At 36.5% G+C, this 528897-nt stretch overlaps 10 protein-coding genes and 3 long non-coding RNA genes across 23 annotated transcripts; 3 read left to right on the top strand and 10 right to left on the bottom strand.

Moving 5' to 3' along the window:
• Window positions 1-10553: 10553 nt before the first annotated feature.
• LOC133516234 (medium-chain specific acyl-CoA dehydrogenase, mitochondrial) lies at window positions 10554-52696 on the bottom strand. Of its 4 annotated transcripts, none has more exons than XM_061849080.1 (10): window positions 52528-52696; window positions 51341-51437; window positions 37764-37931; window positions 31555-31655; window positions 20057-20137; window positions 19460-19590; window positions 18151-18259; window positions 16852-16992; window positions 13438-13627; window positions 10554-11003 (listed from the first exon to the last, which is right to left on the bottom strand). In XM_061849080.1, the coding sequence occupies exons 1-10, from the start codon at window positions 52543-52545 to the stop codon at window positions 10771-10773; spliced, it is 1269 nt and encodes a 422-aa protein (XP_061705064.1). In that variant the 5' UTR covers window positions 52546-52696; the 3' UTR covers window positions 10554-10770. The 4 variants fall into 4 exon arrangements, with proteins under 4 accessions (XP_061705064.1, XP_061705038.1, XP_061705048.1 ...); XM_061849054.1 differs by lacking the exon at window positions 31555-31655 and adding an exon at window positions 29781-29884 and having other exon boundaries at window positions 52528-52695; XM_061849064.1 differs by lacking the exon at window positions 31555-31655 and adding an exon at window positions 25863-25966 and having other exon boundaries at window positions 52528-52695.
• A 1063-nt stretch (window positions 52697-53759) lies between these two features.
• On the top strand, window positions 53760-79307 carry LOC133516171 (USP6 N-terminal-like protein). 2 transcript variants are annotated; one of them, XM_061848964.1, is made up of 6 exons: window positions 53760-54523; window positions 58449-59277; window positions 59355-59590; window positions 60407-60468; window positions 67952-68135; window positions 73972-79307. In XM_061848964.1, the coding sequence occupies exons 1-6, from the start codon at window positions 54381-54383 to the stop codon at window positions 74348-74350; spliced, it is 1833 nt and encodes a 610-aa protein (XP_061704948.1). In that variant the 5' UTR covers window positions 53760-54380; the 3' UTR covers window positions 74351-79307. The 2 variants fall into 2 exon arrangements, with proteins under 2 accessions (XP_061704948.1, XP_061704940.1); XM_061848956.1 differs by having other exon boundaries at window positions 53774-54523; window positions 67952-68144.
• Window positions 79308-81076: 1769 nt separating this feature from the next.
• LOC133516215 (proton-coupled amino acid transporter-like protein pathetic) lies at window positions 81077-127654 on the bottom strand. Of its 3 annotated transcripts, none has more exons than XM_061849043.1 (9): window positions 127587-127654; window positions 93247-93303; window positions 93073-93161; window positions 92907-92984; window positions 89792-89942; window positions 87697-87818; window positions 87351-87435; window positions 86552-87018; window positions 81077-85146 (listed from the first exon to the last, which is right to left on the bottom strand). In XM_061849043.1, the coding sequence occupies exons 2-9, from the start codon at window positions 93253-93255 to the stop codon at window positions 84738-84740; spliced, it is 1410 nt and encodes a 469-aa protein (XP_061705027.1). In that variant the 5' UTR covers window positions 93256-93303; window positions 127587-127654; the 3' UTR covers window positions 81077-84737. The 3 variants fall into 3 exon arrangements, with proteins under 3 accessions (XP_061705027.1, XP_061705011.1, XP_061705017.1); XM_061849027.1 differs by lacking the exon at window positions 127587-127654 and adding an exon at window positions 119833-120138; XM_061849033.1 differs by lacking the exon at window positions 127587-127654 and adding an exon at window positions 98545-98690.
• A 16176-nt stretch (window positions 127655-143830) lies between these two features.
• LOC133516309 (uncharacterized) lies at window positions 143831-148139 on the bottom strand. The gene is made up of 4 exons (XM_061849173.1): window positions 147863-148139; window positions 146884-147042; window positions 145336-145563; window positions 143831-144112 (listed from the first exon to the last, which is right to left on the bottom strand). Exons 1-4 carry the CDS (start codon window positions 147968-147970, stop codon window positions 143954-143956), a joined length of 654 nt encoding a protein of 217 aa, XP_061705157.1. The 5' UTR covers window positions 147971-148139; the 3' UTR covers window positions 143831-143953.
• Window positions 148140-159435: 11296 nt separating this feature from the next.
• LOC133516088 (uncharacterized) lies at window positions 159436-188421 on the bottom strand. 3 transcript variants are annotated; one of them, XM_061848804.1, is made up of 3 exons: window positions 186259-188421; window positions 183693-183824; window positions 159436-162584 (listed from the first exon to the last, which is right to left on the bottom strand). In XM_061848804.1, exons 1-3 carry the CDS (start codon window positions 186968-186970, stop codon window positions 159979-159981), a joined length of 3450 nt encoding a protein of 1149 aa, XP_061704788.1. In that variant the 5' UTR covers window positions 186971-188421; the 3' UTR covers window positions 159436-159978. The 3 variants fall into 3 exon arrangements, with proteins under 3 accessions (XP_061704788.1, XP_061704807.1, XP_061704798.1); XM_061848823.1 differs by lacking the exon at window positions 159436-162584 and adding an exon at window positions 172461-172989; XM_061848814.1 differs by lacking the exon at window positions 159436-162584 and adding an exon at window positions 172997-173688.
• Window positions 188422-192939: 4518 nt separating this feature from the next.
• LOC133516100 (uncharacterized) lies at window positions 192940-204989 on the bottom strand. Its single transcript, XM_061848833.1, has 6 exons — window positions 204762-204989; window positions 202310-202450; window positions 200549-200697; window positions 195363-195469; window positions 193308-193471; window positions 192940-193106 (listed from the first exon to the last, which is right to left on the bottom strand). Exons 1-6 carry the CDS (start codon window positions 204833-204835, stop codon window positions 193010-193012), a joined length of 732 nt encoding a protein of 243 aa, XP_061704817.1. The 5' UTR covers window positions 204836-204989; the 3' UTR covers window positions 192940-193009.
• A 3311-nt stretch (window positions 204990-208300) lies between these two features.
• On the bottom strand, window positions 208301-210469 carry LOC133516074 (uncharacterized). Its single transcript, XR_009799172.1, has 3 exons — window positions 210367-210469; window positions 208659-208769; window positions 208301-208396 (listed from the first exon to the last, which is right to left on the bottom strand). It is a non-coding gene; the product is annotated as an uncharacterized LOC133516074 (long non-coding RNA).
• Window positions 210470-210829: 360 nt separating this feature from the next.
• Window positions 210830-215160, bottom strand: LOC133516080 (uncharacterized). Its single transcript, XR_009799173.1, has 3 exons — window positions 215006-215160; window positions 214742-214807; window positions 210830-211003 (listed from the first exon to the last, which is right to left on the bottom strand). It is a non-coding gene; the product is annotated as an uncharacterized LOC133516080 (long non-coding RNA).
• Window positions 215161-224950: 9790 nt separating this feature from the next.
• On the top strand, window positions 224951-258245 carry LOC133516065 (uncharacterized). Its single transcript, XM_061848780.1, has 11 exons — window positions 224951-225122; window positions 225255-225383; window positions 225830-226028; window positions 233017-233129; window positions 242125-242317; window positions 242636-242707; window positions 244198-244319; window positions 249112-249255; window positions 251378-251485; window positions 257514-257606; window positions 257689-258245. The coding sequence occupies exons 1-11, from the start codon at window positions 225054-225056 to the stop codon at window positions 257887-257889; spliced, it is 1443 nt and encodes a 480-aa protein (XP_061704764.1). The 5' UTR covers window positions 224951-225053; the 3' UTR covers window positions 257890-258245.
• A 19614-nt stretch (window positions 258246-277859) lies between these two features.
• On the top strand, window positions 277860-525439 carry LOC133516324 (frequenin-2). 3 transcript variants are annotated; one of them, XM_061849225.1, is made up of 9 exons: window positions 277860-278735; window positions 365019-365127; window positions 367003-367165; window positions 508751-508775; window positions 510118-510166; window positions 510542-510631; window positions 512797-512875; window positions 513868-513956; window positions 514156-525439. In XM_061849225.1, exons 3-9 carry the CDS (start codon window positions 367102-367104, stop codon window positions 514321-514323), a joined length of 564 nt encoding a protein of 187 aa, XP_061705209.1. In that variant the 5' UTR covers window positions 277860-278735; window positions 365019-365127; window positions 367003-367101; the 3' UTR covers window positions 514324-525439. The 3 variants fall into 3 exon arrangements, with proteins under 3 accessions (XP_061705209.1, XP_061705200.1, XP_061705191.1); XM_061849216.1 differs by lacking the exon at window positions 365019-365127 and having other exon boundaries at window positions 277861-278735; XM_061849207.1 differs by lacking the exons at window positions 277860-278735; window positions 365019-365127; window positions 367003-367165 and having other exon boundaries at window positions 507485-508775.
• On the bottom strand, window positions 404706-408416 carry LOC133516253 (uncharacterized). The gene is made up of 2 exons (XM_061849091.1): window positions 407938-408416; window positions 404706-406561 (listed from the first exon to the last, which is right to left on the bottom strand). The coding sequence occupies exons 1-2, from the start codon at window positions 407950-407952 to the stop codon at window positions 405638-405640; spliced, it is 939 nt and encodes a 312-aa protein (XP_061705075.1). The 5' UTR covers window positions 407953-408416; the 3' UTR covers window positions 404706-405637.
• LOC133516043 (uncharacterized) lies at window positions 458225-461894 on the bottom strand. Its single transcript, XM_061848758.1, has 2 exons — window positions 461373-461894; window positions 458225-459880 (listed from the first exon to the last, which is right to left on the bottom strand). Exons 1-2 carry the CDS (start codon window positions 461409-461411, stop codon window positions 459230-459232), a joined length of 690 nt encoding a protein of 229 aa, XP_061704742.1. The 5' UTR covers window positions 461412-461894; the 3' UTR covers window positions 458225-459229.
• On the bottom strand, window positions 464979-473577 carry LOC133516048 (uncharacterized). The gene is made up of 2 exons (XR_009799161.1): window positions 472218-473577; window positions 464979-466017 (listed from the first exon to the last, which is right to left on the bottom strand). It is a non-coding gene; the product is annotated as an uncharacterized LOC133516048 (long non-coding RNA).
• Window positions 525440-528897: the final 3458 nt, after the last annotated feature.

The raw sequence follows: 528897 nt of genomic DNA, 5'->3' as shown, positions 1-528897 counted from the left end.
CACTGCTGCATGGCTGAGCACTGGTGCCTTTACCCTACATTATGTACCCCAATATCAACATTTTACTCGACTGAAACTTCACCAGAAAGTAGGGTTATTAGTCCATTGAATAAAAAGTTCTAGAGTGCGTGAGTTAGTAACGTAAGATGTTTCTTCGGAAACATGTCAAGAGTCCCTAGGTAATAAACATACTAAAACCCCGGGACACTAGGAGGAGCCCCGGAGTGGGGGGAGGGGGGGAAAGGGTCAATTTTTTCATTTTTCGCTTAAATCTCAAAAACGGTACATGTTAGAGAAAAACTTTCAAGGAAAAGTTGAAAGGCCATAAAATTATCTACAAGTTGTACCTAAATCATTTTTTTCTATTCCCAGCCGTTTCTGAGTTACACGCAGTAAAAAATGATTTTGGCTCAAACAATTTCCCCATACTACATACCCATGTTTATCACATCAATCGATCAAAAAATATTTCTTTCTTCCAAAAAACTCAAATGTGCAACTTGTGACCGGTACTGATAGATTGCTCTTAATTAGGTCTATAATTGGTAAAATAAGCACATTCCTCCATGGAAGCCTTTAGGAGGAATCGATTGTCAAAATATTATATTAGGGTAGTTTGAGTTACTGAACTTGATCTTTTATTTTTTTCTTCCAAAAACTCAAAAGTGCAACTTGTGACCGGTATAGATAGATTGCTCATAATTAGATCTATCATTGATAAAAATACCAGATTCCACCACGGAGGCGTTTACGGGGAATTTAATTTTATTAGGGTAGTTACGATACTTGAACTTTTTATTTTTTTTCTTCCAAAAAGCTCAAAAGTGCAACTTGTGACCGGTACTGATAGATTGCTCTTAATTAGGTCTATCATTGGTAAAAAAAACACATTCCTCCATGGAAGCCTTTAGGAGGAATCGATTGTCAAATAGTACATTACGATACAAGTGCGAAAAATAGGAAATTCGAAACGAGTGGCGATAAATTAAAACACGACCGAAGGGAGTGTTTTAAATCGACACGAGTTGCGAATTACCTATTCGCACATGTATCGTACAACGTTTTACAGTACATATGGCCCTTTAAATGTTCGACACAGTAACGTAATATGCTACTTCTCGCACTAGTGCTATAAAGTAGCCCCATATGTACTGTAAATATTATATTAGGGTAGTTACGCAACTTGACCTTTTTATTTTTTTTCTTCCAAAAAGCTCAAAAGTGCAACTTGTGACCGGTACCGATAGATTGCTCATAATTAGGTCTATCATTGATAAAAAAACCAGATTCCACCATGGAGGCGTTTAGGAGGAATTGAATTTTATTAGGGTAGTTACGATACTTGAACTTTTTTTTTTTCCTCTAGTGCCTCTCATATGACATCAATGTCCCAACATTATCCGTTGTTCGGATTTTTTCGATGAAGGTTCACACGTAGCATGGGAAGGGGTCCGCCCTCGTTAAGCTTATGCTAAAACCCCATGCTCATCCGTGTGAACTAGAGAAACGGGGGCGAGGAATTTTTCACCTTTCATGGGATGTAGCTCGAAAACGGCTGGGAATAGAAAAAAATGATTTAGGTACAACATGTAGATAATTTTATGGCCTTTCAACTTTTCCTTGAAAGTTTTTCTCTAACATGTACCGTTTTTGAGATTTAAGCGAAAAATGAAAAAATTGACCAGTTCCCCCCCTCCCCCCACTCCGGGGCTCCTCCTAGTGTCCCGGGGTTTTAGTATGTTTATTACCTAGGGACTCTTGACATGTTTCCGAAGAAACATCTTACGTTACTAACTCACGCACTCTAGACCCCCCTTGGAGGGACTCATTCAATGGACTATATGGGTTTAAGTACTGATGATTCAGAACACCCTGTAGCTTAGGATACTGGCCGGATTTTAAAAAATGACATATCTGTAAAGTTCGAATATACGTTATTCATGTAGGCCTAGCAACAAGCACTTATGAATAGTAAGACAGTATTACATATTATTATCTTAAGCTAATTATGAGAGCAATTTATTGATGTAAATATTCTTCCACATATAATACTTATGAATAAATAATAATGTATGGGTAAGCTCTATATGTTTTGTCGTTATTTATGTATATATTATAAGAAATATAAGTATGATGGATATATATATATATATATCCATTTCATCATCATTATTCAAATATAATTAATAATTTCGAATCACAATTAATCCCACGTTGTTTTATCATTCATGTAGTCTTGTGTGGTATAATAAGCTTTAGAATTAAGTTTACGCTTCACATGATTCTTAAATTTATTAATTGATAATTCAGTATGTTTGGAATTCATGTATGGTTTGGAAGTTTATTATAAAATCTTACACAATTACCCATGAATGATTTTTTAATTGTATGGAGCTGAGTGAAGGGCACTGCGAGCTTATGTTTATTTCTAGTATTCATATGAATGTCACAATTTTTCTTTAAATCAGCAATACTTTTATGTACATACAGTGCACTGTCATTATGTCAATTTCCTTAAATTTATCTCTAAGTGAGTCTCTATGGTTCATTTTATATATTGCTCGAATAGCCCTTTTCTGCAGAACAAAAATGGTATTTATCTTTAAAGCACCACCCCACAGTAAAATACGACATGACATGATGCTATGGAAGTAACTAAAATATACTAATCGAACTGTTTTCACAACAGTTAATTGACGGATTTTGCTTACTGCAAAACTCAGTCTATTCGAAAGATAGATTACGGGGGTTGGAGCTTGTTAGGTCGGTTAGGAGTGGGGGATTGAAAAAAGTCGATACACTTACTTTTTAAAATAAAAATCTTTATTTTACTCTGAAAATCGTGTTACGTTGCCTAGGAAGTTAAAGAAACTACCTGGTTATTTATTATATCTGAAGAATGAAGCGATGAAATATAATATCGTATTTTACTTCCAGCACCTAAATTGTTGAGCGGATTTCAATAAACAGACATCAGTATATCCATAATTGGTACACGAGTGCTATCCAATACAAATTTACTAAAATTAACGGAGGAAAAACGTTTACGGCTAAATATTGTGATTGCAAATACAGATTTCAGGTCTAAAGCTCTAATTTTAAGGAACGTTAACATGGATCCTAAAGATTGTATGTGTCAAATTTGATTACTGACACTATTGTTTGAACCCCACTTAAGACCCTCAAATCAGTTTTTGCAATCATAATATTTAGCCCCAAACATTTTTCCTCCGTTAATTTAGTAAATGTGTTTTGCATAGCTCTCGTGTACCAATTATGGATCTATTGGTGTCTGTTTTATTTAAATCACTTCAATAGCTTAGGCGCTAGAGAAAGCGCTGGTGGCTTAGCGGTAAGAGCGTGCGACTTGCAATCCGAAGGTCGTGGGTTCAAACCCCGGCTCGTACCAATGAGTTTTTCGGAACTTATGTACGAAATGTTATTTGATATTTACCAGTCGCTTTTCGGTGAAGGAAAACATCGTGAGGAAACCGGACTAATCCCAACAAGGCCTAGTACCCTCTGGGTTGGAAGGTCAGATGGCAGTCGCTTTCGTAAAAACTAGTGCCTACGCCAAATCTTGGGATTAGTTGTCAAAGCGGACCCCAGGCTCCCTTGAGCCGTGGCAATATGCCGGGATAACGCTAGGAAGAAAGAAGCTTAGGCGCTAGACTAGAAGATAAAATATGATTTAATATTCGGCGTCCTCTCAAGGCGGCTGCACTAGGGTGTTCTGAATCATCAGTACGTAAACCCATAACCCTACTTTCTGGTGAAGTCGCAGTCGAGTAAATTGTTGATATTGGAGTAGATCATGTACAAATGTATAGACAAAAGTTGAATTGATATTCCTCCGAGTTTCCTATTAAGAAAATGTCCCCTGGAAGTGTATAAGCGCTAAACCTAGATTCAACTAGTATTTTCTATAACAAGATGTATTTTTTCTCAGAGCGATATCTTGGATTTTTTTTATGTAGAATATAATAAGCTTTAATGTTGTCTTACACCATATTTTCATAAAGAACGTAGATTTCGAGTAAAATGCGAATTTCATTTAGCAAATGAGGGTAATCGTACAAAACTAAGTGTAGATGGAGCTGCAATCGGTAAAAATATTTGACCAATTTAATGCTCTTAGAGAAAAATCCCTCAAAATTTGCTTGTTGAATTTTTTGTAATATAGTATGTACTTAGAGTCAGGCACAGACCGATCTAATTCGGCAGCGATTTGAGATACTGTGCAAGTGTTATTTTAAACGTTATAATTTAATAGATGTTTGACGTTTAAAATAACACTTGCACAATCTGTGCTATCAAAATCACTGCCGAATTAACTTGGTCTGACACTAGGTATCATGATTTGCTAATCAAATTAATAATAATAATAAGGCGTAAGAATGTGACGACCACATAACTCACTGGTTTAATAGTGCAACCAGTCAAGGCAGGGCAGCTTGTTGTTGGGAAGTAGCGACCGCACGTACCCGAGTGCTCCTGGGGGAGCTCTGTCACCCGAAAGGTGGGTGGTTGTGACAGGATCCTCTGCCTTAGCCGGCCCTCCAGAGTGGAGTCGCAAGAGCTGTGTTCTCAAGGGTAGAGCGGTAAATGTAAACTACGTCAGTGGGGGGGGGGGGGGGGGAAACTGCAGCTTTTAGGGTTTTTCGGCTCACCACTGCCACGAGCAATTATTAGGGTTGCAAAACTTGACGTTCCTTTGCGTGCAAAACCAAGATAAAATAATGACTTGCATTTTGACAACCCTAAATAGGCCAAGGGATATAGTGCCATACATAAGAAAGGGACAACATGATTCATCCCAGAATCATTGTCAAACTTCGGTTTTGTACGAAGTTTCCTTTCTGTACGATAGTACTATTATTTATTCTGTGACTAGGTTCTTTAGGTAAAAACAATGTACTGGTCGTACCTTGGACTAATAATACTACGGCCGTAGTTTTGATAATACACAACTGGGATTCCATCATCCACCAATTTCCTAGTACTTACGCTTAACACACACACATTGACAGTTATCTCTATGCCCTCAATCTTTGGAAGAAAACAATTAAATATGCAGGCATGCGTGGTGTTGTAATACTACATTACGATACAAGTGCGAAAAATAGGAATTTCGAAACGAGTGGCGATAAATTAAAACAGGTCCGAAGGGAGTGTTTTAAACCGACACGAGTTGCGAATTACCTATTTACAGTACATATGGCCCTTTAAATGTTCGACACAGTAACGTAATATGCTAATGTTCGCACTAGTGCGGTAAAGTTGCACCTTATGTACTGTAAAAATTGTTCCGATCGGAAGAAAAAAAAGAGACGGAATAATTTTTCACGTTCTAGTACCTACGTATATAAAATCACGACATTTACAAGAGTGTGATCAGTAAGTTCAATTGGGTAATTTCCCAAAAGTTAGGGTAACTGATGCCCTTCTTATTAAATCATTATGTATATAACGGACTATTTATGTAAATGGTTAAATTATTGATTGTGCATATCAAACTAGGTTGCTATAGTAATTTCCCGAAAATAAGAAGATTAAGGACTCTTTAATAATAATATGTTTCCTAAATTGGCTATGTTTGCATTTATTGTGTCTGCGTTTGCATTTTATACTTACAAGCTTTATCTTAATTGCGAATTGATGCATGTATGTACATACCTACTTAATGAGCAAAAGAATGCTAATACGTAGATTCGCTACAACTGTTCGAAGACAACATCAGTCACACAAATATTTTGTTATTGTGTAAGTAACTGTAGATCCATAACCAGAGGGCCTACCGCGAACCACGTTCGACGTGTTGCCTCCCTGTCACACTTACGTACGAATTTACAAGTGCGACAGAGAGGCAACACGTCGAACGTGGTTCGCGGTAGGCCCTCAGGCATTAAAACTATTATATAAATAAGTACTATGTATTCCAGCGGTTTTCATTTCTATAAATAAATCCTTTAGAAGTTACGACATTACCCCTTTCTCTATTGGAATTGTTCCCAATTCTACAGATTTCTTTTACAGATTCCCATGTCTACAGATTCCCATGTGCACAGATTCCTAATTCAACAGATTTCCATGTCTACAGATTTCCATGTCTACAGATTCCTAATTCTACAGATTCCTAATCCTACAGACTTCCATGTCTACAGATTCCTAATTCTACAGATTTCCATGTCTACAGATTCCTAATTCTACAGATTTCCATGTCTACAGATTCTCAACTGTAACGTTTTTAAACTCGACTAATTTCCAATTCAATAGATTTTCGATACCGTAAACGTTTATAGGCTACGATAACCGCTTACCGACAGATGGCTCGTGTGCTTGTTTGCCATTATGAATAAAAATTATAATCAATATTTATTTACATATTTTAATGTTGTTCTTTACACATATACCTACGAACGTTATAATTTTCGAGCAATAATATTAAATCATTTAACATACATTCCCTGTGCTCTGTTCTCTATTGCATCAAGTATACTGGGCGGCACGATTTATATTTAATTATTTATCTTGAGTGTCGCGTCAATGCAATATCATTCGGATATCATACGGACATCATATAGTTGCATGATTCTGAATCCATAGAGTTGGAAATCTGTAGTATTGGGAAGCTGTAGTATTGGGAATCTGTAGTATTGGGAATATGTAGTATTGGGAAGATGTAGTATTGGGAAGTTGTAGTATTGGGAAGATGTAGTATTGGGAACCTGTAGTATTGGGAAGATGTAGTATGGGGAATCTGTAGTATTGGGAAACTGTAGTATTGGAAATCTGTAGACGTGGGTATAATTCTGGCTACGTGCGAAGTGCATGGTGGGGGTAAATAAAGCGTCTTTAACAGTTCGTACAAGTAATATGGCTCGAAATGAATCTTTAATTTACGATTACCCCGATTACTCCTGAAATATTCATTTAAATGTATCTGTATGAAATGCTTAATATAACAACCGCATTTTATTTCATAATTATTAATACTGTATCCGTGTAAATACCTTGGCAAATGCCACATATTACGTGTTCTTTTTCTAGAAGTTAAGAATGGGTATAGTAAGTTACCCATAAAAGATGGGCATTTAACATCGCAGACTTTTTTGTAGACCTATGAATGAGACAGCCCCACTATACATTGTGATGACAACACAATGTATAGTGGGGCTGTCTCATTTCAGCTCAAACGGATTAGGCAGCGTTTTCGATTAAACCTCCTAGCCAGCGAGTTTTTTTTCCGACAACATCGTTATATTTCAACCAATTTAAACAAAACCTTAACAAGTTATATACCTAAGCCTTCCTAAGGAATCACTCTATTGATAGATGAAAGTCGTATGAAAATCCGTTCAGTAGTCCTTACCTTAGTTTCGGAATAGTTTTATAAGATGTTGTGGATTGACGTTTTCCCCTAGACTTGCTGACGCTAGGTTGCGTGACAGTTGTGCACATAGCGAATTGGCGGGACAAGCAAAAGAAGCTAGCCTATTTCCACCCAAGAAGAAGGTTGTATGTGCTGATTTGTTTTATGTATGTTTACTGTACGGATAGCTTTGGTATCTCATATTATTCGATCATTGTTTATCACATTTTACGATCTGCGACATTATTTTTTGTTATATATCAGATATGTTTCAAGTTAAATGTATATATTTAAAAATAAACTTGATGATTTAATTCCGGTGGTAAATATTATTATTAGTACATATGGTGCTACTTTGCTACTATCACGCACTAGTGCAGGAATAAGCATTTTGCGTGCCTATTTCGAAAATTTAATGTACTGCAAAACTCTGAATAATACACGTGCGAATAATTAATTAATTTATTCATCACCGCTCGTTACGAATTTCCTTCTTTTCGCACTTGTATCTTAAATAAATACCTATTAAATAATGTTTGCACAAAGTAATTATGCAACATTACGCATTTTCAAGACCTATAAAATGAGGTACATATTTATTGTCGATCGTAAAACAATCATTTTTTTATTTAAAAATAATTATTTCACCATCGGGGAGAATTTGTGTTGCATGGTATCTAACTCGCCTGCATGCAGTCATGCACCCTTTCAAACCGTCCGCCATTGCAGTGTCATAGTTTGTCATAAACACATCATACGACAAATTATCTCTGTCAAATATGTCAAAATCTTAATTTGATCTTATAAGTCCGTGCTTGATCTTAACTCTACGGACTGTACTGTAACATGGCAAACCTACATGCTGCAGCCAGTGCGCGCGGTGCAGCAAGGGTTGCACCCGCTCGGCAGAAGCGGCGTTAGGCGTGGGCGACGTGGGCCACCGCCTACGGCCTCGCGGTACGAGAGGCCTCACACCTCAAGTAAGTATACGTCGGACACAACGTAAAAGTGTTCGTTATTTCTTGCGCCAACAGAGGGCCTCGCTAAATGTACCTTGCCCACATAAAATGTTGGTCTTGCCCCGCTACTGCGCTCGGTGTACCCATTACATCTCATTAAAGTGTCAAAACGGCCTCTTCGTGTTGGCTTCGGCTCCACGAACGCCTCCCAAATGTCTGGAACATCATTATTGTTCTGTGATGGATAGACATACAACAATAAAAAAACAAGCAGAGTAGAAATTTTATTATATACTAGCTACAGACTTATTGGGTTTGTTGGAACTTGGAACCAGTGTGTTTTCAACGTCATTGACTTGCTTTTTGCTGAGCAATTGGCCTGTTTGTCCCGTAGTCTAGTAAAAAGAAGACCTTCAGCAAACAGTATGTAAATATCTGGATTACCACTTTTACCGAGTAAATGTTTTTACGAGTGCTTATACCCTTCTTATACCTATATTACTTTTATTTAACACAGCGGAAAACTTTGTTAACTATTTGTATTCCACACTTTTTTTAACCATCTGTATTTATAGACTTATAACGGTTTAGACGTGTGCGCCGCGCCGGCGCGCCACCGCCGCCGAACTGTTTTACCACGCCGCCGCCGCCGATAAATGACCGGCGTGAATACGATTTCACGCTGAAAACACGCCGCCGCCGATCAAATTTTAATCGGCGCACATGTCTATAACGGTCAGTACGTTTAGTCAAAGAGTAAAGTAAGTATAATAGGTACATTTACTTCGTTCCAACCCTTCAGCCAAATTGGTCTAAGATACGCTATGAGGAATATCTACGAGTACCTACCCTCATGTTACTTATTTTTGATAACTCCCCTACAGCACGCATAACCGCGTTGTCGTTGTCAAATTTAGTTCCGCGAATGTACTTTAATTTTGGAAATAAGTGGAAATCATTCGGAGATAATTCTGGTGAGTAGGGCGGATGGTCAAAGATCTGAAAACCAGCCTGGCGGATAGCAGTCAGAGCCACCTGTGACCGATGAGCCGGTGCATTGGTGGAAAAGCTCGCCAGCACGCAATTTTCCTCGGCATTTTTCTTTTATTGCCTGCCCCACTTTCGGGATTAATTCCGTGTAGTAAGCATCGGTAATGGTTCTTCCTTTTGGCAGATAATCAATGAAAAGGATTCCATCCGCATCCCAGAAAACTGAGGCCATGACTTTTCCTGCCGTCGGAAAAACTCGAAATTATTTTATTGGTGGAGAAGATGGACGTTTCCAGGACAAGCTTCGTTTTTCCGTTTCAGGATCGAAATGGTGAACCATGTTTCGTCCATAGTAACGAAACGGCGATGAAAAGTGTCCGGGTCATGCTTGATAATTTCAAGATTTCGCTCTGCAACCTCCACTCTTAAGTCTTTGTTTGCCCATTGCCCACAAGTACGTTATCACGGCACGTAATTAACTTTTTTTCCATAATTGAACGTTTTAGTCAGCTTCTTTCACAAAAGACTCATTTACAATATAATGGCGGGAACAATTGAAAAAAAAAATATAACTGTTAAACATGACATCATAGTGCCAGCTCAGAAATAAAAACAAACCTCAACTGAAGAGGTTTTACAAACTCGTAGTTCTAGGGACTTTTTGATTCCCCCTCTCTGTGAGCTGTTGTCCTCGTGATAAGATTCACAAGCGTAAAAATAAAAAATACTGTACAGCGTACTCACAATAGTCTTATGTAAGTGCCATTAGACTCTAATGGCGCTTAATTCTTTATACCAATTTCTACCATTTTGAACATTTTCCAAAAAACTAAACTACAGAAAAATTATATCTAACTACTGAATCTGTTCACAAAATTTCACGAGAATCGGTTGAGAATTGCGACCAGTAGAGGAGAACATCCGGATATACGCAAGCAGTTTGCCTGGGTCAAAACGGAGACCTTCGCTAACGCTTCGGTCAATGAAACTAAACTTGACTTTTATATTTAAATATAAATGACCAGCTTCTACCCACTACAACTGTTGTTTTAGTACGAAACTAGACAGATTGGGTAGTAGATTGGCCGATCGAACTGCGGCTTTCCCTAAAGTATCTGTGATGTAATATAAAACAAGAGCTTAGGACTTGTTATTGCACGTAATGCATTTTGTGTTTACATTTGTCGGCAAAATCACAAAGGACGACCTTGGAAAAAAGACAAACAACGATCCGTCGGTAAATAGCAATGTATATAAAAAAAATACTTTTACAAGAAACCGTTAAACAATTATATTCCGCGCTCATTTTATATACAGTCCATTGAAATAGATACATGATAAACTTACACAGTATATTACACCACATTTAAAACCATCGTAGCTAACTAAAGGGAAAATAGAACATAACTAGTAATAAGATTAAGGTTGTTTATCTCTCCAATGCAATGTTCAGGCCTGTTCCTTAGCCGAGGTCAGGACCTCTCTGGAAATGATGAGCCTTTGGATCTGGGAGGTTCCCTCGTATATTTGGTAGATCTTGGCGTCACGCATGAGCTTCTCGACGGGGTACTCGGTGTTGAAGCCGTTGCCGCCAAAGATCTGGACGGCGTCGGTGGCGTTTTTGTTGGCGACTTCGGATGCGTGGCATTTGGCGACTGACGCGATCACTGTGTTCCTAAAACCTGGTGGACAATAGTACATTACGACACAAGTGCGAAAAATAGGAAATTCGAAACGAGTGGCGATTAATTAAAACACGACCGAAGGGAGTGTTTTAAATCGACACGAATTGCGAATTACCTATTCGCACATGTATAGTACAACGTTTTACAGTACATATGGCCCTTTAAATGTTCGACACAGTAACGTAATATGCCAATTTTCGCACTAGTGCGGTAAAGTAGCACTATATGTACTGTAAAATTCATTATTATTCTATTATATTTTCACCTAACCCTGTGGTTCCGAAAGTGTTAATGGTGTACTCTTATATTTAGGAGAGCGTGCGTGAAATGTTGGTGGAAGTGTCAATGTCAAATATATCAACGTCGGGGGGTTACGTATTCAGCGATCAAATCTTACAAAAAAAAATCCTAAAACGTTCTTGGGGGAATGTAAAACTATGTTTTGCAAGTAAAAAAATTGTACTCCCTGGGTAGTTTGCGAAAAACTGTAAACTTTCGGACTTTTTTGTTGTATTAAAACAAACTATGGGTAGTTTGTCATATCTTGCTTTATAATGTTGAAAGTACATTAGAAAGAAAAGAAAGACAAAAATGTTTATTCAGGACGCTTACGATATTGCTTAAATCTATTATAACACATTTATTAGTAAAAACTATAAACGTCACTGAAAAGATGGAGAAGAGCTAAACGCTTTCGTTGACATTTAATTTTCTTTAAGTTGCACCAATTATATTGAATTGATTTTTCGCATGAGTAACTAATACTATTTGCAGTTTATGTGATTTTTTTCCATAGGTCCATTTTAATTTTTTTTTTTTTAGGGAATTAAATATAAAAAAAGTCCAGTTATACTCCTACTCATTCTTTGTAGCTATGATTTGTTTTGATTGCTCTACCTTTATATAGTTCTGGAGAAAAACGACTTTGAAAAATGTGTCCATAAAATAACGTTTTTGATATTATCTCGGTGACGGTTTACGATAGGGGGCTGAAAGTTAAGGTGTTTCTATAAGATAGATAACAAATGACATAATAAATATCCGATATTCGTCACAGGGGCCACTTCTCCTTCCTTAGCCTGCTAGACCCTTTAATGTAATTTTATATACACACATATCATAAACCCTCTATGATGCCTTCAAAATCCGTAAATAATGGCCAACATTACGATAAACTGTTTTGTTACAACAAATTTCTTATATGTGATAATGTAGTTATAGCTATGGAGTTTGGATTTAAAAGGAGTGAAATCTCTTATGGTAGAACTGTTGCAAAAGTGTCCAGCTGTCAGCTATAAATAATAGTTTCAAATCTCTCCAGAGTAGCGCTAAATAGCTAAGAACCTAGGCGTTATTGACGGAGTGAAGTGCGCTGTCTATGATTTGATTTTTTTGTCAAGTATTCTAGGTATTGTAGCGCCACCTATTTAAGGTTTTTATGACACTTTTTGGTACATGGAGATTTAATTCCTTACCTCCACCTTCCATAGTTTTAACTATAAAATGAATATGTGTAAAAATAGTCCCCAATATAAATGTATTTTAATAACAAATAAAATTCCCAATAATATTAAGCTAGAAACTCGAAACACAGTGTTTAAAAATAAATTAGAAAAATTAGTAATTGATAATGTTATTATTCGGTTAAGGGTTTTCTTAATGACGATAGTTTATAACATGTTTTTTTGTAATATTATTAATTGTCATTTTTAAATGAGAAGACTTGTTTTGTTTAGTTTTAAGTTAATGTTGTGTGCCCCTACAGGGTGTCATGGTCTGACTTGTATTTTATTGTATAACATCTTGATTTATTATGTACATGACTTTACAACAAATAAATGATGATGATGTTTTGTTGTTTTTAAGGTAACTAGAGCAAAAATTTCGTGTAAAATTATCGATAAAAATATTTCGGTGACGCCACCACATATCCGCGAGTTCCGCCAAGAGAGCAACGATTTGGCAACGATGCCCTAACGGAGGCTGTAATTTGGGTTAGTGAATATTTCATGGAAAGTTTATAATATGTGTGTAGATAAAATAGTGTATGTAACTGTACATAATTAGGCATTAAAGCACTCGTGTATTTTAATATCTTTTATTATGTAGCAGTCACATAAACTACTATATTACCAAGCAAGTTATGACAATAAACCCATAGTCACAACTTTTTTTGCTTGTAGAAAATAGTATCACGTTTCTTCAAGAACTCCAAATACCTAACATACGAAAACGCAGTTTTCCAACACGCTTGGCATTTTTAATGTAAACTTTTTCCGTTGTACTAGTACAGCCACAGACTTTAATTGCTGAGCTAATAAGGGTGTTATTTACATTGGACATTTTCATACCACCATATGAACTAGAACCCTAAATGGATCAACAATTAAAGTCTGTGACCGTACAATGAATAAATGTTTGGTTCACATACCATGGTCGACAAGCCACGCAGCCCGCTGCCATGCCAGGCGGGAGGTCTCCACGCCCATGGCCATGTCGGCGAGCATGAACGCCACGGCCTGGTGCTTGGCGATGGGCACGCCGAACGTCTTGCGCTCCAGCGCGTACTTCGTGGCCTCGTGCAACGCGCGGTTGGCCAGCCCTGTAGCACCTGAAGCTACCTGCAATTTCATGATCAATTGTTTACTTTTTGTTGATATTTTTATATCATATTATTAGATAAAGTTGGCTAAGATGATCGGACAGCCAATCAACATAACAGTTACATACTTTTTCAAAACGTCAGCATGGATTCTCAGTCAGTATGAAGTTGCTAATGACTTCATTTAATTCAGTAATCGATTAAACCAAAGTGTATTGTTATTCAACTAAAATTTGCTGAAAGTGCACGAAAGCGGATTACTGATTCGAATTGCGCATTTCCGAAGGCAATTAACGTAAAATTATTCGTTTTCATTAGTGACCGGTCCCCAGTAGTTATGCAGATTAATTATGAATAATTTCTACAAGTTGACGTGGCAAAATCCAAACAATACGGCGTATAAATGCAATGTTCTGCCGCCAGAGTGTAGCACTAGAACCTATCATAAACCATAGAATAACTTATACATCTGTGCCTTAAACTGTTTTAACCGACTTCAATTTCATAGAAGGAGGAGGTTCTGCATTCGGTCGTGGCATTTTTTTTTAATGTACGTTCACCGATTACTCCGACACCCGTGGTCCGATTTGAGTAATTCTTTTTTTGTTTGAAAGGAGTTATCTCCACGTTGGCTCCATTTTAATTTGGTTCTGATCTGATGATGGGATCCATGAGGAATTGAGGGAACACCTCATATTTTAAAGGCAGGTGTATGGTGATTTGGGTGCTTTCTTAAGCAAATCGAGCATTTTCTCTCAAAAACCACCAATTTGATGAAGTGGATCTGATGATGATGATCTTTTGATGATAATGGTGATGATTTTTTAAATGTAGTATGTTCACCCATTACTCCAACACCCGTGATCCGATTTGACTAATTCTTATTTTGTTTGAAAGGAGTTACCTCGAAGGCGGTCCCATAATATTTTTAGTTCTGACCTGATGATGGGATCCATGAGGAATTGAGGGAACTCCTCAATTTTTAAAGGATCATGTATGGTGATTTGACTGTAATCTGGGGGCGGTGAGTCGATGAGTCGGGGACTGAGGGGTTGGGAGTTGAGGAATCGAGTGGTTGGGGGTAGGAAATAGAGGAATTGGGGGTTAGGATTGGGAGTTAAATGGTCTGGGGTTGAGGGGTCGGGGAACGGCGGTTGATGGTTTGGTGGGTCAGGGGTTGATGTTCTGTGAGGTTGAGTGATCGGAGGGTTGAGGGACTGGGTCAGAGGCGGGGCGGAGGCTAGATTAAGAGTAGTGGCAGGAATGATTACTCAGACGAACTCGAGGAAAATCTTGATTATTTATTAAGGTTAATGAAATTAGTGTTAAACGTGATTGGTTTTTTTCATTCATGCGTCTCGCGTCACTCATAAAATGGAAAAATAAAAACTTTTTACAAAAAAAGTAAACCGACTTCAAAAAGGATAAAATAAAATATTATCCTTTTTTATGTATATGCGTCACCAATTGATGTGCTTGAAGTCGGTGCCAAGCCAAATAGTAACAATACCGGTCAAAAATAATCAGCTTTATGTCTATAAATCACATTACAACTGCAGTAATAGATATTATATACGTGGAATAAATTGTATCTGTCTCTTTGTTACCTTTTCACGGCTAAACATCTGAATCGATTTCGGTGAAATTTGGCATGAAGGTAAAAAGTTTAAGCCCTGAAGACAGTCCTTGAATTGTTTTATATTTTGAAATGAAGTTCTCTAGATAAGGGACTGGAAATAACTCAGTCTCAATTCCAGTTGCGTGCTATGGACAGTTCGAAAATTAGTAAAAATAGCTCTTTAAAAATTAAGACTGCAAATAAACACATTGGATTTATACTAATATAAACTTTCACGGTAGGCACTCAGATTCAAATCAATCAATCAAATATCAAAAATATTTTATTGTATGGTTATGGGTTCTACAAAGGTCTTAGGTAAATGAGTCATGTTCTCCATATCCTGCATTAAGTACAAAGGCGTACAATATTAGGTTACTTATCTTAGATCAAAATCTAATTGTGATGGATTGTGGTAGTGGCGCCCCCTATGCACACTACGTGTGTTCCCTATTGTTAAGACGCCTTTGTAATTTTTAGAACTGTCAATGTGTGTCAAAAGCCGTCACGGGCATTACAGTGATGCACATAGCCAATAGCGGATTTTCACTACACAAAATAGCCATTAAGGGCTGTGCTAATAGTACAATGTGATACAATTGTGCTAAGTTGGTCATTACGTACGAGGCGATATTGTAAGATATTGAGGCGCAATAAGAAAGCCGATGTGTGTAATGACCATAGCACACGCGTTTCATACGATGCTTTTCAACACACTAGCGAGGAAAAAATAAACTTTCATATTAATCAAATTTTAATTGTTAAATCGGTTAGTATGCAGTGTTGCATCTTTCATACTGCCTGCCGCCCCACGCCCGCCTGCAGGGCCCGGCCGGCTCGCCGCGGGCCCCAGCGTCCACGCTGTAAAATCGACTCGACCAATTTAAGAAGGATCCGTATGGAAACGGATCCTTCTTAAGCAATCTTAAGCAACATATTATTAGCAATCACTAATCAGTTACCTTCTTAACTTAGTCGGATAATATAATGTAAAAGCACGAGTGTTATAATATACTGAAAAAGAACGCGTGTTTAATATCGAGGATTATGAGCCAAAAATCGGTGGAATAAAAACGCCGTTTTGAGCAAGTGTGTTGAAAACAATGTTATTGTTATACTATAAGTTGTTGCTTCACAAGTATTCAATAAATTGTCTACCCCATTCCCCAATGCTCAGTAGGTAGATTTTCTAAGCTTTCAAAGTGTAAACAAGCTGCTTGTGTCTGTAATACTTAGTATAGCTTACTTCCTTCTGTAAATGTCTCAGACCTAGAATGAAAATTTTGCGATATTATCAAAATTGATATACAAGTTATACGCCAACTACAAGTTATATATAGAGGTAGTACGTGTATGAGGTAACGTAGTAAGATTCAAGTTTACTCCACAACGTGTGTACACCTGTCAACTCATTAGTCACCTTTAGGCTGATATTTTTGGGCATCTACAACGGACATAGCAATGGCATATTCTGTGGAATTTAATTCTCATTGCAATGCAATATGCAAAAAAGAAACTGAATCTATTCCGTGACATTAAAGGTTCCAGTGTTTAAGTTCAGTGTAGTGCACTAAATGGTAGTTCGTTTCTCTGCTCTAGTACTTGTAGTATGTGTGTAGTATTACCGGCGGGCGGGTCTTGTCAAAAGCACCCATGGCGATCTTGAAGCCGGCGCCCTCGCCGATGAGAACGTTCTCCTTGGGGATACGCACGTCCTCAAACGTGATGCCGCGCGTGTCCGATGCACGCTGGCCCATGTTTTGTTCCTGAATTTAACATATATATCAGCACAATTAGAAAGAAACAAGAAAAGGAAATACATTCGTTCGCATCACAGTCTATACAAATTAATTTTACAATACTAGAAAAAAAAAAACATAATTGAGTCAAACAGGATCTTCAATTAGCATGCTGTATTTCGGGCTAGTTTTCAGTGGGGCCAAAAAATACTGCCTTCTCAAACCGCACACTAACGTATTCTCTAGAGGAACATTTTATAATGCAATACTCAACAACATTGATATAGCTTAAAAGTTTTAGAGTAACACTTCCAAACTAAAACTAATATAGAATTACAGATTTTTGCAGACTTTGTCGGAAGTGAGATACAGAGTATTACAGAGTTTAAGATCTGCGGACTAAGCACGGTCGTATTTTTATTGCTTGTCACCACACCTGTCATGTTCTAACAAGTAAGTAAGTACGAAAGTGACAGGAATAGGTACAGATAATAAAAATGCAACCATGCTGCCATCGCTGGAAATGATATATACAAAATCTATTTATTTTGTACAAGTGATCCTTTTAATAACACTAATAAAATAAAAGAAACCTTCAGGCATAGGTACTGCCGCTTAGGCTGGGGGTCATTAAAATGAAAAGCAGCACCACACGTATTGAGGAAATTCACGTTATATACACCGTGTTTTTATTGAATTCCATTACCTTCGGGGTATCGGTAAGTAAGTTAAAGGAAACTAAGTGGCTAATTTAATTTAAAAAAAATTACTTACGTTTATTAGCAAATGTATGAACACGTACTAAGCACTAATCAATATGTAAACAGGCCCTAAGGCAAGTGTACACGCTCGTAAGGGCCTTATCAAATAAAAAATAATTATTGATTATCTCCGAAATGGAGTTAATTAGGATACCGGTGTCTTTGAAAAGTTACTTTACTTAAGCTCAGGGATACACCCTAGAAATTAACGAAAAAAAAACACGGTGTATAGTTCATCTTGCTCCGGTATCTGCCCGGGCCTGCGGCTGTAGTGTAGGTTAATACTGGTGGTAGTTTTTGATATTCATAAGTACATTGATTTTTTTCTAAATTTAAACAGTGCTATTTTTTTATTCATATCAAAAAATGAAGGATGCAAATTACAAATTAAATCAAAACATTATAGGTATTATGTTAATCGTACTTTGCGTCCAGGCGTAACTCCGGGCCAGTCCCGTTCGACAATGAAGCCGGTGAACGCCTTGCCGGCCGGGCACTTCGGGTCCGGATTAGTTCTTGCCAGCACGAAGTACCTTTAAATATATAAATACTGTATTAGGGCATCTTATCTTACTGTTATTCTTAGATAGATCAAAGATATTTAGTCGTGACGATCGCAAAACATGTACGAACATGTACAGACAACAACAGCAAGAAAAGAAGAAATCATTAAGTGTGTATCACAAAATGGACCCAACTCAGCATTATGCTGAGTAAATACTCAGTAATTACTTACCCCTACCCATCTCTAGGTACAAGCCCATTCACAAGAGCTGGCACGAATGAGTGAATGAAAATACCTGTGTGTATGACATTAATCAATAAAATGACGTCTCTGTCTGTACACCAATACACGTGTCACTCACACAATGAATGTTTCGTTCATTCCATTCGTGCCAGCTATCGTAAAACGACGTGCAAGTGTGGCTAGGCTTCACATTGGTGCTGTTTACACATTGATTGCGAGATACATTTGCTACTTGCGTTTAGTGGCAAATGTATGAACTCGCAATAGACACTAATCACTGTGCCCCAATGTGAAGGCCAGCCACGCTTACCTGTATGCCACACATACCCGTATTGACCTTTTCCTTTGACCAAATTTATTTTTTCTAGTAACTACGTTTACTAACGATTTCTGAGCTAAGACGCGGACAGACGGATTGACAGGTAGACAGGGCGAAACTATAGGGTTTCCTAGTTGGCTAGGAATCATGGCATTCAATACCTTTGCAACCGGTTTACCTTCGCTCTTTAGCTGTTTTATATGGAAGCTTTATTTATTAATTGTAAATTACAATTACATTATTGTACTATTAATACATTACGATATGAAAATCACTAAAGTGATTGGTAGATAAATTGGGTGAAAATATTTTCATCTTTGATATTTTATCTAGAACCTAACCGAACTAGGTTTGGAGAGTATATATCACAAATGTTACAGATTCCTTTACAAACGGCCTCCTAGCTTAGTTGGCAGTGCTGCAGTGCCTACGATCCTACGATCACGGAATCTATGAATTATCTATATTTATTTATTATATGTATCGTCGTCTAGTACCCACAACACAAGCCTTATTGAGCTTACTATAGGACAAAATCTATTTGTGTAAGATTGCCTCATAATATTTATAAAGTAAGTAGTAAAATTGCTTTATAAAGAACCACTTTCCCCTTCTCTCTAATCCTCTCTGGAACGAGTCTAGTTTTTCCGAATATATGGATCTTACCAGTTGGCGACACCACCATTGGTGATCCACATTTTCTGCCCATTGAGGATCCATTCGTCGCCCTTCTTCTCGGCCCTGGTCTTGATGCCGGCCACGTCGGAACCTGCGCCGGGTTCGGTCACACCGTAAGCCTATAATAAGTAATTCAATTTCTTTTTAACACATTCACGGCCAGCCACCGGCTAGGCGGATTGTTTGCTCGTAGACGTTATCGAGTACGCTCGTAGCGCGTAAGCTAAGCAGTGAATGTGTTATTATAAGATAATCTGGAGCAGCCCTATTAGGAAAGTACCCGACATACTGAAGCCATAAATAATGTTTCTTTGTAGTACTTATATTATATTAAAGTTGTGTTCTTGATGGTGAGTAGTGAGTCAAAGCTCCCTAGGATACACCGATGTGTTGACGGCGACCTGCATTTTTCGAAGAGTTGGTAACGCGCATGTAACATCTCTGGTGTTCGTCCGTAGCCTACAGTGTCCGCTTGCCATTAGAACGCCCGTGTGGCGTTGAGGGTATACAGTACGCTGCGTACTTTATTATCTTTACATGTACTATTTAATCTGATAGTCTTGTTAAGGTTTAGGAAAAACTTACAGCAACAAGCGGTTCGTCGATTAGCCTGCCCAGGTACTTCTTTTGTTGCTCCTTATTACCAGCGATGATCACGGGTGTTTGCTGAAATATAAGAAATTACGGAGTTAGTTCACGGACTGGATATTAAAATAAAACATACTAATGTTCTATCAAACCAATATCGCAAAGCACATAAAAGCACATAAAAGCCAGCAAAAGGTATGATGTTAGTAAACTATGAAGAAAAGCGATTATACGAGTCTCCATGGAGTGACAATGTGTGAGGTATAAATAATGTATAAATGGATCAGCTGCTCGTCACTACAGTTATTATTTAATATGTATGTGAATTTTATACGGCATGACTTCAAATTACACCCGAACAACTACTTCGTCTTTGATGGTACAATCAAAACTAGTACCTACGAGTGGCAGTATACTTTTACTTCATTAAGTTAAAACAATAACAAACTAACATTAAATGCCTAAAAGAGCCTGCTCTACAAACTACTTAGCTCGTCTGTGTCAGGGCAACATGCAGACCGGACAAGTTTTCCATTCACAGAAAATCTTCGGACGCCCATCATGCTGAACTCCAACAGCTTCCATGCACGGGTTACAATCTCTTCCTCTTAAGATAAGTAGAATGGCATATTAATATAACTTCTCCTTTTTTGCTTTTTTATTACAGTATATTCAAGAATAATATTGGATTTAGATCAATTAAATATCTTTTTTCTATCATTCTACATATATTAGGACTCCAAAGACAGAAACCCTAAACCAACTTTGTAAAGGAAACCGATTAGTATTTTTAATAGGATCAGTGCAAGTAATCCATCAAAAAACTGCAATCGCTTCACTCACTCCAAGCCCACTGGCTTCCATAGCAGTCATGATACCGGTGCAGCCATAGGCCAGTTCCTCCGCTACCATACAACCTTCGAAAACTCCCATGTTCATACCACCTAAGGAAATGAGAAGGGTGAAGTGATATAAGCGACGAGGTATATAAATTAATACATATAGATAAATACTTAGATACCACATAGAAAATATCCATAGCACAGGAACAAATGTCTGTGATAAACACACATAAACAAATGCCCTTACCAGGATTCGAACCCGGAACCGCATGCTTGTCCATGGCTAGGAGGACGCACTTTCACTGCCAAGAACTCCACTAGGGAGTTCTCGAAAACTTTGTTCACATGCCACGCGACTCCCGAGGGGATTCGGGAGGGGTTCGTACTATACAATTATAGATGACTAAAGCCCATGCCATCCGACTCCTCTAGCGAGTTCTTACGAAACTTACGATTTTTCAGGGTTGTCACTATACCTCGTTTTTTACGATTACAAAAATGCGATTTTTAGGAAAACAATTTAAAAGCTGGCATAAATATTTGCCTCATTTTCTTCACCATAACGTTAACAATGGAATATTAAATCTTATTCTATGCTCACTATGCAACTAAAAATGCATGGCGTTGGCAATTTTGTCCTTTGTGACAGCCCTGGACTCCCTAGAGGAGTCGTCGGCATACGGCATAGAAACAAATGAACTCCCCAGCGGAGTTCTTGGCGTGCAGCGTTGTTTATTCGCCGAGTGCGCGTTTGGACTCCACGGGGGAGTCTTATATAGATGTTTGTATTTACGCCGGCATTCAGCGGTGGACTTGAGTTTTGGCCTGGCAATGAAAGTGTTAAATGCTTGTCCCTTCAAAAATAGTTACGTCATTACGGTACCGATTAAAAGCAGAACCGATGAAAGCAGACCCTGCTCCCGGTACCGGTTTTCTATATAAATTTAGTGCCAGTACCGGAAAACCCCAAACAAACAAATTCCCGTCATACAAATTCGGTACCGGAATTATGTATTTTCTGTCAATACTCGTATATATGCAGTACCTACTAATGAAGATGGAAACAAAACGAATTTGGAGAACTCTCCAATGTGATATGTTTTATGGGGATTTAAGTAAATATTATAATATAACGTTATATTTTCCGTCGATAACTTCAGATCATTAGAGACTGTGCGGAAAGAGAAGAGTCATAGAATGTATCGGTTCACATACATTCCACAACTCTTTTCCGAACACATTCTACTAGGTACTTGTTGAAATTCCATTTTACTTTAAGCTTAATAGATTACCTAGTATGAATAATTTGCTGAAGTTCGTCATCTAACTGTCTAGTTGCTTTTAAAATCATTTTTTTATCGTATTGTTTAAATATAACATGGAATAGTTTTTAAACTACATAATTGATGTCCTTGAAATAAAAGAGGTGGAATGTGGAATATTGTACGTATTTGTGTACAGTAAATTTGAGTTCCAAAAATAAGGATAATATTAAATACATAAAGTACCTAAGATAAAAATCTTTCAACTTGTGTACAATGCTTACGGGAAGACCAAATAGATCAATACCACAGTAATTAATAAAAATAGTAACCGACTTTGACAGCTGCAGGTCCTGCTGTCCCTCAATAATGCAAAGAACGTTCTCTTTCGGTTTTCTAGGGTTCAATGCGATTATTACTTGGATGATGATAATCATAAGTATCATAATACCTATTTCTCCTCCGACCTACGAATAGCTGTACTACCCCAATAAGTTCCTCGGGCAGACCGCAGCTTAACAACTTAACGATACATCGTATACTCGTAACACAGTCAACACTGACTACGTAGAATTCCACAATCCAAATTGAATGACGGATCGACAAAGAAATGTACTTATCTCACATTTTATAGGTTCTATTTAACCATCATTGTGTGAAAATGCGATGACCACGGGAACTAGGATGCACGAGCATTTAGAGAGAGGTACCATGCGAAACTGCTGAGGAACACCACCGAACCGACTAAACAAACGGAATCGTTCTTTGGCAAACAAACTTTCGTCGAAAACTCCAGTCTCCACGCCTCCTGAAATATATTTATATTTTTCGATTTTAACAAGACCGTCTACAAACCTCTTAAGGCGCCGTAAGTTCAGGTTCTTCTATCACACTCACTGAGCGTGTCCGGAATCGCAGATATGGTATTGTTTTAGATTATTATTTTTTGGTTAGTTTTAAGACGAAGTGGAGAGCCGCGCGAAATCGTGTTTTTGTCATACAAACGTCCTCATTTTCCTCTCTGGATACATTATTGAAAATATTTTGACATAACTAAGTAGATGTACATACATATATCAACCACAGCTATGCCCCTTCGTTTAACTCTTTTCGAATTTCGAGTAAAATATTCGTGAGAGTAAATGAAAGCTTAATAGGTACCTAAAACCCTTGAAACATATTTCTACGAATTGAAGGTAGTTATGAAATAAAATCAATTTATTAATATAAACCCGTATTTTTAGCAATTCCCTCTTTCTTTGTTAAATAAGCTAATTTATGTGTCCATGAACCCTGAGGTCCAGGGTTCAAATCCCGGTCAGTTCTCTTTCCTGTGCTGTACCCATAGTAGTAAACTTTTCTTAATTTCGGGCTTGTTTGATCTGTGTAAGTGTCCCCAGTCCCCAAATATTTATTACATCATCCACTGAATTAGTAGTAGATATGGACCCTGTATGGTGGTCGTTACGAAGATAAAAAGAAACGTAATCTGATTGTGATTTTGCTGAATCTACTACCATGGAATTTGTGACGAGTGACGACCTCGAGAAGTGCGAAGCATGAGCATAGAGTTTGTCAAAAAAGACTTACTCCCAAGTTAGTACCAAAGAGGGCCGTCTTACTTAACCCTTCTTTGCATGGTGATGGAATTTTTTATCATAACCTTGTCCTATTAATTAAAGGTAGTTTTGCGGGTGATTGACATTTATTTTAAGACTGTCATGCTTCAAGAAGAGTATAGCGTGAAATGGAACGTAGTTGTGTTAATAAACAGAATAGGGTTGTTTCCATCTACAAATCTTAGGGCAGAATAGTACGAGTATCCCGATAAATTCTTATGGATTATAAGAACATGTTAAACTACATTTAGTGGACCTCTAATGAGCATATTTTTGTAAATATTGAATTTAAAATATCTTTTAACACACGTCACGTGACCGAAGTCGAAACGACATTGAAGATTCTGATGACGTCATAACTCACGGTTTGACACTGGGCTATAACCGCGAAAATCGAAGTTCGTCATTGCGGGCATTTTTCTCTGTCATTCTAATTACGTCTTACAAGGAAAGCTACCCAACTGTCCGACGCCGATTTGATTCATTTTGATATATGTTATAGAGTAGTCTAAAATAACGGACCGTATTTTTTTTTAGCTGCCCAAACTCAACCTATTGGGAGAAATTGTCCTCCAAAGTACTAAAAAGTTACTAAATCTTCTAACTCCTATAGAAAGTGAGGCTCAAGCAACTTGCTAGTTAATGGCTTGTTTGAGGAGTATATGTTTGAGAGCCGGAAAAAATAATGTACACGTGTTTTGTTAAACTCAAGTTTTCCTAAAAAAACACCCGTCTTTATGTGTAACTATAGTGATAAGATATTATAAAACTTCGAAAGTCGATTTTTTTAGGAAATAATTATTTAAAAATTTATAAGTATCCGCGGGCTCGCCGTTTTGCGCCATTTACGAAAACTGTTGACCTTGTATTCTGTACTCTGAACGATAGTACTGCGAAAATATTGATATTTGCGGAATAATTAATGTGTATCAGGTATGTAATTTAATATTATGTTATTTTTTGTGCATACATTTTCGAAATTGGAACATAAAGTACCTAACCCGAAAGTATGTGATGGAAATTTCGATCATTATGCGACAACTTCACTCGTAAAGTATGGCGAATTATTTATCAGTAATGACCGAGTGATCTATGTTTAAGTGTTGTGTAAATTTATGTCCGAAGAAAAATAATAACTGTTTCCTGAAATATCACCTAGAATAAATACTTTGTAACTCTTGTAAAAAAAATAGGAATAATTACATCAAAACTGTTTAATTTATTTACGCTTAAGGTCAGAGTTTGCATAATGATGGAAATTTCCATCATATAAAAAAATAGACATATTTTGTAAAACTTACGTTATATATATATTTTTTACATTTTTACCGTAATGTGGAGGTTAACTAACATGATTTATTTAATACCCGAACACCCGAAAGCGAATTCTTCTCCGATCAAACATTCTTCGAACACTCCTATATTGCCGACGCCACCTGAAATGCTATGGCTATCACTATCACCAACTACTCTCTCGATAGTCGGTAATAATTACTCGAACTACTCGTATTTGGGCGCTAGAAGTTTTCCGTAGATTAGATCATATCTAAAATGGTTTAGAATTGATCACTTCGTGGACAAACGGACGATGGACGATATGGTTAGGTTATGTTAAGTTAGGTTAGTTTGACTTTTTCATGATGTGGCCAACCGATCATTTCAAGAAATTATTGCCACATCATGAAATTATGAATATGAATTTACCTTATCCACTTGAAAGTATGACATAATGACAACGTGAAAGACAACACAAAAATATAAGTGACTAAGTTAACAGTAAATGAGCCCACATACCTACATACCAAACCAAAATAAAGTAATTTTTGGCTTAGCGGAAGTTATTGAAGTGATTTCTTGGATCGTGATTGATAGGCATATGAGTCACCCAAGATATTCTACGCATATTCGTGACTTGGTGTCACCATTGCAGTAATATATGCATTTTCCTCCACACCTGCCACGAAGTTGCGCTGATAGCTAAGACGAGAAATGTATTTTTGTGGAAATGTGAATTATAGGGGTACTAGAGTAACGTAAAACAGAGACGCGCAGCGAGTAGCAAGTCATGTCACGGACTCACGCCCAGGCTGGTGCCCCCAATGGCTGTGCAGATGCCAGAGCACCCGAATGCGAACTCTTCGGCGATCAAACACTCCTCGAACACTCCTAGATTACCAACACCGCCTGAAACACCCCTCAATTATACATAGGAAATGTTTTAGCATTTTCCTACTGCCTAGATATGCCATTATATGTAAAATTTAACAAATGAACAAATGATAACCGAACCCTGTATATTAGATCTGGCAAATAATAAACCCTACCATACCTCCATGAATTAAAGAGGTGTTTTATTATTTGCCGTAACTCATGACCTAAAATAACGTTAAATATTGTACTGATATAATAGTCTAATCATTTATTTAATATCATTCATTTTATTCGCGTAAAAATGTGTCTCATAATAACGATTACTCGTTAAAAAGTTATATTCTTGGGTACCATTATTAATCTAATATGAGTTACGTATTTAGCTATTAAGTCGAATAAAATATTCCTGGACACAATGGTGACATCATCAATATAAATAAATAGCCTAACCAAGTTAAGTGCCTCGTCTAATATTTGTTTTTAGAAGTAGATAATTTTATACAATTGCTATGAAACTATCAAGAAACTAATTTAACAATGTTTTGAAAGTGGAGGCTGAATAGCAAAGCCATAAAACTATTTGGTGTTGACCACTCACTCCCAAACCACTACCAGTGATGATAGCCAACGTTACACCCGTGCAGCCAAACGCTAACTCTTCCACGATCAATACGATCATACTCGTTTCGAACGATCCGTGTAGCAATAATTTCCATTGCTCTTAAAAAACATAAAATAATATAAAATGCATCTTTGATATGTATGATCTAAGGATATAAAAACAACTAACTTTGTTTCAATATCTGATTTGCGTGTGGCACTAGGAACGATACGGATGTTATTCTTAAGATGAACAATGATATGCAAAAAGAATAGTATGAATAACTGACAATGAGAATGAGGTTAAAAACTGTCAATAGAGACGTTGACCCAGGTATCACATGTATGCAGAATGTATAGTCAATATTTTAATTCATAAATAAATAATATGTCGACAAATAGACTTTTATTTGTACATTGGTGTTAGCTTGCGTAGTCCTTTTAGTTTTTAATCTAATTCTCTTGTTCCATTCCGGCGGATTGTCACAACCATTTCTCCTTCAACCCACACTAGAATCGAGTTTAATTAGAGCTCACTCCGACTTCGGTGATGTTAATGGCTGCCATGATCCCGGAGCAGCCGAACGCCATTTCCTCTACGACTAGGCAATTCTCAAACACCCCTAGTCCTAGACCGCCGGTCGTTTGGATAAAAAAAAGTCACGTAAACGGCGGTGAACCTTAAAAAAGACACGTAAACGGTGGCAAAACTAAAAAAACATAAAATCGCGAAATTTTCTATATTGATTCCCGTTCCTTGTCTTAAAAGATTACTTTCCAATATCCTATAGCGCGTTGGTTGAATATTGGACCGGCTTTCATATACCACATAGTCAAAATATTACTATAGTAATCGTCGAAACGAATGCTTTCTTAGAGCGTGTAATATTTTTCACACTTATCTTTATCATTGCGGCGATAGAAAACACGCATATAAGGTAATAGATATCTTACCCAAGTATTAGTAAGATTAATTTTGATCTTTTGCCCGACTGCTGACGGATTTTATTCATTCGACTTGTACGTTTTATTATTTAATAATAGAACAAGTTTAGTCCCGATTCTCAGTCTATAGCATGGTATAGTACAAGGCCTGTCGACTTCCTTAGAAAAACAGCGTCAGCTTTATAATTGCGCATGTGTGGTCTGATGCTGGGAAAATAGTTGCCAGTAATTAACATTTTATTTATCGTATGGCATTTTAAGTTACCTACTGCATTTAAGTGAAATTAAATATTAATCTACAGATAAATGTTTGCACTCTTCAGATACTCGATGGACCTTTCGCTAAGGTTCGCGAGGTCTTCAATCCGTCCCTTGAATTTGGTGAGAGGGCATTCCAGAACAATGTGTTCGACCGTCTGCTCAGGGTCACCACACACACACTGGGGGGAGTCACACCAGCCCCATTTATGCCAATGGTAGGCACAGTTTCCAACACCTATCCGTATGCGGTTCAGTTAACTCCATACCCGGCGCGATTTGTCGAAGCCAAGTGGACGTCTATTTGGGCTGGGGGTATTGGGGTCACTCTACCATTTGTAAATTATTATTTTTTTATATAAATTATTACTTAGTTTGTCTTTGTCTATGTTCATTACATCTATGGAGGTTAGAGGTTAAAAAAAATTGTCTTGTACTTGGGTCTGGCCAGTTAGAATATAGACAAAAGTCTGCAATGTCAATGCTGTCAATAAAGTCATTGACGCAAAACTATAAAAGTTTTTATTATAAAATGATTAACTTACGATTTGTTTTCTTGAAATATATTTATTGATTACTTTTCAAAAATTAAAAATCCACCGCACAGACTCAGTTAAAGTTTAATCCATTGTACTAAACTAAGAAACAACAATTATTTCAACGTAAGAAATAAGAGTATTTTAATCAGTAAATAAAATAAGTGTAACATTGCTAAATTCAAATACATAAATTTAATTTTACCACCCCCTTAAGTCCCACGGACGCTACATCGCGTCCGAAATTAAAATCAAAATTCATCATAGATGTAAAATTTATCAGTTATCATTGATTTAGCTGGCAATTTAGACCCCTGTACTGTAGGGCTATGATGGTCGGCTCTTTATCATTTGTCACCATGCCTGTCACGTTCTAACAAGTATGTAAGTGCAACAGTGACGGGTATAGTGACAAGTGATATAAATGGAACCATGATGCCACCACTGGTAGCAATTAGAGAGGTTAGTAATTAGGGAGATTGGTTATAGTATTGTTTAAAATGTGAATGTTTTGTTTTAGAGGGTGAACGTGAGAAAATAATCATATAATTTCCATTTTATATAGATACTAGTTTAACATGTAAGTACTTAACCATTATACATATGCTTCATCAATTAGTAGTATAGACTGATGGTTGCCGTTACGAAGATATGAAGAAACTTAAACTGACTTTGATCTGCTGAACATAACTACCAAGGAACTTGTGACGAGCTCGAGAACTGCGAAGCATGAGCATTGAGTTTGTAAAATAAGACTTCCTCCCAAGTTAATACCAAAGAGGGCCGTCTTAATACCCGAACACCTGAAAGCGAATTCTTCACCGATAAAACATTCCTCGAACACTCCTATATTGCCAACGCCTCCTGAAAAAAACTCTCTCATCTAAATAATGCTAAAATTCAGGGGCTATCACTATCAACAACTACTCTCTCAATAGTCGATAATTATTACTAGAACTACTCGTTTTTGGGCGCTAGAAGTACTCCGAAGATTTTGATCATTTCTTGAAATGCTATTATAGAATTGATCACTTCGTGGTCGAATGGACGATGGACGATATGGTTAGGTTTGGTTTGACTTTTTCATGATGTGGCAAACCGATCTTTTCATGTTATTATCGCCACACCATGAAATTATCAATATGTACTATTTACCTTATCCACTTGAAAGTATGACATTATGACAACGTGAAAGACAACACAAAAATAAAATCAGCTCACATACCTACTAAACCAAGAGCTAAAGTAATTTATGGCTTAGGGGAGGTTATTGAAGTGTTTGCTTCGTTCGTGATTGATAGGCATATGAGTCGGTCACGATGTTCTACGCATATTCGTTACTTGGTGTCACCATGGCAGTAATGCATGCATTTTTCTCCACACCTGCCACGAAGTGGCGCTGATAGCTAAGACGAGAAATGTATTTTTGTGGAAATGTAAAATATAGGTACTAAAGATAGCGTAAAACTGAGACCCTCAGCGAGTAGCAACTCATGTCACGGACTCACGCCCAGGTTGGTGCCCCCAATGGCTGTGCAGATGCCAGAGCACCCAAATGCGAACTCTTCTCCGATCAAACACTCGTCGAACACTCCTAGATTACCAACACCGCCTGAAACACCCCTCAATTATACATAAGAAATGTTGTAGCATGTGCCTACTGCCTAGACAGGGACTTCATTATATGTAAAAATTAACAAATTATAACCTAACCCTGTATATTAGATCCGGCAAATAATAAACCCTACCATGTCTCCATGAAATAAAAAGGTTTTTTTTATTATTTGCCGTAACTCATGACCTAATCTAATCACTTATTTAATATAATTTAAATATCAGTCCAAAATTACGCATAAAAAATGTCTCATAATGACGATTATTCGTTAAAAAGTTCTTTTACAGTACATATGGGGCTACTTTATAGCACTAGTGCGAGAAGTAGCATATTACGTTACTGTGTCGAACATTTAAAGGGCCATATGTACTGTAAAACGTTGTACGATACATGTGCGAATAGGTAATTCGCAACTCGTGTCGATTTAAAACACTCCCTTCGGTCGTGTTTTAATTTATCGCCACTCGTTTCGAATTTCCTATTTTTCGCACTTGTATCGTAATGTACTATTCTTGGGTGGGTATCTTTAATCTAATATGAAGTTGTGTATTTAGCTATTACGTCGAATAAAATATTACTGGACACAATAGCAACATCATTAATATTAATAAATCGCCTAACCAAGTTAAGTGCCTCGTTTAATATTTATTTGTAGAGGTTGATGAATTTATACAATTACTATGGAACTATCAAGCTAATTTGACAATGTTTTGAAAGTGGAAGCTAAATCACAAAGCCATATCTGGTGATAACCACTCACTCCCAAACCACTGCCAGTGATAGCTAACGTTACACCCGTGCAGCCAAACGCTAACTCTTCTACGATCATACTCGTTTCGAACGATCCGATATTCCCAATGCCACCTGAAATGACTGTCAGCTATAACTTAACTATTAACCCCCTTATTCATAAACGTGTACTAAAGTTACGATGCCGCTGATCATCGTTTGTACCTTTCCATCATACCAATACGTCGGAAAGGGACAAACGATGATCAGCGGCATCGTAACTTTAGTACACGTTTATGAATAAGGGGGTAAGTGTTTATTTTTTATTTTGTGTTCACACAAAAGTATTTTTTTAATGATATAGGAGGCAAACGAACAGACGGGTCACCTTATGGTAAGCGATTACCGCCGCACAGAGGGTTTGTAAGTGCGTTGTCGGCCTTTGAGATTTCCATCGTCCGCTCTTTTCTTGAAAGAAGTGTAGCAATAATTTCCATAGCTCTTACAAACAACAAACATAGTGTCATGAAACCTTCATGATTCAAATCAAGATCTGAAGATTATGTCAAGAATATACAATGCATCTTTGATATATATAATCCAAGGATATAAAAATATGTAACTTTGCTTCAATATCTGAATTTCGTGTGGCACTAGGTACTCATACGGATGTTATTCTTAAGATGAACCATGATATGCAGAAAGTAGGAAGTGCAGTAGGAATACCTGACAATGAGAATGAGGTTAAAAACTGTCAATAGAGACGTTAACCCATGTATCACATGCATGCAGAATGTATAGTAATTTTTATTTGTACATTGGTGTTAGCTTGCGTAGTCCTTTTAGTTTTTAATCTCATTCTTTGGTTCCATTCCGTCAGATTGTCACAACCATTGCTCCTTCAACCCACACTAAAATCGAGTTTAATTAGAGCTCACTCCGACTTCGGTGATGTAAATGGCTGCCATGATCCCGGAGCAGCCGAACGCCATTTCCTCTACGACTAGGCAATTTTCAAACACCCCTAGTCCTAGACCGCCTGTCGTTGAGATTAAAAAAGACACGTAAACGGTGGTGAAACTAAAAAAAAACATAAAATCGCGAAATGTTTTATATTGATTCCCGTTTCTTGTCTTAAAAGATTACTTTCCAATATCCTATAGCGCGTTGGGTGAATATTGCTCCGGCTTTCATATACCACATAGTCAAAATGTTATTATCGTAATCGTCAAAAAGAATGCTTTCTTAGATCGTGTAATATTTTTCACACTTGTCATGATCATTGCGGCGATAGCAAACACGCATACAAGGTTAATAGATATCTTACCCAAGTACATTATTTATCTTTTGCCCGACTACTGACGGATTTAATTTTATTAGTTCGACTTGTACGTCTTATTATTTGATAATAGAACAAGTTTACTCCTGATTCTCAGTCTATAGATAGTATAGAGCTTGTCAAAGGGAATAGTTATTATTAAACCGTTGAAAATAATTATTGACACACTCCATGAAGACGTAGCCGACGTAGACGTAGCGAATTCTTTACAAAATATATAAGTACCTACGTTATTTCAAAAAGTGTTAGTTTCTTTATATAACTTACTTATCTACTTTTATAAATCTAGTAAAGAATTACGAGGATGTTTTAATTGCAACATTATATTTACTTTCAATTATTGTTGATAGATAGAGAAAATCGGCATTGATTAGTTGATTAAAGCTAGGCTACGTAAAAATGTTTTAGTACTAGATCCAGAACGTATATGTTTACGATCACTACAAACACTTAAAATATCCCCATAGGTTTAGGTTTATCTAATACGGGAAGTAACGTGCAATATACATATACCTAGATGTAAAAGTATAAAATTTACGTAGGGGGATTCTGGCCACTTACGCCTATGTTGGATGTCAACAAGGCTGCTTTTATTCCAGCGCACCCGAACGAAATCTCTTCAACGACTAGGCAAGAATCAAATACACCTAGCTCCAACCCCCCTGAAATAACAACTCGCATTTGTTTAGTCGGCTAATAAGATATATTTTACTTTACTTCAATTGGGAGCGTATAGATATGGTACTTACACTACACTACAGTTCATGCAATATACTTAGTTAGGTCGTAAGTTCTGTCACAAAGGTTTTGACCAATAAAATGTAATACAAACCTTTTAATAAAAAAAGTTTGCCATGATTTGAAAGATTGTTTTATACTGATCAAAACGTAACATAATTCGTTTAAAATTTTGATCGCGTCTTTATTTACTACTTGTTTACTTTGGAATTGTCGTTAGGTGCAAATACGCGGCTGGATTGAGAAAAAATATCCTTTACAAAAGGGAGTAAAAATCTGTGTCACATATAAAATAGGTACAATTGTTTATTTCTATGAACCTACTTTATTAGAGCGTTATTTTATCCAGAGATGTACAAGATACCCTTTAAAAAGTATCTAAAATACAGAATACAAGATACTAGGAAGGCAAGGATCTAAGATATCAGATACAAGATACTTTTGGAAATGGTATTTGAAATACTAGATTCAGGATACGTATCTTCTAAATACTTTTTTAAGATAAAATACTTTTTGAAACAAAACTCTATTTAATTTGTTTTAATGTTTATCTACCTTAACACATTGAGTGCCGGGAACCCGCTCGGCGGGCGCTCTGTTTGTAGTCGCTGTCCTCTGCAAAGCGGGAAAACCCTTCTTTGTTTTGAAAGACCTATCCAACGACACCTACCTACACCATAGGTTTGAAGCGATAAAGATTGTACCCCCATTACGTCAACTACGTGTAAGGAAGATATAGTTAGATCAAGCTAAGTTGGCAGCGATTCTGATAGTTTATAGACGGTGCAAGTCTTACAATAAAACTTAATAATCTCATAGAAGTTTAAGGTTTAAATTAACACTTGCACCGTCTGGGCTCTCAAAGTCAGTGAAAACTAAGCTTGGTCTAACTCTACCCTAAAAATATTTGTTTCTACTTTTTATTTTACCTATTTATTTTTTTATTTATTGAGAAACATACAGCCATTCAATAACATTAATCAGTAGATTAAGCAGCAGTAAATAGACCAATAGTTTCCTTAATTTACATATCAAAATACGAAGCTAATGCACTTTTTAAATACAAAAAAAAATCGTATATATATTTTTTTGTCGTCATGATTGATCTTTATATCCTTCTCAAATTAGCGCTTTATAGCACTAACACCAATCACGAAGCATAGCCTCGGACAGACTGACGTACAGACAAACGTACATGGCGTACGTCTTTGGAAAATACTGAATCCCTGGTATAGATAGTATAGTAGATTCAACCAAAACCAACTGTCTGTGGTTTCCAAGACTAATGGGTCCTTATGCTCCATGTGCATAAAGACCCTTTTCTAATGGAAAGCCACCTCTTGTCATTGTGATGTGTAGACTTTTTCTCTCTCCCATTATATAATATTTAGGTGAGTGAGACCATGCGACTTCGATTTATTTTCACGGTTCACATTCAAAGACGGTTACAATTTTTAAAGTAGGTACAAATATAAAGCTGCAATACGAACTCGTCGCATGCGTTTTGACAATAAAACAGTGAAATTAATTAGTAAAAGTATTTTAGTATTAAAGTATTTACAAATTACTAAGATACGAAACTAATGTATCTAAATACAAGATACAAAATACTTTCAAAAAAATATTTCAAATACAAGGTGAAAATACGTATTTTGTATCTGTATCTTAGATACTTTCATCTTAGGTCACATCTCTGATTTTATCACCAGCATTTAGTTCTCCGACAAGTCTGTACTTCAGCTATTACCCTTCAAACATAGGGTACTTTTCAGTGACATGCTAATTTTAGACTGCCATTTAGCGATGAAAATGGCGAAAGATTCATGTTGTTTGTTTCTAAACTTTGTATCATTCCTATAAATTATGTGTGTTTCACATATTTAATTAATAATATATAATAATAATATAATAATATATGAATCAAATAATATAAAATAATTATTTGATTTATTAATAACCCCATGAAAAAGATTCGAAAGTCACCTGTTTGTATGAGAGCCAACATATTCAGAGTCACTTTTCATAATATAATATAATAATGCGAAAAATACATTGTTTTTTACACGTAAAAAGCTTAAAGTTGCGAAAGATTCAACCGAAGATCCGCAAGGAAAGATACTATATTAAATATTTTATTGAAAAATACAGGGGCGTTTGAAAGATACATGTATTTTCCATGTCATTTTCATCGCTACTGCCATCCAGAGTAGGTTTGGTAAAACACGTACAGTTACAATTTCGGCAATCCAATACTCATGAATCATATATTTTAAGAAAGATAAAAGATCTAGCTTTTGTTTTATGGAAGATACAACCGTGTAAAAAAGAAAAATAAATCTTGAACAGGTCGCGTTTCTTCGCGTGTTTTTTAAGACGCCTAATATTACATAGAATTATGCAAAACTGAGACAGCAAATTACGTTAAATCATATTGTTAGTAATTCAGCATTAAATAAACTTTCAACACATATATATGAATAATAAGGGATCTACAGATCCTATAGCTTTTTTATCAGTCAAAACCTTTGTGACAGAACTTATGACCTGACTAAGTACCTACACGGATACAATTAATTGTATGTTATGAAATAATTTGACACTCCAAATATTATTCTTTTATGCTTTTATGTGCATTGTCACACGATTTTCACTTAAAACTTGGGTAAGTACCTAATTGTCACGATTGTCACGACTTAAGCACCTATGTAAGTACTTACATAAGTTATGGTGTTATAACGAGGCGATATTGAAACAAATAGAAATGTTGTAAAAAAAGATTGTATTATATTATCAAATAAATTAATTAATTTTTAGTGCTTCTTACAAAACTTTGTTCACGAAACACTTATTGGATCACTTCGGTCTTGCATATCGGCTAAATGCATTTAAGTCATTTATAGTTTGGCAAGCCATTTTTCTAAGAAGTAAAAGACGACGAATTAAAAAAAAATTGGCGCAGAGTTGTGCTTCCATAGAAAATTTGAAATTCGCGCCTTTTTCTAATGAGTCTAATGACATTGTGGGTATGCCAGAGTATAAATTCAGGTTGCCGCGAAAGTTGTTATCTACTCCGGCTCTACTCGTTCGTTGACAATTTTATTTATACCATTGTGAGGGATATTTCAATACTAATTATGGCTATATTTTTTTTAAAGTAATGCGTTAATTTTTTCTATTATATATTTTTTACTGAAAGCTGTTTTGTATGGAGTAAGTAATTACTAAGAGAAAAACGGCAATTCTGTCACAATAAAATTAATTTCGTATTGATATTTTTGAAAATCGAACTTAAATTTACCCAGGACTAATTATTCAGTTCCTTCTGCTATTTCCAATGTATAATTGACAAATCATTTTATATGTTATTGCACATTTTTTTAAATATCTGAATTTACTACCTTTGATGAAATGACTCATTATTGAAACCTATTACGAGTAAGTCATAATTATGTTTACTCAAAAATACGTAAAAAAAAGGTCGAGATCCGCAATTAGGAGCACCTTATAAACCTAATATGTTTTTAAACTAATGATGTTTATAAAATGATAACACGTAATGGAGTCTCAATTACTGATCATCCTGGCTGATGATTAGGCTTCGGCACGTCGAAGTAAAAAAAACCTCTATACAGTACCTACTACCAGTATCCCTCACAATGGTACAAATAATATTGTAATAGCATGAGTAGAGCCGAAGCAGCTAACAACTTTCGGTTCAGCCTATGTATTGTACTGTCAGCAGCCTATGTATTAGTTGTTTTTTTTTTTTTTTTTCAGTTTTTAAACATGTATCGATTATACATATAAAAAAAAATGCAAACAGCCAAGTATTAAAACCGCGTCTACACAACCCCTGGTACAGTTGAGAGAATCAGTTCAATGAATATATCTTTTGTACTGCTCTAATGCAGATTGAACCTATTAAATTAATTAAATATTATAGGGACATCCTTAAACAAATTGACTAAGTCCCACGGTAAGCCAGGAAGAAACTTGTGCTGTGGGTACTCAAACAACGATATATACAATATATAAGTTTTTGGCAAAAATTTCATTTAAGGTACAAGCTTTTATCGCTGACTGTACTTTTTTTTCCACAGGCAACTAATACTCATCGAGACAATTCTAAAAACCCCAAACACAATTAGGTTGCATTGTTTTATCACAGAGTTCCTATGTTTTATCAGTTAGATGGTACCATAATATTGCATTGTCACCCGACTTACATATGTATGCATATTATCAGCTTCATCGGAAACCGGGAAGTGGGTCAAATTTAAATTGCAAGATTTGTCCCATACATACTAACAGGGCAAGTTAAATAATCTAATCTTGTAACAAATACTTAAATACATAGAAAACATCCATGACCCAGGAACAAATATCTGTGCTCTTCACACAAATAAATGCCCTTACCGAGATTCGAACCCAGGACCATCGGCTTCATAGGCAGGGTCACTACCCACTAGGCTAGACTGGTTGTCATTAGTCGTGATAATGACGTTTTCATCACACTTGCTCGAAAAAGATCTTATTTCATGCAGGTGTGCTGAAGGACAAAGGCCTCTTTTGTTCCCGCGGGAGTTATGGATTACATACAAACATACAAACCAAGTAGCATAAATCAGTTTTACTTTTATTAAAATACTGACGGTCATAGTTTAATATTTTTGTTTATGTTTCAAATTATTTAATTTGATTAATTTAACACCCGTTTAAAATATTTTTTTCATAATTTTCAATCGTGGCTGAATGCCGAATAGGTCTGTGCCTTCGATGCCTCACCTGCCAAGAAATTACAAAATGGCGGACGAATGTTTGGTATGTCACCGTATTTAAGAATTATTTCGCTTAAAATTCAGTTTCTTCTTCCCAAGTGTGATGAAAAACATTGTGAGTAACTCCGGGGTAAGAATATTGCAAACTCGGGTCATTAATTCCCTCCAGCCTCCGGCTGACGGAAATTACCACCCTCTTATTCAAAATTTCACTTACCCCCCTTGTTGCACAATGTACTATTGATCCGCATAATCAAATTAAAAGACGGGTAAAATAGAATGATAACGTTACCGCAATGTTCGGGGATGTGTCCGTTCATGAGGCCGACCTCCCAGGCCTTCTTGACGATGGGCCATGGGTACTCGCCGGTCTTGTCGTACTGCGCCGCGACTGGGATGATCTCCTCCTTGGTGAATTTGCGGGCTAACTCCTGAAGAGCCTTTTGCTCGTCGGTTAGTTCTGTAAACCGCAGTTAAACAAATTGATATACATGCTCACTTAATTTTTTATATATGTTATTGGGAGGTGGCTAGGGTTTGAGATCCGTATATCCGAAATATCCGGATATCCGTCAAATATAAGATCGTGATCCAACGGGTCATAGGATCCGGATATTTCGGATATTACGGATCCGTTAAATATGGTCATCGACCTATAACAGAAACAATTTTCTAATTAAACTTATGAATGATTTCATACCATTTTGTCATTTAAATATAGTATTTTCATATATTTAATCAATTTCAAGACTAGAGTCTGGCTACCGAAATATTACACAAATTTTTGGCGGGAAATTAAAAAATCTTGGGCTGGTCACACTTTGTGTAATAGGAGTTATAGTGTTGATACTAGAACATAATTTTGATTTTCTGTGCACACGTAAGGTACCTAAGGAAATCAGTTAAATATACGTTGTCGTGCACTCAAAGTCAGCTCACATAATGTCTACCACTATGTAAAATATAAAGACATATACAGACATGTTTTGCCAAGATATTTTTATATATTATATTGTTAAATCAAATTACTACTGATCAGTCACTTCACTCCACAGATTTCTTCTATATATTGGTTTTCAGTAACTCGTTACGTTCCAATGTTTGGATTTTATTGATATTTTCCAGTAGGTACTTAAAGTATCAAAATAGTAATAGAGCACCAACCCGCTATGTATTGCATTGTAACGCTTCACGTCAACTTCGCACATTGTCGTAATTATTTACTACGAGCTTAAATAATAGTTTGCGGACCCCACTCGGTATAGTCATTATTAATATTATTTAGAATAAACCCTTTATAAACCGCGAACAATTTGAATGAATCACATAAATTGACAACAGCCTTTAGGTTTTTTTTCTAATCATAGACAATTGGTGATACAACAAGGAAAAATCTGTCAACAATATTTGGCTAGCCAGACTCTAACAGCACATCAATTATGATAGGTACATCACGTCACGCAATAACTTTATAAAATGAATGCAAATGTTGCTTAATCTAAACAGTAGTACCAGTAACAGTTTTTAAATCTAGCTATCTGGATCCCTGACTGAAATAACGGTAATTCTCGACACAAATTCCATAACGTAAGATACGAAAATCCGACCAAAATGACATTTTAACATAACGGTAATAAATAGGGAATTATCTTCCTAATAAACTGAATAAATAATAAAAAATAGTGAATTATGTTTCTTACTCTGGTATTTCTTTCATTTTTAGTTTCCGAGATACCGAAAGTGCATAGGTTCGGATTTCACGACTTTCCTTATTTTAATGAAACATAAAGCAAAGAGAATACATTGCTAAAATAAGCTAGTATTAAAATAACATTTAATTACTAACTGCCTACAAAACTAATTATATACTTAGTTATGGCTAAACTTAGTTAAGATAATCTCCAAATATAGAGATTTTAACTGAGTTCAGACTGTACCTTAACAACAACACTGAAATAAACAGATTTAATTTAATTTATTTTTCCACACCCGTCTTTTTCTATACGTTTGCCTCTCAATTGTTTCGATTTTGTAGTTGGCGTTACTTTGAGACTATGAATTTAAAATGTTGACACATTGTGAGGTGTTTATTACATAGGACGTTTTGCCTATAATTTGTTATAATGTTTACTTTGTAAAAATGTACCTACAACTAAAAAAGCGCCACCTACAACGACGATTCGTATTTACTATCACGAATTTAAATTATCAAAACAACAACCTGAACAAATTAAAAATGAAAGTTTCTCAATATCAACGATTGTTTAAAATGCATAACATCACCCCCATATGAAAGCTGTTTTGATCAAGAGAAATCAAAATAATATGATCCTAGCTAAATTATACGTGAAAAGTAATCCCATATTTTTTCCAGTGTTTGTTGAAACGACTAGCACATCATTTATCCGCACAATAAGGCATATTTCTTTTATTAAAGATATAATTAATACTTCTTACTATGACTGTGACAACGGGCCCCTATTTGCGAACTAAATAATAGATCCACGGCACAATGTTGACGCCCCGCCTGCTTCGGCACAATGTGTGTGGGGTCATTTTGCAGATCTAGTTTACCACTATTGAACCACTATTTTTCAAAGATACTGAAAGCAAGCTTTTCTCATTTAATTTTATCAAACCTGTGTATAAAAGATTAATAGGTACATGTTCCGCATGTTCGACAAATTTGTCGTTTAAGGAGTAAATGTTAATTTACTCCATTTACATATTATTATGCGAGTATAACTTAATTTAATTTTTGACTAAAAATAGTCTGTTTTCGACCGAATCCTTCTGGAACGTAACCTTTTTTTATACCGATCCGTATTATCCGAATTACCTGGATACGTCAAACTTTAATAGCCGAAATATCCGGATCCGAAAAATTTACGGATATTGCAAACCCTAGAGGTGGCTGAAGCCATTGTCTGGTCCCCTCCACTTTCCCAATCATCTTTTGACATTCAAATTTTAAAACGGGTGTTAGATTTTGTTCTTATGTATAGGTAAATAAAGTAGAACATCAGTAGCACGAATCCCAAGGAAAACGCAAAAGTATGTGTTAAGAAGAGGTTAACGTAAAATAGCAGTTTTATATAGAATTCCTACGTTTTAATCAAGGACAAATGCTATAAAAAGGCTACTCAGAAACTAGACTATATTTGAGTGGGCAGACTCTAAGCCAAACTTTATCTGAAATCTTCCGTCGCACCTTCCGCGCGGCGCACCGAATCTTTTGTTTCTTTACAGTACATAAACTACTACTACTATCCCGCACGCGTGCGGAAATGAGCACTTTCCGTGCATATGTCGAAACTTTAAAGTGCCATATGTACTGTAAAACGTTGTACGATACACGTGCGAATAGGTAATTCGCAACTCGTGTCGATTAAAAATACTCCCTTCGGTCGTGTTGTAATTTATCACCACTCGTTGCGAATTTCCTATTTTCTGCACTTGTATCGTAAATAACTATTCTAATTTCTTGGCTGGCTTTAAACCCTTTCTTAACGATTTATCGTTTTATAGAGGGTATCAACTTTAGAGAGGTCCTTATAGGGTTGTGCTTATTCTAAAGAGGTTTCGAGTCACAGAGTTAAAACGAATAAGAAAGTCGTATTAGACAGATCAATATACCTAAAAACGTACAGTATTTTTATTTTCGTGTTACAGAGGCATGGGCGTAGGCAGGTAGGTAGAGGTAGTCGGGGGCAGCTGTCCCCCCCCTAGAGCTCAAATTTTAGATAGAATCTATGCCCCTCTATGGCGTGTGCTCCCTCTCCAGGCCTACGGCTATATCACTACGGCTACGGCTGGCTACGCCCTTGTACAGAGGTATGTTAGTAAACATCGAGATATGGTTGTAAAACTTATAAAGTCTAATCTAATCCTATGAAAATATCACTTTTATACTGGGTACACTACATAATTCCGAAATATTATATGCCGAATTTTAGAATATCGAATTTTATTTTTACGATTTTTAAATACTCGACCCATCAACATTCCGACTGTCGTAATTACGAACGATAAAAATCATGAAAGAATATATTTTCAAATAGCAAAAAAAACGGACAAGTGCGAGTCGGACGCGCCCAACGAGGGTTCCGTACTTTTTAGTATTTGTTGTTATAGCGGCAACAGAAATACATCTGTGAAAATTTCAACTGTCTAGCTATCACGGTTCATGAGATACAGCCTGGTGACAGACGGACGGACAGCGGAGTCGGAGACCGAATGTAACATTTACAATTTTTGTAATCACTAATTCCAAATTGCCATTGTTCCGAAATTTTTTTAAATCCGATTTCATGTGATTTCTATTTTAAATATCCCCATTTTTGTATCGAGTCGTGCTCCGCATAATAATATGCTTCAGCGCTACGGGCAAAGCAGCCTTTTCGCCCTTGCGAATCAAAAAGGGCAGGCACAAATGCTCGCCTCCGCAGCTTCGCCTTGCTACGCCTCACATTGTGCTCTGCGCTTTGCTTCGGCGGACGCGGGTTGCTTCCCCTCCGCGCCTCCGGCTTTTTACATACCACTCTAGGGGTAGGACAGACAAGACCACGTGGATAGTGGGGTACTCCGATTCGGATTTTGGTTAGTTAGACTTTTAAGTCTAAGTGCGTTAAGTCTTATTTTGAAAATCGCGAATTTCATCATTCCAAGTTTACAAAAGATCGAATGTATGAATACCGAATTACTTTATTTCCGATCGGTTAATGATTTTTCGAAATAATTTAATATATTTTCTTTGTGAGAGTCAGAATGGCGGGTGTACCTAAATAAAATCAAATGAAAAGCATACCATATTTTTGTACCTAATTTGTACTATTTAGTACCTCCTTTAAAAAAAATTGTACCTCACGGTACATAAAGTTATCATCAAAAAACAGGTCACCCGCCATCCTGACAGTCAGAATGGCGGGTGTACTTTATTACGCCATGTTCCCGTGGTTATTGATAAAATCTATAAATGCCAAATTTTTGTACCTTTTTTGTACCTTCACATTCAATTATAATATGAGCCATTTTATTTGTGGTTTCCAAGTTATACTCATTTTATATTTTGCTTGCTATTACAATTTTTTCAGGCGTTATAATTTTTCACGTTATTGATCTCATTTTTAAGAAAAAACGCTAAGGTACAATTATTTTAATTACGCCAGGATTTAGTACCTTTAATGTTTAATATGTTAAGTTCAAATAACTCAGAAAATCATGTCTTAGAAAAGAGCAGGCGCAATTTCAAAGAAATCTTCCTAAGAAAAATCATGCACTTAAATGTTCGTTTTTCACTCTCTAAGGAATAAGGGCTCTTAATCAAATAAAAGCCGCAAGTTATGCGTGTTTGTCGGAATATTATTGTGATGAATTTTATACTTCTTTGGGGGATATCGATGATGTCGTTACTTTGCTGAACAATGCAAAGTACCATATACATTTCTTCTATGACTACGACTAGTGGCTCTGTGAGATGTATTCCTCGCGATAGGATCGATATGCTTAAGCATGTAAAAACAAAAAGATACTTCGTTGAGTCATTTTCACAGCGTACTCACAATGGTCTTAAGAGCCATAGACTGTAGTGGCACTTAAGTCCGTTACGCAAATTTCCACCATATTGAACATTTTCCAAAAAACTAAACGACAGAAAAAATATATGTAGTTATTGAACCCGCTTACAAAATTTCACGAGAATCAGTTGAAAATTATTTATTCTTCTTCTTTGTCGTTGTACTATTTGCCATGGTAAACTGGTAAACAGGGTAAATCAGTGTCATGGTAAACTGCTGACATCAGGCGTACGATTTCTCGCCATTTTTCATTTCGTCATTTTATTGTATTAGGTAGCATACTTATATAACGGAGATTTAGAATTCATGCTTAAGAGGCAACAGGAGTGGTCATTTCTCCGTAAAAACGTACTCTACTGTTTCCTCCGTGGTTTTAGGAGCAAGAGCAATGATTTATTCAACACAGATTATTATTATTTTATTACGGCCTAATTTCCTAGCCGCAAAGAGAAGGTCAATTAGCCTTAAAATCAAAACAGTCCGACACAGCACAGATAATTTCAGTATTATTTAGATCTCAAAATTTCGTTACATTTGGTTAAGTTTTGGAGGAGGAAACAGTCGATCGTTTTTTGAGATTTTTACGCAGGTTTTTTCACCTAACCTGGCGTTGTCCTTAACGCACAAGTTTTAGGAGCGGCTTCCATTAGTGAGAAGGATATATTCGCCTAAAATATTAAAAATCTTAGTTCCCGTATCCTCTTAACTCAATATAATATCGAGCATATGGACCCTTTAGATATTGTACATAACAATTTAATTAAAGTCAATAGTGTGAGGTTTGACTTAACCCATCACTAGAAAGTAGGTACCGATTTCTCATTCATATTTTGCAGAGCACGCGCGATAGAGCGAGCGTGAACTATAGTAGGGGACAGAATCTGCTTATAGGCGTTAATCGTTAATCTCAAAAAACGATCGACTGTTTCCTCCTCCAAAACTTAACCAAATGTAACGAAATTTTGAGATCTAAATGGTAATGAAATTATCTGTGTCGGACTGTTTTGATTTTAAGGCTAATTGATGTCATACCTTCTCTTTGCGGCTAGTAAATTAGGCCGTTTTGCGAATATTTGAAGTGCACTAGCGCTTTAAGAAACAAAAATACTACACAGATATTAATAATAATAATCTGTGTTGAATAAATCATTACTGTTGCTCCTAAAACCACTGAGGAAACAGTAGAGTACGTTTGTACGGAGAAATCACCACTCCTGTTGCCTCTTAATCATGGATCCTAAATCTCCGTTATATAAGTATGCTACCTAATACAAAAAAATGACGAAATGAAAAATGGCGAGAAATCGTACGCCTGATGTCAGCAGTTTACCATGACACTGATTTACCATGTTTATCAGTTTACCATGGCAAAGAGTACAACGACAAAGAAGAAGAAGAATAAATAATTCTCAACTGATTCTCGTGAAATTTTGTAAGCGGGTTCAATAGCTACATATATTTTTTCTGTCGTTTCGGTTTTTGGAAAATGTTCAATATGGTGGAAATTAGCGTAAAGGACTTAAGTGCCATTACGGTCTATGGCGCTTAAGACCATTGTGAGTACGCTGTGAAAATGACTCAACGAAGTATCTTTTTGTTTTTACATGCTTAAGCATATCGATCTTATCGCGAGGAATACATTTCACAGAGCCACTAGTCGTAGTCATACTAGAAATACATATGGTGCTTTGCCTTTTTCAGCAAAGTAAGGACATCATCGATATCCCCCAATTAAGAAGTATAAAACTCATCACAAAAATATTCCGACAAACACGCAAAATTTGCGGCTTTTATTTGATTCATCGCCGCCAACAATCAATGAAAAACAAACATTTACGTGCATGATTTTTCTTAGGAAGATTTCTTTGAAATTGCGCCTGCTCTTTTCTGAGTTATTTGAACTAACATATTAAACATTAAAGGTACTAAATCCTGGCGTAATTAAAATAATTGTACCTTAGCGTTTTTTCTTAAAAATGAGATCGATAACGTGAAAAATTATAACGCCTGCAAAATTGTAATAGCAAGCAAAATATAAAATAAGTATAACTTGGAAACCACAAATAAAATGGCTCATATTATAATTGAATGTGAAGGTACAAAAAAGGTACAAAAATTTGGCATTTATAGATTTTATCAATAACCAAGGGAACATGGCGTAATAAAGTACACCCGCCATTCTGACTGTCAGGAGACCGGCGGGTGACCTGTTTTTTGATGATAACTTTATGTACCGTGAGGTACAATTTTTTTTAAAGGAGGTACTAAATAGTACAAATTAGGTACAAAAAATATGGTATGCTTTTCATTTGATTTTATTTAGGTACACCCGCCATTCTGACTCTCACTTTTCTTTATTCAGATTCAGACACTCAGTGGTCCACATTTGTTATTGTGTGTATCTTATAAGCTAGGTTATTTGTATTTGTAAAAAAATAAAATAATAATATATAAGAATTAAAAACTCTTACAAAATTTTATACCACTTTCTAATTTAAATAATATACATCCCAGAATAGGGGGTTTATTAATGCGGACATCCAATGCCTTTGAAAAGACTGTCTGGCCTTTCCGCTAACATACTTAGTATGCTGTTGGTACTACCCTGGATTCTGCTTCTTATGGACATGATTGTATTGCGCATTATGTTATGGCATGGAAGTCGTCTACGTGGGCGTCGGCAAACATGCCAGACGCGCTGCAGAATCTAGGAAGTCCCAAGTCTAGGAAGGACCCTAATCATGTTATATAGAGGATTCGTAGGGCGCTGAGTGCTAAACCACAGGCCGCTGGTGTAAATGATTGACAGAAGGATTACACAAAGTTTTCTTTACATCCCCTGTACAATGCGCGAACCTGCGAGTCAGCATATTCCCCCGAACAGCCAAGGCCCTACGTTCCCTCTCGATATCACTATCGTCCTTCAGGTCACTAGTGATAATGTGACCTAGATATTTGAACACATCACCGGTTTTATTTTTAATTATTAATTACTACCGTCCGCATGAGATCCGCAGGTAAATATCAATGCTGGATACAGAGGTTAAATAGCATACTGTGAACTCGTGCGAGATGTACGCCAGCATGTTGGAGATGCTCGATGCTGAGCCCGTCGTGCCCCGGCGACTTCCCGCGCTTCATGTTTTTTATTGCAAGCAAGCTCACGAGTTGAAACATAAACCAGTGGCGAATTACTGCTCCCTTTTGCTCAGCATCGAGCAACCCCACCCGCTGCGAAATACCTGGCATCCCAGTAGCAAGCGAAGCATGTATTCTAAACTGGGGCATAAACAGATAAGCAATGTCACACGGATTACTTATCCCTTCTACACTTGGAATAGACAGATTCGGAAAAATAATCTTCGGTTTTTTTTTAATCGGAACTTTAAGTATTCGTTCATATTCCAATCGGATTTTAAGCATTCGGGAATGGAAAAAGTTACGCTTCCGGTTGGACTTGAATCCGCAACCTCCACAATCCATGCGTTTGCTCTTAACCAATTGAGCTGCGGAAGCGGATTGTGGAGGTTGCGGGTTCAAGTCTTGCCGGAAGCGTAACATTTCCATTTTTTCCTTTAATATAAAACGTAACAAGAGTTTTAGATCGACAGGCATCAGTTAAAAGTAAACGAAAATTTTGTGAAGATTGAAGAGCCTAAAATAATTAAAGTTAACTCCTTTCAAGGAATAGGCCTAATTATTAATTACCCTGTACACATTTTTATTTGTAAATCTAAGTAATTATTGATAACTTGCGAGCAGCCCCGTTTTCGCACGGCAGCTAAAGAGAAATGGAAATAGTGGTGGATTGCCAAAGCAAACTTTGTAGCCACAGTAAATTGCCTCCTTTCGACACATGATTCAAACTTTTAGAACGCCAGTAGGGAAACGCGTTTCAAGCCAGAATCCCACTGCTGCGCAGTTGCGCACGGTTGGTCGAGCTACACACGTGGGTACATACAACTTTTACCCCAAATAAGGGGTAATTACAGTGACAAAGAAAGACGCCCGCAATTTGCGAACTTCGGTGTTCACGGTAGGCCCACTGTTCCTAAGGGCCCCCCACGTACACGCTATTGCGCGTGGCAGACGAAAACCCACTGCAACCATGATTGAAAGTACCTTTTTTCAGATTTTTGCTCATTTTGCGAATATCTTTACGACCACCAGTATAATTACTTCGGACTAAAGTTTTACATCAAATTTTCTACAAATTTGGTTATGTTCATTTTGTCAATACTTTAAGAACTACAGGATGTTTAAGTAAACAAAGAGACAAAAAATAGACAATTTAAGAAAACTTAGTTTTTCGTAATTGTTCGACATAACTCAAATTTTTAGTTTAGAATAAGCAAGCTTGGTCACCTGCTGACCAAATATACTCAACTCAGAAAAATGAAATTTTGCTCTCTGTTTTGAAGCAGCAATATGCCCTTGTTCGAGCTGCTGAGGTGAAAAATATGTTTCCCCCTCTACCTCCCCTAACTACTGAACCATGGGTCCAAAAAAGTATGAAAAAAATCATGAAAGTATAGCTTAGTAAAGACTTTCAAGGAAAACTATAACGAACCTGGTCGCCCTCTCCGTATTAAAATTTTGCCAAAAATCAATTTTGACGGACGGGTAGATAACTACGATATCTTACACTGACCATGGCCCGACCTGCTCTTGGCCGGTTTTTTTTTTTTATATTTGGTCAGCAGGTGACTAAACTTGTTTATTTTATATTAAAAATTTGAGTTATGATGAACAATTACGATAAAACGACGTTTTCTTAAATCGTCTATTTTTTAACATAAACACTCTGTAAGCTCTTATAGAATAGCTCGTAGATTAAAATAACAGTACCTGGGCGACCGAGCTTTGCTCGGTTAGAACTATTTATTGTAATATGGTGGTGTATAGGTGATAATCTTAACTACATTTTTTTACTAAATTAAACCTGTCTAAAACAATAAAAATTAAAAAATTATATATAAACTTAAACATATAAAAAAAAAAACAAAAGTTAGTCAACGGGCGAGATTCGAACCCGTAACACTCGTTAACAAGTCCGCGTCTTAACCCGCTGGACCAGACGGACAGTGGCCGGCAACACGAAATTAGCGACCATATTCTGCGACGAAAGAAAAACGCATGAAAACTCGAAAACATGCGTTTTCCCAAACATAAGACTAATCTAGATCGATTGTATACCCCCAAAAACCCCTATATACCAAATTTCAGCGAAATCGTTAGAGCCGTTTCCGAGATCACAGAAATATATATATTTATATATATACAAGAATTGCTCGTTTAAAGGTATAAGATAACCAAATTTGTAGGTAATTTTATGATAAAACTTTGTCCAAAGTAGTTATTCAAATTCGTATATTCTTTGCCCTACATATAAAACCCTGCGTTTCGTGGAAGTAGCCTTAGCTACTACCTAATGTATTCGCCTCGCTACCAGTTTATATAATAACTGTAAACAAGGATAAGATTATTATTTGGTAGGAATGGTAGGCTTAAGTCGCAAACCTCTTATCTACTTCAAAAGAAGTAAAACTATCTTGTAAATATCTATCAAAACAAAGTTTATCATTTTAAAAATAATTTGATACGCAGCGATAACGTTAAAAGTATCTACGTTGAAACATTTTGAACTTTGTACTATAGGACATGTCATGTATAGGATACGAATTATCGATCTGTCCATGAAAGAACAATAATTATGAAGTGCACCCGGACACACGCTTAATCGTATATACCGGGAGTCTACAACATTAATGAGATGATCAGATAGCTCACTAGAAGAGCCTTAGAGAGCCACACAATATTTACTTGCCGCGTGTAAGCTGCATTTACTTGGCTTTCCATTTTCTCACTCTATACTTCAAACATTATTTTAAGACCCTGTTTGAGACCCTAGAGAGCTATTTTATCGCTGTACTTACACAATAACCGTAACAAACAATGTGTTAAGAAATCTCAAAAGTTATTTTTACATATCTATCGCATGATGTCCCACACGATGATGTGTTTTAAAGATTATATATATATATATATATATATATATATATATATATATATATATACTTTATGCCAAATACAAAAAAAAAGCTATAAAGCTACAAAGATAACAACTATATACACCGTGGGCCTATTAAACCCGACAGATTTTAAAGTGGAATTCTTAACCACATTTAGAGACTAAAATGTCATACATAGTTTCCTGAAATCGAGCCTGTTATGATAATGACAATTTTTGTGAAAATCTGTTTCTGTAATAACCTGTGAATTGGTTTAGACAAACCTACTGACAGACTGTAATTTGTTGTGATATAAAATAAAATAAAAAGACATTTTAAAGAAAGTTTTAAAGGAAACTCGCAATTTTTATCTGTTTACTTACTTATTCCTTGCAATGTTTTTTTCGCCAAGATGTTAAAAGAAATAACGTGTCGTGTGCAGAAAACAAAAAAAAAATGATTTTTTTTCTTTATCATATTACCAATAAATTTGACTAATAAATGTGTTTGTTCATTTGCTCATAAACGACAGCTTAACGATTATCTTAATCTAGTTATAAAATACTATTACCTATAATGGTAAGACTGTTATCTGCAATATCATTGCTGTTGTCGTGCAGTGTAATCTCGCCCTTCAAGGGCATGGCACGCTCAAAGGAACAAATACTGATTATCACTGGCACGAAGAACTTTACTGCCTATAAGAAATATGGAGATAATTTAGTATTTTTCTAGTGACAAGTAAAAATAAGTTGAGTAATTTATTTTTTTAAGTTAAGAACATCACCTGGTCACCCTCAGAATGAAATCAACTAAAACCTAAAACACACTTGACTCATTGTTTTCTGTTGGCCATCAACTTAATTTTAAGTAATAAATATTTATGTAAAATAATGAATTGAGTTTATTTCTAGGTTTCTACTAAGAGGTTTTAATAGGTTTTCGTTAGCTTATTTAATAGCAGCAGCAGATTTGGATATACTTTACGTCAGGTTTTTAGGGCTCTCTCACCTGCTTGCAAAAAGGTAAATTTATCCCTAAATAACAATCAGGGAGATATAGGCCAGGGCTAGATGAAGACACTACTTAGAATTAAAAATAGCGGGAAAATGTTTGACGTTTATACTTAATGTGTGTTTTTTACGACTATACATGATCAAGTTGAAAACAAAAGAATTTTCAGACTGATTTTATGTTAGACTAGCGACCCGCCCCGGCTTCGCACGGGTTACACTTACTTACACAAAACCTTATCAAATTATACACCTAATCCTTCCTCAAGAATCACTCTATTGGTAGGTGAAAACCGCATTAAAATCCGGTCAGTAGTTTTCGAGTTTATCGCGAACATACATATACATACAGACAGACGCGGGGGGGGGGGGACTTTGTTTTGTAAGGTGTAGTGATAAAGATTCTGAAACTACCTACAACTAATCTGTCTATTCGACAGTTTTACACTTCTTTGGCACCTTTTCTTCGAGTATGAGGAAAAATACTATCTTCTTATGAAAATATCTTCCCCACCACAATACAGGCAAGGTAATTAAATATTGGTTATTCAGAATAGTTTACGAAATATTTCTCAACATATCTACTAGTACTAAATCCTGACGTAATAAAATTAATTGTACCTTAGCGTTTTTTCTTAAAAATAAAATCTATAGCTTATAAAATTATAACGCCTGCAAAATTGTGATAGCAAGCAAAATATAAAATGAGTAAATCTTGGAAACCACAAATAAAATGACTCATATTATAATTGAATATGAAGGTACAAAAATTTGGGTTTTATAGAATTTATCAATAACCACGGAAACATAGCGTAATAAATAAAGTACACCCGCCATTTTGACTGTCAGGATGGCAGGTGTACTGTTTTTTGGTGATAACTTTAAGTACCGTGATGTACAATTTTTTTAAAGGAGGTACTAAATAGTACAAATTAGGTACAAAAATATGGTATGCTTTTCATTTCATTTTATTTAGGTACACCCACCATTCTGACTCTCACAATGTAATCATATAGCTTTCCAGTTTACATTTATCTCAAAACTTATGATGTAAGTATAATATGCAAGGGCCATGAATTCTTTTGTAAAACATAGTCCTGCTACCTTGCCTCAGTTGTGTGAGGGTAGAGTTTAATTGAATTATCAATACAAAGGGCCCAAATGGGTATGTTATGTATCAACTCTTATACTAGTTAGTTTTGGCATGAAAGTAATTTGCAAAAGGTTAGAAAATATATTATGATAATGAATCTAGCAAATGATTGTTACCAAACGAGAAGCCAGTAGTTGGGACAGGTTTTGGAGCCGCAGATGCTGGACATGTGGTTGACAGCTGCCGGTACAGTGGACGAGTGGCACGGGCAAGCTAAAAAAAATTACAGTTTTACATATATATTTTTATAAATTACAAACCAACAAGCTTGAATAGCTAGTGTATGTGGGTAAAGCCACCACTTTTTTAGACAATAATGACTATTTGTTAAGTCAAAACATAAAGTAAGTGAGTTTAAAGCTATTGTATAGTTGATAAGGCTTGTTGGCACTGAAGCATAGCCAGAGACAAACAAACTGTCTTTTTCTTATGCTAGTATCATCAACCCAAATTAGAGTATTTTTTGTAAGCTACCATTACTACTATGTTTGGCCAGTCAAACCATACCAAAGCAATGTTGGTATGTGGCACAATTCGCCAAGATGCCAGTGCTGGGATATTAGAGTTAGACCAAGAGAAGTAGGCAGCGAATTTCACAGCCCAGGCAGTGCAAGTGTTATTTTAAAAGTCAAACTTCTATGAAATTATGATGTTTACTTAACACTTGCACAGGCTGGGCTATCAAAATCATTGCCAGCTTAGCTTGGTCTGACTCCAGCAACAACACAATAATTGCAAACAGGCTGACATTCAAATCCTGACATTGCATGATCTCTATAAAAAAATTACTAGAAATAAGGGCACAATGTTAATACAGTCTGTTCGGAAGAAGAAGAGAAGAAGATTAGGCCCCACACATTCTATGACTCTTCTCTTTCCACACAGACCCTAATACCAAACTTCAATACCTACTATTTTTTATGTATTGATGAGATGGGTAGATTGATAATTTAGTGCCTATAATATTTTTTTACAGAATGATTTTAGTAATAAGCAAAACGATATGGGAGCAGGTCAGTTAGCAGGCAGGGATAATTATATATTGTAGACAAATTTGCCAAACTTGTCGTACTGTTAAACGAACTTTGGACATCTTGTTAACCTCTGATAATCCAGGCTTTTCTATGATTACCAACTGCATAAACTGTATAAAAAGATATTGTTTTTATTATTAAATCCAGCATTCACACATTACTGGAGAAGATAAATAAGAATCCCGGATAAAATTATGGATGGGTATTAATTTAAAAGCTTTTGGCGATACCGATAGGCATAAAGTATAATACACAAACCGAATACTTACTTTGCTGAACGGCTGCATTTTGTTAAATTGATTAATCAATAAAATAAAAATTAGACTGATTTCTGGACTTTGCACTGTGTTGTGGGTTTGCTAAGTGTCGTGCACATAACACGACATGTAAAATAGAATGAATCTAAAAGGAACCCTACGACTATCACAATAATAAATAAATCAAAAAATGTAGTTGAGGTAAGTGGTGGGGAGCAAAGAGATATGGGCTTGACAAACATCGCTTGCGATTTTTAATAGATTGCGGCTGTTGAGAGATCGATTGAATTCGTTGCACCTACTTAGTCAGTAATGTAGTGAAAACCACAAGCGATTTGTTGCGAGGTCTATGGACCCCACAGATAACATCTTAAACAGTCAACACACTTGCAATTCTTAAGCGCCTTACACACGAAGTATTATATTGGGTTGTTGCATTTTCCCACTTCTAAATTTCCTTGATATTTTTAGTAGTCTCGGGAATATTCTAGAATAAATCTAGTATGTAGTAGAATGTTCTCGAATCCTTCACGTAGGGTATTAGGGCTTGTAATATAGGACGGTTCCCAATTCCGGAACTAATTTTCGATATTGGGTTGCCCACCACCAAAATGGCTACGGCTTGAGTATTAATTTTGTACTGAGAACGAACAACGGGGGACCTACGGCAAAACCGAAAATTTCATATTGTGGGGATCTCTCTCTTTAACGCGCGGTTATAGCCCAGTGTCAAACCGTGAGTTGTGACGTCATCAGATTCTTCAATGTCGTTTTGACTTGGGTCACGGGACGTGTGTTAAAAGATATTTTAAATTCAATATTTACAAAAATATCTTCATTAGAGGTCCACTAAAGTTTAACATGTTCTTATAATCCATTACGAATTTATTGGAATACAATTCTGCCCTAAGATTTGTAGATGGAAACAACCATAGAGCTTTCTCTTTTACTCTCCTTCTTAGTTTTTCTTGCAAAATGCTCATGACGAAAGTGGACGAAATGGCAATGGCATGAAGAAAAGGCATTTTTCTCTGTTACTCTAATTACGTCTGAGTAAAAGAGAAAGATGCCATTTGTGAATTTCGGTTTTCGCGGTCGGCCACCGGTGCAGGAGGCCTACCGCGAAAATCGAAGTTCGTCAATTGCGGGCATTTTTCTCTTAGTCACTCTAATTACGTCTTAGTGAGAGTAAAAGAGAAAAATCCCCGCAATTTGCGAATTTCGATTTTCCCGGTAGGCCCTCAGGGCTGTCGTAGCAATAGTTTCTTGTGTTTTTTATATGGAAATGGTCCCATTGAAAATTTGACATTCTCCTCTTTTTCTACTGACAAACTTATTTGACCGGGTATATATGTAGATGAAAATGACGCCTTTTTCTGATTCAAATCAAATCAAATTGTCAATTCCATGAATTTTATCATCCCGTCTGGTATTATTGCGCAATAAAATTGTTCTGACTCTCTGCAAGCACTGTTTTAGTTAAACATTTTAAATAACGTCTTCTAATGCCAACCAACCAGCCCAACCACCAGTTCCAACATAATTAAAAAAAGGGCGTCAAGGCGAACAAATTGTTTCGATTAGTAGTTTTTGTGAAATGTGCTACTAACATTATTTTGAACGTAGACGGAATCACTAAATTTTAATTGTAATGTTCCGACTTTTTCGAAAAGGAAGTAAAAATGACATACGTCACATAATGTAGTATCGTGTCGAATAGGAAAAAGTTGCTAGTCGTGATGTTAAGGAGGCGGAATGGGTGATGGTTGATTTATATTCTGATTTAAATGTGAATAGTTATAGGTCAGATAGCAATATTGGCGGTAGAATAGGTGTTTCGGTATGTGGCACAGTCAGGCCGTGTTATGAATAAGGAATCATTGTTGGCTCGAGCTGCCGAGGAGCGGGAGCGTATCTTTCAACGGTACGAAAGGGGTCGGGAGAATCTCGCCGGACAGATAGACCCTTGGGAGGATCCAGAGTATGAGACATACCATAAAACTGACAGGTGAGCTGAGTACATAATAAAGTCAAGAAAAGTCAAGTATTGGAATAGGCACAACTGAACTTTTAATGATCTTAAATAAGTATGATATTCTTTTATCACTTGGCAACTTGATTGCAAGCCACATTGTATAATTATGATACTACTGCTACTGCCCCAAACATTTTCAAATTACATGATTTCAGTATTATATATATGACAAAAGATTAATCTCCGGTGAGATTTTTATCCAGTCTTTCTAAAAGGTTGTTGTGTAGACATTAACATCTACAAATTCCTACTTAACTATCTGTACTATTTTATATTGTTAGTAATCTTAGTGAATTTATACTTGAGTGATATTAAGAGTTATTGATTGGAATGAACATATTGGTATTTTAACAGGAAACCAGTAATTATCAAGTATAAAACAAGAAAAAAAGACCTATAGCACTGTGAAATTAATTACATGATAACATAAAGCTTGATAAGGTGGGTCCAGACAGAGTGAGCATACACGCAAGGCAATTTCCTCATGCACAAAATGGCCGAGGCACATCTACACTGGCCGTTTTGTGCGCAAGCAACATATGCTTGCTCTCTGTTGACCTGGCTATACATATAGTTAAATACTGTAAGGTTGGGGTACTTTAGCCCATGAAAACCCATTTTATTGAATTAATAATTTCTGAAAAATGACACTTAACGCTTACAGAAACATAGATTAATCACTTAATGTCGTTTTGTGGTTAGTGGACAGAGTTACCCCAACCTGACAGTACATAGATAGTTGACCCCCTTGCTAAAAACTTCTATGTTATGGAGGTTAGATATTTCTGCAGCTAACTGAATATCTAGTTAGTCCTTCTGGGCATTTTTCCCAAGAAATCACGGTAGCACTACTCTAACAACCCCAGCTCCTCCACGAAGCCTAGCAAGGCTTTCAGGTTGCTAACGGCCTCTTTTAGTGTGCACGGAGTCCCTAGATATTTGCTCCTGTATACTCTGTTTGCAGTCTAGGAGAATGTGTTTTGTTGTTTCCTCTTCTTCACGCTCTGCACATGGGGCTGCACAATAACTAAACATCTATATATAATAATTATTTTTCATAACATTTACTTTTACATATTACCTCTCTTCTTGTTATGCTAATGTAGGTTGTATCACAGTAGAATGGAAACTGTTGACCCATGTGTAGTTAGTATTGTTAGTAAATTATTATTATTATTAAAGCTTTATTTTCTACTTAACAAGTTTTGCAATGTGTTTCTAATTTTACTATTATTTCTTCCATTTCTTTGTTATGTGGCCCCTCTGAGGGTAAAAGCCTACTCCATTCTTTTCCACTTACCTCTGTCCTTTGCCATATGGATCCAACATTTTCCTGCTGTGTTTATGTCATCGGCCCATCTTTTCTTTTGTCTTCCCCATTTTCTTTTGCCTGTTGGGCCCGGCCATTCAGTTATGTGGTAAGTCCATCTCCTATCTTCGTATCTTGACAAGTGCCAAGCCCGGTTCCACTTCTGTTTTGAACTAAAATCAAGGGCTTTCATGTGGATGTCTGTTTCACGTTTTTTGTATTTTTCTCAGTTTCAGTATACTTTGTATTTTTCTGTTCCATTGCATATTGATAAGATAAAATTTTATGTTTTATTGTAGACCCATGTCTGCTTAGCGTAAGTTCAGCTTGGAAGAATGGAAGAGTCCATTATAGTCTTTTTTTATATTGAGACTACAGTTCCCTTTTAAGAATCTCTTTTTGGGCCCAGTATTTCTTCCAAGCTATACTTATTCGTCTGTCTATTTCATTTTCTTTGTTATGTGACTTATGTGCATCAAACGACACCAATTTACCTAGGTATACATATTACTGGGCATATTCTATCGGTATTTCCTCTACATTTATTGTTTTCTTTTGACTATTTGGCATAATTTTAGTTTTGGATGCATTCATGTGTAGCCCAATTTTTTTGCTTTCAGAGTTTAAGCTTAGTGGCATTGATTCTAAATCTATCGCTGATTCACTAAATAGAACAATGTCATCTGCGAACTTTAGGTGTGTTGGTTTATTATCAAGCCTTTATTTTTCTAATTAATGTTTTTGTAAATGTCTTCAAGTACAGTTATGAATAACTTTGGAGATAGTGGGTCTCCCTCCCGGGAACAAGAGTTGTCAAAGATACACCATGTTTTTATTGAATTCCATTGTTTTTGGGCAAGTATGTTTAAGGAAACTAAATGGAATAGTTAATTTAATTATTAATACTTTTTTTATAAAAAGTAATTAATTTCTGATCCTGTCCTAGCCGGTTCCGGGCTTGGCGACTGAGTTTGGATCGGGTAGTAAGAGCAACGATTGTGTGCTCTCAGGTGACTATATTTGCAGTAAATATATGGCCACACTCACCTACGTGTGCAGTGGGTTATTAAGTCTTGTCCCTCAGTGCAATGGTTCAATGTCATATCCCCACATGGGACGCTTCAGCACATCTTTGTAGTGCAAAAGTACGTCGCCCTGTTTCTGCTTGCCAATTTGCAACTCTTAGTAACATTGTCATTAGACATACGGAAGACATGACCACGGCATGGCAGTAGTAGCCGCGTTAGATAGGCTTCAATGCAGCTGTCATTAGCACGGCGTAGAACTTCGGTGTTCCTGACACGATCTGACTAATTGAAAGCATGGTTTCTCAACATGAAATAACCCCACATACTCCTATTTAATATTAAAGATGGCTGCAAACCTCTTCATCCTAAAAAAATATTGTATTATTATATTAAAACAGTGGTAAATTGTACATTAGTCTAATTAGTTAAAAGTTATACTCGTACAGGAACATTCCATGAAAACGGTAACTATAAATCAATTTTTTTTAACAAAATCCATTATTTAAGCAATCCCTAATTGCTTACGCAATGCACTCGCACTGCAAAACTATGAAATATACGCGATCCTTTCGAAAATTGCATTTGCCAGATTTGGACAACCTGAATTGATCTTCTTTTTAATAGTCCATTTACTGTTTAGGTAGGTTTTTTAAATACTACGTCGGTGGCAAACAAGCATACGGCCCGCCTGACGGTAAGCACAGACTCCGTAGCCTATATACGCCTGCAACTCCGGAGGAGTTACATGCGCCTTGCCGACCCTAACACCCCGCACCCTCGGTGAGCTCTGGAAAAACTTACAAAAATCTGTTTATGAATGTTATGATGGATGTATTAAGGACATTAAATAAACGAGTTGCCACATTTATTTGCATTTCGTGTAACTGAAGGATAGATGTAGTAAGTACCTACAACTAAGAGGATGTTCATGGCGAACAATGTACATGCCTATTTATTCTCCTTTTGCGAATGTTACCAAATGGTTGGTGTATTCATATTATTTAACCTTATTTATATTTGCTGATGTTATAAATAATTATAATGCCTTATTTGGTGATAGCAATGCGAATACTTTATAAATATTAATATGAAAATGTGTCTTCAGTATTACAGTACAGTTATTACAGTACTACAGTAAATTGAGTCAAATATGTACCTATAATAATTGGGCTAGTATGTACGGGCTTATTTGACTTCCTTCTTCAAAACAGTTTTTCAAACGGGCAAGCTGGACGAAACGAGTTTTATAGACGTTACTAGTATATACGTATAACTAAATAATTGAATACCAGACGTAAATTACATATATTCCTGCCATTGCGTTATAGTGTAGTAAAAGTAATATATATGAATTAGGCTAAATATGTGGATTGTAGATGGATAGCATTATGTTATGAACTGGCCATCAATTAGTAATGACGCACTTTGCGGCGTGATAGTGACTAATACATCACTACCTAATGCCTATCCACTGTCCCGTCGATAGTCATGAAAATTTCCCGCGCATTGATTAATTTATTTGCATGATACTTAATTGACTTACGAATGCAAACATTTCCAGATATGGATTTATCCACGACGAGCGGTTGCCTCAAAAAACGGCGCCGCAAAAAATCAACATCGAAGTCGAAAGAGAAAAAAAATGGGTAAAAATGTTAAAAAACTGGGATTCACCCGCTACTAAAGAAAAACTACACAAGCGTACATACAAAGGCCTGCCACTCTCATTACGACCGCGAATATGGTGCAAATTACTTGACATTAATCGAATAAAAGCAGAGAAACTTGGTAAATATCAGGAAATGTTGAAGCTAGCTAAACAATGGTCCACAGAAGTCAGGCAGATAGACTCTGATGTAAATCGTCAATTTCGAGAACACCAATTCTACAGAGAGAGGTATTCAGAAAAGCAATGTTCGCTGTTCAACGTACTGTGCGCGTATAGCATGTACAACTCGGAGGTGGGGTACTGCCAGGGCATGTCGGGGCTGGCCGGCGTGCTGCTCATGTACATGGATGAGGAGGACGCCTTCTGGGCACTCGCCATCCTGCTGTCCGACAGCAGGTACAACATGCACGGATTGTATATCGAAGGATTTCCCAAGTTGACGAGATTTTTAGGCCATCATGATAAGATACTCACAAAGTTTATGCCCAAGTTAAAACAGCATTTTGATAAGTATGGGTTGGATGCAATACTATATTCACTCAAGTGGTTCTTTGTATGTTTTGTGGAGCGTGTGCCCTTCAGTTTGTGTTTGCGAGTGTGGGATATATATCTTCTCGACGGCGAGAGAGTGGTTACTGCTATGGCGTATACGATACTCAAGCTTCATAAAAAAGCTATAATGAAATTGAATGATATGGATCTTATTGTAAACTATATTCAGGTGTGTTATTTACTTCTGAATTTGAATTATATACTTGGTAGTTTTGCTAAGTGATCATTAAATATTATTTGTTGCAGGTAAAACTACATAAAGACTTTGGTTTCGAGGATGATATTGTGATAGTAAATCTAGAACGTTCGATGGAGGAGCTTCGCCGGGCCAAGCTGGACTACCCGGGCCCACCGCCGCCCAGCGAGCTGCCGCAGCGGCCGCTCGGCGTGTTCGTGGAGCCCGACGACAAGTCCAAGATCGGGCAGCGCGCCGATACCTTCTCCGATACCGAGAAACAAGCCAGAGCCACTGTGATATTAAGGTACTAAATTCCTGCAACAATCATACAATCTTAGATTAATAAAGTACAAGTAGAAGCATCTAATAAATAAATAATATACGACAATTAGCCTCATGCATGATTTTTATTTTATTTTTTAAATCATTATTTGTATCGGTTGAACACCGGAAAAAATAAAAATACTTTTATAAATCTTCACATTATTTAATTAAAAAATATTTTAAAAGTTTTGAGCGGTTGAAACGCTCATAATTTTTGGCGCGAATTCCACAGAGCCAATGACGTCACAGTTCGGACACAACTGACGTTTGCTACTAATGTTGTTCATGTATATCAAGCTACTCGACACTAATAATTCGTTTTATTATTTCTACATGGTTTTCAGGTTCATCCAACCTGAAAACCATTCTATAGGCATTATCTATTGTCAAAGCATGCAAAGAAATTAAAGTGCAGCTCCCAATAGTCACAATGTACAATAGCACTCAATATTTTTTCCAATAAAAATTAAATCGAAGTATACTTCTTCGTGTAGTTAGTTACCTCTGCTTTTCATCTCTGCTTATCCGGTTATTGTAAAGAATAGGTACACAGGGTTATCTTGGCAACTTAATAAAATTTGCACTGCTTTTCACGAAATCTGACATTTAAATTTGGGGGAAAACTAGACTACACGATTATTCTAGTTTCCAGACGATGTTTTTCTTGTATACGTATAAGTAATCAAACTATGTTTGCTACGTATATATTCTGAGAAACTCATGGTATCAAGCGCGAGATCTGTTACTGCCGGCTATTGTTGGTAGTATAATGAAGCTGGATTTAATGTTGTTGCAGACGCGAGAAAGCCGCATTGGAGCTGCAGGACCTCCGTGTGTCGCAAAGCGACACCGTGTCAGGTAATTTGGAGAATTCTCCGTATTCATCGACCACCTCCTCCCTGGAGAGCTTAGGCTCTGACCACTTTACGCATCTGTAAGACTGTGATGCGCGTATGATCACTTGTCCATGCTTTCGATGACCTGCCCTCGATTTTACCTTAAGATTCTAGTGTTTCGCGTAATCATTCGAAGAATTTGACACACTTAAAACACTTAAGATTAGAGTCATGACTTGTGTCATTTTTAAAGTATTTTTGAAACGTGACTCTAAAGGACTCGAGTTTTAGGTATAACAGACTCCCCCATCAAGTAGACTGTAGAGTCTTATAAACTAAGTCAAGTCTTAATATTGAGGAATCCCAAGACTCGAGTCTTTACCAACACAATCTGACCATCTTGAGTATTGTCTGTTTACACTGAAAGTGACAGACTGCAGTTGTCAGATTGGTAAAATAGAAAGTGGGTACTAGATGGATATATTTCAAATGCGATTATGAACATCTAACGTATTTCAAATCCTAAAAAGAAAATAACCACGATGCATCGAATCATGGATGAGACATCTTTAGTAAATACTTGTCACTTACTTATCACATTTTACACTATTTGATTTTATCATAAAAACCCCATAAATAATATACGTTTTCCGTTGCGTTCTATCAACTTGGTATCCATTGCTTGTTTTATGTTCTTCCTTCTAAGATGTTTACGAAACTTACGCGCAATGGACAGCAAATATGTAAGCAAACATTCGTCACAACATTCAATCAATATTTGGCAGTGCCAAGCAAATTACGGTTATTACGGTTCGACTTGATAATGTGTAAAATATTCAGAATGTAGTTGAGGCGCACACTTTTTAAGCACGGCGACATCGGTCCTGGTACTGATTGACGATGACGGCGTATCTAGATATCTGTGGTTCTAACTACATATGTTGAAGCTCGAATGGCATACCAACAATCAATCGTTATAATTTTAATTTGCATATTTAGATGATAGAAACTAAAATGCACTGCATGCTTGCCTATATAAAACCTACTACATGTTTTATTTGAGTTCTTATCTCGAGTTTGTTTGGTAGTGATTACACTCAATTCGTAGCTGATGATTACATGATTTAATTACTTGTCAACATAAGGATTTTGTAGTTCCTTATTGTAAGATGCGCTTTCACTTAAAGGTATTTATTATTTATTAGGTGAGTTGTTAATTAGATGAGTCTATTTAACCCTGTTGAGTGCAAATTATTAGGTCTATACTGTTAAAAGGTCAGAAAGAGAAGTAAATAAAAATATGCAATAGCTTTCTCTAAGTATGCGGAGTTATAATCTCAAACGGACATGGCTATTTTATATTACGTAATATCAGCGCAGATCAGATATTATTTAGTGCTACATAGCTAAATTATAAATTAAATGTATATAAGACAAGTAATATTTTGTGGTTAAGATAGTACCCCGGTGTAATTATAATTAAGTCTTATTATTTAAAAAATAATGTTCGCTGGAAGTTGAAAGGTCACAATATAGTCTCGAATTTAAAAAAATGGAAACATTTTACGCAACAAAATTACTATAAGGATAGTATTATCAATACGACTATAGTTAACAGCTATAGGAACTTGTTATTTGTTATCTATGGTGCTCTTTGATTTTACAAGCAACTTAACTTGTCAAAGTAAATTCTAATAGATGTGTTTAGCATATTTGTGACGTTATTAATGTTGTTAATACTAAGGCGAGTGGAGATTGTTAAATTCTACAAATTGGAAATCAAACTAATATAGAGCTGTGTAATGTAGCCATTACGTATACTTAATATTACTAGTTGATTTTAAAAGTCATATGAAAACCACCTTTAAAATGTAATTTGGTTAAAATTTATAGGTTATTTAAATAATTGGTCATAGACACTTAAATGCTAATTAAACTCTAACTTGTAAAATTAACACGCATTATTTGAGCGGTGACATAACGAATTCAGTTGCAAAAATATCTGCATTACGAATGCACGTAAAATATAGTTTTGTCTTCATTAAGTTAATAGGCCTCATTTTCAGGCAATGTGTAAGTCATATCAAATATGAACTATAACTGCTCGTTCACACGTGTTTTTCGTAGTGTAGATAGATACTTTTTATTGTACGAAACATATCCTTTACCCCTAGTGTAAATTTTGTCGATAGCGAAACGTGACGTACGCGTTTGCGTTAAGTCTCATTTTGTATGGGTTTTAGAACAGCGCGCCAAGCGGGACGTTTTGGAAAGTCAAAAATCTCACACAAAATGACACTTAACGCAAACGCGTACGTCACGTTTCGCTGTCGAAAATATTTACACTAGGGGTACTGGTTATGTTACAGCAGATATACATTTGAAAGTACAAAGTGCTATAGTTTCGCTTGGCCAAAAAAAATCTTAGTATCTTATGCCAAACCTAAGTCATAAGCTCAAGGGTACTGCATGGGTTATTCGAAATAGGCAATTTTTGTTTTGTTTGGGTAAGCTTCAATTAAATAAATAATTTTAAAATAAAACGGCCAACATTACATTCATATACTCGCGGATAACATAACTCTGTAATTTATTGCTGTACGTACATATTAGTTCCCACGTCAGACGAGGACTCAAAAGAGACAAGGTTTATTATCTTTAATATTCAACTATCTAGCTTGAATGGAGGAGTTTTTAGAGTTCCGTAGCCAAATGGCAAAAAACGGAACCCTTATGGATTCGTCATGTCCGTCTGTCTGTCCGATTATATCGCAGCCACTTTTTTCCGAAACTATAAGAACTATACTGTTCAAACTTGGTAAGTAGATGTATTCTATGAACCGCATTAAGATATTCATACAAAAATAGAAAAAAAAAAAACAATTACATTTGGGGGGTCCCCATACTTAGAACTGAATTCAACATTTTTTTTCATCAAAAGCATACGTGTGGGGTATCTATGGATAGGTCTTCAAAAATGATATTGAGATTTCTAATATCATTTTTTTTAAACTGAATAGTTTGCGCGAGAGACACTTCCAAACTTATCATTCTGTTATTGGTACTGTATTACCAAATCTACTTGTAGTACTTATGGGAGTCTCAAGTTACTCAAATCTTTAGTTTGAAGGGTATTATCGAAAGTAAAGGCATGTTGGAGAAATAAACACTGGTACAGACTTTTCGGACAAATAAAGAAGTTTCATACAAATAACAATTGTAACTACTTTATTAATGTGACACTGATTTTCACTCCCTTTTGTAAAGTATATTTTTTACAATCCAGCCGCGTATTCGCGTCCAACGAGAATCCTAAAGAAAATAAATTGGAAATAAAAACGCGATTTAAATTTAAAACAAATTATATTACGCTTTGATAAGTGCAAAACAATCTTTCTAATCAGGGTTATTAAAAACGTTGTATTACATTTTATGAGTCAAAACCTTTGTGACAAAATTTATGACCTAAGTACTTATTAGTACTGTCCAATGAAAATATTTGCCTCGTCGGACGACGCGGCCGTCGGAGGGCGATATATCTGTCGAGGGGCAAAGAATAATAATAATAATAATAAAATACTTTATTGTGCACTACAAAGAAACATACATGTTACAAACAAAAAAAAAGGACATAAGTAAGTAGGTAACAACAGGCAACAGGTAAGAATGTTTTTAGAATAGAAAAAAAAACTAGTAATTAGACCGTCACTCTTCATTTGCCTCGTACACGCTAGGTGTGTTCCTTTTGTATTGGAAATAGGACGCTTGTTACTGAAAGTGTTAATGCGAGCTTTACCTCTTTCTGATCACGCGCATAACGTTTTTATTAGGATTAGGGTAACGCACACGGTTCATTCTCCAAATAGTGGTGGTTGAGACAGCTTAAAATGGTCAAATACGGCGTTGTTTGAACAAAATATTTGTCTTTTGTCAGTAAGCATTTAAGAAGTGGAGCCACCTAGTTTTTTGATACAAGTGGGGGATTTTTTCAGCTACGGCGACTTCTGAGCTTAATAATTGTTTAAGTTTAAGTTCTAGGTCAAGTTCGGTGTCATTTTCAATTAAATCAATCATGTAGACGTAGATTTCATCTACAACAACAAACCTACACCTCCCTTTGCACTTTTAAGGCAATTTTTTTGGGATAAAAACTATCCTGTTCTTCCCTGGGACTCGAAACTATCTCTATACCCAATTTCATCAAAATCGGTTCATCGGTTATTGGTTCCCCATACAAATTTCCACCTCCTTTTTCACACCCTTAACGGATGATTTTTCGGATAAAAAACTATCCCTTGTTTTTCCCCGGGACTCAAACTACCTATCTCTATACCAACCTAAATTGGTTCAGCGAGGGCTACCCCGATGTATACGAAAACTGAAGGACTAATCCTACCAAAGGAAATCTTTTGTTCATGCAACGCCGTATTTTATGAGCTGCACCTTCGACTATGGCAATTTTAGATCCTTAAAGGGTTTTATATTAAATTCATGAGTCATGAGGTATCCATAGATATTAAAGTATTTTTACGCATAAATATTCTTGCAAGAGTTTTTTACTGGTGTCATAGGCATGCCAGAGGGTTGCCAAAATTGGAATGACGTTCGACATACATTTTCAAGTTACCAGCAATCCTGAAATACATACAAACGACAATCGAATGGCATGTTTATAAAAAATATAAAGAAGAAGACAAAATACTCTTTAATGGCACACCTCAGTAAAAAGATGCAAAAGAAAAGGAAATAAAAAATTAAATGTAGAAGCAGACGACAGGCTGCCTTATCGCTAAAGAGCGAGTGAATCTCTTCCAGACAACCTGTTGAGGAAACAGAGAAATAATAAGAATAGAGAAATAGAAGGAATAGGGAAATAATTATATTTTCAAAAACTATATGCCCCTTTTTGTTATAATGATGATCTCTTAGTGGTCCTTTCTAAGAAGTTTCAGTGTTACCTAATACCTATATTATATTAGTATTAAAGTAACTATGTCGCTATCATATTTTGAAGCGAGCTGAGTTTTAAGTTGACATAAATCATGCCATTATATATATTAGTAATAATATGCTAATGATGTGGCTTTGTTACTACGTTGACGTGGAAAGTATCGCTTTTTAGGGAACATTAATCAGTTCAAACGTATATTAATATTACACACATAAACATGGTGTCTATCTATGACGTTTAAAAATATGAATACATGATTTGGCTGTTTTATTTATAAATTATAGATTTCCTATTGTTCCCTTGGGCTTAAAATTGTGTTTTGCATGGTCTCGTACGACGAATTCATTTGCAAACAAGTATACAAATATTAGTACTTACCTCATAACCTTAGTAACATTTACGAATGATGCGTTAAGATGTATGCACTTGCAAAGTAATATTTGGTGGTACGGCGGTGGGTTTATGTTGTCATTAACGCTTACAGTCCGCATTTAACATGCTGTTTTAAGATATGAGGAGAATGTGACTTTAAGTGCCGTGTGGTAAATATTGAGAGTTAAATCGCTTCCTAAGCCGCGCTTGCCCGCACTCCTCACATCTTGCATTGTTTGTGCTAACTTCATAACGCTATTTTCGCATAAACCTTTTATCTTGCTCGTATATCATTATTTCCTAAGCACTTTAAACAATATTTTTCTTCAACAAATCTTAGTACTGCTTAATGATAAAAGAAATAGTTTTTTTGTTTGTGGTGTTGAATCTCTGCTCACACTGACTGCCGTCACTATCCACTGATCGTTTTACATAAACCCACCCCTATCATCCATTCTTAATACGCATTCAAATGTAGCAATAATATGTTTTATTTAATTTATTTTTAAGTAAGTTTAGAAAGAGATGAAAATCATTGGCTTCATGAAACGAAGCGATATAGTCAACCATAAATATAATAAATATATTGTAATTGAAATGTATATACATTGTAAGAATATTAGCTCCTCGAGTTATGGCCACATGGGACCATTATGGAGTGCTCGATGAAAATTAAATAATTTAGAGTAAATCTCATGTTTTCGTTTTATTTTTAGTTTTGCCGCCGGTGGTGATCTGAGGAATACAAATAAATAAATAAAAACACACACAATACAATAACATAAAATTGAGTGGTACGTGATATTATAAACTTTATTAGATATCACATACATTTGTAGTAGGCTCACACTTAATTTGACGCTTATTGTTATTTACCTTATTTTAATAAGGCGTTACTTTTTAAACATTTAATGTGCTTTCTACAAGCCAAGTGCATTTAAACGAGACTTTTAAGTATAGTTATTATTTTAGTCTATATAACCCGACCAAAATGTTTAATGTCATAATCATATGTTATGGAGTGGTTTAGTATTCGTGTAGGATTGAATGGAAGTGCTTTTGTCCCTCAGAGCGCTCGCAAGCCGTCCCACTCCGCACCTCCCTGGCCTCCGTCGACATCCACCTCGACCCACCTTCCCCTGTACTAGGCACCAGCAACTCTTTTCCCGCCAAATCACCCAGTTACCTATTTATAAGAAAAAAACGGAAGACTAGAAAGCACGACCACATAAATTTGTAATGTTATTGTAAATAATGTATGCAATAAATATATTTCATTGTTATCTAATGTGTTTTCCGTCATTTTGACGAGCGAAGTATGAGCAGAGATTTTCATTACACTCATTACGTAATGCATGTGCATCGGCACAGTTTCGTTTGCTTGAGAATGTGTGTGTTTGTAACGAACGTGAGGTAAGTTTTTATTTACATTTCATTTTTGCATGCAATTTGGTATATCGATTTTAAAGCTTTGCAATTGTAACATGTTAACTTTCAATCGAATCGGCGTCACTGCGATTTACGTCAATACACCATTTAACTAAAATAACAAGTACTTAGTATATCTACTTGTGTCATTGAGCAGGTTTTTTATAACATGGCCCCATCACAGTGACAATTGTCACCTCATGATGACAATTCGATGTAAATTGCTGGTTCAACAAGCAATTATTGACGTTAGGTACCGTCATTGTCATTACCTATTGACCCAGAAATGTACACAAAATTGACAGTGTCAAGTGTCAATCGCTAGCGTGGTGAAATAGGCGCCAGGATATAAGTAAATATGTATGCTACATATACGCCCCTGTGAGAGATGACGTATTGCTCTCTGCCTTAACAATAATGGTATTTTGCAGTATGTAATTTATACGCTGGCAGCTGAATGTACATTGCATAAAAGCCTTTCACTATGTATTATTTGACTCTAAAGTTGCTTCAAAACATAACAGTTATAAAATATGCTTTAATACTAATTAACTGCTTATTCTGCTGTATTGTTACACAACAGCATCAGCAGTCTAAGTCAGAGGTACTCCCTACCTACAGGGATACTTATTAAAACGTTAACGGATAATAAGAGAGTTAACATGGTGAATTGTGAAGTAGTATCGTAAAAGCTGCATTTAGTTGGTAGTGTGTCAGGTGTTCAGTCGTACATTATGTGGGTATTGTGTGACAGAGCACAGCGGCGTGGCGGGCGGCGCGCGCTGTGACGACTCGGTGTCGGCGCTGGGCTCGCGGCGCTCGCTGGCCGACACGTCGGTGACCAGCACGGCGGACCTCAGTGTTTTCTCGAGCGGCCGCTCCCACGCGCCCGACAACTCGCTCGACACGCACAGCAACGCCAGCGACGACGGAACTGGGTCAGATGGGTGAGATGTCTTTGTAGATGTACGCGACCGAACTCTGATTGCCACGGTGCCATGCCCGAACAAAAGCATTAAAATAAAAACAGCCGTTTTTGCGGTTTGGTACTTACTAGTACCATGTGCAGCAAACCCTTGCAAAAATAAAAGTCAATCAATATAGACTATATAATTGAATGCGAAACCGTGGCACACCATGTAAGGCGCGCTACTTGCTAGTGTATAAGTATATTGGTAAAAAGCCTTTTATGATTTTATTTTATTCCTTGTTTTTCATTTCTGAGGAGCCGCTGTTTAGGAGTTCCTTTCTTTTTTGCTTCTCATAGTTTCTTGATATGGTTTGTAAATTGTTAAAACGTACACATAGGTAATTTAGTGTTGCATTTACATGACGGTGTGGACCATAAATCCAACATGCACTTAGGCACGCACTTAACAAACACATCTCGCTAGTCTAGCTACGCAACCCCGCACAGCTCTGGTGGAATCGCAGCCTTGTGTGACAGAATGTATATGGACGTGGTGGGTGTATGCTGTTTAACACCATTATGTAGGTACCTAAATGCAGCTAACACTAGGTAGATATTAAAATGATAGACCAGTAGTGGTCACTTTACTACCCAATTATCTTGCATTAATCATCCTGCCTTTACCAATGCATGATGAATGCAAATTAGGTACACCTAATAACTGACAAATTGGTTGGACAACTCAGGGAAATCGACCTCTTATTTAGGTATAGTATTTTCTGAAATTATTTTTACCCCTCAGACCCTTATCTGTTAACAAAACGCTTTGTTTCCTTTATGCAGCACTCAGCAGATCGGTCATCTCCTGTGTTAGGCACGCGGCAAAGCAATAATGTCGTTTAAAAAGCAACTGTATCGTGATAGTATTAAGATTCAAATCTATGTAATCGCTTATTCGAAGAAAAATCAGGCACGCGGGTGGAAATAACAACAGGGTATTATTTTCGGAGATAACAAAACTTGTGATCTCTGAATGGGCTGTTTCATGAATTATAATCATAAAAATAGGATGGTAGAATTGCTTTGGCTTGTTTACGTTTACTAATGACGGCGTTTTTAGCAGTAGCAGAAGTACTCACTACATAAAGGAAACGATACCTTTTGTTTAACAGATAGGGTCCGCAGCGAAAATAGTACATTACGATACAAGTGCGAAAAATAGGAAATTCGAAACGAGTGGCGATAAATTAAAACACGACCGAAGGGAGTGTTTTAAATCGACACGAGTTGCGAATTACCTATTCGCACATGTATCGTACAACGTTTTACAGTACATATGGACCTTTAAATGTTCGACACAGTAACATAATATGCTACTTCTCGCACTAGTGCTATAAAGTAGCCCCATATGTACTGTAAAATAATTTTATAAAATTCATTCATGGTAAATACAACCTTAAGTAATTTCGAGCACGTGCCGCCTGCCTAGCGACGCCGCCGTAGCGAGCGCTCCGAATCTATATGAGCCACACTATTGATGAACTTACAATAGCTGGCACTAATGGATTTAATTTAATTAATTTTATTTATTTGCGTGAATTATGGTAGTTAACAGTTAACAGGGTTTTTTTTCAATGAGTGAATATTTATGTGTGCAACAAAAATAATATATTTATGTGACTACTACCAAAGAGAATTTGAAATAGAGGTGGATTGTCAAAGAAAACTTTGTAGCCGCAGTATATTTACTGCCATCTTTCGACACATGATTTAAATTTTTAGAACGCCATTTGACTTTGATGATTATTAAAGTGGTGCCACCTAATAGATCAAAGGCCAAAGTTATGGTTTTCGTCTCGAGCGATGACGCCACAACCTTTAGCCCATGCCCGGTAAGATGGCGCCACTTTTTGATATTTAACAAATTTAACACATATCAGTGAATGAATAAGGATCAAAGTCAAATGTCGTTGTAAAAGTTTTAATCATGCGTCGAAAGATGGCAGTAAATTTACTGTGGTTACAAAATATTCTTTGACAATCCACCTCTATTTCAAATCCTCTTTGCTGCTACATAATAAAAGGCATTCAAATAAGAGTGTGGGTTTATGATACGAACGATTCTAATGCCTAATAATGTACAGTTACGTACAATGTTTTATCTACATACATATTATAAGCTCTTTATGATGATGTGTTCGGGAACCACATGTTATAACTGGCATTGTATCATTGTATTTATTTTTCATTTAGTACTTCGATTAATAGCAAATGTTTGAACTCGTACTATACACTAATCAATATGTTGAGAGACCCTAAGGCAAATGAATACGGGCCTTATAAGATAAATATAAATTATTGGTTATCTCTGAAATAGAGTTAATTAGAATATCGGTGTATTTGAGAATGTTGCTTAATTTAAGCTCAGGAACCCTTGAAATTAACGATTAAAAAATACGGGGTCAGATCTTGGTAGCTGAGTTTGACCCACTTCCGAATTCCGATTGCGCTGAAAATTTGCGTACATTTGTAAGTCGGGTGACAATGCAATATTATGGTACCATCGAGACTGATCTGATGATGGAGACAGGAGGTGGCCATTGAGACTCTGTCATAAAACAACGCAACCTACTTATGTTTGGAGTTTTAAGAAAAGTACAGTCAGCGATAAAAGCTTGTACCACAAATGAAATTATTTCCAAAAACTTCTTTCACGCATAGTTTATAGCATTAGACTAGAGTTGGGTAGGTTCAAAGAGAATTTGAAATTGAGGTGGATTGTGAAAGAAAATTTTGTAGACACAGTAAATTCAGTTACACTTATTAAGTTTTTTTGACAATCCACCTCTATTTCAAATTCTCTTTGGTAGGGGTGAGTAAAGTATTTACTCAAAGCACCCATTTAGTAATTTAGGTGAGTAAAAACAATTGCGAAGAAAAAAAAAAGTGAGTTTTCATAATTAAATAGTTTTTTTTAATTAGGAGCGTACACGTTAGTGTATCACCAAAATTTATATAATAAAAAGCATATAGGATGCTTAATTTTGAAAAGAAAAAAAACATCGGCGACAGGCCGATAACGCATAGTTAACAGGTTTATTTTAAATAAGAAGGTATTTACTTTAAAAATATGGGACTTAAGTTCTATCGATATTTTAGAATCTATCCTAAAAGTGCGTGTTCACACTGCACCTTTTATTAAGTGTTTTACAAAGAATACACATAGCTCAACCGATCATGTTAAAAGTATTTTTATTACCACGTTATATTTTTTATTGCTTTTGTTCGAAAGTAATAAGAGGGATTAACATTATTTCGGTCTTTAGAAACGGTTTATATCCAAAAGTATTCATTTTACCCAAAAAAAGTTTTTGGAAACATTCAAGTTATTTTTAAAGACCCATTTAATGCTCGTTGTTTCTGATTTTTTTATGTGACAAATATTTACAAGTAGGTATACATAGAGTGCCCCCTTTCAAATATACGAGTATTTCTTACAATTTTGTACCCAGTAGCGGCTTATAAAATACACCTAAATTTCAAGTTTTAAATATGCCCATTTCAGCATAAGTACGGTTATACTGAGTAAATACCGAGTATTTACTCAGTATTTACCCGTGAGTATTTACTCACTACCCATTTCTACGCATTTTTTTTTAAATTCAGAAACATTAGAGTCGGGACCCTATTGCCATATCGTTCTTCTATCTAAATTGTTTGCTATTGATACTTCATTTCGAATTAAACGCCATCTCGATTGATATTAGAAGAGAGGTCAAATTGAAACGGAAAACAATGAGATGTAAATGTACATACATACATATAATCACGCCTATTTCCCGAAGGGGTAGGCAGAGACCACGGATTTCCACTTGCTACGATCCTGACATACCTCTTTCGCTTCCTTCACTTTCATGACATTCCTCATACACGCTCGTCGGTTTAGGGTGCTCTTGACCTGGCCTTTGTTCAGGATATGTAAATAAATAAATAAAAAATAAACAAATATTATAGGACATTTTTACACAAATTGACTAAGTCCCACAGTAAGCTCAATAAGGCTTGTGTTGAGGGTACTTAGACAACGATATATATAATATGTAAATATTTATAAATACTTAAATGCATAGAAAACACCCATGACTCAGGAACAAATATCCATGCTCATCACACGAATAAATGCCCTTACCAGGATTTGAACCTGGCCAACCATCGGCCGGACCATCGGTTTCGTTGGCAGGGTCACTACCCACTAGGCCAGACCGGTCGTAAATGTAATTATAAAATATATTGTGTATTAATGAAACAATAACATTTTCATAAATAACATTGTTGTTGTAGCAAAGAGTTACACTATTATGCTGGTCGTAATATGCGATTGAATGAATAGAGAGTTTATAATATGTGTGTACAAGTATATAAAATAAATACAGTGACCACTCGGAGATAGTAAAATCTTTGTTGCGAACCGTCTCAAATGTCGATCTAGAACATTGACCACTGCCATATGTGTTTTACCTGATAATGAGTCGTATGTATTTATATTTTCTCTTTATTAACAAAAAAACATAAAGGTGTTTGTAACATATTAGGTAGGTGATCCCTGTCTAAGACTGTCACTCACACAGTGATAATGATAAATGTCTTGTTGTACTCGTAATTCAGACGTGCCAGTTCTTATAAATTCACCTATAAAAGCCTCCTCACGTTTTCTCCATTTTTCTCTATCTTGGGCTTTCTTTAACCAATCTATGCCTGCTCCTGAGATGATGTCTTCTGTCCATTTATTTTTAGGGTTTCGTACCCAAAGGGTAAAACGGGCTATTACTAAGACTCCGCTGTGCGTCCGCCTGTCACCAGACTGTATCTCATGAACCGTGATAGTTAGACAGTTGAAATTTTCACAGATGATGTATTTCAGTTGCCGCTATAACAACAAACACTAAAAACAGAATAAAGCAGAATATTTAAGGAGGCTCCCATACAACAAACGTGATTTTTTTACTCGTTTTTATAGGTAATCGTACGAAAGCCTTCGTGCGCGAGTCCGACTTGCACTTGGGCGGTTTTTCGGTTTGCCCTTGCCTCTTCTCCCAGCTGGCCCTGTCCATTTTATATCTTCTAGTTTCTATCTTCTGTCTTTGTACAGTCACGTCTGAAAACATCGATACGGACAAAGTGCCAAAAATATGTATACACTACCCTAATATATGGGCCATAGGTCTTGTATACATATTTTTGGCACTTCGGTTGCCGGTTCGGTTTCAGACGTGACCATACCTAATTGTAAGCCGTAAAGCGTAGGTAATACTAATATAAAACACTAATAAAATATTTGTGTATGTACCTATTAAGAATTCGTATACTTATTTTTATTTAAATGAAAAAAAACTGCCTAAGCCAAATCTTGGGATTAGTTGTCGAGCGGACCCCAGGCTCCCATGAGCCGTGGCAAAATGCCAGGACAACGCGAGGAAGAAGATTTTTATTTCAATATCATATTCCCATTGGGTGTACTAGTTAGATAAAAGTAGTAGGACTTCTTGTACAAAAGTGCCTGCTAGAAGCTAGTCTGCGCTTACGGTAACAAAGAATCAATTCAAAACACATCTATCATATTCAATATACAGAATGGAATACGGAATACGGTCAAGCATCGAAAGTGCTGCGAGGTATGCAATGCACTCTACTGTGTGGTATTTTCATTGCCTACACCGTCAACTGTTGGTATTTATTTGATCAAGTTCCTTTATTTTGGAGAATATAACAATATGCGTTTTTGGCATTATGCGTCTAAAGGAATTAAATCTTTGTACGATTCAAAATTCATATGTTAAATTTAATAATAGCGGTGGCTTTTCCAGATCCGGTATTTGCGGGCTGAGCATCCAGCGGGCGCCCTCGACGACGCACTCGACGCCGCGCGCCACACCGCACCCGCCCTCCACCTCTCCGCTTTCCGACGACGTCGTGCGTATTCACGTCACCTACAATCCACTCGCGGCTAGCCCTTCCCACCTTCAACCGATCTCACCCTCCAAGTACAAACCGTACTCTGAAGAACACCACAAACCGCTGTCGCTCGGCTTCTTTGCGAGCAACGGAGCCAGTAATATGCCATCCGATAACAGAATCAGGATACAAGTGCCGTCCGAAGAGCTTTTGACACCTGTCGTCGACTCCGGAAGGATTATAACACAACGGTACATTGATACGCATTCTGACTTGTACGATTTAAAGTAAGCCACTAGTGTTTAGGTAACATTGTTTTTTTTTGGAGAGGAATGATTAATCAACGCAATATAAATATAGCAAATTAGAATCTCTTCCGATCCCTGGATCTGATCTTTGAAAAGTATTAAATTTTGTCATTGTGTATTTCCCTGAAGCCGAATGTTTATAAAAATAATAAGTACCTATGTCAGCTTATGAATCAAGTACCTAGTGTCTGTAAGTAAATAACAGTCTAGTGTCACTTATTTCCACGTCATCAATACTCTGGAAGAAGTCTGTTTCTTATAAGAATTAATTGTCTATATGCTATCAATTGCATGAGCGCAATAAAAACTTAGACATGTAGAGTTAAGGTCTTAGATTTCCACAAGACCTTCTAAACAGCTATTAAACATGAAATTGCATTTTTTAATTATAAAGTTTGATGACGTGTGATAACTTTGGATGCGGTGGTAGTTTTACGTAATCTCAAAATTGATTTCTTCATTGCCATTTTGATTTTTCATTTCCTATCCTATAAATTAAAATATGATATAAATTTCAATTAGTGACAACTACCCTATTGTTGTATTTCGCGTGATGATACTCGTACTCATCTGAACTGAACTGATAGCAAGTTTAAGTACACTCAGTCAATTTCATGATCGCGTATTTAAATTTATTTGTGTATATACAAATATGTTAATATATTTAAGATGTAGTAAATACAGTTCAAATTAAGTCACACGTTGTTAGAAATATGGACATTATTGCTTTATTTGTAAGAAAATTGTGCGAAAGTGTAGTGTTTACATTACTACATACCTACACTAAATGTAAAATGTATTCTAAGAACGTAAACAAGTGTTTCTGATCTATAAGAAGCCTTAATTTAGAGCAAAATTACATACGTAATGCAGATTTACAAATTCAACCAAAAATAATAATAAATACTGGTATCTAATCTACCTATTTATTATCCCATAAAGTCTCTATTTAATCTTCTTATACACAGTTAAAATTAAAATATGTATGTATTCAGTCTTTGTAAATGCGATAACTGAGAACAGCGTGTCATAGATGTACCAGGTTGAAAATTTCTGTGCGTTTATTTTGTATAAAGCAATGTGATAAGCAATAATTTCCTTAAATAGCTGTTTAGTGAATGATTGGGTTCTTAGGACGAGGATTATTAATATGGTTATACCGGAGTACAGATATTTATATAGATTTATATCTATACTTACTTGATTATATTGTAATATGAAGTACCTCGTGACGCTTATTTCTGACAGCAGATAACTGTTTGACTTGTCTATAATGTGAAATTAGGTATCTCTTTAATATGGAAAAATACGTAGGTCATTTACTTATCGAATGGTGGGGGGCTATTATGCGAGTACATTTGAAGTCAGTCAATGTGAAACAAATCCGATCTCAGGTTTTTTAAAGATGCGTGCTCGCTTGGAATAATAATCCGTACAAAAGTTTATGATTGGGCGTCCTTGCAAAACTTTTTATTTAAATGCTGTCCAATGATTCACGATCACGATCACGAATGTGATACTTTTTGCCCCAAGACGTTCATAAACATTTGTTATAATTTGCACCTATGTAGAGTCTGTGCGGAAAGAGAAGAGTCGTAGGATTTGAGGGCGTGCCAGTGCTGTTTTATGGTTTTTGTTATGCTGACAACACTCACAAAATTATAATACGACACTAACGATCATGATACTTGAATCCCATTATCTCGGCATTTTGCCACGGTTCACTAAAGGGTTCCCGGTGTCGGCTCGGTAACCGAATCCTATTAGCACAGGCACTAGTTTTCACGGAAATAACTATCATTTCATCTTCCAACTAGAGGTTAAACCCAACTTTTGTTTTATGTTCCAGGTACTAAAGTCGATTGACAAAACTACTAAAACTAGTTAAAAATCTGTCCAATCCAACTGCCATTTTCGTACACAATCAGATAGAGTCCAATTTACAATAATCTGTCCAGTCCAACAGTTATTTTAGCACAAAACCGGATGCAATTGCTCAAACGGAAATTGAGCAATCGAACCTGTATCTATGATATAAAAACAGTGCAAGAAGTCTTTTTGGGATTATCCCGGACCTCTCCGGTTTTCTCATGATACATATTTTACTTTGTCCAAAATACCTATGAATTAATATTTCGAACTAACAGTTAAGTACACCATTTCAGTGGACCTTATGTCATTACAACAAATAGTAGGTCTTTACAAATTTCTACTACATTCGTTCAATGAGTATTTTGAGCATAGGAGTTGAATCCAAATATATCTAGTATATGAAGTTAAAAATAAATAAATATTTTGATTGAAAAACTTTATTTAATTATAATCGAAGTCTTGAATCTAAACATTCAATGTTGCTGATGATTGAGCTAGCTTCATAATAACCAGAGAGACTCGAAAAAATATCTTCATCTGAATTGGTTGCGCTTGAATCTGATTATAAATTCGTGCATATCATAAATAAATGGTAAATTCGAGATACTATACTTTTACTCAATCCTGGAAGTATATTACATGTACATATTATTGTGCATAAAATGGCAAAGTATCAAAACTGTTTGTCAGTTACATTAAGATTATGAATGACCAGTGAATTAATACATTTTGTATGTAGGTATATACAGGAATATACTTACCGATTTCGTGTCGGAGATCAATTATTACGGGGACTATTGAATAGGTAATAATTCAATATTAAATACAATTGTATAAATACCCATTATAGCGGAAACACGTTCTGTGTATATTTTGTAAGTAGATAGTGAAGCTTTTAGCCGCTTTTTCCCGCTGACGAAATAAAATAATATTAAAATATAATTTTCCTTGTTGAACTATGTACGATTTTATCCCGTTTCGATATTATTTCATACATAAATTTTGCTATTTTTGTAAATAAAAATACACAATGACATATAAACGACAGAAGTTTGTTTACTTTTTTTAGACATGTGTCTAAGGTTTGATTGCCATATAAAATTGATAATGTTAGTTCCCATTTCTGTTGCGACTCTTCTCTTTCCGCACAGACTCTACTTTATTATAAATTTTAAATATCAAGAAATTATTATTACATATGTGTAAAAAAATAATGATGTCGACTTTATTAGCTTTATGCAAGTACCTACTCAATTTGATTTGCAATGGAAAAGGGTAGTAATTAGATAAGATTTAAAAAATGGGAGCGATAAAATTAGTGTAAATTTGACGCCCGAGCATTAGCTTAAATCAATATACTCGTATAGTAGTTACGTGACTTAAAACAAAACGTGCCCGTTTGTAAACAAAATGTGCCATTTGTCGCCTGTTCATAGAGCGCTACTGGAATAAGGCTTTAATTATATATTAACCTAAAGACTTTTAACATCCGATAATGTGGAACCTTTTGCCTACAAACGTCTCATATGAAATCCTGTAGCAACTCATACGAGTAACATAGCATAAGCCTAGTCATTAGTGACTATAATTGCATTTAGATGGTTATGAGATGTTGTACTACGAATAGCTGCAGACATAGGCACACCTAATGAATACTATATACATATTTACTATATTATAACTTCAAACTCTATTTATTTAAAGATAGTATAAGTGTTCAATGAAATGTGATTTACGATGAATCTCTTCAAAGACTTGAATATCATAACATTTTGCTCCATTAAATAATATATACTTTTTCTTCCTACAAACATGCATACGTACATAAATTATGTTACAAACATTTTTCAACAGTATTTTTTTTGTAAGTAGGTAATGTTTATTTTTTTGTACAAATAGTGAATGGCTAACTGGCGCATTGCAATAATATTATTTTGTAGCGAAAAGTTCTCAACGTTTTTATAGGAATTTCTACATGGTCAATAATGGTACAGGGCTGCATAAAGATTTGTCCTTTTAAAACTCTTAAACAGTAGTAATAAAAATGTGAGAACGTATTTGTGGATCGGATTATTTCGGAACACCTGCAACTCCATACATAGGCCAAGCAATAAGAAGGTATAGAGGAAAATGCTTGTAACAGGCATTTTCCTCTATACCTTCTTTTTTTCGAGATCTTGAATAGTTTTGGACATTTCCGTTCTTGAAAGTTTATTTAGGGCTCTTAATTTTATCTAGTCCTAACAAAGTTACGAAGTCAAAAATTGTGTTCCAAGCATTTCTCTCTATAACTTTTTAGAGCATTTATTTCTTGGCCTAACATAGATGACAGGAGCATTCTGAGCATTCTATCAACATCATTTCAATCGATGAAAAATTAACTGTTATTTTTGTATTATAGCATGACAAATACTTGTTACGTGGGTACAATAGTACATTGTGTATTAAGGGCGGTATACAACAAATTACGAACAAGTGTTAATATTAAGCCCAAAGCCGATGACTAGGGCTTAATCAACACGAATTCGTAATTATTGTACCGTCCGTTGCACACACAATGTTTTTCATCGCACTTGTGAGGAATAAACTATATTTTAAGCGAAATAATTACTAAATGCGGTGACATTTCAAACATTCGTCCGCTTTATTGTCATTTTTGACAGGTTATTAGGCACTGAAGATCCGATCCGTATCCGGAGATCAGTCACGATTGAAAATTGTGTAAAAATATTTTAAATATTCGAAATATAGCGTTGTTAATAATATGGGAGCATCGTTGGTAATGGTGTAAGCGCCACAATAAGGTCCCTTTTCATAGATAATGTCACAAATAACACTATTTACGAGCAAGTGTGGTGAAAAATATTTTTTTTATACAGTTGCTCAAAAAGTGCTACTTTACGTAGCTGTTTAGCGTGCGGAAAGTTGGATTTCGCGAACTAGTGCTTTTTACTTTTCCACTTGTTCCAATTCATGACTATTCATTGTTGAGTGTTAATATTAGTTTCCTTCAACAGTCAACAACATAAAAACCTTCTGTTAATCTAAAAATAATAAATATAAGCATCTTTCATATTTTATTACTTACCTCTTCATCATTATAACACGTTTATTTTTTAATATTGAAAGTTTCATTTCTCCACTACCTAAAGGTTGTCTGGAAGAGATAGCTCCGTAGCGATAAGGCCGCCTGTTGTTTACCTCTATCTTCATGTATTATATGTGTTTCCATGTACATTTGTTCTGAGGTTGTGCAATAAAGAGGATTTGTATTTGTATTGAAAAACCGTTCTTAATAAGTTGTCTGAATGAAACGGAATAGCTGCCGAAACGCCTGTCAAAGCAGAGGCGGTTTTCTTACTGCAAGAATATTTTAAGTTTCCAAAGGCAACATTCGATACTGTTTTCATACAATTTAAATATACGATACACAAATAATCGTAAATAACGATATTTAGGTAATAATAGTATAATATTTTATATTTATAATTATTTCTGTCTTATAGAACATGCATAAAGAAAGTACTTGTTTTTCTTATTTTTTCGCAACTGTATTAAAAAACGTCGATCTCGCCCACGAGCCGTAGGCGAGAGATATCTCGGTACTCGTGAAGTAATGACATACTTTCCGCACTAGAATCGAAATGTACTATATTTCTATATCGTTCCTTTTAAAATGTAAATTCGTAACGTACGAGTAGATATTTAAAACATAAATTAGTACTGTTTAGCCGAGTTGCTTAATGTATACACTAGCTTAATATATGGCCAATAAGGTCGTGTATGCATATTTTTGGCGCTTTGTCCGTATCGATATTTTCAGACGTGACTACTACGTGACGTGACGTGATAGGGATGTCATTGTCACGAATATTCGCTATAAACTACAACCAAAAATTTAAATGACATTGACATAAGCCGAAAGGGGACGAAATCACGTGACGGCTTCTCCATACAAACGTAGTCCCCACTATCCTCTCTGGATATTAACATTATAGAAAATATTTTAACGCAATTTGATAATTATTAACGACAGCCATACCCCTTCGTTTGATTATTTTCGATCCTTGAATTATTATAATGTTTACGAGGCGGAGGAAGGTATACGAGTTAGGAGCTTTTAAAAAATTGTATGGAAGTTGTTTTACGCTTCTCTAACTCTTATAATAATAAAAAATCGGACAAGTGCGAGTTGAACTGGCCCACCGAGGGTTCATACAAATTTAACTTTTTTATGTTTTATTACTTTTTTTTGTATATTTTATTTATGCAGTTGCATGCACGGAGTTGCAGGCGTACACAGGCTACGGAGACTGCTTACCATCAGGCGGACTGTATGTTTGTTTGCCACCGACGTAGTATAAAAAAAAACCTGTATTTGTAGTGTAAGACGATATTACTTGCCAAATTTCATAGTTCTAGGTCAACGTAAAGTACCCTATAAATTTTTATTACCTTGAGAGTGTCGAAGTTGATATAAGGTTATTTGTGACATAAACGGCCATATCTTTTTTACGTTAACTAAGAAGTCTGATTTTTTCATAGCTACAAGGGAATTTCAACTCTATACCTCCACGCGTACCCGAGATAAAGAGCCTTGACAGGCAGACGGACGGAGGGAGAACAAAGTGATTCTATAAGGGTTCCGTTTTTGCTTTTGAGGTACGGAACCCAAAGAAGTCAAACGGAGCTATGTTAATATACAATAAAATATTTTCTATAATGTTCTATACAGGGAGGCGAATGGGGACTACATTTGTAAGGAGAAGTGGCTGTCCACTATCCTCTTAATTACATATAACAGTGGCGCGAGGTGAAGGAGAATAAAACAAACACATGATTGTACGTTTTATACTTCATTATAATAATAATAATTTCTAAAACATATTTTATAAAATTAGATATTATGACCCTCTTACAGTCGCCATCAATAATATACCTATATCGTGCTTAAAAATATCGGAATTTGCATTGACGCCTGGAGTGGTTGTCCAGATGTTTAGGAGCATCATGTTCACATCGATATTTGACGGATAGCAACTGTACCTACGGGCAATCGATTTAAAAAATACATACAGTTATGACGGGCCAAATAGGAACTTCAATAGTATATTTGGTTATAGGTACAATTGTCTAAAAATATACCTATACGATATCTTAGATACTTCCAAAGGATACAACATTGTTTGTAAGTCCGTCACAGCCGAATTCATAATGTAAAAAAAGGTCTGTAATTTTTTCATAAGTGAAAAATTTTTACTCATTCAAGTCATTCACACGGTATACTCTCAATACAACATCATTTACATCATACATACATTTGTTCCATTAGATTTTTTCAAACCTCCTGGAAATTACGCTATTTGGAATCTATTAAAATCTAATTTTACGAGCAAAGCTTTTATTTCATGCAAATATGGGCCTATATCGGCTGTTGATACGCGATTAAACAAAAATGTAGCTTGGCTTGAATGTAGATCGACCTAGGTGCCAATGAAATCAATGTCACCTGATAAATAGCCTTACGTACCTGCTTCATATCTTTACTTCTACTCTTTGCTTAGTTACCTGCCATTGTGTACATATAAGATTTAGAAAACATGTTTCTATTACTGCCTAACCTAACCTAACCCAACTATAGTCCAATACTGCAACTATGGTCCATAAGTTCAAAAGGAAATTAAGTTTCTATACCAATGTTCCTTTTGGTTTACTCCTAGTTTTACCTTCCATATATAAACATACTTTGCATTAGAACTACAAAAATATAGTAAAATACACACCTGAACGAGAAAAAAAATAGTTTATTTATGGACCATAGTTGGGAGCTTTGGAGTATAGTTGGGTGGTTTTATGGTATCTGTTATGTTTTGATATGGTAACATTTAGATAGTGAGTAGGTACCTACAACCAATACATTCCGTATAAATAAATATACCGTACAAAATCGAATTGGAAAACTGGTAAGGAGTACATTGCAATACACGTAGGGCAGAAGTACCGGTTTTGGCCACCTATGCACCGTTTTTGGTAAGTTTAAATTTGAATAAATATATACTTAGTAAACTAATATACACAAACATTTTTTAAAGTTTTTAAAGCTTTATACGGTAACGAATCAAGTTTTGTAATAAATAAATTTATTTTATTATATATTTAAGACAATAAATGGGCACAAAGGGTTCAGTGGCCACAAAAGGTACTCCGGTTACTGGTAGGTGGTACATAGTTATTACATATCGACAAAGATTTAGGCATGATATAAACCTGTCTACTTGCTAAAACTTAAGAAATAAGTACCTTATTATCACTTAATTTCAACATACCTAGTTTGGACTGTAGTTTCTCACAGAATACTAGTAAATGCAACTTCGGCTTTGGGCATCATATCCCCTTGATCGAATAACAACATGTTTTCTAGGATTAGCTAATACGCGAGGTTCACATCTTTATCTTTACCTTTAAATCTGCGACCCATTTTGCAGTTAGTGCAAGTTACAGCTAAAGTGAATCAATCAATTTTTCGTGTTATGGCTCCATCAAGGTGTTGATGATTCTGCCAATGACGAGGTTGGATAAGACACGGCTAGTAGGTATATGAATCTTATCATGTTACGATCTTAAACTAAGTAAAGTTCAATGGAAAATACAAAAAATGTAAAAAATATGACAGATTTAGTAAGCATTTGACGTGTAGGTATTCTAAAATTATTACGAAGGTTGTTTTCGCTTACTAAACTAAATAATTATATTAATAGAATATTTAAGTAGGTATATAAAACTGTTGATAAAGTAATGGTTGTTCTTAAAAAGTGCGAGATTATGAAATAATGAAGGTAAATTGTTTTTTTTTTCATTATTTGTAATTTCTATTGATTTGATTCGATTTTAGCTATGTGCTTCACTTTACATAATTATATAGTTACGGCCAAGGCATTATAACACAAGTGTAGGTTTAAGAAACGGACGAAGTGAGTAACTTAAAAGGACCCCACGAGTGTTATAATGCCTAATTATGTAGAGTTACATACACTATTTTATCTACATACATATTATAAACTTTATTTCTTTCATTTACTAACCCAAATTACAGCCGACATTGGGGCATCGTTGCTCTATTGGCGGAACTCGCGGATATATGGCGGCGTCGTCGAAATATCTTTGTCGCTCATTTTAATGATAACGAAACTTTTGCTATAGTTACTTTAAAAACAACAAAACAAACTCATTTGAAACATAAAACTAATTAAAAGATAGACTGTAAAACTTTTTTCACGCATGTCACGCATACGTAGTTTTTTTTTTAAAGAGACAAACTATAGTCTGTTTCCGTATCGTTCGATACAAACTAACATGCGAGATTTGTCAAAATTGTATGCAATTTACCATTACATGTCGAACAAAAAGGCATCTCGACGGATATTAGAATAGAGGTCGGATCGAATTGCTTTTTTTGAGATATTCGTAATAAAGCCATTACAATATTTTCACAGATAAGATATTTGTTGTAACAAAACAGTTTATCTTAATATTGGCCAATATTTACGGATTTTTAAGGCATCATACAAGGTTTATGATATGTGTGTAGATAAAGGAATTTTCTGTTTTTATAGAATACGTGTTTCCTATAGACGGGCGTACGATCCGAAGGCTGTTCCATCGAGTAGAAGTTGGTTCGCTGTAATATTTTTGCCCATTCAGGACGCAGCTATGAGTGTGTGCCAGAAATAGATATGTGGACCAAGTTCGCGGTCTTCTATTTGTGCTTTTACAGCCAATTCACTCAGACGGTTGTTGTCTTGAAGGTAGTTGCGCCATGGTTTTCTAGTTAAAATGTAGTTAGGACTACTTGTAATGTACGTTTTTTTTTTAGTTTTTACCTTAACGAGTAACACTCAAAGCAAAATCGTTAACCATAGCGGTCAACCACATTAAGCTCTTACCAATCGTCTGAGTGTAATTCGCGATTTTTTAAATTATATTTTATTATACTGTAAAAGGTCTCATATTGCCGATATAGCGAATTAAAAATATAGGCACCTTAACTCTTGTCTTTGCTGATTTTAATTTAGGTAGCTTAATAAGAGTATCTTAGTCTTAGTCTTCTCGAATCTGGGACAGGAATGCAATAAAAAAAATTTGATAAGTATATGTTTGTACCCAGATTACATTAATACTTTACTATATTTGCTACACCTCCATGTCGTTAACATGTCGAATTCCCTTTTTCTTAGTAGCACCATTATCTATCAATCATGGTTAATAGTTTAATAGTTGCATGATATAATAAATTAGTATTTTGATAATTGTAACTAAGGCTTAAATAACATAGTATAAACTAATTATGCAACAGATTACTTAGCCACAATAGGCACTTTTTTGCTACACACGGCCAAGCTTATGCAATGCGAATGCTCCCGCAGGCAAAAGACCTGCTTTACGCCACACAGTGTCGGGGGGCATTTCCTGTCCATTCTAACACTCACTCAAAAATCCCACTAGGAATATGCTTTAATTATGTCGAAAACTGCGTCTTTCGTGCCGAAAATGAGCGCAAATAGCCCAAATATGAGCACAAGAATATTTTTCCAAATTAAAAAATTGCCAGGACCAAAGCCGATGTCCCAGTAGGTTATAACCTCAATGAACGCCGGCGCTATCAGGCCCAGGATGGAGAAGCAGAAAGCGCCGATGACGCCCATGAAGGGGCCTATTGTGGGCACCGCTACGGCCAGCATCACGCACAGCGTCACCATGATGGTGCGCATTACGTAGTCGGCAAGGTCGGGCCGCTTCGTGAACTTGTCCTTGATGCAGCTCCACATTATGTCTACGCACACGAAGAACTGTAGCCCAAACGTGCAGTATACTGCTATGGCGATCGAGATTTTCACAATTTGGGCAAGACTGTAACAAATCAGAATGAATTTTCTAATTGTTTTATTATTTATTCCTACTTAGTTTGTAGCTACAATACAGAGTGTCTCTCATCATGGGGGTTTAAATGCAGGGTTCGATTTTACTCGCTACACTGAGCTACTTTTATTATAGTACTTACGCCGAAATCGCAAAAAAAATTGACTTTTTCATACATTTTGGCTGATCAGATGTCGATGTTTTCTATGGAAAAGCCAACAATTTTTATGCGACTTCGGGGTTGGTCTCATACCGTAGACGATGGTTGCAAAATCAACGAAACATTGTATAACTGGCCCGCATCAGTCCACAAGACGAGTCTATCCGAATTACACTAATAAAAACCAGACAAGTGCGAGTCGCACTCGCCGAACGAGGGTTCCGTTCAAAGGACCGTGGGCAACTTTGTATAGAGCCTGGTCCCAAAACCAACAAAAATGAGAGTTAGGTCATTAGATAGGTATTTCTATGTAGGGACTTACATCATTTCGTTCTTTGGGCACCAAACGGAATTCCATTGCAGAACTGAGATATTGGTATTTTAGTCTAAATGTCATCACCCTTATTAACTAGGCAATACAGTCCAATTTAGTAAATTAATTGCTGCAGGGTAGATATTCGCGCACTCGGTGGACTCGATTCCCTCGGTTCATTCGGTGACATTTTGACTAAAATACAAACATCTTAGGTCTGAAATGGAAGTCTCCGTGCCTTTAGAACGAAACGAAGAACATAGAAATACCTATCTAATGATGACCTAATTTTCAACTCTGTTGGTTTTTGGACCATTTTGACGTATTCCTTAAACTTATTTTTTATTTTCACAAATTTATAGTTTTGAGATATTTTCCTGTATTTGTCGTGTAAGACGATATTACTCGTACTAGTCGTTCTTGCAACATTTCATAGTTCTAGGTCAACAGGAACTATCCTAGAGTCAGACCAAGATAAGTTGGCAGCGATTTTGAATAGCCCAGACGGTGCAAGTGTCAAGTAAACGCCATAATTTCATAGAAGTTTCACGTGTAGAATAATTCGTGCACGTAATTATCTTGGTCAGACTATATCAATTTTGATTCCCTTTAGTGTCGAAATATACGTTTTTTGCGGCATAAACGGCCGTATTATTTTTACATTCGCTTAGAAGTTAGTTTTTACAGCTTCAAGTAATGAATAAGAGTCATTGTATTTAATTACAACTCGATACCTCCACGCGATCTCGAAACAAATTGTCTTAACAGACAGACGGACGGACAACAAAGTGATCTAATAAGGGTTTCGTTTATTCCTTTAAAGATACGGAACCCTAAAAACGATGCCTATAAATGAAAACATCGCTTTCACAATGGCATAGTAGTATATATATATAGTTATATTATGTAGGTTAGATACTTACATTTCATTTATATCCAGATTTAGCGTAATGGAATCTTCAACCTTGTCAACGTATCGCAGGTATCCGAGGAAACCAAGGAGCATGTAAATGAGAGTAACTCCGGACATTCCCTTATTGAGTACTCCACAGAATCCCAGCATCGAACGCGGCGTCTTCATGGCGTTCTCTAGAGGCATCACTACGCCGATAGCTTCCATGGCGAAGATAGTGAGCGAAAAGAATTGAGGCCAATCCGATGGTGATGTTACTAATTGAACTTTCTTGAAATCTAGGCTGCCCGTGCCGACCAAGTAGTAAAAAGTTATGCCAAGTCCAACGCCCATAAAAACGTTAGCAATCATGGACACAGGTGCTAAGTACTTCAGGTTTCGGACCCAAGCCATGAAGATAAGGGGAAGAAGAAGCGCTATAATGAATATTCTTATTTCCACATCTTTTTCTTGGACATTCATGTAATGAGCCACGACCTGAGAATTACAAATTTAAGTAATCTTAGTTATTGATAAGTTGATAACTTAGAAAAATCATAGGTTTAGAATAAAGGTTAACAATATGTTTATATATAACTTATTTATAGTGCCTAATCCACATTATTGCATAGTAATGACACCTTCTACTTCGCGCCATGTAACATTTTAATCACCCTGACTTGTCAACGCCATCTAGTTTCAATATACGGAGATAAAGCGTTTACAAGAAATGTTATTTCATTGAGATTAACTCTTCTGGTGATATTTTATATAGGAGATTAAATTTATATAATACGAGTATATCTTATATATCTAGAACGTTTAAATACCTGTAAAATGTTTTTGGCCACTATAACCGTGTACACCGAGCAAGTACCAAAGTAAGTCATGAATAGACTTACAAGGATGAAAAGTCTGAAAAAAAAGGTAAATATAAATAATCTATAACAAACAATTATAAATTAGGTTATGACTCATGAGCGTTAGGTACTCGTATTGTGGCTCTGCGCGCGCGGCTCGGTTTAGCTCAGGTATTGAAAGTTTGGGCGTACCTACGTTACCATATTTCACTCGCAGTGCGATGTTGTTATCGTTATTCGTTATCACCACACACTTCGCACGTAGCCAATATCAATTTAAATATAATTTATTAATTATTATATATACAAAGGGTACCTGAAGGCGTTTCCCCACCGCTTGAGACTTTCTGGGCCGTTTTCTAGTGCCGCCTGTCCTACTTCTGGAAAACTCATCGTCGTTCGTCTAGTTTTCTTATACAGCACGTGGGCGCATTTAATCTGCAAGGCACACCTTACTACTTAATGCAACATACTTCAGTAGGGTACGTAATCTACACTAATATCAATCAGTTTTCGCCATGCTGTACTGTAAGCTAATTAAGAAGGAAGAATACCTCGTACTGAACTACACACAAAGAGAAAACGTTTTTCCACTTCTAAATATTTTCCATTCTCCATGATTTTTTATTTTAGTTGACACAATGAAGAACTAGGTCGTTTTCCTTTTTTTCAAATTACCAAAATAAAAAGCGAAACTTATAAACCTAGAGCCTATAATATATTATGATGTAAAAATCAACATCAAAATCAAAGTGATTTGTTAAGATTTAGATAGTGGCAACCGTTTTATCCAGAAATGGAATTGCATAGAAAAAGTATTATTATTTCGTTAGGATTGCAAAGATATTCTTCCCTCTTATCCGTACTATATATAATAAAATAACTATATATAATAATAGTAACGTTCTTGAGTTGTCAGTTCTTGCGGGTGTGTATCTCATTGGATTAGTTACCGCAAATAGCTCCATACCATTAAAACATAATTTCAGAACCAAACATGTTTACATAAATTGCAACCCCTTAACTCTTCTTAATTCTAGACTCCAGTAGTCTTTCTATCAAATAGATAAAGTTTAGTTTTAAATTAAATTCTCTGCACTGAAAGAAATGTTTGCATAACTGTAACAAAATTTTGGTTACTGTTTACACAAAAATTGGGACTTGCGAACTATGTGTTATATGTTACAAAACCGTGTTTGGCTATCAGTGTTCAGGTACTGGGTATACACTACAAAATAAGTTTGTAAATTTATGCAAAATTTATTTTCTTATAACCGTAGTTTAGTTATTTAGTAAAGCTACAAAACCAGTTCGGCTATCTATTTTTTTCAGTGTGGTGACGATTTTAAAACTTTAAGACATCTTCGTATTGAAATAAGTCTCTTCTTTTATCTGCACAAAGCACCATTGACAGTGTCATTTCATGTAATCAATCATTAATAAAAGATATAAGTGCTCAATCGTATTCTAATGTAATTTAACAATATCTTTATGGCAAGACTTATACGGTGAAACCAGAATGTCAATAATAGCTACGCGGCAATCTTCCTCTTTTCACATTGTGTTACACGATTGAAACACGAGTGGGTCTGTAATAACCATCAGATAGTTTTACTGTTATAGGATAATGATTCAATATTTCATTTATATTTTCATTGAATATTAAAAATGCTTGAATATTCAAACCAAACATAATAATTTACGAAGCTTTTAAAATGTCGCCTGGCAGCACTGATTATTTACACCTAAACTTACATACATACCAAAACTATTTTATTATAAAATATACAGATATTATATATTGATAATTTATATACACATAAACGCAAGTACCTAAACATAAAATAAGTACATAAAGCTTGCATATGCAAGGCACTTTGCTTTATTGACTTAATCATTACAGTAAAGACGCAGAAAAAGATTATTATATAAGGTAGACATATACATATAACGCTTACTGCTAATGCAAACTCTCTAAGACTTTCGGCAAATCGAAATTTTTTAAAATTGTTTTTACCCTGTTTGTAATTATAGGCATCGATAAGATGGCATATTTCTAAAAATGGAATTTTCAGGTATCTTTTACTAGAAAGTCCGATCATTTGCGGTTAGCTTATTCATAAAAATAGGCATTTACCAATTACCATGGTCACGACAATTATAATTAAATACTTAGTTTTATCGTAACAAGAAGAAAATGATTCGCTTTAGCTTACACACTATAGCGACTACACACTAAAACGGGCCATTATAGTAATTTCTATACAAAATGACCCTTTGCTTTGATTTCGAGTGTATTTTAATATATGTAGATATAATGGAAGTGGGGTAGCCATTCTTCGGGTATGTTCAGTTAGTGCGATAGCTCCCAGAATGGTGAGAAGTGGAGGTGTGGGAATTTAAGTGTTTACCAGAACATAGGCGCAGTGTGTGCAGACCACGGCCACGAGTATCGTAAAGAAGATCCCGAGCACGAGGCCCGCGGACTTGAACGCGAACGGCATGGCCAGAATGCCCGTCCCCAAGGAAGCCTTCAGCAGATGCGTCAGAGTATCATTGTTCCTGGCAACAGAAACATTGAAATAAAGTTCAAGTAATCCGGCAGTACTTAGATATTATTAGAAATATACTATTTATTAATGCGAAATCTTTATGTAACTGTAGGTCGTTTCATAAAGATTGCTGATGGTTATTTTGTTTAACCAATTATTTATTGGTATTACCCAATGAAAAGGTGGAAAATTTTTCCTAGGAGTTACCACCAAAATCTTGATAGCGTTCAATACTAATAAAAACAGTATAAATATACAAAGAGTGCTTTAATCAGTAATTAATTAAAAGTCGAATTAATTATAAGTTATTTAGTAATTAGTTTAATTATAAGTCGATTTCTGTTTCAGTAAACTGCCTTAAAAGTGATTAAAATTAGTCGGTCTTTGACTGATTTGTTTGTTCGTTCGTATATGTAATTGTGACGTTATTTATTGAAAGGGACCTTTTTGTCGCTGGCGCTTGCGCCATTATCAACGTGCTCCTATATAGATGCAACGCTGCGCTACGCAGTGCGACAAGCGCCCTCGACATAAGATCCAGGGGGCCTACCGCGAAAACTAAAATTCGCCAATTGCGGGGATCTTTCTCTTTACTCTCACTAAGACGTAATTAAAGTGACAGAAAAATGCCCACAATTGACGAACTTCGATTTTCGCGGTAGGCCCCTTGGTATCATAGATAAGGTCTCAATTAATTCAATTTACAATTTATAAGATAAATATCATCCACACGTTAATTTCACCTTAAATATTTATTTTTTACACTTGCGCCGCCTTTAATATTTTTGATCACTTTTAAGGCAGTTTACTGGAACACTAATCGACTTATAATTATTTATTAAAGCACTCTATATTCATACTATACTATTTTTTAGGGTTCCGTAGCCAAATGGCAAAAAACGGAACCCTTATAGATTCGTCATGTCCGTCTGTCTGTCCGATTCTGTCACAGCCACTTTTTTCCGAAACTATAAGAGCTGTACTGTTCAAACTTAGTAAGTGGATGTATTCTATGAACCGCATTAAGATTTTCACACAAAAATAGAAAAAAAACAATAAATTTTGGGGGTTCCCCATACTTAGAACTGAAATTAAAAAAATCTTTTTTCATCAAACCCATACGTGTGGGGTATCTATGGATAGGTCTTCAAAAATGATATTGAGGTTTCTAATATCATTTTTTTCTAAAATGAATAGTTTGCGCGAGAGACACTTCCAAAGTGGTAAAATGTGTGTCCCCCCCCCCCCCCCCCCCGTAACTTCTAAAATAACAGAATGAAAAATCTAAAAAAAATATATGATATACATTGCCATGTAAACTTCCACCGAAAATTGGTTTCAACGAGATCTAGTAAGTAGTTTTTTTTTAATACGTCATGAAATTAAAAAAAAAAAAATTTTCAACTTACCCATACCATGTGGGGTATCTATGGATAGGTCTTCAAAAATGATATTAAGGTTTCTAATATCATTTTTTTCTAAACTGAATAGTTTGTGCGAGAGAACCTCCCAAAGTGAAAAAAAGTGTGTCCCCCCCCTGTAACTTCTAAAATAACAGAATGAAAAATCTAAAAAAATATATGATATACATTACGATGCAAACTTCTAACGAAAATTGGTTTGAACGAGATCTAGTGAGTAGTTTTTTTAATACGTCATAAAATTAAAAAAAAATTTTTTTTCGTCAAACCCATTCGTGTGGGGTATCTATGGATAGGTCTTCAAAAATGATATTTAGGTTCCTAATATAATTTTTTTCTAAAGTGAATAGTTTGCGCGAGAGACACTACCAAAGTGGTAAAATGTGTGTCCAAAGTGGTAAAATGTTGAACGAGATCTAGTAGTTTAAGTAGTTTTTTTTAATACGTCATAAAGGAACCCTTCTTGGGCGAGTCCGACTCGCACTTGGCCGCTTTTTTACTCTTTTTATCAGTATTTAACTCTAACAACATTTTAGTGGCAACTACTGGGAATAAAAATTCCCACCTTTTACCAGTGGTAACAAGTACGATTTTTTTTCCCAGTAGTTACCAGTGGTAAAAGATGGGAAAAATAATCCCAGTGGTTACCACTGGTAACAATTTGGTGGTAACTAGTGGCACTAACCCGATTCCGAAGCAGAATAATACCTACATTAGGACACAAGTATGAAAAGTAGGAAATTCGCAATAGTGGCGATAAATTAAAACACGACCGAAGGGAGTGCTCGTTACCGCACCAGGGCGGTAAATTAGCGCCATATGGATTAAAATGGATTCCTTGCAAATTAATGGATTGATTGCAAAATAATTTGATGTATTGTTTATTGGCGTTATTACGTAACTTTTTGTAACTATCTTTATGTTAAACTGTTAGAGAATGGTAGATATTTTTGACGCCTAGTCTGATCTGCTACATTTGATTTTGATTGTACCTACCTACTTAATATTTTTCTCACCTCACCAGCTGGTAAGGGCTCTCTTGATTTTTCAAAAACTGATGAGAAAGTTACATTTTATCCACATGAGGGGCAAATTAATCAAATGCAAATTTTGAGTTATTTACTTATGTTGGCTGGTAGAACTGACTTTTAGAAGATGATTTTGAATGATAAATATTTACTAACATTCATTTTGAATTGATTTGCTTTCATTTTGTTTCATTTTTACGGTTTTAGTATTTACCCTGTGTTGGTGTGATGAACAATTTTGTGTTTCACTCGGTGGATTTTTTTTTGCCTTGAAACCCTCGCAACGCTTATGAATCCATGTTTCGAACCACTCGCTACGCTCGATTGGTTACCAATATTAGCACAAGAAGTTAAACAACAACTTTGCCCCCATGTAAAACAAATAACTATTAACGTATATCTACAATATTAAGTTTAGCGTCTCTATAATATAAACGTACCTACTAGTTCGGAACTACATAAATACAAGTAGAGACCATAACTTAGAGGTCCTGTATATTATTGTACAAGGCAGTATATACGTACGACGTAGGATTGTCGACTTTTCTCTCCGCAAATGGATCAAAGTCTCCTGCGGACTCGACGTCTTTTGTCATATTGTATCTGAAATAATAAACAAATATGGCGATAAGTATATTATTAAATGAGAACGGAATTAATAAATAATATAAATAAAAATTGCAACACTTACTTGCTGACTATTTTCTCTTTGTTTCTTTCATCTTCGGGCATTAAATTTTCCAGTTCATGTTGCGGCTGTAAGCCATTTGCTTCTTGTTTCTAGAAAAGGAACCAAACTTTGTATCTTACATAAATTTGAACTAAAACAGCAAAGGTTTTCCAATAAAATATATTCGTTACTTACGGTGCCCATTTTGTTGCAATGTAGGCAGACCTTGGATTAGGGTAGAGATGACGCGATCTGCAGGCAAAGAAAAAAAATGATTGAATATTTTTATTATTCATAGTTTAAAAAATGATCACGATCAACAGTGGAAATGTAATATGATCGAATAGGTTCTAGGTTCATTGGTTTCGAATCACTCACTCACTGATGAATTGATGATCATCAGAACGCTTAGGGTACTTCCTGAAGTTCTACAAAGCTTCCTACCCTATCCAGGGTGAACTCTACAGCTTAGTCAAAATATGTGGCTTGACCGTTTCGCTACCGTCACATAGGCGTAAGGTAAAAAATGTATTCACTATACATTACTTTTTAATAGGTTTCTACAATACTTCATGTAACGAAACGGCAAAAGTAGCAATATTAAAACATGCGTCATTAACATTACAATTAGTAGGTATGTCATTGGCTTTCACCCGTTTTTTGAGAGATTGAGCAACAAACAAGCATCTAATCTAATCTAAAAAACAATATTTCACATTTTGGAAGATATATTAGCAATTGGGCTAGTTTGTAAGTAGAAGGTACGAGGGGAGGTACAAATATTCGCGGAATGAAGTATGTATTTGCACATTAAATAAAACAATAGAAGTATTTTTCTTTTTCAATATATTTACCCTCGAGTTTCATGCATTTATCAGATCGACTAATTAATTTATGTAGACCATCAAAAAATATTTTTATCTTTGTCCTCAAAATGAGCCGAAATAGCCTCCTTCACTTCCTCATCGTCACGAAGATTTTTTCCTCATAGTTCTTTTTTTAATTTGGGTACAAATAATTATTGCTGGGGGCCAGATCCGGGCTGTAGGGTGGGTGAACCAGCGATTCGAAGCCGCACCTGTTAAGAGCAGCACTCGCAACATTGCTTTTGTGAACCGGTACATTGTAGTGCAACAGCAACACACCCACACACAGTTTTCCCCGCCTTTTTAGGGTTCCGTAGCCAAATGGCATAAAACGGAACCCTTATAGTTTCGCCATGTCCGTCTGTCTGTCTGTCTGTCTGTCTGTCCGAGGCTTTGCTCCGTGGTCGTTAGTGCTAGAAAGCTGAAATTTGGCATGGATATATAAATCAATAAAGCCGACAAAGTCGTACAATAAAATCTAAAAATGAAATTTTTTTAGGGTACCTCCCCTACACGTAAAGTGGGGGTGAATTTTTTTTTTCGCTTCAACCCTAGAGTGTGGGGTATCGTTGGAAACGTCTTTGAAAACTAATAGGGGTTTTCAATAAACATTTTTTGATAAAGTGAATATATTCGGAGATAATCGCTCCGAAAGAAAAAAAATGTGTCCCCCCCCCTCTAACTTTTGAACCATAGGTCCAAAAAATATGAAAAAAATCGTGGAAGTAGAGCTTAAGAAAGACATTAAATGAAAACTATAGCGGACATGATCAGTTTAGCTGTTTTTGAGTTATCGCAAAAAGTTTTCCCTTCATAGTAAAAAGACTTACTTTAATTAAGTACTGATTATGCAAATTTAATTGCCTATTTGTTTAACTTCGGGTGAAAGGTACCGTTTCATCCCTTGGTTAACAATTTACTATACTTTAAGCTCCAGTTTAGCTTATTGTGACGGAAGAGTAACTACGGAACCCTACACTGAGCGTGGCCCGACATGCTCTTGGCCGGTTATTTCTTTAATGGCTTCACGTAGTCTTTCTAATAGCATTGCATAATATGTCCCAGTTATGGTAACACCCTTGTCCTTGTAGTCGATTATGACTTATGAGAATTCCTTTTGAATCCCAAAAAACCGTAGCCATCACCTTTCCGGCCGATTCTGATACCCTGAACTTCTTCGGAGGTGGTGCACCCTTATGCCACTGCATAGACTCTTGTTTCAACTCAGATTCAAAATGATGAACCCAAGTCTCATCTCCAGTCACAATTCGTTCAAATATGTGGGTAGGATTGTCACCGCACAGATTAAAAATTGCTTCGATGCTTCAACTCATTGTTGCATCTGCTGCGGTTTGAGCATTCTCGGTACCCACCTATAAGCACTCACTTGCTAAGATGTTGCTCAAAATTGTTGTATCTGATACACCAACTAATGCAGCTAATTGTTTCTTTTTAAGTCGAGCATCTTCTAGTACGGGTTTTTCAATTTTTTGAACGGTATCCGACGATGTGACTTCAATCGGCCGTACTGGGTGAGAATGGTCTTCAAATGACTCTGCCACGTTTGAAGAGGCCATGCCACTTGTAAATCATGGTTTTAGCAGGGCACTGGTCCCCATAGACGGCTTTCATTTGATTAATTATAAGTTGCGGAGGTTTTCCTTGCTTCGATAGACATTTTATCACGGCACGATATTCAGTTTGCTCCATTCCATAGTCACACGTTTATTCCGAAATAATTTATTTGAAGGGCGAATCTTTAAAACAAATGACTTCTTCTACTTAATTCCGCATATATTTGTACCTCCCCTCGTACCTATAAAGGTTCACCCACATCGCAGCTTAAAAAATGGTGACGATAAGGAATCGCAGTGACGCATCGTAAGCGTACTGTTTTATTGCGTGCCATCGACACCGCAGATGGGACCGTGCGAAGTGCATGGTGGGGGTAAATAAAGCGATCTCAGCGCATAAGGTGGTAAAAATTATAACTAACTGCGGATAGCGTCTTTAACATTTCGTACAAGTTATATGGCTCGAAATAAAACTTTAATTTACGATTACTCCTGAAATATTCATTTCAATTGTATGGTAAAAGGGACCATTGTAATCAGTATGAAATGCTTAATATAACGTATTTTTTTTATACTACCTCGGCGGCAAACAAGCATACGGCCCGCCTGATGGTATGCAGTCTCCGTAGTCTATGTACGCCTGCAACTCCAGGGGAGTTAAGTGCGCGTTGCCGACCCTATAAACCCGCCCCCCCCTCGTTGAGCTCTGGCAAACTTACTCACCGGCAGGAAAACAACACTATGAGTAGGGTTATAATATATGGCTGCTGTTTTCTGTAAGGTGGAGGTACATCCCCAGTTGGGCTCTGCTCTAGATTTAATTTGATAATTATTAATACTGTATCCGTGTAAATAGCTTTGTAAATGCCACATACTATGTGATCTTTTTAAGTGAAGTTAAGAATGGGTATAGTAAGTTATCCTTAAAAGATAGACATTCAACATCGCGGACTTTTTTGTAGAAGGGTTCCGTACATCACATGATTATTTTCTATCTGCATCTCTGCAAACTGTGAACCTCACGATGGACTTCATATAACTAAAAACCGACTACATAATAAATCCACGCCACGTACCTATATCAGGCGTCGCCCGACTATATCAAATACCTACTACGAGACGAGAGCATCGGATCACAAGCAGAGCGCCCTGTAAGTTGCTCTGTAATATGAGGATGCCTTTGGTGCCCAGGACTACGTCGGCGTTCTCCCGCGCGAGCACGGCGCGTGGCGGTCAAACAAAACCGCCGTGCTCGTGCGGGGGAACTTACCGTAAAATGGCGTGATATGATCCAGAAAGATGTTTCAGTGGATACCTGCAAAAAGGTTCTCAAAAGAATGGGATATGGTTTTTACACGGCCAAGGAAAAACCTTTACTAACGGAGTTACAGAAAAAGAAGAGGCTGAAATTCGCTCGCGAGCACTCAAACTGGACTACTGAGCAATGGCGTCAAATAATATGGAGTGATGAATCAAAATTCGAAGTAGTAGTATTCTATAAACCGCATTAAGATTTTCAAACAAAAATAGAAAAAAAAACAATAAATTTTGGGGGTTCCCCATACTTAAGAACTGAAACTCAAAAAAAAAAAAAATCATCAAACCCTTACGTCCATGGATAGGTCTTCAAAAATGACAAACCTAAAAAAAATATATGATGTACATTATGGTTGGATGGTTTGAACGAGATCTAGTTAGTACTTTTTTTTAAATACATTATAAATTAAAAAATAATAAATTTTTTTCATCAAACCCATACGTGTGGGTTATCTATGGATAAGGTCTTCAATAATGATATTGAGGTTTCTAATATCATTTTTTTCTAAACTGAATAGTATGCGCGAGAGACACTCCCAAAGTGGTAAAATGTGTCCCCCCCCTGTAACTTCTAAAATAACAGAATGATAAAACTAAAAAAAAAATATGATATATATTACCATGCAAACTTCCTCCGAAAATTGGTTTGAACGAGATCAGTAAGTAGTTTTTTTTAATACGTCATAAATGGCACAGAACCCTTCATGGGCGAGTCCGACTCGCACTTGGCCGCTTTTTTACGCCTAGTTCTGTTCGCAAGATTGTTTGAATTTGACACATCTCAATTCCTAAACATGATTGAATTTCACGACATGTGACATGTCGATCTTTCTCAATCAGGTTCCGCACTACGTCGACGTTTTCTTGAGTAACCGCAGATTTTGGCCGACCTTCACGCACATCATCACTAAGATTCACACGACCACGATGATATTCGGAAAACCAGCGATAAATGCTCGTCTTTGATGTAACTTCCTCCCCAAATGCAGAAGTCATCCTCTCTAAGCTTTGTTTTTGTGATAAACTACTTTTAAAATCTTAAGATACCATCGCTCTCAAATTTTCCCGCGTTAGTTCCATTTTGTCAACGGCCACTCGGCTTAGACAACAAATTAAAAAAAAGTGTGTAGTTTTTTTTCATACTGCCAGTTGACCAATTGTGTTGAGTTGTCAGACCTCTATGATTATAAAAAGGTTGAATTTGAATCATTATTGTGTAATAAGCGATTCCCGAATCTTTCAGTGAAAGCCTCGTATGAGCAAGAGTTATGATTGTCATTTATTTTACAAGAGGGCAAAGTTGATTGTTTAACCGTTCGTGCTAATATTGATACCCGAGCCAGCGAAAGATTCCATATTGAACCAGGAGCATGGTGAGTGGTTCGAAAAGGGGAATCTTGAGCGTTGCGAGGGTTTGAAGGGTTAAACAAATTTTGCCACCGACTGAAACACAATTTTTCACCACACCAACACAAGGAAAATACTAACTGTAAAATATCAAACAAAATCAAATCAAATTAATTCGAAATGAATCTTATCAAATCTTTATTATTCAAAATCATTTAAAAGACAAGTCTACCAGTAAACACCAGGAAAAAATTTCTAAGATAAAATGCAACTTTCTCATAAGTTTTTGAACAGGGAGCCTGTACCAGCTGGTGTGGTGAAAGAATTACTTATTTATATATGTAAATTCAATGACTATTAGAAAGTTTATTATCCCAATGTCTACTTACTGCGTAATTTAATTTAACATGAGTGTTTCTTCACTATCGGATTTATCGTTTTCCACAACGACCGGGAAGCGACTGATCGTTGCCGGACACCGATCGCCAGTGCCCGACTGCCCGATAACAAACTGTTGCGTACGTATTGACATTCAAAGTTGACACAATAAATAACGACAGAACGCGATGTCAAATGTGTTGTCTTTGACCGATAGCAAAGATACGTTGATTGAGTAAGATGTGTAAAATCTTAGACAATTTCGTGCTTCGAATTTGACAGGTAAACGAGATGGCGCTGTACAGCTCCATATATTTTGCGGTAACTCTGTCAAAAGTTGACGTTTGACAATCACAATATAGTGACCGCAAAACATGTAGCGCCGTACAGCGCCATCTGTTTTGGATGTCAAAATAAGAACCAGGGTTTTTTCTTAGATTTTACCTCTCTATTACAATTAATTCTCTTAGCCGATCGTTACTGTGATGTTGATTTTATGTTTGAACTTAGCTTATTGCTTACATGATTTACATAAGTAGTAGGTATGTACAGACAATGTCTTGCTGTTTTCATTAAATATGTATAAGTTGTAATGAAGTAAGAATAGAATAAGGAATTCCTAACTCCTGTTAAGCCGTTCAGTGGAGCTAAGCCAATCTACATATGTAGCTGAAGGTACTAGCAGTATTTTTTAAGGTATGTAATTAGGTAATTACCGAATGTATCTAAGCCACACGCCCCTGAGACTCCTTCTGCGTTTAATAGAACATTAGAGCACTACTCTTAACTTATTAACAATATTTTACATTAAAACATGGATATAATCTGTTAACCGTTATTCGTACACGTCATTGTATAAGTAAGTACAAATAACTTTATTTTTTACAGTATTTACTCAGCTTATTTTTATGTTTATCGATCAAATAAAGCAATAAAGTGCGTCAGAACAGAACAAACTGATCTGAACGAACACATAGGTAGTACGTTTAAAGTGACAAGTATCTACCGTTTATCTGAGGCGGTTAGTAAGAAATAGTGTCCGACCGAAACCGGTTTTTTTGCCGAACTTTCAGCCGAAACATGATTTTTATGCCGAAACATAAACCTCAGTCGGACACTAAGAAGATATTCAGCTAGGTTGTTGTGGTAAACCTTTAGTATGAATGGTTGCCATTTTACCACCTTGGAACTGTGATGTTGTTATTCTACGAGTAGCGAAGGCTGACGGTCGTTTTACCCCATTTTACTCGCAGCACACTAGCTGCAGTAGGCCATCCGGTTGACGCATGTGCAATGTATCTAATACACGTGTAAGGAATCACGCGTTTAGGTATAGGTACAGCTATGTAAATATTCTGACACTGCCAATAAAATATTGTTTATATGCTACGAAACAACACATTTACCTATTTAATTTACTTATTGTTTATAAGTAGAAGGTAGCTAAATATTGCCTATTGTTTTGTTATGAAAATTGAAACTGTTATCGGTCAGCTAAAAGGCATAAAAAATGATTTCTTAATCAGTAGTCTTATTTCGGAATTATACTCACTTACGTCAATAAATTGCTTTCTTTAGAGATTAAAGAGTAGGATACTCGAACAATATCCTAAGTTTATTTGAAATTACTACAAAACTATTTGATATTAGCTTTTTCTAAGTTTTTTGTACAGGAACAGACATAAATAAGCAATGCCGTTTATCCGTAGTTAATTTACATCATATTTTTGTAAGCAGGTATTAGGTATCCAATTGCTTGTACAATAAAGTTTACGCTCCAGCGAAATCTCTGAAAGGCATAATGATAAAAAACACTTTCGCCATTATTCGTATTTCTCAAACTTACAATATAGGTAATACAGTTTAAAAAATACCCCGTTTCTTCAAATTCAAGAAAAAATTGCTTTGTTGATAGGTCGGCCAATTACACAAAAAAAGTTTAACTTTCAGTTGCGCTTACTTACTTTAATAAAGTGAAATCGGCAAATCTCGCTGTTTTATGTTTTTTTTTAATGTATTGTTGCATATAATAACAGGTAGCTTATAAGACAAGACCAAAGAGCCTAAACGTTATGTCGCCAAAACGAGACACCATATGACAGGAAACAACTAGTACATTGTATCTCTCCCCCGAAAGAAAAAGGTAAAAAGACACCGGTCAGCCTAAATAGTATCTAGTCATAAGTCGTTTATAGTAATGATATTAGGTAACGTCAAATTCAAAAAAATATTAAATACGGAGTAGGTATTGGCAATTTCTCCATTAGTACACTCATGGCGCGAATTACTTTTAATCTAAAGTACATTGCTTGGTGTTTGTAGTTAAATTCTTGACGTAATAATAATTTAAAGCATTGTCCTTGTTTAAACAGGTTCATTAGCGTTAACAATAGCAGCATCGGACACATTCATTCATGTTAAATAATATTAACAGTTTTATATTTGCTTTGATGACGCGTTGACGTTTACGTACTTATATCTACCGAGGCACCTACATTAAGACCAAAGATACATTGATTAAGTAAGATGTGTAAAATCTAAGACAATTTCGTGCTTCAAATTTGACAGGTAAACGAGATGGCTGTACAGCTCCTTACATTGTGCGGTAACTCTGAGTGTCAAAAGTTGACGTTTGACAATTCAGTGACCGCAAAACGTATGGCGCAGTACAGCGCCATCTGTTTTGGATGTCAAATTAAAAGGCACGTTTTTTCTTAGACTACCTCTCTATTACAATACAATAAATTCTCTTTGTTATAAGACTGTATGGAACTCAAACTCGATAAGTTTTGTGTTATTTTAAAAACAATTGAGTTTCTTTCTAACGTTGCCATCATATCGTGATACAGGGGTCGTGCGGATGACGTCAAACCACTTATAGGATGATTTCAAATAGTATTTTTGATTTTCATAAACAATTATCACTTATCATTTATCAACCTCTTTATTAAACGATATCGCCACTTGAAATGAGTAAGTACGTTTTTGACTGACACATTGTTAATCAGATTAACAATAAATTGACTTCGTTATTGTTTAGCTATTGTATCTTCATATTTAGCTAAAATTTATATTTACTAATGTATAAGAAAACGCTCTAAAATGTCATCTTTACTCGAATATTGTGGCAATTTTCCGTTTTTGGAGGTACGTAACAAACACGTAATAAACACTTGCTGTAATCAAGATATACCAACGAAGGTAAGCAATATTAAAAGACATTTGGAGACAACCAAACATGTCGGAAACGTAGAAAAAAAGGGCAAAGTGATTTAATATGAACCTTACAAATTAAACTAAATTAAATAAATTGACTATTAAACCTATTTATCTGAGGATCCCACAGACTTGTTCTAACTAATTTCAATTAATTATACCTTATGGTAACAAGTTTCGTGAAATTTATTTTATTCACTACATCACCCCACCACCTGTATTATTAATTCCATGGATTTATTTACGATGATTTTGTTACTTCATTAATACTACTTTGTTACTACATGTCACACGGAAGTTTAAATACAAACTCAAACATCATCCTGTGTGCAAGATTACGTCATTTTTATGTCATCCGCACTTTTTGTCCGACCCCTGCAGTTATCACCAATGCGGCTCAGATGTACTGACTACACATAATTTAATGACATTATGTCGCTACAATACAAACCTCAATTGGACTGCGTTATTTAATAACTTAAGAAGCGATCAAGTGACACAGTTAAAACCAAGAAAATGAGCTTTAACCCTTCGACCGCCAAAGACGTCAACTGTCGAGCTCGATGACAGTGTAATGTCAACCTATGTGCTTTTTGATAAGGTTTACAATGGCGCGTTGTGTTATAATAGGCTTGGCGTTCGAAAGGTTAAAAATTAAATATTACAGTTGATGTTAAGAGTTAAATTTTTACTCTGAAGCGGTAAAAATATATAATGTTTATATTTAAAGGGTAAGGAAATATTAGTATGCATTGTATTTGTTCTTAGCAAAATTCCGTATAGTGAACATTAATTGATTAAGTGTCAAATTGTGGGCGTTTTAATAAGACTGAAGAGGACGACTATTTCTACATACAAAGGTATTCCCCATTTTCCGCTCTGGATATTAACATTATGGAAATGTATTCTTACATAATTTGATGTGTATTAACACTATTAATCATAAAAAATCAATGGGTTAAGAGCAACGCACGGATTGCGGAGGTTACGGGTTCAAGTCTTGCCGGAAGCGTAACTTTTTCCATTTTTTCCTTTAATATAAAATTTGGACAATTAATCATAGCTATACCATTTGACTTTTTTAGATTTTTGTTTACTAATTGAGGAGCTGAAAAATAAATGCCATACAAATTTTTAACGGTCCCTGACTTTTATAATAAATAAAATATCAAAAAAGTCAAACGAAGAGGCAAACTTGTAGCTATGGTTAATACATGTATATATTATATGGTATACGGTATCAAGACGGGAAAATGAGGAGTACGTTTGTGTGCGCCAGTCATCCAGTTTCGTCTTAAAAGTTTTGTTTCATAAAACTGTTATAAGCGTGTATTTTGTTAAAGTAAATTTGGCGCGTAATTCTTTAAATTTATAATAACGAATTTGTCGACAAATTGTATCAAATTTTGATATGTTGCTTAATTAAGCCTCTTATACATCGTGTTTTTATTGAATTTATTTAACTCCGGGGTATCTATGGGTAAGTACGTTGAAGAAAGCTAAATGGCATAGTTAATTTAGAAAAAGTATCTTTTATATTTTTTTATATTTATAAAAAGTAACTACGTTGCATATAGCGTTGTTGTAGCACGGGCATTACATTTAACCCTCTTTAATCGTCAGACGACTATCACATATAGTTTATCATCCCCAGAATGGATCTGCAATTTATGCATTCATAATATTATTTTTCCTACTCCTCTACTGTTATCTGTCATTTATGCATTCATTAACACGAATATAAGAACATACATAAAAGGTTTCAAGAAAAGTCTATATTGTCTATTCCTCATAAAAGCTCTTGTGCTTTTAATCGCTCTAACGTTACTGCGATTAATGGCTACCAACCTAACAAAACCAAAACGAATACAGTTTTAAACTAAGTGCATTGCTGCCAACTTACAAAATATTCATTTGGTTGCATAGTAAAAATAATTACGTCATAAGTCAGAAACACGCATGTGACACCCGTAATATAGCAACACCCATAGACTACGAAGACCGCTTAGCGTTGCTTGTTAGTCTCCGTAGGCTACGGTGGCCAAAATTGAGAAAAAACTGTCCAAAAATTTAATTTAGCAAGTAGCAAGTACCAGGGCCTCATGAGTTACGAGAAGGTGTCGCTGACCGGCCGGCCGCGGCCCGGGGCGGGCCGGGCGCGTAACAAGGTATGCTCGCGCGTCTTGGCTATATACTTTTGCTTTGTTTACCTAAATTAAGATTTATTTTTGTTGACTCGTAGGAAAAATATTGTATGCAACGTTGTATAAGTAGGTCAAGAAATGCTCGTGGCGTATTCTTTTACAATGTTCGCCTACGCCTTCGGCTACGGCTCACATTGTAACTCACGCCACTCGCCTTTTTTGACCCTTCTTATACAACTGTTGCATAAAATACTATTTCCGTTTTTGTCATTTTATTCAATATTACATAAGAGATCACAGAAATATATATATATACAAGAATTGCTCGTTTAAAGGTATAAGATATATATTTCTGTGATCTCGAAAACGGCTCTAACGATTTCGCTGAAATTTGGTATATGGGGGTTTTTGGGGGTAAACAATCGATCTAGATTAGTCTTATGTTTGGGAAAACGCGTGTTTTCGAGTTTTCATGCGTTTTTCTTTCGACGCAGGTTATGGTCGCTAATTTCGTGTTGCCAGCCACTGTCCGTCTGGCCCAGCGGGTTAAGACGCGGACGGCTAGAAACGAGTGTTACGGGTTCGAATCTCGCCCGGTGACTAACTTTTGTTTTTTTTTATATATGTTCAAGATTTTTTTTTTTTTAAATTTTTATTGTTTTAGACAAGTTTAATTTAGTAAAAATGTAGTTAAGATTATCACGTATACACCACCATATTACAATAAATAGTTATAATCGAGCAACGCTCGATCGCCCAGGTACTATGTAATTAAATAACATAAATTCACTAATTGAGCATTGTAAAGTTTTATAAAGAAGATAAAGCTTATTAAATAACCATAACGAATTTATTTATCGTATGGCATAGTTTTACACATATCAGTGGATTAAATACAATACAAAAGAAAACTTATATTTAGAATTTCGCCCTTCCCAGGTATGTACGCCACTGCTTCTTCTGACAGGATCTTAAAATCGTCTACATTCTATATGGCCTGTGTATGCAGAATTATGTGGTTGATGGTCTGGTCTGAGTGACCACAGTTACAGGCAGGAGAGGCGCTCCAGCCCCATTTGTACCTTACAACCTCTTCTTCTTTATCCAGCCCACTTCCCAGTTCAGCTGGGGACGGGCCTCCTTGTACGTCGGCGCCAGGACAGTCTATCCTGGGTTGTCCGCGTGTTCAAGTTTTGTGTCCTCATCTCTCTTTCGACATAGGACCATCAGGTTGCTGGTATTCTGCCTCTTCCTTTGGGGTTGCTTGGGATGTTCATAGCCTTCCTCACTGTGTAGTTTTCGTCCCTTCGCATAACGTGACCATACCACCTCATTCTACTATCTTTGAGTTTTTCGGTAATAGGCGCTAACTTGAACGAGCCGCGTACATATTCATTGCGAACCTTATCGAGTCGCGTGACACCGCCAGCCCACCTAAGAATTTTCATTTCCGCCACGTGGATTTTTGTTCATGCACTTTCTTAGCGGTCCAGCATTCTGCTCCATACATCATTGCAGGTCTAACGGCGGTCTTATATATTTTCCCTTTTGTCTTTATTGACATTTTGGGGTCGCACAGACCTTAACATACAAATATTATAGACCACGAGCCAGGAGCATATATGTATGTCAGGTGATAGTTTAGATGCTATCATGAATTAAAAAAATAGTCAGCAGGTTGTACCACAGTGTAAAGACCGTCAGTTAGTGACACAAACATGTAAAAAAATTTTTTTCCGTAATCGCCTCCTGATTGATACTGTGGCAGATGATGGTTTAGATGCTATTTTTAAATTAAAAAAACCCGTCAGCTATTCACATGTACATTTAAAAATACGCGCCTTGACCTGTTTATTTGCAGAATGACAGGATGATAACTACTGAACCCTACACTGAGCATGGCCCAACATGCTCTTGGCCGATTTATTTTTATTTCTGATAACTGGGGTGTGCTTATATGCATATGGTAACATCAGTAATGTCTTAGTTATAATTATCGTAGATACACATGGCACATATGACAGACAAACAACCATTAAGACATATTAGTGATTAGTAAGTTCCACTTAACTATCCTGTTGTTCCATTATCTTGCCCCTAATGACCTAGCTTCGACAGAACAATAGCCATTCAGACACTTAACACCGAACACACTGCCGCGTTATGATAGTGAATTATAAGTAGTACCATTGCAATCCGTCTCTTAAGATATGGGCATCGGCAAACGTTCAAGAAGAGTTGACCCCACCGTCTCCGAAAATAAATGTAATTTTGGTAATAAATGTAAAAAACAGCTATTTTTGCATTATGAGATTTATGGGGGATTATTTATGGGGATTTATTATTTATGTGTCACTTAAAATGTAAATTCATGGCAAGGTACCTCTTATTTTAAGTACACATTTTATAATATCTATATATTTTTGACCATACTACTCCTATCTGTTTATACTTTATACCCCAGCTTTGTCGGATCAGGTTGTAGCTTTATCACAGTAGATCTAGTCTACAGGAGCTTTAGTTACGACATATAGCATTGTGCTCTGAACACATGATGGCCGTTAGTCGGTTGTTTGCATCATTTCACCTTGTTTAAAGACACAGGAACAGGAGGCAAAGTCAGCTAACGTGTTAAATGAAATATCATGATGAGTAAATAACGTGTGGCGTTGGTAAACGGCAGTCATCATTATTATGCAACGTTCTTCGTAGTATCATATGGTAACGTTTAGTATTGACATTGAATAAATCCTTGTTATCACGGAATAGGCGAAAACGGTATGAAATATATGTTTCTGTTTGACGTAGCTAAGTATATCAGCAAAGATACATTGAATCAGCTAACCGTACATTTTTTTCGAAAAATTCCTACATTAATGTAATAACATCCAAGCAGTGGGTATGTCGAGTTCATCCGTCCGAACAATTAAATTAAGGTTAAGACAATCCGATTCTATTTATTTGGCTTGCTCGCGTAATGAATTCAATGAAGTACTTACTTATGCCGGTGGAAAGTTTACCTGGCCCCCTGAGGAGTGGCTGTGTAAACATGACCCGCCATCATTCAACGTTCATGAAACGTTGTATGATGAACGTCAAACTTGGCATTTTATTTGACGAGTGGTGCACAACTGTACGTATCGCAGTGTATTTTACAAATGCTAAACAGTATCTAATACTCGTATCCTTGATTTCGATCGCGCCCGTGTTTACAATAACAACCTTATCTCATATATTGACTTCTTCTGCGAAAGATATTTAGATCATTGAAAAAAAACCACGTTAAAGGAGATTAATTCCGTAACTAAATAGGTATACCTATTTTATATACAATTTTATATATAAATGTTATAATATAACCCGACTGCAGCGAAGGCATAACATAAGCGGTCCTTTTCCTTTTTGAGGTAAAAACTTTAAAAAGGCAAAGTATGACCTGTATGTATTTGTACGAACAAATGTTGACCCGTCTCTAGGTATATTATGTATATTGTAAGTATTAAACGGTTACCGAAACAAACTAGTTAAGTAAAAGCTTAATGTCTCAAATATCTCATAAATAACACAAGCATTCAAAGACTCTCGTTTGTAAAGTGTACCATAACATAACAGATAGGTAGTAGTATCTACTTGTATGGGATGCCAAGTCCTACACGGACGACTGATCCAGCGAAAGTCGAAGCCGGGTGGCCGCATTCGACTAAAAAGGTCGTATGAATATTGGATTTCGAAAACACTTGAGTCGTTTAGGGCTATGGTTGTTGCCGGCGTCGCATTACTCTGTCGCAGAAGCCTTACACTTCAACAGAGCCGATTTATACGCTTCAATTACTTAAAGAATACTCATACTGCACCTACCACTACTGCAACTTTACCTAGAGGTTGCTATTTGTTATTAATTGCTTATTTATGTGCAGACTAAAACAAGGTCCAAAGGCGAATTTAACAATGATTATCAGTCTACTGCCAAGTAGCTTTAGATTTACCACTTAGTTAAATACTGTTTACCTCGAAGTAAACAAAGGATAAAATAAGAAATTCATGCGACATTAATATATTGGGTTTATGACATGATTTTAAAGTAAGTTACGTCATCGATATGTGTAATTTTAGTGTATTTCAAGAATTAGTAAGTCAAAGTCAACAATGAGAATGACTAGCATTTCTTGTATATGACGCAACAACACTAAAATAGTTAATCGCTGTTCACCTAGTCCAAGTATTGATCCAGAGAATAATACTACCTACTGGCGATGGCGGTGACGCTTGTTCTGTTGCGGTGAATTTTTTTCATGAATACATACTTAAGTACTTAAAATTTCCGTTTAATTCAAATGGTATCAATGAAACTGGGGCTGTAGCCAAGGTAACAATCGTTTTTTGATCAACGCTAATCGAAACGTAAAAAAAATGTAGCCGAATGATAAATGGCAACGAATAGTCACGTAGTATTTTGAGTTTAGATCGGCGTTTTCAGTAAGATCTAGGAAAAATTGGATAGTATCATATACAATGTCTATGAAAACTTTTATTATAATACTGACATAAGTACCTACTCGTATAAAAATATAGGAAACGACAGAACAAAGAAAGTATGTTTTGTATATCGTAGTGGGCAAACTGCCAATATAATGCGTTTACATCAATACGTCGGTACCTACTGCAGATCAAGTACGAACTAATTGAATGGATGTTTTAATAAATTAGTTCGTTTTACAAGATTGGCAATTACAAAAGTTTGATTTTTAAACAGACGTTTCATTGTGACTAACGGTGATTGCGTTATCTATAATGTTCCATCAACTTTGTATTGAACTTAATTAATTCAGAATAGTTAGTAAAATATGGCAATTCACAAGGGCCTCAGTACACTTGGATATAATATACTTGCTATGTCACGCGGCCTGTGTGACCCAAATGCCGCCGCTTTCGTCATAGGACAATTACAGCGTTCTACAAATTAGCTTCTCAGCTTATGAGGTGGCCTAACAAAGCTAATCTCCTATGTTCCCGTAAAGTTAATAAGGAAGCGTTTTGTCTTGGGTTAGGTGCGCCCATCCGTCAGTATTTTGAGCAGCTGACCACACAGAAAAATAATCCTTACACGTCTTATCTTACCATTAATTTAAAGATTGCCCTCGTTAAATCGAAAGAATGCAGGTACCTATCTACCCTTTGTATCTTCCATATTTAAATGGATTTGATGACATGTTCTCTTAATTATATTGTTTTTACATTTTTATATTTTTTTATTACCTTGGTAATTAATTGAATTTTCTTTTTAACAAATCAGTTTTTTTCCTAAAATATTGACGCTGTTGTAGCTTCCGAGGTATTTCGGGTACGGGAAGTCGAGGGCGCTTGAAATATAATTTCGTACAACGTTAAGTAAATAATTATTAACTTCTTGAAAAGCGGGGTTTGGTGTCATACTTCAGTTCGGTATAGGAATTTCACCCTTGAATTTACCTCCTATATGAAGCGCTCTTGCGTATCGGGCACACCATGCAGCTGATTAGAAAACTAAGTTTTAAATAAACTTCACTGTTTTCACAAAAAACATTAAGCTAATGCATTTATTATGGAATTAGATATGTATACTTAGCCGATTAGGGTTGAAGTTCGAATTATGTCGTAAGATGATAAGAATAGGATGTATGTAGATAATATTTAAAAACAGAACTTATCTTGCTGTGCGCAAGCAAGCTAGCTATTCAACAACAATAAAGAGAATAAATACGAGTAATGAATACACTACGAAAGTAGGCGATTCCACTGATAATATGTGTGTGAGGCAATACGTAATAGAGGCATTATAGGAACTTAAATAAAATTACTCACATGCTCGTGTGAAGTACAATAAAGTAACTATTTGATTTTCTTTTTTATTGCATATCACGAAATCCGCTTATTTAAGTAGGTAGTACTCTTAATTGTTGAGTGAAGTTAATAATAAGAAAAGGCTAGCTGATAAGTTTTTATTAACGGTGTCAGTCGATTTGCTTTGTTTTGAGGATCAAATGCCTGTATGGGATCCGTTGCATTAAGGTGCAGTAGGCTCAGAGGACGGAGTTTTTGAAAAATCCTACTGCTTTTTTAGATCACAATACGGTTGCAAAAAAATTAATTAGCTATGTTGAGGCCTTTTTCTAGGGGCTCCAGTTCAATGATTCGAATCCTGAGTATTTGACTTTCGCTCGATAGGAAAAAATCACGAACATAGGTCTAAAATGCACTTTTACTTAAAATAAGGAAATTGCGATTTGGACGGTGAAACATTGCGTTTATGAATACAGTTACGAAACAATTTATTTTTTATAAAATGTAAGAAATGTTTTATGTTTATATTGGAAGTTTAAAAAAAACTTAAATTTTTAATCTTCGGTCTTGTATTTTTTTATCATTTCCATATTCTTTGTGATAAATTGTTCATTTTCTATCCATTTAACTAGACTGTAATATAAAAAGAAACCGCAATGGAACAGTAAAGGTATTATAAAATGATATAAAACTAAAAGATGAAAGTACAGGTACCTATTTAATTATGTTTAGGTAAAAAACTTAGTTAAACGACCCTTTTGCATGTATTGTGTTATAAAATTCAACATGTGTCATCATCCCTATTGAAACAATAAAGCCTTATCGATGTTATATTCAATTCAACTACGCTATTACCTCCATATACCTACATTTAGACGATAAACCGATAATAGTTACCATACCTACTATATCGTAACAAATTGGAATAAACATGCACACTATGCACAGTAGCTCGTTCATAATCATATGTCCTCCGAACAATAACTTGTTTGTTTAATACATATAAGCCACCAATCCGACGTAACACTACCAACACCGACATCTAGGGTGCTATATAACTCAAACTTGTATTTATTTAGTTTACCTACAAGGGCTTTTTGTGTCTGGTCCCAAATGCAAATAAACCCTACTGTTATTCACATTAATTTCCTAAACAATTTTATTTATTTAGTGGTTTCTAATAGAAATGCCTGAAGGTTGTCTGGAAGAGATCGCTTTTTAGCGATAAGACCGCCTGTTGTTGCTTAGTTTAATTTGTTAATTGCTTTATTTAATCATGGTTTCATTGTGCACAATAAAGAGTATTATTATATCTCCTTGGATTTCACGGGCCTTATAAATCCCGGACTTTTGATAGGCTTGCGTGGGGATAAAGATCCAATACGTAGAGGCCCCTTGGAGAGCTTTAATATCATGTAGAACGCCTGCTGGAACCCGTTCCCGTATTATTATTATTCCCTTTGTTTATTTTTGATCTTAGGCTAGGTCATTTATAATATAAATATAGAAGTAAAATATAAAAACACTTACAAAACAATACAAAATACGTATAAACACATTATAAAAAAACCTAACCTAGGGTGCCGCCAGCAGCGGGGCAGGGCCCAAGCTGCCTGTGGTCAGCGCTGCAGAGAGAGGAACTGCCTGACTATCCGCGCCGTTTCCAAGATCACCGCCATCTGCATCTGACCCTTGACCCAACCACCTAGCGAGAGTCTCTCGAGGTGTTGGTCGAGACTCGTCGCTATGAGACCGTACGCTGAAACGACTATCGGGAGAAAGATCGTCGAATCAACATCCCACATGGCGGTTATTTCGTGAGCCAAGTCTAGGTACTTACTGGACTTTTCCTTCTCAGCTTTCACGAGATTCTCATAATGAGGGATGGTGATGTCGACGAGCACGGCCCGGCGTTCTGATCGATCTATTACCACGATGTCAGGATTATTGGCTACAATAGTCCTGTCAGTGATAATAGATCGATCCCAATAGAGCGTGGCACGACCATTTTCGAGAACTGGTGCAGGTGAGTACTTGTAGTACGGTACTTCGCGGTCCACAAGTCCGTATAGAAGAGCAAGTTGCTGGTGAATAATTCTGGCTACGAGATTATGTCTGTGTAAGTACTCGCCGTTAGCAAGATGAGGACAACCGGAAATGATATGCCTGAGTGACTCTCCGGGACGGCGGCATGCCCGACAAATGTCGACCGTACCGTCTTTCGGGATATATTTACGGTAATTATTCGTCATCATAACTTCGTCCGCAATTGCACAGACAAAACCTTCGGTTTCTCCGAAGAGGTCCCCGAATCGTAACCAGTTCACCGACGCGAGCAGGTCCACGTCGGGTCCCGTGCGGGCCTATTATTATTATTATTAAATGCAGTCCTGAAGTGTCTACGTACAGACAGCAGTACAGAAAATGCTCAGACAACACTACTCCGCTCCATCCAGAGTTGATAAATCGTTAGTGCATTGTGCTGTGCAAGTTTCCACTTTACTGAGTTAAGTGTTTAATGAGTTCTGTAATTATTTACTCCGATTCCATTTATTTATGTTTCTGCACGACGTAGCTATCAACGTGTGCAGCTAGTCGCATGATAAACTTTAAATTGGCCTGTAGCTAGGATACGTATACCTACTGGCATAGGTAATGAATTTGTTTTTGATTTGTCTGGTTTTAACCTATTATTTTCATTGTTCATACTGTAAAAAGCCATCAATTTAGATACTTAAGTACCTACTTTTGCAAAACCTCCCTGAAATTTGGTATAAAAACAAATGGAAATATTATGCAGATGTTGTAGCTTCAGGGTGCAACATTTTTACTGTTTCTTAACAAATCTTAAATACATTAACTGAGAATTATGTTAAAACAAACGAATAAAAAAACCCTTTCCAACTGTGGTAGTGTTTGTATATCAACCCCTTGAAAAAATTTAAACACCCTTCTACATACTTATGTTATGTACTTATAAGCAAAATTATACATAATATTGCCTGGAAAAGTAGATTTAACACGATAATTTGACAAAAAGGCTTAGTTCGTGGAATATGATTAAATATTAATAACACCGCTTAAAAATTACAAAAAAACTGCAATTGTAGTTGTGAAAATTGAATATTAGACGAAAAGCAAGCAACTTCCGTAAATATATTATACGCATTATATCTACTTACCTAGAGTAATAATTCGTAAAAACAATCATCTCGATTTTATTCCCGTCAAAATTATTCTTTTTTTCTGATTTCAAATTATGTTCTGTACCCCTAGTGTAAATTTTATCGACATCATAACGTGACGAACGCGTTTGCTTTAAGTCTCATTTTGTATAGGATTTTGAGTGTCCAAAACGTCCCGCTTGGCGCGCTCTTTCTAAATCCAACACAAAATGAGACTAAACGCAAACGCGTACGTCACGTTTCAAAATCGAATTTATTTACACTAGGGGTACAGTACTTTATGTGTCAGAGTTCCTTCCTACTTTAAATACCTTCAAAGTAAATATTATAATGTTTAAAAAAATTCTAACCCTATTTAAAATTTGCATTTATCATGAGACGGATAGATAACATAGGAACAGTACCCAATCGTTTGAAACACCGCCTACGCACGTGTTAAGCAAACGCTAACAAACAATTCACCATCCACGACTAAATCCTATTGTTATTAAAACAAGTACCTAATGACGGTCACAAGTGAAAATTCGCCAGATAATACTATACAATTTATGATGTGACTTTCTGCAAATTTAGCGATAAGCGCATGCTCTTTATTTATTATATATTTGCAGTCATTTACTAACTTTAACATTTTCCATAGGTGTGAAAGAGATAACATACTTAGGAGCATAGGTTGGTAGCTACTTATATGAATAATTAAACAAAATACTTATTTCTCAAATGATAATACATTTACTTTTTTACATATATATTACTTTTTCTGATTAAAACAGCAATGTAAATTATGTTTAAATTGTAGTTTTTATGTTGTACATATCATATAATAATAATCATTCAGCCTAATATATTCGGCCCCTGCTGGGCACAGGCCTCCTCTCATGCGCGAGAGGATTTCTATTTATTTTAAAATTATCATGAAAACCACGATTAAGTATTCCTTGAAAACATGGACAGATGACCACAAAACCATATTAATGTATTTTTTGTAGAAAAAATACAATCTATTGGTTTCTAATTATTCTAAATATTTTGTACACTTTACGTACAGAATTATTAACTCATTAATACTTGTAAAAATATGCTTTTATTAACAAACGTGCACGATGAGAACATTTCTTGGCGGTAACATATATTAACATGCATTTTTTTGAATGAACGACAGCAATAGTTATTTGTACAACAAGAGAGCAAAGTTTGATATTTCTTCGAGTGCTTGTTTTGAGTCCCGTGCAAGCGAAAGATTCTATAATAGATTCACGAGCGTAGCGAGTGAATCTAATTTAGAATCTTGAGCGTAGTAAGGGACTCAAAAGCGCACGAGATGTAAATAACTTTGATCTCGTGTAGTACACAAAAATTTTCACGTCAGTCAGCCATCAAAAAATACGACCTGAAAAAATGTAATCCAGACGCACGGATCACTATTTCACTCATGTTTTCTGAAGGTATTCTAACAATTAACTTTAATTACCGCAATAAAACTAAACGAAAGAAATTTCAATAAAATAATACGAAAATAATGAATTAACGAACATCAATTGACAGTTCAACCGACAACTTTTTTTGTAAAAAAAAACTTTGTAAGATACGGTCCGAATTGCGGATACTACTATTTGTCAACTATAGTAGAAATCGTTAAAAGTAGTTAAGTAGAATTATTTACTGCGTAACAATTGCGTAAATTTGTATAAGTTCTTTGTTTTGATTGTATAATACATACATATGGTGCAAAATACGCAAAATATGGTGTTTTTATTAAATTTTCAACTTTAATTACATTAATTAATTATTACGAATGAAGACTCGTAGGGTGTTTTGGAACGATGCGGTCTAACTTATTTCGGGGGTCTTTTATAAACCGTCAATATACCGTTGAATTACGTATGCACATTTTTGTCTCTTTCTTTTTACTAATGACGTGAAAGGGACAAAGACAATAGAATCCAAATATTTCGAACTTGTATTAGGCCCCGCACGTTGAAATGACATTCGAATCTAAAGGTCACTTGAATGTTCACTGTTTTCAAGCAGCAAATTACCCTTGTTCGAGCTGCTGACGTGAAAAATATTATATTTCTATGTGCTTAAGATTTTGTACGTCTCTTAGGCATCATTTCTGTATATTGTGGGCATATTTTGCGAGCTTTCTAGCCGCTGTTAGGTAATTCAATTAGACATAGCTAGTTTATTTAAGGGTAAAATCGTGAGTACAACATTTTCTGACCTCTCCCCCAAGTACTTTTGGCTTTTACTCCTAATCTGTTGAGGTGCAATATTTTTTTAAGTAAGTAAAAATTGAGTATCTATTGTGTACTAAATCCTTTAATAATAAAAAAATCCAAATGCAATGTGGGGTTGCTGGAGAGCATGACGTTTGTAGCCGTGCTGATTCAAAGTTTTACGTTATATATTTATTTACTATAATACTAAAATAAAATAATTAATTGATTTCGCAAGTTTGCCAGTTTTATAGAGATTAGACAGCTAGGATGGAACGTCTTGAGACCATACTGTGGCCTGAACCTTAACGCAAACGCGTACGTTACGTCACGAAATCGAATAAATTTACACTAGGGGCTTTGGTATTTATCAGTTACACACGGAGCATTTTACTCAATTTTAAAAGTTGAAGTCACAATAGTGTGTTTTGTTCGAATTCCAGAAGTTATTTGCAATCTTGAAGCGACTTTGTATTGTTTTTACACATAAAAAGAGCCTTTCCGAGTTGATGCGGTGAAAACAACATACTCGTATTAATGTAAATTGAAGAAATTAAATATATATTTATGTATAGAAATATTTCGTATTTTTTCACCGGACCGCGGATATCATATTTATGAATTTTTAATTTCATATTTATGAATTGTAAGTTAAAAAAAAAGAAAAAGTAATCGCTGAGTTCGTCCAAAAAAATCCAGAAGCTATTTTCGTATTTTTAGCTCTTGTGCATAAATTGTTACAAATTTTTAAAATGCAGTTTATACTCGTACCTATGTTACTGATTTTTTCCATCGAGCGAAAGTCAAAATATCAGGATTCAAATCACGCAGATTCAGGTCGCGGATGAGATTACTAATTTACTAGTTAAATTGTTGGCAACCGTAGAAATTGTTAACTAAAACAGCGGTACGATTTTTCAAAAACTCCGTTTTCTGAACCTACTGCGCCTTAAACCTTTTGCAACAAAGTTAATTTAGCGCACAGTGTAACTTTAAAGCTATTAGCTAAATAAAAGGTTTCAGTAGTTTTTGCAGTTTGTACGAGTACGACTGCTATGTAGATTACCGCGACATTGAAACTTTTCACTAACAGCCGCATTCGTTAAGAACGTTCGCCATGTGACGAGCTATTATAAAAACAAGTAGAATTCGCTTACATTTGTCTATCGATCGACTTTAAAAGAGGCTAGCCTTACGCGTTGTCAATGGAATACACGTTAAATAAATAATTAAGAGGTACTTACTTACCGTACCAGAATATCTACGTCTTCTACGAGTAAGTTATAATTACGATTCTAATCCTCGTAAAAGCGATAAAAATAAATAAACCATACACTAGTATATTACCCTAAATATTAGGGCGCAATCATACTATGTGAATTATAGACTATTTGACGACAGCCTTGACCGTTACTGATTTGGTAAATTGTATATTTTTATCGCGAAACTTATCATGTGTGCACCTACGATATACTGATGAACATGACTTTAAAAAAATTGTATGAATAGTATAGGTATTTCAATTGATATTCTTGTTCACTCATTCTTATTATTAGTTACATTAAGTAAACAATTTAAAGATCGGTAAAAATGTGTTACTATCTATCAAAGATACATTGATTAAGATGTGTAAAAAATAAGACAATAGGGTTGTTTCCATCTACGAATCTTAGGGCAGAATTGTATCCCAATAAATTCTTATGGATTGTAAGAACATGTTAAACTACCTTTAGTGGACCTCTAATGAGCATATTTTTGTAAATATTGAATTTAAAATATCTTTTAACTCACGTTTTGTGACCCAAGTCGAAATGACATTGAAGATTATGATGACGTCACAACTCTCGGTTTGACAGTTCGATCAACCAAGGCCCCCAGTTGTCTGTACGTCGGAAGGGAGGAGTCTAAGCGATATCTTACCGTACAAATCTTTCTGTCATTTTTTGCGAGGGGAAAAGAGCACACAGTCGCACTTCTCACTCACTACATACAAAATTCAATCTGTAATGACGACACAAATACATAGAAAATGACACACGTCAAAGACAAATCTTGCACACCTCGATCTCTTTTTGTGTACGGACGAGTCACAACATGTACTGCCATAGGCACAGTTGTGCCAATGCTTTGGCACAGGGAAAATAGCACGAATACCATCTCCCTTCCCTGTGTGAGCAACACAGGGAAGGGAGAAGGTTCTCAGTATAAAATTTAATACTCAAGCCGTAGCCATTTTGGTGGTGGGCAAGCTGTGTATGTGTGCGTATAGGTAAATGTGTGTGAACAGAACTTGGTTTTACATATGTATGTACTATGTATGTACACACAATTTTCAAAGAGCGTTATGGGCGCAAATGCGTCTATCAAAAGATATTTTGTTAATTTAACATATTAAAGCCGTTTTTAGGGTAAAACCTGAATTTTAGGACAACGTTTGGTTCATATAGAACGGGTTACAAGCGTTTCAAAAAATTGGAAACAACCCTATTTCTAGCTTCGAATTGGACAGGTAAACAAGACGGCGCTGTACAGCTTCATACATTTTGCGGTAACTCTGATTGTCTAAAGTTGACGTCTGACAATTCAGTGACTGCAAAATATGTGGCGCAGTACAGTGTGACTTTACTTCTCTATTGCAATCAATCTCTTTACTACTATGTACCAGTGATCGTACTTTTTTCAGCATTCTTGGCGCGATGACTTCAAATGACAGACGAAAGTGACCTAGGGTTGTCGACATGTATAATATGATTGATGTATAAAATTATGTAATATTATGTTGTCATTGAAAATGAAACACTATTTTTTTTTTACTTAATCAGTTATTATAATTATGTAACATTTATTACCGTAACCCAAAATTCCTCAAATTTTTCGGAGGGTATGCTGACGATTAGTTTTCGTAATTTTGATTGCCCTGTCGAACAACAGCAACCAGGTTGTTTATTTTGTGAAAATAAAAGTAATATTGCAACTGTGTTACATTTTCTCATCTACTCGTAGTAAATTAACCCTTCATTTCATTATGCATATTGGGTTAGGCTTCACATGTTCTGAGAATCTTTTCTGTATTTCCGATTTGTTCAATACGCAATTTTTTTATATTTTATTTTATTTCATTTTTGGTTCAAACAATTTAATATTGGGCACTATTGACAACCCTAGCACTGCACCAAAAATGCTGGAAAAAGTACGATCACTGTATATCACATATTTAGTTATCAGAAGAGTTTGCGACCTCTAAAACTCGCACATATCATCGTCTCATCTTTAAAATATATTGAAAACTGATACCATATCTAGGGAAGGGTAATACTGTAAGTATATGTAAGGTATTGTATACGTATACCCCTCTATCAGCCAGAGTCACAAGATCGAAATCCAAAAAAGTAAATATTAATAAAATAAAACCGTTGTAGATGATACTTATTACCGCTTTCATTATCATCAGTAGATAACATCGACACGGGCTATTCAATTACCTCAAGTGTTGAGTATGGATATTTTTGAACCTTCCTACGCAATTGCGCTTTTCATACATATTCACATACCTATGTCTGGCGAACGTAAAACTATATGTATATAGGTCATAATCATTTTGACAGTTATAATAAAGTTAAGTTATAGTTTAATTAATTATTTAAACATAGCAAGGAAACATCACAAGGTACCACACCTAAGGAAACAAGGAAAACCGATAGTATGTGCTGTACAGTATATAAGCAGTCACATATTAATATTTGACAGCAAAACCAGTGGCGGCAAACTGTTACATAATTTATCATTCCTACCTATACAATGAAATTAATAAAAAATACAGTCAATTAATCAACTATGTGATCGTAAAATAAAAAGTTTATCTAAACCAATGGCGAGCATAATAGGGCTACATTTATTTGAATTATTTTAGTGCCACGATCATGGGACATTTTTTCACAACCTACGTCTCAGGTAGGTATGGGCCGGGTCACAGACAAAAAGTTCTAACGGGGTTTGCGGAAAAAAGTTTTTAAAGGTTTGAATTATGAATGGGAATATCCAAGAATGAGTGACATTTAAAGAATTATTTCAATTTAGAAAAATGAAATTACATGCACTCGATACTTAACTTTGAATACATCTAATTAAATTAAATTCAGTCTAAATAATGAAACCAACGAAATCAGTGACTTTAGTTACCTATTTAATTAGCTACAAGATAGGACTAAATTGATAATTAATTTCCTACTATCTTAAATAATATCGAATGAAAGGTTATTGACTGACACATGGAAGTACGAGTATGTTGCCCTACATAAGTGTATTGTTTCTAAAGTAGGTAAATTAACGACGAGCGTTATGCATTAAAAATACTCTAATAATAGCTAGGCGTCTAGTTAATTGCGTTCGCATAGGTAACAGAAGTTTCGAAAGGTTTGTTAGGTGTAGATACGGAGCAAGTAAATTTATTTAAGAATCGCGTTAAATGTAGGTTGAGTAATATTACTCTACTAAAACCTAAGCAACATGTGACATTCGGGATACACACAGTATGTAAAAAATACTTGCTATGCTGTGTTAAAAGTCAATAATAAGTAGACATAACGTAGACATCGATCGTATCAGTCAAACAAGTATCAAAATGACGACATCCATATGTCGACGGTGTCGATTGGCGCACATGCAATGATATCAATACGGAACGTAAAAATTTATTTTCTGACACAAACACTTACCCCTCCGAACGAGTCTCGAATTGGCTACCGGCTGGCTATAGGTTATAACTGAAGCACTGTGCCACGTGCTTTAAAAATAGAATAAGCTACACGTCCGACCGACGCACGAGTGAAAATTGTAATGAACGTAGCGAACGAACGGGCGTTCAGTCAGCGCGGCACGACGCGCCGGCGGTGGCGCTCGGCCGAATACAATACGCTATCGGAGGCGCAGCCCGCCGTGCCAGCGGCGGCTCGTTCGCGAGCAACTGCCTCGGAATGTTGCATCATGCCGGCCGCCGGCCGCATAGTATTCCCGCGTCCCACATGATCCACGTCTCGCGCCCTTGGGGCTATACCATGTCAACCTCAACACCAGCGCAAACTCATTCAGGAAGTTACTTTCGTTGAAAAGATACTTGGGAGCAGTCACTTAAGACAATGCTTACCTCAAGGAAGTGAATGCAGGTACTTCAAAAACTGAAGAAAATATTGTTAGGTACAGGTACCTAGTACTTTTGCTTGGTTAAGGACAAAGGCACATGGTCATGTCGAGTCCGATTCACACTTGACCAACACTTAATAATTGTTGTTAGGTATATCTGGTATAGAAAGTTATTGTCTAAAATCGACCATTTACCTAAAACAAGTCTCAAACTGTTTGACACATCAAACGGACGAACAGACAGCGCATAGTTCAAATAGGAATAGATTTCCAAACGATTCTATTACTTACATTATCAATACACCTACCTATCAATATACCTAAAACTAATAAAGAAAAGTGCAATAAATAAAAATCTTGTATTAGCAGCCGTAGTCTTAGTACCGCTTGCAATGCTACCTAGTTGAATTACTAAATAAATGAGCCGTTAATTCGTGAAAGTACGTTATTTCGTTAATTTTCTTTCCGGCGTAAATAATAAGCAATTTCAATATTTTTTATTTAATGTATTCATGAGGTAAAATACGATAAAATTAAATATATTATTTCAATCGAAGTGACAAAATAGTGTATATTTTGTTATACTTCACTTTGGCGCTCCCAGTGATAAGACGTGAAATGGTTTTAACGTGAAGAAATAACGTGGATCATTTCATTGCGCATTTTTGGATACAAATATATCTAGGGACAACAAACACTTCGATACCTAGAGATAAATTTAAAGGTCAATTAGCATTATAAATAAAAGGGATACACAATAAAGTAGTAACTTGCGTTATATTACTCTTGCAGTATAATGAATGAATGACCTAGTACAGAGAGCTGAGGGCTTACCGGGAACCACGTTCAACATGTTGCCTCCCTGTCACTTCAGTACGAATTTACAAGTGCGACAGAGAGGCAACACGTCGAACGTGGTTCGCGGTAGGCCTTCAGACTATAGATATTTGTGACATACCACGATCAGCTACTTTACGTCTATTCGTTGCTGCTGCATAAGGTTGTTGAAAAAATCAGTCGGAGCATAGTTTATTTTCAAGTTTGTTGGAAAAGCAATAATTAACTTGTTAAATGTTTATTGTCTTTTAGTTGATGACCAATTGTTTCGCTATGGATGTAGATGTTACGCTACAAATGAACGTCTAATGAATGAGGTTAAACAATCAAAGTTAATCAATTCTATATTTTACAGAGTTTTCGTTATAGAAAAATGTTTAGATATATACCTAATGACTAAGCGATTCTGCCCTTGGATGTAGTTCAATGCCGTGAAGGTATTAAGGTTCGTGGTAAACGTTATTTAGGTACCTACAATTATTAATTCAGCTGAAAATACCAATGCATAGTAATATATAACTAATGACAATGTATTAGATATCATTGTGTTACAATCAAAACTCTAATGCCAAGACGGAACTGAAAGGTCGCTATAGGAACTTTCGAATATAACAGCAAAAACTGATCGAGTTTAGGCTCGTTACGTTGTACAGTCAGCATCAATAGTAGCGGATGAAATAACGCGCCAAAAGTATCAGATATTCCGTATAACTTTTCCAAATATAGAGAAATCTCTAAAATTTACATTCAAAAGTATATCTTTTATCGTCTTCATTGTTCCACATATAGAACCACCACATTTTGTTAAGCTGTTTCGGAACTTTTGATGCTGACTGTACTGACAAAAATGTTGCTAATAGCCATTAATTGTCCGTTCCTTCCCACGTACCTAAATATTCCCATGATAACCAAGGGGTCAATCTTCGAGTGGTGTCTCTTGGGATCTTATAGCTATTTAAAAATTAAAAGTAGTTAAATATAAGTAGGCAATTATAAAGAGCTATTATAAAAATTGTCTTTGCACATGTACCGGTCACAATTAACTATTTTGATTTATTTAATTAGAATAATATGCCCGAGTGTCTTACAGCTTAGTCGATGAGAAGCGGCATTCAGATTTTAAATACCACCAATACGTAAGCGCGAGCGAGAAGCACTGACTGTAATATCATATCAATATCAGATATTTTAAAATATGAATACCGTTCCAGTTCTGAAAAAAACATCCTGGGCAATTAACGAAATACATGCATCATTTAAGCAGTTATCTCGTCATCTTAATCGATCAGATATTCAAAATATTTTTTGTAATTAGTGTCATCCATTTCCATTAATCAGGTAGGCAAGTGGATATTAGGTGAATATCTGCTCGATATTTTAATACGCGGGTGCCACGTGCTTTACTTATGAATACATATATTATTATTGACGCCACAATTTTTCTTTTAAAAACATTGTATAATCCTACCGATAGGGGTATATTCTTTTAAAAATAAAATGACATTACTAAAATATAACTTACATCGCCCGCGAGTACTCCAACGACTTGTAGGTAAAGGCTAACACAACCGTCAACTAAAAAGCTGAATTGCTCAACTAGGTATAGCGAAACCATAAGGAAGTTTTTTGCAAATATGTAGGTAGGTATATGGAACAAACAGGTTTTGAAAGTTTCTATTTTGACGTGTGTATATTGTCAATATTAATTACACATTTATTTAGTAGCGATGTGAGTTACCTTTGGATACGAAATGTGACCTTACCTTGACTATCTAAAAACTCGAAAATTAATCGATATGCGATTCAGTGAATACATTGTCGTTTACGCTGGTAGACACGTATAAGATATTCTCAGCATGACCGTACGTAGATAGTGAGGCGCCTTGTACATTTTCAGATGGTGGTGGGCGCGGGCGGTGGGCGCGATCCGCATGACGCGGGGCCGACGCCGATTACGCCAGCCGGCCGGCGCTACCGCTTGGCAGGTAAGTACGTCAGTACGTCACGTCACGTCGACTCACCGTTACTTTAGTTAGCTGCCTCTTTATCTGTCTGTTGGTCAATAGATCTTGCGGCCGTTCACGCTCCACGAAACATAACACCGCATTATCAATAAATTTAAAAATAGTTAGCCTGAACTAGAAAAATGTATCAGTATCGACCAGTCTGAGGCTGTGAACTAAACGCCAGGTATCCGATACCCTTCATTATTATGACTTCACCTACGCCAAGCCGGCGCCCTATCCCCGCCTACGTATTGTCTGCTGATAAATAAGGATTAAATATTATTTAATTATTCGTGAGATTAACGCCATTTAATTTCAGTACAGTTAAGTTCATAAATATGCATTTATAAATTGCAATTAGGTAAAAAAATAAAATACATATATGAACTCGACTGTACTATTGCATACCTACCTTGTCAGTGTAATGGTATGAGATCCCCAGCGACTATCATTTAATTTCTTTGACTGTACAAGTGTACAGTCAGCTTCAAATAGATAGTGACCAATCGGAACATATTCTTATTTTTATGTTATTGTGTATTACGTCTGCTATATTTGGGCACTTTGGCTGTCACTTATCTATTTGATGCGAATCTTACACTCCAGTGGCGCAGAAATTCTATTTCTTGACGGCAGTGTTGTTCGAACTTAAATTCGTAATTTAAATTGAAAATATTGAAAATTAACCATTACAAATTGAACTGTAAACCGTAACGGACGGTTACAGTTTTCGTGTGTTTTTTATTTTACTATTCTGTCGCACTGCATAATTTATGTATGCCGCCAATGCCAATTGTAGCTTTCTAGCACTAACTATCACGGAGTAAAGCCGCGGACGGACAGACGGGCCGACATGGTGAAAGGCTACTATTATAATTACCACCAAAAAAAAAAACTTTTGTACCCTAAATGAAAAAATCGCTCTTACCAAAAAATATTATTAATAACCAAACCAAACCACCCAACCCCCAACCAAATAAGGGCTAAAATTAAAAAAAAGGTGCTGTTAATTACGACTGCACTTCAAATTGAATTCGAACACCAAATACATCAATGAATTTACCATCAATGATCACCAAATCTTGAAGACTAAATTAATGCGATATTTTCACTTGAATAAACCAGTATGATTACAAAAAAGTGACCTACCAATGATGCCATGAGTAAAATGATGCTAAAATTATATATATAATATAATATAAATAAATAATAAATATAATAAATATTATAGAACATTATTACACAAATTGACTAAGTCCCACAGTAAGCTCAATAAAGCTTGTGTTGAGGGTACTTAGGCAACGATATATATAATATATAAATATTTATAAATACTTAAATACATAGAAAACACCCATGACTCAGGAACAAATATCCATGCTCATCACACGAATAAATGCCCTTACCAGGATTTGAACCCGGAACCATCGGCTTCGTAGGCAGGGTCACTATCCACTAGGCCAAACTGGTCGTCAAATACAAATATTTAAAAATTAAATACAAATATTTAAAAAAATCCCAGTATTTTGGGATTTTTTTTCCCAGTAATTACCACTGGTAAAAGGTGGGATTTTTTTTCCCAGTAGTTACCACCAACATTTTGTTAGAGTTCAATACTAATAAATAATATTTAATTTAATAAATAGTTATAAGTCGATTAGTGTTACAGTTAACTGCTTTAAAAGTGATTAAAAATTTTAAAACCGGTGCAAGTGCATAAAATTAAATGTTAAAGAGAAATTAACGTTTGGCTGAAACTTATCTTATTAATTGTAAATTGAATTAAGGTGACTGTGGGCAAGACCGGCATACTTTATTTATTTTTTACATTGGAGTATTCTAGCTCCGTTAATTATTCACTTACGTGACCGCTTGTAATCACATACGATGAAGAATTTCATAAATAATTCTTCTTCTTCTTCTTCTTCTTCTTCACTGGCTCAGTGACCCAAACAGGATCTTGGCCTCTGACACAAGAGAGCGCCACTCTGCCCTATCCTGCGCCACTTCACGCCAGTTGGGTATTCCGAGGGCGAACAGGTCTTTTAGGACTTCGTCGCTCCAGCGGTATCTGGGACGCCCAGACGGACGTTTTCCACCCGGGTGCCCCACATACGCTCTTCTCACGGCACGATCCTCTCCCATCCTCTCTAGGTGACCGAGCCAGCGGAGTCGTGTGGCCTTGATTTCGCCAATTATATTGGGCATCGCAACCAGGTCCTCTAGCTCCCTATTCTTTCTACGCCTCCAAGTTCCATCTTCATCTCTGATAGGTCCCAGAATCTTCCGCCAGATTTTCCTCTCCGCCACTAAGAGCTTGCTCTCTTCTTTCTGAGTCAGAGTCCAAGCTTCACACCCATACATCAAAATTGGCCTAATTACAGTCTTGTAGACACGAATCTTGGTTGGTCTACTGATCAGCTTTGACACTAAAACTCGATGGAACGCTGCCGAGCATCTTAAAGCGTTTTGGATTCGTAGATCTATCTCTTCCTCCCTTCGGTTGGTATCAGTTACTGTGCAACCAAGATACCTAAAATGATCCACACCTTTGTAGGTGGTTGCTCCCACTACTAGGTCTTCTCTATCAGCTCTGGTGTTCTTGTACCTTTTCATTTGGATATATTCTGTTTTCTGGTGGTTGATTCTGAGACCTATCTTCTCCCCTTCCTGCTCCACAATTCTAGCCATGGCCTCCAGGTCCCTTTTGTTTTGCGCCAATAGCCCCAGGTCATCAGCATACCCTATGATCTTATGCCTGCCGTTCAACTCTATACCCCCTTCATGCATAAGTAATTTTCGGACGACGTATTCGAGTGCCAAGTTGAATAGCATTGGCGAAAGGGCGTCTCCCTGTTTCAGGCCTGTGACAACTTCAAATTCAGCCGTCAGTTCTCCGCAAGCTCTTACCCTCATCTTGCTGACTTTCATAAATAATAGTCAAGCTAAAGTGACAGATCATTTTTTTTTTTTTTTTTTTTTTTTTTTTTTTTTTTATACCACGACGGTGGCAAGCAAGCATACGGCCCGCCTGATGGTAAGCAGTCACCGTAGCCTATGGACGCCTGCAACTCCAGAGGTGTTACATGCGCGTTGCCGACCCTTTAAAAATCTGTACACTCCTTTTTTGAAGAACCTCATACTGTAGACCCTCGGGAAAACCTCGGCAGGTAGCTCATTCCACAACCGGAGCGTGCGCGGGAGGAAGTTCCTCTTAAACCGCACACACATTTTAATCATAAATTACGCAATAACAATAGTATTTTTAAAAATTCGGCGAGTAGACGGACTTTCCGTGTAGTTTAAGGTAAGGCCGTCTAGTAACGATATCAGCCATACTATGGGTGCTTATATGTTCGTATTCGAATCCTTACAAAGAATGAAACAAGACTGAAAAGTGTACTCTAAACCTGTTAATATAGGGTTTAGATTCGAAATAAACACAATTTTTTTTTAAAAGGTACTTCTTTTTTGGACTTCTCAAATAAAATACCAATAGTCATTTTAAAATTTACTCGTTTTAAATTTACGGAGATCAAAGAGGATTTCATATATAAACTCATAGTAGTAGAAATTTTAAACAACGAACACCGTTTAAGTTTAAATCAAATAGTGATTGGCAAATCAAACTCCGTAACACAAGTAGGTACCCAACATACGCAAATTTTCAGGATAAGTAAGGCGAAGAACCCACGTCACGTAGCGGCGTGGCATGCGCGGTACAGCGTTGGCGTGGCGCGTAACCTTATATCACGGTGTAGGCAAACCGCCTAAACCACGATAAGTGCAATAAATGTTCGAAATAAAAAATACGTACGGACTGATATGGCTGCAATGATTTTAATCTTCAAAACTATCAAGAAAATATGACTGTACAACCGTATTTTAAAATTCAAGAGGAGTAAAAAGGGTAATAATATGTGTCATAGGTATAATAATATAACATATGAACGCGGTGATCGTGGGTTCGAATCCCGGTAGGGGCATTTGCTTGTACCCAGTCATGTTTGTTTTTTATGTATTTATCTATGTAAGTTTGTATATGTCGTCGCCTAGCACCAATAGTAAAAGCTAAGCTGTGCTTAGTTTGCCGCCAATATTTATTTATTTATTTACTTAATAGGTATTTTCTTATTTGTAGTTCCGGTTACATAGTGCTGAGGATGAAGAACACATTTCTTTACTAGTTTCGAGATTAAAATTGTTAATAAACACAAAACACAAACATCATGCGCAATGTTGTAGAGATGCGTATCTGTAGTAACCTTATAAAATCGTAATAAATAATATTGAAGCCATTTAACAGTTGGTAACCTCCGATTCAAGGAAAGTAGGCATATGACGGACTTGCCTTGTGCATAGTAGACGGACTTTCCAACTTAGAATTTTTTTTTTGTGATGAATGATGGAACGTATAATTACAAAACTAAGCCAATATCTGATAATTGAAACACATAATAATGATTGCCGGGTCTTATATTACTTACGTAGTCAATTTCTGGTGCAAAATCTTGTCACAAACTATTTTTAACAATTTCATTTGCAGAGACTGTCGCGCTATCACTTCGAGTTCCATACACGTAATGACTTGTTTACGCGGATTGCTCTGAAGTTCGTTGTCACAGCGCCATCTGTTTTAGAGTGAGGGAACTAGCGCGAAAAACTGACTTATAAACTCGACGCCAAAGCGGCAAACGCTTTCTAATTCAAAAGTTATAATGTGTTGACGGACTTGCCTTGTAGACTGTCTTGCCCACAGTGACCTTAATTGTGACGTTATCTATGAAACCTGGATCTTTTGTCGAGGGCGCTTATGCCGCACTGCGTAGCGCAGCGTTGTATTTATAAATAGGAGCATCGCTGATAATGGCGTAAGCGCCATCGACAATAAGGTCCGTTTCAATAAATAACGTCACAATTATACGAACGAACAAATAAATCAGTCAAAACCGACTATTTTTGATCACTTTTAAGGCAGTTTACTGACACAGTAATCGACTTATAATATAACTAATTAACTTATAATTAATTCGACTTTTAATTAATTATTGATTAAAGCACTCCATATTTAGACTGTTTTTATTAGTATTGAACGCTAACCAAATTTTGGCGACTACTGGGAAAAAAAATTACCAGTAGTTACCACTGGTAACAACTTGATGGTAACTAGTGGGAATAACCCACAAATTCTTATTATGGTTTTTTTTTATGGCACTGTGCAACCAAGGTACCCAGACATGATTCAAGGTTTAGTTAGGTCTTTACTTTTCACTCTGATGTGCTGATACCTTTGCATTAGGAGATATTATTTTTTCTGATGGTTGATTCTGAGACAAATCTTCTCTCCTTCCTACTCTTCTATCCTAGCCATGGCCTCTAGGTCGCTCTTGTTTTGAGCCTATGAAGACCCAAGTTATCAGCATATACAATGATCTAATGTTTTCCGTTCAACTTTACACCCCCATCACACATAAATCAATTTCGGACGATGTATTCGAGTTCCAAGTTGAACAGCATTGCCGAAAGAGCGTCTCCTAATCTCCTTGTTTCAGACCAGTGACTAGTCCAAACTCGGCTATTGTTCTCCACCAGCTTTTGACACTCATCCTGCTTGCTCTAGTGGCGACAATTATTATTTTCAGCAAGTTGTCTGGCACCTTAAAGCACTGCAAAATTATACCGTGTCTCTCTGACATAAGTATGCTTTGGCAAAATCAACAAATAGAATATGGATGTCATGTGCCTACTCCTATTTCTTTTCCATCACCTGTTTCAACAAGTAGGTATATATAATCCACAGTACTGCAGTTCTAGCTATGAAAGCAGTAATAACTATGAATGAAAAAAAAAAACTGACTTTGTCTAAAATTAATAAACATCAACAACTAAAAATTGCATTCGTGATATTTTTACTCTGCATGAGTCTCCGCCTGATAATGCGATCTCAAAGCATCCTAAAAGGTGTCTGTGAAACTCGAGCATCTCACAGTTGTATGAGAGTTCTAGTTCTAGTAGCACCCTCAATAGTGGTTATTTTGATTTGTTAGCCGTTCGTCCAATACGCAGTTCGTCCAAACGATATTTGAATTCGCATTTCGTCCAATACATATTTGGTCCAACATACATATCGCTCAACAGCAGCTCGTCCAAGACGTATTGTGTCAACACGTCTTTCGTCCATCCCATAGTTTGTCCAACAGGCGTTCAGTCTAATACGTATTACGTCAACACGTGCTTTGTCCAAGATGCAGTTAGTGCAACACGTAATACGGTCACGTTATAAAGTACATGTCTGATAAACTTTACACTGTCCTTATCTATTCGTTCGTTACGTAGATATGTCAGATAGTGTCCGTCCTACCAATAGTTTCCACAATCGTGCAAAGATTTCTGATATCTCACTACCCTTCATAACTGTTACTCCAAAAACTGACTACCTTGACAAGTTACGCACTTTTTTCAATCACAATGTAACAATGTTAAGCTATGCGGGTGCCATAATTCTACAGTTATTCTTATAAATTCATCCTCTTTCCATAACTATGTCATGTATCTGGCCTACTGCTAAAACTGACTTTTCGCATGTGACGTTATTTCATCGTAAAACAAATTAAATTCGATCTGGCTAAACGGTGGATTGAAATTATAAAAATGGATGAAAAATTCGATCTGACTTTTATAAAAAGTAAAAGAGGACATGATTTATTGTTGAGAAACGGGTTTAGATATCACTTAAACGCTCGAAAACCTGTAAATGTCGAAAATAGTAATACTTCATTGTGGCGGTGCAGCAACAGATATGAGTGCAGTGCGTCTGTTACATTAAATGAAGACCGTGATGTAGTGCTACGAGAAAGCCAGCATACCTGCGAACCTGATCATTCCAGAAATGCAATCGACATTGCATTCGACGCTTGCAAGATAAAAGTATCGGCTGATTTCGGTTCTGTACAGCAGATATACGAAGATACCATCCAGCAACTAGAGGACAGTGGCCTAGTAGAACCAGATGATATTCCCCCTTTTTATTCAAAACGAGACACGCTGTACAGAACAAAAAAGAAAAGCTTGGAAATCACTAGTTTATCATTTCGTCACCTAAGAAACGTCCAAATTCCAGAATGTTTAGCTGATGACTTTTTAGTTAAGGAATGTGGTGACGACGACAAAATTCTTGTGTTTTGCACAAAAGTAACACGAAAGTTGCTCGAAAAATCAAAAAACAAATCTCACAAATTTTATGGCGATGGCACTTACAAAAGAGCAGCAAAACCATTTAAACAGATATTCACTCTACATTTGGATTTGGACCGAGACACCAAATACCAAAATATTGTACCAGTTATTTACTGCTTGTTGCCAAACAAGACTGAAAATACCTACAAGAGATGCTTTACAATCATAAAAGAAGAACTGAATGTCGAAATCAAATATTACAAGGGTGATTTCGAACTTGCACAGTTGAACGCTGTCAAAAGTGTTTACCCGGATGTCTACGTAAGCGGATGCTTTTTCCACTATTACAAAGCAGTCAAAAGCATATGTGATAAACTCAACCTAGAACAGACACTCATTGGAAGAAATATTACGAAGCTGTGCTCATATATGACATTATTACCCACTAATCTTTTAATGGACGCGTGGGTAGAGATTAAAAAAATGGGAGAAGTGTGCCAAGACTCAGTTGCTTTTCAAGAGTTTTCCGTTTATTTTGAAAAACAGTGGGTACCCCTTTTTGCCATGTTAAGTGTAGCCGAAGAAAATAACCGCACGACAAATGCATTAGAAGGATGGCACAATCGACTGAACAAGAGAACTCCTCCGAAGCCCAATTTACTCAGACTGATTGAAATATTAAAAAAGGAGGGTCGTCACTATGATATTTTTATCAAAAGAACAATACCTATGAGCCGCAAACGACGACAAAAAGATATTCGGTTCAACGAATTTTTAAATAAAAAGCTAAAATCGCTGAAAACATTGAAAATAAGTGCCATGGAGTTTCTGCGAAAAGCTATTAGGGCAAAACTGCTATAAATTATCCTTAGAAATATAAATAAACTATAAGCAGGGCGGTTTTCGATAAACTGTACATGGGAAGGATTTTTTTGTTAATGAAATTTCACTACTTTTAATATACCGCTTATCGGAAACAACCCTTTACAGTGGTTTTGTCTTAACTTCCTACGACCCATGGGTTTGACGTAGGTTATTTTAGTTTTGTGTAAGTTTAATATTTTTTGTTATCTTGATGACTAGGCTGTTCTGTAAGTTAAAGAAGTTTTATTAATATATTTTGTCGAGTTCATTCAGCTTTTTATTCATTTTTGAGGCTAGAGGAGTCAATCTAGGGCAAATTTCACTTAAGTTTGGAACTGATTCTAGGCAGGGCTTGATAACGTTACTAAATTTAACGTTATAATATCGTTAGGTAACGTTAAAATCATAGATATACTTGACTACCGGTACAAAGTGATAACGTTACCTATATCATAACAAAAGGTAACGATACTTAGTTAACGTTACTTTTAACGTTTTTATTGCATAAAATCATCATCAATAAACTCTTGAAAATACTCACGGTTCGCTAGCTTATTCGATAAAATTTCATTATTTCGAGCGTAGGTAATTCTGTGTAGGTAGGGCCTATGGTCCTTGGTAGGGTAGGGCGTACTATACGTAAGGACGAATCGCGAAATGGACGAAATATGAAATGACAAATAGCGAAATGGTCGAACTGCGTCTTGACGAGTCGCGAAATGGACCAAATCTTGAATGTCAATCAGCGAAATGGACGACCTGCGTATTGACGAATCGCGAAATGGACGTATCATATTATGGACGAACTGCGTAGTTGGCAAACGGCAAAATGCGATTTGGACGAACTGCGTATTGGACAAACGGCTAACAAATCGTTATTTTGTCCATAGTTCTGCTGACTTACGCAAAAAAGCTTACTTTTTAAATGCTAACTTTGCATTATGGCGCTGTACATATCTCAGCCGTTATCAACTCCACGCTTATTACTGCGTTAATTTTACAAATTATATTACTTGGAATAAATATTTTGTTTCATTTATAATTATCTGAAATTAACCGCATTATTCGAATATTGGGATAATACAAATTGTATTATTCGAATTATTCGAAAAAGAAAATCTGACGGATTATTGCAAACCCTAATCGAGTTTCAAGGATTAAATTGGATACTAATATTAGTAATGTTGTTTAGGATGAGATATTAGCCTGTACAAGTTAGTCAATAAAAAAGTAACAAATTCTGTATTTTATTGTTTATTCCTTTCTCCTTATTATGATAAATACCCTAACTTACCGATAATAATTCGATATTGTTGTGTCGACACAAGCACATCACTCAGAAAGCAATCAAATTCTTAGCGCAAAAATGTGTTAGTGTGCGTGTTGTGACTCGTCTGTACACAAAAACAGATCGAGGTGTGTAAAATTTGTCTATGTAGTGTGTAATTTTTTATGTACTTGTGTCGTCATTACAGATTGAATTTAGTATGTACGTGTGTGAGAAGTGCGACTGTGTGCAAGTTTCCCCCCCGCAAAAAATGGTAGGCACAAAATCTCTTTATCTTTACCTGTATTGCTCGAAGCTTACAGTGATTAGTTTGAAGACATTTTCTGTAATTAGATAACAAAATTAAAATTTTTGGGTATAATTTCACATTAAAATTGAGTTCTGATTTTGGTGATCATTTACTATTTTTGGGTTAATAATGATTATTTTGGTGTTAAAGATATCTAAATGTAAAAAAAATCCCATTAAAATGGTGTTAAATATTGGTGCTCGTTTACATATAAGTAGGCAAATATATTTGGTGGTAAAAACGATTTATTTGATGATAAATTTTACTAAATTTGGTGACCAGTTAAATACCAGCCATGACGAAACTATAAGAGTTCCTAGTTGACTATGGAACCCTAAAAAACATGGGGATTCCTTGTTACAGGAGAAGTTTAGTATCCTAATCACGTATATGCCGCGTGCGTGTAATTGACCGCTTTCAATAAAATACACTTAATCTACTCAAAGTAGGTATTGCCGATGCCGACACAACGTGATACGGGAGTTGGACCAACGGTATATTAACTTTTTGCGCGAGTAGCAATACGAGTTATCTTCTTGTAGATACTCAAACCACATCATATATTAACTTTGAGCCCACATAGTTATATATTTCCTATTGTGTACTTCGCGTTCGCACATAACCATTGTCGTACTAAGTATATACAGGTTTAAAACGGATACGCATTCAAAAATCACCTTTGTTGCTACTGACTCTGTCATCTAAATCTTTATTTTAATGCAATAAATAGTATATTAAAAATATAAGTCTCTTTCTTTTAATATTTAATAAATCATTACTATGTGAACTTAGCTAGAATAAATAGACATAGCTCAAATTACAACTTCAACTTCAACATTCATTCAGCAAATAAGCCACGAGGGCACTTTTACACGTCAACATGGGATTTACATACAAGCAAAAACAAGCACATCAACAATTATAATTAATACAATTAATTGAAAATATTATTGTTTAGAGTAAAAGTAAGTAAAGTATTATTATTACTTAGAGATGTATAAAGTCTCTAAATGTCGAATTACGAAAAATAATAATAATAAAAAAACAAACAGATACAAAAAATATGTAAAATTATTTAGAGATGTAAATATCTCTAAATGTCAGAACTAAATGATTTTTATCAAATTATCCTTAGAGATGTACCTAAGAGTCAAAATTCTGTATAATTAAAACATTCTTTAAGATAAAAGAAACATACAAGAACCGAATGAGGTGTCTCACTGTAATTATACTCAAAAATAAAGTTAGCTTAAACAGATCAGTCTCCACAAAACAGCACCCGTTCACGAGTATGACGCATATCTCAGCCATCGCCTCCCTCAACCTTCATTCGGGAAAGTGGCGACCCGCTCAACGACGCCACCGTAAGCAAAGACTTTTAAGCGAGAATGACATGTTAAAGCTCGGGTAACGGGGTATTAATATTTAAATAGTAATAACATGTATGTTATTACTATTTATATGTATGTTATATAAAAGTCGGTATAGCTACACAAAATTACTAGCTTAAATTTACTTAGAAATGTAAAGGTCTCCAAGTGTCAGAATCATTAAAAATATATAGGTATGTACAACACAAAATAAAAATAAAAACTTAGAGATGAATAAGTGTCCAAAACTAAAAGTAAATTAAACGATATAATGTGTCAATTCTACTGGACACTAGCATGCTTAATACACAATGAAAAGAAAACAATATTTAACTGTTATCGTCCTATCGAAATCAAGTTACCGGCTTAAAGGCATCTCTACCGTCTATAAAATCATTTAAAACGCAGTACGCCTTACTTAACAAGGAACGCTTAATATATGATTTAAACTTGTTAAGTGGTAAATTCACTATATCAGTGGGGACTTTATTATAACAACGTGACGAAAGACTTACTAACCTTACGGAGGCGGTGGGCGGACACAGCAACTGATTTACGTTAAGCATAATACCTAATATAAAGAATGTTTCCGATTTAAATAATTTCACGGTTTAAATATTGCGTTCAAGAGTAAGAATAAATATCAAAAACACTGATAAGTCATCGAAACTACAACCAGGTTGCGTGACCAGGCACGTGATGATTGCTGTGAAGAAATCGACATTTCAAGCAAGGAGTCATTACCTGCTTGAACTAATAATCACGTCTATGACTTTTCATCAGTAAGTAGTGCCGAGTTTATTGCACTGATTGGATATTTTTAAAGTTTGTAAATTATTAGCAAAACAGAATAGTTTCGCCTTAATATAAAATTAGGCGGCACCTTAAATTTCTACACAAAAAATAAATCAAGCAATTTGGGAACTTTTTCATACCCACTGCCCCTGAGCGTCTGGGTGGGGCCAATCATTGTTAGATATTTTTGTTATTTTTTTTTATATACTACGTCGGTGGCAAACAAGCATACGGCCCGCCTGATGGTAAGCAGTCTCCGTAGCCTATGTACGCCTCCAGCTCCAGAGGAGTTACATGCGCGTTGCCGACCCTAAACCCGGTCGGTAAACCCCCTCGTTGAGCTCTGGCAACCTTACTCACCGGCAGGAACACAACACTATGAGTAGGGTCTAGTGTTATTTGGCTGCTGGTGTTATTTGGGTACTTCCCCAGTTGGGCTCTGCTCTAGATCTGGAATGACATCCACCGGCTGTGCCCTACCACACAAAGGGAGATGACATTCACAATGCCCATACTTCTCTTTTGGACGTAGTTTAAGGACGTACCCGGGTCCAAATACAAATATTCGTGCAAATACAAAAAATGTGCAATCGCTCACCGAAATATACTAGGGAGAAGTGTCATTCATTATAGAGGCCGTTATCGAATTTAGTAGCAAAAATATCAAATTGATAGATTTAGTCGATGAAATTGTATACTTGTAATTATTAGAAATAACAAGTACTGGTTTTTATTAGCACGTCTTGTTATCATTTTTTTTTAAAACAGAGTCACTTAATAAGGTAATGATTTTTTTTCTGAAGTACGTTTAGGTAAATGCGCTGCACTGATTTTAAATTTCTTATTTATAAATTTCGTAAAGTTTGGACTGCTAAAAATGGTTATTTTGTATTACACATGTCCCTTCAATTTTAATAAACTATATTTTTGTTATTATAAATTTGAAGCAATTATTCACCAAGCGTCTGGGAACTATGTTTCCTATATCTCATGACTACGTATCGAAATTGTTCAAGTTGTGTCGCGCCAAGCGCGATGTAAGTTGGTAAGTGGTATCAACTAGGTTACTACTTTGTCATGTGGCATCAGATGACAGTTCCGATGGAGGAAAAAAACACGATGGCGCCATTGGGAAGAAAAAATGAAGGTACGTGCATGAGGCGTGGAATGGCGCTGAGTGTGCTGAGAAATGAAGTACACGGTGTGCCTCCACCCGGTAACGGGAGCCTGCCCTGGTGAGTGTTTATACACATATTTACGCTTATATATAATCGACATCCTAGCTGCATGGGAGTGGAACTAGGGGTTGACTAACGGTCAACGACTAGGGTTTGGTTAACGTAGTTTCACTAAGGTGTAATAAAATCTTGAGGTGTATGTACCTAGACAACAAGGACATTGGACAGGGAAGCCCGTGGCTTCATGGAGTGTGTACCGGAAGCACACAGGCAAAGCATGTAGTACGGTCGGTTATGAGTTGGAGTACAAGGGCCGGGTCTAGGGGGCAGGCTTATGGAGGACCCCGTGGGGGCATCGCCCCCACGTCCAGGTAGTGTGTAGGACACCAGGGTACTAGTCGGTAGTACCTAGTCTGGAGGCGAACCGATCGTACGGATGAGTCACTGTGGAATTGTGGATAGGCCAGTAGACTAGACTCTCATATTGATGCGTGCGATGCCAACTCTGAGTAAATGTCCTGTACATGTAACAGTGTGGTCGAAGGTAACCCCCTTCTTCTACTCTCATGTGGCATGGTATTATATGTATTCATGATGTGATATAATATTTTGTTGCCCAAGCGAATATATACCCGTTTGGATTCAGGCACTTGTATTACACAAGGTGGGTATAAATGGCGCGACAAGTTGTATGGGCTATAGTCTGCATGCATAATATGCATACCGTGACCGGGAAGTTCAGAGGCTTCTGCCATAGAAGCTAATGATTGATGACACTGATAATGACACTGGCCTGAAAATAATCTATAACTGGCAGAAGAATCTTCATTTCAACGTGAGTTTGCAGTTAACATGTGGGTAGGCATTTAAATAAACTGCTTATAGGACCAATATAAATTCCTAGAAGGCTCCTTTAGCTCAAGAAAATTAATAAAATCAGGAGAACTAATTCGCGTAGTTTTGAAAATTGGTATAGTTATCCCTTATGGTCTCCAGATAAACATACTAAAAGTCCTCGAGGGTGGGGGTTGTGCTGAGGTTGTAAGGGGGGGGGGGGTACCCTTTTCAGGGTTAGCTTTTTTAGGTTGAAGGTACTTTTTTCAGTTTTTTGCTCATATCTTGAATATTTTTACAAATAGCATTATAATTGTTTCACTCTTCTTCTTAGTCACCTGCTGACCAAATATAAAAAAAACCAGCCAAGAGCATGTCGGGCCATGCTCAGTGAGGGGTTCCATAGTTACCCGTCCGTCAACATAGACTTTTAGCAAAAACTTAAAAACGGCTACACCGATCAGGTTCGCTATAGTTTTCCTTGAAAGTATTTACTAAGCTTTACTTTCACGATTTTTTTCATATTTTTTGGACACACGGTTCAGAAGTTAGGGGAAGTAGAGGGGGAAACATATTCTTTTTTCTTTCAGAGCGATTATTTCCGAAAATATGACGTTTATCAAAAAATGGTTATTAAAGACCCGCATTTGTTTTGAAAGACCTATCTAACGACATCCCACACTATAGGGTTGATTCCATTAAAAAATATCATCCCCACTTTTGGTGTAGTGGGAGCCACCCTAAAAATGTTTTCCTTCTAGTTTTTATTTTGCGACTCTGTTTGTCCATACTGAGGTTAATTTTCTTAAGTTACTTGGTAACAATAATTGGCAATTTCTGCCATCACTACATTTGGATTTCTTTGAAGATTTGCTACCGGCATATCTTTTAAAAATATATTTAATTTTAGATATAGAAAATAGAACCGAAAGTATACGTCAGGAGTTAGTGCTATCAATGTGCCAAATGTGCGCCAAAATTGGAGCAACGTGCTCTTTTAACTCCAGAGATATTTAAGAAATGAATGACATCCGCCATTCTGACGCAAGGTTGGCAGGTGCATTTTCAGTTCTAGCTAATGACTGCCTACTTAAGGGTGAAAGTACTGCCTAAGGTTAGCGCTCGCAATGTGCTTCCACATGTATTGAAGCACAATCAAATTCAGAGAGCGACCTAAAGAGTAATATGGAATTGAATAAGTATACATTTAAATAGACGCCTGTTTATTTGAAATAGCGATATCACACCTTCATAGCGATATCATTAAGAAACCTCGAGAAAATTAATTAAGTAAGTTTTCACCATAGCAACTGGCTCGATTGTTCAAAAACTAAATAAAGTTTAATTTATCCATATGTAGGGCAAAATAATCAGATGCAAATTTTGAGTTGTTTCCTTAGGTAGAATTGACTTTTAAATGACCATTTTGAATGTAATTTTTTTTTATTACGTTCAATAGGATTTTCACGTTCATTTGTTTTTTTTTTTGATAATTCATAGTTAGTATTTTCCTCGCATTGGGGCGCTGAAAATTTTTGTGTTTCACTCGGAGGAAAAGTTTGTTAAACCTCGCTACGCTCAAGATTCCACTTCCCGAACCATTTACTACGCTCGTGGTTCAATTTTGAAATTTTTCGCTTGCTCGGGTATCAATATTAGCACGAGCGGTTAACCAACATTTTTGCCCCCTTGTAAAACAAATAACTATTTTAAAATGTATGCCAAGTTCTGGTGCCTCAATATCCTAAGTAAGTGGTTTTGGTAATTGGTAATACGGCTGATGAACAAAGTATGAAAACCATCATTAACACTAGTGTGAAAACTCCAGCCAAAATAACCGAGATTTCAAACCCAACACCACCCGCGACTAATATAAGCCTTTTGCATCGAAGAGGCTCTGGGTTTAATTTTTTTTTTTAAATTTGTGACCAAGTGATAACTGACTTTCATTCGCAGCACTGGATTTCCCAGCTTATTCCAGTTGAAATAAAGTATTATATGGACTACGGACATAAAGGTACAAGTCACATTACGAGCGTCACAAGCGAAGAAGTTGATATGAAGATATTGAAGATATGACCTGTAAACAAAACAATCGACTGTGTGTCTGTGTTGTGTTCTTTCAAGGTTTTCCTAAGTAAGTAGTTAATTTTCTTACTAGGTTATTAGTGTTTAATACCTGACATGTAAGTAATTCTGATGCTGAAAGGAAAACTCGTATATGTCGTACGTTGACACCACTTGGCTTGTTTCCAAGTAGTATTTTAACATATTATTTATAACTTCGACCCAGATACGAAAACACCAAGTTACTTGAGCGCTCTTACCCTGTAGATGCACCTACGTAGCTAATAATATGCTTTTGTTTCGAATTGAGCCGTTCCTGTTATTCAAAGGGCTATGACTAATAGACACAAGTAAAACAGTTGACATGTTATTAGCGTATTAATATAATGTGCTCGCAATACAGCTAAAAGTACAATAATATAAACTAAATACTTATACCATTTAAAAACCTGTACACTCCTTTTTTGAAGAACCCCATACTGTATCCGTTAGACTATATTGTAGGCGTATTTGCCCTAAGGCCCACTAGGCCCAGTAGGCCCGCGCCTAGGGCGGCCAGGGTGCGTAGACAAGATGCCAATCGTTCACGCTCCGTAGCGTAGCGTATCTCTCTCTATCACCTTTCCATATTAGTGCGACAGAGACAGTTTTGTTTCGTTCGCTACGGAAAATTAACGATTAGCATATTGTCTACGCACCTAGATATTAGAGGCAGCAATCTATATGATGGGAGCTGAGAAAAAGCGGCCAAGTGCGAGTCGGACTCGCCCATGAAGGGTTCCGTACCATTTATGACGTATTAAAAAAAACACTTACTAGATCTCGTTCAAACCAATTTTCGGTAGAAGTTTGCATGGTAATGTATATCATATATTTTTTTTAGTTTTTTCATTCTGTTATTTTAGAAGTTAGAGGGGGGGGGACACATTTTTTCACTTTGGAAGTGTCTCTCGCGCAAACTACCAGTCAAACAAGCAGAGAGTCATTTCGACTAATTTTGAAAAAGTTAGGATATAAATTTAAAAAGTGTCGAAATCAGAGACAAATTTTGATGGAATGATTTGATATAATTGCTTGGCGAGAAAAGTATTTAGATGAAATTGACAATGCTAGAAAAAATAACATTCCTATTGTGTATTTGGATGAATCATACATTCATACATCGTTAAATCACAACAAGTGCTGGGAAAGTGATGAGAAACCAGGTGTATCTAAAGCTGTAGCTACTGGAAAAAGGTACATAATGGTACACGCTGGCACAATGGAGTTACAGGATTTGTACCAAATTCTTTACTTCTATACAACGATAAAGAAAAAAAAGTGACTATCATGACTCAATGAATAAGGATAATTTTAAAAAATGGGTCACCGAAAAGCTTATTCCCAACCTGAATGAAAATTTCTGTGTAGTTACCTATGGACAACGTAAGATACTATTTTTACCAAACCAACAAAGCACCCAATACTTCTTGGAATAAGGCGCGGATACAAAAGTGGCTTGATGACAACAATATTGTTTATCCAGCCAAGGCAACTAATGCAAATTTAATGACTATCGCAAAAAACATACACCAGATCCAAACTATGAAATAGATGAAATGTTAAAAGATCATCTTTTAAAAGGTCACACAGTACTTCGTCTACCGCCATATCATTGCGTTTTTAACCATACCATTGTGTAATAATGTCCTATAATATTTATTTATTTATTTATTTATAACCATATTGAAATGATATGGGGTATTGGGAGCGTGCACGACTGTCACGCAACCTAGTGTCCGCAATTCTAGGGGAAAACGTCAATTCACTACATCTTATAAAACTACTCCAAAACTAAAAACTACTGAACGGATTTTCATACGACTTTCATCTATCAATAGAGTGATTCTTGAGGAAGGCTTAAGTATATAACTTGTTAAGGTTTTGTGTAAATTGTTTGAAATATAACGATGTTGTCGGAAAAAATCACGCTGGCTAGGAGCTTTAATCGAAAACGCTGCCTAATCCGTTTGAGCTATAACAACACAATGTATGGTGGGGTTGTTTCTCATTCATAGGTCTACAAAAAAGTCCGCGATGTGAAATGTCTATCTTTTAAGGATAACTTACTATATCCATTCTTAACTTCTAGAAAAAGATCACGTAATATGTGGCATTTGTAAAGCTATTTACATGGATACATTATTAACAATTATCAAAATAAATACGTTAGTTATATTAAGCATTTCATACAGATTACAATGGTCCCTTACACCATACAATTTAAATGAATATTTCAGGAGTAATCGTAAATCAAAGTTTCATTTCGAGCCATATAATTGTACGAAATGTTAAAGACGCTATCCGCAGTTAGTTCAAATTTTTACCACCTTATGCGCTGGGATCGCTTTACTTACCCCCACCACGCACTTCGCACGGTCCCGATAGTAAAAGGCACAGTGGCATCAAAAATTTGGCACACGGAGGAAATGGTTTTTTGAAACTAGTGCAAAACAGTTTTGAGGTACTTATTTACCTGAAATCATATATGTTATAGAAAAAAAACGTGTTTATTTTCAGGAAATAACTGCCGATACTTGGAAGAATTGTTGCGATCATGTGATCAAAACAGAAAATTATTATAGGAAATCAGATCACACAATTAATATCCACGTGGAGAAACTCGTGATTGAAGTTGGGGCAAGTGACACTTCTGACACTGAAAGTGATTACAGTAAGTCACTTTCTGGGTCTGAACTTGAAACCACTTGCCATATGGAGAGCGAATATTTGGATTCTGATTTCGATTATGGCGAATAAAAGTAAGTCATAATAACGAGTTGCCAATCCACATAGTTCAGACTACTTATACTGAATTGTTACCATATAAATGAGAATAATAGCGCTCTCTTAACAATGATCATATATTCCTGGTCAGGCTTTAATGGTCAAAAGACTGACAGTGGGGAATGACAGTTGATATGGTAGTGTGCGTGAATGCAAGAAATTGCAATATTTTGCAGTTTTGAGAGATTTTTTTATGAAATGTGACACTTTTTAGTTTAAATATGTTTCGATTTAGACGTAATGTTTTTTATTGTTTGTTGTGTACAAAGTAATAATCCGCAAATTGTGTACAATCACGCCATCTTTTGGTGGCTAGTCGGCAGGACATCCCTAGACATCCACCTCAAGCTAGCAAGTTTTGCAAATATGGGAAGGGGAAGGCTTGCTCTAAAGAGAGAAGTTTGATCCAAACGTTATTAATAGATGAAGGAAAAACATACGGGATGTCCAATAGGAAGTTGCTAAAACTAAATAAGTGTTTCTTCCCTCCATGGACTTAATAGGGGTTCCTATTTCTAAGGCGCATACCTGAGGCCCCGCAGTTTTATTCCAGCCGTGGTTGAAGCACGTACGCGCGCGTCATAATGGGTGAGCTCACCACGGAAGAAAAAGTATATCATATTAAGTGCTTCTTCTCGAGGGAAAAAATTTATAGTAATGCATATAGAGTTTAGTACTAAGTTTGGAACTCATAGAGTTTCCAGCGAAAACACTCTGAAAAGGTTAGAATTTAAAATTTATTTATATCCATCTATCACACATCTTGTGTTTTAATTACATTAAATTGCATTGAAGTAATTTTACGTTAATTTTTGTAGGATAATCGATAACTTCGTGGAGTATGGTCCACTCCAGGACCGTAGACACGAGTTGCCAGGTCTATCTGGTACGGTACCAACATATCGCTAGCGAAGTCCCTTCATCCACAGAAAGTAATGGCATGGGCAGCGATTTCAGTAAAAGGAATTTATTTGCAATTCTTGGAAACTATGGTAACAGGAGAGAGTTACAAACAGCTTTTTCGAAACGAAATTATTCCCTTATGCAAAAGAGAGGGGACTGGTTAAACATTTTTACTTCATGCAGGATGGAGCAACGCCGCACTGGACTCATGAGGTGTTTGAAACTATTCATTGCGTATATGGGATTCGAGGCTCTAGAATGGGCTCCGTACTCACCGGACCTGAACCCTTGTGATTTTTTCTTGTGGAGTTACATTAAAGAACATTGTAACGCTAAACAACCCAGCGCAGTAGAAGAACTGATCGCGGCCATCCAGAAAGTGGTTCGCGCTATTAAGAACTAAATGTTGGACACAGTTTTTCACAGCTTTAAGAAGAGAATTGATTTTTGTGCACAATCTCTTAATCTCTGTACTTTTTCGTAATTATAATATGTTATACATTGAAATATAAAATATTTGACTGAGTTTTACTTATGTGCGTTTAAAACTGCCGAATTTCCTCTATTTAAAGCAATTTGACTTTTCTGATTCTGTGCACGCGTTTTGAAATGACAGCCGATTAGTTTCTTAGCTTAGTTAGCTCCTCTTGGACACCCTGTACAAAGATGTTCAGGATACGAGTATTATAAAATGTTCAGTACCCCTAGTGTAAATAAATTCGATTTCGAAACGTGACATACGCGTTTGCGTTTAGTCTCATTTTGTATTGGATTTAGAAAGAGCGCGCCAAGCGGAACGTTTTGGAAACTCAAAATCCTATACAAAATGAGACTTAACGCAAACGCGTTCGTCACGTTATGATGTCGATCAAATTTACACTAGGGGTACTGCAATAAAATTTTTTTACAAAAAAAAGTTAACCGACTTCAAAAATAATGAAATAAGTTATCCTTTTTTAGGGTTCCGTAGTCAACTAGGAACCCTTATAGTTTCGCCATGTCCGTCTGTCTGTCTGTCTGTCTGTCTGTCTGTCAGTGATAACAATTTCACGGGGTATACGTTCCTATGATACTTTAATGTTCATGACAAGTTGAATGTTATTTCGTTTTAAAATGAGAGCGTTGACTGAAACAACGATGATAAAGAAGTAAAATGTTTTTATTTGGCGCGTTTTAGTATGCATAATAATTAAATATATTTTTTGATCAGGTCACTTGAAATAAGTTTCAGTTGTTTGGGCTGTTACCTACGTCAGGGTGCAGGTCACATGCAACAGGGCGGGAGTCGCCTCCGCTTCCGGCACGGGCGGCACTGCTTGCAGGGCATGCAGCAGTTGACCTCGGGCCCCTCGCACTGGATGTCCTTGCATGCGTGCGTGGGGGGCTTGGGCCGAGCAGGCGCACGCGGCGTCACCAGTTCCACCTTTACATAAAGTCTTTTTTATTTCTTTACACCTCAACCGCAAATTAATATTTAATTGCGTTTCAAATCTGAGTGAGTAGCTGTCTAGGTAAAGTCAGCATCAAATAGATAGTGACAGGCAAAGTGCCAAATATATCGTAGCACTCCTTTGCCAGCATAGACGTAAGGATGTGTCCTTATGTGACAAAGCAAAGGGCATAGGGTCAATTTTATACACGAGCGTATATTTCTTTTTTTTTAAACAGTAGTAAAAGAAATCCATCTGCTTTTGATTGCTGCAACTAAAATCAGTCGCTGCTTTGCAATACAATTCCACCGAAGTACCAGTAGTTTCATGGAATATCCCTAATTGTTAATGACAAAGTCCTTTGGAATAAAAATGTAGTTTAACTATTACCCCATGCGGTATTCTGTGCTTATTTAAGGTTTAATGGTAACTCTCATGGAAGCAACCGGTAGTTAATTAGTTTCGGAGAGTAGTTACTTCCTTATATTTTAAGGAAGGATAACGTACAATTACAGTAGACACGCTTTTATGAATCGATCTATATGTTCGAAACTCACAGATTAGACCAGGGTATAACAAACCTGAAATGACAACCCCTAGCCGAAAGAAATCCGGATAAAACGTTACTGATAACATCTGAATTACACGGTATTAGCATGTGATTTTCATACTATTAGTAAAGGCTTTTGTACATATTCGTTTAGTATTAGAATTTCGAAAGGGCAGAGTGGCGATGGCGCTCTCTTGTGTCAGAGGCCAAGATCCTGTTTGGATCACTAAGCTAGTGAAGTTAGTTTTTCTTTTTAATTAGAATTTCGAGCTAATACGATATTTTTAAGATTAAAATATTAATTTAGAAATTGGGATTTTAGTTAATTTCTTCTTATCTCTTCTTCTTATCATTTACTTAGTTGCAAAAATATACAGAAAACTTGCAGAAAAGTAAGGCTTTATATGAGCATTCTACCTATATAATCAAAATTTAAATAAATAATTTAGTTTTGTCACAATCTTCTATTTCGTGAAATTCATGACCCGGGTATAAGCAATATTTGATATTTTTTTTATTAAAAAAACTACAAGTCGTATCGTAGTCGGAGTTTGAGTCTGGTGTTTACAAGCATACATATAATAGGCATTTGAAAAAAAAACGAGGTGAGACAAAATAGAGGTTTATAATACACTGTGTGCAGATTTTGCAATTTGTTAATCTTACCTCGATATTACCAGTTCGGTTGGGCTCATCAGTCTGCTTGCCGATTTTCAACACGAACACATCCTTATTGGGGTGCAGCACCTTGTGGGCCTTGACGCCCTTGGGTGCATCCGGGGGGGTGACGTTGCAGGTGTTGCACAGGGACTTGTGCCGCTCCTGCTTGCTGTACACGAGCTCAGAGTTGTTGGCGTTCCGGTTCGACGTGGCCTCGCAAATGTCGTCCGGTATCTGTCAATTTATGCCATTGTTGTAATTTAATAATGTTTATTCTTACGTATTAGATGTTTTCGTTTTTTAACTTCCTATAACACCTCTTTTTTGTAGCACCCCATAATATTTTTCACGTCAGCAGCTGGAACAAGGGTAATTTGCTGCTTAAAAACAGTGAGCAAAATCGCATTTTCCTCACTGAGTGAGACAAAATAACATTCAAGTGACCGTCATATTCGAATGTCATTTCAACGTGCGGGGCCTAATACAAGTTCGAAATATTCGGATTCTATTGTCTTTGTCCCTTTCACGTCATTAGCAAAAAGAAAGAGACAAAAAAGTGCATACGTAATTCAACGATATATTGACTGTTTATAATAGACCCCCGAAATAAGTCAGACCGCATCGTTCCAAAACACCCTACGAGTCTTCATCCGTAATAATTAATTAATGAAATAAAAGTTTAAAATTTAATAAAAATACCATATTTTACGTATTTTATTATACAATCAAAACAATATACTTATACAAATTTAAGCAATTGTTACGCAGTAAATAATTCTACTTAACGACTTTTAACGATCTCTACTATAGTTGACAAATAGTAGTATCCGCAATTCGGACCGTAACTTACATAGTTTTTTTTAACAAAAAAAAGTTCACGATTTAACTGTCAATTGATGTTCGTTAATTCATTATTTTCGTATCATTTTATTGTAATTTCTTTCGTTTTGTTTTATTGCGGTAATTAAAGTTAATTGTTAGAATACCTTCAGAAAACATGAGTGAAATAGTGATGAAGACGGATTACATTTTTTCAGGTTGTATTTTTTGATGGCTGACTGACGTGAAAAATTTTGTGTACTACACGAGATCAAAGTTATTTACATCTCGTGCGCTTTCGAGTCCCTTACCACGCTCAAGATTCTAAATTAGATTAACTCGCTACGCTCGTGAATCTACTATAGAATCTTTCGCTTGCACGGGACTCCAAACAAGCACTCGAAGAAATATCAAACTTTGCTCTCTTGTTGTACAAATAACTATTACTATATGTTTACACGAACATTACCAGTAAGCATAATTCTCTTACACTGCTACAAACTTACCTTGGTACTGGCACAGATTCTTACCTTATGCTATTTGAAGGAAGTGGCATGCACACATATTACAACTTCAAAAACATGATTGTTATGGATTATGGCAGTTAAATCACCTGGATAAACATTTGGTTTCCAAGACACCGGTACACTCTTCGTCGTCGCACGTGCACACGCTGCAGCTACACCTGCGACGGCATCAGCTCTGGAGACGCGATAGTTATGGCAGTTGAGTCACCTGGAAGAACAGCTGGTTGTCGTCGCCCGCAGCGCCGGCGCCGCAGGTCTCAGAGCACACGGACTCGTCGTCGTCGCACGTGCACAGCTGCTGCAGCTTGAGCTGCGACGGCGTCAGCTTCGGAGACTTCGACGTGCTCTTAGGAACTCGGATCTTTACCTAGCACCAGAATTCAATTTTATAGACATTGTTTAGTAAGCAACCAATTACTTCCATATCATCCGACCATCCGACGTTGTTGGTGACGTACTTGTCGTGCTCATAAACCTTATGTTCGAAACTGGTACATATCCTGCCGTTCTAAAAAATGCCAGGGTATGTCCAGAATTTAAAGGAAAGGGCGACAGGTGCGACGTCAACAATTATAGGCCTATTACAATAGTGCCAACCATATCCAAAATAGCTAGCATATAAAATATATAATAGCATATAAAAAAAACGACACAAGAACAAAACTCTAAAAAACGAACAATTAATATTTTAAACCTATTATAATTATTATCGTCACATATATTATGTAAGTTCAAATATTTTTATTTTCCAAGCGTCGTCGCGGCGGGGGTTTGATTGAGCCTAATTGATCCCACTTAATTACCCACCTTCGAAATCTAAACGTCATATTGAACTAGAAAAGAGCGTTTAGATTTCGAAGGTGGGTAATTAAGTGGGATCAATTAGGCTCAATCAAACCCCCGCCGCGACGACGCTTGGAAAATAAAAATATTTGAACTTACATAATATATGTGACGATAATAATTATAATAGGTTTAAAATATTAATTGTTCGTTTTTTAGAGTTTTGTTCTTGTATCGTTTTTTTTTTATAATTTTACTTTTATTAAGAACATTCTTTTAGGAAGAGGCACAGAAGCTACAATATAAATATTTTCTTGAAATAAGCTGAGGTCCACTCGCCATCATGACGCTCACTATGAATTGTAAAACTGCCGCCTACCACTTGTATAAAGAGCGAATCTTACTTCGTTTCCGTTAAATATGGCCCCGATTTCTTCATACGGTTTCCGGGGCTTTCGTGGTTTTTGAATATTAGAAGGTGGATGTGAAGGTGGTGGTGGGGTTTGCGCCATTTTGCATAAATTTATTATAGTAAATTTTGATTTGTGCTAGATCTTTAGCCAAGAGCACGTTGACAGTCAAATAAAAAAGTAATGCCGGAGAGCCCGTCTATTGACGAGACCAAAGAGCATATAATCACTACGTTGGACGAGACATAAGAAGTTGCATAGAGGATGAATATAAATTTGTGTAATTTTTTATAAAGTAACAGTATTGAACAGTATATACAGTACCTAGTAGGTCTCTTGTAAAAATGGCATTTGTCGAAAAAGGACAACCAACACAAGATAACACTTGACAAGATGATCTTCAATTGCAAAAAAATAAACATCATAGAAATGCTAATAATACATGGAAATCGTGCCAAAAAAGAGGTGTTGCCTTACATCACTAATAATATATATATATATCCAAGTTTTCCACCTCGAAAGCCCTTCGGATCATCATGTGTATAATAAACAGTACAGTGAGGGAACTTGTTATAACTCGCATCTCTTGTATATTATCTTTGATGGACCACGCTTGTCCTCTGAATCCACAGCACTTCTTTTGCACCCAGCGTATGTGGTAGCATTTCTTCGTCATCCTGATCAGGCAGGTCGAAATCCTCATCTGATGGTGGATCATAATGAATGGTTTTTCAATGTCTGCACACATCTCCGGTCTGGTATATTCTCGCAGGATTGACCATTACTGTAGTTGCAAACAGCTGAGCATTTGAGTCCTGCTTCCTTGCAACCACAACTGCTGGTACAACCTTTTTTGCAGTTACAGTTAGTTCAAAATTTTGCAAACCTTTGAGAAGCCGTAGAAACTATTTGGCTCACTAAGACTATTAAGACTTATATTGTCAATTAATTGCAAATTTCATCTTCTTGAAAGTGTGCATAGGGACTCTTGCCGTAGCTCCGGTTCTCGGTGGATTTTTTTTTACAAAAACTGAAAAAGTCCTAAAATTTAATGGATTTTCATGTACTTTACAATGATCCCAAGGGGTTTCTAGGTCGAAAACTTAGATTTGTTATTACCATTTCATCACTACCAAAATATTAAAAAAAAAAACAGAACTACCTCATGTGATGTTAGGTAAAATGTACCAATTTCATGGACTATTTTTCCATACTCTGTGTATTTGGTCATTCGATCGCGTAGGTAATCGATTCAGATAATGACATGTTGTGCCAGTTTTATAGGCAAGAAGATTTAGGAAAAAAGTTTTTGACCTTTTTTTATTTTTTTGCACAATAATGACAATTTGGCATAAGGAATTTTGCTTTGATTAAATTTACTGTAATAATAATATTCTTACAATTGTTTGTTAAAATGGAACAAAAAGTTCCTAAATCTAAGGGTATTCAAGCGAGCCCTTGCCCGAGAATATGCCAGATGGTGCCTACCAACGTCCCAGGACCTAAAAAAGCGCAAACAATCCTTCACCCTAGGAAAGACGTATTTGTTTTAAGGGTAAATAGTGATACCTATTGATTTCAACTCATAGTTTTTTAATAGTACAGTGGGGGGCGGGGCGGTATACCGATTAGAGTGATTAGAATATTACAGGTTACTTATATATACACATCAGTCGTGCACAAAGGATTATAGGCAGGTAAGTAGGTGGCGGTAACTTTACTTGCAGCTTACTGCAGGGAAAAATAAAACTTATCATTTAGGGTCCGTCTAAGCTAACTTTATTACATTATCACACTTTGTCTTTCCAAATGCCATGCAGAGATAGCTTCAATCGACTCTTATCAACTTATAAATCTCAGTTGTCGACTTATAAATCTCAGTTGTCGACTTATGTTTTAGACATTAATCTATGTATTAATCTTTTTTTTTTCTCAAAGGTGGCAAAAGTAGGTGTGAATGGAGAACGACGCTGCAAAATGGAGCTGGAACTGGTAACACCTAAGGGTCCAGAAAGGAAGGTTCCGGGGCGCATCGATACGAAGGGTACACAGTGTCTGCCGCCCCCTTGCCCGGGTTGCTGTCAAAGAATTCAATGCTAAATACTCTCGAAAACTACATCCCGGTATAATATCAAATTTCAAAGGAAACATGATCGTGTAAAGGGTGCTGTATGCTAGTGATGAATGGCAAATACGTGACTACACTGATTCAAAACAAATAACTTTTCTAAACCATACAATGCAACGCCAATAACACCAATTATTAAACGCAGTCTGCCGAGGTAGATTAAGTACATAGTTGCGTTTTATTTCACGTATTTGATGTAGTTTACCTTCTTATGTTATATATATACTAGCTCTTGCTTGCGACTTTGTCGATTGAAAAATAGTACATTGTGCAACGAGGGGGTAAGTGAAATTTTGGAAGCTAGGGTGGGAATTAAAGACCTAAGTTTGCAATATTCTTACCCCCAGAGTTACACACAATGTTTTGCATCACATTTGCGAAGAAAAAACTAAATTTTAAGCGGAATTATTCTTCAATACGGTGACATATCAAACATTCGTCCGCCTTATTGTCAGTTGTTGACAGATTAGATCGAAGGCACAGACCTATTCGGCATTCAGCCACGATTGAAAATTATGAAAAATTTTTTTAAACGGCTATTAAATTAATCGAATTAAATATTTTTGAACATAAACAAACCTATTAAATTATTAACGGCAGTATTTTAAAAGTAAAACTCATTTACGCTGCTTGGTTTGTATGAATTAGTGACATAATTAAAAAAAGTTTCAACTCCCTAGGGAGTTACGGCTTTTTTTTTCCCAATTCATAACTCCCGTGGGAACAATATAGGTCTTTGTCCTTCAGTACACCTGCATGACATAAGATATTTTTTGAGAACGTGTGATGAAAAATATCTTATGCCCTTCCCCGAGACAAACTATCTCTATGCCGAATTCCATTAAAATCGGTTTAAGCGTTAAGAGGTAACAGACAGACACACTTTCCCATTTATGATATTACTAGCTTTTGCCCGCGACTTCGTCTGCGTGGAATTAGTAATTTTGGTAGCTTATTTTTCGTCCAATTTCCTTTTTATTGATACGCATACAAACTCTACACCCCCTTTTCATCCCCTTATGGGATGAGCAATTGGTCAAAAATGCATAAACATTTTTTACTTCGTGCGAAAAATTAAATGATGAATGTGTTATAGGCCTTGTTTAAAGAAATTATTGATTCACTTTACAAAATAAATGTCCACTCCCTTTTTACACCCTTACGGATTGATAGTGAGATTTGGGAGTAGATTACAAATATATAACTATTACATTTTCACTACTTGGTCTAACAAATAATCAGAAAACTTTCGAAAATTTCACAATCCAACAACATCACAATCTACTCACAAATCCCTTTCATTTGGTTGGTATTTTAAAAAGAAAAAAAAAAAAGTAAAAAACTTTGTACTGCCGTCTTTGTGACGTCACAGTAACTACTCCCACAATTTTCGTTCCACCACTGTTCAGGACACCAAAATGAATACATAATATCCGAGATGACATGAGCGAAAATCGATTTCTAGAAGATTTTTGGACCAAAAACCACTCTACTATACCCCGCATGGGGTATAAAAACCGATGCAAACCGTGCTCAGTATTTTGCCTTCGGTCGTCGTCGAGTTCGCGTGAGCTACCAGTGGAGCGAGTCGAGTCGAATAATCTGTCGATACCCCCCGTCAGGGGGGGTATGAGGGGCCGCTACCGCACAATGGCTGCGGCGGCTGTCGCGGGTCGCTTCCCCACCGACTGGTGGGGTGGTCGAGTGGCCGTCATTTTGGGGACGGTGTGGGTTGCTGGTGTGGGCCAGCTCTTCGCTACCGATCGTTTATCCAACCCCACGGCCCCTAACCTGGTGATACCGTTTGAGCGGGGCCAGGTTATGGAGCCGCGGAGAAGGCGACCGGCAGCTTAGCTTTGAAATTTTACTTTAGGCCCTACCGAATGCATACACTTTCTAGACTTGGCAAGTTGCGTTTTAGGGGGATAAAGTTCATTTTGCCTGCTGGAACTCGCACCCCGTGCGTTGCCGCAAGTCGGAAATTGCGTTAGGTTACGTCTTACGTATTTTGCCACTTTGAAGATCTATAAACACGGTAGGGTGAGAATTCCAGTTTGTTTAAACAGTTCCTGTGCTGGATGGTCCTATGGGACCCCAGTTATGCACCAAATCGCTCATTTTTGGAGTTTGAATGGCCTCAGTCGGTCCGCAGCGTCGCCCCATAGGTCGATACCGTATGTTAGTATTGAATGAAAGTAGCCGTAATAAGCTTTCTTGACATTATTTATATTTAGACTGGGGCAAAGTCTGCCCAGGGCGAATGCGGACTCCACGTAAGCCCAGAGTCAATTATCCCTTTACCAGACCAAGGGATATATTTCACCCACATCTTATATCGGTTACCGTAGTCAGGTTTTAACTCCAAACCACCTACAAAATATTTTGTCAATCCCTGAAAATATTATTTTATGATCTTCATTCACAACACGCTTCTAAATTGCGTAATATATCTTTGGCAGCCGTTTAAATTCACTTGAACGCTAATTTCAGTAAACTACGGAGAAATTCGAACACTTTTCATAATTTCTATGAAACAGAAGTACATAGGTCGAACAATTTTTTGATATTTTGTAGATTTTGAGTGTTGAAAGCTAATGTAATCGGAAACATTGCTAAATATTCATGCATTAAGTATTGTGTATGACCAGAATTAGGATGTGGGTTGACATTATCCCATGGCCTTATTAGAGTTTAACTGTGTGGGAGCTATATTTCCCATGGCCCGGTAAATTGTCTTGTCATGTCATAAAAACTCACGTAAGTAAGTGATTTTTTTTCAGTGATTGATATAATGTTTCGTAGGAGATTTGGAGTTAAACCTTGACTATTATAACCGATATAAGATGTGGGTGGAATATATCCCTTGGCCTGATCAATAATATATAAAGACAAAATCTAGTATGACAGTTCATTACTTAGACAGGCGATGGGATAACCTTAACCCACATTTTTATTTCTGGTTTAAAGGAAGATCTCCGACGTTCATAAATACATTTTTTACAAGGCGTTCAATACGGTTGCAACAGCATATAAAGTACGTATTAAGACACGCTGGTTCTTCGGGGCCTGGTAAAGGGTTATCAGACCTAGGTATTTCACTTGATCCACCTGAGGGACACGCTGGCCGTTGCAACTTATATGTAAATCGTGCACTCTTTTCACTCGCAAGCAGAAGCGGATTATATTAGTTTTTTCAACGTTCAATATCATTCCGTTGGCTGAGAACCACTTCGCTACCTCCTCGATTACTTTAGCCAATTTGGCTTCGAGTAGGATGTGATTTTCTGCCGCGACGATTACACAACAGTCATCGGCGAACATCACAATTTCCGCATTGTCTGTGGCGGTTGTGAAATAGTTCATTAAGGCGCGGTGTATAGTAAAATGCGCTATTTTTAAATCGATATTTACAGGCTTGTACAAGGATTTCATCGATTATTTTCTAGTATGTATAACTTCAGTCTTTGAACTAGCCGTATGCTTGTCAGAAACACGATGGCTCATCTTTTTCTCGATAGATTTTTGCTTTGAAAATATGCTTAAAACTGTATTTATTTCGATATTTTAGAAGTACTATGATGAATATCAATATGAAATTTACTTCATTCAATAGCTTTTAAGTAACTCTAACATTTTGCTTGTCAGTTTATCGATGCGTTAAATTTTTCATTCATAATTATGAATTCAACATTTTGTCTACTAAACGTTACCCTGCGCGGCAATACCGTCAGTACGCCAGTACGCCCGTGACCACTGTCAGCGTCGGGCCTGTGCTAGTTTAGCGGACGTTACATAAAATGGATAATCATACTATAAATACACAAATATGTTATACACACAATGTTTTCATCACTCTTACGAAGAAAAACTAATTTTTAAGCTAATTGATTCTTAAATACGGTGACATTTCAGACATCCATCCGTCATATTATCTTTTTTGACAAGTTTTACACACGCACCTGTCCGGCATACAGCCACGATTAACCAAATGATGAAATGGTGCCTTGCACCCGAGTTAAACACTCTACTTTTCATTTTTAATACGAGGAAGGTAAAATACATGTACATTTTAAAAAACACTGCTAAGTATAAAATTCAGTAGTACTTATTTCGTGAGGGGTACCTACTTTTAACTATCAATTTAGGTAAAATAATATTTTAAATGGCTATTACAGTAATAATCAAATTGAATACCTATTTTTAAACGTAAACAAATAAAATTAATCCGCTTGTTTAATTTATATTAGTCATTATATTGGAACAGCTTCATTTTTAACACATACAGGATGCAGGAGATATACTGGATTTAAATATGTGGGATTTAAATAGTGCTTAGTGAAAGGTACCATTTCACGTTTTTGTGGAAGTGCTCAAATGGCTGTAATAGTTTATGTTATAAGTGTTGAATTTGTTTGGTATTTCTGGTTTATTAACTTTCATATGGTATACACTTAAGACTTTATTTACAACATTTATCAACTATTTTATTTTGTAAGGTGAGCAGGAGTGATATTTACCCTTCAAATTCCATTCAAAATTTTGCAAGTACTCGGTTTGGAAGTTCCTATATATTTGTACCTCTCGCTAATATTTTTATTTCACTGGTTAATTATTCTGTAAATTCAAGAATGTCACTAAATTCCATTTTTGATAATGTTAAACATAAAGTCCTTTGTAAAAGTTTGGTATAATACTTTTATACCATGCTATTTCTGTTTTGTTTGAAATGAAAACTGGTGACATTTTATTTCTTTTTTCAAGTATAAATTTCGATGACACTCTGCCGTCAATTTCAGGTCTTAGCCAATTTTACCTTCTTCTTTAAAACCTTGGACCTTGTTATGTGATATGCTTTTACTATTTTTTCTGCCAATACAAAATATAAGTGGAAAAATCGATCGAAAGTTTCGCAAAATATATTTTCTTCATTTTTACATTAGGGTGCTTATGTGTAATATGTATATATTAAAATAGTTTATTTTGAAATGAATCACTAGTCAAGGCCTATAGTATATCCCTTCAAGTGGCAGAAGCCAAAACGTAAAAAGTAGTCACGTGGCGGGCCCCATCGGGTGTTCAGCGCGGATTTAGAGAATATTACAAATTCAACTATTTAAGCTTATCTATGTATAAAAGTATATATTGAAGCATATATCGTCAGAATAAGCACTAAATACGCTATTCGAATAGAACAATTAAATTATTGTCTTCTTCTTCTTGGTCCCTCAATGCTGAGGATCGTGACATCCTGTCCTTCTGTTGAAGTTGTCCTTGTTGTTGTTAAATTATTGTAATGTTTATGCATTTCGCTACATGCACCTAACTAATCAAACCTAGCAACAGTGACAGTTTTCCAGTTTCCTTATTAAAAATGACTACCACCACAAAACAAAGTTATGATTGGAGGTAATTGTTAATTAATTTTCTACGTAGGGCTTAAAATTCAAAGGTTAAGTCATAAAAAGTGCCCGTGAGGAAACGGAATTTTTTTAACCACGTATTCCTGAGGTCATAAGAAGAATTTCATGTACAAGTTTAAGTCAATTTCGCAAAAAAAAATTGTTTTTTTTTTTTTTTTTACTTTTTGTATGTTTTTAAACATATTAAGTTCATGTTCTTGGAAAATTTATGGATTAATACAAATTGGTACATTTTTTTTTCGTAAAAATTAGTCTATTCAAATGGTACCTTGTGACTTTGATATCTGTCAAGAAGGTAGTCTAGACTAGGTCCCAAAGTGGCGACTGGCGACATAGCCATCAAAAAGGCGTTATGCACTAAAACACAACGAAAAATATTTTTTTTAATTGGTATTAACTCTGAAACTAGGCGAATTAAAAAAGTTTATATGACATTTTTGCCTCTAAATACGATCCGGAATATACTGTTAAAATCTTTCCGTTTTCTCGAGGGTACCGTGTATTTACAAAATAACCTCTTTAAAAATCAAGACAGAACTCGACCTAGGCGTTCGATCCCGGATGAACGGTCCTTAGCAACCAAGCGTTAACAAGCGTGTGTATGTATGTTTTCCTTGTCTAACTTGCTAGCTACTTTTGGGCGCTAGAAGAGCGTAAATATACTTCAAAGCCTTTAATTTTGCCACTAAATATGGCAACACCTCACTAACCACCCTCTGTTGGCCGACAGCTTTCTGGCTATCGCATCGACCCGTGAGTGGTGGGCCACCACTTGAAGGGATAAATAACATAGTTGACGATAAAATAATTTTGTTCATCGGAAAGTTTTGTATGTTAATTAACTTTACGGAACAGGTCTTAACTGTACTTCTTTCCAAAGGAAAATAATACTCACTGAGACAATTCTAACAACCTCAAACGCAATTTGGTTGCGATATTTTGACACAGAGTTCCGATGGCCACCTCCTCTCTCATGCATCAGATCAGCTCGATGGTACCATAATATTTCATTGTCACCCTACTTACATATGTATGCAGATTTTCAACTTCATCTGAAACCTCAGTGGGTCAAATATAGGTTGTAATATTTGATTACAGACAGAGTCGACAGACAACAGACTGATTCTTTATTAGACATTAATTAAAGTCAGTCAATTATACTCATTACTATATAACTTCGAAGTAGTAGTAGTAGTATAAGTGCATTTTTGCCATTATAAACTTTAAATAATAAATAGCAGTTTTCTCGACTTTTGCATTTAAAATTTATAATCGTCTTCATTGTCGTCAATTCAAAAAATAATATAGAAATAGTCGTTACAGTTAGAGTCATGGTTCTTTTTTGAGAAGATAGCATAATTTATCTACTTTTTGGAGCTACATATGCTTGTGCATACCTTATGCTTATGTTTTCAGTTATCTCAATACCAGCAAAAACATGCTACCTTTTTACGTTCACTTCCACAAATTACTTAGCTTTGCTAGTATTCTTCCTTTTTTCACTACTTGCCCGATATTCTATTGCATTTTTAAGGTCAACTAAGTTTTGAATAGGTATCTATATATGATTTAAAGCAGACAGTTGTAGCTTTTGTCTGAATTAGTAAGTAATATTATTTCGACACAAAACGATTTGGTATCATTTTACTAGGTTCTCAATTTGCCGCGGTATACTCTAGTATTATATATAATTATCAAATTTTTAATTTCATTAAGTTAAAATCATAATCAATATAAATTTCCGGAAAAGATCCCAGAACTAACAAACCAGAATACGGATGGCGTCAGAATAAGGACGTAGGCTTGCTACGAGCGCGGCGCGCGGGGCGCCCGCCTGCCTGCTTTACCACTTCTTCTGCTTCACCCCCTCAAAAACCTAAAATCTGTCTATAAGAGCGCCTTAATATTGAAAAAAGGTTATTTCCGATCACGGACCCTTGAGGAACAGCAATATCCCCCAATTCCAGGAGATCAGATCGTACTCCACGTACGGATGTTAATTGTTTCCGGCCCTTTAGGAAGGAGGCTATGGTATGTAGGAAGCTGCCCGTGATTCCATAGTGATCTAATTTGGATAAAATGAGAGAGTGACCAACCAGCAAGAAGGCGCGCGACAAGTCGCAGAATATGGCTGCCACCTGTCACCCGGCGTCGAGGTGGCTAGTCACGCTGGTCACTACGTCGCGCACCGCGTTGATCGTTGGTCTCCCGGTTGGTAAGTATACTGCTGAGTGTTTAATAAGTTATTCGAGTAGAAATGAGACATTAACTTGTCACTAAGTAGTCGCTCGAAGACCTTCGAGAACAGTGGTATCAACGATATGGGTCGATAGTTCTTGAAACTATTAAGGTCACCTTTACCTTTATATATCGGCTGCACCTTAATATTTTTCAACGTGCTGGGATAGGTACCTGCATCTATACATCTATTTATTAGGTCACAAAATATATCTATAATGAAAGTCGGTAATATATCAAGCAGACGGGACGACATGTCGTAGATATCCTTCGAGTCTTTACTTTTGTTCAATTTTATTGATTTAACGATATATTGGACCAGAAACGGTTCATTTTCAATATGCTTATTGTGTTTGTTTACATACTTACTAAGATAACAAAGCGCTGCAGGAATATCGGGGCGGGCGCAGGTGGTCTTGTTCGCGTCGACGTAGAACCGGTTTAGCGCCGCGGCGGCGGCCGCCGTCCGATTCTCGGCGCTCGTACCGGCTGATTCACTTATCAACACCTCCAGCGAATCTTGTTTACTATTTATTGCTATTTGTTTAAGATGCAATTATATGCCAAGCCATCCGACAGATGTTATTGCTATTTGAAATCATGTCATTAAAATGTTCCTTACGAGTACCTACCTAATTACTAGATCCAACACTGTATCAGTGAATAGTTGACTACGCGGCGCGTTATTGTGCAGCGCTGTTTTTACATGTCTGAGGCGGTTTCGCAATTGAACTACAAAATATCAAAAAATTGTTCGACCTATGTACTTCTGTTACATATAAATTAAGGAAAGTGTTCGGGTCTCTCCGTAGTTTACTGAAATTAGAGTTCGGAAGTGAACTTAAACGGCTGCCAAAGATATATTACGTAATTTTTTTGGCAGTTCTTTGGCGTACATGTTGGTAATCATTTGCCATGCAAACTGATTATGGGAGTCCTGCCTCTTCCAACGTAGTGATTTAATTCTCTATGCTAGTAATGAGAATACTTTAATCCCAAGTAGATAGGTTGCGTTGCATTTCCCAGCTCTACGTCATGCTCCTTGGCAACCCTACATTGCGGTTTGGATTTTAGATACATGAAGGTACACAATTGGTACTAATTTGTACTTACTTGAAAAAAATTGTACGTCTGTAGTTTGGGAGTACAAACCAAATGAAGCTGGGGTTTCTGTAGAGCATTTTTCCAGCAACTCAAGCAAGCAAAATAGCAACTCTTATTGAAACCAGAGGGTATGACGATGACGTACGAAATTTCCAGATGAGGATGACCTAGGAAGTTGAAATTTGGCCTCCAGCCGGGCAATTGTGTGGTAACTAGCGATGGGCAATTTCTGAAACATTTCACATATTTCCTTAACAGTGACATATTTCAACTGTTGAAAATTACATATATAATTGACAGGAAATGTTTCATATTTACTTATGCAAAAAGCAGTTATTTTAAACACATGCCGCATAGTCAGAAAGTTTCTTCAGAATAATTTGCAACTTCCTAATATAAGTAATCAACTTTGCTAAAATCCGGTAGCCCCAACTTCATTTGGCTTTTATTTCCAAACTCTTTAGTTTAGGGTACATTTTTAGGCCAAATGGCAAAAAACGGAACCCTTATAGATTCGTCATGTCCGTCTGTCTGTCCGATTATGTCACAGCCACTTTTTTTTCTAGTAAGTACAAATTAAGTACCAATTGTGTACTAAATATGATAAAAAGTAATGGGGGCTTGCCAAAAAGCATGACGTGTGGGGTAATGGCTATAAAATTATTATAATAAAACAATTTGATATAGGGAGATGCGTTTATTTCGAGTTTGTTGTATTGTATAATTCAGTGGTTGCTATTAAAGTTACCTGTTGGGTTTTTGAGTAGGTATTTCAATGGGATAGTCTCTAACCGCATCTTCATTAGCTGATAAACTATTGTATAATGTTACATGAATAATACTTATACAGTTATGGTAAAAATTAAAGCAAGACTAATCAAGATTAGTCGTTCATTTAGATACTTTTTCAGTTAAACTTAGCAAAATATATAAAAAGCGATATTTTAAAAGTGCTTGATTTCATATCCTATTTAACTGTAGGCCAAACTTACATTGACTCTAGATTATACTACTAGCAGAAGCAACTAAAAGAAAATGTAATGATAATAATCATGTGACCTAGTACACAAGGTACACATTAGATTATTAGATGAAGTGGAAGCCTTTGTATCTTTTGATTACATACAATAGGCAATAGAATGTCAGCATAAAAACCCTTAAAAAAGGTCGCTGTTGAACAATTCGTGTACTTAAATGCTTATTTATAAACCTACAACAGTTCAACCTTTGCGGCCTCTTACTATTGGACACTGGAGTACGGAGTTGCAGATGGACGGGCAAGGCAAGCAAACAGTGGAACATTGCTGTCCTTCACAACATTCGGTAGTTGAACAAGGATTACATGGTTTGCAAGACTTTTTGGGCTTGCAAGCCTTGCGGTGCTTGCAAGGCTTATTTGGTTGACAGGGCTTAATGGCCTTGCAAGGCTTACAGGGCACGTAAGACTTAAAAAGTCGGCATAAGCTACAAGGCTTACAACGCCTGCAACATTTTCCTCGACACGGCTTGCGACAAGTTTTGTAAGGTTTAAAAGGGAAAGCAACTATACATGGCTTTTTTGGTTTACAAGGATCGCAGGGATCACAAGGATTGCATGGATCAGAAGAATCGCATGGATCACAAGGATTGGAATTACAAGGATCACAAGAACCGCAAGGTTCACAAGGATCGCAAGGTACACAAGGATCGCAAGGTACGCAAGGATCGCAAGGTTCAGAAACTTTACAGCATTCGATTGGAATACACGGACTACAAGTGTCCATTGGGATATCAGGTGACGAAGTGTTACTAGGACCAGCACTGTATGGTTTGCAAGGTTTACAGCGTCGACAGAGACTAGAAGGCCTACAAGATTTGGAAGATTTCGATTTTCTGCAAGATTTATAACGTTTGCATGGTTTGCACGGTTTCCTAAGCTTACATGGGTCGCAAGGATCACAAGCCTTGCAAGCAACCGTAGAAGAAATGCATGTGTTAGAAGTATCAAAACGAATACACGAATTACTAGGAGGGCAAAAAAGTGTACAAGTTGAAGAAAAGCTAGGCAAACATGATTTAGGAGTAATGCAAGGATAGCAAGAAAAACAGGCTGGAAAAGGACTACACGGAGTGCCACACGGATCGCATGGGCTACACGGCTTACAAGGCTTAGATTTACAGGCTGCAAAAACTATACTAGTTTTACTTGTCGGGCAAGCCAAGTCAGGGACACAAGGTCTGTAAGGGAAACACGGCCTGCAGGGTTTGCAAGATGGAGGTTTACACCGTTTACAAGGCTTACAAGGTCGACAGGGCTTGCATGGTGGTTTGGAGCATGGTTCAATAGTACTGCAACACACAGTGCAGCTAGTGCAACTGGGTTTAAAAGGGAAGGGAGGACAACAAGGCTTACAGGGTTTGCAGGGTTTACAACGTTTAACGCGTGGCTTTGGTCGGCAGGGCTTAGGTCGGCAGGGCTTAGGCGGACAAGGTCTGCAACAAGGCTTCGCTGGACATCCCGGACAAGATACTCTGCCACATAAGCTACAAGGTCCACAGCGGGAAGTTTTTGGTCCACAAGGGAATTTACATCTTAAAGGCTTTTTGCAACATTTTGGCTTAGGTGGGCGGCAAACAGGTATTTTACACTTAGGCGGCCGGCATGGTGCAGGCACCGAACATATCAATGGATAAGGTCCACAACATGAAGCAGACCGACCGGGCGGTGGAGTCCATTCCAAAAACAACTCGTTTCTAGCCAACGGGGCTCCATTCAATCTGCGAATTACTAATTCAAACACTCCACGTCGGGGGTTATTTGTAGTACTCATTTTTATTGGGACTTTCTGTTCTCCACTATCAGAATTAAGAGTAATACAATTTGATGGAGCACAAGGATCGGAGCACGGTCCTAAACCCATAGCGATACAATTTGGTCCTTGGCAAGGGCTAGTACCATGTATTGGGCACGATTGGCGAGGAGCAATTTTAATGTGCGATATAGTCGCCGACAAACCAGAATCGTTATTAGTGTCAAACTCGGAGGAACATCTTTGTTTGTCAGGTTCTTTAATAGACACAGCCTTTAATGTTGCAGTTGCACAACACGAACCTGCTTGTTTCTTATTCGTTTGCGCAGATGTTGAATGTCTCATACTTTGCACTTGCACGCTCTTGCTCGATCTATATAATTCTGACCCATCGTCATCCACTCTCTTCCCGTCTTTTTTATTTTTTCTACTAAAGAAATACATTTCTGAATAGTTCATTCTCCTTAAATGGTCTTTGTTGGTAATATCATAGTCTGGCATATTCGTTATAATAGAACAAGTAGAGCTTAACTTACTAAGACTGCTAGGTAAGCTGGGTTGATACTGAATATATCGCTCTGTGGAAACTTGGAACGACTTGTTTATCGATGCGGTGGCCTGTGTTCCCGATGTGCGATGGCGACAGAACTGGTCATACAGCGTCATATATACGGTGGTTTGCTGTCTTCCATATTTAGGCACATAAAATGTATCTGGTATATTCTTTATGCAATCATTTATTTCGTTATTTTTCTTCCAAAAGTAATTTATGCTGTTTGCAAAACAGACGCTGTTTCTCTTCGACCTGATAGTGCATACACTGGAACTTGGACAAAGTGTGATGGAACTTGTTTTAGAGGTGCTAGAGAACGAATTGTGTTGGGATATATCTTTTAGCACTAAAGTTTCGGTTTTTTGGTGCAGGCGATTAATATACTGCTTGATCAAGTCAAGTTGCTGGTGCCAGCTCGGTGCTTTGAATTTCAGCTTTTGTTCTTCAGATGAATGTTGGTGAAGTAGCGTACCCGGCGGTGCACCTACGATCAGTGGACTACATTTTATTTTTCGTGGTTACATTAACTCGGGCCATATACATGCGAACGAAGATTCTTAAGTTATGCGAAGGTTTGCACGCATGTGAATGGATATCATTCGCGAATGTGAATCACGAGTGGGATCGCAAATACATTTTGACAGTTGATGTACTTATCGCTGCTCGAATATGTAGGAGGCTACACAATCGTTTGGTGAGCGTCTCAAAACAAAGACTAGTTGGAAAAGCGCGAATGTCATAAATCATTCGCGATACCATTCGCAAGTTTAGTTTTATGGTTTAATTTTATAACGAAACTTACTACTTGGAGTAGGTTTTATAAAGTCCGAAGTTAGATTCGCGATTATCGCGAAGGACATCATTCAACAGCGACGCTCTAAGCTAAAATTACATTTGTGTGCATTGTGATATAAGTCAATTAAAAAAAACCATGGACTATTCATCATAAAATTCACAATACAAAACCAGTAAAACCACCGAGGAATTAAAATTTTCTTACAAAAAGTGTGTGAGGAATAAATAATTTGCCGTGTGCTTTTCAGGTTGATTCCATAATGGACATTTGTTGTTGTCGGAAATAGGTTAGAAAGGAAAGCCATACTTTTTTACAAAACTTCTACAAATTTGAAAAGGCAGGAACTTTCAGTATCTATGACTTAAGTATTTAAGAATGAAATCGTGCGTACAATTTTTTCAGTGTCTCGTTTGCCGAAGTATCTGTTGGAATGAATGTGAGCGTCAGGATGGCGTGTGGCCCTCAGCAAAATTTAACAATATATTTATAAACATATTGCATCTTCTAGGAACTTCAATCTATATTTAATAGAAACCAGTGTACTACTCCCTATGAAGAGTTGAAAAAAAGATCTACCCGACGATCTGACGTCAAGATGGCGGCTGAAGAAAGAACCTATGAAATCTTTCATTGTACCGCACTAAAAGTATGTAGTTATATTGCACCTTCAGTGTAACTGTACACCTTTATCTGTCTGTCACTGACATGCCAAGGTACCGGGTGCACGCGAGCTAATGTAAACTTTCCTTGAAAGTGTGAAGGCGCGGTGGGCACGACTAGTAACGACGACTTTAATTGTTCTTGGCGTTCAAAAGGTTAATAAAAGTGTGTTCCTATCTCTTGAATAAGTTACGCTCATAATAAGGCGGGTGGACCTTATTTTGAAGAAATAGGTCGTTTTCGGGAGAAGTACACATGTTTCTATTAAAGGTACGAGTTATACAGAAGATACAATATGTTTATAAGTATTTCGCTGAGGTCCAACCGCCATCCAGACGCTCACGAATACAGAAGGGTTTACTCTAGATGCTCTACAACAGCCCAAATTACGTACTCAAACTATAAAGGTATTTTTTTTTCACAAAAAGCCTAATCATATGAGTCTAATTTCAAGGGGCCTACAAGTTGCCACCGAAGAGTTCCACGCTTCATCTTCTATCTCCATCAGAGATGATCGTTAGTGTCTATTGAATGTATTTTCAACATAGATAGGATCTTTTGTAGGGATAGAACATATACATAATTCCATGAAAATATAAACACGTTTGAACCCTTTACCAGGCCGCGTGTTGCTTTATATATTGAACGCCTTGTAAAAAATGTATTTAATTTGCGTCAGTCGGAGATGTTCCTTTAAACCAGAAATAAAAAAGCGGCCAAGTGCGAGTCGGACTCGCCCATGAAGGGTTCCGTACCATTTATGACGTATAAAAAAAAAGTACTTACTAGATCTCGTTCAAACCAATTTTCAATATTTTTTTTAGTTTTATAATTCTGTTATTTTAGAAGTTACAGGGGGGGGGGGGGGGGGGGGCCACACATTTTACCACTTTGGAAGTGTCTCTCGCGCAAACTATTCAGTTGAGAAAAAAATGATATTAGAAACCTCATTATCATTTTTGAAGACCTATCCATAGATAGCCCACACGAATGGGCTTGATGAAAAGAAACTTTTTAAATTTATGACGTATTAAAAAAACTACTTAATAGATCTCGTTCAAACCAATTTTCGGTTGAAGTTTGCTTGATAATGTATATCATATTTTTTTTTTTTAATTTTTCATTCTGTTATTTTAGAAGTTACGGGGGGGGGGGGGGGGGGCACATTTTACCACTTTGGAAGTGTCTCTCGCGCAAACTATTCAGTTTAGAAAAAAATGATATTAGAAACCTCAATATCATTTTTAAAGACCTATCCATAGATACCCCACACGTATGGGTTTGATGAAAAAAGATTTTTTGAGTTTCAGTTCTAAGTATGGGGAACCCCCAAAATTTATTGTTTTTTTTTCTATTTTTGTGTAAAAATCTTAATGCGGTTCATAGAATACATCTACTTACCAAGTTTGAACAGTATAGCTCTTATAGTTTCGGAAAAAAGTGGCTGTGACATAATCGGATAGACAGACGGACATGACGAATCTATAAGGGTTCCGTTTTTTGCCATTTGGCTACGGAACCCTAAAAATGTGGCCTACGGTGATCCCATCCCTGTCTAAGAACTGTCATACTCGATTTTGTGTTATTATAGGTATTCCTCTCACATCTTATATCGGTTATCATGGCCAAGTTTTACTCCAAATCGCCTATGAAACATTATATCAATCCCTGAAAACATCATTTTTATGATCTTCATTAACGGTACGCTTATAGACATAGACATAGACATAGACATAGACATAGACATAGACATAGACATAGACATTCTTTATTGGTAATAATAACTTACAGTATCTTTGGCAATAATGTATCATTGGCAGCCGTTTTAATCCACTTGAGCAGTAATGTTAGTGGTTTGTTTACAAATCCTTTACTAAATTTCAGAATAATATGAGCAGATATATATATAGAACCATTTTTTGATATTTTCATGATTTTAATTGTTGTAAGGTAATGTAATCATATATTTTGCTAAATACTCCTGCATTCTTTTAATTTGACCAGAATTAGGATGTGGGATAGGTTTGACTGTGTGGGAACTATTCTTCCCATGGCCCGATTAGATTTTGGGTCCCTTTGCTTAACTTTAGCATTTGGGTTTTGTTACTTTTTGTTATTTATTTTTATATCTGAATAATAAAGTATTCATGGTGTATCAAAAAATACTAGTAGGTACCGAATTCGTTTAAGGGCATTCTCGGTACGTATTTATTAACACATCTCACGCCTAGACAGGCAATGGGATAAAAACTTACCTCATTATTTTATGGTTAAAGCAACACAATTATTCAATTTTATGATACTATCTACAAGAAGAAATTCTTCGGAGAAAGTCTTTAAAAGGAGATTTTATAGCTAGGTACATGAATTCGCTCTAGGTTGAACATAAAAAGAGTTTTATTACTTACGTATGTTTTTATGACATGACAAGACAATTTACTGGGCCATGGGAAGAATAGTTCCCACACAGTCAAACTGATAAGGCCATGGGATAGTGTCAACCCACATCCTAATTCTGGTCACACACAATAATGAATGAATATTTAGCAATATTTATGATTAAATTACTTTTCAACACTCAAAATATACAAAACCTCAAATAATTGTTCGACCTATGTACTTCGGTTTCATAGAAATTAAGAAAAGTGTTCGGATTTCTCCGTAGTTTACTGTAGTTAGAGTTCAAGTGAATTTAAACGGCTGCCAAAGATATATTATGCGATTTAGAAGCGTGCTGTGAATGAAGATAGTTAAATAATATTTTCAAGGATTGACATATTTTGTAGGAGATTTGGAGTTAAAACCTGAGTACAGTAACCGATATGAGATGTAGGAGGAGTATATCCCTTCGCCTGGTAAAGGGTTAACATTCCTGACAACCCAAAAAAATTGTCCCCAAAAATTGAGTTTTAGGTGTTACAACTTAAACATGATAGTATGATGGTCTACTTTAAATCGGCATACAAATATATCAACATACCTACCACAATATAATAATATTAAAATATTGATTAAATTTATAATCGGAGCAAATTTTGGAGAAAAGTCGGCACATTTTACGGTAAGTGTGTTGACGAATCTGTCTTTGTTGCTGACTAATCACAGACTACAATTACTACAAATGAAGCCGGAGGCCGGATAGTTGGCTATGATTTCACGACTAGTCGGCTGATAGTTGTTACATCCCTAGTAGGCACGGCTACGGCACAGAATAAATAATAGTACTTGGTAGTACAGAAAGGAATTTTTCAACAAAACCGAACTTTGACAGCGATTTAGAGACGAATGACGTTGTCCCTTTCTAATGTATCACACTATCCCTTTCGGCTATTTAGGGTTGTCAAAATTCAAGTGATTATCTTGTTTGTGGTTATGCACGCAAAGGGACGTCCAGTTCTGCCAACCCTAATTGCTCGTAGCAATGCTGACCCGAACCGAGCCGAGAATGCCCGAACGCGGCAGTTTCTTCCACTGGCTACGACTGGGCGACAGCGCGCTTATGGGGCATCGGCGCCCCTACATGCATGCCGTCCCCTCGTCGACGGCGAGACAGCTATTTAGATGTAAGCGCGGTAACAGCTAGATTTACATCTAGCAGTTACTGCGAGTTGTCCATTATGCACCCAGTCTATGGAGTTGTCTTCAAAGAATATTAAGCGGCTCAAGTGCCGATCCGGTGCCAAGCTATTAGGAGTGCGCCAACCTTATGTGTCCTGTGTCCTCCTTTAAAGGTATTAAAGGATTTTTGGCATTAAAACTCAGTTTAAAGAGTTAAAGATGATTATTAAAAATATTGTAGACTGTTGACGCTATCCACTCCGGCAGAACCACATCAGCTCTCATAAATTTGGATATAATACACTGCAAACATTTATATGCAAACATAATTTATCTTTCCAATTAGGTGCTTCGTTCCTTTGTTCAAACAAAAGTTGGTGCTGTCATAACTTTGTATATTTATGATAAAATGATGATAGAATGTTACATAATTATTTTATGTCTTATGTACTCGCATAGTCAGCTGCAGAGAAATATGACCCCCCGCACAGTATGAGTATTAATAAAAATATCGTGGTAGTTCTGCTGGGAAGATACTCTCCAGCAGGACCAAAAAGAGATACGATTTACAGCAAAACTGTTCATACATCGATTAATGGTTATAAAATTTTGTAGATTTGATGTACCCATAGTTTTTTCCATATATTGAAATTCATGAGAGCTGCGGTGGCAGCATGGTTCCATTTTTATCACTTGTTATTATGCCCGTCACTTTTGCGCTTACATACTTGTAAATAGTGACAGGTATGGCGACAAATGATAAAGAGCCGACCATCTTAGCCCTACTGATGGGGTTCTGCCGGAGAGCATAACGTGACTGCTGCACTACAAAGCAATCAAGTAGACTTCCCTTTCAACAGTGAGACATTGTTGCGGAGGAATGGAAGCCATTCTTTGACGATGATATCTCGACATATATCTATATCGAGGATAAAAAAAGTGGCCAACTGCGAGTCGGACTCGCCCATGAAGGGTTCCGTACCATTTATGACGTATAAAAAAAAACTACTTACTAGATCTCGTTCAAACCAATTTTCGGTGGAAGTTTGCATGGTAATGTATATCATATATTTTTTTAGTTTTATCATTGTTATTTTAGAAGTTACAGGGTGGTGGGACACACATTTTACCACTTTGGAATTGTCTCTCGCGCAAACTACTCAGTTTAGAAAAAAATGATCCATAAACACCCTTTGAAGAAAAAAAATTTTTTGAGTTTCAGTTCTAAGTATGGGGAACCCCCAAAATTTATTGTTTTTTTTTCTATTTTTTTGTGAAAATTTTAATGCGGTTCATAGAATACATCTACTTACCAAGTTTCAACAGTATTAGTTCTTATAGTTTCGGAAAAAAGTGGCTGTGACATAAACGGACAGACGACGGACATGACGAATCTATAAGGGTTCCGTTTTTTGCCATTTGGCTATGGAACCCTAAAAACGATCGAGTCAGAAAATGCTTTTCTCAAACATGTGAGGAAATGCAATAAATATAATTATATATTTAGCCAATGTCGCACATACGTTATATATGTCGGCGGCCGGTCGTAGAATCAGACAGATTATTAAAGTTCCCTAAGCCAACAGAGCCCCATTACGCAATTCTATTTCTGAACTTGAATGATCTTGTTAATTCAGCACTATTGGCTACGTGCGAAGTGCATGGTGGGGGAAAGTAAAATGATCGCAGCGCATGCAGTGATCATAATTGGCACTAACAAAGGTTAGTGTATTTAACATTTCGTACGAAATGGAATTTATAAATTTATGATAACTCCTAAGATATTCATTTAGATTAATATAACTTACGTATTTAATTCGATTGTATTGATTAATATTGTATACATGTAAATAGCTTTGCAAATACCACATATTAGAATGGGTATAGTAAGTTTTCCTTAAAAGATAGACATACACCATCGCGGACTTTTTTGTAGACCAATGAAAGAGAGACAAGTAGACAACCCTACCATACATTGTGTTGTTATAAATTAAACGGATTAGGCAGCGTTTTTGATTAAAGCTCCTAGATAGCGCGATTTTTCCGACATCTTTAGTAAACATAATTCAACCAATTTTACAAAAAACCTTAACAAGTGATACTTCTATCGATAGATGAAAACTGTATGAAAATCTGTTAAGTAGTTTTTATTTTTATACCGATACCGAAATGTTGTGCGATACATGTGCGAATATGCAATTCGCAACTCGTGTCGATTTAAAACACTCCCTTCCGTCGTGTTCTAATTTATCCCCATTTGTTGCGAATTTCCTATTTTTCGCACTTGAATCGTATTATATACTATTGCGAACGCTAATCAGCTACCGTAAAACTACCCAACTATAGTCCAATACTGCAACTATGGTTCACAAGTTCAAAAGGAAATTAAGTATCTATACCAATGTTCCTTTTGGTTTACTCCTAGTTTTACCTTCCATTTATAAACATACTTTGCCTTAGAACTACAAAAATATAGTAAAATACACACCTGAACGAGAAAAATTAAGTTTATTTGTGGACCATAGTTGGGAGCTTTGGACTATAGTTGGTTGGTTTTATGGTACGTATAAAGTATCACTTTTTGAGCAACTGTATTAAAAAGGGATTAATTTGTATCGGTTATTTTACTCCTAGGCATAAATTGAATAATATGGATTTCTTTTTCATCCGCTGTGTCCGGGTGCACTACATTTTTTATAATCACTTTTCATATATTACAGTTTGATATATCGTTATTTTGAATAACGTTATGGCATGCTACTGTAATACCTAATTAACGGCGTAGGTACATCATTATTATTGATATAATGCTCATACTTCTAATAAAATTATGTAAAACTTTGTTATCATTAAATTATGAAAGAACTATCAGACACTTGCCAAAATGCAATTTTATATATTATTACTTGTTATAATATAAATATTATTATACGTTGATTTTGTTATGTTTTAATCTAAACCGTAACTGATATAATACCTATTTTTGTATAGATCTTTAACTGGTATAAAGTCGTATTGTATAATGGCTTTTGTTATATTATATTTTAATATAAAGTAATCCTTAATAGAATAAAAAACATTATTTTTTATTCGATATCGTAGTTCTAACCTAACCTAACCCACTTTTGCTGACTATTTGTTTGTGTGGAATCACAGTTTTAACCTAACCTAACCAATTTTTCTAGGAGCCTTTTATTTCTATTGAGACTTACATATGCTTATATAATGTCACAAGTTATAACAAATATTTTTTAGAGTATGTTATAATTATGACTATATATTAGACGAAGTGTTAATATACCCTATACCAATGATAACATTATGTATGTCGTTGATTAAGTAATATAGTAGTATGCCTAATATTACGTTTTAAAAATGACGGTATATGAAACTATAATATATGAAAAGTAATTATAATAAACCCATTTATGCTTGATAAAATTGTATAAAGTATTACGTTTTACAAAAATATAATATAACAAAAGTCATTATAAAACATGTCTATATACTACTTGAAACTTATATCACAATAGGCATTATATCAATGACAGTAAAGATGAAATCACAATATAACAAAAAAAACGTCTAAAAAAAATTATATTATAACATATAATAATAAATCAAATGGCATTATAACAAATATTTGATAGTTTTATATATATATATATTAAGCATTACACACACGTTGCGTCCGTGCCGGGGGCGCGGGGGCCCTGCGTTATCGACGCTGTCATAACTATTGGACATTTTGCGTCTTCGATTTATGAATTAGGTAGATGCGACTATTTCCGAGCATGTTTGAGAAAACACTATTTTTCTAGTAGGTCGGGTGTGTAATGATCGGTATGAAAATTAATAACATATTTTATTTCAATATAATAACATTTGATATAATTTCAAAGGGTATAATCACTCATTGTCAGGGGTCGGACAAAAAGTGCGGATGACGTAAAAATGACGTAATCTTGCACACAGGATGATGTTTGAGTTTGTATTTAAACTTCCGTGTGACATATAGTAAAATACGAAAAATACGGAAATTGCCACAATATTCGAGTAAAGATGACATTTTAGAGCGTTTTCTTATACATTAGTAAATATAAATTTTAGCTAAATATAATCGTGAAGATACAATAGCTAAACAATAACGATGTCAATTTATTGTTCATCTGATTGACAATGTGTCAGTCAAAAACGTACTTACTCATTTCAAGTGGCGATATCGTTTAATAAAGAGGTTGATAAATTATAAGTGATAATTGTTTATGAAAATAAAAAATACTATTTGAAATCATCCTATAAGTGGTTTGACGTCATCCGCACTTTTTGTACGACCCCTGCTCATTGTATAAAATATACATTTGGTGTAATATTAAAATGTGTATTATTATTTTATATAATTATCAGTTGGTATAACACTTATTTCTTTTAACAATCCTCAATCAATCATAATGCTCATTTGGTATACAAGTTTTATTATATAAGTAATAATTATTATCTGTATAATATAAGTGTTATTATGACAAATATACAAATATGATATATGATCAAATGCTTAATTTAAAAATATATTAATTTTGTACTTCAACTTTTGTTCTAACCATCGCAGTTTTAACCTAACCTAACCTACTTTTCTGGTAGCGGTTCGTTTTGCATAGGGATTGTAGTTCTAACCTAACATACTTTTCTAGTAGTGGTTAATTTTGTGCAAGGGTCTTAGTTCTAACCTAATCTACTTTTCTGGTAGCGGGTTGTTTTGATTAAATGTCGAAATTCTAACCTAACCTGCTTTTCTGGTAGCGATTCGTTTTGTATAGGGGTCGCAATTCTAAACAAACCTATTTTCCTGGTAGCGGTTAAGGGTCGCAGTTCTAACCTAACCTATTTTTCTGGTAACGGTTCTTTTTGCGTAGGGGTCGGTAGTAACCTAACTTAACCCAGTTATAAATAGCAGTTCATTTTGTGTAGAACGTGTATCGTTTTTAGTGTGTAGTAAATCTAGGATATCCAATACATTACATGTACAAAGTTTATACCAATTCTACTTTAGAAGAAATAAACGTTATATCGTAGTCGATATAAGAAATATGCATTATACTTCAGGAATGATATTTTAAATGTTATTAGATAAATTAATCATTATACATACATATAAAAGTATAATAATATCATTTGTTAATATATTAATTGTTATATCATTTAATAAATATATCAAATGAGCGTTATTGCGACTATTATTATAACAAAAATATTTATAATACTTTGTGCTCTATGTAGAAACTTATCTGAATAGCATGTAAGTGTTTATTTTAAATTTAAATTAGAATTTAAAATAACAAAACAGAATTAAAAGCTTTCGTTTATATTGTTATTTAATTATGACATTAATTTTGTCCAAATTAGCAAAAGAACAATCTGTACATAATTTCCAACCCCACATTGGATGCGGTGTTCATTTATATTTAAAAGCAATATTTAGGCTCGCAGCGTTTATTAGGGTATCAATTTGGGCAGCAACTATGACATGGTGTGCAACACCGACGAGCGGGCAAACACTGGGAGCCACGATTGTCGTTGACAGGTACCACCTTCTCATAATGGGGAACAGGTGTTATGAACTGGTATTCCAGTTTCGATTTCCGGCCCGCCCCCTCCACAGTTTTTCCAATTTTCAGCTTTATCACGCGGTTGGAGAAATCGTAGACGACGCCGGGATAGTCCTCCGCCGTCGTAGACATCAACTGCGCCGGGTCCTCTCGAGTCATGTCGCCAACGCCGTCAGACGTCAGGTTGAAATGCGCTCGCTGCTTGTGGTTCAACGCGCAGGTGTCTTGTGGCATTTGAAAAACCACCTTGTTTCCCGGCGGACAGCAATCTGCACAATTTTGTGACCGTGTCATAAGATCGTTATAGAGCAACTGAAGGTACACTTAAATAAAGGATATTCATAAAGGTATTATCATTTAGAGTCAATGTAGTTTATGGCAATGAATTTTTATTAAACTTCACGATTTAGGACTAGCAGCCCTTCGTACTCTTTTAGTCTTTCTTATTCTTCTCACACAACATTCACAGTCCAGGTCTGATTGCATTCTTATATCTTTCTTTTGCACTGGAGGTATCTGGTCGCCGCCTTTCGGCGTAACCAACTCCAGCTCTAATTTACATTTTCTATCTCCCTGGACTGCAGTTTTGGCAACTTTCAAAACGAACACATCTTTGTTTTGCGTAACGTCGCCTGTTCCAGATCGTTGCAAGGAAGGAGGCGGCTGGTTGTGTTTCGAGACCATGGGGCAGCCCTCGGTGGTGCAGGTGAACTGCGTTTCCGCTAGCTGAGGGCCCTTGCAACACACGTCTTCGGAGGGCAACGCTAAGCTTATTTGATTTTTTGCACATGGTGGTTTGCACGGCGCGGTGTTCTTTTTGTCGTTTCCTTTCTGTGGTACAAATGGTCGCTGCATTGCGCAATGCGTCTGACTAATCTTCTTGATGGTTGACGCATGGGCTGGTACTTTGATCTTAAGCTCGTTGCCGCATAAGTTGGTGCCTATCTCTTCAAATAGAGTATTGCGACCTGGCCATATTAAGAAACTTGTTCTCATGTGTTCAATCCTTGTATACATAAAAACGTTACAAATGATCTTAAGTATTGCTAATTGTGGGATTTATTATATATTAATGTAATTAACTATTTTTATCATCGCACTTATCTATATTTTAGGTCATATCATACTCGTTATCGCTTACTCGCTTTAAGCAGCAGCTTTAGGCCACCTGGTCCTGCCGGCTTGTTCGATCGATAGGATAGGATGACGTTTTCTTTTACCATCTTACTGTTTTGTTTGATCGGGATGGCAGAGCCAATCAGACTAGGTAGCCTAAAGGTAGCTACTATGTTGCCTAATTGATAGCAATGAAGATATCTTTCATTTTAAATTTATTTTACATAAATGCGTTTTCACCAGGTATCGGTATCATGATCGCATTTTTATCACTTGTCATATCATGCGCCATACTTTCGCACTTACATACTTGTTAGAACATGACAGGCATGATGACAAATGATAAAAAACCGACTTACAAGGAAAGGCACCCAACTGCCGGTTCCGATTTGATTTATATTTATATATGTTATAGAATAGTCTAAAATAACGGACACGTATTTTTTAAGCAGCCCAAACTCAACCTATTGAGAGAAATTGTCCTCGAAAGATTTTCCTATAAAAACACCCGTCTTTATGTGTATCTTTAGCGATAAGATATTATAAAACTTCGAATGTCGTTTTTTTTTTAAATAATGGGGTTTCAGCCGATATAACAAAACACGTGCTCATTCTTTTTTCCTGCTTTCAAACACATACTCAAACCAGCCATTAACTAGCAACTTGCTTGAGCATCACTTTCTATAGGAGTTAGAAGATTTAGTATTTTTTTTAGTAGCACTTTGGAGGACATTTTATCCCAATAGGTAGAGTTTGGGCAGCTAAAAAAATACGTGTCTGTACGTGTACGTATTTTAGTCTATAACATACATAAATATAAATCAAATCGGAACCGGACAGTTGGGTACCTTCCCTTGTTAGCCCTCCTGTTGTACTAAATTACGTTACTTATTGTATTGAGGCTTAGAAAATAACACTGCCTGAGAAATAAAACGAAACAAACGAAAAAAGCTTACATATTTCCGCATACTTCAAGGCAGAGTAAATAATTAGACAATGAAGCTCTTTTCTTCACTAATTATTCAATTTAAAGACTGTAAATGGTGCGAAAAAACCGGCCAAGAGTCTGTCGGTCTACGCTCATTTTTGGGTTCCGTAGTCCCCGTTCGTCACAATACATAGGTAGACTAGAATCTCTAAAACAGTTCAACTGATTATGTTCTAGTTTTCACTGAAAGTTATCTTTTAGTCGACTTTATACTCTACCACTTTGTCGGCGTGATTGATATATACTTATACCCATGCTATGTAAATTATAGTTTTCTAGCACTAACGATGACTGGCTTAGGCCAGGGACGGACAGACACTCAGGCACAAAACAACTGTTACCCTTTAGGCACCACTACACTTTGTTTCGTTAAAGTAGCTGTGAAGTTTAGACGTAAGTCCAATTTTTTACAGTGTATCAGATTTTACTGATTATTCAGTCGCGTTTCGGTGAAGGAAAAAATCGCGAAGAAACCCGACTAATCCCAATATGGCTTAGTTTCCTTTTGTGTTGAAAGGTCAAATGTCAGCCGCTTTCGTCAGTACTAGTGCCTGCGCCTCGGAGGATTTAACAACTGGAGTCGCCTCTAGTAGCTTACCCCTCTGTCGAAAACCTCGGGCAATGGTCATATGTATTGTATGGACTAACGTTTATCTGACATGGCTATTTGTATGTCGTGCCCTCCCCCGCAAAAATCGGCATAATTACAGACAAGGCGTCTCCAGTTGTTAAATTCTCCAAGGCCTGCGCCATTTCTTGGGATTAGTTGCCAAGCGGACCCCAGGCTCCCATAAGCCGTGGCAAAGAGCCGGGACCACTAATTTTTATTGATTGCTCTTGACCTAATCAGAAGTATTTAAAGTGTGTTCATTTGTTCGTTTGTCCCGTTTACTTGTAACACAAAATACATATCCAAAAATTAAAATTTAAAGTTTATAAGTGAACTGATCCTCTTGATTGCTGAGATATAAAACTCCTAGTAAAATGACAACTTTACTGAAATTAAAATGAACTGAACTTGTTGCAATATTACGTGGTGGGCAAAACTGAAAGTTCCTGTAATGAGCCACTTATCACCCTTATTACAAAATCACCGCGAGCCCAAATCTTCATACAAATAGTGCGTGAGGAAAAATGGACCGTGTACTTTTCAGGACGTTCCTATTGTAAATAAAATTTTCATCACACTTGCTCGAAAAAGATCTTATTTCATCCAGGTGTATTGAAGAACAAAGGCCTATATTGTTCCCACAGGAGTTATGGAGTGTGAAAAAATTATGTAACTCCCTAGGGACTTATATTTTTTGTTACTAATTCATACAAATTAACTAAGTATAAACTAGTTTTACTTTTAAAATATTAACGTTATAATTTAGTATTTTTGTTCATGTTTAAAAATATTGAATTTGATTAATTTAATAGCTGTTTAAAATAATTTTACACAATTTCCAATTGTGATAAAAAGTCGGATAGATCTGTGCGACAATATGGTGTGTATGACAATATGGCGGACGAATGTTTGAAATGTCCCGTATTTAAGAATTATTTCGCTTAAAATTTATCTTCGCAAGTGTGATGAAAAACATTGTATGTAACTACTCCGGTGGTAAGAATATTGTTACTTGAGTCTCTAATTCACTCCAGCCTGCAGCTTCCACGGAATTCCTTACGCCCCTCGTTGCACAATGTACTATTATGTCCCTTGTCAGAAAGAGTTAAGAAAAGGAATCATAAATTAGTACATTTCGGCAGAAAGAGCATAAATAGTACACCGCCAGTGGCACACTAAATTTTAAGCGAAATAATTCTTATATACGGGGCGACATTTCAAACGTTCGTCTGCCGTATTGTCATTGTTGACATGTTAGGCATAGAAGGCACAGTCACAACGAAAATAACATTGAATCCGCCTTGGAGATCATTACAGTTCAAATTCTCGGGACAATTAGCACACATACACAATTACGCTTACATTTAAATAAGACGATACGTTTACAGACCATGTAATCAAAACTGGTTAACGAAATAATAGTAATCTCTATTACACTAATGTACACAACTAAGTGTCGATGAAATGCATATATTATAATGTCAATAACTACTAATCAGCGTCATTAATCCGCTAATATCCTTTTTACTGTACGTATTGGCAGCAGAGAGTTCGCGGTTCATATTTTGATTAGAGTATGACCGGGAAAGGGATAGGTTTATGCCATAATAGTTTGAAGAACCAGTTAAATAATCCATGTATAATAATTTTATGCAGATTAAAAGATAACTAGTTAAAATTTTGTTATGAAATGATAGACTAAGCCAACATACTTAAGTAAATATTTTTGTGTTAACATATTCCGCTATAATAAGTATTTTATTATCAATCTGTATGGCAGTGCGTAGTCAAGTTCAGGTACAGCCAGCAATAATCAAATCAGGTCAAAAATATTAGAAACAGGGGGAGTGACACTAAAGGCTCATCCCCACTTTTAGTTCCAACGGAAATATTTTTGCGCTGTGTAAATGCAAGACGGATGAAAGAGTTGGACAACTGCAAGTGGAAATGCACAACGGAAGAAAAATTCGACAAAAAGTCTTAGCCATACAGGGATATACCTACGAGTATATGTAGTAGTGACTTTAAAGGTCATACTGAGCTGAGACAAAAATTGCCTGTTTTATACATTCCTGCTGATTATGATGCCGCTGATTTCTATGGGACAGAAATTTTTTTTCACGCTTTCGGCATTGGTCCTATAATAAAGGTTGTTCAGTTTGACCTACAAAGTACGCAGAGTAAGGTTGGTGGTTAAAATTTCACCCTGTATGTGACAGTAGAGGGTGGATTCAAATGATCAACATTTTCAGATAATATCTGTATTTGTTAAACTAATTCATTGAAAGAGTGACAAAAAAAACATATCTACATATAGGAGACCGGTTATGATTGTTTCATGGGTTGGTTTGTCACAGAGCGGCCGTAACAAAAAATTTAACGAACTGATAAATTTTTTAAAAGTGTTGAAAGATAAAGGTATTGAAATGAACATAAAACATAGTATTGGGACCGTGCGTGACACAAGTTGCCATCTAGCGTTGGCAAGTTTTCAAGGTAAGTACTCATTTTATAAATATTAGCTTTCTCAATTTCGATATCGAAATAAAAAAATATTTAAGTGTATTCAGTCAATTGAAGTAATATGCAATGAAAACGTGCTACCAAAATCAGTTTTGAAACTTAACTATAAGCATTACAGACCGAAAACTGTTTATTATTGACAATTTTGATCACAATATTATCTATTGGTTTAGAATTTACAACAAGCAAAACCACTGCAATAACCCATTCCAATATAGAAACTATCGAAATCAAACATAAGTTAATAAAATATTCTACTTCATTTGGCATAACATCATCGCTATTATCCTCGTAATCTATAAAGTCGTATGTTGCTATGAAAGTCGTATGCAGTTACGTTTTAGCTTCGCACGGTAGTACTGAACAAATGTTTTCATATTTCCAAATCGTACAAAAGTTATCTGATTAGTTACTCGTGAAAAGTGATTGCACTGTCCTTGAAATGACCAGAATAACTTCTGCACCACTTCAAGACACATTAAGAGATGATTAATTATTAAAAAAAAACGTTGTTTTCATAAATTGTCAATTCGGTCGAACTGAACTTGCCAATCGAGTAGTTTGTAAGTGCCGCCCACCTCACGGTAGTTTACGTTGGGCTATAATTGAGCAATCAGAACGCTTCCATGTTTTATTTCCGTTCACTGGTAAAAAATAATTTAAACGGCTGTTAAATTAATCATATAAAATATTTTAAACATAAACAAAAATATTAAATCTATATGCTTCTGGGCATTATATTATTTTTAAAAATCTATTACCGCCCGTAGGCATAATATAGCTCATTCCATCTCAGTATACTGGCATACAATCGAGAAAGTGTGATGAAAAGAAAATATTTCATATCTACTACAGTTTTAGAGATTATAGCAACTTTCAGTAATACCTAAGTAAAAGGAGCGGAATTTTAGTAAAAACATGCCAAGGGGAGAGAACTAGTGTTGTTAGAAAACTAATCTTGAAGACTTGAACCTTATAGGATTAATATTAACCTTAATAATTAACCTTATAAATATTAACTAGCAAACCTTGAAGCGCTGGTGGCCTAGCAGTTAAGAGCGTGCGACTTACAATCCGGAGGTCGCGGGTTTAAACCCCGACTCGTACCAATGAGTTCTTCGGAACAATTGGAACTAATGTACGAAATATTATTTGATGTTTACCAGTCGCTTTTCGGTGAAGGAAAACATCATGATGAAACCGGACTAATCCCAATAAGGCCTAGTTTACCCTCTGGGCTGGAAGGTCAGACGGCAGTCGCTTTCGTAAAAACTAGTGCACACGCCAATTTTCGGGATTAGTTGCCTAGCGGACCCCAGGCTGCCATGAACCTTAGAGAAAGAAGAGACTAGCAAACCTTGAAAGTTCAAGCACTTGAAGATTTGAAGATTCGAAAATGGTTCAGAATTCAGAACCTTAATGACTCAAGCTTTTTATGAAATCCTAAAGACTCGGGGTTCATAGAGAGCTCTAGCTATAAGAACTTGGACCTAATTAGTTAGTAATGATCAATGTTCTACACAATATCAATTGTTATGAATAAAGGAAATGAATGAATGAATGACCTATTAAAAGCTCAAGCCCCCCTAACTTCGAAGGCCCGTGTCAAGTGTTAAGGGCTCAATCAATGAGCGCTCTATAGGTATGAAGAGGGAAGTATACCACGTGATCGACCAAACAAAAAGAGAAAATGTTCAAGTTTTTTTAGTATGTTATTAACACAATAAAAAACTAGGTTTATAGATTTTCTTTTTTTTCCAAGTTGCAAACCAAAAAAAAAACAACCCGGAATATACCTATTATGCTGAAGCGATCGACATTAAAATTAAAGCGATACGTTAATATTTAGTTCGAGAAAACCATTTCCTCCCGAAATGGAATTTCATAGAAAAATTAACGTTATTTCGTTAGATTAGAAAAGCTGTACCCCTAGTGTAAATTTGATCGACATCATAACGTGACGAACGCGTTGCGTTAAGTCTCATTTTGTATAGGATTTTGAGTTTCCAAAACGTCCCGCTTGGCGCGCTCTTTCTAAATCCAATACAAAATGAGACTAAACGCAAACGCGTACGTCACGTTTCGAAATCGAATTTATTTACACTAGGGGTACTGTTCTTCACTCTTTTCAAGTATTATATATTTTCTACCCGGTTGTAAGTGTTCTACATAAATAATGTCCTCTTGCCAATAATAGGTATTTTAGCTCACCTAATTCCGATAACTAATAAATTGTTGCAAATTTTTAATGTGTGTTTTAGACCTATGTTCGTGATTTTTTTTTATCGAGCGAAAGTCAAAAAATCAGGATTCGAATCCTTGAAGAAAATCCTCAGGGTTGCTAATTAAATTTATGGTAACCGCATTTAATTGTTATATAATTAAGCGATACGATTTTAACTCCACTCTCTGAACCTAAGCTACCTTAAAGCTTTTAATTGCTCGAAACCTTATACTCGTAGACTTAAACCATTAAACCTTAGGAGGCTTAAAGCTTGAGGCCTAAAGACTCCAAGTTTCTGCGCTCGTAAGGGCTTGTGCACAAATCACGCAAGGTTTTTTCGACCCCCACATAACCTCACATGTATTATTTCGTTTTTTTTCATTCGACCTAATTTTGAGATAAAAAGTATTCAACATTTCGAGAATTCAACATTATGTTCCGGAAGGAACTAATGTATACAGGATGGTCCAAGCCTCGTCTAAAAAGTTTTTTTAGATTGCTACAATGTCAGCAATCTAAAATCCGTTTGTAAAGGATTATGTTACAAAAAGAAACATTCAAAAAAGTTCATTAGTTTTTTTTTTATTAATTGCTTCACCCCGGAATTTCTTAACAAACGTTAAAAGTAAAAAAAATCATAACTCGTAAACTACGAAAAATTGGTTAACATACATGGGGTATATTCTGATAGCCTACGACGTGAGCAACTTAGAAAAAATTTTTGGACGTCATGGTTTGGACAATCCTGTATAGTAAATCTTGTTTATTTTTCTATTTGTGTTATAAACGTTATGAGTATTTATTATACGCGCTCCAAAATTTCGTAAAATAGACTCGCTATTTATTTTTTCAGTGCGAACTGAAGATTTATGTTTAACAAAACCGAGAAAAAGTAGTGCGTAGTTACGCACGTGGTAGAAGTTTCTTCTTAGTGTTTCTTCCTTTCCCCATCGTGATCTGTCCTGATTTTTAGTGACCCCCTTCCGGTATCGAACCTCGCGTAATTTGTACGCAAGCCTTAAGCAGCAATTATCGATTTTCGACGCTGACCCAATAGAATAATAAGATAAATTACATGAATTTTAATGAATTATCAAATATCTCTGTGTGGTGCTCTTATATTCCGGAAATCGTTTTTTCCAAGTTGTAATTTTTGTCATTCGTAATTTATACCAGTAATTTTTCTCAATAGGTTTCTTTACCGAAAGCATTTTTTCTATTCGATTTTTATATTTCAATAGCTTAGCAATAGCTAGCTAGAGCGCCATCACCGGCATATTTTATTGTACAATATTTATTTACATTGCAGTAAGTTTATGCGAATGTTTCGAAATCCTGTCAGAACAATAATAGAAAAGTATGCGAATGTTTAGAAATGCTTTGGGGAAAGGAAGCTATTGTGAAAAATAAAGTGATAAATTTTGCGAATGGAAACATTGCTATCAGAAAAAAAATTACAAAAATATCGCCATTTTCCAAATTTTGTGTACAATAACACAGATGAATTATTATTTATTAACATACAAATACAGGACGTCCCAAGACTATGGGACATCAAGGGAAAGTACCTTAAATATCGTAGATAGGATATTTTGCTGAAAGAAGACTTTACGTTTTTTTTAAAAGTCAGTAATTCTGCATTTTAAGATTTTCTAAGAATTACTTGCTTCATCTGGGACTCGAACCGACTTAATAATTTTCTTGAAATTTGATTTAAACATTTTATGTTGATCCTTTCTTTTAAAATCCTATGTTACTTAAGAAAAATTATAATTATTTGTCCATTATTTCGACTGGCATCATAAAAATAGGGGTGATTTTTTTCATATTTAAGTCGGTTGGATTCCCAGACGAAGCAAGTAATTCTTAGAAAATCTTGAAATGCAGAATAACTGACTTTTAAAAATAACGTAAAGTCTTCTTTCGGCAAAATATCCTATCTACGATATTTAAGGTACTTTCTCTTGATGTCCCATAGTCTTAGGATGCCCTGTATACCTATTTAGAACTTTTCGAGCATCAGAGGAAATCTGAAAAACGTAATGAGTAAGTATGTATATATGTCATCAAAACATAGACAACTGAACAATAATTATTATACATCTTTGACGTGCTGCGTCAGTCGATAAAATAAACTATTCTCTGCATTTCTTTGACGTTTAAATTTTTGCTACAATTCCGCTCCGAAACTGATCGGTAGATACTGTTTATTCACGAGTAGTAGTCGTTTTAGCAGAAGTAGCCCAACAATCAAGACTGAATATTCTACAGATTATAGAACTGCTTGGATAAACAAGCACACAACACAGCACACAATATACCTACACAGACAGCGGCAACCAAAAGTGCACCCCGCACGAGCTGATATTATCAAAAATTGAGGACCATAATCTCTCTGTGTAGAAGAGCCGGCTGCAGAATTTCGTACTGACTTGATACTGTGATGAAATGCACAATGTTTCCCATAAACGTAATGCTAAGTCCGAATTTGATAGTCTATCACGGTTCACGGTGGAACTTGCCGAAAGTACAATAAAGAAGGCCAAATTCGGTGTGAAAAAGGGGGGGGGGGGGATTAATTTAACCCATCTGATACCGAAATAATAAAAATGGCAGCAGTTAGAAATTTACTAGTGGACACAGAAAAGCGAAATCCGTCAGTATTTTTTTTGCCAAAAGTGCTTGGCATACGTTCTCAAAGGTGCCCATCGGGACTCCTAAATATACCCATCATAACACCATGAAACTAATTCCAGTTGGTAGGTATTAACCCTCATTTCAGGAATATATAAGTGTGCCAAGGTTTTTCATGCCGAAACACCTTGACAAGCAATCCGTGGGATCCGTATTTTGAATTGTAATCTCTACCAAGCACTTCCGGCAAAAAATACTGACAGATTTTGCTTTTCTGTGTCTACCACTAAATTTCCAACTGTTGCCATAACCATTATTTCGGTATCAGATGGGTTAAATCAATCCCCCTTTTTGGCACCGAAAGTGGCCTTCTTTTTTGTACTTTCGGCAAGTTCCGCCGTGACAGACTATCAAATACGGACTTAGCATCAGGGATCGGAACCGGTTTTTTGCAAAAACATCGAAATAACCATATATTTCGGTTTATTTTATACTCTAAATGTAGGACTCAGTTGTGTTTTCAGATAACGACTTCGTATTATTAGATTGCCTAATTAGAAATGAAGTAATTAACAAAGAACGAAAAAATACCGTTTTCGTTCCCATACAAAAAATACCGGTTTCCGATCCCTGCTTAGCATCACTTTTATGGGAAACCGTTGTGCATTTTCAGTCAGCTCTTCTATAATTAATCTATTATACCATTGGCATCTTTTTGCCAAAGAGATTAAGGTGCCATAGACGATATATTCCGTGACCGTTTTGGGACTTCGGTGCTTAATTTTTGACAATTACAGCGCATGCTAGAAAGCAAGCGCTTCTTATCCAATCAGTTCTGATTTCTCTATTACAAACTAATAGGATAGTACTCTCTCACCTTTTGGTACATGCAAGCAGTATTGCTGTGTATTTCTGCAGGCCATCTGCTGCTTAGCGTCTGGCTTTGCACCAGTGCAGTAGCATGGATCGTCGGGGTCTTCGCACGGCATGCTATTATAGGGATCGCGAGCTGCAAAAACGCAATATATTTAGGTAGCCTTTGCTATCGTGTGACTTCATTATGCCCCCAAATGCCAGATGTCATCGAATGACCGATACAACAAGAACCAACTTCACACAGAAATGTTTGAAATTGTATCGTTAGTATTATGGCTTTCATCAGTAGTTGCACTATAATAAAATAGTACATCGTTATAGTTCGTTTTTTAGCATTAGAAAGAATGTAAGCGATCTTGATGTGCCTTTTTATTCAAAATCTCTTTTGAAAAATAAGTCACAGTAAATAAGGCAACAATTACAAATCATATACGATCTTTTACATTATTTTGCTTTCATAAGTAATATAAACTTTTATTTTTAAAGTGTTTCTCCTTATGTTTCAATAAAAATACACGTCAATAAGATTGTTTACCTTTTTTCTTATCCTACAAAAATGAACAATACCAAGGGATGAAATAGTGCCTTTCACACGAGTTAAACACCGTACTTTTCATTTCAAATACGAGGAAAGTAAAATACATGTGCATTTAAAAACACTGCACTGCTAAGTGTAAAGTTCAGTAGTATTTCTTAAGGGTATTTCAATTAACTATTTAGATAAAAATATAATATAGAATGGGAATTGTACAATAATTCCACTTAAAATCAAAATTTCAATTGCTTATTGAAAAAAAAGAAAACAAATCGTGCTTAGAAAGTACAGTGAGTGCTCTTAATCATAAACGTATCGTTTTCTGCACACTTTTTAGAACAACAACGGCCCACTTTCAGAACATGTTAAATAAAATATCTATATCGCTAAGATATAGTCTATAACTTTAAAGAGCTCCCTCGACTTCTCAAAGTTATCCTCGATTATCAGGTCCTGACATGACGGTAATACGGCGGGCCAGCTATGAAATTTAGGTACCCCCTTAGAGTAACAAAAAAGAACAAATCGTCCAGCCCAAGAGACTCTTTATCTAGGGCCAACATCCAGAGAGGAAAATGCCGAGAACGTTTGTTTGGAAAAATTACCACTAATGTTTTCCCTAAACTTCTAAACAATATTTTATACAATTGTGAAATAATGGAGAGCTTTTCAGTCGATTACCGTTGTTAAGCCCACGAAGCTTGCTGAGTGGCCTTAGTAGGTACGAGATTGAAAAGTTTGATTATATCACTCTTGTAAAGTCAGCGTCAAATACTTCGTAGCAGTCAAAGTAGCCAAATAGTTCGGTACACCATATATTATATCTTATACCTTTAAACGAGCAATTCTTGTATATATATATATGTATATATATTTCTGTGATCTCGGAAACGGCTCTAACGATTTCGCTGAAATTTGGTATATGGGGGTTTTTGGGGGTATACAATCGATCTAGATTAGTCTTATGTTTGGGAAAACGCGTGATTTCGAGTTTTTATGCGTTTTTCTTTCGACGCAGAATATGGTCGCTAATTTCGTGCTGCCGGCCACTGTCCGTCTGGTCCAGCAGGTTAAGACGCGGACGGCTAGAAACGAGTGTTACGGGTTCGAATCTCGTCCGGTGACTAACTCTTGTTTTTTTTTTTATTTATGTTCAAGTTTTTTATTTTTTTATTTTTTATTGTTTTAGACAAGATTAATTTAGTAAAAAAATGTAGTTAAGATTATCACCTATACACCACCATATTACAATAAATAGTTAGAACCGAGCAACGCTCGGTCGCCCAGGTACTACTCTATTAAGTATGGTGTACCGAACTATTTGGCCACTTTGACTGCTACGAAGTATTTGACGCTGACTGTATACCTACAATACTTTTTCTACGAGTTAACAAAAATAAAACTTTCAACTAGTAGAAAATGCTTTTATTGTGATTTTTTATTATTATTATTAAAGTTTAATTATTGTTAAAAGGGAAGGGGGAAGCTGAGATGCACGGTTTAAGAGATACCTTTAAAGATTCCCTTTTTTTATTTCACCAGGAAAACCATTGCAATTGAATTTGTCACCCTCTTTTCACTCTCTGCTCTCACCTACTCAAAGGTTAACTGGAAGAGATCCCTCAAAGGGATAAGTTCGCCTTTGTACTTCTTACTAATTATTTTTGTACAATAAAGCGTTTACTACTACTACTACTAAAACCTATTTAATTTAGTCATTCAGACATCTTTATAGGGGCTGTATATCCTAATCCTAAATAATAAAATTCGTTCTCCTTTAAAATCCCATGCACTGAATATATAACAGCTATCACATTAGGACAATTTTATCGGTAATACCTCCACATTGACTGATCCGCCTAACCCTCCCGGGGCGCATAAGTTCACCTTTCGTCCAGGAAACGTTATTGATCTTTGTTATTGATATTGATAGATAATTTAACGTCATAGTTGCTGTTAAAGCTAAGTCATATATTTCTCACTTCACAATTTATAAATTAGTATTTAAAAAAAAATATTGAAAGTACGATACCTGGGTCACAGACGCCACCTGCACCGCCGCGTGAGCTACCAGCCGCAGCACCCCCGCCAGCGGCGCGCGCTGCTCCGCATGCGCAAGGGTCGCCGGGGCTCTGTGATTTTCTTGGAGGGTTACACGATCGGTCTACAATTCCAGAACCTCCCATTCCACTGCCTAACACAGGAGGGCCTCCACTACCTCGGAATTTGGTAACAATTAATTTACCAAAACATGAAATACGCAAAAACATTAAAATTTCGCCAGTTTCTACACCATCTGATCCTTTTATATGGAATGAATCTTTCAAAGCTTGATAGCTGACGTTGTCAGGGTCTTCTAAGAAGCTCTTACGGGCCTGCACGAATTCCTTAGTCATGTCAATCGTTGCTTCTCCTAGGTTTATTTTCGTTGGCAAACAACCACAAGGAAGCTCTTTGAAGACAGATACTTTTATTTCGAACTTGCTCATTGCGCTGGAGATATCGGATTGCTTAAGTGAAAAAAGGCAGGATTTCCCGCTGTTAAATGACTTCATGAATGGAGAGTCGTTGAGACCGGTACTGCCACCGGCATCATCGTCACAAAGTTCGAGGGGGTCACACGCGGGACACTTAACGCTGACACAAGTCCTAAAGGCCTTGTCGGAAAAACATGGACTTTTTGAATAAATGATTTTATCAATTAACACTTCCAGGAGGAAGAGGCCGTCGTCCTGGTTCGCCATCGCAATCGGGTGTTTTTCAAAACGGTTTTTTTTTAGTTTTTACAACATTGACTTAATTTAGATTATTGTTTCCGACGGATGAATTTTGACGAGTGAAATAAAAGAAAAACGTGAGGAGGACTGATGACATCTTCTTTTTATATAGTGGCGGCTGTAAACCTCGTTGAATGTATTAACAGTGAAAAAGGTCTAATATTTAATTCTCTTAGTTAAATTAAATCAGTAAAACTAAAAGCCGCGATTAGCCATGCGGGATTCGCCGAGTGCCTAGTCGATTATTCGCCGAATAGCCTGTGTTCGCCGAGTAGCAGGTAGTGAGTGAGTTAAAAAGATATTAAAGAGGGAAAGTTAATTAAAATTAATTCTAAGGTTCATTGTCTTTAGTTTTTCGTAAATAATTTGTAAAGTATGACCTATAGCAAAGAAATGTCTTATACATAAATAATAACCATATAATTTTCTATAAGAAACATGAAGAACACTTTTCGCTAGGATCAATATTTAAATAGAACTAAAGCGGTAATGTTAATAATAATTAATTTTTAAGTTCCTTTTTAGATTTTCGTAAATAACTCTTAAACGGTAGCCTTTCGCAAAACACGTTCTTATACTTAAACAATATGCACATAATATTTCCTACAAAAAACACTCAGAACTTTTTTTCTCTAGGATCAATATTTAAGAAGATATTATAGGCGTTAAGTTAATTAAAATCAATTCATAGGTACTTTTTAGGGTTCCGTAGCCAAATGGCAAAAAACGGAACCCTTATAGATTCGTCATGTCCGTCTGTCTGTCCGTTTATGTCACAGCCACTTTTTTCCGAAACTATAAGAGCTTATACTGTACAAACCCATACGTGTGGGGTATCTATGGATAGGTCTTCAAAAATGATTGAGGTTTATAATATAATTTTTTTCTAAACTGAATAGTTTACGCGAGAGACCCCTGTAATTTCTAAAATAACAGAATAAAAAATCTAAAAAAAATATATGATACACATTACCATGCAAACTTCCACCAAAAATTGATTTGAACGAGATCTAGTAAGTAGTATTTTTTGAATACGTCATAAAATAAAAATAAAAATTTTTTTTTCATCAAACCCATACGTGTGGGGTACCTATCTATGGATAGGTCTTCAAAAATGATATTTAGGTTTCTATCATTTTTTTTCTAAACTGAATAGTTTGCGCGAGCGACACTTCCAAAGTGGAAAAAATGTGTGTCCCTGTAACTTCTTAAATAACAGAATGAAAAATCTAAAAAAATATATGATACACATTAGCATTACCATGCAAACTTCCACTGAAAATTGGTTTGAACGAGATCTAGTAAGTAGTTTTTTTTTTAATACGTCATAAATGGTACGGAACCCTTCATGGGCGAGTCCGACTCGCACTTGGCCGCTTTTTTTAGTTGTTCGTGCATAACTCGTCAGTGATATCACACAAGTGACAGGAGCCGACTGGATAAAGTTGGGCAAGGACGGAGGAGGGGAGGCCTTTACCCAGAAGGAGTCCATATTTCATTAGCATTAAGACTAACAAATTAATTCTTTTTCTTTTTACTAAAACCTACTAACAAAATTAAAATTAATAATCTTTATGAGAAATATGGAATAAATGGCTTTATTATTATTATTATTCCCTTTATTCCATTGTTTTTCTTACGTTAGAATTTTACAATATGTATATAAAAGTAAAATATAAAAACACTTACAAAACAATACAAAATATATAAACACATTATAAAAAACCTAACCTAGGGTGCCGCCAGCAGCGGTGCAGGGCCCAAGCTGCCAGTGGTCAGGGCCGCAGAGAAAGGAACCGCCTGACTATCCGCGTCGTGTCCAAGATCACCGCCTTCTGTATCTGACCCTTGATCCAACCACCTAGCGAAAGTCTCTCAAGGTGTTGGTCGAGACTCTTCGCTATGAGACCGTTCGCTGAGACGACTATCGGGACAATGATCGTCGAATCAACATCCCACATGGCGGTTATCTCGTGAGCCAAGTCTAAGTACTTACTGGACTTGTCCTTCTCGGCTTTCACGAGATTCTCATCATGGGGGATGGTGATGTCGACGAGCACGGCCCGGCGTTGCGATCGATCTATTATCACGATGTCAGGCTTATTGGCTACAATAGTCCTGTCAGTGATAATAGATGTGTGTTCTGGGAGAGGTGGTGCATCCTGCCGTCATACATTTCTTACTAGTACGGAGGAATCATTTCCTACTCTTACGAATTATATACTGTAAAGTTAAAAATGTATTAAAAGGAAATAAATAGATCGATCCCAATAGAGCGTGGCACGACCATTTTCGAGAACTGGCACAGGTGAGTACTTGGAGTACGGTACTTCGCGGTCCACAAGGCTGTATAGAAGAGCAAGTTGCTGGTGAATAATCCTGGCTACGAGATTATGTCTATGCAAGTACTCGCCGTTAGCAAGATGAGAACAACCGGAAATTATATGCCTGAGTGACTCTCCGGGTCGGCGGCATGCCCGACAAATGTCGAACATACCGTCCTTCAGGATATATCTCCGATAGTTGTTCGTTATCATCACTTCGTCCGCAATTGCACAGGCAAAACCCTCGGTTTCTCCGAAGAGGTCCCCGAACCGTAACCAGTTCACCGACGCGAGCAGGTCCACGTCGGGTCCCGTGAGGGCCTTGTAGAACCGCCCGTGAAGCACCTTACTCTCCCATGCCGCCTTGCGATCCGCAGTACTTAGTACCACAGGTTTGCGCTAGTTCTCGTTTGCCAAGGAGAGCGGCGTGAGGTTCCTGTCTACTGCCACCACATCACGATGCATCCCACACTCGTTGTTAAGGAAATAATCCCTGAGATTACACACCTCGCGGTTGTGGAGATCTTTGGCGTTTAGGAAGCCTCGACTTCCACATTTCCGTGGGATATACAATCTCATAACTGACGAGCGTGGGTGTAGCATACGGTGTGTGGTCAGCAGTAGTCGGACCCTCCGATCCAGGGCGTCCAGCTCGGTCTGAGTCCACCTTAGTATGCCAAAGGAGTATGTGAGCAGGGGCATTACCCAGGCGTTGAAAGCGCGCACTTTGTTGCCTCCTGACAAAAGACTGTTAAGGACTTTTGTGAGCCGACTGGAAAAGCGTTCCTTCACCGTCTGTCTAATACCCTCATCCTCAATACCCAACGACTGTGACATACCAAGGTATTTGTAGGTTTCTGATTCAGAGATAGATCTGAAAGCCATTGCCTCAGAAAGTTGTAACATAAAATTTTCAATATAAAAGACATGTTACACTTTTTCGATAGGATCTATATTATTGAGATATTAAACGGCTGAAGTTAATTTTAATCAATTCTACACATTATTTGTGTTTCTCGCTTTAAAAGCTTAATAAATACCTCCATGTCTTTTGTAAAACATTTTATTTTAACAGTTTATATATATAAATAAATTGATATAGCTTTACAAATTATTTACGAAAACTAAAAATAGAGACCTGAGGATTCATTAACTTCCCCCCTCTAATATCTTTTAAATATAGAGAAAAGTCCCAGAGAAAACTATTTTTTTTTGTAGAAATTTTTATATAGATTATTTATGTTCTGGAACATTTTTGTATTTGGGCCACCGTTTACGAGTTATTTACGAAAAACTAAAAAATAGGCACTTGTGAATTGCTTGTGATTTATTTTCCCCCTTTGATATTGTTTTAAATATCGATCCTAGAGAAAAGTGTTTTGAATGTTTTTTGTAGGAAATATTATGTTAATTATTTATGTATGCATGTTTTGTTATGTTTTGTTAATGAGCTGCCATTTAAGAGTTATTTACGAAAACGTTATTAAGTTATTACGATTTTTATTAATATTCCCGATTTAGTATCTTTTTAAATGTTGATCCTAGTGAAAAGTGTTCTACATGTTTCTTGTAGAAAATTTTAAGGTTATTATTTATGTATCGGACATGTTTTTGCTGTGGGTCATACTTTACAAATTATTTACGATAAATGAAATAAATGGAACCTTAGAATTGATTTCAATTAACTTTCCCTCTTTAATATCTTTTTAAATATTGATCCTTTCAAAAAGTTACTGTATTTTTTTTGTACAAAATGTTGTGTAGATTATTTACGTTTAACAACGTTTTTTGCTATTGGCCACCGCGAAAATATAGAAAAATGGACCATAAAAACATTTTAATTAACTTTACCGATTTAATATCTTTTTAAATGTTTATCTTAGCGACAAAGTGTATTGAATCTTTCTTGTAGGCAATTTTTAACCGACTTCAAAAAAGGAGGAGGTTTTTTTTGTATGTATATTACTCGATATCTCCGAGAATCATGAACCGACTTTCAAAATGTTTTTTTTAATCGAACGGGTATAACCCCGAGATTGTCTCGTTGGCAACAAGTCGGGGTCTGATGATGGGATCTTGGAGAAATCGAGGGAACTCTTCAAATGTTATAGGTACATGTATGGCGCTTTTGGTAATTTTTGAAGTCGGTTTTATTTTTTGTTATAAAGTTTACTTATATAGATTATTTGTTTGAAAGAACAATTTTTGTTATGGGCCACCGTTTACGAGTTATTTAAGAAAAACTAACAAAAGGGACCTTTACACCCAAGAGAAAAAGTAGTAGTGTCGATACTCTCTCTTTCTCTTTCACTGTTTCTTTTTTTGTTGTCACAAACTAAAGAAACCTAATTCAAGACACACGACTTTATTCGCCGCCATATGTAATAAAATAAGAAGTGAACGTTCATTCTTGTGGCATTCCAGCTAAGCTGCGGGTACATGGAATGAAACGAAAATGAACGATTCACTTAAAGTAAACATTCAGTCGAATCAATATCATCTTTACACATTTTATGCCTCATCTTTTCCCCACATATCTGGTCGCGGGCCGCGTCTTAAGATTTTCCACGTCAGCAGCTCGAACAAGCCTACTTTCGGCACTCCAGGGAGTGAGGAAAGTGCGACTTTCGCCACTCCAGGGAGCGAGGAAAGTGCGACTTTCGTCACTCCAGGGAGTGAGACAAAGTATCTTTTTAATTTTTGAAGGCCATGGATACAGGAATATTTCTAGAAGCTTTCGTCATAATGATAAATAAATAAATAAAAACGTTTACATCAGGCCAAGAGCCCATAAAATTGTTACATCTATTAAAATAAAAACAATTAAAATTAAATTACACAATGTACATTACAATAAAAATCATTAAAAGTAAATATAAATAAAAATAATTAAAATTGTAATTAAATTACACAATTAGCATTAGGACATAAAATTAATTTTCAATAATTATTAGAGCCCAAGCATTATTGTCCTCCATTTATTGTAAATAGGGCAGTCAAATTTACAGGTTCACACCTTTAGGATGGTGCCGTTGCAGCTGCTACGGGCGCGATAGATGCCTTTCATTCATGAATGTAAATAAATGTGGTTAACTTTACTTGATGTTGAATTTTTTTAACCTTTAATATGTTCTCACTACTGAGATGAAAAGTTGTATGTGTCACACGAGAGCAAAGTTATTTTACATCTCGTGTTTTTGAGTTCCGAGTAAGCGATAGATTCTATAATTGAATCACGAGCGAAGCGAGTGATGCTAAGTAAGAATCTTGAGTGTAACGAGCAAAGCAAAATAACACTCGCAAGAAAAACCAACTTTCCTCTCTTGTTGCACAAATAACTATTGTTTGTGATTTGTGATTGATAATACTTGATTGTATACAAAGAGTAAAACTACAGAAAACGATTTTACAAAACAGTTTTAAATACCACCAAAATTATTATGGCCAATATGGCCATAGTGCATCGACAATACCTAGGCTAGGTCTAAAAACTGTTAGAATATGTACGTACAGTATTTTATTATGGAATCTAAAAGTTCGTTTCCCAGAGCAAACGCACAAGTTTCCCTTAAAAATACCCGATAACTGACAGGCAAAAATAAAACGAAATACTTACTTATGTAGTTCCTTTTTTCAATTAAGTATGTATTTATTGATATAAATAAACACATAGGTACCAATGTTATTTCGAGAATTTCCGTAGAATAACTGGGTATTTGATAGAAGGATAGTTCTTATAGTACCAATTGCAAGCTTCGTGCTGGAATGGACGACCAACCCTGTATATAAAAAAATATCAGTGAACCTCGTGAAAAGGAATATGGATATCAGATTAGATGAGGTCAACGCCACCGTAGGTAAAATGTTCGAGCTTTAAAACTAAAGGTAATTCTAATAATGATACAGTCAAGAATCTGATGAATGTTTGTTTCGGCTTATCAACATCAAATGATAATATAATTGATAAGTATATCCCATACTCATCCATGGATTTCCGGATTTCTTCTGGGGTCAAAGTAGCCGAGACATCTGGGTAGTTCCGCCACCTTTTCTGCCCAGGGTCCTTAGCCCATGCGAGTTGAAAGGGGATCAGACCAGGATCCTTCTTGTTGCTGCAGTCACGGCAGTAGGCCTTGAGAGCAACCTGTTGGTCGTTTGTAAGAAGTTATTATGATCGAAATTTGGAACGTAGGTGCATTTTGTGAGCTACTACTCAGTTTAGATTTTTTTTTTCCAATTTTTTTAAAATTATCTTACTAAAAACAACAACAACAAATTCTTAAAAAAAATTAGTCTTATAATTGACGGGGGCAAAAGTGCCAGTGCTAGTGATTAATTAAAAATCGACTAAACTTATCGACATCGTAAAAAACAATTTTATCCATCATTATCAAAATGACTAATGGCTAAGTTTGAATACATTTAATTGTGTGCAAACCTCTTTCATTTATACTTATCACAAGTATAAACAACCGATATTGCCTCGCAAGAAAAAAGATCGTTCATTTTCATGGAAAACTGACCATTCAGATATAGAAGATAGTGTAGTGTGGAGTATGTTCCCCTCTCAGGTTACTTACTATTTAAGCATGTAACCAACTTTTTTAAGTAGTATTACAATAAACATCATACAGACAACAACGTGTGTTTCCGTTACTCATCTCCCACATCACATGGCGACCTTGCCAAGGTTTTAGTCCTTTATTTTCGAACAAAAAAAACAGTATTATTGTAAATTCTTTTTTTTCCATTAATTGGGGAGATGTAGTGTGGCGTATGTTCCCCTCTCACGTTACTTACTATATAAGCATGTAACCAAGTTATTTAAGTAGTATTACAATAAACATCACACAGACAACAACGTGTTTCCGTTACTCATCTCCCACATCACAATAGAGATACGACTTAATTTTGCAAGAAATGTAAAATTCATATGTCACGAAAAAAGTTTTCCGTACAAAGGCATTTAAGAAGCAAAAGGTATAACAGCGTCGCCAAAAACCAAAACGTATTTAACCTGGACTTGCAAAAAATTATTTTAGCTTGCAATATACCATGGACCCAGGTGGGAAATCCCATTTTCATCAATTTCATATCTGATTGCATATTCGGGAAATATGGCTCAGAAACATATATTCCCAGCGAATCACTTTTGAGAAAAACGACCTTAGACATCGCTTTTAAGGGGACGATGAAATAGATTAAGACAAAACTAGGCAATTCCAGAATTTATGTGAGCGTAGACGAAAGTACTGATGACAATGGACGTCAGATTGGGAATGTAATGGTTGGAGCACTATTAGAAAATGAAATGGGTACCCCACACATAATTTCTAACGTTTGTCTAGAAGAAGTAAATAATGTTACTATAACAAATCTTATTCAAAAGGCCCTGGAGACGTTGTGGGAAGTGACCACAACAGACATGATAAAGTTTTGTTACTTCTTACGGATGGCGTAGCCTACATGCTGAAGGCTGGTAAAAATTTGAAAAGGGTTTTTCCGAATTTAGTACACGTCACGTGTTTGGCACATGGAATAAATAGGGTGGCTGAACAAGTACCATTATTGTTTCCGGCTGTAAATAATTTGATTGCTTACACAAAAAAGGTATGAAAAATGCCGTCACATGCTCTTATGCCCAATAAGGTGAAATATTGAATGTAGTGATTTTTTATTTTGGTATTTTTTATTGCATTAAGTAACGTGCGTTAAGATTGTGGCATTTAGTAGTTTACCTACGTGTGTATGAATGGATGTAGTGCAGGGGTGCTTAGGCTGGGGTCCGCAGGGCAAAGTAACGAAAGAGACTGCCATTTGACCCTAAAGGGGAAACTAGTTTTACCTATTGGAATGAAGTAAACGTATTTCCTCAAAGATGCTTGCATCAAATGATATTTCGTACCTACATGAGTTCCGAGAAATAAACACATACCAGGGCTTAAACACACGACTTTCGTCTCGAAAGTCCGCCGTTTTAACGCTCGGCTACAAATGCTTGGAAATATTAAATATTTAAGATTTTTCTGGTTTACCTTTTTTTCACTTGGGGATTGTTTTAGAGCGTCACAGCCATGGGTTCGGCGGTACCTGACGCAGTCCAAATCGTACTGGTACGAACGCGGGAACACGTCCTGGTGAACTGTCGTATACATTATCATGTTATTCATGTGTGTACCGAGTTATTCAGGACATGCTTTACTTTGAGTAGGAATAATAATATCATTTACCCCAATAGACTAAGCTATACGAAAGTACTGTTAGCAATATAGTATTTACAAATCTTATAAATAATTATCATTCAGACAATATAGGGCTCGATCAACTTTTTTATGTCATCTCGTGTCCCAACAAAATTAAAAATCATATCTTTCAAAACTATGCATTTTTTAATCGTAACTTTCTTAATCGCCGATTCGCCGACCATTTCGTCCGGGGTACAGAAAAGAAATAGTATGTATTAATTGTCGGTCCACTGACTTACCGTTGATATTCCGAGGGTATTTTAATCGTCTATATTAGAAGCTGAATAGATCTATCCTGGGTCTTATACATATGTTATAGCAACTCAGTTTATTAAAATTCTTTTGTGGGTACAAAAAAAGGGTTATTTTTCCGTTTTCCTGAGTCACTTTTCTGATGACTCAATACACATTTTCGGTGACTCAGGAGACGGTTTTTGCATACATTTTGATTATTCACTTCTTTAAATTGCAATGATTGATTTTGTAATAGAAAATAATATGAAATTGTTGATATATCCCTTGAAATGGAATTGAAATTTAATTTCTTGTTTTCTGCCTTGATATTTTGCGATAATAATTTGATATGCTGCAGTGCACTCCCAACGTTAATAAAGACGTAACTGTTAGAAAAAGCTTTGGCCCACTCACTCTGAGCTTACAACGATGAATCACTTATCATATTCTATTAGAATTTTAGTAGAGGCTCCTAATAACTGAAAATATCTCTTGACAAACTAAATTTGTCTTCCAGAAAACTACGATGTCCCTAAAAATTTTACGTACATTTCACATTTTCCTGAAGGAAAGGAATAATTAAATTGGATTTTTATAATTTTTTTATGATTGTTTGATTGCATTGACATAGAACATGTATGAAAGCGGTTTTTAAGTAATATAGAAACTTACAGTCGATTTTTTGTATTTAGTGACCCAGAAGACCTATTCATCACTGTTAGCCACTCACGTGCTTATTTGGCAACTGTAGTTGCCAGCTGTCACCCTTATTTTATTATAATAATAGAAGTCACTGAAAAAAAATCAAGCACGTGAGTAGTTATGGAAAATCAAACATCAGGATCTCCCCATTTTTGAGTTACGAGATGCCCATTTTTGCGCGGCTCGTATTCGCTTACAAAGATTTAATTTTTTATTTTATTTTTTATTACGAAAAGGTAAGCATTTGACCACAATCTCACCTGATGGAAAGTACCGATGTAGTCTAGGATGGAACATGCTTACCTAAAAGATGTCTATTCACTCTCGATTTAAAAAGGTCCAAGTTATAGTGGACTGGGAATAGATTTGCAGGAAGTGAATTCCACTCCTTAGCCGTTCGCATGATAAAGCTGGATGCGTAGCGTTTAGTGCGAATCAGTGGTAAAGTAACGACGTAATTATAGTTCTAGTTTCTCAATGACATAACAAAATTGATCGGCCCATAGTTATTAGTTAGGTAGTTACCCAATATCTTAAATACAAATATTAGACGTATACGGGTGATTTATGAGACGTGAGCAGGACTAAGCCTACACAATAAGTAAATGTTAATGAATCGTTCACCATCATATTTAAGTAAAACAATCACGCTGTTTTTCTGTTATTTCACTTTTTGTTAAGGACAAATTTGATTATCTACAAGCATGGACACCCTACAACGCTTAATTAACAAAGATAGAACCTCTTTAACCGTTATGACAGCACTTTGATTATGAAGAAAACAAAATGTCACACTCGAGTGAGATACGATTATTTAAAAGTAACCAGACAATTTGTCACTTGTTATGGATAAAACAAAGAGGGTAACCATAAATGTCGTAAATAAATTAAAACTTTTTTTTAAACAGTAAAAAATAAATTAACACATTCGCGCGAGCACCGTCATTTGACGTCAAAAATTGACCAATGTATCGAGACACAACGTCTAAACACGTCTTTACAACAATGCATTTTAAGGGTACAACGTTTGTAAACGTCGGCTGGCCTTACTTTACTCCTATAGCTACGTCATTGCGCCACAACACGGCTCAATTTTAAATCCCTAGCGCCACGCTAAGTCGATATTTTTTTATTTTCTGTAGGGCTCACTCACACATATGCAAGTGTTCCCACACACACACACAACGTCAATGGACGCCGTCCGTTCCTATACGCGCGGTACATTCGGTTCGCCTGCGCACGCGAAAAGGGTAACGCGCATGCGGTTATGTAGCGGCCGAGATTTTATATTCGCAACGGCCGTTCTGTGTCAATGTAAGTACATTTTTTATCGATTTTGAGTGTAAGATTGTAATCAAAAGTTATGTTACGGGCAGCAAGTGTTATCTTCTACGTATATCAAAGTAATTTAATCGTCTTATACGTAGATGGATAAGACAAACCACAAGAAATTTCTGCAGGTGTTTGAATGATCTTCGTCACGGTAGTCATCAGCAGACCCATATGAGGACGATGGAGAGTTTTGGTCTGATAAGGACTACGATCCAGTCGATGAGCAACATAACAGTAGCGATAGTTCCATAAGTGCTTTTGCTGAAACAGTACAACCACTGAGACACAATTCAAGCGTAGATATGGATACTGCTGATACGATCTCAATAGATTCGATTGGGCACACTTGAGACATCGCCACTTCCCGACCCTGTGGCTATGGAGGACAATCCTCATGCCTCGCCGCAACCCGGTCCTGAAATAGAGGCTAACGCCGTCCAGCACGCGACGCTGTCTCCTAATCCTCTGGAAATGGAGGACAACTTAACACCGCACGCTTCGCCGTCTCCAGTAGCGATAAACGCTAATGTCCATCAGCGATGCCAACTCCAGACCCCGTGAAGTTGGAGAGAGACCCATCACCGCACGAATTACAACCTCTGATTTAGTTGAGATGCATGCTCCGCCCTCTCCCGATCACCCGAACGCCGCACTCCCTCAAGTTCGCGAGCATATAGAGGGCAATTTGTCGCCGAACGCCTCACCAGCTCCTGATCTCTAGGAAATAGAGAGGCGTCTATCATCGACCCTCTCACCACCTCCCAGTCCCGCGGAGATAGAGATTAACCCGTCCTCTATCGCATCGCTTCCTCTTAATCTTGAAGGAATAAATGGTTATATTTCATCTTATGGACCGCCAACTCCTGAGCGCGTGGAGATAGAAGAAAACCCAACACCGCTTCCTAATGTCATGGGCAATGAGGGCAACTCACCAGGCACGTCAACGCTTCCTGATTCCAGGGGAGTAAGGAGTGATCCATGACCTGATGAACCTTCTACTCCTCCGTTATCAACATATGTCTCTCGCAACCGTACTCTAAGCAATCCTTCAACAAGTAGATGAGGCCCAAGGTGCAGGACTCCTCCTAGAGATGATGTTTGGGAAAAAACAACTGCCAAATTACCTACTTTTGATTTCGACACTATTTCTGCAAACCAAACGCTTCAGTTAAAGACGTTTTTGATAATTTATTTCCTACGCACATTATTGACTTCAGTACTTCTTCATTGTAGTAGCAAGAATAAATGAAAACGGAAGAGCTCTCTGCGCTACAAACAGGCCTTCTACTAGAAACTCGCGTCGTCATAGATAAAGATACCGACTGCAAAGAAATACAGGAATTTTTGGGTTTATGTATTTTTATGGGACATATTGATGTCCCTAAAAACGAAAACTTTTTACCTACACTGTTCCCCGTTATTATCATCAGATTTTTGGGTATATCAATTACCATCACGTCTGGGCGCAGATTCGAACAAATATTGTGATGCCTGTGTGTATCTGAGTTAAACGCACCAAGAAAAGAATAAATTGTAAGGTTCAGAGATGCTATTGCTAAGAAATTCCGTGATTACTACAAGCCTACTAAAGAACCCTTTTTGGATGAATCGTTACTTTTGTTTCACAGGCGTTTATCATTTTGGCAGTATATCAAGTCTAAGAAAGCGCGTTATGGGATAAAATTCTACGAGTTGACTACTTCTGATGGTTTCATACGTAATATTTTCATGTATACAGGAAGTGATGAAGAAGTAGAAAAAGGGATAAAAGACTGAAATATTGTCATGCGACTGATGTTTGTATGTGGCAAAAAGTGTTATTGGACATTGATTTACTATAATAAATATTAAAAATAACACAAGAGTATAATGTTGATTATTTCCTTTTTTTCCTACGAATATTTAGATGTTTGCAGAGGGCTACAGTTGTCAAATGTCTTCGTTATAATTGCCGTATAATAACGTTTGTTGAATGTACTTTTGAAACATGAATATGATGGGCAGGAACGTACATAAACGTCTAAGTCATAAGACGTTGTAACCCTGTGCAAACAAATACCTTAGTAATATGTGACGGAACGTTTTTAAACGTTAACGACGTTACACGTTGGTCACACAAATATAAACGTTGACATGCTCTTATACGACGCAACGTTTATAAACGTTAACGTCATATAACGTTGAGTACTTATATATAAACATACATCGATGGCATAAGGTGGAACGTTAATAGACGTTGACGTGATCAGACGTTGTTTCCTTGTTTATAAGCAGAAATTGGTGACATATGGCTGAACGTTTCTAGCCGTAGACGTCATTGAACGTTTGTGTCACGTTTCAAAAGATCGTTTCACAACTTAAAAGCAGTACGTATATTAACGTTGGTTTATTTTGTATGGGAAAATACTGTGCACTCCAAGTACTATTGGTGAAGTGGGGTGCTCGCGCGAAAGTGTTAACGTTAATCTCACAAATACTAGCACCTACGAAACAGTTGCTTATAACTTACTGAATAGGCAGGCTTGATCCTGCTCACGTCTCCTGAATCATCCTGTATAGTTATATACGTAATATATTAAATTTGTCTGTAACTTACCTATATACTTACTTTACTCTTTGCTCTGCATACTCAACATTGACAATGTCATTTCATGTATTTTTTCTAAAATGACATACGTGCTCAGTCACTGACTCATTATGTATCTTACCTGGTTTAACCATTTCTGTAGTCATGCCATAGTCGTAGTAGGCATCGTGGAGAGTGTAGGCGTTGGCACCTGGCTTGTCCACCCAATAAGCTTTGTCTTGCAGTACCATTTGATCCTTCACGGAATCTGGCAGCTCGTTTATCGTTGGTCTAAAGAACATTTCATACTAGAGTTTTGGGTGCTGCTCTTACGTGAGTGTAGGAGAGTTAAAGTGGACACGAAACGAATACTTAGTAGCTACAAATAAAGCACAATATACGTAATAGGACTAATAGGGATGATGGAATGATGACACATGTTGATTGACATACCATACATAATCTAGTATAATAGGTAGAAATTATAAAGTGGAAATTGAAAAATATACGGTGTGTGACGAACATCATTGTTGGGCAAAAATCAATTCGAATAAAAGTAAGAATAAAAGCCGAAATTTTATTCTTATTCCAACACACAATGGAATAAGAATAAATCCATCCCTTTTTATTTTAAAATAACATGAAATTGAATAAATCATGCAATGTTTATTTTAAATGAAGAATAAAAGACGGAATAATTATTCCAGAAATAGAGTTATTCTAAATAATGTTTTAGTGGAATAACATGTTATTTAGAATTAGAATGAAGTTTGAAGTTGTCGTTAGGTCAATCTTGCGAGTCGATTTACTACCACTTCCTGACGTTCGATTTCTGATGGACTGTGCAATATTATGGTGCCATGAAGCTGGTCTGATGATGGAGCTAGAAGGTGGGCAAAGGAACTCCTAAAGTAAACAAAATAAAGACACCGTGTTTCGGCTCATTCGACGTGTCTTGGCAAACACTTTGATGTTTTATGGTTTTACTGAACACCTATGGCTGGCGGTTCTTCAAAAGATCTTTTAGCATGTTATTTTGCCGTTTAATAATATGAAGACATTTTAAATAACAGGTATTTAAAAAGACCATGTTATAACTTAGTAATAAAAGTTCGGTAGCAACAAGGACACTAAAAGCACCGAAGTTCATTTAGAAACATGAAATATATCCAGTCATCATAACTTAAACAAATGTATTTTGCAGCAGCGGCGGCTCCATACAACTCGATTCCCATGGGTTTTACTAAAAATTTGCGTCCGTCCGTAATCCATCCAAACTATACCTACCTACTTTCATACATGAATTACTTACATACCAGCTTCATCGGCTTTATTAAGAAAAATTCTCACGTTACAATTCTTATTCATAGAATATAATTTCAAATAAAAAATGATGATTTTTTTATTTGAATAAGAATAATTTATTTCCATTCAATTTCCTCACCGAAGAATTATTCCAGACGGAATTATTTTAAATAATTTTGACGGGAATGAAATCAACGTAATTTTATTCTTACAAATTCTTATTCCAATCATGATTTTATTCTTGAATGCCCAACATAGGTGACGAAGATGGCGCCTATGCACGTATATAGCGTTGACCAGAGTGCGTCATGAGTCTAGACTGAAGACTGCCGCCCTAGAGCCTATTTCACCAATCTCAATTAGCAGATAGCAGACTGATCAACATCACTCAGCAGTGATGTGATGAGACTTCTTATCCATGCAATAAAACATAGCGAACGTTTTAATGGTGACAGATGGTTTAGTGCTACTGACCCTTAGTAGTAAGTATTGCGTTTAGAGCGCTGAGTAAATGCGAAAGTCAAGCTATTAATCCCATTGCTGACTTCTGCATTGAAGTTGGTTGACAACAAAAACAAAAAAAAATACAAATAAATACCTCGGCGGACACAGTGTCAGCTCCCTGGTGAGCGGCTGCAAGAACTTGCCAACAGTCCGCTGCGTCAGACACGGCGGCCGGCCCGGTGTGAGGCTTTCATCGGTGAGGACCACTGGTGGCACGCGGTCATCGAGAAGGTAGCTAAAAAACAATTAATCCCGTCAAAACATAAATTCCGTTATTTCTTGCGTTCCGTTTTACTGATCAATTCGTGTGATGTGTTGTTTGATAGAACATTAAACGTACTATTATTATTTATTAACAACCGTAGACATAACCATAGTCGTCTACGAAACATTTGACAACGTATGATTTTTTTACCATGTAAGGATAGCATAAGTACTGATAAAACATGCTTCGAACTCAATAAATTATAATTAAACCGCAATAAATTTGACTACAAAATACGAGTATACGGAATATTTTATAAGATTTACAAAAACATACGTTTTATTGCAGTATAATGTTACATAACCAAGTAATGATGAATTTTGTTAGCATGGGCACTGCGCACCGTCGTATAAATGGCAGCCGGCCATCGTTATTTTTTTCATTATTGTTCCGGTTCTATTTTACTGATCAATTCGTGACGTATATGCAAGCATATTAAATGTACTCATAATATCCGGTTGTTTGAAATCTGCGCCGTGAAATTAACAACTTTAAAAATATTAAAGAAAATGTTACATTTTTACCTAAGAGGTTTGCTTAGTGACTGATAATTTGAGAAAGAGTCAATATAGTAAATATAGGGTGAAAGGTTTCAGAATAAAAATTATTTATCAAATTTCTAAAATTACCTTTAAATTTTGTTACCATACAACTATGAACATATATGCCAGGAATAATTTCGTCAAGCAAGTACAAACGGCGCGGCTGGTGCCTCGGTAGACCAGCAGCATTCTATTATTGTATGACAGTACATACATAATGTTCCCAAATGTGAGGTGCTGTTATAGAATATCGATAAGATTGGTTGTTTTGTAGAGTACACTTAGTAATTAATCAGTCTTTTTTGTTTTTCATCACTTATGTTTTCACAAATAGTTCTAGTTTCATAACTTCGTTAAATTCGAAGCTTCATGATTGCAAGACGACTACACATAAAGTACTGAAAATCTGTGTCCTGTGTCCTTATTTGACTCGCATCTACACATAAAATATTTTCGAACCCACTCCGCTGTCTTTAATTTAAAATCACCTTAAATATCTAAGGCTTGTGAGGTTCATAGTGATATTTGTAGCCGTACGTTCCAGGGTGCCAAATAAGTGACTACTAACTATTTGTGTAGGTAGTTGTATAGGTCCATAAAGCAAAATTGAAATTGAAATTTTAGATGTTTGTATCTTAATTACATGGAACGCATTTCACCTATGGTTGTGGTAAAGAAAAATGACAAAATAAGACTTTGCATAGATCCCTCAGAAATAAACAAAACTTTAAAAAGGTGGATTGCCAGAATTCATGGCTCGAAATGGTTCACACACACACACACGCATGCACGCACGCACGCACGCACGCACGCACGCACGCACGCACGCACGCACGCACGCACGCACGCACGCACGCACGCACGCACGCACGCACGCACTCACGCACGCACGCACGCACGCACGCACGCACGCACGCACGCGCGCGCGCGCACACACACACACACACACACACACACACACACACACACACACACACACACACACACACACACACACACACACACACACACACACACTTTGGACGATATTCTTGCTTAAGAATGCCCTTCGGTTTAGCATCAGCTCCAGAAGTCTTCCAGCAAGTTATGAGCTCACTTATTACATCTACATAGTCACCGGGCCGGCCGCCGCAGCCGGGCGGATGGGAACGGTGTGTCTGGCAAACCCACTTCCTGTGTAAAAAGAGGCGCTAAATTCAAATTTTGCATGGGAATCCCTTCGACCGTACATTATTTGAAATTTACCGCCTTTTCCCACTGGCTGATGGGGATGAGTTTTCCGTTTCACAAAATGTCAGAAAGTCGTTACCTAACAATATTTGGTTTCCAATTGCCAAAAATATTCAGTATTTGATTATTTACAAACTCAACAAGAAATGTCGATTGTGGAAGCATGTATACATATATTTAATTTTTGTGTATATTGGTAATAGTTAATAGAAACGGACGGAGAAACCAATTGGGGGACCCCTAACCTAAGCTATAAGAATATTAATATAAACTATTTATTTACATAATAGATATACACAGGTATTACAGTAACTGCTGCTGGTGGCATTTTCTCATTGAATCGCAATGCTGATACGTTGGACGAGGAAGTCGCCAGCTCTTCGGTCACCATTTACGTCAACCAGACGTTTGGCGATTTCTGCAAAAAACTTGTGCGCGTTGGGACCTAGAGTTTCAACGCCAAATAGTACAAAATGGTACTCTCTACGGAGCTATAGAAGTGTTTGTACTTGTTAGGGTCATATCCGGCAAACATCGGCACATTACTAGGGGGATCAGTAGGGTGACCCTTTTTTGGTTCCATGTTTTTATTCGTAAGTTTTAATATAGGTATAAATATGTATATATCGCGCACTTTTAATTTATTTTACTTTAGATTTAGGATTAAGATTATTGAACAATAATTTGACAATACATGTGACGTACAATGTCGACTTCCTTAGAAAGACATGATCCTTTATAATTGCGCATGTGTGGTCTGATGCAAAGAGCATATAATCACTACGTTCTAAGAGACGGAACTTCATACTACGTACTGAAGTGTCAAACCTGTCAAACGGTTTGGTTTGACGTCTGACCAAAGAATATAATACTCACTAGGAGCGTCTGACTAACGAGAGTTATGCCTACCAACATAATGAAAATTAGCTTATGGAAAGTAACGGCGTTTACATTCGCCGTAAACTCTCTCACGCGAATGTAAATGCGTCATAAAAATAGTGAGTTACCGAAACGATAAAAACCAACATGATAAAAAGTATTGCTGTGAAAAATCGATAATAGTGAGATCCCGAAACGATAAAAACCAAAATGACAGAAAGTAGTGCTGCGAAAAACCGAAAATAGTGACTTCCTCAACCGATAAAAATCATCCTTGTGTGAAGATTGTAATCCTAAATTATGATATTTTGTATCATAGAAAATGAAACACCAGTGAGTTAATAACAAACTTTATTAATTTCTTAAGTTGATATATACATATTTGTTATTATTGCACAATTTGAATACTGAATGTACCTATATGTATGCTGTACCTATATTTTTACACGCTGAACTGTACAAAATATATTCTGGTAAAACTTAAAAACGGATTCACTGTACTCGTTACAAAATCTCTTAATGGAAAGCTTTTATATAAAAAAAATATTAATCTTAGAATCAATATATATTTCACCACACCAGCTGGCTCTCTTGAATATTCAAAAACTGATGAGAAAGTTGCATTTTATCCACATGTGGGGCAAAGCAATCTGATGCAAATTTGGAGTTGTGTCCTTAATTCGGCTGCTAGAATTGACTTTTAAAGGATGATTTTGAATGATACAGTATTAAATGACGTTCATTTGGTTTTGGTTTGATTTTGTTTGATATTTTACAGTTATTATTTTCCTCGCGTTGGTGTGGTGAAAAATGTTGTGTTTCACTCGATGGCATAATTTGATTGACCCTCGTGCCTTGAAACCCTCGCAACGCTCAAGTTTGCAATATTTCGCTTGCTCGGGTATCAATTATCACGAGCGGTTAAACAACAACTTTGCCCCCTTGTAAAACAAATAACTATAAAGGTAAATACAAAAAATATAACTGTAGGAAGGAAGTAGGAACTAACTATGAATTAAGGTCACATTTAACAGTCGAAATGAGGTAGGTAACTAAGTGTGTGTGAGTAATAGTGTATGTTAATTATTACGCTATGATCTGAGGGCCTACCGCGAACCACGTTCGACGTGTTGCCTCCCTGTCACATTTACGTACGAATTTACAAGGGCGAGAGAGAGGCAATACGTCGAACGTGGTTTTCGCGGAAGGCCCTCTGATCCTTATTAACTCCTGAAGCGGAATGGCTACAGAATCACAATCTCCAAGTTAATACGAATAAAACAAAACTCATTCAGTTTATTTTAGACCCTATCAAAAAGAACCTATAACTCTTATTGAAATAAAAAAAGACTAAAAATGTTGAAAAAATGTCCGACTATACATTGTAAGGAACCACAAAAAATAATTAAAAGGTTAAATAACACATAGAACACACAAAATTGACATCATTTGTTTGAGGGATACTATAAAATAGATGACTTCTTGGGAGACAAGGAACCATGGCCATTATGGCCAAGTATCCAGCCTCAGAAGCTGTCATAGTTTTTTCTAGCAGTGTCCCGGAGAGGCATAGGGCGTTGTTGTTACTGACTGTTCAACCTTATGTATTTATGTTTATTATGTTTAGTTATTTTGATTACGACATTGACTTATTAGATACATAGTAGTTATGTATTCTGTAAGCTTGTTAGCTTAACAGTCTTTTGATCGACGTGAAACATGTATTTCATACACTTTTTTATTTTTTTATTCTTTGACACTCGGAGAGCCTTTACACCTCCAAATCTTATTAATGTGTATCTTTCTTAGACCATGGGGACCTTATACATCTCGTAACTTAATGTATTAACCGTGGAGACTATACGTCTCTGTAATATTGTATCATATACTTGACTTTGGATACATACTAGTTATGTATTCTGTAGCATTAGTTCATGACACTGCTAGCTTAACAGTCTAGACGCGATTGATTTATTTAGATGTATACTAAATAAATCAAATTTTTACAGTTGGAGAGACTTATACAAGATATCGCAACTTTTGCAATAATCTAATTAAAAAACTAAAACGAAAATTAGAAAGAGATAATTTAATGCAATGTTCTAAGAATTTTGCACGCCAATAAATGGCTGAATGTAAATGCAAACCCGAATTATCACCCTAACATCTTGTAACTTATGTACCTACATTCTTGGAAATAAACATTTATCTTTATCTTAAAACTCCAAATCTCTGTGGAACCCAATTAAATCTGTCACACCAAGCTAAACTCAAAATATAGAACTATTAAATACAAAATATACTCCTAACGAGTCAGTAAAATGTCAATGTTTTCTTTGCTGATGTTGGCCTTGCCAATGCCTTTCATTAGCAGAGGATATTTTTTACAGAGCCCCAGAAGTAACAACCAATAAGAACGAGACTTTAATAAATTCTGTAGCAACACCCTTCGTACTATTACCCGCTGACCCCGTTGAGGTTAGAAGTATTATTATGGGACTAAAAACGGACAGTGCTCCAGGGTTCTCTCAGCTTCCTGTCACAGGCATTATTCATACTTACTAAGAAGTCCCAACCATGAGTGTTATGTTGTACTATTTAACGAAATAAATGCCTTTTGATTTTAAAGCTTGGCTCTACTTATGTATATCTCATGATCTGATAATTTTTTTACAGTGCGAGCCTAATGTTTTCATCTTGGCAACATTTTACATGAAAAAGTTTTTGGTGGTATTAGTATTATTCACAATGACCGAGATCAACATAATCTTATCGTATACCTTTAAACGACCAATTCTTGTATATAAATATTTATTTATAGATCAAATTTGCTATATGGGCATCTAGCAAGGTCTTATCTCTGGGAAAACGTGCATTTTTTTTTTGTTTTTTTGTTTTCCGAGCCAACAATGGTTAATTGCAATTAACTTTCGGCCAACACTGTTCCGATCAAAACTCGGTCTCCCAGATATAAAATATGTTAATTTTCAACAAGATATAAATGATCCTGAATCTGTATTCTAACTTCTAAGTAATTAGTAATTAATTAGTTATGGCAGTTCTGGGTTACTTTTTTATTAGGCTTACTAAATCACTCATCCTACTTCATCTGTACACCCTATGGTAAGCATAGATACCATGTTGTAAAGATGGATTTATAAAAATCAATTTGTCTAGTTAAAGTCCTACTTATTAGGCTTATAAAGTAAACTCGTTTTCACTTTCTTGAGCTTCTTCAGCAATGCTTTCTTCGTTGTATTGTAATCTGTAACAAGTCAAATTAATTTAAAAGAAACTCCGGAAGTCGTTCTGGTTTCTTAAATTCATCCCTACAATGCAAACATAGGTACATCCGCGGAAAAATTAAAATATGTACCTTTTACCAAGTGGATGAAAGTAGGCTTGTTTTAAGCAATGGTATGTATGCAGACAGAGATATTAACCAATAACTTTCGAATTAATGCCTTAAACTGCTGAGAGATAAAAATATTTTTTTTAATACGAGTTACAATAGCATTTTCACTTACCATCAGTCTTGTGATTTGCTTGCTTCGTTTTTCGATTATCAGAAGTAAGAACTAGAGTATCACTAGATCCAGGTTGTCAGCAAGACGGGGAGCGTTTCGCTGGTACCAAAGCTGAAATCAAATAATCCGCATAATAAGTCAGAAAGTTAACACTTTGTTGTACGAGAAAAATAAATTTTGATTACATCAGAGATATATAGTGATATCATAATTATAGAGATACCAATATACGAGCGTAGTACCTAGTACCTATGTTGGCCTATCATTAAGAAATGATGTAAAACCGATTAGTTGAGCCCTGGTTCCATAAAGTTAAGAAAGATCTATTATTGTTAAAATTTGGTGTTGTAATAATATTGAATTTAATAATGTTTATAAAATAAACTCATAAAATATGTAATTCTAATTATAAACACCTCATCTCTTGACGACCGGTCTGGCCTAGTGGGTAGTGACCCTGCCTACGAAGCCGATGGTCCCGGGTTCAAATCCTGGTAAGGGCATTTATTCGTGTGATGAGCATGGATATTTGTTCCTGAGTCATGGGTGTTTTCTATGTATTTAAGTATTTATAAATATTCATATATTATATATATCGTTGTCTAAGTACCCGCAACACAAGCCTTATTGAGTTTACCGTGGGACTTAGTCAATTTGTGTAATAATGTCCTATAATATTATTATATTATATATATCTCTACACGCCATTAAGTAAGGAAAGCAAAAGTAATCGTCTAGTACAAATAAACCAAAATTAATTATCGTCGGAATTGGTATTCTGATATTTCATAATCATTATCATAAATCATTTATTTCGTGGTAAAACTTAATTTACATACAGAAGTATATATATTACAAAGAAAAAATAAGATTAAAACATATTGAAATAGTTTACCACGAAATGTGCTCGCCTCAGCATAATGCTAACGTGAAGGTCAGCGCTGATCTTCCGGCGAGACCATTTGTGGGCCACGATTGCAACTGTACGGCACGGCCTCGTAAATTTAAGTTGTTATATTTGATTTTTTTTATACCACGTCGGTGGCAAACATTCACCGTATGGTAAGCAGTCACCGTAGCCTATGGACGCCTCTCCAGAGGTGTTACATACGCGTTGCCGACCCTTTTAAAACCTGTACACTCCTTTTTTGAAGAACCCCATACTGTATACCCTCGGGAAAACCTCGGCAGGGAGCTCATTCCACAGCCGGAGCGTCGTCCGGTCCGCGGGAGGACATTAAATTCCTCTTAAACCGCACAGTGCAAGACCATTTGGGCTCTAGGGTGTGAGGATGAACACCCTGCCGACGGCCAGCGGTGCGGTGATAGAAAGCGGCCGTTGGCATCATGAATTTTAAACTATGTATCGTACTGTAAATTATCTTGTACAACAGATACAAATACAATATATGACGACCGTCTGATGACCGGTCTGGCCTAGTGAGTAGTGACCCTGCCTATGAAGCTGATGGTCCCGGGTTCAAATCCTGGTAAGAGCATATATTTGTGTGATGAACACGGATATTTGTTTCTGAGTCATGGGTGTTTTCTATGTATTTAAGTATTTATAATTATATATTATATATATCGTTGTCTAGGTACATACAATACAAGCCTTATTGAGCTTACTGTGGGACTTAGTCAATTTGTGTAATAATGTCCTATAATATTTATTTATTTATGTGAGCACAAATTTTAACTTACTTACTTTCCATATAATCTTAAACACTTCTCTCTAATCTCAGCTTGCGAAGTTTCCTTCAGGTCTTTGTTCTTACTAAACTTTGCTATTGTTAGCAAGTTTTTAATTTGCTTTTCACCAATGCTATAGACAAAGAAGAAGGCATTATACATGGTATAGTGTATAGGTAATAGGAATAACTTTATGTTACTCGTAATAAGATCAAAAGTATTCTAGCAATCTTTTCAGAACTTAGACGAGTAACGGACAAGTGGGAGGATGGAGTGTTGCAAATAGTCCATTACCTGCAGATCGACAGTTACAGTAAATGCACTTTTTAGAACCAGTACAAACAACCCGTTCGCTTCAAATTGGCCGTTACGGGTAGTACCTCTACTCTATCATATCATTAGCCTAAGGTGGGCACTAAATTTTTGACCTTACTGTGCAATGTCGACCAGTTAATACTTACAGGCAATTTTAATTTACTTTTAAACATGTACTCATAGAAGCCAGTGTCCTCCTGCAGGATACTGAGTGGCACGAGCTCCGCGACGTCGTCGCCGCGATCTCGTCCCTCTCACAAGATGGAGTTGACAGAATATAGGTGGTGCTAGAGTAAGAACTAGAGTATCACTAGATCCGCGTCTCGCTGGTACCAAAGCTGAAATCAAATAATCCGCATAATAAGTAAGTTAGAAAGTTAACACTTTATTGTACGAGAAAAATAAATTTTGATTACATCAGAGATATATAGTCAGTGCCGGATTAACCCTTAAGCAAAATAAGCACTTGCTTAGGGCACCACGTATAGGGGGGGGGGGGGGGCACCAAAATCGTAGGCAAAAATAAATTAGTATTATGAAACTTTTTGTACGTGTACAAGTAGGAAAACGAAAGGACGTAAGAGTAACAGAGTAAGGGCACGTAAGGTCGAATCAAAAGCAACGTAGGCTTTTGATTCGACCTTACGCGGAGGCCCTCAAAGCTCATGGCCAAAAAATCTTGCGGTCGGGGTCGCCAACCCGTCAGCCGATTTTTCGACATAGGCTACCGATCTTGTAGCGAATTTGCTCTCTTGCACGCCAGATTTGTCGGCCAGGCCGAGCCGTAATCCTGCGACCTAATTGTAATTTTTTTAAGTGTTATAAGGGGCCCCGCGAAGGTCGAAAACCAAAAGAATCCTATCAAGCGCATTCGAATAAATCCAAAGGCCAAGCAGTACATACAGGTGATTACATAACTTCGGTTTCAAGCCACTGTTTTGCAGTTGGTGGGTCTTATGTGGAGCAGAGTCTAGAGGTTCTCTAAATCATTGCCGACAGTTATATTGCCAAATGTCATTTCGCAGCCAATTATTCGCATAATTTTCTCTGCTTTCTTACAGCTCGACCTTTTGTAATCTCATTCGTAAGCGCCAATCGGATGCTCCGCGCCTTCAGCCTTGCTATAATCTCAGCCATAGACTTTGCCTTTACACATTATTATTTTCGAAAATTAAGTCCCGTAAATAAATCGGACTAAATTACACACACTTCCTATCATTCGATTGAGCTGAAACTTTACATATATGATGTAAGTTGGGTGACAATGCAATATACGATCGAGCTGATAAAACTGTGATAAAACAACGCAACCTAATTGTGTTTGGTTTTTTTTTTAGAATTGTCTCGTTCAGTGTTAGTTGCCCGTAGAAAAAAGTAGTTCTAGGTCAACGGGGATTACCATATAAATTTTGATTCCCTACAAAGTGTCGAAATATACGCTTTTAAGGCATAAACGGCCGTGTCATTCTTCTATGTTAGCTTAGAAGTTTTATTTTTTAACAACCTTAGACCTGAGTATATCGCTGTAATATCAACTCGGTAACTCCACCCGTTCCCGAGATAAACTCAGCGTTGAACACATATAGAGCCATATTTAAGTATTTATACATATTTATATATTATGTATATCGTTGTCTGAGTACCCACAACAGAGCTTCTTGAGCTTACTGTGGGGCTTAGTCAATTTGTGTAATAATGTCCTATAATATTTATTAATAAACCGGTGGTAGCCGAGTGGATATGACGTCCAACTTTCAGTCCGGAGGTCGCGGGTTCAAATCCTGGCTCTTACCAATGAGTTTTTTCGGAACTCGTGTACGAAATGTCATTTGATATTTACCACTAGCTTTTCGGTGAAGGAAAACATCGTGAGGAAACCTGCATAATCTGCGAAGAAATTCAAAGGTGTATGTGAAGTCCCCAATCCGCATTGGGCTAGCGTGGGGACTATAGCCCGAGCCCTCTCGCATGAGAGGAGGCCTGTGCACAGCAGTGGGACGTATATCGGCTGAATTATTAATATTTATTATTAATTTTTATTATTTGTCAGTCGTATTCGGCTGTTAACCAAGTAGGTACTTAGACCGTTTACATACTATAGGTACCTTACTTACTTCTTAACTATTTAATAAATATTATATCTATATTAAATATCAACTTATAGCTGATACCTACTATATAATGACGCTTGAGGACATGCATATCACGTCCCCGTGAATACCTATACCTACCTGGTAAAGAGTCCTTTAGTAAACTTAGAGGATGCAAAGACCATTCCCGTACAAATCGTCACGCTACAAATGCATACATTTAGGTCCATATCCTGACTACTAAACCGGTCTTGGTGAAAATTGCATGGGCTCTAAACTTTAAGGTGTTTTGCTCCTTTCCTTCCCAACGAAACCACACCCGTAGTTCGTATCAATAAGCGAGACTGTCATACTAACATGTATATTCGAACGTATTGATAAAAGTTCCATAGTTAGCCTAAGTTAGGTTTATAGAACTTTATTTTCTCAAAGAAATTATACATTTCACTTCAGAGAAATTTAGCTAATACAGAAATAAATTATGAGTAAGTATAGCGAGTGTGTACTCACTTACAAAGCACTTAACTAAAACTTAAATCTAGATAAAAACTACAGGTTTAGGTAATGTAGCTATGCTAAAAAACAGAAATACACCATCTGTGAAAATTTCAACTGTCTAACTATCACGGTTCATGAGATACAGCCTGGTGACGGACGGACGGACGGACGGACGGAAGGACGGACAGCGGAGTCTTACTATTTCATTAATAAACTTGCTTAGAAGCCTTAAAATTGTTAATAAAGTTAAGACCTATCGAATGATGTGCTAATGTTGATATTTCGGAGGATTTGCCTAAGGAATGTCTCTTCCACGCTACAACATTTCTATCGACACGACTTTAGAGGGTTGGCAGTCCTCAACTATGAGTTTCTCCAGAAAGTTCCTGCCTTGCACAGCTGAGCTGTAGAATGAACTGTCGCCTGCAGTATTTCCGGACCGCTACTACGATTTTAAAACCTTCAAGACAAGAAGCTGGCAACGCAATTACAACACCTATAGTGTTGCGGGTGCCCATGGGCGACGGTAATAGCTTACCATCAGGTGATTCGTGCTCGTGTGTGCTCGTTTGCTTCCTATATGATGTCTTTATCATAATAATATTTAAAAAATTATGCTTATTAAAATACCCTTACATCTTATATAGTTTTTGAATAAAATAGCTGTGACATACGGACGGACGGATAGACGGACATGACGAAACTACAAGGGTTTAGTTGTTGCCATTCTGTTCAAAACGGGCTAACAAATTCGAAGAAATACGTAGACAAACAATCTTGAGGTCTGTGTGGATAGACTTTTAAAGCAAAACTAGCATAATTAGGTACCTTTTTTATGATGTATGTCACTGTCATGGAATGGACATTACATGGACGCCGTTAATCGCTTACCATCAGACGATTCATCTGCATGTTTGCCTCTTATATCATAAGAAACCTATGGACAAGTGCCTATGTAGCCGATGGTACTGGGTTCAAATTCAAATCCTGGTAAGGGCATTTATTTGTGTGACGGGCACAGATATTTATTTCTGAGTCATGGGTGTTTTCTAAGTAGGTATGTAAGTATTTATAAATATTTATATATTATATTATATATCGTTGTCTAAGTACCAACAGCACAAGCCTTATTGAGCTTACTGTGGGACTTAGTCAATTTGTGTAATAATATCCTATAATAAACGATGATTGATTGATTAATTGTACCGACAGCGGCCAGACGGATGGACAGCCGGACTGTGGCCGCACATGACAAAACTATAAGGGTTTTGTTTTTGCTATTTTGGCTATGGAATCCTAAAAACGGCCATAAGTGGGACAGATTTTAAGAAATAGGTGGACAAACATAGGTACCTACGTAAAATCATGCAAAATTATTGTTTTTACAAATAATTTCAAACAGGATGTGAATATGCGAATATTGCGATGCTACTATTCTATCTTTAAGTCTGTTTGAAACGTTTTAAAGATGGTAACTAGCATAGTTACCATTTTCAGTGCTCGATGTCGAGAGAGGTATCCTGGCATGTAAAGGTGCATGGCTCTGGTGTGCACCTGAAATTTAAAATTGTTATGTAAACTGTTAATATTACCATTAAGTAACTGTATATTTTGTTGTAAACAATATAATGAAGCGCTGGTGGCCTAGCGGTAAGAGCGTGCGACTTGCAATTCGGAAGTCGCGGGTACAAACCCCGGCTCGTACCAATGAGTCTTTCGGAACTTAGGTATGAAATATCATTTGATATTTACCAGTCGCTTTTCGATCCGATGGCAGTCGCTTTCGTAAAAACTAGTGCCTACGCCAAATCTAGGGATTAGTTGTCAAGCGGACCCCAGGTTCTCATGAGCCGTGGGAATATGCCGGAAACGCGAGGAAGAAGAGATTTAATATAATTAACCTTCAATCAATGTTTCTATAGATACGAAATTTCAATATCTCATAGCATAGTATTGATAGAGTTTCTTGTTAGATATTTATACTAACCATAAACTACCAAACAAACAATTAACAAACTAAGGAGAACAAATCCAATATTTTTGTACTATTATTATATATAAATTACTAATTTACCACCTCATAATTTATCAGTAATAATATCATTGTAATATGATAACAAACGAAAGCCTCAATAACGTTCGCGCGGTAATGCCACCGGCGTGTAATATACACTTGATTTTTGTATGCAAAAGACACAAAGAAAGACCCACAGGTATATTTTATCGCGAAAACAATGTAAATATATTGTTATTTTGGCATATTTATAAGAATGGTCACTTATCACTATTTATAAAACACAACTAAAGATTACGAACAACTTTTTCGAGTTTCTCGCACTATATATATGTCAAAATCGTAAATGATCGAAATACTATACGAAGCACGTTAACAAAAAGTATTACAAATTCAAATCGTTAAATTGTAGATGTTTATTTCACCTATACAAATTATATTTACTTTTTTATTAATAATCTAATGTAAAATATCATATTTTGTGTACGCCACTATATTATATTTCAATAAATTAAATAATATTTTGGTCCCTTACACGATATCTGTTTCTATTTCTAACAAGCTTCGTAAATGCCCAGTGAGACTTGGTAGGCATTTCAATCGCTTATAAAGTAACCATTTAACTTTCCAGTCTAATTGATTCAGATTAAACATGACCAGCAATATGAGTCTTGAGGTTAGGTTATACTGGTTTACGCGTTAGTACAATAATAGCTAACAAATATGGAGGCCTACCGCGAACCACGAAGTTTTGCTTCGCTGTCGCACTTACGTATGAATTTACCGCGGGCCTACCGCGAAAATCGAAGTTCGTCAATTGCGGGCATTTTTCTCTGTCACTCTAATGACGTCTTAGAGAGAGTAAAAGAGAAAAATCCCCGCAATTGGCGAATTTCGGTTTTCGCGGTAGGCCTCCTGATGACTTAGATTTTTCGCGTCATTTTGACAAGTAACTTAGCAATGCTAGGATCAAAATGGCGTAATATGTATGAAACCTTGCAGACGCTTACGCTTGTTTCCTTTCGTATTTCATTAGGGTTCCGTAGTCAACTAGGAACCCTTATAGTTTCGCCATGTCCGTCTGTCTGTCTGCCTGTCTGTCCGAAGCTTCGCTCCGTGGTCGTTAGTGCTAGAAAGCTGAAATTTGGCATGGTTATATAAATCAATAAAGCCGACAAAGTCGTACAATAAAATCTAAAAATTTAATCTTTTTTAGGGTACCTCCCCTACTCGTAAATTGGGGGTGAATTTTTTTTAGCTTCAACCCTACAGTGTGGGGTATCGTTGGAAAGATCTTTCAAAACTAATAGGGGTATTCAACAAACATTTTTTAATAAAGTGAATATATTCGGAGATAATCGCTCCGAAAGAAAAAAAACATGTGTCCCCCCCTCTAACTTTTGAACCATAGGTCCAAAAAATATGAAAAAAATCGTGGAAGTAGAGCTTAAGAAACACATTAAATGAAAACTATACTGGACATGATCAGTTTAGCTGTTTTTGAGTTATCGCAAAAAGTTTCCCCTTCATAGTAAAAAGACTTACTTTAATTAGGTACTGATTATGCAAATTTGTTTAACTCGGGTGAAAGGTACCGTTTCATCCCTTGGTTAACAATTTACTATACTTTAAGCTCCAGTTTAGCTTATTGTGAAGGAAGAGTAACTACGGAACCCTACACTGAGCGTGGCCCGACATGCTCTTGGCCGGTTTTTTCTTATTTTTAACGTATTTTCGATGAGGTGTTATTGAAGCACGGCGCGTGTCTGTCCCACTCCCTCTTTCGGTAAATCTAATTCATTGTTTCATTTTGAAAGGATTTATACCCTGTGTTGGAAGGTCAGATGGCATTCGCTTTCGTAAAAACTAGTGCCTATGCCAAATCTTGGGATTAGTTGTCAAGTGGACCCCAGGCTCCCTTGAGTCGTGGGAATATGCCGGTACAACAAATAATTTCGAACAGGATGTGAAGATGAGAATATTGCGATGCTATTGTTATCTTTAAGTCTGTTTGAAACGATTATTTCAAAGATGGTAACTAGCATAATTACCATTTTCAGTGCTCGATGTCGAGAGAGGTATCCTGGCATTTAAAAGTGCATGGCTCTGGTGTGCACCTGAAATTTAAAATTGTTATGTAAAATGTTAATATTTTTTATATTACCATTAAGTAACTTTATATTTTGTTGTATACAATATAATGAAGCGCTGGTGGCCTAGCGGTAAGAGCGAGCGTATGACTTGCAATCCGGAGGTCGCGGGTTCAAACCCCGGCTCGTACCAATGAGTTTTTCGGAACTTATGTGCGAAATATCATTTGATATTTACCAGTCGCTTTTTGGTCCGATGGCAGTCGCTTTCGTAAAAACTAGCGCCAAATCTAGGGATTAGTTGTCAAGCGGACTCCAGGTTCTCATGAGCCGTGGGAATATGCCGGGACAACGCAAGGAAGAAGAAGAAGAGATTTAATATCCAGATTGTCTAAGCCAAGTTTTACACCTGTGAGCAAATAATATACTGACACACTATTGAGAGGTACAAAGATGCATAAGAAGTTAATATGTAGTACAATTATTACAAACATAAGACGAAGATAGTATTTTAAATTGATTAGAACCCAAATGGGTTCAATAAGTACTTCAGATATAGCCACCAAAAATTACAGTGAATTACATCAAAGCTTTTGTAGTAGGTAAGTAATAAAAGATAGTGTACTAACAGAAATAGAGTTTAAAGAGATAATTATATTGGAACCTATTATTTCCTAAAACTATATATATCCATTATAACAACTGGAAGAGATTTACTGGTAGCAAACATAGCAAAAAACAATTAGTTACGACTGAAAAGTCTTTAACCAACTCTAAGGGCGAGCAGTCCGTGCTTGCTGCTCCTAAGTATATGAATCCCTTACGGCATTACGGAGTGGCGGATTCGAACCGCCTTCAGCTTACGCGACTAACAAATCAAAATATTTAATAAAGTAATTTGATTTATTCCCTAGTTGTAATTAGGAACTGGTTGACTTACCGCAGTTTATCCTTGGGAAATTTGGCAAAGAAGCCTTCTCTGAAAATTTCTCTCACGCCGCATATCTCACAATATCGGCTTTTGCCAACCATTTTTACTATATTAAAACAGTCCGGACACGCACAATAATATAAAGGAAAAGAAAATCTCAACCTTATAAATTTGTTATTATTTGACACACGAATCAATGCAGTTGGATTTATATTTCAAAATGGTTGCCGCTCGTATGTGCGTATTATTGTTAAGTTGATATTTCTGGCTCCCGTCCGGTATGTTGTCAACTTGGGAACTCTTTCGTCAAACATTTCTTGTCAACAAAGGAGTTGCCAAAGACTGGTCTGATGCCGGGGAAATACGTGCCAGTAATTAACATAAAAATATTATGCTACAGCAACATTGCTCTCATTTGGCTTTGTTTATACAACTTTAGGAACAAATAAAATTATTTTTATCAAATATCAAAAGAAAGGCAGGCATCTGGCGAATAGTAGGGATACTTCCTGTGACCTGTGGGGTATTACTCCCGCCGCCCCCACTGGGAAAGGAACAGGCTCTGCAGGAGTTGACTACTATTTATTAGTAGCTACTCAAAAATACGATCTGTAAATAGCGTCATTGTTTTGCTCCATCTGTATTCTTACTTTCTCCTTTCCTTATTTTTGTAACTTTCCATTCTTTTCGTCTTCGGTGGTGACGTGGCTCTTTCGGCCGCGACACCAATCTTGTCATAAAAAAGGCAGTCGCTGATCACTATGTCGACCAAACTGTGTAGACACGTTAAAAAAATTTAGGAATAAATAAAATTATTTTTATCAAATATTTTGATTTATGTCACACTACCATATGTAAATTATAATGATTTTACATAAATTATTACCTATTTCAGTTTATCTTTGTCTATGTTCATAAAAATTATGGATAGTATTAGGAGATAATATTAACTGTTATCAGGGTAATCTGGAAATTAAAACATGCGCTAATATTTAAAATCCATTAGGTATTACTATCTAGGCGAACTAAACATAAATACCTAATGCATCAAAAAAATCAAAAGATAATAATCACACGTACAGGATAGTTTATTCGGTAACCACAACATTAATGCACCGATTTTACTGACCTGTGGTTTCATTAAATAAAATTCATATAGGTGTGTAGATAATTAGATATTATATGTGACAAGCCCACTATTTCAGTGTAATTAAATATTATAAAGAAGTGCCCCCCGTCCGATACATACATTTATAGGTATAGAAAATTACTTTTTTTGCCTATTGTATGTTTTGAGAGCTTGATTCGAAGCTCTTTTGATCCTAATATATAGGAATAATAATATTTATAACTTGATTATAACTGTTTTGTTGCCTTTTAAATTAAAATAACTTCCTAATATGGAAATCATTATCTCTTAGTACAAAAGATGCCTGTGATTTTGATTAATATCTACTTAACATAATGTTTTTCTATTTGATAAATGCTAATTTAAAAACCTTACCCCAATAAAAACAAAAAGAAATACCCTCGCCGGGATTCGAACCCAGAACCACTAGCTTCCTGAACTGGATTACCTACCAAAACCGGGTCAGTACTGTCAGTACTGGGATACAAAGAGAGTGCCACTAGTATAATCGAAGTTTAGAAAGAGGCATTTTTTTGTATGAAGTTAGCGTTCTTCTCCTTGTGAGTATTGTATTCTTTGCGTATAATATTATGGCCAGTCCAGACGGGATTTATTTCTGATCAAATCGGTCAATTCGATCAGAAATAAATTAGCGTCAATCTCTAATTTACTCACAAATATTAGAATTATAGTTACGGAAGGTGGAGATAAGGAATGGAATCTCCATATACCAAAAAGTGTCATCAAAAAACCTTAAATAGGTGGCGCTACAATACCTAGAATACTTGAAAAAAAAAAACAAATCATAGACAGCGCACTTCACTCCGTCAATAACGCCTAGGTTCTTAGCTACTCTATAGCGCTACTCTGGAGAGATTTGGAACTATGATTTATAGCTGACCACTGGACACTTTTGCATAAGTTCTGCCTTTGAAGATTGCGTTCCTTAACTCTACCTTCCATACTTATAGTGATAATTGAGCGCTCTAAATTAAAAAAAAAAGCTCCCAAACGTGAATACTAGAGTCAAAAATTGGTATTCTTGCGTCCGCACTTCCATTTTATCACTAATATCGATCATAATTGGCGGTCGAAATATAAGAGCAAACTTGACGTTTGCATTCGCACGGCTTGATTTGATCAGACAATGAAATCAGTCCTTTTAAGGGTTCTATAGCAGCTCTGCTGCCCTCATGATTTTATTCAAAAACCAAATAAATTGCTATTACGCGTAACATTGACGACACATGTTTCTTCTCACAGATTACTTCCAAGCTAGACTCATTATATTATAAAAAAAATACCTCGATTGGCCCAAGGCCCCCCCGTTGTCTGTTCTCAATACAAATTTGAATACTCAAGCCGTAGCCATTTTGGTGGTTACTGGTTACACTGCTTTGCATGTGTGCGTAAAAATGTGTAGGCGTAGGTTTTGAGGGATGTGGACTGGTCGATTTTAGTCATGTTATATAATAATATATAAGTGCTACACAGTGGGACGGAATATACATAGTGATTAATTGAATCTTCAATATCTTTACTAAAGTGATGAGCTAATGGATAATCATATAATAAAATAACTCTATTCTTGCAAAAACATATTTTAGTTGTTATTTATGTATTTAAATTCAAAATTTCCCTTCGTTTAACCTGTATCGTCACGATAAAATCGTGACCTGTGAACCACGATAAAAAATAAAAGTTTTTTTTGTTCATTTTAGGTATAGTTGATCCTTTCAAGTACGTAAAATTAAAACTGTAAAAACTGTAAGCAACCTAGTTACATATTGTTAATCGTGCATAGAGTCTGTTCGGAAAGAGAAGAGTCGTGGAATGTATGGGGTCCAATACATTTCACGACTCTTCTCTTTCCGAACAGACTATAAAAATCAAGTGGTTACGGTGACAGCTAGCTTTCGCTTTATCTGTTGAATCTCATATATCTATTAGATATGAGCGCCGATTGACATTTAGCCGGCGGAGGCGGGCAAGTTTAAATTGAATGGCGGCGGCGGCGTATCGGCGGCGTGGACTTGAAATCACTTTTTTTCATGGGAATAAAAACAAACCGACATTTTGCCGATAAAACATGTTTTTTTGCATCAAAAACTTTAGAAATTAGGCTCAATTCGATAATAAGTATAATATGTGTACGGATATTAAGAAACCAAGGCAGATCTTCTGGAACTTAAATTATCCTCCGAAATAAAAATAATAATATCATTTTCACCATTGGTTCGATTCCAACCTCTGCTTTTTCTGCTATAAAGTATAATTATGGACCATTAATTATACTTTATAGCAGAAAAAGCAGAGGTTGGAATCGAACCAATGGCCAAGTGTTAAGAATCGTTGGCTGAGCCAATCGCTATGTTTCAAAAAAATTGGCCGAAGACTGAGCTCTGCATAGAGCGGATGGCCCAGAACGTCGGATCGGAGCATCTTTTTGACCAAAAGCCAGGTTTGCGAGAAAAAAACAAATTGCAACAATGCCATGTTGGAGTGAGACCAAAGGCCGAGCTCCGGATGAGACTGAAGGCCCGAAGCGTTGATTCCATGTAAGGCTGAAGACAGCTACAGGAGAGCAGTGTTTAGAAATGGGTATACTTAGATCTTTACGGAGCCCCGAACCCAACCTTCAGGCCTTTTATTCCTTCATCGAATTCTCTTTTTATAACTCTTTGAAAATTAGGTTCAGCCTTAGGCCTCGGATTATGGCTCTACGTGAAACGTGCCCTTCGGTTTCTTGAGGCATTGAATAATAAATAAATTCTTGATGAATTTTTGATTCATCAAGTCTAAATTCAAGAAGGCGAGTGTTGTGGGTACTCAGAAAACGGTAAATATAATATATAAAATAAATAAATAAATATTATAGGACATTATTACGCAAATGGACTAAGTCCCTCAGTAAGCTCAATAAGGCTTGTGTTGAGGGTACTTACACAACGATATATATAATATATAAATACTTAAATACATAGAAAACACCCATGACTCAGGAAAAAAATATCCGTGCTCATCACACGACTAAATGCCCACGTCTGAAATTCGAACCCAGGACCATCGGCTTCATAGGCAGGGTTTACTATGCAGTTACCCACTAGGCCAGGCCGGTCGTTATTAAAGCGCATCGTCACACTTGTGCTCTTTTGGATCACACAAAAGCAAGCTTCGGCCTTTGGAAGAACTCAGCTTTCGTCTTTTGCGTAGCCAAAAATCTTACCTTAGGGTCTTTGTCCCGTCGTATTGATACTTAGCTTGGGTCGTTTTTAACTTAATCGTCCCGCAGCTTGGCCTTCGGCTTCGCAACGAGGTCATTGTGGTTTGTCGAGGGCCAGAATGACCTTCATGGCGCTCCAGCAACAGCACACAATTTAAGCATGTTGTACGTACATGGTGGCCTTGTAGTAACTTTCCAGTTAGTCTTTGACATAAATAACCATCTACTTTACCATTGTGGCGAAGCATAGTGATACTTTATTATACATTAAAGACCTACTGTTGTACATACCTATGTTTAACAAATAAATAATTTGGAATTTGCATCTGTATCATTATTCTATCCGGACTCGTACCTCCTGTAGGCCGATTCTACTCGCACCATAGGTAGTCTGTATGGTTTTTTGAGAGCTGAGGGCCTACCGCGAACTACGTTCGATGTGTTGCCTCTCTGTCGCACTTGTAAATTCGTACGTAAGTGTGATGGGGAGACAACACGTCGAACGTGGTTCACGGTAGGCCCTCTCGAACGTTAAGCAGCATCGTTAACGTTATTGTAATCAATAGCTGGCAACATTATTTTCATCCCAACTCAACCTTTTTAATTTTCAATCTGTGAACATGCACAATAGTCGCAAACAAAGAGCATATAATCACTACGTTTTAAGAGACGGGACTTCCATACTAGCGAGTGGAATCCCTTTGTTTCGCAAATCATTACCAAAATGTACGACAAAGAACTGTCAAAGAACCATAGTACCAACATAAGCAATTTAAATAGTGTAGTACGCTACACGCTTGCGTTTCTTATCGATATCGATAAAATGGGGATGGTTGAAATATAGACTCTTGTCTACAAATTTTGTACTCGAAATCAAGTTAGGATCGAGTCCACATTTAAGTTGTATGTTATATAGTATATAGTTCTATGAGTGGACTAATACGTGGTCGAGCTTAATGTGGACTCGGTTTTTTTTAGTACACCTTGTTGTTATTCACCACTAGGAAGGATCAAAGTAGCACTTTTTTTCCCTACTAGGAGGGATCACTTTTTTCCTCTTTTTGCATACTTCTTAGGTTAAATTATTTAATTTAATTACCATTAATTAAATTTATTTATTTATTTATTTGTACCATAATAATTTCCTCACAGGTGATGTGAAAAGCAGTATGTAAATTTATCACGTGGTAGCAAAAATATTTCCACCTTAGGGTGGTATTCCACCTATCCAATCTCTTGGTCCAATGTCATTGCGTCTCACTCTGTCATTAATCAAAATGTGAGACGCAATACACATTGGACATAGAAATTGCATAGGTGGAATACCACCCATAGGCGTTAATACTTGAATCCCTCACTACGCTAGGATTCTATTTTAGAATACCTCGTTACACTCAGATTGTAATTATAAAATCCTTCACTATTTTTTTTCTTATTTTTTTTTATTAAAAGCACTATTTTTAAAATGATCTGCAGATACATGTTTCAATAAATGTAACTTTTCTATGGGAAGATGTATCAGGTCTTCGTTCCCAACAAATTCAACCCACTGCCTACATCTGAAAACATACAGCCTTGGTTATGTACAGTTTATATTCCAAGTGTTTGCTAATGAGATGATCAACTGATTATTTAGCGCTAATATGCATCTATAAATCAAATCATATGTTAAATAATGACCATTAATGCATAGATGATAGATAATTTTCCACTGAAAATCTTCGACGAATTAATTTTGTGTCATATTGCATGCAAGTTCTCAGGAAATTTCACATATTTTATTTAATTACTTACACTGATATACAAATAAACATACAATTACCGATAGTTTTAGTACATCCCTAGTTCAAAACTAAAAATAATATAAAATATCTAATTGTCGATGTGTTTAAAGCCTGCTGCACCAAAATAAGGTCAAAAGTATCTAAAGCAAATACGTACCGGTCTTTATCCAAGGGAAATTTCGCCATAAAATCCCTTTTTTCGTGAATTTCTCGAGTGGCTCGCTTGCCATATATTTCACACTTAGTAAACCGTTTTCTCGGTGGCATTGTAACAAACTCGTTCTTTACTCTGATCACGGTTCACTATTTTCGATACTTTCACTAAATAATAAAGAAATTGCACGAAATACCCGAACAAAACATTGAAGCCTTCATATCAAACAAAACAATTAGGCTGACAGTTGACTTGATGTAAACTTGACAGAATAAATAGCACTGACGTTTTATTTTTCTTCGTTGGCAAAGATTTGCGAAACAAGTTCCATACAAAACTTATTTTGTTCCTAGTTGCGTCAGCCTGGTCGCAAATGTCGCAAGTCGCAATTAAGATATTTTCGATCACAATAATTCAATGTAGTGATTGTTAATTATTAGTGTTTAATTTTAGTAGGTGTAGGTTAGTTAAAAAAATGTCGAAAAATATAGTTTTCGAAGGGTGGTTGACCAAATCGCCGCCGACAAAACGTATATGGAGAACGGTAAGCAATAAAGCAACTTTTACCTTTGTTGACACATTGATCCTTGATCGAATTATCTAGGTTTGGTATGATTAGAATGTAATCAATAACTATTTTATTTGTTGTATAAATTATTTGAACTTCTGTTTTTAGAAATGGCGAAGAAGATGGTTTGCCTTAAGACATTCTGGAGAACTGCCTGGTCAATATTTTTTGGACTACTATGCCGATAGGAACTGCAGGCGCCTCAAGGGCACTATCAACCTTGATTTATGTGAACAGGTATTTAACAAGCATATTGCTTGTATTTATCTTATTCTCTCTCATTTTTAAAGTTTTTTCTACACCCAACATGAGAAAATATTTTTTTTTCTAACTTGCTTGCTCTAATCAACCTTTCCACAAAAAGCAAAGCATTCAAACATATATCCTACTATTTGAGATTATAGAAGAAATAAAATTGTATTAATATGCATAATAAAAAATAATGGAAGAACTTTATCATAAATGTAATGTCCTTTGTTATTTAATATTCTTATTCTGTTTATTTCACACTGACTAGTTTCCCTAATATTTCTCAATTCTAAAAGTATGCAAATAAAGAATGGTTGTGTAAATCAGTGCATTGGCAACCCCGCTGTTACATTTATTTGAATAATGTAAATCTTTCCTGGTCTTGTTATTTGACATTATCCTCCCATATTGTAAGCAGTTAGAGTGTTTACTAGGTTGATGCGGGGCTACATATGGAACGTAGTGGCAGTGGATTGTTGGACCCCAAGCTCCGAGGTTCTGTGTTCACAATCCAGACTCAGTCTAGAACTTATCACCTCGAAGCAGATTGTGAAGCTGAAATGGAAAAATGGGTTGATGCAATATGTAGTGTGTGTGGCCTGAGAGCAACAGAGGATACTTCCACTGAGAATGGTGAGTCCTATTTTAAAATGACTAAACTGATTCTTGTGTTAAATTGCTTGAGATATGAATTTGAGGAAGAATTTTATTTAAGTGACAAAAGGAAAACATTGATGCAACAAATAACTTACTTGAAATTGTATACCTGCATTAGGTATTTTATATTGATGACCAATTGTGGGGAATGAAACTGAATTGAAATTGGTTTGTAACTGAGATGATTAGTAATTTGCAATTATTATAGCAAATTGTGTTTTATTATAACTCATGTTTTTGTTTTCTTAATAAGTAAGGTTTTAATACTCTGCTTTATTTCTCATTTCATCTCCTAGGTCACCATTTTTTTTGGTTCAGTATTTAAGCCTATTCATCTACTAAGCATACGGGTAGTATGCATTAATAAAAACAAAAAAAAAAATCTCAGGCAATTAATACAGTCCATATTAAATTTGTTAGTATCAACTTACAACCTATGTTATGTTACCCACCGTACAATAAATTACATAAATTCAATTAGGTAACTTACACACTTTAGATTGCTTATTACCTTGGCTGATCTACCGAACTGTATGTTTGTGAACATGCAGTTCGATAAATCGTCCCAAAATACCAGAATCTAAGTGCTCGGCTATCATTTTCAGGATCCCGCTGGTGTTTCCGCATATACGGTGTACCACTGATGCATTCTTTTTTCGCATAATAGCATAAAAATCATCTACATTTGCGTCCGCAAACATGCCCATTAATACCTATAAATTTTCAATTAACTTGTACCTCTTGTCTCTAGGCTGATGACAGAATAAAATAAGATTTTGTTTTTTGCCTCTCATTTGTCTTGTTCTTTCGTGGGCTTGTATGCTTCTAATCTCATTCACAGAGAGTATTTAATGCACAGGCTACAAGAATTAGTGAACATTCATATTAAAGTCTGTTTGACACTATTCATCTGTACATTCAGGACTATGAAAATATCAATAAAAACCGGACAAGTGTGAGTCGGACTCGCCCACCGAGAGTTCCGTACAAATTTAACTTATTATTTATTTTACTTTTTTTTTACAAATTTATAGTATAGATTTTGCCCTGTTTTTGTCATTACAAGACAATATTACTTGCGAAATTTCATAATTCTAGGTCAACAGAAAGCACCCTATAAATTTTGATTCCCTTGAGTGTCGAAATATACGTTTTTTTGCAGCATAAACGGCCTTTTTTACAAGCTTTTATTTAGTTTCACCTGTCTTGTTGTCTGTCTGTAATCAAATCTTGCAAGTTAAATTTGATCCACTTCCCGGTTTCCGATTGAGCTGAAATTTTGCATGCATATGTAAGTCGGGTGACAGTGCAATATTATGGTACCGTCGAGCTGATCTGATGATGGAGACAAGAGGTGGCCATAGGAACTCTGTGATAAAACAACGCAACCTAATTGTGTTTGGGGTTTTTAGAATTAGCTCAATAAGTATTAGTCACCTGTCTAAACAAAGTACAGTTAGCGATAAAAACTAGTAACAAAATGAAATGATAACTTTTATAAGTCAACTTAGAAGTTTGATTTTTTCACAGCTTCAAGGGACTGTAGACCTGAGTATATAGTTTTAATTTCAACTCGATACCTCTATGCTTTCCCGGGATAAAGGGTCTTGAGATGGACAGACGGATAGTCCTATATTCTGATCCTATAAGGGTTCAGTTTTTTCCTTCTTAGGTACGGAACCCTAAAAAATTGATGCGTGTGTCCCTGTATCTCAATCTACAGGCAAAACTATGCATTGCAGACAGATAGTGTTTGTATGTGGCAATAGGTACAAAGTTCCCATTGTTTACATTGTTCTAGAAATTTCTGGAATGATCTAGATAGCTTTAATATGTATGCCAATGTTCTGGTCGATCAAGAATATTCTAGAAAGCTCTAAAATGTATGTCAAGGTTTTGATCAACGAGAATGTTGTAGTAAATTCTAGAATGCTCTAGATATATCTAGTTATCTAGAATATTTTAGAATGACCAATACAGCTCTAAAATATATACAATGCCAAGGTTCTGATTGATTGAGAATGTTCTAGATTTTTCTAGAAAGCTCAAAAAGGTATGCCAATGTTCTGATCAACATAAAATATTCTAGAAATGATGCGATAAAAATGACGCAACAAAGCGGGTATTCATAGCTAATAATTTATGCAATTTTTTTGAGAATAAATGATGTTAAACCTATTTTAACCGGCTAATACAAAATAAGCTTAGCTTAGTTTTTTTATAATATTATATTCTTAGTAAGTTGCTATTTTTCGAAAATTTTGACTGACATGGTTAAGCAACTGTTAAGGCAAATCTCCTGCATGTTATCTGTTTAATTCCATATTATACTATAAACATACAACTCAGTATGTTTATCTCCATGACTATCAGTTCTAGCTTGTTGTTCAAGCATTGACCATATCTTACTGCCCGCACCGCCATATGTGATTTAAAAGTACAGGAATCATGAGTATCCTCTCAGCTTAGTAGGCATTTTGCTGTTATTATACTTGTACTCTGTATCTTTAGGTATTTAATTAAAAATAAACAAAATTTATCCTCAAATAGCTCCTTAAGCCGGTGGAGGGTAGATGAAAACATTACATGATCAAATAATGTAGGTTAAAGTCAGGTCGTTCAGTGACAGATCCAGGTGGTTTTTAGGGTTCCGTAGACAAATGGCAAAAAACGTAAGCCTTATAGATTCGTCTGTCTGTCCGTTTATATCACAGCCACTTTTTTCCGAAACTATAAGAACTATACTGTTCAAACTTGGTAAGTAGATGTATTCTATGAACCGCATTAAGATTTTCACACAAAAATAGAAAAAAAAAACGATAAATTTTGGGGGTTCCCCATACTTTGCATGCATACATGCAACTGAAACTCAAAATTTTATTTTTCATCAAACCCATACGTGTGGGGTATCTATAGGGTAGGTCTTCAAAAATGATATTGAGGTTTCTAATTTTTTTTTTCTAAACTGAATAGTTTGCGCGAGAGACACTTTCTAAGTGGTAAAATGTGAGTCCCCCCCCTGTAACTTCTAACATAAGAGAATGATAAATCAAAAAAAAAAAAATATGATGTACATTACCATGCAAACTTCCACCGAAAATTGGTTTGAACGAGATCTAAGAAGTAGTTTTTTTGGAATACGTCATAAATGGTACGGAACCCTCATGGGCGAGTCCGACTCGCACTTGGCGGCTTTTTTTTATTTATTTAATTGGTTAACCAATTAATGTTATAACTACGCAAAAATGTACTAATTGTTTGTTTACTTATATTTAAATACCTAAAGATACAGAGTATACATATGTACATAAGTGACACCGTTAGCTGACCAGCCATCTCTGCCAAGTTGCAGCAACACTAACTTTGACATTTTTCTTGCGACAAATGCAGGAAAGAAAATAAATGCCTTATGCCTTTAAAAAACCCATATACTTGTCATATCACATTATATTTGTCGAACATTCAAGTATTACTGCTCGAACTGCGAATGTATTTTCATGTTGTTAGTCTTGTAAGCGGAGCGTAATAGTAATAAAAAAAAAAAGCGGCCAAGTGCGAGTCGGACTCGCGCATGAAGGGTTCCGTACCATTTAAGACGTATTAAAAAAAAAAAACTACTTGCTAGATCTTGTTCAACATTTTACCACTTTGGACACACATTTTACCACTTTGGAACTGTCTCTCGCGCAAACTATTCAGTTTAGAAAAAAATGATGTTAGGAACCTAAATATCATTTTTGAAGACCTATCCATAGATACCCCACACGTATGGGTTTGATGAAAAAATTTTTTTTTAATTTATTGACGTATTTAAAAAAAAACTACTCACTAGATCTCGTTCAAACCAATTTTCGGTGGAAGTTTGCATGGTAATGTATATCATATATTTTTTTTAGATTTTTCATTCTGTTATTTTAGAAGTTACAGGGGGGGGGGACACACATTTTTTCACTTTGGAAGTGTCTCTCACGCAAACTATTCAGTTTAGAAAAAAATGATATTAGAAACCTAAATATCATTTTTGAAGACCTATCCCTAGATACCCCACACGTATGGGTTTGATGAAAAAAAAAATTTTTTTTTAATTTTTATGACGTATTAAAAAAAACTACTTACTAGATCTCGTTCGAACCAATTTTCGGTGGAAGTTTGCATGGCAATGTATATCATATATTTTTTTTAGATTTTTCATTCTGTTATTTTAGAAGTTACGGGGGGGGGGGGGGGGGGGGGACACACTTTTTACCACTTTGGAAGTGTCTCTCGCGCAAACATTTCAGTTTAGAAAAAAATGATATTAGAAACCTCAATATCATTTTTAAAGACCTATCCATAGATACCCCACACGTATGGGTTTGATGAAAAAAGATTTTTTGAGTTTCAGTTCTAAGTATGGGGAACCCCCAAAATTTATTGTTTTTTTTCTATTTTTGTGTAAACATCATAATGCGGTTCATAGAATACATCTACTTACCAAGTTTGAACAGTATAGCTTTTATAGTTTCGGAAAAAAGTGGCTGTGACAGAATCGGACAGACAGACGGACATGACGAATCTATAAGGGTTCCGTTTTTTGCCATTTGGCTACGGAACCCTAAAAACCGAATGAAAACTTACAAATATTTAGGTATTTATGTAGCGCAGCTGTCCGTCTCTGACATCCTTCTTACTCCACCCTCAGTGGGTGAATTTCATAAAATAAAGTAAATTAATATGAATATGCGGAGCTTAATATGTCCAATTTCCAAACTCGGTTCAGCAGAAAAATGGAACGATAAAAGTTAATTTTGCACATAATTTTAGCGTGGATAGTGTTGAGCGCTGGTACCGCTAAGCTTAGCGGTAAGGTACGTGGCATCCAAATCGGAGGTCGTGGGTTTAAATCTCGGCTCGTAATAATGATTTTCGTACGAAATATTATTTGAAATTGACCAGTTGTTCGTTGGAGAAGGAAACAAGGGGAAACTGGACTCTATACATATAGGATGGAAGGTCACATGGCACCAGTCGATTTTTTAAAGAGTCAGTGTTAAATTCCTTGGGATTAGGTTGCCAAAAGCATAAGCTGGACCCCTTTAGGATGTCGTCAGGTAGGGGCAAGATGAGGATGACCTAAACAAGAAAATTATGTTAAATATGTAGGTATACGAGGGCTGCCTTTTAAGTTCTGTCGTTTGCAAACCTTCCGCGATTTTATTTAAAAAAAAAACTAGTATCATCGTAAAATATTTGAATTTAGAAGTCGAATACAAAAAAAAGACTCGAGTTTGTTGTTATATTGCGTCAGACACTGTGCGGTTTAAGAGGTACTTACTTCCTCCCGCGCACGCTCCGGAATGTGGAATGAGCTACCTGCCGAGGTTTTCTCGAGGTTTTCCAGTATAAGGTTCTTCAAAAAAGGAGTGTACAGATTTTTAAAGGGTCGGCAACGCGCATGTAACACCTCTGGAGTTGCAGGCGTCCATAGGCTACGGTGACTGCTTACCATCGGGTGGGCCGTATGCTTGTTTGCCACCTTCGTGATATAAAAAAAAAAGAAATCGGCCGAATCGTTTCAGTACAGCATCGGTTCAAAGTTGACAAGTCAGTTGTGAATGGAAATTTGTAAGGAAATTAAATTTATGTGCGATAATTTTTTACATCTTCCAAAGAGGTTTAACGCGTCTTCAGTGCTTTGAAGAGTTGACTACTGTTTTGAATAATGAAGCACCATGCCTCCGCACTGTAGAACGTTGTAATTTAGAATTTCAACGTGGTTGCTGAACATTGATGCTGTACGGCAACTGGTCGTCGAAGATCGCCATGCGACATACCGTGAGATTGAAGCTTCATTGGACATTTCAGGGACCAGTGTTCAAAATATTTTGCATGACCACTTAGGCGTAAAATAATTGATCTCACGCTGGATACCACATTTACTCAGTGAAGACAAAAAAACGGCTCGCGTTAGATGGTGTCGCAAAACTCTACGAAAATTCAACCGAGGAAACTCTACACGTTTACGACATTGTCAGTGGTGACGAGTCTTGGATATATGCCCACGATCCGGATTCTAAACCGCAGTCGACTGTTCGGGTGTTCCAAGATGAGCCAAAACCGACCAAAGTAATACGCTTACGGAGCACTTCGAAAAAAATGGTCTCCACGTTTGTAGCGAAAAGTGGCCACGTTGCCACCACCGTGCTAGGGGATCGTAAAACGGTCAATGCTGACTAGTATACCAATGTTTGTTTACCAGAAGTTATCAGCGAGTTCCGAAAAAACAACCCCAGACGTCGTATAGTACTGCACCACTATAATGCGAGCTCGCACACCGCTAGGCAGACAATTGAGTTTTCAAAAGAGCAAAACGTCGAAAATCGGGAACAACTGTCGTACAGTCCAGACTTAAGGCCCAAGCAACAAATTCGTGGTCAACGGTACCGAACGCCTGAAGAAGCGGTGGAGGCATACACAACGGCCATTTTGGAGACCCCGACTTCGAACTTTAATAAGTGTTACAAAAACTGGTTCGATCGAATGAAAAAGTGTATAACGTATCACGGTGATTACTTTGAAGAACAATAAATACCAATTAACACTTATATTGTCTTTAGTTTTACCAAACGACAGAACTTAAAAGGCAGCCCTCGTATTTACGATAAATATGAATGTGTAAGACAAGAATGTTCAATCATAATTAGTAAGTTTTACGAACCTGTACACAACACTATTTTACATTCTTAAATAGCACTGAGAATTAAGTTGTGGTTATTAGTAATTCTCAATATTGTGAATTTTGGCCCAAGTTTGCAAAGCGAAATCCTAGTATTCATCGTTTCACATAAGAATGTAGTTGTAGCTGCAATAACAGCAATGAAATTAAATAAAGGCATTAATTATTTATTTAACAAAAAATAAAAACTTATAAGGAATATTCTGTTTTATATTGTATTACAAAATAATAATTATATGTAAATTACAGGTACATACCAGAACAGTATGGGCCCCATTGCTATGAACGAGCGGTTCGAGTGTCCAGAGGGCACAGGGCCTTACATCCGAATATCCGAGTGCGTCACCGGGATTCGGGCCCAGGTAAAGAATGATGATTCGTTATTAGTATGACAGCTTATGAATTACGGTATACGAGTACGCTTCGACATTACAGGCATGTTTGTATGCGGCGACTATTTTGTTAACATAAGCACATGCTTGATGTGCCTAGACTCAATGATATTATAACTAATATGTAGGTTAAATAAAAATAAAATAAAATAGCTTTTATTTACGATCCCACCTTCCTGTGTTGCTTGTTGCATGCTAAACACTTACAAGGTAGGTATTATATTCAAATGTATTGACGTAGTATAATTAGTTTTCTTAAGTACATATTTTATTTTGGGATTCCTTTCTGGGTATAGGCCTCCTCCAGCTTTTACCACGCATCCCGATCTTGGGCTAAGTAGGGCCACCCCATGCCGGCAGTAGTTTTCTTTAGTAGTCCGCCCAGCGATTGAGTGAGCGTCCTGAGTGTCTATCCCCACTCCCTGGTCCTCTCCATTCTGTCACTCGTTTCGCGCATTTTGAGCCCTGCCCATCTCCACTTCATTTTCTTGACGTATTGTAATGCATCACTAACTTTCTTTCTCGAATGTCTTTGCTTTGATCTTGTCTTTTATCTTGACATTGAGTAGGCTTCTCTCCATCGCTCTCTGACAAACCGAATTTTTTTGAGCATTTCTTTCTGTTAAACTCCACGTCTGAGGCGTGGGTTTTCCTCTGGTCGCATACGAGTAACAACTTTTGTCTAATTTTTAATTGTCATAACACTGTGCATAAAATTGTAAGTCATAAAAATCTTTCGCTAGAATTATTCTTGAGTATAACTCGGTTTTTGTCATAAATGGTTTTTGTCAAAAAAAACTTTAGGTTAGGTTCGTTAGGTATGCATAAAAAATATATGACAACTGCTATTTATGACATCAAATATTATGGCTTAAAATGTTTGACACAATATAATATGACTTAATTTGTATGCGCAATGATTATTATGACACAAGTTGTTACATATGCGCATAATATTCTTTGGCCGTATAGAAAAGTGACTAATGTCGGATTATTATAACTAATAATTTCATAATATTCAATCCGTCGAACAGATGCTTATACTAATGTTCCTAATCCTTCCTCTAATGTAAATCTTAACATACAAATTACTTTAACTAAAATTACTAATTTAATTATGGTAAAATTTTAAGCTGTATAAAACTACGTAACTTATACTATTCGCTTATACGGCTACACTGCGTTTATTTGTTTGTAGGGCTAGCAGGGGGCCTAGCCAAGATGACAATCGTTTATAGTAAACGAAATAATAAAACGCTATCATTTATATATGAACGTAAAAGTTCATAAAAGCAAGTTAGGTTAAGTTAGAAGTGCGATCCTCACAAAGACGAACCGTTTTCATAAAAGCAGTTTAGGTAAAAACTGCGACTCCCTCCAAGACGAACTGTTGTCAGAAATGCAGGTTAGGTTAAAACTGCGACTCCCACAAAGACGAATTGTTGCCAGAAATGCAGGTTAGGTTATAACTGCGACCCTCACAAAGACGAATTGTTGGCATAATAGCAGGAAGCAGATTAGGTTAGAACTGCGACCCTCACAAAGATGGACTGTTAATAGAAAAGCAGGTTAGGTTAGGTTAGGCTTGATATTATGCATCAAATAAACTATTGTCAAGAAGTTAATATTGGGTAATTTACGCATTAGTAGTAAAAGTTTTAGGACATTTGTATTTAGGCTATACTGGTTATGCGTATAGAAGAATTCATCATAAGAATCTTATGACATTTAACCTGTAGGATGGAAATTTCTTAGACAAGTATATGCGCATATAAATTAGGATAATCAATTTATTCCGATCAATAGTTATGCCAAAGGTTGTTATGCGAAGTGAAAATAGGCAAGAAAAAATTATGCGTTCCAATATACGAGGGTGGTTTGATAAGTCAGTGACATTTTGCAAAAAAAAAAACTTTTTCACCTTTTTTAGTTTTATTTCTCTACATAATCTCATTTCAACTCCATACACTTCATCCAACGATGTTCCAGTTTTTACAAACCCTCCAAAAATATTTTTTGTCAAACCCTGAAAAATATGCTTCAGTTTCAGCTATGACTTCCTCATTTGATGAAAATATTTTCCCACCGAGCCATTTCTTCATGCGTGGGAATAAAAAAAAAATCACATGGGGCCAAATCTGGAGAATAAGGTGGGTGGGGCAGTATTTCGTAACGCAATTCTACTAATTTGGCTGTTGCGACTGCTGACGAGTGTGCAAGGGGCATTGTCGTGGTGAAAAGGATTTTCTTCTTTGCCAGATGTGGCCGTTTTTTCACAACTTCTGCGTTAATTTTTTCCAACAAAGTTGCATAATAAGGGCCTTTTATTGTTTTACCTTTCTCTAAATAATCTGTTTAAATAAATAACCCCTTTGCTGTCCCAAAAACAGTGGCCATTACCTTTCCTGCCGAATTAACGGTTTAGCTTTCTTTGGGGCCCATTTGTTAGCAGAAGTCCACTGTTTTGACTGATTTTTTGTCTCTGGCGTATAATGGTGGATCCACGTTTCATCTACCGTCACAAATCGACTTAAAAATTCATTAGGATTACGCTTGAATGTGGCTAAGCATTGCTGGGAAGTCGTTTTTGATCGGCTGTCAGCAAACGCGGCACCCATCTTGCGGAAAGGTTTTTCATATTCAAAATATTATGCAAGATATGAAGAACTCGTTCAGATGAAATGTGTACAGTCTCAGCTATATCGCGAATCTTCACTCGACGGTCATCCAAAACAATATCGTGAACTTTATTCACGACATCATCAGTGGTCACTTCAATCGGCCTTCCAGAGCGTTCTGCGTCATTGGTAGTGGTACGTCCAGAACGAAATTCTGTAAACCACTTATGTACCATTCCATGAGAAGGAGCAGATTCCCTATAATATTTTTTTGAACAGTTTTCAGTCTAATAGTTTTTCCAACAATTTTCCGATCGTTTTTGACATATGCCTCAAAATCTGTTTTATTGCCCCGCCTTTAAAAAAAAAAAACACTGCCAAGGAGTTCAGAATTGTAATTAAAAAGTTTATATGTTAAAATGATTTTTGTTTTACATAAAGTCACTGACTTCTCAAACCGTCCTCGTATTCTTTTTATTTTTATAAAACTTAACTACATGTTGTATATAGCGTTGTTGTAACACGGGCATTACATTTAACTCAACCAAACAATTAAAACTGTCATATCAATGTCATTTCGAACATCAATTTTCCGAGATAGTATTTAACGTTTAGAAGCAAATGTATGAACTCGTACTAAACACTTATCAATATGTAACCGAGCCTTAAGGCAAGTGTAGACGCTCGTAAAGGCCTTATAAGATAAAAATAAATTATTGATTATCTCCGAAATGGAGTTAATTAGAATACCGGTGTAATTGAGAATGTTACTTAATTTAAGCTTGGGGTAGACCCTTGAAAAACACGGTATATAAATATGCTAATGGCCCCGCGAGAATATCTAGATTTTCTTTTATTATGGATAAAGGAATGTCGTCGTGATCCACATATTTCTTAGATTTCATATTTTTTACGATCTTCATTATTTCTTGGGCATTTATGTCATTGAAAGTTATGTCGTTATTTGTATTATGCTCTAATATATTTATAGCTAAGTTAGGGTTAAGGAATTGCCCCCTACTACTTATGTCTTTATCAAATACACTAGAAAAGGTTTCTGCTACCTCATGAGGATCGCTTATTAGTATGGTCAAGTTAAGGAAAAGTATGGAAGTAAGTCGTGTAGTCGTGGTTCTTTTTGGATTCGTTAGAGGGCGCAACTAGATTGTTTCCCCCGAGTTGCACCGTTTCTATTATGTACGGAAGACCGTAAAATTTTAGGTATAAAATATAAAGTGCCGTAATTTTGGAGTAAGTTAAAAGCTATTGTATAGAAAACACCTCGGTGTATCTTAATTAAAAAGATGTGCGATGTATGATACCCTAAAAAAATTTTTTTTTCGATTGCAGCTCGAGGATAGTCAGTCGGTTGGTGCGATCTCAAGTTAAGCTTTTTAAAGCATTATAAACATTCAGTTAACTTTGCACGCCTGGGCAAATTATGGAACATGTATTTTTAATTCTTTTGTACATTGTGCTTCGGGGGAAATTAAGAGAGACGTGAAATTTTAAAAACGGTACTTATCTAAAGACACTACATTTGCACTAATTACAATTAATCGCAATGAACTGCAAGCGAGGGTGGGAGGCAGCACACGGCGCGGGGCGCGCGGGGCGGGGAGATAGCGCAGCGCGCAGCTAGGGCTAGGGTTTGCAATATCTGTAAATTTTTCGAAACCGGATATTTCGGATACATAGAAATAGGATGAACAAGAACAACTGTCAAATTCCAAAAGTGCGACCAAAAATGAAATGCAAGTGTGTGCGTAAATTGTCTATGTGAAATCAAAAATAGTGATGTCATGTTTCAACACATTAATAATCTATCGGTGTTTGACTGCTTTATCGACTACTTATTCAAATGTGTTTGATTTAATAAAAAAATGTTATAGGTATGAGCATTATTACCACTATTATACCCTATTAGTCCTTATAGTGCGTTTAATTTTTTTTATTTGAATTTCGTGCCTCTTTCTACTTACAAGTTAAGTTGGGTGTGTAATTGTGTATACGCTTTGTACAAGCTGTCTGCTGTTTTGTGTTTCCTTGTGTTAGCGGTAAAGCCGTGGTAAATTGGCTAAAATGTAAGTACTTCACTTTCCAAAGTGAAGTTTAAATTTACAGCTAAACATATGCACCTTCGAAAAAGATATTATAACCACTTTTGGGTACGTAAGTAAGTAAGTAAGTAATAGTAGATTATGCACCAAGGGGATAAAGTACTGTTTTATGTCACGGGCGCGATATTGAATCCTGAACGTAAGGAAGGACTTAGATTTAACTCCGGAGCGCTACGAGGGGGTTATTAGTTGTCTAAAACTGAGTCCTGAGTTCAATGAGGGATTCAAGCGCACCCAAGACAAAAACAGCTTATTTCCGAGGAATATGCTCTACTATTCTTACCTCCTGCGAGACAATAAAAAAACTAAGGCTACTAGAATAGTACATTACGATACAAGTGCGAAGAATAGGAAATTATCTATTCGCACATGTATCGTACATTTTTTACAGTACATATGGCCCTTTAAATGTTCGACACAGTAACGTAATATGCTAATTTTCGCACTAGTGCTATAAAGTAGCACCATATGTACTGTAAACAATATTTTATTAAAATAAATCAAAAAAGAAAATGAATATTTGATACACAGCTCCAAGCGTCTTGTAGCACTCGCGGCTTTTGTTTTTTTTCCAATTTATTTATTCATAAACAATATTCAGCTTGTGGTGGCCAGTACGGTTTTTGAATAAATAACTTCGATTTTCAAATCAGTGCGGCGACCGCCGCGCCGCGTGTGCCGCCGTACGGGCTTCATGAAATTAGACTTTAAAAACGTAACAATAAGAACTATGATAAGTGAAATCACATTATAACTCGGCGGGTTATAATGAAATTCAGTACAATATTACTACCCGGCTAAAGCCAAGGGCTATAATGATTTACTTTCGGTAAGGTTTGCATGATATATAATTTGGCATTGTCGAGCAGGTGGTGTGAAAATATTCTTTATTGCACCAACAATTATACAATTTACATACATGTAAATTGTATAATTGTTGGTAATAAATTTTAAAGGGAAATAGAACCAGGTGGTCTTAACGCTAAAAAACGATCTCTTCCAGACAAGCTTTTAGTCTGGAGGCAACAGGCCTTTTGTTGAGAAAAGTCGTCGACATCTCTTGTAAATACCTAAAACTGGTATGGATATGTTCCTCGTTGTCTCCAGAATACGAACTGACCGGTTTTAGTTCATGGAGAGGGGGACGGGTCAAAAGGGGGGGGGGGGGGGGGGGGGGGGGGAGATGGCGCCCGAATATCATTGATATTTATTCACATCTTGAGTCCTATGGGACCGATCGGTTAGTGTGAGGTGTCGTTTGAAAGATAATTAAACGTACTATTATTGCTTCTTAATAACTGTAGTCATAACTGTAGTCGTTTACAAAATATTCTGAAGAATCTGTACCTTTCCAAAAGAAGGTATAACCTCCTCCGCTTTCTACCAGCTCTCCTTCGTCGGCAAGGTGTGTCTCGCTGACAGCAGCCACATCTACATTGTATCGGCCGAGTTCCCGAGCTACTATTGCGGTCTTTCTTTCCGGACAGGCATTCTCTTTGCGGTCAAGAAGCGGTCGCACGTTCCACGCGCCGAATGTAATTTTTTGCTTTTGGACAGCCTTGTTTCTTATGTTGCGTCGACCACGATTCAAAAGATGCGGAGGCAGCCGCGGTTACTACCATCCCTTGTTAGGGGGGTGAGCTTTCTTTAGGGCACCTTTTCTAGCCCCCTCCCTGGCTAAGCGGGGAAAGCAGTACCTCCCTAAATAGGGCTGCTTTGTCACCCTGGGTGCTGCCGAGTTCTCTCTGTCACCCCATTGCAGAGCGAAGGCGACCACGGCGCATACTGCGCCCCCAGGGTCGTTAGTGTGCAGACATCAGACAAAGCCCGGCTTGCATCAAATCGGACCTCTCTACCTCAACCCATCGCCACTGGACTTTGTGTATGATCGGAGTCCTTTGTTCAGAAACTGTCAAGTGCGCAGGAAATATTAAGGTGCACAAGCGTACGCGCAAACGCAGATGCACACTTTCGTCGTCACCCGTCTTGACCCAGTGGAGCGGAGAACCGATACGACTGGAGATGGGGGTCTGATACTGAGTCTGGATGATAACTACGCCCTCTATCATCGCCCTAGGTCATCCACCTTGCCTTGTTATCCCGCCGGGTCCACCAAACTCGACTGTATATCTACTTTGATCTGCCTTTCCCGTCGGAGTAAGCTTATGCATTTAGAGCGAGAGGTTTTCGCTGTAAGTCCTACCATGGGCAGGTTCCCCTCACCAGTTTAGCCCGCGAACTGACGCAGTTTACCGGGGTGTGGCCGCTGCATGCACTACAGCTTCTTGGAGCCACTGGCGAGAGTGTGGGAACATCTGCAGTCAGTGAGGCACCAACGTCTTCAGTAGACCGGTTAGCGATGCCCCAAATAATGGGTGCTAGGTGACCCACTATACCCCTAGGCATATATGAACGTGCTCGTAGGTAGTAATAATATAACTACTTATTACTTTTGATTCATCTGGACACGACATGACTCGACTACAAGTTTAAATTCCATTACAATAAGAAAACCACATCAACACGCACACACATTGCCACATATCTACCTAATGTTATTTAAATCACGGATGCAGAAGGTATTTGCCAATGATAAATAATTAAATTTAATATACATACTAAATATAGTAAAGAAAAAACCTAAAAATAAATTACAATTTGATCAAAATCGAGCGTATAAATAAAAAAAAATATTTGGGGACAATCTTACACCGATTGATCTAGCCTCGTTCGTACAAATCGTCGATTTTCATTTTGATCAGAGGAAAAATACAGAAATCCAAGATAATGGGCGTTTTTTTCATGTTTGACCTAAAATTCGTTATAAAGGTCCTCTCGGATCCTCAGATATCGATTTTCATCTTGATCGGATGACAAATTCTAAATTTCTAACCGGCGGCATTTTTTTTAAATTTTGATTTCAAATTCATAATAAAAGGCTTCTCGGATCCTCAGATATCGGTCTTCATCATGTCAGCAAAATTTAATAATCCCAAATGCAAGCTGGTTTTTTTCCAATTTTGACCTATCGAATTTACATTAATTTCTATCTGACATATTTCTGTGCCACCTAAGCATCGCAGGTGGCCTATAAGATGAACGATACAATGTATTAATTGGCTCGGAAGCTTAATTGCCTTTAAACACATGTGACAAACGAACAAATAATTAGCCTGTAAAAATGTAAATAATAATAAATTATACAAAATATTGCATTTAAAACATGTTCTATATTGCATGAAAACATCTACTTAGAGTATGTTCCATTGTCATGTATTTTCAAGTGACAACGCTACAGCCAATCACAGCGCCTCATTTTATAATAGACCAATCGTAGTTTGGGTGGTTTAAATTGACTCATCATGGTTGAACGAAGTTTCGTCGAAGAAAACAAGACCTAAACTTTGACGAGTTGCAATTGGTCCGTTAGGAGTATTGCGAAACAATAGTGGGGCCACTTTTACGCTGATATTTTGATTGAAGTTAGTCTTCCATGCTTTTTTCGTTCGCTGGTTTTAAGGCACTTTCCCTCCAGGGCCCATTATGTTTGTCTTTTTTAGGCTTCCGTACCCAAAGGGTCAAACAGGGCCCTATTACTGAGACTCCGCTATCCGTCCGTCCGTTCGTCCGTCCGTCTGTCACCAGGCTTTATCTCATGAATCGTGATAGTTCGCCAGTTGAAATTATTATAAAAAACAGAATAAAATAGATATTTCTTTCCAATCTCGAGGTTCTCGTCCAATCACCGAAGTTAAGCAACGTCAGGCGGGGTCAGTACTTGGATGGGTGACCGTTTTTATAGAGAATGGTAGTTCTAAGGTCACATTAAAATTATACGGACCTAAAACACCTTTTCGATTTCTATAATCAATTGGAAAGACACTGTTAACGACCTTGATTAAACAAAATGTCTCTTTCCCCATTCTGACAGTAGTAAGTATATAGTATCTACCAAGAGCACCTATAGGTCACGCCGATGGCGCCGCGTCGGCGGCGGCTGCGCGAAGTTTTTGTCAGCGGCGGCGGCGCGCTAGCGCGGCGCGGCGCTTATACCTAAGATAAACACATACTTATACATATACATAGAAAACACCCATGATTCAGTAACAAGTATCTGTGTTCATCACACAAATAAATGTCCTTACCGGGATTCGAGCCCAGGACTACTCACTAGGTCAGACCGGTCGTTAATGTATATATGTAGAATGTGTATTTAATTTATTGTAGGATTCCCGTGCATTTACGTTTGACCCCCGGAACATCGTGACGAGTAGCAGGCGGGGGTTCGCCGGAGACAGCCGGGGCAACCAGATGTACCTAAGCCAGCCGCTCCGGCAGCATAACGCTGACTTCTCCGAGAACGAGTCCAACCTCAGTGAAGACGAGTGCAAGTCCCTCAACGCTAGTCACTCTAACATAGGTACACAACTATTTATTTATTATTACAAGTTTGTGTATCCTTGTCTGATCTGCAGCAAGTGATGACAAAGAAAAAAGCTTGCACGAACGAGTTTATTCCTTATGAAAACTGGCTTCAGCTTGTGTTTTCGTTAACTACGTGTTTGTGCGCAGTTCAACCTTGGTTATTAAAATATGCTCATTACTATGGATGTGGGCATAAGAAAGGAAGAATCGCATGTGCAATGTATTATTCACACATCTCCCACTTCATTCTTGACAAACAATGTTGACACGTCGATGGATCAAATCTAAATGTTAAATATTTGTCTTTTTGCAGGAGACTGGTCTGTGACAAAATCTTTTACAAAACTGGCGGTTGGCCCTAGGAAAAACGGCATCCCGGACGATGGTACGTTTGTTACTTAATTTACATTAGGGCGTGTTTAAACGGGTGTCATTTCTATCGGCGATATGGGCCGTGGCCCGTAACTACGAGGGCTGCTATTTATATATCCGGAATTACAATCTTCTTAAATAGTATATTTGACCTCCATGGTAAAATTTGGACCTTTTTTAAGTACTGGCCGGTATATTTTTTCTTTCTTATTAACGCTAGTGTTTTGTTTTTGACGGGTTTTAAATGTTATCTCGCTGCAAGAATGGAACTCACTCGTGAAAATATTCGTGCTATGATTTATTATGATTTTCGGCGTGGTTTAACGCAACAACAGTGCATAGACCAACTAACTTCAACTTTTGGTGATGAAGTTCCATCTAAAACTACTGTGTATCACTGGTTTAGTGAGTTCAATCGATGACGTAGTATGCTTACGGACGAAGTTAAGGCAGATCGCCCGAAATCGGTCGTTGTACCACAAAATATTGAGGCTGTGCGAAAACTTATAATGGACGACCGACATGTTACGTACCGCGAGATAGAGGCGACTCTGGGTATTTCTATGACTAGCATTAATAGCATATTACATGATCATTTAGCTGTAAAAAAAAAATTGTTGGCGTTGGATACCGCACAACTTAACTAAGGAGCAAAAAGATGCTCGCGTCGAATGGTGCAATAAAATGTTAAAAAAATATAACCGTGGTGACTCAAAGGCCGTTTATAACATCTATACAGGTGACGAATCCTGGATCTATGCATACGATTCCGAAACGAAGCAACAATCAACGGTATGGGTGTTTCAAAATGAGCCGAACCCTACGAAAGTTACTCGTGCAAAAAGTATATTGAAACAAATGGTGGCCTGCTTCTTCGGTATTAATGGCCATGTAGCTACAGTGCCACTAGAAAACCGTAAAACGGTTAATTCAGATTGGTACACGACCATTTGCTTACCGGAAATATTTGAACAAATTCGTAAAACTAACCAGCGACGAAGAATCATTCTGCATCATGATAATGCCAGCTGTCATACGTCACGCGAAATAACTCTATTTTTGGAAGGTCAAAATGTGGAATTAACGGGTCATCCGCCGTACAGTCCTGACTTGGCACCCAATGATTTTTATTTATTTCCCAATATAAAAATTAAATTACGCGGTCAACGATTTTCGACCGCTGAAGATGCTGTCGACGCATTCAAACAACACGTTATGGAGGTACCTCAGGCGGAGTGGCAGAAGTGCTTCAAAAATTGGTTCACACAAATGCAAAAGTGCATAGATCATCAAGGGGAATACTTTGAAAAACAATAAAACCATTTTCAGCCGTGTACGTTTGTTTGTTTTTTTGTTTCCGGATATATAAGTAGCAACCCTCGTATTTGGTTGGGCGCCTATCTCTTAGGTGCTCGAGCCAGAAACCTAGCCTAGCCGCTAGTCTCACATTGCCCTATATAAAAATGTAGCATTTTAAATTCAACAACCACTATTTTCTTACAGGACCACCAGTGCCGCCTCGGCCACCTAAGACCTTAGGAGTCACATCAAAGAATAACTTGCATAAAGATGTCTACCTTGGACCAAAATACAACGAACCCATGGATTCTAACGATAATGTTTTTGTAAGTTGTTACTTGATTTATTAATCACATAAAATTTTCGTTATAACGTAATAATAATAGAGTTATCTTATTCCAATACTGTTCAAGAACTGCAGAGTAGTTCGTGCATTTCTATAGGGAGTATGACTGCAATGCGTTCAGAGTGTAGCACTAGCACTTAAACCATAGAGTAACTTATACCATAGAGAAATAAGTAGGCATAGAGTGCTCCACTCCATACATTAGTTTTTTTACCAAAACGATTATTATTTTCGTCGTCAAGTAGCGGATTTATCAGTACCGCTACTACGAAAACGAAAATAATAAGCGTTTTGGTAAGAAAGCTGATGTATGGAGTGAGCACTCTATGCTTACTTTTTTTCTCTACGCTTATACATATTATTCCTTGAACAGTTTTTTGACAAGTTTTCACAATTAATTTGTTACGGATAGAGTCTGTGCGCAAAGAGAATAGTCGTGGAATATACGGGAACCAATGCATTCTATGACTTTTTCCGCACAGACTCTAAAAATGACATTGATGCGTCAAGGCGGTTTGTTTACACAAGGCGTACTGCGAAACGCGAAAATCTAAATTTCATTATCTGCCTCTATCGCTCGAATACGCAAGAGTGATAGAGAGGCAGATAAGAAACTTTATGTTTTCGTGTTTCGCGGTAGGCCCTCTGTTTGTACTAGTGGCACGGGTTTTGTGTAATTAAGGACCGTATTGAAAAGTGAGTAGTCTAGCCTGGGATCCTATAAATATGTATAACTAATAAATATGAACTTTTTAGTAGATTACAATCATTAGTTATAGGTATCATTTAAATATAGAAATAAAATGATTTTACATTAAAATTGTTTAACTGGGACGGATTAATTTAGAGACATTGAATTTTTTTGGACGACTGGTACAAAACCAAGGGCATAAAAAAGATGTACTTAACTGCCCTGAAGGTCGCCTTGCCGAAACCATTATGTATCGGCAGCTCTAAAAAATTTCAAACTTGATACATCAGTTGATAGCTTGACGTCTGTAATTAGCGGATTACATAACGGAATCTTACGTAACGGACGGGAATGTGTGATGGCGGATGTTACCTGCTATACGTTTGTTTACCTATAATAAGTACACCTTTCTTAATTGTACTTACTACTCATTAAGCATGCAGTTAAGCGGAGTGATGCATTTGCACCACGCATAAACTTCTTTTAACAAGTTTTAGTGGTGTATCTTAGTTTTAAGTTCTTTGTGTGATTTGTTGTGATATATAAAAAAAAAAAGAGACGATGGTAAGAGACCGGAAGGAATGTCACTAATTCCGTGGAAGATGGGACGGGTGCTGGTGTGGGACGCCACATGTGTAGACACCCTAGCCCCGTCTCATCTCCACGGCACAACTACAAAAGCCGGCGCGGCGGCAGAGGCGGCCGAAAAATTACAAAAGATCAAATATAGGGGTCTCGGCCCCGAATACGATTTCGTACCTTTTGGCGTCGAGACCCTTGGCCCGTGGGGTCCGAATGCATCTACACTATTCAAGGTATTATCCAAAAAAATAGCAGACGCTACCGGTGATCGTAGAGCTGGCAGCTTCCTCGCACAGAGAATAAGTATTGCGATACAACGAGGAAATGCTGCCAGCATCTACGGCACCATGCCGCAGGGGGATAGTTTTTAATTATTTATTTTAAGATTACTTTTATTTATTTTTAGATTTAGATTTTAAGTTTTATATGTATTATGTTGTGTTTTTAAATAAATTGTATTTGTTGTCACTCTCAACAAAAAAATAATACTAAATATATTAAATATTTTCGTCCAAATCCAAACCTTTATGAACGACATCAAAAAGAAAGTAAGATTGCAGGCTAAATAGAGTACGGCATTTTTTTTTCTTTTTTTTTCTAACTTTACTTAATATTAAAATTGTAGTATTCTGATTAAAATATGTGCATTTTAACCAAAGACATATTGTGTGACAGAATGACATGACAGCAAATCATATCAAAAACATATTAGGAACATCACAGTTCCATATTTAAACAAATACTGTTGATGGCGCGGCTTGATATCAAAAATTACACCGCCACTATATCTAAGCATAGCCATCAGCTTCATCAGCATCAAAAAAACAGCTTTAAACAGAACTAAACATACCTATTAGCCTATACTACATAGGCACAAGTCCTAACTTATCAAGAAATCTAAAGTGCTTGACAAACCCTAGACTCGTATCTCAGCTGGCGCTAAGTATTTTGTTTCTACCACACCTTTAGCAATAATATCTTATACCTTTAAACGAGCAATTCTTGTATATATATATATATATATATATATATATATTTCTGTGATCTCGAAAACGGCTCTAACAATTTCGCTGAAATTTGGTATATGGGGGTTTTTAGGGTTCCGTAGCCAAATGGCAAAAAACGGAACCCTTATAGATTCGTCATGTCCGTCTGTCTGTCCGATTCTGTCACAGCCACTTTTTTCCGAAACTATAAAAGCTATACTGTTCAAACTTGATAAGTAGATGTATTCTATGAACCGCATTATGATGTTTACACAAAAATAGAAAAAAAAAAACAATAAATTTTGGGGGTTCCCCATACTTAGAACTGAAACTCAAAAAATCTTTTTTCATCAAACCCATACGTGTGGGGTATCTATGGATAGGTCTTTAAAAATGATATTGAGGTTTCTAATATCATATTTTTCTAAACTGAATAGTTTGCGCGAGACACACTTCCAAAGTGGTAAAAAGTGTGTCCCCCCCCCCTCGTAACTTCTAAAATAACAGAATGAAAAATCTAAAAAAAATATATGATATACATTGCCATGCAAACTTCCACCGAAAATTGGTTCGAACGAGATCTAGTAAGTAGTTTTTTTTTAATACGTCATAAAAATTAAAAAAAAAAATTTTTTTTCATCAAACCCATACGTGTGGCGTATCTAGGGATAGGTCTTCAAAAATGATATTTAGGTTTCTAATATATTTTTTTCTAAACTGAATAGTTTGCGCGAGAGACACTTCCAAAGTGAAAAAATGTGTGTCCCCCGCCCTGTAACTTCTAAAATAACAGAATGAAAAATCAAAAAAAAAAAATATGATATACATTACCATGCAAACTCCCAACGAAAATTGGTTTGAACCAGATCTAGTAAGTACTTTTTTTTAATGCGTCATAAATGGTACGGAACCCTTCATGGGCGAGTCCGACTCGCACTTGGCCGCTTTTTGGGGGTATACAATCGATCTAGATTAGTCTTATGTTTGGGAAAACGCGTGTTTTCGAGTTTTCATGCATTTTTCTTTCGACGCAGAATATGGTCGCTAATTTCGTGTTGCCGGCCACTGTCCGTCTGGCCCAGCGGGTTAAGACGCGGACTGCTAGAAACGAGTGTTACGGGTTCGAATCTGGCCCGGTGACTAACTTTTGTTTTTTTTTTATATATGTTCAAGTTTATGTATAATATATATTTAATTTTTATTGTTTTAGACAAGTTTAATTTAGTAAAAAAAATGTAGTTAAGATTATCACCTATACACCACCATATTACTATAAATAGTTATAACCGAGCAACGCTCGGCCGCCCAGGTACAGTCAGCATCAAAAGTAGCGGATCAAATAACGTTTCATAAGTATCTACCATTCTGTAACGGATTAACAAAAAGTGATGTCTTTAATATAGAACAACTAAGACCGTAAAAGATATACATAGTTTTGAACGTGAATTTTAGAAATTTATCTACCTTTGGAAAAGTTATCCGGGATGTCAGATACTTTTGGCGCGTTGTTTCATCCGCTACTATTGATGCTGACTGTACTATCTACTAAAGTGGTAACGTATGTCAACGTATTTTTAGACATATTGTGAAAAACAGGGTTGGCCAATAACTTCAGGGCACTTTGGTTGTCATTGTAAATTAATTGTAATGAATGAAATCTTTTTTGTAATTTCATGGTACAATGACCTTAAATACAAAGCTTCTTTAATGCATTCAGATATATTTAATATATTCTGACTCCCAACTGCTCATGAAACTACACTCCAAGACAAAGTGAAACAAAATCCTGAATAAGACCTCCTATCAAGAACATTACTGCCCCAGTCAGCGTCAACCTGAGCCAATAGTGTTTTGTTTTCTTAAGATAACGCAAAACGCGTTTGGCATGAGCCCAGTGTTCTCTACCATTACAGTTATGAAACTGGCTCAGATACCCTACACTAAAAGCAATGTCAGGCCGCATCAAAACCGCTAGGTACATGAGACTACCAATCACCAAAAAATTTCACCCCCACTTTACGTGTAGGTACCCTAAAAAAAAAAAAAATTTTAGATTTTATTGTACGACTTTGTCGGCTTTATTGATTTATATATCCATGCCAAATTTCAGCATTCTAGCACTAACGACCACGGAGCAAAGCCTCGGACAGACAGACCGACATGCAGACAGACAGACAGACAGGCGGACATGGCGAAACTATAAGGGTTCCTAGTTGACTACGGAACCCTAAAATAGTACATTACGATACAAGTGCGAAAAATAGGAAATTCGAAACGAGTGGCGATAAATTAAAACACGACCGAAGGGAATGTTTTAAATCGACACGAGTTGCGAATTACCTATTCGCACATGTATCGTACAACGTTTTACAGTACATATGGCCCTTTAAATGTTAGACACAGTAACGTAATATGCTACTTCTCGCACTAGTGCTATAAAGTAGCCCCATATGTACTGTAAAGGACATATAAAAATGTGTTTCATATTACTTGAAGCCTATGTATCATAACAGATGCAGTGCACGTTGGGAGTGGCGAGTGGGGCAACTGCGGCGCGGCGGCGCTCGCCCGGCCGCTTCCTCGCGCCCGTCGCGCTGACCGCGCCCGCCGCGCTCGGCACCGACGACGACGACGAGGATCTCTCGCCCGGACACCCGGTAACTTGCCGTCACAAACCTCTTACTAGATGAAGCATGTTACTCGTCTTACCCGACGGCCACGGAACGTAAGTTTCGTGGCCTATGCATTAAGATAACTACATAGGTACTGCCGTTCGTTTTGTACAGTCGACGTCAAGAATATGTTTACACTTTTCGCCTTATTACAAAGCAGTAAGGTATAAAATAACCTCATATTACAGCCGACATAAGGGCATAGTTGCTCTATGGCGGAACTCGCGGATATGAGGTGGCGTCTTCGAAATATCTTTATCGCTCATTTTACACGAAACTTTTGCTTCAGTATTTACAAACTCATTAAAAGTTAAACTGTACTTCAAACGGCGGTAAATGAAAACTTTTTTAACGCATGTCATGCATTCCTAGTTTTTTTTTAATTCAGAGACAAACTAGTGTCGAGGACCTATTTCCGTATCGTTCGATACAAACTAACATGCAAGATTTGTCAAAATTGTTATCGCTATCTCACTGGGCATCGGCTAAAGGTTGTGGCGCCATCGCTCGAAACAATGCGCCATACCTTTGGCCTTTGATCTATTAGATGGCGCCACTTTTTGATATTTAACAAATTTAACACACTTAGTGAAAAAATAAGGATCAAATTCAAATGGTGTTTAAAAGTATTAGGCACGTATTTAACCGGTCAACTAATTACTCGGATTTCAGTAGCTTCACAAAATACAAATAGGTACTAATATTAATAGTTTGGCGACAAAAGCGAATCATTAAAATATTTCAATATGAGCATTATTTTAATGCCGTTACAGCGTTTGTTTATTTTAAGGCAAGTATTAATTATTTATTTGGAAACTAAATTATTATATTGGAGACTATTTGTGAAGCACATTTTAAAAAGAAAACGCTTATCTCTTAATTTAAAAATGAAGTTCTTTTAAAATATTCAGATAGCAAATTAAAGTAAATCCACAATTAAAATTTGTATATCGACCATCATTACCTGAACTATCATTTTAATATAAAAGGGTCCTTAAATAGTATTTTATACAATAGTCATATAATAGAGATCTTTTCAGTCGAGTACCGTGTTTAGGCAACGAAGCTTGAAGTAAGGTACGAGATTGAAAAGCTTGATTATATCACTATTGTATACAATACTTTTTCTACGAGTCATCTAAAATAATACTTTTTTTTATATGAAACCTAAATAATTAATGAAAGTTGATAAGTATCTCAGTAGACATAAACGCACGACTCCCGCCCGCGTCCGCTTAGTTTTATCTATGGGAGCGCGGCGGCACGTGATTGGTAATTTTTTTTTGTACAGTTGACTACAGCGTATCGAAATGAATCTTATAGTTGAGTGGGAGCCCGAACATGAAAAGAAGGCAATTATGATTTGATATACGAAATCTTATCGACGACCAGAAATAAGTTATTGTGGTCGTATAAAAATCGAACCTATGGGTAGAAAACTTAAGGTGTTTGATTATGTTGTGGTTAAGATAATGTTTACGGAATAATAACGGAATGTTAAAGTGTGTACAAACATCACTTTTATAATTTTATTTTATTTAGGTGTAAACAACTATATGACAACGAATATTAAAAGTCATACGCTTTACAATAATAGGTGGTAATTTATTATTTAGTCGCCAAATTATCATTTCAAGCATCCTATTCATTTTTTTAAGCTTGAATTTGCTGCCTTTGGAGCTTATATATATTTTTATGCTCTACAATATTAATATACTACCAAATTATATTATTATATGCCCTATGAAAGTTCCTGTTTAATATTTTAGCTGCCCGAATAATAATAATTAATCATATGTCGAAAGATGGCAGTAAATTTATTGTGGCTACAAAGTTTTCTTTGACAATCCACCTCTATTTCAAATTCTCTTTGACGGTACACGCACTCAACAGAAAAAATAAAGAGATCTTACGAACTTTATTTTTGTCATCCAGTGACAATGACCAGTGAATCTGTGTCAAAAATATCGGTTTTGACAAAGTTACTAGCCACTCCGTTTAAAAATTAAAAAAAGATGCATGTAAGACATATTTGCTGTATCTAATTCAGATGACCCTTCACTATAAATGAATCTGCTGTACTTGATGTAATTTGTTATTGTTTCAGTCAATGCAGTATTGCAATGTGAAGTCTTTGCCACCGGCAGTAGACCGTGCGTTGAAGCCGCGCCATTCCAGCCATAGCATAAGCCACCTCAACAGCTTCTCAGGACAGGTGACTTATCCCCTTATTCATACAACTTAATAATAATCTATAATAAGGTGTTGCCCTTGAGCCATCCTAGATGTCGCTTTTTGTGGGGGCCCATCTTGTGGGGGCGAGTCACCGTCTGCCGGAAATAAAATTGAATACCGTTTTATTAGGCAGGCGTCCGGTTTTTTATCCCATAGCCCAGTATTTAGTCCATCGCTTTCACCCAATAGCCCAGTTCATTTTAGATTCCATCAACCCTCAAATAGTCCTTGCACCCTGGCGGGTGCTGCCTCTGCGTGCGTCCCATGACACGGGCAAGGGCAACATCCGCTAGGTGTACCCCTTACATTTCATTAAAGTTTCAAAAGGGACTCTACGTGTTGGCTTCGGCTCCGCGCACGCCTCCCAAAGGTCCGGAGCACCATTGTTCCGTGATGGGAAAGATCTATAATAACTTTTCAACAGTCATATAAAGTTTATTTTATACATTTGAATAACGCCATACATTTTTACTTGACTAACCAAGAAGGGTAATGGTTTCGGCCGAGGATGCAACCGCACCAGCGCCAACCTTGGTGCCTGGAATATGGGACGGCGCCAGGGTATCTACGCAGGTTGCGTCCCATACAAGTGGCTGACCCATACTCCAAGGCACCAGCGTCATTCCGTCAGGGTTCTTGCCATCGACCCTGGCCAGACCGTTGGGCTCGAGGACCGCTGGTACCTTTGCACTGACAAGGACCCTTCGGATGACGTCGTTGAGGCTGGCGTGGCCAGGGATCCTTCCAGCAAATATTTTCTTTACATAGTCTCCAAAACGATCTATAATACCCTTTTGCCACCTTGTTTCTAACTTCTTTATTCCTTGTCCGGCGAATAGGGTGGATGTGGCAAAAATTCAAACCCACAGTTATGTATTTGTGCGATAGATTTGGCTGCAGTGGAGAGGAGCATTGCCTTGGTGGAATAACACTTTTTTACATATCATACCAGGTCTTTTTGTTTTAATTTATTCATGCAGACGTTGTAAGAGGGTGCAATAGTATTTAGCAAGTTTCAAGATAATCAACCATGATAACCCCTTTGCAATCTCAAAAAAATGAAGCCATTAATTTCTTCTCTAATAAAATGGCCCCCAACTTGTGGGTCGGATTGAAACAGATCCAAACAATCCTGTGACACTGTATGGTTGGTGCATTTATTTTCAGCTGAAAGCAGTCTAGGTACCCACCTAGCAGAAACCTTAGAAAATCCAAGATCCTTGGTGATTATGTTGTTTATCAGAATTGCCAATTGTCTCCGCTATCTCTGTAACTTAACCGCCTGTGATTCATAATCATATCTAGTACTTTATTTATATTTTCTTCAGTAGAAGCCGTTATTGGTCTACCACACCTAGGTTCACCCTCAACTGCTTCTCTGCCGCGTTTTAAATCTGCTACCCATCGTTTTACAGTGCCATATGATGGAGTGTATTCTCCTTAAGTCTGGCACATATCTTCAAAAATTTGCTTTGGCGTTAAGCCCATTTTTGTAAGTACTTTATGATAGAATGGTGTTCAATTTTATCCATTCTAAAGGAAATCGCGAACCTCTTTTAGTAATTCGATCACAAAATTTGCAATTGTGACAGAAGAAAAACAAAAGATATGAAAGTTTTACTTGCCAGTTATATTATTTGTTTTCAATTTCATTATCAACCTCAGGCTCAAAACTTTTCAATTCACCCTCGCATGTATGTTTGTGTCGGTCAAATTTTGGACGCTAAATTTGACCCACTTCCCGATTTTAGAATAAGCTGAAATTTGGCATTCATATGTAAATCGGATGACAATGCAATATTGATGATGGGGACAGTAGGTGGTCATGAGAGCTCTGTGATAAAATAATATAACTGTTTTTGGGGTTGTTACAATTGTCTCGATGAGTATTGGTTGCCTGTGAAAGAAAAGTACAGTCAACGATAAAAGCTTGTGCCAAAATAAGATTATTTTTGCCAAAAACTTATGCACCAATCAAACCCGAACCCATCACTGAAAACCGCATCAAAATTGGACTAGTAGTTTTTAAGAAAAATGGCAACATTGGTTTGCACAAACATCCTCTCACCCCAAACGCATATACCATCTCCGTTCCGTCGTGGGTAAAAAGATAAAGAATATTGAAATATCATCAACTGCCAAAAAAGTGAGAACCAGAGTCAGGTAAAATTCATTAAATGCAGCGGTGAGTTTTTGCTGCAGAGTGTTATTGTAGCGCAAGTATTTAATGATTTTTTATGAAACGTAAGTTGGTTTTAAATTGTTCTTTTGAGATTAATGAGTTTGTCTTTGGCAAAAAGGTGAGAAAATATAACATTGTATCCAAAAAAAATGGTTTCGTCTAAAAGTGTACTTAGTGACTTTTGCTTGTCACCCGACAAAATAGTACCTATTGTAAGATAAACAGTGGTTGTCAAATTTGAGGCAAAATAAAACACTGTGCATAGTAATTTATTCGGTAGCGATAACATCAGCCCACTCTTTTGAGTCTATGTGTTTGGTACACAGATTCAACATCGCCTTGTGAAAATTGGAAGGCTGGTGTAAAACAAGTTCGAAGCATCCGTTGCAAAGGCAATTATTCTTAAGTGCAACCGCTCTTCTTAAAGGATATGCTACCATTTATGGCGTCTTCTTCTTCTGCACCGTTTTTTAAATTTTCTTTCAGATATTATATTATTAGTGACAGATTGTAAATTCACAATGGTGACAAACAGAATATCTAAATGACAACAACAATAGTAATGTTATGAGCAAGGCCTGTTGACTTCCTTTGAAACATATGACCCCGCTTAAAGCTGTGTTATCCGTTTTCAAGAAAACGTTGCCAATAATTTACATTAAAATATTATGCTACAGCATCATGTCAATGCAACTTCGGCGTTTATGTCATTCATTTTTATTGCACAGCACGTTGATTATTTGCAGAAACACGAATAAAACCAATGACAGGTAACAATAAAATGACATTATCTAGAGTAATTCGATTAGAGTTGAAGTAATGTTTAAGTGGCCAGTCATTAGTCATATTACTCAATGTAAAGGTTTCAATATAAATATGGGCGACCAAGTTTAGCTCAATCAATAGTTTCCAAAAAATGCACAGGTTAAGATTTTATCTTTATATTATTTATTTGGGGGCTTCCATAGCCTAGTTGGTAGTCACCCTGCCTGCGAAGCGTGCTGGGTGCGTGTGGTTTCGTAGAAAAACGAAAAATGTTCGATCGTAGCTGGTAACGAATAAGAAGAACTTAGTTTTTGATCTCAACCGGTATCGTACAAGGCAGAAATAGTTCTCGATCGCATCTGGTTACGAAGCCCCAGTTGCGTACGAAGCCCCAGTTGCGTACGAAGCCCCGGTTGCGTACGCGGCCGAAGGTGCGGTAACACGCGAAGGTGATACTACTGTAGGGCTAAGATGGTCGGCTCTTTATCATTTGTCATGTCTGTCACCTTCTAGCAAGTATGTAAGTGCGAAAGTGATGGATGACATGACAGGTGATAAAAATGCGACCATCATACCGCTGCTGTTCTGCTGTCTTATTAACTCACAAAAAAAATTGTAGATATTATTTATTGGCACAACAAAAAACAAGTAAAACAATAAAATCACTTCTATTAAAACTTATAAATAAAAAAATTGGCCTACGTCGAAGTCGCTCGGTAGGGTGCCCAGAAGGTTGGCCGCATTGCCCCGTTGGATGGCAATGCTGACCCGCTGGGCAAAATATTGGCTAGCCGTCTGGTCACCAGAAGACTCTATAAGAGGCTTTGAAAGCTCCTCATAGAGGCGACGCGCGCTAGGCCCCACACGGCCCCAGGCCGCAAATATACATAGCTACTACCTAGTGTGACATACTTGCGACGTTTGAGGCTTTCGGCCGAGGATGCAGCCGCACCAACGCCAACTTTGGTGCCTGGAATATGGGACGGCGCCAGGGTATCCACGCAGGTAGCGTTCTAGACAAGTGGCCGACCCATACTCCAAGGCACCAGCGTCATTCCGTCAGGCCTCTTGCCATTCTTCCCAGACTGCCACACGGCAGTGATCTATGTATAAGTGCTTCTCTAGCTCTTATTTCGATTTGACAATTTTTAGACCATTAAGCCCCATAAATTTTCAATTGGGTTTAAATCGGCACACTTTGCAGGCCACGGAATAACATTGAAATTCGCTCTGTTATTTTTGAACCAATTTCTAACGATTCTTGCAGTATGAATGGTTGCGTTATCTTGAACAAAATTTATTCTAGCAACTTCTTGTGGATAATATAATCGCAATGTCAGAAGCACACTCTCGTCCAATAAATCGACATAATCCTGATCAGTGGCTCTGGGTGGTAAATTTACAAGTTCTCCAATGCCTCCTGAACTAATCCAGCCACACATGTTAGCTGTAATGCGACCAGACGCGTTGTTAGCTATGACGTGGTCTTCCATGTATCGCGTCTTGTCAGTCCGCCACAAATGTAGTCTGCCCGTTTGGGAAGATAGAAGTCTTTTCATCGATGAAAGCTGTAGTCATCCAATCAAAATTTAGATATTGATGTGCGAAAATAAGTCGAGCAGCTTTATGGTTGTCCGTCAAAGCAATTTTTTTTGCAGGCCGTCTATGATGCAGTCCCTTAGCGTGTAGATGCCTTCTAACTGTTGAAGGGTGGACTTCAAACGTTTCCCGAAAATGAAAATGTATTGCCTTTGCATCAGGCGGCTCTGCTCTTGCGTTATAACATGCGGGCGATGGTTGTTTCGCTGTAAGTCAATAAGATTTCCCTCGTTCCCGTGACGCCGGACCCAACGGCGAACTGTGTTTCTTGTCACATTTATTTGCCGTGATATCTCGTGAATGCCTACTCCTTGTTTGTGCAAATCAATAATTTGCTAAATTATATTTTGTGACAAGGTCACTTTAAACAGTATCAAAATAATTTTCTGGACTGACACTGACACATGTTCGTAATTAGAAAACCGGTAATAGCTTTTTGCAAAGAGGTTATCATTTCAAGGGTTGATTCGATAAGGCATTTAAATGTCTTAACTTGACATTTCAACACTATCGAACTGAAGTTTCGACCTTATTGCATTATGAATGTTCTAACAACATTTAATGGAAATGGGTCCCAAATTAAAGCTCGTGACTGTACTGTAAAACGTGTCGATTTAAAACACTCCCTTCGATCGTGTTTTAATTTATCACTACTCGTTGCGAATTCCCTATTTTCTGCACTTGTATCGTAAATAACTATTACACTTGAAACAGAGTTGCATTTCTTTTGTTTCATTTCATTTTAAAACAAAATAAACTCAATCTTATTCCCTACACTATTTATTTCAAATTCAAATAGCACTTTTTTGTATGGTGGGCCGCAGGTGGATATACTTAAAAAAGGATTTTTTTATTTACTTAAATACAATGTACGTTCACAGTATGTCATTACACCAAAGCACTTACACGCTAAATTATTAATTATACATAAACAGAAAATATGTCAGAAAGAGAAATAGTCAAATAAAAAATTACAATTATTTATAGATCACAAAAAAAAACTAAATAAAGATAAATAAAGAAATACTAATAAAACAAATCATGATTCATTCAAATTATTAAGGAACTGTTTGGCAATACGACATAATTGGGCAAATTTTCCGGCAAACATGTCAGCCTCCTCGTGCTGAGTGAGCATTAAGTGTAGTAAAGATATTGCGGGCGCGGTAGGAGCGCGTTGAGCCCACGCTCAATCGCTCGTGTTTTTATCCTTTTTGAAGTCGGTTTACTTTTTTTGGAAAAGTTTTTATGTCTTAATTATGGGGGCTGTAAGTGGATATTAATGTATTATTCTCTAGTTATTGCATTCCATTGCACGCCCAAGACGTAAGCCAAATATCCTTCAGAATCGCACAAGTATTTTCAACAGAGATTAATGACATATGTGTACTATAGGTAGGATTTGTTACTATAATATATGCTAGAACATATACCTACTACAATAAAATGTTTCTTATTACAGCCTCTAACGCAATTCCATCCCGAAGAAGTGAGGGCGGACACGTTGCAGTATTTAGATTTGGACCTTCAGACCTCAAAACCCTCATCAAATAAGGTATTATTTACTAACGAATAAGTTTTCTTCGTCTTAGTGTTTGTAGAACCAAATATTCAATACAATCAAATCATGTTTTCAGCCGCAACAACAGCTGCCGAAAAACAAAATTGACATAGCGCATGGAAAATCCCTGTCCGAGGTGGACGCGGACGCGGACAGCTGTTACAAAACCGTAGACTTCCTGAAGACGGAGGCGTTCAACATTACCATGCAGGACGCCGAGGCCTCGCGGAGCAACCACACCCAACACCTCAGCCCGGTGGGCCAACACGGGCACTGACCCGCGGCCTTCCCTCCGCCCGCTCCGCAATCGCGACGACGACCTCGAACCCAAATGGAATTCGTACACGGTATACCCCCGTCTCCGGTGGACTCCACTTGCTACCAAGCGATAGATTTCTTCAAGACGGATGCGCTGTATATAACCATACAGGACACGGAAAACTCTAGGCGGTACCACGTCGAGCAGCCGAGCCCGCTGGGCCAGCGCGACCCTTGACCGGCGCCTCCGGCGGAGCCGCACTTGCGCTGCTGCCATTTCAACTGTTTCGAACATTGTGTACAAGCATTTCAAACTCGCCGACATTCTTAAATTTTGAATAAGTATGTGAAAATAATAAGTTTATTTAAAAGCCAGTTAGTTTTTATCGATGCTTGTATAAGATAAAGACACTAAAATTGAGACAAAAAATCTCGCTTGCGCTGCCGAATGTTATTATCTTATTATTCAGTGTATTTTCAATGCAAGCTAAGGTTAAATGTTCATATGAATAAATTAAACTGCTATACAGGACAAGATATTAAGCAGCGTAAAAAACTCGGCGGTGACATCCTCGGATACAAAATAACATCAACAGAAGCGCTAGGTATATAAACCTGCTGTGTGCATTAGAAACAGAGATTGTTTTAGAAAGGTACACATTTAAAGCTACTTGTATATTTATATGGGAATAATACATGCCCAAAATATACATACAAGGCGCTCACGAGGAACCCGAAAGATTTTAACAGTGTATTCCTGATCGTATTATCGTATATATTAGTACATTCCGATACAAGTGCGAAAAATAGGAAATTCGAAACGTAAATCGACACGAGTTGCGAATTACCTATTCGCACATGTATCGTACAACGTTTTACAGTACATATGGCCCTTTAAATGTTGGACACAGTAACGTAATATGCTAATTTTCGCACTAGTGCGGTAAAGTAGCACCATATGTACTGTAAAGTATTTTTCCTACTCCTCTACTGTTATTTCTCATTTATATATTCATAACACGGATATAAGAACCTACATAAATGGTTTCAAGAAAAGTCTATATTGTCTATTTCTCATAACAGCACTTGTGCTTTAAAATCGCTATAACGCTACTGCGATTAATGGCTATCAACCTAACAAAAACAAAACTAATACAATTTCAAACTAAGTGCATTGCTGCCATCTTACAAAATATTCATTTGGTTACATAATAGAAACAATTGCTGCATAAGTCAGATACACGCAAGTGACACCCGTAATATAGAAACAATAAAATTGATGGACAGTTTTTTTCTCGATTTTGGCCACAGTAGCCTATGGAGACTAACAAGCAACGCTAAGCGGTCTTCGTAGTCTATGGGTGTTGCTATATTGCGGGTATCACATGCGTGTTTCTGACTTATGAAGCAATTGTTTCTACTATGCAATCAAATGCATATTTTGTAAGTTGGCAGCAATGCACTTGAGAGTAAAACTATTAATCGCAGTAACGTTATAGCGATTATAAAGCACAAGTGCTGTTATGAAGAATGGACGATACACCGTTTTTTGATTTCCGTTAATTTCAAGGGCATCCCTGAGCCGAAATTAAGTAACTTTCTCAAAAACACCGGTACTTATTCTAACTAACTCCATTTCGGAGATAATCAATGATAAATTGTTATCTTATAAGGCCCTTACGAGCGTGTACACTTGCCTTAGGACCCGTTTACATATTGATCAGTATTTGGTACGAGTTCATACATTCGCTAATTAACTTAAGTGCTATCTGCTATCTATCGAGCTGCCGATGTTCGAAATGATATGTCACAGTTTTCAATTGTTTGGTTAAGTTAATGTAATTCCCGTGTTACAACAACGCTATATGCAACATTTAAGTACTTTTTTATAAAATTAATGATAAATATATGTATATTTTTTAAATTAACTATGCCATTTAGTTTCCTTAAACGTACTTACCGATACCCCGAAGTGAACGGAATTCAATAAAAACACGGTATATAGACTTTTCTTCAAACCTTTTACGTATGTTCGTGTTCATGAATGTATAAATGACAGATAACAGCAGAGAAGTAGGAAAAAGACTAAAAGGTCCTATAAACTTGTCTGGAATTTGCATAGCTTCAGAGTTTGGACTAAGGACCATGGGCAAATTTGTATGGGCACTGTCTCCACCCACCAACAGAAACGAAACATGTCTCATTCATTAGGTCTTGGCAACCTGATGATTTGTTACTATGACGAGGATCGCCCTATGCATGGGCTTTTCTTGGAAAACTGTATTTTCTTTTTATATATTTTTCGCTCATTTAATTGAAAGTTGCAGGCAGAAGGTTATAGAAACATTATGATACTGGCAATAATAAACAAACTATGTGTCTTAAAAAAAGAAAAACAAAAATTCGCTTAGAGCTGTATATTTTTTATATCTACAATATCTAATACTACTTTACATATTAGACATATTATCACTTATCACATTGTTAACTCAAAATTCATCTAATATTGCATTACTTAAGGGTTCTGCTGGCAGAATAAAATCAGTATGCCTAAGGGCCGGTACAGACGGACTGAAACTCGACTGCAACTTGTATGGGAACTGCACGTCGCCATTGCAGTTGGAGTGCGGTCGGCATGCAGTTCCCATACAAGTTGCAGTCGAGTTGCAGTCCGTCTGTACCGGCCCTTATGATACTCTGATAAGGAAAATTCAGAAATAGATGTCGTTCGGGTACTATTTAGAATGAAAGTTAGGTTTGACATTCATTTGCATTTGGCAGTTTTTTTTTTTCATTTGGCGGGTTTTTTTTTTTGTCTCGCACTGTTATGGAAAATCGAAGATGTCTGGCCTAAATATATGTATGTATAGTAGGAACATTATTGCTATAACCTTCTGCCTGCAACTTTCAATGAAATGAGCGAAAAATATATAATAACAAAATACAGTTTTCCAAGAAAACCCCATGCATAGGGCGATCCTCGTCATAGTAACAAATCATCAGATTGCCAAGATCTATTGAATGAGACATGTTTTGTTTCTGTTGGTGGGTGGGGACATTTCTGCCCATGGTCCTTTAAAATAACATATTTTTATTGTTACTTAGTGCAAGATGCCTTTTTGAATGCGATGTTGCCACTATGGAGCCTAATTTAAATATCCTTATTGACAGATATTAAAAAGTAACAAGTAACACATTGCAAAAACTAGGTTTTACGAACAAAAGAACCATTTCATTTCAACTGATAGTTATACCAATGACATTTATTTTTTATGTACCAACAATTACATTAAAAAGAGAAAAGGTTTTTTAGCGGAATAGATACCCATAGTATTTTTTTTCCTTCTTGCGGGCTCAGAAATGCGTGGTTTCTTTCGGTTTCCTCGTGAGCAGCATATACAGGGTGATTCATGAGACGTGAGCTGGACTAAGCCTACACAATCAGTAAATGTCAATGAATCGTTCACCATCATGTTTAAGTAAAACAATCACGCTTTTTATCTGTTATTTAACTTTTTCTTAAGGACAAATTTGATTATCTACAATCATGGACACCCTACAACACTTAATTAACAAAGATAAAACCTCTTTAACCGTTATGACAGCACTTTGATTATGAAGAAAATAAAATGTCACACTTGAGTGAGATACGATTTTATAAAAGTAACCACACTCCGATGACACTCAATTTGTCACTATTATGGATAAAACAAAGAGGGTGACCATAAATATCGTAAATAAAATGAAACTCTTTTTTTTAACAGTAAAAATTAAATTAATGTTAATCTCACAAATACTGGTACGAAACAGTTGCTGATAATTTACCGAATATGCAGGCTTGATCCTGCTCACGTCTCCTGAATCATTCTGTATATATATATTTACATACTCCAATCTAAATCATATCCATTCGTTATGGATTAATAGGGTAAATTGCCAACAAGTGGCCAATTTGTAATATATTTCACAATCTAGCAAGAATAAATATCGATGTTCTTAAAATCATAAGAAATAACTTTGTAATACCAGAGACTAGTAAATTCAATACGAACAAGCTCCTAACAATACCGCGTTCTTCGCGTGCCTCTTTACTGGATTCCATTTAAGCTAAGTAAAATCTGCCTTTCCTGGCCGCTGTTATACGCACAAAAGTACAAAAAAAGTCACTATAAAAGCATTTTAGGCATATTCTTATTTAATGACGCCATCTAGTTTTTCGCCATCTCTTATAAGAATCTTTTTATTTACGGTGCTACAGTGGTACTAATAGTCATTGGGGTTATTGCGTAGGTACTATTTTGCCAAGAGCAGGTACTAAATGACATGGATTGGGTGTGTCTGTATAGACGAATATATACGCAGTATTCGTTTGTAAATTATAATCCGCACTTGCCAAGGATGTTACTAAGAAAACTTATAAACTGCACCTGCAAATTATGACCAACACACCATACTTAAATATAAGCACTGACGATATAATTTGTCTATGATGTTAGGTGAAATGTTGCTAATTAAGCGTAGATAATTCATGTTCGTCTTACATAGGGTCGACGTCAAATATATACAGTGTAAAATCTTCTTTGTCCGTATAAAATAGGGTACTTAATACGTAGTTTTTCTTTTTTCAACATCTATTGTGTACTGGTCTTTGACGTCGACTGTACAAACTTCTATGCTTTAATATAAATAATAATACGCACAATATAAACGGCACTAATTATATCTTAATGACCTTTCAACGAGAGAGACTAGATTTAAATCAAATCTATGTGTGAGAATATAGTTATATAAATTTATAAATGTTATATGTATACATTAAACTCTTGTTATATATATTGGGCTATAGTCCATTATATTTATAATCAAAGTATTAAACTTAGACGTACCGTGTAAGTGTCTTCCATATAGTTAAAATTTTATATTATTTATCCTTCACAGAAATCCGTAACAATCAAAAATATTTATTGCACTAAAATCATTTGCTCAGCATATAACTATTGCGTCAATTTTGTGCACGATTTGGTTCGCTGACCGTTGACGTTGATCTTCTAAGTGTTAGAAATAAATATATTAGATATGAAGAAATAATATACGTAATGGACTGAACATTTGTTATGTACTGGTTTAACATATGTTTAATTTAATTAATCATACGAGTATTTGTATGTCTTATGTAATACTTGTAAACATAATTAGTTTTGATGTTGTGGTGCGAGCTCCCTGGAGCGCCCGTCCTTCGCGGCGGGAACATTCTCAAAATGAACGCTGACTTTAGTGCAATTAGCATGCTCACTGTCTTAAGTCTAACGCACATACTAGATATATTTTGGCGCAAGCCGTTCAAATCAGTTGAATTGCACATGAGATTTATTATACAAAAGATAAGTCCTCCACTTGGATGTCGGGTTTCTATTTGGAGTGTGTACAATGTGGGTGGGTCATATCTTCCCTTTTATTTATGATTCTGATTTTATTTGTGTGCATAAGCGTGGGACTAGGATTATTGGAAAGAAACCCCGATTGTTATCAGGTAAAGTGATAAAAGATGTTGACTTCTGTTATGGCTTGCTGCACCAACTAGAAATTACTGGTGAAGTGCACCCAGCTCATATCCTGTCTGTAAGTATTGATAAACTGCAAGTATTAGCTAATGTGAAAAGTAACCCCCTTATTCATAAACGTGTACTAAAGTTACGATGCCGCTAATCATCGTTTGTCCCATTCCATCATACCAATACGTCGGAAAGGGACAAACGATGATTAGCGGCATCGTAACTTTAGTACACGTTTATGAATAAGGGGGTAAATGCTTAATGTTAGTTTTGTGTTAGGTAGATCCTAATCGAATGATGTTAATGCATTCGATTCATTATCCCTCTTAAAAGTGAGAATTTTTATATAGGTGTTATGAGAAGTGTCTTGTAATGTGATTGTTGATTAAAACTTATACATTGAGCGTCTGATGTAAAGTGTCTTAAATGTATTGGTCAGGGTCTAAGAATGTCATATATATATACCAATTATATAGTAAGATTCAATTACTAGTGATGTGCAATTCTTGTTTAAATTACTATTATTATGTACCCATGTTAATGTCCAAATTACTATTAATTTGTCCATTCTATGGTACCTACATATTTTCTATTTAGGCGTTATAAAGGTGTATAAATAAATAGAGCGGCGCAGGTATTTGCTTGCAAGGCAGATTTTTTTTTGTTTGCATTCTGGTTTTTTGTGTCTGCAGCATTTCGCTGCATAAGAAACGTCCTTTAGATGTCTGCCGGCCTAGCCAAGGTGACAATAGCTATCGCTTCGACAACGAATCGCTTTGTGTCTCTCTATCACTCTTCCATATTAGTGCAACAGTGACAGTTGCGTTCCGATCGCTACGGAGCGTAAGCGATTTGCACGTTGGCTACGCGGCCTGATCTTTTTGGTGAAACAATTTAGCGTAAACCTGGCTGTGATACATTTTTTTAAACATTCTATTCGCATTCAGTCTTGTGAAAATTACTTACTAAACGAATATAGCAATCTATCATTAGCACGATAAGACTGGTTATATCATTATCCTTTATTGCATGTTTTGTTTCGTATCAGGAAAGTTTCTCTACGAGTTGGTAGCAATATTCTTAACAACAGATTTCATTTTCCGATTTCTATGTATGGGTTGTTTTTGCCCATAGTTTTTCTATCAGGGACTGGGTGTTCGACGTTATAAAGCTCATCGGAGCTGTAGTTTCGGAGGTGCAGAGATGCACCACGGCGACGCGGTGAAACTGCACGCGGTCATCTCCACCCTGGCGGCCCACCTAAATCGCTCACGTCCTAAGGCCCACCTTTTTAGGGTTCCGTAGTCAACTAGGAACCCTTATAGTTTCGCCATGTCCGTCTGTCTGTCTGTTTGTCTATCTGTCCGGGGCTTTGCTCCGTGGTCGTTAGTGCTAGAAAGCTGAAATTTGGCATGGATATATAAATCAATAAAGCCGACAAAGTCGTACAATAAAATCTAAAAAAATATTTTTTTTTATGGTACCTCCCCTACACGTAAAGTGGGGGTGAAATTTTTTTTTCGCTTCAACCCTAGAGGGTGGGGTATCGTTGGAAAGGTCTTTCAAAACTAATAGGGGTTTAAAGAAACATTTTTTGATAAAGTGAATATATTCGGAGATAATCGCTCCGAAAGAAAAAAAAATAGTGTCCCCCTTTCCTCTAACTTTTGAACCATAGGTCCAAAAAATATGAAAAAAATCGTGGAAGTAGAGCTTAAGAAAGACATTAAATGAAAACTATAGCGGACATGATCAGTTTAGCTGTTTTTGAGTTATCGCAAAAAGTTTTCCCTTCATAGTAAAAAGACTTACTTTAATTAGGTACTGATTATGCAAATTTGCCTATTTGTTTAACTCGGGTGAAAGGTACCGTTTCATCCCTGGGTTAACAATTTACTATACTTTAAGCTCCAGTTTAGCTTATTGTGACGGAAGAGTAACTACGGAACCCTACACTGAGCGTGGCCCGACATGCTCTTGGCCGGTTTTATTTTACCTTGTTTCACATTAAGCTCAAAGCGATTCATCTAACAGGAATCTCCAAGTAGCTCTCCCCGACGTGCATCTTATTTTACGAGGGCTGCTATTTATATATCCGGAAACTGGGATTACAATCTTCTTAAATAGTATATTTGACCTCCATGGTAAAATTTGAACTTTTTTAAGTACTGGCCGGTATATTTTTTTTTCTTATTAACGCTAGTGTTTTGTTTTTGACGGGTTTTAAATGTCATCTCGCTGCAAGAATGGAACTCGCTCGTGAAAATATTCGTGCTATGATTTATTATGATTTTCGGCGTGGTTTAACGCAACAACAGTGCATAGATCAACTAACTTCAACTTTTGGTGATGAAGTTCCATCTAAAACTACTGTGTATCACTGATTCAATCGTGGACGTAGTATGCTTACGGACGAAGTTAAGGCAGGTCGCCCGAAATCGGTCGTTGTACCACAAAATATTGAGGCTGTGCGAAAACTTATAATGGACGACCGACATGTTACGTACCGCGAGATAAAGGCGACTCTGGGTATTTCTATGACTAGCATTAATAGCATATTACATGAGCATTTAGCTGTAAAAAAAATAGTTCGCGTTGGATACCGCACAACTTAACTAAGGAGCAAAAAGATGCTCGCGTCGAATGGTGCAATAAAATGTTAAAAAAATATAACCGTGGTGACTCAAAGGCCGTTTATAACATCTATACAGGTGACGAATCCTGGATCTGTGCATACGATCCCGAAACGAAGCAACAATCAACGGTATGGGTGTTTCAAAATGAGCCGAACCCTACGAAAGTTACTCGTGCAAAAAGTACATTGAAACAAACGGTGGCCTGCTTCTTCGGTATTAATGGCCATGTAGCTACAGTGCAACTAGAAAACCGTAAAACGGTTAATTCAGATTGGTACACGACCATTTGCTTACCGGAAATATTTGAACAAATTCGTAAAACTAACCAGCGACGAAGAATCATTCTTCATCATGACAATGCCAGCTGTCATACGTCACGCGAAACAACTCTATTTTTGGAAGGTCAAAATGTGGAATTAACGGGTCATCCGCCGTACAGTCCTGACTTGGCACCCAATGATTTTTATTTATTTCCCAATATAAAAAATAAATTACGCGGTCAACGATTTTCGACCGCTGAAGATGCTGTCGACGCATTCAAACAACACGTTATGGAGGTACCTCAGGCGGAGTGGCAGAAGTGCTTCAAAAATTGGTTCACACGAATGCAAAAGTGCATAGATCATCAAGGGGAATACTTTGAAAAACAATAAAACCATTTTCAGCCGTGTACGTTTGTTTGTTTTTTTGTTCCCGGATATATAAATAGCAACCCTCGTAAGTTTATTAACAAGTTGGGAACACTTGGTTCCATTTTTAGGGTTCCGTAGCCAAATGGCAAAAAACGGAACCCTTATAGATTCGTCATGTCCTTCTGTCTGTCCGATTCTGTCACAGCCACTTTTTGTTTTTATGTGCTATGTGTCTGTAGGTACGATACACCCGATAATAACCATCCCCGTTTTATTGTCCTCGTTCTTTGAATAGTGTTTGCCTTTTTATTAAACGTTTTATTGATTAAGTAGCAATTTATACAAGTCTTTTTCATTTCATTTGTTGTTCCTACAGTGAATTTTGAACATAGTAGTGTACTGTGGAATTACGCTACATTGTAATTAAATTATCCAGGTAATTTTGTTTAATATCTGCTTCCGGTAAATTTGTGTATACGTCTGTACATTATGTTGTGTATTGCACGAGAATATAATATACAAAACTGGGGAATGGATTTGATCCGTCAATAAATATCTCATTAGTCTGATTACAGTCCGTAGATGGTCTAAATTAATTAATATAAACATGTTTGTATATTTGTTATTTTAGCTCTAGCAAAAGGCTTTCTCATGCCACAGAAAGGATAAGACCTACTTTTTCCGAATTAAAAAAAAGCCTAAAGTAAACAATGCTTTAATGGGAATCAAAACTGAAACATAGAAAAAAATGTGTATATTATGTATTTTTATGAATGGATCATACATTGTTGCAAAGTTATGATCCTAACATTGTTGTCTTAGATAGGTATGTTTATATTAATATTGATTGTATAAAGATCGTTATAAGCGTCGACTTAATCGATATAGTGGACGATTCTAGCTCAGAGCGATGTCCATCGAAGAGCTGGGGGCATACCCAAGATGACAATCGTACCTACATCACATCGACAAACACCGATCTAAAAGAATAAATGTATCGCTTGGATATATACAACGAAAAGTCACATTTCAGCGTTTTCTGTTAACGATTGCCACCATGGCTCGGCCCCCTGGTACGTTCGCCACTCGCCTGGGCTAAAACAGTTCAGCGACATGATTTGTCGGTTTTCACAAGTATTTATTTGTCTAGCTTGTGCTCGTTGTTTGACCGTCACAATGGCATTTGTATTAGTAAGAACCCAATTAACATAGGCATATGTTATACTTTGTAATATGAGTCCTAACGTGGGTTTATTGCTGGATTTGCCTTTTAATCTCAATGTGAGTGTTTTTATCCTAATAATAAGGTGAATACTACAAGAGTGTTTTAATAAGTCGGATAGTATGAAGAAATCAGAAACTTTTATGAAATTTGTCCTTCTTCAGACACTGATTTGCTATCTATTAGGACTAAATGTTTTAGCAGTCTTTGTATAATAATAGTATATGTCACTGCTACAATAATGCCTAATTATTAGTAATTACATACCCTGCTTTAGCAACACATTAAGTTCTATGTGCTATATTTACTACCGAAGTATGGACTGTCAGCACGAAGAATATCGTACATTGACCCGCCGGTGTATTCCCCTTTGTGCCCGCCCCCTGTCCCCGAATTAATCCTTCCCATCTGTGACCGCCACGGGTTCTTCCTGTGGGAATGTTTCCTTCCCGTCTTAGCTTCTTTACTTTATCAACAAGTTATCTCTTCCATTAGAACCAATATATACACAATGTAATCCTAGATTAGAATTTATAAAAATCACTCTGTTGCACTCTCTGAAATAAAAACCACCAAAATATTTGACGACCGGTTTCGCTTAGTGGGTAGTGACCCTGCCTACGAAGCTGATGGTCCCGGATTCAAATCCTGGTAAGGGCATTTGTTCGTGTGATGAGCATGGATATTTGTTCCTGAGTCATGGGTGTTTTCTATGTATTTAAGTATTTATTAATATTTATATATTATATATATCGTTGTCTAAGTACCCTCAACACAAGCCTGATTGAGCTTACTGTGACTTAGTCAATTTGTGTAATAATGTCCTATAATATTTATTTATTTATATGAAGTCGTAGTGGTGTACATTATGCAAACATATGTCAGTTGGCTGGTTTCACTACACTTTCATAAATGGATGCTGATTACTTACTTGTTACCTACTTTACTGCACTTTATTAACGTTTGATGTGATGACATTTTGTACCATGAAACAGATCCTAGCTGTGCACATTAATATTATTCAGATATTTATGCTTATTATGTTAATAATATGTATAGTAATGTTTCTGCGTTTTGTTTGGGGGCAAATAATGTAATTAGCTGATTGGGAATTGTATTTTGTTAGTCGTATGGATACTACGTGATTACGGTGATTACGTTTAAATAAAATTGTATATGAAAGTGAAGTGGAAGGATCTAACTTTATTTGTGTAGCACGAATAAAAGATCTCACTGGTCGTTGGACCATGCTGTCTGGACCATTGCCCGGAAGTGACTAATGTCACGAGATGAACGGTATAAGTGATTGTAGGATAAGAAATAAATAATTTGTAATGCAAATATATGATATAAATGTTTCGGTTCACTAGATTTAACAATATTTTAAGAAATCCGTTTTGCCTCAGTTCTATTAAGTATAAGAATTTTTAATTTTCTTAAAATTGTAAAGTAATCCATAATTATTTATTTCTCCATTCATTTTAAAATACCTTCAAGAAAAGTCTCTTTATATTTTGTATAGCGTAAACGAGTAAATTTAATTTGTGATTTATGGTGAGTCAAAAACAAAAACAGAACTTATCCCTTTATGGTTTTTCCTGTGTAAAATTGCCATATTTGTATATAGATAATTTACAAATTTTACTTGATATTGAGTTGTAATAGTATTATGTAGAATTACTATAAGTAGTATGCTTTTAGTGCAAATGTTAGGCAATTAGTGCAAATGTGTACAATATTATTTTATTGTTTATGAATTACCGTTTATTATTAAATTACTGAGATTTAACAGTGTTATATTAATTATTCCCAATCCCAAAACAAATTATCCCAAAACAAATGTTCCAAATCGATTATTTCCAGATTTAGATAGGTTACTTTTCGATGTTTTCGGCATTTTATGGCAAGAATATACCTACACTATACAGGAGGAGGACCCACGACGCGAAACGGAATGCAGGATGTTATCTTGTGTTACTTTGATTAACCACCAAGTTTAATAATCTATAAGATAATCTCATCTCATCTTTAATGAAGATAAGTGCACCACGGTATGTGATTCGTCCGTCTTGCGTAATTAGATTTTTTAATATGGAAATATTTTTACCAGTAGCTACTTCAATCGGCCTACCAGATCTTTCGTCGTTCTCTAAATTAAAGTGTCCACGTTCAAATTGTAAATACCACCTTTCTATTGTTCTTAAAGAGGGACACGTATCTTGAAATACACCACTCATTTCTTCAAAGCGTTGTTGGCGACGAAAGCTATATAACATAATCACCCGAACATCTCGCCGCGTAAGCTCGGCCACTACAGTGATTTATTTACATTTTATAATTTAGAAAACCACAGTATGCGTATCAATTACTATCTGACAGTAATCTAATGAACTGATGTTTATTATACTACCCTTAAACAAACTTCGTTTTACTTCGATAAAGCGTACAACAAAATTTATCTAGCGGCCTACATAAACACGTTATTATGACTGTAATACATTTTATCATACATCTATACTATTATCAGTGATAATACCTAACCGATATAACAGCATAAATCATGACATCTAATATAATATTTTATTTTTACACTTGGACTTAAAAATTATAAGTATTATAACATAACGGCGACTCCGTGGATTCTAGAACCACGGCGAGCATCCAAAAGTCCCAAACCTAGTGATAATGATCGATAAAAACTATCCTATGACCATACCCAAAGCTCAAAGTATCTCCATAGTCCATATATCGGTTTAAGCGTGAAGAGTTAACAAATAGACAAACATACAGAGTTACTTTCGCTTCTATAATATAACGCGTAAGTAGGGATTGTAGCCAATGTATCTATGACCCTGCTAACCTGACCAAAATTAAAATATATTTATACAATACAATTTTAAGTGCTATGTATTCGTAGCATGTTCTCTTTCAAACAATAATCTCGCCACTGTCAATTGGTGATACTGGCAGAGATCCAAATCCTATGTCAGGGTGATACAGAGGTGACTGTCGGCCCAATTCGAACTATGCGTATAAGATGTCACAGCGATTCGATACCGATCTGTCAGTGTCAAAAGTGACGTTCTTGATTGAAGAAATTGGGCCGTTGACATTTTTAATTCTTCTACTTATGCGGCGGGTGTTAATACTGAATGCCATTTTAATACTTATTCCATTCTTATCCTTATACATGGCGGCAGTTACTTTTATTAAAGAACGGCGGAAAAAGTATAGAAATAAGTCCCGTTTCCCAATAAATTACCAACTTACCGCCACGTAACGAAAGCGAACGAAAAAAAGTACAATTTTTTTTTTAAGTTCTACCTACCTCCTTATATGGATCATGTCTGGGAGACCGAGCTTTCAGCTCGGAAAACATTGAAACTCAAAAATGCGCGTTTTCCCAGAGATAAGACCTAGCTAGCAGAGATAAGATCTAGCAAGTTCTGTTACTCGATTTGCAACCTCTTTATTTCCGTTGAAACAAATGCTACCGAAAAAATAAAAAATGACAATGTGGTGGATTTGTGAGCTGTAATTAGACGATCGGTTTGGTAGTGGGTAGTGACCCAGCCTACGAAGCTGATGGTCCATGGGTGTTTTCTATGTATTTAAGTATTTATAAATATTTATATATTATATATATCGTTGTCTACGTACCCTCAACACAAGCCTTATTGAGCTTACTGTGGGACTTAGTCGATTTATGTAATAATGTCCAATTTAAAAAAAAACACCACACCTAACGCTTATCTCGTCGTATCTATAATGAATTGGGGCCTAAAAGAGAATCGTATCGCAGTAATTGCGTTGCACAAATGTGGGCACCCGCCATACATGATTTAGAAGTTGCTTGAAAACCTAAAAATCAACAAACAATTTGTTTATCGCACAATTAATAGATACAATAGTACTCAGAGAGCTTCGATAACTGCAAGAGGTCTGGAAGACGACGCACCGTTCGGATCCCAGCTCTAATAAAGGCAGTGAAGGCGAGAATTGCAAGAAACCCTGTCCGGAAGCAAAAGTTGTTGGCAATACAGTTGTCTGTGAAGAGAAGCTCCCTAAAAAATATCAATGAAGACCTTGGAGTACACGCTTACCGCAGACAAAAAGGTAATTTGCTTAATGGACGATTAAAGACTATGAGGCTAGAGAGTAGTCGCGTGCTATTGAAGCGACTCACAAAATGGCCACCGAAAAATACTATTTACAGATGAAAAAAAATTACCATTGAAGAATGTTGTAACCGCCAGAATGACAGAGTGTATGCAAAAAACAGTCAAGAGGCGATTGCGGCTGTTCGGAGAGTGCAACGAGGCCATCATCCCTCTTATGTGATGATTTGGCTGGGTGTGTCATACTCAGGGCTAACACAGGTTCATTTCTGTGAAAAAGGTGTGAAAACTGGGGCCAAAGTTTACGAGGAAACTGTTCTCGAACCAATAGTGAAGCCCTTAAGCCACACCCTATTTCAAAACCAGCCATGGGTCTTTCAACAGGACTCAGCTCCTGCACATAAGACAAAAACAACTCAAGCCTGGTTTCGAAGGAACAAAATTGACTTTATTGCCCACGAAGACTGGCCGTCCTCCAGCCCGGACCTTAACCCTCTAGATTATGCCATATGGCAGGTTATTGAGAAGAAAGCCTGTGCTAAACCCCACACAAATCTTGACTCCCTCAAGCGGGTCATAGTTAAGACAGTGACGGAATTATACATGACAATCGTGCGTGCCGCTATTGATGACTGGCCTCGTCGTTTGAGGGCCTGTGTCAAGGCCAGAGGAGGCCATTTTGAATGATATTGTCATATGTAATTCCTGATTTTGTGTACTTCATTTTAATATATATATAGTTTATTCAACTTACGTTTGTATATTTTATGTAGATATTATTGCAGTAAAATAATTTAGTATCCAACTAGGTATATATATATATATATATATATATAATTATACTCGTATATATAATTATGTTCTTAAAAACTTTATTCTGTATAATCTTAATATAACTATGTTAAAATCCGCCGATAATGCGTAAATCTAAAGTGTAAATTTGAATTGCTTACTTTATAATTGATAGCAATTATTATTCTTGACGTGGCTCACCCCTGAGGGAGTGGCGGGCGCTATATTCCGCGCTCCTGCCTGCTTTATTTTTGTTTCCTCTATGCGGATAACTTTCTCTACCCCATTACAGAGAAATGCCGTAAAAGCTTGACAAAGCCGCAAGAATTTCGATAAATAGGGTGACCTATTTATTAATTTTGTAAAGCTATAATTGTTACCTAACGTAGTATTCTTAAAAATAAAGGTTTAATCTACAATGTTAGAGTATAATTGTAAAACAAAAAAATATTTTTTACATTTTAAACCTAAAAATATTAAAATCCCTTAGAAGGGTAATATTTTTTCACTAAATCAGCTCATAACGGCTCTCGTTATTGTTCAAAAACTGACCAGAAATTTGACGCATGTTTTGAGTAGTTTCCTCACGTTGGTTGGTGACTTCAAGTGTTGATTTTGATTGATATAGGTATATTTTATAAAGTTAATTTGGAATTTATTTTTACCTAATGTTTTATAGTTAGTATTTTCCTCGCGTTTGGGTTGGTGAAAAGTGTTGTTTCACTCTGTTACAAAGTATGTGTAAATCTCGTGCCTTGAATGAAACCTTCGCTGCGCTCGTGGTTTAATTTCAGAAGAATGATTTGGTTCAATTCAGTAGAAATCGCCATCGCAGTAGAATCGCAAAGAGCTATACTACAAGGGGTCTAAGAACACTCAAATGTTAATCTTTCATGTGGCTTGAAGAGCGGCAAATTGTACCATCAACGAGCCCTGTGTTAGGAGGGCGCCACACAAAATTGTAGTTTTAGTGTCGAATTTTTACGCGTTTTAATCATAAGTACTATGAAAAGTAAAATACTATGAAAAAATCACACGAACGTTAGACTATATTTTTATTTTGCACTTTTGATTCACCAAAACCTTAAAAGGTTAAACTTATCCTGCTAGTGAAAATCCGGAAACCATTTCTATTTTTCAATGATACCTATTCAGTTGTATAATTTAAGTATACAATAGCTAGTAATATAACCGAGGTATCAGACGAGTACATTTTTAAACAGGAGTATATACTCGTATTTAGAGTAAATGACATAAAAGGTTAACCAACGCGACAGCCATTTCTGAGCAAGTCCCACGCGGCGGCTGGCTTTCTTAGTTAGGTACGCCCCATATTGCCTATTACCTATTAGTACTACTCGTATAGTTGGATAAAAAACACTTATCTGTGTAAAATGAATTGTCAACCTTTGCCAGCCTTAGTTATCGGATAATGTACGAAACCGTTGTTACCTTCTTTTCTCTTTTTCTTTTCTTATACTCAAAGGTTAACTGGAAGAGTGTTTACATTTGTCAAGAGGTGAAAGTAATAGCCGCCTGGAAAATTTGTTAAATGAAAGGACCCTAGGGACATTCAATATATTACAAAATTACCCTTGACGGCTGCGCAAGCCGTAATTTATCAAATAGGTATGCCGTCTGCGATACAGCCACGGGAAAAACGGTAATGCAACGAATGAAAGGCTTGTCCTAGGATCTTCATTAGATTACTATAATTTAATGGAAATTAAAGCAACCATTTGAACGTAGCATATAATCAGTTATGTTCATGCGTAAATTTCCGTCTCCTGTATACATATTTCGTCCCCAATCTTTCATGTTATAATATACGAGTATACCTAAGCGAAGTTGCCGCGAAAACAAAACATTCGAGAGAGTTCTTCAGATAGCATTGTTTGTAGTAATAATAGTCGGCAGCGTTGTTTTCTCCCAGAACCTGAAGGCGATAATGATCGTAATTGTTAGGTATTTTCTTTCGCATCGCTTGATAGTACTTTGTGCAGTGAGTGAGGGAAAGAGTAACATAGTAAACGAGAGCAAATAGAAGCTGGAGCGAATTGGATTGCTTTTACGGCTCGACTTTGTAATATTCTTACCTTCCAGTTAAAGTTTTTCATCACACTTGCGAGAAAACAAACATTTTTTTTCCCCACCTTATACCACTGGTAACTACTGGGAAAAAAATCCCACTAGTTACCACCAACTTGATTTGGTGGTAACTACTGGGATTTTTTTCCCAGTAGTATTGTAAAGGAATACGCCACGAGCATTTTTTGACCTACTTATACAACGTTGCATACAATACTTTTCCTACGAGTCAACAAAAATAAATCTTAATTTAGGTAAACAAAGCAAAAGTATATAGCCAAGACGCGCGAGAATACCTTGTTACGCGCCCGGCCCGCCCCGACACCTTCTCGTAACTCATGAGGCCTTGGTACTTGCTACTTGCTAAATTAAATTTTTGGACAGTTTTTTCTCGATTTTGGCCACCGTAGCCTACGGAGACTAACAATCAACGCTAAGCGGTCTTCGTAGTTTATGGGTGTTGCTATATTACGGATGTCACATGCGTGTTTCTGACTTATGAAGTAATTGTTTTTACTATGCAACCAAATGAATATTTTGTAAGTTGGCAGCAATGCACTTAGTTTAAATCTGTATTCGTTTTGATTTTGTTAGGTTGGTAGCCATTAATCGTAGTAACGTTATAGCGATTAAAAGCACAAGTGCTGTTATGAGGAATAGACAATATAGACTTTTCTTGAAACCTTTTATGTAGGTATGTTCTTATATTCGTGTTAATGAATGCATAAATGACAGATAACAACAGAGGAGTAGGAAAATGCATTAAAATACGTCGTTCAATGGACGTGTACAAGTGTCATTATTTGCTTGTCCAGTGTCTTTTATTCGCCTATGGCTCATAAAAGACATCTCTGAATTCGTAAATAATGACACACTTTGCACACTTGCATTGAAATGTACTATTATAACATTAGTTTTATAAAGTTTAGTTTTAGGTAAAAAAATGTTTCGTGTATTATATAAAAAGTGTTCGTGATTCTAAGTAAAAATAATATCAAAATTCCGAATTTACAGCAAATATTGAGGGTACAACTTTAAATAGAAATGCCCAATTTTCAGTTTTCAATGATTCATGGTTTGATTCACTAAATTTAAATCGACCGGGATATGGACCGTGATTGTATTTTTTTCAAGCTCTCGATATTTTACACGAAAACGAAGAACAGTTTGCCTTTCTACAAGAGTCACAGTCAGTCGAATCGAAGGCAGCTACGCAATATTATTAAAAAAACCAGATATTTGTGGTTATCGTTTGTTTGCCGATTAAATGAGTAGCAATTTAACTTCAAATTGAAGAAATACAACCAAATTACTCGAATTAAATTAATGCAGAGGAGAAATATTTCTTCACTTAAGGTAAGTTAACATTTTGAAATTATCTTCCACATCCTCTTTACTAAATGCGTGACCACCGCACATAGAAACCAGACGAGAGCAGGGCTCATGTTGTTGTTGTTGATGTAGAAGTCTGCGGTAAACGTCCTCTCAAAAAGCCAGGTAGGCTCTTTTATCCCGGGCTTACTTTATTTCTGCAAAGGGATTCGTGGGTTTCGGAGATGGCGATGCGACACGTGATAATAAATTCGTTCAGTGTTAGCAAAATATTAAACCAATTTTACTTTCTTTAGGTACCTAACAGTGAAGAATAAATGAATAAATTGATTTGTAAATAAGAGCTATAATTGTGCAATTTACAGTTTCCTATTTCAAACCTAGTAAAGCACAAATTTAAATTTTATAATCGCTTTTGTGTTGCAGGTGTCCATGGGCGACGGAACTCGTGGTCGTGGCAGATACAGTTTATGACTAGACCATATTCTATTGAATAGGACTATAAAATGTGTGCTTATGCCTCCAGACTCCCAATACGGCCCATATATATGCCATTATGGAGCTGGAGGTCCTTCTCAATAAATAAAATGACGCAATGCAGTACTTGCCTTTGACCGGAAAACATACAGGATTACGTTTATTATTGAAATTACTTCCCACTTTAGATACCTACATATACAACACATTTGATTTCCGAAATGAAATAACTTAGGTGGGTAGGTATATTTTCGAGCGTTTCTAATTTTTGCCTGAGTTTAAATTATCATCTCTGCCATTGTCTTCACTGGAGACACTTGGGAAGACGTGAAACACTTTGCTGAGATAGGTTTATCAGAAGTTGCCTGCTGGCTCCGATCTCGTTCCTTACATTAAACACAAAAAAAAACTACATTTGCTTCACAAACTACAATAGTCCACAACCTGGCCCTAATTATACTCGTAATATAAAAATCCACACATGTAATAACAATATACAAAACTGTGCCTGCTTTATCATCAATAAAGTTGGAAGCGTTAAGTATTTAGGGATATTAGTCGACCAACGATTAACATGGTACTTGCAAATCGCTGCTCGCTCATGAGCCGTGTCAGGAAGCTTATATGGGTCTTTGAAAATTTAAGACATATCGCTACTTCACTATTTCTTAAACAAATTTACTTAACCCTAGTTCAATCTATAATTAGTTGTTACCTACTGCACACCGGTCTGGGGAGGCGCCACTAAAACCAAATTTTTAGAGCTCGAAAGAACCCAGAGATCACTATTAAAAGTTATGCATTTTAAACCATTTAGATTTCCAACCACAGACCTATATAAGCTTTCTGATGTATTAACAGTAAGACAACTCTACATATTATTTGCAACTTTAAAAATACACAAATCTAAACCATATACACCTACCACACGAAATACTAGGAAAAACCACACCACATACGCTAATACACAGTTTGTCTTGTTATTTACCATGTTATGAATGTAAAATAATTATAACAGACTGGCTTAAATGTAAGAGTTATTATGATACAGAAAACTTAATTCAAAATATCTTAGGACTTTAAACACACACACACACACACACACACACACACGCACGTAAAAACACACACACAAACACACGCACGCACGCACGCACGCAAGCACGCACGCACGCACACACACACTCATATGGACTTGCAAGTCCATCTTCTCATTAGGTAAAATTAATCTATAAGCAATTACTTTTGTTAGTGTCTGATATGTTAATTATATCTTTTTATTTCTATTCAAATTAAAAAAAAATGTTGTTCTATTACTAATTAAGGAAGAGCGGTTCCTCTTAACACGGGTATTTGTTACTTAAAAAGAGGCGCCAACACTTACAACTGTATAAATACTTCTTAAACAGAATAAACAATTTTTCTTTTCATTTTCTTTTAATTTTCATCTCTCATCTCACTTTATACTTGTGTAAAGCCTTTACGTTTAACTAATATTGTAATTAATGTGGTACTCAGAAAAAACTAAAACCATTCAATTCTGTTAAATAAATACATGCGTAAAGTACCTAAGTGTGTCTTAAGTCCGGCGCAAGCGTCTTAGTCGTGGACACTGCAGCGTCAGTTTGTCAGAGCGCGTGCGCGAACTTTATGTAACGCGGGCTGATCTGAAGCGATCCGTGGACTAGCGACCGCTAGGAAACTTTGCTCATTCATCTTTTCCCTAAAGACGGGGTGAGGGGTCCGGGCCGCGCTGCGCTACTCCGCGCGTGTTACGTAACTGTGGCAGAGGGCCGGAGGGCGCCGCGACTTCTACTCCAGCCTTGCCCGCGAGCGGTCCTGTGGACGCGAGCCGCACGTATTCGCGCCCTCGCCGAGAGTTGGCGCGCCGCGACCCCGGTTCGCCACCAGCTACGCTTCGCGCCTAACGCACTGCGTTTTTTCTTTGTTCTGACTCCCCGCGATTCCGCTCTTAACTTGAATACTCAACTTTTACTACACTTCACGACTGAACCGGTAAGACATTTGTTTACAAAAAAAATCTTAACACTCATTATACCCGCTCCGCAACATATTATATAACGCTCGATCATTGTTTTGGTTGCTTATGCCTTTCATCTTTCTATGATAAAAAACTGCATTGCGAATTAACCAACGATGTATTTTTGTTCAATGCGTTTTTCATTAGAAGATGTAGAAAGTAATTTTTAACTTTAGGGCTATTTTAGGTACTCAACATATTTTTCGAGACTTCGGGCTGTTTTAAAACTGTTTTTTTGTTAGTGAAGTGATGACATTTGGTGTATAGCATTTTTAGTTATTTCCAGGAAACATAATTTCTACAATAAAAAAAGAACCAGAAAAGTTATTGGTAAATTGTGTTTGCGGAGGAGTGCGTCTCTCCCACGGGGGTGCGATTCGGCTCCCGAGGGCCTTTTTGCTTTGTTATGGTCGGCAAATATGCACATCAGGCCATGCCAGTGCTATTCCCACATTTTATATTGGTTTGTTTTGTGCCATCAAAATTTAAAGGTAGGGTTACCTTTTTGTCGGGCATCACTTAATTATTTCGAGTAATTGAAAAGGCTGCTCTAAATAAAAACCTTCCATTTAAGCAGTCATAGGGTACTCTCGTCGGCTACGGCGCGCATATATCCGTGTTCATCGGACAGTTATCGTTGCAGAGTTGAGTTATGGAAGCAGACTTACGTAGCTACGGGTGCTACGGAGTTTCGTAGCCCGGCTCAGACTATGTAGTCAACGAGAAAAAGTGTATTTCATCGCTAGTTTAAGCTGTACATACGACTTTGTTGATAAAAGCAGTTCAGGGTTAAGTGTAATTTTTGCCGTCCCTTGCCGCGGTCCGTGATTAATGTGCTCCGTGCGTAGGTACGTGTCCGTGGCACACGTTTTGGAATGTGAAGACAATAACACTCTAAACTTATTCAAATGTGTAAAGGAAGCAAATTGTGAGGTGTAAGGGATATAATTTACATTGATGTAGAATAGGTAAACATTTTCAATTTATAAGAAGATAAATCTTATCATAATCACTTTTTTTTTAATAATCAGATAAAAACTTATATTAGGTATTAAATGCCTTAATCACAGGGTATAAAATTAAAACTAAACTAGCCATAAAATAAAACTACTTAAAAATTAAACTAATATTAAATAAAACTAAAAGTAAAAGATATACTAATGAACAAATTAGTTATAAAAAGAATACCCCTTCTAAAGCCTCCGCCTGCGGCAAAGATCCCATAACGCTGGCCGCGTTACCTCTCTGTATTGCCAGGGATATACGCTGGGAGAGGTAAGCGCCAGCCCTATGGTCTCCAGTGGCGTCGACCAGCCGTGCCGACAGGGCCCCCATGAATGTTTTCATGTCCTCTGACCAAGGTCCCATTGTCTCCACTGCAAGCGCCGCAAACTCATAATCTTGCAGTAAAGATGAGTATTTGCGGCGCTTGAGTAGTTGGGCCTGGTCGGCAGCAGCGCCGGCTTGTGCGCGGGTAGCCTGGATGTGGGACAGCGCAAAGGTGTCTACGCATGTGGCGTCCCACACCAAAGGCCTACCCAGTCTCCACGGCACGAATGTGGCTCCATCCGGTCGCTTGCCATCGTCTCTCGCCATGCCTGTGGGTTCTAAAGTAGCAGGCCCAGAGACGGTAGCAAGCGACCGCCGAACCAGATCATTAATAGTGCCGTGGCGATATAATCGGCCGGCGCTTTTGGTGCATGAGAGGCCATGTCGGCCTAGCCGGTCCACGTCCTATTATTACTATGTAAGAGTATTTTTTTTTATACTACGTTGGTGGCAAACAAGCATACGGTCTGCCTGATGGTAAGCAGTATCCGTAGCCTATGTACGCCTGCAACTCCAGAGGAGTTACATGCGCGTTGCCGACCCTAACCCCCTCCTCAGCTCTGGCAACCTTACTCACCGGCAGGAACACAACACTATGAATAGGGTCTAGTGTTATTTGGCTGCGATTTTCTGTAAGCCCCAGTTGGGCTCTGCTCTAGATCTGGAATGACATCCGCTGTGCTGTGCCCTACCACACAGAGCGAGATGACATTCACAATGCCCATACCTCGCTTGTGGACGTAGTTTAAGGACATACCCGGGTCCAAAAGGACATACCCGAGTCCAAAGGACATACCCGAGTCCGGGTCCGGGAGTATATGATCGGACTGACAATATAATCAGAAAGTCATTATTTTCCGCAAACAAACTCACCATTCCACTTTCGTTTATGTTAAGGAATTGAAATCATGAATTATTTCGAAACTTGTTTATAAATTGCAATTATCTAGCTTTGCTCGGAAAACATATAAAAACTAAAAAATGCGTGTTTTTCCAGAGATAAGACCTAGCTAGATCGATTTTTCGCCCCGACACACATATAGCAAATTTCATCGAAATCGTTAGAGCCGTTTCCGAGATCCCCCAAATATATATATATATATCTCTTTTAAAGGTATAATATATAAGATGGTACAATGAATGATAAGAATACGAATAACGCTTTCTGTATTATACGAATACGATTAGTGTTTTTTCTTCCTTTACTTGTGCTATGAGACATTCCTTCTTCCCTAATTTCATGTTTCAAAGTAAACGGGAAGCGCCCAAAAGGTTTTTTGAAAATGTTTTAGTTTGAGAATTTATTATTAATTGATAAGTAACTTCATGCGTTCGTACTGAAAAAAAAAACCATACCCACTCGAAAAGGTTGTTGGTGACATTAACGTATATTTTCCTAGCTAGCTGGTAGATTGGACTATTTCGAGTGATGTTTTATTTTTTAATTTTCATCCATTAAAACTTGCAACGTTTTGATGACCACTTTTGTGTATCATTTCTACTTAGAATCACGGGACCTACTGATTTAAAAGAAGAACACCAGTGCCCAAAAAATTTCCCCAATTTGTAGCGCATTTTCACATAAATTTTTATCGGGTGCGGCCTGTAATACAAGCAAAATTAGCATTAATTAAAACATAGATTGTACTCCTCAAACGGTGACACTTTTGTTCAGAGTCTTTAGATTTTTCATACAAATTAATTATATCATTGATGTTGCTTGTCACGCCTTAAAAGTTTTGTATTCGTAATACAATGCGTCTAAGTATAAACTTTAAAGTGCACTAAAAATCAAAACATAAGTTATTTCGAAAAGTCGCTGTTTAAATGTTGGTCACCGTTTAATTTTTTGCTCCTATTACAGGCCCAACCCGGTACCGTCACCAAACTGACTCTTGAATTTCACATGGAAAACTAGGGACACTTTTTTTTTCTTCTTTTGAATCAATAGTCCTCGTGATTCTGAGTAGATCCTGCAAACGTCATTTATTTTTCAAAAACAAGTAAAAATACATTGACGAGAAAATTGCCACGCACGTATGCTCGCTCTGAAATGAGCAATGAAAAATAAAAACCAATAACCTGTTTAATATTCAGCGAAAATGAATGTTCGTATTCGTATTCAATGCATCACTAACAAATTGTCATCTATAAGTTCAGCCATAGTTCAGCCATGCTATTATTATCTAATCTTAAAGACCAATTCTAAAAGTTCCATGGAATAAATGAGTCCTTATTTATTTTTTAGCAACAGAGATAAAGAGTGACAATAAATAAAACGCACATCAAAAGATAGCAAATTTTAAATTTTTAATAAATTGACTTTTCGACCAGTATAAGGGTGACCTTACAATAGATAACATCGGCTTGGGTTGTTTAAAATTGCTCTCCGGAAATACGATTACAGTTGTTGGAGAGGATCGGGCGTCCGATACGGCATCGGCAGAGCGCGGTGAACTTCATGCCACTCACAATTCAGTTCTGCTCTCGTATTTATACAGCCTATTTCAGGCGTTGGTTGAACGCCTATCCGTACCGTATATATGAGCACAACATTGGAGTAGGTTGTATTAATTCCTTCGACGCTGATAGATACATTGTCGCTACGCCTCCACGAAGCAGTTTCGCTGCTGCATAGGTACCTACCGGGAAATATGCTATCGGCTACGATGAAGCGCTACAAGCGTATATTAGCGTTAATCAAACATAGTTATAAGCAGTTTCGCTGCTGCATAGGTAACTACCTACCGGGAAATATGCTATCGGCTACGATGTAGCGCTACAAGCGTATATTAGCGTTAATTAAACATAGTTATAAGCAGATTCGCTGCTGCATAGGTAACTACCTACCGGGAAATATGCTATCGGCTACGACGTAGCGCTACAAGCGTATATTAGCGTTAATCAAACATAGTTATAAGCAGTTTTGCTGCTGCATAGGTAACTTCCTACCGGGAAATATGCTATCGGCTACGATGTAGCGCTACAAGCGTATATTAGCGTTAATCAAACATAGTTATAAGCAGTTTCGCTGCTGCATAGGTAACTTCCTACCGGGAAATATGCTATCGGCTACGATGTAGCGCTACAAGCGTATATTAGCGTTAATTAAACATAGTTATAGTGACATGGTCGTAGTATCGTTTCCGCTTTAACGATAAGCGATAAACTCATATTGAAATATTAATCTCTGATGGCCATTACTTGGTACTAATCTTATTCGACAGAGAGACTGTGGCACTCAGCGACTAACAATTGGAAATATAAAAAATCATTAATCGAAAAATATGACTTCTCAAACAATTTTAAATGCCATTTAAATTATTTAGGAACAACCATACTAGTGTATTTCATATTAATTTCAATCCACCTCAAGACTTTTGTCGTAGATGAGTTCTATTCTGGTTTTCCAAAGCAGTTCCATTTCATGCTAATGCTAGGTTTCTAAATAAGTCCAGTTCCACGTCCAGCTCCACATCCACGTCCAGATCTAGGTCCGGATTCGGGTCCGGGTTCAGGTCCAAGTTCAATTCGAAATCTTAGTTGTTAAACATGTTAGGTAACTGGCTTAACAAACATAACGTAAAGGACAAATCGCCAAACATTAATTATGCGTTGTTGAAGAGTTCCGTTCTGATCATCATAAGCAGTTCCACTTCATTAAATGCCACCGTTTTTTATTTATTTAAATGCTTAATTTGTTGATGAAAATACAGAGTTACTATAAGTATGCCTTTAACGTTTGAAGAATTCCCTCGATCACTCACGTATTAGATCTTGAGCTTGACGAAAATATGACTTAGAAATCTAACTTGCTTAACAAACATAACGAAGAGGACGAATCGCCAAACGTGAAATTATGCATCGTTGAAGAGTTCGTTCTGATCATCATCACATCATCATCGTGACAATCTTACACAAATTGACTAAGTCCCACGGTAAGCCAAGAAGGCTTGTGTTGTGGGTACTCAGAAAACGATATATATAATATACAAATACATAGAAAACATCCATGACTCAAATATCTGTGCTCATCATACAAATAAATGCCCTTACCGGGATCCGAACTCAGGACCATCGGCTTTATACAAACCCAAACAGGTCGACAAAAGTTCTATTTCATCAAATGTTACATTTTTGAAGCAATTGCTTGATTTGTTGATAAAAATACAAAAATCACTACGAATATATGTATGCCTTGAAGATATGAGGAGTTCGCTCGATCCTTCATAGATATAGATCCCATCATCAGAACTGGGTTTTGACAAAAATCTGTATGAATGTATAGATACTTACAAAATCGGTCCAGAAATGACGGAATTACGGAGACAAGAAAAAACATACAATCGAATAGAAAATCCACCTCCTCTTGAAATATTAAAGAACATAATATTCAATTAATTCATATTAATTGATGATTGTCGACTTCAATATTAGAAGCTATCGTGCATTAAGTTCCGCGAGCGCCGTGATTGTGGGATTCATCTGTTGACGCCGCGTCATGCCTCAGCCGCTTTCCGAGGAAGTTTTAAGTATTCTGCGTCACGCTGTTGGAACAATGTCCCGACCCCAGTGAGAAACCTGCAAAGTATTCATAGTTTTAAGACAAAGCTTAAACAGTATTTACTAAATCACCAGCTTAACCAGGAAACCTCCAAATTGGAAACTAGTTGCCTGTAATCAAGACTCTATTATTACTTACCATCAGGTGAGATCGTGGTCAAACGCTTGCCTATCGTTATAAAAAATAAAAACTTACCACAATGTTTTTGCTCCTTCCGCAATGGAATCGACACCATTCCCCACACACCACCCTTACTATTAGTTTTTCTTTTGTTTATGTATTTTAGTCAACTTTGTTTTATTGTTTTCATGGTCGAAAACGGTTTAAGATTAATACATTTGTGATTCACTTTATTATAATGTTTGCCAAATCTGTCATTGAATTTAATTCGTGTAGCTACCGCTGGCCTGGCGCTGGTTATGCACGCGTAATGCCGCGCCACGATTAAATCCGACCGGACCGGTACAGGTACGTTCGGTTCGTCCGTGCAATTTTATTTAAACATGTTCGTCATGTTGTATCTTTTTTTGTATTTTCTTGTCTACTGTGTGTAATTTATTTAGGTTTATTTTGTTTCTTTCCTTTTGTCTGTTACCTTCCGTGATTATTTCTCACTCGATGGTCTCATCGGAAGATCAGCACTGGAAGTCGCCAGCAACGTGCTGGGATGAGGCCATTTTGTGACACTACATTCTCACTATGTTCTCTTTTATCTATGTCTATTACTGTTTGTGTGTTTACGAATAAAACAAATTCTATTCTATTCTAATATCAAATCAATACCTAAGTACTCATAGCAAATTGACAATTACCTATTAAAACCCAGTAGGCTCGTGTTATTCTTTCACTCTCACTGAACGTTATCGTGAGCGAAATGGATGTGCGTCCTAGGGACTGCGGTAGTCGTTTGAATTTCAATATGTTCTAAGTTTTACCAGAAAAAAAGTAAACATAGTTCTTTCAAAAAAATTGCATATTTTAGAAGCAAATTTCATATTTTTAACTTTTGTGCATTTGTTACACATTTTTAAAAACCTACATATGTTCGTGTTTTTTTTTCTATCGAGTGAAAGCCAAAAAATCAGCATAAGAACTGTTGATGTTCCTAGAGATAAACCTTGAGATTGCTAATAACATTTTTGGCAACCGTATTGTATTGTTATCTTAAAATGCGGTACGATGTTTCAGAATGTCCGCTCTCTGAACCTACGGCACCTTAAGGGGGCTTTTCCAGAATAAATCCACATAATATTTAAAATTAAAAAAATATAAAATAAAGAAAACCTTACAGATAAACATAGCTGTATGTTCTAAGCAATATAAATTTCTTTCTACAAAATATTTTAAAAATAAGTATTAGCCGTCGCGCCCTGGGAATTCTCTCGTATGTTAACATATTTTCAGTCCAGTGGTATACTTACGCACTATGCCGTAATATCGCTGAGTTTTGCACCTACCTATTAGATACGTATAAGTCGTATATAAATACCTAATGTCGGCCCGAACGCTTTTATGTTCATATAAACTTTTCAAGTAGGTACTTACAAAGGAACCATGCCAGTATTCAAATCAAGCAACTATTTTTTGTTTGCATCTAATGCAACGGAGACGAAGATGTTCCGTTCTAAACATTTAAATAAGTGCTGAAATAGTACATTACGATACAAGTGCGAAAAATAGGAAATTCGAAACGAGTGGCGATAAATTAAAACACGACCGAAGGGAGTGTTTTAAATCGACATAAGTTGCGAATTACCTATTCGCACATGTATCGTACAACGTTTTACAGTACATATGGCCCTTTAAATGTTCGACACAGTAACGTAATATGCTAATTTTCGCACTAGTGCGGTAAAGTAGCACCATATGTACTGTAAATAAAATTAAACATCTGTTGCGCGCGTTCAATAATTTGAAAGCCGGCTTCGCCAGTGGCGCCTCGCCTACAATGTAAAGGGCGCCACTGGCGCTATGTAAGAGCGCGAAAAAAAAACGTCTGCTGTTGAATTGAATTATACGAAAGCGTTCTGTTAACTACTGATACTCGTAAATGTCACAATATTTTGATGTTATTTTTAAAAAGACGATGACGGTTATTCCATTTTACAAACGTAGTTCCCATTTTCCTCCGGATAAAAGAATTATAAATAATATTTTTATACCGTTTACTTAACTTTTATTGGCAACACGTTTATTCGTTCTTCGTCTGATTATTTCGATATTTAAACTTCTATAAGAATTAAGAGTGTTTGTACTAAAATCGTTGAAAACATAAAGTTGATTTTTTTAAATTACAAAATCAGTTTTGAAATGTATATTTTTATTGTTCGTGAGGTTTTGAGACAGCAAACTGGGGACCACGAAACACTGTTTTCGGTTGTTTTACGGATCCTAAATCGGTCCAAGCGGCAGTTGTACTCTATTTTATGTTCTCATTCGCACCCTATCGTGGTTTACATTTTTTCATGCCTTGTGTTCCCAAAGTGGTACAAAATCGATCTAGGGGTAAATAGTAACATTGTATATTCTTATCTCGTCATAAGTTAGCAGAATTGACACTTAAATGTATCTAAGTTCGGTTTGGTAGATTTATTTGTTTCTCTAACTTATTTTTTTATTTATCCAGGGACTTTACCAGCGGCCGACTTGAAAGCTTGTTCAAATAAGCCTATAGGCGGTAGGTGCTTAACATTAGCATCCGTCGCGTTTTAATTCGAAACTATATAGTAACATTACTAGCTTTTGCCCGTGACTTCATCTGCGTGGAAGTAGTATTTTGGGTAGCTTATTTTTATCATACCTGCTTTTTTATTTTTCCTCATGCAAATTTCCAATCCTTTTTCACCCTCTAGAGACAGCTAATTGGACAAAAAGTTTAATGATGAAAGAATTAAAATATGATGAAGTGCTGATAATATCCTTTTGGATAATTTTGAGGATAAAAACTATTCTACACCTTTCCCGATAACTCAAACTATCTCCATACTAAATTTCATCTATATTGGTTCAGCGAATATTGATTCCCTATACAAACTTTGACGATTATATGTCCCTCCCCGGGATTCAAACTATTTCCAAATTTTAACTAAATTGGTCCAGCGGTTAAGAGGAAATATCAGCTGAGCCCCCTCTCAGATTTGAGAAGTTAAGGTAAATATGGCCGTCATCTAACGGGGGCGGCTCCTAAAATTAGTTCGATTAGGAAAACTGCATCAGCGGCGACAAATCCTGCGTAGAAATCTCAGGAATCGACGTTTCGTTCTTTTCCTCCTCCAAAACTTAACCAACCGTAACGAATTTTTGAGACCGGAATAGTTATTTGTTTTAAAAGGGGACAAAGTTGTCGTTTAACCACTCGTGCTAATATTGATACCCGAGCAAGCGAAAGGTTCCTAAATTTAACCAGTAGCGAGTGGTTTGCAAAATGGAATCTTGAGCGTTGGGAGGGTTCCAAGGCAAGAGGGTTTAACAAATTTTGCCACCGAGTGAAACAAAAATTTTCACCACACCAACGCGAGCAAAATACTTATTGTAAAATATTAAACTAAATCAAATCCAAATGACTGTTATTCATTATTTATCATTCAAAATCATCATTTAAAAGTTAATTGTAACCAGCCAATATAAGGAAATAACTCTAAATTTGCATTAGATGACTTTGACACACAGTGGTTTTTAATTCGTTTTTGAACAATCCAGAGAGCCTTTACAAGCTGGTGATGTGAAAAGAAATTATCTGGGTCTGACCGTTATGATTTTTGCGTTTATTTTTGCTCATTTTGTGTGTTACCTACCTTACCTAGTTGTTATAAAAAGAATAAGTTCTTATAAGAAGACCAAGAATATCAAAAAGCAAAACGTACTGACACAGATGCTAAAATCCAGAATCTAGGGCCAAAATCCAGAGAAGAAAATGTCGAGAACTTTTGTATGGAAAATTACCACTAATGTTTCCTCTTAAGAGTGAAGAGGTTATTACCTCTTTCTGTTGACAGACAGACCGACAGACTCTCTTTTATTATATTAGTATGGATAGTCCAAAATTATGAATTATAGGTAGTCCATAATAACATTGGAAAATCTTAATAATTAGCAGACTGAACTGATTGCATTACATACCCGTCTTATCGTATTATTTACCCGTCGTGATTGTTGCAACTAAAGCTGCAAAAAATTCGTCGCCAAATAGTAAGGGAATATATAAAGCTAACGCGGGATAGGTACCTACGTATGTTACAAATATTTTTGGAACGTGCAAGCTTCTAATCAGCTAATGGACGATAGCACACCTCATTTCTTGCGCACGAATACTCGCGTACTGAATAAAGCTCAGACTTACAGAATCTTAAGGTAGCTCATTCAGTGGCCTTTTTCAAAAAATAAAATTGATAATATAAAAATAGCTGACGTTACGTTATTTAGCTATTCTATTTTTGATTGGAATAAGATATCTATTAAAATTTCGTTAGGAAAAATCTCATATATATATAAGAACATGTTTTGCTATGGCCCACCGTTCAGGAGTTATTTACGAAAAACTGAAAAAGGGACCTTTAAACCCTTTTTAACATTGAAAGTTAAAATAATAACATTTAAATATTACTACTAAGTAATACAAGCTATAAAGTAGGCAGTTATGTAGGATTTTTGCTATGGCCCACCGATCACGAGTAATTTACGAAAATCTAAATAAAGGGACCTTTAAACCCTTTTTAACATTGAAAGTTAATATAATAACATTTAAATATTACTACTAAGTAATACCAAGTTATAAAGTAGATAGGTATGTAGGATAATTTTAAACGTAAATTGCATGCCATAATAATAGTTGTAGCCAGCTTATAAAATACTAACAACTCCTCTTAATAAAGTATGTTTTTGCGAACACCTGGTCAACGCTAAATTTATTTCATTCCCCTATACCCAACATGTTCTGTCCGGTCATTAGTAACCATGTCCAAACTTTAGTTTGTAACGAATATTTACTGCAGTTAGAGTTCTCAACTCATAGTATGGTCCTGTCCGGCTAAAAGCATGAAACTTGGCATGGATGTAGGTTATCCCAAGTAAAAAAAACACCATAAGGATTCCGTTCTACCTTTTTTGGTACGGTACCCTAAAAATGGAAGTAAAAACAAGTCGTACCTGGATTAGATATATGCATGCCAGGTTTCATGTTTTCTGCAAGATGGGGCCACAAGTTTGTATGGGCTAGGAGCTCACTGTAAGAAGTTTGGCAGCTTCCGTGGATCTATTGCATTGCCCATTAGCTTATACGTAGCCGCTTTATAAGCACGTAAAGCTACACTTAAGTACACTTAGTACACTTAAGATCAATTAAAACAGATTAGAACAGAATATTTCATAGACAGGTACCTAAGTACCTAATAATTGAACCCTGATCTTGGATTTAAAGTGTGTGGTTCAACTTTTGTTGTGTAGGTAGAAGAAATGTTACACTAGGTTCTACTATAATATTTTGTCCAACTGGTTCATAATAAGGGTTCTTAATTGCATAACAGTATGGCTAAAATGACACCTAAATAACAAAAATATTATACTGATAAAATTTTGGTAGAGGTAGTTTCTGTAAATTTTAGTAACTGCGGTTTATCAGCAATACACAGTAAAGGTCTTCGCACACTATATCAATTCCACACCAACTCAACTCACTTTTGGTTAGCTTAGTGGACGACGAGTGGACGACGCGTAGACCACCCGACAGTTACCTAAATGTTAAACTTGTACTGTAGGACATACAAGATAAGGCTTAAATTTCAATAATTAATTTTGAGTCGAGTGGCTGTTGAGTTGTAATAGTGTGCTAAGACCTTTAGTCATTAACGATAACAAACTAGTTGTATAATTAATATTATCTGTAAGCATGTTTTATTAAATATTTACAGTTAGTATAACAACGGAAAAATAAAATCGGCTATACACCGAAGGGTATTTGTTATATTTAACGCTTATAAAGTGTGTAACGTGAACAGTAATTTTCAGACTCGAGTTATCAAAGCATCGAACTTCTAGTTTCCTTTGTAAAATATCCTCTGTACCATCAAATATACTTTTATTATTAAAAGACGTCCGCCGTCCTAAATAATAGATGACTATTAGTTTCTATTATTAATATAAAATATATGCAAGTCAGTGATTAATAAAAATAAAGTCATTAACCCACTATTTGGTGGTTTTTGTCATTAACTAATAGGTGTACCTTGTCCTACGTCCGTCGCTGCCGCTTTATTGTTACTTGCGAGGGAGCTTCTCCTGAGTGTTCAGACGACAGAGGGGTGACCCGCATCCAAATAACCAACCATGATATTGCCTTTCAATAAACTGCCAATGAGCGCTCGTGTCAATTGTTTTATAAACATACTCGTAACATACTTGTACATGTAGGTCTACAAACTCAGAACGAAAACATTGTACCTTCAACACAGTCTATTGTTAGATGTAATAAAAAGCATATTCCGATTATAGTGAAAAATTACAAAAACCACCAAATAGTGGGTTAATGACTTTATTTTTATTAATCATTGACTTACATATATTTTTATATTAATAATAGAAAAAAGTAAACAACGTACTTAAACGAAATTTTCTTACGTTTCCATAACTGCATTCATGTAGACTGCATTTTACAGCTAGTAATTTGTCAAACAAACTCGGTCTTTGAATCTGCACTTCCACGACGTTTTGTCAAGAGATAGAAAATACGGTTCGTTAAAAATTAATTGACTAAAGCCCGTCACAGATGAAACGATAATATACCAAAAGATATCTTATAGCAAGGCGTCTTACGATATATTTTACGTACCATTTGACGAGAGTCCACACACGAAGCTATAATGTATATTTGGGTATTTTACGATATCTTATAGCATGGCATCTTAAGATATCTTGCGATATATAGCTTGATATATTTCGTCTCTCTCACAATGTAGTGTAGGTCTAGACAGACAGCGATATATATTTTGGTATCGTTGGCGTGTGTGGTGCTTAGCTTTATACTATAAGATATCTGTCGGTATATCTGTGACGGGCTTTAAATATATAGAAATCAATGCGAGTGCTTGACATTCAATGTTAGTCAGGGGGTCAGGAAGTGAAGTGAGTGAAATTGGGGGGGCAAAGGCCGTGCGGGTCCCGCAGGCCACTTCAGGCGCGCTCGCGCGGAAGCCCCAGCCCGCCGCTCCTAGATCGCATCTGCATAATTATTTCAGCCAAACGATTTTCCTGGAATATTTACCTGCCGATCAAGGACGCCTATAAATTAGCCCCTTTGAAATTCATTTAACTTGCCGGCGTGCTGTTCGAATGTTACTTTAAATAGATGAGATGACATACCTGAAAGCTAACGAAGAGTCGACATGCTAATGGTTTAAAGTACTTTCACAACCAATCAGTGTTTCAGATAATGAAAGCCGATATACAGTATATACTCAGGCTTAAGATTGATGAAACCAGATCCCTTTGTATGGATGGGATAAACAAAGTAAAAGACATGGGTTTATTGCTGTTTAGGTTGACGTTTGTATGGAAGTGGCAAAAACAAGTTATTATGATAAACTAGCAGGTGCATATAATCCCTCTCAATCCCATTAGAAGATTTTTACGAGCCCTTTTTAACCCAACTCCCTTAGAGGATGAATTGTCAAAAACGCTAACAATAGTTTCAAGTCCCTATCTACAAAAAATGTCCGTCTAATATTATGTATTTCCACGAAATTTCAAGTTTCACTCACAAAATATTTAATTCCTAGTACAAACTCTCACACCCGTCTTAACCCTCGCAGATGAACACTACTTTCAAAAACGCAGAAGTGCTGTTCTTGTTTCCTAGTTTTATAGCTTTCTGCGACGTTCTAAGTTACTAAGAAAAAAAGAAATACCGAAATAAATTTCAACTCCTTTTAACTACCTTAGTAATCTGTGTAATCTTATATTATGCCTTTCTAAGAAGTGTCAAAGTATCTGTACTGGATTCAAACTTTCAACCCTTTTTTAATATTTTTAATGGAAGAATTTTCGAATACGCCCAAATAACTTTTCTTGTCTTAAATCGACCAGGATATAAACCGTGATTACCTTTAATATTGTTTTTGAGCTTTCGAGATATTTCGATGCAGTTACATGCATCTTGTTTACGGGTAACTGGAGATATTTTTTTATACTACGTCGGTGGCAAATAAGCATACGGCCCGCCTGATGGTAAGCAGTCTCCGTAGCCTATGTACTCCTGCAATTCCAGAGGAGATAGCGGGTGAGTGTCAAAGTTGTGTAGTTTTGTGTTAGGTCTAGTGAAACTAACCGTGAATCATTCAAAACAGTTAACCTTTCTTGTATTTTTAAAATATGCAAAGTTTCAAGTCTCGCACTCATAAAAATGTTTAATCTCCATTTAAACGTTCAACACCTTTTTCAACTTTAGGGGATGAATTTTCAAAAGCGCTGAAATCAGTTCTCTTCTATTTCAATAAAATACCTTTTTACAAAGTTTCTAGTTTCTAGCTTAAAATAAAAGTTGAACCGCATACAAACTTAATCCTCTTTTTAACCCCCTTAGGGATGGAATTTCTCAAAATTGCTTCTTATTTTTTGTACACGTTTTTATAAATGTAACCTGGTGTGCAGTGCTAATTTCAGCTTTCTAGTTTTTGTAGTTTTGGCTCTGCGTTGATGAGTCAGTCAGGACACACGCATTTATATACTTATACAGATAGATATTCAATTGTCATCCGATATATGTAAATCGGATGACATTTGAATATTAAATTGCAAAAATTACAATATACAAAATTTCAGCTCAATCGGAAATCGGAAAGTGGGTTAAATTTAGCTTCAAAGACTTGACCCACACTAAGTAACATACACAATCGATACCGTGTCTGACCCGTTCTTTATGCGGAGAGGTGTTCGGTAAGGCTGCGTACTGGCGCCTACCCTGTTTGGTATATTCTTGTTACTGCTAAAAACTGCTTTCGGTGGCGACCAACAGGGTATCCATTTTCATACGAGGGCTGACGCGAAACTTTACAATGTGTCACTACTCAAGTCTAAGCAAAAAAGAGACGATTTATTCGTTGACAATTAGCTGTTTGCTGACGATGACGCAGGCTTCATCGCCACATCGCAGCTTGAGTTTCAGACCATTATGGACAAGTTTTCACGTGCCTGTGCTCTGTTCTCTCTGTCTATGAAGCCCCGAAAAACTATCGTGCTGGCTCAAGGGTGTGCAGAAATACAGAAAATCCTGTTGGATGGCGCCCCGCTGCAGTCAGTCGACAAGTTTTGCTACCTCGGGTCGACAGTGACAAGTAATCTCTCACCGGATGCAGAAATCGACGTTCGGATCGGAAAAGCGGCGATAAAGTTTGGGAAGTTGAGTATAAGAGTATGGCTAAATAAACATCTAACCAGGAAAACAAGATAGTCTTGTATCAAACATGCATCCTGAGCATAGACTTGTACGGCGCTGAGACTTGGACTTCGTATGCCAAGCACGAACGTCATCTTAACGCTTTCCACATGCGCTGCATCCGGAATATTTTGAACATACACTGAAAGGACAGGGTCAGGAACGAGAGGGTGCTTGAGCTTGCTCAGCTGCACAGCCTCTTTGCGCTGCTAAAGCAGCGACGCTTACGCTGGCTGGGGCATCGAATGCAACCTTCTCGTTGGCCGCGGCGTGTTTTACTTGGCTGATGTCAAAAGAAGCATCATCGGTCGGCCAATGCTACGGCATAAAGACTGCGCCAAGCGAGACATGCACGCCTTCAACATACTAGTTCACAAATGGGAGAAGCTTACCGATGATAGAGACAAGTGGCGCAAACTGGTGTTCAATGGGGGTAAAATTCACGATGACGCTTGGTTTGAAACACTCGCAACTAAGCGAGGCAAGCGACACCTGTTCGCCACGGGCACATTACACCTGCCAGACTTGTGGGCATGTTTGCCGCTCCCGTATTGGCTTACACAGCCATAAAAAACGTTGTTGCCCTATCTGACACTGTTTCTATATAGGGTAAAGGCACCTATTACCGTGGTAGTTAAGGAACTTTTCAAAAGAGATCCAAAAATTAAGGGTATCAATGCTGTCTAACAGCCAGGAATATTTTTTTTTCATCAGAGCATTTAATGAACTTTCCGTTTCACACGTTTTTGGATTCATTTTGGGTTATTATATATATTAAAATATTTTTTGAAGCCAAAATGACCAAATCTTCTATTACCGTGGCAAGGGCCAGGCTGTGATTCTATTATCGCGAATTGAGCTTTCATTACCGAGGGTACAATTGGCATGATTTTTCTGCACTCGTTAATAGAAACCAAATTCAAAATTCGAAACCTAATACCGAGGGTTAAAACAATAATAACGACGTGGGTTCTGTATATTATTTTTGTGTCATTAAGTTAAATAATGACACAAAAATAAAAAATAAAACTATAGGAGTATGTTTAAAAATAAGAGATATATTCGAAGAGATTATAATTACACTTTGGCACAATCAAATACTATTAAATAGTTAACTTACCAAGTACCCACGAGTACCTGTATAACAAGTTATAAGTTGAATGTTTTACATGTAAAACAACAAAAATTATTGTTAGTAAAGTTTTACTAAGGACGTATATGACAAATAGGCCTGCCTGTTATTAAATAAAGTAATTTTTAAATGCTATAAAGATTGATAAGAATGTGTCTTACTGACAATTAGCTGCACAAAAAAAAAACAAGTAAGTAACATTTTCTCATAAGGCACAGCGTAAATTATAGTCAAAATTTTATAAGCTGGACGTTTACTACCTGTTGAAAGTTTACCACAGTGAAATGGTAAACGTCCACCTCATAAAATTTCGACTATATATAAAAACATGAAAATTTTTAATTCTAATATTTTTGATAAGGTAATTAAGTTAAATAAAGTCTCTCACATATTGTGTGTTATAATTTACCCGTTTATAATTAACAAATCACAGTACTTTTCTTATTGCTGATTCTTATAGCTAAAAAAATCATGTCTGAGATTTTGGACTACTGTATAAATAAAATTATATAAAAAAAATTTAATCGGAACTGTCCGGCAGTTGGGTACCCTTCCTTGTCAGAGTAAGAACTGAATCAGAAAACAGAAGAATTTAAATCTGATAATGATAACTGAAGTTTAAATTTTATCAACGAAATCTGTACTTGCGGTACCCTAAATGCGATATTTCAATACAATACCAAATAGTCACTCGGTAATAGATAAGTCTTTAAGAGCCTATTACCGACCCATTCGATATTTCTCTGGGTCGGTAATAGATTTCTATACATTCTATTACCGAGGGTAATCTGATCATACCATCGGTAATTAGCTTAATTTGGAGTTTAATTAAACCTAATTCCGACCCATAAAAAGAATAAAACACAGATGGTTTTTCAAATCAAATCAAACACGTATATTACAAGCTTCTTGTAAAGACAAAATCACATAACTGGCAAGTAAATTTTAGGTTTTAACTCAAAATAAAAAAAAGTTGACAGATTAAGGGTTCCCATAGAAATAAGGAAATCGGTGCTGAAGTTTTTGTCAAAATTTAAGGGTTAGTTGAATACTTTCCATACCACAGAAATAGCTCTTTAATAGCGTGAATAGATCAAGATTGGAATAAATAAAAGAAATTATAAAATTGATAATTTGTACCAAAACTAAAGAGTAAATAACAAAACTACCACTTTTTTTATTACCGTGGCATACCACGGAATTACTTACCACAGAAATAATTGGCGCCTATCACCGCTGTATTTTATTTTCAATTTTAAACGTATTTCCCGGTCAAAAACTAAGTTAAAAGTAATTCAAAATCGTGTAGAAAACAATACACAACCTCTTAAAAGGCATTGCACTAGTTTATTTGCCATAACTATTACGTAAAACACTAAGTAAGATTGGAGTGCACTTACCTGTGGTGTCACGCGTCTGTATGGAACAGCCGGTTCTTGCGCCGCCGTCGCACAAACTGACGAATCGCGAGTTTTTTGTTACACTCACACAAATGCACACTAATGGGCACGATAGACCAATGAATGAGCTTGTTTTGTGTATGCTTTATTTCTTAGGGAATAGATCTGTTTGTTTGCAAAATGAGTATTTGTAAACACCGCGGTGTTAGACGTCGATTTTGATACCCGCGTTAATAGCCGCCGTTACCCTATGTAGTCAGTAAAGTAATAGACTTTAAGGCCAATGAAGATGATGACTAGATTTTTTTTAGCCTAAGTGTTTGAAGGTGTGATACCTCTTGGTACTGTAAAATTACTTTGAATTCACGGTTCTATAAATAAAAGCTTGTAATAGGTACCCGTGAGGAAGGCTGCGCCGGTACTCCCAAAAACAAACAGACGGAACACATTCGAAATTAATCCCCGTCGCGTAATGGCTATGTTTATCCTTGTCACATGTTTCTGGCATGTCACCAAAACAGTTTAACCCAAATCCATTAGTTTCTTCAAATTCACCTGCGAGAAGATATGTGTTAGGTAGTTATTTGATCGTTACTTTAACTCAAGATCAAAACTAATAAATATTGAGTTGCGTTATGTACCTACCTAATAATTAATTATAGGATCGGGCAGCAGAAAAATATGTACCTTTTTTATATACCACGTCTGTTGTAAACAAGCATACAGCCCGCCTGATGGTAAGCAGTCACCGTAGCCTATGAACGCAACTCCAAAGGTGTTACATGCGCGTTGCCGACCCTTTAAAAACCTAAATATTGTAAGTCTCCTATTGATTAGTAGTATTTTTTACGTAGAAGTTGTTAGTTATATTATCTTTTTATTTTACCGTTCTGTTACCATGCATGATTTATGTATCCATGCCAAATTGCAGCTTTCTAGCACTAACTATCACAGAGCAATCCGCGGACGGACGAACTGACGGGCATGGCGAAACAATAGGGGTTCCTAGTTGACTACAGAACCCTAAAAAGGTAAGTAGTTAAAACAAAATACCTAATATTCGAGTAATATTTTGTTTGATATGAGGTTCTATTTAGTTTAGTAAAATTGTGCGTAGGTAAATCAATGCTAGTCCTTATAATATTATTACATCATATAGGATAATATGTGGTCAGACCGTTCACAAGTGCCGCGTTGTCAGCTAGCTCTGACAAACTGCCATGAAATATGACCGCAACCATGGATTAATAAGACATGCTTCTGCAAATCAGGTAAACGCTACAATTTACGGCCCACCCCTCGTCATCGCGGAGGAAGTCTTTCAGGCTTATTGAGAAGATAACTCTTAATACGGATATAAAACCCGTAATATATTTATATCTACTGCGAAATTAACTGGAAATTATTTTTAAATACAGTTGCTCAAAAACTGCTACTTTATGTAAGTAGCTGTTTAGCGTGCGGAAAGTTGGATTTCGCGAACTAGTGCTTTTTACTTTTCCACTTGTTCCAATTCATAAGTACTTATTGATGAGTGTTAATGTTAGTTTCCTTTAAAAGTCGTAATCAACATAAAAACCTACTGTTAATGTAAAAATAATAAATATAAGCATATTTCATATATTATTACTTACGTCTTCATCATTATAACACGTTTATTTTTTAATATTGAATATTGAAAAACCGTTCTTAATAAGTTATCTGAATGGAACGGAATAGCTGCCGAAACGCCTGTCAATGCAGAGGCGTTTTTTCTTACTGCAAGAATGTTTTAAGTTTCCAAAGGCAACATTCGATATTGTTTTCATACAATTTAAATATACGATACACGAATAATCGTAAATAACGATACTTAGGTAATAATACTATAATATTTAATATTTACAATTGTTTTTGTCTTATAGAACATGCATAAAAAAGTACTTGTTGTTTTTCTTATTTTTTCGCAACTGTATTAAAAACATCGTTCGGTACTCGTGAAGTAATGACATACTTTCCGCACTAACATCGAAATGTACTATGGTTTACACAAACCAGCTTCAACGGAAATTAGTTTTTTTTTGCAATTAGGTAGCCTGGGGCGCTATCTACTTATTTTGTTTTCGCTAGCCACAATGCTTTTTTATTCGAGTAGCAAAACTGACAAATTAATGCCATATACCTACTGTTAGTCACTGAAATGAATATTATGTGAGTATAATTTTCTACTTAAATAACAATGCTTATAATAGATGTATATACAGGTACTTGAATAAAAGTGGAGGGTGTGCTCTTAGCTAGACTTTATTAAAGTCAGTTCCTTCTTCGGGCATATTCAATTACTACCACTTACTAGGTAGCCTTATTCAAGTTAACACAACTTTTAATTAAAGATTCTAATGAGTAAGCTATTTTTAGAGTATGCATGCGATCTTAGTTTTCGCTTCGCCCCCACGTCTTTTTTCCGTGGGGAGCATTGTACTATGTAGTACTTACATTTTGCATATCACTAAGAACGAATCTGTGTAAATATAGAATCGCCATCCGATATAACGGAGGGGCCAAGATGTAAAAGATGTTCACAAATGAACAAAGCCTCTATTATCAAGACGTTAAAGTACACGTTAAGATATTTTTGAGCGCCTTGGCCGCTCCGATATATCTGATGGTGACTGTAACTACACTGTTAACATGAAGTACGTAAAGTAAACAGGTCACACATCAAAATAATTAATTTGATTATATTTATCAATAAGAATGTCATAGTATGGGTTCACATTAAACGTTGTCGTTGGCAAAAAGTTAATACAATAAAGCTATCACTGCATTTAAAATTAATTAATTCAGTTCACTAAAAGTAGCGATTGCGGTTCATTAAATGTATGCAATTGAGTCGCACTGACCGCAGATGTCAGGTATATAAACTCTACATAGAAATAGGGTTGTACCAGAGTCTAGTAAATTAAAAAGACTGACAGCCGCCATACAACACTGCGACAATCGTCAAGGTTGTCAAGGGCATTAATTTTATTATTCGAAAATTCAAAATTCAAAAATTTATTCTGCAAGTAGGCCTCAAGGGCTCTTTTACAAGTCAATACAACATTTATAGTAACATCATAGTGTCATGAAAAATACATAACAACATTTATAAATACAACAGCCAATACCTGGGTAAACATTACATTATAATAATCTTAAAATAAATAATTAATACAATACAATAGAGATGTATAGTCTCTATGGTTAAAAACACATTAAATCTGGAGATGTAAAAGGTCCCCAATGTCAGAGTACTAATACTAATAAAATTTGGAGGTATAAAGTCTCTCCAAGTGTCAAAATAAAATTTATACTAAATAAATAAACCGCGTCTGGACTGTTAAACTAGCAGTCTCATAAACTAATGCTACATTCTGTACATACCAAGTCAAGTATATTATACAATATGACAGAGACGTATAGTCTCCACGGTTAATACATTAAGTTTGGAGATGTATAAGGTCCCCACGGTCTGTGAAAAATAATAATACACAATAATAAGATTTGGAGGTGTAAAGGTTCTCCAAATGTCAAAGAATAAAAAAAATAAAAAATTGTATGAAATACATATTTCACGTCAAGAGACTGTTAAGCTAACAATCTTAAAACTAGTTCTACAGAATACATAACTACTATGTATTTAGAGGTAATATGTCAATGTCATCATCAAAATAACTAAAACATAACAAACATTAATACATAAGGTTGAACAGCTAGAAACAACAGCGCCATATGCCTCTCCGGGACACTGCACGCAAAACTATTACAGCTTTTGAGACTGGATACTTGGCCATGATTCCGTGTCTCCCAAGTAGTTATCTATTTTATAGTATCCCTTTTTGAGAAGTGCATTTTTGGCGTATTGCTTGAATGAAGTATAGGGCAGGTTCCATGCCTCTAAGGGTACTTTGTTATAAAATGTTACACAGTTTCCCGTGAACGATTTTTTTACTTTCTGTAGACGAAACTTGGAGTCTACTAACTTATGTTTATTTCGCGTATTATAACTATGGATATCAGACAGTTTCTTAAAGGATATTCTTATGCGTATACATTATCACATCTAGTATGTATTGTGAAGCTACTGTGAGAATATATATTTCCTTGAATCGTTCTCTCAGTGAGTCACGAGAAGCCATGTTATAAATAGATCTGATTGCCCTCTTCTGAAGAACGAAGATGGTGGATGGATTATAGTATCTCCTTGGATTTCACGGGCCTATAAATCCCGGTCTTTTGATAGGCTTGCGTGGGGATATAGATCCAACACGTAGAGGCCCCTTGGAGAGCTTTAATGTCATGTAGAACGCCTGCTGGAACACGTTCACAGGCCCAACAATAGACACCCATGAACCGGTCGCAGCAGGCATTGGGACTATTGTAGTTAGACTTGTCTTTCCCATCACGGAACAATGGTGCTCCGGACCTTTGGGAGGCGTGCGCGGAGCCGAAGCCAACACGTAGAGGCCCTTTTGACACTTTAATGAAATGTAAGGGGTACACCTAGCGGATGTTGCCCTTGTCCGTGTCATGGGACGCACGCAGAGGCAGCACCCGCCAGGGTGTAAGGACTATTTGAGGGTTGATGGAATCTAAAATGAACTGGGCTATTGGGTGAAAGCGATGGACTAAATACTGGGCTATGGGATAAAAAACCGGACGCCTGCCTAATAAAACGGTATTCAATTTTATTTCCGGCAGACGGTGACTCGCCCCCACAAGATGGGCCCCCACAAAAAGCGACATCTAGAATGGCTCAAGGGCAACACCGGTGTGAGCGGCTCAGGGGTGTCGAGAGGTGTACGCCGCTTTCTACCCAGTGGCTGCGAGCAGCCACTGTGCCAACTCGCATCTTATGCAATTTTTCACTTCCACCCCTGGAGCTTATAGCTCTAACGACTCCACTCTGGCCGGCCGGCTAAGGCAAGCCAGAGGCAGAGAATCCTAGTAGTTAGACTATTATTATAGTTATTATTAACTAAAATATATTGGCATTCAATACATTTTAGTTATTAGCGTATGTAAACTACCATCTTTCTGCTATAAATAATTTTAAAACGCATAATTGCGCTGCAGAAATAGCCCCCAAAGTTGCTTAAAACAAAAATAGAACATGTTTAGTCCTTAAAATCTTAAAACTAGACGGCACCATTAAATAAGAATATGCCTAAAATGCTTTTATTATCCTATAATGTACTTATGTGCATTTACGCTATTATGCGACCAGAAAAGATAGATTTTAAGTTTAGAAGTCATAAAAGTAGTAAGTGACCGATTTAATATGTATAAATAGTAAAAAGGCACGCGAGAAATGCAGTGTTGTATGGAGGTTGTTCGTTTTGAATAATTATTAGTCTCTGGTTGGACCAAATGAGGTCAAGATATCCACATTGCAAGTGTAATAAAGTATTTAACTTATGGAGACATGCCATCCATAATTATAATAACGTCACTTGAAGGAAGGAGCATATGACCAATTTCATGGTATCATAATTAGCAATGTAACAATTTATAAATGGAAGACAAAACCTACTCGGCTCTTCCAATCCACGAATAATAATGTAATTGAAGTTCTGATTTTATTTATGATACCAAATTTTGGCTTACAAAGTAAAATAAACAACCGTCAACCACAATTTTCGTTACAAATACGTATGTCGAAAGCCCTAACCCAGTTTAAAAATATTAGGTCCCCATGACATGACTTGAGTGTAAAAACACGAGGTTAAAAGAACAGGGGCGGAATGGCTAAAGGTCACCACCGGCGGCCTAATTACGCGGGCCGCTGCCGCTGCGGCCTGCTTCTCTTTATACTGCCATCGACAAAGATGCCCGTCACTCGCGCTGCTAGCATTTGGCTTGTAAAATAATTTCTAATATCTCCTTATAACTTAGCAAATTTATTTTTTTAAACTCATGAAGTTATAATTTTTATTGGACATGGCATGCACTAGACTATCCCTACTAATACTTAACGAGTATTTGTATGTTTGCTACCTCTTCACGCTTAATAATAATATTATGACGTTTGTTATGGAGATAGCTTAAGATTTGGGAAAAGACAGGACAGTTTATATCGTATGGAAAAAAAATTAAATATCACTATCACTATAGCTTATAAAACAAAGTCTCCCGCCGCATCTGTCTGTATGTATCAATGTTCGCGATAAGAGAGAATTTTCAAGAGGTTTTCACCTATCAATAGAGAGATTTTTGAGGAAGGTTTAGCTAAGGTTTTGTGTAACCCGTGCGAAGCACGGCGGGACGCTCGTTTGCAACCTTACGCAAGTAGACTTCACTAATAATTGCCGATTACATGAATATGGGTTTAATGAAGCAGGGTTGACCTATCGTTCATTTACGACTCGACGACGACTGTGACTCGTATTATCACATCACCCTATTAAAGGTTAGATTTGTCAAAATTGCGCGTCATCGTGAATGACGATCTATAAATAGTTTCTCATATTATGTATACATAATCTTCTGTCCATGAGCAACTACCGACGTATGGCACCGGTATAATGACAAACCCATCAATGAATATACTGGCACAGTTCGACATGAATACAGAGGGCCTACCGCGAACCACGTTCGACGTGTTGCCTCTCTGTCGCACTTGTAAATTCGTACGTAAGCGTGACAGGGAGGCAACACGTCGAACGTGGTTCGCGGTAGGCCCTCAGGAGTACCTTCCCCGGTGTGGGTAGGAGTTAAGTATGTGCGCACTTCGTGTTTTCACAATCGTTGTTTATTGGCAAACATAAACAATGCGTCACCGGATGGGACGAACGGAAAAGGATTGTCAGGTACCTGCAGCGGAGCAACGGTGTAAAAGGAAATAGATCAAATCTAAGGAATATAAATTCTTCGTAGTTTTTATATTTGGGAAGGACTAATAATATCGAATTATTTGCTAATTATAAACGTCAGATCGAGAGATTGTGCTAGTTTAGTTATCTAATAAACATTATATCATTATATGTACATGTCCATTTCCGTCGAAGCTGCGGTTTCTAGGCTACGGTACATTTTTACGTGCGGGGTTGCTATGAATAAAATAGTCGCCCAAGATGGGGGAATGGTGTCAAATTTTCACAATGTTAAGCGTGACAGCCCAGCCCTTAGTTCCCCTACGCACTATAAAACACAGCCGATCATTACAAATATTTTTATGTGAAAAAAAAAGGCAATCTCATAGCGATAACAAACAATCGTCTGCAATAAACTATTATAGAAAAACCATGAAGCTTCAGTAGATAGGAAAGAGAATTCAAGAATAAATAGTTCTGTTGTACCGAATTTTAGCATATCTATGAGATTTGTGACCAAAAATAAATAAGTAAATTCGGGTCGTTTCATAAGTTACATACAACATATTATCAATGCCTTACTTTTAGAAGTCGTAAGGGAAATCCTTATCATGCATTCTGACTGTAAATGCTTGGATCACGCGATGCCTGCTGTATTAAAGGTTGAAATAAATATAAACTTATGTTCATAACATAACCGTTTCTTTTTCAAATATTCCAGTTGTAGTCGGTATTACGAGTATGATGTCTCGGTTAAGGCTAAAGAGAATTTATTCGGTTTTGCAGACTAGTCTAACGTGATCTAGATCCAGCCAAAGTTTATTAATACCTAAATTGCTGCCAACATTCCTAGCTTATAATCCGTTAATTGTTATATATTGCTTTTAAAGTTCGGTAATTAGATACAACTAAATATACTAAGAATGATGGTTATCCTTTCGCTGTTTAATAGTTTGGGTTTAAACAGAAACTAAACATCAATGAAAATATTTCTTTTAGTGAAACCGTCTAATTTTGCCCTGATGTGTAAAATTGCCCATTGTAAAATCGTATAGACAAATTTACATAATTGATGGACGGGACGGTTCTAGGATAGTTTGATTACGATTTACCAACGGTTTACGACTTACATTTTACAGTTTTGGTGGCGACATTTACTTACCCTCCTAGACAAACCCAGCTATGAACCCTGTAAGGGCATTGATGTATATGACTTTTAAGCAATTTGTAACCACTAAATCGTTCGAAGAGCGGTTAAAAGATGTAATAATAAGCCATGAGTCATGATAATATGAACAACTGTCGAAAAAAATGCGATGTTTGCTGAATATTTCTATTTATTAGTATTTTTGAATAATCAACAACATACTACAAACAGGGGTTTACTTAAGTGTGTCACGTTTTCAGAATTTTGTTTCAAGAGATGTGATTGGAGGCATTTCAGATAGGATGGTGTAATGCGGTAATTCGTATGCAAGTCTGTTTGTTATTGTAGGCTTTCGGGCCCGTATCCCTCGAGTCCACTCAGCTTACACCCACGCCCTTTACTGCGAATAAGAAACAATCGCATCTGTTCCTCTTGCTCATTTTACTAGTGTGTGAGAGGGACAATAGCAAACCACCTCCTAAATCTTCCCGGCCAAACGCTCCCTCGCGTTAGCTCAATACTTTCTTCAGGGAGATAGATTACTCTCCGGTAAGCAGCATATTTTGTCCCTTAAATTCAAATTACCGTGGCAGTAAATATGTTTTTATCTGTCCAACAAATTTTGAGTAACTTGTACCGAAAGGAAGCTACTGTCAGGTAATTACGAGGAAGTATTCAATTTGCAAGGTATACCTCGATTTACTTCCAATAAATTACTCTGATGCATGTTGCTTCAGTATATGTAAAACACGAATTACATCGATTGTTGTTGCATCGATTAGATTTGAATATATTATTATAATTTCTCTCCAAGTGTGTGTGAATAGCAAGGGTCCATTATGCGATTTTACCGTCGAAGGCCCTCGGGGAAACAATTCCTTCCAACTTTTTCTGTCAACGAAATCAATCGCACATTCATGATTAGACATACTTAAACGCAAGCAAGCATTGGTTTAGCACTATATGTACATTTGGACCCTCTTACACCTATGCCAGAGACTCCACATGCGACGGGTTGCATCTGTGCATGTAATTTTATAAATGTCAATAGGGCAGATTAAAAAGAAAGTAGGTATACTAGGTATATCCATTATTAGTATAGAGTGCCTACACTCGTAAGCTCTCTATATACGATATTACATAAATAGTTATTTGTGCAACACGAGAACAAAGTTTTGCTGTGATTGCTTATCTATACGTCGTAGGCGTACGCCATACACCATACTAATACCTATATCCATTTTCAATCATATTCCCAGCTACAGTTACAGGCCAAGTCCAACAGCCCAGCCGCTGTGCCAGTCTAAGCTGGAGCCCGGTCAGTAAGGGTAAGGCCTGAGTGGACGCTCCACTCAGGCCTTACACTAAGAGTCGAAACTGTGACCATTGTGAGTATAGGTTGAATTTAAATGTTTAAATTAGCATTCATTATTGTTTCGCTTTTTTCTTCCTTACTGTTTTTAAGCATCAAATTACCCTTGTGTCAGCTACACAACGGTGATTTGATGCTTAAAAACAGTAAGCAATTGTAAATTTTACAACGACTTGATATTATTAAAACTAAGTAGGTATCTACCGAAGATAAGTAGTACGTACTATATTGTCGATCTGTAGTCTCCAGTCAGCACTTTCCTGCCGGTGTCCTAAGTTCTTTCGATATACATTTTTACAATGCGATATATATTTTTGATATACTGGTTACGAAAACCTATGCAGTCCATCAGCTTGAACAACAAATAATTTTTAATATCCGCCTTATTACCTTATTTATGTGCAAAAAAAAACGAAAATCAGATGTAGTAAACAAGAAGAAATATTTAACGAAATAACGAAATAATATTGTTGTTAGGATTGAGTCGGGCACGCGTCGAATTTTGCCAATGAGCGTGACGTCGGCGTCGGGCCCGCAGATCGCGGTGCGACACTTCACACGGTTACGAATCTGCTTAAATGAAATGACGTCATTTATTTCTCTGAATTTTCTTCGCCTCGTTTTTATTATTTGCTTTGTGAAAATGAATAAGTCGGAGGATAAATTCTTTTGTTTTGCCTGTAAAAAGTTTTCTTTGTATGTTGAGGGGTTTAGGCAAGTTCCGTGGCGTGACTTAAACAAAAGATGATTTTTTAATGAAAATGATTCAAATTAAATACGGAACAACGTGAAACAAAATTCTTTGAAGGAGATATTCATATTATTTTTTAAATAATCACTTAGGTACATACTTCTAGGTATACCTACTTATAAATACAGTTTAGAAGTGTCATTCGGGTAAAGACATTTTAATATATCTCACGCACAACAATAACTGCGACTAAGATGCCGAATGACACAACCCTGATTTCATTTCGCGCGCACCAATCAGCGTGAGCGATCAAGTCGTATCAAATCCTTAACAAATTGTTAAATCTGAATCGGCCTGAACGGAGAAAGTAGAAAGCAGCACTGAAATGCTGTAAAAAAATCGTATTATTTCGGTGATATTTAATTGATTTGATTAATCAATCGTAAATAATACACGTTGGCACATTATTATTATGCCGTCAGGTGAGAATACGTTTGTGCCATACGACACACATTGGTCGGCAGGAGAACGAAAAGAAGCATAGATAGATAGATATACTCTTTATTGGCACACCTCAGTAAAAATATACAAGAAAAATAAACAATAGGGATAACTGTGCGCGTTAGAGGGTCTGCCATCTTGTGGCCTGAATCGGAACCATAAACATGTACATTTACACGTCACGTGTTTTCTTGTACATAGTAGGTTCTGCCATCTTGTGGGCTACATCGGAACAATAAACATCACATTTACGCCTCGCGCCAAAAATTTGACACCTCCTGTGCTGCCTCCTGCAGTTCATGCACGCTCCCTATTGATTAAAGCGATCTCTTCCAGACAACCTATATATATAAATAAATATAGGTTGTATCTATATATATATATATATATATATATTTATATTTAGGACATATTCAACTTACGTATCTTTTAGGTATGTACATGTTTACTATTTATAGTACCATACACATATTTTGTATATAGTGGTTTATTATTGCCATATCCGTTTTTGATTAGTAAATGTAAAACGTACAATGTATGACATGACTAAAAGTTTTGGATATTTCACAACTTTTGTGATAGTTTTCTGTCAACAGAGTGTAAATTATCCTATCAAAATAGTTAATGTACCTAAATTTCCTATAGTTTTGTAGATTTTAGTAATAGAGCCGCATATCGAAGTTGTATTCGTTTTTAGTTTCGTAAGATTAATAAGTTTCTTGTTCAAATACTTTCTCAGTCCAAACAGACAGGCCTTGCGTCGGCTATCGCAAAAACGTATCTCACCGGACCTCGGCGGGATCGATCGGCCGGGAAACTTCGGCAGCTAGCTGTACCAGGGCGCTCTATCAATTGGCGTCTAGTTTTTTGTAGAGGTCATTTTGTTTGCCGGTATGAGCAGCTAGTCATTTAACATTCTTATATTTGAGCGCGGTAAGTAATATTTATAAGAATACTTAATAATGTGATTTAGCTTATATTTATCAGTTAATCTTTATGGCATTCTATTTACGAAGCGTAAATTTTTTCCGTATTTGTGGTTGTTTTTAAATGCATGAAGAGAAATATATTACCGTCGACCAATAAAAAGTTTAGCTTAACAGTGTAATTTCATATAAAACGAGTCGATTTAAATTTATGACTTATGACACACATGATTAATAGTTATTTGGTTGACTTCTCGTGCTAATATTGATATCGGAGAAAGCGTAAGATTCGAAAATTAAACCACGTGCTTAACGAGAGGCGCGAAAAGAGCGTTCTTAAGTATTTGCGAGGGTTTCAAGGTTCGAAGGTTAAAGAGGAAAAAACTAACAGTAAAGCATTACAAATCAAAAACAAATATCATTCAAAATATTAAAAGTCGTGTCCACCAGCCCACATGATAGAGCAAGATCCCAGAGCCGCCAGACTTGACTTATTTTCTCATGAATAAAATGTATGGAATAATGTAGTATTAGTCTGTACTTTTAATGTCTGCATAGTTGCTATAATGGCCCGACGGCCATTTGTCCGGTACAAGGTGCTAAAGTTAGGTAAAAATATTACAAACTTTTCTTAAAGTCTCATGGCTGATTCTTATGTATGAATTAGAAAATATTATTAAAAATTGATAATCAACATTGCCAGACCATTTCCGCTGGCGGTAACTTTTACCAGAGGCTTTAAATTTGCCAATCGGCACTTCGGCATCGCTTCATGGTAGGTATTCCACAAATACGCACGAAGCGTTTCGCTTCAACATTCCTTATGCGAACTGCCAAGGAGTGGAATGCCCTGCCCGAGTCTGTGTTTCCGTATGAGTACAATCTGAATCTCTTCAAGGCTAGAGTAAATAGGTATCTCATAGGTAAGCGTGCTCCACCGTAGACCGCATCATCACTTACCATCAGGTGTGATCGTGGTCAAACGCCTTCCTATCCTCCATAAAAAAAAAGACATACTAACACTACAGTATCCTAAACATTTTATTCATGAGGAAATAAGTAAGGTCTGGCGGCTCTGTGATATTCGATCATGAAGAAACACTCAAAATTTGCATGAAGTTAGGAAATTATTTTGACACTCTTGTGGATGAAATGCAACTCTCTCATCAGTTTTTGAAGAATAAAGAGAGCCTTTACGAGCTGGTGTATTAAAATAGTACATTACGATACAAGTGCGAAAAATAGGAAATTCGAAACGAGTGGCGATAAATTAAAACACGACCGAAGGGAGTGTTTTAAATCGACACGAGTTGCGAATTACCTATTCGCACATGTATCGTACAACGTTTTACAGTACATATGGCCCTTTAAATGTTCGACACAGTAACGTAATATGCTACTTCTCGCACTAGTGCTATAAAGTAGCCCCATATGTACTGTAAAAGTATTTTACGTCGGTATGTTTTATAATTATCCCGGTGGAATGGAAACGTACTTAAGACTATTACAAGTTTATTGTTAGTATTTGCTCATGCAAAATAATGATTTCGAATGCTCGGGTTATAAAGACCCGATACTGAAAAACTGCCCGATCGTGAATTACTTAATTATGTTTTATATACTTAATCATTTTAATCTCCTTAATCATTACGAAGTAGTTATTGAACTTATCTTACCTATAGCTATACAGGGTGATCAGTCCAAGACGGTCAGTATGGAGAAGTCAGAAACTTTGAGAGATAGCCACATCTGTTCTTAGGAAACGTGGCTTCGATTTTAAATTTAATAATAATAACATTCAATCTTTTTTTTAATCTCTCATACATAACCGGGAATCGAACCTGCTCGAAATCATGTAAACAATGTTAGGTATAAATTCTGCGAGTTTTTTCGTTGTTATTATTGATAATACGAATCTTAAGAAAAAAAATTAATTTCATTATTATTAAATTTTAAATCGAAGCCATGTTTCCTAACAACAGATGTGGTTATCTCTCATAGTTTCTGCAGCAAAAATAAAAGGAATTCAAGAGGGTTGAATTTACATTCAACCCTCTTGAATTCCTTTTACTGGCAAATTTTTATTATAAATTACTGTTACTTTAATATTACTGGCTAATCTGAATTATATACATAGTAATATGTATATATATTTAAACTAGCCAGTCTCGCCCCGGAATCGAACCGCAAAAAAAAACATTTGTTATTTTGTTTCGCTAGTCGGTACAGTTAATGGTAAATTTATCCAAGAAATATTAGGTCTTACACTCGTCTGTCGTATAAAATATCCATAAAATCGAATATTTAGTACACAGGAATATTTTTAGCCAAGCAATTCCTGAATTTTCTTTTAATGCAGTTTTGTTTGTCATTTTAAAAATAAAATAATGTTTTCTTTTAGTCAAATGAGCTAGCCAAAAGGGAAGAATATCTTTGCGATCCTAACGACATACCGGTACTTTTTCTATGAAAATCCACTGCGGGAGACGGTTTACACTAACTAAATCTTAACAAAGTACTTTGATTTTGATATCGTTCATATTGGTGTCGTTTGTGTGCTCCAGCATAATATATTCTAGGTAAGTAATAAATAAGTACCATCTTTATTGAAAAAAAAAATTGTTATACAAATTTAAAAAAAAATAAGGACAACCTATAAACCTAGTTTTTAATTATGTCAATAACATACAAAAACATCATGGATAATGGAAAATATTTAGCATTGAAAAAACATTATCTCTTTTTGTATGGACAAGTACGTCGTATAGTTCCCTCTTAAGGTTTTAAGGCACTTTCCCTCCGGGGCCCATTAATTTTTTCCAGCATCTATATAAGTATGTATATGTACGTATGTGAATATTATGACGATATAGTCGGTGGCGACACGATAAAATTTGTAAGGGTGAAGTACGATGTCAAAATGATAAAGTTTGTCTAATAAAATTAAATAACCGTGCAACTTGAAGTAGGTACATAGATTTTCTCGTGCATGTTTAGGTGTTTATCTTTCTCATCTGTGCTTGTGAATCATAAACGGACGTATGAAATTCATTGTTGATACATCTCATACAAGGTTGATTGTTAAAGGCTTCGGAGATTACTCGGAAATGACGTGCAGCCCCGAGCACATGTCCATTTGCGACGTTCACTTTTAATTACCCTGCCTTAGTCCACTTTGCTGGTCTATTCCTATATTTCCGGCCATATCGTGTATCATGTTGATCAGACATCCTTCAATTCCTTTAATATTTATGGGCTTCATCGTAGGTTTTCGTTTCTATCAACAACTGTATCGTATAGGTATATCATGTAGGTATAGGGGCGAGGGTTGGTCCGAAAGTTGTTAGCTGTTCCAGCTCTACTCGTGCGATTTGAATGTTATTTATACCATTCTGGGGGATATTTCAATACTGATATATAAAAATATTAGAGTTAAAACCGGCTAAGTGCGAGTCGGATTCGCGTTTCAAGGGTCGCACATAATATAATTTTTTTTACAATGTTTTTAAACGTGAAACGTAAGTTTACCACATTTCACTTACGTTTCACGTGGGTCGGATCAAAAACTAATAATGCGGCGCATACTTGCTTGCTTGCTTCCCGAAACCCGCGTTCATCCAATACTTCGCGCGTAGTGAATTGTTTTTGCGCTAGCTTATTCTATAAGTTCGTATGCGGCAAAACGGATTATACCGCTTAAAGTAAAAAAAAACAAGAATTAATCGAAAAAACACAACTACAGAATTGAAGTGTGGGGACCATTGTAATCTATATGAAATGCTTAATATAACTAACGTATTTAATTTGATAATAATTTATACTGTATCCGTGAAAAGCCCACCCATACATTGTGTTGTTAGAGCTCAAACGGATTAGACATCGTTTTCGATTAAAGCTCTTTTAGCCAGCGTGATTTTTTCAGACGAAATCGTTATAATTCAACTAATTTACACGAAAACTTTACAAGTTATTACCTAAACCTTTCTCAAGAATCACTCTATTGATAGATGAAAGTCGTATGAAAGTCTGTTCAGTAGTTTTTAGTTTTGGAGTAGTTTTATAAGATGTAGTGAATTGACGTTTTCCCCTAGATTTGCGGATGCTAGGTTGCGTGACAGTCGTGCATATAGCGAATAAAAGTTAACCAATGGTGTAACGGCAACTACAAAGATGAAGTAGATACCATGGATAACCAGTCAGTTTACCAAGCAGTACTCTTGATTTTCATGAGTTTTGTAATTGCTGAAATAAATCGAGACACCTGACGACAAGATTTACAATGCGTCGTCTCAATATTGTGGACCATGATTTTTTAATCATTCATACAAATAGCATGTTGTAAGCTCATTTGGGGTGGGGGCAGATAATAGAAAACGTAATAAGATTTAAATGGTACTAATTAAAGTGTTTTCGAAATAGACTGACTGCAGAAAAATTGGAAAAAAATACTGATTATTTTCTTTAATAAATCTATACTTTAACAAAGTTTTGTATTTATTGACTAGGAATTAAAATTTAAGTCAATTAAGAAATTAATTAAATGATTACATATTTGATTAATTTTGGAGTCATGTCCACATTATTGCGAGCAATGACGCAAATTTGTCCGATCTCTGCTTATAAGTAAGCAGGGATCGGAAACCGCTATTTTTTGTATGGGAACGAAAACGGTATTTTTTCGTTCTTTGTTAATTATTTCATTTCTAATTGCGCAATCTCATAATACGAAGTCGTTATCTAAAAACACAACCGAGTCCTATATTTGGAGTATAAAATAAACCGAAATATATGTTTATTTCAAAGTTTTTCCAAAAAACGGGTTCCGATCCCTGTAAGTAAGTATATCTGAAATATTGTGTTTTTCGGAACCAATACAAGTGTACCGACAATATTAAAAGAGATTTACAAATTAGTAATCATGCCAATTCTACCAGAAACACTTAAAAACAATATAAATAGGCAGAATAAGCCGCTAACAATTACGGTCACAACAATTGGGCATAAAATTACTCCAGCGGAGTATGAAATTTTTCAAGGACCACATACTTCCAAACAGATAAGTATATCGGTAATTTGTAATTAGTACAGAACAACTGTAGATATAATAAATATTCAAAAATCGTTTACCTGAGACTGTGGTATTGTTCTTATTAAGATCTGGAGGGGCGCCTAGAACTGGTGAAACACCTACAGGTTCGTCCTCCGGCATGGCGGCTAGCGATTGCTCCTCTCATAATCAGAGTAGGGTGGAGAGGCGATCAAAGATGAGGACGGCAACTAAGGATGGCGGCGTTTTTCGATTTTTCTTGCAAGCCGCAATAGGTCCCTTTCGTATGTATCAAATTTATTATCACTTTTTCGTTTAGACATTATTTTGTATTAATCATAGGACACGTGAATAAAGTTGTCAGCTTTGTCACCGAGTTATAAATGTTTAGCTAGCGGCCAACTCTCTGATAATCATGAGAAATTGGTGATAACTACAAGTGAACATAAATAAGATTTGTCTCGGGCTAGGCATATCGTATTTGTGGTAGCACTCTACTATATCTACTGCTAAAGTAGGTTACACATGAGTGTAACCCACTTTATCATTGTCTACAAAATAATAAGCCTAGCTAGCCTATAAAAAACACTTTCAAAAAAAGCTGGGAGCGATCACTAGTATATGGGAAAATCATCGATTATTGAGTTTATCGATATGGGAACTACTATTTATTTAGAATTATTTCAAACGTATTAAACTACACATACTATACTATTACTAATAACACTAATATATATATATATACTTAAGTAATATATGTACTACTACATATTTCATACATATGCCTAATGATGGACGCAATTCGAACTCTTGTTTCAGCGGATGCATTTACGAGTAAGCATCATAGTAGCAACCGCTTGAAAGCAAATTTATCTTATATATTAAAAGGCCAACGTACGACACGACTTTAGATGTTTTTTACGACTCAAAATGCTCCTTTAATGCATATTTGCATTGTGTGGTATATTAACTTACCTTTAGTGTAGGTATGCAAATGCAATTGTACTACGTGATGCCCAATTTTCGTGCCTACTTAGTAAAGCAAACTGGCTTTAGACACGAACATTCTTCCATCATACTATGCCGAAGCTTTTTAAACAATACTATTTAAGATTTGATAGTAACTGAGGCAAACTTCAACTATTAGTTAGGTTTAGGTTTAAAGAACTTTATTCTCATAAAGAATTATATAATTCACTTAAATGAGAAAATTCACATGTTAAAACTAAGTCTAAGCATACAGTGTACACAAAAAACATGTTATTATATTCATAGTGGGTAGAAATGCATTACAAGATACTTATTACTAAACGCTCGGAACATATCTTTACGTTACCAACTGAACACCAAACAGAACCAGCGATATATGAGGCAGATAAGACGATGCGCTAGGATGGAGTTCTCGCTGAATTCCGGCGCCAATTTAGTGGAGATGCGGCAAAACATCCTACAATCTTGTGGCCGCCAATAAATTCCTAGGGTGTCGCAAGGGCCTTAAGTTTACGGGCTGGATCTCAGAATACTCAGATACTGATATATAGAGGTAATTTACAGAGGCCTATCAGCCCAGCCTGTCCGTATTAACAGTATCACGTTCGCGACCGCCATGATTACGCGACCTCGTAAAAGTGCAACGTAAAATTACTCGTAGACATGAAAGTAATTCAGCCATGGTTATTTATAGCCACATTAGTAGGTACAATGTGTAATAAGAGCTATATAGCTGTAATTATTAACGCGAGTCAAATAGAAATACGACACCGAATATTACGTAAATTTACATATTTATACATTAAATGCGTATTAAATAAACACGTTCTAAAAATATTTTTGTCCAAGGGCCTGTCATCGTTAAGATAAAACTGATGAGCTCGTTAAATCGTGCCATCAGCATTTAAGTTGTATCAGTGATACATTTTACATGGCAATTGCTTACTTAAAATTTAGTACCAAGTATTTTTGCCAAAAACCTTCATATACATCGTATGTGTATCAAAGGTAAAGATAAGATTTTTTTTACTTCTATATTTCTAATTTAAATTTTAATGCCATTTTGATAAAGTCGTTTAAGTGAGAAACGAAAATCTAAAAGTTTACTGTCGTATTTTTGGACCACCCTCTTGATACGAGAAAAGATCTTGTCTATGAAGAACAACCGAACAACCGAAACCAAGTAAAGTTTTCCCACAGATTAGAATGGTTTCAACTGTCTTAATAATAATAATAATAATTTAGCCTATATACGTCCCACTGCTGGGCACAGGCCTCCTCTCATGCGCGAGAGGGCTCGGGCTATAGTCCCCACGCTAGCCCAATGCGGATTGGGAACTTCACATACACCTTTGAACTTCTTCGCAGATGTATGCAGGTTTCCTCACGATGTTTTCCTTCACCGAAAAGCTAGTGGTAAATATCAGATGATATTTCGTACATAAGTTCCGAAAAACTCATTGGTACGAGCCAGGATTTGAACCCACAACCTCCGGATTGAAAGTCGGACGTCATATCCACTCGGCCACCACCGCTTTTTCTGTCTTAAAACCTATGAAACAAAAACTATAGTCTACATGGAATTGGGCATGTCTAAAGACATGTTTTTTTAACCATTATAGCGCTATCTACGTTAAACTTTACGCGATTGTCCTGATTAAATTGTACTTGGTAGGTAGACATTCAATCGTATTTAGATAACTTTAAACACGAAAACAATAAATAAATGTCTTTATTTTTGTACAATAACTATATGTTCTTGGTTCTGTCTCTTGATGAACTCTTATAAATCTAAAAGCCATTAGTTTGGTAACAGTTAAGTACATATTTTAAAAAGAGTGATTTAACATCTTGATTTTTTTGCGTCGGCGTTCTCTCGCAGCGCAATCTGAGCCAGTCAAAAGACGTCAGAGAGAGGCTTCACAACGGCCTCGTTAGTCTCACAGCGGCGCAGTTAGGGACAGGCACCAATTAGAGCAACAGTCGTCTTTAAGCTAACCTTGTCATCGTAACGCTGCGGAGAAACGTTCATCCATTGTTTCTAAACTTGCTCGTACTGGATGGCCAGGAATTGACAGTTTAATGGAACGATTACTGGTAAACACTAACCCCCTTATTCATAAACGTGTACTAAAGTTACGATGCCGCTAATAATCGTTTGTCCCTTTCCATTATACTAATACATCGGAAAGGGACAAACGATTATTAGCGGCATCGTAACCTTAGTACACGTTTATGAATAAGGGGGTTATTACTTAGTACCGCCGGTGCCAACTGTTTTGGTGAACTTTGCACGGTAATAAAACGAACGATTCTGGCATTGTACTGATAAAACCCTTAAAAATACATTGACATACAAATTGACGGGAGCAGTTTTTAATTGACGTTTAAATAGTGCGAAGACAGATAAATTTTACTCTTTGATATTGCAGTGTCTCAACAGTGTCATATATAGTTGGTCAAACCAATTTGTCAGTAAATAAGCACAAAAAAAACTATACTCATCCTTTTTTTTGGGTGCTAGTACTGGTGTAAAACAAAGATAGTATGATTCTCTCTGTCTATGTTTGACATGAGATCGTCCTTTGACAAACTATACATTAGTTATTAGGGGGTTCACTCACGGTACGATTAATCGCTTCGATCAATCGACGAAAATCGTCGCTTTGAAGATGCCAGTTAACACACAAAGCGATTGGTTGTTACGATCGATGCACGATCGAGAGATGTAGCGCCTATACACGAAGCAATTGGTCGTTATGATCGATGCGCGATCAAGGAATGAAGCGTGTGGCGCCTGTGTCCAGAATGAGTCAAAAAACAAATCGTTGGTCGCAAAAAGCTATACAATATCGATTTATCGTTACGAAAATCATGATTGCACGGGTTTTTGTTGCGATTTCCAATATCGTCCTCGATTAAGTAAATCGTTAACGATATTAACATGCACTATCAATCCGTCGTTTCGATCGGTCTGTAACGACAGATTGCAAATGATGAACTTTATCATGAGTGAACCCCTTTAGAACACAGTTTGACTTCTGATCCTTGTAGTAGCTCCCAGGCTTAAAAAAACCGACGTTGCCAGGCTACCTCATACTCCCACCAGCCAACTGTTCTCGAAACCCTGCACTAGAAATCGATGTCGACAAAATGATGACGTTATGTAATTCTAAAATATACCATTTAGTTTACAATAATATGGATTGAGTTATTATTTAATTTTATCTTATTTTGGCAGTTATACCCAGACAATCCAGGCATACAATGATTGATCTAGAATGCCATGAAAAATAGTTCTCAGTAAATTAGTTGGGCGCTGACGCTAACCGTGTTGACTGCCGTTATGAACACCATATAAAAAAATATTACTGACTCCCTCGTAACGTTTACTCTAGCTCCGATCACGTGGTATCAACTCCTTACTTTCCTGAGTGAAATTTTCCAATCAAAGTTAAAAATGTCTGGTTATTGAAAATTTTAGCATAATTTAACGGAAGAATCATGTCGAAATGTCGGTCAGTTTTAGATTAATTGGAAAGTAGGTGTCCCCTACTTCCTTTTCTACATCTACCAGCATCAGAGACATTAAAGTCGAACGAATTCTACCGAAAATATTTATTGTGGCCTTTGAGTAAGTTACCGGAAATTAGAAACAGTCAACAAGCGATCGGCGCCGGCGGAAACATCTGCAGCACTTGCTGCGAGTAACGTACCTAATCACTTCCCTCGTGGCAATAATGGCACAGCCCGTTCCAATAGCCCTAGGTCAAATATTATAAACGGAGAGGAGGAGAAGGGAAAGGATAGTATGAAAAATACAACTATGTCAAGTAAGTTCCGGGATGCATTTTGCTTTGCTACGTACTGAACAACCTTTATTAAGATGTAGCATTATAAGTTTTGGCGTCAGGTATCTTGATTTATCTCAGCAATTACAAAACTCATGAAAGTATTGTTTGGTAAATTGGTTATTCAAGGCATCGATTTCATTAATCTAAGTAGTTGCCGTTACACGATGGGTTAACTTTTATAGCAGAGAAAATCGTATCAACAAAGTATAAAAGATGCCTCTATTAAAAACAAACATTTTGATCGTACAGGCAAATGGGGCCGATTCAATCCTCTAAATTTTTTTCAGTTGACCGTACCTACCCAGGGTTGTCACAGACTTGCACAACTGTCCAAAAGAGGAGGTAAATGTTTTACGTTGTAATGGGTTTTGGGGGTGTAGAATTCATAAATGGCATCTATTTTGAAAATAAAGATGGCGGATTCACTTTTTGAAAAAGTCCGCCATCTTGGATTTCAAAATGGATGTCATTTTCGTCATCGGAACCCCGAGGAATCTTGGAGATGACACCCATATCGATTTTTAAGATAAAATAATGTCCGCCAATATTGTATTAAAAAATGGACGGCAATTTCGTAATCGGAACCCCGAGGAACCTCGAAGATGACACCCATATCGATTTTTAAGAAAAAATAATATCTGCCATCTTGGATTTAAAAATGGATGTCATTTTTAGGGTTCCGTAGCCAAATGGCAAAAAACGGAACCCTTATAGATTCGTCATGTCCGTCTGTCTGTCCGATTCTGTCACCGCCACTTTTTTCCGAAACTATAAGAGCTATACTGTTCAAACTTGGTAAGTAGATGTATTCTATGAACCGCATTAGGATTTTTACACAAAAATAGAAAAAAAAACAATAAATTTTGGGGGTTCCCATACTTAGAACTGAAACTCAAAAAATCTTTTTTCATCAAACCCATACGTGTGGGGTATCTATGGATAGGTCTTTAAAAATGATATTGAGGTTTCTAATATCATTTTTTTCTAAACTGAATAGTTTGCGCGGGAGACACTTCCAAAGTGGTAAAATGTGTGTCCCCCCCCCCCCCCCCGTAACTTCTAAAATAACAGAATGAAAAATCTAAAAAAAATATATGATATACATTGCCATGCAAACTTCCACCGAAAATTGGTTTGAACGAGATTTAGTAAGTAGTTTTTTTTTAATACATCATAAAATTAAAAAAAAAAATTTTTTTTCATTAAATCCATACGTGTGGGGTATAGATTTTGATGAAAAAAAATTTGGAAAGGTCTTTAAAAATGATATTGAGGTATCTAATATCATTTTTTTCTAAACTGAATAGTTTGCGCGGGAGACACTTCCAAAGTGGTAAAATGTGTGTCCCCCCCCCCGTAACTTCTAAAATAACAGAATGAAAAATCTAAAAAAAATATATGATATACATTACCATGCAAACTTCCACCGAAAATTGATTTGAACGAGATCTTGTAAGTAGTTTTTTTAATACGTCATAAATGGTACGGAACCCTTCATGGGCGAGTCCGACTCGCACTTGGCCGCTTTTTTGTTATCGGTACCCCGAGGACTCTCAAAAATAATTAAAAAATCAAATACTACATGATACTTAACCCACCATCACGCAAAATAGGCGCGAATTGCGACGTCGAGTTGCGGAAAACAAGCCCGCGAATACGAATAACGAATACTACATGATACATATACAAACAGAAGCAAGAAACAATTTCTTGCTTTTTAAATAAAGTCTTAAACTTAATATTTTAATTGTGCACAAATTGATTGATAATTACAAGACACGCGTCAGCCCTCAAAATCATATCCCTGAATACGAAGAATGGCGTGTATGAAACTCAGGGACCGCCCCTCCCGCCCACCGCCCCTCGCACCCCGCACGGTTGCCCTGTCTAGACGCCTTCGTCGACCGACTGTATTATTTCTTAGACTGTGGTAGTAGTAAAGGGACGAAACAGTATTTGGTATACTTTGGAGGAGTATAAACCTCATTGATCCGTATGGTTTTTAGGGTTCCGTAGCCAAATGGCAAAATGTCCGATTATGTCACAGCCACTTTTTCCATTTTAATAACGATTAGTAGATAATAACTTAATTATATAAATTAATTTCACTTTGTTTTGAAATCCAATCAATACGTTGTATTTAATTGACAATGTCAAATCCAATATTATGACAGCTAATTTTTTGTCGTGATGAATGACAATAGCATTTCACCTATTGTGCCGTTAAATTGGTAAAATCACAACATGTTTTTTATCTTTTACATTTTTTGTAATAAGCCACCTTATATTATATTAATATATTGCAGTGTTCAGGAAGCAAAATACTTCCAAATCATATGTAAAATTTCAGGTTTTATAAAAATGAAATGTTGTCAATTTTGTATTACACATATCCTATAGTTTAACGTTAATAAACTACATTTTTGTTATTATAAGTAGTGTAAATGAAAGTCAGACAAAATAAATTTTCTCCAGAAATTACTTTAAAACAAGTGACAATTTTTCTGAAGATCGACTTAATTTCAACATAATTACACAATCTACAACATTTGCTGAAACTGTTCATTGTACATCATTTTGTATAATTTACTACCATAATTTTTTGATGAATTTTTAAAAACTGTCCCTTCTCGTCACATTTTACCGGGGAAGCACGCTTGCAACCTCATTATTAAAAGGCAAGATAAAAAACGTGCTAATAGAAACCAATACTTGTTATTTAGATATTACGTAACAAAAGGTGTACAATTTCAACGACTAAATCTATGAATTTTACATTTTTGCTCTATAATCATTACCGGGCTCTTAAGCTATTGTCATAATCCGACAGTGTCAACCCTAGCAATTTTCCCATCTCACCCTATTGCTATCCCTTCTAACCCCAACTACGGGGTGAGTTGGGATTGCCTACTATTATGTGTTTATCGTTGAAACTATGAAATGAAACAACAAATTATTTTGACAAACTAAAATTCTAACATCCGGAACACTTTATTGTTTATAAATCAATGTGCCACATATAAAAATGAACTTTTATCCGGATTTGAACATCAATTGCGTCTGTAACTGAGACGATCGGTAAGTAATTATTATGGTCAACTACGGACTGATGTTAGAACTGATTTGTATTATATTAAGTAAATAACAATGTAATAAGTACATAAACTCCTTGTCCCAAAACTTCTACTAAAAATGATCACTCAGCTTCTTTCCCAACCACCTGAGATCAGTGCGCCTATAGATAGACGACAATACTGAAACCAATGAGATGTGATTAAGCGTCTGGACTCCCCACACGTAGCTCAACTATCTCACTACTTATATCGGCATGACTTACGTGGCGAGGACTTAAATTTTTACTGCCCTATGGGTAATTACTCTTGCACTATACAGGGTTCCTCCGAAACCCACCTTATACATAACACTGAAAAAATGATTCAATGACCGCAGAACTTATAGCCGAAAAAATAACTGAAAAAGTAATAAATTTTGCTAAATATTCTAAAACTGATTTTGTAACAGTTAACACTGAGTTCGCAAGTCCCATTTTTTGGGGTAAATATTTTGCTACTGTTATGTAAACAATTCTTTCAGTGTAAGCATATTCCTGTGCCGTTATTCATAAATGTGTGATAACGTGTGTTAAGATCTAAATAAGTCTCTTTTCTGAATTCTTCGCTGATGTATGCTGATTTCCCTGTATGATATTTGGCACTTGGTTCGAACCCACGACCTTCGGTTTGGAAACAATCTTAGCGCCAGGATAACTGCGATTACCTACAAATAATACACAATAATACATTATTAATTTATTAACATCTACATTCCATAAAAACACCTACCTTCTGCGGTTTTATAAAACAAACTACACAAACAATGTACCTATTTGTTTACTAAAGGCTCGTATAATAATACCAGCAATAACAAATTGTCTTACCAAACATCCCTGGATATTTCACCCTCGCCTTCTGTCGTGTTCTCGTGTTGCGGCCGGCGGTAGCATCGCCGCATTGTTCAAAGTTTTCGTTGACATTGTAGTGGCATCAATCTTGACTTTGATATACGATACCGAAGCCCCTCCGAAGTTGATACTAAGAAATCACTTGGGGAATTGGTCTAATTTGAGTCATAATGATAGCCTAGGTACAGTAGTAACGTACCTAGTTAAACAATGTTATAACATGTCAAATGAGCGCTGTTGATCAGCTCGGTGAAATTAGATCGAAATGTAAATAAATATGAAATCTTTGTAAAGATAATTTATGGTAAACTATCTCCGATAGTGGTGGAACTCATCCATTTCTTTCATTACCTTCCTTCCATTAAACTGAACGTCATGGTAAATAGAACCTGCTATTTGAATAAGTGGTTTCAGATGACGTAATTTACCATGAGACTCGACCACTGCTGATACTTGTTCCAGTAAATCGATTTTCGAGTCTACTTGTCACTTGGGAAAAATACTTGATCTACATAAGATATATATTATCATATTACAACATCATACATATCTTTAATCTCTTTTTATTTACTTTCTAGTCAACAACAATATTATTTTTTAAACAATTCGAAATGTGTTGTAAAAATACGGCAGGGGAGTTGGACAGTTTTAGTCAGGACTCGGGCATTATTGATTAATGTGCCAAGCCACAATTCTTTATAAGTATTACTTTTCTACAGTTTGTTTATAGGTAAATATTGTCATAGTTGCCAGAAGATAAATTGTTTTTTTTTTTGATGAATAATTTCAAATTCATTTGCACATTATTCAGAATTAGAGCAATATTATCAAATTATGTCAAATTGTCGAACATAAAATTTATATTAATCAAAAAAATCACCGTATAAAAATTATAACCTGTTCGTCCACATGTTCCCTCCCTGTCACACTTACGTACGAATTTACAAGTGCGACAGAGAGGCACCACGTCGAACGTGGTTCTCGGTAGGCCATCTGATCATTCTTCACTTGCTGTGCTAGCCCTAACCTAGCCGACTCTATTTTGATACACATTAGGAACCTTGACCTACATGTACATATCCTTTCATCCCCACAGTATAAGTTTTATAGATTACGACTATTACAAGTCTCTCGTTGGGCCCAAAGTCACTAATGACTTTACAAAACATTACACGGAAAACAATCGGTCTCATTCGATTTGGCCCGAATGTGTTCTGCAATCCGATGGTAATCGTAATAGGAGTTGGTATCAGTCAGGTAGACACCGCCCTGGATCCGGACTAATCGAATGAAACGAAATAACAAAAAATCTAGAATTTATATTTATTTAGTGACGTGAGTAATAAAATTATCTAGACGAAAGTGGACGACCGCGCGAAACCACCTTTTCATACAAACGTAGTCAGTATTTCCCTCTGTGACTATTAACATAATAGAAAATATTTTTACATAATTTCATGCCCCTTCGTTTTATTATTTTCCATTTTTTTATGATTATACCTAGGAATATAATTTATTTAAACATTTGTTTGGATATTGTTTGTCTCTCCTAACTCATTTGTTTAGGATATGATGTGACATTTATTTCTGTTTATAATTTCTATACCAGGCCGCGTAGCCAACGTGCAAATCGCTTACGCTCCGTAGCGATCGAAACGCAACTGTCACTGTCGCACTAATATGGAAGACGGATAGAGATACACAAAGCGATTCGTTGTCGAAGCGATGGCGATTGTCACCTTGGCTAGGCCTGCAGGTGACTACTTAAAAAATGGTTGTCTGTAAAGTCGGTTTACGGAAGATAATTTTGCGTGATAACGTCATAAGAACACATTGATGAAAAATTGCATACTTTTATTTATGAATTGGATTGAATTATTATCACTGAATTATCATTATTTTGTATAATACAAAGAAGGAGTTACCATGGAGATCTATCCACAACGTGACACTTTTCGTGCATGCTACCGGTGTTCATCAATTTATTAGACGTTATCATGTCAAACACAGAAATTTTGATTTATAAAATAATTTGTTTTGTTCCTTAGTTCAGGGGTCGTCAAACCCGCGGTGTGGCTCTTTGAAGGAACAATGCGCTTTGCTCTGTTTGGCTTTTTTTTCTAAAAATGTTGCCTACACCTGCCCTAGTTGAACAAAACTAAAGGTATGCACGTAATTTACAAATATAAGTAGGTTTAGGTATGTACATTAATTAATAATCATAATCAATTTATTAATACAATAATAATAATTACATGTCACAGTCTTTAGTCTCTTTAGGTCTGACACTCAAAGAAAATTATAGTACGTACTTACCTACTTGAAATAATATTATTTCACTTGATTCATTTATCTCGTGTACCTACAGGTATACGGGCGGTACGTGTTTGTAGTAAACTTTTCAGAAAGGGAATGTAATAGGTAAATGCAAGATCTTTAGCCTCGACTCGGCCAGCAAGCCTCCACCGGTCAATGACTAAACTCGAACTTACTCGTGCCTAACAATGTATTAAGTCAAAGTCAATATATTCTTTATTCAAATAGCCCTAGCAACAAGCACTTTTGAATTGTCCAATTTTACAAATATCATTTAAATCTAAATATCAGAGCAATTTATTGATGCACTTATTATTGTTCTTAAAAAACATTGAATTATTATAGAAATGTCAAATTTAATAATAAGAATTAACATAAGGATTGTTAAACACCAAAATTGTAAAAAATGCTATACACACTTTCTAGAATAAAATCTAAATATCAAAAAATACGGATTACCTAATTTATACATTGAATTATCTATTTCATAATTGTGACATTATCTATGAAAAGGGACCTTATTGCCGGTGGCGCTTACGCCAGTGTCAACGATGCTCCTATATCATAAACAACGCCGCGCTACGCAGTGCGGCGTAAGCGCCATCGACAATAAGGTCCCTTTTCATAGATAATGTCACAATTATAAAATAACAATATCAATTATTTTCAATTACACTTAATCCCACGAAGTTTCATCATTCATGTAGTCGTGTGTGCTATAATAGGCTTTAGAGATAAGCTTACGTTTTACATAATTTTAAAATTTACCAACTGACAATTCAGTTATGATATTAGGATTAGGAAGTTTATTGTAAAATCTTACACAATTACCCCATGAATGTTTTATTTTATTTTATGGAGCCGAGTGCAGGGCACTGCGAGTTTATGCTTATTTCTAGTATTAATCTTATGTATTTCACAGTTTTTTTTAACTGGCAATGTTTTTATGTACATGCAGAATATTCTCATAAATATATTGATAGGGCACTGTCATTATTTTAGTAACCTTAAAATTATCTCTAAGTGAGTCTCTATGGTTCATTTTATATATTGCACGAATAGCCCTCTTCTGCAGAACAAAAATGGTATTTATCTCTGAAGCACTGCCCCATAGTAAAATAATATATGACATAATGCTATGAAAGGAACTAAAATAAACTAATCGAGCTGTTTTCACGTCTGTTATCGGACGGATCTTGCTTGCAAAAGCTGCAGAACTCGAGAGATTAGCAATATATATACCCCGCTGTACTTTAGAATCTAAAGTTATACTAAGAAAAACTCGCTTCTTAAGCCTATTTACGATAGCCACCGCGTCTAACTTTGGTTTTTAATTAAAAATACCAATCTCTTAGTTTTTCTTGTTGAGGTTTTCAAAATGATGAAATTAATTTTAAATAAATTAAACACTTCGATGCGCGAAACGCTATGATAACTGAACAGTATTTCAGCGAGTTATACTAACTAGGCCGCAGTATCTAGTTTATTGTACATTATTATAATCAAATTTTATTATTGATTTAGTCAAATGTTCCATTTAGTCTAGAATGAGGTAACACAAATCGGGCCAACTTCTACCCTTCGCGTGACTATTAATTATTATGATTGATTGATGCGTCTTTGGAGTTGGCGTAGTACCTGTGTGAACACTTAGGTACATATCCAGATTTTTCGCGAGTATATAGTATGGTGATAATCTTTCCAATAAAAGGAGGGAAACGTCTATATAATATAAAGTTAACTGCATCGAAGCAATACAAAAGTCAGAAAGTACGGTCTATTTCGTACGACGAAACGCTTCGCACCAAATGATAGAAACAGTTGGCAACAGTTTTACTTACAAGCGGAAAATTCTTGTTCTCCGTCTACTGCACGTCTATCCGTCGCTTTTGCCGCTCCGCTTCCGGCGGATTCCTACTCGCAATCCAATGCTTTTATAGTCCATCTACTGATCAATGATTTCATTCATAGCACAATGAATATGGTATATCTATTTGCAGATAGCGATCTGTAGGATGCGCCTTGATTTCCAATTTCGGATTCGGTTTTAAGTTGAAAAATCCGTTTGGTTTATCAGTTTGACTTTAAATAGATCGAAAGTCTATTTGAAATTACAACGATCTTTTAAATTATCTACATACCGGCTGAAAAATATTGTTTTATTAGGCAGTAGAAGTAATACAAAAGCAAAAACTACAGCCGTTTCCTTATCCTATACTACGTTTTGTTTTTTAGTATTAGAAAATGGGTAAACAATCTTTTTATTGAAAATCCCTTTAAAAATGACTTCTGAAACCAAAAAAATGTATATAATAATATATGTTATATACTTTTTAGATATTGGCTGACTTATTTTTCAAGCGTTTTGAAATAAAAATACACGTCAAGATTATTTACCCTTTTTCTAATGCTAAGAAAACGAAGTATATGTAGGTAATAATAACTATTACATACGCGACGTGCCGAAACCGTTTATGCGAATAAACTCTAACTTATAGAACAAGTGACAGTGGCAGATTTTTAAATGTACTTATGTTTAAGTTTTTCATTTCTCAGTCACGAAAGGAACACAAGCAGGGCAATATATCGTAAATACTTACTTATACATGGTTTTGACAGCTAAACTATAACACGCGAACTACTGACGTTCCCTCTTACTTACCTTCCCACCTCAGGGAGGATCGTTGCCTCATAGCAACATCTTCCGTAAAGGTTTACGCTTACACCTAATAATAAGTAAAGTCGTATCTGGCGTTCGCTGCCCGCTGCCGCGGTGTGCTGACTTCGCTCGCTTGGCTACGCGCACTGCTTGGCCACAAATGATTAGTGAAAAATGTTTTCACAAAGGGACTTTACGAAAACTAGTTTTGACTGAAAAATCCCAGTTAAAACTAGTTCTATTCTAACAAGGGAAAACGCATTTTTACTAAAAACGGGATTTTACGATTACTGTGATGATGGAAAGCCATCACAGTGAAAATAAGTTTTTGGCATAAATTTTATTTTTGGTACAAGCTTTTATCGCTGACTGTACTTTTCTTTCCACAAGTAACTAATACTCATCGAGACAATTCTAAAAACCCCAAACACAATTAGGTTACGTTGTTTTATCACAGAGTTCCTATGGCCACCTCCTGTCTCCATCATCAGATCATCTCGATGGTACCATAATATTGCATTGTCACCCGACTTACATATGTATGCAAATTTTCAGCTTCATCGGAAACCGGGAAGTGGGTCAAATTTAACTTGCAAGATTTGATTACAAACAGACAACGGTCAGGTGAAAGTAAATAAAAGCTTGTAAAATACCACGCAACACACACTTTAAATTATTGTGTTGGTGTACCACAAAAGCGCTTCTGCTAGCGTTGCTTACCATTTAAAATCAAAGGTTGATAAACTAACGAAATATTTATTCGATTGTAAGATAAATATATTTTTTTAAACAGTTTTTGAATTTAGGTGGTATAATTCAGTTAGTTATACAATATACAGTTGTATATAATATATGTACGCAAGTAAACATGATTTCACCCTAGCCGGCGCCATGCGCAATTCCCCACAATCTTTCCGTCGCAACTCTTACCCTGATCTCAGTTTGCCGCCTGGCATCTATGTAATACAATAACTGGCCCGCGGATCAGATGGCACGTTACATTAGCCGCTTCCCCGTTCACGTTTAGGCTAAACTCGCGTTTAGATTTATAACCTCACGTGTAGCACTAGGCACCCATGCTTGCAATAACATTGCTCGCTGACTTTACGGATCAACAATGTAACATCAACAATTTTACTACAACTCAAGGATTAAATAGCTTGCTCAGCTCGGCCTACCCGCAAAGTCGATACTTATGTACTATCTAATTCCGCATTTTGAAAACTTTGGTTTTGGTCTAGGCAAAGTTTTGGTTACTAGTGTAATGTCTGCTACATTAATAGGTTGAAAAAACTTTTACTTACACTTAAATTATTTGTATAATTTAGTACATACCACATGTATGTTACGTTAGTACATACCACATGTGTGTTACGGGTGAGTGAGTTAAAAAGAAACAAATACTTGCTAAAGTTCTTTAAAAACATGAGCTTAAATTATTTTATTGGAGCATTTCACAGTAAGGATTAGCTGCGCTCGTAGGTACTGTAGGTATATTAATAGTATAGTCAGCGTCAAATACTTTGTAGCAGTCAAAGTGGCCAAATAGTTCGGTACACCATATATTTAGTATACGACGCTGACTGTACAACGTGGCATGAAGCATTTTCCGTGCTTTTTAAACTAAAAGTCCGGTATTCACCAAACCCTTCTTACCCGGTCTGAGGCAACATCCGTTATTATTTCCTCTAGGTAATTCCATCATAATACAGGCCCTTCAACAAAGTTGGTATTCAATATTTATATTTAAAAAACACCTCTTTAGTAGTAACGACAGTCGCGGACTACCCGGATGATAACGCGGAGACTGTCCCATAAAATTATATGACTATACGAAGTTTCGCAGGATAGCGATGCAATGCACTATCTATGATTAATATTTTATTTTAGCATTGGGTAAGGACTAAGATATGAAATTCCATTACGGCTGTATTTCGTACTTCGTTACAAAAACATGCACATAAGATAAATACCTAATATGTAGCTATTTCACTCACTGGCAACGATGATGTTTACGATGAAGTCTGTACGTATATAAAATGCATTGCAAGCCGCTTGCTATTCACCTAGAGTGTTTGGGGAGTCAAAGCTATGCTTACAAAGTAGAATGTTGGTCCCTGAATATATTTTTCTAGAACTAAAACACTTGTAAATATTTGTATTACGCATCAAATCGTGATATTCATGGCATTCTACTCGTAGGTGGGTCATTTTTCAAACGGTAAATTTCCTGCGAAGAGGAAGAAAGTACCCGAGGCATTAAAATATCTGATCCCATTAAATTTTTTTTCATTACTTCACCACGTATTCTGAAGCACGATTCTTTTTTTGTATAATGTTATAAAAAATTAGTACACAAAAATTTGAAACGGCTGTTACCTCAGAACCCTGGCACGTCCATCTCCCATTTTTTGAAATAAAAAAACTATCCCGAAAAAACCTAGTTAGGCATCGAAATCAAGTATTGAATTTAGTCGAATTGTTAGCAAATTAAGTTATTGAATTGATACATAAAATGGACCCTGTATTTGTCATAGGTTTGTTTTAAAATAAAATAAAAGAGGTTTCCAGAGAGGAGAGAGGAGGAGAGGGAGTGTCAGATTAAAGAACGCGTACATCGATACTCAAGGGTCTCATGGCGGCTTGGGTCTGCGCTGTCTGAAAAGTATCAGTAGCGCTTCTTTTACAGCGAGGAGAGAACGCTTCTCGCCGCTGGAACTCTGAGATATTAGCGTAAGTATATCATTCCTGTGGCTTTGGTTCACTGTGGTTTTATTCCCCTGTATTTTGATATAAAATGTATTATTTGTCTAGGCCAAACAGGGTTAAGTCACATGTAAAAAACATTAATATTAACATTTGTTGATTTAGTAAACATTATTCTAATCATAACGGTTTAAGAGCAGTTGAACAATTAAAAAATACTTATTTTTATTCCCCTGGTGGTTATTCCCTTGGCGTTTGAACTGGAGAATCAAATTAAACTAACGTTTGGCACCGCATAGGTCTTTAAATAGTTATTTGTTTTACGAGGGGGCAAAGTTGTAGTTTAACCACTCGTGCTAATGTTGATACCCGAGCAAGCGAAAGATTCCAAAATTGAACCACGAGCATAGCGAGTGGTTCGAGATATGGAATCTTGAGCGTTGCGAGGGTTTCAAGGCACGAGGGTTAAACAAATGTTGCCTCCGAGTGAAACACAAAAAATTTCACGACACCAACGCGAAGTAACTATAAAATACCAAAATAAATCTAATCCAAATGAATGTAATAATAAAATTATTATTCAAAATCATCATTTAAAAGTCATTTCTACTAGCTAACATAAGGAAACAACTCAAAATTTGTATCTGATTACTTTGGCCACATGTGGATAAAATGCAACTTTCTCATTAGTTTTTGAACAATCAATAGGGCCTTTGCCAGTTGGTGTGGTGAAAAATAACATTAAGGTTGCTAAGATGGTTTTTGATGCAGTATATACTACTTTAGGAAATAACGACTTTAGAAGTCAACAATTCCTTTTCATTCCCTTGCCGTGTTTTTTCATCCCCTTGTAAATGGGTGAAAATTTAGCAGCGTTGTCGATATTCTAGCGTTCAGTAACCTTCAGGGGGCAGCGCAGTAATAAGCATGTTGCGTAATAACCTAATAACAATAACAAGCTGATACAACGACGCGGCGCGGCGCGGCGGCGTTTTGCCCGGCGGTGGCAACGCCCTTGTAATTACTAACAGTTTGCTGTCGTTTACTGAACTTTTCAGGGTTTGAGCAAAGCTTATAATGTAGTTTTTTTACGAACACTGCCTACTGACGCCTACATTGTCTTTTCTACCTTTATATCTACTACGAATGACCGTTCTATTGCTTTTAGCTGCACTAATGTACAATTCGTGGACGATACATTAGTATAAAGCGTTAAACCGCCTATGTTATTCACCTCATAAGTTCTATTGTTTTTTTTATAATAAATTAAGTTCATTTTATTCCCTAGTCAAGTCCATTTTATCCTATAGACCCTAGAGTGTCCTCCTCTACTATTAATAAATAATACGCGCAGAATTTAAATGATGAATACTTAATTTTGAATGGTTTTGTATTATTTCACGTACACCGGTATTTTCTTCGAAGTGGTGAGTTAAAGTCGTGCCTCGAACCCTCATAATAAAACAAATAGGTACCTACCTGTTTACACTTATTTATATATATTATATATCGAATTATATATGATGAAATATTTGACATATAATAAGTACCTTTTGCGATACAAGAGGAAATGCTGCTAGCATCTACGAGTACGGTACCATGCCGCGGTTGTTTAAGATTAGTTTTATTTATTTTTAGTTTTAGATTTTAAGTTTTATAGGTTAGTTATTCAATTCTGTTACTAGTACTTACTTAATTGAATTTTTTGAAAAATAAATTTATTATATTTATGTATAGATTTCACGTTAAAACTTAATCCTGACAGAAAACGAAAGGCTGCACTAATCTGTTCACAAAACTACTTTTGCAAGACCCAAAACAAAATTGGCAACTATCCATTTATGTGTGACTTACGAGTACGTACTTACTCTCACTATGATGCAACACTGTTATTATGGATCGATCCAACTACATCGCAATAGTTCTATGGGATAAACCCATCGCATTTATAATTTAAGCGCCATTAATGCGCTCGCCCTCGCCAATCACATAAGTAACCTTTTATAATGCACCTTGTCGGCGATCGGTGAACTTATTTATATCGTACGATACGCATTTCTCTAGACCACAATTGCATGTACTGTTTTGACAATTGATTATTACATCAGTCTATAGTTTGGCAAACCGATTTTGTCTATCTAGAGAAAAGAGTGACTGTTGCAAAATCATATCTATGACTTCAGGAATCAATACTTAAGTTGTTTCTTTACTTTACTAATATTCTTTTTTGTATTTTATGTTTTTATTAAGTTAGTTTATATATTATATAGTAACTATTATTGTCCAATTTAATTAAATATACTTAAGAAATTATTTAAAAATTCGTACTCCGAAATTAAACGTCCATTTGAGATCGAAGTGGGTGTAGTGTCATGTAGTATAATTTGGTTTCTAACCACAAAACGTTAAAAGCTACATGACCTTTTACCCACGGACCTTCTGCTCCAGGGCTCCAATCCCAGCCCTCTCCTGCTTGACTATATTTGTATATGGTTATAACTGCATATGCAAATCATTTTAACGTGGTAATTTGATTATACCAACTACATGAAACTCAAAACCTCCAGTACTCTCGCAATTCATTTATCACCGTCTGCACCTATATAAATTAATTACAAAACAAAATCCGAGTACCTATGTAATATTAGGTATGAGTCGCACGAGTCGAGAGCACATATATACCCCGAAAAACGAAACTATGTCTTTCAACTAATTCTACGGATTTCACTCACGTGTTTTTAGTCACTCGCGCGACATGTTTCGGAGAGTCTAGGTCTCCTTTCTCAACCACTCACAGTGCGAGCAGCGTTCACGACGGCCGTGATTCGCGTACGCGAATTAGTTTAATGTTAGTATGTCTCACGACAGTTTAAATTCGATTAAATTACTTTATCTGCCTCTCTATCGCTCCAATATGCACGAGCAATAGAGAGGCAGAATCGATTTTCGTCTTTCTCGGTAGCGGCCGTTGTTTCACATTATTATTTAGGATCTCATGACACCCAACATGCCATGAAATTAGCTACTTGTGAAATTCCTGTACCCCAATGAATTAACATATAAACCTTTTTTTAAGTTTAGCAACGTTATAGAGTGCAAAGCATGCCGTTACATGTTTTTTTATTAAATAAAGTCGAATGTTCACCTTTGCAATCTGGAATGCTAATTAGTAGCGGATTAAAAAAATTGTCTATAGAAGCGTCTCTCAGTAATGATGCACACATGGCACATTGGCGTAGTGAATATAAGTACCTTAATATTTACGTCGCACAATGTGGTTATGGGAATGGGGATGTGAATTTAAATAATACATACTTATTTGTACGAAATATTTTTAGACCTCTTCAGTAACAAATGTCATGAACCCCTACTTACCTAAGGTTTTTTTCTTAACGTCTTGTCTTTTAATTTATTTTAGGGTTACAAATAAATATTGTAAAAAGAGGTTTAATTTAATCATGCCCCATTTCTCTCTTTCCCTCAGCTTCTGCTTCACTTATGCTCTAATTATGCCCAATGTAGATAAATAACGGAATAATGCTGAATCTTGCAAAAATATTTTTGGCTTCAAGTTTAAAACCACCATCTGCAAAGACAATTTTAATAGAAAATTCAAATGCTCGGCCAATGAAATCCTTCCCTGTCATTAACGAGATAATAAAGAGGGGTTGCGGGTGATTGAGGACTAACTGGCTATTACCGACCGTATCGTTCTTACTCGTGCTTAGACCGCCGGTTCGCAGCTAAAGTGAGGAATATAGTTTCCCGACACATTAGAAACGAATGCGCCAAATAGCTCTTTGTATTCATTTACTCAAGGGTTATACAACCTACCCTACGTGTACGTATGATAAGCTTTAGCTACTGTAGGTATTGGTAAGGACTTAAATATATACCTGATAAGTATAGAAATTTTTTCTATAAAAGTCCTGTCAACTTAATTCAATGATACTGTTATTTCGAGGTAGTCCTGTTGTGGACATTACCTACGTTACCTTTTGACTTAAGGTGTGCTAAATCATTTCATATCTTTAAAACTGTAGTAGGTAAAAGATTACTATTTATCACTTCTACAATGTATTTTTTTTTTACTTTGTTAAGCTCTTGCTTTCCTTTATTGCTGTTGGGCGCATTGTTGCGATTTATACCTACATTTCCGTAAATAGATTGTTATTTATTTATGAATCGTAGTGTATGTCGTTTATATTATTGGTAATTTGTGTGTGTATTTTTTATAATTTAGGGCCGTTTATTTGAGTTTCGTTTTTTCTCCACTTTCATCACCTACTCACTTTTTTTGTCTTCACTATCCAAAGGTTGTCTGGAAGAGGTCGCTCTTTAGCGATAAGACTGCCTGTTGGCAACTATAGTTTAAGTTATATGCCTAATATGTATGTACTGTTTCAATTGTTATTGGTGAGCAATAAATAATGTACGTATTGTATTGTATAGCAAATCAGTCTATACATAGACATAGTTTAGGAAATATAATTTCCTATTACGTCAATATCTGGTTTCCAGAACACAATAAAAAGATAAGTTTTTCTCAATTTTGTAGCCGTATAATTTAGTTTTTCTTTGTCTCATGCAAACCTCACTTATAAATGTATGATATTGATATTGTTACAAAATATGTCATTCATAGTTGTAGCCGTAATTCATCAACCATTTTATACGTCAAAGTATGTCAGACGTGTACGAGTAGCATGGTCAATACTTATAATTTACCGCAAAAAGTTCCCGATTTGGAACCACAAGCTTACTTCTGCGAAGTCTTTCTTATGATAAAAAAGGATATAAAAATGCTCAGCAGTGGGCGATAAAAGGCTGATATGATGATGATGATGATGATGATGATGATGATGATAAAAATGCGCTCAAGACGTATCGTGCAGGAAAGTAGCACCATATGTACTGTAATAGTTATTTGTGCAACAAGAGAGGAAAGTTAGTTTTTCTTGCGAGCGTTGACTCGAAAACACGAGATGTAAAATAACTCGCAAGTGCGAGTTTGTTTTACTCGCGCAACTTAGGGTTCCGTACAAACTTTGAATTATCTCGTGTAATATAAAGGCGAAAGACTTTTGATCAGAAGTACCTATACCTACTAAGTATAATTGTGTACGGCGCCAACTATCGGCAAATTGTCTAACTTTGCGGGATGTAATGCACTTATGTTGGTTTTCAAGGATAATTCTCTATTATTTGAACCGATTTCAAAAAATATTCTTATATTTAAAAAAAGGTGTCTTTAATGTAATCTCGTAGAAATTATAAGTGTAATAAACACACGCAAAGTAGGTTAAATTGCAAACTGTATTTGGATTATATTTTTCCTGTATAATTTATAGTAATGTAAACATTATGTAAAAATTTCATAATTTTTTCGGTGAACTTCAGAGATAAGGAGGGGGGATGGTATTTTTTACATTTCCCGTCATAAATATTTTTTTTTACTATGAAATTTTTTTATCACTTTCAAATGATACCCCACGTGATCTAGTCTCTAGACTGAACTTTTGCCCCCTCTTCAAATTGGGCATTTCCCATAGTAAATAAAAAAAAAGAAGTTGTTGGGCGAGCTCTACTTCTAGCGTTGTTATAATGCAACACAATATCGTTAAATGCTTTCAGTACAAGTATGTATGAACGTATATAATACAGATACTTCTTCAAGTAAATATATTTCGTGGGTCGTCTAATAGATATCTAAACAAAATACTACGTATATATGTTTCTAGCTATCACACGCGCCGTATATTTGCAAATCCCACCAAAAAGATAAATGTAAAAACGGAGAGCCAAGTTCAATACAAAAATTATGCTTGGCTGTGGGCTTCGCCGCAAAAAGAATGGAGATCTAAATTAATGCGAAGTTCTATGCAAAATCCAAATATGTATTTATAGGAAAAAATAACATTATGAACAAGTATTAAACTCTATTTCTTTACTTTATTGGATACCTATAACAATTGCTGTTATTTAAAAAAAATGTGAGATCTTAAAGTAGGTTAGATTTGACTTGGCCTTAAATTTCGTTTTGCTTGTAAACAATAATAAAAACGGGGTTATTTTTTAGGGTTCCGTACCCAAAGGGTCAAACGGGACCCTATTACTGCCGCTGTCCGTCCGTCTGTCACCAGGCTGTATCTCATGAAATTTCTACAGATTATGTATTTCTGTTGCCGCTATATCAACAAATACTAAAAAAAGAATAAAATAAATATTTCTTTCCAATCGAGGTTCTCATCCAATCACCGAAGTTAAGCAACGTCGGGCGGGGCTGTACTTGAATAGGTGACCGTTTTTATAGATAATGGCACGGAACCCTGTGCGAGTCCGACTCGCATCTGGCCGATTTTTTTATTTTCTATTTATATGCTTCTGGTTAGAATGTTTTTTAGGATTACTAGATTATTATCTGTAAATATCTAATTAGAATAATACTCAAAAAATCAGGTTATAATAATTTAAGTTTTTGCGCAACCGTAACTTTCCTGGGATACCTAATGCTTGCGAAAACGATAGATAGGCGGGATTGAGGCGTAGGTACTGTAGGTAGTTTCTGCTTGGCCTTATTTCATATATTCCGCAGTTTCCTGCTGGAACTGCTGGATGTATTTTTGTTCCTCAGTTATTAGTTAGGTACTATAATAATACGGCAGGTAGTTGAGCTTAAGTAACACTGAGGATCGGATAAGTTGTTCATAGAACACGTCACTCTTACAAATTCAGCGTACTCTGTTTACTAACCCAACTTCGTTAACGTGGAAAGTATCTCTTTGCATAGATAACCACAAAAGCTTAATACGCCTCCATAGTCGGCTTTGTTTCTACATAGTTAAGATAACGTAAGGCTGACAAAGTTGGGTAAATAATAATAAAGAAACAAATCTCTGTACTAACGTAAACAACATTAGCTTTTAGTTATCGGTCACTTTATTAAAGTAGTACTTATAATAGTAATTCGTGTGAAGTATTATACTTTTGTATGTATCCTATACTATTGTTAATGCTCTGAACCTAAATTGAATACAATTTGGCACGTGGAAGACATAAGCTTAGGATGGACAAAGGCTTCATCCGGGGGAGGTCGGAATAGTGACACAGACTAAATCCCAAGTGGGCAGAGTCGCGGACATATCTAAAAATAGTACGCCGGTGAGTCTTAAAATCCTCGATTTATATGTTTAGTGCATAACTTGAAATAGCATTACAGTTTTCAGAGGGAGCTTACTTAAATACTAAAATATGAAATATCAGTACCAAGGTATGACTCTCTGAATTTACTCTTTATTTTGAGTAATTTCCAATAAGAGTTAATGAGACAAACTGATGATAACATGAAGATTCAGACATATCAATATTGAGAACCTTTCAGAAGTGTAGAAGGCAGTTATGAATTTTGAATCTGAATTTACCCTGGAGGGTCGGAGGGCAAATGAAACAGATCGACCAGCGGGAGCCGTGGGTACTGTATTAGTTTTATAACAGACGAATGTTGAATATACCATTACTTACAAACTCCTTTACCTATGGATAGATACCAAGTAAGAGTGATACACGTTGTTTTTAAATTTTAATTATATTAATAGCCAAATTTATTAAATATTTTTCATTCAGGGTTGGCAATTGTATATGGAAAACAATTTCTGCCAAATATCAACCCTGCTAGAGGTTTAGAGAGAGAGGAAGCAATTTTTTCTCAAATGTTTGTTTTGTTTAAAACACGATGTTTGCTCGATTAATTTCGAGAAACAAAGACAGTGATTGGCACCCAAATTCAGCTCCTGACTTATTTCTGTGGTGCTATCAAAAATTACGTGTCTATACTAACAAGCTAATGAAATTTAGACAGTTTAAACCTACCATCCGACACAAATTTACTAAGATAACGCCGAAAATGTGCGAAAATATGCTGAAAAATTGCGATGATAAAGGCTCACATTTGCCTGCTGTTAGTGGTGGACATATGTCGGATGTCTGTGAATAAGATTTTTTTAAAGCAATACTTAATAAGCCATCCGTCTGGTCTTTGCCAGCGTGGGCGTGCCGACCGCGTTGGAATGGAACCACCCGGCCAGGCGCGCGACGATGGCAAGAGGCCCGATGGAATAACCCTCATCCCCTGGCAGATGGGACGGCCGCTCATCTGGGATGCCACATGTGTGGACACTAGCACCGTCGCATCTAGCCGCCACGTCACTTAGAGCAGGCGGGGTGGCAGCAGCGGCTGAAGCTCTCATAGTCGCTTCCCTTAGAGTCATATAGGGCCCAAAAGGTGCCTTTGATGAAACCTGCACCATATTTTAGTATGTTGTTAAACATGTTATCCTGACTAAAAAACCATCCGGGACATAGTTTTATAAAGTGGTTAAGTCACCAGTTATGACGTCATTCATCAAAATGGCCGCTGCCGCGTTCTGAATATTGGGTTTACCACAGAAAGTATTTGACATGTAAGCTTGTGTGGGATGTCAAAAAAAGCAAAATTTACAGTAAAACATTGTATCAAGGTATAAATGCTACATTAATAAGCTATAAAATTCCATTAACATTTTGAAAATCGGTTTATAAACAAGCAAATCACACTATTTTTGTTCCATACCGGATAACAACACCAAGAGTCGGATGGCTGTTTGGATAAAATTTGCAAGGCAAATGATGTTTAAGTAAAGGTAACTTGTTGAACGATATTTTTAGTAAAGTAATATTTTCAATAAAAATATTATTATTAGTTCAAAATTAAGGATACTGAGATCCTTTTATTGTTTTTTACTTCGGATCTAGCTAATTAAAGTTACACACTAAATAAACAAAAATGCCAAAACAGCAGCATTTGCGCTCATTGAAACTTGCTGTTCACATGTAACTAGGGTTTGCAATATCCGTCCGATTTTATTATTCGAATAGTTGGAATTATGACGGATAATTATAAATGAAACAAAATATTTAGTCCAAGTAATACAATTCGTAAAACTAACGCTAAAATAAGCATGGAGTTGATAACGACTGAGATGCTAGAGTGCCATAATGCGAAGTTAGCACTCTCATAAAACAGTGAGATGCTAGTTTCTCAGACCTTATAGGATGCTTTGAGATCGCATTATCAGGAGACTTATGCAGAGTACAATTAATATCCCAAATACAATATTCAATTTAGTTTTTGGTGATTACTACTAAAAATCTTTGTCTAAAACTAATAATTTATTAGTTTTACACAAAGTTTTTTTCATTCATAGTTATTATTACTTTCATTGCTAGAACCGCAGCACTGTGGGTTATATATACCTGTTGAAACAGGCGATGGAAAAGAAATGGGAGTAGCCACAAGGCATCCATATTCTATTTGTTAATTATGTCATAGAAACACTATAATTTTGCAGTGCATTAAAGTGCCAGATAACGTCTTAAAATGATAATTGTCGCCACCAAAGTAAGCAGGATGAATGCAAAAAGCTCGTGGAGAACAACAGCCGAATTTGAACTTGTCACTGGTCTGAAACAAGCTCTTTTGCCTCTTTCACTAATGCCTTTTAACTTGGCACTCGAATACATCGTCCGAAAATTGTTTATGTGTGATGGGGTGTAGAGTAACGGCAAACATTAGATCATTGGATATGCTGATGACTTGGAGCTATAGGCTCAAAGCAAAAGCGACCTGGAGGCCATGGCTACGATCGTAGAGTAGGAAAGAGAGAAAATTGGTCTGATAATCAGCCACCAGAAAACAGAATATGTTCAAATAAAAAGGTATCAGCATATCGGATCGAAAAGAAAAGACCTAGTAATCGGAGCAACTACGTAGGTACCAAGGTGTGAATCATGTTAGGTAACTTAGTTGCACAGTGCCGGATGTTACCGAACGGTACGGTACCGATGTACGGTATGTACTAACCGAAGGGAAGAAGGAAATGGATGTTCGAATCCAAAATGCCCTAAAATGCTCAGCAACGCTCCAGCAAGTTCTAGTGTACAAGCTGATCAGTAGACTGTCCAAGATTCGAGTTTACAAGACATTAATAAGATTTTGCTGCATGGGTAAGTTTTACACTTGGACTCTGACTCAGAAAAAAAGAGAATAAGCTCTTAGTGACGAAGACGAATTTCTTGGGGAAGATTCTGGGACCTATCAGAAATGAAGATAGAGAAGATGAAAGCGTAGGAAAAATAGGGAGCTAGAGAAGCTAGTTGCGGTACCCAATATAATTAGCGAGATTATAGCCGCACGACTTCGCTGACTCGGTCACTTGGAGAGGACGGGAGAGAATCGGGCTGTGAAAAGATATACCGCTGGAGTGATGTAGCCCTAAAAGACCTTTTGGCCGTGGAGTGGCGCAAAATAGAGCAGAGTGACGTTCTCTTGTTTTAGAGCTATTATAGTAATCAAGTAATCATTTAAAATTGGTTGGGGTAACATCTTTGTATTAAAACATAGTTAAAAACGTTATTTTTGTGTTATCTAAATCCGTTTATTGGGATATTTTGAGTTTTCTTATTCAAATATTTTGGATATTTATTTTGGTAGTTAATCGAATAATTAGAATATCCGAATATTCGGATTGCAAACCCTACGTGTAACTTCTTAGTAGTGACACAAATAATGTAAATACTGAAAGGAGGATCTTGTTTATGAAAAAACAGAGCGATCGAGTATATTCCTCCAACACAGGATGCTCTCCTACAGCATATAAAAAGGGCTTACCAGACCCACATTTAACCATTTGCCTGAATAGCGACCCTTGCAATTGGGGTTGGGAAAAGAAAAATGATGGACCAGCGTACGCGGAAGGGTTTTCTACAAAGGGGGCTTTGTAGAAAACCCTTCCTGATGCTATTAGCCTCATATGTAAAGGAGCTATTGTCTTACAAGTGCAAAGAACGCTGCACAAGGGATCAGTGCGTAAAAAACGGCATTAAATACACTATGCTTTGCGCATGCGAAGGTGTATGCTCTGTGGAAAAATAATATGTAAAAAATAAATATTTTTGTTTATATAGTGTGTGACTTTAATTAGCTAGATCCGGAGTAAATTAGGTAAAATTAAAAGATCTCAGTATTCTTCATTTGGTTTTAATAATATTATTTTTATGGAAAACATTACTACTAAAAATATCGTTCAGCAACGTACCTTTACTTAAACATCATTTACGTTGCTAATTGTATTGAAACAGCCATATGACTCTTGATGGTGTCATCCGGTATGGAATAAAAATAGTGTAATTTGCTTGTTTATAAACCGATTTTCAAAATGTTAATGGAATTTTATAGCTTATTAATGTACCATTCATACCTTGATACAGTGTTTTACTGTAAAGTTACTAGTAAAGTTGATAAAAACAAAAAACAATTTTTTTTTTAGATTTTTTTTTATAAAAGTTAAAAATCCTCGCAACTATGGTATTTACAAGGTCAAATGTATGAACAATATTGTAGCGCATTTAATTTTACTTTTTTTGACACCCTACACAAGCTTACGAGTGAAATACTTTCTGTGGTATACGCAATATTCTGAACGCGGCAGCGGCCATTTTGATGACGTCATAACTGGTGACTTAACCTCTTTATAAAACTATGTCCCGATAGTTTTTTAGTCAGAATAACATGTTTAACAACATACTAAAATATGGTGCTGGTTTCATCAAAGGCACCTTTTTTCCGCTAAGGGAACCGATTATCAAGCGACGCAAATATGCTGGTCTCTCCAACAACCACATATTTGCGGCGTTTGCAGTAGATACCTTAGGACCGTGGAACAACGACGCCCATATCCTTTACAAGAATTTAAAAAAAAACTGCTTGAGACTACGGGTGACCCCAGGGCTGGCTCATTCCTAGGCCAAAGAATAGACATCGCCATTCAACGAGGAAACGTTGCCAGCCTTATGGGTACCCTTCCGCAGGGGACAGACCTGGGGGACTTTTCTTATTTACGTTTCTTATTTCATTAGGTTTAATTTAGTTAGTTTATATTAATTATAATGTTAATTACCATTCTTTCTTAATCTTTGAATTTAAAATAATTTAAATTTAAAAACAAAATGTATACTTCTTATTTTCTTCACTTACAGAATTTTAAAAGTTTAAAATGTGGATTTTCATTCACCAACGTCTACTCTTTGGCATTATATCTACACCTAAGCATTCATAATAATGTCATATAAGATTAAATCAGTCAAGTACATAAAAACTTCGGTCTTACCCAAGTCATACCCTCATCGTTTCTCGCTATAGTAATGTAATAAGTCTCTACAAAAGAAAAGTATTAAGCATGTTACGTAGTCGAATATGAATTTCCGCTTTCTTGTAATTTTGTTAGAACATTACGTATAATGTCGCGAATGTGAAAGTTAACACCTGTCACTCATAAAGAAGCGGCAGAATGCCCCTGCCAGGCTTGCTGAATACTTTGACACACGAGTTCGGTGAGCGGTGCCCACAACTGCTGTTTTACAATATATATGTCTGAAGTCTGCGTACTTAATGTTCGTATAACTTGGTCGTATAACGACTAAAGGCAGCTTTATTGTGCACAGTTCGACCGGACATTTAAACACTAAGTTCGGTCTTACGAGCCATATACGTGCTCATCAGAGGAAATTGTAAAGGTCGCCGTTGTCGGACACGACATGGAGGACTATACTTAATATGATTTATAACCAGACATCGTATTAGGTACCAAAATTGGTACAGCCGATATTATCGAGAGATTTTACACATTTTTGTCCTAATTATATTAGTACAGCACTCAGTATAACACGGTATCCCCAATTCCAGCTGAAATTATATGAACCTTAATTGATATTTTTTCCGTACCTATTCATAAACCTTAGCATTTATTTACAACCTCTATTATATCTCACAAACACAAATGTCGCTATGACAAACAGAGGCAAACGGACATCAACGATTGTCAAATTTTTCCTAGATTTGACAGATGTTTATATGAATATAACGCCTCATATCTCAAAAAACTACGCTGCACTGAAATTTTATCATACTCAATGTTGTTGAAGTATATGACGAAATGAAATCTTATTAGCACTGGGATTCATAGATCATCATATGCATCTCACTCGTACTCGCGTATCAGAGCGAGATGTATAGAAAGTAAGTTACGCAGAAGTTAGCAGTTTGACACTGATAAAGCAGTCGTGGTAAGGCTACAGGGTGTTAACATACTAGGTAGGTACTTATACGATGTCAACATACGACTAGAAACTAAGTGTTTTCTGTAAAGGTAAGTAGGTACCTACTTAAAAATGCAGATTGCCTAACTGATCAAAGTTCATCACTCGTGTTGTATAGTTTCGTTTCAAATGTAACTAATGAATATTAAGTAAATAATAGGAAACAGCTGACCTCGAGTAGATATATATTATTATAGCCGGCACCGCACCGTACTTAAACTTTGGTGACATTTGTCGATCACTCACCTGCGCCAACCGCTTGAATAGTTCAACTCACAGTACGAGTACCTACTACGACAAACGAAACTATTGCCGGTAATTGTAGTCACTTGTCCATAAATTTAAATAAAGAAGTTGGTGTGCATGTAAACATGGTTCGCGCCAAACGTTTTGCGTTTAAGTTGCTCTTGATTTTACGTTTCAAACAACCACTAATGCTTTGGTGAAGGAGTCTTAATTGTTGTTTTACAAGGCGGCAAAGCAGTTGTTTAACCTCTCGTGCTGATATTGACACTTGAGCAAGCGATATATTCCAAAATTAAACCACAATTGAGTGTTTCGAAAAGTGGAATCTTAAGCGTTGCTTTCAAGGCACGAGGGTTAAATACATTTTGCTACCGAATGACACACCAACGCGAGGAAAATACTAGCCGTAAAAGTAATATTTAAACAAATAAAATATTTATCATCAAATCATCACTTTAATGACAATTCTACCAGCTAACATAAGGAAACAACTCAACATTTGCATCAATTTACTTTATGAGCTGATGTGGTAAAAATAATGTTAACGTTTTGTGGGGTTTCCGTCTCATCACACGATAATTATAAATACATATAGCTCATACTTCCTCTGGCTTTTGTGGTACGAAGGGATACGATAAGATGATTTCTTTTGTGGACCATGAAACATGACTGCGGGTGATCGATGGCTGCAGCGATTCTACTGTTTTTAAAAGGGGAAACATCAAGGGAGCCTTTGGCTTTATTTATAAGAACACGCACATAATTAGTTACTGACTGTGACATCAGACATAAAGGCAAGCAGTATGAACGTAATTAACCTTTAAATGGATTTTGTCCGTTATAAAGAACATTTTATACATATGCCCACAACGTTATGTCTAGAGACACTCGCACAAATGGTCTAATATGCGGGGCTTATATCTATAATACCTTTTGCACAAATTTACTTTAAATGTGAAATGAACCGATCTTTTGGGAAAAAAATCGGTTCAAAAACAACCAACTTCCGATGTTAATATTGCTCGTAGTAAATATATATTGTAAATCTTCCCATCATATACAAGATTTTAACAGTGAATTCCTGATCACATTTAAAGGGTAAAATGTCATATAAACTTTTCTGGAATTCGCCTAATTTTAGAGTTAATACCAATTTAAGAAAAAAAAAAACATTTACACATAGATATTAACAAAAAGTAACACTTTGCAAAACTAGGTTTCCGATGGCTAGTAATGAAATAAAAATTAAAGTGCCGCTTTCACCACTAACATTTACTTGTTATGTACATTAAAAAAATAAACAAAAAATGCAATTTTTTTTTTTGCGAAATTTACTATTTGTGACATATAACATTTTTTCCTTCTTTTGGCCTGACAATTGCGTGGTTATAATGTTTTAGGTTCCTCCTTTCCTTTTTAACCGACTTCAATTTCATAGAAGTAGGAGGTTCTGTATTCAGTTGTGGCAATTTTTTTTTTGTATGTACACCGATTACTCCGACACATGTGGTCCGATTTGAGTGATTCTTTTTTTGTTTGAAAGGAGTTACCTCCAAGGTGATCCCATAACATTTTTGGTTCTGATGATGGAATCCACGAGGAATTGAGGGATCTCCTCAAGTTTTATAGGCACATGTATGGTGATTTTACTGTATTCTTAAGCAACTCAAGCATTTCCTCTCGTAAACTACCAATTTGATGCAGTGCAACTGTAGCCTTACCACGAGTTTGACTCTACATATTAACTGACGTGTTCGTAACTTACTTTCTATACATCTCGCTAGCACTAATAGGATGCCAGTACGAGCGAGATGCATAGAAAATAAGTTACGCTATAGCAAATATGTTAGTGTCGAACGCGTGGTAAGTCTACTTACTGATTATGGAGACCCCGGGCGATATGTTGAACTTACCTGTTATATTAGGTCAGTCCATAAGTCCGTGCGTATTTAGCACATGTGAAAAACAAAAAAAAATAACTTTAATGTATTTATTTAATCAATTATGTTTTTGCAATTATTATCTATATACTAACTGCAACCTGTTTGGTAATTCGTATATTCCTTTCTTGTAAAAATGTTCCGGTTTGGAGGCGAAATACTTCGACACATATGCACGAACCTATGGACTGACCCGATAATTGGGTGTATTTTTTTGTTGTAATAATAGTGATTTAAATAAGTTTTTTTTTAAATAACTGTTATTATTTAAGTTGTATATGATACTATAAATAAATGTAATGGGTGTATTATGATTTTTGATGTAGGCAGTGTTGGAAGTAAGAGGTGAGGGGTAGGTGTGAGAGGTATGTGAGGTAGACGGTGGAGGTGAAGGTAGACGGGGGTCTGAGGTTGGGGTTTGAGGGTTTTGGGCTTGACGAGTCAGGCTTTGAGAGGTTAAGGGGTCGAGGGGGTGGTGAATTGATGGGTCGGAGACTAAGGGGTTGGGAGTTGAGGAATCAGGAGGTAGGAGTTGAGTGGTCGGGGGTTGGAAGTTGAGGAATTGGGGGTTAGGATTAGGAGTTAAAGGGTCTGGGGTTGAGGGGTCGGCAAATAGCGGTTGAAAGTTTGGTGTTGGTGGTTCAGGGTCAAGGGTTTCAGTGCTCAGGCGTTGATGTGCTGTGAGGTTGAGTGATCGGAAGATTAAGGGATTGGGCCAGTGGCGGGGCGGAGGATAGATTTAGAGTAGTGGCAGGAATGATTTCCCAGACGCACTCGAGGAAAATCCTGATTCTTTATTAAAGTTCACGAATTTAGTGTTACACATGATTGTGTATTTCATTTATGCGTCACGCGTTACTCGTAAGCTCTTAATAATGCCTTATAACTAAAAATTTAAAAATAAAATCTTTTTACAAAAAAAGTAAACCGACTTCAAAAAGGATAAAATAAAATATTATCATTTATATAAGTCAATGTGTTACCAACTGATATGTTTGAAGTCGGTGCCAAGCCAAATTGTAACAATACATGTCAAGAATAATCAGCTTTATGTGTACACACATTACAACTGTAGTAATAGGTATTATAAACGTGAAATTAATTCTGTCTGTCTCTTTGTTACCTTTTCATGGCTAAATATCAGATTCTATTTTTTTTAATTTGGTATGAATAGGTCCTGGAATTGTTTTATATTTTGAAATGAAGTTCTCTGGATAAGGGACTGAAAATAACTCAGTCTCAATTCCACACTTGCGTGCTATGGACATTTCGAAAATTAGTTAATAAAGCTCTAAAAAAATTAAGACGGTAACTAAACGCATTGGATGTATACTAATATACCGACAAATATGGTATGGACTGCGCCTGCGCCTGGAAGTAGGTTCGACCGTGTGTTCTTACATTTTTGTCAAAAACATATTTTTTAATTGTATTATAGCTGGACAACGGCCACGATCAGGGAGAACTATTCGCTATGTGCACGATTGTCACGCAACCTAGCGTCCGCAAGTCTAGGGGAAAACGTTAATTCACTACATCTTATAAAACTCCTCCAAAACTAAATACTACTGAACTGATTTTAATACGACTTTCATCTATCAATAAAGTGATTCTTGAGGAAGGCTTAAGTATATAACTTGTTAAGGTTTTGTGTAAATTGGTTCAAATATAACGATGTTTTCGGAAAAAAACACGCTGCCTAATCCGTTTGAGCTATAACAACACAAGGTATGGTGGAGTTGTCTCTCATTCATAGGTTTACAAAAAAGTCCACGATGTTAAATGTCTATCTTTTAAGGATAACTTACTATACCCATTCTTAACTTCTAGAAAAAGATCACGTAATATGTGGCATTTGGAAAGCTATTTACACGGATACATTATTAATAATTATCAAATTAAATACATTATACAGATTACAATGGTTCCTTACACCATACAATTTAAATTAATATTTTAGGAGAAATCTTAAATTAAAGTTTCATTTCGAGCCATATAACTTGTACGAAATGTTAAAGACGCTATCCGCTGTTAGTTCTAATTTTTACCACCTTTTGTGCTGGGATCGCTTTACTTACCCCCACCATGCACTTCGCACGGTCCCAAGACATTGTCTACTTTTCAAACATAAACCCTATTTTTTCGTCCAGTAACAAACAGCAATTACACCAGTTGATTATGCAACAAGAAAGCAAAGTAAGTTTTTGCTTCGAGTTGTAGTTTTAAGTACGCTTTATAATAAACCATATAAGAGTGTCGAACAAATCAAATCTTATCCATCACAAACATTAATGTTAAAATCTCTGTTATCACTTATGATAACAAAGATTTTAACATTAATGTTTTAAAATTTAGGAAAAAACAGTAAAATATAAATCAATTGACCATTCACTTAATAATATGGAACACTGGATATACTTAGTGGATACGTTTTATATTTAACAATATTGTATCAAGGAAGTAAAACAGTAATGGGTCGCAAAAAACTACACACTATTGTCTATATTTTGATACTTGTTTTGTTAATTTTGAGGAAAATCCAAGTTTATGGGTCGTTCTTCGTCCTTTTTACTGCAGGTTTGTGCGCTATCAAAGAATCTTAAAATTGTAATATTCATAATGCGTTTCAATTAAAGCTACACTAGCTACTAAAACATGATATGCACAGAATAGGCCTTAATATTTGACCCTTGCTTTTTTATTTTTGTATTTATAGCATGGAGCATGCAAACATACAACTATGTTACCATCCCTGCCCTTTTACTCATAATGATAATTTTGTTACTTATAAAAATAGATAAAATATTTTTATTTTGGTTACAAGGTGTCGCTAGAGCGGCATTAAAATGTACTTTATACACAATTAAAAAAAGTACATCATTTACAAATATAAAAATCAAATACTTTCTTCTGGGGACACAAAACGCTTAGTTACTAAAATGACCCTTATATTATTTTTGGCAATGTCCGTCTCGTGGGACATTTGAAGGGACTGGGTAAGCCGGCAATATCCGTTATAAGTGATCCCAACAAAAACATTAATGTGAAATGAGAGCCAAGTTCAATATTAAGAATATGTGTCGTTGTTGACTCGCCGACAAAACAATTGAGATCTATATGGGTGCCAAAGTTCCCTGCTGTGTATAAAATCCTGAAATTATAAAGCAGCATCCTCGGCACCATGCCAAAGGGGCCTAACTACTAACTATCCAACACAAATCCTTTAGGTAATGTAATTTCATTTGTTAATTTTTTTACATATATAACTATTTATTCATGAAAAAACCTATTCCACATTACTAAACATAAACTAACTTATCTATTAAATAAAACTAAATTAGAACTAAAAACTAATACTTAACATAATTAAAATTAGTCAATAAAGTTAGGCCCCTTTGGCATGGTGCCGAGGATTCTGCTTTATAATTTCAGGATTTTCTACACAGCATAGAACTTGGCACCCATATTGATCTCAATTGTTTTGTCGGCGAGTCAACAACGACACATATTCTTAATATTGAACTTGGCTCTCATTTCACACTAATGTTTTTGTTGGGATATCATTACTTTTTGTACAGAAATTACTATACTATTAATCATGAAAGTAGTTTAGCCCAAGCTGAAAAGGAGATCATCGCTATCGCGTGGTCAATTGTGAAAAAAATATCAGTTTACAGATTTTTTTTGTTTGTATACGCCTAATAGTCTATCTTCATGTCAAATATCAAGTTTCTAGGTCATCTGGAAGTGGGTTAGGTTTTTAATCTATATCAATATCTGATTTGTTCCCCTATATACACCTAATAGCCTACCTTGTTGCCAAATATCAAGTTTCTAGGTCATCTGGAAGTGGGTTAGGTTTTTGATCCATATCAATATATGATTCTTTTTCAATCGAATTTTCAATAACTTTCTGTTTTCAGTTGTTTGCCCCTATGTATACCTAATAGTCTACCTTGCTGCAAAATTTCAAGTTTCTAGGTCATCTGGAAGTTGGTTAGGTTTATGATGTATATCAATAAAAGCTATGGTTTCTAGTGAATTTTCAATAATTTTCTGTTTTTACAATTTTTCAGTTTTTAGTTTTTTTCCTCTATGTACACCCAATAGCCTACCTTGTTGCCAAATATAAAGTTTCTAGGTCATCTGGAAGTGGGTTAGGTTTTTGTTCTATATCAATTTATGTTTTTTTTTAAACGAATATCAATAATTTTCTATTTTCAGATTTTTTTCTCTATATACAGTCACGTCTAAAAACATCGACACGATCGAAGTGCCAAAAATATGTATACACTACCTTATGGCCCATATATTAGTGTAGTGTATACATATTTTTGGCACTTCGTCCGTATCGATATTTTCAGACGTAACCGTACACTTAATAGCCTACCTTGCTGCCAAATTTGAAGTTTCTAGGTAATCTAGAAGTGGGTTAGATTTTTGACAGGTTTTTTTATCTATAAGTCAGTCACAAAAATGCCGGTTTTCAAACGTTAATTTTTCATTAACTGTTGGACTACGTTTACGATATATTGTATTTTAGACAAGCTAAGGAGCATGAATAAATGTGGCCAATTTCATGTGTGTAGGTTAAATCGGTTTCAAGTTGTGAAGGGGTCAAACGTAGCTCGAAATGGTTCGTGTTGCTGTGTTGGCAGCTCCTTTTTCTTTGAACTTGGCTGGACACGCTACCGCGTGTCTAGATGTTTTGGAACACAAAAACTAAAATTAAACGAAAATCTTTCTATTTTACCTTAATTAGTCTTAAATCGACCTAAAACTCATAGTTTTACTTTAAAAAGCCGATGCTTTCGTAGGGTGACCATTTAAAGGTTAAGTAGGTCAAAAAGGTTAAAAGGAAAGTGGACGGGCACGCGCGACTGCTTCTCCATACTAACGCAGTCACCATTTTCCTCTATGGATATAAATTAGTACATTACGATACAAGTGCGAAAAATAGGAAATTCGAAACGAGTGGCGATAAATTAAAACACGACCGAAGGGAGTGTTTTAAATCGACACGAGTTGCGAATTACCTATTCGCACATGTATCGTACAACGTTTTACAGTACATATGGCCCTTTAAATGTTCGACACAGTAACATAATATGCTAATTCTCGCACTAGTGCTATAAAGTAGCCCCATATGTACTGTAAAATATATAATATGTAGTACATTTCGATGTTAGTGCGGAAAGTATGTCATTACTTCACGAGTATCGAGATATCTTGCCACGAGCCGTAGGCGAGTGACAAAACTCGGGACGAGTGAAGAGATATATCCGCACGTGTATCGAACGACGTTTTTTAATACAATTGCGAATAAATAAGAAAAACAACAAGTACTTTATTATTGCTGTTCTATAAGACAGAAACAATTGTAAATATAAAATATTATACTACGAGTATTATTACCTAAGTATCGTTATTTACGATTATTGAAAAACAATATCGAATGTTGCCTTTGGAAACTTAAATTAAAATATTTTTGCAGTAAGAAAAACGCCTCTGCTTTGACAGGCGTTTCGGTAGCTATTTCGTTCCATTCAGACATCTTATTAAGAACGGTTTTTAAATATTCAATATTAAAAAATAAACGTGTTATCATGATGAAGAGGTAAGTAATAATATATGAAATATGCTTATATTTATTATTTTTACATCAACAGTAGGTTTTTATGTTGATTATGACTTAAAGGAAACTCACATTAACACTCATCAATAAGTAGTCATGAATTGGAACAAGTGGAAAAGTAAAAAGCACTAGTTCGCGAAATGCAACTTTCCGCACGCTGAACAGCTACGTAAAGCAGCACTTTTTGAGCAACTGCGGGCAACGCACGTGTGCGGGAATGAGCACTTTGCGTGCATATGTCGAAATTTTAAAGAGCCATATATACTGTAAAACGTTGTACGAATAGGTAATTCGCAACCCGTGTCGATTTAAAACACTCCCTGCGGTCGTGTTTTAATTTATCACCACTCGTTGCGAATTTCCTATTTTCTGCACTTGTATCGTAAATAACTATTTCTCAACACCAGTTCGTAAAAGCTCTCTTTATTCCTAAATACATATGAGAAATGTTTCTTTTTTAATGTTTGAGAGTTTCATTTTATCTACAAGAGAAATTGACGTTTAAATGGTGATTTTGGATGATACGTGGAACATTAACCTCACAATTTAACTAATGGCCAAACAAAGGACAATAAGTCATAAAGGAAAGAGTTTGAGCTGATCTATTGATCGTTTCGTTCCGTGAACATTGCCCTCGTCAGGGGTTTTTCCGTTAAAGCATTCGTTTTCTAGATAAAACTACTACTATGAGCTTTTGTAGGAGTCGGAGGCCGGTTAGGTATTTTAAACGTGTTTTCTCAAACATACCCCGAAATGTATGCGTTAATGTCACGAAATGAAGACATGAAGTTGATCATTTATGGCTCCTTACATTACTTCTTGACCTAGGCCAAGAAGTAATGTAGGGAGTTAGTATGAAAGATACATTATTGTCCGCTGCTCTAACTTTTAAAATTTGCTCACTAAGATTAGACTGACAAAGGAAATATTACATACAGCCAACGACCACTCTCTCTGTAAGCATACTTGCAACATTAAAAAAAATTTATGGTACTATATTTATAAGCAGTTAAACATTGTGCTCGAATAGCTTTTTCAAATGCCAAGTTAAAAAATAAAAAGGCGGCAATTTGCATTTTTATTAATTGAATTCATTTTCGTTCGTTCCGATTGCTATATAGCCAAAAATAAAAATGACGTCAAGTGACGAGAGCGATAGGGAAATTATGGACTGTACTCCGCCTAATTTAAAAGAGGAAGCCAAATTGGCTATCGTCATTATGCTACCGGAAAAAACCAAACAAACTTATTTACTTGATTACTTAGTAGTTATTTTAATTATAATATTACATGTATCTTACATTGTTTAAGAAAGAAAACGCGTGCTTTTTCATTACATTATAGCACTAGTACCGTAATGTATGCTAATCCGACTAACTTAAGAAGGTAACTGTTTGCTAATTATATGTATGAAAATAGAGCCTTCTTGGTCGAGTAGATTTTATAACAAGGACTGGAGGACGACGGCGCCCCGGCGGCGGTGGGCCGCCAGCGGTAGTGTCGAGGCGCCGGCAGGCAGTATGACAGATTTTGGACTTTTACTAACTGTTTAACAATTCAATTTTGAATAATATTAATGTTTCGTTTTTCCCTCGCAAATGTGTTGGAAAACGTCGTATGAAATACGTACAACTCGCGCGCACAATATCGCCTTGTGAGTTATGATAATGACCAACGTAGCTTGTATCACAATTTATAACAGAAATACATTATTATAAAAGACATTTTATTTACACACATATCATAAACCCTCTATAATGCCTTCAAAATCCATAAATAATGGCCAACATTACGATAAACTGTTTTGTTACAAAAAAAATCTTATCTCTGATAATGTTGTAATTACTTCATAACTACATCAAAGTCGATTTGGTAATGACATTCAAATTTGGAACATCTCTGAAAACAAAAAGCAATTCGATTTGACCTCTATTCTAATATCAGTCGAGATGCCTTTTTGTTCGAAATGAAATGTCAATTGCATACAATTTTGACAAATCTCGCGTGTTAGTTTGCATCGAATGATACGGAAATAGGCCACCAACTCTAGTTTCTCTGAATTAAAAAAAAAATGAGGATGCGTGACATGCGTGAAAAAAGTTTTCATTTACCGCCATTTGACGTACAGATTATCTTTTAATAAGTTTTAAGTATAAAATGAATTCATGTTTTGTTATTTTTAAAGTAAACTATAGCAAAAGTTTCGTGTAAAATGAGCAATAAAAATATTTCGGTGACGCCATCACATATCCGCAAGAGAGCAACGATGCCCCAACGTTGGCTGTAAGTTGGGTTAGTGAATATATCATAGAAAGTTTGTAATATGTGTGTAGATAAAATCTCAGAATCAACCACCAGAAAACAGAATATATCCAAAGGTACAAAAACACCAGAGCTGATAGAGAAGACCTAGTAGTGGGAGCAACCACCTACAAAGGTGTGGATCATTTTAGGTATCTTGGTTGCACAGTAACTGATACCAACCGAAGGGAGGAAGAGATAGATCTACGAATCCAAAACGCTTTAAGATGCTCGGCAGCGCTTCTTCGAGTTTTAGTGTCAAAGCTGATCAGTAGACCAACCAAAATTCGTGTCTACAAGACTGTAATTAGGCCAATTTTGATGTATGGGTATGAAGCTTGGACTCTGACTCAGAAAGAAGAGAGCAAGCTCTTAGTGGCGGAGAGGAAAATCTGGCGTAAGATTCTGGGACCTATCAGAGATGAAGATGGAACTTGGAGGCGTAGAAAGAATAGGGAGCTAGAGGAGCTGGTTGCGATGCCCAATATAATTGGCGAGATCAAAGCCACACGACTCCGCTGGCTCGGTCACCTAGAGAGGATGGGAGAGGATCGTGCCGTGAGAAGAGCGTATGTGGGGCACCCGGATGGAAAACGTCCGTCTGGGCGTCCCAGATACCGCTGGAGTGACGAAGTCCTAAAAGACCTGTTCGCCCTCGGAATACCCAACTGGCGTGAAGTGGCGCAGGATAAGGCAGAGTGGCGCTCTCTTGTGTCAGAGGCCAAGATCCTGTTTGGGTCACTGAGCCAGTGAAGAGAGAGAGAGAGAGAGTGTAGATAAAATATTGCATGTAACTGTACATAAGTAGGTATTCAAACACTCGTCAATCCTTTCCAATCCTTTTAAGAAACTCACTTCGCTCGTTTTTTAAGCCCACACTCTGCCTTTTATTATGTAGCAGTCACATAAACTACTATTATGTCCTGAGTATTGCATTCGATTATGTGTATGAAATTTATAAAAATACAACGAGAGGCAATTGATTATATGATGTAATTCTGACCGCTTTTCTGTTGTTCCAAAAATACTGATTAAATGACACGTTTATCGTCAACTCTGAGAGCCTACTGCGAACCGCGTTCGACGTGTTGCCTCCCTGTCACACTTACGTACAAATTTACAAGTGCGACAGAGAGGCAACACCTCGAACGTGGTTCGTGGAACGTAAACCCTCTGGTATCACGGTAAGGCAGGATGACGGATGTCTAATCTCGTTATCAGGCAAGGACAGCCTTCGCCGCACAAGTTAGAATTAGAACAGCGCCGCTCGTTAACTGCCATAAATAATAAGTATACTTGTAGATCGTAATTTTAAATGACTAAACTGAAAGACAAGAATATTTTTGTAGAGTAATTATTGAAGATGACCTGGCCGCGTAGCCAACGTTACAATCGTTAACGCTCCGTAGCGTAGCGTAGTCATCTCTCTCTATCACTCTTCCACATTAGTGCGAATGTGACAGTTGCGTTTCGTTCGCCATGGAGCGTGAACGATATGCACGTTGAGGATTGTGATACAGATATTAATCAAGCAACAGCTTGAAATACAAGTATATTATTGAAATTTCCATAAATATAAATAAATACGTATCACTATCTAAATTTCAACAAGAGAGAGATAAATAGATATATACCCCTACTCCGAATCTGATATAAAAAAAAAAAAAAAACATTTTTGCGTAAAAATAGTTGACGATGACTTGGTACAAAAACGGTTTACCCTAAGGTAAAGGATGCTAATTGCAATTGGTTTGAATATGGCCTCAGTATTTGTTTTCACTTATAACAAATCGGAAAGTGTATTTTTAGCCGAGTCAATCACAAAGTGTGAAAGCCTGACCTTGCATTTCAGAACCCGAGCGCCATTATCCCTCTGTCAGGCCTGAACTTTACTTGCTGTTGCTACTTTACAATTTTGTTTATAAGGTTAGATGGGGTAGAAGAAAGACTGAGGCAAGAGAACACTTTTAGGGAATCCTCAAACTGTTTATTTTATACCATATGATCTTGATTATTCCTTGATAACAGATAAAACCGTAAACTTATTTATCCAATTGGTTTCAAATTATTAAGTAAGGTAGGTGAGGCATATAAGGCCCGGCGGATAACAAGGCCCAGCATTCAAAAATAGCAGTTGCACAAATACGATGTTTTCAACACATCACGCACACAGAGAAGTAGCAGATATAACGAGCTGGCAACAACACTTTTGTCTTGGTGCGCGCCGCTTGTTTGTCAGTAGAATCCATACCTACACTCAGAAAGGGTCTTTGCGGCTGCGCTTGATGATTTATATACGAAAAAAGTTAGTTTTATTCGGCGTTTTAATTAATATGGATGCAAACATAAGTTATCTAACTGTGTGAGGAAGGGAAATTTATAATTTGATGGTGTCCCCACATTGGCTGTTATAAAATGTTGTATAATCGTGTCGTATCGTGTGACAGGGGCAGCATGATAGTAATTATAGTGCTTTATGATGTTGTCTCTGCCTCTAAAATGTCATATAACATTTTATAACAGCTAATGTGGGAGCACCATTATATTTTTTTTTCAATATTCCCTATTATTCTTGAACTTATATTTTTTGCTAATAAGGCCCACTGTCAGTGCTGGTATAATAAGGCCGGAATGAACGTATGAGATAAACTAATAAATTCATATATTTTAAGATAATTTTGAGTTTTTTTAGATCTCTTATCAAGGCCGATTTGATATGTTATAAGTACTTACTGACTTAAAAAAGTATAAGTGTAATGTCTCACTGTTAATAGACTTTTTGATTGTTTAAAACGTCTTAAGTTCAATAAAGTCCACAACATTTACTTTAAGTGAAAAAAAAAGCTATTTTTTTGGTTATTTGTTCAAAGTTTGTTAAGAGATCTATAAGTAATGAAAATTAACTTTCAGTTTGAGCCTACTATTTTGGAGTAAACTATATAAGATCTTATATCTTTAGGATAGTAAGGCCCAAAGCGTATTTATTTTTATTTGTTTATTTTAACAAAAGTATTAATAGACTCGAATTAAAATAAAATGCAAAATAAAATCCTCCTGTTGTGAACATACCAAATATTGTTATTTGAATAGCTCCAAGGTTAAAAATAATTAAAATTTGCTTTTCTTGTCAAAATGTATTATTGCGGGTCTTATAACCCTGAACACTTATTGAGTGTTCAATAAGGCCCAAAATAAACTTTTATAATTTTTTCAAGAGTGCCGTAATATAAGTATATTATTTTTGGTATATGAAGAGATTTAAATAAGAAACCTGTATTGAGTAAGCTTTACACAAGATGCTGAATATTTTAAAAAATAAATGTCATTTTAAATTAAAGTGGGCCTAATTGCCTCACTTACCTTACTAAATGTTTTCAATGTTATTAATTATTTAAGTACCTATGAAAGTCGTCAAGCCCGAATAAAATCCAAATTAAATAACGAAGATAATGTTACCGAACAACCAACGAGCAGGGCTGAGGGAGGACGTTAACGCAGCATTGACCTTTTCTCATAAAAGTGACGTTAGATAACAATACATTTTAATAAAAGTTACTTTACTTGGACAGGCATTGATAAACAAGACAATGAAGACAGATCGTATCATGTGAAGTAAACCCACACAACAAACTGAAATGGGGGCTCTTCTTAAAGACTCTTATATAATATCATATTACTAACAAGTCAAGACTTTTATATATATTTTATAAAGGTATTATCCTAGCTCCACCTTAGGAACTGGTTTGTTCATTTATGTGAATCATTTACCTTTAAAGCTTTTTACTTATTATCGTGTCATTTACCTATATTGTTAGCCAGTAATTCAGGAATAATGTACCTATATAACCGAAAAATCACGCTCACGTTATGAGGCCTCATGACGCTTACTTTAAAGCTTTATTTTTAGTATAATAATAGAACAGGCGCTGATAAGGCTAGTCTAAAGCCTAGGGCACATTAATATTGTATTGCTTCATATACCTACTTATACTTCAATATGTAATAAATTAATGCTTAATATGAACGCTGTGGCAGCGAAATGATTACTCCTGCTCAAGCAGAGTATCCACAAGGGCGTACTTATAGGAAACCGATAAAAGTTATCGACAGTCTAATTGCAAACCATAAAAGTTTATCAAACGGATTTAACGCAAGCTCACGTTCACGCGACACCTGAATCTGAGCGACATCACTGAGACTACGTAATATAGAAACTAATGTTAAATCAAAGTTTTATCTCATAACTCAGGTTTTTATTTATATCCACAACGAAGTTATCGACTTTAAACGAGGAAAAGAACTGATAATTTAAACTTGGTTCTGGAGTTTAGAACAAGGAGTTAGGTGGTGCGTAGTTGTATTCAAATACCTTATCACAAACATTAATTAGTCTCAAAAATATAAAGAAAACTCACCCGGGGGCCTTGTGCAGGGGCCTGTGGCCTAATTTTGCAAGGCTCGACGGCTGGCGTATAATTATAAACCCTACATATTAACATATAAACTGCGCCATCACAGAGCTCTGGTGACGCAACTCTCAACCACAACGTGATCCCGAGCGCAGTCGAAATATCAATCGCAATTTAGTGCTTTTAAACAAATGAACAATATCGATTTAAACCGTTATTAAATACGTACAATACTTTATAGATAACAGCTTCGGGTTGTACCGAGATGCTATGATGCATTTTTATTCTTTATTCTTCCTTTATTGCACCATGGTAATTAAAAGATGGTATTTATATGCGAAATAACTTACTATTTCGCATATAAATACCATCTTTTAATATATTATAATATACATTTGTCAATTTAAATATCAACATAATTAATAAAATAGTCCCTAATCGGATGCTCCTCTTGTTTATAGTTTATATGTTATTCCATAACCATACTCTATTGTTGTTTAAAATTGAGGTTTATTCTTAAAGGTTTTACACCGTTGATATTAATGTCAGTTGGTAATTATCTTATTAATTAATAGATAGCACCTAGCTCACAGGTTGACATGAGTTGATACAACGCGATTCATGCAAATGTCAAAAACAACCCGAAACTACAGTTCCGGAAACTACACCGCATTGATAAATTATGATTATTGTTGTGACATACGGGATTTCCAATCTACTAATTACTTGATGGGTCAATGTATTTTTGATGTACTGTCAAAGAGTAATTAAGGATTCAGCGGAGTTCTATTATAAAATTATTCAATCGTTTCTGATATAAGTACGTTTCTCACCGAACGGACGGGGTCGGGCCGCGTTGCCATTGCCAGGCGCACGATCATTTTTAGGGTTCCGTAGCCAAATGGCATAAAACGGAACCCTTATAGTTTCGCCATGTCCGTCTGTCTGTCTGTCTGTCTCTCTGTCTGTCTGTCTGTCTGTCTGTCTGTCTGTCTGTCTGTCTGTCTGTCTGTCTGTCTGTCTGTCTGTCTGTCCGAGGCTTTGCTCCGTGGTCGTTAGTGCTAGAAAGCTGAAATTTGGCATAGATATATAAATCAATAAAGCCGACAAAGTCGTACAATAAAATCTAAAAATGTAAACCTACACGTAAAGTGGGGGAGAATTTTTTTTTTCGCTTCAACCCTAGAGTGTGGGGTAACGTTGGAAAGGTCTTTCAAAACTAATAGGGGTCTTCAATAAACATTTTTTGATAAAGTGAATATATTCGGAGATAATCGCTCCGAAAGAAAAAACAAATGTGCCCCCCCCCCCCCCCCCTCTAACTTTTGAACCATAGGTCCAAAAAATATGAAAAAAATCGTGGAAGTAGAGCTTAAGAAAGACATTAAATGAAAACTATAGCGGACATGATGAGTTTAGCTGTTTTTGAGTTATCGCAAAAAGTTTCCCTTCATAGTAAAAAGACTTATTTTAATTAGGTACTGATTATGCAAATTTGCCTATTTGTTTAACTCAGGTGAAAGGTACCGTTTCATCCCTTGGTTAACAATTTACTATACTTTAAGCTCCAGTTTAGCTTATTGTGACGGAAGAGTAACTACGGAACCCTACACTGAGCGTGGCCCGACATGCTCTTGGCCGGTTTTTATTCATAAAATTGATATCTTATACGTTATATATTTATATATCCTATACATAACCTATATATTTACAGATTATATGTATATAATAAATGGTTTTTCTTCAATATGCTTGGAAATGTTCACCTTATTGTAGCAAAAATAGTAGGGGAAGTTCTTCGTTATGGTCAAAAACAAATTTAAAAAAATCAAACCTTTATTGTCGTGTTTTAGCGGACGGGAAGTTATTACTGTATTGTTTTTAGGTTTTAGGTAGGATAGAGTCATGTAAGGCCGTCATGTATGATCGTGCGAATACTGCTTAATAAAATCAAAGACTATATAACTTTTTTTTAAGGATCTCATGCGTGCAAATACAGCTTACATTGCACAATTATATTGAATGAGCGAATATTTGAATGGTACTGAATGGCTGAATAGTTGTGCCTTTAACTTTTAAAATATAAAAAGCGGCCAAGTGCGAGTCGGACTCGCCCATGAAGGGTTCCGTACCATTTATGACGTATTAAAAATAACTTCTTACTAGATCTCGTTCAAACCAATTTTCGGTGGAAGTTTGCATGGTAATGTATATCATATATTTTTTTGAGTTTTATCATTCTATCATTTTAGAAGTTACAGGGGGGGGGGGGGGGGGCACACATTTTATCACTTTGGAAGTATCTCTCGCGCAAACTTTTCTGTTTAGAAAAAATGATATTAGAAACCTCAATATCATTTTTGAAGACCTATCCATAGATACCCCACACGTATGGGTTAGATACGTATTAAAAAAAAAAACTACTTACTAGATCTTGTTCATACCAATATTCGGTGGAAGTTTGCATAGTAATGTATATTATATATATTTTTTAGTTTTATCATTCTCTTATTTTAGAAGTAAAATGGGGGGGGGGGGGGGGCACATTTTACCACTTTGGAAGTGTCTCTCGCGCAAACTATTCAGTTTAGAAAAAAATGATATCATAAACCTCAATATCATTTTTGAAGACCTATCCATAGATACCCCACACGTATGGGTTTAATGAAAAAAAAAATGTGTTTCAGTTCTAAGTATGGGGAACCCCCAAAATTTATTGTTTTTTTTTCTATTTTTGTGTGAAAATCTTAATGCGGTTCATAGAATACATCTACTTACAAAGACGGACATGACGAATCTATAAGGGTTCCGTTTTTTGCCAATTGGCTACGGAACCCTAATTAAAGAGGGATATTGTGAGGTCTTTCATGTGAAGGTTCGATTTGAGCGCTGGTTGATGCTTAAATCGAGAAAAGCACTGTAAATATATGCCTCGGCAGAAACAAGAATTCGTGGATTCGCCTTCTTTGTCGGATAACGCGCAGCGGAGAAAAAGAATAGAAACTCATCCACGAATTGCTCTTTCCCGGCCTCTGCAATAATGTACTATGTTTTATAATTTTCCGCAAATGGGGCTTTCCGGATGCAATATGGCGGTATTTGCAATATACTCGTATGTAATGTTGTCATGCTTCTATTTTGATCTGTCGATCTTTAAGTACTAGTAACAAGGTACAAGCTTACCTATTGTGTATATCAGCGTCATATTAAAAAAATAATACTTAGGTTATCTTTCAACTTCAAATCTTCTTCATTAACTAGATTGCCATCGTTGAAACGTAATTGGTAATCGGGTGATGTTTCATTATTTACACGATTCATATACTTACATCCAGATTATAAAAGGTAAATCTTCTTTGGTTTGGTAATAGTATATATTATTCAAATACCTAAAAGCCGAGCTACTTAGTTCTTATGATCAGTTTCAGAATGAATATTATATGAAACTTATGAAAAGGCGCCATGAGTGGGCGGGTATTTGTTCTGATCAATAACAAAAACGAGAGACTAGGTGCCGGAATCGGCACGCAAATCATTAGTGATTAAAAACAAGCTCACAGCTTTTCCGTCCCGGACCCTTATTTTTGTGACGTGCTCGCAGCGTAGTGAAATAATTAACGCATTTATGATAGAGTCATAACTTATGCAGACGGCACGAGTTTACGTTTAGTAAATAGGTCACAAAAAACTTCATGAATTTGTCCTGTTAGACGGAACAGGTTAACTTAAAGTATGACAGATTTTACTAACCGATTTGACAATTTAAAAAAATAATAATTAAGCTCCAAGTAAGTTTTCTTTCAAGCGGATGTTAGGTAAGCATTTGCAAAAACAAGAGTTCAAATAATATTCCTCAGTATTATATTTATAGTATGTATGTGTGTCTTATATTTATAGTATGTATGTATGTTTGTATTTATGTCATATATATGTAGTTTATAAGTATATCAGTTTGCTTTTCTTTTTAATTCATTGCCTTTTTTTTCTCTCTCTGCACCAATTGTAAGTGTCTCTGTTTGGCCCTATGGTTGACTATATATGTATGGTTATGTATGGTTGGTAATATATTATGTAGTTTATAAGTATATCAGTTTGCTTTTCTTTTTAATTCATTGCCTTTTTTTCTCTCTCTGCCCCAATTGTAAGTGTCTCTGTTTGGCCCTATGGTTGACAGGTAGATAATGGCATTTGTACATTGTTGTATATATTTTGTGCATTAAAGTTTAAATAAATTTGATTAATATGAAAGTATTTTTTTCTCGAAAGTGTGTTGAAAAACGTCGTATGAAACGCGTGTGCTATGGTAATTACACACATCGGCTTACTTATTGCGCGCTCGCTTGCAGCTCGCGCGCACAATATCGCCTCGTGTGAAATGACCAACTTAGCACATTTGTATCACAATGTACTATTAATAATAAATAAATAATAATTCAGCCTGTATACGTCCCACTGCTGGGCACAGGCCTCCTCTCATGTGCGAGAGGGCTAGGGCTATAGTCCCCACGCTAGCCCAATGCGAATTGGGGACTTCAGTACACCTTTGAATTTCTTCGCAGGTGTATGCAGGTTTCCTCACGATGTTTTCCTTCACCGAAAAGCTAGTGTAGTGTAATGTTGTAATGTACCTACTATTAGTAGTGTATAAACTTTATACTTTCCCAAACATGGTGCGAATGTGACCGAATTTATACACCGTGTTTTTTTTGATTTGCGTTAATTTCGAGGGTGCATTCCTGAGCTTAAATTAAGTAACTTTCTCAAAGACACCGATATTCTAATTAACTCCATTTCGGAGATAGTCAATCATTAATTTTTATCTTATAAGGCCCTTACGAGCGTGTACACTTGCCTTAGGGCCTGTTTACTTATTGATTAGTGTTTAGTGCGAGTTCATACATATGGCTTATATCATGAGTTATGTGCGTGCTATCATTGAAAATAAAAAAGTTCAGCTCAATAAAGTAAATAAGGTATACCCAACTTATGTCTATATGCATCATGACGATTCAATCCAAGTCTTTTTTGCTAAATGTCGATAGATTGTGGTAAAATATGCAGAAAATATTATACAACTTATCTACTCTTTATTACTAGCTGCAGACCATAGTTTGCGAAAAACTTCGCTCGGCGTTTATTACAGCAGTCATTTATATTATGTGAATCGGAACCTTAATGGCCACCACAAATTTCAGCTTTAGGGACCGTTTATTTCTTGCACCTGGGAAATTCATTCTGATAATTTATTTTTAATATTATTTACTTAGTAGTGATTGCTTCTAGTGTTTCGTACAAAACTTTGTTCACGGAACACTTGTGTATATATATTATCCCCCTTATTCATAAACGTGTACTAAAGTTACGATGCCGCTAATAATCGTTTGTCCCTTTCCAACGTATTGGTATGATGGGAAGAGACAAACGATTATTAGCCGCATCGTAACTTTAGTACATACACGTTTATGAATAAAGGGGTATATGTTTATGTATGCATATATTTATTTATAATATGTATCTTATATATAGGTGTATCTATGTTTATGTATATGTTATAGTTTACGTATTCATACTACGGGTTTTCTACTATATATTTTATTTTATTATTATTGATTGCTCTCGTCCTACTTTTATGTGTATCTAAATTTCTCATTTTGCTACTGTTAATATTGATTTGTTTTTACCTGTTAGTGTTTGATCTTTTCGCGTTTTCTCAAAGGTTAGCTGGAAGAGATCCCTTTTAGGGATAAGTTTGACTTTATACATAACATTTGTTTATTTGTTTAGTTTTGTCTGTTTTATGTTAACCTGTTTATGTGCAATAAAGTGACATACATACATACATACTTATAGTACGAGTAAACACCCCTATAATGGAACAGGCGCCAGTATTGGGATGATATCCTCGTAAGGCCCAAGGTCCTACCTATAGGACTTATTCAGTTTGATGAAATTTAAATCATATTCAATTAGGACAGAGTTGCATTTGTTTTGTTTCGTGCAATTTTCAAACAAAATAAAATCTACTGTATTCCGTGCACTATAGGTTCAAATTCCAGTGGCAAATTTTGGATTTTTCATTTCTATGGCTGGGCCTTAAGAGGGTATAGACAAATCCTGTAAACCTAGTATTTAATATCAGTTTTTAAACGCAGGCCACATTTTACCACAAACAAGAGCTAAAGAGCTGCTTAAGTTTATTTTTTTCATTGAAATTTGTTAGTTTGACAATTAATGGCGCCATTATCCCATGACTGGAGCAAAAAATATAGTTTAAATTGTTAATAATATTGAAACCAAATGCAGTAGCTTTCATTAAATACATAGGAAACATAAAATACGAATTGGACATTCAACTTTTAAAGAGGTAGAAATTTTACAGATGTCGGTGATTTATCAAAAATACCCCAAAAAGTAATCTTAAATGTACCATGATTGGTGCCGTTAACATATGCAATCACTTCCGTCTTGCAAATCAGTTAAATGCGTTTTTTTCAGAGACCGTTGGACTTAGGACAGTTATAGCAATTACCACTACGAAGATTGTAAATAAGTCAACAGCCCTTATTTATTATTTTAGGGGTATCTATGGATAGGTCTTGAAAAAAGTAAAATTTGTTACCCCCCCCCCCCCGTAACTTCTAAAATAAGAGAATGATAAAAGTAAAAAAAGTATTTTTTTGGTACGGAACACTTTATGGGCGAGTACGACTCTACATGGCCGCTTTTTTCTGGATGACATGAGTTTAGATATAAAGCTTTGATTGGAAATCATAGGCAAGATACAAAATTACCATTATAACACAAATTGTATTTTTTCGTAGGGTTTGACGTTATTATAATAATTTCCGCGAGTTAGTAAAAAAGCCAGGTTTCACGGTAATTTTATTATTACATGCGAAATATTTTAAGTAAAGGTTATAGTTAATTTTGAAACAATGTCAAGTAATGCGGAATAATTATAAAAATGATTTGATGCGGGTTCTTTTCACCCTCAGCGACGTCTGAGGTGAATAACTATTTAGGTTTAGATACAAAGTCAACTATGGTACCCATCATTTTCAACTAAATCAAAGATGTCGACCATGACATCTAAATCGGTCCTTCCCCATTACTCAAATTATCTTCATACCAAATTTCAACTAAATCTGTTAAAGTAAAGTTTAGAGTCAAAACCTTTTTTATTCCAGCGTTTTAAATATCATCGATATGCAATGCGAATTATTAATACCTGCCTACTTTTAAATTAGGGGAACACACGGTCGCAGAGGTACCACATTAAAGCTCTAAGATACGTATAACTCAGCAATCACAAGGATATTTTGAAAAGGATTTGCTATTATAGTTCCGTGCAGGGATCGGAACCGGTTTTTTGCAAAAACATCGAAATAACCATATATTTCGGTTTATTTAATACTCTGAATGTAGGACTCAGTTGTGTTTTCAGATAACGACTTCGTATTATTAGATTGCCTAATTAGAAATGAAGTAATTAACAAAGAACGAAAAAATACCGTTTTCGTTCCCATACAAAAAATACCGGTTTCCGATCCCTGGTTCCGTGCATTATATCGTCTGTGTTTGCTGGATTGGACGCTCAATTGCTGGAAGCGAAGGAACCTCGATGCTGTGCGAAATAATTTTATAATAAATTTAATGTAGTAACAGCGTTTTTCCCTCGTTTCAGATAACGAACTCAATCATTGAGGGAATAGAGTTAGTGGTTCACTGAAAAAATTGTAATGGAGTGTGTGTGTGCTCAGTGCTACCGGAAGATAAATACAGAACGCTAAAAGGTACAATTTTAAGTTTTCAAGTAGACAGCTCCATTATGTTTTAAATAGACTAGTGCGTAAAACGTCACACCACTACACTCGTTCTGTACCTACTTGGCCGTATTTTCTACCTAAATTATGACATTAAGGCGAATACATTTCTCTACATTCACGATAACTACCCAAGTAAAACCCAGGATATTCAATTATGAGCCACATGTTTAATACTCACGTAATGAAGTAACATTACTATCTTTAGCAATGTTTTCTCTGTGCAGTCTTCCACCTGCATAATCCAATTAATAATCACTCATCACGGTAGTTTTTGGAACATTGGTTTAAGCTGGCACCCCACTGCTGCGCAAGTGGATATAAACACATTCAGGGTGCGCTTCTCGCGCTCTTACATACAGAGCGCCTTTGGAGCTCTTCACGCTAAAAGCTCGGACATTCAAGGCGCGCTTCGTAAGCTTCTATCCGCTTACAAAAACGCTCCGTATCAAAATGTTGGTAGATACTTCCACAGCAGTACACGGGCACGCTACGCACGAAATGACGTCACTGACAAACGCGTGGCCTGTTCCGAAGTGCCGCCCACGCACGGCACGCACCTGCGTGCACGCGGCCCTCGCTACGTATTAATGCCATATAATAGTGGGAACGAGAATCATGCACCTTCTTTGTAGATTTTAATACCATAGGCTACGGTGAGTGCTTATCATCAGGCGGACCGACGTGGTATACAAATAATGTAAAGTTACGTGCACGTGGCCCTTTTCGTGCAAAGCGTGGGCTGCGTGCGCCGCAGTGGGAAATGTTGACGCACGCCGCTAAACCAATAGATACACGTGGGCGACACGTATAGGTGCGTGCGTGGTGTGTGCAACATTGGGGTTCCGGCTAATTTGTACTAATTGCAAAATTACCACTGTAAGTTGGTAATTGAACTAACAGTAACAGGCAGTTTTGTGAGTGCTGATTTGTTATTGTTCGGAATATATTTTCCTTTGTTACGAGCAGCCTGACGTTTTCGGGATGAATCTAGTGTTTTTTAAATTCAATAATCTCATGATTAATCCATCAGGAATTGAGGAAACTCCTTAAATCGTAACCATTAACAAACAAAATTTGCACTCAAAAAAGTCGACCAGGGTCGGCATTCGGTTCGACAGTGTGTTGACGCTTTTAAGATTTGGCTTAGTTTGCTTCAAACATACATATGTGTCAGTTGCTAGCGCATATAAATGTGATAGTATTTTATTTTATCCTCTTTAAAGTCGGTTCCCCTTTTTATTAGTTTTCCCTTTTTCCTAGGTACCAGAATTCCATTCCATTCAAATTTTTTTCCATATCTGAAGCAGTTTGAAAATAATAAGACTTAGTAGTAATTCATAGTCTTAACGCTTTTGGTATGAATCACGTAATTAGTTTATTGTCTAATTGATTTATGCGAGATCTGAAATTAAGATTAATATTGTTTTTAAATAGATCACCGTCAACTTTATGAAATAAAATACGTTATAAGATGCGAATGAGGCTCTTGATTTATCGCTATCTTATAAATGGCTTGTTTTCGCAAAAGACGCGCCAAAATAAAGTATTTCGTTTACGTCACGCCGCTTTCCGTCGCTCGCCCTACAATATTCAGGAGAAGGAAAACAGCTATAATTTATGTTGGTTGAGATAGAAATAGAGAAATGCTATACCAGAAAGAGACCGGTAGCAAATGCTCCAGTTAATCCGTTAATGCATCTTTGTACAAATAATTTGATATCCCTGGCGGTTAGTAACAATTTGGACCTTTCATAAAAGTAACTAAAAACCTTAATTCTAGGGTAGAGGTAATACCCTTCTTTTAAAAGCACTTGGTATATCTAATTGTAAATCTATTTTCAGGTAGTCCGTCGTGTGAGGGGAAGAGTAATATGTAAAACGTCACTGCGGGTGTCGACCAAGTGACTTGGTACCGAAGTCCGCCGACAGTTAGCCGCCGCCATGGGCAAGAAGAACTCTAAACTCAAACAAGACACAATCGACCGGCTGACCACCGCCACTTACTGTAAGTAACTTGTTTTTTTAGGGTTCCGTACCCAAAGGGTCAAACGGGACCCTATTACTGAGTTTCCGCTGTCCGTCCGTCCGTCTGTCACCAGGCTGTATCTCATGAACTGTGATAGTTAGCCAGTTGAAATTTCTACAGATTATGTATTTCTGTTGCCGATATAACAACAAATACTAAAAACAGAATAAAATAAATATTTCTTTCGAATCTCGAGGTTCTCATCCAATCACCGAAGTTAAGCAACGTCGGGCGGGGTCAGTACTTGGATGGGTGACCGTTTTTATAGATAATGGCACGGAATCCTTCCTGTGCGAGTCCGACTCGCACTTGGCCGATTTTTTTTTTTAAACACAATGCCGCTGCGCGGTTATACTCGTAATAGACTAGATATTTATTGATAGTCACCTGCAATAATATACGGGGTGAATAAATAGGTCCCACTGAGTAACTTTTACTATGGGACCAGCTCCAAAAATGCAAAAAAAAAATTGGCTGTTTCATACATTTTGGCTGCTTGACCATGACTTTACTTGAGACTAGAGAGTAAAAAAAAATTCCCGATTTCGGAATTGGTCCCATAGTAAGAGCTGTTGAATATGACCTATATATTCAGCCCGTAAATTATTGCAGGTGACTAAATAAACACCCTGTAGATAATATCATATCTATTATGCAACCTGGTTGATTGGGACCTAGACAATTCCATAATGAAAATTTGGTCTATGACCAAGGACATACGTAATATTTTAAAACAATTGAGAAGTAGGTATTGAATAAAAGCCATGATTACATGTCTAAGAACCAAGGCTTATTGACTTCCTTGGAGAGATAGGCACGTTTATATATGCGCATGTGTGCGCTAAAAGCTTCTATGTGTGGTTTGGCCTCCAAGATATAGTTGCTAGTAATAAAAATAAAAATGCTACGGCTACATTGCTTCCAACTCTGATTTAAGCTTTCACGACTGAAAACACTTAAGAAATAATTATACGTGATTAAGTTCAGCCTCTAATTATCAGATCTGTATCCTACGCATCTTGTTATTAAATCCTATGTTTAATTTCCCCCAGTCCTCACGACACAGGCTTAACCTAGTGTGAAACTTTCTAGTTAATTTTAATTTAATTACTAATGATTCATGTCATGTCAATTTGTAAAATAAATGTATTTGTATTTGTAAGTTCCGTTTTATAATTACTATTTGTTCCCAGCTGTCTTTATCTATGTTTATAAAATCTATAATAAAAAAATCTTTCTCAATGACGCTGTCCAACTACTGTCGTTAAACTTCAACGAGCAAATTATTTTTTATATTTTTTTAATAACACAACATAGCAGTACACACAGACTCTGCACCTGGTAACTAGGGATTACAGCATAGAAAATGTGCTAAATACGGAGCAACGGCTGCTGAAGATATTTCAGAGAAATCCGCCGCTTTAGTGGGTTCAGAAGGGACCATGTCAATAATGCACCTGGAATGCGTATTAACCTAATGCTTACAGTTATTTTTATTACGGGAATCTTCCTGTGAATGCGCTTTATAACGCCTATTTTATTATGTTTTATATTTAAAACAAATGTTAATAAATAGGACAATTCAGTGACTCACTGCGCGTGGCTGTTGCTCCCCGCCTGGGCTGCGATGTATGCCAACCACACACTTATGCATCTGCGGTTCCATGGTGGGTGCTGAAGGCCATCACGCACTGAGTTGTCGTCGTTGCGTAGGGAGGCACCCGCGTCACCATGCCCTCAACGATACTGTCCAGAGGGCCCTTAGGTCGGCTTGTGTCCCATCGGTGCTTGAGCCCCCTGGTCTTAGCCGCACCGATAATAATAATAATAAATAAATAAATATTATAGGAAATTATTACACAAATTGACTAAGCCCCACGGTAAGCTCAATAAGGCTTGTGTTGAGGGAACTTAGACAACGATATATATAATATATGAATATTTATAAATACTTAAATACATAGAAAACACCCATGACTCAGGAACAAATATCCATGCTCATCACACGAATAAATGGCCTTACAAGGATTTGAACCCGGGACCCTCGGCTTCGTAGGCAGGGTCATTACCCACTAGGCCAGACCGGTCGTCACCGATGGCAAACGACCCGATGGCCTGACCCTAGTACCATGGAAACGGGGGCGGTGTTTGGTGTGGGACGCTACGTGCGTCAGCACCTTCGCCGCTTCCCACATCAGCCGTACCTCGCGCACGGCCCGAGCGTCAGCCGAAACGCAAGCGGCTTTAAAGACGCAAAAATATGCCTTTATTTTCCCAGGGTACATATTTCGCGGTAGAAATGGCGGGTTGCTGGGGAGCGGACGCAAAATGTTTTACACGCGAACTAGGCCGTCGTCTCAGGCAAAAGGGGGAGGGTCCCCGCTCCGAGTCGTTCCTAGTACAAAGGCTGTCCATGGTAATTCAGCGTGGAAATGCTGCGAGCATCATGGGCGCCTTTGCACCGTGGACGGCGGGGAGCGGTTTGTTTGTGATTTTTTTTAGTTTTACTTTCTATATACCTGCATATTGTTATTCAATTAAATTTAATAGGACAATGTTATAAACATAAATATGCTTTTTATTTAAATCAAGAGATAATACCACAAACAAGAGATGGTAGCCTATTGGCCGGGTGCACGATAGCGGCACCGCCTAGCGTTCGCAACTTTGTGGGCCAAACTGAAGATTATTCCTAATAAACATTTTTTATAATGCAGCATTTAGTTCCGTTTTATTTAATTTCTACAAGTTTATATACCACTATATCAAAAGGCCTAGTTGAAATTATGGAACCTCTTTCAATGCAATTTAGATTTAAGTGTTTTTCTTAATTTTGGCCTAATTGAACACATTGCAACCATAGATCTAAAAAAGTAAAGATCAGCCCATGCATACAATTCCGACCGAAAAGTCTCGTTAACCAAAACATAGCGCCGTCTGTCATATACTGCGTAAACTACGTGGCCGATGGTCAGAGCAAGGATACAATCAAGTCTCTTTGGCCAGAGACATACGCGCAAGTAGACTGCACTCTCGCCTCTAAAAAACGTGTCTTAAAAAATGGCCTGAGAGAGACCTTAGGCCCTTTCTTTCTTTTTTCTGCGCAATTCGCCACACGACTGAGCGCAGCGGTGTAACTACATAAAAGCAATTTTGACACCCATGTATTGGCTCCATTCGTAGTGCTCGTAAAGCCAGTCTTTACGAAGTAATATATATGTCTATGATCGTAACTAAAACCACTTTAATCGAAAATGTGCTAAAAAGTTCCGTTATTTTAACTCTTCATAATACCTCTATTATTAAAATTATTACCTCTGTAATTGGAATAATGTAGTGAGCAGAGTAATATATATGTTTATAGCAGTGGTAACTATATATTAAAAATGTTCAAAATTTATTTCATTTCTTAGATATATATCCGAGCACGTAGATGAATTTTTTTTTGATTAAATCAAATAAGTACATAGTTTGCATTTTACATTTCAATCAAACGTTCTTCTAAAATTCACGGTAAAAATGTAAAAAATTAAGTAGTCATTAATTTAGTACAAAAGTACGAGCTATTTCTTTATTTAATACCTCAAGAACGGTTACAGTATACCAATTACACTCCTACGAGTATAGATCACAACCCCAAAACATACGCTCTTAAATCTACTTTCAATGGTTATTTGCACCTCCATAAAATAAATATGTTAGAACGCAACATCTGTTAACGAGAACCTTTATTATTGAAACTAAGATTAAGAACCTATTCTTATATAGTCACTAATTGAAGATTTTTAAAGTGTATAATATTCGGCTCAGGAGAGATTTTAATCTTAATTTTTAACGTTTTCGTACTCAATGAGTATTCAGAATAATAATTCCGCTTATTAATTCGGGCAGTTTGTTTTTATGCAAATCGGTCTCGGGTGTCTAGTTAATTTGCGCTTATTTAAATTTCTCTTTAATAACAGTGCCAAACATTTTAATCACATTTAACAACAAGTACTTAATTGTAGCGATATTTGACACTAAAATATACTAATAATATAATTATGTACTGAGTAATCATATGCATAAGCGGTGGTGCCGCCGTAGCGGTAAGGAAAGCAACGCAGATCGCGGGTTCGAACCCCGACTTGTACCAATGAGTTTTTCGGAACTTGTGCAGTTCATCATTTGATATTTTACCAGTCACTTTTCGGGGAGGAAGAGACCTGGTCGGATCTATTTTATTTGAACATATGTTTTTATAGCCTTACAGACAGATCCAATCCGCTACGAACTACTAACTATTGTGGCGCAGTGATCCAAAGAGGGTCTTGGCCTTCAAAACGAGAGAACGCCACCTGTCCCGATCCTGTGCCACTTCCTGCCAGTTATCGTCTCTGAGTTGGCACAGATCCGCCTGTACACTGTCGCTCCAGCGGTATCTGGGCCGACCCACTGGACGGCAACCAGTCGGTCGTCCCAAATAAGCTCTCGTTAACACCCCGATCCTCACCCATCCTCAGTAAATGGCCGAACCAGCGAAGTTTGTGACATTTTGTTTTCGCCGATGATAAAGGGTTCGGCCACTAACTCCTCGATATCGGCATTCTTACGAATCCTCCAGGTACCGTCATCTCTCTTGATAAGGTCCTGGGAATGCGCTACCTATGAAATTTTAAATAATTTGTTATACAAACAGGTAAATACAATTATACAATTACAACTTACGATTAACAATTACAGATATAGCAGCCATAAAGATCAAGTGTAGACGTGGAAAAATTGATCTAAGTTGCTGTTGGCTCCGGGGTAAAATATTTTCGAGGCCCTGGTTGAATTAATTGTATAATTTGTTAATGGCATTGTAACAGAAACCATCGTTGAAAGCACCGTCTACAATTAGCTTTGACATTCTCATACTATTTCTTGGTCGAATGTTAGATAAGACGAAATCTGACCGCTTAACCCTTAATGCATGATTTTTCGTTTTACTCGAAATTAATACAATTATGTGACACGTAATTGTTTACTGATTCTGGAAAATTGTTAAATAATAAACATCGATTTTACCTACTGCTAAATCATTTTTAAAACTCACATAGGCTAAATCCGAATATTATTTCTTCGAAACTTTAGTACTAGTAATAAAGATAAAGATAGTTTATTATTCAAGTAGGCATATTACAATGCGCTTATGAACGTCAAATAAAGCTACACCGGCTCTAACCTCTGACCCGAAAATATTATTCTGAATATTGTTTGGCGTTATTTTATTTCAACTACTATTTATTTAAATTTATCTTACTACGTAGAAATACTATTTAACGAATATTACTTAATCGCTGATTTGTTTCAAATTATCTTAATTGGCACAACTACAAAACATTGCAATTCATTTCTTAGACGTTGCCAGAAGTGGGTTAGGTTAGGTTAGAGCTGCGACCCCCAAGAAAACGAACTGTTGCCAGAAGTGGGTTAGGTTAGGTTAGAACTGCGACTCCCAAGAAAACGAACTGTTGCCAGAAGTGGGTTAGGTTAGAACTGCGACCCCCAAGAAAACCAACTGTGGACAGAAAAGCCACACTTTACATGTAAAAAAAAATTAATTAAAAAAACCCGAAATTAAAAGCCATGACATGAATTTTATTGAAATAAGCCAATTAAAAGACCTCGGTTCAAATTACCTAGTATCGAGACCTCGGCGCAATGACTTGTCGATGAAATGAAGATACTTGAAACGTTGTCTTTTAAATAATATTCGATTAAATGTCTGTCGGCAATTCAATGGTAAACCCTAAATCCTATTTATGTAAACATAAAATTATTGGTAAAAGAGCATCAGAAAGGTACAATGTTTGTGAAAAAAAAACCGCATACATTACATAATAAAAATCATCAACTTTGAACTTTTTCCAAATTTTCTGTCATTTTGTCTTATGTTCTGTCACAAGACACTTCTTAATTTAATTTACTGCGCAAATTCGAATAAAAATCTATAAATGGATTAGTTTTACTCGCGAAATAAATTACTTTATTTACATAATGGACATATATATAGAGGTATTACTAAAAATGGCCCTTGAGGTATTGTACATACCAAGGATGCTGGCGGCCTTTCCTCGTTGTATCGCAATACTGATACGATTTGCAAGGAAGCCTCCAGCTCTTCGGTCACCAGTTACATCAACCAGATGCTTCGCGATTTCTGCAAAAAACTTGTGCGAGCTGGGACCCCAATAAACCTTAAGTTTCAACGCCAAATGGTACTCTCTACCGATTTAAGGCTCTTATATTTATAACGTTTCGAAATTTCTGCGCTTTCTGCCGTTTCGCCTGCTTTTACATTAATCCGTTAGAGGTGGAACGGTACCAGCGTGTCTTCGCAGGTAGCATCCCATACTAACATCCGTCCTAAGCTCCAAGGAACCAAGGACACCCCATCAAGCCTCTCGCCATCATCCCTGTTAATGCCAGTCGGCTCAAGAAGAGCAGGCACATTGATGTTGGTAAAAGACATCGTCCGAAATAATATACTATAAGTATATAGGAACAAATATTTTTCACCTTTCACCTAATTATTCATACAATTAGAAGTTTTTGTTGTCTAAGCTGCATCCTACACTACATATGCGATTAAGGGTTAAATAGATATTAATCTCCTATTACCCTTCCGCAGTGGAAACCCAGCTGATTCTAGTTTTCATAATAGCGCATCAAGAGTGGAATAAGGGTCATCACACTGTCAACGTCATGGTAAACCTATAATGGAGCGTTAACAACCAAAATAGATTTTCCTGTCTGATCACCGTAAAAGGTTTTGAATGGTATTTTTATAACTGCTTATGTTTAATTGTGATAAATCGGTGTGGTGTATATTTAAAGTAAGCGATCGCGTGACCGCGCTCCGCTACCGCCAAGTTATGAAGTGGGAGCCACGCCTCTCGACTCGTGATTCAGTAATCGCGAGCAGACCATTACTGACTAACTAAAATATAGCTCACGATAAAAAGTAATCCACTACTGATTTAAACTGAACGCTTATTACTTTTAGCCAGCTACTTATATAGTTACTTAATAGTATCTATTTGTATGAGAGTGAAAATTAATTCATTTTTTATATTTTTACCTTCGTATTTGCCTAAAACGTTGGTACATTTGACGAAAAGTTTTGGAGTAGTTTTGCTATTGAAAGGTTTGATCCCAGATCGTTCTGTGAGGATTTTGGAAAGTCTTGTAATCCAGTTTTACCTAGCAGTCATAGTTTGGAGTTATCAACATATCATTATACTGTCATTCTCATCCACTTTGGGTACCGTAAATGTAAATATGCTTTGCTCCTCACTGGGTTGTTGTGTTCCAACAGTTTTCACATATGAAAACTATATCACAACTTCATTTAAGTGTTACAACATGATAGTAGTGATGGTCTACTTTGAATAAGCATACAGTGATAAGAAACATACCAAAATATAGTAATTTATTAATTAAATTAAAGTTCGAATTTTGAAACATTGTACGGTATTTATGATTTTGGGTTGTTTGAAGAATGCACTACTTTACAAGAATAACTTAAGCCAAACAGTTACAAATTTGCTCCAAAATTCGGTGGTTGTTATAGTTCTAAATTCCTATTATATTTTTAAGAAATGAACCGTTTGCAAACGCTATAGCACGATACCTTGGGCGTAGCCATTAAACGCGTACGTGAACCTATGCTTTTTCAATTCTTTACGTAAGTTTTGGCTTAAATTTCTAACAATATGAACTAAATCAATTTTTATCAAAATAGTCATTGGAGATATTTGTGAAAGTAAGTAATTTTCTAAGGGTTGCGACATTATACAACACGATCAAACGCAAGTGTGCCACAATGACTAATAATAGTAACCCTTTCAGCACGAGAACAAAAAAATGTTACGTCTTGCATTTGTATTAGCCTTTTGTGGTGCATTTAAGCCATATGGAATGATACTTTTCATTTCGTTATTATACCTTCCATATTGATTTCATATGTTTCTGTGGTTGCTCATAAAAAACCGGACAAGTGCGATTCGGACTCGCCCACCGAGGGTTCCGTACTTTTTAGTATTTGTCCTATAGCGGCAACAGAAGTACATCATCTGTGAAAATTTCAACTGTCTAGCAATCACGGTTCATGAGATACAGCCTGGTGACAGTTTTACCCTTTGGGTACGGAACCCTAAAAATGGACTGGACGTACAAAATATGCTCATTTCAGCTGAGCGGCTTCTTGTAGGTGATCTAGCACGATCAACCGACAAAGTGTGAGTAGGATACTGTGTGCGTAGCCAACATGCCAATCGTGTACGCTCCGGAGCGAACGAAACGCAACTATCAGTGTCGCACTAATATGGAAGAGTGATAGTGATTGTCACTTTAGCTAGGCACCCTGCACACACGATCCTCAAAATAAATTTCTTCGAAGTTAAGCCAATAATTTTGGCTACTAAATCATTTCTTAACGGCCATAATGAAATAAAAACGTACTCAGTAAAATAACACAGTATAACAAACATGGTTCTGTTACACACGACCGTGCTATACATACAAATTTGTGAAATCCGTCCTGACACGCAGGATTGTGCTTTATAATTATAACTTATGTCTCAATTAAAATTTTACATCTTTACTTACGTTGATTTACTTATTAAATATCATATAAAATTATAATATTTACTTTAGTAAAAAAAAAAGAAAAAAACAGAATACATAACTCTAGATTAAAGAATTTCAAAAACATCTATATGAACCTTCCTGTTGTTACGAATACGTCCACGCTTGACGCTTACCCAGCAGTTTGTTGACTTCTAAACATAGACGAACCGCTTTCAATACCAATAATAATCAAACTTGAATATTGTTAAAGGTAGAATTTTTCTAAGTCCAACACACGATCCTATCAGTCTGTGCTGTAAGGGGTAAAATTAACGTGGGCAATACTGAAAGTATAATATTGAGTCACAAAGAATAGACGCAGTAAAAGAAAAGGTTTATTGCTGGAAAATGTAACTATTTAACTTTTTTTTTTTGGTCAGGTATTGGTATTAAAAATAATCTACAATGCCCATTTATTTCCAATAAAATGCTGAATATAGCTCGTAGTAGCTTGATCCCTGTTTCAAAGTAATTGCAGTGTTCGCCAATAAGCGAGGAAGTTGGTTTTATAGCTAAGTTAAGTGGGGAAGTTGGACGAGCGGCGCCATTTGGGCTGTAGGGAGTCGATGGCGGCTACGCGCATCTCAGTCCACACATCTAGCGTTATGTTTAAATTTACAACCGCGTTTATTGACTTTTCATGAACAATATCCATTTAGTTTGAATGACCAATTTGTAAATGGTATTTTCACTCTCGCGAATTACATAAATAGAACCTTCATGTATATGTTTATTATTTCATTTAAGATTCAAGTTCAAATGAACGTTTCAGTTGCGTAATGACTTAATTTAAGAACAGAAAATGACCTTAACGCATCCTAGCATCAATACGCTTCCTTAAAAATAAATTTAGTTTTTCCATTACAGTCATACTAATGAATTAAAATGCAGATGTTTTTAAAGTTCCGTAGCCAAAATGGCAAAGGCAAAAGGCAAACGGAACCGTTATAGTTTCGTCATAATGTCCACCTGTCCGTCTGTCCGTAACTCCGTATGTCACAGCCATTTAACCTGGAAACTATTGGATATATTTATTAGTGTTCCGTACAAAACTTTGTTCACGGAACACGTATGGAATCACTTCGGTCTTGCAAATTGGTTAAATGCGGTTTTCTTAGAGACCGTTTGACGGAGACAGCAAAAATTTAGAACAGTTATTTAAATTTAATTTGGAACATATACCTATGTATTTTGTAAGCTGCTTCTTAGTTTAGAAGTCGACTCCATACAAGTTTTTTATTCATTGAGTGAATGCTTTTGAAAACAATCACGCCGAAAATCAAATATATTGTGTGTGTGTGTGTCCCTCTAACTTACGAACCGGGCGTGCAAAAAATTTGGCAAAATTCAAAAAATAAAGCTTAAAAAATACTTTCCAGTAAAATCATTTTCATGAGACTGAGTTTGAGACGTAAGTGCTGCGAAGGTATCTTTTGCTTGTGTGGCTAAAAAAAAAAGAAAAAATGTATTTTTGTTTTAAAAAATCATATAAACATTAGTCTACAGTTATATCATTAACTATGTAATTAGTAACTGCACCATAGACATATATATTACTTTTTTAGATGTATGAATTTGAATACTTTATGGTTAAGTGACGTTTTCGTAAGTTGATCATTGTATAAACGTCAAAATGAATAGCTGTGAATGGAGTCGCTTTATGAATACAAATTATTTGAATATTAATGTTTTTAAATAAAATATATATATATATTTTTTAATAACTATAGGTTGATATAGCTGTATGAATGGTCTTTGTTTTAAATGACAACATGCAGTCTGCAATTGCCCTGCTAGAATATACTACTTTAGAAGAACATTTTACTGCGCACATAAATATAAAATAAAACGACTTAAAAAACACCTAGTTTCTTTGAAATAATTTCAATTTGTTGTATAATTGTCTGTTTGGTCTACATTTACTTTTGGAGCTTTCTTTTTTCGCAATGTAATGTAAACGTACAGTTAGATACAGGTTGGTTATCGACTTTATTACAACAATTCTATGATTGTTGTTATGTTCTTCTTCTGGTGGACATGACGTAAAAATGTTGACGTGCATGAATCTTTTCAATAAATTAGATGCTATGTAGAATTGTCATGGTTTATTCCCCTTCGCATGTTATGACTTTAAAAAGTTTCAGTTGTTTGTAAACAGTAAATACATCTTCAGACGCATAATAAAGCCCGCCCTTATACAATAACAAAAAACGTGTCGGCAATGCGTATGTGACACCCTGGTGTTTCAGGACTCCATAGGCTACGGTGACCGCTTGCCACCAGGTGAGCCGTATGCCTGCTTGTCACTAAAATGGTATTATAAAAATCTAATGTGAACTCCATAGATTTTTGTTCCGTGACAACCGTTAATTTGTATCAACAAAATAAATTATTAAATACCATAAAATTACGAAGAATTCACATTAGTTCTGTTAAAATATCAATAAAACTCACTGAAAGAAATATATGCCATCCTTTCTTCTTGTTGTTTTGCTATTATAAGCGCATTTTTTCACAGAACATTTCGTCATGTTTGACAGTTGTTGTTGTCGACGACCGAAACGAGACTGGGAGCAAAACTCATGCTCAAGCTGTTCGAGCATTACTTTTGCGGGGCCATTTTTTTCGGCTGATTGTGAATCCAGTTAATTATACTTACATCAATGAAAATATATATATAATGTACATTACCATGCAAACTTCCACCGAAAATTGGTTAGAAACGAGATCTAGTAAGTAGTTTTTTTTAATACGTCATAAATGGTACGGAACCCTTCATGGGCGAGTCCGAGTCGCACTTGGCCGCTTTTTTAATAAACGTAAACCTAATGCTATTCCTTTGAAGACATGAATTTGAAAGTCATAAGGTAGTTGCCAACCCCTTAAAATACGTTCGAATCACGGGAGTTCACTTGTGTTGCAAAAATAATAAGGTAATGAAAGTGTTAGGTATAGAAAGGAAATGACATAGTAAATTTGTGTTGTCGTTCTGAAGATATATGTAGTGTAGTGAAGCGTATTTTTAGGCGGGTGAGTAAGTGAAGGTGAGGCGCGGCGACATTCATTGGGTCAGCGCGTGTCGGGAATGGGAAATGCCAACACCTAGGGGAGGAAGCGGCGGCTGCACGCGACGCGGAGCTAGGCCGTTGTTCCCGGTGTATCGACCGCGGGCGAGCCCTCAGCCGAAGTGAACCAGTATACTTATATGTGGAATCAACATCTGTAGCAACATCTCGCCGCCGGAAATATTAATTATGTGTCTGAACCTGAGTGAACGCTTGCCTACATGTGTAAGTCATTTCATTAGGTTCATACACATTTTTTACTAAACTCGTTTGCGTCTTTCCTGTGGATATCGCAAAGTTAAGGGAATCCAAAACTAATTTTTACGCGCACGTCGTTTACTTCGATTGTATTCTCCACAGAAGTGACCTTTTTAGGGTTCCGTAGCCAAATGGTAAAAAACGGAATCCTTATGGATTCGTCATGTCTGTCTGTCTGTCCGTCCGTATGTCAAAGCCATTTTTTTCCGAAACTATAAGAACTATACTGTTGAAACTTGGTAAGTAGATGTATTCTGTGAACCGCATTACGATTTTTCACACAAAAATAGAAAAAAAACAATTAAGTTTTAAGGGTTCCCCATACTTAGAACTGAAACTCAAATTTTTTTTTTCATCAAACCCATACGTGTGGGGTATTTATGAATAGGTCTTCAAAGATGATATTGAGGTTTCTAAAATCATTTTTTTCTAAACTGAATATTTTGCGCGAGAGACACTTCCAAAGTGGTAAAATGTGTAACCCCCCCCCCCCCTGTAACTTCTAAAATAACACAATTATAAAACTAAAAAAAAATATATGATGTACATTACCATGCAAACTCCCACCGAAAATTGGTTTGAATGAGATCTCGTAAGTAGCTTCTTATTAATACGTCATAAATGATACGGAACCCTTCATGGGCGAGTCCAACTCGCACTTGACCGCTTTTCTAAAATGGGTTTAACTCTGGATGGATGATGTGTACACATCCTGCTTCGAGCCTCATTCAAACTTTTGGTTACAGAGTAGTAACATTATTCGTGATTAAATCTTCTTTACTTATTATAATATCAATAATCATAAGGATAGTATGTAAATATTACAGACAGTTACAAACTTATAATTTTAGACAATACTTAGCGACATGTGTGCATATAAGTCATGCTTTGATTTATGACATAGGTTTATATAAAAGGAGTACCCTTTTATTCTGGTTCAATCAGAAAATTAAGCCCTTACCTCTCTGGGTGTTTCCACAGCAAAGGGGCAGACAGCCTTCAATGTTTGCAAACCATTCTCGACCTCTTGTTGGTTTCAGAATGAGGTAAAATTCGGCATATTTATGACAATACAATGTTATAATTCTTTATACTATGTCGGTGGCAAACAAGCATACGGCCTACCTGATGGTAAGCAGTCTCCGTAGCCTACTCAACGGCAACTCCAACGATGAACAACTCTGTTATAATGACAACGAGCTGATCTGATGAGGCCAAAGATGGCCCTAGGAACTCTGTGACAAAATTACGCAATCTCACTAAGTTTAGGTTAGTTACGAATCGTCTAGATGAGTTGTAAATGACTGAAAGAAAAAAAATCTTTCTTGGATTTCATCATGATTTCAGAGATCAGTGAGGTGAGCAGAAAAATCTTTGCTACGGTTGGTTCCCTACGTCGACTTCGTAACTTCCTGCCTCTCGTCACAAAAAATTCGTTTGCTCAGTCTCACTTTCTGCCCATTTTGGGCTATGCTGATGATATCTGCTATTTAGACCTTACTGAAAAGCAGTTGAACAAACTCGAACGACTTAAAACGTCTGCATTAGATTTATTTTCGAGTTACGCAAATTTAGTCGTGTTTTAAGTTTGCAGTCGTATCTCAAGTGGTTACCTATCCGATTCAGTCGCAACACACATATTATTTCCCTCCTGTATATTCTGTTTCACCCCAATCTCAATACTAATTGTTATCTTAAAGCCCGGTTTAAATTTCTTTCCTCACCTAGATCCTTACAAAATCTTCTAATTTTGATCCCCCTCCTTCTTCTTCAAAATTTTACAACAACTCTTTCAGTTTTCGTGCTGTCTGGATGTGGAATGCTCTGCCCATTGATTACAGAAGCGCTAAATCATTCCTGTTTTTTTTAAAGTTATATTATTCAGTGGCTTGGCCGTTTCGCTACCGTCACATGGGCGTGAGGTGAAAAAAATATTCACTATTAATTGTTTTTAAGTTATAAGTTCTTACAATAGTTCATATAAAGAAAAGGCTAAGCCACATATTTTGACTAACGTGTAAAGTTTGTAAAGTTAGGGCTTATAGAGTTAGAAGCGTGGTTCTACATGAGGACTGATAACTTATTGACAGTGCGGGCCTTGTGGTTTCGTCTTGGCAACATTTTACATGAAAATGTTTTTCGTTGGATTTATCTATTTCATAAAGGTCCTGTTTTCTTTGAAATTTCATGTCGTTAGTATGACTTCCTTTGTTTTTTATATACCGATATTTATATTATACGGATTGGAAACAATATGGAGACTTCTAAAATATAAAAAGAAGGAAATTTAACAGATTACGATTATAGAAGTCGAATGCAGTTTTCTTTCAGCTATGGTGCTACCAAATTGGTCCTAGGTACTCCTTAATAGGCTCAGTGCGAAAATAAATAATCTATTCGTTCATATTACGCATAGACTCGTAAATCACGTAGCTAAGCACATTTGTAATAAAAAGGGTTATGCATTCTTGCTTCCATAAGACGCCAACCTGTGGCAGGCGCGCGGTGAAGAGGTATTTCCTACCTTTATTGCCGGCCCGGCTGCTTGTCTGACAATGTAATCCACTGTGGAATTCCACTGCCGACATTCTGAAGGGACATTCAAACACGTACGTGTCTGGGGGAAACCACGACATAAAACGAGAAATGTGTTTCCAAAATTATTTTAGCTGTTTAATGAAGTAGGATATATATGAAACGATATTTCTGGAGAAGGAGGATTAAGAGAGCTGACTCTATATTAGAAATGGGACAAGGCCGGATAAAGAGTAAGTAAAGGAACAGGAGAAAATATGAATCTCCATAAGATACCTAACATTTTAATTTAAAAAAGTAAAGTACACTGCACCGCCGCTGCAAGATACATACAAAATACTCGTAGCCAAAAAAAAATAACCGCTCAACTTTGACGCATAGAGTAACCTATGATATTTTTAAAAGGTGCACTAACACAAGAAAAGCAGAAGCGACCTTAGGGTAAAAAAAAAAACACTATTTAATTAAACCAAGTTAAAAACCTTTTGACACAAATCTACATAAATCAAAGGGTTTCCTTAGTTAAGCGATATAAAAGAGCTGTAGGAAAGTATCACCAATTATAGTTTGTGATTTTCAATGCTCTAGAAAATTTAATTCAATTTAATTAATAAAACGTGAGCCTGTTAGTAAACGACTTGCGTAATTCTTTCTCCATTTCAAACATGAAAAAAAGATCGGCCTCTTGAGAGGTTGATGTACGTTCAATGAATGTGCCTCTCTTATAGATTGTACAATTATTAACTCGCAACGTGGTCTGTTTTTAAGCTCTGTATAGTCGCGGACTTTAATTTTTGACCCATTTATGGTTTACATTTGGGATGTCATAGCAATATTGACAACCAAATTAGCTTTAACCATAGGTGAGCCAACAAAGAGTCTGTGACCGTAGGGTCAAGGAGGGAACAGTTACTCAACGCAAACACATTCGCCCAAATATCGCTATGCACTGTAACATCCTTACCTATTAGAATAACCATGGCTCGTCCAATTGAATTTGTCGGATTACTGAATATTTCTGCTGTATGAGCAGGGAAGCAAATAGCCTCTCTCATGTTGGAATTAGGTTGAGTGAGCCACTGTACCCGGCTATTTTTTTCAGAGCCACTGTTCCTTACCCTACCCTAGTTATATGACAAAAGGACTTCGTTCAGTTCATTTTCTGCACAACATGACAAAAGTAAACGAAATTTATTACCTACCGACATTCGTAAATGAATCTGCAATACTACACCTACGTAGTGCCATCTCTTATATGACTAGCATATTTTGGACCAAATAAAGTACTGTTATTAAAATTTCGGTGATTATCTATAACTATCGATATTATTTCATATGTACATTTGCTAAATCGTGTATAAATAATTTATGAATTACTAAAAATAGATTAAGCATTAAAAGGGCGTTACGGCCTTAATCTAATAGGGAATATTACGCGAAACTCTGCGTAGAAGCGCCACTACTACAATCCATCACAATTTGAGGGTCGACCGCGAAATAAGAAAATCGAAATTTCGCATATTTGATGAAGAGGCAGATATCTAAATTTCGTATTTCGCGTTTTCCGGTAGGCCCTTTGTAAATAAACCGCTTTTATGCATCAATGTTTTTATTACCTGTGAAAACTTGTCAAAAAACAGTTTAAGGCACAGTATGTATAATATAAGTTACTCTATGGTTTTCGAAAGGTGTTAGTGCTGCACTCTGGCGGCAGAACATTGCAGTAATACTCCCTATTAGAAGCCAATGGCTTTAAGTTTCGAGCTTACAATTTTAATAATTGCTCGTGTTACAAATACCTAATGTTGTTCATCGCACTTGCGAAGAATAACGTTTTAAGACAAATATAGGTAATATATTAAATACGGTATAAAATACAGAATATCCGTCCTTCCTTATAAATATTATTGTTGAAGGGCAGAGAACCATTTACGTTACAGCCAAGATAGAAATGGTGTAAAATGATTGAAATAAATAGTTCTTAAATTCAGTAATATGAATCAATTTTGAAATATGTTTTGTATGCATGTGCCTAGATTTAAGAGTTTTCAAACACAATGTAATATTGTTATTGAATAAAAAATTTGATGATGATGATGAATATTATTTTAGTAAATTCATATTTTGACTTAAGTATAACTTTCTTTATAATACTCCCCCTACGCTTGTGTGGGCCCTTTATGACCAAATGATTGCATTACACGAACTTAACTGAACTGAGTTCTTGTTCTGGTAGTAAACCGGTCTACACACTTTCCGGGTGGGTTTTTAAGTAACAAACCCTTTCGTAAATAGCTTGAATCGCAGGTACTTCTCTTCGCCCACGTGTACCAGCCACCCTACCAGCCTACGCTATAGGCGACGATGTGCTTGAACGCATGTTATAAAACTTATTAAATTAGCACAGATCAACACAAAAGGGAGCATTTTAGACAATTCGAGGTGACCGGGTATAGGCGCCCTGTACTTATTTAGTATAGGAGCGCGACCGCTTATTGTTTCTGTTGGACCTGTACTCAATTGGGGAGCACCACAGTGCCCCGCCAAGTCGAGCAAAATAAAGGCGCGGCCGTACCGGTCATCCTTTTCTCGAAGCCATTTTATGCTGCCTAAAGCTAGAACCCTGAATTTTCAATGACATATATATAGGACATACTCGTAATATGACTTATTATTATATTCCCAATAACATTCAATTTACAATAACAAGATACTTAAATAATGGATATATACAGAGGATTACTATAATTAGCTTATATCTACAATAGGCACTTGAGCTAAAAGCTATCTAAAATAGCTCCTCGTATCTCAATCACAACGTATCAGCGTTTCAACGCCAAATGGCACAAAATGGTACTCTCTACGCTACTAATGATTTCTCTCTTATATTTATAACCTTACAAAATTTCGGCGTTTCCGCCGCTGCGCCCGGTTATACGTTAGTCCGTTGGAGGTGGGACGGTGCTATTATATTTTATCATCTTATTTTATCTTATCTTAAAATATTGATAACCCTAAATTACCGATGTTTTAACAAAGTATTTATGTAGCTATTTGATATATGTTCATGCGACCGAACACACGAGGTGTCACATCGTATCGTGTTATTTTAGAGTAGCTACTTGTGTTGAAAATGAAGCATATGCTCAGTTGAGTCGTCTCATCGCATCTGTGTTCCTATCCGAACTTCAGCGTCGAGACGCATTTTAATCGCAACGTCTGGACTTCAAGGGCAAATATTATCTTTCATACGTTGTCGGCGGCTTCATGAGTTTCGTAACCCCTAAGCCTCAGAGCCATAGTGTAAATTTATTCGATAGCGAAACGTGACGTATGTACGCGTTTGCGTTTAGTCTCATTTTGTATGGGATTTAGAAACAGCGCGCCAAGCGGGACGTTTTGGCATCTCAAAATCCCATACAAAATGAGACTTAACGCAAACGCGTACGTCACGTTTCGCTATCGAATAAATTTACACTCGGGGTATAGATTGTTGTCGTATCTGCGTACTGAAACTTGTTATAGAGAGTTAATTTTTTTTATCTTATATATTTAAGAAAGAAATAATTACACTTATTTACTTGCCGCTCAAATATTATTACTTGCGTGTAATTTGACGTCGTTTAATAAACATTAAAGACACTAAATCTATATCCAACTATCACAATTCACATTATTTTATAGTTAGTACAGCAAAGTTTTTATATTACTTCCAAAACTTCACTTGCAAGCTGCTTCAAACATAAAGTTGCGAAATTGTGTGAAATACGTCAAAAATGTGAAATTTTCACTTTACCTTTCGTGTGCCTTGTCAAAAATTTAAGTCTAAACGTTTCGGACGGATACGGGGAGAGACATTTTAACATTAAAATGTCATCTAAGAAAATATTTATTCTCATAAAGCTCTTAAACAATCTATATTGACTAACTAAACTAAAATATAATATTACAAAATTAAACCTAGAAATAAAATAAAATAATCTACTATAAAATATACTTACCTACAAAAAAAAAAGAACCAATTATAAAGAGAATACCCCTTCTAACAGGTCTGTTTGCGGCATGGACCCCATGATACTGGTGGCATTACCTCTCTGTATGGCAAGGGAAATACGTTGAGAGAGGTACGCGCCAGCCCTGGGGTCTCCTGTGGTGTCGACCAGCCGCGCCGACAGTGCTACCATGAATATTTTCATGTCGGCAGACCAGGGACCCAAAGTCTCAACCGCGAGCGCCGCAAACTCATAGTCGTCGAGCAACGTCGAGTAGTTGCGGTGCACATACGTAGATTTCAATTATTTAGGCGGCCAAAAATATTTTTTTCTGGAAAATAGCTATACGTACAATAGGAAATTAAAATAAACTCCTCTTGATCCGAAAAAAATATAATTATTGATTATGCAACATATTTACATCGATAAAATACAAAAAATAAAAATTATTTTTTAAATTACCAACAAAATAAAAACGTCGTATGAATTATTAGTTACAAGCATAAATATGGTAAAATATCATATATATCTATATCTTAAATATATACTTATTACAAATAAAACTACTTAAACACATATTTTACTTTGAGAGAATTCAAAGATTATTGGCTATCTCTAGAAGTATTTGGTTTGGCAGCCATCAACATTTCTATAGTTTCAGGTAGGAATGCTTTGTGACAAGGTTTCTTGATTTGTCTGCTTGAGCTGATCAGGGGGTCTGATGTTAATAAAAGCCGAAGTATCTGTGACATTCATGGATTCTTCTGGTGGATAACATTCTTGTTTCGCCTTTAGCAACAAGTCGTAGCAAGGGAAATGTTTTGGGTTTGTTGCTCTTATTATGTCATATTGCCGTCTTGAAAGATCAGCTTCCACGAACATCTGAAGTGCTTGCAGAGGCGTCAGTGGAGGTAACATGTCGTCGTCGTTATTCACTTTAGAATAGGCAGATCTATATTTGCTGGCTCGTGTCGGCGAACTAGTAATTTCTTTGAGAACTTTTGAAGCATTCCTTTGCCCAGTGTCTTGTAAAACAGATTGTGCGGCATGGATGATGACGTCATGCTTCAAAGTCGCGCGGACTTCTTCCGTTTTTCTTCTTTTGCTTCGCTCACTTAAATCTTCGAAAGATTTTGCTGGCCTACCTTGACGAGAGGCCGATTCTATCGGAATCTCGAAAGTTCCTTCTAACCAATCTCGGTTGTTTTTTAGGAAAACTTCTTCGTGTTTACTGGCTTTCATCCATCTTTTCATGAATTCGGTCTTGATATAAGAATACCTTTGCTTCAAACACTTTTTAGCATTTTCGGTGTCTCCATAACGTATCAAAAGAAAATCTTCATACGAATCGAGTTTTTCCCTTAAACTTGGTAAATTTTGTCTTTGTACCTGTTGAAACAGGTACTTCCGAGTCACTATTTTAGTACCCGAGGTACCAGACGGACCTAAAACAAAAAATAATTAGATTTAATACAATTTAGCACTAACGTGGTATTTTTCTCAATTTCGACCCCTATGATTCAAATGCTCTTATTTGGGAAACGCGCGGGTTTCCGCAGCTAATTTTTTACTGGTATGATAGAAAAATAAGTAAAGTATAGAAAAATTAAGAAAACATTGCTCGGACGGACCCTTAAGTTAGTTAAAAGACATATTTAATTGTAAGAAACACAAAAAATCTGACTTATTGATAGAGCTATCTTTGAAAAATTAAAAGTTTATCAAAGGCAGTAGAAACTAAAAAAGTTACTATTAAAAAACATAGGTTCTTACCTGAATTACTGCAATCCATCACTGACACTCGAAAATAAGTAGTTAAAAAACAAATATGAATTTTACAAAAGTTGTAAGTTTAGGAGCGCCGAGAACAGACACGTACACGTTAAGCGACTATCGTATTCCGACTACCTGAGGGAAGCTCTTGCGCATCTACGAAGGGTGGGAGGGGGTGCCCATTGTATTCCCGGAACTGTTTACTACCTGAGTAAATGGTTATCTTATCATTAGTTTTTTTTTCGGATAGCGAGTTTTGGCCGCCTAATTAGTTGAAATCTTGAGTGCGGTGCTTGAGTACTTGGGCCTGGTCAGCGGCAGCGCCGGCTCGAATGCGGGTCCCCTGAATGTGGGACTGTGCAAAGGTGTAGACACACGTTGCGTCCAAGTAATTATCTAATACAATTCATATATGTATTTCATTGGCATTCAAGACAAACATGTTCTTGACTCAGTACCTTTCCACTAATATAATTCCTGTGACAAGATATTGCAAGTAGGTATTTCCGACCAATAAAGTAGCATTTCGAGACTTTCGTGTGTACATATAACCGCATGACTTATCCAAATTATTTAAATAAATATGTTTTTACAAGAATCGTTTCAAACAAGAATCTATTTTACAGTCTCAAAAGACTGAAGCTGGAATTTAAATGCATAAAAAGTCAAGTACAATCTTCCTCTTCTTTTTAGTCTAGGATTTATGAGACAAGAATATAAGAAAATTAAATAAACATTCTCGACTTACAAAGTTAAAATAAATAAAAATATCTTGTTATATATACCTACCTATATAACATCGGTCACGAAGTGGCCCACTGGCAAATACCATTTGGCCCGCAACTGTTTTCACTCTTTGTTAAAGTGTCCTCGTCACAATGAATAAGCAATACCTAAAAAAAGTTAAAATCTTTGCATTAAAAATATTTACAGTACATATGGTGCTATTTTTCCGCACTAGTGCGTAAATTTGCATATTACGTTACCTACTGTGTCGAACATTTAAAGGGCCATATGTACTGTAAAACGTTGTACGATGCATGTGCGAATAGGTAATTCGCAACTCATGTCGATTTAAAACACTCCCTTCGGTCGTGTTTTAATTTATCGCCACTCGTTTCGAATTTCCTATTTTCGCACTTGTATCGTAATGTACTATTATAATACAGTTTCTCAAAAAGTGCTACTTTACGTAGCTGTTTAGCGTGCGGGAAGTTGGTTTCCGCGAACTTGTGCTTTTTACTTTTCCAATTTTTTTTTTAATTTTATACCTGTTCCAATTCATGACTACTTATTGATGACTGTTAATGTTAGTTTCCTTTAAAAGTCGTAATGAACATAAAAACCTACTGTTAATGTAAGAATAATAAAAATACACATATTTCATATCTTATACTTACCTCTTGATCATTACAACACGTTTACTTTTTAATATTGAATATTGAAAAATCGTTCTTAATAAGTTGTCTGAATGGAACGGAATAGCTGCCGAAACGCTTGTCAAAGAAGAGCCGTTTTTTCTTACTGCAAGCTTGTATTAAGTTTCCAAAGGCAACATTCGATATTGTATTTATACAATTTACGATACACAAATAATTGTAAATAACGATACTGAAGTAATAATACTACAATGTTTTATATTTAGAATTGTTTCTGTCTTATAGAATATATATGCATGAAAAAAATTACTTGTTTTTCTTATTTTTTCGCAACTGTATTAAAAAACGTCGCTCGATACACGTGCGGAAATGTCATTCTTCACTCATCCCGAGTCTATCTCGATAGTCGTGAGGTAATGACATACTTTCCGCACTATCATCCAAATGTACTATTGCAACCTACCCTTGCGTAAAACATATTAGTGTTACTACCATAACCAACTATCGTCGTTAAATGTACGCCCACAATCATACTGCTCAGTATTGAGACTATTAAGAGTTGGAAATTTTCGAGAAGAAAAACGAACTACCCATACCCATGGAAACTGATTTGCTGAAGAATATACCGTGGCTATGCGATCTTGCATTTCTGATAGTTGATATTACGAATTAGGTACCTAAATATTTTAAATCTCAAACTACAAGGCACAGACTGTTCACTTCCTTATATTATTATCTAAATAAGCGGTTTTACTGCCAAATTCAATCTGTTATAACTACCTACTTAATTTCTAGTTACTAGACTAAACGCTATTGTTAATTTGCTCTACCGATATTACCGATATATTTGCTCTGTTTTAGAAATTGGCCATCGCACGCATGTTCTTAGTGCATCATCGAGTGTTCTATAAATAAACGTTCAATACATGCAAGGTCCTGTCATAAGGGTTAGTCTATACATATATAGCATATATAGCTACGTTAGTGTAGGAATATTGTTCGTGACCGGGGGTCGTGCTATTGTCACAATTTTGACAACAAAGCCGCAGCCTTCGCCAATGGCGTCACGCCACATTGATTTCCACGCCACTCTCTACAGCGGCTCGACGTCGCTAAGTCTGCCGCATCTAATAATATATAATGGCCAAGTAAACCTTCCATTCGTCTCGATTAACCTTCTTACTAACCTGTCAAATGTTGTTATATGATCCATGTGCCTATGTCTCTCTCTCTTAACGTAAACCGAATTTGGGAATGTCATAAATCAGTATAATACTTCCCTGGGTTGAATGTACCTTTGCATATTTCATAATGTATTTGAGTGAAGGTTTTACGTCGGCCCATGGTATCAAATGGTGTTTAGTAAAGTAAGGCTTACGAAAAGGTTCGGGATTCTGTAACTGTGTTCCTATCGCTCAAGTACCAGAAGTTGATGCCGGGCAAACCAGTATAACTGTGAGTTCAAGATCTGTACCAACAATGCGTAACCGAAGACATGCCCGAGATCATGGTTTGGGTCGTTCCCAGTGCGGCCCGGGCTTAACAAATATCGATTTATCGTAGCTACGAGTAATAGTTGCCTTTAATCACCTACATTTCTGTGCTAGCAACCCCAAAAAAACTATTTGATAACTGCATGTTTAGGGACAGGGTTTGTAAAAATGGCAGGTTGAATAACGCGTCTTTATTATTGAACAATATTTCAAAAACAATGAAAGTTTTGCGGGAAAAATTCGAAAATTGCGTGCAAAATATATAGATAGTTGGAATATTGATTTCACTTCATAAACTGTGCGAAGAATGATTTCAAAATTAAGGGAGAGTGGATCAATTCATGGTGGTCATTCCACTGGTCGTCCAAAAACAAGCCGTTCAAATAGCAATATCGAATCCGTGCGTCAGCCGAATTTATGCAAAATGGTCACGGAAAATTTGGACAAAAGAGTGCGTATGTGCCAGCAAAGCCGTGGAGGCCATTTGCCCGACGTGTTATTCCACACACCATACGCTATAGTAGTGTATTATATGATTTTATAAACAAATAATATTATATCGAAAAAAAAATGTGTATCCAATAAATTAAAATCTTGTGTTATTTTTGGGAAAACTTTATATAAATGCGTGTATCCTGACTGACTGACTGAATGATTCGTCAACGCAGATATGAAACTACAAAAGCTAGAAAGTTGATAATTATCTGCACACTAGATTGCATTCATAAAGTGTACAAGAGATACGAAGCGTTTTTGAAAAAATAAATCCCAAAGATTTATTTCAACACAAATGCGTGGAAACACAATGAAACACAAAATTAAAAACTTATGAATAAAAAATTGTTCCAATTCGAGACCGTTTGGTAGGGTGCCCAGAAGGCTGGCTGCATTGCTCCTCTGGATAGCAATGCTTATCCGCTGGGCAAAATACAGGCCAGCCCTCTGGTCACCCGAAACCGCTATAAGACGCTTTGCTATCTCCTTATAGAGGCGGCGCGCGCTGGGGCCCCAATCTAGGGTTTCAACCCCAAACGCCGCAAATATGTAACTACTGCCGAGGTTGACATATTCGCGACGCTTAAGGCTTTCAGCCGAGGATGCGGCCGCACCAGCGTCAACTTTGGTGCATGGAATATGGGACGGTGCCAAGGTTTCTACGCAAGTAGCATCCCAGACAAGGGGCCGTCCCATACTCCAAGGCACCAACGTCATTCCGTCAGGCCTCTTGCCATCATCCCTGACCAGGCCGTTGGGCTCGAGGACCGCCGGCACCTTGGGACTGATAAAGGCCCTACGGATGACGTCATTGATGCTGGCGTGCCGAGGTATCCTCCCAGCACTCCGGCTGCATGAGAGGCCGTGGTGGCCTAGGTTGTCTACCATGACTCCGCATTGGCACCGGTGAGGCATGTTGGTTGATGCTGTTGATCCCAAAGGGGGTTAAAAAGTTTGTATGACGTTCAAGTTTTATTTCAACCTAGGAACTTGAAACTTCGTGAAAAGGTATTATATTAAAATAGAAGAAAAGTGATTTCAGTGTTTATGGATTTCATCCCCTTGTATGGGCATCAAGTTGTATATTAAGTTAGAAACTTGAAACTTCGTAATAAGACATATTCATAAAATATATTAAAAGTGATTTGCCGTTTTTGAAAATTCATCCCCTAATAGGGTTAAAAAGGGGTTATATGTTTGAAACGGGAACAATTTGTGTTAGGATTGAAATTAGTAGGAAGAGAAAATACTAGGAAGTATGAAAGATTATTTTAGTGCTTTTGAAAATTCTGCCACTAATAAATAAAAAAGGGTTGAAAGTGTGTTTCGGGAAATAAATCCACGCAGACGAAGTCGTGTGCAACAGCTAGTATAACTTGCTATTCTTAAAAACTTTTGAATTTACGTATGAATAGGTACGCGTACAGTCAGCATCAAAAGTAGCGTATCAAACAAGGTGTCAAAAGTATCTACCATTCTGTAACAGCTTAGCAAAATTTGATGGTTCTATATGTAGAACAATTAAGACTATAAAAGATATATTTTTGAATGTGAATTTTAGAGATTCATCTATATTTGGAAAAGTTATCCGGAATATCAGATACTTTTGGCGCGTTGTTTCATCCGCTACTATTGATGCTGACTGTACATAGTGATTTATTAAAACGAGAATTAATCGCGTATACACCTACAATGTGTACACATCGTTAAAGTATAAATCATGTTATGTTAGGACTCGTAAAACTGTGAAGAAATTAGGTATATTAAAATGCGTCACTCACATTTCCAGTCAAAAATTATACGAAGGTAAGTTTTATAACAGCAATAAAAGAAACAAAAATCATACTTTAAAAATGTAAGTAAATAAGCAGCACTTAATGCAGTTACACATTGCTAATTGACCTGGCAAAACTAAAAATATCTTCCTAATTAGACACGATATGGTTGTAAGGTACCTACATAAAGTAAACAAATTAGACCCTGCGGACCAACTTGCAATCTTGAAGGTTTTAAATATCCAAACAAACACCTTTCAAAGTCCATCAAAGTAGATGCATGTCGCCACCTGATACCACCGACCTGATTTAAAGACGATAAACTATTTCATAAAAATTGCTGATATACATATGTTCCTTGAACTCAGAGTGGCAAAAACAGCCATATGGCAGCAATAGAATCGTGTAAATCTCCGGTTTATTATTTAAAACGTAATAAAAACGTTCAAGTTAAAATAATTAATTTTAAAATTAAAAACATCGCTTATCTTAACACTAATGGATAGAAACACAATAAAACACTTAAATTAAAAACTTAATAAAAAAATTGTCCCAAGTAGAGATCGCTTGGTAAGGTGCCCCGAACGCTCCCTTAACACATTCGCAACCAAAGTTTTCGTAGCGCTACACTCGTAGCCGATCCCAGCGTTTTCCCGCATTGTAGAGGAAAGCGACTACGAACAGAGAACCCGCCGAGCGGGTTCCCGGTACTCAATGTGTTAATAGCAATGCTTATCCGCTGAGCGACTTGAATTAATTATTTCAGGGTTGTCTACTGAAATATCTGATATACGCTGCATACTATGTCTATAGCTAGTCTAAATGCTAAACAACAGTTTTGAATGATTCACGGTTAGTTTCACTAGATTTAAATCGACCGAGATATAAGCCGTGATTACCTTTTATATTGCTTGTTCACGGGTAACTGGAGATAGCGGGTCTAAATGCTGAGTCTAGTCTAAATGCTGAACGCTAGTTAATGTAACATTTTGGTTACTAACCAAAATACAAAAAAATCTAAGATATTTAAGACAATATTCTAAAAAACATAGACAATTCGATCTGCAAAGTTTCAACCTAGATATTTATGCCTTTTAGGAACTTTTTTTACGTGTACGCATACAGAAAGGGGGAAGAGAATTAAGTGATGCATAAAACCTCCTTCAAAAGGCTTCGTACAAAACATTAACCTATAGTAAAATAAATAAATGAACTACCTAACTACCTATTTACCTGATGAACGAATAAAGAATTGAAATTGAAACATATATTATACGACATTCTTACACAAATACACAAATTGACTTAAGTCCCACAGGGAGCTCAATAAGGCTTGTTTTGTGGATACTTAGACAACGATATATATAATACATAAATATTTATAAATACTTAAATATAGATAAAACACCCATGACTTAGGAACAAATATCTATGCTCATCACACAAATAAATGCCCTTAACAGGATTTGAACCCGGGACCATCGGCTTCATAGGCAGGCTCACCCACTAGGCCAGACCGGTCGTCGAGTGTGTGCGTCGAGCGTGGTGTACATAAGGTTGATCTTTCCTTTGTGCCGTGGAATATAGGGTTTTGAAGGGTGATGATAGGAGAAAAGTAAGTAAGACTTCCCCAAACAGATTCCAGAACAAGAAATCCAGATTAGAAGAAATAAATCATTAGTAAAGCTCATCACGCTGGATTTTAGAATTAAGAAACAGTCGCAAAAAAGTAAGATGACTATACAAACCCCAATCAGTTGTAAGGGCATTAATACACTCAGCAAATGGGTAGCTCTCGTTGCAAATAGATCAATATACGGCTATCTCAGCATATAAATATGATTAAAAACAGCTTTTGGTAGTTCTCGTTAATAACCAACATAATTAAAAACAAGCGACAGTAATGCGGCTCCAAACGTCACTAATTTTGCAGCAGTAATGTTAGAACAGTAATGCAGCTGTAGTTGCCATCTAAACGTCATCTTAAAGGTGACATTAGAACCGAACATCCAAACAATCACCCATTTTAGCAAGAAAATTGACAATGACAGCGCCCGCATCAAGGCCGCAGCAGTAATGCAGCTTCATTTGCCATCCGAAGGCCACCTTAAGTCACGTCACACCTTAGTGTCAATGTTGTCGTCAAGTCGATGACACAGACAGATCGGTTGTTAGATTGGGTAATTTACGCAAGTATGATACCTACTTACGTACGATTAAAACTCTGCCCTATTGATGGACAATATGTTGTGCAACTAACACCAAATGACATAATATGTAATAAGAACACGTAAAATTCTACTATTTTAAATTAGCTAAAAACTTATAATTCGGGTAGGTATATGTAACGAGCATATTGCATTCATTTTGATTTAAATGCCGAGTAGCCGGGTATTAGGTAAAAGAAAACGCTGGCAGTTACGGGGTATGACTACATAAATGAATGATGCTAAATTTTATTATATGAATGTGTCTATACATTATATGTGAGGCAGGCATAGGTTGTTCAAACTTTATTTTGGAAGGTCGTACCCATCAGGTGTACATTACCTACTTCAAAGGCAGCAGAGTAGCTCGGGGTGATTTAGGAGGCCATCAGTCGCTATCGAGGGTCAGGTGTAGGTAATAGCTGACCTTACACCTCCAAAATCTTTCATAACCCACAATGTCGGGCGCTAATTACAGATCACAGAACCAGTTCGTTGCGCCAAGTAGCCTAGCAACTTACTACAATTAATTTAAGCATAAATGTACCCATCCAGTGAAAGTAACGGAATGGAGGGAATGGATTCATTGGCATAATACCGATACATATGTAGTGGATATTAACTTAGGTACCCAACATATATATGTATGTATTATGAGAAAGACTTAAGAAAATCAATGATTTTTAAAACATTCGAAACAAAATTTCCAGTACACTAGCACACGAATTTCAGTTTTCGTATCTACAAAATGAATATACTGATTTAATTGCCGTTTAATTAAAATGATTTATGATAAGCAACTGCTCTTATAAATTACTAGACGGCGCTGTTATAATATTTTAATTTTCAAATTTATATATTTAAATGCACGTAGGTAGGTAAGGTACTTGTTCCGCATTTCTAAATATCTTAATACCATGAAATTTGACGTTCGGGGCCAGTTCAAGGCCATATAGAAATTCAAACCTCTTTAGGTCATGGTCCTATAGAATACTATTAGAAATGCGATCATTGAATAAACGTACATTATACTAGACAGTGAAGGCAATCCCTGTGTAATTAGCAGGGTCATAGGTCATTAAGCTAGCCGTTGGTTAGCTCACGCTCGCACGCGACCTTTTACGAGTTTCGTAATTTGATTTTAGCTGACTGAATGAAATATAGGTACCAAACTGGAATATTCAAAGTGGTGTATAATTTTGACAATTACAATGCAAATGAAACCCGCGGACATCCACTTGTAAAGATTGCTGATCAGATTTATTTATTAATAACCTACCTATTAGATACATTCATGAGCCATGCAAGCGTGCGTGCTATTTATACAAATACTATGTACTATGTACAAATACTAGTTTTTAAATCGTTGGCATATTGTTACCTATAGACATATAAGAATATGAATGTTTTATTTGCAATAAACGTTACCAGGGTACATATGTGTTTATGACTGTGATAGGATACAAAATATGTACAAAACTTATAAATTATCATGCAAAACATATAAAATACTGCCTCTATTTATAATTTATTAATGTTATACAAGTCTAGTCTAATTAAATTTCATGTCCTAGAATCCTTTTGTGCTATAGAAATAATAGTTATTTAGCCACTGATGCAATTGTCACTCGAACGCTATAATATTTAATGTCTTCATATCGTTAGGTAATGTATGTTTCAAAACTTAACTAGACCCAGTGCTATCAGATCCGCGAATACGAGCTAATGGGTTTCCTCATTGTGCAACATGAATTCATACATATTAAACATTTATATCCTCATACAAAACAAGTGCAAGTGTTAAAAGTCACGTGTTGGCAGTAAAGCACCCTATCTAATCTGTTCTCTTTACTTTCCCAGTGTGTTTATTCTCGAACGTTTATAATCTAAGGCGTATGGTGTAGCGCCCGCTAGTTTGCGTCAAACATACCTACCTACAAGAGCGCGACGCTGTAACTGGTGATCAGATTGAATATGAAATAAATTGAAATTGGATTGGTATTCGCAGAACAGGTCCTTGCTCGAGCAAAGACGCGCGACGGCATCGGCACGTGCGGCCGGTGGCACTCGCGTGGTACATGTCGCGCATTCGCTCAACTCATCATCGCCTATTTACATGCTCACCTGTAAGCGTCTAGAATTAGGAGAAATCGCGTAACACCCGTAGTTTACTAGACCAATGAAGTAGGTAAACACACAGTGAATCCTAGTTCAGCGCAGCTATACAATAGATACGTTTTTCTTATATTTATATTAAGTGTAAGTGTATTTCTATATTTTATATATAAATATATGTGAATGTAAAGCTTAGCTTATATATGTTTAACTTCTAAATAAAATAAGTAGATTGTTATTTAATGGGTTCCAGAGCTAAAGAGATTCCAATTCAGTAATGGAAATTGGGTCTGTTTTGCTGGTTTGATTGTAAGTAAACTTGAAAACGTCAGTCGTGGACACAACTGCGCAGTTTAAATAAATTATACACGTACGAGTATAACATTTAAATGTGCACTTGTGCAGAGAACATCATAATAATATCGAATATAATTATAAACATGAAATAAGGTAGGTCGAGGCTGGCTGGCTGGAGGTTCGAGTATTTATTAAGCGAACATTCTGCAATCTTGTCACTATATAGCAATGTCACTAGTTTGAGTTCCGAACTAATGATATTCTTACAGGGTTACACGTTCACATTTACATTAATTCGCTTAATCGATAATATAAAATATATCGGCCTTGGTCCTCCTCACTGGAATATATTATGTAGTAATAATAATAAATTCCTTATTTGCATAAAATATGGTACAACAAGGTGACATTGGAAAGATATTCCCGAACAGTGACATATTTAGGATATCTATAAGTTGTATCTATGTATCTTGCCAGAGCCTAACTTTTCTAGAAGTTAATCATGAATAAAAACTCGATGAAACTTCTAAGTACCCACTTACATTTTAACTTAATCTTGTGGTTAGAAGTTAAAGTAGGTCAACAGTTACAACTTTAGGCTCTATAAATAACTAGGTACCTATTGTTATAAGGTTAACCGTCCTAATCTAAGCCAAAAGGGAATACCTATCGGCCATTTATTACAGACAAATCAATGACGACTGAAGCAGCGATACTACTTATTGCAACGATACTGATGCATTGACGCGAGCACCATCACGGTTAATTTCCTTGATTAATCGCGATTAGAATGTTCGCCACCATTCATTATCAAGGAGAATGACAGTGACCCCGCCCGTGTCCACGCTGCAGCAGTAAAGTTCCATCAGTAATGCTGCGATAGTCGCCAACCGAATGATATCTTTACATTTCATACGCTATCGGCAAACTACTGATTGATCATACGTTTCTGATGTGTATACCTAGTTTCGACGAATTTGCACCATTTAGTTACGATGCGTGCGATATTTCTCGCAAGTCGTTTTTGCATATATCTAAAGTTGGTTCTCAATTACCAATATATGTGTAAATATACCTATGAATGAAATATACCTAAATGTACAGCAAAAAAAAATATTTCCAGAAGTTTTGTAACAATACCCTATAGGTAGATAGGACTGGGAAATCGTTTGACTGTAGGTAATTAATAATTCCAAAGCTTTGTTGCTCTGGGCAGCTTAGACAATAGCCAGGTAAAGTGGGCTCGAACAATGCCTTAGTCTTCTAAAAACGGAGCGCAACAAGATGTTTTTTTTGCAAGAGATAACTTATTCAGACACTGTGTCTCCGTAATGGACGCTTGTACTTGGTGATACAATATACGTGATTAATTAATCATCATATTATTGCAGTAAAGAATATGTAAAATATAATATGTATATTGCCGCTCAGTTGGTACGATTACTACCAGTGTTGGCCGAACGTTAATAAGAATTGAGCATATTGAAAATTAGCCATTACAAATTGAACGATAAACTGTAACCGTCCCTTATGATTTACGGTTCAATTTGTATGATTTGTAAGGCACGTAGCAGTACTCAAAAACAAACTTTCATCATTTGTTTTTGCCTTAAGCGTACTGAAATCTAACACAAACGAAACATGTGCGCTTACAGCGTACTACGGTTATGCGCATTTATTATTACGCTATGGTGTTTTATTGTGGGGACATAGTACTGATGCACATGATGCCTTTGTCATGCAGAAAAAGTGCATCCGAATAATAGTCAACATTAAACAGACAAGTAGCTGCAAACCACATTTTATTAGATAAGGAGTTTTAACTTTTCCGTCAATTTGCATTTTAGAATCCGCTACTTTTGTTTGTAAAAATATCGACTTGTTCAAATTCAATAAAAACCCCCGCCGTAAACTTGATTTAATTCTACCGGAACCAAAAGTTGATATTTTCAAAAAAGGCCCATACTACACATCCAGACAAATTTACAACAATATCCCTAGTTTAATTAAATTAGAGGAAAATTACCATTTATTTGAAAAAAAGTTGAAGCAACATTTAATAAAAAAAGCATACTATTCAATAGCAGAATTCATAGAAGAGCAAAAATCGTAACTTTCAGACCCATATGGCACACTGTCACGTAATGCACATACATATATAATACTCATACCTACTATCTCGTTAAGTATAATCTAATGTTATTAGTTTAAGCTGTTTAAAGATTGTACTATTTAATAATAATATTAAGTATTTTCAGATATTTAAGAGAGTTAGAATATCTGATATTTGCTATACCTTATTCAGGGTCCCATGTGATACCATATGATATGTATAAGAACTAAATATGTACCATGGTTTGCAAGAAATAAATACTGAATACTGAATACTATTTATTTGCAAAAATACAGTAACAATAGATGTTAATATTAACTAATACTCAGCGTAACAATGAAGCTGCCAAAATTGTCTTATTTTGCTAAAAGGAATATATCGTGATGATTTGATGTATAAATAGTAATTTAGTATTGTAATAAGTATTTTTTATTACATGGCCTTATTCGTTTTTTGATCTTGACGTGTCATTTTAGTGAAAAAACTTTTGAAAAAGAAGTCTTGTAAGTATGTAACGATTATAAACAGAGATCGGACAAATTTGCGTCATTGCTCGCAATAATGTGGACATGACTCCAAAATTAATCAAATATGTAATCATAATCATTTAATTAATTTCTTACTTGACTTAAATTTTAATTCCTAGTCAATAAATACAAAAGTTTGTTAAAGTATAGATTTATTAAAGAAAATAATCAGTATTTTTTCCAAATTTTCTGCAGTCAGTCTTGTTTAGTTTATCCCGATTTTGAGGTTATCGCCCACAACTTAGAACAGAAAATAAACTCTGAATTATACTGGAATAATAATATTCCTATAAAAGTACTTAAGTTTGCCCCATTAACATCAGTGGAGTGCGAGCGGAGTTTTTCAGCACTTAAGTATATTTTTGATGTAAAAAGAAATAGACTGACTGCAGAAAATTTGGAAAAAATACTGATTATTTTCTTTAATAAATCTATACTTTAACAAACTTTTGTATTTATTGACTAGGAATTAAAATTTAAGTCAAGTAAGAAAGTAATTAAATGATTACATATTTGATTAATTTCGGAGTCATGTCCACATTATTGCGAGCAATGACGCAAATTTGTCCGATCTCTGATTATAAATCATACACGACTATTTACATTGTATAGTAATCACGTAATATAGTAAAGAACCTAAAACGACACGAAATCTTTAGACATTTGAGGGTGGTAGTTCATAAGTTTCAAAACATGACAATCGGTTTAAGCCAGAACTGTACCCCTAGTGTAAATATTTTCGACAGCGAAACGTGACGTACGCGTTTGCGTTAAGTGTCATTTTGTATGAGATTTTTGACTTTCCAAAACGTCCCGCTTGGTGCGCTGTTCAAAAACCCATACAAAATGAGACTTAACGCAAACGCGTACGTCACGTTTCGAAATCGAATTTATTTACACTAGGGGTACAGATGAACGTTTAAGTACGTACCTGGAAACCTAAAAACACATTGTTTACATTTATTTAACTGTCTAAAGACTATAGACAGATCAAGTGGTATAAGCATGTTTTCTTTTTACTCATCCTAAGAGATTTATTTCTCAAGTTCTCGAGGCATTGAGTTTTTTTCCGTCTTGACGAAGGGCAATTTTCTCGAGATTTCTAGCCTCGAGAATAGTTCATCTTGGAGGGCCACTACGCTTGTACATGGAGAAATTGGAAACTGTTGTGCAATACTATAGAGTTCACAATGGGCGATTGATTTTGTTTATTAATTAGTAATTTATTATTTATTAATAAGGAAATCCTGAGACAGCACTATACAGTATTATAACGAGGGACCTAACTAAACCCTGCCAGCTCAGTAAACAGACATTCCAGATTACGAGTATCGAGCGAGTTGGCCGACCTCGGCCAATAACATGCCAGAACGCAAGTTTTTTCGGCAGCATGCCAATGTCGAATGGCATTTCTTGCAGAAATAAGGAGTAGCTGAAGGCTGAATTATATCTATATTGTAATTATTTTCTTTACAGCCCAAAAAATATCTGCTTTGATACCATGGGAAGCGCATATTTTTGTCTTCATTTTTGTGGCCTATATTAATCATCCCACAAAGCCTCTCCTCTTTTCATCTTATCAACATCATACACTCCTAAACCAAGAACTGAAATACTGAAATAATATATGAAAGTATTATTAAGCTCTGCATTGAAGTTTTAGACATCTCACAAGGAGACATAAAATTGAGGACTAAATAAAAAATTAAAATTGATCCCGGTAGACCCCTCGTCAAAGTCGTCAATGCATCGAACCGGCATATATTTGCTTACGCCGCGTAGCTAGGTGGCTACATGTAAACCACGCATTTAAGTAAGTAAATGTTCATGTAAGGAGCGGTATTAAGATTTAACAATTTGTTATAGGTAATTTTGATATTTTTTATTTACGACCTTGACACGACTCACAGTGCATCGTGCGCGAATCAATAAGCGCGAGCGATGGTATCATATCCATAACAAAACTACAAATAATCTTAAAATCTGAACACCGATCCTGAAAACCCTTGTGCTTTAATGACAGGTTATTGTGATGTCTCTTGTTATTTCACGAGCCCATATCCATAACCTGCGAATATTATACTTTAAATACTTCATTTTTTCTACCTGTTACGCGCGAGCCTATGCAGATGATTGATGAATCTGCTGGCAGTGCTGATGGAATTACGCGCCTTTTAATACACATAATTGACTTCAACTGAGTTTTATGAAAATGCGAAAGCTTATGAGTACCTATTACTTATATTAATCATTATCTTAAATATAAAAACGAAACACTATTTTTAGGGTTCTTTACCAAAAAGGTACAAAAGGACCCCTTATGGTGCGACTTTGTCCGTCCGTCCTTCTGTCTGTTTGTCTATCTGTCACGTCACTAAATAGCTCGAGAACCACTTAGCTATCGATTTGAAATTTGAAATAGTCATGAGCAACGCTAACCCAGACACAGATAACGCAGACAGAGGTTGAGAGTTTTTTTTTTTATTAACTATGGAAAATGCCTAATATTAAGAGGGAGAAAAATTCCAAAGTATAGTAGCCTAGGTCAAGTGTGGTATCATTTGGAAGACCTCAAATTGTACATTCCAAAACATTTTAATTTCAAAGTGAAAAAAATGAAGGAAAATATGAAAAAGCATGCTCTTCCATACCATGTGTCAAAAAATTACTGCTGTCATTGTCTACGTTTTCTAAAAATTTTGTGGTGCTGTATTTCGTGTATGGTGTGAAATAATTTATTTTAAGGTCAAGTAGGTTTAGAATATTACCTTTTTGTGTGTGTTTTAATAATAGTAAAAGTAATCGCTGAAGTAATATAACTGCACATTTCTAGAAGCTATTTTCATATTTTTAGCTTTTGTTTCTTAATTTGTTCCAAAACTGTAAAGTGCATTTTAGACCCATGGTCGTGTTTTTTTTTCTATTGGGCGAAAGTCAAAAACTCTGGATACAAATCACTGAAGTCCCTAGAGAAAGGCCTCAAAATTGCTAATTAAAATATGGCAACCGTATTGTGATCGAAAAAGCACTACGACTTTTGAAATACTCCGTCTGAGCCTACTGCACCTTAAATACAGGCAACATCCCTATTATAGAGCACGTTACATTTCAAAGGTCAATCAGGTCAATGCAGAAAGCATCGCTATGGAGACTAATATCAGTAAATGTCGCAGGTTTTATACATGAAGAATATAAGTGATTATTTTTACAGCCATAATTCCATACATTTTCTTCTCTAGTCTGTACTATACCTGTTGGGTTAAAGTTTCGGTACAATATGCAAATCACATTTATTAGTTCAGCCAATGGTAAATACCAACCTACACTAAAAATACATGTTTAGATATATATGAATCTAATTATGCAAGTTATATCACTGGCGATAGACTTATCGAAGTTGTGATTGATTATTAATGATAATCCTACCTCTATTCAGGCTTTAAACATGCGGGAAATCATCCTACATGCATACCTTATGTAAGCTGTTACTTTAAGTATCAGGTTTTACCCTAAAATGTGTCTCGCTTCAATAACTTTAGTCAAATTTATTTTTAATCAAAATTACTGTAACATGTGTAACCTAATAACTGTATTTATTGGACTGATCGGTTTTTACCAAAGACTAGTAAATATTTAAGACAATCAACCTTCATACAACACCGCGTTCCACCTATAAAATCTGGCCGATTTCATATGCACGAAAGTACAATTAATGCATATTAAGATCATTGTATGCATATTATTACTTAATAGCGCCAGTTTTAAGATATTAAATATAGTACCTGGGCGACCTAGCTTTGCTCGGTTATAACTATTTATTGTAATATGGTGGTGTATAAATAGGTGATAATTTTAACTACATTTTTTTACTAAATTAAACTTGTCTAACACAATAAAAATTAAAAAATTATATATAAACTTGAACATATATAAAAAAAAGAAAAGTTAGCCACCGGGCGAGATTCGAACACGTAACACTCGTATGTAGCCGTCCGCGTCTTAACCCGCTGGCCGGCAGCACGAAATTAGTGACCATATTCTGCGTCGAAAGAAAAACGCATGAAAACTCGAAAACACGCGTTTTCCCAAACATAAGACTAATCTAGATCGATTGTATACCCCCAAAAACCCCCATATACCAAATATCAGCGAAATCGTTAGAGCCGTTTCCGAGATCACAGAAATATATATATACAAGAATTGCTCGTTTAAAGGTATAAGATTCAAAGGGCTAAATAAACATGCCTTATTTGTGCTTTATCTCTACTTCATTTGTGAGTATCTCTGCGGTTTGTAAAGTCCAATTTCCCCTTTTTGGAATTACCTATAAATACCAATACTGAATTTATAACAATTACTAACAGTTAAATTTTCTATGCAAGGCTCAAGATTTATCTTTTAAAAAAGTCGGACTGTTGTATGACCGACTTTAAAGAGGATAGCTGTTAATCATATTTTATTTGAATTTTTACTGAGTTTATGTTTTTACTGTGTACATATGATTGTATTATTCTAGTAGGATACCAAAATGACGATATTATTATTTATTGTTGACATATCTTAGTTAGGAAATTTTAAATTTCTAATATTTCTTATTATGATTGACATTTTATTTGCTAAATTGTTATTTAAATTTTATTGCCATTATACTAATTTCAATTAAAATTATACATCTATCCTTTAATACTTTATATTAATATCATCATCTTAGGATCACTCATTAAGCTTTAATTTCTTTAATGTAATATAATGTTTTAATTTTAAGCAAACACCAATATAATATTTTATTGTCATGAATGAATAAAGAATAGGGAAGCTGTTTACATACGAAAATAACCAAAATGTAAAAATTATATATTATGTCATTTACAATTAATATAACATTGACGTTTCTCACGGCGTTGTAGGGTTAGTCTTCTTTACTAACAGACTCTGGTTCTTACTGTGTCGAAACATCCGTATTCGAATGTAATATCGGAGCCCATAAAAATATAATGAATCGTTTATGTGAAGATGCGTACAGATTATGTAAGCTTACCGACGTCTACTAAATTATAACGAAAGTGTAATTACACGTATGATCCATTAAGGGGACCATTACCGAGAGCTGAGAGCGCGGGCGCCGGCCGGCCGCTGACGGACGTCCGCGCCGTCTTGCCACTCGAGAACGAGAAAACACTTCGCCTCGTTACACTCGCTTGCGCAACTCCCTATAAACTTAACCACTGCGATTGTTCACAATTTATATACTTATAATGTTCAGACTAATCATACCGGTCGAGAACGAGAAAGGAATCCAGCGCGCCGTCGGTGCTGCTCCATTCTGGCCAGGGCAACCTTTCACGACCACTTTCGGCAATGACGTAATTACTGTTCAAACCACCATTCCCCATTTAGTTACCAAAAATGAAACATGACATTGCATCGACATTTTTAATATAAAAATAAAAATACTATATTTATCATACAAAACGTAACAGTAACACTGTGCGCAAATAACAAGTTGACAATGAGATGCGATGAGACAGTTATGCGCCTCGTTGCGCTACTGAACTCACATACGAACAGTACGAACACGGGGTGACTATGTACAAAGTGTTCGGCAGCCAGATAGCGGTGGCAGGCACAGTTCATCACTTGTAGATGTAATTCGAATCACCAATTGCTTGTAAACTACGAGTATTATGAGCACTGTTGTACCTAAATACATGATTTAAATAAATAGGATGTTTTGAACTGGCTACCACTCGTTTTTTTATATTTATTCTATATCTAATGAAGAGGACCAGCTACATGACCGGGAGGACCATATTGAGCGCTGGTAGCACCACCCTGACCACTGTGACCGCCGTGACCACCGTCGGATCCACTGTTGTCACCACCAGTGGCGCCAAAGTCAGCGCTGATATCAGCCCCACCATGGGCGCTGCCGCCGCCGATACCGGCATCGCCGCTGGAGATAGAGATGCCTTCCAAGTCACCTCCGCCGACTCCACCGCCAAGACCACCGCCAATAGCACCGCCGCCGATAGCACCACCACCGATGGCACCAGATTCCTTCTGGGTTTGATATTTGATAAAGTAAACTTCGGGTTTGGAAGGCTGTGTCGGGGCTGGGGTGGGGATAACGATATCGGGTTGTTCTTCGGGTTTCTTAACCAACACGTAAACCAGGGTCTTCTCTTCGTTCTGAGGCTGCACGGGAATAATGGGAGCGGTGGGGGTGGGGGGAGTCGGGGCTTTGATGAAGATGATTTTGTAGTGTTTCTGAGGAGGAGCCACCGGAGAAATCCTAGGAGCGTGGTGCTCGACGGGTTCTGGAGGAGGAACATGGACGTAGATGTGTTTTTGAACCAAAGGAGCACCGGAGTAGCCGCCGGCGTAGCCACCACCGAAACCAGAGTCACCGCCGAATGAGCCACCGCCGATGCTGCCGCCACCGAGTGAGTGTCCTCCAGACGAGTGGCCGCCGCCGAACGATAGACCTCCAGAGTGACCGCCGCCTAACGACAGACCTCCAGAATGGCCACCGAGAGAAATTCCACCGGCGTGTCCTCCCAGAGAGATTCCCCCGCTGGAGTGTCCTCCAAGGGAAGGAGCTCCATAACTGCCGGACGGTGCGCGGGCGGGGGCCGAGTAGCTATAGCCGACCGGCGGCTCAGGCCGACCGTAGGCCAACGCCACACAGGCGAGTACCTGTAACAAGGCATAAGATCGTAAACATTACGAACAGTTAGGCAAGTTGCGTAATCTAGGTCATATTTTTCACAAATTGCATAAGAAAGGTAAAAGTATGAACGTTTTTTGACATTGTATCAGATTAAGTCGAGGTTATACGGAGCTACTTGAATGGCACGTGGTACCTACTTATAAGCGCCGGCGACGGCGGCGACCCGGTGACGTAACGATCTACTTATAATTAAGGGGGAAGTGGAAGACCGCTTAAAAACGCTTCTCCATAAAAACGTAGTCTCCATTTTTAGGTTTCCGTACCCAAAGGGTCAAACGGGATTCTATTACTGAGACTCCGCTATCCATCCGTCCGTCTGTCACTAGGCTGTATCTCATGAACCGTGATAGTTAGCCAGTTGAAATTTCTACAGATTATGTATTTCTGTTGCCGCTATAACAACAAATAATAAAAACAGAACAAAATAAATATTTAAGGGGGCTCCCATACAAAAAAGTGATTTTTAGATAATGGTACGGAACCCTTTTTGTCTCTATTTTCTTAATCAGTTATCAACCTAGTCTCCCCTAATCTATTGGAACAAGCCTAGTTTTTCCTGTTGTAGATCCTTAAGATTTATATTACTTATAATCGACCACTCAGAACATAATAAAACAGGTCCAATTGGTCGGTACGGTACGTATTTAAAACACACAAGTGCAATTAAATAGCAGAGCATTAAACAGTCGCAAAGCATTTTATGTATAGTTAAAATAACGTTTCATAATTATAATTACTCGGTTTAAGTACAATTAGGAACTGTTACCGAAAGCAAAACTTTACCGATGGCGTTTCTAGGGCGAAAAGATGGCACCCGCCTAGAATAATTATGGAGCGTTTTTCGCGACTCGATCTAGATCTACTCAGCAACCGAATTTATTACTTCAAATTTCTAAAGAGCCGGATCTGCCTTTGTTATTCAAAAAGGACGCACTTTGGATTGTTCTCGTTGAAAATTATTTTAGAGTTTTGTGATTATAAAAATAAAGTGATTATAAAAATTAAAAATTGGATTTTACTATTTTCCTGCCACTAAAATCGGCTTTGTTTAGGCCATTGAGGACATAATAATATTTTAAGTACGTACACATTTAATGGTTCTATTTATTAAGAAGGTTAAATAGGATCAAAATCCAGTTTTATTTTATTTATATTATTTCCATAAGTAATAGATATTTAACTACATTTTACCTCTACCAGTTAATCTGAAAATTAATTAAATTTACTTATTAGCGTGTTAATAGTGTTAAATCGCATGTGCTAAACTATTACATATGCGAAAATTAAAAATCATTATTTGCTCCGGTCTTAATTTGTAAAATGATTTTGCAAATTAACTTACCACAAAAGCGCGCATATTGTGCTTGGTAAATTGATGTACTGTGTAGGGCCCTTAGCTGTGACCGTCCAAATGGAACAATGCACTTGTGGAGATGCTCCCGTTGCGGTGATCTCGAGTTAACTGATGACATTCGGCATGCCGACCCGCTCTTAAATACCAAGGTGCTCATCTGTCAGAATACTCCATCCCTCCGAACATTTCACTCTGTAACGTGCAACTATCGTCATTATTTAACAAGTATACGGTCCTTTCTTTTCGGCGAGGTCTACGGCTTGCGCGGTGCGCATTCCGCACGCCGCCTTAGACCCACACGCTCGCTCACACACATGCCGTTGATAACGACGCCTAAAGGACTCGTCGGATTTCAGCTATTGAAATTATTATATCACATGCTCAAGGGCGACAAATACTACAAGTAAATCAGCGCACCCGTGCTCGTTGTGTTGCGTGCCCAGGTGCTCTTAAACCAACCCCTCCATTGAAACGCGTTGCAAATCAAACAATTTTAAAGGGCTGAGAAATGTTCGTTTAATGGACTATGAATGCGACGTACAAATCGAATCAGCTTCGTAATAAATTTAACGCAATATCTGATATTTCACTTGAATAACAAGCGACTGTGAATTTATTTAAAGAAGTTTTAATACCTACACCCACATGTTACAAGTAGTTTTCTTTTGCGATACATATTTATACAAAAACTAAAATTCGGATCACTCATATCAACTCATACTTATATAACTGAATTGAATATACATAGCATATTATAAATTAAAAATCAAATTATCATCGATGTGCCGCCCTTCCACACTCCGACTGACAGACTGACTTATGAACATTATTATTATCATAGTTAATTTCGTTGTATCGGATATTTATTTATTTAATCTGATTTGTATTTGCTGCTTTTATATTTAGAATGGAAAATATTCAGAAGTGGATTTTATTCGATTTGGGTAAACTACCAAATCAGATGAGAAAATTTTACGCTGAGGAAATAAGCGGTAGTGGAGCTATTGATAATCTGAGTCCTGTAACTCCCAAATATTAAAGAACGTAAGTACATATAGGTACATATTTGTGTCCGCGCCCGGCAAAACGTCCCACTTTGTCGCTTGCCGCCTTGACAAGTTATTCGTATAAAGATCCTTCTGGAAAGCGACAAAGTGGGACCTTTGACTAGACTTCGACACATTTAACTAAAATGTATGTTTAGTGATTCACTAGTAACAGTTATCAATGTCCTATGAACTGTTAAAGAATATAACCTTTAAAAAAACGACTTCAAAAATGATATAAAATATAATATTGTCTCTTTTATATGTGATAGCAACTGATCTATTTGAAGTCAGTGCCAAGGCAAGTCATAAAAGCGTCAACAACACACTGACATGACTCTTAATCATCAAAACTTGAGGAGTGACATGGAAATCATCAAGACTTGAGGAGTTCTCCGAATTTCTCATGTAACCCATCATCAGAACTAGACCTTGTCAAAAATGTTAAAAACCTTACTTGCTTTAAGAAACTTAAAGAAGAAGACAAATCTCCAACGTAATAGGAGACATCTGCCATAGCGGGGATATAGTCGGACTGCAACCCGATTGCAACTTGTATGGAAACTGCACGCCTACGTTGCAGTTGGCGTCTGTATCGACCCATACCATTAGGTACTATAGTAAAATGTGACGTCTTAGATTAAATTCGAATAAGGATAATAATCATTTGATATTATCATATATTCATTCTTTGAAACGTGCGTTCCTAGGAGCTGGTACAGCAAAAACGCATGCTTGATTGATTGAAAACATTGCAAGACAGTACTCCAGTCAATCACAAGATAATGTAATATGTAGATATAATACCTACTGGCAAAAATACTAACTTTTTATAGCTCGTTGTAGTACGTTGGTATACGTTCATATGTTATCAAACATGCATATTTATCAAATAGACTATTATATATGATAAATATGCAAATATGCATATTTATCAAATAGACTATTATTATCTATTTGATTATTAGACTTAAAAGATAATGAAAAATTTAAGAGTCGTGTGAGAAACTTTTTATTGGATAACCCATTGTATTCCATAAAAGAGTTTTATGACATTACCAGTTAGATTTATTTATATACTTATTGTCGACATCATAATTTTAAGGTTTGCGATCATTTAGTTCTTTTTTAGCTTAATAACTTACTATTACATTGGGTACATACATGGTGACATTATTTCTGTGACATAAGTCTTCAATTGTTAATTTACTCGTAATTATTTTCTACCTCAATGACGACCCGTCCATGGCGAATTTATTTCCTAAATAATTGTTTTTAATTTTTTGCGTAACTGATGCCATACAATTGTAACTTAGAAACTTTAGTAATTATGAACGAAATATTAATTGTCATTGTCATGTATTTATATAAAGTAAAACAAACTGAAGATCACTTTATAAATTCTTAAGAAATTACCACGCGTAGTTTTAAGTGAAATCGTATATTATGAGATAAATAAATCATATCATATCATATCATATCAAAGCTAAATGAAACCATATTGCACGACCCCTGAAAGTCATGGTAGGTGCCTAAATTTACAATATGGCACTGTGTCGGACAGCGTTTATAGCTAAATAAATGTAGAGTAACTGATAAAGTCATTCGCCACTCCACAGTAATTGGCCACTGTCAGGCAGAAAAAAACAAGGCATAAGAAGTCTTATTGTTAAAAGTAGCCAGTAACTATGGAGCGGCCAATAAATATAGCAGTCACCCTAGAGGTAAATTAACCGTCCAATAAGTTATAAGGCTTTTGCCTATTCGCATAATAAGCTAAGAATACACGGAGTAATTAAACCTAGCAAATATGCATTTTTATGCAAATATTAAATAAATGCCGTGTCATTTATCGCAGAACATGCTCCGCTACGTGTTTTTAATGCGGTAATACAGCTACAATTGACTTTGAATTCACTTTTGTGGAAGTGAGAGGTACACACACACACACAGTTTGTATAAGTTCTTAGACACATTCTTGGCATTTGTCCGACGGATATGTATATGTGTAACATCAGGTTTATATTTGCATGGACAGTTTATAAATGATTTCATTCATAACTTGTCCATGTACTTTTGAACCCTAGTGTACCTACCCATCGATTTATTTTTGACAAAAATACAATGCTGTTTTCCAGTTGAATTGACTTTCATAAGCTTAGTAATATATTGTGACAAATGACTTCATTGGTTTTCTGTTAAGCATTATTTGAAATATAAGAAAATAGCATTAAAATCAATGATTAAGACGTTTTGCGTATGCTTATTGTTTGTGATAATTTCTCTAGTTTGAACACTATTTATTGGCAGAGTCAAATGTAGGTGACGAAATATATATATACTTAAACTTACTCATATATAAATGCGTATGTCCTGACTGACTGACTCATCAACGTAGAGCTAAAACTATTAAAGCTGGAAAGTTGAAAATTGCATTTTAAGAGAGCTTTGCGACCCTAACGAAATAACGGTACTTTTTGTATAAAATTCAATTTCGGCAGAAAACGGTTTCCACTAACTAAATTTTAACAAATTACTTTGATTTTGATGTTGATCGCTTCATCATAATATATTCTAGGTTTATCGGTGTCGCTTTTTTAAGTATATATATATTGTGTCAATTACATACTAAAAAATTATGGACAATTAGAAAATATTTAGCAGTGGAAAAATCATTTTCTATTTTTGTATGGACGAGTACGTGGTATACTTCCCTCTTAAGTTACATTTATAAATGTGTACAAGAAATAAGGAGGGGTTTTGAAATATTGAACCCCTAAAGGCTTAAACAGGGGATGACAGTCCCCTTTTTGTATGATACTATACAAGACAATGGCAGCGTTTTAGAAAATACATCCCCTAATGTTGTTAAAAGGGGGTTGAAAGTTTATAGATGGAAAACATCCGAATTATTATCTTTACTAGCGACGCGCCCCGGCTTCGCACGGTTTACACAGAACATTCATAAATTATACACCTATACTTTCCTCGAGGATCAATCTATTGATAGAAAACCACTTGGAAATCCGTTCAGTAGTTTTTGAGTTTATCGCGAACATACATACATACAGATAGACGCTTATTTTATAAGGTATAGTGATTTCTGTAAATATTTTTATTATTACGACGTTGCTACTTAATCAGTTGCACCTAAATATACTCACCAAACAACCCCACGAAGTTTGTTTTTAACCTTCGTATTTACTCGGTCGCAAAAGTTTGAGCTTTTATACCAAATTTGTTGGTGCGGCGAGCGGATTAGAGTGACCCATCTGTGCCCTGAATCTTTACAATAAATCCAAAAGGTTTTAAAGTATTGGGCTTCGACATTTTATCAACCACACATATAATGGACGTGACATCAATAAAGAGAGAGAAACCACAAATCCTGTAAAATAAGTTTCATTATTTTCTGTCTGTTTTAAAAGAAATTGCGCCATACTCTCCATAACTGGAGACAAAAAAAAAATAGTTACAATTTGTCAATTATATTGAAACTAATTGCAGTAGATTTCATTAGCACGTTCAAAACATAAAATACAAATAGAACATTCACTTTTAAACACGAAAAGCGGTAAAAATTTTGCAGGTAACGACGAAATATCAAAAATATTCCAAAATTTCTCTTAAATAGTTAAGGTTTGCCGCTACCATAAAGTGAGGTGTTTTAGGTTGTCAGTTTGAAGCGTGAAGGGGACAGTATGTAAACTCAATTTTTTTTTTCGTTTTTAGGGCTCCGTACCTCAAAAGGAAAAAAACAAAACCCTTATAGGATCACTCGTGCGCCTGTCTGTCTGTCCGTCTGTCACAGCCTATTTTCTCCGAACCAATTAAATTTAAAGTTGGTACACATATGTAAGTCTGTAACATAAATATGGACTTGTAACGTAAACAAATGAATATTAAATATAGGGGCCACTTTTGGGGAGTAAATGAGAAAGTAATAGTCTACGATACGTTATAAGAAATATATACCATCATTTAATTATTTACTTATTAGTGATAAGAAATAAATGATAGTTAATATTCACATTGAGGCATTGCAAATAGGTTGCCTACTTAAATTGGGTACGGATGGTATTAAATATGTTTTTTTTAGTTCTCTTATTTGTTATTTTAAATAATCGTACACTAGGTCATGAGAATATATCCAATAGATTGAAAAAGTAAGGGTTGCCTGCTTTTTTTTCTGTGGGGTTGCGATATTAGATGTAAATTTTAAAATCGATTAATCTAGGCAACTTTGGACTGAAATAAGGTTTTCACAATCCATATCTCCCGAGGGAACAATATAGGCCCCTGTCCTTCAGTATACCTGCAGGAAATAAAATATTTTTCGATCAAGTGTGGTGAACAGTATATCATAGTTTATATTATTTAATTATTTTAGTATTTAATTAAATGTAAATATTTCGTTATACTGACGTATGAGTTAGGATCGATCGTATATATTTTTTGTAGATTGGGGTAGTCTTTACCTCAATAGCGTTGCTACCCCAATACAAATAAATAAGAATAATCTATTTTTTTATATTACAGAGTACGACAAAATGCCCAGAAATTATTTACATAAGAAAAGCGTATCATTATAATTTCTAATGTATAATTTTGACATTCACAGTTTATTGTAGTCAAGTTACGATGCATTATCTAATCAATCGTTTTTAAATAACTTAAAGTTATTTAAGATTCCTATATTAGAAAGTGGATATAGATCAGACAATTTAATAAATATTCGTTATATTAGTAACCCGGATTTTATTGATAATATCAATCAGATTTCCTTGATGGGACAGTTATCCCGCAAACGTACCTTTACCGTTGGCTAAATGTAATTTTAATATTAAACGTAAAGCTGCTGGAATAATCATAATACATTAAATTCTCTGCGAGTTTTATGTATCGTTGGTGTGAAAATCTGAATCAAGTCCAATTTAGGACATCAAATAATAATGTGCGTGCTCTTGACCCGAATGACTCTATATCCTTAAATTTGTTGAAGCTGATGATGAGGACATTACTTACTGGCATCGACAATATTTAACATTTAAAATAGTTTCTTATATGACAAAATGGTACATGACTTTTTAACTATACATTTACAAGATGAATTTTTTATGCATGACGGTATCGCCGAAGCGCGTGTACGCGAGCGTATTCAAAGCATATTTCTAAAATAACTCTCAAAATGAAGAGATGTTTTATCCTGTTCTTATTTCCAACGGAGCTCGCCCTTGTACCTTGATGAATGTAAATCTATAGGTACTCTACTCTCGCAAGCCAGCTTTGTCGGTCAGAGAAAACGGGAAATTTAAATTGTAGGCGCAATTTTCTACTGACAAAGTTGAGTTGCCAGAATACAAATAATAGCTTTTCTTGTAAGTTGAATATGGTCATCCTGCAAGAAACTTTCTTCTCAACTTACTATTAATAAATGGTCGAGGTAACACTAAAAATATCTATGTAGCTATATATCTCTTGCTGACCGTACAATATCGTGAGGCTTCATTCGGTAAGAACCATTACTTTTGCACTTTGTAAAAGTACTTTTACCTGACCTTTATATAGCAAAATTCGAAAATAAAACTTCTGGACAAATTTTGTTTCGTGAGCAAGATACAAATACCACCAGTAAAATATTAGAAATACACGTATAGCAGTAGTAGGGCAGATATTATGCAAGTGCCTAATATAATTTAAATTCTTTTTCGCGAAAATATAATATAAACGAGCTGTATCCCCAGACACCAAATGCAATCACTGACATAAATGCAGGTTAAGGCTGCACGCCGGTAGCGCGGAGAGCTCTAGTTGCAATAGATCGCTACCCTCGCGGCGTGCTTTAAACCATATTTTCTCTGTGAATAAAGACAGGCGTATCGTAAGAAGATCTTGAAATATCGAGTAGTTGTAATAATACGCACTCCTTTGAGTTCTTTTTATAAGAATTACTAACAATTTAAGAATTAGATGCCTGACGCACATGCAGAGGACTGATATGATATTGTGAAACCATTGATAATTAGGAGTCTACTTATTGTATGAAATTACGGTAAACGATTGAAAGGGTTTTTCAATGTTTTTATAGGTACTATGATACGCGTGGTGAGGCATTGTGCCAGTAGCACAGTATAAGTATTTCAAACTTGATCCCCAACTATCACGTCCCAAATGGAATAACCTTACTTGGCGGCGGCAGATTAATTACGGATTGACAGAATTTGACGAGTGCTGGACAATTTCAGTAAATAACTTTTTTATTGAACCACGTTATGTCCTAAAGAACTTATATATATGTACTGTCGTACCCATACATACATAATGTGCATACACTACTGCGCGTATACTGTGGCTTGGCATAAGCTATAGTGTGGCGTTATGAATGCATATTGCATTTAGTCTTACGATTATAAATAAATAAATAAATAATATTGTTAATAACTTATGTTACAGTGAAGTCATCATGTGCCTGTTATATGCTGATTAGAAATAATGCTATCCAAACTGATATGTAACCAAGTCCGAGCTCACTGTTTGTATATACAAATAATATTAAGTTATTTCTCGTGTAAGCGAAATGTAATTTCTTATGAGAAATAAATTTCTTTAAAACGGTCGGTTTAAAGTGTCGCGAGGCATAATTGTCGATTAACTTAGCAATGTCAACAGATTAATGTATCTATAGGTAGTAAAGATATGTCACTGAGACGCTGCCATAAAAATGGTTACTTTGTGACCTGGTGCCTTGAACTATACGGAGTTCAGCCCGACGTTAACCATCGGCACTACGACCATCAACGACAACGCGCGATACACATGCGCGCCGCTAACAAAGAAGGCTGTAGGCTAGCTCACACTCATTTCTCTTTACTAGGTAAATAAGGGCTAAAGAAATCAGTTTCTTTTAACATTCATTACCGACAACGCAACTAATGTGGGTTAACAAAATAGTTTGTTTATGTATCCTCTTCTACCAGTTTCTTTCATTTAAACTGTGACCGTAACGCTTCGTCCATCAGGTACGTTTCGTTCATTAGTCTTTTCAGATTAAGCCATTACTTGTTCCTCAGTCAGTGCTAAATGAAATTGTTCGTGTCAAAATGTTCGCTACTTTTCTTTACTGCCGCACTGGAGAACGGACCTTATAGTAATCTGAAGTGATTTAGATACGTAACTGAATTAATAAGATAATTTTCCCTCGCAAGCTTCTCGTTATCGCTTGGAGGTCGTCATTACCCAATCAAGATATATACGATTTAGAAGCGGCGAACCTTGATGTGGCCTTTCCTAAACATTCTCTTTAATAAATACTCTTATAAAATGGGATTCACTCTTCCCGAATTACACAAACTGTTTGAAGCATCCGTAAACATTCCTAATTTATATGAAGGTATAAATATGAGACGGAGAAACACTAAATAAATACTTATCTCGGCTGCCAATACTACGGATGATGAATGCATGGACATCAAGGCATGAATTAGGGGTTGGAGATATCGGCCCACTTTCCCAGTAATCTGGAAACTCTGATATATATTGCCTTTTGGCACAGGCAATCTTGCAGTTACTCAATTATACGAAGGCTCAGATGTTAAACAGAATATATCATACCTACGTACATACACCTATTTCTAGTAAAGACATTTACGTAAAGTTCACGTATTACACAAAAACACAAAAATATGTTGGACTCGACAAGTTGTCGACTTGCGAAATCCAACAAAACGGTATATGTTGCGTGGCCAGGTATCTATAATATTGATGAAATGCCAATTTTTATTATTAAATAGACTATCGATCTTTTCTCACAGCACAGTTTTAGTACAGTTTTTTAACCAATGTTATGATGAATTTATCTTCCCATTAAAAGTAGCCGAAGTTGTGCCTGTATACAAAAAAGGCCAAAAAACAGATCCGAAAAATTACAGACCCATATCACTTCTTCCAGTTTTGTCAAACATTTTCGAAAAGCTTATTAAAACCCGCCTTCTGCAACACCTCCAATACAATCACAAAATAAATCCAAGGTAATTTGGCTTCCAAAAGAATATAGGCACTATAGACTAATTACTTGATTAATGATGTCATATCAAAAATCCACAATAAAAAGAGAGTAGGCTTATTTTTAGACCTTAGTTCTGCCTTTGACACAGTAGACCATGATCTGCTTCTGAAAAAACTGGATTTTTATGGAGTGAGGGGCAAAGCTTACGGGCTCTTACGTAATTATCTTGAAAACCGTATCCAGTACGTAGAAATAAAAGATATAAAAAATGGTTCCGTAAAATCCTTTAAGTCTGCACTGCAAAATAAGACGAGGTGTACCGCAGGGGTCCATCTTAGGTCCTGTATTTTTCATTATGTTTACAAATGATCTTGTCAAATTTATCTCAAATGTAGTACCAAATTGCAACTTAATAATGTATGCTGATGATACGAATACAGTGGTTCATGCTGATCACATAATAGAGCTCAATTAATTAGTCAATCTTGCATTATCTTCATTTTACGAATGGTTTACTCTTACTAATCTATGCCTAAATACCGATAAGACCCAAATAATGCTATTTAATCAAAACTCTAAAAAACTGACAAGCTTCAAATCGTTTTAAATGGAATCTCTGTAGCAATAGTTGATAGTGTAAAATTTCTCGGTATACGTCTCGATTCTAAGTTAAATTGGATACAGGAGCTGGATGCTATTGAGAACGCAGTTAGTTCAGCATGCTATGAGAACCCTCGGAGATGAAATTGACATAGACCATCTTAAAATAGTTTATTATGCGCTAATAGAGGCTAAATTGATATACAGTATATGCTATGGGGAAACAGCTTCCAGTTTAACATCAATAGAGCTCTTATTTCTCGAAAAAGAGCTATTCGAATCATGTTTCGCATCCCACAAAGGACATCTTGCAGGCAATATGTTCAAAAACTTGGTATCCATACGGTGCCTAGTTTATATGTGCTTATATTACTCACGGATCTCGTTAAACATAGCTCTAGATTTGAAACTGATGAAGAACAGGAGATGCGTAAAGTGTCGCGCACCAAAAATATAAAAGTTAACTTCCGTCCATTATCCAAAAGAGAGGCGCACTGTACAAGACACCAGGCTGTTAAATTATTTAACAAATTACCTGAAGAGCTTAAAACAATTTCAAAATATAATATCTTCAAACACAAATTGAAACAGTTTTTGTTGAGAGGATGTTTTTATGTGGTAGATGAAGTGTTTAATTTTGTTTATAATTTTGGATATTTGAATTGTTTTGATTATTTTTATATTGTTTATTTGAATTAATCGACATTCATGCCAATATCATTTCTTCCTATTCGCAATTCTACACAGTCTAAATTCCTCACAGTAAGTATTTAACCACATTCGCTATTGTGCACAGTCATTATTTGTGTACAGTAGCGATTCAGCCTTTTCGCAATTCTGCACAATCTGAATTCTACACAACGGCATTTCACCACAGTCGCTACTGTGCACAGTCATTATTTGTGCACATTAGCGATTCAGCCTTTTCGCAATTCTGCACAATCTGAATTCTACACAACGGCATTTCACCAGCGTCGCTACTGTGCACAGTCATTATTTGTGCACATTAGCGATTCTCCCTGTTCGCAATCTCGCACAATCTTAATTCTACGCAATATCATTTTCTCAAGCATGCAATGAAATATTGTCATTCTGTTCGGTATTTTAGGCCTCAAACATTTCGTTTCGGGCGGAGCACATCTAAGAAGCCGGCAATTAAATTAAAGGCCTCGGCCGACTAAGTACTATTTTTTAATTTTCATTTCACAGATATAGGAACACAGCATCATGACATTCAGAATTGAAAAAAATAATTGAAAACAATATTTCTTATTTAATAGTTGTTTTTAATTTCATTGCTAGTTTGAGAGAAGCACTATACATACCTAGGCGTGAAAAAAGGTTGCCTGCCTCATAACTATATGCATTCGGCCGGCAACCCCTTTCATCCCGGCCTCTGTAATAATGTTCTATTAATAGAATTTATAGTATATTTTTTAGCTTTTAGTCGTCTTTTCATTATCCTAACAAATAAATAATGATATTATTATCACATGATATTGCGTAGAATTAAGATTGTGCGAGATTGCGAACAGGGAGAATCGCTAATGTGCACAAATAATGACTGTGCACAGTAGCGACTGTGGTGAAATGCCGTTGTGTAGAATTCAGATTGTGCAGAATTGCGAAAAGGCTGAATCGCTACTGTACACAAATAATGACTGTGCACAATAGCGAATGTGGTTAAATACTTACTGTGAGGAATTTAGACTGTGTAGAATTGCGAATAGGAAGAAATGATATTGGCATGAATGTCGATTAATTCTTTTATTTTACTGTAATTTTACTTGATTATTATTATCTTAATTGTATATCATTCGACATCGACCTAATAATTATATGTTGTATTACCCTTTTGACATGTAAAATTTGTAATTTTATCAATAAAGGAATATGAATTTGAATATACCGTAACGCCTATTGGTACATATTACGATGATATTTACCAATTCCAAGTATTCCTTACTTTATGACACAGATTAATAAATATTTTTGTTGAATTTCGCGAAACGGTTTTGAGTCGTTAATATTAATCTGCATCAATCATTCATTTCTTCCGCTCTTAATCTTTTCCGGGTTAAAATTAGACGTTTTTTTTTTTAATACGCAGGAAACGAGGACTATCGATAGTAAGATTTCAATTTAAACTTTTTATTTTTTGGTTAGACGGAATAATGAATTGGGTCCGGTTGATATACTTGGATCAAAAACCTTTATTGCATGAGTTACGAGTAAGGTTATGCGACTCTCCAGTGGACATCATAACGGACTTAAACGCCTTAGAAAAATGTAATTAGAAGACGATGAATAAGACTAATTTTTGTAGTTTCCACAGAACGGACGCCGGTTTCTCGAACGCTTTTGACCCACCTAGTTGTAGAAAACAAACATATAAGATAAAGTCCCCTAGTTCGTATCAGTACGTTATTTCGCTAGTTTTGTTTCTGGTACAAATAATAAGCAATTTCCATATTTTTCATTCTAATTATATACATAAAAAAACTGTATTATTTAATCTCTTTATAATGTATGTTTCTGTGTTATATCCTTGATAAATAAAGAAAACCATGTACCAATTTTAGTTAATATACTGAGAGTAATACAACACTCCAAACTTTCAGACGGCCGCAAACCACTGTGAGTACTCATATGCGCGCACTTTTTGTAGCTGTAAGGTGCACGCTCTCACTTGCTCATAGGGTGGAAAAGGTAAACTATTCGAATAACATTTTTCTGAGTCTTTCTGTGGATTCCTCAGTAATTGACGTGATATAAAGATGTGTACATACGTATATGTACCTATAGAGGTACCTTAAAATTGAAATAAATCGACTTACAAAATAGCGGTCATCTTATTTTTCGTGTCTCCTGTTTCGTGTCACTAACGAATCAAGGATTTTCTAGATATATTTTGGTTACTTTTTTATGAATGTAACAACGAAGATAATTTAAATATGAATTAGAAAACAATGTATTGCATGAAGTTTCGTATGAGCGAAATTCACTATACTGGTAAATGTATGTTTTTTTCACTAGAATTATCATAAAACGATCCGAGTTTACATTTTTAAGATGTATTCACATATTAACTGCTAGGTCAAGTTTGTTTTTTAATTTTATCTATTTATGTTTATTACAAATAAGATATTAATTTACGTACTTTAAATATGATCGACTAAATTAGGTAAGTGCGGGAGTTTAAAAAAACCAGTGACACGAGGTAAGGTACGCGTTTTTTGTTACTTTTTCCCTAGTTCGTGACATATACATCTCTGTATAGTGATGATAAGACACAGGCAAATAACTTACGCAATGGGCTTAGAATCAGTTATTCTCGGCACAATTTTTTTCTTGTTCCTTAACAAAATTAACTTATGTTACCTGCACTCGGTGAACAAGAAACGTTTGAGTGGTGTTCAATGGTCAAAAAACATTTAATGCATTTATAATGCAATGTTTATGCAATGCTGAAAATGTAGAAGATTTAAAAAAATGACTATTATTTACATACGTATTAGGGCTTATGCACAAATCGCGCGAGGTTCGATAGGGGGAGGATCACGACAGATCACGTTGGGGGAGGGAGGGTATAAGGAGACCTCACGTGTATTTTTCTATAGTGAACGAAAGTAAGAAAAAATATCTGCCACATACTTTTTCCCAGTTTCTTTAAACATAAATCTTCACTTGGCACTTCAAAATAGCGAGTATAAACAGGGTTTGCTCTATACAATACTATTTATCTTAAAATTAAGTCAAATGAAAAAAAATACACATGAGGTTATATGGTTTAGCCAAGAACCTCGCCAAATATCACCGAGGGGGAGGCGGTGTCAAAAAGTAGCCGAAAAAACCTCGCGTGATTTGTGCACAAAGCCTTATATGTGTTCCTGAGTCATGGGTGTTTTTTATGTATTTAAGTATTTATAAATATTTATATATTATATATATCGTTGTCTAAGTACCCACAACACCAGCCTTATTGAGCTTACTGTGGGACTTTTTCAATGTCAGTTTGTGTAAAAATGTCCTATAAAATTTCTTTATTTTAAGTATACAAAGACCAAGTTATTTTTAAGAAATAGTATCTTTTACTTCATAGATGTGCAGAGAATATCAAGACAACAGCTGAAAGAGAGAAAAAAACATTGGATCTACAATTTAAAACTAGTGATTTTGTGTACCTATACTACGACTTCCTTTACTCAAAAACATAGTTTTGTGTTTACACGTATCTTCTACTCTTTAGGCATGATAAGTTAGAAAATAAAGTACAATAAACTAATTTATAAAGCAGGACTGAGTTCGGTGATCACATTTTTGATAATCCACCAAAACCTAGGAAATCAACACCACCGACATCAAACTTTATCGCTTTGTAATTATTACAGAAATAACATGGATGATATAGAGGAAATGCCATAAAGATGAATTTACATACTTTCGAAGATGTTTTTAATAAAAATACGGTAAATGCCCAAAAAAAGTAGGAGTGAATTGTATCACCAATTTCAAAAAAATATAAGACCAAATCCACTGAACGACGGAGAAACATTTAAAATATAACCTTTTTTATACTGTGACTGCACCTCCACTATATTCAACGGTTAAGGACAACAACAGCATACTATGTTTGAGCCACTAAGTTTTTGGTCTACTATTTTGTAAGTGTACCGACATGTTTTACAAATTCCACCGAAATCAGTCACTAGCCTTAGTTTTTATTCGATGTGCTAAAGCAAACAAATTATTTTGATATAAAGATTATTAAAAAAAATACCTTATACAGGAACCCCCATAATAACTCTGATCTAAACCCTAATTCTTCTAAAGCCTATTTCTAGATCTAATTATTTGATTCAAAATTCTTGATACCTACTGTACACTCCCATTTGTCCACCAAACATCATTTGTCACATTTGTATTTTTTTTTTCTTGTATTATATAAATAATAAATACACATTTTATAGTGTCCCAGAGAGATCAGAAACTAAAGATAACGCCTGATCGGCCTGATTATATTCAGATTTTTCGATCAGTAAATTCAACCCTTTTTTTGCCCCGGTCAAGTAAAAATGCCCCTTCGGAGAAATGCCCATGTATATATCTTGACCGCCTATGGTAGTAGTGGGCAAATTTTCTTCATGGGGGGCGAGAAAGTTTAAGAAATATAAGAGGAGGGCCAGAGTTGATTTTGATTTGCGATTATCGTGGGCCAATGACAATACTATTTATTTCATAGGACTAGCGGCGAGCCGAATAAAATTCTTTCGCGGGCCGTACTTTGCCCACCACTGGTCACTAGTTGCAAATGTGACCATTTAAATTAGATTTATACTGTCTGTTCAGTAAAACAGATATTGTTTGGTAATACTTCAGTACAGTATGAGTATGAATATGAGTTGAATTTTAATGCTAATGTCGACTCCATGGCTCGCTATTAGTCTTACCGTGCGATAAAAACTCCGATGCCCGATCATCCCCGAACAAATTGTATATAAAAATAGTCAATAACTAATATTTTCAACGAATAAACATTTTCACTGCGTATTATGTGGAATAAATTCTATCTGTCTCTTTGTTACCTTTTCACTGCTAAACATGTGAATCAATTGAGATGATTTTTGGCATGAAGGTAAAAAGTTTAAGCCCTGAAGACGGTCCTTGAATTGTTCTATATTTAAAAAAATGAATAAGGGTCTGACAATAACTCGGTCTCAATTCCACACTTTCGTACTATGGACAGTTCGAAAATTAGTAAAAATAGCTCTTTAAAAATTACGTTTAATATACCGATATAACTAATATACCCATCGGACGGACTGCGCTAAGAAGGTTCAACCTTAGGTACCTACCTACATAAAGTATGTTCATTGCTGTCATAGTAAGGCAATCCAACGTATTGTACATACTTATATAGCCGCATCTTTATCGAATCGCACCAAAATTATGGTATGCTTTTAAAATTGGTTTGGCACCGACTTCAAACATATCAGTTGGTAACGCATATACTTAAAAAAAGTATGATATTTTATTTTATCCTTTTTAGGGTTCCGTAGTCAACTAGGAACCCTTATAGTTTCGCCATGTCCATCTGTCAGTCTGTCTGTCTGTCTGTCCGAGGCTTTGCTCCGTGGTCGTTAGTTTTTTTTTTTATACTACGTCGGTGGCAAACAAGCATACGGCCTGCCTGATAGTAAGCAGTATCCGTAGCCTATGTACGCCTGCAACTCCAGAGGAGTTACATGCGCGTTGCCGACCCTAACCCCCTCCCACCCTCGTTGAGCTAGAAAGCTGAACTTTGGCATGAATATATAAATCAATAAAGCCGACAAAGTCGTACAATAAAATCTAAAAATTTAATTTTTTTTAGGGTACCTCCCCTACACGTAAAGTGGGGGTGAAATTTTTTTTTTCGCTTCAACCCTAGTGTGGGGTATCGTTGGAAAGGTCTTTCAAAACTAATACGGGTTTTCAGGAAACATTTTTTGATAAAGTGAATATATTCGGAGATAATCTCTCCGAAAGAAAAAATAAATGTGTCCCCCCCCCCCCCCCCCTCTAACTTTTGAACCATAGGTCCAAAAAATATGAAAAAAATCGTGGAAGTAGAGCTTAAGACATTAAACGAAAACTATAGCGGACATGATCAGTTTAGCTGTTTTTGAGTTATCGCAAAAAGTTTTCCCTTCATAGTAAAAAGACTTACTTTAATTAGGTACTGATTATGCAAATTTGCCTATTTGTTTAACTCGGGTGAAAGGTACCGTTTCATCCCTTGGTTAACAATTTACTATACTTTAAGCTCCAGTTTAGCTTATTGTGACGGAAGAGTAACTACGGAACCCTACACTGAGCGTGGCCCGACATGCTCTTGGCCGGTTTTTATTTAAGTTGGTTTACTCTTTTTGGAAAAAGTTGTTACTGGTTCTCCTTTGAATGCATCTGTCATCTGGAGAAATTCATCAGCGTGTGAATACGGAGCTCCAGTGCAGTTTATTAAACACATCATCTATGACTGCCCCAAGCGAAAATATACCGGAGTTTCCCTGGACCTGCTCTGCCCTGATGTGAACGCAGCCCGATGGGTGAAAAAACTAGATCTTAAATTAAAGTACCTACTCAATAAGCAATTAATTAATTATTATACTTACTTCCACCAATATTATGTAAGCGACCAGTTTGAAGCCATACGATTAAATAAAAATCTGTCTTCAATGAGTTTAAATGGAATTAGTAAAAGTACTTTAGTGTAGTTTGTAAATACATGCTTAATATTGTTATGTAAACAATAGATTTTGGATTACTTTATCGATTATTTTTTAATTTTTTTTTGCGTTCGATTTGATTGGGGTACCTTCGTACATTCAAATTGTATGTGTACAAATGCACGCTATGGAACTGAATATTTAAAAAAAAACAAGAATATAATCATTACAAAACCAGATTAGTAAGATATGCCTAAAAGGTAAGTAGAACAGGTAACATAACTGACAAAATAATGTATCCCGAGAAGAAACGAATGGTGTACGAGGCCTCTTTGTGGGAAAATCGTTATAACTAGGCCAAGTTGATTTGTATTCAATCAGAATAACGCTGTTATTATTAGACAGATATGTATTATTAGACGACGATGAAGTAGCATTAGTGACATTTTAAAATAGTTGTTAATTTTTACTTTATAAGACTCAGACCCAAAAGCGTCGCCACCATCCCCTACTCTATTAAGTTTTGTTTGAAAGTTTAATTAATTATTACTAATTAAACAAAATACATTACAGCAATCTAGAACAATAACCCTAGGATTTTATGCTTTGTTGAGAAGCTATGGACACGTTGTACGTACATTCGAATAAAGCTAGCAAGAATAAAAAACAAAGGATCATGGAATCGTATCAATGTGAATTAAACGTTTCGCCATGGTTCAACAGTTGATAAATACTTATTTAACACACTGCGAACTTCCTACGGAACGAAGAATGAATGAAAAGTGACAACTACAATGAAATGCACCGGGCAGCGTGAGGTTCTCGGGCTATAAAAGTACCTACCGGCACTCAAACCGTTGCACCACCAACTTCTTAATTATCTTACTGAAGGCCGATTGAGGGGGCTGACTGACAATCGAATTACAAAAACTGATTGCAATTCAGTCGATTGGTATAAGTAGGTAATATCGCTTCAATAAAATGATGTCAGACTACCAATTCAAATCTTTATTCGGCCCTATTCACTGACCTATTTGTATTATGTAAATATGTATGGTTAAGTATGCCAAGGCTACGTTGTATTTAACAGTAGATTTAACATATGGTTTATTTTAAGTGCTATTTGTGCAAGGATAACGCGGCTGTTTAAGAGTGCTAACGATCTAATATTTTATTAAAACATTATTGCCTGTTTACATGACATTTAAAAATTTATATTTTTAATAAATTAGATTGAGTAAGGGTAGGTTATTAGGTGCCAGATTGTAAAAAAAAACTTATCCGAAAAACATAGAACCTATGAATCATCAAAATCAGCCTACGAGGTTAGTCTCTAGATTGCCACAAAGGAACTAATACATAATTATATACGTATTTACAAACATAAACTAATAAACACATTACCCTCCTTTGCGTCGCGCTTTCGGGTAAAAAAGTTTAATCGAACCGGTATTGTAGAATGTAGGTAATAAAGTATACATTTGCTCTATCCGAAAATTACGCATGTTTTTATGGTACAACCTCAGTCTGCGTAGCTGTATCAATATTTCATACACTGTATTTGGATATATCACTCTATAGCTCCGAATTGGGCACAAATTCCTATTAACTTAAGACTAACAAGAACCTGCCTCCTAAAAATCGCCATACAATCGAAGTTACGCTCTTATTTTAAAATGACAAGCTAAAATAACATGAACCTTGGCATGAAGTTATCTATGTCTGGTACTAACTACCCGGACCCGGGTATGTCTTTAAACTACGTCCAAAAGAGGGGTATGGGGACTGTGAATGTCATCTGGGTTTATTTGGTGGGGCACAGCACAGCGGATGCCATTCCAGATCTAAAGCAAAGCCCAACTGGGGAAGTACCTCCACCTTACAAAACACCGCAGCCAAATAACACTAGACCCTATTCATTAGTGTTGTGTTCCTGCCGGCAAGTAAGGTTGCCAGAGCTCAACGAGGATACGGAGTGTTAGGGTCGGCAACGTGCATGTAACTCCTCTGGAGTTGTAGGCGTACGTAAATAGACTGCTTACCATCAGGCGGGCCGTATGATTGTTTGCCACCGACGTAGTATTTAAAAAAAACTAGTTATCGTTACTAGAAATTGTAATAACTACAAAGAAAAAAGTGGGAGTATACTTCTGTATGTAAAACTTCGCTCTGTTTTCTAAGTATCTATTACAATATAACGATAACTATTACCAGACACAGATACTATGTTACAGATTTAAATATTTTTCAAATAACTATGTGGGGCAGGGAATATAGATTCAATACCATTTCGTACCTAGTCACAGTGACTTTCATATTAATTGTCACTGTGACTAGGTACGAAATGGTACTATAATTACATTCTTTGACCGTACCTACCTAATGAGCGCGCAAGCAGCCATAAAAGACTCTCGTAATGACCTGTACATAATGTTTTATAGCGAACCTATTACGATTATATGATGGTTTGAAGTTTTCAGCCTAACAAATGCTATCTTCGTTCTAATAATCTAACATTGATTGTACAATAGTAATATTTGCTCACGTCCATTAATTGTGTAATGTCATTCATTAGTTAGTTAATACCAGTAAATTAGGAGCTTAGATCATAGTCTGCCAATCAAATTCGCAGCAACAATAGACGCACAAATTAATTCACGCACGGAATATACCTAGTTGACCTTTCACGTGCTTCACGCTTGCAGTTAGTTTACAGTGTATTGTAGCTGTTCCCTACTATTCTATATTTATGCTTGTTAGTAACTCATTCAAAATACCTTTTCAAGAATTATTTAAGCCTATCCGTAGGGGTTTGTCTATCTTCTCGCCAGAATATACTTGGCAGAGCATCTTTGCCTATGCGGGCTATGCGATATTAAATTATATGTTCATAGGTTAACTATTTCAGCTCATTGGTCTCATTTATTAACCCACCAAGACCTAAGATCTCACCATTAGGAAAAATTAGATACAATGTTAACGTAATCGCATCATTATAATTGATCATTCAAGTTAATATTACGCACGTAGCTCCGATGTTTGAGCGAGACAACGCTATATACACGTATAGCGCTACGTAGGAGCGACGTGTGAATCGGGCCCACTGTGCTAAGCGGTTTAGGCCCGCCTCACTTGCTCCACAACCCTTTAACCGGCCCTACTCATATTACAATTTTAAAGTTATATTTATCTCAATTACTAGCTTTATTCCGAATTCCATTAAGATTCGAACAATTATGAAAACTTTAACTTTATAGTATCGTGAACAAATCTACAGTAGCTGATTTTAATATTTTCTCTTCACTCAATAATTTAAATTTTATGCCCAATTTATTTGTTGCCAATTAATACTTAATATTTTTTTCTACTTGTCCTGGCAGTTTTCGAGTGTATATTTTATAATACGTTTGTGTTATTAAATGACACAAGGTAGCATCGCGTTGTCTATTGATTTTTTTGGTAAAAGGCAGAGGGAAGTGCGCCGTGGAGATTATAAGACGTCATCGCTAATCATGGTTAGAAATTTTCGTAGGATTACATTCTCTTCATATTTCACAAATATATCAACTATCACAATCATATAACTTTCATAGTCGCTAGCGCGGCGCTATGGTCATGCACACAACCATTATACAGAGTGATCAACTGGGAAGATCTCTGATCTACGTACGCTTGTACCTAAGTTGTATGAGTTCTGGCTGTGCCAAGCGAGTGTCTAGGTAGTAGGTACGTGCCCCAGATTCATAAGTGTTGAACAGACGTGATGCCGTCACATGAAAGGTGAGTAGGTACTAAAGTAGGTCCTCACCTAATCAGACTCTCAGGGGTATATACCTCTAATTTTATCTACGGAGCCATTTTAATCAGAAAAGTACGAGTTAATAACAAATTATTACCTATGATTGTGGCCGTCAAAAATTACCTTTAACGAAACCTGATAATAGTTTGTTAAAAATATTTCTTCTTGTATTTTTTGTTGTCTGAATGAATTTGTGGATAATTAGTTCTCACTACATAAGCCCAAGGGGGAAGAAACAGGAACACTAAATTTAATTTGTCCATCTCTGAAAAGCAGTGCAAGTATTTTATTAATAATGGCTTCTAAAATATGATATGCGGGTAAATTTTTTAAACAAAGAACTAAATTAAAATATTAAAATTAAAAGAAATATTTAATCATATAAAATATAAGGTAGGTATATAATTCGTCCGTTATATTATGTGCTCGTATAAATATGTTGCTCGTTGCCAGCGCCGTAAAACAGCCAATAAAATGTTTTCACTTCCAGCCTTATTCAGGGACATGCCCTGAAAGTAGACCAGGTACGTGTCTTTCTGCATTATTAATTTAGCGTTTCGCTTGCTTGCACAATTTTAAGATTATAAGTGTAAGACGGTTAAGGAGCTTCACGTAGACAAAAATTTACGTACTAAATTACTATGTTACGTCTACTTACTACTTATTTTTTCTTCAACTTAGAGCTAAAGGGAGGCTGACTCAATGTTTATATTAAGGAGCTCGCAATGACCTTCGATTTGTTTCTTTAAGTTGTGTCTGGTTTTTATAGCTTATCGTATTGATAATACCTAATGCCCTTAACAAAGAAGTATTATTACATACATGCTTCTAAATTAACTTTGACAAATAACTTAAATTAAAATCACATTCATGTTGTTGGCGGTGTTTTTTTTTTTCAACTCAGCTCTTGTACATATAACATAAATAAAAGATTGATACGCCGATAACTGATCCGACCTTATATTGCAATGCAAGCCAAGATCGTACATATTAGCTAACAATAGGCAATGAAATCAAATTTAACTCTTATTGCATTAAACCGTATACGTAAGCACAAGTGAACAGTACAAATACAATCGAAAATAAGAGCAATTTCCGTATGTCGCTTGTGTACCTAATAGCCGAGCTGACGACTGAGCATCGAGCCATCAGATTCGTGATATGCATTGTAATTAAACCAAACGATGTCTATTACTTAACATGTAGATTTTCTTATTGTTGACTAAATAAATACGTAGAATTATGTAATACTTCGCATATGATACTACAAAACTATAAGTAAATTAAATAATTAAATAAATATATTTCATTATTTACAAATATAATTCATAAAATAATGGTACGGTATTGACACCCAAGCTAGCGAATAGCGTTAGATTCCAAAATGGAACGACTATTGAACTAGCGGATACATGTATATTAATTCACAAAGTGGGATATTGAGCATTGCGAGGGTCTTAAGTCACGCTAGTTTAACAATCTTTGATGCCGAATTTAGTACAACATTTTACACCTCGCCACCTTGGTGTGGTCTTCGTAATGAAATCAGCTTCGTGGTACAGCCAGCATCAACACTCACTCACTGACTCACTCATTCAAAGCGTTGTCCCAAAAGTATGCCACAGTCTATATGTTCTATGCGTAATAGAGACATATGTATAATTTTAAAAACTGTTAAAAAATGGTATAGGAGTATATGTAGTTAATATACTGTGACGTGTACGTAGTCTCATCCACTACTGTTGATGCTGACTGTAGATAAGTAAGTATAGTCGACGCCGAGATTACTACGTAGGAATGCTTACGGATTATGTAGGAAGGACAAAAAGAGATTCAATCATATACCTATTTTTGATGCGACTAGTAAATTTAAGGTTCTACATAATGTACATATCTGACTTGCCGTCTATATTTAAGTATGAATATAATTGTATTAATTGTATATATTACCTATTAAATTGTTTCATAGTTGACGCAGCATTCAATGTAATAAAGCTACTAAATAAAGCTATGTCAATGAGCTGGTGATTGGTTTTGTCTGTTTATACTAACATAGGTATCTATATGGGAATGAATGCTATTACAACAATTATAAAAAAAACGTTAGAATTAAACTCTTGACGGGTAATATTTATTAGTAGGCCTTTAATATAAATATACGATTTTAAAAAGTTGATCATGTATTTGTGTAGAGTTGGTCGCATACTCTGAGCCGCGCATGTGTAATACGCTCACTTCAATTTGATAACAGCTTTTAAAAGTAGCGTGGCCATTTATCTGGCAGATAATCTAAACCAAACAGAAGTCGTCATTAACCTGATGCTGCACGTCGTTCCGGACCAAAAACTGACAGTATGCGGCAAGTCTACTTTCACTCTCAGACCAAATGAACGCACTTACCCTATTGGTTAACTCTACATATCTTACTCGCCTCAATCAATCAAGTAATAATGCAGGTTGTTGCGTATTAATATTTTTTTTACAAAATAAAATTGACGGTGTTGCTAATAGTGTGCGACTGTTTTCGCGAAAGTTGAATGAATGTGCCAGTTATAGGCACCTATGTCGATTGTACCAACAATAGGGTAGTTTTCTATACGTATAGTACAATAAGTAACATTTCTCTTTTCATCATTACAACAAGATTCTACGTAGTTCTAAAATTAGATTGATGCATCCTATTGATTATTATTTTAAAATTAATAATTTACGTGTATTTACTTTAAGTTTCATTGCCATTGTTGTAATATGTATAATACACATTATGTTAATGAAACCATGTACTCGTACATATTGACACATAAAATGATGAGCATTACATTAGCCGTAAACATTTTATTTTATTTAGCCGCAGAGATCATGCAATAATCCGGAATTCTGTCTGGTGTTTGGCCGAGCTCGAACCGAGTCGATAAGTGATGGGATTCTGGTTCTCAACCAAACATACAGTTAAAGTTAGGTTTATAGATGGACGAAAAAGCCAACTTAGCGTGTTAATTCCGCTGCCCTTGAGCTGTAAAATAATAAAAGTCAACGAAAAACTTCTTCTGATTATAATTCTAAATCTAGTCGACCAGGCCAAGTCAAGTAATATAAGTTTAATTTGAAACATACTTACAAATACGGCTAAAAATAGTATCCAGTTGGATACTATGGATACTAACCATTTTTTTTTGACGTTGAGATTCGGACGTTAGGTTTATAATTTCACCTTTGATAAAAATAACATTTTACTAATCTCAGTAGGTATTAAAATTTGATTCTTATTTGTATAGCTTTAAATTAAATTTAAACTACTTGACCTGACTGGTCAGTACGAATATGACGTAGGTTAGCACTAGGCCTTATGTTTTGGACCAGCATTACACGGTTTAAATAGAAATCCTACCTCGTGTCGTATTGATCGTAGTTCATAAATCGTTTGGGTAAGCTATTTCCTCCGTAATTCCAAATCGCGTGTAATATTTTGCAACATTGTTCCAACTGCCATTAAGTTGTGCCGTGTCGCTCAGTGGTTAATCCCCACTTGAAGTTTGAAGTCGTGTGCTACGGGCAAATTTGACACTCATGGTATTATCGCTCAGCTACTCGATAATTTTCAATTTTATTCCATCTCCTGTAATTACTATCACAAAACAGAACCTACAAGTATTATAACCGAACACTAATTATTTTTAGGGTTCCGTACCCAAAGGGTCAAACGGGACCCTATTACTGAGACTCCGCTGTCCGTCCGTCCGTCCGTCTGTCACCAGACAGTATCTCATGAACCATGATAGTTAGCCAGTTGAAATTTCTACAGATTATGTATTTCTGTTGCCGCTATAACAACAAATATTAAAAACAGAATAAAATAAATATTTCTCTGTTCTCATCCAATGACCGAAGGTAAGCAATAGGATTTACAAGTTTGACAACACGATTCCATCTTTCTTTACCCAGTAAAATTTCACGGTGTAAGAAAACCTATGTATTGTCGACAGTTTTGTCTAAAACTATGTCTTTCTTACCCCTCCACCGGTCCAACTTCCCGCAATAATAAAAAAATATTCAAAAGGTATTTTACTCATTGATACCGTATTACGGGAGTTTCATCGATGGAATAGGAAAATCTATTATTTGCTCTTAGGTTTATGTGCAATTTTTCAAAACAATTATTTGTTTTTTTTAACGGTAGTTCCAATGTAACAACTCAGTAAAAAACATTCCGTCTTGCCTCTAAGCACCTTATTTTTTTTTTTTTCTTTTACTAGTATTAATCTATTTATTGACAATAACAATATACATAATGGATATATACAGATGAATACTATAACTAGCTTATATCTAAAAGAGGCCCTTGAGGCATTGTACCAAGGATGCTGGCGGCATTTCCTCGTTGTATCGCAATACTGATACGTTGTGCGAGGAAGCCGCCAGCTCTTCGGTCACCAGTTACGTCAACCAGACGTTTCGCGATTTCTCCAAAAAACTTGTGCGCGCTGGGACCCCATGGACCTAGAGTTTCAACGCCAAAAGGTACAAAATGGTACTCTCTACCGAGGCTCTTATATTTATTACGTTTCAAAATTTCGGCGCTTTCCGCCGCTGCGCCCGCTTTTACATTAGTCCGTTGGAGGTGGGACGGTGCCAGTGTGTCTACGCAGGTAGCATCCCACACTAACATCCGTCCCAAGCTCCAAGGAACCAAGGACACCCCATCAGGCCTCTTGCCATCATCCCTGATAATGCCAGTTGGCTCAAGAAGAGCAGGCACATTGATGGTGGCAAGAGATCGACGGATTATGTCATTAAGCGACGCATGTCTTGAAAAACGACCTGCACTTTTTTGACAAGATAATCCGTGGTGTCCCAGTCGGTCCACGTCCGTGCCACAAGAGCATATATGTGGCGTACATACCGAAACCCCGAGTCGCAAACCAGTCGCCAGTCTTAGGGAGGTCGGATCCAAGAAAGTACCAGTATTAGGTGAAGGATGGGCATGTAGCCAGTAGCCGGCTTCCCGGGATCCGACCGCCAAAAGTCTCGCGTGATCTGGACCCGTACAGTTGTTTAGAAGAGTATTGTAAGTTAAATCACAGTAAATATTATCCCAGCTCCTTTGTGATTTTGGGTTGTCTGGAAATTGTTTGCCCGGGCAAGCAATTTTAAAAGCATTTTTAGCATCCTCAAAGCCCGTAATCTCATAGTTTGTGGGCAAAGCCCTTAAGATATTTCCTATGAGACCAGACGTGCTATTAATGGATGCCAAAAAGGCTGGGGAAGCCACACTGGAAATTTTGCGATTATTAGATTATTAGATTTATTAGATTAGATTTTAACATTAATTTTATCTGACGGTCGCAAAATGAGTGATTGGTGAGGAGTAAACAGAGTTAAGTAACAAATAGGCTGTGACACCAATCCGAGCTTGCCGCCAGAAGTAAGCCGAACGCCAATTTCCTCCGTGTCGAGCTGACCGAAGATCAAACGCGTGATAAGGATAACCGAACAGTTTCATCAGGATCCAACGGACGACGGTTTCAAATAAATTAATGACAAAGATTGTGTTCAGCTTCTGTGTAATGTCATATTTACGTGCTATAGATTTATTTATTTTATTCAATCTTTATTGCACATAAGAAAACTATACCAAGTTTAGTAACTTTAGTACCAACATTTGAAATCAACTTTTAACCCTTTAATATAGGCGAGAACGAATGCGAGGACAATATTTACAGATAATTAAATTACTGTACTTTAACTGAAGGGGCTCATTGGTATACAGCGCGGAAAGGCGTTCAATAAGGTGGACCGACGATCCGAGTAAGGAACCGTTGAATCCTTATTATTTATCCTCGGAAACCGAATTCATTCCAGCAGTGATTGTCTTCCCGTTGATGATGATGATGATGATGAAATTAAAAAGATTTCTGTTATCTTTTTTGCAACGTTGAACTTTTAATTTTACAGACGGCGAACCTGTAACAAATATTCAATTATTTTTTATGGCTCTTAACACTCAACAGGTTTGCGTGTAGAAGTTCGCGAAATCGTCTGTAAGCTTTGGCACGATCGCATTATGCGCTAACAATGCTGTACAAGCTCAAACAGCTGCGGCTCGGCTACATGGCGATGGCGGCCAACCACCTCCTAAACTAACTTTAAATGGAATTCGCGCTCTTTGTTAGCTTACTTTAACAAGATAATCTGATTCTTAGCCTAGTCTATACTGAAAGTTCATTAACAAACATACAGCATATACAGTATGGATAAAAAATAATGGGCCCTGGGGGAAAGTGCCTTTAAACCTTAAGTTAGCTCGTTTTATTTAAAGGGAACTTTTTATTCATTTTTATATAGGTATATATACCCTGTATATGTATATATACCTATATAACTTGCACTTAAATAACTACTTAACTCAAGTTACTTTAATAGGATATGCAAATGTGTTGGTGACTAAATCGCTCACAATCGATTAAGAGCTTCCTATTAAGATAAAAAAAAGTTACCTGTACGAGATTAGTAATTTTATGGGATAAGTTCGTCTTTACATAATTTTAACTTTTATTGTTTATATTTTATTTTGTAAGTACATAACATATTTATGATGTCTATTTCATCATATGACGACCGGTCTGGCCTAGTGGGTAGTGACCCTGCCTATGAAGCCGATGGTCCCGGGTTCAAATCCTGGTAAGGGCATTTATTCGTGTGATGAGCATGAATATTTGTTCCTGAGTCATGGGTGTTTTCTATGTATTTAAGTATTTATATATTATATATATCGTTGTCTAAGTACCCTCAACACACGCCTTATTGAGCTTACTGTGGGACTTAGTCCATTTGTGTAATAATGTATGTATAATATTTATTTTTTATTTATTTATTTATCATATATAACAAAAATATTACAATGATTCCCAAAGTGACATCTTCGTGTAGCTCTAGAATGCAAAGCAAGCAATGTGAGCATACCTACCGGCTCCCGAGGTGTTCATAGTTAGGGATCCCGCATAGGAATAGCTTATCATACTGATATGGTTTTAACCCTAAATCATTTCTAAAAACATAGTAATTTCAAACTACCTACTTCGTCTAGAAACTGCCACTGACAACAATGACTACTTAAAGGCACTGGCACGATCGTCGACACAGTCAAATGGCCATTATAACCCCATTTCAACGATATAAAATCTACCCATAACTAGACACGTTTGCTGACAGTGAACTCTTACCTTGACACCATAATACGGCAGCAAACTTTTCCATGCTAAACGACAACCCGTCAAACGACGTACTGACAGATTCAGTATTATTATTTTGAATCAATCCGTCATTACGTCTACAGACTGCGACGTAATGACTACATATTTACAGTTAACAAAGGCTTAACATCATGATCATAATGGCGACAGTCGATAAAAAACCATCTGTGGCCTTAGTACCTACTAAAAAGTGCCTTTATTTATTTATTTATCAAGGAGATAAGGCAGGCACATACATAAGAAAGTAAACCATACCCAACCGTTAACAATTAAGATGGTCACCTTTATTATCGAAACAAACAGATACCTATGAAAAACTATAATTTTATTATTTAGTTCTTGAAACCAATATCCGAACAAAAACTGCTCACAACTCAAAAACTAAATTGACGCAGATTATTAGTGCAAAAAGAACTCGTACCTACGAACTTAAGTAGAGTAATAGATAAGTAATCATAATTCTTACAAAACTTATCTTACTAGCATGTCCAAGCTTATCTTCAATAATAAATTATTATCTACTTTTCTAAAAAAGATGAATATAAACATATTATAGATCAATTAAAGATAAAGATAGTTTATTCTTCAGGCATATCACAATACGCTTAATATGAACGTCAAATCAAGCTACTCGAACAAATTACCTTGTAACATCTAATGTGAGTATTTTTTATTTACCTATACCTATAGATTTTTATCAATATCTAAATCGTATTTATGCACCTGATTCAAGATAAATTAAAATATATAAGCACGCAAAATAACGATTATTTAAATTTTACTTACCTATTATTTTTGCGACAACACTTCGTAGTTGTTTTACTTGTTTTAAAAATGACATGATTGCACCGATTGTTTAAGAAAAGTAGCGTGCGCACACGCCGTTTAACATAGCACTCAAGTCCGAGTGACTCACGTATACGTAGTGTAAGGGACAGGAATATGCCTATCAGAATACCCTCGATACGGTCCTTGATACCCCTGGAGATTGCTTTCAATATGACAGTAAACACTACTCTTCTTAGTATTTATAAGTAAACTATCGTTAGCCGACGTACTACCATAAAAGTAGGTACATAAGTCCTTTGACATAATTTCATATCGCTACATTTGAATTTCCCGCTTAGCGTCGTATTGTCAGCGAACGTGTTAAACTTATTGCTGTTATTTCAAGTAATCAGCGTGCAATCAAACCGTGAGTTTGAAGCTAACAGGTTAAATAAGGACCAGCAGGCACGACAACAAGCTGCAAAGATTTTACGACTGAATAATTTATCCACTGAGCCAGGAATTACCTAATGGAACACGCCGATACCTCTGTCCAATCACTTTACTAGAATCGCTGAGTTTTCACTCCTGCATATTATTAATTTGTCGTCTATTTTAAAAATAAGGACTGTATTCATACCAGCGTAAATAAGCGTCACTAATAATGATATACCTAAATGTTACAATCGCATGAAATGAATCGTCGCGAAAATATGTTCGCGAGCAATTAAGTAAAATTAAGCTTTAGGCAACTGTTATTAGTTTAAGATTATTATCTATAATATATACCTACTATAGATATATCACTGTTTTCAGAACTAAAGAAGTTGCGGAGTGATTTTCTGGTAGATAGGTAGGTACCTTCGTCCAGCCAAGCCGTCAACCAGCCCGTAACTGACCATAATAACTTCTTGCCAACCGCCTCAGTTAAACAGTAGACCTACACTTTATTTCAAAAATCACATCAGATTTTTAAATAGGTACCTGGGTTCGACAGTTTTCATTGACAAACAGTTTCAATGGGTTTATTGACCATACTTATAAGATTATATAGATGGTTATACTTATTATTTATTTGGAGCCTGTCGTGTCCCACTGCTGGGCAAAGGCCTCCCCCCAATCTGTCCACTGATCTCTGTCCAGTGCTATCTCTGGCCACTCCTTTAAAAAGGAGTCCAGTTGATCCCGCCATCGCCGGTCAGGTCTGCCAGATCCCCGATTCGAGTTTTCGGGCTTCTACTCTGTAGTGACTTTGCCCCACTTATTACTTATTATATATACTTATTAAAACTGTATAAGTGGTAATGAGTAAAATGACAGAAAAGTCAAGTTCTTAACCGACCCGATATTAATACAATCATTCTAAACTTTGGAATTACATTTAATTACATTTTAGGTATCCCTCTTGTTTATGGGAGGCGGTAATCGCTTACCATCAACTAGACTTAGAGCTCAACGAGGGTGCGGAGTGTTAGGGTCGGCAACGCGCATGTAACTCCTCTGGAGTTGCAGGCGTACATAGTCTACGGAGACTGCTTACCATCAGACGGGCCATATGCTTGTTTGCCTCCTTTTTCATAAAAAACGACTATAATATTTTATAGGACAAATAAATATTTAACTATCTCATATCTCGTATAATCTCACTTCAGTTATAGAAATAAGCATTTGGAACTAAGCAGTTATAAATCAAAACATTTAAGGTCGTTATGTAATTAGGTACATTTTCCAGCTCTTTGGTTAATGGTACAAGTTGAACGTTACAGCTTCAAAACACTTCAGCTTAGATTAGAACAAATAATAAAACGAAATGTAATAATGATCTTGTGGTCACTAGATTCTGGATTTCCCCACCACCAAATAACTTCTAGAGTACCTAACTACCTATATATAATTCGAACTTTAAAAGTATGTATAGGCACCTATCTTTGTCCTTTTTAGTCTGAATATTGCATTTTGTCAATAAGGCACTACTGGCTTATATATGCAATTAGAATTCATCCTTATTAGCAACCAACAAAGTGCTATCTTTTACCTAAGAGCGCCGCGCCACAACTTTTAACATCGCATCGTAGTATATTAACTTTTTTTGTGTTGCGGTGGACTTGTAACCATGACAGTCTAATTGATGTAAAATGGATGATGTAGTTAACACCATGGTTTGCGTTTGCGTACTCTTTAAAATAATTTAAAAATACTTAACCTTGCTTAGTCAGTTGCGTTATTCGGCTTCTATCTCAATGTTACGCTGGAGAGCCTCTTCAAGTATCACACTGCATTCGTTAAACTTGAATATGCATGATTGATTGTTACAAATTGGTGTATTGATATGATATATTATCAAGCTTACGAGCTGATCTATGGCAAACATCATAGTATTAATGTAGTATTATGCTCTTGGTTTATTTTATAGCATTTTATACAATCGTGATACGAGTATAATGGAGAGCTTTTCAGTTGAGTACCGTGTTAAAGCCACGAAGCTTACTGAGTGGCCTTATTGGGTACGAGATAGAAAAGCTTGATTATATCACTATTGTATACAATATGAGTTAACTAACATAATACATTAAACTAGTAGGTAAACAAACCATCATGCGCGCGGTATGCGCCCAGCCGGCGGCCGGCTGGTCAACGAAACCTTCTCGTAACTCATGAGGCACTGGTACTTGCTCCTTACAAAATTAAATTTTGGAAAGTTTTATTTCTCGATTATGGCATGGCACAGCAGCCTATGGAGACTATTTTACTCGCTATGTAGAAATGCTAAGCGGCCTTCGTAGTCCATGGATATAGCTATTTTAAAGGTGTCACATGCGCGTTTCTAACCTATGAAGCAATTGTTTCTACTATACTACCTAAAATAAATAATTAATTTGAGCCATCGTTGTGTTTCGTTCTACGTTCGTGAAATTTATTATACCTAGTTGACTAAAGCGTTTCGATATGAATATGTCGCAGTACAATAGATAATTCCGTTATATAGTTATAACCCTAGGGATATAATTATATGTCGTAACATAGTTATACGAAAGCGGTTCATCACTATCTTACAAGGAACTATAATACGTCTTTAGTTTAGTGATATAGTTATATTACTGGATTAAGTTTAGTGAAATAATTGTAGGTAGGAGTGCAGCGGTGCGGCGGAGGTATATGTAGTTAATTAGTTATATCCCTAGGGATATAGTTATATGCCGTATTAATACGTATCATAATAATATTCCTAGTAAGATAGTAATATCTTACTAGGAATATGACTATAATACGTTTTTAGTTTAGTAATATAGTTATATTACTGGATTATGTTCAGTATTATAATTGTAGCACTGTAGTGCGGGGGTGCGGCGGAGTCGGCGGCGGGAGCTTCCCCGCACGTCGCTCGCTAGTCGCTGCCACAAGCAGTCAGTCGGCATCAGTACCCCTAGTGTAAATTTAGTCGATAGCGAAACGTGACGTACGCGTTTGCGTTAAGTCTCATTTTGTATGGGTTTTTGAACAGCGCGCCAAGCGGGACGTTTTGGAAAGTCAAAAATCTCATACAAAATGACACTTAACGCAAACGCGTACGTAACGTTTCGCTGTCGAAAATATTTACACTAGGGGCACTGTTGTTCGGCGTTCACGTCACGGTTTCACGAAAGCTGGCGCGAGCTTTGACAGAATTTCTATGAAAATAGCTGTCACTCAGTAGAAATCTCGCGCCAGCTTTCGTGAATCGATCTGTACTTTTACGTAATATTGCTAAATAGTATTACAACTAATTGCAACCAACAAAGTTGATTTTGTAAAAATCGGCTAAGAGCATATCGGGCCATGCTCAGAGTAGGATTCCATAGTTACTCTTCCGTCACAATAAGCTAAACTGGAGCTTAAAGTATACTAGATTATTAACCAAGGGGTGAACTGTGGATAGTACGTCTTTTTACTATGAAGGGGAAACTTTTTGCGATAACTCAAAAACGGCTAAACTGATCATGTCCGCTATAGTTTTCATTTAATGTCTTTCTTAAGCTCTACTTTCACGATTTTTTTCATATTTTTTTGACCTATGGTTCAAAATTTATAGGGGGGGGGGACACATTTTATTTAAATGTAAATTCTATATTATCACTTATTATGTACCTAGTGCCTTTACCCTTATGACAATATACGTATCTATTTTATTTATGTCCTAGAATAATTATTCACGATACAAGTGCGAAAAATAGGAAATTCGTAAAGAGTGGCGATAAATTAAATCACGACCGAAGGGAGTGTTTTAAATCGACACGAGTTGCGAATTACCTATTCGCACATGTATGGTACAACGTTTTACAGTACATATGACCCTTTAAATTATCGACATAGTTACATAATGTGCTAGCTAATTTACGCACTAGTGCGGAAAAGGTGCACCATATGTACTGTAATAGTACATTACGATACAAGTGCGAAAAATAGGAAATACGAAACAAGTGGCGATAAATTAAAACACGACCGAAAGGGAGGAAGGGAGAAAACAAAACAGCCGCAGGCTAGAGGGAATTAAAGACCCGAGTTTGCAATATTCTTACAACCGGAGTTACAAACAATGTTTTTCATCACACTTGTGAAGAAAAAACAAAATTTTAAACGAAATAATTCTTAAATACGGTGACATATCAAACATGCGTCCGCCATTTTGTAATTTCTTGACTGGTTAGCATCGAGGGCAAAGACCTATTCGGCATTCAGCCACGATTGAAAATTATGTAAAATTATTTTAAACATAAACAAAAATATTAAATTATAATGTCAGTATTTTAAAAGTAAAACTCATTTATGCTACTTGGTTTGTATGAATAAGTGACATAATAAAAAAATAATTATAACTCCCTAGGGCGTTATAGCTTTTTTTTCTCAACCCATAACTCCCGCGGGAACAAAATAGGCCTTTGTCCTTCAGTACACCTGCATGAAATAAGAACTTTTTCGAGGAAGTGTGATGAAAAGATATGAGTAGATACCACGGTTCACTCGTGACGTAAAAATCGAATTAGTACACAGTGGATGAAATGACGATTCGATTGAATAATTCAATAACAAAGATGTTACACAGCCTTTTAAAAAGGGTTGGGCTTAAAGGACGGATAAACAGAAATTGCTACGATGGATATGATAGTTTTAAGATCCACATCCATGTGTGACGTGACGAGAAGGGATTAAATAAAGAACGAATATATAAGATGAAGTCTAAGAAAGATTTTATTTATAATAATTAATAATAATAATTTATAAATTTTTCTTTAGGTGTATTTTTGTAGATAATAATATGTTTGGTTAAACATATTAAAAACTATAAACTGAAAAACAGAGGAAGTCTTAACGTTGCTTATAGCATGAAATACAACTATTACAACATTCCCAAGAATTGCTCGATTTTACGTAGCTGACAAAAGACATTGATTGAAATTAATGAACAATCCATATATCCATAAAAATGCATTTAAACACCTATATTTTCTTATTCGGCAATGACAATGTACCGTATTAAAGTATTTCTCAACTTTACCGCTGATCGTAGCTGATAAAATACCAGAAACAAATGTAAATTGTAAAGAATCATCCACGAGGTTATTTTTATCTGCGCCAAAAACCCGAAAATTTAGTGATTTTTATCTTACATGATGAAACTATCACTAGTACCTACACAATCGAAATATTTTTAAAAGTTTTCGGACTACCACTAAACGCATATAATACTGCACACTGCACAATGAATGTCTATAGAAAATCGAAACGAACGAACAAGTCATAGAGATGAAGTGGGCTGGGAGCACTCGATACACGGGTATGTATACTCGTACGCTGTAACCAGCATCACATCTGCGCTCGGATGATCGAACACACGGATTGTATTCATTCCTTTCACTTATTTTGCCAGTTCGAAATCTTTTACATGGGTTTAGATAAGTAAACAAGTTACTGTTACTTTTAAGAATCTTTATGGAGTTCAGGTTCACAACGTGTACGCGTCATTGTCCATACAAATCTGCTCTGTAGAAAAAAACTCCTAGTGACATCAAGTCAATCTCATAAAAAGTAATCATTACTTTCAAATACCCGGGAACTAAATAATAAATTTACATAAATATTTCTCATATATTTACTTCCATTAACTAACTTTTTTTTCTTCATAAATTCATGAATGCTTATGTCCAAACAAGGTAGCTTACGGTGGCTTAAAAAAAACAACCGCTACTTGAGCCGATAACCACGCTATCGCTATTTGAATTAGGTAGGTAATTAAACACGAGTAGTGTAAGTAGGTACCTATCAATGAATGGATCACAGATCACAGCGCCCCGCTCTCCGATGACTTGCATAAGCACTTATCGTAACTTCCTGAAACTCAAAGCACTAAGAAGTTGCATTTTATAATGTAGAGTATACCTAATCCTTTTACCGTAATGTGCATATGTCGTTTCATCACAGCATATCATTGTTACAATCAGAGCGGATAGATGCATTGCTGTATTAGTATAGTTCTGTTAATATTTATTAAGATCTACCACATGAGTAGATACTTTTTCTCGGTTAACATAAATCTTCATTTCGCACTTAATAGCCAATCTATTTTACGAAATTTTGAAGCACGTATAATAAATATACATTACGTTCATAACGCAAATGGAAAAATAAACAAGATTAACTATATACAATACTGTTTATCTTAAAATGAGGTCGAATGAAAAATATTAAAAAATACACGTGACGATATGTGGGAAACGGGGTAGCCAAGAACCAAGGGGGGAGGTCTATATGTAGCCGAAAAAACCTCACGTGATTTGTGCACAAGTTCTTATATAATTAATGAATTTTTGCTCTGAGCTTATTTACTCATACAGAGTTGATGTGATATGTCATAAAACTGATATAAACGCTACTGATATGACGATTATTTATAATAAATAAAAACCGGCCGGAAGGGTTCCGTACCATTATCTATAAAAACGGTCACCCATCCAAGTACTGACCCCGCCCGACGTTGCTTAACTTCGGTGATTGGATGATAACCTCGAGATTGAAAATAAATATTTATTTTATTCTGTTTTTAGTATTTGTTGTTATAGCGGCAACAGAAATACATAATCTGTAGAAATTTCAACTGGCTGACTATCACGGTTCATGAGATATAGCCTGGTGACAGACGGACGGACGGACGGACAGCGGAGTCTCAGTAATAGGGTCCCGTTTGACCCTTTGGGTACGGAACCCTAAAAATAGCAACTAAATAGATGGTTAAACAATTTAAACGATAGGCTTTTTCGTCGTTCCTTCACATGATCAATGAAGACGATGAGAAACGTAGACCCCGACAACGGCGACAACTCAAACAGAATGGCCCGAGACATTTCCGAACAATTTAACATAATCCTTAGCGAGCAAGGAAAACGACTTTGTCTGTCCGTTTTTCCTTACCTTCTATAACCCTTCCTCTCTCTAGAATTACGAGTATTTGCCGAAACGTAATCTGTCATGTGCTTTTATAATAAGGTAGTTAAAGTTCGTTATGTTTAATTATTCTTATTAGCTATTTGCATATGTATATGCAAGCTAACAAGGAAGGGTACCCAACTGTCCGACTCCGATTTGATTCATTTTTATATATGTTATAGAGTAGTCTAAAATAACGGACACGTATTTTTTTTAGCTGTCCAAACTCAACCTATTGGGAGAAATTGTCCTCCAAAGTACTAAAAAGTTACTAAATCTTCTAACTCCTATAGAAAGTGATGCTCAAGCAACTTGCTAGTTAATGGCTTGTTTGAGTATATGTTTGAGAGCAGGAAAAAATAATGTACAGGTGTTTTGTTATATCTGCTTAAACTCAAGTTTTCCTAAAAAAACACCCGTCTTTATGTGTAACTATAGTGATAAGATATTATAAAACTTCGAATGTCGATTTTTTTAGGAAAAAATGAGTTTTAGCCGATATAACAAAACACATGCCCATTATTTTTTGCTGCTTTCAAACATATACTCAAACCAGCCATTAACTAGCAGTTGCTTGAGCATCACTTTTTATAGGAGTTAGAAGATTTAGTAACTTTTTAGTACTTTGGAGGACAATTTCTCCCAATAGGTTGAGTTTGGGCAGCTAAAAAAAATACGTGTCCGTTATTTTAGACTACTCTATAACATATATCACAAATCGGAGTCGGACAGTTGGGTACCCTTCCTTGTAAGCTGGTTTTGTTATTAATTATTGTATACAGTGTGTATTTTAGATTTAACCTCAAACTTAAACTAGACGTCGGTTTTAGAGCTATAAAACCATTCTGAAAGTTTTTTTTTTTTAGTTTGGTCTTCAATACCAGTGCATAATTAATTTCTGCATTTTTTTCAAGCGGCAATGTATTTCGTACATCATAATCACTTGTGACAGTTGTGACGTCGCGTCATTAATGAGACGTTTTGAGTTAAAACAAAGTAGTGATACATTGCTTGCTGAATTATTTTGTATGAATAAATAAAACTCGACCATTTTTTAGGGTTCCGTAGCCAAATGGCAAAAAACGGAACCCTTATAGATTCGTCATGTCCGTCTGTCTGTCCGATTATGTCACAGCCACTTTTTTCCGAAACTATAAGAGCTATACTGTTCAATTCAAACTTGGTACGTAGATGTATTCTATGAACCGCATTAAGATGTTTACACAAAAATAGAAAAAATAACAATAAATTTTGGGGGTTCCCCATACTCTCAAAAAATCTTTTTTCATCAAACCCATACGTGTGGGGTATCTATGGATAGGTATTTAAAAATGATATTGAGGTTTCTAATATCATTTTTTTCTAAACTGAATAGTTTGCGCGAGAGACACTTCCAAAGTGGAAAAATGTGTGTCCCCCCCCGTAACTTCTAAAATAACAGAATGAAAAATCTAAAAAAAATATATGATATACATTACCATGCAAACTTCCACCGAAAATTGGTTAGAACCAGATCTAGTAAGTAGTTTTTTTAATACGTCATAAATGGTACGGAACCCTTCATGGGCGAGTCCGACTCGCACTTGGCCGCTTTTTTTATAAATCCTATGAAAGTGTGTTAATTACAGCCTTAACTAACTGCCCTTTGATCATGTAGTCGTATCAAAAATACGCGCTGTATAATACAGTCGTGTCGTTTTATTGGAAAATTAAGTAATATCTACTGGTAGGAATGTGCATTATTTTAACGTGAAAAAAAAACAACAAAGTGCTTACTCTTAAGAAATACAAAATACTTTAAAAAGTCAAAGAACCCCTGGTCCTGGCCTTGCCCATACTGAACTGAGAATAAAAAAGACAAAAGTCATACAAAACCTGGATATTTTGAAACCGATCCACCAAGTTACTTTTTACTGGAACGAACTTTCGGATTCGGCAGGTTTAGGCAGGCATTAAAATCATGTATCCGAAACACGTTCCGTTTCGGCCAAAAATACCCAAAACTTTCGGCAATTACAGTGTAGTAGTTTGATGACCAGTCTGGCCTAGTGGGTAGTGACCCTGCCTATGACACTGATGATCCTGGGTTCAATCCCGGTAAGAGCATTTGTTTGTGTCTTGAGCACAGATATTTGTTTCTGAGTCTTGATTGTTTTCTATATATTTGTATTATATATATATATCGTTGTCTGAGTGCCCACAACACAAGCCTTTTTTTTTTTTTTTTTATAACGATAGGCAAGCGTTTGACCACGATCTCACCTGATGGTAAGTGATGATGCGGTCTACGGTGGAGCACGCTTACCTATGAGATACCTATTTACCCTAGCCTTGAAGAGACCCAGATTGTACTCATGCGGAAACACAGACTCGGGCAGGGCATTCCACTCCTTGGCAGTTCGCATAAGAAATGTTGAAGCAAAACGCTTCGTGCGTATTTGTGGAATACCTACCATGAAGCGGTGCCGGAGTGCCGATTGTCTGGTAGTCCGATGGTGAAATGGGGACGGAGGAATAAGGTTGTGCAGTTCCTCGGCACACTCTCCGAAATGTATCCTGTAAAAGATCGTTAGGCTGGCAACCTTGCGACGATGCTCCAGACTTTGGAGTCGAGCATTCGTCAGATCGTCATCATTAATGATTCTCTTGGCTCTCCTCTCAACTGACTCGAGCGCCTCAAGCTGGTATTTTGCTGAACCATCCCACAGATGCGAACAGTATTCCACACACGATCGCACTTGTGCTAGGTAAAGGTCGAGCAGTTGCCTAGGTGTAAAATACTGCCTCACCTTGTTGAGGATGCCCAGCTTTTTTGCTGCTAACTGTGCTTTCGACTCGATGTGCGGGCCGAAGTTGAGTTTCGAAGTCAGCGAGATTCCGAGAAGCTCAAGATGGTCGGTTATCGGAAGGGATACATTTCGGAAAGTAGGAGTCAGATGGAATGGACTCCGTTTGGCGGAGATAAGACACGCCTGGGTCTTACTAGCATTGAACGAGACCAAATTGGCTTCACCCCAATCAGAGACTGCCTTTAGTGACACGTTCATGCGTTCGACCATTGCCTCCCTGAGCGCCTGTATTTGGACTCCACTAGCTCGTGAATTGGGTATGTAGCTTTCAACAACCGTAGTGTCATCTGCATATCCGAACGTACCTGGTTTCAGCAGGTCGTTTATGTGGAGCAGGAAAAGGGTCGCTGAAAGCACGGACCCCTGAGGGACTCCGGCATTGATTGCCAATTGATCGGACGAGCAGCCATTAATGACCACACGAATCGATCGATCCCTCAGAAAGTCTGATACCCAGTCACAAAAACTAGGGGGAAAACCGAAGGACGGTAGCTTGCTAATAAGGCCCTCGTGCCAGACCCTGTCAAAAGCCTTCGATATATCTAGAGAGACGGCTAAAGCCTCTCCATTCTTTTCGATGGCCTCACTCCAGATGTGGGTGGCATACGCTAGAAGATCTCCAGTAGACCGGCCTCGGCGGAACCCGTACTGCCGGTCACTGAGCAGGTCGTTCGCTTCTAGGTATGCCAGGAGTCGGTTATTCAGTACACGTTCCATACTCTTACAGAGTATGGAAGTGACCGAAATCGGTCTATAGTTGGCAGGGTCAGCCCGGCTACCTTTTTTCGGTACTGGTTGCACATTAGCAAGCTTCCAAGATTTCGGAACCTGACCGGTAGTCATAGAGAGGCGGAAGAGGCGCGTCAATATGGGACATAGCTCAGGAGCACAGGTTTTAAGAACTATGGCTGAAATACCGTCAGGACCACTTGCTTTGTTCACGTCTAGGTTTTGCAGCACTTTGCGGACCTCCGTCTGACGTATGCGTATGTCCGACATAGAAGTCTCGCAAACTAGTGGACTAGGAGGTTTTGCGCCAGTTACATCTAGACGTGAAGATTCAGCGAAGATGGAAGCAAATAAATTCGCTTTCTCTTCAGCAGTGTGGGCAAGTGACCCATCTGGTTTCAGCAGTGGGGGTAGTGAGGGGCGGCAGAAGTTCGATTCGACTGATTTCGCTAGGGTCCAAAACGCTTTACTACCCGTAGGGTGCGCAGCAAGTTTGTTTCCTGTCCGGCGTATATGGTCAAATCGAGCCTTCCGTAGAGCCTTTTTACTGGACTTGGTTGCCCTATTATAGGCTCTCTTCTTAACTGGTATGTCACTAGCATTGCGGTTTCGAGCATCAGCCCAGGCAAGGAAGGCCCCGTGTTTCTGTGCTTCAGCACGTCGGCACTCAGCTCCAAACCAGGGTTGTGTTTTGCTAGATGTGCTTGAATCGGAAAAAGGAATAAAGTATTCCATACCTTGGCGCAGCACATCAGTTATAGCATCCGCACATGCTGAAGGATCACCCGAAGAGAAGCACAAGGGCCGCCAAGGATAGGATGCAAAAAACGAGCGCATCCCATCCCAGTCTGCTGACTTATATCGCCATATCCGCCTAGTGCCTGTTGGGCTAAGGTCGGGTGGGGAATATACCGACACAGACTTCACTAGACAGTGGTCAGAGCTACCTAAAGGTGACGACACTGACACTGCGTAGTGATCCGGGTCGGTAGTCAGCAGAAGGTCCAGGCAATTGGCTGTTTGGCCGTCAACATCTGGAACCCTCGTTGCCCCTTGGACCAACTGGGTGAGGTTTAATGCCAGAGCGAGTTTTCGCATCTCTCTCCCAGCATGGTCAGTGTGCTGGTATGGGAATAGCCATTCTTGGTGGTGGGCATTAAAAACCCCCAGCAAAACCAGTTGGGCAGTTGGGTGTTTATGTTGAGCGGCTTCCGCCGCCTCACTTAGATACTCTGTGAGCCTGGTCGTCTCCCGATCTCCGCTGTGCGACCGGTAAACACAGGCATAGAGAATCTTCTCTATGCCTGTATCTACCAGTACCCATAGGGTGGAGAAGTTGGGGTCTTCAAGGCATCGGAGACGCCGACAGCAAATGTCATCGCGGGCGTACACGCACACACCAGCACGGGCCTTAAAATTGTGCTCCAGAGAGTACCCTGGGTAGCATAGGTACGCCACGTCAGCCGGACATCTTATCTGCGTCTCCGAGAGAAATAAGAGGGCCGGTTTTTCAGTCTCAAGGTGGTGGTGGACTGCATTGAGATTTGAGTGCAATCCTCGAACGTTTGAGAGGTGCACTTTTAGTGAGAGGGAGTGCAGCCGCTGTTTACCGTTTCTCTTGTTTCTCTTTGCCATATTTTAATTAGTGAAGGAATAGGTATGGAGGAAGACGGTAGTGAATTAAGGCTATGAGCTGCTTACCATTAAGACGTACACTGCGAGACCACACCAGATGGATACTAGCCTGGAGACTGCGGGGACGCCCGAGCCCCCCCGAAGTTGTCCATAGGGCCCTCTCGTCCGGTCGCCAACCGGCACTATGGCGCAACCCGGGATTTTTCGCTAGTTGGCGGGGCAGCCTTTCTCAAGGGGCTAGCTTGGTACTTGGGCCCCCTACTAACTGCGGTCGGCCAGCGGTGAACCGTGCCTCGGATCCCGCTACCCTCCGCGACTAGCTCCCAGTGTGGGGAAAACAGTATACGTCAGACCGGCTTGCAAGCTGCTAGCAACCAATTCGACCCGTCCTCACTTGTGGCGACACCGACCTTCGTGCCGGAACACGGCTAGGCCATTTGGCGACACGTCTTAGATCGGTGGGTGGTCATAAGCCTCGGCCGAAGCCTACCACCATATTGTCACCTGATTAGCACCACCCGGGGACCACGTGTAGGGATTCGTATTACAGGGTGTCCTCCTACGGACGTGGGTGACTCAGTCCCCGAAACTTCTTGAACTTTCTATGGGACAGTAAATTTGTGTGAGAATGTCCTACATAATATTTATTTATTTATGAGTAGTTCGCCTCGAACTATATACTCGCGATTTAACATACGATTGAATAAACTACTCTTACGACCAGTGTCCAGGACTAATAATGAAGAAATTCAAGATGACGACCTTTTTTATTTTGCCTAAGGATCCGTATTAAGAGTCCTGGATCCTCAGTTATCATTTTTAGTCATGATCAGACCAGTAGGTAAAGAAGAAATAGTTTACCTTCGAATTGTATTGAAAGACCTTGTGCACCTTCATATTTCGATAACCAACTTACTCGGACTAGTGAAAATGACCAATTTCCCGCGTACGCACCACCATTGATTAGACATCGGTCCATTGTAAAGAAAGAGGGAGAGAGATTTGCAAAAGAGATAACACTTCAGCAAATTGCTTTTGGACTTCCTAGCTCCATAAACCCTAAATCGATTCTGCTCATGTTAGAACTTACTTAAGAATCATGCCCCTCAACTAAGCTTTTACCTAATTTAATTCAAAATATGAGAATAAATTTACTAAAGTTATCGCGGAACACCCCCGCCCTCTCCCCCGGAGCCCTCTCGCGCATGAGAGGAGGCCTGTGCCCAGCAATGGCACGTATATAGGCTGAACTATTATTACCTATTATCGCGGAACAAACTATTGAAAATCAATAAACATCGAAATGTCGTATGTGTGCAATCTAAGAACTTTGCTTCGCTTCGCTCGCTCGTTCGTAGGGTGCAACTAGCAATATTTCTAAAATTGTTTACATTGCCGTGATTAGCAAAAAAATACCTTCTGCTAGAGTTTTATTTCTCTTTTAAATACTACACAAACGAAGTTATACGTACTTTGGATGCACATTATATAAATAGGTACATATTCATATTTTTTTACATTTCTAACTACCTACTAACTAAAACGCTATTAATGCTGTTTTACATTTTCAAAACTGCAAGTGAATTACGTGGACGCTTTATCTGTCCCTGTGTAAAATAAAATAAGCATGAACAACAAATTTAATTAAATGTATAACATCTATGAGATGTCGCAGTGAAACGTCTAACATCGGAGTCGGAGCCACACCATGACCTACTACTGTACCTTGACCTTGCATCACTAATATTTGACATACAGACGATGCACGATGTTGCGAGCCCACGGAGATACTCAACGCCATGACTTCGATTAGCACATCGTTCCATATGCAAATTTGGAAATTTACAATATTTACCATGTAACCGAATATTTTTTGAAGATATGATTGCGAAACATTGCGTAAACCAATAAGTTTATTTTAAAAACAACTTAGATATTCAATCAGTATTCCCATAATTATGTTTCTTAAAAAATTTAAGATCAATAAACAATCTATCGAACCTATCAATAGTGCGTTGGTATTGCTTACTTGAAAACAAAACCAACCTATTTTACGAGCAAGTATTATTATATTATACATATGTATTACTTAATATTATTCGTATTTGTAAGTTTGTTAATGTTTCTTGGGATAAAGATGTGGTAAAAATGACAAAGCCGATGTCGAAACTCTTCCCCCTTTGTTTCAGTCTGGAGACGGCGGAGACATACCTCTATAAGTGGCTTTTATCCCCGATTAGTCCCGTATCAGAGAAAAAAGTTCCGTTCTTGCCCCATCACGTAATAAACTAGAGCCATAGTCAACGCGGCTGCCGGCTAAATTACATTACACTTAGGGCTCGAGATACCGCTTTAATATAATAAGCTCAACCACTTGAGAATGCCGCGGCAAATCATGTAGCATAGGTACGAGTGTTACCTACCGGTATTTATACTTCTTTGAATATAATCTAATGGTAGTTTTTAAGCTCCCTACTTTTGTACGTCTATGACTATAATGATACGAGTATTAGCATTTATTTATTTGTTAAATAACTACCTATGTATTACATTAATACGTACCAATCAATATATGCATATACATATTATAGTATTAAAATTACCGTCATCAATATGAAAACCTGTTTTTTCCGTAGGAATTTGTGGCAAACGTCAGTTTGGGGTCATTTTGAAACACGACCTCTGACATGATGAAATCGATACAATTTTTAGTTGTAACGTGTTGTTATAATGTGGTATTTGTTTTTTATTTAAGTTAACATTGCTCATTTGGCTTAAGTAACCTAATGTTTGACTCCATAAATCCGCGGACTAGATTTATGTACAAGTCAATATGCACATTTTTGAAGTGAAAACTTCTTTAGCGGCGTTGTGCACTTTTTGTGATGGGGGAAAAATGTTAACTCGCGACAGGTCACGTGACCGACAGATTCGTCAGATTGAAATATTCGTAAGACGGACACGTGACCTGATCGAAAAACTGTTACAATGTCATTGAAGGAAGTATCCCCCTCTTTCTACCGCGCGGTGAAAACGTATGCCTGCGCCTGCTGTTTCGTTTAGGCGGCGCAAGACGCTTGCAATGAATATTGTATTTTACCACATAAATGATAGTACTTTTATACTGATAATTAAAGCAATTCGTGCAAAAAATTTCCTCAACCATTCAAAAAAAATCAAAAATGCACAATGTTAATATTCAAGTTTTCACTTTTGCCGGCACTCCCGGAGTGCAACCCGTTGTTTTTTTTTTTTATGACCATTGAATATGCACAAATGTTGCACAGTGTGGCCAGAGTACATAGAGAATTATCCCCTAGCGGCACGCCACTGTCGCGCGGTTAGTTCACTTTGTCATTTTCTGTACATTCCATGGGATTTTAGGAATATTGGTGACCTATGAATGTACAAAACTACGCTGCTTTAAATAGTCCATAACGAATAATTTTAGTGTATAACTACTCTATGTTTGGCCTATGAGTGGTATTAAAAGAAAAAATCTGTGATGTTCTTTAAAATATATTTTTATACAAAAGGTACTATAACCTCATGGAATTACATAGCTACTGATAGTGCTACAACATACACACTTATCTATGTAATTTAATCGACCTATACCCGTGACTATTGTTTTGCTGTTCCTGGTATAATTTTCTGACAATCTAGTCCGCGGAATTGTGAAGTCGACTTTACATGATATTACAAGGTCTGTCAAAACCAAGAGAGCGTCGATAACGGTTCGTCCGTACCCGTCATTTAAATATGTATGTTTCTTAGTATATTCCTGCAATAACTAATATAAGAGACAAAATTAAACGAAGCTTGCTCAGGCTTATGAATAAGAGAGTTAGATTCTATTACGAGCAACGATCAAAATATTATTATCACATTAAAACTTAAGTGTAAACATAAATGGCTGCCTAATGGTTGGATTGCACATGAACAGGAACTTCTACGCGCTTGCAGCACGAATACGCAAAAGCGGTGCGGCGCGTACACCTTAATTCACAAATATTCACGAATATGACTTTGACGCACCGAAATGACATCTATGATATTATCTACATATTACAACGACTGACTTTTTCACGTTATATGATTCATGTTGGTATTTAGGTATTCAAATTTCGTTTCTAAATCTAGCCCATCTGTATGTATCCCACGCCAAATTAACATACCACTGGATGCACCGGGAAAGCTTTGTGGACGTTAACTAGGAAGAACGAAAGTAAACATTTGCAGGACTCGCGCTATACCTAAATCCATTAAATGGTTGGCGTTATCGACCGCTCACTCGTTCGGAATAAAGAACAACGCGACGGTTTTTACTCGTTTGAAGTAGGTACCGTCACGTCTGAAATATGTATACACTACCTTAATACATGGGCAATATGAAATGAAATGAAATGAAAGCATTTATTTCGGACAAAAACATCCATATTATGTTAGTAATGACTTACGGCTAAGTGTGTTAGTAGAAAGTATAATTACAATTTGAAATGGCATGCAAAGACATCCAGTGAATAAGGATAGGGCTGTCCATCCTCTCAGCAATCACCTTCAGGAGAGTGTTGGTACTGCCCCGAACACGCTCGCTCAGGGACGCCCCCCGCTTCCGCATCACGGCTTGGAAACCGTCGGTTCTCCATGCGGCGAACATCCCTGATGCGCTGCAGCGCCAGGGCAGCCCCAACAACCCCCTGAAGGCGTTATTGTACAATGCACGCGCAGAGCACTGTAAGCTTTTTTAGTGTAGTCACTCCACAGGTTGCACGTGTATAGGGTTTGACAATATGTTTTAAACAGGGTAATTTTCACCTCCTTAGAACAGCGTTCAAACCTACGAGAGAGCATGTTACACCTTACCGACAGTGCTCTGCGCTCCCTTTCTATGTCAGCATCATCTTTGAGAGTGTCAGTAACCCAGTGACCCAAGTATTTAAATCAAGTTACTGTTTGAAGAGGAGAACCACTGAGCATTATTGGCGGAATGGGATATGTTTTAGTGCCAGACTTGAACAGTAATACCTCACTCTTTTGCACATTATATTTTAGTTCATGGGCCACCGCATATCTGTCACATATATCAAGCAGAATCCTAAGTCCACTGATTGAGGGGCTCAGCAGTACCATGTCGTCTGCGTAGCTTATGTTGTTGATGAAACAACCATCAACCGAACATCCGACACCCGCACTGCTGAGCTCCTCAATCAAGCCGTTAATATACATGTTAAACAAAGTGGGCGAAGTTAACCCCCCCTGTCTAGCCCCACACTCCATTTTATAGACATCAGAATATGCCCCCGTCCATCGAACTACGTTTGATTGGCTGTCATAGCAGTATCTTAGAATATTTATGTCTTCATCTGGTAAACTTGAGCTCACGCAAAACTTATTCCACAACACTTGGTATGACACCCGATCCCTTCGACAAGTCCAAAAAGCATGCGTAGACTGGCGTGTTCCTCTCAGCGAACAGTGTGCTTAACACATAGAACCGCTGACTCCGTGGATAGTCCCGGTCGGAAGCCAAACTGGGCGTCATGCAGGTTAATATGTTTGTTCATATACATGTTAAGCACATTGTAAATAAAGTAGTGTATACATATTTTTGGTACTTTTTTCGTATCGATATTTTCAGACGTGACTGTACGTATCTTTTTCAGCGATAGACAATTGTCGTTTGTCGTATAGTTTTAACGAGCGTTCTATTTCAGAAATAAGTATTTCCCATCAAAAATATTTTCTTTTAAAATGTTGCTAAGACGAAACCATAAGGCTCGCATTGTAAAAAGTTATCAGATCTCTTGTAGACCCAAGCTTCTAACTCTACGGGCCCTAACTTCACAAATTCTACACCTTAGTCAAACAAGAGTCCTTCCCCACAACAAAAACTATCTACATACCAAATTTCAACTAAATCGGTTCAGCGGTTATTGATTCCTCATACAAAATTCCACCCCCCCCCCCCCCCTTTATCCCCATTAGGGGCAACAAATTTCAAATTAATGTTTTTTGTTGTTTGTGTACTAATACTATCCTACATACCAAATTGCAGCTTCCTAGGACTTCAAAAGTACCCTTTAGGTTTTGATGATCATCAGTGAGTGAGTCGGTGATGAAATCAGGGTTTTTAACACGCTTTATTAGGTCGACCTGTATGTAACTATGTAATGGAATCTAAGGTAACTAATTTAACCAGGCTCTAAATCCCGGGATTTCTCGTTGCTTTTGATTCTGGTATTGTCCGGAGCAAACCCTAGTGAGGTGCATGATGGCAGTGCCACCAAGCGTCGGCAACGTTTCCGGCGCTGTCATTCAATAATGAACGCAAAAGATAATTTATTCCTTCAAAATATTTACTATAATTCAGTTAATAATGTAAGGATTCTAATTGATTTTAATTTGGTTTTTAGCTTTACTGAAAATAGTAAGTATTATCTGTGTATTTAGTATTATTATGTACATTTTCTTCGTTGTTGTGCCGTTACAAGTGAATGGAAAAAAACATTTTATTGTGTTTATTTCCAGATAATTGATTTGTGGAGATACAATACAATGCCTCTATATATAATATACAGGGTGGACAAATAAGAATGATACACTTTGTTTTTAAATTTTAATTACAGTAAGTGGAAATTTTATTAATTATTTTTTCATACTTATATTATTCAGGGTTGGCAATTGTATACGGAAGATAATTTCTGCCAAATGTCTACCACTAGCAGCAAGCAATTTTATCTCAAATGTTTCTGTTGTTTAAAACACGTTGTTTGCTCGATTAATTTTGAAAAAAAGTGACAGTGATTGGCAACCAAATTCCCCAAATTTTGCAGCTCTTGACTTATTTCTGTGGGGCTATTTAAAATTACGTGTCTATGCTAACGAGCTGATGAAATTTAAACAGTTAAAACCGACTATTCGACATAAATGTACTAAGATAATGCCAAAAATGTGCGAATAGATGCTGAAAATTGGGATGATAAGGGCTTACATTTGCCTGCTGTTAGAGGTTTCGCATGAATTTGCCAACCCTGAAGAATATATTTTTAAAACAATACTTAATAATTTTTGAACTTTATACAGTTAAAATTTAAAAACAAAATGTATACTTCTTATATGCCCACCCTGTATATAACCACGATCACTTCCAGGATATGCCGTAACCGTAGACGTAAACCTTAAAAAAACTGCAATTTCATAATATTTAGGTTCCATGTTTTTCATAGGTACTAAGGTATAAAAAGCGGCCAAGTGCGAGTCGGACTCGCGCATGAAGGGTTCCGTACTATTTAAGACGTATTAAAAAAAAATCTACTTGCTAGATCTTGTTCAACATTTTACCAATTTGGAAGTGTCTCTCGCGCAAACTATTCAGTTTAGAAAAAAATGATATTAGGAACCTAAATATCATTTTTGAACACCTATCCATAGATACCCCACACGTATGTGTTTGATGAAAAGATTTTTTTTTTAATTTTATGACGTATTAAAAAAAAACTACTTACTAGATCTCGTTCAAACCAATTTTCGGTGGAAGTTTGTATGGCAATGTATATCATATATTTTTTTAGATTTTTCATTCTGTTATTTTAGAAGTTACAGAGGGGGGGGGGGACACATTTTTTCACTTTGGAAGTGTCTCTCGCGCAAACTATTCAGTTTAGAAAAAAATGATATTAGAAACCTAAATATCATTTTTGAAGACCTATCCATAGATTTATGAAAATATCGTTATCCCGTATTTTCACGCACTCGAAAAAATCTAACGCCTGTGATTTTTAGGAGCAATCGAATTGATTATTGCATAATAAATACATAACCCTTCGTTTGATTAGTTTCTAATAAGAACCAACGTCAACCATTCGGTCCTTTTCCATTACTAATTTATGTACTTTACATTAATGAATTAAAATAATTGACGTTAAAGGCAAACTTGCATTTTAGTGCTAAATACTCGTAATACATAGAAGCAAGTTTATCAATAGAACGCGGAGGCGGAGCAAAGGCTATTTCATGGAAATAAATGCGAGACTTGAGCCAGGACGTCTATTGAGCTGGCATTATTGACCGCAGTGGGATTAGGAATTCTCTTTGCCATGTTTGCCACTGCCTCAACCATGAACCTTTTAAAGAAAAATTAGGTAGGTATACATTCTAGCAATGAACAAATTAATCACGAGCGACTGATGTGAGACTTGATTTCAATTTTTTACCAAAGAAGGCAATAAGTAATGAGGATATATAGGTGTGAGATCGTTTACACTATACAGTGTAGTGTATGTTGGAATCCAATGAAACAATATACAAATTGGAATATGACCAAAAATGCCAATATGTCAATCTTACTGACAATATCTGGCCCGCATACGATCACTTATTCTGCAGAAACCAACAAGTGAAGCAGTATCGAACGTTGCGCTTTGGAACTTTAGCTTACTCATAAGGAAATTTGACTCTTACTGCCCTCTGTACCGAAAGATAAGAACTAACAATTATATAGCGAGGACGTGCCACCGTGCTAGTCGAAAGTTTACTACAAAACTCTGCCTCTGCTTTCGTTTACTCGTAGTTTATAAGCTTTCGTCGCCGAGTCACAGATGGCTCTAGTGTTCAGATAATTAAGACTAAATTTTATTACTACTAAAAGAGGAAAGTGAATGATCGCTTTTCCTTATAAAATTTGTCGTAGTCGTCATTTCCCTCACTGGATATTGACATTATGAAAAATGAAACATTTTGATGTATGTTAATCATAGTTATTGCAATTTTTTTTTGTTTTATTTAAAGAAGTAAATCATGTCGCTTTTAAATACCGGCAACATTTTACCATGGTGCCTTATTGTCCATGATAGGAGAAAGAAGAAACATTATTTTAATTTGTCTCTTAAGTATGTCTTACGTTAAAACCAAGTCGAAAACATAAAAAACGAAACATAAAAACTTTTAATACACAAACCAGTAGATTTTTACAGATATCAGCGAAATATCAAATACTTACACCACTTTTTTATCCAAACAGTTTTTATGTTTTACAAGGGGACAAAGTTGTTGTTTAAGGTGACGCATCGTAAAACAATAAAAATCTAAACATACTTGCTTGCTTGCTTACCGAAACCCGCGCTCATGCCGATACTTCGCGCAAAGTGAATTTACTTTTGCGCTAGCTTATTATATAGGACCGTATGCAGCAAAACTGGTTTTACCATTTTAAGTAAGAAAAAACAAGAATTATTCGAAAAATCACAACTACAGAATTGGTGTGTGTTTAAGAGATCAAGGCTTAAATCGCCTCTACAATCAAAATGTTTGTTTAAAAAAGCGGGATCCTTGATACGATTTTCTCTCCTATAAATGTTAACCAATCGTGTGACGGCAACTACAGAAATGAATTCGATGATAGTAGAACTTGACGAAACAATATTTTCATGAGTTTTGTAGTTAGATACCTTACTTTACAATGCGTCGTCTTGATACCCGGCGAATGATTCCAAAACGAAAAGTGGAATTTTGAACGATGCGAGTGTTTCAAGAGACGAGGGTTAAACAAAGTCAACTGACTGAGGAAAATATTAACTGTAAAACATTACAACTAAAATCCAAATGAACGCTATTGTATTAATTATGCAAAATCGTCACTTAAAAGTCAATTCCGCAGATCATCATATTGCTTTTGTGTGAAAGGCTAGTAATGTTCCCAAATATCTCCAAAACTCATCGATCAACTTAATCAGTCGAAGAATCTAGGTACCTAATTTAAGTCATGTTGCATTTTAACGTAGGAATAGCTCAAATAAGTCACTTGATGCCTTAAACTAATTTGAAAGGTACCAAACATTGATGTGTGCTGGTATGAGGGTAGGCTACCTTAGTTACATCAGTATAATTATGGATTGTCAGAAGTGAACCCTATTTTAACCCTCAATTATATACTTAAGGACCCATGGGACGCCACGCCTGTGGTTTTCCTCGTTTTTTCCTGAAGCTTACAAACTTTGCAATGTCTTTGCTCTTCAATCCTGTTACGGTGCGATTGCTATTTACTATCCAAATCTGATCATTCTTCATTTTCATAGAGTTGTCGACCGGTCCATTTTGCTGGGTTAAAAAATATACTTCGGGCATGCTCGGTGTCCTGGAATCGTCTGTGGTGTCGTCGTTAAAAATCATATACACTACGAGTGGCTCAGTGTCCCCCGCACTTAACTTGATGTACGGCGGCGCGGTCACCACGATGATTTTATATTTTTCAAATGGATGCATGACGGGTACGTTAATGGAGTACGAAAACTTTGTTAAATAGTCGGCGTGTTTACAACCTGCCTTGTTGTGTAACATTGGTTTGACCGTTTCGATTGCGAAATCGGCTTTTACGGCCTTGTGAGCCGGAAGTGATGCGTTTAGCTGCTTTTGAGCAGCTCTTGTAGGGCGTTCTGGAATAAGTTTAAAGAAGAAAGCGCTCATCGACTCCAACGGATTGCCTTTACTAAAAAGATAGTTCCCCTTCGTGAAGTGTTTAATATTAAATGGTGTACTCTGCGTTATATTCATAATAGACGCCATCGCTAGAATTAAAATTTTAATCTGAAATATAATAATAAAATAAAAATTACACTCAACAAATGACTCAGTCAAGAGACACGAGAAACCTTATTATTATTAAACATACATTTATCGCTATCGGGTGCTAAACAATTAATTGTAATATTTAAAAGGAGGAAGTTAAAGCTTTCAGTGCCAAGTATCCCATGTCTAATACAAAAAGAACACACTATCGTGTTCTTGACAATTAATTTATTAATTTAAATTACGCTTAGCACTAATTCCTCAGTATAGGTATAAGCCAACTAATAGCTCATATATAAGACCGTGTCTAAAACTATTAAGTAGGTATTATTTTACGAACTGCATTTTTGTGTCATAAGGAAAATGAAAAATTAATTCCAGAAAACGAAGCTGACTAAGACTACTACTGGTTACGATGTAGTGCATAATTATTTTCCATCCTATTTTCACGGAATCATACGAACGTGTTTTGATATTTTAATCAGTTTCGGTATAAAAAGTACTAAGGTTGACTGAAGTAGCATGACAAATACGAACGTTTCCGAGAAAATACGATGGAAAACAATTATGCACTACATCATTGCTAATGGAGCATCGAAAGTTTTTTGCCAGATTTTCATTTTTCAAACAGTTTATACCATAACATAAATGCCAAATAATCCTTTTCCAACTCAACAAATAGCATAAAAATAAAAATGTTACACAGCAAAACTTTTTGCAAAACAAGTTTAGACATTTTCTGACTAAACGTGTTTCAAAACACAACATGTTTCAAGAAACAGGATGCGAAATGCAGTTTCTGCCAGGAGTCAGAGGAGACTGCAATGCACATTGTCTGTTCCTGTGGACCACTAATGTCAAAAAGAAGTACCTTCTTAGGGCGGCACGTACTGCAACCCTATGAGGTACAGAACATTACAGCCCAAAGATTTTGGAATTTCCTGGATTTAACGTGCATTAGTAATGAACTTTAAAGGGCTATCATAATAGAAACCTGCTTGGTCGACGTGGCACTCAAACGCCCACACACGCCAATAATAATAATGGACATTTCCTTATTTGGACACTTTTTATTTTACAATTTTTTTGTTACTCAAATTATTTAATTGTCAGAATACGAGAATACGTAAGCCTTTGTGGGGGGGGGGGGGGTCGCAGATCTATCCCAACCCACTTTTTTGTTTTGTGAATTATTGTTTGGGAAAAGATGATTTGCTAAATTCAAATCCCGGAAATAAGTAAAGGTGTTTGGGAAAATACGGATAGACAAAATGTACACTTTGAAAAGATTTGTTCAAAATGAAACTTGGTTACAAATATTTTGGCAAAATAGCAGGATCCCTAATTTCCCTTCCCAAAAAATGTAAGAGCGGTTTACATGTTTAGAACAAAAAAACAAACTATGTATATAAATCGTAATACTTTATGGTGTGGTAATCTTTTTTGCCTGAGGAATTAGTACGGGGGTCAACGAAACTACTATATTGCTTAGCCTAGCCAGTCTACTTACAGTCTCCATCTTTACTACGCCTTCAATTAGTAATTGCATGTGCAGCCTTGTTTCTTTTCCAATTGCTCTACTTCCCGCTCGGTGACTGACTGATCACTTTGTACTGAACCAAAACATTAGAAAAGCAGGATGTTTATGATTCACCTACATGACTAACAATGCAATTCATATGTGGTAAAAGTAACTTGTTATCATTTCCAATAAAAACCTAGTCACTCAAGAAGGCCACATCCTAGTAATATTTTTTTTTATGAAAAAGTATGAACGTTTTTTGAGTTTGTTACTCGATGACGCAAAAACGACTGAATGGGTTTAAGTGAAATTGGCACGCCGGTAGTTTACACCCTAATAAGGTACAATAATGGTTCATAATAGACAAATTGGTTGTATGTCTCAAAGCTATTTACTTGATGATGTGTATACTGCTAACCATTACATTTATAAAACTACGAATAAAAATAGCTATAAACCAGCAAACTAACATATAATGAAGAATAAAATAAGAAGTATCTAACTGAACAGCCTAAACATCCCATGTAGTTCGATGCAACATATTAAAAAGTTTGCATGATTGAAACTAGATACAAAATATCTATCATAGTCGCTATACGGAGTTTGTTTTTCAACTTTTTTCCATATTTTGTGTGGTGAATATATTGGTCATACCTACCCGAAATCGCAATAAGAATGTATCTTCCATTCCATATAAAACAGCGACATAAGATTAGTAGAAATGTATGAAATATCCATTTTTATCGCGGTTTACCTATATTTTCACCACACAAAATTTGGCGCAGGAATGAAAAACATTTAGTATAAGTACCTACCTAGCCATACTGACACGCTAATTGTAGACTTTCAATTTAACCGTTTAAATGTAAACATTTAAGTAAACCTGGATGTATAGGTAACTATTGTTGTTGTTTTACTGTTGCCGCGATTTAGTTGTTCCTTTCACGCGTCCAAAGTACTGTGTGTATGTTCAACAACATACAATTACCCCTGTTTTCCGTTCACTTATCCAAATAGATAAACGAATCGCTAACATTCATATAACTTTAGTAAACTTACCTTCCTCTCAAAAATCCAAAATCCCAATGGAGCTGGGACGATGTTTTATCAAAATTCAGCACAGGAGCGTCAGGAGTTGAACGCGCTCACCTATTCACCGACGGATGTAGAGATTGTAGGGAGGCTACATGGTCACTGGCTGTGTACCTACCCCCCGGTCAACACGGGGACCTTTCTCGCCCCTGAAACCCCAAGACTGGCGGTTGGACGGCGTTTGGGGGTTCCTCTGTGGCGTTGATGTCGACCAACTTGGGCACCATGGATTATATTGCCAACGGAGCGCGGGCCGCCTCTTACGCCACGCCGTGTTAAATTATATAATCCCGTCTCCTGCTACCGTTAACGTGCCGGCAATACTTAAGCCAGCCGGTAGATATGGCCAAAGACGATGGCAAGAGACCCGAAAATACTCAAGAGAGAATAGAGGGGTCTCGTCTCGACGGCAATTACAGCTTAGTTGCTTTATGTCCAGCGGCATAGGGCCTGTTTCGCAATTTGGCCAAATGGCTGGTGCTGGTCGATGTTACAGGCATCTTCATCGCTCATTGCATAAGCATTGCATCCTCGGCAAGGATGAAATGAGTTAATTTTCATTTATTTACATAGTAAATGTTTTGATATCTACATATTTTATAATTTCAGTTATTATTAGGAATTATTTAACAACCTCCTAGGTACAGCACCTTCTTCTTTAATTGAGTAGGTACGTATTTCAATCATATAATACAAACTTGTTTTGATATACGAGAGGTTTTATTTCGCATCGCATCGGTTTTTTTTTTGTTATTTTTTAATTTTTCTAAAATTTTTGGAAGTATTCAAAAAGTAACGTTCGTAAACGACAATGGGGGAATGCAATTACTTACACGTATAAAGCATATTATGCTACTGCTCTACACTAGTAGGCCTACTTAAATTCCTACTATCTACTTACCTAAACGTACAGTCGCCATCAGATATATGGTAGCGGCCAAGGTACTCAAATATTTCGGAGCAGCATTAAATTTCAATATATTAGTTACGATAGATAAGGTCTATAATATCGGACCATATAATTCGCCATAAATTTGGGAGCAGCGACTTTTCAATTAATTCGTGACATACAATAAGATAAAGATATCGTAACAAACAGATCGTCAATGGTATCTAAGCAGTCAAGGTGATCATAAAGATCGGAACATTTATAGAAAATGTACCTTAAGTTTGTGTAATACAACTTAAAGTAGTTAAGATTGGATCCATGAAAATAAGGTTTCAGACAGGCATTAATACTATGTTATCAATACTTTAAATTTAGAACGAAATTGTTTGTTGTGACATTCACCGAAAAGAGTGTGGACTTGTCATCGTGACAAAATACCTATGTTTCCGTCTTTTTCGAATTAGACAATTTTTTTTACAAAACTAAATGCCTACAAAATCGTTGTTTCGACGCAATGTCAAAATTGGCGGGCGTAGAATGAGTAGCTTAATTTCGTCAAATTATGTCAGATGTCAGATGCTTAATGGCGTAATTGATAGTCCCTTGACTATTAACCTTTTCCACGCCAAAGACGTATATATCGGCACCACAGGTCCAACGCCAAAGACCGATATATCGGTCACCCACCACAGAGCAAAATAGTCCTACATGCACACGCATAAAGTTTAACTTCATTTTTGACATTTAGATGTCGTGGCATCTGAGTGATAGGTTTTGCGTTTGACATGGCGTCGAAAAAGTTAAAGCACAAAGTCATGGGTTCAGATCTGATGTAAGTAATGGTCTAAGAGCTGGCCCCGTCAGATGTGACACAATAATGAGAGGTTTGTAATCAGTCCAGTTAGATTGCATAACCATCCTTATTGCTAGATCCGGGCATCTGGCAGCTTTTAATGGGTGGAGATCAGAGTGACAGACCAACAAAGTTTTTAAGTTGAAAAAAAGTAATGACGCAATAGGTAAAAACTGCTAAAGTTGTGTCATTTATAGAGAACAGGGCCTATATTTTAACATTAGAACAAAAAACATTGTGTATTATTGCGCAAACAAGAACAGTAGGCGAGTAACCAAAAATTACATTATACATCATTTGGCACTACTTCCGCCAATCGAAACCTTTAGATATTATATGTATAATCTAATTAATTACATAATTTTTCATAATATTGGATCAAAACCAGAACTCTAGAATTTATTTTCTTCAAGTTATTTGCTTTCTTTTACCTCCACCACTTTACAGCTGCCAGATGTCCGGATCTAGAAATAAGCATAGTATTGCAAACTAACTAGAGGGGTTTCGTTGCTCTCATTATTGTGTCATATCTGACGTGGCCAGCTCCCCGTCTAAGTTAAAATCCATAATTCCACGGACTGATTTGACAGCTCCTGGCATACAAAGCGATTGTCAAATGTATGAAAAGAGCTGTCAAATCAGTCCGCGGATTTATGAATTCTACCTTATAAGTAGTTTTGCTTTTTTTTGGATAAAAATAACATTATTATTTCCTTTATTCATTTTCGTTCTTAGGCTACGTTTTACATTATTATTATCGTGTATGTCTTTCCCGACCACGGAACAATGGTGTTCCGGACCTTTGGGAGGCGTATGCGGAGCCGAAGCCAACGCGCAGAGGCCCTTTTGACAATTTAATGAAAAGAGAGGGGTACACTAAGCGACAGCACCCGCCATGGTGTAAGGACTATTGAGAGTTAATGGAGTCTAAAATGTACTAGGCTATTGGGTGAATAGTATGGACTGATTACTGGGCTATTGGATGAAGAACCGGACGCCTGCCTAATAAAACGGTATCCAATTTTATTTCCGGCAGACGGTGACTCGCCCTCCGCAAGATGGGCCCCCATAAAAAGCGACATCAAAGATGGCTCAAGGGCAACACCGGTGCGGGAGCTGGGGGTAGAGAGGTGTCACTGGACTTTAAACATATAGCCAACTCGCCACGTAGGTTTCCACATCTACCCTCGAGAACAAAGCTCTAACGACCCCACTCTGGACAGCCGGCTAAGGCAAGCCAGAGGCAGGGGACCTGTCCCACCATCCGACAGGGCACCCCAGGGGCACTCAGGTACGTGGAGTCGCTACTCTCCAACAGCTCGCCACAAGCTGCCCTGCGTTGACTGATTGCGCTGGTGAAAACCAGTGGGCGATGGGGTCGTCACATCCCTACGCCTCTATTGTCAAGGCGATAAAGTGCTTGTTCGCATATTTTTGAGTACCCTGGCCGCTCCGATGTATCTGATGGCGACTGTACAGTCGCCATCATATATATCGGAGCGGCGAAGGCACTCAAAATATCTGAACATGCACTTTATCGCCTTGAGAATAGCGTTGTTCAGATATTTGTGACCACCTTGGCCGCTCCGATATATCTGATGGCGACTGCACTTAAAATGATTAGTATAGGTATCTAATATCTATCACGTTTGAATTGTTGATCAAGTACTAGAACCTACTTGGTAATTATCTTTCACGTGCGAACTCTTTTAACTCGCGTAGTCCTACTTCAAACTGCGTTCGATATTTGATTTCTTCATGTTTTCTTGGTTTTCTATATTCTTGACGTTGACAACTTCCTGCAATTGTTATCCTCGTAATATTTTATCGAAAGTAGACTGCGAAAATTGTTATTTTAATCTTTAACAATTTTGCCCACGACCATGATACCCTATCGCGTAGATATTGAAATAAAAAAGAAAATTATACAATTGCGGAATGATGGTCTGCCTATAACAGACGTAGCTAATGAAGTTGGAGTTGCAGTAAGTATTGTTTACTATACATACTTACAGAATTTAAATGCAAAGGTTATTACGATAATGATTTAATAAATTAAAATTTTATTTCAGAGAAACACCGTGTATCGATGGCTGGAGAGATGGCAGCAAGAAGGAGCTTTGTCGAATCATGTATCTTTTGGACGTCCACGTTCTACGACACGGCGTCTAGACATGGATATTATAAATCAAGCTCGTGAAGAAAGATTCATAAATACCACCCAGTTTGCAAACCAATACCAAGTATCGAGCAGTACCATACGACGGCGTCTAAAAGAGGGTGGTTTACAAAATAGAGTGCCAGCAAGGAAACCGGCACTAACTGATAGACACAAAGAGGACAGGTTGCAATTTGCAGCTAGGTATTTGAATCATAATTTTAATAAAGTCATTTTTATGGACGAAAAGGTGTTCTGTTCAGCAGATAATGGCAGAATGAGTTTATGGAGACCAGACAATACGCGTTATCTGGAGCAAAATGTAGTGCCTAACCGCCAGAGTGGGCGTATTACAATTGGATTTTGGGGCTGGATGTGTAAAGATGGCCCAGGGGAGCTGGTAGAAATTACAGGTCGTATGAATGCGGTGGATTACAAAGAAATACTTGAGGAGTCGTTTTTGCCTACTGCCCAAATATTTTACCCCAATGAGCATATAACATTCATGCAAGACAACAGCTCGGTGCATAATGCTCGCTTGGTTCAGGGATGGATTCATGACCACAGAGATGTGCTGACTCGCATAAAAATGCCTGCAAAGAGCCCCGATCTCAACCCCATAGAAAATCTATGGGGTAAAATGGTGCAAGAGTGGGACGGAAACCAGTGTCGCACCAAAGATGCTTTAAGACGCCACGCTCTTAACGTTTGGGAGTCTTTTAGAGGGCGAAACGTGTGTGAAAATCTGGTCGGCTCAATGCGAAGACGATTGCAAGCTGTATTAAACGCCGAGCCACCGGGAAGTTACACGAAGTACTAACGTTTTCACAGGCTGAAGAAAAGCAGAGTTTTATTTTGTTTACGGCTAGCGAAGCACGTATTAAAAGGTTATTTTAATGGTATAAGTAAATATTGTTCGTGTTTGATTCTTAAAATAAAAATATTTTCTACTAAATCAGTTTTTTTATTTATATTAAGTTTGTATATTCATATGAATAAGGTAGTGATACCAATGATCGACAACTTAATACCCAATAAACGACACCAGTAGTTCACGTCTATTACTTATGAAATAAGGTTGAAAGTGTCGATCATTGCGTGAATATCGAGCACTGGTGTCGTTAGCTTACCTATCAATATACAGTTTTCGAGAATGCTGCTTGAAATTATCTCATGTGTCTAAGAAACTTACTTGCTCATCCATAATAGTCGTCAAAATCATCCTTGACATTGACAACTTAGTCAATATAGGTAGTAACGAATTCAAATGTGTAGGTAGTCGCCATCAAATATATCGGAGTGGACAAATATCTGAACATGTACTTTATCGCCTTGACAATAGAGGTTTTGTTCAGATATTTGTGACCACCTTGGCCGCTCCGATATATCTGATGGCGACTGTACTATGTCATACGGATTTACAGTATATTTTTTCATAAATGTTCCGATATTTATGATCACCTTGACTGCTTAGATACCATTGACGATCTGTTTGTTACGATATCTTTGTCTCATTGTATGTCACGAATTAATTGAAAAGTCGCTGCTCCCAAATTTACGGCGAATTATATGGTCCGATATTATAGACCTTATCTATCGTAACTAATATATTGAAATTTAATGCTGCTCCGAAATATTTGAGTACCTTGGCCGCTACCATATATCTGATGGCGACTGTACGGTAGTAAACTTAAGGATTTATTCAACGTAATTATAATAAAACAACACACCACGTGAATTTTGAGGGAAGCGCCACAGTTTGTAAGCTAGTAGTTTTCTAATGTAGGTAAACAATAGAATTGGCCACATCATTTTACTTCCGTAAAACGTCTGTAAAAATGATGTTTGGAGCATGGTAGCATAAGTAATGAAGCCCTCACAAAGGCCTGATGCGATATTGAAAATTCTTCTCAGTGAGGTAATTTAATCCGCTATGTCGAGGATAGCGCACTATCCAATATTTCTTTGAAGACATTAAAGTATTAATAAGTAAAAGTAGACTGCCGTGACTAGAGACGCATTAACGATGACTCAAGCTTGAAGGGTCCGGGCCCGGGACGAGGCTTCCAACACTTCTTTTTCTATGACGTGATCGGTGATCACGTTTTTTTTTTTCAGTTTATTTATCACAACAAATCATACAAATATACGTGATGATTTCTATAGCAAACTGAAGTATCGGATGCCCCGTTGTAGCGTGAGTCATCCTTTTGGATCTCTTTGGAAAAGAGCGTTAAACTCATAAAATAATGTGCATTATTTATTATATGTACTAGTATATGTATAGTATAATAGGTATTTTTATTAATAAGGTTATAAATAACTTAGACAATTTTTAATAGTCAGTCGAAATGCCTCGTTAGTTTTATAATTACATAAATACCAGTATAAATGTATGTATTTAACTCGGAGCATTTTTAACCAACCGGAGTCGCCGTTACATTTCTTGAGGAAACTTTGTATTTCTTCAGACATGAAGCAGGATCCCCTGTCGCTGTGTATATATAAAGGCTGGCCATATTCAAAGAAAAGTTCCTTGAAGCACTTGATGACAGTCGCCAAAGATGTGTCGAGACATGGATATGCGAAAGGATAGCGTGAAAATTCATCGATTATTGTAAGAATATGTTTGTTGTACGTGTTCGAAGGCAGAGGCCCCTTAAAGTCTACATTCAATCGCTCAAAGGGCGATAAAGCTTTAATCAAAGTTCCATTTGCTTTGGCAAAGCGTGGTTTAATTTCTGCACATACGCGACACGAAGCAGTAATTTTTTTGACATCGTCTAAGTTGTAAGGAAGGTTCTTTAGTTTGACCCAGTGATACATTCTAGTAATTCCAGGTGAGAAAGCCCATCGTGCAATTCGTACAGCTTATTATTATTCATAATTGCGCAAACTCTTAAAAGAGTATCAGCAGCAGTATTCTGAACCCCTGGTATGTAAATAATATCGTACTTATAGCATGACAGCTCGATTCTCCATCTTTCAATTTTGTCGTTTTTAATTTTGCTTGTATGATTTTGGTCGAAAATATAGCTTACGGATTTCTGATCAGTGATAAGAAGAAAATGTCTGTGAATAAGGTAGTGGCGCCATTTTCTAAGGCATTCGACGATAGCACAGAGACTTACTGCCTGGTTATAAGCTTCGTCCATTGACAAAGACGTTTTTTCTAATAAACGTTCTCGTATTTTTGGTGAGAGGATACCAGCTATAAAGGCGCAACGTACAGCTTGTTCTTTAGGTTCTTCAGCTGAAACGGACTTAAAATTGCACTGTTGTGCCAGAAAATACAAGGCGCGGCAATATTCAGAAATACTTTCGTTTTGTTTTCTTGTCCCGAGGACGTGGCGCGTCAATGTTTTTTCTTTGTTCTGGCTTTTTATTTAGCATTAGCCAATGCCAAGTTGTAATGGGATTAAAAGTTAGGGAAACTAGGAATTAGGAAGTACGGATATGACGAAAATTTGGAAAGGGAAGGATTGGATTTACTGTAATATATATAATTATAATTATTATGTACTATATTTTAATCATTCTTTTCTAAAAATACAGATAAGATTTTATAAATATCATACGAGTTACTAAATAACAAGCAAATTATGGATGTAGGAAATGGGATGCGTAATGATTCAAGGCTGGAAAGAAAATCAGACCGATCATGAAGAGAGCATTCAAAAAAATATGGTTCAAGTCCCCATAGTCACCACAAGAACAAAGAGGATCCGGCTTTTTATTTATTATGTGTAAATGCGCCGGAGAACAAACATGCCCCAGGCGCATTCTACACAGAATAGAAGTTACAGTTTTCGAAAAAAATATTTTGCTAAACCATGGTTTCCGTGGTATTGACGGCTGAATATGCCTATAATGTTCACCTTTTGCGGTTTCCTAATTCCAAATCTCATTCCAATCCACATACAAATACACTTTTGACAAATTTATTAAGTCATGACAATAATTATGGTATGGCACAATGTCTCCCACGTGAATAGCCTCATTTGCCAATTGGTCGGATCTTTCATTCCCAGGAATGCCCACATGGCTTGGTATCCAAGCCAGCACGACAGCACAACTCTTCTGTAAACATTTATATAAAAGATTCCTAATATTAAAGACAACTGGAGATTGTTTATGAGATGAGTCTTAAATGGGAACCTCGTTATGGCTTCTAAAGCACTGCCAGAGTCTGAAAACATTATGGTTTTAGGTATCTTCAGCATAAGTATATATTCTATAGCTTTAAGTAAACCATAACATTCACCAGTGTAGACGGAAGTTTCAGGTGGCAGTTTGATAAGTTGTAATCCTTTGTATTGTGAATGGAAAATTCCAACACCAACACAACTCCTATCGCCATGTTTGGAGGCATTTGTGTATAAACAGTGCCAATTAGCCCATTCAATGTTAAGGAGGTTAAAAAATTATATTTTTGGATTAATATCGTTTTTAGATAAGCCTATGTTAAATCTAATATCTGGATCTGTAATGAGACTGTTGTAGTCGTGTTGATATAACGGAAGTGTCGCGCTTCTGTAAGTGGGTGCTTCTAAACTTTAATATTTTTTATAGAACACTTAACAAGACAAGGAGAATCCTTATGGGCCCAATAATTACAGGTTCCGACCAGTTCTGCTAATTGTTTTACTTTTGAAAGTAGTGGATGAGAATCTAATTGCAGGTTACGAAAAAAGAATTTATCACAGAGGAACTGTCTTCTAAACGCAAGGGGTGGATCACAGCATTCTACTTGTAAGCAACTTATTGGACTTGATTTAATTGCACCTGTGACCAATGTTAAAGCTTTAGACTGAATAGAATAAATTTATTGATTGCTTTAACATTTCCAGGGTGTAGAAGGAAAGTGCCATAATCTAAAACACTTCTGTTCAAAGCGTTATACAGCAATCTCATAGTAAAAGGATGAGCCCCCCACCAGACTCCTGTCAGACATCTTAAAATGTTCAGATTCCGTTCACATCTTAATACAATATTTTCAAAATGAGGAAGTCCAGTAAGTTTACGGTCTAATATAATTCCCAAAAATTTTACACAATCTTTAATTACCAATGGAATACCATTATAATGCACGTTAATAGGTGGAATATTTTTCATTCGTGAAAAAACTACAACAGAACTTTTAGACGGCGAAAGATCTAATCCATTATTATTCAACCAATTATTTAAGGCACTCAAAGATAATGATAATACATTACTAATGTTTTCTAAAGGTCGCCCAGAAACATATAAGAGCAAATCATCTGCATATTGAAGAACATTATTTAACCTGCCCTTCAACAGAAAGTTCCAAATCATAAGAATAAATGTTGTATAGTAAAGGACTTAAGACAGATCCTTGTGGCAGGCCCTTCCAAACTTATTCTGATATCTGTGGTAAAAATGCTTAAACTGTCAAGAGTACATTTACCTTTCCTGAAACCAAATTGATTACATGCTAAAAGTTTAATATGTTTTATAAACCATTCCAATCGAATTTTTACTAAGTGTTCGGCAACTTTGGCTAGTACAGTTGATAAAGCTATGGGCCTATACGATGTGGGATCTGAATTGGGTTTATTTGGCTTATGTATTAAAATCAATGTTTGAGTCCTCCACTCTTTAGGAACAGAACCTGTTATCATAACATTATTAATCAAAGAAAGAAAGTAACAAAGACTGTTATCATCAAGTTTTGACAAGAAAGAGTAAGGAATCCTGTTAACGCGATGCCGAAGGACCAGAGAAAAAGCGCAGTCCAAGAAATACAGAGGGACTATGGCTATGAGAAAACTAAAAATGAGAATAAAATTAAAAGGATGTTAATTATGAGGCCGACCGTACCTGGGTATAGATTCCGATTTGTTAACGGCGGCCGCCGTATTTAATTTTTGGTTCGTTCTTCTCTCTCCTTACTCCTTCACACTCACGTTTATCACTCTCGTTTATTATAATTATTTCATCGTATTATTCTATTCATATTATCAGGAAAAAAGTATATTGATTTTTCACTTCATTGACGTTGTCCATCAATTGACATGTCTTTAAATTTTTAGCTTCTTTATTTTGCGTTTAAGTAGGTCGGCAAAAAGGCGGGTGATATGAGAATAAAAATGAGGTTGAATAGAGTAGATAGTATGAAAGAAAAGCGAGCGAGATGGATGAATATGAATGATAATGAATGAAAAAGGGCGCGAACATTTCCCCCCGACCTTAAAGGGTTCCTTTAAAGGAAAGAAAAACTAAATATAATAAATAATAACCCTTATCATCAAATTAAACGAACATTCACAATAATATAGCGAAATAATGAACTAAAGAAAAAGTATTATTCTAACGAAGTATACTCCTATTAATTATTGGTTAGGCAGAGGGCATAATCGCACGACAGGACGGACGAAACTTCCTTTATTTGTCCTGACAGTGACAACGCGGGTTGAGCCGTCCTTCGAAGGATGTACTGCCTCTACGACGCCTAAAGGCCATGAAAATGGCGGCGCATTATCTACTTTTATGACAACCACTGTGCCAGTTACGATAGGAACTGATGGCGTGGTCCATTTAGCTCGAGACTGCAACTGATGCAGATATTCTGCACGCCAACGTTGCCAGAAGGACTGCACTATCTTATCCAGAAGTGCATGTCGGTCACGCAAATTACCTGACTCGACCAATGGAGCAGGTAAGGACAACAGCGGAGCAGTGTTGAGGAAATGAGCCGGGGTGAGAGCTGAAGGCTCAGCGGGATCACTACTCAGAGCTGTCAGTGGTCGCGAATTTACAAGGGCCTCTATCTGCGCAAGCGTAGTCAGAAGCTCCTCATATGACAGTATTTGCGTACCGATTACCTTGAAAAGGTGATTTTTTACTATTTTCACCATGCTTTTCCATGCGCCTCCGAAGTGTGGAGAAGCGGGAGGAATGAATTTCCAATCAATGCGGTTCTCCGCGAGCTCCATCTCCAAATGTGGACGATGACCGTGTAAAAACTTGTAGAGGTCACGCATGTAAGAGTTAGCACCAGTAAAATTAGTCCCATTGTCCGAATATATGCATTGTACGGGGCCACGCCGCGCCAAGAAGCGCTTTAAAGCAGCCAAAAAATTGGCGGTACTCAATTCCGTCGCTATCTCGATATGAAGGCAGCGCGTCGTGAGGCAAGTGAAAATGCATAACCAAGCCTTGCGACTCTTGACTCCTCTGCCTCGAGTAGGAGTGTAGTAGCCTGTCAAATGCTGACATGAAATATTCGCAGAAACACCCAATTGTGCTTCCACGACGTGATCATGTAGTCAATATGATCGTCGACTATTTCCACAGAAAGCATTTGCACGCTGGTCCTGAGTCATTAATGACTATACTTAGGCTTCAGTATTGGATACTGTCGGCTCGTCGTGTCATTCGCGACCGCGTTGCCAAATGCAACACGTGTTTCAGAGCGAATCCACAATCGTCTCTCCCGCTCATGGCAGACCTACCGAGCTGTCGCGTGAATCAAGTGAATAAACCGTTTACACATACGGGGTGTGATTATGCAGGTCCCTTGCAGTACACTCCTACTCGAGGCAGAGGAGTCAAGAGTCGCAAGGCTTGGTTATGCATTTTCACTTGCCTCACGACGCGCTGCCTTCATATCGAGATAGCGACGGAATTGAGTACCGCCAATTTTTTGGCTGCTTTAAAGCGCTTCTTGGCGCGGCGTGGCCCCGTACAATGCATATATTCGGACAATGGGACTAATTTTACTGGTGCTAACTCTTACATGCGTGACCTCTACAAGTTTTTACACGGTCATCGTCCACATTTGGAGATGGAGCTCGCGGAGAACCGCATTGATTGGAAATTCATTCCTCCCGCTTCTCCACACTTCGGAGGCGCATGGAAAAGCATGGTGAAAATAGTAAAAAATCACCTTTTCAAGGTAATCGGTACGCAAATACTGTCATATGAGGAGCTTCTGACTACGCTTGCGCAGATAGAGGCCCTTGTAAATTCGCGACCACTGACAGCTCTGAGTAGTGATCCCGCTGAGCCTTCAGCTCTCACCCCGGCTCATTTCCTCAACACTGCTCCGCTGTTGTCCTTACCTGCTCCATTGGTCGAGTCAGGTAATTTGCGTGACCGACATGCACTTCTGGATAAGATAGTGCAGTCCTTCTGGCAACGTTGGCGTGCAGAATATCTGCATCAGTTGCAGTCTCGAGCTAAATGGACCACGCCATCAGTTCCTATCGTAACTGGCACAGTGGTTGTCATAAAAGTAGATAATGCGCCGCCATTTTCATGGCCTTTAGGCGTCGTAGAGGCAGTACATCCTTCGAAGGACGGCTCAACCCGCGTTGTCACTGTCAGGACAAATAAAGGAAGTTTCGTCCGTCCTGTCGTGCGATTATGCCCTCTGCCTAACCAATAATTAATAGGAGTATACTTCGTTAGAATAATACTTTTTCTTTAGTTCATTATTTCGCTATATTATTGTGAATGTTCGTTTAATTTGATGATAAGGGTTATTATTTATTATATTTAGTTTTTCTTTCCTTTAAAGGAACCCTTTAAGGTCGGGGGGAAATGTTCGCGCCCTTTTTCATTCATTATCATTCATATTCATCCATCTCGCTCGCTTTTCTTTCATACTATCTACTCTATTCAACCTCATTTTTATTCTCATATCACCCGCCTTTTTGCCGACCTACTTAAACGCAAAATAAAGAAGCTAAAAATTTAAAGACATGTCAATTGATGGACAACGTCAATGAAGTGAAAAATCAATATACTTTTTTCCTGATAATATGAATAGAATAATACGATGAAATAATTATAATAAACGAGAGTGATAAACGTGAGTGTGAAGGAGTAAGGAGAGAGAAGAACGAACCAAAAATTAAATACGGCGGCCGCCGTTAACAAATCGGAATCTATACCCAGGTACGGTCGGCCTCATAATTAACATCCTTTTAATTTTATTCTCATTTTTAGTTTTCTCATAGCCATAGTCCCTCTGTATTTCTTGGACTGCGCTTTTTCTCTGGTCCTTCGGCATCGCGTTAACAGGATTCCTTACTCTTTCTTGTCAAAACTTGATGATAACAGTCTTTGTTACTTTCTTTCTTTGATTAATAATGTTATGATAACAGGTTCTGTTCCTAAAGAGTGGAGGACTCAAACATTGATTTTAATACATAAGCCAAATAAACCCAATTCAGATCCCACATCGTATAGGCCCATAGCTTTATCAACTGTACTAGCCAAAGTTGCCGAACACTTAGTAAAAATTCGATTGGAATGGTTTATAAAACATATTAAACTTTTAGCATGTAATCAATTTGGTTTCAGGAAAGGTAAATGTACTCTTGACAGTTTAAGCATTTTTACCACAGATATCAGAATAAGTTTGGAAGGGCCTGCCACAAGGATCTGTCTTAAGTCCTTTACTATACAACATTTATTCTTATGATTTGGAACTTTCTGTTGAAGGGCAGGTTAAATAATGTTCTTCAATATGCAGATGATTTGCTCTTATATGTTTCTGGGCGACCTTTAGAAAACATTAGTAATGTATTATCATTATCTTTGAGTGCCTTAAATAATTGGTTGAATAATAATGGATTAGATCTTTCGCCGTCTAAAAGTTCTGTTGTAGTTTTTTCACGAATGAAAAATATTCCACCTATTAACGTGCATTATAATGGTATTCCATTGGTAATTAAAGATTGTGTAAAATTTTTGGGAATTATATTAGACCGTAAACTTACTGGACTTCCTCATTTTGAAAATATTGTATTAAGATGTGAACGGAATCTGAACATTTTAAGATGTCTGACAGGAGTCTGGTGGGGAGCTCATCCTTTTACTATGAGATTGCTGTATAACGCTTTGAACAGAAGTGTTTTAGATTATGGCACTTTCCTTCTACACCCTGGAAATGTTAAAGCAATCAATAAATTTATTCTATTCAGTCTAAAGCTTTAACATTGGTCACAGGTGCAATTAAATCAAGTCCAATAAGTTGCTTACAAGTAGAATGCTGTGATCCACCCCTTGCGTTTAGAAGACAGTTCCTCTGTGATAAATTCTTTTTTCGTAACCTGCAATTAGATTCTCATCCACTACTTTCAAAAGTAAAACAATTAGCAGAACTGGTCGGAACCTGTAATTATTGGGCCCATAAGGATTCTCCTTGTCTTGTTAAGTGTTCTATAAAAAATATTAAAGTTTAGAAGCACCCACTTACAGAAGCGCGACACTTCCGTTATATCAACACGACTACAACAGTCTCATTACAGATCCAGATATTAGATTTAACATAGGCTTATCTAAAAACGATATTAATCCAAAAATATAATTTTTTAACCTCCTTAACATTGAATGGGCTAATTGGCACTGTTTATACACAAATGCCTCCAAACATGGCGATAGGAGTTGTGTTGGTGTTGGAATTTTCCATTCACAATACAAAGGATTACAACTTATCAAACTGCCACCTGAAACTTCCGTCTACACTGGTGAATGTTATGGTTTACTTAAAGCTATAGAATATATACTTATGCTGAAGATACCTAAAACCATAATGTTTTCAGACTCTGGCAGTGCTTTAGAAGCCATAACGAGGTTCCCATTTAAGACTCATCTCATAAACAATCTCCAGTTGTCTTTAATATTAGGAATCTTTTATATAAATGTTTACAGAAGAGTTGTGCTGTCGTGCTGGCTTGGATACCAAGCCATGTGGGCATTCCTGGGAATGAAAGATCCGACCAATTGGCAAATGAGGCTATTCACGTGGGAGACATTGTGCCATACCATAATTATTGTCATGACTTAATAAATTTGTCAAAAGTGTATTTGTATGTGGATTGGAATGAGATTTGGAATTAGGAAACCGCAAAAGGTGAACATTATAGGCATATTCAGCCGTCAATACCACGGAAACCATGGTTTAGCAAAATATTTTTTTCGAAAACTGTAACTTCTATTCTGTGTAGAATGCGCCTGGGGCATGTTTGTTCTCCGGCGCATTTACACATAATAAATAAAAAGCCGGATCCTCTTTGTTCTTGTGGTGACTATGGGGACTTGAACCATATTTTTTTGAATGCTCTCTTCATGATCGGTCTGATTTTCTTTCCAGCCTTGAATCATTACGCATCCCATTTCCTACATCCATAATTTGCTTGTTATTTAGTAACTCGTATGATATTTATAAAATCTTATCTGTATTTTTAGAAAAGAATGATTAAAATATAGTACATAATAATTATAATTATATATATTACAGTAAATCCAATCCTTCCCTTTCCAAATTTTCGTCATATCCGTACTTCCTAATTCCTAGTTTCCCTAACTTTTAATCCCATTACAACTTGGCATTGGCTAATGCTAAATAAAAAGCCAGAACAAAGAAAAAACATTGACGCGCCACGTCCTCGGGACAAGAAAACAAAACGAAAGTATTTCTGAATATTGCCGCGCCTTGTATTTTCTGGCACAACAGTGCAATTTTAAGTCCGTTTCAGCTGAAGAACCTAAAGAACAAGCTGTACGTTGCGCCTTTATAGCTGGTATCCTCTCACCAAAAATACGAGAACGTTTATTAGAAAAAACGTCTTTGTCAATGGACGAAGCTTATAACCAGGCAGTAAGTCTCTGTGCTATCGTCGAATGCCTTAGAAAATGGCGCCACTACCTTATTCACAGACATTTTCTTCTTATCACTGATCAGAAATCCGTAAGCTATATTTTCGACCAAAATCATACAAGCAAAATTAAAAACGACAAAATTGAAAGATGGAGAATCGAGCTGTCATGCTATAAGTACGATATTATTTACATACCAGGGGTTCAGAATACTGCTGCTGATACTCTTTTAAGAGTTTGCGCAATTATGAATAATAATAAGCTGTACGAATTGCACGATGGGCTTTCTCACCTGGAATTACTAGAATGTATCACTGGGTCAAACTAAAGAACCTTCCTTACAACTTAGACGATGTCAAAAAAATTACTGCTTCGTGTCGCGTATGTGCAGAAATTAAACCACGCTTTGCCAAAGCAAATGGAACTTTGATTAAAGCTTTATCGCCCTTTGAGCGATTGAATGTAGACTTTAAGGGGCCTCTGCCTTCGAACACGTACAACAAACATATTCTTACAATAATCGATGAATTTTCACGCTATCCTTTCGCATATCCATGTCTCGACACATCTTTGGCGACTGTCATCAAGTGCTTCAAGGAACTTTTCTTTGAATATGGCCAGCCTTTATATATACACAGCGACAGGGGATCCTGCTTCATGTCTGAAGAAATACAAAGTTTCCTCAAGAAATGTAACGGCGACTCCGGTTGGTTAAAAATGCTCCGAGTTAAATACATACATTTATACTGGTATTTATGTAATTATAAAACTAACGAGGCATTTCGACTGACTATTAAAAATTGTCTAAGTTATTTATAACCTTATTAATAAAAATACCTATTATACTATACATATACTAGTACATATAATAAATAATGCACATTATTTTATGAGTTTAACGCTCTTTTCCAAAGAGATCCAAAAGGATGACTCACGCTACAACGGGGCATCCGATACTTCAGTTTGCTATAGAAATCATCACGTATATTTGTATGATTTGTTGTGATAAATAAACTGAAAAAAAAAACGTGATCACCGATCACGTCATAGAAAAAGAAGTGTTGGAAGCCTCGTCCCGGGCCCGGACCCTTCAAGCTTGAGTCATCGTTAATGCGTCTCTAGTCACGGCAGTCTACTTTTACTTATTAATACTTTAATGTCTTCAAAGAAATATTGGATAGTGCGCTATCCTCGACATAGCGGATTAAATTACCTCACTGAGAAGAATTTTCAATATCGCATCAGGCCTTTGTGAGGGCTTCATTACTTATGCTACCATGCTCCAAACATCATTTTTACAGACGTTTTACGGAAGTAAAATGATGTGGCCAATTCTATTGTTTACCTACATTAGAAAACTACTAGCTTACAAACTGTGGCGCTTCCCTCAAAATTCACGTGGTGTGTTGTTTTATTATAATTACGTTGAATAAATCCTTAAGTTTACTACCGTACAGTCGCCATCAGATATATGGTAGCGGCCAAGGTACTCAAATATTTCGGAGCAGCATTAAATTTCAATATATTAGTTACGATAGATAAGGTCTATAATATCGGACCATATAATTCGCCGTAAATTTGGGAGCAGCGACTTTTCAATTAATTCGTGACATACAATGAGACAAAGATATCGTAACAAACAGATCGTCAATGGTATCTAAGCAGTCAAGGTGATCATAAATATCGGAACATTTATGAAAAAATATACTGTAAATCCGTATGACATAGTACAGTCGCCATCAGATATATCGGAGCGGCCAAGGTGGTCACAAATATCTGAACAAAACCTCTATTGTCAAGGCGATAAAGTACATGTTCAGATATTTGTCCACTCCGATATATTTGATGGCGACTACCTACACATTTGAATTCGTTACTACCTATATTGACTAAGTTGTCAATGTCAAGGATGATTTTGACGACTATTATGGATGAGCAAGTAAGTTTCTTAGACACATGAGATAATTTCAAGCAGCATTCTCGAAAACTGTATATTGATAGGTAAGCTAACGACACCAGTGCTCGATATTCACGCAATGATCGACACTTTCAACCTTATTTCATAAGTAATAGACGTGAACTACTGGTGTCGTTTATTGGGTATTAAGTTGTCGATCATTGGTATCACTACCTTATTCATATGAATATACAAACTTAATATAAATAAAAAAACTGATTTAGTAGAAAATATTTTTATTTTAAGAATCAAACACGAACAATATTTACTTATACCATTAAAATAACCTTTTAATACGTGCTTCGCTAGCCGTAAACAAAATAAAACTCTGCTTTTCTTCAGCCTGTGAAAACGTTAGTACTTCGTGTAACTTCCCGGTGGCTCGGCGTTTAATACAGCTTGCAATCGTCTTCGCATTGAGCCGACCAGATTTTCACACACGTTTCGCCCTCTAAAAGACTCCCAAACGTTAAGAGCGTGGCGTCTTAAAGCATCTTTGGTGCGACACTGGTTTCCGTCCCACTCTTGCACCATTTTACCCCATAGATTTTCTATGGGGTTGAGATCGGGGCTCTTTGCAGGCATTTTTATGCGAGTCAGCACATCTCTGTGGTCATGAATCCATCCCTGAACCAACAAAATTACTATTGATAAATCATATCATCCTGATATATTCCTATTAGCAAAATAGCACAATTTTAAGCAGATTAATTGTTACGTTGAGTACGTATTACGTAGTAAAACTTCTGTAAGTTTGTCACACACTTAAATGAATTGATTTGAATAATGTTTACTTGACACCGCGTCACAAAGTAACTTCATTACTGAGGAGTGTTGTAAGCGCTTAGGTTTGAATTTTGATAAAAAGCCAAGCGCTGTATTTGGCATTGGAAAAACTAAAAAAATTGTTAAGGGTAACGCAGATATTAAAATATTTTCGCGATTCGACGAAAACGTCAACTTTGACGTTTCGAGTTTTGTGGTCGATCGCATCACCGACGATTTGCCATCAGTGCCGGTTGACATGTCAACCCTCACACATGTTCATGGCCTCCCTTTGGCTGACGACACGTTGGATACGCCCGTCGCAATTGATGTACTGGTGGGTGCAACTATATTTCCACATTTGTTACTGCCGCACATTGTTAAAAGCGATGTGGACTATCTGCCACCGGCTATTCAGACAGTATTGGGGTATATTTTAATGGGTTCGGTCCCTGCTTTACAGTCACCGCGTAAATATACTTCAGCATGTTGTACTTCTATTCAAGACTCCACAGACAACCTTCTCAAAAGGTTTTGGGAACTTGAGGAAATATCCGCTCCGCCCGCTCAAAGTCAAGATGACCTTGAATGCGAGGATTATTTTCGCGCCACCACTACGCGCGACGCTAATGGTAGATATACTGTCGCATTGCCTTTCCGAGATGACGTGTTCAAGCTCGGAGAGTCGCATTCTGCTGCTAAGAGGCGCTTTCTTTGCCTTGAAAGAAAGCTAGAGTCATCGAGTGTGTTACGTGCCGCCTATGACGATATCATTCGTGAATACGTCAGTAAGGGTTACATATCGGAGGTAACTATCTCCATGAAGGCCTCTCCAGCTGTCGCATACATAATTCCTCACCATGCTGTCATACGCGACGACAAATCAACGACCAAAGTGCGCATGGTCCTGGATTCGAGTAGCAAGACAAGCACAGGTCTGTCGCTGAATGACGTTTTGCACTCAGGGCCCAATCTTCGAGGGGATTTGTTTTCAATCCTTCTGAACTTTCGCTTATTCAAAATAGCGCTTTCGGCCGATTGTCGCCAAATGTTTTTACAAATTGGTGTTCGCGAAGCGGAACGCAAGTTTCAACGAATCTTATATAGATTCCGCCCGGCAGATCCCATTACCACATACGAATTTAATCGCGTGTGTTTTGGTATGAAGTCGAGTCCCTATCACGCGCTCCGCGTCGTCCGTCAGCTAATTGCAGACGACGGGCATAAGTACCCAACGGCAGCGGCGATCGCGTCCTCTTGTACATACATGGATGACGTATGCTTTAGCATTATGTCAGATGACTCGCAGCAGCAGGATGAGTCTGTTGCTATCGCCGCGGCTAAGGAGCTGATTGATTTATTCAAATGCGGTCAATTTGATCTTGTGAAATGGACCTGCAATTCAGACGCCGTGCTACGCGAAATACCTGCTTCGCATCGGGCTTCCGTAGACATTGAAATCGACCCAGGGGTCTCCCAAAAGGTCCTTGGCTTATGTTGGAATAAATCTGGTGATTACTTTCATTTCAAGGTGACAGAGCCAGACTCAACGTGCACTAAAAGGACGATCTTGTCCGCAGTGGCACGTCTATGGGATAACGTGGGCTTAGTAGCTCCAGTTGTCTTATACGCAAAACTCCTCATCCAGGAGCTTTGGTTGATCAAATGCGACTGGGATGAGACTCCCCCACCCCATATTGTGGATTTATGGGAACGATTCTGTTCGGAGTTGCCAAAGCTCAATGGAATCCAAATACCGCGCCATCTTGGAGTAGCACAGGGTTGTACTATAAACCTTTTAGGCTTCGGTGATGCATCCGAGCGTGCATATGGAGGCGTCGTATACCTTCAGGTTCTAAAGGGAGACGAAGTGGCAGTTCGGCTGATGTGTTCCAAGTCGAAGGTCTGTCCCCTTAAAACAGTCTCCGTCGCGAGATTGGAACTGTGTGCTGCGGTCCTCCTGGCAAAGCTCATGCGGAAGGTGCAAGATAACTTCGAACCTCGTTATAACATTAACGAGGTCTACGCGTTTACAGACTCGAAAGTTGCTCTCTGCTGGATTCAGTCATCCCCCCACCGCTGGCAAACGTTTGTTGCCAACCGGGTAGTTAAGATTATCGAAGCTATTCCGGCCAACTGCTTCCATCATGTGGCGGGCTTAGAAAATCCCGCGGATTGCTTGTCCCGTGGCCTGACGCCTTCTAAGCTTGTGGACCATCCTTTGTGGTTCACGGGACCGGCTTGGGCTTCCAAGCATCCATCGGAATGGCCTTTAAGGGAGCTCGATCGAGAGTCCATCGGTGAAGTGCCGGAGCTTAAGCCTCTTGCACACGCTGCAACTACGGATGTGTCAGAGTCACCACTTTATTCACTCGCTCAGCGAATATCGTCGTGGTCTCGATTATTGCGCATCGTAGTATACGTGTACCGCATTCTTAAACCGAAACCGCGCTTCTCAGCACTTTCCCGAAATGACCTAGAGTTCGCTGAGGGTAAAATTATTTCATCGTTGCAAAGTGAACACTTTAGCGACGACATTGATAAAATAAAGAGCAAAAGGTATTGCTCACTTGCCTTGCAAAAGCTTAAACCATTCTTAGATAAAGACGGGCTGATTCGTCGTCCAACACGAATCAGCCCGTCTTTATCTAAGAATGGTTTAAGCTTTTGCAAGGCAAGTGAGCAATACCTTTTGCTCTTTATTTTATCAATGTCGTCGCTAAAGTGTTCACTTTGCAACGATGAAATAATTTTACCCTCAGCGAACTCTAGGTCATTTCGGGAAAGTGCTGAGAAGCGCGGTTTCGGTTTAAGAATGCGGTACACGTATACTACGATGCGCAATAATCGAGACCACGACGATATTCGCTGAGCGAGTGAATAAAGTGGTGACTCTGACACATCCGTAGTTGCAGCGTGTGCAAGAGGCTTAAGCTCCGGCACTTCACCGATGGACTCTCGATCGAGCTCCCTTAAAGGCCATTCCGATGGATGCTTGGAAGCCCAAGCCGGTCCCGTGAACCACAAAGGATGGTCCACAAGCTTAGAAGGCGTCAGGCCACGGGACAAGCAATCCGCGGGATTTTCTAAGCCCGCCACATGATGGAAGCAGTTGGCCGGAATAGCTTCGATAATCTTAACTACCCGGTTGGCAACAAACGTTTGCCAGCGGTGGGGGGATGACTGAATCCAGCAGAGAGCAACTTTCGAGTCTGTAAACGCGTAGACCTCGTTAATGTTATAACGAGGTTCGAAGTTATCTTGCACCTTCCGCATGAGCTTTGCCAGGAGGACCGCAGCACACAGTTCCAATCTCGCGACGGAGACTGTTTTAAGGGGACAGACCTTCGACTTGGAACACATCAGCCGAACTGCCACTTCGTCTCCCTTTAGAACCTGAAGGTATACGACGCCTCCATATGCACGCTCGGATGCATCACCGAAGCCTAAAAGGTTTATAGTACAACCCTGTGCTACTCCAAGATGGCGCGGTATTTGGATTCCATTGAGCTTTGGCAACTCCGAACAGAATCGTTCCCATAAATCCACAATATGGGGTGGGGGAGTCTCATCCCAGTCGCATTTGATCAACCAAAGCTCCTGGATGAGGAGTTTTGCGTATAAGACAACTGGAGCTACTAAGCCCACGTTATCCCATAGACGTGCCACTGCGGACAAGATCGTCCTTTTAGTGCACGTTGAGTCTGGCTCTGTCACCTTGAAATGAAAGTAATCACCAGATTTATTCCAACATAAGCCAAGGACCTTTTGGGAGACCCCTGGGTCGATTTCAATGTCTACGGAAGCCCGATGCGAAGCAGGTATTTCGCGTAGCACGGCGTCTGAATTGCAGGTCCATTTCACAAGATCAAATTGACCGCATTTGAATAAATCAATCAGCTCCTTAGCCGCGGCGATAGCAACAGACTCATCCTGCTGCTGCGAGTCATCTGACATAATGCTAAAGCATACGTCATCCATGTATGTACAAGAGGACGCGATCGCCGCTGCCGTTGGGTACTTATGCCCGTCGTCTGCAATTAGCTGACGGACGACGCGGAGCGCGTGATAGGGACTCGACTTCATACCAAAACACACGCGATTAAATTCGTATGTGGTAATGGGATCTGCCGGGCGGAATCTATATAAGATTCGTTGAAACTTGCGTTCCGCTTCGCGAACACCAATTTGTAAAAACATTTGGCGACAATCGGCCGAAAGCGCTATTTTGAATAAGCGAAAGTTCAGAAGGATTGAAAACAAATCCCCTCGAAGATTGGGCCCTGAGTGCAAAACGTCATTCAGCGACAGACCTGTGCTTGTCTTGCTACTCGAATCCAGGACCATGCGCACTTTGGTCGTTGATTTGTCGTCGCGTATGACAGCATGGTGAGGAATTATGTATGCGACAGCTGGAGAGGCCTTCATGGAGATAGTTACCTCCGATATGTAACCCTTACTGACGTATTCACGAATGATATCGGCATAGGCGGCACGTAACACACTCGATGACTCTAGCTTTCTTTCAAGGCAAAGAAAGCGCCTCTTAGCAGCAGAATGCGACTCTCCGAGCTTGAACACGTCATCTCGGAAAGGCAATGCGACAGTATATCTACCATTAGCGTCGCGCGTAGTGGTGGCGCGAAAATAATCCTCGCATTCAAGGTCATCTTGACTTTGAGCGGGCGGAGCGGATATTTCCTCAAGTTCCCAAAACCTTTTGAGAAGGTTGTCTGTGGAGTCTTGAATAGAAGTACAACATGCTGAAGTATATTTACGCGGTGACTGTAAAGCAGGGACCGAACCCATTAAAATATACCCCAATACTGTCTGAATAGCCGGTGGCAGATAGTCCACATCGCTTTTAACAATGTGCGGCAGTAACAAATGTGGAAATATAGTTGCACCCACCAGTACATCAATTGCGACGGGCGTATCCAACGTGTCGTCAGCCAAAGGGAGGCCATGAACATGTGTGAGGGTTGACATGTCAACCGGCACTGATGGCAAATCGTCGGTGATGCGATCGACCACAAAACTCGAAACGTCAAAGTTGACGTTTTCGTCGAATCGCGAAAATATTTTAATATCTGCGTTACCCTTAACAATTTTTTTAGTTTTTCCAATGCCAAATACAGCGCTTGGCTTTTTATCAAAATTCAAACCTAAGCGCTTACAACACTCCTCAGTAATGAAGTTACTTTGTGACGCGGTGTCAAGTAAACATTTGACGACTTGCGTGCCACCCTTATTATCGCGGACGATAACCTTTGCGGTGGACAGCAATACCGTATCACACGAAGATGTTGAGTTTTGTTTTGACATCTTATTGTTAGAGGCCGCTAGTGCTTGAGTCACGATAGACGTGTTACAAGATGTGCTTTCCGGCGGCGGTGAAGACGACTTAGCTACGGCGCTCGCAGATACACTTGACACATCAGACATCGTAGCTCTTTCATCCTTGTCTTTGTCAAAATGCAACAGAGTATGATGCTTTTGATGACAAACTCGACATTTCACCTCGGAATTGCACTCGCGGGTGCGGTGTTTGATACTTAGGCAGTTAACACATGCCTTAAGCTCTTTAGCGCGTTTGAAGCGTTCGGAAGGCGTTAAACTGTTGAGGGACGGACATTTAAATAAATGTTCATGAACAATATTGTCACAAATACATTTAGTAGTGCTCGCGCAAGCAACATAACTTTGTAGTTTTGGTGCGGCACTACGCGGCTGAGACGACTTAACACCTTTTTCGCGCGATGGATTTGCTGCGGCGGAGACGACGACGGTGCTTGGTTGCACATTTTGATAAATCCTAAACTGACCCTTCATAAAATCTGTCAAATTGCGGAAGCTAGGCAATTTCGTATCTCGGTGTAACATTTCAAATGCTCGAAGAGTTTCCTGGTCTAGCTTCTTTAATGCCATATGAAGGAACATGAAATCGCATAAATCATCGAGCTTAAGCGACTTAAGCGCATTCGCAGCTGTGACAAACTTATCGATAAATGTTTGAAAATTAGACGAGGAAGCGGGACCATTAATCTTTAAATTGAGCATTTGATCCATGTAGGTCGAGGCAAGAGTGCGCTTGTCTTGAAATCTGTCAATTAGACTATCGATGATAAGCTGATAGTTTTCAGCGCTCGGAGTTATACCCGCGATGACGGCTTGAGCTTTTGGTGACAATTTCCCAATAAGATAGAAGAGCTTCTCTTCATCAGTAAGCGACAGATTTTCGTGCACTCTGGATTTAAAACTAGCGTAGAAAAGCGGCCAGTTCCGTATATCTCCATCGAACGCTACCAGTTCCATCGTTGGCAAAGAAGGTCTGGCTCTCTCCACTATAGAAGGCAGCGAAGAGGCCGGCGGTGCGGCTGGTTGCAGCCGCTTAACCACTCTCCTGATGCGGCAGTACAAATCTTCGAAGGCTATAATCGGCTGATAATTAGGGACAGCAGCCGCCCTAGCTCTTAGCAACGTGCGATTATACTCATTAACCACCTCTTTGAACTCTGAGCGGAGTTCGTCGATAGTGTCAGCAGCATCAAGGAAACTCTCGCGACTGGCTAAATCGGTATCGACAACTAGCGATTTTTTATAAATACCCTGGACGAGTTCAAAGAAGATATTGCGTTTTGCTTCAAGCATCGACAGCTCGTCTTCATAATACGCGCTGTCGACGCTTTCGATATTTCTTGTATCTTTCGCCATAATGCAGGAGACGGGTTAAGTAGTTTAATTTTATTTATGCGGTAAAACAATTTATGTTCCTATGAATAAGGATTAACTCTTATAAACGTATACCTAAATTGCGGGTGCGATTAAGAAATTATATTTAGGTAATTAATTTATAAGGGCGGCGCGGCGAATAGTAATACTCATATAAATAAATACCTAAACTGCGGGAGCGATTAATATAGAATAATTTAGGTAATATTTATAAGGGCGGTGCGGTGCGGGAGGAGAACGATTAGCAATGAATGTATGAGGAGAGAAGGAAAAGAAAAGAGAATCCGGTTCGAAGACCAGAAATGTTAACGCGATGCCGAAGGACCAGAGAAAAAGCGCAGTCCAAGAAATACAGAGGGACTATGGCTATGAGAAAACTAAAAATGAGAATAAAATTAAAAGGATGTTAATTATGAGGCCGACCGTACCTGGGTATAGATTCCGATTTGTTAACGGCGGCCGCCGTATTTAATTTTTGGTTCGTTCTTCTCTCTCCTTACTCCTTCACACTCACGTTTATCACTCTCGTTTATTATAATTATTTCATCGTATTATTCTATTCATATTATCAGGAAAAAAGTATATTGATTTTTCACTTCATTGACGTTGTCCATCAATTGACATGTCTTTAAATTTTTAGCTTCTTTATTTTGCGTTTAAGTAGGTCGGCAAAAAGGCGGGTGATATGAGAATAAAAATGAGGTTGAATAGAGTAGATAGTATGAAAGAAAAGCGAGCGAGATGGATGAATATGAATGATAATGAATGAAAAAGGGCGCGAACAAATCCCGTCTTCACCGGGTGCAGAATCTTTAGTTGATGAAAGTACTCCTTTCAGTTCAAAAAGTGAAAAGGGGGAATTTAAAATATCTTCAGCATTATTATTACATAGCAAAAGTGGCCTTAGAATCATAGGGTGTTCTGGGACATAAGGAGGACCCAAACGATCCATGACTTGTTCTGCTAAAAGTGGAGATATTTTACTCACTGTGACTTTAAATGCCGATCTAAACCTTCTCATGTTTTGCCAAACTATTGATGGTGAAACATTAGGACTTAATGATTTGCAAAACCTATGCCATCCTTCAAACTTTTTGGTTCTAAGTAAATCTTTAGTGGATTTAGTTATCAAAGTTATTATCAGCCATTTCTTGACAATACTTCCTTTATGCCTCCTTTCTTTGCTTAATTGCAAGAGTGCAATCTGATTTCCACCAAGGTGGGGATGGTATGGATTCTGGACCGCTGCTTTTTAATGGAAATGTTTCATTAGCAGCCTCAATCAAAGCCGTGGCAAATGCTTGTGAACTGTCTAATATATTTAAATTGCTTATTTCAGGTAAATTATTAATTTTTTGCTCTACAACCTCTCTATACTGATTCCATCTATCATCATTCAGCTTATGTTTTATACGGGGATGTCTGACATGTCTTTGAGGTTTCTTGAAAAAAGGAAAGGTAATGAGAATAGGAAAATGGTCGCTACCATAAGTGGAAACTGCAGTTGACCAAGATAGAGATGAAGCAAGATCGGGAGTACAAATGGACAGATCAATTGCACTAGGATTTCGTGCAAGCCTAGTTGGAGATCCAGTGTTTAATATGAATAAATTACGTGAGCTAATTAGTTCCAGCAATTTTTCTCCATAGTATAAAGTTTGAGCAGAGCCCCAGAACTCATGGTAAGCATTAAAATCTCCTAAGCATACAAATGGTTTAGGCAGGAACTTAAAAAGTTGTTCAGTTTCTTCAAAAATATTGTTATTCGGTTTTTTATAATACAATGATACAAAACAAATGCTATTTACAACCACTGCTATAACAGATAGTTCATCACTATGTACAGGTAGGTAGTGTGATATAAACATATGTTAATGAGTTTTTGACAAGTATGGCCACACCACCATACCCATCAGGCCTGTCCTCTCTTAAACAGACATATCCTGGTATTTTTAACAATGAATCCCTTCTCAACCATGTCTCTTGAAGACAAAGTAGAAAGGGATGATATTTATTAATAAGATGTATTAAATCTTGTTTCCCATTGATTAGACTGCGAACGTTCCACTGAACCACTAGAGCTCTCTGATCCATTAATATTGTTTCCGAGTTGGTATAAAGCATTAATAACTGCTGCAACGTTGGACGGTGATACTGTGTTAGATTGGGACATTAAATTCATAAGAGCTTTTACTATATCATCAATACTAGGCTTCTCTTCTTTGTTACTATTAAACACAGGTTTTTCCCTATGGATAACTAGTTGTCTTATTATTTCTGAATGTGCATTTCTATCATACCCTTTGCCTAACTTTACAGGAGCTCTGGGTTTAAGAAAAACAGTGTTTTTAAAAGATTGGTTTTTCAACATTGGTATTATATCCTCGTTACTCTGTAAATCATGTTGTGTTTGTGAGGAAGATGACAATGGTGTTGCAAGCAAGGCCTCAGCATATGACACCTTAGACACAGGTGGGTGAATTTTGGAAGCTCCCATGTAAGAGATGCAACTTTTGCTCATAGTTTCTTTAATAGCTCTTTGTCTGTTAAATTCTAAACTTTTTTTATTAGTGGCTTGATGTGAACCTTTACACAAGCAACACTGATAGTCATCCTCCTCTACATGACAAGATTCACCAGAGTGACCTTGTCCACACTTGAAGTACCTTGGATTTGAGCGGCACTGATTTTTAACATGTCCAAACCGACAACAAAGGAAGCACTGAACCGTAGGATATATATACAGTTCTACTGGCAAGGCCATGTAGCACATGTACACCCGGGTAGGTAATACTTGCCCATCAAAAGTAAGTATAACGGTACCTGTATTCACAAATTGAGTAATGTTATTGACAACAATTTTCCTTTTTATTCTTAATAATAGAAGTCGTTAATAGAAGTCTGTACTTCATCATCAGTCAAGTCAAGTGGTACACCTTTAATCACTCCCATGCGTGTGACATTGAATGTTGGGATGAAAGCATTGTATTTATTTTTTCCTAAGTTTTCATTACATAGAAAATTGTTAGCATCAGTGAATGTAGCAAATGCAATGCTGACACGATTTCTCCCTATTCGTTTAAGACTGCCGTTCACAACGCCTTGGACGTTATTTTGTCGCATAAAGCGACCAAAAGTTATTGGATGTAAAGTTGTGCCATCAGTGTTGGCTTCTTTTTGAACATGTACAACGTAAGGTGCAACATCTGACTGTTGGTAGCGGTCACGACCAATGGGCACATGAGTAGGTGTGGAGTTATTAAGTGTATTTGTATTTACAGAATTCGAGTTTACAATGGGATTCAGCTTTTCAGTTTGTTGTGGATGGATTATCTTTCAATTTTGATTGGTTTACACAAACACAATCTGTATCTTTTATCTTGTTTGAACCAGATTTGCGTTTTCTTTTATTACAATCGGTACACATTCGTGAAAGTATTTTCCTCTTTAAAGTTACGTCCGTAGTATTTGATACATCAATATCCATCAATGACTCTATCGCAAAAATTAAAAAATCCATTGGTGTTTTTAACCCTGAGGGAATCGTTCCCCCAGGGTCAGGGGGCTGGCCATCCCCCATAAGAAATTACATATAATTATCACTTACCGATTACTATATACACCTAACTACTAAAAATAATTAAAAAGTGAATCTAAATCTACAAATATACACTAAATACAGACTCCAATCCTTTAAAATACAATTTCAAAAACTAGTTACGAAAAACCGCGTCCACCGCGCCTGAAGTTTCCCGCCCTTTTGGCGCGTCAATATTTCATTTTGGGGTTTCACGTAGGCTTTGTTCAGGAGAGCAATAGCAGATTCGTAAGTTTGACAGTCCTTAATAATGATGAAAATATTAGATGACAAATGATTTGCTAGCAGTTTTAGTTTTATCGTATCTGTAGCATCGATAGAAGTATGTTCAGTAAGGAAGCTTGTAAAGGTATATAGCCAATGCGACCACTTATCTCCAGCAGCGGGGGCTGTAGGTTCAACGTCAAACTGTTCCGGTCGAAGATATCGTGACAAGGAATGCGATGATGTATCATCTGATTCTTTCTTCGGATCCGGCATTATTTTTCTAGTTCATTAAATTGATATATAGAAACGAAATACCAAAGGAAACTTGGCTTTAATGAACTAGAAGCGTGCACAGGCATAATTAGACAGATAGACGGACATTTGATATTTAAACACGAATGTCAGCATCAAAGACAATTGCAGGAGGTAAAAGGAGATTATATGTCAAACTTATACCTACTTACAAATTTACATAATAAACGGAAGTATTTTTATCAACACTGGCAACCACGTTTGTCACTACTTGTCATGTATCACATGTATGTCTGGAATGTCAGATCATACAACGTATTCGGGAGAAATACGAATAAATTGAACAGCGCAGTCCTGACCATATTTAGAGAATGAGAAGTCGTATAAAGTAAGTAAAATTCGGCATTGTTTTACTGATGAATCGAAAGTAATTAATTTCTTATGTATGAAAACATGAAAAAAAAGCATAATTGCACCTAGGTTTGTATAACATTTTTTTCTCAAACATGCAATGAAATATTGATGTTATGTTCCTTATAATAGGCTGCGAAATAGGACGTTTCAGGTGCGGTTAAGACAAGAGGTCGTTAATGGAATTCATACAAATCTTGCAGGCCTAGGCCGGCAAAGTCCTCTTTTTTCATTTCCATTCCACATAAATTAGTGGCACAGGCAGGCATCATGACATTCTGCCACTATGCCTATTTAAAAAAACAATAAACGATTTGGTATGTACTTAGTGCAGTTTTATGTACATAATAAATCCACATGAATATAACAAATAACACATTATTATCATTTTTTTCTTAACTATACATTATACACATTGAAATATTAATATTTCATCTAAATATTAGGTAGCGGTAAAAATGTCTACTCAAACGTGTCTCTAGCCGTATAGAAAAAAAAGGTTTGGCGTGAAAATTAATAAAGGCGAAATATATGGTTACTTATGATAATTTTATAAATTGGAAAACCAAAAAAATGCCCACAGTTTCTCATAACACGTGTTTTTGGCATATTTTAAAGAACTGGCAGAAACTAAAAAGTCTTCAACATTGTAGGCATTGTACTCCATGCTTAAATTGCTTAATGTTTTGTTTACTAAGCAACTTTTAACCCGAAATGCATTGTGTTTTAGTATTTTAAACTGTAACTCGACAGTTTAGACTACAACGCTTAATATATAAGTTTAGTTTATCTACATATCTAGCGACAAGTATACCTATTTCTATTGAGATCTGATTGACTTTTGAGATTGAGTAGAGGTTATAATTTAATTTTGGTCGCAACAAATTGAAATTCTAAAGGTTCGTTCAGAAACGTGCTTTCGTACTTTTTTGAAGTAACATGATAATAAATATAAATGTATGAAGTATCTGTTTTCTATTAAAAGTGAGTTAAAATATAGCGAAATAGTAATATACACACGTTAGTTTTAGTTTTTGTCTTGTTTACTTATAATTTCTTTAAAAATAAAACTTTGATTTTTTTGTTGTTTATTTCATTGCATGTTTCAGAAAAGCACTATACTTACCTCGGCGGGAAAATGGGGTTGCCCGCCTCAGACCTATCCTATATGTCTTCAGCCGGCAACCCCTTTCGTCCCGGCCTCTGTAGTAATGTACTATTATTCCTTAAAACCCCATGAAATACTATGTTCAAGTTATTCCTATTGCTCCCGAATACGTTTACAGTTTATCCAAATTATTATGATCTTTCCCTTACTGCTCGTTTTTTAGGTATGCAGCCATCTAATATTTCCGGCAATAGGCATTGGTAGTAAAAATTTTCTAAAATATGTTCTATTTTCTCAGTGCCGGATTAACCATTAAGCAAAATAAGCACTTGCTTAGGGCACCACGTCTAGGGGGGCACCAAAATCATAGGAAAAAAAAAACGCGCAGGCTGCATCAGCATCGCAGTCATAGTGTACTACACTTATGTACACGAAACTTTTTGATACGTGTGCAAGTACCCATCTAATAACGAAGGGTCGTAAGAGAGTGAGTACACGTAAGCACATCTCCAACCTTCATCAAAGCTCATGGCCAAAAAATCTTACCGTCGGGCTTGTGGCCAACCGATTTTCTCGACGTAGATTACCGATTTTGTAGCGTATTTTGGTCTCTTGCACACCAGATGTGTCGGCCAGGCCGAGTTGCTGCAGAGCCGCAATCCTGCGACCTAATTGTCAAAGTGTAATAAAGGGCCCTGCGAAGGCCGAAAAACAAAAGCATCTTATCAAGTTGCGCTTTCGAGTTAAGGCAAAGGCCGAGCAGTAGGAGGACCGTGATTACATAGGTTCGATTTCAAGCCACTCTTTTGCAGTTCGGCGTTAGGTCTCATGCGACGCCAGGCCTTCTACTTTATGCAAACTGCCCCACTTTCGCTTGGTCATGGATCCAAATCCATGCTGTCCTCTTTCGCAGCTGGGCTGCCTTGCTCACACCTCGCCATTAGTTGTATTATATGATAACGCGCCGCGATCTGACGCTGCGGCTGAGCTATTCATACCTCGCCATTGGTCAAATTCAAGCCTTGCTTTCTTCCAGCTCGACCTTTGGCCTCATCCGTAAGCGCTGATCGAACGCTCCGCGCATTCAGCCTTAGACTTTGCCTTTAAAACACCTTCACGATTTAGGCCAATCAAATTACATCCAAAAATAGCGTTTTGAGGAATTAATTCCCAGCAAGCTGGAAATTGTTTTAATACATTTATTTGGTCCGTGCGTGTAATCCCAGTTTGCTCTATCCTAGGAGGTGTGCATACATTTTGGGATCCTTAGGAGATAATTTTTTCCTTTGGATTGCCAAACCACTCGATGTAGAAGGAACCCACTATCAATTACAATAGCACTTAGTGGATCAGACACTGGTAAGAAAGCGTTTTCGGATTATTAACATGATTTTACCAAAAATAAAAAATGTCGACCTAATTTACAATTTAGGACTACGAATACATATTAAGGTACCTTAAATAAATCAATCAATCAATATATTTTATTGCAAGAACATAGTTAAATTACATTTCGGATCCTCAGATATCAATTTTAATAATACTTGTAATTAGAACAAATTTTCCGACAGCCGTACCGTTTTCGATTTACAAGCAAAAAAACTGAAAAAGAGGAAACATTTATGCACACCCCCTGGAGTGGAGCAAACTCGGATTACACGTATTTTTAGGTCGAAAAAATCTAATTGTATTGGCCTAATTGTGACACGTTATTATTTAAGAAAACGGGACTTATTAGCGTTTGATTAAGTTCTAAAATTACCTCCAACGTGAAGATAATGATGTCGACTTTACACAGTCTTCTCCGAGACCATGGGGACAACGCCGTCCTTGAAACGTCGGGTCAGAGGTAATTTTAAAACTTACCCTATTAAGTCCCGTTTTCGTAAACAATAATTTGCTATTTAAAACATTTGTGGCCATTGTTACTTGTTCTGACAAAAACCAATGGCCAATGGCTAAGCCCCTACTGAAGCTCGGCATTTGCCCTCACATGAATGAGCTTCACAGGAAAGCTCTAGAGGTTCCAAAATCCTGTGCGGAATACTGCCTATGTCTTACGTCTTCGCTTACACTTGGACTATGGTTGGCTTGGCCTCCGGACTTATGCGAAGCACGGTCTTCGAATTTGCTTACACTTGACCTTAATACTGCAGTTCTGTCAATTTCCGTGATAAAATGATGTGAACGGATTGAAAATTCTATTCTCAGAAGTAATGCGGCAATAAACGTCACTCAATTTACCAAGAAAATTCAATGTAATCTTGATGAGGGGGCACCATGGTCTAGAAATGCTTAGGGCACCAAAATGTCTTAATCCGGCACTGTATTTTCTCCCAGAAGGCATTGTCTTTTTGAATTTTTTGATACAATAGTCCTTTCGGACTCCAAACAATGAAATAACACCATTCGCGTCCTGTTACGTGCAGCTGCCCCTGCACTTGGTAATAGTAGTTGTGATTCCTTTTGAGTTCTAGCTTGTTCACTTCATACGTACAAAAATCGACTTTTTTTCCTCAATGCCTTTTTCTGGTGTCATATCCATATTTTTGTAAGGACATTTAACTTCTATTAATGATGTATGGTTTAATAGGACATGACCCTATTAAACCATCCGGACTTGCTGCCAAAAATGTTTTTTTTTTAATTTACGACAAACTACTTGTAGTCCGATTTCCTTCGAGAATTGCTGAATCGCTTCGGCTTCGTGTTCTTTACCGTAAAAAATTAAATTCACTATAAAGTAAGTTATCTAAAATGCTGCAAACTACCAAACTACAAATCCTGCCAAAATTTGATGCCGTCAGCCGTTTGCGTCTTTCGACAGCCCAGACATGATTATTACTCTGCCCTATTGTTAAAATATCTATATTTTTATTCGATTCTAATTCTTCAAGGAACTCTTTTTTCTTTTATTCATATATTTCAGGAGTCATATCTTCCTCAAGTTCTTGGCAACCGTAATTTTCATCCGGACCCGTAGTTTTTTTCCTCTTGTCTCCTCGTTCTTCATGATAATTCAATTTTCTTTTTCGAGTCGCCTCAGTAACTGCTCTTGTACGCTGTATGCGTCCAGTAAACTGTTTTGTATATTTTCCAGGACTCTGGCCTTCTAGTTTTTTCTGTAGCGTGGAGTGAATAGCAGTTTTACTATTCCAAGACATTACCGCTCCAAAACATCTGGTTCGATATGATCCCCTTTTAGTAAAATTGACCATTTTTCCGCCAATAAATTTAGCAATCACGTTATTAACCTGTTCCACACAATTGTTAGTACTTAACGTCTAAAATTAGACTTTCAGCATCTCTCGCTAACGAAAGCAGGTACTGCTGTATGTCGGCCCACAGACCACAATCTTGAAATGCTTTAACATTGTTCACTTCATTGGTGTACTTTTCCGGTATGCAAAAATAAGATGCACATTTTGAGTGGTCTCCGAAAACATGATTAGCGGCATTTTTGATATCCATTTTCAATTTTTTTATTTTGTCGTTCTGACATAAGTTTTCCTCGTCTTTTTTCTCTGATTTATCGTACCAACCATAGCATTTCTCAACCGCAACACGCTAGATTCCACCTTTTTTCTTAGGTTTACTGGCACGAAACCTTTATCGTTATTAGTTTTTTTTGTCAAAGATTTTATCTTATTACAAAAATTGCGAAGCAAATGATTCTTGCATTCAATCTTTTTTATGTGAAAATTGTGGCCGTAAGGCTTTTTCTGCATCAGTTTTTTCATGATACTGGAATCTCCATTTCCTATTAATCTATCAAATTTGACGCCATGCATATTCATGCTTTGTGCAAAACCCTCTGCTATTATATCAGCCTCCATAGCGTTGGCGCTATCTTGCCAGTTTTTATAATATTTATGCTCGGGGACTTCTGTAATTTTCTGTTCTTTAATTTTTCACTTGTTGCACATATGCAGCAGTAAAAATTTCGAACACCCAAAAATAATACTTTCTTGGTTCGTAAGCCAACAATGCAAGCGGCACCGGACGCAGAACTAAATCCACTTTTATATGATCGTTTTGCCCACGAACCATCGGCCACAACTGTTACCAAAGGTGACCCATGCATATCTATGTCACCAATTAAAACAGCCAGCCTTTTTTTTTCTTGACCCGCTGCGATCATTTCCTCCAAAGCGCACTCAATGGATGGTGCTAAGCATAGTGCATTTCTCAATTTGGGTTTATGTATTTTTATTCATGTTCGGCATATTTATTGAAGCACAAATTTCGTCTAGTTGTGAATATCCATTTCCTGTGCATATTACTCCTTCTACAATTGCGGTATTTATGGGTATTTTCGTGTTTGGGTCTTCAGAATGTATAGTTTCTGTTTTTTTACACATTTTACATTTGAATACAAATTCGCTGTGTAAACCACGACGACGTAAGGATTTGGGTGTTATTCACGATTCCAAACTTATATTTGACAAGCACGTTGATAGTATTATTAGTGGAGCACTAAAAGCATTAGGCTTTATAATGCGTAATTCTCTATATTTCACTCAAGCAAAAACCCTTAAAGTGCTATATTGCGCCTATGTGAGGAGTAAACTGGAGTACGCATCACAAGTCTGGAACCCTTGCTATAATACTTACGTTGACCGAATAGAACGCGTTCAGTAAAAATTTATGAAATATTTATGTTTTATACTGAAATTTCCCTATAGTTCGTCCAACTATTTAAGTATTTGTAAGAAGCGCCATCTAGTCCTCTTACAAAAAAGACGTGAAATATCTGACATTACCTTTCTCCTGAATATCACCAGTGGCGTAACTGACTGTCCCGAGCTACTAATCAAACTTTCTTTCAATACTCCCTACCGTTCTAAAAGATGGATATGGGATAGGGGATAGTCCCCAATATCTATAAAAACTGCATCCTCCAAGTATAGGTAGAATACGAGTAGCTTCCTGGTTCGCGCGAGTCGTAAGCTAAATGAGTTGTCGAAGGAACTTGATATTATTGACATATTCAATTGTAAAGTTCCTAATGTAAGGCATAGTCTGGTTGAGCGGTGTTTTATGTGAGCTTTCTTTCTCTGTATTATTACATGTATACTGTTATTATTTTTCTTTTTTTTTCTTTATTAAGTTTTCATTAGGCGATTAAATGCATTTTATTCATCAACTTAGTGCATTAGCGCCTTGATATGAACTTTATCAGCATTAACATCTGATATACTTTACTCTATGTAGCATAATGCTTTATCAGCATTAACATCTGATATACTTTACTCTACGTTCTTTTTTTTTCTTTCGAACTTCGAGACCTCAATTATTCTGGGCGCTAATGAACTAAGTGTTTCCGAACCTAGGGTCTATTTTAATGGCTTCTATGTATCATTTACAATTGTGTTTTTATTTTTTTCTCACTTTGTACGCATGTGTGTGTGCGTCAGTGTTAGCATTACTTTTTTTTGTTCACTTTGTTATTATTTGTGAGTTCCTGTAATTGGCTTTCTGTAATAATCTTGTTGTCCTATTGTAAGTTAAAAGCTGTTGGTTCTCCTTAACATAAATAAATAAATAAAATTTGTCATAAATAGATTTTTAGCACCCAAACGTGGGCGAGAGAGAAAATAAATTTGATAAGAATAACAGCCAACAGCAGCTGTAGATTATAATAGGGAGCGTGCAATAACTGGTAGAGAGAGGGCAAGGGCAGCACAGGATCTCCCTGTTTATTGGCGCGAAGTGTAAATGTCAAGTTAAAGCTTTCAATGTAGCCCACAAGATGGCAGAACCTACGATGCTCAAGAAAACGTACGTGAACTGTAGAAGCAAATACTTTGCTTGGCGTAATGTCAATACAGTGTATGTTTCCGATTCTCTTTCTATTTTTACTCAGAATTCGAAGTTTTGTTGTCAACATCTTTCCTTTTCCAAAACTTAAATTAACTCATTTAAAATAGTACATTGTAGAAGAGGACGGAAAACCACTCAATGATGGACGAGTGAGTTTAAAAATAATATGAGTCCATCTTTAGCGTTCCGGCCGGGGCATTACATAGTGCTTTTCACGCCTACTGCGAGGAAATAAGAAAACCATTTGCATAACTATAAGTACATTAATAGTAATTAATATGAGTGAGGAAATTGTTGAAAGAAAGCGATGTATTTTTGCCAGGAACATTTATATTTTCTTCACTAGAAGAACTTATTTTTATAGCGTAGATACGTGTGTCTTGTATTTTTAGTCAAACACAATTTACACTGTCCAATTCAGTAAGTATTCTCCAATTCCACCTTTTTTACTTTTTTTATCACTTTTAAGAGGCGGTATTCTGTCGTTTGCTTCAAACCGACTCTAAACTTAGAAGCGTTTTTGCTAAAAAACCACAAACAGCTACAAAAGTAAAAACGCCTTAAGCGTGAACTGAATGGTTTTTACGTTTCTTTTTTTTTAACAACCGATTACTGATTCTATTAATAACCTAATTTTATATTTGAAGGAAAAAGTCCTTTTTTGTTTTTTATCATTGCTGTAGCACCTAAGCCATCACCAATGACAGATGATGATAACAATTAAACATTGTAGTAGTGGTGGTTTATATATATATTGCCTACTTTACAGCTTGGTTTTAGACCATCTATTGCCACATTTACGAACAGTGGCATGAAAAAAATTACCCATCGAAGTATTTTTTATTATTTTAAGCTTATGAAATTAAATCATCCCGGCACTTACGTTACGTCCTTTTAATAAGAAGTTTCTTGGATTAAAATTCATTACTTAATATGTCAACCGATCATATTCAATATGCTGAAAAATATTTATTAAGCTTTATTTTCTTGATTATTTTCATAATTTTTATACGCTAGATTCAAATTGTCTTTGATAAACAAGTTACGTTAGCACCTCTAACTCGGTCAAAGTATGTATGTATCTATGTTTTGTATATATGTAGGTATATAATCGCTATTACTTTTATATGTGTACTCGTATGTGTATAAATAGAACATTGTTATATTATTTAAAAATAACTTGATTTGTGTGTTTCATATTTCCTCCCGTTGTCTACAATCCTGCCCTATTTGCAAGTTTCTGTTTGACCTAATGATTTACTGGTAGAGAATGCCTTAAGATTTAAATAAATACTCAAGGAACAGCAGTATATTTTTTTATTACTTTATAACATATGTAATAAAAATGTACCCATGACAATACTGTTCGTTCACTGTATTTGGAATTATATCGAAAACAGCAAAAAATGCTCTGTTAGAAAATGTTAAGAAGGAAAATGGAGCAGAATGGGTATTTAGCAATGTGACAGACTGACAGAGTTACAACAATGGGGTTTCTAAATTTGAACGCTCTTGATTCTTCTTAATTGGCATGTACCTAAAATCCTACAATGCATTTTTGTAGGATATAAACATAAAGACGTGCCAGTAATATTTACGAGTAAATAGCTAGGCTAGCTAGCTAGGCTAGCTATATACCCAACTAAATTCACGTAGTATTTGAGTTTTTATTATGGGTGTATTCTGCAGGACTCATTCCTATCTGGCAAAACAGTCATGATGTAAAAAAGTTTCGCGCTTCCGGTACGTTTCAAGGTCTGAACCTGAATTGATCTGTATCCATCAATTTGAGGAGTTCGTTCCCTCAATTCCTCGTGGAACTATCATCAGAACTGGACCTTGACAAAAATATTTCTTAGAACCCTACTTGCTTAACAAACTGAACGATGAAGACATGACAGAGTTCTGAGGTAACATAAATACAAAACGTCGAATTGAATAACCTCCTCCTTTTGTGAATCGGTTAAAAATATAACCATCGTAAATTATAGATCGTATTATTTGAATATCTTGGTAACATATAGTTAATTCCAAGTAGATACCTAGGTAAATTAAACCGAAAGTATTATTGATTCTTTTGATCAATACTTAATTCAATTCTATCGATTGACACCTCGATCACCAAAATCCGCTTATTAGTTTTTTACGATAAGTTCTCATTTAGATATCGTATTTATGTCGTATAATTCACAAAATCAGCTTGATTCGGTAAACCAATGTCACTTTGACGTTAGAAATATCGTAGATAGATCTTATTGGGATCACAGCGGAATCGAAATAAACGTCAATTTTGACATGTCATTTAGCTATCGATCTTTTAAAGATCTTTCTAAGATCTTAAACGTGTCTTAATCATTCTTAGAATCAGGCCGTTAGCTTTGGCGTTGTGGGACCGTCCTGACGCAAAAACTTTAACTAAGGGTGGCAATGGCGCGTTACACCTGTCGCGCCCAAGGCCTCGCGACTACAGCGATTACACTACTACATTCAGCGGTTAAACGACAACTTTACAAGGGGGCAAAGTTGTTGTTTAACCGCGCGTGCAAAGATTCTAAAATTGGACAACGAGCGTAGCTAGTGGTTCGAGAAGAGAAATCTTGAACGTTGCGAGGGTTTCAAGGCACGGGGGTATTTATATGCGTAATTATATAAAAATAGAATAAACACGCTGACAGCAAAAGTCGTCCGTTCTGGTCAAAAAAAATCAAAAAAATCAAAAATATTTTATTGTATGGTTATGGGTTCTACAAAGGTCTTAGGTAAATGAGTCATGTTCTCCATATCCTGCCTTACAAAGGCGTACAATATTTGGTGAGGTACTTATCTTAGATCTAAATTCAATGTAAAGTACATTTATTAACAAAAACAAAGCATGATATTAAGTGATATAAATTGCCATATTATGTAATTTTACTTAATAATAATGATTATATAACAACAACAACATAATATTAATTACTTATTACATTATTATCATACTATTAATTACTAACATTATTGTGATTTACCTACTAACTTAGTAAAAAGTCATTTATGCTATAGAAGCATTGCTTGACTAACCAATCAAACAGTTTGTTTTTGAAAGGTAATGATGGCAGTTTCTTAAGGTCTGTGGGAAGCTTATTGAATATCTTTATACTCATGCATATAATGCTTTTTGAAAAGAGTGCTGATTTATGGTTAGTGCGTATTATGTCGTACATATATTTGGTTCTGATTGCTTGAGTAGTAGATTTTTTTACGGGAAACAAATCCGGATTATTTTTTACAAATATGCAGACTTCATATATGTAGAGTGATGGGAAAGTAAGTATTCTGTTATCGATAAAGTAAGGTCTACATGATTCCATTTGATTAATACCGTAAATGGAACGAATGCATTTTTTTTGTAATCTGAAAATGCTGTCTTTATTGCTGCTGTTTCCCCACATTATTAGTCCGTAACGCAGATTTGACATTATATATGAGTGGAAAGCGAGTAGGGCAGTTTGATCTGATGATATATTTTTTAGTCGTCGTAGAGGGTATATGAATTTGGCTATTTTTTTAAAAATATGTTCCGTATGGTGATGCCAGTTACTATGTGAATCAATAATTATGCCTAGGAATTTTGATTGGTTAACATTTTCTAGCTCACAACCCTTATAACTTATTTTTGGTTGGATGTTTTTTCCCTGTGGTGAGTAAAACTCCATTAATTTAGTTTTCTGTAAGTTGACTTGAAGGTTATTGGCTTCCATCCAAACATTAACGTCATGAAACACATTATTTATTTCAGCCTCATAGTTTTCAGTCTCATCACCACGAATAATTACGGAGCAATCATCAGCGAAAAGCAGTATCTTATGTTTTGTTATAGTCGGTAAATCGTTGATATAAATTAGAAACAGCAATGGACCAAGAATACTACCTTGTGGTACTCCATAAATTACTTTTTTATATTCAGACCTGTAGGAATTTAATGTATTGCTTTTTTGGCAGTGTGCTTGAATTTCAGTACAATGGTGTCTGTTTTCGAGATATGATTTTAGCCATGAGTAGCAATTCCCTCGTATTCCGTAGGCATATAATTTGTCCAGGAGCCTTTTATGACACACTCGATCAAAGGCTTTGGACATATCCATAAAGATAGCAGATACAGGAATCCTGTCATCTCTACATGTACTGACAATTTTTATAAGCTCGTATACAGCTAAAGCCGTAGTTTTATTTGCTCGAAAGCCAAATTGTGCGTTGGTAAGTATATTATATTTATTAAAGAATTCAATTAATCTATGGTAAACAATTTTTTCTAGTATTTTCGAAAACACAGGGATAAGGGCAATCGGTCTATAATTATCTATATCGGAAGATTTACCTTTTTTAAGAACTGGTTTAACTATTGTTACTTTAAGTTTATTAGGAAAATAACCATCTCTAATGGATAAGTTAATAATATGGTTTAGCGGGTATATGAGTAGGTCAGCATTTTCTTCCTGGTCCTGAAAAGACTGGAGACTAATCCCTGTTAGTCGCTTTTATCGACCGAAACTTCACTCCCGATGTAATTCTGGCATTTAACTATAGTACTTATTTTGCCAATCTCCATAAAGAAATTACAAATTACAAATATTTACGAATTACAAATAATTTATTGAAAAAAGTATAGCACTTAAAGACTAAGGATTAAGGATAAAGAAAAGTTTACAAATGCCTGAACTAGGAGTTCCTGTGTTTCAGGCAGAATAGGACAATATTAATTAATTTGTAATTATTCACTTAATTATAATTATAAATAGTACACAATATAAATCTTATCACCTTAACAAAATAACTTATTTAAGTATTCTATATCAAAGTACAGTACGTAATCATCAAATAACAGTTATAACTACTAAAAAAAACCACGCTAAGCCAAAACGCCAATAAGATAAATCTAAAGCTTAATACACACACACACACGGCGCCGGCGGGAGCAGGCAGGCCCGCGCCGCGACGCAATGTGATTGCTCGGCGGCGGGTCCTACGTAGTCTGTATTAAGGTCCAATTAAGATGTAATAACGTAAGCCTGACCCGCGCACGCCCGCTCACACCCGCTCCCGCTGTGTAGGTATGTGCATTAAGCTTTAAGATTGCATAATGCTCAAGACATTTGGACCTTTTGGCTTGATGGACTCTATGTCAGCGTTTCTTAACCTAATTATAATAATTAGACCAAGCAAATAATACAGGTATGTAATGAGAAGTAGATGGGTAGGTAAATTAGTACTTACGACAAAGGAGTAAAACGAAAACATGTACACACCTAAATATGTCTTTGATGTAGACTGAATTACTGTATTCTGACAGTGACAACCATACATATTTAAAATAGAAAGTTTAAACGTTCAAACAAATTCAAATTCATAATTTATTTATAACTCAATTAATCAATTATTTACCTACGTCTACAAACAGTTCGTGGATTTAACGGGTTTATAAGTTCTTAATCGAATTACATCAATAACAGACTCGCTCGCGTATGCGTACATAACCAGCATATGTATCGGGAACACTCGTATTACGGTAGATAAAGACAATTTCTAAGACGAAAGCATAGCCATATAAGACTATAGTGGACGACCGCTTCTCCAAATAAACGTACTCCCCAATTTCGTCTTTGGATATTGACATTTTGGATAATATTTTTACAGGTTTAGATGTATTTTAACCATAGCAATAACGGGGTCGTTTTACTTTTTTCTTCGATTACGAGATACTTAGATTATTTTAAAAGTTATGAGTGAAAAAGAAACTCCTTATACATGTTTTAATGATCCTAATTTTGATATTGATTAAAAAATCGCAATGAATCAAACGTAGCGGCATAGATGTGGTTAATTTCCAGCAATTTGTGTAAAAATATTTTCTATGTAAAAAAAAAAAAAAAAAGAAAAAAAAAATAGAAAAAAGTATACCATTTTCTAGGGTTCCGTAGTCAACTAGGAACCCTTATAGTTTCGCCATGTCCGTCTGTCTGTCTGTCTGTCCGAGGCTTTGCTCCGTGGTCGTTAGTGCTAGAAAACTGAAATTCGGCATGGATATATAAATCAATAAAGCCAACAAAGTCGTACAATAAAATCTAAAAAAATATTTTTTTAGGGTACCTCCCCTACACGTAAAGTGGGGGTGAATTTTTTTTTCGCTTCAACCCTAGAGTGTGGGGTATCGTTGGAAAGGTCTTTCAAAACTAATAGGGGTTTTCAAGAAACATTTTTTGATAAAGTGAATATATTCGGAGATAATCGCTCCGAAAGAAAAAAAAAATGTGTCCCCCCCCCCCTCTAACTCTTGAACCATAGGTCCAAAAAATATGAAAAAAATCGTGGAAGTAGAGCTTAAGAAAGACATTAAATGAAAACTACAGCGGACATGATCAGTTTAGCTGTTTTTGAGTTATCGCAAAAAGTTTTCCCTTCATAGTAAAAAGACTTACTTTAATTAGGTACTGATTATGCAAATTTGCCTATTTGTTTAATTCGGGTGAAAGGTACCGTTTCATACCTTGGTTAACAATTTACTATACTTTAAGCTCCAGTTTAGCTTATTGTGACGGAAGAGTAACTACGGAACCCTACACTAAGCGTGGCCCGACATGCTCTTGGCCGGTTTTATTTCGTAAATCTCATAGGTCTTGGGTTATTTTAATGCAGAATCACAAGGACTATTGATTAAAACAAAGAAGAAGTGTCCCCAGATTTCATTCAAATGTTGAAATGCGTCACACAAATAATTTTTAAGAAAATAAAACCGACTTCAATGAGGGAGACCGGTGAAAGAAAGATTATTGTTGATTTTGGATTTCATACAAGGAAATAAAAAGACTGGTAAAATACCCGCAATAGGGTATTCGACTATGTTTAAAATAAATTATTTCACACCATGCATGTACGAGTAATAATATTAAAAATGGCTATAAGTTTGCTTAAAAGAGTTGAGAAGTACCCTCAATTCCTCATGGAATCCATCATCAAGCTAGACAAAAATGTACCTTGAAAACCTAACTACTTCAGAAACATGCGAAGAGAACAAATTACCAAACGTGAACTATGCGGCGTTGAAGAGTTCCATTCTGTTCATCATCAGCAGTTCCGCTTCATCAAATGTCACTTCTACAAATGTAAATGCTTGATTTGATGATGAAAATACTAAGATCACTATATATATGCCTTTACCATTTGAGGAGTTCCCTCGATGCCTCATGGACCCCATCGTCAGAACTCAAACTTGACAAAAATTTGTCTTAAAAATCTAATTTGCTTCACAAACGCAGCGAAGAGGACAAATCGCCAAACGTGAACTATGCGTCGTTGAAGAGTTCCATTCTGATCATCATCAGCAGTTCCACTTCATCAAATATCACTTTTTAAATGTAAATGCTTGATTTGTTGATAAAAATACAAAAATCACTATATGTATGCTCTTCACATTTGAAGAGTTCCCTCGATTCCTCATGGATCCCATCATCATAACTGAGTTTTGACAAACACAGGACCAATCTGTCTAAATATAGAAAACGCAAAAAAAATAATTTTCTAAATCGGTTCAGAATAAGTTATGAAGTAACAAACATTAAAAAAAACATACACACCGAATTGATAACCTCCTCCTTTTGAAATCTTGAAATCGGTTAAAAAGATAATTTAGTTCGGGGACCTTTTCCTTTTTAAATCGATAGCCCTCGTCAAAATTGGTGATTTTTCGAATAAAATTAAATGGTACACATTTTTTCTAAAAATGCCCAGGTAATCAAATAATATACTTAGGTAGTAACCAACGTAAGCTAAACTAAACTCCGTGTCCATTAACTTAGCCAGGTAGAAGCCCGGGGATACTGTTATGTGGCACTGGCACTTCCACTAGACCGCTATTCACTGGCTGAGCAATATTTCTCGGCTCTTTGTACTTCACATAAAACACTTCAGGCTTAGAAGTCACCGGTTGAACAATTTGCGTTTCCAGTTTCTTCATCAAAACATATATTAGAGTTTTGCTCTCTGCCGCTTCTTGGTTAATTATGTTCTGTAATCGTGCTGCACTTGTAGATTCTTGCGACGGCAACTTGATAAATATGATATTGTACGTCTTCTTGGGTGGTGAAGGAGTCACTGGCGCCACGTAGTTACTGCCGTCTGGAGGTAGGTGGAAGTAAATGTGCTTCCTGATCACCGGTTGTTGGGGCTGAGTATTATTGTGGCTGGGATTACGAAAAGGGTTTTCCTGGACATTTGGCTTTGGAACCTGGGCTTTTATAAAATTATCATTGCTAATACTCGGAGTGAAGCTGTTGTGGTTTTGTAAATGTTGATTCCTATATACGACACTGTTATAGTGTTGGACTGGGGAAGGAAGGAAGCCATTTTGATACTCGGACACGTTGTTATAGTACGATTGTTGAAAATGACTGGGCCTCAAGTTGGCCGGTATCTGAAGAGGGAAAACAGGAGCGCCATAGTTGTAGCCGATGTACCCATTTTGAGCCAACGTGACAGGTAAGATCTGAAAAACAAGAAGAAAAACATGTCAACGTATAGAAATAATAAATACTTTCTTCGTGATATTAAGCAGGTGTGGAATCAAGTAAAAAAAACATAAAAATAATAAATCGTCTGAGTGTGCTAGCTAGCATAGGGTAATAAACATATCGAAATGTTTAGGTTATTAAATCCCTATGTTACATCCAGACAACTAAATATTATTAGAGCCACTATACAATATAGAAAAACAATTACAAGCTCATATACTATCGTACATGAAAATCTTGAGAATTTTACATACACTCAACCTATATTTTTATAAAGTAAAATAACAAACATAATAACATTAAGAAGTGTTTTGATTTTATTAGCCCAATACAAAAAACTGACCAATATAAATGCCGTAGATATCTTATTCGCCATAACGGACGTCACTAAATGAATCGCCTGCCTCAACCAGCAAGTGGGTATATATATATACTTTCTCCATGAATTATGGTAAAATATTATCGGATGTTCAAAGGTTTTGCATAAAGCATTAGTTTGAACTCGAGTTTATTTCCGTTGTGAATGAGACTGCCGAATATTGACTAGGCGATACGCGTCTTGTACATATCATAGGCCTCGAATACCAAAAAAAAGGATACCTATTACTAATGGCTAATGTTACTCTCTTTATTAGAAAATTGTAATCAAATACCTAAGTAGTTATTTATTATCATAGTTATACCAAACGGTGATAATAAAATTATTTCACCACCAACTGGTAAAGGCCCTCTTGATTATTCATGATTCATGAGAAAGTTGCATTATATCCACATGTGGGGCAAAGTAATCAGATGCAGATTTTGAATTGTTTCCTTATGTTATCTGGTAGATTGACTTTTAAACTTTAAAACTTTGATTATAAATGATATTTTTTATGACGTTCATTTGGATTTGATTTGGTTTGTTTTTTTTTTTGGTATTTCGTAGTTAGTATTTTCTCGCGTTGGTGTGGTGAAAAATATTGTGTTTCACTCGGAGGCACAGTTTGTTTAACCCTCGTGCCTTGAAACCTCGCAAAGCTCAAGTTCCACTTCTCGAACCACTCTTTCGCTTGCTCGGGTATAAATATTAGACCGAGCGGGTAAATAACAACTTTGCCCCCTTATGAAACAAATAACTATATCACTGCTATACTGCTAACCACCCATATTTGTAACTAAGGTAGTTCTAACTTATAATTGAGTGAGTTTAAAGTTCAGTAGACTCATTTCAAGTAGGTAGATACTAAGTCGCACCTGCCACTTTGGCTCGAAGCTCTCTAATCAATCCAGCCATGAAATTGCCACTTTTTCTATACTTTACTATATTTTACACTAATTTAATGTTTTTTTTTTCTTTTGTTACAGTCACGGAGAAGGAAATCCGTCTTTGGTAAGTAATCTTAAACCATTAAGGGGTATTACATCCAAGTTCAGAAAAGCTAGCTATCATGATGTCCATTGTATAGTCTGTCTCCGGATGTTATAATGCCCTGATGCCAAAATGTCAAAAAGAGTACCTACCTATATATTTTGACAACCGGTTTGGCCTAGTGGGTAGTGACCCTGCCTACGAAGCTGATGGTCCCGGGTTCAAATCCTGGTAAGGGCATGTATTTGTGTGATGAGCATGGATATTTGTTCCTGAGTCATGGGTGTTTTATATGAATTTAAGTATTAATAAATATTTATATATTATATATATCGTTGTCTAAATACCCTCAACACAAGCCTTATTGAGCTTACTGTGGGACTTAGTCAATTTGTGTAATAATGTCCTATAATATTTATTTATTTATTTATACATGACATATTTCTCTTATCTCGATAGAATTGGCAACTGGTTATTGAGAAACAAGATAGTATCATTTTTTTTTATTACTATTTAATAGGTTCCCAAACTAAGTAACACTAACAACTTTTATTAAATATAAGTAGGTAATTTGATCTGTTCCACGCTTATGATGGCAGCGCCATCTTTCTCATAAACATAATTTATAAGGACCATTTGATTGAAAATTTAACATTATGATATGACACCTGAGCATTTTGTTGCCTGGGCATTATTTCAATAACGGATTACACTAAAAGTCTTTGACACTAGAAATTGAGACACTTAGACATTCTAACAGTAGGTAGGCTAATATAACAGTTTGCCTTCATGACAAAGTCATTACTAGACCTTGACTTTCTGGCTTTAGGACAATAATACATTCGGAATTATTGGCAGTAGGGCATTGTGACTTAAGACGTTCTGAGACTTGAACATATATGCCCCTTGAGGTAGGTATACCTGTCTACCAATCGCAATGTTGTTTTTGTTGATGAATGAAGTAATAATGCAAGATACGAGAGCCTGTGTTATCACACAAATTGAAGCTATCGCTCCAAAACTTATCTTTGGGTAAATCTTTTTCTTATTCAGTGTTACATAATTATTCATTACATTATTATTATAATTACATTGTACCTACCTAAAACTTATTTTTTAGCTCAATCAGACACCAGAAAATGACTTATGGTCTAATTTGACAATATTCTTCAGGACATTAATAACCCTCTTATATTTTTTTTCCATTAGAAATATTAAAAGTCAAGGACACTTGAATTCACTACTTTGATTTGTGCGCCAAATTAAGGGTTACAGATTAACTTGCATCATTGAATAAAAAAAAATCACATATAATTTTGCAAAAAAACTGCCGAAAACTCATTTTAAATAATTGATGTTTCAGGCACAAAGGTTTCCTCAAAGATTGTCCGAATGGATTGCTGACCGAACAGGTAACTAATTTAACAGATTACATGCAAAATATATCTTAGGGTATATAAATAGGTTTCTTAGAAGATGTGCGGGTAAGGAGTCCTGATGGGATGTAATGTTGGAGTAATTGCTTTGCTTGCGTCAGTCCTTCAAATGGAAGTGAAATGAGCCAATAGTAGATTGTATAAGTGCATAAAGCGCGCCGTTTTACGCAAGGCGTTTGTCCATCTGAGCGAGCTTGCGAGTATGAATAAATGTTGTTATCGGCCATGTTATCCTACATCATAATAGATAAAAATTGTTGTAATAAACATGTCGGCAGTTATTCCCCAGATTTTAAATATTAGGTACAATTTCCATTAATATAATGAAGCTAATATTCGTTTATTTTCCAGGGTTTCATCAAGATCTATAAGCAGTTCTTCCCTCAAGGGGACCCGAGCAAATTTGCCTCGCTGGTATTCCGAGTGTTCGACGAAAACAATGTAAGCAGAATTACTTACTTGTCATACATCAAACATATTCAGCAAATTGGGACCGTGCGAAATGCGTGGTGGGGGTAAGTATGGGGTAAGTAAAGCGATCCCAGCGCATAACGTGGTAAAAATTTGAACTAACTGCAGATAGAGTCTTTAACATTTCGTACAATTATATGGCTCGAAATGAAACTTTGATTTACGATTACTCCTGAAATATTCATTTAAATTGTATGATGTAAGGGACCATTGTAATCTGTATGAAATGCTTAACGTATTTATTTTGATAATTGTTAATAATGTATCCATGTAAATAGCTTTGCAAATGCCACATATTACGTGATCTTTTTCTAGAAGTTAAGAATGGATATATGTAGTAAGTTATCCTTAAAAGATAGACATTTCACATCGCGGACTTTTTTGTAGACCTATGAATGAGAAACAACCCCACCATACATTGTGTTGTTATAGCTCAAACGGATTAGGCAGCGTTTTCGATTAAAGCTTCTAGCCAGCGTGATTTTTTTCCGACAACATCGTTATATTTCAAACAATTTACACAAAACCTTAACAAGTTATATACTTAAGCCTTCCTCAAGAATCACTCTATTGATAGATGAAAGTCGTATGAAAATCCGTTCAGTAGTTTTTAGTTTTGGAGTAGTTTTATAAGATGTAGTGAATTGACGTTTTCCCCTATAATTGCGGACACTAGGTTGCGTGACAGTCGTGCACGCTCCCAATAGGCCGCAGGGGCACTTTTACATGTCAAATTTTTACAAACGATAAAAATTACAAATATGGAACAGTGAAATATTAGATACCTACTTTATTAGAGATGTATACAGTCGACAAATGTCGATTTTCACAAAATAAAACTATGATAAAAAAATACTACCAACACATAATAAAATTATTTAGAGACGTATAAGAGTCTAAGTGTCAGAGACAAAATATAATGTAAAAAAAAAAACGATAATTATATTATCCTTAGGGAATTCTTATAGAAATAATTAAAAGGCAAGAAATTCAATCAGACAAACAGGCAAGAACCGAATGAAGTGTCTCACGTTAATGCCACTGAAAAGTAAAGTTACATACTTATAAACATAAAATGAAGCCCGTGTAAGCTTAAACAGACCGGTTTCTCCACAAACAACACCCGTTCACAAGTATGACGCCTCCCTCAATCTTCATTTGGGAAAGTTATATTACTTGTATAAGTAATTAAAAGTTATATTCATTCAGTGCATGTGCATACCAGCATACCTATGTATGAACCTAGTAAAATCATTGTCGTATCGGGTAAGAGTAGAGTTGGACCAAGATATATATTTATGCTAGAAAATCGCTGCATTTGACGACCGGTCTGGCCTAGTAACCCTGCCTATGAAGCCGATGGTCCTGGTTTCGAATCCCGGTAAGGGAATTTATTTGTGTGATGAGCACAGATATTTGTTCCTGAGTCATGGATCGCATGGATGTTATCTACGAGTATATTGTGTATTACATATATATATCACTGTCTGAGTACCCACAACACAAGCTTTCTTGGCTTACCGTGGGACTTAGTCAGTTTGTATCAGAATGTGTATAATATTTATCTATTATTTATAATATTTATTATTATCATTATTTATTATATTTCGATATGCGCTACACAGCGGAACGGAATAATGATTAATTGAAGCTTCGATATCTTCACTAAAAATAAATATCATAGATATCACATAGTGACAACTGACAAGTGATAGAAATGCAACCATGCTACCACCGTTACACAATCATAAATAAAAACCAAGTGACTACGGGGACAGCTGGCTTTTGCTTCGTCTTTTGAATCTCATATATCTATGGAGAAAGATGACCAGACTAGATTATGATCTTATGGAACTTTCAGTATTTTGTTTGTCCTACATTTTTCATTTCTGCCTACTTCTAAAAAGTCTTAAGTGCCAAGTCAAAACTGTAGACGTATTGTTGTTCCCCACCAAAACGTGGTGGACAAAAATGACCGCGACTAAATTGCGTAGGTTGTTTTCAGTATGTTGTCAAGGATATTAAAACGTCTTTTTAAATCCGTGCATTGCTTATGTTCTATCCCTCACGAGCACACGCATGTGTTATGTTCATTTCGGATACATCTGGACTCAATTTATATGTATTTGTTGCAGGACGGATCAATCGAGTTTGAGGAATTTATAAGAGCGTTATCAGTCACGTCACGTGGAAATCTAGATGAAAAATTACATTGTAAGTAATTTACTTCTCAACTTATTTATCTTACTACACTTACTATCTACTGTACTAAACACATCATATTATATCTTTCCATTTTTATGGTTCTGTTCTGAGTCAAAAATTTAACTCTTATAAGTTTGGCAGATCTTTTTGTATATCTGTTGAGGCGGAATATGGGCTAATCAACATTTTGACCGACACTTTTGAGTATCTCTTGCATTACTCAAAATGTCTCTGACATAAATACATAGTTTCTATTTGTTTTTTAAAGGTGGAAGCCATTATTTAAAGGTGGAAGGTTACAACGAAGTTTAATAGTTGTGGACAGATTTGTGTCGGTCAAAAAGTTGATTAAGTAGCCCATATATCCGTAGGCATCCTATAATAAAATAACTTATGTATTCATATTTGGAATCTACAAAGTTGCTACTGTACCTCAAAATAAAAGTTAATTTGCAAAATAGCATTACGTAGCACCTTCTGCGCACTTATATAACTTTTAAAATTAAAACCTAATATACACAGTAAGCACTATTATGATTGCAAAAATTTTATACCGGCTTGGCTTATAATATAACACAAACATATGAGGAAACCTTAACCTATCCAAGATAAATTACACACAGCTTTACTTATTTACATTCACACGCACGCACGCACGCACTCACGAACACGCGCGCACACCCACACACATACACACACACACACACAACCTACCTAACATACCTACTCATAAATGTATCACAATTTTGTTAATATTCTCCAGATTAGGAAGAGCGGTACCTCCTGGCACAGGCTATATTAAAGCTTAAAGGGAGGTTCCAATCACTAACTTTAACATGATTATTGTCAAAGCCAAATAAACATTTATAATATTATTATTTGGGCTCGTTAGAATCATATTAAATATTTTTTGTTGACTATGTGACGACTGGCACAATCCGCTCGGGAAATCTGCGATTGTGACAGGTATATATATATATATTTGATATTTTAATTTCCAGGGGCCTTCCGTCTATACGACGTCGACAACGACGGATACATTACGCGAGATGAAATGTATAATATAGTCGACGCGATCTATCAGATGGTGGTACGTTGGTACTATTTGCACTAGCCTTCAAAATACTAGCTTGGCTTCTTGTGTTGGTCAGATCAAATACAAATAGCAAGTAAACAAAATCAAAAAAAGTTGCTAAAATTGACGAAATATAATTACTTCATACTTAGTTCATAATTATGTTTATACTAGCATGGAAATAGTGTTAAGACTACGTGACTTTAATTTGCAGGGACAGACGCCTCAGCCGGAGGACGAGAATACACCACAAAAACGCGTGGACAAGATCTTCGACCAGATGGACAAAAACCACGACGACCGGCTGACGCTCGAGGAGTTCCGCGAGGGCAGCAAGGCAGACCCGCGCATCGTGCAGGCGCTGTCACTGGGGGGCGATTAATCCACGGTCATCCTCTCGCCGGACTTCACATTTACTTAGAGCTACCAACGCAACACCGCCGTGTCGTTGGGTACCTACCTTCGCCTTTCCCATATCCCGGTAGCACCTTTTAAAGCACATCGACCGAATAAATATCTACATCATTTTTCTTATTAAATTATGTAAACACGACCGTCACAAATGACCTAAATTTTAAAAACCCATAACATACGGCGGATGTTCTCTAGAAATATTATTTGCCAATATGAACAACGGGCAAAGAGCGAGGCGTTAATTTGAATTTACTTTCAGTTTGAAGTGTGATATCGATAATTATTAACATACTTAAATCGTATTCTGCTCAACATTAGGTATATAAAAATCTTACAAAACGTGTATTGGACACTTAGCAGAATAAATAACAACATTGTAATGTATGGAAAAATCATAATCTGTGAGATTAATATTTTGATATGATTTATTACCGAAAAAGATTTGTAGTTTGATGTAAGGGTAACCGTGTGCAAGCGGTCGACCGCTTGCGTCGCCTGCAACTTTCCATTTTCCATATTAAAGCTACTAGCCGAGCACTCTTTCTGTTCATGTTTTCGTTCGGTTCTTCGCGTATTTCTATATGAGGAAGGAACTTCTCTTTTATCCTAAAAGTATGTAATATTTAATAGCTGAAACTAAAATATAGTACCTACATAAAACCTCTCTCACCATATTACCTCGACATCTAACTCATGTTGGCAAATTATAAAAAGTAAATGATGATATTCTTGATTCTTTTTTTCGCCTCGACTACACTGACAGCGAAGTAGTGAGTTTAAATAGTTCAGTGTTTATTTAGCGTTATTTTAGTACATTGCTAGATACCTAACCTAAGTTAACCACACCCGCTTTATCCGTGCGAGAGCGATGAAGTAAGGCTTGTCAGCCGACATTTTTTCAAAGGTACAGCAAATAATTTATCTGTAGACTACGTACTTTCTAAGTCAATATTGCTATTACATGTATTCTTTACTTATTAGATATACATAACTTCGATCTCATTGTAGGTATATTTGTGTTTAGTGACTATGGCCACATGTGACCATATTGATTATCAAGTACAGGACGATTCAGTAGAGCCAGAGGAATTAGTTCATCGACAGTCGACGTTAACTTGAGAGTGAATAGAGTTCGACAACGGGTGGTCAGCGCAACGCTGAACCCACGCCTGCTCTGGTCGCCATCGCAATGGCGTTATCACGTTATGCCCTGCAGGTAATTCCTTGGGCTGCGATATATGTATTTCACTGGGACTTAATTATTGTATAGCACAAGAATATTAAACGCAATGGATAAAATCGTCGTCACATCTCGTGTTATGGCGCAAAATGTAATATGGCCTTGTATGACGTTCTCCCCTCTAACTCCGTTATGGATATTTAATATTCTTGGTATATAGCAGTGTTAACTAGTGACAAAAACCTTATCAAACATCGTAAACCATTTAGGCGGCGTTTCCACCAGAAATGAGTAAGGTACGTGGTGCGAGGATGCGTAATGTGTGTAATGTGGAAAGTTGTAAATATTTCCACTAGAGATGTGCCCGGCAGCTGAGCGGTGCGAGGGTGAGGGTGCGTAACGAGGATGTGTAGCGGGATCTTTTCAAATAAGCGAGCAGGGTGCGGACCGGTTGTTTTGTATGTACAAAAAACCTCGCTCCGATGAGCTGTTTTCACTACAGTTGCAATGCACTACAGTTGGAATGCAAGATAGGTAGATAAATTAAGTTTCGCATCTCTGGTGGAAAATCAGCCTTATTCTCTTTACAACTACAGCATATTATTAACCAAGTCATTAAATGATTTCGACACTAAAAGTTACAAGTTTACTGTTATTGACGTTATTGTTGATCAATAATTGTTAGGTTTTTAAGAGTTGCGCCCTGCGCCCCATTAACGTTACATTTGCATTGGGACAATGTAAAATTTTTGGCACATGTATATTACGCGTTTTTGGGTTTTTACAGCCCCATATATAAAAGTTAACCGAATAATAAGTAAATAACGCGTGGCGAGGCCACAGAGAGATCATTTTTTAACAGTTTTTGCACGTGTACATTTTTGAAACAATTCTAAAAAAATAAATTACGTGTAAAATTTGTGAACTTATGACGTGTAATTTAAAATTTAAATTTAAGCGGCAAGTGATGATAAACAACAATGCGTTGTTATAAATACGAAAGCAATTTGTTAGTGATAAAGGCGTAGGTACTTACCATCCGAGTGTAAGGTGAGTGCGTAATGTAAATTGTAAGGTAGAGAATAATGAGTGAAACGAGCCCTGTGCCTCCATCAGTTGCAGCATTCAAACATACCGCTTGTGCGCTTCACTTACCACAAGTGGAGCTTTAAGCTTGACATCGATTACCTGCTCTGCTGTCTACAACGAACTCCGGTCAATGAAAGGGTTGACTTAGCTTTAGAGCCGAACGAGAGAATACGAGGGCCGTTTGATATATTTTTTTTTACTTTTTATATAACTTTTATTTGGTAAAAATGGCACTAACACTGGCTGGCCCAATCTTTCATACAAAAAATGTCGAACTTTCAGCAAGAAAAAACAACAAATTGACACTTTAACAATTGCTTAACCCCCCAAATTTTTTTACCAACTATGGAAAAATCTGAATTTCGTGCCGTTATTAAACAATTTTTTATGTAGAAAATTGTTGGAAAAACGACCAATATTATCCCCCACGAAAGTCCTCTTTCATCAAGACAATGCCCCAGTGCACACCTCAACTATTGCAATAGCAAAAATTCACGAATTAGGCTTCGAGCTGGTTGCCATGCTCCGTATTCACCGGACTTAGCTCCGTGTGGTTATTACCTATTTCCAAATTTCAAAAGATGGCTTGGAGGGCAAACATTTTTAATGAATGAGGACTGTATCGCAGGCGTGAACGGCTATTTTGCAGACCTCAACAAATTGTATTTTTGGAGGGGATAAAAAAAATTGGAAACTCGCTGGAATAAGTTATTGGCCCTTCAAGGAGATTATGTTAAGAATTAAATGCAATTTTTATAAAAAAAATATATATGTTTTTGACTTTTTTTAACTTATCAAACAGCCCTCGTATGACTATCAAACATACTCAAATATTTACTTACTTAAGCAAATGTCTATACTTATACCATAGCATACCCTAACTTATCGTTTATTGCCCGCGGATATTATGTTGCTAGTTATTTTCATATGAAAATTGATAAACAAATTATAAAGCTATTAGGGCTCGCGCTCACTCACTAGTCAAGTATAAACAAACAAACAGACAAATAAGTGCATATTAGTAATGTACCTTCTTTGTTCATTAAAGTTGAAACTTATGAATGTATTAGAGTCGTAGTGATATGAAGTAGATTGTGTGTTTACCTCTCAACTAGCACGTTTTTGCCCCGTGGCCTGCTCTGCGTGGTCCATGCAGCACTCACTGTTCTAACATCTTTGCCAAATATATAGTCTATGTACAAATAACTCTTTGAATACTTGCCTACTACTTGTTGACATCTCTCCATCTTTTTCGGCGAATCCTGAATACATATTTTTTGGAGGACTTTTGGATATTTCCGTTAGCGACTCTCACTGTAACTTAGTATCGATGTAAGTATCTACTTATAACTTAAGGTAATCTACTCATCTGCAGCTTTATACGATAACAATGTTATCTTTCGCTTGTAAATTCTCTTATGATATTTATACTAATCTATAAAAATTGCTAATTGTAAGCCTTAAGATTGGGTGATATCTGTGCAGTGACCTGGCGTTAATTTAAGTAGTTGCGTATTAACTAATAGGCTGTATACAGACTATTCGTAAAGCTATGTGATACATTTCTTGTTTACTATTATTATTTAGTAACTAATCTTATCCTAATCCGACCCAATTAGTTCAAAATGTGCCGCTATTTAAACAGCGGCTATAATGCGCGCAAAATGGCATAGGTACATACTCGTAGAGTCATTCTGGGTAAGAGCACGCTGTAGGTATGGTGTTTCGTTTTTCTTTTTGGCCGATCCACTTCACAGCGTACTTAAGAGGGGGCTCTAAGGCAAAATTGTTTTTTATATTGAATTTTTACACATAATCAAGGGCAAATACCATGAAATTTACATTCTGAAACTAGAATATATTTACGAGGGCAGACTATAAGTAAAACCTAAAAAGATTAAAGTTGACTCTCGATATGAAAAAGACACACGAAAACACGTCTAATTTTAATTTAATTCTATATCATTCGTTATCCTGCGTAATATAGCAATATAGTTTTAGTCTAAAATAGCTAATTATACAGCCGAGGGGTTTAACTAGCACACAGAAGAACACTTTCAGAGACATTGAGGTAAAACGTTAAAATTCGCGCAGCGCGGCATATCTTTTATGCCTTTCTAATTTCCTGCTTTTACGCCCCCTCTTAAAAATACGCAAAACACAGAAATGACCACGTAGTAAAAAGTCGTTAGAACAGTATTTAAGGTCAAACTGATTATCGACTCTATCTCAATGAACCATAGATCATAGGTCACTTACTTATTCTATGCAAGTATATATTTTTGAAAATAATCTCTTCGAAAAGAAGAGCGATTACTCAAAAATGGCTAAACTGATCATGTTCGCTATAGTTTTCATTAAGTTTTTATTAACCCTTTTCCAGGCCGCACTAATCTCTCAAAGAATCTAAATACATATATCCCAATCAATTAAGTTTTGGTGATTAACCATGAATCACATTTTGCGAAAGTCCATTTTAATTTGAACCATAAATCCGACCCTTAGAGATGAAATTTCATTAACACGTACGTGGTCGATATATACTGGAAAAGGGTTAAGCTTTACTTTCATGCTTTGTATCATATTTTTGTACCCATATATGGTTCACATCACAAGTATGTAAAGGAGGAGGACGCATACTTCTTTCTTTCCGAGCGATTATTTCCAAAAATATTCACTTGATAAATAAAAGGTTGTTGACCCCAATTCGGAACCTTAAAAAATGACAGCAAACCTTAAGAACCGAGTAATTTCTACGAATACATAATATACTAAATAAACCGTTCGTGAGTTTATTTTCCAATAATACTTAAGCATTAAATTTATATTCTTGAAGAAAGGACATAAGTGAAAGAAATATTATTTTGATCTTACAATTGTAAGTTACAAGCTAAATACTCACTTGAACCCTCTGAAACGCCGTAGGTACCTTACTCTCCAAAAACCATCTGATGGTCACTGCACTTACAAACCCGTCTAGGATAAACATTCTCATTTCTATATTGCATTTCCGATTATTCGGAGTTTCCAAATACTTGTACTTGCTTCGTACTGTGAGTCAATTTATGTCATTAGACAATTTTTATAGGCGTAAAGAAGTTAACGAACTAGAGTAGGTAAATTGTTGCGGGCTGTGCATTTCGATTAGGATAAAAGTAGCCTACGACATAAATGTAAACAGTGATCTACAAGACCTTATATATAATAGGTGAGGCAACACTGCTCACTCCGACCTTGCTTCCATGTTTTTGCTTGGACTTACATCTTGAGTTACGGATTTTATTTAAGTAGACTATCTCAATTTTCTTTAAGATAAAAGGATCTACCTAAAAAAATAGAGTATAATAAAGTTTATTTGCGATTTGTGGTACTACTGATACCGATTAAGGATATGTGTTATCGCAGCATGTAGTTCTCATTCGTAAATGTTATTTACCTACTGATTAAGAAAACCTACCAAACCAAGTAAGAATGGTTAGATAATTTCGTACGTACTTTCGTTCGTTCGTGTATTACCTACTTAATTTCATACGTAGATATTTGCATAAAATATAATAACGGGCTCCATTTTTACGTATGGGACACCTGTATTGTGAGTTGTCCCGATACCGGTAGCACGATCCCTGCTTTTTTTGTGTCCGTAAAATGAGATCCATCCCTCTCACACCTGCTTTATGTACCTACCTATTTATACTTACCCGATAATCTGAATTCACGCATGTGGCGGATTCATTATTGTTCATTGTAACTGTTTACAATCCAACACTGGCCGCTGGCCTAAGAACACTTCCTTCACCTCCTTACCAGCTCCTTTACCATACATAATATACATACCAAAATTGTACGTACCATAGACTCTTGCAACACTAAAATACATCAAATGTATAACTATGACATACTTGTATTACTATATGAACTAGAACTACTTACATTGCTAGCCTTACAATGAATTGATGATGACAATGAATGAATTTATATTTAACTACCTTTTATTAGTATTTTGCAAAATACAGCTACCGAACTTTTAGAATTATAGGTAATAATGCAGGAGTTACTTATGTGTATGACCCGCCCGCACTACTCATAGTTAAGTTTATATAATAAATTCGATTATGTTTATGTTAAAAGCTTACTTATTGAGTACTTATGTGTAGCTTTTATCAGTAATAAACAATACATAATTACCTAATACATTGCACACTTATGTCGTTTTATCTATTACCTACTTAATTAATAAAGAACACTCGCTCAGAATATACATATGTAAATATAAATTGTTAAACCAGCCCACTGTACCCACACCACGAACAACCGTATGTAACATTGGAAAACCAAGTGTATAGTCAGCTGCAGAGATAGTTGACTTCCCCCGCAAATAAATTTCTATGCTGGGGGATCAGTTATCTCTCCAGATTAGCAGATTGTACATACTTGTAAATTGCTCGAGAATATAGTAAACAAATGAACGTCACATACTGTCGTTACGCGTAGTAGCCGTAGTATAGTCTACTCAGCTAATTTAAAATAGTGAAAAATAGAGATACTACTCCTAAAAATACGTGTGATACCTCATTGGATTTGGAATAAATTACACAACATAAATTATTAGCACACAAAAAATTACAAAAACTGCAGACAAAAAACTAAAAAGGCGGAAAAAAGAAGACATTTCCTTTTTCGTCAATATCTCAAGAAGTATTAATATTTAAGAAATCTGAATAAAATTATTAAAGGGGAGGAAATTGTCAGTTAAAAAGTCTGTACTTGCAGAACTGTATCTCCATCATTTATACTTTTTATTCAACGCTGAACATAGCTCTCCACGTCTCATTTTCGGGATACGTGCGCGGCGTGAAAAAGCAATTGTACGTAAACATAAAATATTATTTTAAAGTTATTAAATATACATAAACTCTTTTCTTGAACTCTTTGTCTTTCTTATATACGAGTACATGCTTAACAAGCGCACGTCATAAATTTTGATAAAATTAACACCTTGCTTAAAATAAATTTTGGAATAATGGTGAAAACTAACAAAAAAAAATCGAGGTAAAATTGTAAAATATAAAACGACATTATAACCAAACTATTAATTATTTGTTTACTTTTATAAGGTCGTTTGGCATGTATATAAGAAGGGCTCCACGAATCTAAAATATTTTAAGAGAATTATTTATAATTTCTTTTTTGTTTACAATGAAATTCGAGAAAATTTTGTTAAAAATCAATTTCCTAACTTGTTGGTAATTACCCCCTTATTCATAAAACCTTACGAGCCTGATTTAGTTAAATTATGTGTCCCTTTCTTGCAAATACATAAATCAACATGATAGAAAGACAAACGATTCATAGCTAATTCAGGCCTGTAACGCTTTTATGAATAACGCCATAAATCTTTAAGTATTGTATTGTATTGTATACGGGCGATTTTCCGCAACTCGACGACTGGCGCCTATTTTGCGTGACATGTGGGGGTGGGCTAGTCCAGCCAGTCCAGCTCCTCGAGGAATCCTAACAAACCTTTAATGTTGAGTAGGACCTCGGGGAGGTCTCTCGGGGATCCGAGATGTTTAGCCCTGTATGGAGTCACTCCGCTGCATTCCAGCACCACGTGAGAGGCTGTTTCTTCTGTCTCCATGCATCCTCGGCATAGTGGACTGTCTGTGACACCTGTTGTGAAAAGATGTTTGTTAAATAGTCCATGACCTGTTATAAGACTGGTTACCATACTCAGTCGGACCTTCCCTAGTTGCAGGAGGGCCCTTGTGAGCTTTCCGTTGATGCCAGGCATGGCTTCTTTTGCCTGTCTGCATCCAGCCTGGTTCAGCCAGTGTTCTGTGTGTAGTTTCCCTGTACGTGCCAGCAGCATTGAGCGTACCTTGCTAAACGGTATCGGAAGAATCGGTTCCGGACCAATCTCTACGTATTTTTTCTAACGGTAATATATTCTTTAAAGTGTTCATGATACTTCTTTTTTTTACGTATACAATTAATGCCTTCAAATAATATTCAATGTAACGTACTTGCTTTTGGAGCCGCGCGCCCATACCCAAAATCACGCGCGGTTACCTATTTTCAACTTTGAATAAAAAGTAAAAATAGTGGAGAGACAGTTCTGCAAGTATGGACTTTTCTATTGGAAATATCGTCCTCTTTTATAATATTATACTATGTGAGATATTGGGGAAATAAGAAATGTCTACTTTTTCCCCCTTTTTTAGGGTTCCGTAGCCAAATGGCAAAAAACGGAACCCTTATAGATTCGTCACGTCCGTCTCGTCTGTCCGTTTATTGTTAATAACATTTGATATTTTTTGTGTTCTCATAAACGTTTGGAATTATTTTTCTAAACAACATTACGAATCTAATGAGGTATCACATGTATTTGTAGGAGTAGTATCTCTATTTTTCACAGTTTTCACTTTGTCGAGTAGACAAGACCCTGAGAATATGTTTCATAATTATTATTTTTAGCATGTTTTAATAAATAAATAAACATATTTTTTTAAAAGAATTTCACCCAAGGTCAAAAGTACGAAATATTATTAATATTGTATATTGGTACCTAACCAAAAACTTTCATTAGGCAACCCCAAATGTTTAAAAATAAAACTTAATATATTATAAATAAAATAAAATAAAATAGCCTTTTATTTCTTGCGAAATTTTAACATTTTAACATTGTTGTTTAGAGTTAAGTTAAAATAATTTTAGAACTAACATCAAAAAACTATAGTATAAAACTTAGTATTAAAACATCCCAATATATTGTAAACTTATAAGAAATAAAAATTCGGAAAAGTTTCATATGTAAGAAGAAATCGCCCTTTTTAATTGCCTTACAAAATATTGAACTGGCAATTATCGTAACCAGAATTTAAGTTATTTTGGTACTTTTAAAATGTTCTACGTATGTATTACTATTTTGTTTTCAATTGGCAATGAGTAGAATAAAAATCTCATGACCGCGCAGTTTTTTATTGCCATATATTAAAAGTTTGTTTCCATACTTTTGGCCTGGGGGTAAGTATCTGGGTAAATAGACCGATGTTGGTCCCGATCTTACCAGAGCTAAGTATTACAGTAAACTGCAGAGAGTGCAAGCAAATAAATTTCTATGCAGGGGGTTTCACTTAACTCTACAGCTTACTGTACCTATATCATAAACACAATAATCAAGTGGAAAAAATGTGAGTCTAAAATTATCGCTTTGGTTTCATTGCACCTATGTTTCATAATGTCATTGCATTAATTTGTCCTTTTTATAACAACTTAGTCCCAAAATGTCAAATGGTTTCCTTAGTATGGAAGGTGGAGATAAGGAATGGAATCTCCATATACCAAAAAGTCTCATCAAAAAACCTTAAATAGGTGGCGCTACAATACCTAGAATACTCGAAAAAAAATGAAATCATAGACAATGCACTTCACTCCGTCAGTAAGGCCTAGGTTCTTAGCTACTCTAGCGCTACTCTGGAGAGATTTGGAACTATTATTTATATCTGACAACTGGACACTTTTGCATCAGTTCTGCCTATGGAGATTGCATTCCTTACCTCTACCTTCCATACTTCTTAGAATTGCCGAATGTCATACATAATGGCATTAATGACTCATTCATATTGGCGATGGCAATGTCCTAAAATATAGAAATGTTAAAAAGTACTTTTCGTCAAATTCCGAATAACCGATGGGACTACGTTTTGAAATACTATATTAAGTTTAAATACTCGTACCTACGTCTGGTGCAATTTTATAACATTTATCGTATTAACAATCTTTTGCAACGTCAAACTAAAAGACGATATAGGTAAAAAACTTAAGTAAGTCACCTATTGTATGTAGTTGTGACGTGTTCGAATAGACATTTTTTTTGTTTGTGTGTGTCTTTTAAACATGTATTGTCTATTCGAACACGTCACAACTACATACAACAGGTGACTTACTTAAGTTTTTTACCTATACGACATTCCGGAATTCAACGGTATTGACACTGTTCCGTTTTGAAATCTAAAAAAATTGGTAAAAGGGTACTTACCTATAAAAAAAATCAGAAGCAATGAAACCAAAGCAAATTATCGTGTGATTTCCTTGTCGTAGATGGCGTCACTTACAAGGTACCTTCTTATTAGAACAATGATGTGGCACGCGAAATTGTGTGAAGATTAACAAACTATATTAACTCAATAAACAAACTAAAGGTCACTCAAAATAGTTTGGATTCTGATATAATGTTTTGTGGAAATCAAAACTCCTATCATTGGAAAATACTCATAAAACGACAGGTGTTTTCGGTCATTCTGCGGTTGCGTCCAATTGGCACGACTCTTTTCATACGTTTTGTATGGGTCGCGGCAATTAGACCGCAGACATATATATGAAAATTAATGACTTGTTATCATTGTACATCAATGCTTTTTATTTATTATTTATGTATTCATTAATTTAAAAAACTGTTCTAAGTATTTTCATATCTGCGCATTACGAAAGGCACGTATTGACATTATTTACATATTTCTAGAAAAACCGTATAAGAGTTTTACGTAGTCTAGTAAAACTGTACCTACTATATTTTCGGATTAGCCTGTTGTTTGAGTAAGTATGTCCGTGTTAGAGATACTTACTTGAGTACATATTTTAAGGTTGTCCCGTTCATTTTGTCATGGCTACTTGCAATAATAAAATAATGAGAAAATTTATTCAGAATTATCAACAATCATTACATTATTTTAAACTGTTTCTATTTTCTTATTTTTAACCAGCTAGTAATTGAGAATTCTTGAATTTCTAATTAATAAATGTGGATATAAATTTCGTTATGGTTTTTATTTAATATTATATTTTAATAGGGGGTAAACCAGTATGGCGGTAGTGTTGGTCTCGAGGAATCTTATTACTACAGAAGGATTTCCTTCAAGATTTAAGTCTTTCAGATTCTTAAAGCCGAAAAATTCGGCCAATGGCCACATGTGATGGATTGACGTTTGATCTGACATGGCTATGTGTACATTACGTACAAATAGCCATACATTTGACGCGCCCCTCCCCCGCAAAAATCGGCAGCATGTTTTGTACAGAAAATTACAGACAAGGTGACTCCGGTTGGTTAAATGCTCTAAGTTCACAATAGGCAAAGGTTTTAGGTTAGTCACCAATTGTCAGATATAGGGGAAGGTAGGAAGTATGGAAAGTAGAGGTAAGGAATGCAATCTCCATAGGCAGAACTGATGCAAAAGTGTCCAGTTGTCAGCTATAAATAATTGTTCCAAATCTCTCCAGAGTAGCGCTAGAGTAGATAAGAACCTAGGCCTTACTGACGGAGTGAAGTGCGCTGTTTATGATTTGTTTTTTTTTTTTCAAGTATTCTAGCGCCACCTATTTAAAGTTTTTTGGTGTCACTTTTTGGTATATGGAGATTCCATTCCTTACCTCCTTACCTTCCATAGTAGGAAGAATCCGTACGTGTTTTGCTCTGAGCCTTGTAAAATAAAATCTAACAGCTATTTTAAGATTAAACTTATACTACTTGATCTTCAACTTATCTGTCTATAATAACAACGTATTTCTAATTTCATACAAAACAACTTGGCCAAGTGTAAAAGTACGAACGCGGGGTGGCCTCGTATAACATTCGTTTTTTTACAGGATTCATTATTTTCTCAGCTATTTCACCTTTTTCAGTCACCTTTTAGCCATACCACCTTTTACTAACCTGGTTTTGTAATAATTATATGTGATTATTTTTTTCAGTTCCATGGGGTGCATTCGTACACTCTAAATTTACATACAATAGGAAATATTATGCGAAACTCTGCGTAGGGGGCGCCACTACCACAATCCATCACAATCTGAGGGTCTATCGCGAAGCAAGAAAATCTAAATTTCCTTACCTAACTTCTCTCAATCGTGCATATTCGAGCGATAAAGGAACATAACTAAATTTCGATTTTCACATTGTAAACAAACCGCCTTGATTCATCAATGTCATATTTTATTATCTGTGAAAACTTGTAAAAAAACCGTTTACGGCACAGTATGTATAAGTTACTCAATGGTTTACGATAAGTGCTAGTGCTGTACTCTGGTGGCAGAACATTGCAGTAATACTGCTAATATTGAGTATACGAAGGCATCCCAAAGAAACTGAACACTAAAAAATAATAATAATAAAATAATTGTTAATCCTGAAACTGTTGTTGTAATATTAAGCATGTATCTATTTACAAACAAGACTAAAGTATTTTTTTCTAATTCCATTAAAACTTATTGAAGACAGATGCATCAAAGGAGTACCAAAAATTACTTTCAAATAGCCAAAACACATATTGATTCTTTCTGACAAAGTCTGTTACCGTCAGTATCGTACACAAATAAGAACGCTCGGTTATTCCCACTAGTTACCACCAAGTTGTTACCAGTGGTAACTACTGGGAACTTTTTTCCCACCTTTTACCACTGGTAACTACTGGGAAATAAAAATCCCACTGGTTACCACCAACTTGGTTTGGTGGTAACTACTGGGATTTTTTTTTTCCCAGTAGGTAGTTACCACCAAAATTTGGTTAGCGTTCAATACTAATAAAAACAGTATAAATATAAAGTGCTTTAATTAATAATTAATTATAAGTTAATTAGTTATTCGTTTAATTATAAGTCGATTACTGTTTCAGTAAACTGCCTTAAAAGTAATAAAAAAAATCGGTCTTTGACTGATTTGTTTGTTCGTTCGTATAATTTTGACGTTATTTATTGAAAGGGACTTTATTGTCGATGGCAATTACGCCATTATCAACGATGCTCCTATATAAATACAACGCCGCGCTACGCAGTATGGCGTAAGCGACCTTGACAAAAGATAACAACTTGGCGTTAACTAGTGGGAATAACCCGAACACTTCAGCATATTAGATAGTCAAGATTTGACCACTGTACGGAGCCTCCCGTTGTACGAATCCTATTACTCATGTTCCCATAGTACCATAAATAGGTGCCTAAATGGTAAAAACAGAACCCTTATAGTTTCGTCATGTTCGTCTGCCCGTATATGTCACAGCCATTTTACTCGATTTTTTTAAGCTATATTGTAATGAATTTTGGGTACAAAGATGTATCTTGCCATCTTGTGAACAGCTAATTAATATAGAAGATAACAATTTAAAAAAAATGAATTTTTGGGGGTTGATATTCTACAAAATCAATGTGTGGTACATCATTCGATAGGTCATTAAGAGCAACTTAAAGGTTTTTTAAATAAGTGTTTTTGAATACCGCTTCGAAAGTACAAAAAAATGTGCACCCCTTCCGCTATGTAAATTTTTTTAACCAGACGTACAATGTTATTGTTTGTCAGTTTAGCTTCAATTAATGAAATAAGCACAAGCACACATTTGTTAATTACTGTAGGTCCCTGCTTGCCTATCCGTTGCTGGTAAGTTCGGTGCAAAGCACTAAAATATATTTTCTAAAGAAACCTACCTTATATCTTTACGTGTATATAAATAGTGATTATCTTCTTAATTATTATTCGCCTACTATTATTAGATTAATACGGAAATATTCACTTTTAATATCAATGATTGGTAAATAAATAAACCATAGTAAAATCGATTTTGTTATTTCATTTATTCCTTTCCTCCTACACCTTAATGCGATCAGCCCAGAACCTCAACGCTGTGTAACCGATGTGCACATACTTAATTCTCATCATTTTACTGTACAGAATAACTTATTTTAAGTGCCGTAAAAGTTACATAGAAAAACAAATGCTATATCATGTGGTCACGAAAGGTAAGGATAATGAAGCCTAGTTTCGAGTTCTGAATTATTATAAATAAATAAATAATTATACGACATTATCACTCAAATTTACTAAGCCCCACAGTAAGCTCATAAAGGCTTGTGTTGTGGGTACTCAGACAACGATATATATATAATGTATAAATACTTAAATACATAGAAAACATCCATGACTCAGGAACATATGTTTATGGTCATCACACAAATAAATACCCTTACCGGAATTTTAACCCAGGACCATCGGCTTGATAGGCAGTCACTACCGACCGTATTATATCGGTCGTAGGCTGCGCTTCCACCATAGATGTGCGAGGATGCGTAGCGAGGGATGTGATATTTAAGAAAGGAAAACAAATTAAGCGAAACGCTTCGTCATTTTTCCTTTGAATCCTCATAGTTATTTTTGATATAAGTGCAGAAAATAGGAAATTGGCAACGAGTGGTGATAAATTAAAACACGACTTATGCACGGAAAGT

Source organism: Cydia pomonella, chromosome 1 (genome assembly GCF_033807575.1).
Source record: "Cydia pomonella isolate Wapato2018A chromosome 1, ilCydPomo1, whole genome shotgun sequence".
Lineage (NCBI taxonomy): Eukaryota > Metazoa > Arthropoda > Insecta > Lepidoptera > Tortricidae > Cydia > Cydia pomonella.
This window is presented reverse-complemented; position numbering and strand designations above follow the sequence as displayed.

Bases quoted from the DNA above. Each gene is read 5' to 3' on its own strand.
- LOC133516324 (XM_061849207.1), top strand. From the start codon at position 508,678: ATGAAATTGCCACTTTTTCTATACTTTACTATATTTTACACTAATTTA. The intron at 510,632-512,796 runs GTAAGCAGAATT...TATTTGTTGCAG, and splicing joins GAGTGTTCGACGAAAACAAT to GACGGATCAATCGAGTTTGA. The intron at 512,876-513,867 runs GTAAGTAATTTA...TTTAATTTCCAG, and splicing joins TCTAGATGAAAAATTACATT to GGGCCTTCCGTCTATACGAC.
- LOC133516215 (XM_061849043.1), bottom strand. The intron at 87,436-87,696 runs GTACCCTTTGTA...CTTTTTTTTCAG, and splicing joins CGGTGGGGAAACGCCTTCAG to ACTTTTCATCCTTGTAAGTC. The intron at 85,147-86,551 runs GTAAGTATCTAA...GATTTGTTACAG, and splicing joins AATCTGGATATAAATGAAAT to TCTTGCCCAAATTGTGAAAA.
- LOC133516309 (XM_061849173.1), bottom strand. From the start codon at position 147,970: ATGGCGCAAACCCCACCACCACCTTCACATCCACCTTCTAATATTCAA. The intron at 147,043-147,862 runs GTAAGATTCGCT...TTCTGGTGCTAG, and splicing joins CCATATTTAACGGAAACGAA to GTAAAGATCCGAGTTCCTAA. The intron at 145,564-146,883 runs GTGACTCAACTG...ATAAATTGACAG, and splicing joins ACAACCAGCTGTTCTTCCAG to ATACCGGACGACATTTGCGA.
- LOC133516043 (XM_061848758.1), bottom strand. From the start codon at position 461,411: ATGCAATTACTAATTGAAGGCGTAGTAAAGATGGAGACT. The intron at 459,881-461,372 runs GTAAGTAGACTG...ATTATATTTCAG, and splicing joins GCGTAGTAAAGATGGAGACT to ATTAAAATTTTAATTCTAGC.
- LOC133516065 (XM_061848780.1), top strand. From the start codon at position 225,054: ATGTCGAAAAATATAGTTTTCGAAGGGTGGTTGACCAAATCGCCGCCG. The intron at 233,130-242,124 runs GTAAAGAATGAT...AATTTATTGTAG, and splicing joins TCACCGGGATTCGGGCCCAG to GATTCCCGTGCATTTACGTT. The intron at 251,486-257,513 runs GTGACTTATCCC...TTCTTATTACAG, and splicing joins TCAACAGCTTCTCAGGACAG to CCTCTAACGCAATTCCATCC.
- LOC133516171 (XM_061848956.1), top strand. From the start codon at position 54,381: ATGAATAAGGAATCATTGTTGGCTCGAGCTGCCGAGGAGCGGGAGCGT. The intron at 59,278-59,354 runs GTGTGTTATTTA...TATTTGTTGCAG, and splicing joins TTATTGTAAACTATATTCAG to GTAAAACTACATAAAGACTT. The intron at 68,145-73,971 runs GTGAGATGTCTT...TGGCTTTTCCAG, and splicing joins GACGGAACTGGGTCAGATGG to ATCCGGTATTTGCGGGCTGA.
- LOC133516234 (XM_061849054.1), bottom strand. The intron at 19,591-20,056 runs GTAAGTTTTTCC...TACTTATTATAG, and splicing joins TCGACGAACCGCTTGTTGCT to GCTTACGGTGTGACCGAACC. The intron at 16,993-18,150 runs GTACGATTAACA...TGTTAAATTCAG, and splicing joins GAGTTACGCCTGGACGCAAA to GAACAAAACATGGGCCAGCG.
- LOC133516088 (XM_061848804.1), bottom strand. From the start codon at position 186,970: ATGGCGAACCAGGACGACGGCCTCTTCCTCCTGGAAGTGTTAATTGAT. The intron at 183,825-186,258 runs GTATCGTACTTT...GCGTTTTTGCAG, and splicing joins AGGTGGCGTCTGTGACCCAG to CTCGCGATCCCTATAATAGC. The intron at 162,585-183,692 runs GTGAGAGAGTAC...CACTGATCGTAG, and splicing joins CTGCTTGCATGTACCAAAAG to GTGCACCGCCGGGTACGCTA.
- LOC133516100 (XM_061848833.1), bottom strand. From the start codon at position 204,835: ATGGAACCAAAAAAGGGTCACCCTACTGATCCCCCTAGTAATGTGCCG. The intron at 193,472-195,362 runs GTAAACCAGAAA...AACGACCAACAG, and splicing joins AATCCCCAAGTGAAAAAAAG to GTTGCTCTCAAGGCCTACTG. The intron at 193,107-193,307 runs GTATGGGATATA...TTTTATATACAG, and splicing joins ATCCGGAAATCCATGGATGA to GGTTGGTCGTCCATTCCAGC.